Source organism: Bos grunniens, chromosome 11 (genome assembly GCF_055505025.1).
Source record: "Bos grunniens cultivar Pamir isolate PY7600 chromosome 11, Bosgru_T2T1.0, whole genome shotgun sequence".
In the NCBI taxonomy this organism is placed as follows: domain Eukaryota; kingdom Metazoa; phylum Chordata; class Mammalia; order Artiodactyla; family Bovidae; genus Bos; species Bos grunniens.
Genome location: NC_141175.1, coordinates 83,795,481 through 84,372,196, shown reverse-complemented (window position 1 = coordinate 84,372,196; position 576,716 = coordinate 83,795,481). Strand labels below are relative to the sequence as shown.

Below are 576,716 nucleotides of genomic sequence, written 5' to 3'. Positions count from 1 at the left end.
TTTTGTTTGTTTAATCTATTTGAAAAGCCCTATGTCTTATAGACAATCTCCCCAAAATATTTCTCTCTCAATACATACCTTAAAGTACTTTTTAAATGAAGTGTAGTTATTTATCATTAACATAAGATCTTATTTCTAATTTTACCGACTCTGATTCATCTATTAATATATAAATTGATTATTTCATGTATTCTTTCAATATGAATCTGGCATAATTTATTATTTTAAGGAGCTTAAATAAAATTGGGCTTCCCTGATAGCTCAGCTGGTAAAGAATCCACCTGCAATGCAGGAGATCCCGGTTCAATTCCTGGGTTGGGAAGATCCCTTGGAGAAGGCATAGGCTACCCATTCCAATATTCTTGGGATTCCCTGGTGGCTCAGCTGGTAAAGAATCCACCTATAATGTAGGAGATCTGGGTCCGATCCCTGGGTGTTACATAGGATGGAACTAAGTTCCTCGGTTCCCTCTTTCTTCTTCCTTTTTTCATACATTCTTTTCCTTTTACTCCCTCTCCTTCTATCACTCTCTCTCTTGTCCTTTCATAACTTCATGCAAAGGCATTACTTAACTGTCATTTAAATATACAATTTTGTTATTTTCTGCTTTCAGATCTTTCTTCCATTATCAAGCCAAAACTGGTTTCTTCATGGTCATGATTCCCATGACCAGAATTTCTTAAATCATCTCTTTTTAAGTCACAAATCTTAATGTTTAAAAAACCTAGGGAAAATAGGATGAAGATCTCATCTACATTTTATCTACCAGAAAACAAGTCAGTCCCTCTCCAATGCGGAATGAACAATCGCATGATAATTATGCTGTGGTGAAGGTGATAACTCCCACCTATGGAAATGGTTCAGTGTCTGGGAAGGTCACTTCTTGCAATTTGATACATTTAGAAAAATGTATCGGTTTGCTTTCAAGGTGGTGCAATGGTAAAGAATCTGCCTGCAATGCAGAAGATACAGAAGATACAGGTTTGATCCCTGAGTTGGGAAGACTCCCTAGAGTAGGAAATGGCAACCCATTCCAGTATTCTGCCCTGGAAAATTCTGGGGATAGAGGAACCTGGTGGGCTACAGTCCATAGAGTTGCAAACAGCTGAAAACGACTGAGCGATGGAGCACTAGCACTGACACAAACTTGCTTAGACCTCCTAACAGATGTGCTCCCAAGGGGATTTTGATACAGAGAGGATTATGTTATTTACTACATAGCATACAAATTGTAAAGACAGATTTGAACCTGGGACTATTTAATTTCATACTTTCCATAATATATTGATGAGTCTTCAACCTAGACCTACTGTGCTGATATCTCCAATAAATGAGGTCTTGCTACTGGGCATTTTTCATTATTTTAAGTATAGAAATCTATTTGAGGTATCTTGCATTGAATAAATTTTGGTGGTATACAGGATTCAAGGTCATAGCAACACACTGTTTCAACAACACAAGCGAAGACTCTATACATATTCATGAACATCACCAGATGGTCAATACTGAAATCAGATTGATTATATTCTTTGCAGCCAAAGATGGAGAAGCTTTATACAGTCAGCTAAAACAAGACCGGGAGCTGACTGTGGCTCAGATCATAAACTCCTTCTTGCCAAGTTAAGTTCGGTTCATTTCAGTACAGTCTATCAGTCATGTCTGACTCTTTGCAACCCCATGAACTGCAGCACGCCAGGCCTCCCTGTCCATCACCAACTCCTGGAGTTTACTCAAACTCATGTCCATTGAGTTGGTGATGCCATCCAGCCACCTCATCCTCTGTCATCCCCTTCTCCTCCTGCCCTCAATCTTTCCCAGGATCAGGGTCTTTTCAAATGAGTCAGCTCTTCGCATGAGGTGGCCAAAGTATTGGAGTTTCAGCTTCAACATCAGTCCTTCCAATGAACACCCAGGACTGATCTCCTTTAGGATGGACTGGTTGGATCTCCTTGCAGTCCAAGGGACTCTTAAGGATCTTCTCCAACACCACAGTTCAAAAGCATCAGTTCTTCTGTACTCAGCTTTCTTTTTAGTCCAACTCTCACATCCATACATGACCATTGGAAAAACCATAGCCTTGACTAGATGGGCCTTTGTTGGCAAAGTAATGTCTCTGCTTTTTAATATGCTGTCTAGGTTGGTCATAACTTCCCTTCCAAGGAGTAAGTGTCTTTAATTTCATGGCTGCAATTACCATCTGCAGTAATTTTGGAGCCCAAAAGTATAAAGACAGCCACTGTTTCCACTATTTCCCCATCTATTTGCCATGAATTCAGACTTAAATTGAAGAAAGTAGGAAAAACCACTAGACCATTCAGGTATGACTAAATCAAATCCCTTACAGTTATATAGTGGAAGTGACAAATAGATTCAAGAGATTAGATCTGATAGAGTACCTGAAGAACTATGGACAGAAGTTCGTGACATTGTACAGGAGGCAGGGATCAAGATTATCCCAAGAAAAAAAAATGCAAAAAGGCAAAATGGTTGTCTGGGGAGGCTTTAGAAATAGCTGTGAAAAGAAGAGAAATGAAAGGCAAGGAGAATAGGAAAGATATACCCATGTGAATGCAGAGTTGCAAAGAATAGCAAAGAGAGATAAGAAAGCCTTCCTCAGTAACCAGTGCAAAGAAATAGAGGAAAACAACAGAATGGGAAAGACTAGAGATCTCTTCATGAAAATTAGAGGCGCCAAGGGAACATTTCATGCAAAGATGGGCTCAAAAGGACAGAAATGGTATGGACCCAACAGAAGCAGAAGATATTAAGAAAAGGTGGCAAGAATACACAGAAGAACTGTACAAAAAAGATCTTCACGACCCAGATAATCACGATGATGTGATCACTCACCTAGAGCCAGACATCCTGGAATGTGAGGTCAAGTGGGCCTTACAAAGCATCACTATGAACAAAGCTAGTGGAGGTGATGGCATTCCAGTTGAGCTATTTCAAATCCTAAAAGATGATGCTGTGAAAATGCTGCAGTCAATATGCCAGCAAATTTGGAAAACTCAGCAGTGGCCACGGGGCTGGAAAAGGTCAGTTTTCATTCCAATCCCAAAGAAAGGCAATGCCAAAGGATGCTCAAACTACTGCACAATTGCACTCATCTCACACGCTAGCAAAGTAATGCTGAAAATTCTCTAAGCCAATCTTCAACTGTACGTGAACTGTGAACTTCCAGATGTTCAAGCTGGATTTAGAAAAGGCAGAGGAACCAGAGATCCAATTGCCAACATCTACTGGATCATCAAAAAAGCAGGAGTTCCAGAAAAACATCTACTTTTGTTTATTGACTACGGCAAAGCATTTGCCTGTGTGGATCACAACAAATTGTGGAAAATTATTAAAGAGATGGGAATACCAGGCCACCTGACCTGCCTACTGAGAAATCTGTATGCAGGTCAGGAGGCAACAGTTAGAACTGAACATGGAAGAAAAGACTGGTTCAAAATTGGGAATGGAGTATGTCAAGTATGTCAAAGCTGTATATTGTCACCCTGCTTATTTAACTTACATGCAGAGAAATGCTAGGCTGGATGAAGCATAAGCTGGAATCAAGATTGCTGGGAGAAATATCAATAACCTCAGATATGCAGGTGATACCACCCTTATGGCAGAAAGTGAATAATAACTAAAGGGCCTCTTGAGGAAAGTGAAAGAGGAGAGTGAAAAAGTTGGCTTAAAGCTCAACATTCAGAAAACTAAGATCATGGCATCTGGTTCCATCACTTCATGGGAAATAGATGGAGAACAGTGGAAACAGTGTCAGAGTTTATTTTTGGGGGCTCCAAAATCACTGCAGATGGTGATTGCAGCCATTAAATTAAAAGATGCTTACTCCTTGGAAGGAAAGTTATGACCAAACTAGATAGCATATTAAAAAGCAGAGATATTACTTTGCCAACAAAGGTCCATCTAGTCAAGGCTATGGTTTTTCCAGTAGTCATATATGGATGTGAGAGTTGGACTGTGAAGAAAGCTGAACACCAAAGAATTGATGCTTTTGAACTGTGGTGTTGGAGAAGACTCCTGAGGGTCCCTTGGACTGCAAGGAGATCCAACCAGTCCATCCTAAAGGAAATCAGTCCTGAATATTCATTGGAAGGACTGATGCTGAAACTCCAATATTTTGGCCACCTGATGCAAAGAGCTGCCTCATTGGAAAAGACCTTGATGCTGGGAAAGATTGAAGGCAGGTGGAGAATGGGATAACAGAGGAAGAGATGGTTTGATGGCATCACTGACTCAATGGACGTGAGTTTGAGTAAACCCTGGGAGTTGGTGATGGACAGGGAGGCCTGGGTGCTGCAGTCCATGGGATCGCAAAGTTGGCCACAACTGAGCGACTGAATTGAACTGAACTGAGGATCCAAGGGGGTTTCATATTTCCAGTTCACCCCCTCCCTAATAACCAGAAAGACATTGTTGATCAAGTCTCTTCCTGAAACTAGAAGAATGAGACTAGTGAAACTAGAAGAGTGATATAAAAATTAAACAAGAGTTTAAAAGTTATTCATTCTAGTGGTGGTATGTCATGTGTAGCAACAGTGATGAAATTAAAAGTCCAGGGGTGATAGTGGCTGTTCAGATGTCGAATCATTACCGGATGTCTTCTGTTCTTTCCCATAGTCTCCTTTTTATTCCCGATCCTGATTCTCCAATCTGCATGTCAGGGTTAGAAGTTACTTGATACTCTTCCACTATATAATGGTTCTACTTAAGGCATAATCGTTTTTGTTTTTGTTTTTCTTACAACCAGACCAATAACCTTAATCACCAGAGTATTTTCCTAATAAACTAGATTTGGATACATACTAGATCCCATGGCAAAACAAAGGTAAGGATATGGAGTCTAAGAAACTTCTTCTGTTTAATTTGTTTGTGTAGCAAAGCTTTCTGAAGACAAAAATATTTATACTTAATTATATATACAGCTGATTTTATTAAAAGAGTGAAATAAGTACTATTTAGACAATTAAGAACACATGATTTCTATGTGGTTAGTATGGAAAATGATGGAGCAGAATGGTAAGGGACAACATTGTGATCTTAGCTGATATTTTAAAGATAAGTAGAATTGACTAGCGGAGAAGGCACTGGCAACCCACTCCAGTACTCTTGCCTGGAAACTCCCATGGATGGAGGAGCCTGGTAGGCTGCAGTCCATGGGGTCGCTAAGAGTCAGACACAACTGAGCGACTTCCCTTTCACTTTCCACTTTCATGCCTTGGAGAAAGAAATGGCAACCCACGCCAGTATTCTTGCCTGGAGAATCCCATGGATGGAGGAGCCTGATGGGCTGCCGTCTATGGGGTCGCACAGAGTCGGACACGACTGAAGCGACTTAGCAACAACAGCAGCAGCAGCAGAATTGACTAGGCTATGAAACAGAATAATTCCTTCCATGTGTATCAGCAAAAGCCCAAAATATGACTGGAGCTCTGCTGACTATGGTGAGGAGTTAAATGTCCCCCCAATACTGAAGCCATCTTTAAGAGATCATTGTTCATTTGAAATATATATTTTTCAAAAATAGAAGGTAGTTTTAATTCATTTAATGATGATAAAAGAATTACTTGAATAAGTAATATAAGAGCATGTAACTTTATTTTAAGCAGATAGAGCTAGTGAATGCTGTCCTCACAAAATATTTACCTTGACAGTTAGGTTTCTTTGCAAACATAATCTTAGTAAACTCCTTTTGGATTTTTTTTCCAGAGTCTGTGCAAGAAAATCACTCAATGGTAGTCTGATATTTTTTGAAACAGCTCTAACTATCTGTATTCAGATTTGGAGAATCTGAGGAGAGGGAGTTATGAGGCTAGTACATGTTTTTAAGATACAAAACATAGAATGCTCATAATATAATAAAGATTCTGTGTGTCTTTCAAAGCAAACATCAAACATTCATCACAAAACTTCATAATAATGCCTACATCCCTGAAGATAGAAAGTAAGATAGGTTTACAGCTTGTGCAAAATGCACTAGTCATTCGGACATTAGATGTGTGAATTCTGCTATGAAAGTGTTAAAAAAACAACCTCGGGGTCACTATCTTAGGATAAACTTCAGGTTGGCATGTCATAATGACTAGGTATATACAGAATAGGGCTTTTCAGGTAGCTCAGCTGGTAAAGAACCCACCTATAATGCAGGAACCCTGGTTCAATTCCTGGATCTGGAAGTTCCCCTGAAGAAGGAATAGACTTACCCACTCCAGTATTCTTGGGCTTCCCTGGTGGCTCGGATGGTAAAGAATCTGCCAGCAATGTAGGCTACCTGGGTTCGATCCCTGGGTTGGGAAGATCCCTTGGAGGAGGATGTGGCAACTCACTCTGGTATTCTTGCCTGGAGAATCCAGATCCTGATGGACAGAGGTGCCTTGCGGTAGGCTACATTCCTTGGGGTCACAAGGATTTGGACATGACAGAGTGACTGAGCATATATACAGAAAAATCCTAATTTCTTTTTTATTAAATGTTTACCTAAATTCTTTTGTTATTTGGACAAGTTAATTAAAGTCAGATTTTATAACAAACAGTAGGTTTATACATAAAATATTTAAATATATACTAATTGTTTTTTCCTTGGAGTATAGATATAGTAATTGAGTTCTTCCCCAGACTTTAATATTTTGTTCATTTAGACTAAATTCAACATCTTTTATTTTATTTTTTCATGGAAAGGCATTTTATTTTAAATATAGCAGTGTGTACATGTCAATGCCAAAATCTCAACATCATTTTTCAAGTTAACTTTTCAAGTGCTATATTAGTCAGGGTTCTCCAGAGAAAGAACCAATAGGAGATAGATATAGATAAACATAGATATATGCAAAATATTAATATACACACATATATTAATATGTACACATATATATGGGGGGCTTCCCTGGTGGCTCAGTAATAAAGAACTGCCTGCCAATGCAAATAGACACTGAAGACATGGATTCGATCCCTGGGTTGGGAAGATCCCCTGGAGAAGAAAATGACAACCCACTTCAGTATTCTTCCCTGGGAAATCCCATGGACAGAGGAGCCTGGGGGTCTGCAGTTCATGGAGTCACTAAAGAGTTGGATGTCTCTTGCTAAGTTTAGATGACTTAGCATCTAAACAACGACTACACACACACACACACACACATCTATACATGTGTGTGTATATATATATATATATATATATATATATATATATATTATTGAAATGGGCTCACATGACTGTGGAAGTTGAGAAGTCTCACAATCTTCTGTATACAAGCTGGAGAACCAGGGAAGTTGTTATTATAACTCAGTGTAAGTCCAAATGCCAGGGACCCAGGAGCACTGATGTCATAGGGCAGGAGAAGATGGATGTCTCATCTCAAGCAATGAGACATCATTTGCCTTCCTTTGCCTTTTTGTTGTATTCAAGTCCTCAGGGGATTGTCGATGTCCACCCACACTAGGGAGAACAATCTTCTTTACTCTGTCTACCAATTCAAATGCTAAACTTTTCTGGAGATGCCTTCATAGAAACATCTAGAAATAATGTTTTACCAGATATGTGGGTATTGCTTATCCTGGACAAGTTTATACATTAACCATCACAAGTGTCAGCAAAGTGTATCATTAAGGATGATACTTAACTGAATGATGCAAGTAAAGGATCAAGTAAAAGGGAATATATCGGGTTAGGAGTAAATACAACTATTATAAAGCATTCAGCTATATTGATAGAAATGGTGAAGTACAGTGTCCATTATCCTACTAGTTACAAAGAATATGGTATATTATGAATAGCTACAAGTATGCTTTATGAAACAGCTAATCCACTGAATGAGAAAAGAGGAGGTTAGTTATAGAGCTTCTCCTGCATCACAGTACCTAATTAGAATAATGCTGCATCAACAGATGGAACAACTCTGATTTAAGTACTTTGATGAAAGTGAAAGAGGAGAGTGAAAAAGTTGGCTTAAAGCTCAACATTCTGAAAACTAAGATCATGGCATCTGGTCCCATCACTTCATGGCAAATAGATGGGGAAACAGTGGAAACAGTGTCAGACTATTTTTTGGGGCTCCAAAATCACTGCAGATGGTGACTGCAGCCATGAAATTAAAAGACGCTTACTCCTTGGAAGGAAAGTTATGACCAACCTAGATAGCATATTCAAAAGCAGAGACATTACTTTGCCAACAAAGGTCCATTTAGTCAAGGCTATGGTTTTTCCAGTAGTCATGTGTCGATGTGAGAGTTGGACTGTGAAGAAAGCTGAGCGCTGAAGAATTGATGCTTTTGAACTGTGGTGTTGGAGAAGACTCTTGAGAGTCCCTTGGACTGCAAGGAGATCCAACCAGTCCATCCTAAAGGAGATCAGTCCTGGGTGTTTATCGGAAGGACTGATGCTGAAGCTGAAACTCCAATACTTTGGCAACCTCATGTGAAGAATTGACTCATTAGAAAAGACCCTGATTCTGGGAGGGATTGGGGGCAGGAGGAGAAGGGGACGACAGAGGGTGAGATGGCTGGATGGCATCACCAACTCGATGGACATGAGTTTGGGTAAACTCCAGGAGTTGGTGATGGGTAGGGAGGCCTAGCATGCTGCAATTCATGGGGTAGCAAAGAGTCGGACATGACTGAGCGACTGAAATGTATTATTAAAATACTAAATTTGATTTTTCACTTTCTTCACCTTCTGAAGTTTATTTACATAAACTGGAAAAAAATTTCTGTCATTGGTTGATGATTCTTTGGACCAAATATAACAAGTTATTTAACATTAACCTCTCCATGTCTTAGCTTCCTCACATGTGAACTGGAGTTAATACTCATCCTTACTTCACAGGTTGCTAAACTGAAAGTGAAGTCACTCAGTCATGTCCGACTCATAGCGACCCCATGGACTGCAGCCTACCAGGCTCCTCCGTCCATGGGATTTTCCAGGCAAGAGTACTGGAGTGTGTTGCCATTTCCTTCTCCAGGGAATCTTCCCGACCCAGGGATCGAACCCAGATCTCCCGCATTTTAGACAGATGCTTTACCATCTGAGCCATCAAGGAAGTCCACTCAGAGGTTGCTAGGGGGATTGCAAATGAGTTAATACCTAAAATACCTAGAGCAATGCCTGATGCGTAATGAGCGCCAGGACTATCTGGTGGCGTCCTTTGGTTTTGTGGAGTGCACAGCTTATGTAGCTGTATGCAACAGCCTTGGTAAGTCATTTTATTTCAATTTTTATAGATGTGGGAACTAGAAATAAAGTCTCACTTATAAGCATTATTGGAGATGGCAATGGCACCCCACTCCAGTACTCGTGCCTGGAAAATCCCATGGATGGAGGAGCCTGGTAGGCTGCAGTCCATGGGGTCGCTTAGGGTCGGATACGACTGAGCGACTTCACTTTCACTTTTCACTTTCATGCATTGGAGAAGGAAATGGCAAGCCACTCCAGTGTTCTTGCCTGGAGAATCCCAGGCAAGGGGATGGGGGAGCCTGGTGGGCTGCTGTCTATGGGGTCGCACAGAGTCAGACACAACTGAAGCAACTTAGCAGCAGCAACAGCATAAGCATTATACTCTATTGTCTGCCTTTGGTGATGGTGATGCCATGGAAATACTAAGGTCATCACAATAGTGCACTGCTACCTTTTGTCTATTGATATTAAAGGAATCTCTGATGACCAAACTCATGTTAAATGTCTGCCGACACCTTCATTCTTCCACCATGGTCTTCCCTGGTGGCTCAGGTGGTAGAGAGTCTGCCTGCAATGCAGAAGACCTGGGTTGGATCCTGAGGTGGGGAAGATCCCCTGGATAAGGGAAAGGCTACCCACTGCAGCATTCTTGCCTGGAGAATTCCATGAACAGAGGATCCTGGCAGGCTACAGTCCATGGGGTTGCAGAGTTGGACACGACTGAGCGACTTTCACTCACTCACACCTTCCTCAAAAAAAGGATAGAATTGCTTACTTTGCCATTCTTGCAGAGCATACCAAGTCTATAGGAGAACTGAAGCCAATTTTCAGATCATACATCAGTTCAGTTCTGTTCAGTTCAGTCGCTCAGTTGTGTCTGACTCTTTGCAACCCCATGAATCGCAGCACGCCAGGCCTCCCTGTCCATCACCAACTCCTGGAGTTCACACGGACTCACGTCCATCAAGTCAGTGATGCCATCCAGCCATCTCATCCTCTGTTGTCCCTTTCTCCTCCTGCCCCCAATCCCTCCCAGCATCAGAGTCTTTTCCAATGAGTCAAGTCTTCGCATGAGGTGGCCAAAGTACTGGAGTTTCAGCTTTAGCATCATTCCTTCCAAAGAAATCCCAGGGCTGATCTCCTTCAGAATGGACTGGTTGGATCTCCTTGCAGTCCAAGGGACTCTCAAGAGTCTTCTCCAACACCACAGTTCAAAAGCATCAATTCTTTGGCACTCAGCTTTCTTTACAGTCCAACTCTCACATCCATACATGACCACTGGAAAAATCTTAGCCTTGACTAAACAGACCTTTGTTGGCAAAGTAATGTCTGCTTTTGAATATGCTATCTAGGTTGGTCATAACTTTCCTTCCAAGGAGTAAGCATCTTTTAATTTCATGGCTGCAGTCACCATCTGCAGTGATTTTGGAGCCCCCCCCCCAAAATAAAGTCTGACACTGTTTCCACTGTTTCCCCGTCTATTTGCCATGAAGTGATGGGACCAGATGCCATGATCTTAGTTTTCAGAATGTTGAGCTTTAAGCCAACTTTTTCACTCTCCTCTTTCATACATAAACATACTCAATTGCCTGTATATTTACTGTGAAAAATGCAGAACACTGTGGGGAATATTTAATACTATAGGTAAATATTCTATATTTTGTTTATACATGGTTGAAAGCCATTTTGCAAGTTTTACTTATTTGGGTATAGTTTTACATTTGAAAGGAGAGAACATTTTCTTAACAGTTTTTGTTAGCTCACCTGTGTTTTAAGAACTCTGTACTTTAAAATGCCATGAGAACAAGTCCTAAGAGTTCTAATCACAAGGAAATATATATTTTTCTTTTTTTCTTTTGTATTTATGTGAGATGATGGGTGTTCACTAACCTTATTGTGGTAATCATTTCATGATGTATATGAGTTTATGTACACCTTAAACTTATACAGTGCTGTATATTAAATCTCAATAAAACTAGAAGAAAAAAATAAAAACATTTAGTAAATGCCTATAAAAAAATAATAAAATGCCATTGTCCTCTCAGTATGTCATGATCCCTTTTTTGAATTATTTGAATTAGATACTAATGATAAATTTATTTTTCCCGTCTCCAGTGACTTAATGCTTCCTGTTTTTAAAAACTCTGACTTGTTTTTCATAAACTTAAGCATTTTGTGCTTTTCTCTTTTTTCTTATTTACCTAAAGTAGAAACTCAAATTCATTTCATTTTCCTACTATGCACACAAAATTTAGTATAAATCACACGTACTTCAAAAACATCATTTCTCATTAAATAAAACATGGGTTTATCTCCCATATTTTGTCTACTGCTCTGGGATTCTTCCTCTCACAAATGGCCTCTATGCATCCCAGTGCTCAATTTCTCCTTTGTTCATACAGTGGCAAAATAATTTTTAAACACTTTTGTTTTTCTGCTATTTTAAGATCTCAGTCCTTAAATTTCTATGTATTTGCTCATAATAGGAGTCAAATCAGCGGGTGAGTTTCCAGTTATTTTTCTTCTGCGCTTCCCCACCTGATGAGATCCTACTGAACAGTGATCTGTTTTCAATCAGGAAATAGAAACAAGAAAGAGGCAGAAAAAATTGCTTATCCAATTATTGGGTGGTTCTAGAGACCAGGCTGTATCAATGCATTCACAGTATCACTATGGAGATTCATAAAAGAAAATAAAAGTTTTAAAAGAAGATTTCAATGTCTTGTGTAAGGGAATAGTCTTAAGAGAGTGAAGCTTGTAAATAAGCAGCAAAACCTCGATTGGTGACTTCTGACCTTTAATTCCTCTTTCATTTGGATGTTCTAAAATAAGCCTCTGGAAAGGCAGACTTAATTACAAGAGGAATCCCTTAACACATTGACATTATATTACTCTAAGTGATTAGAACTTCCTGAGAGAGGCAGTATCTTAAAGGGAAGCTCACAGCTCCCAGAGATGGCTTTTTCAAAGAGCTGTCTTCCCATAACCACTTCTGCTCTCTGCAGTTTCAGCTTTGGAGAGTACCAGTCCTGGGAAAGGCACTATCCTTTGTGGCTTTCCTACTTCACGCCCAAATTTTAATAAATTGCCCCTCTCTAAACTCTTCAAATTATCCAATTCACATGTGCTATTCCTGTTGCTCTTTAGATGCTAAGTCATGTCTGACTCTTTTGTGACCCCCATGGACTATAACCTGCCAGGCTCCTCTGTCCATGGGATTTTCCAGGCTAGAATACTGGCATATATGTTTAGTTGCTCAGTTGTATCCAACTCTTTGCAACCCCAAGGACTGCAGCCCACCAGGCTCCTCTGTCCATGGGGATTCTCCAGGCAAGAATACTAGAGTGGTTTGCCATTTCCTTCTCCAGGGAATCTTCTCGACCCAGGGATCAAACCCATGTCTTCTCCATTCCTGCTATTCCTGTTATGACCTTGACCAATAAGGCTGATTTTGGAATAGGACTCAACTAAAATTCAGGCTTCAGGATTTTCTGGTTAGTAACTTTGAGTAACTTACTTAGCCTCTTTGAGTCTCAAATATTTCATCTATAAAGAAAAATAGTAAAACTTACCTCACTATGAAGGAATGAGTATTAAATGAGATTATATAGGTAAAATGTTAGCCATATCTTTGATGCATAGTAAGTACTTATAATTTCATTTCTTGCCTCTCTTTCCCATCCATTTATGTGGTTGCTATCCTTGAAGAATTGATGGGCCAAGGAAGATTTTGTTACAAAAAGGAAAGTTTCAAAGACCCTTTTTATTTTTCACCACTGTGATTATGACTATTATTAATTTTTGCCAGACCAATCATTTTACAAACTTTACACTCAATCTTTAGGTCTAAGGTTATATTTTTCTGTGCTTATCTGTGTGTGCACAACAGAATGAGGGAATATGAGTGTGTATATTTTAGTGTGTGGATTAGATGTTTAAATTAAAATAACAAAACAGCCTTTTGTAACAGTTCAAACAAAAAGAATAAAAAAGAGTTTAAAGGAAGAGTTTCTCCTTGTCCATTCTACTTTTCTCTCCATAGGTCACTCTTGTTAGATGGTGGTATATGTGCATACACAGACACAGACACATTCATATTTACAAAAATAAACCCTATATTCTTTTGTTGCTTCAGTGTGGAGAAGTACACAAATGAAATCCTATCATATAGATTGCCATGCCTTTTGTTATTGCTAATCTTTTTTTCATTTCCTAAAACCTAAAGAAACGTTATTTTTTGTTGTTATATTAGTCCATAAAATTGATGCATGTTTTAATTTATTTTTCTGCTATATGCGCATTTCCCCAGGTTTTCAATGCAAAAAGTGCTGTGTGCAAATGTGCAGTTTTCTGCAGTGTACATCAGTAGAAGTAGAATTCTAGGGTAAAAAAAATATATATACATATTTTGACCCTTCCAAACTGTCTCTTTAAAACTCTCTCAAATTTATTTCTGACATTAGTATAGAAATGTGATAATGTTCCCATACATTTTTTGAATCATAAATATAATCAATATGCTATTTGTATGTATTTGAGTGGATAATGTTATCTTTTTATATTAATTTGCATTATTTTTTCCATATATTTGTAGACTAATTGTACTTATTTTTCTATGAAATTCATATCGATACCTTTTCTTCTTTGTTGGCCAGTTGTCACATTTGTATTGATTTATTGAAGATCTTTGTATGTTATAAATAGATCTTTGTTCATTATTTATGTTGCAAAAACTTCCCAGCCTATTGCTTGTCTTTTGACTTGGCTTTGGTGTGAAGTTTTAAATTCTTATACATTCAAATTTGTCAGTATTTTTTAGACTTCTGGACTGTATATTTTCTTTAGGAAATAATTTTCTAAAGAGACTTGCTTTTGTTTTTTTCCTACATTAACCCTCTTTGAAATATTAAAATGACTTCCTAAACACAGTTACATAGTCTTTACTATTTTATGTTTAGAGAAGGAATGATATACTGAAAAATATAACAGATTTTATAAGAGTCTCTGTGCTGGTACATAACAGGTCTTATAAAATATTTCTTAAATAAATGAAATGCTGTGGGCTTTATTGAAAACAACCAAGAGTTATTAACCTTTAATTGGTATGAACTTGATAAATTATTGTCTGTGTTTATACATTTTAAATGGAAATAATAATTCATATTATGATTTTAAAATACATGATTTGTAATGTAACTTTGTACATAAACAGCATTTCGTAAATCCATAGTATGAAAAACAATCAAATATTGAAGTTACCAGGTTGAAGCCAATGAGTGTGGGTGGGTGGCAAGTAGAAAACATCAGAGTTCTCGCTACAGTTTCCTGTTTTCACTACCGAAACAGTCTCTAAGACATCTCTGTACAAGCCTCTAAGCCTCTCTTTTTGAAAAGACCTATCTAAATCAGTTGGAGAAGGTGATGGCACCCCACTCCAGTACTCTTGCCTGGAAAATCCCATGGACAGAGGAGCCTGGTAGGCTACAGTCCATGGGGTTGCGAAGAGTCAGACATGACTGAGCAACTTCCCTTTCATGCATTGGAGAAGGAAATGGCAACCCACTCCAGTGTTGTTGCCTGGAGAATCCCAGGGATGGGGGAGCCTGGTGGGCTGCCATCTATGGGGTTGCACAGAGTCAGACACGACTGAAGCGACTTAGCAGATCTAAATCAGTGATTTCTAAAGTCAGTGCTAGAGGTGATCTATTAGTGTTTAGTAACAAAATGTTAGAACTTCCATTTATATTAATATGATTTCAATTTTTGCATGTTTTATAATGCACATATAATATTAGCATAGTGTTTCTGTCATTGTTTAGCTACTAAGTCATGTCCAACTCTTTTTGTGACCCCGTGGACTATAGCCCACCAGGCCTCTCTGTCCGTGGGATTTCCAGGCAAGAATGCTGGAGTGGGTTGCCAGTAGTTTAGTGTACTAGTGTATAATATATAAATAAATTACATATATTGGGGCATGTAATTGTATTAAGCCAATTCTAGACATAAAGATTTAAGAGTCTATGTATTCTAACATTGTGTCTCCATTTTTGTGTTAAGTACTATGAGGTTAAACAAGTAGATTAAATATATGACATATATTCCCTGTAGTGAAGGAGCCCCCTATTTAATTTATAAGATAATTTTGCCTAGCTGCAAAGAGAGACTCCAGGGTATATTACAGATATGTGTTCAAGGTTATTCAACAAATGGGGACCAGTACAGGTCAGAATGGTGTGGGGAATGAAAAAGAACTTGGTATTCCATGTGAGTCCTAAAAGGTCAAGAAAATTCAAGAAGGTGACTCAGTTTAACTTCCTTGAAATCCTTAATTGGAGAACTGGATTAAAGAAGAGAGGTAAACTAAATAAGCAAGAAATGCCTTCTTCTGTTTATAAAACCCACAGGCTTCTCTGATTAGTAAAGAGAGATGTCTGATGGGGTCCTCTGAGTTCTCTGGTCTCATAATTATTAGAATTGGGAGTTCAGTTCAGTTCAATTCAGTCGCTCAGTCGTGTCCAACTCTTTGCGACCCCATGAATCACAGCACGCCAGGCCTCCCTGTCCATCACCAACTCCCGGAGGTCACTCAAACTCACGTGCATCGAGTCATAACCAATCCTTTAATTCTAATCTCATTTCTGCAAATGAAAAAATTGAACTTGAGGCACAGACATAGCAGGTTAGATACCAAGTCATTGACAGGTTGGGAGCTGAGATCCAAATCTTTGCCCCACCAGCTAGTGTTCTTTCTATGTTATTGTGAATGACAGTCAAACTGTACATAATATTATGCAGGATTTTGAGTGGAGAATGGAGGAAAAAACATAAGGTACAATAAGACATGGAAATAACATGATAACATCATGTACAAAATATACACAATGCTAAATATTCTACTTGGCTTTCTTTTCCCATCGTTGGCCTCATAGAATGACATAGTATTTCTACATTTTTGTGCTGGAAAATCTCTTCTTTCCTAAGCCAGGCTGTCAGAACTACTCTCTTTATCTTAATGTCAGCCTTTTTTCGAGATAGATGCTGCATTGTTTCTCACTCTACAAGTGAATTGTATGGAATTTGTGTTGTCAGTTCATCTACTTTTTCTTTTAATTAATGACTGCATTTGTGAAAATTGATTGGTCTTGTTATGGTTCTAGCATTGACTGTATACAGACTTTAAAGCTATAATATGACATAAAGAGATTCCTGCTTACAAGTCAAGAAAGCATTATCTTCTAGTTTTTTACATATAAAAGTAACTTATAACTGTCTTTCGGTTAGTAGCTACATATCTAGCTCCTTATCACTCTCCATTCCCTCTTTCAATATTCTGGGGAGGGTTATTGCCATTCTCTAGGGATCTTTGGAAGGTGAATTGGAAGATCTGTACTGCTGTTGCTGCTAAGTCACTTCAGTCGTGTCCGACTCTATGAGACCCCATAGACGGCAGCCCACCAGGCTCCGCCGTCCCTGGGATTCTCCAGGCAGGAACACTGGAGTGGGTTGCCATTTCCTTCTCCAATGCATGAAAGTGAAAAGTGAAAGTGAAGTCGCTCAGTCGTGTCCGACTCCTAGGGACCCCATGGACTGCAGCCTACCAGGCTCCTCCATCCATGAGATTTTCCATGCAAGAGTACTGGAGTGGGGTGCCATTGCCTTCTCCAAGATCTGTACTATTGTTCCTTAAGATGATTGTTTGGCTAATATTTATGTCTATTGTAAATTATAAATATACCCACACACTTAGACCTTGGGAATAAAATTACATAAAAATGCTAACACTTTTTATGACACTCAGATGGGAAAATCTCCCTTATAACCTAAAAATCAGAGACATTCAGAAGACAAACCTAAGTTTCCTAACCATCAGAACTCTAGATTTACTGACATAGGCAAGACTGAGAACATTTCGAAAGTAAGAGATTCCTGAGAAAAATGCTTTCTGTATTGAAATGAGCTTTTGTCTCCTCACATGCTCCAGAGATCAAACCAGTGAGAGGAGTTTACATTATTCACAGTCATTACGACAGCAGTTGAAGTTTATGGTAGCCTTTTCTGTAAATGTCTATTGCTGATGGAATCATAATATCATGTGGCACACAAATGAGGTAATTCATAATATCTCCAGGGGGCATCTCATATTTTTCAGGAAGGTTGAATAGAATAGAATATATATTTACTCCTTTTAGTTTTAATTTTGCCTTTGATTTGAAATGAGAAAATATTGATTTCTATCTCTGCACAGCTTTCCATTCTTCTGTCTTATCTCTGAATAAACATTGAGGGCTTATTTGACATGAATTTACCCATTTCTAATATAGCTACACTGTTAGAACTTACTAATTTTAGTCTTATGAAAGTGACAGATACCTGAGCCCAGGTAGATTCCTGAGGACAGTCTAGCATAAGTGATATACTCTACTTGGTCACCATTTTTAGAAAGTTGATTATCACTGGTTCAAAACCAGGAGCACAATAGGTATTTATTCTGTTGAATTAAGCTACCTCAATCAGGAAGCTCACTATACTAAAATAATACAACATGAGAGTTCATAGAGACAGCTGATTTTCTCTGAGAAAATTAAACCCCACATTACAGCATTTATGGAGTTCATGAAACCCAATGGCAATGTATACGTGCTGAAAGTGTAAGAGAACTGTAAGTATATTGGAAACACAAATAGCCATGTATACATATATAATATTATAACAAATTATTTTCCTTAAGGTTTTTGGTAAATAATAGAGTGGTAAAATAATTGGCCCCACCTTATCTTTTCTGTGGAAGAAAAGAGGCTTTCATTTACCCAGAAAAGAACTCATTCTACTTTCAGCAACCACCCCTACCCCTAACCAGTTATTAGTAAAATAGGAAAGTCTGAGATTCACCAGATGTATGACTAGATACGAAAAACAAGCACTTGGGCTTTCAACTTCCAAACACTGAGTATATTAGGAAGACCATTTTCTAAGCATTTGCATAGAATGATTTTTCTAATAAACACACAGGATATAATATAATTTCACTCTTTACAAAACAGATTTATTCTAAAAAGTTATTAACAAAAGTGTAGACTGGCAATGCAAGCAATTTTCAGATTGCTGGCTTCACCTTCTTTCAATCTCATCAGCATCTCTCTGAACCTGTATTGGAGAAGTCTCAAATTGAGGTCCTTTGGGAACAGAAGCCTTAGAAAAGCATTCCCTTCCACTCTGGTGGGAATGAGACCTTATTTTAACAGACATGTTTTCAGTTGGTAAGAGTCAGTAGAAGGGATGAACAAACAGTTTGGACTCTGCAAAACTCAGTTGTGAAAACTTAGGGGGAGGGTAGTGTCTATTTTCTTCTTGCCTAGTGTTTCTGTTTGTTACTGGGTATTTTTTGGTCTTTTCCATGTATTATTTGACATTTGTCTAGGCATTTTCTTGAATTGGTTTTGATTGCAAATTAAGAGATTATTCAGTTGTTTAAAATATAGCCTTAAAAATAAATGACTGCTTCATTTCTGTTGTTCTGCTGTTTATCCATTTCTCTAATGAATTATTAATCACACTTTGGGGATTAGGACATATTGACTTTTCCAGTGATAATATATAGTGGTAATATAGTCCACAAATATGTCTGATGCTACCACAGCATAATTACCTTGCTGTGGTGGAAAAGGTTTTAGAGCCAGCTCTAGCTCTGGGGGAAAGAGAACATCTAGTTGAGCTGAATGTGACCTGAAAAGGCTCCACTCTTTCTCATAAGCCTGTTCATAGATTTCTTGTGCCACAATTTTGAACTGCATCTATCTTACTCCTTTTTCCCTGGCAGTGTCCTAGTCCTCTCTCTCTCTCCTATCTATTGATCAGTGTTTAACTTTATTTTGCTACTTAAAAGAGATGTTTCTATTTATCGGCTTTTTGCCTCATAATGAATACTGCACTGAAAACTGATGCTCTTCAGTCATTAAGCTGCCATGATCTTGATGTACTGCTGAAATGCCAGTGCTTTATTGAACACCTACAGAACATAGTTTGGACATTTCTGACATATATTGAATATATAAGCATTCAGATTTGTGATGGATGTACTTATCTTGCATGCTTAATCTACACTACATGGATATAATACCAATTCTACACTACATTTCATGAAAGAATAAGTGGAACTTCACTAAAATTTAAAAATCTGTTCTGTGAAAGACAATGTCAAGAGAATTATAAGAAACCACAGACGGAAAGAAAATATTTGCAAAATACACACCTAATAAAAGACTGCTACCGAAAATATTCAAAGAACTCTTAAAATTCAACAATAAGAAAGCAAACATCACAACTAAGAATGGGCAAAGACTGTAACAAATACTTTATGAAAGAAGATATACACGTGTTTTGCATCATATGTCATCCTGGAAATGCAAATTAAAACGACAAGAAAATAAATCATTACACACGTATCAAATGGCAAAATCTGGGTCAGTGACAACACCAAAAGCTGGCAAGAAACTAGAGCAACAGAAACTCTCGTTCACTGCTGGTGGTTATACAAAATGATGCAACTGTTTTGGAAGATAGGTTAATCGTTTCTTACAAAACTAAACGTACTGTTACTACACAATTCATCCATTGTGTTCCTTTGTATTCATATTTATCCAAAGAACTTGTCTGTATACACACTAAAACCTGAACATAAATGTTAATAATTGTGGAAACCTGCGGAGCAACCAAGATACCCTTCAGCGGTTTGAAGATACCCTTTAGTGAATGGAGCTGTGGAGCATCCAGACAAGGCATTATTACTCAGTGCTAATAAGAGTTGAGCTGTCAAGCCATGAAAAGTTATGGTGAAAGCTTAAATGCATATTATTAAGTGAAAAGGCCAATCTAAAAAGGCCACATCTATTATTTCAACTCTATGACATTCTGGAAAAGACAAAACTATGAAGATAATAAACAGATCAGTGGTTGCCAGAGGCTGAGAGAGGAGGGAGGAGAGATGAACAGGCAGAACACAGAGGCCTCTTGCTGCTGCTGCTGCTAAGTCGCTTCAGTCGTGTCTGACTCTATGCGACCCCAGAGACGGCAGCCCACCAGGATCCCCCGTCCCTGGGATTCTCCAGGCAAGAACACTGGAGTGGGTTGCCATTTCCTTCTCCAATGCATGAAAGTGAAAAGTGAAAGTGAAGTCACTCAGTCGTGTCCGACTCCTAGCGACCCCACGGACTGCAGCCCACCAGGCTCCTCCATCCATGGGATTTTCCAGGCAAGAGTACTGGCCTCTTAGGGCAGTGAAAAATATTCCTGATGCTATAATAATGATGGCTATATCTCATCATGTATTTGTCAAAACTCATAGAATGTACACTTCTAACTTTGGGTGAATATGACCTAGTATAGGTTCATCCTTGGTTAGAATGTATCATTCTGATGGGTGATGTTGGCAATTGAGAAGGTTATACATGTTGAGTGGCAAGGGTGATAAGCGAAATCTTTGTGCCTTCACATCAATTTTTTGTGAGCCAAAAACTGATCTAAACATTGTCTTTAAAATGTCTAAAAAACAGTTTCAACAGAGAAATAGGAGTCTCAGAAAAGAAGGAAACCTTATAAAGAAGAACACAATGGCACATTTAGAAGTAAAAAATACAAGTATAAAAATAAAAACTCAATGGACACACTCAACAGCAGGGTGGAAAAGACAGATGAGTCAGTAAATATAAAATAATAGAAATAAAACTGAGACATAAAACACTAGATATCACCCAGTCTGAACAACAGAGAGATATATATTGGAAAAATTATAAAATTTCAGAGACATATAGGACTTTAACAAAAGTTTTCTTTGAGTCAGCAGAATCCTAGAAGGAGAGGAGTAAAAGGATGGGATTTACAAAGCATTGGGAGAAATAATGGCTGAAAATTTCATAACTATTACAAAACACTGAAACCTACAAATTAACAAAGCTTAGTAAACTTCAAACAAAGTAAACTCAAAGATATCTGCACTAAGACATATCCTATTCAAACTTCTGAAGACTAAGCACAAAGAAAATTTTGAAAAAGCTAGACAGAAATGACTCATTCCTGGAAGAAAAAAGCAATTGGAACAACAGCCAGTTTCTAAGAAGAAACTTTGGTGACCAGAAGGAAGTGGTGCAGTATTTTTCTAAAGAAAAATAAAACAAAATATCTGCTGACCTAGAATTCTGTATCAGTCAGAAATTATTAGAAAATTCTAGATCATTCAGAAATGCAAACATCAAAAAAAAAATGCAAACATCTCACCAATGTCAAATTTCTGCTTTTGTTATTGTATTATAACTAAGATATAACAATTGGAGTGAAACTGGGTGAAGCCGGCATGACATCCAGCTGTAAATCTTTGTGAATTCCTATGAACTAAACATATTTTAGGATAAGAAAGTTTTTTTTTTAAGTTTAACAAAGTAGCTTAAGTCCAAAATTTAGTTTTAAAGACACCGTCACTGGTTGGCAGAAGTCTAGTAGAAATCCACAAGTTTCATATACTTTCTTGAGCACCACCTCCCAGCCATATTTCTAAGGAAAATGAAATGATTTGTATTTTACTGTTAAGAAACATTAGATGTGTTTGGACTCCCAGCCATTCATTTTCAAAAATTTCACATCATTCCTCAGAATCTAGCAGGTCAGAGGCAGAATTCTCCACAGAATCATATAGTCTTTACTTTGATTTTTGTCTTAAAGCTCTTTCTCTTCTCCTGTCTCCTTTCTCTCTCTCTCCGTGTGTCTGTGTACACACACACATGCACATGGGGTTTCCCAGGCGGTGCTAGTGGAAAAGAACCCACCTTCCAATGCAGGAGATGTAAGGGACACAGGTTCGATCCCTGGATTGGGAAGAGCCTCTGAGGAGGGCATGGCAACCCATTCCAGTATTCTTTCCTGGAGAATCCCCATGAACATAGGAGCCCGGTGGGCTATGGCCCATAGGGTTGCATAGAGATGCACACTACTGAAGGAATTAGCAGCGTGGAGTGGGTTGCATGCCCTCCTCCAGGGCATCTTCCCAACCCAGGGATTGAACCCACATTTCTTATGTCTCCTGCATTTACAGGAGTGTTCTTTACCACTAGCGCCACCTGGGAAGCCCGCATATGTACACACACACACACACACACACACACACATGTCTATGTATATATAAAGTGACTTATAAAAATCACTCCTAGGAGCTATTGATTTTCACTTTTTAAAATATATATTTGGAAAGCAAGTGCTAATCTTTGCATAACCATTTAATTATGTTTTTAAGATAGTTTACCTTTGAAATATCCTAGCTATTCTTAACTTGATGATTTTAGAGAGAAGTAATACTTAGTATGAGTTGAGCACTCTGAATGGGTAAGTTTCTTTTTAATAATGCAGTACTTAATACTGCCCATGGGCAGTTTGATGTCTCACTGCCAGGTTGCACCAGAGCTGTGAGTACAGTGCCGTGTAGCTATGTGGCCTCTCTCTCCATAGGCCACAAGTTAAGTGATAGTCACTCAGTCATGTCCTTTCTTTCTGAATCCATGGACTGTACAGTCCATGGAATTCTCCAGGCCAGAATACTGGAGTGGATAGTCTTTCCCTTCTCCAGGGGATCTTCCCAACCCAGGGATTGAACCCAGGTCTCCAGCATTGTAGGAGGATCCTTTACCTGCTGAGCCACAAGGGAAGCCCAAGCATACTGGAGTGGGTAGCCCATCCTTTCTCCAGGGGATCTTCCCAACCCAGGAATCGAACTGGGATCTCCTGCATTGCAGGCAGATTCTTTACCAACTGAGCTATCAGGGAAGTCACAAGAGCTCTTCTCAAAACCACTTTTTATTGAGAGGTGGTTCCCAAGGCACCAACAAAAGATTTTTAAAGCATCTCTTGGAGAGAATCTGCATCAAGCGAAAACCCAAAGGCAAGGTGGAATCACAAAAGAGCTTTTAATGGGAAGGGGTTGCTTGAGTGTTAAAAAATCTCAGTTGGGAAGCTGGCAAATGTAAAGAAATCATTTTTTGTCATTGAATGTGCTTTCTAACCTCAAATGCTGGAGTACTTGGTGAATTATTTTAATGAACAAAATCGCCTAACAAAGCTGAATCAAAAATTCAGGGGCATAATGAAGTGAATTTGCCTCCTCCACCTTAATTTTTGTGGTTTTACCTAGTGCAGATATTAGTTTATTTCTACAGTGGTAAAGTTCAATGGAAAAATCTATAATCCTTACATTCTTATTTAATAAAATGGAGAAACAATTTGTACATCTATTTTGAAGAATCCTATATATTCTAGCTATCACTTGGAAGTCAGTAGCAAACAGCTTATGGGAGCCTACTGGACTTTTAAAAATTAGTCGTTGAATAAAAATTTTGATGAAATACAGATTTATTTTAGAAAATATTTATAGAGATATCTTTAAAGTTACTGGATTAAAGAAATGAACACTGAGATTGGGAAGCATCAAAGGAAGTGCTTGAGGAGTTTCAAAATGTGAGATATTGAAAAAAATTTACAGGATTTTATAGGCCCCAGATTTTATTGGGAAAATTGAAATTGAAAATGTTGATAGTGGAATCAACCAGCCTTTTTCAAAGAGGATATTGGACTGTGATGCTTTGGCAAGAGCAACTAATCCTTGGCAAGTGCAACTTCCCAGAAGAGTTAAATTTGTGTACATTTTTCAAATTTGAAATGCAAATCAATTAGCATATTCTTAATAACTTCTACATTCTTGAAATTGTTCATCCATTTTAGGAGCTTCGTGGGTTATTCATTGTCTAGTTAATATTTAATTTATTGGATGGACACAATATTCAGTTCAGTTCAGTTCAGTTCAGTCACTCAGTCATGTCCGACTCTTTGCAACCCCATGAATCGCAGCACGCCAGGCCTCCCTGTCCATCACCAACTCCCGGATTTACACAAACTCATGTCCATCAAGTCAGTGATACCATCCAACCATCTCATCCTAGGTCGTCCCCTTCTCCTCCTGCCCCCCAGTCCCTCCCAGCATCTGGGTCTTTTCCAATGAGTCGACTCTTTGTATGAGGTGGCCAAAATATTGGAGTTTCAGCTTCAGCATCAGTCCTTCCAATGAACACCCAGGACTGATCTCCTTTAGGATGGACCGGTTGGATCTCCTTGCAGTCCAAGGGACTCTCAAGAGTCTTCTCCAACACAACAGTTCAAAAGCATCAATTCTTCAGCTCTCAGCTTTCTTCACAGTCCAACTCTCACATCCATACATAACCACTGGAAAAACCATAGCCTTGACTAGATGGACCTTTGTTGGCAAAGTAATGTCTCTGCTTTTGAATATGCTGTCTAGGTTGGTCATAACTTTCCTTCCAAGGAGTAAGTGTCTTTTAATTTCATGGCTGCAATCACCATCTGCAGTGATTTTGGAGCCCAAAAAAATAAAGTCTGACACTGTTCCCACTGTTTCCCCATCTATTTCCCATGAAGTGATGGGACCAGATGCCATGATCTTAGTTTTCTGAATGTTGAGCTTTAAGCCAACTTTTTTCACCCTCCTCTTTCACTTTCATCAAGAGGCTCTTTAGTTCCTCTTCACTTTCTGCAGTAAGGGTGGTGTCATCTGCATACCTGAGGTTATTGATAATTCTCCCAGCAATCTTGATTCCAGCTTGTGCTTCCTCCAGCCCAGCGTTTCTCATGATGTACTCTGCATAGAAGTTAAATAAGCAGGGTGACAATATACAGCCTTGATATACTCCTTTTCCTATTTGGAACCAGTCTGTTGCTCCATGTCCAGTTCTAACTGTTGCTTCCTGACCTGCATACAGATTTCTCAAGAGGCAGGTCAGGTGGTCTGGTATTCCCATCTCTTTCAGAATTTTCCACAGTTTATTGTGATCCACAGAGTCCAAGGCTTTGGCATAGTCAATAAAGCAGAAATTGATGTTTTTCTGGAACTCTTGCTTTTTCAATGATCCAGTGGATGTTGGCAATGGGGTCTCTGGTCCCTCTGCCTTTTCTAAAACCAGCTTGAACATCTGGAAGTTCACGGTTCATGTATTGCTAAAGCCTGGCTTGGAGAATTTGAGCATTACTTTACTAGAGTGTGGGACGAGTGCAATTGTGCGGTAGTTTGAGCATTCTTTAGCATTGCCTTTCTTTGGGATTGGAATGAAAAATGACCTTTTCCAGTCCTGTGGCCACTGCTGAGTTTTCCAAATTTGCTGGCATATTGAGTGCAGCACTTTCACAGCATCATCTTTTAGGATTTGAAATACCTCAACTGGAATTCCATCACCTCCACTAGCTTTGTTTGTAGTGATGCTTTCTAAGGCCCACTTGACTTCACATTCCAGGATGTCTGGCTCTAGGTGAGTGATCACACCATCATGATTATCTGGGTCGTGAAGATCTTTTTTGTACAGTTCTTCTGTGTATTCTTGCCACCTCTTCTTAATATCTTCTGCTTCTGTTAGATCCATACCGTTTCTGTCCTTTATCGAGCCCATCTTTGCATGAAATGTTCCCTTGGTATCTCTAATTTTCTTAAAGAGATCTCTAGTCTTTCCCATTCTGTTGTTTTCCTCTATTTCTTTGCATTGATCCCTGAGAAAGGCTTTCTTATCTCTCCTTGCTATTCTTTGGAACTCTGCATTCAGATGCTTATATCTTTCCTTTTCTCGTTTGCATTTTGCTTCTCTTCTTTTCACAGCTATTTGTTAAGTCTCCTCAGACATATTTTCATTTCATTTGTATGTTTTTTAAGATACGTTAAATTTACTTTTTTCTTTGTTACTTCTGTATTTTTTATACTGTCCCTCGATCACATAATTGGAAAAGTCTCTTAAGATTGGTTCTTTGTATAATAATATGATGATTGTGATTTAGATTGTCACCTTGAGATGATATATGTGTAAAGTATAAACAGAAACATTTATACAAACGCAACCTTTATATAACTTTTGGAAACATGCAAATCTGATGGTGTAGTGATTTGGGATAAACAGCAGAAAAATACAGAGGTTAAATGAGAAGTTCATTGATAAAAAGTAGAAGCTCACCTGTTTGGATTGGCTTTGTGTTCAGACTTGGTACCCCCATGGGGGCTTTCCTGGTGGCTCAGACAGGAAAGAATCTCCCTGCAATGCAGGAGGCCAGGGTTCAGTCCCTGGGTCAGGAAGACCCCCTAGAGAAAGAATGGTTTTGGGATTCCCTTGTAGCTTAGTTGGTAAAGAGTCTGCCTGTAATGCAGAAGACCTGATGCTTGATCTCTGGGTCGGGAAGATCCCCTGGAGAAGGAAATGGCAACCCACTCCATTACTGGCCCAGAGAAGGTCCTCTTATGAAACATTATCAAGGGTGACATGAAACTGTTGGTGTATTGACATCATATTTGAACAAAACATGATGACCCCTCTGGTAAGTCAATTGAGACTTTATTTTTTTTTTTTTGGAGGATAATTGCTTCACAATATTGTGTTGGTCTCTGCCATACATCAACATAAATCAGCTGCAGGTATACATATGTCCACTCCCTCTTGAACCCCACTCCCATCTCTCACCCCATCCAACCCCTCTAAGTTGTCACCGAGCACTAGGTTGAGCTCCCTGTCTCACACAGCAGATTCCTACTTGCTGTCTAATGAGAGTCTTTATTTTAAAGTCACAAAATAATGCTTTCCAAAACAAAATTGATGAGTTTAATTACTAAAGGCTAAGATGGTGATTGCAGCCATGAAATTAAAAGACGCTTGCTCCTTGGAAGAAAAGTTATGACCGACCTAGATAGCATATAAAAGCCAGAGGCATAACTTTTCCTACAAAGGTCCGTCTAGTTAAAGCTGTGTTTTTTCCAGTAGTCATATACGGATGTGAGAGCAGGACAATAAAAGAGGCTGAGTGCTGAAGAATTGATGCCTTTGAACTGCCGTGCTGGAGAAGACTCTTGAAAGTCCCATGGACAACAAGGAGATCAAACCAGTCAATCCTAAAGGAAATCAACACTGAATTTTCATTGGAAGGACTAATGTTGAAGCTGAAACTCCAATACTTTGGTCACCTGTTAACAAAGAACTGACTCCTTGGAAAAGACTGGGGAAGACTGAAGGCAAAAAGAGAAGGGGACAACAGAGGATGTGATGGTTGGATGGCATCACCAACTCAAGGGACTTGAGTCTCAGCAAACTCCAGGAGATGGTGAAGTAAAGGGAAGCCTGGCATGCTGCAGTTCATGGTCGCAAAGAGCCCAACACGACTGAGCAACTAAATGACAACAATAATAAATTATACATCAATAAAACTGCTGTCAAAAATACATTAGAAATATAATTTCTGTAGACTTCTGTCTACTAATCTGCACAGAAGCTCTCTAGCCTCCAAACTGAGCTATCATTCCAGAGGTTCTCTTCAGTATTTAAATGGGTATTTCCTTATTTTCTTTTTTTTTTTAAAGGTGTATATCATAATGATTTAATTTACATACATCATGAAATCATTACCACAATAAGTTTCATGAACACCCATAATCTTATATAAATACAGCATTTTTAAAAAGAAAGAAAAAAAAAAAAGCAGGGGAGTATCATTTGCAACTGGGCCATTTAATAACTCATGATATTATTTCCTTCTTTTCTCTTTTTCACTGTATCTCCTATTTATTGGATCCTAGCTCTTCCCCTGCTGACATGTCCTTCATAGTTTTAGTGGAAGATTGCTAAGGTTGAGTTCATAGCAGGTACACTTTTTAAAAAATGTATATATCTGACAAAATATTATCTTTGATACTTAATGGAAAAGTTTCTCCATGAATGATAATCTAGATTTGGTGCCATTTCATTCAATATTTTGAGACCATTGCTCCATTGTATTTCAGTTTTCAATGATACAGATGAAAATTTCAATATTGAAAGTTATTATGATGTTGGCATATGTGTGTAAGTTTTATTATTCAGTATTCTGATTGTTCTTGCCCTTGGTTGGTCCTTTCTATACAAAAACATATGTCTTTCAGTTCTGGGAAATATACTTGTAATTTTTCTTTGATATTTGTTCTCAGTAACAACCTATCACTGTTAGTTAGCACATTATAATTTAGAAGTGAACTACTAGAAGGAAAATTTTACTAGAACCTGAACTATACCTCAAATATATCTATATATTCAGTTCAGTTGAGTTCAGTTCAGTCGCTCAGTCATGTCCAACTCTTTGTGACCCCATGAATTACAGCATGCCAGGCCTCCCTGTCCATCACCAACTCCTGGAGTTCACTCAGACTCACGTCCATCGAGTCAGTGATGCCATCCAGCCATCTCATCCTCTGTCGTCCCCTTCTCCTCCTGCCCCCAATCCCTCCCAGCATCAGTCTTTTCCAATGAGTCAACTCTTCGCATGAGGTGGCCAAAGGACTGGAGTTTCAGCTTTAGCATCACTCCTTTCAAAGAACACCCAGGACTGATATCTTTAAAATGGACTGATTGGATCTCCTTGCAGTCCAAAGGACTCTCAAGAGTCTTCTCCAACACCACAGTTCAAAAGCATAAATTCTTTGGCGCTCAGCTTTCTTCACAGTCAAACTCTCACATCCATACATGACTACTTACCTATATATTAAGATGCTATCAGGTCAGATCAGATCAGTCGCTCAGTCGTGTCCGACTTGGTGAAACTATGATATTTCATCCCTTTCTTCAATGTGAAAAAGAACATTATTTTCAGAAAGGTTAGTATCTTTTAAAAATATTAGCTAAAATCTATGGTTTGTGACTATTCTGTAAGAACATTAACTAGTCTATGTATGTTGTAAATTTGAGGAGCATGGACATAACCCTTATTTCCCTTTTTCCAGCTATTACAATGACCTTTAAATGAAAGACGTAGTATTGTTTTGCCTCTGACTTGTGGCAAGAATTAAATATGAAATCTTAATATTGGCTGTTTCTCACTGAGAATATTCCTGGCAGCTAAAATTAGCATATGTGATGGACATAACCTCAGATGTAATTTAAATTCTTATAAAATTTCTAATGTGACCAGCAAGTACATGTCATAGACTTACTGAATCTCAACAAAGAACTCTAGAAGTGCCCATGGCAGAGACCTACATTTTATGCTGCTTAAACAGAGGATTAAACCCTCTTTGCAGGCTATTTATTAATAGCCTCCTAGTTCATAATAGCTCACCTGCTTGGGTGACATTCTAGTAAACCACACATTTTCAGCCAGTCTTTTCTCACTGATCTTGCTCATATTCTGTATATGAAGGAAAAGATTGAAATCTTATTCACCTAACTACTCTAAATCAACTAAGATAAGAACGATAAAGAGCTCAAAGAGAATTTGAGATCTAGAAATTTTTCTGTTTATTTTGTTATCAGTGTCACATATACCAGATCCTTCAGGTCACGTTTTAGTTTTCCAAGAGCCTCTTTCTACAACAACATCTCAAAAAACTCAAAAGTCCTCCTATTGATTCAGTTTCTCCTACTTGAGCCCTGTATTTGGAATAAAGTTGGGAGAGCAGGAAGAGATCAAGATGCTGCTGTACGCTTCCAGTTTTCCCACAAAGCATGTCATATGGAAAATTTTAGCATTTTAGAGTACCTGGAATACTTTTATTCACTTTTATTGAAAAATACTTGAAACACATCATGTATAATTTTAATGGAGTGTTTGATTTCCATTTATTATAAAATGATTAACCCAATAGTTTGAGGTAGCATCCACCTTCACATATAAATACAATAAAAAAAAAAAGAACAAAAGGGAAAAATAGTCTTTATAATGAGAATTCTTAGGATTTATTCTTATTGCAACTTTCCTATGTATCATAAAGCAGTTCTCTCTGAAATATGATAGATTCTATTACAATCTCAAACTGATCTCACATTATAGAAAAGGCTACAGTTCATGTGTTTCACAGTCATCAACAGAGAATCTTATAGTCATCCCAGGGCAAGAAATATAATATAGCCAACTTGCATATGGGACTGAAACTAGAAAGCAAGAAAATGGGTAATTTCTCAGTACCTTAGATATTGTGAAATGTCTTTGCCTCATCTCTCTTTTGCTGTATTTGTCTCCCTGCTTGCCTCTCTAGACTATTTTTCTCTGCTTACACATGGTTGGCATGGCCATTCCCTTACAACCCTTGCTGTTTCGTTGAAATTACAGGATTTCAGTTGTATCCCCGCCTCACACAGACTGCCAACAGTGCCAATGTCTTGTTGATCAATTATTGAAGGAAAAGGAAATGTTTATTCTGTACTATGGACTGGTTTCCCTTAACTTAGCGGTTCATATTCAATCTAATCAGCTGTTGACAGAATGGAGTTGTCTAGAGATGATTTTAGAGTAGGAGTTTGGTCTGTAGGTGGAGTGCTGTATTAAGTGCTTAATACACAGCACATCATAAAAGCATCTTGACAATACTGTGAGGTGATTGGTTTTATGTCAGGTTCACAAAAAAAAGGGAACTAAGGGGTAGGAAATTTAAATAAGCAATTTCATACCTCATAGTTTAAGTGACATGTCCATTATTTGAATATAAACTCAGCTAATTCCAAAATCCATGCCCTTAACCAATATTCTCTCATCAGTGAATAATCCTCTACCCAACTCAGACTCTCTCTTTAAGTGGCTGTCTCAGTGCTGTAGTAATGGTAGCCTCTGTCTGTTGTTTTTATATGTGGTGAACTGTCTCCCCTAAAGAATCCTTTTCAGTCAGGACACATACCATTTGAGACATGAGGGAGCCAAATGCTGGCTGGTAAATGAATGTGGGTACACGGAGTGCCCCCCCCATCCCTTTGCAAAACACTGTCTGTGGTCATGTGACCAAGCATACTCCATCCTTGCTATTCTGTAGTAACCCTCAAATTCCAACTCCTGTTAACATGGATACTGTACTTTAAACTCTCCTCCTGCATCCATAGTTACCCTTTTTTATAGTATTGCTGAATGCTGACATTTTCTTCAGGATTCCCTCCAGTCCTTTAAAGGCAGCTCATAGTTACTGAAATGATGTCTGGTCCGTGAAACTACCTCCTGCCCCCTCCACTGCCAGCAGCATCTATAGCAAGAACCAATCTCACCCTAATCCCTCAGCTGCTGCCAAGTCTGTCAAGCCCTTTCTGGGTTTGAACTATTCAGGATAGTAATTTGTATGTTTGAGTCATCAAGCAAAATAATGCTGTTTACCAAGTATTCCTGAGTAGTATCATACAGTACATTAAATATTCTGTGGGTTGCATTGTCTGTAGGTTTTCACTTTGTCAGAGTGCTCTGCCTTTGGAATCAGAGAAGGCTTCTGAATAGCATTTACATTATAAGTCATTTCTTTTAACATTTATAATGTGTATTGAGCTAGCCTCACTTGTTAACATATTTTCTTGGTTTCATAAATGTCAAATAAGATTCATTTGATTGGTGCTTTGGATTGTCTCATTATTAACTTTTTTTTAAAGTTACTTTTTTTTCCTTTAAAAAATAATGTATTTTTTAATTGGAGAATAATTATGTATTTATTTATGCATTTTGCCATATATCAACATGAATTGGCTATAAGTATACATGTGTCCCTTCCCTCTTGATCCCACCTCCCTCCACACCCCACCCCTCTAGGTTGTCACAAAGTACCAACTTTGGGTTTCCTGTGTCATAGGTCAAACTCCTAATGGTTACCTATTTTACATATGGTAATGTATATATTTCAATGCTGTTCTCTTAATTCATTACAGCCTCTCCTTCACCCAGTGTCCAAAAGTCTTTTCTTTATGTCTGTGTCTTCTTTGCTGCCTTGCATGTAAGATTGTTGGTGCCATCTATATTACATGTATTTGTGTTAAAATATGATATTTGTCTTCCTCTTTCTGACTTACTTCACTCTCTTCATAATCAATTGTATTATGGAAGAGGGTACCAGAAGAGAAGAGCTCTCATTGCACATCTGTGCAGCACAAGAAGAAATACTTTCAATAGGCTATTAAGTGCATCTATAGTATTTAAATCTCAAAAAGTACTACCACAAGTTAAAAGTGCCTTCTTATAATTTTCAAAATATAACAAATGTCCCTGTGCATATGAATTCCAAAAATAAGGTGGCTAATGAACAATAATGCTTCAAACCGATTTTACAAGCACAATTTGCTATATCAGGATGAATGTCATATTCAGATGCCCATCAGTATTGAAGTAGCAGGTTTCTACTGCTCACTCTTATCTTGAGTTCTGAGTTTATCTCAGGGGTTGCAGTGGATATAAACAGGCTGGAAGTGAGCAATAATGGTTACCTCAAACCATTTCTTTTGTTTCGGCATTTTACAAACACTTTTAAGCAATTGCTCTGTGTCAGGCATTTTTCTGGGTGCTGGTTGAAGCACAGTGGAACAATACATAATTATTGCCTTCACTGAAACTAACTTTCTAATGAATGACAGTTATTATAGAACTGAATTGTGTAATATTGGTTACATTTTCAAAAAGTGGGAAAGAAGAGAACAGAATAAGAAAAAAGAGTTTTAACATCAGCTTATGAGTTCAGAGTACTTTATATGAAGGGACCAAGGGGTTCCTGTGGGGAAGTAGGCGAAATAAAAAAGCTAAATAGGTTGGCAACAGCTCTGTTGTTGAGAACATTGAGTACTCAGATATGGTGTTTATTCTGAAGAACATAGAGAAACTCGGAACAGAAATTCTTAGTACTACCATTACACATTGCCTCTGATCTTAATTAAAGGAACCATTAAATATCAGTCAAAAGTTATTGACGATGAAAATGTAACATTTTCATTCCAAATCTGAGCCCCTAAATTCTAAGACTTACTTGAGGAACACACAAGATTTCTAATAAATGAAACTATTGCTGGAGACAGTACATTCAGAATAACACTAGTTCTTTCTATTATAAAATTTTTAGAATTATATACAGGAGTCTGAATGGAGGAGCGGAGAATTCCAAAACATTTAATTATGCAAAGTTGGAGTTTTAGTTGATAGTACAATGAGAAATACTAACTGGCAAGTGAGTGGGAACAAGGGCAAGGGTGTAATCCAATGCCTGTGGGTTGATTCTTATTTAGTAGGAGTAAAGTGGTATCAGAAGAAAAGTCATGAATTGGGGAAAATTCAGTTGTCAAAAGGTTAATGGTATCAGTGAGGTGAAAAACTAAGTGTATTATCAATAATAAAGTCATAAAATTTGAATAATATGAAGTTCTATCAGAGAGTTGTATACTAGTGTTTTGATCTGATATGTCAATGATTATTCACACTGATGAGTGATTTGACAAGGGAGATCATTAGTACAGAGGAATTTTAGTAATTTGATTGTTGTATGAGTAAGTGACACAGATAAATAAGAGTCTGTTGGGAGAATGAGTGATAGAAAAATCATGATCAGGTGCCATTACATGTATCTACATGTGTAGATGTAGATGACAAAAATAAAAGTTTGAGTATATATAGATGTCATGAGTTCTCATGAAGATATAATTATTGATGTCTGAGGTATAGTACAGCAGTGGCCACGGGACTGGAAAAGGTCAGTTCTCATTTCCAATACCAAAGAAAGGCAATCCCAAAGAATCCTCAAACTACTGCACAATTGCACGCATCTCACACACTAGTAAAGTAACACTTAAAATTCTCCAAGCCAGGCTTCAGCAATACGTGAACCGTGAACTTCCAGATGCTCAAGCTGGTTTTAGAAAAGGCAGAGGGACCAGAGATGAAATTGCCAACATCTGCTGGATCATCAAAAAAGCAAAAGAGTTCTAGAAAAACATCTATTTCTGCTTTATTGACTATGCCAAAGCCTTTGACTGTGTGTATCACAATAAACTGTGGGAAATTCTGAAAGAGATGGGAATACCAGACCACCTGACCTGAGAAACCTATATGTAGGTCAAGAAGCAACAGTTAGAACTGGACATGGAACAACAGACTGGTTCCAAATAGAAAAAGGAGTTCGTCAAGGCTGTATATTGTTACCCTGCTTATTTAACTTATATGCAGACTACATCATGAGAAACGCTGGACTGGAGGAAACACAAGCTGAAATCAAGATTGCCGGGAGAAATATCAATCACCTCAGATATGCAGATGACACCACCCTTACTGCAGAAAGTGAAGAGGAACTAAAAAGCCTCTTGATGAAAGTGAAAGAGGAGAGTGAAAAAGTTGGCTTAAAGCTCAACATTCAGAAGACAAAGATCATGGCATTTGGTCCCATCACTTCATGGGAAATAGATGGGGAAACAGTAGAAACCGTGTCAGACTTTATTTTTGGGGGCTCCAAAATCACTGCAGATGGTGACTGCAGCCATGAAATTAAAAGATGCTTACTCCTTGGAAGGAAAGTTATGACCAACCTAGACAGCACATTAAAAAGCAGAGACATTACTTTGCCATCAAAGGTCCATCTAGTCAAGGCTATGATTTTTCTGGTGGTCATGTATGGATGTGAGAGTTGGACTATAGAGAAAGCTGAGAGCTGAAGAATTGATGCTTTTGAACTGTTGTGTTGGAGAAGACTCTTGAAAATCCCTTGGACTGCAAGGGGATCCGACCAGTCCATCCTAAAGCAGATCAGTCCTGGGTGTTCATTGGAAGGACTGATGTTGAAGCTGAAACTCCAATCCTTTGGCCACCTGATGCGAAGAGCTGACTCATTTGAAAAGACCCTGATGCTGCAAAGATTGAGGGCAGGAGGAGAAGGGGCCGACAGAAGATGAGATGGTTGGATAACATCACCAACTCGATGGACATGGGTTTGGGTGGACTCCGGGAGTTGGTGATGGACCAGGAGGCCTGGCATGCTGCGGTTCATGAGGTCGCAAATAGTTGGACACAAATGAGCGATTGAACTGAACTGAACTGATATATAATTGGTTGAAAGTGAGAAAAGAATTGCACTTGCTTGATCAGATTTCTTTATGCTGTAGTACATAGGAAATGAAAAAGTGAGTAATGAGCTATGAAATGACACAGGAGAGTTGCATAACTCCTTTGTTTGGGAAACTCACTTTATAATGAAGGATAAAGATGAATAATCAAATAAATTACTATAAAAAGTATAAGCAGAGTGAACTAGGAATGCACAAGAGGATTATTCAGATCAACTACCTTTATGATTATATAATAGTCCAGATGTTTGATTACTCTAAATCATTTGTAGTGAAATTAGAAATTCCATAAGATTCAAATATCACCTTTTGTTAGGAAGAAGGAAGAATGTGTATCCACATAAACCAGAGACAAATTCCAGAAATATGATTGATTTCTAATTAACATATTTGAAAATATGCCATTTTTTAATCCCGTGTCTTTGTTCTTTGAAATAATTTCCCTTTTGCATAAACTCTTTCATGACTTGAATAATAACTAGATTGAGTTAGAGCTAACACCCCCGAAAGATGTCCTTTTCATTATAGGGAACTGGAGTGAAAAGTAGGAAGTCAAGAAACACTTGGAGTAACAGACAAATTTGGCCCTGGAATACAGAATGAAGCAGGGCAAACGCTAACAGATTTTGCCAAGAGAATGCACTAGTCATAGCAAACACCCTCTTCCAACAACACAAGAGAAGACTCTACACATGGACATCACCAGATGGCCAACACCAAAATCGGATTGATTATATTCTTTGCAGCCAAAGATGGAGAAGCTCTATACAGTCAACAAAAACAAGACCAGGAGCTAACTGTGGCTCATCATGAACTCCTTATTGACAAATTCAGACTTAAATTGAAGAAGGTAGGGAAACCCCCTAGACCACTCAGGTATGACCTAAATCAAATCCCTTATGATTATGCAGTGGAAGTGAGAAATAGATTTAAGGAACTAGATCTGATAGACAGAGAGCCTGATGAACTATGAATGGAGTTTCATGACATTGTACAGGAGACAGGGATCAAGACAATCCCCAAGAAAAAGAAATGCAAAAAAGCAGAATGACTGTCTGAGGAGGCCTTACATATGGCTGTGAAAAGAAGAGAAGTGAAAAGCAAGGGGGGAAAGGAAAGATATACACATTTGAATGCAGAGTTCAAAAGAAGAGCAAGGAGAGATATGAAAGCCTTCCTCAGTTATCAATGCAAAGAAATAGAGGAAAACAATAGAATGGGAAAGACTAGAGATCTCTTCAAGAAAATCAGAGACACAAAGGGAACATTTAATGCAAAGATGGGCTCAATAAAGGACAGAAATGGTATGGACCTAACAGAAGCAGAAGATATTAAGAGGTGGCAAGAATACACAGAAGAACTGTACAAAAAAGAGCTTCACGACCCAGATAATCACAATGGTGTGGTCACTCACCTAGAGCCAGACATTCGGGAATGTGAAGTCAAGTGGGCCTTAGAAAGCATCACTATGAACAAAGCTAGCAGAGGTGATGGAATTCCAGTTGAGGTATTTCAAATCCTAAAAGATGATGCTATGAAAGTGCTGCACTCAATATGCCAGCAAGTTTGGAAAGCTCAGCAGTGGACACAGGACTGGAAAAGGTCAGTTTTCATTCCAATCCCAAAGAAAGGCAATGCCAAACAATGTTCAAACTACTGCACAATTGCACTCATCTCACATGCTAGAAAAGTATGCTCAAAATTCTCCTAGCCAGGCTTCAGCAATATGTGAACCATGAGCTTCCAGATGTTCAAGTTGGTTTTAGAAAAGGCAGAGGGACCAGAGATGAAATTGCCAACATCTGCTGGATCATCAAAACGGTAAGAGACTTCCAGAAAAACATCTATTTCTGCTTTACTGAGTATGCCAAAGCCTTGGACTCTGTAGATCACAATAAACTGTGGAAAATTCTGAAAAAGATGGGCATACCAGACCACCTGACATGCCTCCTGAGAAATCTGTATGCAAGTCAGGAAGCAACAGTTAGAACTGGACATGGAACAACAGACTGGTTCCAAATAGGAAAAGAAGTACATCAAGGCTGTATATTGTCACCCTGCTTATTTAACTTCTATGCAGAGTACATCATGAGAAACCCGGGCCGAATGAAGCTCAAGCTGGAATCAAGATTGCTGGGAGAATTATCAATACCTCAGATATGCAGATGACACCACCCTTCTGGCAGAAAGTGAGGAAGAACTAAAGAGCCTCTTGATGAAAGTGAAAGAGGAGAGTGAAAATGTTGGCTTAAAGCTCAACATTCAGAAAACTAAGATCATGGCATCTGGTCCCATCACTTCATGGCAAATAGATAGGGAAACAGTGGAAACAGTGTCAGACTTTATTTTTTAGGGTTTCAAAATCACTGCAGATGTTGATTGCAGCCATGAAATTAAAAGACGCTTACCCCTTGGAAGGAAAGTTATGACCAACCTAGACAGCACATTATAAAGCAGAGACATTACTTTGCCAACAAAGGTCCGTCTAGTTAAGGCTATGGTTTTTCCAGTAGTCATGTTTGGATGTGAGAGTTGGACTGTGAAGAAAGCTGAGTGGCAAAGAATTGATGCTTTTGAACTGTGGTGTTGGAGAAGACGAGAGTCCTTTGGAATGCAAGGAGATCTAACCAGTCTATTCTAAAGGAGATCAGCCTTGGGTGTTCTTTGGAAGGACTGATGCTAAAGCTGAAACTCCAGTACTTTGGCTACCTCATGTGAAGAGTTGACTCATTGGAAAAGACTCTGATGCTGGGAGGGATTGGGGGCAGGAGGAGAAGGGGACGACAGAGGATGAGATGGCTGGATGGCATCACTGACTCGATGGACGTGAGTCTGAGTGAACTCTGGGAGTTGGTGATGGACAAAGAGGCGTGGTGTGCTGCAATTCATGGGGTTGCCAAGAGTTGGACACAACTGAGTAACTGAACTGAACTGAACTGGGTGCAGCACTTTCACAACATCATCTTTTAGGATTTGAAATAGCTCAGCTGGAATTCTATCACCTCCACTAGCTTTGTTTGTAGTGATGCTTCCTAATATCTCCTCTAAAAAAAAAAAAAAAAATCCCAGCCTATTCTGACTAACATCTTTTTTAATACCTTTTCTGAAGAATTGAAAGGTGTCTGGCATATCTGGTCACTCTTTTTTTCCATAAAACTCAACTACATTTGCAGCATAACTTCAACTCATCTTTCCAGCTCATTAATCAACACACTGGCCAATAGGAATAATGGAACAAAAGTACCTTGAGCCAAAATAGACCACCACTTTAGCTCTGTCTGGTGTCTCCATTACTGTTTCTTCAATCCACGTGTTTAGGATGCCATTGAGGCCACAGCTCACTGTCATACCTGCTGTCAATTAACTACAATTAGAAGAAAAGATGTTTTTCATTTTCTCTTTATAAAATCTAAAATTATTCATTTAAAACCCTTGCAGGTAGACTTTTTACATAACACTCTATATTTAGCTCCACTGTATTCAAAATATTTGCTGAAAACTTCCCTGTGTCATAGTCAGTTCTAAGAAAGGATTTTCTACAAACCTGTTAATGTATTTTAATTACAAACACATGGGAAATAGCCAAGTGATTCTCATAATTCAAGTGAAGTGATGGGAACCTTAGAAAGTACTGCATTTTGAAAGTACCAGTTTTAATAATCTAAAGTGTAGATTTAAGTGCCTGTAAGAAAGTAATTATTCTTTATTAGCTATTCTATTAACTTGATACACTAAACTGAGAATCCAAGAAAAAGGGAGTTGTTCCATTAGTGACTGATATGAGTATGATGTACCTTTCTCTACTGAAGCCTGCTGAAAATATGAATGAGATCTAGAAAATTACATGAATGGTAGTAGGCTCCTTTGATTGCATTCTTCTATGTACTCATTTTTTCTCATTCTGAAATTAGTTACTACTTACTCTGCTGAAATTTTTTGAGGAAAAACTAAGAATGACTAATACTGACTTGAATTTTTTTCTCCAGTATAATACATGTACTTTAAAATCAGCTTTCAAATTTCTCACACAAAGAAATAACTTATGTGGTAATTTCCCGTGGTGAAACTTTTTCATAAGGATGAATCCATTCTCTTACGTTCTTTGCTATACACTTTTGAACATACATTTGCTTGTGAACATATTTATGTACAAAATAGGCATATACATATCATCACACACTATGTATAATCATTATTTTTCCACTAAATGAAATTGCCTTTAACTTTTTCTAGAAATTGTGAAATTTCCAAATTTGCTTGAAGTAGACTTGTTTTAAAAACAGCTCTAGGTGTTCTGGTTCTACCTTGCCTTTTCTGCTGAATAGATAGATAGATAGATAGATAGTGAAGTCGCTCAGTCGTGACCGACTCTTTGTGACCCCATGGACAGTAGCCAACCAGGCTCCACCGTCCATGTAATTTTCCAGGCAAGAATACTGGAGTGGGTTGCCATTTCTGACTGCATAGAATAGCTGTTTGAACTCTGTAAAGTAAATCATAGAAAGCAGATAGGAGAAGACCTGAATTTCAAATCCTCTGAAGCAAGAATCCTTTTAGTTCTGACTTGTAAAACAGGAAAGTCTACATCTAACTCTCAAAGGAAGTATGGAAATCACCTCTTTTTTTTTTTTTCAACTTTTGTCTGTTCTGTCATGCCCCAGCCCTCAAGCAATCTCATGGTGGTGATGACAGACGGTGGCAAATTCTAAGGAAAGGAAAACTTTCTCTGTGTTCAAAGAAGCTCTGATTACAAAACCTTGAAGGAACCCCTTCCTCTTTTCTCTCTGTGTCTCCCTACTGATTTACCCCACATATTGAACTGCTGTGGAAGTTCATATCAGAGTGGGGTAACTAGATCTCCAGGGAACTTGAAAATACTGGGAAAACTATGAGAGGAAGAAGCCCAATAAAGTGACTCCATAAACTTTTCTTTTTAGGTCCTGAGCATCCCCAACTTCCTCATGCACAATCCAATCCTATTCTGCATATTAAAGGCATTAAGCTTGAATTAACAAACCACCCAGCTATTCTCCATTGGATGTAAACAAGACTCAGATTCTTATAACTTCTTATTTAAAATGTCCAGGTACAATCCAAAGTTATTTTACAAAAAAAAAAAAAATGAAAATTAACTTGTATGAGAAAAGCCAGTTATTAGACTCTTAACACCAAGGTGGCATAGATGTTGGAGTTTTCTGACAAAGACTTGAATCAAGTATTATACAAATGCTTTAGCAAGCAATTATGAATACTGTTGAAGCCAACAGATAAATTAAAAATCTCATCAAAGAAATAGAAGGACCAAATAGTAATTTTCAAATCAAAAATCACAAGGACCAAAATAAAAAATTCATAGGATGGCCCTTTAGAAGGTGAACTGATAAACAAACTGTTTATGGTACAACATAAAATATTATTCAGTGCTGAAAAGAAATGAGCTATAAGCTATGACAAGATATGGAGGAACCTAAAATGAATATTACTAAGTGAAAGAAACCAGTTATAAACCATATGATTCCAACTATATGTTCTGGAAACGCAAAAGTACAGAGCAGTAAAAGATTAGCAGATACCAGAGGTTGGGGTGGAGGGAAGGGTTGAATAGGTGAAGCACAGGATTTCTAAGGCAATGAAAATACTCTGTATGATGTTATAATGATGTTATGCATTGATTTTTGATATTGATTGATATCAGTTGATGATTGATACACGATTTAAATGCCATTGTACATTTGTCCAAACCATAGAATGTACAACACCAAGAGAGAACCCTAATGTAAACTATGGACTTTGGATATTATGATGTGTCAATGTAGGGTCATCAATTGTAAACAAATTTACTACTTTTGTGGTGAAGTTGATATCAGAGGAAGCTATGCATGTGTGGAGCAGGCAATATATGAGAAATGTCTCTACCCTCCTCTCAATTTTTTGTGAATCTAAAGCTACTCTAAAAAAATAAAATATGTCTGTATCTCCATGGTTGCCCTTCAAATAGGTTCATCAGTACCATCTTTCTAGATTCTATACCTGTGCGTTAATGTACAATATTTGTCTTTCTCTTTCTGACTGACTTCACTCTGTACATAGGCTCTAGGTTCATCCACCTCATTAGGACTCAAATGCATTCTTTTTTTTTTTTTTCAGTATTCCATTGTATATATGTACCACAGTTTCTGTATCCATGGGAGGGAGAGGATGGAATGAACTGAGAGAGTAGCATAGACACATATTTATTACCATATGTAAAATAGAAGGCCAGTGGGAATTTGCTGTGTACAACAGAGAGCTCAATCCAGTGCTCCGTGACAACCTAGAGGAGTGGGGTGGAGTGGGAGATGGGAGGGATGTTCAAGAGGGTGGGAATTATATATGTATATATTTGTGACTGATTCATTATGATGCATGGCAAAAACCAGCACAATATTGTAAAGCAATTATCCTCCAATAAAAAAAATTAAAAAATAAAATAATTTTTAAAATTCATAAGATGTACATAATATCAAGAGAGATGGTAAAACAAATGACGAAATGAACTCAGAGATAAAGAATAAATTAGCGGTTACCAGTGGGGAAAGGGAGAAGGGGGGGAAATAGGGGATATTAATAAATACAAACGACTATGTATAAAATAGATAAGCAACAAGGATATATCGTACTGCACAAGGATATATAGCCATTGTTTTGAAATAAATTTAAATGGAATATAATCTACAAAAATGTTGAATCACTGTTTACACCTGAAACTAATGTAATATTATAAATCAACTACTCTTCAACTTTAAAAAAATCCAGTGGATTTGAATTTATACCTATAGATGGAAATATACAATCTGTAAAACAGTGAAGAGAAAAATGAAAAATAGTTGTGATGTTCTACCATTTAGTAGTTGGAAAATGTACTCTAGATTCCTTCTAATTGCCAGAGACCAATTTAAGGGTCTGGGAAGTTTAAATTATGCCTATGAAATAAGGAAATGATCTCAAATTTTGCTTCTCTGCTCAGTGATAAATGATGGCTAAGCCATCCAGCTTTATCTTAGTCTGCCCTAATGACTGCTCCAGACATTATCTTTATCCCTGTTATGTGAACAACTGACTGGTTCAAAATTGGGAAAGGAATACAACAAGAGTATGTTGTCACCCTGTTTATTTAACTTATATGCAGAGTATATCATGCAAAATGCTGGGCTGGATGAAGCACAGACTGAAATCAAGATTCCTAGGAGAAATACCAACAACCTCAGATATGCCGATGATACCACCCTAATGGCAGAAAACTAAGAGGAACTAAAGAGCCTCTTGATGAAAGTGAAAGGGGAGAGTGAAAGAGCTGGTTTGAAACTCAACATTCAAAAAACTAAGATCATAGGATCTGGTCTCATCACCTCATGGTAAATAAAAGGTGAAAAATTGGAAGCAGTGGCAGATTTTTTTTTTCCTTGGGTTCCAAATTTACTGCTGATGGTGACTGCAGCCATGAAATCAAGACACTTGCTCCTTGGAAGAAAATCTGTGGCAAACCTAGACAACATATTAAAAAGCAGAGACATTACTTTGCTGACAAAGGTCCATATAGTCAAAGTTATGGTTTTTCCAGAAGTCATGTATGGACACAAGAGTTGGACCATAAAGAAGGTTGAACACCAAAGAATTGATGCTTTTGAATTGTGGTGCTGGGGAACTCTTGAGAGTTCCTTGGACAGCAAGGAGATCAAATCAGTCAATCCTAAAGGAAATCAACCCTGAATATTCATTGTAATGACTGATGCTGAAGCTGAAGCTCCAGTACTTTGGCCACCTGATGTGAAGAGCTGACTCGTTGGAAAAGACCCTGATGCTGGGAAAGATTGAGGGCAGGAGGAGAAGAAGGTGGCAGAGGATGAGATGGTTAGATAGCATCACCAACTCAATAGACATGAATTTGAACAAACTTTTAGAGATAGTGAAGGAGAGGGAAGCCTGACATGCTGCAGTCCATGGGGTCACAAAGAGTCAGACATGGCTGAGTGAGCAATAACTGTTACCCATGGATAACATCAGCCACATATCAAGTTCCTGATGGTATATAAACACCTTAGACCCCTTTCACTTAAATTAGACCTTTCACCTTATGCTCATGTCTCTAGCTCTCAAACTCCTAGCTTTAATAGCTGTTTTTAGATCATTAGATTTTTGAATGACATTAATACTCCTCTCTGATTCATTGCTTTCTGTGTTCTATTCAACTTCCATCTCTGCATCCTCATTTACTGTCTCAGAAGATAGAGTCCTTCTTACACTCGGCTCTATGATTCCACAAGCTAAATTTTGACTTACCAGCCAAAAGTAAGTGTTCAATCATGGGCTATAGTTTCCTGAAATGAAGTCTCAGAAAGGTTTATCCACTCAAAATCTGACCTAGGTTGTGATATCCTAGAATTTTGTCTATTCTGCTGTACAAGGAATATTGAAGAAATTTGATATAGAATATCTTTTTTTTTTTTGCTTAACTTGTAACTTCAGAAATTAGTCACTTAATTTCATTGTACTGTTAAACATTAAATAAAACAGTACTGTTTTATTTCTAACTGATAGGTATTATACTTAAGCTCAAATCTCCATAGAATGACAAATTATCTCCTTAAATATTTTAAGGAGATAACCTTTCCTAGGAGATGTATTTTGTTACTCTCTTTTTAAGCTTTGATTAAATCTCCTTTTAAAATCTCAGGTAAGCATTTTCCACTGATCCTCTTGATACTTTTGCCTTCCATTTTAGGCTACTTGGCCTTCCATCTTTTCTGATTTCCTTTTATTGTTTGGTCAACAATTTTCCAGAGACTATTATAAAAAATCTTTATATGATGATAACATGAAATGTGAACTGAGAGATGATCTTTTAATTCTAGTTGCTCAGTAATAGCATGTTACATAAAGAATAATTTCTTACTGTTTTCTGATCATTTGTATCCTCTGTGGTTTTTGTTAAGTAAGAATAGTCCTGCTAAAACCTGAAATTCTATGTGTGCTCCATAAGATGTCATTAGGATTAGCCTGGCTAGAGCACTGAAATATTTGAAGAGCATTTTTTTTAAAGTGGGTTTTTTGTTGTGATTTCTTTAATCAGCTTTCCAGCTGAAAAACACATACAGAATCTATGCAGTTCTCTGGCTATACTTCCTTGTCTCTGTGAATAATGCAACAGACTATAGCAGTAGTGGCTGGGTAGGAACTACTGTAATTCCCAGAATCCACAGTCCTTTATTAGGTTCTGCAGTGATTTCGGGAAGTCCAATCATACTAGGACGAATAATGGTACAAGCACTTGCAAGGCCATAGTCTTATTTCATACAAGAAGAAGGCCTGAATTTTGATTTTGTGGTTATACTATTCGGTAAAAAAAAGTTATCTGGGCTAGTTCTTGAAAACAACCATGATAACAATATCCCATCTCTATAACAGCTCCAAAGTTGTTATTTGTGAATATGGTATTATACAATCAGTATTAGTTCTTTACTAACACGCTGTTTTTTGAGCTATGTTCTTCAGACCAGATGGTCAGAATAGTCTGAACCCAACCCCAAATTGACTGAACCAGAATTTTTGTGGGTTTATGTGACTCATGAATTTACTTACACATTTTGCATCAAGTACTTATATCACAAGTCCCATTTTCACAAAATGTTTGCCATCTACTTACTTTTTCATTTTTTCCTAAAGAATGAAGAAATAAAATTCTCTAAACTGTCATACTTTGACCTTATTCAAAGTCCAAGTACTAAGTATACTATGTTAAAATAAAATGACCAGGAAAATATCCAGATGTAAAGTTTTGTGTGAAGATTACCAAAAATATTGGAGTTAGATTCCTTTCAATGATTGACTCTTAATTTTGTAATGAAGAATTATACATCGTGATCTTTAAGCTGTTATTTAATTGTTCTTTCTGTGCTGTTTAGATTCTGGAGCCAGCAGTTTGCTTGCTCATTATCTCTAGAGATCTGTTTGCATGTGGGCTGTGTGCATATGTTTCATCCAGTCATTTGACAAGCATTCTTATATTTTTCTATCTCCTATAATGCTTTTCATTTATGTAAGTCTGCATGAATTTGTAAGATCAAAAAGCTGCATCTTCCCTTATATTCTCTTGTGACAGACTTTGGGCATGGGGAGGAAATAGTTCTGTCTTAGGCCCCCATGCTTTTCAGCAAAATGGCCAAATATTTTAGCATTACTGAACTGTCATGGGCTAGTCCTAGCCTACTTTTTCAGTGGCATTTCTTACCACTTTCTTTGTTCTTCCTCTTATATTGCAACAATACTTGAAATACCATGAGCATATAACACTGTCTCATTCACTCATGTATGTGTACTTATTGTTTTATGTATGCCTTAAACCTTCATTTACTTATCTCCCTGAAGAATTCCAACAGGGTTCAACCTAAATGTTAACTTCTCTACAACAAACTCTAACTCAGCCTCAACCTCCAAGCAGGATTTATTACTTCCTTTGCTGCATCATCTCTGGCCTTTTATACTTACCTCTCTCCTTTTATACTTACCTCTTTCTATTGCATTTGCCACTCTTCATTTTAGTTGCTTGTATCTCTTCCTGATTTCTTGCTTGCTTGAAGAAGATTCTCTTTTTTTTTCCTCCAGAACCCAGAATAACTGGCAGAGCAAATGCTCATTAAAAGAGATTCATCTTGCTCTTTGTTTTATGCTCTTAAAGACTCACATCTGTGCCCTCCTTCTTTTTTTTGGCTGAGCCACATGCATTGCAGGATCTTAGTTCCCTGACCAGGGGTCGAACCTGGGCCTTCGGCAGTTAAAGTTCAGAGTCTTAACCTGCCAGGAAATTCTCAAAACTCATGCTTTTTCAATGTAGTTTTCTTTATAAAGAAAATCTACTAACTGAGAAAATGGCATGTAGTGGGAATTAGCATGTTGATTACTAGACTGAATTAATGATTATGTCATTAATTGTCAACTTGTCAATACAATGAGAATTATTTTCTGTGAAACCTCATAGGGTTTCACAGTTTCTGGAGAATTTTTATATATGTCGATATATATATATAAAAAACATATTTTTAATATATAAATTTTATATATAAATAAAATATATATAAAATAAATATAAAATATAAAATATCGACTTAATGTCGATACCATTGAGGTAGATATCCATTCCATTGCAGCTGTGAGGACTGGAGATTTCACAATTGTAAATGATTTGCTCATTGCAGCTAGTTTGTTTCCTTGTTTGCTTTTAACCTGAAATTTTGTGCTCATTACAGTTGCAAAGAGAGCAGTTATGAATGAATGACTTAGTGAACCCTCTTCAAGGAAAATGAATAACTTTTTTTTTTAGAAGTCTTTAGTTTGAAAATTGATTTTGTTTTCTTAAAGATCACTGACCATAAATAACTCATCTTTTCATACTGAATGGAAGCTCACAGCATTTATTTTTTTAAATGTATGCTATATTTCAGATGTTGAGAGATATGACATGTGTTAAGTATTCCCGCATGCTTTTGCAAAATTTCAAAAGATTTGTGGGAAAGAAGAATTTGCAACTGTTTAAGAAAATAACAATTATTTTCTCTTTTTTCTTTTTTTTGGGTGAAAAGAACAAGGAGTATGGGGATACATCTGATTTTTTTCATTAGATCCCTAATACCTTTGTATATATAACACATGCATGACATTAATAAAATTGATTAAAAATTATAGACATATAAATATGGTTTAAATATTGACATTTAAATTAATAGATTACTAGTCATTTTAGAAGTGATTATTCTATTGTAGCTCAACATTGTCCTCTGGCGATTTCAACAAGAAAATAAGGAAACTAAAGCATACTTCCTACCAAGTATTCTCTCTACACATGGTTTCAACCAAAATAAGTCTTATTTAATTACACACAGTTTTGCAGCCCAGAGCTGCTGTTTTTCTCTCTACTCATTTTTTCATGTCTTCCCATAAATATTCTCTGAATGTAAAGTGCCTGTCTGAGTTTAAGAGCACTGAAACACTTGCCCACACTGCAACCCTACATACCATTAGGAAGAAAGTATTATAGCATTGCTAAATTTGCAAAAGCCTGAGTAATTTAGTTTGATTCATGTTCACTTTTAGATGAGATCTATGATTACATCTACATATTATATTGAACACATATTCATTTTATTTGCCTCCAGTATACACAGCACATTTGTACTAGAAGAGTCATGCATCTATATATAAACCTTTAATACTTTACAATTGCTTGCTAGATTATATTCAAACTGCTTAGTTTGATATGCAAAGTCTCTTATATTCTTGTCCCAGCCTGCATTTCATGCTTATTATTCCTGTGTACCCGATGTTCCATTCAATCTGGTCAGTTAATTGAGCCATCTTTACATTAGTCACTCAGTTATGTCTGACTCTCTGTGGCTCCATGGACTCAGTCATGTCCAACTCTTTGAGATTCCATGCACTGTAGCCCACCAGGTTCCTCTTTCCATGGGATTTTTGAGACAAGAATTCTAGAGTGAATTGCCATTTCTTTCCTCAGGGGGTCTTCCTGACCCAGGGCTTGAACCCTGGTCTCCTGCATTGCAGGTAGATTCTTTACTGTATGAGCCACGAGGGAAGCCCCTCTTCCCACATGGGTGTCTTAAACATCTACTTTCCCATCAGTTCAGTCGCTTAGTCATGTCTGACTCTTTGTGACCCCATGGACTGAAACATGCCAGCCTTCCCTGTCCATCACCAACTCCTGGAGCTTGCTCAAACTCATGTCCATCCATTTGGCGATGCATTCCAACCGTCTCATCTCGTCATCCCCTTTTCCTCCTGCCTTCAATCTTTTCCAGTGTCAGGGTCTTTTCCAATGAGTCAGTTCTCATGAGGTGGCCAAAGTGTTAGAGCTTCAGCATCAGTCTTTCCAATGAATATTCAGGACTGATTTCCTTTAAGATTGACTGGTTGGATCTCCTTGCTGTCCAAGGGACTCTCAAGAGTCTTCTCCAGCACTACAGTTCAAAAGTATCAATTCTTTGGTGCTCAGCTTTTTTTATAGTCCAACTCTCACATGCATACATGACTACTGGAAAAACCATGGCTTTGACTAGGTGTAGTTTTGCCAGCAAAGTAATGTCTCTGCTTTTTAATATGCTATCTATGTTGGTCATAGCTTTTCTTCTAAGGAGCAAGCATCTTTTAATTCCATGGCTGCAGTCACCATCTGCAGTGATTTTGGAGCCCAAGAAAATAAAGCCTGTCACTGTTTCCATTGTTTCCCCATATTTGCCATGAAGTTTTTAATCCAAGGACAGATTTTTTAAAAATCCTCTTCAAATTCAGTGATTAAAAATGCATCATGGAATTCAAACTAGATGAACCAGATTTTTCATAGTAACCTGATTTCCCCTATGATTTTTTAATTTTAGTGTATTATAAACTGTAGTTAAGTATTATAGTTATGAAAAAATCAAGTGTTACATAAAGGATCTGTGCAGACCAATAGGAATCTGAGTTTTTAGGTTAAACATGCTTCTAAGAGTGAAACTCTGTAATGATCTAACAGCATCACCTGACCTACATAATTTACCAAGGTGGGCATTTGGGTAGGGGGGATCAAAGTCAGTACTCTTCTCAGTTCACCAAAGGGAGAAAAACTACTATTTATTTTGTCTGTTCAGAAAAAAAAAAAAAAAAAAAAAAACACCACGCACACAATAGGTTCTACTCTCAGTGATCAAACACAAGTCACAAAAGTAATAATAACACTGAAGAGGTTAAAAAAATCACAATTTAGAGAAGATTTGTGAAAGTGCTCTCTGAACTAAATGAACCAACTCATTCATTTACAAACTAAAACATCAAAATTAAAAAGCAACAATATCTTTTTATCTTAGTGGAAAACGGATCTCATTTCAGTGCTTTTTGTTTTTAATTTGTTTTTTTAAATTGGTACAAATGTGTGTGTGTGTGTGTGAACAAGTGGCAAGTGAGTTAGCAAAGTATCAGCTCCATGAATTTAAAAAAAGTTCCCATAGAAGATAATATATTACCTATATAAAGTGAAGGGCTATGTTGTTCACTTGCTTTAGGTCTTTTTTTTTTCTGATGCCTCAAATAGACATAATGAAATTATCTGCAATGCAATATCTGTATGATGACTATATATCCAATTACTTCTGAAAAGCCTCTCTTGTAAGTAGAAGACTAATCATTTCATGAGTTTGGAGATTCATTAAGTAAAAGTACACTCAGTCAAATCATACTGTGTTAAGGAAGGGGGAGATAATTTACCAAAGTAATGCAAGGGGAAAAGGGAGTGATGAGAAGAGGAAAAAGAGAAGTGAAGCTCAAGTAAACTAATGCTGCCACTTAAAAAATATCATCCTCCTAATGAGAACTCTTTGCAAGTGTTTGAGTCATATTATAATTTGGACTTTAATTGAAAATAGATTTATACAGTTTCAGTGTATATTATGCCCTCATCTGTGGAAGGTGATTTCATTTTTAACACCCTCTCTGTTCCCCAACAATACTCAGTCTACCACATATATTATTTAAATTTAACAGAAGCCTGTCTTTATAAATCATCTTCTCTACAATGGTTAAAATCAGTAAGAAAGTAAAATATTCAATATTTATGTAAATAAAGGCCATGGCCCTTAAGTTTTTAGGTAACTAAAGCAATAATATTGCCATTAATATAGCTTCAAAGAAATAAGCAAACATGGATGGAGCCTGAAGGCTGGACCACATTCTGACTCCCCAGATGCAGGTCTATTAGTTAATAATTAAAGACAAAATAATAGCACAGTTTCAGGCATCACAGGACTGGTGAAGAACTCCCTTCATAGTGGAAAGCAGGTTCAAGTGTGTCTTTCTTATCACTAGGCACAAAGAAGCTCATTAGAAGGAGAAACGTCTGTTTTGATAGCTGAGAAGACTAGAGTTCCTTAACACCAGCTGCTGAAATTGAAGGGTTGTGGATTCTGGCTGATTCATAGAAAAAAGGAACTCCACATCTTGGAAATATTTGAGAACAGTGATAATGCAATTTTGTTTTAATTTCTCCAATGCATCTAACATAGTTTTGCTTATAAGAAATCAATAAAAACATGCTGATGGGATGTATGCGCTAGTGCTACTACGGTCACTGGGCTTGAGTTACAACAGCTCGTTTATGCACAGTTCATTCCTATTTGCTGCCAATGATTTGCCATTTTTCTTCACTGCCTCATCTGGCATCTCCTCCTTAAACTTTTATTGCTCATTTTCCCTCTCTTACTTTTCACTTCTGATACTTCAATCAATCATTCCAGTTAATCAGTCTGACCCAGAGTTTGCTATTAGTAATTTGTATGAGATGAGTAATTGACAGATTTTCCTTTGGCAAAGGACCTGTGTATTGGGAGACTGAATCTACAATTGGACAATGACTGCTCTATACCTAAAAATAGAATGCTATCCCACAACTTCTGCAGCAACTAGCCTGGGGAGTCAAACCACAGTCACTGCAGCAATCAACCCAGAGTTGTTAGGACCTCATCAGTAACTGTCAGTTTTACTAATTTTTGCACCCCCCTCCTTTTGTCTAATTTGGGATCAACCAGAGAAAGCCATCTATCTCCCCAAACCAACCACAGAGGATAGCTCACTTCTCTTGACCTGACTCGAATTTCCTCATGCCAGTAAACCTCCACGTAAAACATACTTCAAAGCTTCCCCTATTTACCCTATAAAGCTTTCCTACTTCCATAACTATCTTTGAGTCTCTGCCCAACACAAGTGATGGTGTCCGACTCCCTTGCTATAGCAAGCTATAATAAATAGCCTTTGCTTGGCCTCTTTTATGATTTTCATTTATTCACACAAAATTCTCTCTCCCAGTATTTATATTGTAAACTTCCAATTTATAATTTATAAAAGAATGTTTTGCTTCTGTTTGAAATGTAAGTCAAACAGTGGGGAAAGAATTGTTTGGATTCTTGAGAGAAGCTTGAGACCAGTGATGGTGCAGCTCTAATTTCTAAATTTTTAGACAATTTACCAGAATTTGTTGATAGGAGAAAGCCTTGAATCTTTTAAAAGGTATGATGGTATTTGGCAACCAGACTGAAACTCGGGTTGACTGAAATAACTCTCTGCTAAAGAGTTACTTTTTATCTCTTGCCTGTCTACCATAAAGACAGTTATTTTTTTCTTCCCTGTGCAGCAAGAATTCAAAATGAGCATAAATTCCCTTGTATTATCTTATATTTAAGAGGATTTGTGTTTTTTTCCTTGTGTGTAATATTTTAGAATATATGAAGAAACCGAGGATCAAATACCTTAAATGATTTAATCAAAAGACAGAATTGGTAGGTACCAGATTCATGGGTGAATCCATCTTGCTCTGACTTTCCAGACTGTTTGTTTTCTTCCAAAGTACATAATTCCTTTTTTGTTATCTCTCATATTTGGCTAATTGTCACTTCTTTGTGGCCACTGCTTGAATGATTCAGGATAAAGATCTCCAATATAGGTTTCAGATCAGTCGCTCAGTTGTGTCCCACTCTTTGTGACCCCATGAATCGCAGCACGCCAGGCCTCCCTGTCCATCACCAACTCCCAGAGTTCACTCAGACTCACGTCCATTGAGTCAGTGATGCCATCCAGCCATCTCATCCTCTGTCGTCCCCTTCTCCTCCTGTCCCCAGTCCCTCCCAGCATCAGAGTCTTTTCCAATGAGTCAACTCTTCCATGAGGTGGCCAAAGTACTAGAGTTTCAGCTTTAGCATCATTCCTTCCAAAGAAATCCCAGGGCTGATCTCCTTCAGAATGGACTGGTTGGATCTCCTTGCAATCCAAGGGACTCTCAAGAGTCTTCTCCAATACCACAGTTCAAAAGCATCAATTCTTCGGCACTCAGCTTTCTTCACAGTCCAACTCTCACATCCATACATGACCACAGGTAAAACCATAGCCTTGACTAGACAAACCTTTGTTGGCAAAGAAATGTCTCTGCTTTTGAATATGCTGTCTAGGTTGGTCATAACTTTCCTTCCAAGGAGTAAGCGTCTTTTAATTTCATGGCTGCAATCACCATCTGCACTGATTTTGGAGCCCAGAAAAATAAAGTCTGACACTGTTTCCACTGTTTCCCCATCTATTTGCCATGAAGTGATGTGACCAGATGCCATGATCTTCGTTTTCTGAATGTTGAGCTTTAAGCCAACTTTTTCACTCTCCTCTTTCACCTTCATCAAGAGGCTTTTTAGTTCCTCTTCACTTTCTTCCATAAGGGTGGTGTCATCTGCATATCTGAGATTATTGATATTTCTCCCGGCAATCTTGATTCCAGCTTGTGTTTCTTCCAGCCCAGTATTTCTCATGATGTGCTCTGCATATAAGTTAAATAAACAGGGTGACAATATACAACCTTGATGTACTCCTTTTCCTATTTGGAACCAGTCTGTTGTTCCATGTCCAGTTCTAACTGTTGCTTCCTGACCTGCATATAGGTTTCTTAAGAGACAGGTCAGGTGGTCTGGTATTCCCATCTCTTTCGGAATTTCCCACAGTTTATTGTGATCCACACAGTCAAAGGATTTGGCATAGTCAATAAAGCAGAAATAGATGTTTTTCTGGAACTCTCTTGCTTTTTCCATGATCTAGTGGATGTAGGCAATTTGATCTCTGGTTCCTCTGCCTTTTCTAAAACCAGCTTGAACATGTGGAAGCTCACAGTTCACATATTGCTGAAGCCTGGCTTGGAGAATTTTGAGCATTACTTTACTAGCGTGTGAGATGAGTGCAACTGTGCGGTAGTTTGAGCATTCTTTGGCATTGCCTTTTTTGGGGATTGGAATGAAAACTGACTTTGTCCAGTCCTGTGGCAACTGCTGAGCTTTCCAAATTTGCTGGCATATTGAGTGCAGCACTTTCACAGCATCATCTTTCAGGATTTGGAATAGCTCAACTGGAATTCCATCACCTCCACTAACTTTGTTCGTAGTGATGCTTTCTAAGGCCCACTTGACTTCACATTCCAGGATGTCTGGCTCTAGGTGAGTGACCACACCATCGTGATTATCTGGGTCCTGAAGATCTTTTTTGTACAGTTCTTCTGTGTATTCTTGCCATCTCTTCTTAATATCTTCTGCTTCTGTTAGGTCCATACCATTTCTGTCCTTTATCGAGCCTATCTTTGCATGAAATGTTCCTTTGGTATTTCTGATTTTCTTGAAGAGATCTCTAGTCTTTTCCATTCTGTTGTTTTCCTCTGTTTCTTTGCATTGATCGCTGAAGAAGGCTTTCTTATCTCTTCTTGCTATTCTTTGGAACTCTGCATTCAGATGTTTATATCTTTCCTTTTCTCCTTTGCTTTTTGCTTCTCTTCTTTTCACAGCTATTTGTAAGGCCTCCCCAGATAGCCATTTTGCTTTTTTGCATTTCTTTTCCATGGGGATGGTCTTGATCCCTGTCTCCTGTACAATGTCACGAACCTCATTCCATAGCTCATCAGGCACTCTATCACATCTAGGCCCTTAAATCTATTTCTCACTTCCACTGTATAATCATAAGGGATTTGATTTAGGTCATACCTCAGTGGTTTAATGTTTTTCCCTACTTTCTTCAATTTAAGTCTGAATTTGGAAATAAGGAGTTCATGGTCTGAGCCACAGTTAGCTCCTGGTCTTGTTTTTGCCGACTGTATACAGCTTCTCCATCTTTGGCTGCAAAGAATATAATCAATCTGATTTTGCTGTTGACCATCTGGTGATGTCCATGTATAGAGTCTTCTCTTGTGTTGTTGGAAAAGGGTGTTTGTTATGACCAGTGCATTTTCTTGGCAAAACTCTATTAGTCTTTGCCCTGCTTCATTCCGTATTCCAAGGACAAATTTGCCTGTTACTTCAGGTGTTTCTTGATTTCCTACTTTTGCATTCCAGTCCCCTATAATGAAAAGGACATCTTTTTGGGGTGTTAGTTCTAAAATGTCTTGTAGGTCTTCATAGAACTGTTCAACTTCAGCTTCTTCAGCGTTACTGGTTGGGGCATAGACTTGGATTACTGTGATATTGAATGGTTTGCCTTGGAAATGAACAGAGATCATTCTGTCGTTTTTGAGATTGCATCCAAGTGCTGCATTTCAGACTCTTTTGTTGACCATGATGGCTACTCCATTTCTTCTGAGGGATTCCTGCCCACAGTAATAGATATAATGGTCATCTGAGTTAAATTCACCCATTCCAGTCCATTTCAGTTCGCTGATTCCTAGAATGCTGACATTCACTCTTGCCATCTCTTGTTTGACCACTTCCAATTTGCCTTGATTCATGGACGTGACATTCCAGGTTCCTATGCAATATTGCTCTTTACAGCATCGGACCTTGCTTGTATCACCAGTCACATCCACAGCTGGGTATTCTTTTTGCTTTGGCTCCATCCCTTCATTCTTTCTGGAATTATTTCTCCACTGATCTCCAGTAGCATATTGGGCACCTACTGACCTGGGGAGTTTCTCTTTCAGTATCCTATCATTTTGCCTTTTCATACTGTTCATGGGGTTCTCAAGGCAAGAATACTGAAGTGGTTTGCCATGCCCTTCTCCAGTGGACGACATTCTGTCAGATCTCTCCACCATGACCCACCCATCTTGGGTTGCTCCACGGGCATGGCTTAGTTTCATTGAGTTAGACAAGGCTGTGGTCCTAGTGTGATTAGATTGACTAGTTTTCTGTGAGTATGGTTTCAGTGTGTCTGCCCTCTGATGCCCTCTTGCAACACCTACTGTCTTACTTGGGTTTCTCTTACCTTGGGTGTGGGGTATCTCTTCACGGCTGCTCCAGCAAAGCGCAGCCGATGCTTCTTACCTTGGACGAGGGGTATCTCCTCACCGCCGCCCTTCCTGACCTTCAACGTGGGATAGCTCCTCTAGGCCCTCCTGTGCCTGTGCAGCCACTGCCTGGAGTTGCTCCTCCCGGCCACCGCCCCGGCCTCGGGCTTAGGGGGGTGGGGTAACTCCTCTTGGCTACCACCCTTCGGGCATGGGGTCTTCCCGGCTTCTGCCCCTGACCTCCTACATGGGGTATCTCCTCCTGGCCGTGCTTAGCGCGCCCGTCGCAGCCGCCTGCGCTTTAGCGCAAGAAACAATTTTTGTTTTATTTTATTTTTAAATTTAAAAGTCTTCAAAGACACGAATCATCTTATAAGCCCCTAGAATAATTCATAGTCTATGCCTTGTCTTTTTGATATAATTGCCAGCCTAGCATTTTAATATAATTGAAATCAAGTATTGCAGTCTGCAACAAGTTATAAAAAACTATATAGCCAAAGTGCATATCTCAATAAGATACTTCAGTGATTGTGAGGGTATAGGCATATTCCATTCATTATTATTATGAACTGAATTAGAAAAATCTGGTTAATATAATACCATTGATTATAGTCATGAATCACTATGCAAAAGCCTAAGAGTGTCAAGATATCCTCAACATAAGCTGGAAATATGAAAGACTGTTCTTCCATGAAAAACTGAGAAAATTTAAGATTGAAAAGTAAAACTTTTTATTCTATAATCTATTTTATGTGTATTAATCTATATCTATTAATCTCATAAATCTAATTTATCTCTCTCCCTTCCTTTTCCCATTTGGTAAACGTAAGTTTATTTTCTATGCCTGTAAGTCTGTTTTGATTTGCTATATAGATTCAAACTATTATATAGATTTGTATTATTTTTTTAGATTCCACATATAAGTGATATAGTATAATATATGTCTTAATTTGATTTACTTCACTAAGATGGTACTCTCTAGGCACATCCTTATTACTACAACTGACAATATTTTACTCTTTTTTATGACTGAGCAGTATTCCATTGTATATAATATAAAATATCTTAAGCCAGTCTTCTGTTGATGGACACTTAGGTTGTTTTCACATCTTGATTGCAAATACTGTTGCCATGAACATTAGGGTGCATGCATATATCTTTTTGAATTAGAGTTTTCATCTTTTCCAGATATCTGTCTAGGAGGGGATTGCTGAGTCATATGGTAGTTCTTTTTTTTTTTTTTTTTTTAAGAAACCTCCGTAGTGTAGAAGAGTTCCTTTTTCTCCAGACCCTCACTAACATTTATTATTTGATGATGGCCTTTCTGACCAGTGTGAGGTGATACCTCACTGTAGTTTTGATTTATATTTCTCTAATACTTAGTGCTGCGATTCATGGGGTCGCAAAGAGTCGGACACGACTGAGTGACTGATCTGATCTGATCTGATCTGAATACTTAGTAGCATTAGGATCTTTTTGTGTGCCTTTTGACCATCTATATGTCTTCTTTGGAGAAATGTGCACTTAAGACTTCTGTGCCTTTTTTGTTGGCTTGTTTATTTTTTGACATTGGATTGTATGAGTTGTTTGTATATTTCAGATATTAACACCTTGTAGGTCACATCATTTGTAAATATTTTTTCCCAGTCTATGTTATCTTTTCATTTTGTTGATGGTTTCCTTAGGTACCATTTGTGGGTTTTTTTTTTTTTTTTTTTTTTTGGCTTTTTATTTCTTTGGCCTTGGAAGACTGATTTAAGACAATATTGCTACAGTTTATATCTTAGAATGCTTTTCCTATGTTCTCCTGTAGAAGTTTTATGGTATCCTGTCTTATATTTAAGTCTAAGCCATGTTGAGTTTATTTTTTTATTAATATGGTGTGAGGGAGTGTTCTAATTTCATTATTTTACATGTAGCTGTCTAGGTTTTCCAACAGTACTTGTAGAAGAAACTCTTTTCTCCATTATATATTCTTGCCCCTTTGTTGTAGAGTAATTGGCCATAGGTATTTGAGTTTATTTCTGGACTCTATTCTGTTCTATTCTACATGTTTGTTTATTGTACCAATGCCATGCTCTTTTGATTATAGTAGCTTTGTCATATAGCCTGAAGGGTTTTGCCTCCAGCTTTTCTCTTTATCCTCAGGTCTGCTTTGGCAATTCTGGGTTTTTTGTTTTTGGTTTTTTTGGTTCCATATAAATTATTTGTAGTACATGCATGAAAAATGTCATAGGTGTTTTGATAGAGATCACATTAAATCTGTAGGTTGCTTCCCATACCATAGGCATTTTAAATGACTTTAATTCTTCCAATCCAAGAGCATGAGATATCTTTCCATTTCTTTGAATTATCTTCAGTTTCCTTTATCAATATTTTATAGTTTGCAGGAAATAGCTCTTTGGGATTCCCTGGTGGCTCTGATGTTAAAGAATCTGCCTGTAATTCAGGAGACCTGTGTTTAATCCCTAGGTTAAGAAGATCCCCTGGAGATGAGAATGACTACCCACTCCAGTATCCTTGCCTAGAGAATTCCATGGACAGAGGAGCCTCGTGGGCTACAGTCTACAAGGTTGCAAAGAGTCTGACATGAGAAACTAACACTTTCACTTACACATATAGGTTTTAAACCTTTTGGGTTTATTCTTAGGTATTTTTGATGTAATTTTAAAACAGGATTTTTTTTTTAAACTTTCTTTTACTGATGCTTCATTGTTAGTGAAAAGAAATAGAGCAGATTTCTGTATATTAATCTTGTCTCCTGCTACCTTGCTGAATTCACTTATTATTAATAGTTCTAAGAGTTTTTGTGTGAAGTTTTTAGGGTCCTTCTGTTACAATTAGCATGCTTCTTATTTATTCTTCTTGTCTAATTTCTGTGGCTAAGACTTCCAATACTGTGTTGAAGAATAGTGATAAGAGTGAGCATGCCTGTCTCATCCAGAATTTAATGGAAAGGAAGGCTTTCAGCTTTTCACTGTTGAGTATTACGTTGGATGTGAGTTTGTCATAAATGGCTTTTATTATGTTGAAATATGTTTGCTCCATACCCACTTCGGTAAGAGTTTCTTTTATGAATGGATGCTGAACTTTACCAAGAGCATTTTCTGCGTGTATAAAATGATTGTGTGGTTTTGTCTTTTCTTTGATTGATTTGCATATATTGATTGATTGCATATGTGACTCTGGAATGAATCCAACTTGATCACAGGGTATGATCCTATTTTGTTGAGATTTTTGCTTCTATATTCATGAACGATATTGGCCAGTAACATTCTTTTTTCATAGTTTGTCTGGTTTGGTATCAGGATGACTGTGGCTTTACAAAATAAATTTATGAATGTTGCCTCCTCTTCAATCTTTTGGAATAGTTGGAGAAGTATGGACTTAAGTTTTTCTTTGTATATTTGGTATAATTCCCTGAGGAAGCCATCTGGTTCTGAATTTTGTTTGCAGGGACATTTTATTATTATTATTATTATTACTGATTTTATTTCACTTCTAATGATCAGTCTCTTCAAATTATCTGTTTCTTCTTGACTCAGCTAGGCAGACTATATCTTTCTAGAAACATTCATTTCTTCTAAATTGTCCAATTTTTTGGCATATAACTATTTATAGTAGTATTTTATGATTTTTTTGTGTTTCTACCACTGTTATTTCTCCCCTTCTGTAACTTTTTTGTTGTTGCTGTTATTTTGTTATTGATTTCTCTAACTTTACTTCTTGGTGAGCTTGGCAGGAGATTTGTCAGTTTTATTTAACTTTTCAAAAAGCAGCTCTTAATTTTATTGATCTTTTCTATTATTTTTGTTTCTATTTTATTTATTTACTCTCTCATCTTTATTATTTTATTCCTTCTACTGACTTTGGGGTTTTTTTTTTTTTTTTTTTTTTCTTTTTCTGATTCTTTTAGGTGGTAAGTAGATTGTTTGAGATTTTTATTTGTTTCTTGAGGAAGGCTTCTAGGGCTCTGAACTTTCCTCTTATAGCTGTTTTTACTGCATCCCATAGTACTCTTGCCTGGAAAATCCCATGGACAGAGGAGCCCAGTAGGCTGCAGTCCATGGGGTCGCTAGGAGTCAGACACAACTGAGTGACTTCATTTTCTCTTTTCACTTTCCTGCATTGCACAAGGAAATGGCAACCCACTCCAGTGTTCTTGTCTGGAGAATCCCAGCAACAGGGGAACCTGGTGGGCTACCATCTATGGGGTCGCACAGAGTCAGACACGACTGAAGTGACTTAGCAGCAGCAGCGTACATTTACTAAGGTTGTGCTTTCATTTTTTTTTTTTTAATCTCAAGGTATTTTCTGATTTCCTCATTGACCTATTGATTCTTTAGCATCATGTTGTTTATGTGTTTGTTATTTTATGATTTTTCTTTCTGTGGTTAATTTCTAGTTTCATGCCATTGTGGGCAGAAAAGATACTTGACATTATTTCTGTCCTCTTAAATTTGTAGAGTTTTGTTTTGTAACCTAGTACATGGTCTATCCCATAGAATGTTCTATGTGCTCTTGAATAGAATGCATATTCTGATTTTATTTGGATGGACTTGAAACTCAGCATTAATAAACTAAGATTATGGCATCCAGTCCCATCACTTCTTGACAAATAGAAGGGGAAAAAAGTGGAAGCTGTGGCAGATTTTCTTTGGCTCTAAAATCAGTGTGAATGGTGACTGCATCCATGAAATTAAAAGATGCTTGCTCTTTTGAAGGAAAGCTGTGACAAACCTAGACAGTGTATTAAAAACCAGAGACATCATTTTGCTAGCAAAAGTCCATATGGTCAAAGCTATGATTTTCCCAGTAGTCATGTATAGATGTAAGAGTTGGACCATAAAGAAGGCTGAGCTCTGAAGAAGTGATGCTTTAGAGTTATGGTGCTGAAAAAGGTCTTAAGAGTCCCTTGGACAGGAAGGGAATTAAACCAGTCAATCCTACAAGAAATAAACCCTGGATACTCATTAAAGAGCTGATGCTGAAGCTGAAGCTCCAATACTTTGGCCACTTGATGTAAAGAGCATATTCATTGGAAAAGACCCGGATGCTGGGAAAGATTGAAGGCAAAAGGAGAATGGGATGGCAACAGAAGCATCCTATGAATATCAATTAAGGACAACAGGTCTATTGTGTCATTTAGGACCTTTGATGCCTTATTAATTTTCTCTCTTGATTATCTATCCATTTTTGTTAGTGGGGAGTTAGTCTCCTACTATTGTCATATAATTGTCAATTTCTCTTGTTATGTCTGTTAGTATATCCTTTACATATTTAGGTGATCCTATATTTGGTGCCTATATGTTAATAAGTGTTTAATTCAGTTCAGTCACTCAGTTGTGTCTGACTCTTGGCGACCCCATGAATTGCAGCACGCCAGGCCTCCCTGTCCATCACCAACTCCCAGAGTTCACTCAAACTCATGACCATTGAGTCGGTGATGCCATCCAACCATCTCATCCTCTGTTGTCCCCTTCTCCTCCTGCCCCCAATCCTTCCCAGCATCAGAGTCTTTTCCAATGAGTCAACTCTTCGCATGAAGTGGCCAAAGTATTGGACTTTCAGCTTTAGCATCATTCCTTCCAAAGAACAGCCAGGGCTAATCTCCTTTAGAATGGACTGGTTGGATCTCCTTGCAGTCCAAGGGACTCTCAAGAGTCTTCTCCAACACCACAGTTCAAAAGCATCAATTCTTCGGCACTCAGCTTTCTTCACAGTCCAACTCTCACATCCATACATAACCACTGGAAAAACCGTAGCCTTGACTAGACGGACCTTTGTTGGCAAAGTAATGTCTCTGCTTTTGAATATGCTATCTAGGTTGGTCATAGCTTTCCTTCCAAGGAGTAAGCATCTTTTAATTTCATGGCTGCAATCACCATCTGCACTGATTTTGGAGCCCAGAAAAATAAAGTCTGACACTGTTTCCACTGTTTCCCCATCTATTTGCCATGAAGTGATATGACCAGATGCCATGATCTTCGTTTTCTGAATGTTGAGCTTTAAGCCAACTTTTTCACTCTCCTCTTTCATTTTCATCAAGAGGCTTGTTAGTTCCTCTTCACTTTCTGCCATAAGGGTGGTGTCATCTGCATATCTGAGGTTATTGCTATTTCTCCCAGCAATCTTGATTCCAGCTTGTGCTTCTTCCAGCCCAGCGTTTCTCATGATGTACTCTGGCTAGAAGTTAAATAAGCAGGGTTACAATATACAGCCTTAACATACTCCTTTTCCTATTTGGAACCAGTCTGTTGTTCCATGTCCAGTTCTAACTGTTGCTTCTTGACCTGCATATAGGTTTCTCAGGTCAGGTGGTCTGGTATTCCCATCTCTTTCAGAATTTTCCACAGTTTATTGTGATCTACACAGTCAAAGGCTTTGGCATAGTCAATAAGGCAGAAATAGATGTTTTTCTGGAACTCTTGCTTTTTCGATGATCCAGCAGATGTTGGCAATTTGATCTCTGGTTCCTCTGCCTTTTCTAAAACCAGCTTGAACATGTGGAAGTTCACGGCTCACGTATTGCTGAAGCCTGACTTGGAAAAATTTGAGCATTACTTTACTAGCTTGTGATAAGTGTAATATGCTATATCTTAACAGGTGTTATATTTTCTTCTTTTATTGAACCATTTCCCATTATATAATGTTCTTCTCTCCTTATGGATTTGGTTTTAAAGTCTGTTTTTTCCAATATGAGTATTGCTACTTCAGTCTCTTGTTTCCATTTGCATGAAATATTTTATCCATCCCCTCACTTTCAATCTGTGTGTCTTTCATTTGAAGTGAGTGTTTTATAGGCAGCATGTTTTAGCTGCTTGTTTGTTTTGCTCTGTTTTAAAATCCATTCTGCCACTCTGTCTTTTGATTGGAGAATTTAGTCCATTGACATGTAAAGTAGTTATTTATAGGTACAGACTTACTGCCATTTTAAATTGTATTTGCCTGTTGATTTTTTAATTGTCTTTTGTTCATTTTTTCTCTTTTTTCCTTTTGTGGCTTAATGGTTTTCTTTTGTGTTGTACTTGAGTTCCTTTTTTTTTTTACTTTTGTGACCCATTGTAGCTTTTTGATTTGTGGTTACTCTGGTTTTCAAGTATGTTGAACTTTGTCTACTTTATACTTTATACTTTGTCTACTTTATACTATGTCATATCAGTTTAAATACATTCTGAAAGATCTACATTTTTTGTTCCCCTCCCCCTACACTTTGTGATTTTGATGTCCTTTTATGCATCTTCATTTTTGTCTATTTACTGTTAATTGAGTTATACTTTCTTATGCATTTTTTTTTACTTTTTTAATGTATACACTTATTTATATAAGTGATCCTCAATCCTTTTATATATTTGCCTTTTCTGTTGTGATTTTTTTCCTTTCCTGTAGATTTTTTATTCTCTTCTATTTAATAAAGATATTTATTTTAGGGTAGGTTTTGTATTGCTGTATTATTTCAGTTTTTGCTTATCTGAGATTTTTTTTTTTAAACTCTCCTTCTATTCTAAGAGTTTTCTTGCTGGGTAGAGTATCCTAGGTTGGAGGTTTTTCAGTTTCAGGATTTTTAGTATTTCATGCCACTCCCTTCTAGCCTTCAAAGTTTCAGGAGAGAAATCAACTGATACTGTTATTTAAGATAGATAGCAAGAATTTCATAGCTGCCTTACAGTATTTGGAGAATTGTCCTGAGAAAGAGAGAGAGAATTATGCTCTTAACTAATGGTGAACACCTATTAGATGCCCAGTAGATATTACAGGAATGAATGAATATGTGAATGAATGAGTGATTGAAATACTAAAACCAAAACGTAGAAGGAAAAGCAAAGGATGAAAGGTACAGGGAGATAAATATTATTTTAATGTGAAGACTAATGTTCTCTTGACAAGAGCTGTCCACAAAGATTCACATCAACAAACTGCCCTGGCTAGATGGAAAAATTACATTTATAAGATTACAGTTATAATTTTTTTCAGTATCATTGTAAAGAGAGGCAATGGGTGTTTCTAAAATTATGCATCTTGCAAAAAGATAGTCTTTTCTGTAGCTGCATCTAGCTATAGAAACTAGCTTTCAAATTAGTATTCTTTTAATTTCATAACATGTTGAAACTAATTTTTAACACATGGAAGCAGTTTCAAGATGCAAGTTGTTCTAGGAAAGAAAATGTCAAATAATTTTTAATTAAATATGTATTCCAACTGTTTCTAGGATGAGCAAACCAACATTATCTATAATAGTAGTAAGGCTTACTCTCTGTCATCTCTCATCAAGGAACTGTGCTAAGAGTTTCATATGTCTCTAACACAAATACCAAATCAGGTTTAGGACAACCAAAAACTGTCATGTATTGTATAAACTGTCTTGGGTTTGGGGAGGTTTAGTAGTTTACTCAGTGTCATGAATTTATTATTGTGGAACAGGGACCTGTATCTGAGTCTGTCTTATTTTTTTTTTGTCATGTTTTTTAACATGTAATTTTTCCCACCTGCAGAAAATCTTCCTTCTGCCATTGCTTTTCTGAATTAAATTGGTGTCATTATTCTATATTGCCTAGCAAGCACTCTCTAGTAGGCAAATAATATACAATTTATAGTAAAACAAATCTCAATCGTTTCATATGAGTTACATCATACATGAACTTAAGTAAAAATTGACAGCAAGTACTTTTGTTAAGAAAATGCTATCCTGTTAAACCACTGTCATTTCTGGAAAATGCATACTGACATGAAATTTAAAGTTCATTATATATTTCTTGAGAATGGCTTTTTCTTAACAATCAGAATATGAACTGGTAATGAAAGTTATGCAGAAAGAATCAATGAAGCACTGAGTTTGGTCTGCTGGACAGAGAGATTTGAAGATAGGTAGTGAGATTCGCAGTACCAAGCTTTCATTCAATAGTTTTTTTAAGTTATTGAAATGGAAGATTACAAATGATGCTAGTTATAAAATATAGAAAATCATATAGAAGACAGGGATCACTAAACTATTTGCTTTTGTTATGGAGAAAAATTTTATTCACATACATGCATTCTACTCTTTTCTTCCTGCAACTAGATAATTTTCTCTTTGTACAGTAAATAGTTATATCCTGCCCTCTAGCCTCTGTGAATAGTTTGATCTACCGCTGGGTGCTTCAGATTGCACTATCAGCTTCCCAAATTCATCTATCCTAAATTTCGTTTGTTGATTTTTTGTTTGTCATTTTAGTCTTATCTCATGTGAATGGATCCCCACTAATTTTGTTTTCTTTGAAATTCATATAAAATACATGAAATATGCATATTCTTTAGGGGCTTGCTTATTTTCTTCAGCATATTCATCTTCATTCCTGTATAGTGACCAATTATTTATCACTAAATCAATGTCCAAAGTGATTATACCAATTAAAAATACCCCCATCCAAAACATATGGAAGCTTTTATTATCCATTTATGCACTAAAATCTTTGAAGTCAAATTTTTTATATTCAATATGATAGATGTGAAAGTTTCTCTCTATCATTTTTAATTTGCATTTTCCTGATGACTAATGAAATTGAGTCTTTTAAAATGAATTTCTCTGTGAAGTATATTTAAATGTCATTTGCTTAAATGTCATACTTTCATATCCTGTTATGAGTTTTTTCTTTCCTAGTTTTAGGTAGGTTTTCTTTAAATTGTAAACAGAACTACAGCTTTTCTGATGATATGTGTAAAAATATTTTTCAACATTTGTGCCCTGTTTTACCATGTCTTTAATTTGTTAAATTTTTAGATTTTGATATAATTCCTCATTTGTGATATTTATAGATTATGTATGTTTATGTTTCATTTAACAAATATTTTCTTTCAATGACAAAGTCATAAGAATTTTTTCCCATGTTCCCTCCAAATTTATTAAAGATTTATCTTTTCAATTTGTCTTTACTCCATTTTGGCTTTATTATTGTGTATAGTGTAAAATTGTATCACAAAAACTACTTATTACTGTTCATATTTTCCCATTAAGTGAAATGATAACCTTTGCCATATATTTTTTCAAATACATGTGCATATGTGTGTATATGTAGATATGTAGATATTAATATATATACACATATATATTTTCAACTGTGTGGAAGACAGTTGAAAATTCACATATAGCTTATGATCAGCCCTTAGTATATGCAGTTCCTTCATGTCCACAGATTCAACAACTTTAAATCATATAGCACAGTACTATTTACTATTTAAAAAAATCTGTATATAAGTGGGTAATTTTACCATCATTTACTTGCCTGTCTAGAACTCTTTGCCTCAATATTGTCTGATAAACTGTTTATGTGGCACATTGCCTTTCTCCCTACTGTGGTAGAATTTATAGAGCAACAACAGGAAGTATTCTTCTCCAGTAGACTATACTGGAGAAGTCGTACAGTGTAAAAGAGTACATTTATTCTTTAGGGTAATTCTCAACCTTCAGTTTGCATAAACATCATTAAGATAGCATGATTAAGTGCTATCTGCATACCCCAGATAATCTGTATCTATAGGTCTAGGATGAGGTTTGAGAATTTCATTTCTAGCAGCATCCCAGGCAATTCTGCTATTGGTTTAGAACTACACCTTGAATATCACTCAATTATGATATTGGTAGCAATTTTTAGGATATTCTGTTGACAGATTTTAGAGAAAGAGCTTTACCTCAGATGAAATCTTCATTCTTTGTATGTTCGCATATGAAATGGCAGCTGTATTGTTCCATTAGCAATGATGGCTCATTTGATTCGCAGATGGGATGTTAAGTACAATTCAGTGCTTCTTGTGCCTATGGACAATGACACACATGACACAAATGTAATCTGATATCAGCTATCTATACTTCTGAAAGCTCAAATTACATTGTCTCTGAACCTGGCTTATTAACGTATCAAACCTGATATGTAGCATTCCTAAAAGTATCCCTGTTATTTGTCCTTCAAAAAAGGGAACATAGATTGCAAACCAGTTCTTCAGGGGCAGGCAACTTTAGTTTCTTATGTTCTTCCTCCCATGCTTGGTTCCCTACCTCCCAGAGAGTCTCTTTAGGAGCCTCAGTGCTGTGACTCTTGACATATCACTGTGGGTGTAGTATCTATGAAAACTTCCCAAACTTCCAATCTGCAAGGTGCCAGTCTTGCCTGGAAAATCCCATGGATGGAGGAGCCTGGTAGGCTGCAGTCCATTGGGTTGCTGAGAGTCGGACACAACTGAGCGGCTTCACTTTCACTTTCAATCTTCAATCTGGTGTTTTTCTCACCTAGAAGCTGCAAGATATTAACATTTCTGGGGTAATCCTATCAAAATACCCTTTTATTCTTTTCATAGTTAATGGAGGATGCAACAAATCTTGCTTGCCAATTTTACTTTGAAATTTTTAGCAGTGTATCCATCTCTGTGATTATCCACAATAATGGTTAAGGTCCTCATCTACTCTTGCCGAGATTGTTAAAATAATCTCTTAACTGGTCTCCTTCTATACTTATTCCTCTAAATTACATCTTTTCTACAGTCAAAGAAAGATTTATCTGAACACATAACTATGCAACTATAATAAGATCTGTGTATTTAATTATATTTATGTATCTCCTACTTAATAGGGTAAAGATTAAAAAAAAAAATCTCTGGAATTAAGCTTTACAGTGATCATTATTAGGCAATTTTAGAAGTTGAAAGTACTTAGTAATATTCCCAGTAAATAGTGGAACACATATATATGACTGTATCTTCTATTAAGGATATATTTGAGGGCATTAATTCAGCATCTTCTACACAGAAAAAAATACATTCCCCAATTTTCAGTGTTTGCATCAGCAGTTCATAAATAACTATCTTGATCTTAAAATGAGACTAACTAAACAAAATGTTATGAGACTGGAAATGAGTCACATTTAGAAAAGAAACCTGATTTCTGTAACAAAAATTAATGCCCTGGTGTCAATGAGGAATCATTATGAAGCAGAGTGTAAAGGTTTTGTTGATAATTAACTTAAATATGGAGAAATGATGAGAAAGATGTAAGGGAAATACTAATACGGATTTTGGATAAAAGTTATTGGCTGTTTAAATTATTTTCAATGTTTGAATATTATTTTCATGTGCTATCTTTATGTTTTGATATTGATCTAATACACTATTGAATATCAAACATTATGTTTACTTCATCAACCAGTAAACAGCAGAGAACACATTTTGATGAGTTCAACAGAGTCAGTGTTTTTGATGAGGCTGGGAAAGAATGGGGGTAATAATTTTTTGACATATGGATACCCTGGCACTTGAACTAGTCCCGCTGCTCCCACATAATGTCCCCAAAATGTCAAACAATCCCTCTATCCATGCTATGCAGCCCCAGCAAAACTCTTGCTTGCCTGGTGCTGGAAGCCAGGAAATCGTAATAAATGTCAAAAGGGATATGAGGAAAATATATGGAAAGGCACTCAGCAAGAAATGTAGCTGATTCTGCCTGCTTTTAAACTCAGTTGTTACTGATTGTATTCCAGGCTTCTTTAATTTAAAAAGCTGATGAGCATCCTGAACATCGTGTTCAAAAGGAGAATATTCAAACAGCTCAAAAAACAAAAAGTTTATAACTCATTAATATAATCTCAATAAATGACAGAAGGAAATTCTTGGCCTAAATCACTCCAAAAGTATACCTGATCCCACTCTACTGTCCCTCTTCTCACTTTCTGGTCATTAATCTGCTAAAGGGTCTAGCTCTGCCAAGAAACAGGTCAAATGCAGAAGAATTCATAAGCCAGTAAGATTTTTTTTAAACAAGGTACTTGTGTTTATTATTTATTGCTGTGTACCATAAATTACTCAAAGTCCAGCATCTTAAAGAGACAAACGTTATCTCACAGAGATAAGAATCAGGAATCTAAGAGTGGCTTAGTTGGGTGATTCTGGGTCAGGATTTCTTATGAAGGTGCCATCAAAGTACCTCTGAAGACTTGAGTGGGATTGGAGAATGCCCTTCAAGACTCATTCTTATAGTTGTTGGCAGGAGGCAACACTTTCAACACTGTTCTTAGAAATTTCAGCTAGATTACCAAGTTATTATATGCAATGCTGATACTAAAATTGTCTGCCACTACAGAGCAAGGCATCACCGACTCGATGGATGTGAGTTTGAGTGAACTCCGGGAGATGGTGATGGACAGGGAGGCCTGGCGTGCTGCGATTCATGGGGTCGCAAAGAGTCGGACATGACTGAGCGACTGAACTGAACTGAACAGAGCAAGGATCTCCTTTTCCCAAGTTTCAGATAACATTTTACTTCTGTTTCTACAAGCTCTTTCTGGGAGTCTTATTAATGACCACTTGACTTTAAGGCTTTATTTAACAGATCCTTCAAAAGTAACATTTAATTAATGATATAAAGGAAGTAAGAGAGAGAACTATGCAGCTAACCAGGGGAAGAAAATTCCAATTAGAGAAAGCCAAATGCACAGATGCACTGAGGTAGAGGTGCTTTGACATGGTCAGAGCAATAGCTGCAGTAAAATGCATGAAGGAGGAATTCCTTTGAGCAGGAGGAAAGAGTTGCAGCAAGTAGTAAGATCGATTAGGAGCTTACAGGCTGCTGTAATGATTTTTTGCTGATTGAGATGGGGAAGTAATGGTGGATATGCAATCTGGCTTAAATTATAAAAGAATCACCCTGGCTGTATACGGAGTATAACTTGGTGTGTGTGGGATGTGTGTGTGGTGTAAATATGGGCCAGTTAGGAAATACTGTAGTCCAGTGCAAGATGGTGGCACCCTAAGCTTGGCTCATAACAGGGGCTTTAACAAAAATTGCTGAATTTTGAATATTTCAAAAGGAATATCTTGAGGCTTCTGTTCATGTGGATCCATATTACATATTACTCGGGAGTTGATGTCAAATCATAACTTTATAACTCTTAAGACTTGAGATCTGTAACATTTGATTCAAAACCAAAGATAAATATTTGTAGGATATCAGATTGTAATATGGAAAAATAGATCATTGGGCCATTCTATTTTAACCTAAAACAGAAGGTTAAAGTATAAGTCAATAAGAAACACATGTGCATTGTACAAATAATACAACTTGAAAATCAGGTTTGGAAATTAAAAGTCAGATTGAATCTTCCTTTTACTCAGATTTTTACAAATGAACTAGTTCTGTTAATTTACTATAAAATGTATGTAAAGGAAAGTTTGACAGATGAAAAGGGCAAATGACACCTGATAACTAATGGAAGTAAAAGTGTCTTGGTGTCTGTGTTGATCAGATTAGGGATAATTAAATAGCTGAAATTATATATCAGTAGTCAACTTTCAGTGGTTGTTAATGCATAGATTACCTTACCATTACTATGATTTAAAAAAATATGTTTAAGAACAACTACCTTAAAATATATAAGGGAAAAGAATTTGTGGAAAGTGAAGTATTCTGGCCAGGAAAATTGATGGTTTGGAAATAGTATTTAAAAAACAATTTCAAAGCAGATAATAGTATAGTTTCTATCCATTTGTCATTGTTGTATTGAACATTTAATAGAAGTGCTTTATATTTTATCCAAAATAGGGTAAGAGGGCAGATCCCAGTTATGGAGAAGCACTAATTTTTCCAGGTATGGCCCATGACTAGCTACCCTCGGTTGTCCCACAAGTCTATTCTACATTTATTGACACCCTAACCCCTTTGTAACGAGAGACTGTATTAATCTCTGAAGATTGTTCCCTAGCACCCTGAGTTGTCCTTCAAGGATGAATAATCCTGTCATATGTTCTTTTTGGATACTATGCTAACGTCTGGTACTATAATTTACCTCCATTTTCCACAATGTACTACCAGCCATGTTCTTAGAATATTTATTAGATAATCACACAGTTTGCAAAGAAACTTTTCACCTAAAGTTGTAAATAATAGTGAAAGATATTGGAGGGAGTTCTTGGAATGGGGTTGGACTTCATAAAGTGTTTCCTGAGTGGGAGGCACCATTTTTTTATGTCATACATCTGCATTATAAATCTTGCTCCAGTGCCCAAAGCATTCTTGATATTTACCCTTTTAACAAAACCACTCCTGTTACTGCAGTATGTGATTGAAGAATGGCTAGATGCTACACATATTAAAATGAGGCTTAAGATTATTTTTGAAATAGGAGCTCAAGTCACTTTTGTCTTCCCCTATTATAATACTTCTGGAGAAGGCAATGGCACCCCACTCCAGTACTCTTGCCTGGAAAATCCCATGGATGGAGGGGCCTGGTAGGCTGCAGTCCATGGGGTCGCTAGGAGTCGGACACGACTGAGCGACTTCACTTTCACTTTTCACTTTCATGCATTGGAGAAGGAAATGGCAACCCACTCCAGTGTTCTTGCCTGGAGAATCCCAGGGACGGGGGAGCCTGGTGGGCTGCCGTCTATGGGGTCGCACAGAGTCAGACACGACTGAAGCGACTTAGCAGCAGCAGCAGCTATTATAATACTTCAGTCCTTTGTTGCTAACTTCACATTCATTCTTAGATACCGACTTATAATGGGATCTTTTAGCTTTGTGCCAGTGGAAGCTTCAGATTCACATTTAACTGATACTAATAATTACTGAATTAAAACTATTTACCAAGCACTGTGCTGGGTACTTTCACAGATTATGTAATTTCAGTCCACAAGCAGGCGTGATTTAGTCCTATTGAAGGAAAACTAAAACTTGTAGAGGTAAAATAACTTGCTTGAAGCATCACAGACCCTGTTTGGATTTAAGTTTTTATTCTCAGTCCAGGATTCTCTGACATTCATCCAGACTACTTATTATTCTGCAAGGAAGATTCGTGTCTTTAACCATTAGTCTTAAACATCAGTGACAGTTATCTTTAGAGATGCCATGCTAATCCTGTTGTGTTCTGGGTCATTATTTCTAGAATGCCATTTTAGTCTGAGGATTAGAGGTGTAAAAGTAAGCACCCAGATACACATCACAGTTAATGTCAAAATCTTCAACATTTTAACAGACAGAGCTTCATTTTGAAATAGTAATTTTTCATTTCAGTTTCTCAGGGGTTTGAACAAAAGCCAAGATTGGAGGTTGGTTTTCACAAATTGAGCTAGATTAAATTATATCTTGTCTTCATTTTGTCATGCAATGGCCTGGAAGTATAAATAGTACTAATATAATTGGCCTGGTTTACTTTAATATACTATATGACTGCTAAAACCAATCTAAATTAATTAAATGAGTTTTAATTTGATTTTTAACCTTTTAAGCATCCCAAAATAAGACAGAAGATCTAATTTGGAAAATAGAGATGCTCAGGATGCCAAGTCAAATTTAATCTACAAAACAAGTCAGATATTGACTGGAGACACATTTCTATGGACTGATTTATGCCGTTAAGAGAGATAAAAATGTTAACCCTGTACTTTAGAGACCTGGGATTAGGAAATGTCTCTTTTTAAGCCAAGGGACTGAGGTTCAGCATCAGTGTATAATACATCTGCTTAGGGTGTGTACTTACTTTCTATGAAAAGCTGTCTAGCCTTCTTTTCTTTATTTTTTTTTAATATGTCTTTCTGTACACCATTCTTGGTAGAAACATTTTATTGGAGATAGTGCTAGAGACAAGGTAGGAGCTTGACAAATTGTTTTGATTTCCTTAAAAAGGAAATATGTGATCAATTAATAAAAGTGCTGTTGCTGCTGCTGATGGCGATAATGATGGTAATGGGGCCAATGTTTGCTGAATGTTAACTGTTTACCAGACCTATTCTAAGTTATTTAAATGTAGTAACCTATTTAGTACTTTTTGCAGCCACAAAAGATGGGTTATACTTATCCCCTCTATTTTATTTTATTTTTTGTATTTCTTTTTTTTTTTTTAATTTATTTATTTTAGTTGGAGGCTAATTACTTTACAATATTGTAGTGGTTTTTGCCAGACTAAGGGACTCTTTTTCCCAATTAGTTGAGCCCAATTGATGGTAGAAACATTATCTTTTCTTGTTTGTTATCATCCAATAGAGCCATGTATTCAGTAAATGTCTACTGAGAGTTGATTCTAGAAGTACTGTGATGAACATGACACATGTCTTTACTGAAAGGGCTTATCATTAAACAGAAACAGATATAAGAAGTAACAAATTCTACCTAAGAACAAACTGCAGGGTCCATGATGTACATCAAGATTAACCTGAAATATGTCAAAAGTGTAAATCTCAGGTTGAAACACTTTTACATGTAGAAAAAAATCACTGGAAAAAAAATCTGAACCTATAAGTAAGTAAACTTTCCTCTAATAAAACTCAAAAAGCAAAACCACTAAAAATTAATGATTTAAACTTTTTCAAAATGAAGAAGACTTGTTCTTCAAAAGACAGTTTTATAAAATGAAAAGACAGAAATACTGGGAGGATATTTATGTATTCTCCAAGAATTATATATATATATAGGGCATATATTTCATATGTATTGATACCCAATGTTCTTCAAAAGACAGCATTAAAAAAAGGAAAAGACAGCAAAAGAAAAAGTACATACATATATTACATATATATATTTCCCTGATATCTCTCTCATATATATTGATATATTGATAAATAGATATCAATTTAAATACAAAATGAATAAATTTTATAATTTATAAAATGTAAATATATCAATATAAATCAGTTCAGTCAGTTCAGTTGCTCAGTCGTGTCTGACTCTGCAACCCCATGGACTGCAGCACGCCAGGCTTCCCTGTCCATCACCAACTCCCAGAGTTTACTCAACCATCTCATCCTCTGTTGTTCCCTTCTCCTCCCACCTTCAATCTTGCCCAGCATCAGGATCTTTTCAAATGAGTCAGTTCTTTGCATCAGGTGGCCAAAGTATTGGAGTTTCAGTAGGTCTTCATAAATCAGTTATTTATATCTATATTTATTTCTCATATTTATAGATATACTGATATATTGATAAATATATCAATATGTATCAATATAATTTTATATAGAATAGATAAGAATTCTTAAAACCAATAAAAACCCCAACAAACTAGTACAAAGTAAGAAAAATATTTGGACAGAGACTTCTGCAAAGAAGATATAAGATGACTAATAAGCACACAAAAAAATGTGTAACAATATTAGTTTCCTGAAAAATATGAATTAAAACAATGAGATACTGCCATGTAGATCATATAACTAATAGGAGGGTGAGAAGTTTCTAAAACAGACAATACCAATTGTTAGCAATTATGTGATCAACTGGGGTTCTCATACATTGCTGGTGGGAATGTAACATAAGACACCCACTTTGGGAAACAATTTTGAAACTTTTTTTATAAGTTTAAACATAACCTTACCATAAAACTCCCAAGGAAAATGAATTGTGTGTCCATGAATCTTATGTTCAATGAGTTGGTAGATGAATATTCATTGCAGCTTATTCATTATACTAAAACCTGGAACTAATCCAATTATTCATCAGCAGCTGAATAGATCAATTATGGCATATTCATGCAATGAAATGCAATTCAGTCATAAGTAGATACAAACTAGCAACACACACCACAATATGGACAAACTGCCAAAACATTGTGCTGAGTGAAAGAATCCAAATGCAAAGGACAACATGCTGTGAGATGCAGTGAACATGACTCTCAAAGAGATGATGCTAATCTATCCTGACAGAGAGCAGATTAGGTTTACCTGAGTTGTGATATAGGGTAAGAGATTGATTAGGAAAGACACAGTAGGGTTTCCAGGTTAGCTAAATACATAAATGCATAAACAGATAAATACAAGATACCCAGTTAAATTTGAGTTTCAACTAAAAAATAAGTTTTTAAAATTTATCTCAAATACTGCATGCTTGTGATACATAGTGCTGACTGATAAAAGAAATAGTATCATGTCCCCAAACATGACATACATAAAGAGAAATATATACACTTAAATACTTATATTGGAACTTATATTAGCAAAAAGAAACAGCATGAATCATGCATTGGAATAAGAAAAATATGTAATAAAGCAAAAAATCTGTATAAAATATTATTTAAGGACACAGAAAGATATGATAAAAAAACACCATCAACTCAATAAAATTTGAAATGAAAAACACCATCAACTCAATAAAATTTGAAATGTTTCATAAGATGAATCAGGGAAAAAAGGGAGATGATACAAATGACTGTTATCAAGATTGAAAAGGGGACAGCTCTACCAATAAAGCAGATATTAAAAACAAATAAAACCTATAAAACATTTATGCCAGAAAATTTCAAACTTAGGTGAAATGAGTAAATAAAAATTAAAAACCATCAGATTCACTCGAGGGGCTTCCCTGGTGGCTCAGTTGGTAAAACATCTGCCTGCCACGCAGGAGACCAGGTTTGATTCCTGTGTCGGGAAGACCCCCTGGAGAAGAGAATGGAAATCCACTCCAGTATTCTTGCCTGGAGAATTCCAAGGACAGAAGATTCTGGAGGGCTGCAGTCCATCGGGTGACAAAGAGACAAACACGACTGAGTGACTAACACACACAAAATTCATCAGATTCATTTGAAGAGAATTAGAAGTTCTGAATTATTCTGTAATCTTAAACTCAATAGTTTAAAAAGCCCTACTGAAAATGATAGATTTTACCAATGAGTTCTACCAGAGAGTCAAGGAAGAATTCAGTCCCGACATCCATGATTTTTCAGACTGAAGTGAGAAAACTCCCAAATTGTGTGATTCAGTTAGAATAGCATTGATTGCAAAACCTAAAATATGTAACGGTATTAATGATATCTTACATAGGAACATTGTTCACATAAACTAAAACATTACCAAAATAATTCAAGAATATATAAAAATGCATTATAGCCAATTGACCTTATTTTGTGTATAAAAGGAGCAGGAAAGGAATGAATATAACTTACCACATTAATAAAAATAAATGAATAAATGATTGACTATATTGTTATAATGATAGATGCAAACTAGGAATTGAAGGAAGTTTCCCTAATTGATAAAACTATCTGCAGGAAAATATATAACAAACACTGTATTTTATGGTGAAATATTAATACATGCCCTGTAAATCAATGTGCCTATTATTACCATTTGTATTCATATATTTTCTGGATTTTCCTATGGTTCTCATACTTTCATAAGTATATGAGTCATCTAAGGATCTTGTGAAATGCATGCTATAACTCAGTTTATCTGAGGGGGGCTGATATAAATATATATGTATTTTCTTTCTTTTTCACATTTTTTTCTCTTATAGGTTATTACAAGTTATTAAATGTAGCTCCCTGTGCTCTACCATATATATTTGTTATTTTATATATAGTAGTGTGCATCTGTTAATCCCAAATTCATAATTTAGCCCTTCCTAAATTCTTTTTGCGTAAGTCTAAGTTTGTATTCTATGTGAGTCTATTTCTGCTTTGTAAATAAGTTTCTTTGTATCTTTTTTTTTTTTTTTTAGATTTCAGATATAAGTAGTATAATACAATATTTGTCTTTCTCTGTCTAATTTACTTAGTGTGATAATCTCTAGGTTCATCCATGTTGCTGCAATATGGCATTATTTCATTCTTTTTAATGATTAGTAATATTCCAATTTGTGTGTGTATCACATTTTCTTTATCCATTTATCTGTTGATGGACATTTAGGTGGTGTCCATGTCTTGACTATTGTAAACAGTGCTGCTATGAACATTGAAGTGCAGTTATCTTTTTGAATTAAAGTTTTTGTCTTTTCTGGGTTTATATCCAGAAGTAGGAATGCTAAGTCATATGGTAGCTCTAGTTTTAACTTTTTAAGGAACTTTCATAGTGTTTTCCATAGAGCTGTACCATTTACATTCCTACCAACAGTGTAGTTCCTTTTTCTCCACACCCTCCTTGGCTATTAATTTTTTAAGTGTTTTTTTTAGGTTGACTCTAAAATTAATAGAATAAGGAAAGAGGCTAAAAATAATAAGACTAACCTGAAGAAAGAAAACAAGGTGAAGAGATTTGTTCAAACAACATCAATTCATAAAACTAGAATAACAAAGGCAGTATTGGTTCATGGATGGACTAATAGAAAAAATGGGAAAAATAGGGAATATGGAGTCAGATACACACACATTCTGAAAAACTAGTTTGTTATGGGCATGGTTCAGTACATCAAAGATAATCAATGAACTGTTTGATAAATTGTGTTGGGGGAAAGTTTATACATATGTATAAATATATTTTATATATAATGTCTATATTCTTGGTTCAAAAATACTTCTTGAGAGATCAAACATCAGTTTCAAAGGCAGAATACAAAGCTATTAAAAGACAGCATAAAACAAGATTTTATGATTTCAGAATAGGTATACATTTTCAAGATGCTAAAAAGAAAATATTTTAATAAAGACAAGATTTTAAAGTTTCAAAAATCTTAAATTAGAAAAATTAGAATGTATAAATCTTAATTAGGAGAAGATGTTTGTATCACAGATAATAGCAAAGAATTAGTATCTAGAATAAACAAAACTCAGAGTGACCTATGAGAAAAGAAAAGCAACCCAACGGGAAAAAGTCAGGTACAAAAACACTACAGAGGAAAAATATATCCTAAATCAACATATGAATCTCATTATTAATTGGAGCATAAAAATTATAAATATAAAAAGAAAAACTATGACCACCTACTTGGTGAAAATTAAATTAACTGACACGAATGTTGATTAAGATACTGAAAGCTTTATGAGTACTTATACAATATTAACAGGGGTGTATAATTATATTCTGCTTGAGAAATCATGTAGGTAAGTAAGTTAGAATTGTTTTGTAAAGCTGAAGAAAAATAACCTTGATAGCCTCAAAATTTCACTTGTATTTCTTATGTCTTAGAGAAATTCATATATATGTGCACTGTGTCCGTATGGTTTTGAATAGCAGAATATTGAATCAACCCAAGTGTTTTTAACAGTAAAATATATAAATGAATTGTAGAATATTCATGTAATATAACCCAATAAGACAGTCAAATAATGAATTCTAGCTTCACTTATCAATCTGGATAAATGTCAGAAATGTAATGTAAAGGAAAATGTACATTCCTAAAAGAACACATAGTTTCTACATTAAGTTAAAAGCAAACACAAATGGATATTCCATGCTAAGAGATTCATAAATGGAAAGGCAAATGTATTAACAGAAAGATGTGGACATAGTGACATCTTTAAAGGTGCCAATTAGGCTAGTTTTTGTAAGCAGGAGGTTGGATACAAAGGATTCAAAGATGTTTATAAATTATTCTTTATCTTGCACATATACATTATATATGGACACAGATACTTATATATATGGCATACAAAATATTTATTATTTTAAATGTATGACATATTGCTATAAATACATGTTTTAAAAAGATCAAGCAGAATATTATAAGGCCATTTTCCCTTACAAACACAATGGCATAACAATTTTTACCATGTACTTCCATCTGGTGTGAATACAGAAATTCTTAGTTATCTCTGTTTCTCTGCCACTGAGGCTCAATGTAAGCTAGGCAAACTTCATTACTCTCCTGTGCTTGTAATTCTTTTTTGCAAAGTGTAAGGCATATTTTTCATTCACCTTGAAGAAATGCCATGGGACCCAAAATGTAAACACTTTTAAAACAAAGCTGATAAATTCTTATTTATTCACTTTAAGATTCCAACTACCCATGGGAAAATTCTCAGATTGCTTATAGCCCTTTACATACAATGGTTTTTCAAGGAAGTATATATTTATTTTTTTTAATATAAATTTATTTATTTTAATTTGAGGCTAATTACTTGACAATATTGTATTGGTTTTGCCATACATCAACATGAATCCACCACGGGTGTACATGTGTTCCCCATCCTGAAACCCCCTCCCACCTCCCTCCCCGTACCATCCCTCTGGGTCATCCCAGTGTACTAGCCCCAAGCATCCTGTATCCTGCATCGAACCTGGACTGGCGATTCATTTCATATATGATATTATACATGTTCCAATGCCATTCTCCCAAATCATCCCACCCTCTCCCTCTCCCACAGAGTGCACAAGACTGTTCTATACATCTGTGTCTCTTTTGCTGTCTCGTATACAGGGTTATCATTACCATCTTTCTAAATTCCATATATATGCGTTAGTATACTGTATTGGTGGTTTTCTTTCTGGCTTACTTCACTCTGTATAATCGGCTCCAGTTTCATCCACCTCATTAGAACTGATTCAAATGTATTCTTTTTAATGGCTGAGTATTACTCTATTGTGTATATGTACCACAGCTTTCTTATCCATTCATCTGCTGATGGACATCTAGGTTGCTTCCATGTCCTGGCTATTATAAACAGTGCTGTGATGAACACTGGGGTACATGTGTCCCTTTCCCTTCTGGTTTCCTCAGTGTGTATGCCCAGCTGTGGGATTGCTGGGTCGTAAGGCAGTTCTATATCTTTCTATTCGTTGAGCATTCACTACTATACTTTAACAACATTATCTGGTGTGCTCTTTAGTATTTCAAAGTTATTCCATATTTGTGATTCAGTTTTACTCTCATACCACCCTCATGAGACGGTGAGGAATCATTCAAACTATTTTACATACAGTAAAGGTCATAGCGCTAGCAACATCCAAGGACTGTTAATGAGTTGAAGGCAGTTTCTTCCATGAATTGTAGCTTAACTGATATCTTCTTAAACCCTGAAATTTTCTCTGATCTGGAAGGGATTGTTTTTGGCACTGCCTTCCAAAAGCAACCATAATCCTCTATAGAGGAAGATAACATAATTTTAGGCCTCCAATTATCTTTCCAATCAAACTTATGGTTACCAGCAGTGAAGAGTAGGGGAGGGGAATTGGAGGAAGGTGGTAAAAAGGTATGAATTTTTTGTTGTTGTTCAGTCACGATGTCCAGCTCTTTGTGACTTCATGGACTGCAACACCCCAGGGTCCGTTATCTCCAGAATTTGCTCAAATTGAGTATTTGATGCTATCTAACCATCTCATCCTCTGCTGTTCCCTTCTCCTTCTGTCTTCAGTCTTTCCCAGCATCAGAGTCTTTTACCAATGAGTTGGTTTTAGACTTTTTCAGTGAGTCAGCAATAAACTTTGAGTTATAAATAAGTACTGGGACTATGATGTACAGCATGACAGTGCAGATAGAAAACTCTACAAAATTATCATAGAGATGGGAATACCAGACCACCTAACAACCTTCCTCCCGAGAAACCTGTATGCAGGTCAAGAAACAACAGTTAGAACTGGACATGGAACAGCAGACTGGTTCCAAATTGGGAAAGAAGTATGTCAAGGCTGTATATTGTCACCCTGCCTATTTAATTTATATGCAAAGTATATCATGTGGAATGCCAGGCTGTATAAAGCACAAGCGGGAATCAAGATTGCCAGGACAAATATCAATAACCTCAGACTTGGAGGTGACACCACGCTAATGGCAGAAGATGAAGAGGAACTAAAGAGCCTCTTGATGATGGTGGAAGAGGAGAGTGAAAAAGTTGGCTTGAAACAGTATTCAAAAAGCAAAGATCATGGAATCAAGTTCCATCACTTCATGGCAAAAAAAAAAAAAAAGGGAAAAAATGGAAAATAAAAAATTTATTTTCTTGGGCTCCAGAATTACTGAAGACAGTGACTGCAGACATGAACTTAAAAGATGCTTGCTGCTTGGAAGAAAAGCTATGACAAACCTAGATAGGTTATTAAAAAGCAGAGACATCACTTTACCAACAAAGGTATGTACAGTCAAAGCTATGATTTTCCCAGCAGTCATGGTGGATGTGAGAGTTGGAACATAAAGAAGACTGGGCACAGAAGAATTGATGGTTTCAAATTGTGGTGCTGGAGAAGATTTCTTGATAGTCCCTTGAACAGCAGGAAGTGAAAGCAGTGAATCCTAAAGGAAATCAGTCCTGAATATTCATTGGAAGGACTGATGCTGAAGCTGAAGTTCCAATACTTTGGCCACCTGATGCAAAGAGCCAACTCACTGGAAAAGACCCTGAAGCTGGGGAAGATTTAGGGCAGGTAGAAAAGGGTATGACAGAGGACAAGATGCTTGTTTGGCGTCACTGACTCAATGGACATGAATGTGAGCAATCTCTAGAAGATAGTAAAGGATAGGGCAACCTAGCATGCTGCAGTCCATGGGGTCTCAAGGAGTTGGACATAACTGAGCTACTGAACAACAAGAACATCACTGCTCTGTGATACATAGCAAAGTTGTTAAGAGGATGAATCCTAAGAGTTCCCATCACAAAGAGAATTTTTTCCCTTTTCTTTCTTTCTTTTTATTTTGTCTGTATGAAAAGATGGATGTTATCTGAACTTGTGATAATAATTTAATAATATTTATAAATAAAACCATGCTATGCCCCTTAAAATTATGTAGTGTTATTTCAATTATTTCTCAATAAAATTGGAAAATTTTTACAAAAACGTATTTGTAGTAAGAATAATATTCAGTTCAGTTAGTCGCTCAGTCATGTCTGACTCTTTGCAACCCCATGGACTGCAGCACATCAGGCCTCCCTGTCCATCACCAACACCTGGAGCCTACTCAAACTCATGTCCATTGCATCGGTGATGCCATCCAACCATCTCATCCTCTCTTGTCCCCTTCTCCTCCTGCCTCCAATCTTTCCCAGCATCAGGGTCTTTTCCAATGAGTCAGTTCTTCGCATCAGGTGGCCAAAGCACTGGAGTTTCAGCTTCAGCATCAGTCCTTGCAATGAATATTCAGGACTGATTTTCTTTAGGACTGACTGGTTGGATCTCTTTTCAGTCCAAGGGACTCTCAAAGTCTTCTCCAACACCACAGTTCATAAGCATCAATTCTTTGGTGCTCAGCTTTCTTTTTTTAAATATATATGGTCATTTAAAATTTTTTATTTTTAATTGGAAGATAATTGCCTTACAGTGTTGTGTTGGTTTCTTCCATACATCAATATGAATCAGCCACAAGCAGACCTATGTCCCCTCCCTATTGAGCTTCTGCCCACCTCCCACTACCTCCCACCCCTCTAGGTCGTCACAGAGCACCAGGTTTCAGTTTCCTGCATCTTACAGCAAATTCCCTCAGGCTAGTTGTTTTACAGTAATGTATAAGTTTCAATGTTGCTCTATTTGTCCCACCCTTTCATTCCCCTAGTGTGTCCAAAAATCTGTTCACTACATCTGCATCTTCGTTGCTGCCCTGCGGATAGGTTCATCAGTAGCATCTTTCTAGATTCCATATACATATATTAATATGTAATATTTGTTTTTCCCTTTCTGACTTACTTCACTCTGTGTAACAGGCTCTAGGTTCATCCACCTCATTATAACTGACCCAAATGTTTTCCTCTTTATGAATGAGTAATATTCCATTGTATATATATGCCACACTTTCATTATCCATTTACCTGTTGATGGACACCCAGGTTGCTTCCATGTACTAGCTATTGTCAATGGTGCTGTTGTGAACGTTGAAGAACATGTGTCTTTTTGAATTATGCTTTGCTTTCTTTATAGTTCAACTCTCACATCCATATATGACTATTGGAAAAACCATAGCTTTGACTAGACATACCTTTGTTAGTAATGTCTCTGCTTTTTAATATGCTGTCTAGGTTGGTCATAGCTTTTCTTCCAAGGAGCAAAATTTAATTAATTTTGCTTAATTAAATTAATTAAATTAATTTTGCTTAATCACTATCTGCAGTGATTTTGGAGACCAATAAAATAAAGTTGTTCACTCTTTTTATTCTTTTCCCATCTATTTGCCATGAAGTGATAGGACCGGATGCCATAATCTTAGTTTTCTGAATGTTGAACTTTAAGCCAACTTTTCCACTCTCCTCTTTCACTTTCATCAAGAGGCTCTTTAGCTCTTTTTCACTTTCTACCATAAGGGTGGTGTCATCTACATATCTGAGGTTATTGATATTACTCCTGATAACCTAGATCCCAGCTTGTGCTTCATCCAGCCCTGCATTTCGCTTGATGTACTCTGCAAATAAGTTAAATAAGCAGGGTGACAATATACAGCCTTGATGTACTCTTTTCCCAATTTGGAACTAGCCTGTTGTTCCATGTCCAGTTCTATCTGTTGCTTCCTGACCTGCATAGAGAATTCCCAGGAGGCAGGTCAGGTGGTCTGGTATTCACATCTTTTGAAGAATTTTCCACAGTTTGTTGTGATTCACACAGTCAAAGGCTTTGGCATAGTCAATAAAGCAAAATTAGATGTTTTTCTGGAACTCTCTTGCTTTTTCAATGATCCAACAGATGTTGGCAATTTGATCTCTGGTTCCTCTGCCTTTTCTAAAAGCAGCTTGAACATCTGGAAATTCATGGTTCATGTACTGTTGAAGCCTGGCTTGGAGAATTTTGAACATTACCTTACTATCATGTGAGATGAGTGCAATTTTGTGGTAGTTTGAGCATTCTTTGGCATTGCCTTTCTTTGGGATTGGAATGAAAACTGACCTTTTCCAGTCCTGTGGCCACTGCCGAGTTTTCCAGGTTGGCTGGCATATTGAGTGCAGCACTTTCACAGTATCATCTTTTACTATTGTTAACAACCAAAAACGAGCAATATAAGATGGACAGCAGCCACTATAAACTATAAGCTATAGAAACAGAACCACAGAGCACCTGAAATTACCTAAAATAGACTATAAAATAGCAATATTTACTATCTTCCAGAAGATAAAAGGGCTTTTTTGGTGGCTCAGATGATAAAGTATCCACCTGCAATGTGGGAGACCTGGGTTTGATCCCTGGATTGGGAAGATTCCCTGGTGAAGGGAATGGCAACCCACTCCAGTATTCTTTCCTGGAGAATCTCCATGGACAGAGGAGCCTGGTGGACTCCAGTCCACAGGATTGCAAAGAGCTGTACCCTACTAAGTGACTAAGCACAGTACACATAAGACAAACATACATGATTTAAAATTGAGCAGATAACTGAATAATGTAAAAAATAGCTCGATGAAAATTCTAGAACTGGCAAATACAATAATCAGATTTAACAGTTGTAATTGATGGGTTCAGAAATAATAAGATTTTTAATGGATAAAGAGAGAATTAGTACTAAAAGATTGGTCAGAAGGAAAAAAATTAAAATTTAGCATAGAGAGGCAAAAGAATAAAAATCAAAAGGGAAGTTAAGAAACAAAGATGATGCCACATATAAAACTTAAATATAACACTCAAACACAAACAAGGAAAAAAATGTTATGTCTCTAAAGGCTGTGTTTGTGTGTGGATACATTTATATTTTTACATATGTGTATATGTGTGTATATATCTTATATCTGAAGATTTGAAATACTAGTGTAAAAGTCACCAGGATTGCTTACTTTTTAAAAGATTTTAACATTTTACCTCTCATTTACTGTTTTTATTTTTATTTATTTTTAATTGAAGAATGATTGCTTTATAATACTGTGTTGGTTTCTGCCATATATCAACGGAATCAGCCATAGGTAAACATATATCCCCTCCCTGCCACCTCCCACCCATCCTACCCCTCTAGGTTGTCACAGAGTCCAGGTTTGTGTTCTCTGAGTCTTACAGTAAATTCCCACTGGCTGTCTATTTTACATATGGTAGTGTATATTTTTCCATGCTATTCTCCATTCTCCCCACCATCTTTTAATGTTATTGCTAAATAACCTTTTTCTCAACATGTTAAATTTTATTTAATATTATAAAAGATATGTTTTCTACTGTTTGTTCTTCATCCTGATTTCCAGTTCAACTGAGTCTTTAAATCATCAAGGAGCCAAAACGTTGGTTTGTTTCTTTATAGATAAGAAATATGAAAAGCTTTGCCAAAAGTAGAATTGACATCTCCTTACAGACTGGTTCTAAATAGGAAAAGGAGTACGTCAAGGCTGTATATTGTCACCCTACTTATTTAACTTATATGCAGAGTACATCATGAGAAACGATGGGCTGGAAGAAGCACAAGCTGGAATCTATATTGCCGGTAGAAATATCAATAATCTCAGATATGCAGATGACACCACCCTTATGGCAGAAAGTGAAGAGGAACTAAAAAGCCTCTTGATGAAAGTGAAAGAGGAGAGTGAAAAAGTTGGCTTAAAGCTCAACATTCAGAAAACTAAGATCATGGCATCTGGTCCCATCAATTCGTGGGAAATAGATGGGCAAAGTGTCAAACTTTATTTTTTTAGGCTCCAAAATCACTGCAGATGGTGACTGCAGCCATGAAATTAAAAGACGCTTACTCCTTGGAAGGAAAGTTATGACCAACCTAGATAACATATTAAAAAGCAGAGATATTACTTTGTCAACAAAGGTCCATCTAGTCAAGGCTATGGTTTTTCCAGTGGTCATGTATGGATGTGAGAGTTGGACTGTGAAGAAAGCTGAGCACCAAAGAATTGATGCTTTTGAACTGTGGTATTGGAGAAGATTCTTGAGAGTCCCTTGGACTGCAAGGAGATCCAACCAGTCCATCCTAAAGGAGATCAGTCCTGGGTGTTCATTGGAAGGACTAATGCTAAAGCTGAAACTCCAATACTTTGGCCACCTCATGCCAAGAGTTGACTCATTGGAAAAGACCCTGATGCTGGGAGGGATTGGGGGCAGGAGGAGAAGGGGACGACAGAGGATGAGATGGCTGGATGGCATCACTGACTCAATAGACGTGAGTTTGAGTGATCTCCAGGAGTTGGTGATGGTCAGGGAGGCCTGGTGTGCTGTGATTCATGGGGTCGCAAAGAGTCGGACACAACTGAGCAACTGTACTGAACTGAACTCTGCTTTAAATCTAGATCCTTAATTCTAGTTCCCAACCTCATGCAAGATATTGAACAGTTGCGTTTGTCAGATCATCTTTTGGTGAAATGTATTTCTTTACATCTTACTATTATTTCTTGCTTAGGCAATTGAAACATTATGGTGAAACATAGTCCTTAAATTAGAATCACAGGTTGATAAACATTAGGTGATAGTGGCAGTATAAAACTGGAGAGGTCCAGGGCTCCCAGCACAAAACAAGGAGAAAAATGACCTAGGTTAGTTGTTGTTGTCAGGCAATTGGAAACCTGTACACTCTGCTATACTCTGCCATGTCCTGTACCTTCGGGTCCCACCACTTCTTCCAGGATCATCTGTCCTCTTGTTCTCATTCAGAAGAGAGAGGTCAAAGTAAAAGAAATCAAAATGCTTACCAGTAGCAATGATGAAAACCGATCTAAACTTTTTAGAGTGCTTTGAGTACTGCTCAATGTTTTTATTCTGTGGATCATGCATTACCTACTGAGAGGTTATACTTTCCTTTTTCTTTTTGAATAGAAGATATTTAAGTAATTGCTCAGAGGACTAGATCTTCCTGTGATTCAAAGAGATATTTAGCTCTGTAATTTGCAGTACTCAAAACAAATTGGCCAATTCATATTCCCAAAGTAGGAAACAATCAAATACACAGCTCAGATTTTTTTTTTCCTGCTTCCTAATTTACTGAGTGGAAAACTAAAGTCCTATAGGCTAGAAATGATTTGCTAGAAATACTGTGAAGAATACTCATTAAACTGACTTCAACTTGTAGCTTTGGGGTAAATGATTACGTAGTCTATGAAAGAATTATTATTTATACCAATGTTGATGTGTTGTGCATTTTGGAGTTAGAATCCAAATGAATTATTTATTAAATATTCATAATTGAATCTGGAAATGATTATGAAAAGTATTATTTCATGACAAAATGATTTTAACTCAATAATTTTAGCATATTTTTCATCTTATATTTTTTATTTGTTTACCTAAGCCAAGATAATATGAGCTTCTAAAAAAAAATTAGGAGATAATCTGTTTATCTAGGCAAAAGAAAGGACAGGTTAAATATCTGTATATTGGGCTTCCCTGGTGGCTCAGTGGTATCTGCCAGCCAATGCAGGAGCCATGGGTCTGATCCCTGCTCCGGAAGATCCCACGTGCCTTGGAGCAGGTAAACCCATGCAACACAGCCGCTGAGCCTGTGTTCTAGAGCCCGGGAGCTGAAACTGCTGAGCCCACATGCCACAACTACTGAAGCCCTCGTGCCCGAGAGCCTGTGCTCTGCAAGAAGAAAAGCCACTGCAATGAGAAGCCAGAGCGCTAAAACTAGAGGGTAGCCCCTGCTCACTGCAACTGGAAGAAAAGTGCAGCAACAAAGACCCAGCACAGCCAAAAGGAAAGAAAAAAAATTTTTTTAATAAAATCTATATATTAATAGTACAAAGGAAAGTTTCACAGTCTTCTGCATTATGTTTATGTGCGATCAAGTAACCCAGCCAAAAGCAGCACTTAGGAATAGAAATCCCTTGAACGTGGAGTTGCTCAGTCGTGTCCGACTCTTTGTGACCCCATGGACTGTAGCCTACCAGGCTCCTCTGCCCATGGGATTTTCCAAGCAAGAATACTGGAGTGGGTTGCCATTTCCTTCTCCAAGAAATCCCTTAGAAGAAACTTAAAAATGTGGAGAAGAAGGGCTTTTGGTTGTTGTTACTGTTGGTAAAACTGATTTTGTTTCCAGGAACAAACAAAAAGAAAGAACTTAATCAATGAGTGCAGGAATCTACCCTTCCCTGATTAGAAAGGGAATGGATCAAAACTCACCTTCTGAATACTTCTTATGTAATAGGCACTGTGAGGTAAAATTTTCATCATGATGCTCACAATTTTTTTTTTAATTTTATTTTATTTTTAAACTTTACATATTGTATTAGTTTTGCCAAATATCAAAATGAATCCGCCACAGGTATACCCGTGTTCCCCATCCTGAACCCTCCTCCCTCCTCCCTCCCCATACCCTCCCTCTGGGTCGTCCCAGTGCACCAGCCCCAAGCATCCAGTACTGTGCATCGATCCTGGACTGGTGACTCGTTTCATACATGATATTATACATGTTTCAATGCTATTCTCCCAAATCTCCCCACCCTCTCCCTCTCCCACAGAGTCCATAAGACTGATCTATACATCGGTGTCTCTTTTGCTGTCTCGTACACAGGGTTATTGTTACCATCTTTCTAAATTCCATATATATGTGTTAGTATACTGTATTGGTGTTTTTCTTTCTGGCTTACTTCACTCTGTATAATAGGTTCCAGTTTTATCCATCTCATTAGAACTGATTCAAATGTATTCTTTTTAATGGCTGAGTAATACTCCATTGTGTATATGTACCACAGTTTTCTTATCCATTCATCTGCTGATGGGCATCTAGGTTGCTTCCATGTCCTGGCTATTATAAACAGTGCTGCGATGAACATTGGGGTACACGTGTCTCTAATCCTGTGAGGTGTTATACTACCCATTTTCCAGAGAGAGATGATGAGTCTAAGTCATTTTCCCAAGTTAAATCAAAGGGTAAGTAATGGGAATTGATTCTGAATCATGTTCCATTTACAAATGATGACCTTAATGTGCTATAACCCAATAAAAAAATAAAAGTTTAAAATTAAAAAAAAAATTGTGACCTTAATAATCACTGTTGGAAATTTCTCTCGAGTATTACTTCCCTGTAGCTTCCTTTGTCCTCTGGGAATCTTCAATTTGTCTCAATTTTAAAAATAAATATTTTTAGTCCAGTGATAATTTTCAGACAACATAGCTCTTGCTAATATGGATTTGGAAAACAGAGCTCAAAATATCAGTTGGTGGTTAAGTAAATATAATCACAAACAAAAATTACCCAATCAATCTTAACTTCCCATCATTATCTGTTTTTCCAAGAACATATTGAAGTTGCAGAGTTTTAAATTGTTATTTTAAAATGTTTTGTAAAATTTCTAAAATGTTGAAAATAGAATTTTAATACCACAGATATACTGTGTATCTGCTTATATACAACATGTATATCAGCACTTTATACCTGAAAAAGTAAGATTTTGGAGGTTATGACTTCTTTATTCCCATATTGTTTGTGTCTTTTTTTCATTTTTACTTGAAAACTCTTTCCTGTGTTTGTTCTATTCTTTAGCCATTTCCAAGTATCAATTTCAGGCTCGTTTGGTTCTGATTTACTCTTTTATATCCTATTCCATTAATTTCTGCTTTTATACGTTTTAAAGTGAATAAATACTTCGTGTTTTAAATGTGTTCTCCAATAAAAATACTTAAGTTCACTTTATATTCTGCCATATTTTAAGCATTATTTTATTAGAGCAAATAGTTACTGAATACTTACTTCTTTTGGAGATCTGTGGTAAAATTTTACATATTTTAGCTCATTTAATCCTCACACTAACTCATTAGGTCAATAGAGCTATTTTCTTTCTTTTTCACAGGAAACAAAGAGAAGTGAAATAACTAGGTCAAAGTCACACAGCTAATAAATTCTGGAGATAAGATTCAACTCAGGTCATCTTAACTCGAGAATCTAGATTGTTAACCATTAATGCTGTTGCATGTTTTCTATTTTCATTATGATTTTTAATCAAAGCATCCATTTATTAGAAGTCTTACTATACTTCTCTATATGTGGATGTTTAGTTGTCATTTTATATACATTTATAACTTAAATAATCAGAGAACATATTTGATAAGACCAGTTGTTTGAAATATGTGACCTAATATATGACCAGTCTTCTTTAAAGTTTTATATTTACTGAAGAATTATACATTCATTTTCTTAGTTAATGAGGATAAGTTGCTATCATATTTATTGCTGTTCAGTCACTAAGTCATGCCTGACTCTTTGTGACCCCATGGACTGAAATATATGACTCTTTCCTGTCCTTCACTCTTTCCAAGATTTTGTTCAAATTCATGTCAATTGAGTCCGTGATTCCAAACAACCATCTCATTCTCTGTCGGCCCCTTCTCCTCCTGCCTTCAGTCTTTCCCAGCATGATGCTGGGTCTTTTCCAGTGAGTTGGCTCTTTGTATCAGGTGGCCAAAGTATTGACACTTCAGCTTCAGTATCAGCCTTCCAAAGAATATTCAGAGTTTATTTCCCTCAAGATTGGCTGGTTTGATCTCCTTGCAGTCCATGGGACTCTAAAGAGTGTTCTCTAGTAACGCAGTTAAAAACCATCAATTCTTTGACATTCAGCCTTATTAATGGTCTGACTCTCACATCTGTACATGACTACTGGAAAAACCATAGCTTTGACTATATGGAATTTGGTTGGCAAAGTGATGTCTCTGCTTTTTAATACACTGTGTAGGCTTATCATAGCTTTTCTTCCAAGGAGCAAGCGTCTTTTAATTTCATGGCTGCGGTCACTGTCTGCAGTGATTTTGGAGCCCAAGAAAATAAAGTCTGTCACTACTTCCATTTTTACCCCCATCAATTTGCCATCAAGAGATAGAACTAGATGTGTCATGATCTTAGTTTTTTGAATGTTGAATTTTAAGCCAGCTTTTTCACTCTCCTCTTTCACCTTCGTCAAGAGGTTCTTTAGTTCCTCTTTGCTTTCTGCCATACCCTAATAGCATATGTGAGGTAATTGACATTTCTCCTGGCGATCTTGATTCTAGCTTGTAAATCATCCAGACAGTACATATATATTTACTCTTCATATAAGTTAAATAAGCATGGTAATAATATACAGCCTTTCCAAATTTTGAACTAGTCAATTGTTCCATATTTGGTTTTAACTGATGCTTGTTGACCTGCATACAGGTTTCTCAGAAGGCAGAGAGTTCAGTTCAGTTCAGTCATTCAGTTGTGTCCAACCCTTTGTGACCCTATGAATTGCAGCATGCCAGGCCTCCCTGTCCATCACCAACTCCTGGAGTCTACCCAAACCCATGTGCATCGAGTCGGTGTTGCCATCCAGCCATCTCATCCTCTGTCAGCCCCTTCTCCTCCTGCCCCCAATCCCTCCCAGCATCAGAGTCTTTGCCAATGAGTCAACTCTGTGCATCAGGTGGCCAAAGTATTGGAGTTTCAGCTTCAGCATCAGTCAGTCCTTCCAATGAACACCCAGGACTGATCTCCTTTAGGATGGCCTGGTTGGATCTCCTTGCAGTCCAAGGAACTCTCAAGAGTCTTCCCCAAAACCATAGTTCAAAAGCATCAATTATTTGGCTCTCAGCTTTCTTTATAGTCCAACTCTCACATCTATACATGACCACTGGAAAAACCACAGCCTTGACTAGACAGACCTTTGTTGACGAAATAATGTCTCTGCTTTTGAATATGCTGTCTAGGCTGCTCATAACTTTCCTTCCAAGGAGTAGGCATCTTTTAATTTCATGGCTGCAGTCACCATCTGCAATGATTTTGGAGCCCAAGAAAATAAATCTGTCATTACTTCCATTTTTACCCCCATCAATTTGCCATCAAGAGATAGAACTAGATGTGCCATGATCTTAGTTTTTTGAATGTTGAATTTTAAGCCAGCTTTTTCACACTCCTCTTTCACCTTCATCAAGAGGTTCTTTAGTTCCTCTTTGCTTTCTGCCATTCGGGTGGTATCATCTGCATATGTGAGGTAATTGACATTTCTCCTGGCGATCTTGATTCTAGCTTATAAATCATCCAGACAGTACATATATATTTACTCTTCATATAAGTTAAATAAGCATGGTAATAATATACAGCCTTTCCAAATTTTGAACTAGTCCATTGTTCCATGTTTGGTTTTAACTGATGCTTGTTGACCTGCATACAGGTTTCTCAGGAGGCAGAGAGTTCAGTTCAGTTCACTCGTTCAGTTGTGTCCAGCTCTTTGTGACCCCATGAATTGCAGCACGCCAGGCCTCCCTGTCCATCACCAACTCCTGGAGTCCACCCAAACCCATGTCTAAAGAGTCAGTGATGCCATCCAAATATTTTATCCTCTGTCGGCCCCTTCTCCTTTTGCCCTCAGTCTTTCCCAGCATCAGGGTCTTTTCCAATGAGTCAGCTTTTCACATTAGTTGGCCAAAGTATTGGAGTTTCAGCTTCAGCATCAGTCCTTCCAATGAACACCCAGGACTGATCTCCTTTAGAATGGCCTGGTTGGATCTCCTTGCAGCCCAAGGGACTCTCAAGAGTCTTCTCCAACACCACAGTTCAAAAGCATCAATTCTTCAGTGCTCAGCTTTCTTTATAGTCCAACTCTCACATCCATACATGACCACTGGAAAAACCACAGCCTTGACTAGACAGACCTTTGTTGACAAAGTAATGTCTCTGCTTTTGAATATGCTATCTAGGTTGGTCATAACTTTCCTTCCAAGGAGTAGGCATCTTTTAATTTCATAGCTACAGTCACCATCTGCAGTGATTTTGGAGCCTAGAAAAATAAATTCAGCCACTGTTTCCATTGTTTCCCCATCTATTTCCCATGAAGTGATGGGACCAGGTGCCATGATCTTAGTTTTCTGAATGTTGAGCTTTAAGCCAACTTTTCCACTCTCCTCTTTCACTTTTATCAAGAGGCTCTTTAGTTCTTCTTCACTTTCTGCCATAAGGGTGGTGTCATCTGTATATCTGAGGTTATTGATATTTCTCCTAGCAATCTTGATTCCAGCTTGTGCTTCCTTTAGCCCAGCATTTCTCATGGTGTATTCTGCATAGAAGTTAAATAAGCAGGGTTACAATATACAGCCTTAACATACTCCTTTTCCTATTTGGAACCAGTCTGTTGTTCCATGTCCAGTTCTAACTGTTGCTTTCTGACCTGCATTAAGGTTTCTCAAGAGGCAGGTCAGGTGGTCTGGTATGCCCATCTCTTTCAGAATTTTCCACATTTATTGTGATAAGGTGGTCTGATATTCCCATCTCTATAAAAATTTTCCATAGTTTGTTGTGATCCACACAAAAGCTTTAGTGTAGTCAGTGAAGCAGAAGTAGATGTTTTTCTGGAATTCTCTTGCTTTTTCTATGATCCAATGGATGTTGGCAATTTGATCACTGGTCCCTCTGCCTTTTCTAAATCCAGCTTATACATCTGGAAGCTCTCAGTTCACATGCTGTTGAAGCCTAACTTGAAGCATTTTGAGCATTACCTTGCTAGCATGTGAAATGTGTGCAAAGCCAAACATTTGCCACACAATTGCACTCATTTCACATACAAGGTTATGTTCAAAATCTTAACTTTCAATATTGTCACTACTTACTTATTTGTATCTTGTAATATCTGTGACTCTTATTTCTTAAAGATCTATTAGGTTCTATCATGTTCATTTTTATGAATCAACTTGGCTAGGCCACGGTACCCAATTTTTGTCAAATACCATCTAAATGTTTCTGTGAAGGAATTTTTGGTGTGATTACATTTAAATTGGTTAAGTTTTAATAAAGCAGATTACCCTCTGTAATTTAATTACCCTCCCTCATTTAATCATTTGAGGCCTTTAAGAGAAAAAAGCTGAAGGGTCCCAGGAAAGAAGGATTTCTGCCTCCAGATTGCCTTTGGACTTAGACTGTAACATCAATCTTATGTAGCTTTCCAGCCTGCTAGCCTGTCCTGCAGATTTCACAGCCGAGTCCCACAATGTCACAAGCCAAATCTCTAAAATAAATCTCTGTTTCTCTCTCTCTCTCTCATGAAGTTTAGACTGAGCTTATATTTTGTGGGAAAGCTATGGGGTCTTGATTAAGAGACTGTTGGGAACTACCATTATAAGAACGTTTAAAATTTTTTTTAATTTATTTTCTTGATTTGAAGTTTCCTATACCATGAAGGTAGAATAAATTTGAACCTCAAATCCACATAAGACAAGCCTGGTATTCTAATACTAGTGGGAGACATTCTTTTCTATCCAAGTTCAGGACTAACAGATAGGCTTATTTTGTAATCTTTTTTTTCCAATGGGCACCTTTTTTTTTTTTTTTTTTTCTATTTTACACTTTCCCTAAAGAGAGAACATTTTGATGGTTCTATTTTTATTTAAGAGTCTCAATTCTAAATCCCCACCTTGAGTAAGTTAAAACCCACTCCATGGTCAGTGATGCCTTTAAAATATTCTCTACCTAGTTCCTGGGATGGCCAATCCCCTCAGAACTACTTGACCTTCAAATTACCTCTCTATTTTTAGGTTGTTCTTCATTTAATATCACTGTGGTATTTCTTTTATGGTTTTAAAATATCAGCTATACTGAGAATCATATGTATTTTTTTTCAGCTTTCCTACCTGATTTATATCAAGATATTTTTCAGAATATGTAGCCTTGAGATTTTTTTTCTTAAGCTATTTAAAATTCATATCCTTGGTGAAACAAAAACCATAGTTTTATTTGTTATCTTTAGGGTTTTAAGTTCTAAAATTAAATAAAAAATTTGTAAATTCTTTTGTATATATGTAATTATCTTAAGCATAAAAATAAAATGAACATGGTTCTTTCTTTTCATTTCTACATGACTTACACATTCTGTCCATTGCATTAATAGAAGAATTCCCTTCTTCTTTTGTAATTATTGATAAACAATGGAGAATATATATAAAATTTAAACTTCTCATATCTTGGTTAAGAGTTAAAATTTTTTGTGAACATTCTTGTGAATGATTTTCTTTCAAATATCATTTTATGAATCACTTTAGAACAAATTTTTAATTTTAGTGATATTGAAATCTATATAGAAGAATAAAAATAAGACATAGCACAAGATTTTGAAATTATACTATTGCGTTAATTTCTCTGTTGTTACAATATTTGGGCTGAATTTTGCATTGTATTTTTGATCTTGTCTTTTTGAGATGTCAAACAGAAAAAAATAAGGATGAAACTCATTGTCCATTTTGTTTCTACAAAAGAAATTTCCCTTGAATTCAAGAATATGCTTCAGAATATCTTTGTAAATTTTAAAATGTAGTGTCAAAAACGAATATGTCCTAGACAAAGCAGCCACTTTGGATGAACCTGAAGTACATTATAGGATAAGTGAAATAAGCCAGACACAGATACTTATATATGGGACCTTAAAAGGTCGAGTTCATAGAAGCAGAAGATAGAGCAGTGGTTGCCAAGAAGGGTAGTTGGAGGAAGCGGGAGGATGTTGGCCAAAGGATGCAAAGCTGAAGTTACATAGGTTGAATAAGTTCCAGAAATCTAATTTACAGCAAGGTGAGTATAATTAATAATGCTATACTGTATGCTGGAAATTTGCTATATAGTGGATCTCCTTGTTCTCACTACACACACACACACACACACACACAAATATGGTAACTATGTGAGAGGACAGTTATGTTAATTTGCTTTATTATGGCAGTAATTTCATCATATCTATATAAATAGAGATATGTCAAAACATCATGTACATTTAAAATATATACAATTTTTATTTTAAAAACTGAACATGCCTTGTTTAACTTTTTAGATTCTACATATAAATTACAACATACGGTACCTGCATTTCTCTGACTTATTTTACTAAGCATAATACCCTCCAGGTTCATCTATGTTGTTGGGAGAAGTCAAAAAGTGGAAGTGTTAGTTGCTCAGTAATGTCCAGTTCTTTGCAATCCCTTGGACTGTAGCCCACCAGGCTCCTCTGTCCATGGAATTCTCCAGGCAAGAATACTGGAGTGGGTAGCTATTCCCTTCTCTAGGGGATCTTCCTGCCCCAGGAATCAAAACTGGGTCTCCTGCATTGTGGGCAGATTCTTTACCACCTGAGCCACCAGGGAAGCCCCATGTAGTTGCAAATGGCCAAATTTCATTCTTGTATGGCTGAGTAGCATTTCACTGTGTGTGTATATGTGTGTGTGTCTATATATATATATATATATATATACACACATACATATACTGCATCTTTATCTGTTCATATGTTGATAAACACTTAGATTGCTTCTATTCCTTGGCTATTATAAATAATGCTGCTATGATTATTGGAATGTATATATCCTTTCAAATTAGTGTTTTTCTTTTCTTTGGATATGTACCCAGGAGTCAAATGACTGGATCACAAGGTAGTTCTAGTTTTAGTTTTTTGAGGAACCTTTATATTGTATTCCAGTGGCTGCACCAATATATGTTCACACCAACAATATACAAGGGTTCCTTTTTCTCCACATCCTTGCCAACATTTGTTTTTTTATGACATTTAGATGATAGCCTCTGACAAGTGTGAGGTGTGATCTCATTGTTTTGATTTGCATTTGTTTGATAATTAAAAAGTGCTGAGCATCTTTTCACGTTTCTGTTGGTCATCTATATGTCTTCTTTGGAAAAATGTCTATTCCGGTCTTCTGCCTGAACTGATTTTTAATCCAGTTTTTTTTTTTTTTGACATTGAGTTGTTTGAGCTGTTTATATATTTTTGGATATTAACTTGTTATAGGTCATATTATTTGCGAATATTTTTCTCCCATGTGGTAGATTTTTTTGTTGTTGCATTGATTTTTTTTTTTTTTTTTTTTTTTACTGTGCAGAAGCTTTTAGCTTATTTAGGTCCCATTTATATTTGCTTTTTTTTTTTTTTCCTTTTCTTTAGAAGATGGATCCAAAAATATATAGTTAGGATTTATATCAATGTCCTACCTATGTTTTCTTCTAGGAGTTTCATAGCTTTCAATTTTACATTTAGGTCCCTAATACATTTTGAATTTATTTTTGTATATGGTGTGAGAAATATTCTGATTTCATTCTTTCACATGTAGCTGTCCAGTTTTCACACTTGGTGCCTAACTACTAGGAGGTGGAGCGGACCCTGGGACTAGTTCCAGCCCACTGGTGAACAGAGCCAGACCTAGGTCTGGATGCAGGAATCGGGGGTGCCTGAGTTAGCATAGGACTGCTGGTGGGTAGGGCTGTTTCCTGACCAGCTAGCTGGCTGTAGGATCCAAGGTGTCTTGACACTTTTGTCAGCCCATTGGTGAGCAGGGCTGAATCTGGAAGGCCAGAGACCTAAGGTGTCAGAGCTGGTACCAGACTGCTAGTGGGTGGACTCGGTCCTACCACAGCTGTCTGCTGGCCTGCAGTTGTCCTGAGGCTAATGTCTGCCTGCTGGTGGGTAAGGCTAGTCCTGAAGGGTGAACAGGCTTAGTAGTGGACAGGGCTGGGGCCCAGGAGATTCTGGGACGGGTGCCTGCTCCCTGATGGAACTGTGTCTGGATCTCTTGCTGCAGGGCCCTGGAGGTCCTGGGTCTAGTACCTGTGCATTGCTGTGTGGGGCTATGTCCTGGCCCATCTTATGGGCAGGCCCATGTCCTGGGCAGCTGTAGGGTCAGAAATTCGTAGGGCAGCCTGTCTGCTGGTAAGTGGGGTTCTGCCCAGTTAGTTGCATAACCTGAGGCATCCTGGTATTAGTGTCTACAGCCCTTTGGGCCAGGCCAGGCCAACGTGAGGCCAATAAGCTAGAGGGAGGATTCCAAAATGATGCTCGCCAGCACCAATGTCCACATGGTAGAAGAGGCTCCTGAAATGCCCACCACCTGTGTCTATGTCCCCAGGGTGAGCTCCCATTGCCTGTTGCCTCTCTGGGAGATTCTCCACTATTAGAAGGTAGGTCTGACCAGGCTCTTCAAATTTCTGCTCTGGGTCTCAACAACTGTGACATTTTGTGTGCACTCTTAAAGAGTGGAGTCTCTATTCCCATAGCCCTCTGGGTCTCCTGAAAGTAAGCCCCACTGGCCTTCAATACCAAGCATGATGAGGGTTTGTTTTCTCACCATGAGACCCCTGGATTTGGGAGCCCGATGTGGAGCTTAGATCCCTCGCTCCTTGAGGAGAACCTCTGCAATTTTTCTCCTGTTTGTGGGTCACCAATGTGGGCATGTCAGTATTGGCTGTCCCTCCCACCCTTGTGGTTTTATCTTCAGATCTTTCATTGTAGATACTTCCTAGTAGTTTCCAGTCTTTTCATTAATAGTTGATTTGTAAATAGCTGTAATTTTGATGTTCTGGTGAGAGGAGGTGCGCTGAGTCTTCTTCATATATCATGGCTAATATTGTTAATGAAATTTTCTTATGAAGAAACAGGAAAGCAGTAAGTTCATTCACTTGCAAGGGACAGCAACCACTTTCTTAATTTCCTTCATCTTTCTCACGTAACTCAGCTTTCCTAAGATAGGGACCAAAAAAACAGAAAGAAATAGGCAAGGGAAAAAAAAAAACAAAACTGTTAAGTTCTTCATTAAGCATCCCAAAAGGTCAACTAATAACAAGGGGGATATTGACATTTTTGCAAATGATTATATGGGAGACACACAACGAAAAAGCTACTTAACCTTGCTTAAAATGAAAGGTGATGAAATATTACCACAAGCATTTCCTGAATAGTATCTACTTGAAACATTCCTTCCTGTCTCTTTCCCTCCCTCTATTCCTCTCTCTCTTTCTAGTTTCTATTCTATATACTATCATTTGTTTTCACAATTTTCTCCCTGCTGATTTACTTTGATATAAAATATTGATTCTGAATCACACTATAGATGAATCCTTTGTCTTGAAGAAAAAAATTGTTCCCCCTCCTTGCTGTACCACTATGGTTATTAGGCCATTATGCTGGTTGAAGAGCAATGTGCTGAATTATAAAATAATCTCTGGGCATATCTTTTAGCTGAATGCTCAGCATGGTACTCCTAGCACTGAATGCTTTAATTGGCTAATTTCTCCCTCTGGAGTGCAGAATAAAAGCAATAATCTTATTTTCCAGCCACTGTTAGCACTGTTTGGCATTTTCCTAATAAAGCCACAGTGCTCCTGGCATTTCATCATAGCTTTCCAGTAGTTTCTCCAAACCATTCTACCATAATTACTGTAGCCTAGAAACATCACCTCCCACCCTCTGTGAGTTTTGCTGAACAATCACCAACTTGCAGTGGATCAGAATTGAATGAGAAGCTGGGTGAGAAAGGGCCATGCAACTCGCCAAAGTCAGTCTGTTGAAATAGGAATTCATGAGCATGGATTTTCCTTAGTTCTGTTTTAGTCTTTATTGAAATGAAAAAGAAATGCCTCAGGAAATTGAAATAAATTTCAATGACAGCACTGCCTACAAGTCAAGACATTTCTTTTCATATTAATCATCCATTTTGTCCCCATCAAATGAGTAGGAAGGGGTTTATTTGTCTTGAGATTCCTTTTTAAACCCCAAGTGACAGGGTTCAGGCTAAATGAATCACAGTGAAATAGTTATTTTCAAAGGAGAGATTTATTATTAATGATGTTCGTAATAAATGAAATTGGAGAACATATAGACATTTGAGTTAGACAAGTACAAAATGATGCATTAGAGAAGAACTCTACATTGCCTACTCAGAAGAGAAGGTAGGAAAAGCTGCATGAGAAAGAATGAGAGATGGATGAGAGGGTGAGTTTACATCAACACTGACAAAAGGCCAGTAGTTAGAACCTGCAGGGAAATGGACCAAAAGTGTATAACATATAATCAGTATTCTCCTAAAGAGCCTGTGTTGAAGGGGGAAATTCTAATTTGGTAGTCATCATTCCATTTGCAATATCTTGTTTTCTTCGAAGGAACTCTTGATGATACATCATTTGCATTTCACAAATTGAGTATTAGAAAGTTGACATGCCTGCCCCCAAATTACACAGCCAGAGGGTGAAGAAGTAAGATTTGTTGACCTCTGAACCCTTTGTTTGCTCTACTGCAGTGAACTGTCTTAAACTAAGAAGCATTTATATGTAGAGACAAAAAGATCTTTAAAGATCACTATACAGTGTCTTTATGCAAAGGCATATAATTTTCATTAAGTTGTCTAATCATTCATTTAACTTGTATGTATTGTTTATTAACATTATGTGCCTGGAGAAATAATATAATATATGAACAAAATACAACATTTAGGAAACTCAGAGTATAGAAGGAAACAGTAAACAAATAGTTATCATTGTGAAGAATTTTCTGAGAGAATATTCCTCAGTGCTATAGAAGTGCTTAATGCCCCACCTAATTTATAGGCTTCTGTAATACGGCAACAGGAGAGGGAGATGACAGAGGCTGATCCCTCTCACAACTGTTGTGCAGTTCGTTTGTTTGTTTACTTACTAATTAGACATAAATTAGGAAACGAAGTGAAACCGTCACCCTTGGCACTTGAAATTATTATGAAACTCAAATTCACCATAGAATCTATTGAAAAACCATACAATGTGAAAAGGCAGTAAGGTAATAGGATATGAAATCAGTATATAGAAATCAGGGTTTCCCAAGTGGTGCTAGTGGTAGAGAACTCTTCTGCCAATGCAGGTAGACATGACAGATGTGAGTTTGATCCCTGGGTCAGGAAGATCCCCTGAAGGAGGGCACAGCAACTCACTCTAGTATTCTTGCCTGGAGAATCCCTTGGACAGAGGTACCTGGTAGGCTATGGTCCATAGTGTCACAAAGAGTTGGACATACCTGAAGCAACTTAGGATGCATACATGCAGAAATCAACACCATTTGTGTATGTATTAATAGAACAAATAACTTAGATGGTATATGGTAAAAGAAAAGTTCTCTCATTTACAATCAAAACAGAACCAAGAAAGCTCAAGATCCATATGGAGAAATGTTTAAAATATCCCCAAAAAAGCAAACAAAGGAAAAAGTTGAAACAAATTCAAATATAAAAACATTCTGATAGGAAGTCAAAAAATAAAGATGTTAATGTTCTCTGAGCTGATAGTTTTAACAAATAACCAAGGTGCTTCTAAAGATCAAATGGTAAGTTAACAGGAATAACCAGGAATTTTTGAAAATGAAGATCAGAGAAATGATCTTAGGGCTTAGTCCTACCATTTATAAAAATACTTTTAAATTCTAAATAGAGAACACATAGCCATGTGTCATGAACAGACATGAAGACAAAAGGAATAGAATATGATGCCAGAATTTGACCCAGTTACATTTAGGAATCTAAGTTATGAAAGGCAGCGTATATAATAAATGAAGAAAAAATAGAGAATTTAATAAATTATTGAGGACAACTGAATGGTCATCTGGTCATGGTGGGATTTATGCTTGTCAGACTTCACCAGATGGATGTCTAGTGGATTAAAGATGCACATATGAAAAATGAAACCATGAAACAAGTCAGAAGATAACATATACCTAATCTTGGAGCAAGAATATTTCTAATTCTGACTAAAAATTCAGGAGCCAATAAAATGGATAATTTCAAGTAATTTTACAAATCTGCATGCCTTAAAAAATCAAGCAGAAGAAAACCAAAACACTTCAAAACTAGCATGAGCAAAGTGAAAGAAAGTGAAGTCGTTCAGTTGTGTCCGACTCTTTGCAACCCCATGGACTGTAGCCTGCCAGGCTCCTCCATCCATGGGATTCTCCAGGCAAGAGTACTGGAGTGGGTTACCATTTCCTTCTCCAGGGTATCTTCCTGACCCAGGGATCAAATTCAGGTCTCCCGCATTGTAGCATGAGCAAAGAAAAATATAAGTTGGCATAATATATTTTGAGTCTATACCTATAAAGGGATTATTTTACATAGATAAGTAGATAGATAATCTAGAAAATCTTAAGAAAAAGATCAAGAATCACAATAGAAAAATAAACAAAGAATATGAATAGAGAGTTCAGTAAAAAAAAAAAATAATAAGGGAAATACAAATATATCTTACAAAAAATATAGGTAATAGCAATTTCATCCTTCCAGCTGCTCAAGCTAGAAAAGTTGGAGTAATAATTTGCTTCTTTATTTCCTTTACACTACATATCCAGTTTTTTCAGGAAGTCTTGTTTGCTATATCTTGAACATATATTCAGAATCTGACAACCCAGTTTTATTACTCAACCCTGGAATAATGTGCCATCATCTCTTGATAGGATTGAGGCAGTAGTCTTGAAACTGGTCTTTCTGCTTCCACCCTTGCTCTGTATGGTTTAATCTTAATAGCATCTATAGTGATCCTTTAGAAGTATATGTTAGCTTTAAAATATATACTTTTATATTTTCAGTGGCTTTTCATTTATCCAGAATGAAAGCCAGTGTTTTGCATTGTGTACCAAAGCCCTGTGCATTCCTGCTTCTCGTTATCTAACAATTTTTATTATTCCTCCCCTCTCTGGTTCTGCTTCAGTCACACTGAACTTGTAATTCCTCCACAATGCCAACTATTCTCCACCTTGAGATTTTGCACTGGCTCTTTCTTCTACCTGGAATTCACTCCTCCCAGTTATTTCCCTCATCTTCAAAGTTTTTCCAAAATGTGACTCTGTCAATGAAGTTTATCCTGACTGTCGTTCTTCCTTCATCTTAGTCTACTTTTATTTCTTCGTAACAATTATCACCATCTAATACGATACTGAATAACTCACTATATGTATATGATTCCATGCATAGTCAGATACATATATATGCTTTTTATGTTCAGTTCACTTTTATATTTCCATCACCTTGAATAAAGCTGGCACATAATAGGGATTCAATAAGTATCTGTTCAGTGAATAAATTTAATTCTATTCCTAATTGTACAGAGAAAGGTAAATTAATATTCCAATGAGATGCCATTTTCATGTAACACATTGGCAAAACCCAGAAATTGTTAACATATACTTTCATAAATTCCTGGTGGGAGTGTAAAATTGTACAAACCACCTGGAGGAAAATTTGGCAATATGTGCTTCAGTGCACTGGTATATGTTCTTTGGCATAGCAAGTATAGTTTTTGCACAAGGATGAAATGACATATGTTTATATTATTCATTGTCATATTATGGTTAAAGAATAGAAAAAAATATTAATAAAGAACTATTGAACAAATTATGTTATGTTAATATATTGGAATGCTATACAACTTTAAAAAAATAATGATTAGTCCCCTACACACTGATTTGAAAAGTTTTTCAAATGATATATGCAAATTTTAAAGAAGATACAGATCAGTGTGTACAATAGCCTAGCACTTATAAAAGAAACTGCTGCTAAGTCGCTTCAGTAGTGTCTGACTCTGTGCAACTCGCAGACGGCAGCCCATCAGGCTCCACTGTCCCTGGGATTCTCCAGGCAAGAACACTGGAGTGGGTTGCCATTTCCTTTTCCAATGCATGAAAATGAAAAGTGAAAGTGAGGTCACTCAGTTGTGTCCAACTCTTAGCGACCCCATGGACTGCGGGCCACCAGGCTCCTCTGCCCATGGGATTCTCCAGGCAGGAGTACTGGAGTGGGGTGCCATTGCCTTCTCCATAAGAGAAACTAAACAGATATATATTAACATTTGTTTGTATCTGTCTATCAACTATGGAAGGATACAAAAGAAATTAATCGATGTTTCTAGGATGGAGTTATTTCAATAAGAAAAACTGGAGACAAAGGGAAAGCAGGAGATATTTCTTTCTTTCTTTTTTTTTTAATTTAATTTTATTTAACTTTACAATATTGTATTGGTTTTGCCATATATCAAAATGAATCTGCCACAGGTATACATGTGTTCCCCATCCTGAACCCTCCTCCCTCCTCCCTCCTCCCTCCCCATACCATCCCTCTGGGTCATCCCAGTGCACCAGCCCCAAGCATCCAGTATCTTGCATTGAACCTGGACTGGCAACTCATTTAATATATGATATTATCACGTTAAAGATGATATATTGATATATTTAAAATACTGAATATAGAAACTAAATTGAAAATTATTGCAAGATAGTATACACTGTAAGAGAAGTATAGATAAAAAGACTGACTTTTAATCACATTCCAAAAAGTAGTAGAGCAGCCGCAGTTTTCTTTAGAACTTGGAAATGTGTTAAAGTTTTGAGGATAGATTGAAGGAAATCAACATGTAAATAGGTGAAATAAGTTATGTGGAAATACACCCACCTAAGTAATTATTTCTTGAAAATGAGTAGTCCTAATCAAGGGATGAGGGTGTAGTTTCTATCAAAATATGACTACATTAAACATCTTTAAATTGTGACTAAGACAATACTGTTAATAAATTAAAAGGAAAAGGATATTTACTGAAGACAGGTGGTTTGTAGAAACGTAGAAAGGCCAGAGTTGGAAAGAGAAGCTGGCACTTCATTCCTTAGTGTGCCATCATGGGGGCTCACTGAATAATGGTCATTGGATTATATTAGGTATGCTTATTGTATATACTCACTCACTGTGCAGATGAATGCACAGACTATTAAGGCCTTATGTCAAAATCCATTGAAAATATCTACTTTAATTAAAATCAACTTTCTAGTTGTTATCAGATGCAACTGTCTGAAAGTGAATAAAAAGATAAAGCTAGTTTGAACATTCTGTTCTACTTGATATTAAGTTCTTCAGTGGAGAGTAGTACATGTACATTTTGCTCTCTTGAGATTTTGATTAATATAAGTCTGCCTCCCTGACTTTGATTGTCATAGGGATATTGACAAAACTACAAGCCCATGAAACTGAAGATTAGGTGCAGAATTCATGTCATAGCATCAAGGTGCTGTCAGAAGGAATTGTCTGGATCATCAGCCAGTGAGGATTACTGATGTCACCTTATAGTATTATGCCCCTCCTACTACAATAATAAAGCAAAGGTAATTGGATAGAAGAATGCAGGATTGAAAGCATGAAGTGACTGAGTTAACTCCTCACTCAGACTCACATCCATTGAGTCAGTGATTCCATCCAGCCATCTCATCCTCTGTTGTCCCCTTCTCCTTCTTCTCCCAATCCCTCCCAGCATCAGAGTCTTTTCCAATAAGTCAACTCTTCGCATGAGGTGGCCAAAGTACTGGAGTTTCAGCTTCAGCATCATTCCCTCCAAAGAAATCCCAGGGCTGATCTCCTTCAGAATGGACTGGTTGGATCTCCTTGCAGTCCAAGGGACTCTCAAGAGTCTTCTCCAACACCACAGTTCAAAAGCATCAATTCTTCAGCGTGCCTTCTTCACAGTCCAACTCTCACATCCATACATGACCACTGGAAAAACCATAGACTCGACTAGACGGACCTTTGTTGGCAAAGTAATGTCTCTGCTTTTGAATATGCTATCTAGGTTGGTCATAACTTTCCTTCCAAGGAGTAAGCATCTTTTAATTTCATGGCTGCAGTCACCATCTGCAGTAATTTTGGAACCCAAAAAAATAAAGTCTGACACTGTTTCCACTGTTTCCCCATCTATTTCCCATGAAGTGATGGGACCGGATGCCATGATCTTTGTTTTCTGAATGTTGAGCTTTAAGCCAACTTTTTTACTCTCCACTTTCACTTTCATCAAGAGGCTTTTTAGTTCCTCTTCACTTTCTGCCATAAGGGTGATGTCATCTGCATATCTGAGGTTAATGATATTTCTCCCAGCAATCTTGATTCCAGCTTGTGTTTCTTCCAGTCCAGCGTTTCTCATGATGTACTCTGCATATAAGTTAAATAAGCAGGGTGATAATATACAGCCTTGACGTACTTCTTTTCCTATTTGGAACCAGTCTGTTGTTCCATGTCCAGTTCTAACTGTTGCTTCCTGACCTGCATACAGATTTCTCAAGAGTCAGATCAGGTGGTCTGGAATTCCCATCTCTTTCAGAATTTTCCACAGTTAACTCCTAGTATGTCCCAGTTTTTAAAATGCTGTTAGGATGAAAATGTGAAAAAGTTATTCGTTCCCTAAAATAACTAGCCATCAAGGTATAACTCAAAAAAGAGAAAAAATTATCTCCCATTCCATTAATGGGAGAACAATGATAAAATGCACTGTTAAATCAACTACAAAGTAGAGCACTCTTTTTTTTTTTTTTTACTCTTAAAAAAAAAAAAAACAAAACTGAAAAAGTTGAATTTCCTCCGTCTCAATTACTATGCAAATACAAATTGATAAGCCTCCATGTCTCTTTCTGTTAATGACCACTCAAGCAAAGAGGATATTTCATTAGAAAAAAAACCCCAACACTTCCCACACAGTATAACATTTCAAAGTATGTATATAGTGACTACTAGGTTTCTTTAAGGATGGGATTATGAAGGTGGAAAACAAAAGAACACAGTTCTAGAAACTCCTAGTCCCCAGTTATCCAAACAATCAGAGAAAATTTAAGGGTTTTTCATTTCTGTTAAAGTATTTCCATTTAAACTTTTTCCCATGAGGGGAGTTTTCTTGTTTACCTGAGATGATGAATTTTTAACAAATCAAATGTTTATTGACTACTAGAGCATTATGGCAGAAAGCAAAGAACTAAAGAGCGTCTTGATGAAAGTGAAAGTGGAGAGTGAAAAAGTTGGCTTAAAACTCAATATTCAGAAAACTAAGATCATGGCATCTGGTCCCATCACTTCATGGCAATTAAATGGGGAAAAAATGGAAACAGAGTTTATTTGGGGGGGCTCCAAAGTCACTGTAGATGGTGACTGTAGCCATGAAATTAAAAGATACTTGCTCCTTGGAAGAAAAGCTATGATCAACCTAGACAGCATATTAAAAAGCAGAGACATTACTTTGCAAACAAAGGTCCATCTAGTCAAAGCTATGGTTTTTCCAGTAGTCATGTATGGATGTGAAAGTTGGACAATAAAGAAAGGTGAGCACCGAAGAAATGATGCTTGTGAACTGTGGTTTTGGAGAAGACTCTTGAGAGTCCCTTGGCCTGCAAGGAGATCAAACCAGTTCATCCTAAAGTAAATCAGTCCTGAATATTCGTTGGAAGGACTGATGCTGAGGCTGAATCTCCAATACTTTGGCCACCTGATGTAAAGAACTGACTCATTGGAAAAGACCTTGATGCTGGGAAAGATTGAAGGCAAGAGGAGAAGGGGACGACAGAGGATGAGATGGTTGGATGGCATCACTGACTCGATGGACGTGAGTTTGAGCAAGCTCCAGGTGTTGTATAATGGACAGGGAAGCCTGATGTGCTGCAGTCCATGGGGTCACAAAGAGTCAGACCTGACTGAGAGACTGAACTGAACTGAACTGAGAGCATGGGGAGGGTAAGAACTCGAGAAAACCTCGTGTTCTAAGTCCTGCCTGTCCTTTAAAGCTACTTGTCCTTCTGGACCATTTGATCTCTCCTTCCTCCCAAACTATACTTTACTGACTGCTGCATAGCTTTTGCTTTCTTTCTTACTAACTTATCATTGCAGACAAAAGATACTACCTTACATAACTATGTAGAGAATTAAATCAGGTAACAGTTGTAAATATATAATGGGTGCTCCATTTCTATTTTCTATACCAGGCACTCTGCTAAGCACTTCGCAAATACTACCTCCTACAGTGTTCAAAATCACCTACAGCATTGCCATATTGATTCCAATTGATTGAAGTCCTAAAGGTTGATGATGTCTTTTTGGAAAAAGCCAGTGAGGTTTCTGCATACATTGGTCATATGCTTTGGGTTTTTCAGAATAGATCTCCCAGTCATTGTGTTGTGTTAGTCCCTCAGTCATGTCTGACTCTGCAACCCCACGGACTGTAGCCCACCAAGCTCCTCTGTCCATTGATTAGCAAAAATAATGGAGGTGGTAACCATTCCCTTCTCCAAGGTCTCCCAATTATAGATGCATTAACAAGAGTTTATTAGGTATTCTTAAATTTGCTGAGTTAATATAGCAATTACTAATGTATCATTACTAATCATGCAATTTGGGGCCCAGTCTACCTGTGGCAGATTCATTTTGATATTTGGCAAAACTAATACAATTATATAAAGTTTAAAAATAAAATAAAATGTATAGATTTCAACTTTGGTACGTTACTTGCAAATTAGCCTTTCTTTTCAGGGAACTTAGATGCTCACTTTGCCATGAGGATAGGGAATTAGAATATTCAGAATTTTGTGATGCAGCACATGTATGCTTTGAAAATTTTTATTAATATTTATTATAACTTTGATACTTCAAAAATGAAAAAGAACAACAACAAAAAATTTCTTAACACAGGCTGCAAAACACGAAGCTCTTAAAATCATCTCGAACGGTAAACCATAGGCTTGAAAACACTGTCTCAGGATTTAATTTGAAGAAGGATTAATCTCCAAAATATACAAGCAGCTCATGCAGCTCAGTACCAGAAAAACAAAAAGCTCAATAAAAAGTAAGCAGAAGACTTTAACAGACATTTACCTAAAGAAGGCATACAGATGGCTAATAAACACATGAAAAGATGTTCAGCATTGCTCATTATTAAGAGAAACACAAATCAAAACTACAATAATGTATCATCTCACACTGGTCAGCATGACTATAATCAAAAAGTCTACAAACAATAAGTGCTCAACAATAAGTGAAAGAGTTCAGTTCAGTCACTTGGTCATGTCTGACTCTTTGAGACTCCACGGACTGCTGCACACCAGGCCTCCCTGTCCATCACCAATTCCTGAAGCCTGCTCAAACTCTTGTCCATTGAGTCGGTGATGCCATCCAACCATCTCATCCTCTGGTGTCCACCTCTCCTCCTGCCTTCAATGTTTCCCAGCATCAGGGTCTTTTCTAATGAGTCAGTTCTTCTCATCAAGTGGCCAAAGTATTGGAATTTCAGCTTCAGTATCAGTCCTTCCAATGAATATTCAGGACTGATTTCCTTTAGGATGAACTGGTTGGATCTCCTTGCAGTCCAGGAGACTCTCAAGAGTCTTCTCCAACACCACAGTTCAAAAGTATCAATTCTTCAATGCTCAGCTTTCTTTATAGTCCAATTCTCACATCCATACATGACTACTGGAAAAACCATAGCTTTGACCAGAGGGACCTTTGTTTGCAAAGCAATGTCTCTGCTTTTTAATATGCTGTCCAGGTTGGTCATAGCTTTTCTTCCAAGGAGCAAGTGTCTTTTAATTTCATGGCTGCAGTTACCATGTGCAGTGATTGAAGCCCAAGAAAATAAAGTCTCTCACTATTTCCTTTGTTTCCATATCTAAATGCTGGAGAGGGTATGAAGAAAAGGGAACCCTCTTACACTGTTGGTGGGAATGCAAACTGATACAACCAGTACGGAGCAGAGTATGGCTGTTGCTGCTGCTAAGTCGCTTCAGTCGTGTCCGACTCTATGCAACACTATGGACAACAGCTCACCAGGCTCCTCTGTCCACAGGATTCTCTAGGCAAGAATACTGGAGTGGGTTGCCATTTCCATCTCTTGAACAGTATGGAGATCCCTTAAAAAACTAGGAATAAAACTACCATATCATGTATATCAAATCACATCAATCATGTCTGACTCTTTGTGACGCTATGGACTGTAGCCCACCAGGCTCCTCTGTCCATGGGATTCTCCAGGCAAGAATACTGGAGTGGGTTGCTATTTCCTCCTCCAGGGGATCTTCCTGACTCAGGGATCAAACCCATGCTTCCTGTAGCTCTTGCATTGCAGGCGGATTCTTTACCACTGAGGCACCAGGGTAGCCCAGTGAAAGTTCCTCAGTCATGTCTGACTCTTTGCAACTGTATAGTCCATGGAGTTCTCCAGGCCAGAATACTGGAGTGGGTAGCCTTTCCCTTCTCCAGAGAATCTTCCCAACCCAGGGATCGAACCCAGGTCCCCTGCATTGCAGGCAGATTCTTTACCAGCTGAGCCACCTGGGGAATCCCAGCAATTCCACTACTGGGGATATACCCTGAGAAAACCATAATTGAAAAATACACATGTACCCCAGTGTTCATCGCAGCACTATTTACAATAGCCATGACATAGAAGCAACCTAGATGTGCATGGACAGATGAATGGATAAAGAAGTTGTGGTATATATACACAGTGGAATATTACTTAGCTATAAAAGGAACACATTTGAGTCAGTTCTAATGAGGTAGATGGACCTAGAGCCTATTACACAGAGTGAAATAAGTCCAAAAGAGAAAGACAAATATCATTTATTAACACATATATATGGAATCTAGAAAGATGGTACCTATCTGCAGGGCGACAGTGGGGACTCAGACATAGAGAACAGACTTATAGTGGGGGAAGGAGAGGGTGGAACAATTTGAGAGAGTAGCACTGAAACATATACATTAACATATGTAAAATTAGATATATGAAGCAACAGATAAATTTGCTGTATGGGCTGTATGAGGGAGCTCCCATCTAGTGCTTTGTGACAACCTAGAGGGGTGAGATGGGGTGGGAGGTGGGTGGGAGGTTCAAGATGTAGGAGACATACATATACGTATGGCTGATTCATGTTGATATATGGCAGAAACCAACACAATATTGTAAAGCAATTATCCTCCAATTAGAATAAATCAATTTTAAAAAATCACTGTCATAATCTTGCAGAGCAGTAGAAGCTGACACAGGGAGTTAGGATTCAACTAGCAGGTTTTGTTTATTTGCCTTTTCCCTAATCACATTTAGCTCCATCTTGACCAATTTTTTCCTTGAAAAATTGGTATCCCTCTTTTAAAAATGAAATATTACATATATGAGCACTGACAATTTAGAGAATAGTTTAATTGGTTAGAGGTTTCTATCACTGCTGGAAGAGTTGTAGAAAGAGTTAGATTGGGTAATAAGTGTGAAAAAAAATGATTCATGTACTGTAAATAGCTGTGAGGAATGTGACCCTAAGGCATAGTAGAAAGGTTGAAGCGTTGTTTTTCAACATATTTTTGGCTTTAATAATTAGGTCTTGTGAATAGAAAATTGCTGGGGAGGAAAGCCAGATTATAGGGACTTAAGTACTAAGCCAGTGGATAATGACAACAGCTGGCAGAGATCACTTAAGTGTGAACCCACTCTTCTAAGGCTGAAAGAGAGGATTAAAGGCAAAAAAAAAGAGAGAAGTGTGTGGAAGTAGGAGACAGAGACAATGGAAAATATAAGTGCTATGTGCAGTAACATTAAAAAAGGAGGAGGTAAACAACTCTTGAGACTAAAAAATGAATTAGAAATGGTTGTGTGAATAAGAAATGTGAGTGGATTTTTTTTCAACTGGAAATGGAATATTTTGCTTTATTCAAATACATAAAACCACCGTGACAAAAATTGAATTTAATTCAGTAAATCTCTGAGCCCTATGGTCCTAAGTGACATCATGCGAGAGTTGATTTTTTATTTTGAATCTTAAGTACTATGTTCCTGCTGTCACTTCCTCCTACCAGTTCTTATCCCTCAATTGAGACTTCCTGCAGGCTTTAGCAACACTTTTTCATGTTGGAACCTTTTCAGCAATAGATGATCAGTGTCAATGAACACATCTTCCCAATTTATGAAGTATAATTTAAAATGGACATGTACTCAGTACTATATGTAAAGTAGATAAGTAATAAAAACCTACTATATATAGCACATAGAACTACTCAATAATTTGTAATGACCCATATGGGAATATAATCTTAAAAAGAGTGTATATATGTATATGTATAACTGGTTCACTTTGCTATACACCTGAAATGAATGCAACATTGTAAATCAATTATACTGCAATAAAATTAATTTTAAAAATATATAAATGGAAAAAAAAAAAACAAGTAAACTGTGGAGATATGCTTCCAAGGTTTCCAAATTCGCTGAATAATGTATGAGTAGCATTTTCAGGCTCCATACTTCATTCTGTTCATGCTAGTGATATTTTCCCAGTATTCCCACAAACACACAGAACACGTAAACTTCAATCAATCACTCTTAACACAAACATTACAGTTCAATACCTGGATTGTCCTAAGACTTAGTGAATTGTGAGTCTAATCCCTCTCCTACCAAAAAAGCAAGCCATTTTGCTTCTAACTTATTAGAAAATAAGTTAATTTCCCCAGTGACTTAAAAAGTCAGCTTATCTAAACATTAAATGATTGTCTCTATTTTGGTCCATTTTGAGTTCAGTTCAGTTCCTCAGTCATGTCTAACTCTTTGCGACCCCATGGACTGCTGGACACCAGACTTCCTGGTCTACCATCCAATTCACAGAGCTTGTTCAAACTCATGTTCATCGAGTGATGATACCATCTAAAAATCTCATGCTCTGTTGTCCCCTTCTCCTGCCTTCAATCTTTCCAGGCATCAAGTTCTTTTCCAATGATCAGTCCTTCACATCAGGTGGCCAAAGTACTGTAGCTTCAGCTTCAGCATCAATCCTTCCAGTGAAGATTCAGGGTTGATTTTCTTTAGGGTTGACTGATTAGATCTCCTTGCTGTCCAAGGGACTCTCAAGAATCTTCTCCAACACCACAGTTCACAAGCATCAATTCTTTAGTGTTCGGCTTTCTTTATGGTCCAACTCTCACATGCACACATGACTACTGGAAAAACCATAGACTTGACATTCAGAAAACAAAGATCATGGCATCTGGTCCCATCACTCATGGCAAATAGATGGGGAAACAGTGGAAAAGTGGCTGACTTTACATTCTTGGGTTCCAAAATCACTGTAGATGGTGACTGCAGCCATGAAATTAAAAGATGCTTACTCCTTGGAAGGAAAGTTATGACCTACCTAGACAGCATATTAAAAAGCAGAGACATCACTTAGTCAACAAAGGTCCATCTAGTCAAGGCTATGGTTTTTCCAGTGGTCATGTATGGATATGAGAGTTGGACTATAAAGAAAGCTGAGCACCAAAGAGTTGATGTTTTTGAACTGTGGTGTTGGAGAAGACTCGAGAGTCCCTTGGACTGCAAGGAGCTCCAACCAGTCCATCCTAAAGGAAATCAGTCCTGGGTGTTTATTGGAAGGACTGATGTTGAAGCTGAAACTCCAATACTTTGGCCACCTGATGTGAAGAGCTGACTCATTTGAAAAGACCCTGATGCTGGGGAAGATTGAGGGCAGGAGGAGAATGGGATGACAGAAGATGAGATGGTTGGATGTCATCACTGACTCAATGGACATGGATTTGGGTGGACTCTGGAAGTTCGTGATGGACAGGGAGGCCTGGCATGCTGTGGTTCAAAGGGGTCTCAAGAGTAGGACAGGACTGAGTGACTGAACTGAACTGAACTGACCAGACAGACCTTTGTTGTCCTAATAATGTCTCTGCTTTTTAATATGCTATCTAGGTTGGTCGTAACTTTCCTTCCAAGGGTAAGCATCATTTAATTTCATGGCTGCAATCACCATCTGCAGTGATTTTGGAGCCCCCCAAAAATAAAGTCTGACACTGTCTCCACTGTTTCCCTATCTATTTGCCATGAGTGATGGGACTGGATGCCATGATCTTAGTTTTCTGAATGTTGAGCTTTAAGACAACTTTTTCACTCTCCTCTTTCACTTTCATCAAGAGGCTCTTTAGTTCTTCTTAACTTTCTGCCATAAGGGTGATGTCATCTGCACATTTGAGGTTATAGATATTTTTCCTGGCAATCTTGATTTCAGCTTGTGCTTCTTCCAGCCCAGCGTTTCTCATGATGTACTCTGCATATAAGTTAAATAAGCAGGGTGACAATATACAGCCTAGATGTACTCCTTTTCCTATTTGGAACCAGTCTGTTGTTCCACGTCCAGTTTTAACTTGCTTCCTGACCTGCATACAGGTTTCTCAAGAGACAGGTCAGGTGGTCTGGTAATCCCATGTCTTTCAGAGTTTTCCACAGTTTATTGTGATCCACACAGTCAAAGGCTTTGGCATAGTCAATAAAGCAGAAATAGATGTTTTTCTGGAACTCTCTTGCTTTTTCCGTGATCCAGTGGATGTTGGCAATTGGACCTCTGTTCCTCTGACTTTTCTAAAACCAGCTTGAACATCAGGAAGTTCATGGTTCCCATATTGCTGAAGCCTGGCTTGGAGAATTTTGAGCATTACTTTACTAGCGTGTGAGATGAGTGCAATTGTGTGGTAGTTTGAGCATTCTTTGGCATTGCCTTTCTTTGGGATTGGAATGAGAACTGACCTTTTCCAGTCCTGTGGCCACTGCTGAGTTTTCCAACTTTGCTGATATACTGAGTGCAGCACTTTCACAGCATCATCTTTCAGGATTTGAAATAGTTCAACTGGAATTCCATCACCTCCTCTAGCTTTGTTCATAGTGATACTTCCTAAGGCCCACTTGACTTCACATTCCAGGATGTCTGGCTCTAGGTAAGTGATCACACCATCATGGTTATCTGGGTAATTATTATCTTTTTTGTATAGTTCTTCTGTGTGTTCTTTCTACCTTTTCTTAATATCTTCTGCTTCTGTTAGGTCCATACAATTTCTGTCCTTTATTGTGCTTATCTTTGCATGAAATGTTCCCTTGGTGTCTCTAATTTTCTTGAAGAGATCTCTAGTCTTTCCCATTCTGTTGTTTTCCTCTATTTCTTTTCATTGATTACTGATAAAGGCTTTTTTATCTCTCCTTGCTATTCTTTGGAACTCTGCATTCAAATGAGTGTATCTCTCTTTTTCTCCTTTGCCTTTAGCTTCTCTTCTATTCTCAGCTATTTGTAAGGCCTCCTCAGACACCATTTTGCCTTTTTGCATTTATTTTTCTTGGAGATGGACTTGAGTACTGCCTCCTATACAGTGTCATGAACCTCTGCCCATAGTTCTTGAGACACTCTGTCTATCAGATCTAATCCCTTGAATCTATTTATCACTTCCACTATATAATTGTAAGGAATTTGATTTAGGTTATACCCGAATGGTCTAGTGATTTTCCCTAATTTATTCATTTTACGTCTGAATTTGGCAATAAGAATTTTGTGATCTGAATGACAGTTAGCTCCTGGTCTTAATTTTGCTGGCTGTATAGAGCTTCTCCATCTTTGGCTGCAAAGACTATATCAATCTGATTTCAGTATTGACCTTCTGGTGATGTCCATGTGTAGAGTCATCTCTTGTGTTGTTGAAAGAGGCTCTATTTTGAGAATTACTATTTCAATCTATGTCAATCTGTTTTGAGACTTATTAATTTCTTCCAGTATCCTTTATCATACTCTTTCTTCATTATTCAGTTGTTTTAATTATAGGAATTTAGACTATATTTAATGTGACAAGGCAGTTTCTTCTTCATTATTCCTCTTTCCAGAATTTTCCTGACTGTTATAACATATTTATATTTCCATATAAACTTAAAAGTTCTTCATATTAATAAAATAAATAGCATTTCCCTAAATAATATTTAATTGATATTGTCAAATGTATAGATTTCCTTATGGGTAATACCTTTATATATTTTGCCTTTCATAAATTAGTTTAAATGATGCCCTGTAAAGTTTTAAAGAATTAGGTCAGTGCTGTTCATCTTTTGGAAAGCTCTAGGTATTTCTATTTTGTATGTAAATATTTCAAGAGAGATAAATTAACTTATTATATTTCCCCACCAGTTATTATTTACACTATTAAAAACCGTAGTACTCTGTAGATTCATTTATTGATTGACTAAATTGCCATTTTTGTGTATAGTATAATACACAGATCCAGTTTCTTTCCTTTCAATGTGGATATCCAGTTTTCCAAACATCATTTATTGAAGAGACTGTCCTTTCCCCATTCTGGAATATTGGTGCTTTTGTTGAGCATTAGTTGGTCATATATGTGTGGGTTCATTTCTGGACTATCTATTCTGTATTGTGGTTTATGTATCTATTTTTATGCCAGTACCATATTGTTTTTAATACTCTTGCCTTTAATATAATTTGAAATCATAAAGTGTGATGCCTCCAGCTTTATTCTTCTTTCTTAAGATTGTTTTAATGACTTCAAGACTTTTGTGGTTCCACATAAATTTTAGGTTTATTTTTTTATATTTCTGTGAAAATACATTGGAATTTTGATAGCAATCACATTGAATATGTAGATATCATTGGATACTATGGACATCTTAACAATATTATTTCTTCCAATCACTGCACACAGTATATCTTTCCATTTATGTTTTCCTTCATTTTCCTTATCAGTATTTTATAGTTTTCAGTGTACAGACCTTTCACTAGCAATATTGGGTAAAAGTATTCCTAATTTTTATCCTTTTTCATGCTATTGTAAATGGAATTGTTTTATTAATTTTCTTTTTGGATGCTCATTGTTTTGTAAGCTGATATACCATGAAACTCTATTTAATTCACTTATTAGTTCTAACAGATTTGGAGTATTTAGGATTTTCTATATACAAGATCAGACAGAATGTGGTCCACTGGAGAAGGGAATGGCGAACCACTTCAGTATTCTTGCCTTGAGAATCCCATGAACAGTATGAAAGGGCAAAATGATAGGATACTGAAAGACGAACTCCCCAGGTCGGTAGGTGCCAAATATGCTACTGGAGGTCAGTGGAGAAATAACTCCAGAAAGAATGAAGGGATGGAGCCAAAGCAAAAACAATACCCAGCTGTGGATGTGACTGGTGATAGAAGCAAGCTGCGATGCTGTAAAGAGCAATATTGCATAGGAACTTAGAATGTCAGGTCCATGAATCAAGGCAAATTGGAAGTGGTCAAACAGGAGATGGCAAGAGTGAACATCAATATTCTAGGAATCAGTGAACTAAAATGGACTGGAAAGGGTGAATTTAACTCAGATGACCATTATATCTACTACTGTGGGCAGGAATCCCTTAGAAGAAATGGAGTAGCGATCATGGTCAACAGAAGAGTCTGAAATGAGGTACTAGGATGCAATCTCAGACATGACAGAATGATCTCTGTTCATTTCCAAGGAAACCATTCAATATCACGGTAATCCAAGCCTATGCCCAAACCAGTGATGCTGAAGAATCTGAAGTTGAACGGTTCTATGAAGACCTACAAGACCTTTTAGAACTAACACCCAAAAAAGATGTCCTTTTCATTATAGGGGACTGGAATGCAAAAGTAGGAAATCAAGAAACACTTGGAGTAACAGGAAAATTTGGCCTTAAAGTACGGAATGAAGCAGGGGAAAGGCTAATAGAGTTTTGAAAAGAGAACGCACTGGTCATAGAAAACACCCTCTTCCAACAACACAAGAGAAGACTGTACACATGGATATCACCAGATGGTCAACACTGAAATCAGATTAATTATATTCTTTGAAGCCAAAGATGGAGAAGCTCTATACAGCAAAAACAAGACCAAGAGCTGACTGTGGCTCCGATCATGAACTCCTTATTGCCAAATTCAGACTTAAATTGAAGAAAGTAGGGAAAACCAGTAGACCATTCAGTTATGACCTAAATCAAGTCCCTTAAGATTATACAGTGGATGTGAGAAATAGATTTGAGGGACTAGATCTCATAGACAGAGTGTCTCAAGACTATGGGAAGAGGTTCCTGACACTGTAGAGGAGAGGTTCCTGACACTGTAGAGGAGGCAGTCCTCAAGTCCATTCCCATGCAAAAAAATGCAAAAAAGCAACATAGATGTATGAGGAGGCCTTACAAATAGTTGTAAAAAGAAGACAAGCGAAAAGCAAAGGAGAAAAGGAAAGATATAAGCATCTGAATGCAGAGTTCCAAAGAATAGCAAGGAGAGATAAAAAAGCCTTCCTCAGCAATCAATGCAAAGAAATAGAGGAAAACAACAGAATGGGAAAGACTAGAGATCTCTTCAAGAAAATTAGATACCAAGGGAACATTTCATGCAACGATTGATTCGATAAAGGACAGAAATGGTATGGACCTAACAGAAGCAGAAGATATTAAGAAGAGGTGGCAAGAATACACAGAAGAACTGTACAAAAAGGAGCTTCATGACCCAGATAATCACGATGGTGTTATCACTCACCTAGAGCCAGACATCCTGGCAAGGGAAGTCAAGTGGGCCTTAGAAAGCATCACTACGAACAAAGCTAGTGGAGGTGATGGAATTCCAGTTGAGCTATTTCAAATCCTGAAAGATGATGCTGTGAAAGTGCTGACTCAATATATCAGCAAATTTGGAAAACTCAGCAGTGGCCACAGGACTGGAAAAGGTCAGTTTTCATTCACATCCTAACGAAAGGCAATGCCAAAGAATGCTCAAACTACTGCACAATTGCACTCATCTCACACACGAGTAAAGTAATGCCCAAATATTCCAAGCCAGCCTTCAGAAATACGTGAACCGTGAACTTCCAGATGTTCAAGCTGGTTTTAGAAAAGGCAGAGGAACCAGAGGTCCAACTGTCAGTATCTGCTGGATCATGGAAAAAGCAAGAGAATTCCTGAAAAACATCTATTTCAGCTTTATTGACTATGCCAAAGCCTTGACTGTGTGGATCACAATAAACTGTGGAAAATTCTGAAAGAGATTGGAATACCAGACCACCTGACCTCCTCTTGAGAAACCTATATACAGGTCAGAAAGCAAAGTCAGAACTGGACATGGAACAACAGATGGGTTCCAAATAGAAAAAGGAGTACGTCAAGGCTGTATATTGTCACCTTGCTTATTTAACTTATACGCAGAGTACATCATGAGAACACTGGGCTGGAATAAGACAAGCTGGAATCAAGATTTTCGGGAGAAATATCAATAACCTTAGATATGCAGATGACACCACCCTTATGGCAGAAAGTGAAGAGGAGCTAAAAAGCCTCTTGATGAAGGTGAAAGAGGAGAGCGGAAAAGTTGGCTTAAGGCTCAACATTCATAAAACTAAGATCATGGCATCTGGTTATCACTTCATGGGAAATAGATGGGGAAACAGTGGAAACAGTGTCAGACTTTATTTTTCTGGGCTCCAAAATCACTGCAGATGGTGATTGCGGCCATAAAATTAAAAGACGCTTACTCCTTGAAAGGAAAGTTATGACCAACGTAGATAGAATATTGAAAAGCAGAGACATTAGTTTGCCAACAAAGGTTCTTCTAGTCAAGGCTATGGTTTTTCCATTAGTCATGTATGGATGTGAGAGTTGGACTGTGAAGAAGGCACGCTGGAGAATTAATGCTTTTGAACTGTGGTGTTGGAGAAGACTCTTGAGAGTCCCTTGAACTGCAAGGAAGTCCAACAAGTCCATCATAAGGGAGATCAGTCCTGGGTGTTCGTTGGAAGGACTGATGCTAAAGCTGAAATTCCAATACTTTGGCCACCTCATGCGAAGAGTTGACTCATTGGAAAAGACCCTGATGCATGAGGGATTGGGGGCAGGAGGAGAAGGGGACGACAGAGGATGAGATGGCTGGATGGCATCACAGACTTGATGGACATGAGTTTGAGTGAACTCCAGGAGTTGGTGATGGACAGGGAGGCCTGGCGTGCTGCGATTCATGGGGTCGCAAAGAGTCAGACATGCCTGAGTGACTGAACTGAACTCATATACAAGATCCTGTCATCTGCAAACAAAAATAATTTAACTTCTTCCTTTTGATTTGGATACCTTGTATTCTTTTTCTTGCCTAATTTTTTTGACTAGAAACCCCAGTACTGTATCTAATAGAAGTAGTTAGAGTGGCCAGTTTTTTCTTTTTCCTGACCTTAGAGACAAAGCTTCAGCTTTTCATCATTGAATATAATGTTAGCTATAGGCTTATATGTGGCTTTTATTATACCTTCTGTCCCTAACATGTTGAGAGTTTCTTTGTTTTTTATCATAAAATGTTATTGAATTTTGTCAAAAGTTTTTTTTTTTCATCTGTTGAGTTGATCATATGACTTTCACCCTTCATCATATTAATATGGCATTTCACATTTATTGATTTGTGTTTGTCGTGTGTGTGTTACTTGCTCAGTCGTGTCCGACTGTTTGTGACCCCATAGACTGTAGCCCGTCAGGCTCCTCTGTCCATGGGATTTCCCAGGCAAGAATACTGGAGTGGGTTGCCCTTTTTATTCCAGGGATATATCCCACTTGTTCTTGGCATATAATCCGTCTAATACACTGTTGAATTCTGTTTGCTAGTATTTTGTTGGGGATTTTTGCATCTATATTCATCTGGTATATTGGCCTGTGTTTTTCTTTTCTTGAAGAGTCCTTGTTTGGCTTTGGTACCAGGATAACATTGGTTTCATAAAATAAGTTTGAAATTACTTCGTTTTTTTGGTAGAGTTTGGAAAGATTGGTATTAATTCTTCTTTAAGTATTTGCAGAATTCAGAAGTGAAATCATATTTTCCTATCAGAGAATAAGAATCTACCTTAAAAGAATTAAATTTTTGTTAAAATCAAATCTTTTCTAAAGAAAAAGAAACCCTAACTAATGCCATTTGAGTTACTAAAGTAGTACTATCTTTCATCCTCTCTAGTGATCTCTGGAAAGAGACATTAATAAGAATGATGGCAATTACCTAACTGCTGTTTGTGCCAAAATGAAACCAGTTGCAAAACTTCTTTCCAAAGGACAATCTGATGTTTAGGATTTGGTCTCCTTGTACATTTGTCCTTTGAGAGCCATATTTGAAGTGATAGTTTCAGCATGAATACATCTTACCATGCTATTTAAATAAAATATAGTTCAATGTGGGAATGAGTTAGTTCCTTTACTTTTGAACGCTCTCTTCAAAACAGTAATGTATAATCATATGTAGAAATCTGCTTATACTTCCATTAAGTATTTTTCTATTTTTCCTTATATCTTTTGAAGTATAGATATTTAAATGATAATTTAAAAAAATTACCAGATAAGAATATACCATGAGGACATTTTCCCAATCATAAACATTGTCATTTGGAGTTTGGTATCTCTTGGTCTTATTATTTTCAAACTGTTATGAAAACTGTCAAGTGATTTAAATGTAGCACTTCACAGCTGCTTTTGAGTAAAACTGAGGAACTTAGGAGGGGATGCCCCCACTTTTCTCCGTGTATTTTTTGACTAAAAAAGGTAAGACACTTTACATGGCTTCTTTACTTTTCTTTTGAAGAAACAGAACTCCTTCATTAAAAAGAAAAAAATATACTACCTTTTCTGCTTTACAAAGTTTTTTTTTTTTCTTTTTTTAAACTAATGCACTGGAGCCATTGACCTAGAGTGTTTTATTTAAATAACTCATTTAGTTTCATGTATTCTCTGGAGAGTCAGTAAAAATTTGGACTGTAACATTTCTTTTAGTATTGTTCTTTTCCATGATAATATGAAATTGATCTTCTCCAGACCTTTCACAACTACTTACAGACACGAAGGCTTCCCTGGTAGCTCAGCTGGTAAAGAATCTACTTGTAATGCAGGAGACCCCGGTTCAATTCCTGGGTCAGGAAGATCCCCTGGAGAAGGATTAGGCTACCCACTCCAGTATTCTTGGGCTTCCCTGGTGGCTCAGCTGGTAAAGAATCCACCTGCAATGCAGGGGACCTAAGTTCGATCCCTGGGTTGAGAAGATCCCCTGGAGAAGGGAAAGGCTACCCACTTCAGTATTCTGATTTGGAGAATTCCAGGGAATTCCATGGAGAATTCCCTATTCCTATAGCCCATAGGGTCACAAAGAGTTGGACACGACTGAGTGACTTTAACTTTCACTTGACAGACATGAACATTCTTGTCAGAGAGAAAGGGCAACAGGATTAAAAAAACTGGTGTTTGATCTGGAGAGAACTTCACTGTGCCTAGCTGTAACTCCAATTTGATAACATTGCTTTTGCTGTTTGAATCAAAGAAATGCTCTTTACATCTAGAGACCTTGTTCTGGTGATGGAAATGGCAGTATTTCCAAGAGGTAAAGATAATTCTCAAGTGACATTACGTAGAAAGTGTAGGATGTGTAGGTGACAAAAAAAAAAGCAAACCCGATTCACAGAATAGACATTTAAGGAACAAAATGTGAACTCAAGAAGAGAGGCAATGAGAAGATAGAGTTTTATGAGCATTTAGTAAAAGAGGAAGTTGGCAGCTTGGCAAAAGATGGCTCCGATAAAGGAGAGTCCTGCCATGTGGGGATGTGGAGGCAATGTCTAAGACTTCTTATTGAAGTGTTACAGTTCCAATACAATTGATCTGTATGCTTGGCACAATATCCTGGACTTTTAAAACTTGAAGTGAAGAACATTGAATGCCATCCAAAACTTCAAAAAATTGTTTTGAAAGTTTACTTTATCTGTGAAGAAAAATGAGATATTTGAAAGTTAATTTTTTTTATATTTGGCTGCTGTTCTTCTTTCAAGTAATAACTTTGAAGAAAACATAATTCTGTGATAAGCACAATGTGCCAGAACAAAGCAGAGATCATACTTTGAAACTGAGTTTATGGATCCAGAGAGGATTTTCAACATTATAAGAACATTAAACCATGCAAAATAGACCTGTGCTTTCCTTTCCATAATAGATCCTTTTTTTCTGTCTATCCGAGAAGCTTCCAGATTCTCTTTTCACTTGGTGCTTGCATTCCTATACTGGTTTGTAAGGCCTGTGGGTATGCGCATGCGTGCACACACACAAACACACACGCAAACATACTCGCATAAATGCACCATGTTATAAAACAATAGCCTGGATCCTTTCAAAAAACTAGTTGAAACTATATGCACTGCTGATAACGTACAAGTTATTGTTACCAACCAAATATAAATAGGTATCTCCTAGTACTCTCTTGCCTGGAGAATCCCATGGGCGGGGGAGCCTGGTGGGCTGCAGTCCATGGGGTCGCTAAGAGTCGGACACGACTGAGCGACTTCACTTTCATGCAGTGGAGAAGGAAATGGCAACCCACTCCAGTGTTCTTGCCTGGAGAATCCCAGGGACGGGGGAGCCTGGTGGGCTGCCGTCTATGGGGCCGCACAGAGTTGGACACGACTGAAACCACTTCGCAGCAGCAGCAGCAGGATACTTAGAACCAGTTTTGTATTCTTCTTTTTAAAAAATTATCCTAGTTCATCCTTCATATACTACTCTTCTCTTAGAAACATTTTCTGTTTTTCAATATTTCTTCACTACTCTACTCAGTTAAATTGCCTGAAATTTTTGTATTCTATTGAAACACGTTCACATAAACAACACAGCTTCCATAGTGAAAACCGTGGTGTTCTGCATATGTTTGGCATAACATCAAGGTTTTTGACTGACAGGCTGGCACTCCAAGATAGCTGTGTTTCCCAAGGAGTGCTGTACAGAAGGGAGGGATGGCTTTGAAACTGATACTACAAATTTATTTTTCTAAGAATGACTGCAGTGCCAACAGATTGCACTTGAACTGGCTAAATCATGCCTCTGAAAGTGGTTTTCCTTGTTTTATTTTTGTTATTGTTGAGTATAGAGAGGGAACGTAGATGGAGGAATATGCCTTATAACAATATTCTGGGAATTCAAAGTTCCTCTATGGGTACAGCCCTTAGGCATATAATTTTTCCCCAAAGGATTGTTCAGAATGTAATATTTTTATTGTATCGTTTTGCATCAAAAATGTCCTCTGAGCTAAGAAAAATTAAAAAAAAAAAACCCTCATCAAATTGCTTTGATATAACTCATCAAATTATTTGGTGGTTCATTTTAGAGGGGAGAAATCACAATTAAAGGCTTAAGTCCTGGGGAAGAAATGGATATATAGCGGTAGAAAATAATAGTTCTTAATGATAGATGGTTGGTATTCATCTTTTAAAGTATATGACAGTTTCAATCATCTGGGAAACTTAAATGCCAGTAAAGTCTTTGGCTTTATGTGAAAATCATTTTGTTAATATCTATAGACCCAGAAAAACTGATATGGAGGCACAAATGGTATTTTTAATGAATCAGTATGTAGGGAGTATTATTATTTTCCTAAGTTTAGCAATATGGTCTTTGGAGGAGGGGCTAAGAAGTTATCTAAATATATAAACACATGAATAAAAATCTGTTAGGTATGAATCCTAAGAGAAAGTAATGTGAGCAAGTTCAGAGAGCATAGATACTATTATTCTTAAAATATATCATCAATTGGCATAAAGAGAAGCACAGGACAGGTAAAAAGGGAGCATGTGATTTTTTTTTTTAAAATAAAATTTAAAAAAAAAAAAAAAAGTTAGCATTCCTTATTTTGTCTTGAGACATAGACACAAACAGACTTAAAAGGAAAGATAATATCTAATTGTGTATAGTATTATAGATATAAATATTTTTTGCCAGTCTAGGTTCACATAGAGACCTACAGGAAGATCTCCAGGTATTCTCTGCTCTCAGTATTACAGCTATTCTGGATCACACTGACATGATCAAACATTGTCCTTAAAATAGGACTGCTATGTCCATGTGGCTGAGTCAGACAGAGTTTTCAGCCTAGGCAGCATGCTTAGCTAGAATCAGCTCTCACCTGAGAACAAGTTAGGTCTGCTGTCACTTTTTGGGTGAATTTTCAGTTGAAGGTTTTTTTTCCTCCAAGGAAATATCCATCTGGAACATTTCATTCTCTGATAGTGACTCTAGTAAAGTGAATTCTCAAAGAGGAAGAAAATCTGGATTCCTTTTTCTCAAGATGCTCTTTGGCCCCTATGCATAGTTTTTCTTTTTCTTTTTTTTAATTTTATTTTATTTTTAAACTTCACAATATTGTATTAGTTTTGCCAAATATCGAAATGAATCTACCACAGGTATACCTGTGTTCCCCATCCTGAACCCTCCTCCCTCCTCCCTCCCCACACCCTCCCTCTGGGTCATCCCAGTGTACCAGCCCCAAGCATCCAGCATCGTGCATCGAACCTGGACTGGTGACTTGTTTCATACATGATATTATACATGTTTCAATGCCATTCTCCCAAATCTCCCCACCCTCTCCCTCTCCCACAGAGTCCATAAGACTGATCTATACATCAGTGTCTCTTTTGCTGTCTCGTACACAGGGTTATTGTTACCATCTTTCTAAATTCCATATATATGCGTTAGTATACTGTATTGGTGTTTTTCTTTCTGGCTTACTTCACTCTGTATAATAGGTTCTTTCATGCTTATTCCAGCTACCACCTCTGCATACCTAGGACATTTCAGAAAAAGTGTCAAAGCCTCAAGAGTCAACTGTCACGTCCTTCCATAGGTCAGTGAGCACCACTAAAATTGTTTCTGTTGACATCACTCTTTGGGGTCATTCAAATCATTGTTTTCCTAATAATGAAAATCTACTCTAGGATTATATCTGTCTAGTCATAAGAGGTCTGGCATATATTTTTCTTAACACCTCCTTAAAGGAGATTTGCTTTTTTGGAGCTGAAACTTCCTTCTCTGAACATACCAAGGAAAGAGACTATGTTTTATTCATTTGATATTTACATTTCCTCTCCTAGTCTAGCATACCATGTGGAAAGCACTGATTGAATGTTAAGCTGAATTAAATTTCTATCGTTTATCCTTTTTCTACTTATACAAAATATGTCTCTCTGATGTTTTTCTTCTCCTTGGGAATACAAAAAAATAAGTGTAATAACTTTTGAACATGAAAATGCATTAAATATTTGAAAGTAGGTATTTTGTCCTTACCCTTCTGGTGTTCTTTACTACAGACTAAACATCTCCAATTCCTTTAACTGTTTTCATGTGTTAGGGAAACAAAAAAACGCTATCCACCTTACCATTTGGTCTTAGGTCAGAGATTCTTAAGCTGAAGCCCATATATCTACAGAATTCATAAATGGGTTGTAAGGAATTCTGTAAACCTTTCTGAAATTGTAAATAAAATTTTGCATGCAAACATTAAGCACAGCTTTCTGGGTGATATATCTATATGGCTTCTCGTATATTCCCAATGAAAGATTATCTGTGATCTCTCAATGATAAAACATCACTGATAGACCAATTATCCAATTTGTTGTTGTTGATCTTAAAATGTGGTTCCCAAATTTGTACATAATCACGTGGTACAACCAGAGAGAGCACAGAGGAGCTGGTATTTCTCTTCCTCAAGACATAATTTTTTTTAATTAATGCAACTTAAGCGTCCATGTGCCTCTGTTAATCAGACAATTTAGCTAATGCTAAATTTATTTGTAAGTAAAAGCAGAGTCTTACCATCATATACATGAGGACAAACACATACACAACCACACATATTCTTTAGCAAGCTGGTTTCCACTACTATGTTCATATATTTTCTAGTGTGGAGTTCGTATCTACATTTATGCCTGTCACACTTTATGATGTTGATTTGGTTCATCATAGAGTCATTTTCTTGCATCTTATATTAGTTGACTGTTCTGGTTTTCAGTCATTCATAAATTTGGTAACCATGCCATAGTTGAACTATTTGGAAAAGCTAAGATCATGTTTTTAGATCAAATGTATAAATATCTATCTAAGGGAACTTTGGAATGTAAATTTGTGGAGTTCTTATATGCATCAGTTGCAACACTCTTAGTAACATCCTTCTCAAATCACGTCCATCAATATGTGATTGCCTGCTTGCATGTTACAAAGTGTTTATTTCCTTCCACCTGAAGAATGTCTAACTGCTAGGTCGCTTCGGTCGTGTCCGACTCTATGCGACCCCATAGACGGCAGCCCACCAGGCTCCCCCGTCCCTGGGATTCTCCAGGCAAGAACACTGGAGTGGGGTGCCATTTCCTTCTCCAGTGCATAAAAGTGAAAGTGAAAGTGAAGTCGCTCAGTCGTGTTCGACTCTTAGCGACCCCATGGACTGCAGCCTACCAGGCTCCTCTGCCCATGGGATTTTCCAGCCAAGAGTACTGGAGTGGGGTGCCATTGTCTTCTCCAGAAGAATGTTTAAAATCTCTGTTAATACCAAATCCCCTTCCACTTCCTACTTGTTTACTCACAGAATTGCTTCATGTTTATCAGTCATTGAGTCATGCCATTCTATAAGGGAGTGGCTCTCTGTGACTTTTGAATTCTGAGCTCAGTCATTTATTTACTTATAATAATTGAAATGTAGGGAACAAAGAAATAATATATCATCTTACTACATAAAAGACAGTGAGCTTTCCCTTTTTGACTCACTTTTATTTCTTCTACTTTGGAGATGAAAGGTGGCAATACAGACTATGGTGGGCATTCTTGAATACCCTGTGTAGTGAGAAATGACGTCCCTTGGACTGTTCATTACCAATAACATTCTTATATAAAGAATTCGTGGTACACCTTGTCAGTAGCATACTGCTTAGAAGTAAGAATGAACATCTGTTACACTCAACAGTCTAGGTAAATATCACAGGTATAAGAATGAGAAAAAGAAAATAATCACACAAAAATATATATTATATGATTTTTGCTATATGAAGTCTAAGAACTGGCAAAACTAAACTGTTGTGATAGGTTAGAGAGAATGATCATTGCCTTAGGCATGTAGTATATTCACTGAGATGGGGCATGAGGGGACTTTTTGAAATGTCCTTTGTCTTGATCTGGCTGGTGATTACCTGGTTGCACAGACACATGTAGAAGCTCCTTGAGCCACACTTTGCTCTATGATACTTTAATAAAACATTTTTATTTAATACTGAAATGTGGGCAACTATGTATAAATCAGCATATGTTACATGTGAATATATATGATGTTGTTTTTCTGTTTTGATTTTTAGCTGCTCCAGTTACTTAAACTACTATCTAAGACATTTTAAGTCTTATTTCTGGTTCTTCTTTTATAGCCTAACTGCATTATCTTATTCTTCATCCTAATTTTAAGTCGCTTCTTGATATTGTGCAACTCGATTTAAATATCTTTTCTGAAATCGATATGTCTTAATTTACATTTAACCAAAGTTCTGTTTTAATGCATTTGTAATAAATTTATCGATGATGCTGGTTAAGGAAACAGGGTTTCAGAAAAGAATCTTGCAAGCCCTTTATTTACAAACTTGATTTTTTTGTTAGAATATAAAAGACTGTCACCTGGCCCTTCCGTTTTAAAAGTCATGGTCTTTTTTCATGATTGGGAAAATCACAACTAAGAATTCTATCAGTTCAGTGCAGTTCAGTCAATCCTGTCCAACTCTTTGCGACCCCATGAGCTGCAGCACGCCAGACTTCCCTGTCCATCACCAACTCCTGGAGCTTACTCAAACTGATGTCCATCTAGTTGGTGATGCCATCCAACCATCTCATCCTCTGTCGTCTCTTCTCCTCCTGCCTTCAATCTTTTCCAGCATCAGGGTCTTCTCCAATGAGTCAGTTCTTCGCAGCAGGTGGCCAAAGTATTAGAGCTTCAGCATCAGTCCTTCCAGTGAATATTCAGGACTGATTTCCTTTAGGATTAACTGGTTGTATCTCCTTGCAGTCTAAGCAGACTCTCAAGAGTCTTCTTTAACACCACAGTTCAAATGCATCAATTCTTCGGTGCTCAGCTTTCTCTATAATCCAACTCTCACAAGCATACAATGGCTACTAGAAAAACCATAGCTTTAACTAGATGGACCTTTGTCGGCAAAGTAATGTCTCTGTATTTTAATATGCTGTCTAGGTTGGTCATTGCTTTTCTTCCAAGGAGCAAGTGTCTTTTAATATCATGGCTGCAGTCACTATCTACAGTGATTTTGGAGCCCCCCAAAATAAAGTCTTTAACTGTATCCATTGTTTCCCCATCTATTTGTCATGAAATGATGGAACCAGATGCCATGATCTTAGTTTTCTGAATGTTGAGTTTTAAGCCAACTTTTTCACTCTTCTCTTTCACTTTCATCAAGAGGCTTTTCAGTTCCTCTTTGCTTTCTGCCATTAGGGTGGTGTGATCTGCAATCTGAGGTTATTGGTATTTCTCCCAGCAATCTTGATTCCAGCTTGTGCTTCATCCAGCTTGGCATTTCACATGATATACTCTGCATGTAAGTTAAATAAGCAGGGTGACAATATACAGCCTTGATGTATCCTTTCCCAATTTGGAACCAGTGTGCTATTCCATGTCCATTTCTAAGTGTTGTTTCTTGACCTGCATGCAGATTTCTCAGGAGGCAGGTCAGGTGGTCTGGTATTCCCATGTCTTTCAGAATTTTCCACAGTTTGTTGTGATCCTTGATAGCTCAGTTGGTAAAGAATTCACCTGCAATGCAGGAGACCCTGTTTTGATTCCTGGGTTGGGAAGATCCCCTGGAAAAGTGATGGGCTATGCACTCCAGTATTCTTGGGCTTCCCTAGAGGCTCAGCTGGTAAAGAATCCACCTGCAATGCAGGAGATCTGGGTTTGATCCCTGATTTTGGAAGATCCCCTGGAGAAGGGAAAGGCTACCTATTCCAGTATTCTGGCCTGGAGAATTCCATGGACTCTAAGAGATGGACACTACTGAGTGACTTTCACTTTCACTTTCTTATATAATAACAGTTGGCAAGAAATTAGAAGAAATATATGTGTTACATAAGTATAATATTTAGAATAATATATTTAAAATCTCATTCATAGTAAATACATTTTTGGGTTAGGTATCTTCTTACATGTGCCGTGAATCACATGATGAACCATGACAGCAAGGAGATTTAAATGCTGATGAAGAATTCTGTAATCTCTCATCCTGTCACTTTTAGCTTTCACAAAAGGAGAGAGAAAATATAGAAGGAAGATGTTATCCAACAGTATGCTGACATTACTGGAACATCATGTAGACATTTTATAAAGAAAAGTCATGTTTAGTCCCTTAGTTTTACTTCACCAGAAAAATGAATCCTTTTTTCTTCAGAAATTCGTTTCCAAGAAACTGTTACATTCCTTGAAATTAAACAAAAGTCTAATCAAAGCATAATCTTCATATACCCCATGACACATGTGTGAATGCTTGGTGATGCCTATCTCCCCCAAATGACATAGAATTACTATATGTGATTATCAGTTATGCTCACCTCAAAAGGAAATCACTGCCTGGAAAAATGTGCACTACCTTCCTAAAAATAACTGCCTAAGAAGCATGTTTTTTCTAAAGATAAAAATCTTGTGGGAATATAATCAGCCTTCAGATTTCTTGTTCAATGAAATTTATGCTCTAAAACAGGAAGTGGGAAATTAGAAGGGTGATTTGTTTTGTTTTGTGTGAAAACACACAAATCCATTCTTATCATAACAGCTGAAAAAGGAATTTTATGTTCTTGTGACTGGGTAAGGAAAGAGGTCCTGTATTAGTGATTAAAATATAAAGATATAAAAGAAGTTTTAATAGTGTAAATACAAATTGCAGACTACTAAAATGTTTCTTCATAATTGCAAGGTTTCAAAATATATGCAGAGGATTCAATGTATGTTAACCCCTGGGTCAGAACGGTCATGTAACTCTCTGTGATAAGTATAATCTTGGAATATAATGATATGAAATTTCCATTTTTCACAGTCAGGCTCATGGAAACTGAAATCTTTGTGGAATGCCCAATTATTCTACTGTTAGAAGGTCAAGAAGGACATTGATGCCTCCAAAATATATAAACATCCTAGAACTGAGATTGGTAAACATAGAATTTTATAGAAATATTTATGATCACTTTTAGGAGACTTCCCTAGTGGCTCAGATAGTAAAGCATCTGCCTACAATGCGGGAGACTGGGTTCGATCCCTGGGTCGAGAAGATCCTCTGGAGAAGAAAATGGCACCCCACTCCAGTACTCTTGCCTGGAAAATCCCATGGATGGAAGAGCCTGGTAGGCTACAGTCCATGGGGTTGCAAAGAGTCGGACACGACTGAGCGACTTCACCTACTTACTCCTATGATCTCTTGATGTTTGTCCCATTTATTCAGAATGTTGAACAACATATTAATGAGCCATGGATCCTGAACCATCTTATTCCGTTACAATATTTAGTCTGAAAATGCTACCGCATAAGTGAAACAGACTTTTCTAGAGAGTACTAGAAACATTTGCAAATGTGATATTTTTAGGTAATTAGAAATTCATAGCCCTCAAAATAACTAGATACTTGCATCTACCTTGAAAAATTATCTGGATGCTTAGATTCTCTTAAAATTTAATTTTTCTTGACCTCCATTTACTGGTCTTTTTAAGAAACCTGTACCCCAGGAAGATTTTTAAAACATGCAAGATTTCCACCAGCCTTAATAGAGCTCCTCCCTGAGTTATCAGCCTCTTCTGATTAGCAATTCACATGCTGAACAGAGGTAAGGATAGTTAGATAGCAAAAGCTATTGCCACCAACTTTCCCCATACTTTCCTTTTATAAAATCATCTTTTTATTTGTTGATTTATTTTGTTTTCCCCCAATGTTAACTCAAAAATTTTGTTTGTTTTAACTTGGAGAGTAATATCAGGACTTAAATGGGGTTGAGCAAATTTCTCATTCCTAATGAAACTAAATGACTACTGGCTTTTTCTTTTTTTTTTGAATAGTCACCATGCCAATATCAGTAAAGAGCTGTCTCTCAAATCATGTCTCTTTGGATAACTCTGAAACTAGTTAAATAAAGAAAATAGTTAAATAGATTAAATATCATTTGTCTTCAAATGTTAAATATTTAAAAAGCCAATCTACAATACTATTCTTCTTGAAATTTAATTGCAGCTTTTGTATTTGTCTCATCTTTATTGAAAATGGACTTGTTGATTGAAAAAAAAAAAAAAAAAAAACGCACAACATAGAAGCTGAGAATTATGCATCCCAACTTTCTGAGGACTTCAAACCCAGGAGATGCTAAGGGACTGCTCTGGAAAGGGAAGAGCCAGGATATATAGGAGGTTTGGCAACAAAGACCAGGTAGTTAAAACACCAAAAGATTACTGTTAATTAAAGAAAACCAGGTATCTCAGGTTCAGGAATTTAAAGCTTTTCTATGTATGGGAAGATGCAAGAATCTGGGCTCATTGAAATATTTCCTTTGATATGCACCTTAGGTATCCAGGGTCAGAATCCTATTATTATTATTTTTTTTCCGTGCTGAGTCCCCTTTCGGTGGACCTTTGGCAGTGGCTGCAGTGGCTAAGGGCTTCATGGCTGGCATTCTGAATTGCCTCAAGGCTCTCTGTTGGCGTGGCTGTAACACGATGGCTTGATGACTGCAACATCCTTTGTTAACTAATATGGCAGGAAACATTTTTCATTCACAGACTGTTTTAACCTTAGCAGTGCAATTAGTTTTTTTTTCTTCCCTCCCCTTTTTTTCCCCCACAACTAGCCTAACCACTTCACCTGAAAAACTATTTCTATGGAAAAATGCCTTCCATCTCCCAATTAGCCAATTTATAAACAAATGTGTACCTCACAACCTAGTTTTAAGTGGATAACTTACTATATCAAAATGTCTGTGTTTTAGTGTCATGCCGATGTCATTATTAACAGTAATAACAAGTTGTGAATGCTGTTTCATTGCTAGTAGATTTAATTACAGGCATTAGAAAGCACCATGGAGAGAATTTATTCTCATAGTTACAAAAACTTAAAAACATATTTCTAGGTCCATTTTTTCTCTAAAAAATACTTCCACTAAACTCAATATATAAATACATAATAGCAGTAATTTATGTTGAGTAATGTTGAGGATGGATGTGAGAGATTAGTAGGTAGACATCTGCTCCCTCTCTATTATAATCCCTAGAGACCTCTGAGGTGTCTCCATGGAAGCTTTGAATGAAAATGTCAGAACTAGTCTGCCCATTTCGTTTAAAGATATGAAACAGATTCAGAAAGGAGAAATAACTTGCAGAAGTCAACCCATGAGTCAGTGGAATAAAACAGTGAATCTGGTCACCTGAATCATTTAGCTATCTTGCTTTAGATAGTGTTGGTTTATACACTCTTTAAGAAGTTAACTCATAAAATGAAGCTCAAGTATGACTTATTTATATCTAATATGTTAGCCATTTCCTATTATCTTTTGGCAAAATTGGTAAAAATTAATCTTAAATGGATTTTAAAGTGTAAAAGGAACTAGTTACAGTAATGATATCATTGAGTAGTTCCAATTTAAGTCCTAAATAGCTTTTCTTTGATTAGCTTTCCCATGAAAATAATCTATTCTTCACTAAGCCCATTATCATAAGGATTCCCTTTGGAAAATGCCCCTTCTAAAAATAAAGAAATGCTATCATTGTGTTGCCTGTAGAACAGAAGTAGTCCAAGACTACAGGTCCCACTGTTCAGTTGGTTGTTGGGTGGGAGCAAAAGGGGATCAAGAACAGGGGCAGCTGTCAGCTATGCATTTTATCCATTTAAAAAAAAAAAGGCTTTCTCCATAATGAGATACAAACTTACCCTATAGAATGGCTATCAAAAAGACAACAAATAATGTGTTGATAATTATGTGGAAACAAAGGAACACTCAACCATTGTTGGCAGGAGCATAAATTGGTGCAGCCACTATGGAAAACAGTATGGAGGGTCCTCAAAAATCTAAAAATAGAATTTTCACATTATTCAGCCATTGCACTTCTGCATATTTACTCAAAAAAAGCAAAAACACGAACTCTAAAAGGTATATATATATTCCAATGATCATTGGAGCATTATTTACAATAGCTAAGATATAGAAGCATTCTACATGATTATTGATAGGTGAATGGATTAAGAAACTGTTGTATATCTACACAATGAAGTATTACTCAGCCATTAAAAAAATATCTTGCCATTTGCAATAACATGGATGGGTCTAGAGGTCATTATGCTAAGTGAAATAAGTCAGACAGAGATGGTAAAAATATCACATGATCTCACTTATATGTGGAATCTAAAAGCAAACAAGCAAACAAATAAAGCCTCAAAGGTATCTATGCAGACTCATAGATAAAGAGAACAAACCAAACATGTGGTTATCAGAAGGGAGGGGTATAGGAGGTTGTAGGAAAAATAAGTGGAGTGATTAAGAGCTACAAACCTCCGGTTATATGATAAATTAGTCACAGGGAGTATAATATACAGCATAAGAAATATGATCAATAATATTATAATTACTTTGTATGGGGAAGTTGGACAAATTCCCAGTCAATTTGCTTGCTTCCATTGGAGGCATGAGCTATATCATCAGATTTGTTGAAATGGAGAGTCATGAAAAAAAGCTTCAGAAAACACTTTTAGACTGGTTTAAGATTAGCTATTAAATTTTTTTAAAACAGATTAACAGAATGTTCTCAATCTTCAGTTTTCTCATCATGCACCCCAGTAGCTAACAAAATTTTTTAACTCAAGTAACAGGGAAATTGTAAGAAATATCTTTTAAAAATCGGTGTTTAAGAAAATATGTATTTGAGGCTGCCAGCTCTTCAAAACTCATGCCATACTTATCAGCAATCCCTATTTGTGAATTGCTTATGTTCTAATACGTTTGATAAGTTGTGACTTACAAACAGAAATGAGTTTCCTCAGTGTCTGAAGTCACAGTTAACTATCAAGGCAAGCCAATCCAATAAGCCATGCTTAGGTTATAAATAGCAACCCACTCCAGTATTCTTGCCTGGAAAATCCCACGGACAGAGGAGCCTGGCAGGCTACAGTCCATGGGGTCGCAAAGAGTTGGACACAACTGAGTGACGCCACTTCACTTCAAAGTATTAAATATTTACATTAAATAATCAAGAGAATACTATGACTTCAAAAAATAGTATTTCTAAATTGAATTTTAATGAAATACAACTGTGGTGTTGGAGAAGACTCTTAAGAGTCCCTTGGACTGCAAGGAGATCCAACCAGTCCATCCTAAAGGAAATTAGTCCTGAATATTCGTTGGAAGGACTGATGTTGAAGCTGAAACTCCAATACTTTGGCCACCTCATGTGAAGAACTGACTCATTGGGAAAGACCTGATGCCAGGAAAGATTGAGGGCAGGAGGAGAAGGGGACGGCAGAGGATGAGATGGTTGTTTGGCATCATTGACTCAATGGACATGAGTTTGAGCAAACTCTAGGAGATAGTAAAGGATAGGGCCACCTGGCATGCTACAGTCCATGGGGCCACAAAGAGTCAGACACGACCGAGCGACTGAACTGACTGATAAAGTTATTAAATAATTATCAACATTTTCAAAGGTCTTGTTACATATTTCTCAAACTTGAGTAATTCAAAATTCCTTTCAAGGTAAATGACTTTAAGCTATTCTCATTATAATAATATTTAACATGTATGCATATAAAATATGTGTACATGACATACAGATCTTATACATCTATAAGAAAAACTACAAAACCAATAATTAAATTAAAAGTTTAACAATATAATTTTTCTCCTACTAAATGAATATAGCAACTTATTTTTGAGTTGAGATAACAGCTACCTGTTTTGTGGAGATCTAATGATTTACTTTTGTCTTTCTGAGCTCTACAAATTTATGGTTTGTTGACATAAATTAATAGTCACTTAGTGGGAATGCCTAATTCATAGATAAAATTTGTATTGCTTCTTTTTCTGATCATAGCATAATAATTATGCCATGGCAGTATCATGTATCACCAAAGGGTGATATGCACAAATGGACACTTGTTTGAACAAAACCCATCAGTACATAGTAAGAAATTTGTCGTCTGTGAAAAATGTTTAAATTAGTATTTTTAATTAGTCTCCATAACACGGAAGTGCATGTGTGTGTGTGTTGTTTTCTAAGAAGTGTATAGTGAAGCAGTAAGTGCTGATGTAGAAAGTGTAGCAAGTTACCCAGAACATCTAGCTAAGATGATTAATGAAGGTGGCTACACAAAATAACATATTTTCAATGCAGACAAAATACCTTTATACTGGAAGGAGATGTTATAATACCTGGGGCTTTCATAGCTAGAGAGCAGAAGTCAATGTTAGACTTCAAAGAACAGAATGACTCTCTTGTTAGGGGCTAACACAGCTGGTGACTTTAGAAACCAAATGTTCATCTGCCTTTCTGAAAATCATAGAGCCCTTAAGAATTATGCTAAATTTGCTCTGCCTGTGTTCTAATCAACAGACCAAAAATCTTAATGACTGCATATCTGTTTACAGCCCACTACTGAGACCTACTGCTCAGAAAAAAAATTTTTCTTTCAAAATACTAATGCTTACTGACAGTACAGCTGATCTCTCAAGAGCTCTGATGACGTACAGTGAGTTTCATGTTGGTTCCATGCCTGCTAACACAACATTCATTCTGCAGCCCATAGATCATGGAGTTATTTCAACTTTTGAGTTTTATTATTTAAGGGAAAAAAATGGGTAAGGTTATAGCTGCATAGCTAAGAATTCCTTCAATGGGTCTTGGAAAAGTAAGTTGAAAATCTTCTGGAAAAAATTCACCATTTTAGATGTGTTAAGAACGTTTGTGATTCATGGGAAGTGTTCAAAATATCAACATTAGCAAGAGTTTGGGAGAAGCGGATTTCAACTCTCCTGGATTACTTTGAGGGGTTCAAGACTTCAGTGAAGGAAGTAACTGGATATGTGATGGAAAGAACAAGGGGACAAGAATTAGAAGTGGAGCCTGGAGATGTAACTGAATTGCTGCAATCTCGTGATAAAACTTTAAGGGATAAGTTACTTCTTATGGATAAGCCAAGAAAGTGGTTTCTTGAGGTGGAATCTACTGCTGGTGAAGATGCCGTGAAGACAGTAGAAATGACAAGAAGGATTTTGAATATGACATAAACTTAGGTGATCAAGCAGCAGCAGGGTTTGACAGGATTGACTACAATTTTAAAAGAAGTTCTACCGTGGGTAAATAACTATAAAACAGCATTAAATGTTCCAGAGAAATCATTTGTGAAAGGAAGAGTCAATTGATGTGGCAAACTTTATTATTGTCTTATTTTAACAAACTGTCACAGCCACCCCAAACTTCAGCAACCACCACCCTGATCAGTCAGAAGCCATCAACACTGAAGCAAAACCCTCCTTCAGCAAAAAGATTAATTCACTGAAGCCTCAGATAAAGGTTAATATTTTTTACCAATGTTTTAAGATATTAGAGTTTAATGTGAACATAACATTAGGTTATGTTCACATTAAACTCTAATATCTTAAGTGTGCAACAGCATTATGTCTAAAAGAATGTGCATGAGAAATAAAAAACATTGTTAAAAAATTGGAGTCACTGACATTGCAGTTTTTCACATATTGGCCAATCCTTGTTATTTGTTGCATTTTTGACAGCAGCCATTCTGACAGGTGTGAGATAGTATCTCACTGTGGTTTTGATTTGCATCTCTTTGATAATTAGAAATAGTGTGCATCTTTTCATTTGTCTGAAGGCCATGAATTAAAGTTAGAGATAATGGACATTTTTATTCTGTTCCTGATCTAGAGGAAATGCTTTGAGCATTTTGCTTTATTTTTAATTTTTTTTATCAAAGTATAATTGATTTATAATATTCGTTTCAGGTATACAGTTTAGTGATTCGGTATTTTTAGTTTATACTCCATTAAACATTATTACAAGATGATGGCAATAATTTCCTATGCTATAAAATATATCTTTGTTTCTTATCTATTTTACACATAGTAGTTGGTAGCTTTTAATCTCACACCCTATCTTACTCCTCCTTTCTTTCCTCTCCCCACTGGTAACAACTAGTTTGTTTTCTGTACTTGTTAGTGTGTTTCTTTTTTGCTATACACAGTCATTTGTTTTTAGGTTCTACATATAAGTGGTATAATATGGTATTTGTCTTGTCTGACATTTCATTAAGCATATTATTTTCTATGTCCATCCTCGTTGTAAATAGCAGAATTTCATTATTTTTTATGGCTGAGTAATATATAGATAGATATAGAGATATATATAGGCTTTTCTGGTGTCTCAGTGATAAAGAATCTACCTGCCAGTGCAGGAGATAACAGGTTGATCCCTGAGTAAGGAAGATTCACTGCAGAAGGAAATGCCAACCCATTCCAGTATTCTTGCCGGGGAATGCCATGGACAAAAGAGCTAGGTGGACTATAGTCCATGGGGTCACAAAAGAGTCAGACAAAAGTTAACAGCTAAACAACAAATATAAATAAGTATAAATATATAGTAATATATATATATGTTTGTTTGTATATATACATATATCACTTTTTTATCCATTCCTTTATTAATGGACACTTGAGCTGCTTCCCTATCTTGCCTATTGTAAATAGTGTTGCTTTGACCATTGGGGTGCGTTGTAACTGGTCAGTTGCTAAGTCATGTCTGACTCTTTGTGACCCCGTGAACTGCAGCACACCATACTTCCCTGTCCTTCACTATCTTCCTGAATTTGTTCAAACTCATGTCCATTGAGTCAGTGATGCCATCCAACCATCTCATCCTCTGGTGCCCCTTCTCTGCCCTCAGTCTTTCTCAGCATAAAGTTCTTCTCCAGTGAGTCAGCTGTCTGCATCAGGTGACCAAAGTATTGGAGTTTCAACTTCAGCATGAGTCCTTCCAATGAATATTCAGGGTTGATTTTCTTTAGGAATGACTGGTTTGATCTCCTTGCGGTCCAAGGGACTCTCAAGAGTCTTCTCCAGAACCACCATCAATTCTTTGGTGCTCACCCTTCATTATGGTCCAACTCACACATCCATGCATGAGTATTGGAAAAACTATAACTTTGACTATGTGGACCTTTGTTGGCAAAGTGATGTCTGTGTTTTTTAAAACACTGTCTAGGTTTGTCATAGCTTTTCTTCCAAGGAGCAAATGTCTAAAAATAGAACTACCATACTTCCCAGCAATTTCATTCTTGGCTATATATCTGTAAAAAAATAATAAATAAAAACAAAAATTTGAAAATACACATGCATCCCAATTTAGATTTAGAAAAGGATTTAGAAAAGGCAGAGGAAAAAGATCAAATTGCCAACTTTGCAGTTTCCCTTTTCTCTACATCCTCACCAACATTTGTTATTTGTAGATGATTTGATGATAGCCACTCTGATATGTGTGAGGTGATCTCATTCTTGTTTTGATTTGCATTTCTCTAATAAGAGAAATCTGTACATCTACGATCTGTAGAACCATCTGTATATCTTATTTGGAAAAATGTTTATTCAGGTCTGCTAATTAAAAAAATTTTAATATTAAGTTGTATGAACTGTTTATATATTTTAGATATTAACCCCTAGTTGATCACGGTTCATATCATTTGAAAATATTTTCTCCCATTCTGTAATTTGTCTTTTCATTTTGTCAATGGTTTCCGTTGCTGTGGAAAAGCATTTAAACTTAATTAGGTCCCATTTATTTATTTTTGATTTTATTTCTTTTGCCTTAGAACACATTTAAAATCATTGCTATAATTTATGTCAAAGAGTATTCTGGCTATGTGTTCTTTTAGGGCTTTTATGGTTTCAGGTCTTACATTTAGGTCTTTAATCTATTTGGGGCTCATCATTTATATGGTATGAAGAACTTTTCTAATTTCATTGTTTTATATGTAGCTGTCCAGTTTTCCCAGTACAGTTTATTAAAGAGATATTTTCCATTGTATATTCTTAACTTCTTTGTTATAGTTTTTGGCCATAGGTGAATGGCTTTATTTCTGTGCTCTCTATTCTGTTCCACTGATCTATTTATATGTATCTGTGTTTGTGCCAGTACCATGCTGTTTTGATTACTGTAGCTTTGTAATATGGTCTGAAGTCTGAGAGCCTGCTACCTCCAGCTTTGTTCTTTTTTTTCTCAAGATTGCTTTCACAATTCAAGGTCTTTTGTGCTTCCATTTAGATTTTAGCATTATTTGTTCTGGTTGTGTGAAAAATACCATGAGTATTTTGACAAGGATTGCACTAAATCTGTAGGTTGCTTTGGGTAGTATAAGTATTTTAATATTCTTCCAGTCCAAGACCATGGGATTCTTTTTCATTTCTTTTTATTATGCAGTTTCCTTTATCAAGGTTTTGTAGTTTTCAGAATATAACATCCTAAGTTAAGTTTATTAGTAAGCACCTTGTTCTTTTTGATCAAAATATAAATTTTAAATAGGATTTATTTTAACTTTCTGATAGTTTATGATTCGTGTATACAAAAGCAACAGATTTATGAAAGTTTTCATTATGAATGAGTGTTCAGTTTTGTCAAATCTTTCCTTTGATCTGCTGAGAAGACTGTATCATTTCATCCTTTATTTTGTTAATGTGATATTACCTGTGCCCATTTTTAAATAGATTTTTTTGGAGGATATATTGAGTTATATGAGTCCCTTATATATTTTGAATATTAGCCCCATCAAATATATCTTCTCTCATTCTGTTGTGTGACTTTTCTTTGTGCTGTTGGTTCCTTTCACAGTGGAGAGGCTTATAGTTTGATGTGATCCTCTTTGTTTAGTTTTGCTTTTTTTGCCCTTTACTGAAGAGATAGATATCAACAAATATTTCTAAAACTAATGTCAGAAAGTGTACTGCCTATGTGTTCTTAGAAGTTTTATAGTTTTAGGTATTACATTTAAGTCTTTAATTCATTTTGAGTTTATTTTTATATATAGCATGAGAAAGCAGATAAGTCTGATTCTATAAAGCTGATTACTCTGGGTGCAGTGGTAAACAGGACTGGCTCTCTCACTAACTGGCTGTGTATTCTGGCCAAATGCTTGCTTTGTTCTTCTCACTGTATAACCTACAATATGAAACAAACACCTTTTCTATATGCGTTAGTAAATTGTCATAAATTCTAAGTTTAGTTTCCAACAGGTAATCTGTGATTTCAATGTTTTGCAATATCCTTGAGATTTCCTTTAATTTGAGGTATTTTATTGGTATCACTTATGCTGTAATATACTTTTAGTTTGTGAACTAACAGATGAGCAGTGACCACTCATGGGCAGAGTTTGAAAGAAGTAATATAATTGGTCATTGATCATGATACACTTCTGTTATATGTACAGCTGCTTGTGTGCCAAAGAACTAGTAGTGATATTTGTACTTTATTTACTTATTCAGAGTTAATATATCATAATTAAAAATTGAACTGTGTTACTGGGTAATGGTGTTATATAACTAAATTATGGTAACTAAAACTCATGGATATTGAAATTTTGCAAAATAAGGACTGCCTCCGTGTGCATTTTAAATTTTTATATAGTTATGTAATAACCAAAATTAAGACTTGGATTATCTTGGTAAACAATTCAGTACTGGATAGTTGCCTCACTTAAAATATGTACATCCACTCTGTCTTAAGGTAAATGTGTGTTGAGTTAGTTTACATTTTCTACTTAAAGTTCAAATAAGTTGTCTTCAGTATATTCTTAGAATATATAGTATTTGAGAGAATATAAAAAGATTTAAGTAAAAACTCCTCAAGTTTAATCATATAAACAAGATATTAAAACACAGAGTAGATATTTATTTTGCAATTAATTTAATTTATAGCCAGACTCATAGCAGTGCTTTTGCAGCCCATTTTAGCTTCAATTCTCCTGGAAATAGTCACAGAAAAATTGTGATGCCTTAGTTTTCATGAAGCCATGAAGAGGTGAGTAATGCTATTCAGGGACAATCAAAAACAACTACATTCTCTTTTAAAAATATTGCTGAATTCTAATTTTCAGCTCCAATCTGTTTACTTACTTTACAAAAAGATGCATGTAAAATTACATGTTTTATATTCCTAACCAAATATGGAACTATAAACATAAATAATATAATAAGAAATTTCTACTAATTCAGAGTTAAATTTTTTTTTTTAACTAGGTAGAATATCTTTCCAAAATACTCCCTCCTTTTGTTTCTTACTGTATTGAATGGGAAATGGAAGCCATACCAAATCCCCAAATTTATAATTTGGTAAGAATAGCAAACAAGTTAATAAATATCCAAAAATCTTCATCTTGAATTGCAGCAATCTACAAATTCCTCACAAACAAAAATTTCTTTTTTGGTGGACAGTTTTAAAGTAGCATGGATTTTCTTTTCTTTGTTTGCATAACACAGAACTCCATAAAACGTGAGGGTGGTGAATGGATAAAGCAGGAAGCCCCAGGTCAAAACAAGAAAGCACGTTTCTTACTAAAAGTTCATATAAAACTTTCTATTATAGTTTTAATTCAATGTGTGAGTCTGTCTGGGGGACTTTTTTTCAAGGCAAGTGAAATTACACTTGATGGTACTCAAAAGCAGGGAGATGGAGAAGTTCACCCAAAACAGTGAGAAGGTTCTCATTCCAAAATTTAGGATTTATTTATTTTCCCAACCTCTGACCTTCCAGTAAGTAGTGATTCACAATGAAATTGTCAGGTTAGTTTATTTCTCTCCCTAAGTTCTTGTCTCATTGTAACAAATAATTGGGATGATGGGCTAAAGGGTTTAAAACAACAGACAAATTACAGCTCAAGCAGGCAGAAAGTTCATTAAACAACCATTCCTGAGACATGGGAGCAGGCTGACCCCAAGGAGTTGTATAATCTCTCTTGGCTTTGCATTTTATACTTCCTGTCTCCTCCTTTTGGTTCTGCCCTGTGCAAACACAGCTTGTATCTGCCACCAGTCAGGAAAGGGAATGCAAATAGGCATACACTCAAGGCTGATTGACAGTTGCAAGTTACATAACAACAAGCTCTGTTGTGCATGTCTTTCCCATAATTCAGTCTGTTATAATCAGATGTTTATATGTACAGAATATTTATAAACCCTTAATGGGCTCCTAGATGCCTAAGGTCCCTCGAGGAAGCCCCTGTGGTTAGTTTGTATCCAGGTATGCCTCAGGTACTTGTGCAGGAGTTGGAAAAAGTCTTCTGTGGTTATTTTTGTAGCATATCTTTGAGCTTTTCATGATGTGTCTGGGATGGGTTTAGAGATCAGTTTGCACCCTTTCCCCTAGGCCATCCCTCTGTTGATCATGCCTAACTTCCTACCTAACAAAATGTTTCAATTTAAAGATTCTACTTCTGTAATTACAAAGCAACAAATATTAAGCACTACCTTTTAAAATTAAAATCACTTCTAACTTCACTGTGTATTAGGGTGCAAAATTCATTATGAAATTGGCTTTCAATTCTTTACAAGTAGTTAATCTCCTGGGACAGGGAGGCCTGGCATGCTGCAGTGCATGGGGTCTCTTAAGAGTTGGATATGACTTAGTGACCGAACAAAAACAACAATAACACTCAAATTCTAGCCGTAAAAGTATAAGATTCTTTTTAAAAATAATAGCATGTATTTGCCAATTTCTGCCTATGAGAGATAGCCCCTTCCCCTCACTTAATTCTATTTAAAATGGAAAATATAACAAATACAAAATACAAACCCTTCATATTATTAAGAAGTAATCCTTTCATTTAACTGTATTAAAAACCAAATAACAACTATTTCTACTTTTAATACATGCGTTCTATTTCACAAAGAATCATAGTAGAGAGTGAGCAGTTACATTTTTTAATCACAGCAATCCTTGACCTAAGGTAGTGTATAAATTTGCCAGATGAAAAGTGTCCTTAAATAGCAGAGTCTCAGTTCTTGCAACATGTTTGCTTTATATTCTGTTTCAAAGGCTGCAGACACATTTTAGCCCCTGTTCTTAACCTTTAGCTACTTCTAACCTTTAAAGTGATGCCTTGACTTCAGGCTGGTATTTGTGATTTTTAAAATCTTCACTGTAAATTCAAGTTTCCTTTTCTTCTCAAAGACACATCTGTGTTTCCAGAGTAACAAAGCTTAACAGTCTCTGAAGGAAGTGGCACTCAAAAATATGTAAGGCTTTTTGTGTATCTAACATTGAGTTGGATGAGTTAATAGAGTATATCATTAAGCATGTGAACTCTGCATCCAAAGTACATGGATATAAATTCCAAAGCCACCATTTAGTATCTGTGAGACCATAGATAGTTATCTACCCTGTCAGTGCCCTGATGCTTTCATCTGCTAAATGTTGGCGATAAAAGTATATAGTGCATGGAGTTTAAAAGAGATGGTGTGAAATTTTTCCTCACTCGTTGCACTCAATACATGTTAGTGATGGTGGGGATGATGATGGTGAAATATTTTACATCTTTGTTTCAATTTAAATCTTTCTGAGAATCCATGCTTTTAGGTTTGTTTCATCACCTTTGACCAATCACTTATAAAACATACCCTTGATAATAAATATGGCTATCCCCAGAGTTCTAGACCTCTCCTGTGAAAATGGATGTGATTGGAAGACATTTAAGAAGGATTATTAATAGAAATCCTCTTCCAATTCTTTAAGAGAGTTAAGATTTCTGGGACGCATTATTATTTCTTTGTGACTTGAATATGACAGTTCTGTTAAAAGTTTATTTTCTGTGGAGTCTCTTCCAAATTCCCTGTAAGAACACACATGGAACAGTTTTTAAACATGAATAGTGGACTGACTGAAACAGAACATATTGTTTTCACTGAGAAAGAGAGTTCACCATTTCACTCAATGATTCTTCTTTATTATGTAGAAGAGATGTCATTTAGAACTCTAAAAGATAATGCTGTGCATCATTTACACCAAAAAAATCAGAAGAGAAAGACACAATCACATCAAGAAACAGCTGCACTTTTTTGCATAAACTATGCTATATCATAGTTTTTCCAGTCTGTTAAAGTAAGCATATAAAAACTGCCCTTCTTCTGAAATTTGTATTGGTAGGAAGAGAAATTACATTAGGAGACTAAAGATAAAACAGAGCTTTTTAAAGGAAAAATTAATGTTTTTTGGCTGGACTTCTATTTTTCATATGAGTTAAAATTTTAAATCATCCAACATTTGATATTTAGACAGGGCAGTTAGGACAAAATGATGAAAATTAGTCACTGATTTCTCCAAATAGGTAATTTTCTGAAACAGTATTTCAGGTGTAACTTTCAGCTAAATATTTAATGTCAGTTTGGTTGGCTTTCCTGTTGGTTGTAAAATATTTCATAATGGACTCATGTGGTTTTTGATCAAATATCAATCCATTATATTATAAATTGCCGGGGTCCAGCCCCGGTGGATCCAGGGAATTTGAAGTGGGGATGGTGTAGGCGAGGATCAGGAAACAATTGCTTAATTAAACGTTAATTAAGGATACAAAGAGTGGTTAAATAAGGATAGCTCAGTGAGAAAATTTAGTGGAGAAAAGAGGCTGAATAACTTGGTTTACGTGGAAAGCTAATAAAATTCCAAAATAAGGAATTTGCGCCACCTACGTAGGCCGCAGGTGTCCTCCTGTTCTCCCGAAGGACAGGAGACACTAAGGCCTCCCCAGTCAGATCTTAGAAGCCCAGGCAAAATTAGTAGGCTTGACGGGCCTCCCCACCCCAGATAGAAATTAAGCCAGAAGGTGAGAGAAAGAACAACATGGGGAGACCAAGTTTCAGTGAACCAAAAGGCATACTTTATTTTCCAAAGTAGTTTTATACCTTAAGTTGTGCATGGAGGATAATGGGGGAAGGGGTAGAGTCATGCAAGGACAGCAGTCCCTGATCCTAATCGAAGCCAGGCCTTCAAACTTATCATATGCAAAAGTTTAGGTGATTTACATCATCTTCTGGCCAGGAGGCCTGTTAACATTTTAGGATCCTTTCTTCAGAAAACTTATTTTTCTCTAAAGGTGATTATTCTAAAGTCAGGTGCCACCCTCCAAAAGCATTAGATAAAGTTGCATTCCTATAGGGCAAAGGTGTGGTGGGCTATAACAAGAAAAGAATTAACTCAAGGGTCCAAGGTTACAAACATTAAAGCTACTACTTACATTTCTATACACCAAGTATATCAATCAATACACTGCCAGGGACACAGGAGGTAAGGGATATGGAGACTTAGCAGCAAACATTGGCCCAACAAGTGAAAAACCCTTCACCAATACAATTTCTAATCTATCTTTTAACCGCTCAAAGGAATCTGTATTTAGACAGTTTAGAACATCTCATGCCTCTCACAGTTGGGAGGCTCTGAACAGTCACATATGGCCGAAAAAACCTATTCAGGCAGGCTAGAGGACTTCCAAAGGAGTTTGTAGGTTGAAACACTGTCACACCCAGGAACTTTATTAACTGGAGCTGTAAGTTAACTCTTTTTTCAGAGAGAGGTGGTGGGGGACAGCCCCCCATAAAGTCAGAGGTGTAGGTGAGAGCACAAAGCAGAAAGTAGGCAGACTGTGGTTTTTGGGGGTAGATGCTCGAGAATTTCCAGGGGGACTCCTGAGGCTCAATCCCGCCTTTGTGTATGCCGAGCCTCCTTCCTCATGACCTTTGTCACGGGCGGAGTTCCTCACACTGGCTCCCAGCAATAAATACTTAGTTGGCACCTGACAGGTAATAAATAGTTTATTAGAGTTCAAGAAATTTTAAAAAATGAAACATGATACCCTCTCAAAGAGCTCAAAATCTTTTGCATGTGCAGTTTTATTAAAACAAGAAATTTGAAAATTTGCTGTGAGGGTTAATTTTAAAGTAGTAATCTTTTCCCTAATTATATCAGCTATTGTAATTAATTCCACCTGTCTCTTGACTCCTGGCAGAAACATCACTGTGCAGTCATCTTGGAAATATAATTTTTTTTCACTTAGATCAGTCCAGACACACTCAGAAATCGATCAGCACAGCCTTTTATATTCCTCTTGATGACCTCGATATTTTTATATTTACACTCACCACAAAAGCTTTCATTCCTTTTATTTTCCAGAAATATTTTGTATAAAGAAATTAATAAGATGCATGTTATAAAAATGCAACAAATTAAAATTGTCTTTGGTTTATGATAAAATCATAAACCAGCAACCAAATTCATGTTAACAATGAGGCTAGTGAAAGAGCATGTGCAAAGATCAGACAATAAGTTTTTCAAAGAGTCACTTGAGTATTCTTACCTTATCATTTATATAAATAATATAAAAACAGTGTATTTTGGACATTTTCAGAGGAAACTTTTTGCTGTTTTTGTAGAATCACATGTTGTTCAAACTCACAACAGCTTCTGTTCAGATCATTTTTTCCTTCCAGTTTTATTGAAATGTAATAAATGTAGCTCTAAGTTGAAGGCTTACAGGACAATGATTTGACTTACATATATCATGAAATAATTACCATAGTGAGTTTAGTGAATATCTATCATCTTATCTATAGATACAAAATTAAAGAGAAACTTTTTTTCTTGGGATTAGAACTCTAACGATTTGTTTTCTAAACAGCCTTCATATATAACATATGGCAGTATTAATTATATTAATCATGTTGTACATTATATCTCTAGTACATATTTATCTTCTACTGGAAGTTTGTACCTTTTGACTGTCTTCATCCAGTTCCCCTTGTTCCCACTCTCCACCTCTAGTAACCACAAATCTGATCTCTTTTTCTATTGATTTGATTGCTTGTTTCTAAAGTATAACTGACCTACAACACTATGTTAGTTCCTGGTGCACAATATAATGTTTCAGTATTTCTATACATTTCAAAATAATCACCACAGTTAAGTCTAGTTGCCATCTGTCATCATACAAAGATATCACATAGTTATTGACTATATTGCCCACACTGTGCATTTCATATTCATGACATATATTTTGCAACTGGAAGTTTGTATCTTTTTATTCAAAGTCACAACAGCTTTTGTTCACAGAATTTTTTAAAAGGAAAAAAAAAAGTTGGTTCTATGGAAATGAAGAAGTCTGGAAGGCTCACTTTTTTTTTTTAATTGATGTATAGTTGATTTATAACATTTGCAAATTTCTGCTGTTCAGCAAAGCGATTCAGTTATACATGTTTATACATTATTTTTATATTGTTTTCTGTTATGATTTATCTCAGGATATTGAATTTATTTCTATATATTTTATAGAATAATAGTATAGACTAGAAATATATATATATTTCCATATATTTTTATATAAATAAATATATATTCTATATACTTATAGAATAATAGAATGGAATAGAAAAATATATATATTTCTATATATTTTATTTCAGGATATTGAATATATGTGCTATTCAGTAGGAGTTTGATTCTATTTATAGTAGCTTGCATATGTTAACCCCAGCCTCCCAGTTCATCCCTTCCCTACCCTCCTTTCCCTGCTGTGTCCACAAGTCTGTTCTCCATGTCAGTGAGGAAGACTCAGATTTTCACACCCCAAAATCCTTGTTAGTTTACTAAGGCCTAATAGTCCTTTTCCCAGTGTCTCTGTGGTAAAGAATCTGCCCGCCAATGCAGAAGATTAACACTCATTGACATTCTTCTTCCTCATCCACAAATCCACAAATCCAAGCCCTATCTATCTACTATCTTCAGTTTAGTTCAGTCGCTCAGTCCTGTCTGATTATTTGTGACCCCGTGGACTGCAGCACTCCAGGCTTCCCTGTCATACCAACTCCCAGAGCTTACAAAGACTCATGTCCATTAAGTCAGTGATGCCATCCAACCATCTCATCCTCTGTCGTCCCTTTCTCCTCCTGCCCCCAATCCCTCCCAGCATCAGGGTCTTTTCCAATGAGTCAGTTCTTCACATCAAGTGGCCAAAGTATTGGAGTTTCAGCTTCAGCGTCAGTCCTTCTAATGAACATTCAGGACTGATTTCTTTTAGGATTGACTGGTTGGATCTCCTTGCAGTCCAAGGGACTCTCAAGAGTCTTCTCGAACACAATTCAAAAGTATCAATTCTTCAACACTCAGGTTTCTTTATAGTCCAATTCTCACAACCATGCATTATTACTAGAAAAAGCAAAGCTTTGACTAGACGGACCTTTTTCGCAAAGTAATGTCTCTGCTTTTCAATAGACTATCTAGGTTGGGCACAGCTTTTCTTCCAAGGAGGATCTTTTAATTTCATGGCTGCAGTCACCATCTGCAGTGATTTTGGAGCTTAAGAAAATAAAGTTTGTCACTGTTTCCATTGTTTCCCCATCTATTTGCCATGAAGTAATGGGACCTGTTGCCATGATCTTTGTTTTTTGAATGCTGAGTTTTAAGCCAACTTTTCACTCCCTTCTTTCACTTTCATCAAGAGGCTCTTCAGTTCCTCTTTGCTTTCTGCCATAAGGGCGGTGTCATCTGCATACTTCCCTAATGAATATTAAATGTATCTGCTTACTCTTTATCCCCATTACTGCTGCCCTAGATCTGGCTTTTGCTATATCTTTCCTGCACTAGGGCAACGCTCCCTCCACTTGTATCTCTGATTTCCAGGTGATCACAATCTAAGGTTTTCCATTCTGCAATCAAAATTGAAATTAAACTCAAATATTTCTGCCCCACCCTCCACTTCCCAGATTTTCATCCTACTTTCTCCTTACCTCTAGCATACAAGTTTTTACCCTGAATATCACAGTTGCCTATTCCCTTGCTTGGAGAAGGAAACGGCAACCCACACCAGTATCCTTGCCTGGGAAATCCCATGGACAGAAGAGCCTGACGGGCTGTACAGTCCATGGGGTCACAAATAGTTGGACATGACTGAACGACTAACACACGTAACACACACATTCCTTTGCTTATCTTGCACTCTAGACCTTGAATGACCTAAGGGTCAGATAATGGTTTTCATGGAGGCTCAGCAGTAAAGAATCTACCTGCCAGTGCAAGAGATGTGGATTTAATCCCTGGTGCAGCAAGATACTCTGGAGAAGAAAATGACAACCCTCCTCCAGTATACTTGGCTAGGAGATCCCATGGACAGAGGGAGCCTGGCAAGCTATATAGTTCGTGGGGTTACAAAAGAGTTGGATACAGATTAGTGACTAAACAACAACTATAGTTCCTTTAACAAATAGGTTACATGAGAACCAATCTGTGGTTAATATGGTCAAAAGTTAAAACTAAATGTAATTCAATGAGAAATGATGAAAATTAATACTTCTAAACTATATTTCTGACCTTTTTATTTTTTCTTTATCATACTTTTCAATATTCATTCTTTATAAATGCTTGTAGTTAAAAAACAGATCGTTCTCAAATTATGTTGAATAGAGTAATTCAAATAAATACAAACAAAAATTAGACTTTGATTCACTATCTCCTTTCAGGTGGGTGTTAAAAGAGAGAATAAATCATCTCTATTTTCAGTTCTCCATGAATGGGAAGTCAAACTAGAGAGAAAAGCATTAATTAAGCATTGGTATTTTTAAGACCACAATTTTAGTTACTTCTCTCCTTTCTTAAATAAAAGAAAATATACATGGAAAAATTAATCCTTGTGTAACAGCCTTTTTCTCTATAAATATATATATATATATTTATCATACTTTTTCTTTATCATACTTTATCATATATATATTATGTATATATACATATATATATTATAAATATAGCCCAAAATCTGCCCAAATGAAATATTTTCCTGGAATTTTTTTCTTCCTTAGTATCATTTCAGTATGTAATATTTTGGTTATTTATAGCATAAAGTATGAAAACACGCTCAGTATACTAAAACCTGCTTTTGTTATTTCCATGATGTTTTTATTTTTTCTTTTCTTTTAATTCTGAGTTTATTTCTTTTTTTAATTTAAATGTATTTATTTTAATTGGAGGCTAATTACTTTACAATATTGTATTGGTTCTGCCACACATCAACATGAATCCACCACGGGTGCACATGTGTTCCCCATCCTGAACCCACCTCCCTCCCCATATCATTCCTCTGGGTCATCCCAGTGCACCAGCCCCAAGCATCCTGTATCGAACTTGGACTGGCGATTCATTTCTTATATGATATTATACGTGTTTCCATGACATTCCCCCAAATCATCCTACCATCTCCCTCTCCCACAGAGTCCAAAAGACTGTTCTATACATCTGGGTCTCTTTTGCTGTCTCGCATACAGGGTTATTGTTACCATCTTTCTAAATTCCATATATATGCGTTAGTATACTGTATTGGTGTTTTTCTTTCTGGCTTACTTCACTCTGTATAATAGGCTCCAGTTTCATCCACCTCATTAGAACTGATTCAAATAGCTCACCTTTATTTTTCTAGTCATTTTTAAAGAACACTGAAATTAATAATTTTTCCCAAAATAAAATAATATAGCCTGGCTTCTCAGAGCAAGAAATACTTTTCTTTTGTATATCTCTTGTTCTTCAATCACAAAAAAAAGTTATGAATCTCAAAATAGCAATAATAATAATAGACCAATGAGTGATTTTCTTAGAAGACTATCAACTTTATAAAATGATATGTGTGTATGCTTTTATAAGAACTCACTATTGGTTTTCTCCTGATTTGTTTACGATTATAGAAAAGCTATATCTAGGATCTAAAATTTAGCAGGTTAAAATTTTAAGCATTGCATGTAGATTAATTTATAAATGTTTTGTTTTTATTTCCATAGATACTTAATTTATAAAAAATACAAATTTCCCTAGTGTGTTTCATTTACAGTGATTTTGCAAATGCAGAAATATATATGTCTATATCCATAACCATGTCTTCGAGAAATCATTTCAGATAAATAAAAGCAAAGTTTTACTTATAAGTGTTAAAAGAGAAAACAGAAATCTTTCAGGGTTACATTTCCTATATAAATCTAAAAACATCTAGAACTGAAATACACTCACTCTTTTTGCAAAGATAGCAATATTCTCTCCCTAACTAATAGTATCCTCTTAAAAGGTAGAAATAAAAATGAAGTATATGTATGTGGTTGGTTATTCCCTGCTTGGAAAAGCTCCCTTTAAAATTTCTTGTTTGAATAATGGTTTAAGAAATCTATCCTGCTGTCTAATAAATTACTGAAATATAAATACTAATACTTGTTCATCAAAAAAATCAATATTCGGATGTTGAAGTTTCTGCCATTTCCCACAATTTTGATTTTATTTCTGAGCTTCCATAACTTAGAATGTCTCAGTTTAGATGGTGGTGGAAATGTATTAGTTTCTTCAATTAACTGTTGGACGTCTGGAAGGTGAGGAACATTACCATATATCCAGATACCCAGCGGCTCAAAAAATCATTAGCTGCTCTTTCAAGAATATCCTAAACAACATTAAAATAAAATAATTTAAAGATTTGTGGTGACATAATCCTTTCTAAGTTTTGGTCTTTTCTTTGAGAAGAAGCTTTGTCCTGTTGCTTAAATAATGATGAGCTTCAGAGCAGTCCACCCCCAAAATATGTCACTTTGGCATATTATTTTGAATATAGTTACTTAAGAAACAACTGATTTAGAAAGGACTTTCTGACCCTCATTTTTCCCCCTGAAAGCAGGAAATAAAACTCCCATATGAAAAGTACCCTTCCTGTACTAGGAGATAGAGAGACATCTTTATCACCTGAGATAGGGAGTTCAAGGCCAAGAAGAGTCTATAAACAAACCTTGTTACTCCTTTACTCATTCACTTCCTGTACCCAGAAGTTTTTGTCACTCAGTTCTGTAGGAATTTATTATTTGTTTATAAAAAGGTATACAAACAGCCTGCTTTGTTCCCTTCCTTAAACCTCATCTTTCTATGTACTCCTGTATATAGAAATTAAATTTGGTTTTCTCCTGTTATTTTGCCTGATGTCAATTAAATTATTAGACCAGCCAAGGAACCTAGAAGGGAAGAAAGGAAAAGTTTTCTTCTCTACAATAGCATGTCAGAGTTGACTCCATGTCAAGAGTTGTAACTTGAGCATTAGGACTTATTTATCTACTTAAAATATTTTCTTTCTTCGGTCTGAGTTTTCCCACTATAATAACAAAGTCAATAGTTTGTTGATTATTTCCCCCCAAATCAGTAGATTTAGAGTTAAGCAGTAACCTCAATCATAGCAGTGCATGATTTGAGAGTATAGAATTTTATCAGGAAATAAACCAAGTTTTAGGAAATCCTGCTGGCTCATTTAGGTGACCTTACCTGAAAATTAAAATGAAGCCCTTTAGTAACAGACATATGTGTGAATATCTTCCTAAGGACATGTTTTTAGGAGGATTACTATTCAAGAATGAAGTTGGCTCTTCTCAGGTTTTATGTGCAGTAAAATGTTTTTCCACAATTGAACAAAATTTTGAAGACTCAATTTGCATAAAAACAAAGGATGTCTGAAGTCTCAATGTCATTAAGCGATGTCAACCAAGAAATTACATTTTCCATTCTATTTTCCTAATAATAGCTGCATTTATTGAGAAGTTAACATGCTTCAGTTAGAAAATAGAACATGAGAAAAATTAATATCATTCATAAAAATTGAAAACAAATCAGAAAAGAGGAATTCATTAAATAATTGTCTATATTTATCAGCATTTCTATTTATATTAATTTTTATATATATTAAAATTATTATTACATATTTAAAATATTTTTTAAAGTACTGACTTGAGAAAAAGACCTGAAAGTTCTTGATTAACCTAAAAATCATGTTTTTCACAAAGTTACAATTAATTCTATGGATTTTTGATGTACTTTTTAGGGACAATAGATACATAGTGTGAACCCCAATAGAAGTATTCAAAGAGAACTTCTGTAAACACTCCTAAGAGCACATCTACCAATCTACTTACTTCTTTTTTATTATGGACAAAATATTCATATTTCCATAGAATACATTTCATTCTCTCTTCTCTATTCAAAATCTCCTCCCTCTGCTACATTATCATTTTTTTATCTTTTATGGATTATTTCAACTAGGATAAAAACCTGACATAATATGTGCTGTATTAAAATATGTGTTTGTAGGGGACTTCCCTGGTGGCCCAGTGGTGAAGATTTTGCCTTCCAATGCAAGGAATGTGGGTTCGATTCTTGGTCGGGGAACTAAGATCCCACATGTCTCACAGCCAGAAAAAAAAAAAAAAAAAGAACATAAACAAAAGGCAGAAAATATTGTAACAAATTCAGTAAAGACTTACTTTAAAAAAATAAAATGAAATATGTGTTTGTACCCACATTCTGCTCCAATTCATGCCCATTTCTTTGCAACATTATATAAAAGAACTCCTCTAAAATAGTGCTTCCATTATCCTTCATTTACTCTTCAAACCAGTATAATTAGACCTTCTGCCATACCAATTCCAACAGCTATTGTTAAGGTCAACAATTACTAGCCGATTGCTAAATTCAGTGATTTTAGTTCTCAAGACAGTTGATCATTTACTCTATCACCAACTCATTTTTTCACTTGGCTTTCAAGACATCAGTCTCTCTTGATTTTCCTCCTGCCTTCATTGCTGCTACTTCTTTGGCTTGTTTTTCCTTTTCCTTTTAACCTGTTGGAAAGTCCAAGGGCTAAGGTCTCAGACTTCTCTTTACCTACACTTACCCTGTGGGAGACCCCATTCAATCTTACAGGAGGAGTAAATATTATTTGTCTTCTTAGGAGTTCCCACTTTATATCTCTACATCTGACTATTCCTCTGAACACTAAACTTTCATATCTACCATTGAATATCTAATACTCACCTCAAACTTAACAGTTTGATTTCTTAGTATTTGCAAATCCTTTCCTCCTCATCTACCCTGTTTCATTTGTTGGAGTATTCTATATTTCCTCTATTTCTTTCATGTACCATACCTAATTCATCAGTAAATTCTTTTGGCTTAAGTTTAAAAATATATCTCTTTTTTAACCAATCTCAGAATTTCTACCTCTACAACTAAATTCCAAGCCATTATTGCCTCATGTCTAGATTGTTGCAATAGTTTATAACTGGAATTTTCTTTGTGCTCTTGCTCTCTACTCCTATAATGAATCTTTCAGAATGTGAGTGAAATTATGTCACTCATATAAAAATCCTTCAATGAATTCTCACAGTAATTAGCAAAATTCAAGCAATACCTTATAAGACTCTACATGTTCTGGGCTCCTCCAAGCTACCACCCTAATACTCATCTGCTTTCTCTCTCACCTCTGGCAAACTTAACTCTGTCATACATTCCAGGTCTACTTGGAAGGTTAAAACACTCTGAGCACATTTTTGGCTAACTTATGTACATTGACTCTTCCTTTTGCCTGAAATGCTGACTTTCAGATAAGCTTGTAGCTCAGTTCTGTCAGAGTTGTTATTATTTTCTTATCTGTTTGCCTATTGATTGTATTACCCTTTCTGAAATAAAAGGTCACTAAGGGCCAGGACTTCCTTCACCTGTTTGTAACCCCAGAAACTGTCAGATTTCTGTCATGTAGTAAGTATTTCATAAATCTGAAAGACTTAGAAAAAGCCTCCATGTTTCCATGTCACTTCAAAATGTATTCTATAGTTTCCTAATATGTTTTACCATAAGCTTTGACTTTTCTGTAAATATATTCTACCTAACTTTTTCTAAATATTTTAGCCAAGAAAATTTAATTACAACCCACCTTTAGTCCAACTTCATTATTAGCTTATAGCCCGTGCTCCTTCCATATCCCATTACCCACACATATTTATAATACTTCACATCTCATTGTTGATTTGCTCATATGATACTATTAGGTATAGAAAGTTTTGGAGTCATGAACATAAGTTTGTATAATGGTAAGTTTCTCTAAATTTCCCAGGTAAACTTTAAGTATTTTCTCCATATACTACAAGTAATTGGATCTAAAACTTATAAGCTGTGTGGCTTTGGGCTAAGCAACATCATTTATCCACAGTTGGCTCAGTTGTAAATGAATCATCTACTCTTATCATTCTATTATAAAAAATAGAAGATGCCTAATAAAGTACCTAAAATAAGTAGATACAGAGAAATGCATGCATCTTCTCTGTCCTTCTCAAGCCTATTATCATTCAATCCTATCACCTCTGTATAGCACAGCTCTATATTTATCACTCAACTTCTAGTTTCTCTGTTTTCATTGACTTAATTCTTTTTCTTGAAGTTTTCCCCCTCCCCATTACTTACTATATTATAGCTATAATCAAGACATATACTCTTGCTAGACACCAATCTACTACTGTTTTCAATTTTAAACATGTGATTTAAAGCTTTAAAATGTGTACATTCATAAGAAATTGAAGAGGATAAGATAACTTCTTATGAACCTCATCCATCAAAAGAGGCATTTATATGAAATCTTTTAAATATATGAGTTAGTGTGTCAGGAGGAAAAATTTTTCTTTTATCCTTCTAAGTTCTTATGGCTGATAGAAGAATTAAGTTAACATGAGATGGATTAAGAGGAGAGAAAACAAATGTTCAATAACTTGTATACATGGAAGAGACCCAGGAAAACAGAGTAACTCTCAGGGAAGGTGGAATATCTCATGCTGTCCCTCTTGACTTCTTGTGGCTGGACTAAAATTGATATAAGATAGATTAACAAAAAAGAAAGAAATTTTAGTTGATGTGTATGAAGTTCTCATAAAAAATGGGACATAGGAAGTGATCAAAATAGATAGCTTCTGTATTTTTTAGATGAAGGAACAATAAAGTTGTGAGGTATTGACAGGATGAAGAAACTTAGACTTTGGGCACTCAGTTAGTGAAGAATCTAAACAGAATTTGGTCTTGGGGTAGTAACTTACAGAGGTAACAAGTTTTGTTTATAAAAGACTTCTCATCTCAAAATCCCTGTCTCTAGTGATAAGGGGGTCTTTCTGCCTCCAGATGCAGGGAGCACACCTTTCACATGAGAGGCTTATTTCCTGCCTTCACAGAAACAGAAAGGAGAATCTGAGTGTCCCTCTTGTGTTGGCTATTTCTTTAGTAAGTTTAATTCAAAATAATCAATATATTATTGAAACACATTTGGGGGCAGCCTACCATGGGACCTGACATTGGGGAAATGCACAAAGCCCTCACCTTGAATACCATCTTCAGCAAGACAAAAGAGGTTGATTGGATTAGTGGTCTGGGCTTGAAAGAGGAGGAAGGCAATTGACAAAGAGATGGAAAAGCAAATATTTGTTGGGCCATGAAGAGAATCAGTAAACGGTTTGAGGAAAGATTCTTTTCTTTAAGCAGTATGCTTTAAAATAATATAATCCTACTTCAAAATTACTGTACCTTTTCTGTGAATCAGAAAAGAGCTTTTTCATTAGTTAAACTAGATAAATAACTTATAAGGGAAGATAAAGTGAGAGCTCTGTATTGAAATTAGAATATTTTTTCTGAGGAAAGAAAAAACAAACAATTGATTAGATAAAAAAGAAATTTTTCCAAGTAATGCTATTTCTGTCACATTATCCAAAACAGCAGATTTTCTTCTGGCTTTTTAGATTGTGTTTTTAGTCCCTGTTGGGTCATTTTGTCCATTAAGCACTTTCCTTAAGGTACTGAGTAATTGTTTCTTTTAAGCATAGTATAAAAACTAATTTGTTGTCAAATGTCCTGATGGTTTTCTATTTTTTTCTAAGCACTAGATTTTTTATATCAATTGAATTTGCAATCACAACCATTCATTCAGGAGAAAAAAGCCTTCAGATTGCAAAATAGACCAATTTAAAGGAAAGTTCATTTTGACATTTAAACCTCATATAAAGGTTTGCCTCATGTTGAGCTTTGCTGGTAGTGCTGAACAAGGAAAAAGAAATTTGGGGGGAAATAAAAAGTAATGTTGGTAGGCTACATTAATTGTAAATCAGATAAAACTTGTTATTTTAAAAATTTTATCCTTATTTTCTACAAGATTATTTTTAAAATATATTCTTGCAATTTATGTGTGTTACAAGACAAACTAAATTATGTCTCAAGTTTGAAAGAAATGTTGTTTTGAGTGCATTGAATATTCTGAGGAAATGATTATCCATTTTATTTCATTACAGTTATTATTGTGCCATAATTCTTTCCCACAGATTTCAATTCCCTTGAGAACTTCCCATACATTTGAAAATACTATCAAATCTATTCTAATAGTAAAGAAACCTTTGCAAAATCTTAGAAAAATGCTAAAATGATACATAAACTGAATGTTCTCAGCGTTAGTCTATAGTGCTAGGTCTAGAAGTATATTTTAAGGTTAAAAATACCTTTACACGATAGATAGAAAGAGCTAAACATACAAATGTAGATACATCTACAAATTATCAATATACTTATCTATTATCTATATTATCTATCATTTATCTCTTACAATGATTACAGATATCTGGTAGTAAATATCTTTACAATAAAAAGCAATATTTTTAAAAATCAAAATTAATCGTATAGGAAGTTGCAAATTAGTTTGATTTAACCAAATCAGTTTGAGCATAAAAAGACTTCTTAATATTAGGTTTATAAACACTTTCCTTAAGCAAGAAATATTTTGTGGTAGGAAATGTGCTTAAAAGTCTATTCACCTTTCAATAAATTCTATTTTAGAAAACAATGTTATCCTTCTTGTGAAAGAAGTTGAGAAAGTCTCTTCTGAGGTATAAAACTGAGGGAAACTTACTTCCTTCTGAAGGTTCTGCCTCTGAACTTTTCTCTACTGCACAGTTATTTATTACCAGAAAATATTTAACAAAATGCTTTTCCTGTTTTACAACTGAGATTTATCTGTAAGATAAACTTCTAAATTAAGAGTATGTCCCAAGGCACTTGATGGAACTTTTTATCCCATAATTCTATTTCATGTGACATTTCTTTGCCAGGGATCTCCATTTTTAAGGGAAGTTTATAGTAACTAAAAGTCTGTATGCCATGGTTTTAAATTTAGAACTAAATTCTCTAGAAATAGTGAATATAATCATTCCACAATATGTATAAATAAGTTTTTTTGTATTTTCCCATCAAATATTCAAATATAACTAGAAATTTTATATATACTTCAAACTGACTTTTTAAAATATATTACTGATGCTGAAAACGCAGCCTCTGTACACTGGTGCTGAATAGAATCTGAGACAGAACTCTGGGTGAAGTAGAAAAGAATAGCTTTATTGCTTTACTAGTCAATCCTAAAGGAAATTAGTCCTGAATATTCATTGAAAGGAGTGATGCTGCAGCTGAAATTCCAAAACTTTGGCCACCTCATGTAAAGAACGGACTCATTGGAAAAGACCTTGATGCTGGGAAATGGGTCAACTCTTCGCATGAGGTGGCCAAAGTACTGGAGTTTCAGCTTTAGCATCATTCCTTCCAAAGAAATCCCAGGGCTGATCTCCTTCAGAATGGACTGGTTGGATCTCCTTGCAGTCCAAGGGACTCTCAAGAGTCTTCTCCAACACCACAGTTCAAAAGCATCAATTCTTTGGCGCTCAGCCTTCTTCACAGTCCAACTCTCATATCCATACATGATCACAGGAAAAACCATAGCCTTGACTAGACGAACCTTTGTTGGCAAAGTAATGTCTCTGCTTTTGAATATGCTATCTAGGTTGGTCATAACTTTCCTTCCAAGGAGTCAGCATCTTTTAATTTCATGGCTGCAGTCACCATCTGCAGTGATTTTGGAGCCCAGAAAAATAAAGTCTGACACTGTTTCTCCACTGTTTCCCCACTGTTTCCCCATCTATTTCCCATGAAGTGGTGGGACCGGATGCCACGTCTTCATTTTCTGAATGTTGAGCTTTAAGCCAACTTTTTCACTCTCCACTTTCACTTTCATCAAGAGGCTTTTGAATTCCTCTTCACTTTCTGCCATAAGGGTGGTGTCATCTGCATATCTGAGGTTATTGATATTTCTCCCGGCAATCTTGATTCCAGTTTGTGTTTCTTCCAGTCCAGCGTTTCTCATGATGTACTCTGCATATAAGTTAAATAAATAAATTACCTTGGATGTGGGTATCTCTTCACGGCTGCTCCAGCAAAGCACAGCCACTGCTCCTTACCTTTGACAAGGGGTATCTCCTCACCACCGCCCCTCCTGACCTTGAACGTGGAGTAGCTCCTCTAGGCCCTCCTGTGCCTGCGCAGCCACCACTCCTTAGACGTGGGGTTTGAGTGCAATTGTGCAGTAGTTTGAGCATTCTTTGGCATTGCCTTTCTTTGGGATTGGAATGAAAACAGACCTTTTCCAGTCTGGTGGCCACTGCTGAGTTTTCCATAGTGAGTGAAGCACTTTCACAGCATCATCTTTTGGGATTTGAAATACTTCAACTGGAATTCCATCACCTGAACTTGCTTTGTTCATAGTGATGCTTCCTAAGTCCCACTTGACTTCACATTCCAGGATGTCTGGCTCTAGGTGAGGATGCACTGATCATAGCAAACACCCTCTTCCAACAACACAAGAGATGACTCTACACATGGGCATCACCAGAGGGTCAAATCAGAAATCAGATTGATTAGATTCTTTTTTGTAGTCCATTGGGTTGCAAATAGTCAGACTGAGCCACTGAGCTAACTGATTGCTTTACCAGGCAAAGAGATAGACAGCAGGCTTCTGCTGTCAAAAACTGTCCCAACCTGGGAGGAATCACTGAGGAGTTTTGATAACAATGGTTCAAGGTGGGGTTGCTAAGATTAGGGTGTGTACAAAGCCTGCACTCCCTTAATCTGGTTTCAGGTAATATTTTGATAGCTGCAGTCTGAGCCACATGACTGAGCAACTAAAAGGAAAGGAAAAAAACGAAAGTGAAGTCACTCAGTCGTGTCTGACTCTTTGCGACCCCATGGACTGTAGCCTACCAGGCTCCTCTGTCCATGGGATTTTCCAGGCAATAGTACTGGAGTGGATTGCGATTTCCTTCTTCAGCGGATCTTCCCGACCCAGGGATGGAACCCAGGTCTCCCACATTGTAGACAGACGCTTTACTGTCTGAGCCACCAGGGAAGTCCAATCTATTGATGAGCTTTATCTGGCCTCAGGTGGGCTTCTCTGGAATGAAGAATGCTGACATTTTCCATTAATTGGGGAGTTTAGTTCTATAAAGAGCTCAAAAGATATTATGTGTATCCTTTGAGGCAGAATCAAGACTGTGCCCCAAGACTGCACTATTGTTGGCTGCTTTTCCTTTTTCTCTGTATCCTCTCCATTCCCTGATTAGCAATTGTTTGAATTTGTCCTTTGGGACTCAGGGAAGGTCATGAAGGTTAGAGTCTATTCCCTACAAACAAGTAATTGGACACAAGGAATGGTTGCCATGATCTGGAACCCAACAGGGCTTGCTTTCATAACCACTGCTGTGGAGAGTTTCTACTGTACCCTACTGGGGCAAGATTGGAGAAACAATCAAATAGTATATCTTCAACTTCCTAAAACCTTCTAGAAACTATGTATCCAAATAAAAATCCACTTTTGACTTCTTAAGACTTTTTGTCTTATGGGAAGGCTTTCATTGCCTGACTCAGAACTTATCCAATATTCTTTTTAACATAGTTCAATTTCTCATTTCTTTACCTATTAAGAGTCTTGCTTATTTGAGGATGAAAATCTTAATTGAAGAGTCTTTTTTTTTTAACAAAAGGATGCCAATATGATTTAAAATAATTAGTTTTATTATTGATTCTTTTCTGTAGTTAAGAAAATAGTTTATGCAGATGTCTATGCTAATCTATTTCAAAGAACTATATTCTCTTAAGAGATTGCTATTCATTGAGAGAACCTAATGTTCCTAAAAGAAAATATAGCTTGATAAAATAAAAAAGACTAGCCTGAAATCCCCAGTCTTCTTTACATTTAATTTGTAACATAAATGAGAAATAAAAGAGTACCAAAAACTATGATGACACATATTTTCCCTAGACTTATAGTTTATATGTATTAATTGATAGAACAGATTAGAATTAGAAAAATATATATAAATTCATTGGAGATTTATTAGAAAAGCAGAGAATCTGATGGTATTATAATCTATAATCTATTGTTGAGTAACAAGTACCATAAATTTAGCAGGTTAAAGCAACACACACTTCTTATTTCAGTCTCTGTGGATAATGAATTGGAGCATTTATCTGGGTGCCACTGGCTCAAAGTGTCAAATTATGCTGTATTCAAGGTGTTAGCCAAGGTATCACAAGGTTTAACTATGAGCCGTTGATATGCTCTGAACCTCACTTACAAGTCTTTGACATGTCTTCACTGGCAATTGGCTAGAAACATCTGTTCCTTGCCATGTGGATCTTTCTATAGGACTGCTCACAACATGTCACTTGGCTTCTCATAGAGCAAGTGAGCCATAGCGTGAGAGATGAAAGTCCAAAGGGGGAAAAACAAATAACTACAATCGTAATATGTTTGTAACCTAATTACAAAAGTGACATCTGTTATTGTTGTCCATTGTTTGTTGGAAGCCACCATCAGGTAAAGCCTACACTCAGTAGTGGGCCTTCCAGTTGGTGCTAGTGGTAAAGAACCCGCCTGCCAGTGGAGGAGACATAAGAGATGCAGTTCGATCCCTGGATCAGGAAGATCCCCTGGAGGAGGACAAGACAACCCACTCCAGTATTCTTGCCTGGAGAATCTCATGGACAGAGGAACCTGGTGGGCCACAGTCCATAGGGTCACAAAGAGTAGGACACAACTGAAGCGATTTAGCACCACACACAGCACAGCACAGCACACTCAGTAGAAAGCATCAATACCAAGAGGCAGAGTTCACTGGAGACCATCTTGGAGCTGTCCCCGACACTGTCTGAATAAATACAGAGGTAAATGTTGACTGGCAACTAAAAGTGTTACAGAGGCTTAATTGTCCCAAAATTAAAGTTGCAGTAAACATTCCTCTTTGTGTAAGGTAACATGAGTATTTCAACAGTGCTATCTTTATTTCCTTCCTGTTCTCCGAGAAAGAAAATCTGATGCATGGATTAGGAAAAAAAAACAAAAACAAACAACAACAACAAATATATATATGTATGTATGTGTGTATATATATATATATATATATATATAGCCAGCTGTTATTGATAAAATTAGTAGGAATAAAAGTTGAAAATTAAAAAAATAACTAAATTGACTTCCTCAAAATTTGGTACCAATCTATACCAATCTAGCACTTTCACAGAGAAAATATAAGATTTCTTTTTTTTAATTGTACTTGAAGTCCAGTTGGAGTCATTGAATCTTCTTTTAAAATAATTTTTAGTCATGCTTAGTGATTAATAACTTACCTAGCTACTAAGAAAAGAGAGAGAGAGAGAGAGAGACCCTTGGGTGCAGTTACCATCAGACATGAGCACTCTAATGTTAAATTCCATGAAGAGAATGTCTACACATACACACACACCACAGATACACACTCATCTTGAGAGTGGAGTGTATTGATGGCTGAGATGATCTCCAACACAACCTGTTTCCAAAGCAAATAATAAAAAATAAAGGAAGCAATAAAGGAGCTAGCTGTGTGTTTCTAACATCATAAAAGACCTGAGAGTACCATTCCTGATAACCTTTGTTCAGATGAGAAGGTTGGATGGAAATACTTGATGAATGGGAAGGAGATCTTAGGCATCTATGTTTGGAAATTTAACAATTTAATTTTAATAAACATGTCCTCTCAATGAATATAAAAATACTGCAAACAAGAAATGAACACCAGAATCTAAAATTGAAAGTTTATTCTGCATTAATAAGCTTTCCTTGTTTTCACTTCTTTTAAATTCAGCTATTGAAATGAGGGTTGCTGTGAAATTTCTGAACTTTTAGGACCCTGAGACATGCATATTAGAAGGAAGCTCAGTTTCTAATACCTCTGTAGTCTCTTATGTTTCATTTTTAATATCATAAAACCACTACCTCTTTAATAGGGAAATCAGAAAATAGCCAATTTCCTAAGAAAAGAGTAGTAGTTGGTAATGGTAGCAAACTGGCTTGCTAATCACACACAAAAAATAAGATATCTCAAGTTCATGATTCTACTGATTTTAAGTGTGTGTTTATGTTGACTAAAAAGATGCACAACTTGAGAGTTGCAAGTTAACTTTTATTGGGGGGCAAAATGAGCCTGGAAACACCTTAAGGAGCTCTGAGAGACTGCTCCAAAGAGAGAGTGGGGGAAAGTCAATATGTAAGATTTTAGTGAAGGGGGAGTTCAATACTCAAGTGCTTACTTTACAAAAGGTTTTCTGCTACTCACAAGGCAATATGAAGAGATAAAATACTATTGTGGGCACGAATCCCTTAGAAGAAATGGAGTAGCCCTCATGGTCAACAAAGAGCCTGACATGCAGATTGCATGTGGTCTCAAAAACAAAATGATCTCTGTTTGTCTCTGAGGCAAACCATTCAATATCACAGTAATCCAAGTTACACTCCAACTACTAATGCCAAAGAAGCTGAAGTTGAATGGTTCTATGAAGACTTACTAGTCCTTCTAGAACTAACATCAAAAAAAAGATGTATTTTTCATCATAGGGGACTGAAATGCAAAAGTGCAATGCCAAAGAATGTTCAAACTACCACACAATTGCACTCATCTCACATGCTAGCAAAGTAATGCTCAAAATTCTTCAAGCCAGGCTTCAACAGTATGTGAACCATGAAATTCCAGACATTCAAGCTGGATTTAGAAAAGGCACAGGAACCAGAGATCAAATTGCCAACATCTGTTGGACCATATAAAAAGCAAGAGAATTCAGAAGAACATCTATTTCTGCTTCATTGACTATGCCAAAGCCTTTGGTTCTGTGAATCACAATAAACTATGGAAAATTCTTAAAGAAATGGGAATATCAGACCACCTGACCTGTCTCCTGCCATACCTGTATGTAGGTCAAGAAGCAATATTAGAACCCAACATGGAACAATGGACTGTTTCAAAATTGAGAAACGAGTATGTCAAAGCTATATGTATTGTCACCCTGCGTATTTAACTTATTTGCAGAGTACATCATGAGAAATGCTGACTGGATGAAGCACAAGCTGGAATCAAGATGGCTGGGAGAAATATCCACAACCTCAGATATGCAGATGACACCACCCTTGTGGCAGAAAGTGGAGAATACCTAAAGAACCTCTTGATGAAGGTGAAAGAGGAGAGTGAAAAAGCTGGCTTAATTGATCCCATCACTACATGGCAAACAGATGGGGAAACAATGGAAACAGTGAGAGACTTTATTTTCTTGAACTTCAAAATCACTGCAGATGGTGACTGCAGCCATGAAATTAAAAGATTCTTGCTCCTTGGAAGAAAAGTTATGACCAACCTAGACAGCACATTAAAAAGCAGATACATTTCTTTGCCAACAAAGATCCATCTAGTCAAAGCTATGGTTTTTTCCAATAGTCATGTATGAATGTGAGAGTTGGACCATAAAGAAGGCTGAATGCCTAAGAATTGATGCTTTTGAATTGTGGTGTTGAAGACTCTTGGGAGTTCCTCAGAGTGCAAGGAGATCAAACCAGTGAATCCTAAAGGAAATCAGTCTTGAATATTCATTGGAAGGATTGATTCTGAAGCTGAAGCTCCAATACTTTGGCTGCTTGATGCGACTGGCAGTATCATTGGAAAAGACCCTAATGCTGGGAAAGATTGAAGGCAGGAGGAAAAGGGGATGACAAAGGATGAAATGGTTGGATGGCCATCACCGACTCAATGGACATGAGTTTCAGCAAGCTCTGGGAGATGGTGAAGGACAGGGAAGCCTGGCATGCTGCAGTCCATGGTGTCACAAGGAGACATGACTGAGCGACTGAACAACAATAAGGATTGGGATCATGAAATCATTTCCTGAAAATATCTAACTATCTAAAGACTTGTTCCACAAGAATCCCTGGAGCACAACGTGCCTCTCTCTACATTGAAATCCCTCAGAGTGTGCTGGAAGTCAACAGCTGCAGCATCACAGGGTTAAATCTCTGCAGAGCAAATGGAAAATGCCCTTGTTGTTGTTCAGTCTCTGGCAAGTGCTCTTGGCAAGTCCCAATTTGTAGTTGAGAGGAAGATGGAAGAATCTGGGTCTTGAAATTCTTTGCTAAATAAGCTTCTGAACAATCTAGGGGTCCATATACGTAAAAGTATGGAATGCTTTGTCCAGTTTTTTTTTTTTTTTTGCCATCCTGAATTATCTCCTATGTGTTGTCATTGAGCAACTGCAGTGGGTTGCAACTTAATCCTTGTAGAGTTGGAATGGTGAGTAGCATTCTCTGTTTAAACCCAAAGTGCAGTTGTTAGCACTTCCCTCTATTTAGATTTTCCAGTGGCGTGCTAGAGCCAGAATGTACTTGCCCACTAGAACCATTCAGTTTCCACTGATTTTGTAAGGAAATTCTTAAACGCAAACATTATTTAAAATAAAATCATAAAAATTTACAATTAAATTATAAATACTCAAAACATGTCACTTCCTAATTATTTTCCTACATTTTATCATTATCTATGCTCTTGAGCTATGAAAAGAAGAGAAGTGAAAACAAAGGAGAAAAGGAAAGATATAAGCATCTGAATGCAGAGTTCCAAAGAATAGCAAGAAGAGATAAGACTTCCTCAGTGATCAATGCAAAGAAATAGAGGAAAACAACAGAATGGGAAAGACTAGAGATCTCTTCAAGAAAATTAGAGATTTTCTTGAACAAGGGAACACTTCATGCAAAGATGGGCTGGATAAAGGACAGAAATGGTATGGACCTAACAGAAGCAGAAGATATTAAGAAGAGGTGGCAAGAATACACAGAAGAACTGTACAAAAAGATCTTCACAACCAAGATAATCACGATGGTGTGATCACTCATTTAGAGCCAGATATCCTGGAATATAAAGTCAAGTGGGCCTTAGAAAGCATCACTATGAACAAAGCTAGTGGAGGTGATGGAATTCCAGTTGAGCTATTTCAAATCCTGAAAGATGATGCTGTGAAAGTGCTGCACTCAATATGCCAGAAAATTTGGAAAACTCAGCAGTGGCCATAGGACTGGAAAAGGTCAGTTTTCATTCCAGTCCCAAAGAAAGGTAATGCTGAAGAATGCTCAAAGTGAAAGTGAAGTCACTCATTTGTGTCTGACTCTTTGCAACCCCGTGGACTATAGCCCACCATGCTCCTTTGTCCATGTGATTTTCCAGGCAAGAGTACTGGAGTGGGTTGCCATTACCTTCCCCAGAGTATCTTCCCAACCCAGGGATTGAACCCAGGTCTCCTGCATTGTAAGCAAGACGCTTTACCATCTGAGCAACTAGGGAAGTCCTCAAACTACTGCACAATTACACTCATCTCACACACTAGTAAAGTAATGCTCAAAATTCTCCAAGCCAGGCTTCAGCAATATGTGAACTGTGAGCTTCCACATGTTCAAGCTGGTTTTAGAAAAGGCAGAGGAACCAGAGATCAAATTGCCTACATCCACTAGATCATGGAAAAAGCAAGAGAGTTCCAGAAAAACATCTATTTCTGCTTTATTGACTATGCCAAATCCTTTGACTGTGTGGATCACAATAAACTGTGGGAAATTCCGAAAGAGATGGGAATACCAGACCACCTGACCTGTCTCTTAAGAAACCTATATGCAGGTCAGGAAGCAACAGTTAGAACTGGACATGGAACAACAGACTGGTTCCAAATAGGAAAAGGAATACATCAAGGCTGTATATTGTCACCCTGCTTATTTAACTTATGTGCAGAGCACATCATGAGAAATGCTGGGCTGGAAGAAGCACAAGCTGGAATCAAGATTGCCGGGAGAAATATCAATAACCTCAGTATGCAGATGATAACACCCTTATGGCAGAAAGTGAAGGGAAACTAAAAAGCCTCTTGATGAAAGTGAAAGACGAGAGTGAAAAAGTTGGCTTAAAGCTCAACATTCAGAAAACTAAGATTGTGGCATATGGTCCCATCACTTCATGGGAAATAGATGGGGAGACAGTGGAAGACTTTATTTGTGGGGGCTCCCAAATCACTGCAGATGGTGATTGCAGCCATGAAATTAAAAGACACTTACTCCTTGGAAGGAAACTTATGACCAACCTAGATAGCATATTCAAAAGCAGAGACATTACTTTGCCATCTAGTCAAGGCTATGGTTTTTCCAGTAATCATGTATAGATTTGAGAGTTGGACCGTGAAGAAAGCTGAGTGCCGAAGAATTGATGCTTTTGAACTGTGGTGTTGGAGAAAACTCTTGAGAGTCCCTTGCACTTCAAGGAGATCCAGCCAGTCCATTCTAAAGGAGATCAGTCCTGGGTGTTCTTTGGAAGGAATGATGCTAAAGCTGAAACTCCAGTACTTTGGCCACCTCATGCGAAGAGTTGACTCATTGGAAAGCCTCTGATGCTGGGAGGGCTTGGGGGCAGGAGGAGAAGGGGACGACAGAGGATAAGATGGCTGGATGGCATCACTGACTTGATGGACGTGAGTTTGAGTGAACTCTGGGAGTTGGTGATGGACAGGGAAGCCTGGCGTGCTGCAGTTCATGGGGTCGCAAAGAGTCGGACACAACTGAGTGACTGAACTGAATGCTCTTGAAGTGATTTACATTGTTGTATCATGTAAGGGAATGGTGGAAATACATTTGACCCAACATGGGTTTGAACTCTGTAGTTTCACTTTTATGTGGATATTTCTCAACAAATACATACTGCTTTGTGACACAGTCTACAGTTGTCTGAATTCTTGGATTCAGAGCCAAGGGTACAGAGGGCTGACTATAAAGTTCTATATGGATTTTCTACTGTGCAGCCCTAAACTCTGTTATTCAAAGATCCACTGTACTGTAATATAATGTGCTATCATGTATATTTTCCCAACCTCTCATTCAGTGACATCACATTGATATATAGGAACTGGCCAAGACAGAATTATTTACACCATGGAAATCAGTGAAGGGAGCAAAATTTGCCACTCCAAAATGTGTATCTGGCATAAGGATTAAAGCTCATAATTTTTAAGAAACCGAACACGCAGGAATTCTTTCTTTTTAATCTCCACCTTAGCTGCCTCAGTTTCTCTGGTGTCTCAGATGATAAATAATCTGCCTGCAATGCAGGAGACCCGGGTTTGATTCTTGGATCAGGAAATCCCCTGGAGAAGGAAATGGCAACCCACTCCAGTATTCTTGCCTGGGAAATCCCTATGGACAAAGGAGCCTGGTGTGCTGCAGTCTATGGTGTTGCAAAGAGTTGGGCACAACTGAGCGACTAACACTTAGCTGCCTGAAGAATGTAAATAGAGGGCCTGTCTCTGTAATAGAGCTATCACTAGAGATCTCTGCAAAGAACTTGGGCTAGGTTTGGTGGGGGTAACTAGACAGAACCTAGAGATCAGAGTCCACCCTATGTCCCATTGTCTCTGCAGGGCCCAGCAAACATTTGTTTACCCAACATTTGTTTTTCCATATCCATATCAGTTACCTTCCTCCCCTTCTGAGTTCAAAACTACTGTCTCCAACATCTTCTGAAAATGGTATTTAAAGTAAGGATTTGGGGTATTTTGGCAAGTTTCTAAGTTTTTATGGGTTTTTTTCATGTCATTAAAATTTTGTATGTATTTTTAAATTTCCTTTTAATCTGTTTCATGTCAATTTGATTCTTAAACAATCCAGAAGAAACAGAGGGTAAAGGAAAACACCTTCCTCCCCACATCAGCAGATAGTACAAATCAGTGATTTTTTTTTGCTTTGTTTTACTTTCAGCTTGTTAAACATTTGCCAGCACATCACAGACAGAAGTTCCTGAAGGTAAATGTATATGCCTATATAAATATATGCATAAATATATTTTAATAGACTTTAATTTGTAGAGGAGTTTTAGATTCACAGAAAAATTGAGATGAAAATACAGAGATTTTTCATACATTCACTGTCCCACACACACACATTATCTTCTCACATTATCAACATCCTGACCATAGTGGTACATTTACAGCTGTTTACCTATATTGACATATCATTATCACACAAAGTGCATACTTTACATTCATTGCATGGTATATTCTATAGGTGTGGAAAAAAATTTATAAGAACATGTATTCCCCATTATTGTACCACGCAATGATTTCACCATCATAAAAATCCTCTGTGTCCCACCTATTCATTTCTTCCTTCTCTGTAACTCCCGGCAACCATTGATCTTTTTAGTGTCTCCATAGCTTTGCCTTTTCTAGAATGTCATATAACTGAAATTAAACAGTATGTAGCCTTTTCAGACTGACTTCTTTTACTTAGTAATATGCATTTAAATTTCTCCCAGGTCTTTACGTAGTTTGTTGTGTGTATTTCTTTTTGTTGCTAAATATTCATTTGTCTGGATATGCTGTACTTTAGCCACTCACATACCGGAGGATATCTTGGTTGCTTCCAAGTTTGGACAATTATAACTGAAGCTGCTATAAATATCTATGTGCAGGTGTTTGTGTAGACATATGTTTTCAACTAATTTGCTTCTCTGGGTAAATGCCAAGGATTGAAATCACTTGATGACATGGTAAGAGTGTATTTAGGTTTTCAAGAAACTGCCAAATGGTATTTCAGAGTAGCTGTATCATTTTGCATTCCCACCAGTAATGAATGAGAGTTCCTGTTGCTCTACTTCCTCATCAGCATTTGATGTTGTCAGTGTCTTAAATTTTGTTCATTCTAAATGGTTCATAGTGGTCTCATTATTGTTTTAATTTGCATTTCCTTGATAACAAATGATGTGAAGTATCTTTCCATGTACTTACTTGCCATCTATATATTTTCTTTGGTAGGGTATTTATTAAGGTTTTCGGCATATTTTTAATCAAGTTGTTTATATTCTTATTGTTGAGTTTTAAAAGTTTTTTGGGGTATTTTAGATAGCAGTACTTTATTACAGGTCTCTTTCATAAATGTTTTCTCTCATATACATTTTCTTCTTAATGAAAAAGTTCAGCAAAGATCTGCACTAATTTTAAATCATGTATTTTAAACTTAAAAGCAACTCAACAAAGGAACTGTGAGGTATTGTTAGCAGCAGTCTGTGGGGAACTGGTCCAAAATCATTATTATGTAGGGGCCGTGTTTCAGTGGAAGAGAGAGAAGAGAAATGGTGGGAAAATACAGAGTATTTAGGTTTCATATATTGATTTGATTAGATGCTGCTTAAGGAAATGAAAAGTCTTTGAATTCATACAGTCTAAATCTGTTTCCCTTCAGTTGGAATCCTTTAATTTTAAATGTAATGGCCCAAAGTTAAATTGCACTTGTAAAACACATGACTTGGAAGAAGATTAAATTTTATATTTGTGTAATCAGTTCCAGCATGCCATCAGAGGAGGGTAGGAATTAAAACTCTGAAGAGTAATCATTTCAGAATAGTACCAATAACTATATAAAATAATCAAGAATATACATTCTGCACATACAGCTTCAAGTAAGGTTGTTTTTTTAATTTTATAATGTTTTTTTTTTTTTAAGCCTCCAGGTGCATCTACTCAAATTAACATTCTCACAAATGTAACTTTTTCCATGTGAAATTATTTTGAATCAATGGCATATGATGTTTTATAGGGAGGAAATCTTCAGACTACATGGAGTATAAACCATAATCTAAACATATAGGCATATGAAACTCTTTTATGGATGCTAGAAACTGCACTGAGTATAAAAAGAGATATAGGTATTATTATACTAAATAGGAGATAAAGTAATTTTCCCTCTATTCACCAGAGTTCTTAGCTGAGACCCCTGTAATAAAAGACATATTAACAAGAGAAGAAATAAACAGAAGTTCATTAACACATCTACCTCATGTATACATGGGAGAAACCCAAGGAAAAATGAGTCACTTCTGAAGTGTCTTGGAATTCAGATTTAAGTATTTTCATAATATGGAATGGGGAGAGAAAATCTAGGTCTCTAAGGATAGGAAATGATTTTTAGGGAGGATGAATGGGTCCGTAGAAGAACAAATGGGAGGTGCGATAGTATGGGAAAGAAAAAATAATTTTCCCTCTATCCTTTTAGGTTCTTGACTGAGACACTCCTGTAATAAAACAGCCACCATATTAATAGGAGAAAAACAAACAAAAGCTTAATTATGTGTATACCTTCTAATATGTGGAAGATACCCAGGAAAATTGAGTAACTCTCCAAAATGGACCAGGCCATTACCTTAGCTACCATCTTTAGCCCAAGACAAAAGAAAGATGTTGTAAGTTGGGGAGCCAGTTATGGGAGATTATCAGGAAAACATAGTAAAGAAGGATATAGTTGTTATGTAGATTTGTTAGTACTTTCTCCATTGATAGGTTTTAGAGATTTGGTCATCCCCGTCTTCCTTATTCCTGGGTTTCCCTGCTGGCTCAGCTAGTGAAAAATCCACCTGTGGCCACACTTGCCTTCTGCAATGGCCCACAGTGTCTGTGGAGTGTACTTCTCTCTCTATCTGAATAAATCCACTTCTTACCTAAAAACCACCACCACCACCACCAACAAATCCGCCTGCATTGCAGGAGACCTGAATTGGATCCCTGGGTTGGGAAGATCGCCTGGAGAAGGGAACGGCTACCCGCTCCCATATTCTGTCCTGGAGATTAGTCCACTGGGTCGCAGAGTCAGACACAACTGAGAGACTTTCATTTCCACTCTTCTCATTCAGGGAGGGAGATATTCTCATAAATAGAAATGTCCCTTATAAACATAAATACCTCTTTCAATGTGTTAACTTTTATTTGGTTTTCAGAACCTCTCCTGTGTCTCCTATTTAAACAAAATAATGAGTCTAAAATAATCATTGTGCTAAAGAAGAATATTTTAGGGTGACAAAATCTGCTCCCCATCAACAGTTTATGATAAGTTTGCCTGAGTGGGGTATTTGTTTCTAATCTCCTCTGCTTTGAAAAGAGTCAATATTCCCTGGCTGACGAATCTCTCAGGGAAAAGATCTATGACAACTGAGTTCCTTTTGGAGAGTCTGTTTTTAAGGGAAGTTCAGAGAAAGCTTCTTTCTGTTTTCTAGCATCTATTGTTTTTCAAGTATCTACAGCTCAGATTAATCAATATACCAAAGTGGAATGTTTTGGGGCAACATATTCTGAATTCCTACAGTCATACTTTGAGATGACATTTTCTGCTGCTCTTCAGTATCATTATCATTTATCACCCCAAATCAATTGTCCAATCACTGCTCTCTACCTGTTAATTCAAGAAGACCTCTAGGTATGCTTGTACCAGTTTTCTAAGAGGAAGGAAAAAAAAAAAAACTTTAATTTTAATTTTACAGGTAATATGTATTTTTTAAACCCAGAAATATTGGGGGGGGGTAGTTCATTTGTGTTTCTGTATCCAATTATTGGTAAGTTAGACTTTAAATATTAAGGCTCCAAACTTACAGCTTCATTTTTCTTTTTAATACATTTGGTCAGCACTGAGCGAAAAACAAAAAGCACATTTTCCTGGAAATGGTAAAAGCAAGTGAATAAAATTAAGTGTCTAGGACAATCCTTTTGACTAAAAAATATTCAAAGCCTAAAAGTTGAGAATTATATTTTATTCAGCAGAAGTGTGTAGGACTTCAGACGAGGATGCAGCATCTCAAGTAACCCTAAGAGGAGGAGGTGAGAGGGAAGTTAGGATATATAGGAGTTTTGTAACAAAGGGCAGGAAGTAGGAACAAAAGATTACTGTGGAAAACTAGAAGTCTCAAGTTCAGGAACTTAGTGCTTTTCTGTATATGGGAAGATGCAAGAGTCTGGGCTTGCTGAAATTATGCCCTTGATATGCATCTCAGGTATCTAGGTCCAGTACCCTGTGTTTTCACATCCTGAGTTTCTGCAGAGCTCACCATCAGGGGTGGCTGCAGTCTGATGGCTGCTAGATGGCAAGTATTCTTTGTTTCCTTCCTGAATTTTCTAACGCAGCTTACCATTGGATGTAGCTGCAATGATGACAATGGCATCCTTTGTTAATTGAAATGGTGGGCAATATTCCATTTCTCAATACAAAACATTTTTTTCTTAAAATCTTACAAGATTATAGGCTTTGTATAGTTTAATATATCACCTCCTCTTCCCTGGTGGCTCAGATGGTAAAGAATCTACCTGCAATACGGGAGACCTGGGTTCAATCCCAGGTTTGGGAAGATCCCCTGAAGAAGGGCATGGCAACCCACTCTAGTACTCTTGCCTGGAGGATTTCCATGGACAGAGGAGCCTGGCATGCTACAGTCCATGGGGTCGTAAAGAGTCAGACATGACTGAGTGACTAAGCATAGCACATCATATGTCACTTTTGGATAGGAAACCGTTTAAAAGTTCTGTAAAGTAATAACCTACTCAAAAATATTTCGCATTGTAATCTGTCCCTAGAAAATACACTGAATGCAATCACTCATGTAATTTACCTTAAAAGAGAACACAAATCTCTCCTTCAGAAAGTAAAGTTTTCCAGGTTGTAATCCATGATGTATAAATTTAGCAAATCAACTCTGAGCTCACTCCTTCTCCCCAGCCCCAACCCATCCACACATATATACACTGGATCAAAAACAGACATCTAATAGCTGAAGCCTCCCATTATATAGTTAATCTTTTAAAGTCTGTAACTAATTGGCAGAGGTAATCTGATTAATGAGATAGCGTCATGTAAATAAATTATAAAATTTTCCTTAGAAGAGACATTAATCAAGAAGGATGACAAGCACTAAGCCACCACACAAAAATAAAATGGTTCAAAAGAGGGAATTGGATGGTGACAAAAATAAACCCCTCATTTCTTAGTTTTGACAAAAGATCAAAGATCCCTTCAAGCCATTTCTTCTAAAGATCCCAATTTGTTTTGGAATTAGTTCTTTGAAGAGTGATCCTAATTTTGAGTACCTGCTGCATGCCTGTATTGTTCTTTTATGTGTTTTGATCTAGTTTCCATAAATCTTTACAATATAGGCAATATACTTATAAAGTAACCAAAATGAAAGCTCCAAAATATTCAATAATTTTTGTTCAGTTTTTCTTTTAAAAAGTTGCAATAATAGAATCAAAACTAGGTTTTCCTCATCAAAAAAACCCCCACAACTTAGCAATCCCCAAACAGATAAAAGCGAATTATTTTGAGGAACAAAAGATGAGGTTCACTATCACTTCTCATGCTTTCTGGCAATAAACTTAAAGAACATACTATGGAATAGAGTTACAAGATCTCAGAAGAGTTGTGCTGAGTTTGTCTGTCTGAATTTCCTATAGTCTAAATAATCTTGAAACCATTATCAACACCATTCATGTGGTTTAGGCATTTATTTCTTCTCCTGGGAAGTGGTAGCACGTGGAAATGCTTTCCTATTCACTGGGCGTGAAGCCAGCACACTGTGGCTCCCTCCTTCTCCAGGCCTAGGCAGTCATTTGCACCATAGAACTTATGACTATAATGATCTCCTATCCTGAAAAATCAACTACAGGATTCATGAATTATGTATAGATCAGGTGGAGTGTGGTAATGAATGAATAATTACCAAATATTCATGGGATTATTCATATACAAATGACCTTTCAATACAAGTAGAATTAATCACATCATAAGTAAATTGAATCATATATAAGTGTTAAAAACTTTTAAAAGTACTTCCATAGACCTGTTATTTAAATGTCATTTGTTGGAATTGATTTGGTAGTTTTCATTCCATTTTATGAATTTCCAAGTTACATAAAATGTAGATTTTTAAGATCTGTGATAGGTTGGAGTTCTCATTACTGCCATGAGTGCTTTTCATTAATGATCTGTTAGAAATCTCACTTGGTCTTTACAAAATCTTAGCATTACAAAAAAAGAATAAAAAAAAGAAAGTGTGGTAAACCACAGGTGAGCAAAATGCAATTTAACAGTGTGTGTTAAGCTTTTATGTTCTTTGTGGGCCAGAATTGATTTTAGTAATTATCCCAACTTTCTAAGAGCCCTGGTCTGTGGACTATTTCTGCTTTCACAACTGCCTTTTCTTTTGGTGTTCTTAGAACCCAGTTGTGAAATATCAATAATCTGCCCCCTTCTTCAAAGTGACGTTGCCTGGATACAGCAGTTTATGTCCATAATCATCATGTATTCCTTAGGATATTCCCTTTAAAAAGAAAAACAAAAGTGTGAATTCCTTTGTGCCTTTGAAAAAATGTCAGAAAGATATTTTGAGAGTGAGCATCATTCACACATTTTAATCTATTATTCTATAACTCCTTTTAAACATAATCTTAAAACTTGAAAATTAGAATGCTGTACTTCAGCCAAGTAATTTTTTCAGGGGAATCACCTTCTTCCAAATTCACTGGTTCATTCACTGTCACTCTCTCCAAAGACTCTCATCTTTATCTCATCCAAAAGCTCACCACATTACTGCAAGCCTTGCTGTCTTTAGTCTGCCATAGAGCCTTTGCATATTTGGTGCCAACAATGCCTTTGCACTCAGCTTTGCATAGATTTGCGCTAGTTACATATTGTGTTTGGTAGTTTCCTTTATGTTTTGTTGTATGAGTTATCCAGTCACCAATGTCACACTCTAAATTCCATTATGGCAAAGATAAATTGTTTGAAAATATAGCTTTTATTAGTATTTAGGTATAACAAGGCCAACAGATCAGAAGATGACTGCCATTAAGAAAAGGAATTTGTTATACTTGCAGATCCCAACAGATGAAGGCATGCTACACCATGGGGGCCACACAAGAAAGTGTTAGGGGAAGCACACTGATTGAAACCGCCCACCCTGGCCAGGCACCATAGTAACCATTTGTGTGAGTTGTTTTACAACAGGAGGTCCTGGTAAGGAACATAGAACTAATAAGCCTCCACCAACTGGAAGAGTTCGGGAAAGGTCAAAATGAGACACCACATGTCTGACCACCTCCCAGAATCCTTCTGTCTGGCATTCATCTTGGCTGAACAAGGCATGCACCACCAGCAAGGACTCTTGAGTTAGAATGATTGGCTAAAGAAAACCTGGAAACTAATCCCATCACCATAAAACTGGAGACTACAAGCCATGTGACAGAGCTGTTCTCCTGGGTTCCCTTAGCCTGCTGCTCTCCGCCCAGGTGCCCTTTCCCAATAAAATCTCTTGCTTTGTCAGCAGATGTGTCTCCTCAGACAATTCATTTCTGAGTGTTAGACAAGAGCCCAGTTTCAGACCCTGGAAGGGGTCCCCTTTCCTGCAACAGAAGCACCAGGGTCAGTCAGGAGGCAGCGGGAGCAGAGGCAAATAGGGCAAGAGCTTCTGTTGTAGCTTTCATGAGAAAGAATGGGCAAACCAGGGGAAACAGCCTGTAAATAGTGTATCAATGGCTATTGACTAGATTGAATAATTTCATTGGGTTTTGGGATGTGGCGTCTATCTCTAGTTTTCTGGTACTTGGTCCTAGGATGATTAAGGCAAAGAAATAGTGACCTAGGATGTAAAGGTTTAAGAGAGATGATTAGGGATATGGGTTCTAGTTTGGTCGATTTGCATATAAAAAGTATGGATCAGCTCTTTGCTAGAAATTAGCTAGCCCTAGGAGAAGAATTCTTTCTGGGGTCACCAAGGTTTCAAGATATCAGAGCATCAGAAAATACAAGCCATGGATAATCCACTAAGGTTTCTACATTTTAACTCTTAATCAGTCAGTTCAGTCACTCAGCCGTGTCTGACTCTTTGTAACCCCATGGACTGCAGCATGCCAGGCTTCCTGTCCATCACAAACTCTAAGAGTTTGCTCAAACTCATGTCCATCGAGTTGGTAATGCCATCCAACCATCTCATCCTCTTTTGTCCCCTTCTCCACCTGCCTTCAATCTTTCCCAGCATCAGAGTCTTTTCCAATGAGTCAGTTCTTCAGATCAGGTGGCCAAAGCATTGGAGTTTCAGCTTCAGCATCAGTCCTTCCAATGAATATTCAGGACTGATTTCCTGGTACTACAAAAATAAAATGAAACACACTTGCAACAACATAATTAACTGTCTATGAGGCAATCACACTCTGTGTATTTTTTTTTTCCCAGTCTATCTGGGATAGTTAGCAAGGGTTAGCCTTACCAGTATATATATATATATATATATATATATATATATATAATCAACCAAAGCACTTCTACCCAATAGTTACGTTTTATTGTCCATTCCCTGTAGCTGAGGATCATAGGAACAGACATATAGTTGAATGAGATGGGCTTATTTCTCATTGCAGCAAGGGAGATGCATGGCATGGGCAACTGTGGGGTGTCTCAGAGGGTGTTGGAAGGATTTGGACATGGATTGGTTAGGTGTTTTTAAAGAGAGTCCAAAACAATGGAATTGTGGTCTGGATTGGGTTTTGTCTGAGACTGAGGGCAGTTCTGTTGCAGGAAAGGGGACCCCTTCCAGGGCCTGAAACTAGGCTCTTGTCTAACACTCAGAAATGAATTGTCTGAGGTGAGATCCATCATGCTCCCAGAGTAACCCTGTCTGATGTGACTGCTCTGTGAAATGGTTTATGATCAGTAGGAGAATGCCAGTGCCTACGTGTGAGTGCCAGGCCAGCTCCTAGATGTCAGGGCTTGCTTTTCTTTTTCTCACTGTAGTGTGTAAGTACTAAATGTATGTGTGTGTTACAGTCAGTTGCCCAGTCATGTCTGACTTTTTGTGAGCCCCTGGACTGTAGGGACCCACCAGGCTCCAGGAGTATTCCAGGAAAGAATACTGGAGTGGGTTGTAATATCCTACTCCAGGGGAATCATCCTGACTCAAGGATCTATCCTCGTCTCGTGTGTCTCCAGCATTGGTAGGTGGATTCTTTACCAACGCACCACCTGGGAAGCCCTAAACTTGTGTATACAGAGTCAATTCTCATTATTAGTAAAGTCACAAAGTCACAGTGAATATTGAATTAATATATATGGAAACATTGCTCCTATAGGAAATAGGAGTTAGGTTCCTCTGAGCCATTTATATTAAAACCATTTGTAGTCAATCGATCAGTACATAGTCTTGTTTCATGTGTATTTCTGTTTAAAGACACCTTACTTAATATATATTGTTGATTCATTAATATTGAACTCACAGCCAGTATCACTGTAACTTATGTCTGAATGAAGCTCGTCTAACACGTGTATTTTATTTGATTAAGACACATCACAGTTTTCTTGCATTTGGAAACACTAAATAGCATGCCTACCATTTAGGGACATTGTAAACGACAAAACCACTACCAAAAAAATACAAAAATGTCAAAAAATTTACAGACTAAACAGACTATACTCATTATGCACAAGAGAGGAGACAAGAGGGTAAATCATAGCCTTTTTCAAACTCAGCTGGAAAGGTACACATTGGAGAATTTAAGTTTGCTGCTGCTTTCTGTTCATCTGTGCATGACCACAGAAATGCCACAGGTAACGATTCTGGGGTTACAAACAAATTTTAGTCACTAGGCAAATTCATAGGTAGAGAATCCACATTTAATGAGGATTGACTGTGTAAATTATCTCTAATCCTCTGAAGAATTCTTCAAGACAACATTGAAATGAAAAAAATTCTGAGGCAAATGGGGTGTGTTCCTTACTCATGGTCACAGAGCTGGTTTCTGGAAGAGTCAGAATTTGAATGCAAATCTGTTTGATCTAAAGTCTTGTTTGTCCTAACAAATCATACTGCTCCTGTTTTGAATGAGGATATATTCTCTTAAAACATTTAAGTCTTTTCTTAAATTTGAGAAGGACATTATAAATAATATTTCCAACATACCAGTGTATTATCAAGTACAAAAACTTGGTAGTGAATATAATGTTTCTTTCTTAAGAATTATAAAGTATGAATTATTGCAATTCACTCAGAATGTAATATAATGCCTGCATGTATCCAACATGATCTGTAATTACAGGACACCATGATTAAGGGAGTGCCTCTTTTCAGAGACTGCAGGAAGCCAGGAGAGATTATTGCTTAAATATTAAAGCAATGCTAGAGCCTTGAATATTGTATCTTAGCTTCCAGTATGAGATGGGGTGAATTCTAAAACAAATACATGTCAGGAAACAGGTTGAATAGCGAGAATTCCCGATGTTTGGCATGATAATGATGAACTTTAACCTTGGGTCTGAAAAAACTGAAAGGGTTAAAAAAAAAAAAAACTAAATGTACTTTTTAAAGAACCTGTATTTTAGAGGAAAAAAATTTTTTTTCATTAATTTACTGAAATTACTTCTTACCTTATGTAAATCTAAGTAAGTGTTAGCCTTGGATTATATACTTGAGTTTACCTCTTATTATAAGTAATCTCAGAGCAGATGTATTGTCTCAGTTTCTAAACCTTTTTGAGAGAACACAGGACATCAAACAAATTGAAAAATTTTAAGTGGAAAAACTTGAAGGTTTTAGTATAAATGTTGATGTAAGTCACATTTAATATAAAATGAGTCTATATATAATCCCATATAAGTTCTTATATTGACCTGAACATTGATAGAAGTCTTGCAGGCAGACTGTATATGGTACAAATTAAGCCTTTGTTTCTCATGAAAAAGCAATAACATTAAAATAGATATGATAAGTTTAATCTTTGGAAGGAAGAATTACAATTTTTAAGGAGCATCTACAAAATTCCAGACCCTCTGTCGACTACTTTTAGATGCATAACTTTATTTAATTTTCTCAATTTTATGAGACAGTAGTAGAATGCCTCAAATTACTCAAACACGAAGACTGAGTTTTTGAGACTAGACTTTCCAGCTAGAAACTAGTAGAGACAGATTACGAACATAGACTTCTGCAGTCATGTCTATAACTTTTGCAAAGCTTACTTCTTCACCAGAAGGATGAAACCTGACAAAATTTTCCACAGTGCTGTATGACCAGAAAAGCTAATATTTTACTCACTCAAAAATGAATTTTATGGCAGAAATTCTGCAGATGAGAGGGTGCTAGAATCAGCAATTACAACTGGTTTTTGTTTACTTTAATGATTATGATGAGTGCAGATATTCTGTAAATGAACGTTGCCTCAAATAGTAATGTAAAGAAGAATGCCTCTCTAAATCAAACAGAAGCTATTACTAGGACCTTCCTGATTGTCAGTTATTTGGTTCAAGATTCCAAATCACCTCAACAATGTACCCTCCAGCTCAAGAGAATTACATGATCTTTATGGATTATGGAGAAAAATTTATCTATTTGATTACCATAAAAGCTGTTATTTTATTTCAAATCATTTTTTCACGATGACAAAGTTAATCATTTATAACATGTTAAAAATGTTTACAAATGCTATTTTATAAATGCTTATAAAATAGCAGTTTTAAGGATACTAATATAAATCTTAAGAGAATATAAAAAACTCAGATGAACTTTGATAAAGCCTAAAGACATCTGATGGAGAAGGCAATGGCACCCCACTCCAGTACTCTTGCCTGGAAAATCCCATGGATGGAGGAGCCTAGTAGGCTGCAGTCCATGGGGTCGCTAAGAGTCAGACACGACTGAGCGACATCACTTTCACTTTCATGCATTGGAGAAGGAAATGGCAACCCACTCCTGTGTTCTTGCCTGGAGAATCCCAGGGACAGGGGAGCCTGGTGGGCTGCCGTCTATGGGGTCGCACAGAGTTGGACACGACTGAAGTGACTTAGCAGCAGCAGCAGCAAAGACATCTGATACTCAAATATTATTCATCTATGTTAAAATGTATGTTTTTCCTCTTTATTTTTATTTTTTTTTTAAATGTATTAGTTTTAAGTAACTGGAATCTTTCTTCATTGTCCTCAGAATGTTGCAGGAAGGGGGACCACTTCCAGGGCCTGAAACTGGGCTCTTGTCTAACACTCGGAAATGAATTGTCCGAGGGGACACATCTAGTGACAAAGCAAGAGATTTTATTGAGAAAGGGCACCAGAGTGGAGAGCAGTAGAGTAAGGGAACCCAGGGGAACAGCTTTGCCATGTGGCTCACAGTATTGGGTTTTATGGTGATGGGATTAGTTTCTGGGTTGTCTATAGTCAATCATTCTGACTGAGGGTCCTTGCTGGTGGTGCATGCCTTGTTTCGCCATGATGGATGCCAGTGAGAAGGATTCTGGGAGGTAGTCGGACATGTGGTTTCTCCTTTTGACCTTTCCTGAACTCTTCCAGTTTATGGAGGCTTATTAGTTCTGTGTTCCTTACCAGGACCTCCTGTCATAAAACAACTCATGCAAATAGTTACTATGGTCCCTAGCCAGGGTGGGGGATTTCAGTCAATGTGCTTCCCCTAACAAAAATACAATGTTTCTTTCCTTACTTCTGTTTTGTGTTAAGGATTCAGTCTATTGCAGAAAATGTTATTACTTAAAAAATCTTATTTTATTAAGAAATTATATGTAGTAAATGCAGAGTTCTGGTTGACGGGGTAAAAAGAAATGAAAAACGTGTTTTACTGAAGGTGGAGGAGAGGATTAATAGTTTATAGGTTAGTCTTTAGGGAATATCAAACGTAAATGGGAAGTTTAGCAAAACATGGTCAGTTCTGCTCTTTTTCTAAGCTTTAGAAATTATGATCCTTCTTCAGATAGACATCTGTAATATGAGATGGCTCCTAGAATAATGAATTATTGAACTATATAACATGTATAACTTACTTAGAAAATTATACAATGTGTCCTGTTTCAATAAAATGAAATATCAAGGATACAACATACTTTCATGATTTTTAAACATTTTGCCTATGAATATACAATTGACCAGCAACATTATGGAAACCAAAACAAAAGCAACAAAGGAAACCTTTCTCTACTCCATCCCAGTGGTGTCATTGTCATAATCAAATGATTACTTATTCTTGGGCTTACTGTTCAGTTCTTTTGGCCTAGTTGTCTATCTTTTCAAAACCAATAGTACATGGTTATTAATTGCTATGGTGTTAATATGATACCTTTATGAATTTTGGTAAAATTTCTTCAGGTGGTTCTTACTTTTGAACATTAGGTTGACTAATAATGAATGTTCCTATTTTCATATATGAATTCAATCCTGCAAAAATAGTACTGAGATTAGATTAAACTAAAGAATTTGGGAGAAACTGACATCTTTATAATATTAAGTTTTCCAATTCATTAACAAACTATAATCTAGTTATTCAAGTCTTTTATTGTTTATTGTAAAATATTTTGTAATTTTTTCACTAGTTGTAGAAGCATCTAATATTTAATTTACTCATTGGTATTTGATATTTCAGGTAAATAGTATCACTTTACATTTTACTTTCTGGCTATTTCTTGCCATATGTGAAATTATTAGAGTTCTAATGAATATCAAAATTATTTGTGTGTATATATACATGTGTGTCTATACATATATATTTGCTAATAGGCAGTGATTCTAAACATTATCCATTAATTCTAAACATTTATCAGTGGATATTTTTGGTTTCTTTTTCTGTATATCCAGTTATTTCATCTATGATAGTTAACAGTTATACTTCTTATTTTTCACTCCTTATAGCATTTTGTTATTTTTTTCTTTCTTTTTGGATTTGTAATATTGTAATACTTTAAGATGTACAGCTCAGTAATGCATATATATATTTCATTTCAGATTCTTTTATCTTATAGATTATTACAAAATACTGAGTACAATTATCTGTGCTATATATTAGGTTCTGTTGGTTATCTAATTTATATATAGTAGTATGTATATGTGGAGAAGGAAATGGCAATCCACTCCAGTGTTCTTGCCTGGAGAATCCTGGGGACGGCGGAGCCTGGTGGGCTGCTGTCTCTGGGGTCACACAGAGTCGGACATGACTGAAGCGACTTAGCAGCAGGAGCAGCAGCAGTGTATATGTTGATCCCAAACTCCCAACTTATCTCTCAGTTTTTTGTTCTTGCTTTGTTTTTTGCACTTGGAAGGACTTCCCTGTGAATGCTGAATAGAAATGTCAATAATATTCTTCTTTCTCATTTTCAATGGAACACTTTCATAAGACACCATTAAATATGATGCTTACTCCCCCGTGTCAGGAAGATCCCCTAGACAAGAGAATGGCTTACTGACTTCAGTATTATTGCCTGGAGAATCCCATGAACAGAAGAGCTGGCAGCTATTGCAAGGAGTTGGACATGACTAAAGTAATTTACCATGATGCTTATTGTACATTTTTTCTAATGAATTGTTTTATATCAGTCAAGTTTATTATTTCTTTTGTTCAGAACTATTTTCTTGTGCATGAGTGTTTTTTTTTTATAATCAAATCACTTTTTATTTAGTTCTGATATAAATATCCTACCAGCAAAATGAATCAAATTCAATTCATCTTATTTTTTTAGATACTTGGAATGTAATAAGAAAGATAATCATTTCCAGAAAAAAAGATCATTGGATTATCTTTCACAATATACATTCATTCACTCAATATGCATTATTTGATCCATCAAATAAATAATGACTACTTACTATATACAAGACCTTATGATAAGACCACATTTTGATATAGAGTGAACAGCCTATGTTTTTTTTTTTTAATTTTATTTTTAAACTTTACAATATTGTATTGGTTTTGTCAAATATCGAAATGAATCCGCCACAGGTATACCTGTGTTCCCCATCCTGAACCCTCCTCCATCCTCCCTCCCCATACCATCCCTCTGGGTCGTCCCAGTGCACCAGCCCCAAGCATCTAGTATCATGCATCGAACCTGGACTGGTGACTCGTTTCATACATGATATTATACATGATTCAATGCCATTCTCCCAAATCTCCCCACCCTCTCCCTCTCCCACAGAGTCCATAAGACTGATCTATACATCAGTGTCTCTTTTGCTGTCTCATACACAGGGTTATTGTTACCATCTTTCTAAATTCCATATATATGCATTAGTAAACTGTATTGGTGTTTTTCTTTCTGGCTTACTTCACTCTGTATAATAGGCTCCAGTTTCATCCACCTCATTAGAACTGATTCAAATGTTTTCTTTTTAATGGCTGAGTAATATTCCATTGTGTATATGTACCACTGCTTTCTTATCCATTCATCTGCTGATGGGCATCTAGGTTGCTTCCATGTCCTGGCTATTATAAACAGTGCTGCGATGAACATTGGGGTACATGTGTCTCTTTCCCTTCTGGTTTCCTCAGTGTGTATGCCCAGCAGTGGGATTGCTGGATCATAAGGCAGTTCTATTTCCAGTTTTTGAAGGAATCTCCACACTAGTGGCTGTACTAGTTTGCATTCCCACCAACAGTGTAAGAGGGTTCCCTTTTCTCCACACCCTCTCCAGCATTTATTGCTTGTAGGCTTTTGGATCGCAGCCATTCTGACTGGCGTGAAATGGTACCTCATAGTGGTTTTGATTTGCATTTCTCTGATAATGAGTGATGTTGAGCATCTTTTCATGTGTTTGTTAGCCATCTGTATGTCTTCTTTGGAGAAATGTCTATTTAGTTCTTTGGCCCATTTTTTGATTGGGTCATTTATTTTTCTGGAGTTGAGCTGTAGGAGTTGCTTGTATATTTTTGAGATTAGTTGTTTGTCAGTTGCTTCATTTGCTATTATTTTCTCCCATTCTGAAGGCTGCCTTTTCACCTTGCTAATAGTTTCCTTTGTTGTGCAGAAGCTTTTAAGTTTAATTAGGTCCAATTTGTTTATTTTTGCTTTTATTTCCAATATTCTGGGAGGTGGGTCATAGAGGATCCTGCTGTGATGTATGTCAGAGAGTGTTTTGCCTATGTTCTCCTCTAGGAGTTTTATGGTTTCTGGTCTTACATTGAGATCTTTAATCCATTTTGAGTTTATTTTTGTGTATGGTGTTAGAAAGTGTTCTAGTTTTATTCTTTTACAAGTGGTTGACCAGTTTTCCCAGCACCACTTGTTAAAGAGATTGTTTTTAGTCCATTGTATATTCTTGCCTCCTTTGTCAAAGATAAGGTGCCCATATGTGCGTGGATTTATCTCTGGGCTTTCTATTTTGTTCCATTGATCAATATTTCTGTCTTTGTGCCAGTACCATACTGTCTTGATAACTGTGGCTTTGTAGTAGAGCCTGAAGTCAGGTAGGTTGATTCCTCCAGTTCCATTCTTCTTTCTCAAGATAGCTTTGGCTATTCGAGGTTTTTTGTATTTCCATACAAATTGTGAAATTATTTGTTCTAGCTCTGTGAAGAATACCATTGGTAGCTTGATAGGGATTGCATTGAATCTATAAATTGCTTTGGGTAGTATACTCATTTTCACCATATTGATTCTTCCAATCCATGAACATGGTATATTTCTCCATCTATTAGTATCCTCTTTGATTTCTTTCACCAGTGTTTTATAGTTTTCTATATATAGGTCTTTAGTGTCTTTAGGTAGATATATTCCTAAGTATTTTATTCTTTCCATTGCAATGGTGAATGGAATTGTTTCCTTAATTTCTCTTTCTGTTTTCTCATTATTAGTGTATAGGAATGCAAGGGATTTCTGTGTGTTGATTTTATATCCTGCAACTTTACTATAATCATTGATTAGTTCTAGTAATTTTCTGGTGGAGTCTTTAGGGTTTTCTATGTAGAGGATCATGTCATCTGCAAATAGTGAGAGTTTTACTTCCTCTTTTCCAATTTGGATTCCTTTTATTTCTTTTTCTGCCCTGATTGCTGTGGCCAAAACTTCCAAAACTATGTTGAATAGTAATGGTGAAAGTGGGCACCTTTGTCTTGTTCCTGACTTTAGAGGAAATGCTTTCAATTTTTCACCATTGAGGATAATGTTTGCTGTGGGTTTGTCATATATAGCTTTTATTATGTTGAGGTATGTTCCTTCTATTCCTGATTTCTGGAGGGTTTTTATCATAAATGGGTGTTGAATTTTGTCAAAGGCTTTCTCTGCATCTATTGAGATAATCATATGGTTTTTATTTTTCAATTTGTTAATGTGGTGTATTACATTGATTGATTTGCGGATATTGAAGAATCCTTGCGTCCCTGGGATAAAGCCCACTTGGTCATGGTGTATGATCTTTTTAATGTGTTGTTGGATTCTGATTGCTAGAATTTTGTTAAGGATTTTTGCATCTATGTTCATTAGTGATATTGGCCTGTAGTTTTCTTTTTTTGTGGGGTCTTTGTCAGGTTTTGGTATTAGGGTGATGGTGGCCTCATAGAATGAGTTTGGAAGTTTACCTTCCCCTGCAACTTTCTGGAAGAGTTTGAGCAGGGTAGGTGTTAGCTCTTCTCTAAATTTTTGGTAGAATTCAGCTGTGAAGCCATCTGGACCTGGGCTTTTGTTTGCTGGAACATTTTTGATTACAGTTTCAATTTCCGTGCTTGTGATGGGTCTGTTAAGATTTTCTATTTCTTCCTGGTCGAGTTTTGGAAAGTTGTACTTTTCTAAGAATTTGTCCATTTCTTCCACGTTGTCCATTTTATTGGCATATAATTGTTGATAGTAGTCTCTTATGATCCTTTGTATTTCTGTGTTGTCTGTTGTGATCTCTCCATTTTCGTTTCTAATTTTGTTGATTTGATTTTTCTCCCTTTGTTTCTTGATGAGTCTGGCTAATGGCTTGTCAATTTTATTTATCCTTTCAAAGAACCAGCTTTTGGCTTTGTTGATTTTTGCTATGGTCTCCTTTGTTTCTTTTGCATTTATTTCTGCCCTAATTTTTAAGATTTCTTTCCTTCTACTAACCCTGGGGTTCTTCATTTCTTCCTTTTCTAGTTGCTTTAGGTGTAGGGTTAGGTTATTTATTTGACTTTTTTCTTGTTTCTTGAGGTATGCCTGTATTGCTATGAACTTTCCCCTTAGGACTGCTTTTAAAGTGTCCCATAGGTTTTGGGTTGTTGTGTTTTCATTTTCATTCATTTCTATGCAAATTTTGATTTCTTTTTTGATTTCTTCTGTGATTTGTTGGTTATTCAGCAGCGTGTTGTTCGGCCTCCATATGTTGGAATTTTTAATAGATTTTCTCCTGTAATTGAGATCTAATCTTACTGCATTGTGGTCAGAAAAGATGCTTGGAATGCTTTCTATTTTTTTGAATTTACCAAGGCTAGATTTATGGCCCAGGATGTGATCTATCCTGAAGAAGGTTCCATGTGCTCTTGAGAAAAAGGTGTAATTCATTGTTTTGGGATGAAATGTCCTATAGATATCAATTAGGTCTAACTGGTCTATTGTATCGTTTAAAGTTTGTGTTTCCTTGTTAATTTTCTGTTTAGTTGATCTATCCATAGGTGTGAGTGGGGTATTAAAGTCTCCCACTATTATTGTGTTATTGTTAATTTCTCCTTTCATACTTGTTAGCATTTGTCTTACATATTGCGGCACTCCCGTGTTGGGTGCATATATATTTACAATTGTTATATCTTCTTCTTGGATTGATCCTTTGATCATTATATAGTGACCATCTTTGTCTCTTTTCACAGCCTTTGTTTTAAAGTCTATTTTATCTGATATAAGTATTGCTACTCCTGCTTTCTTTTGGTCCCTATTTGCATGGAAAATCTTTTTCCAGCCCTTCACTTTCAGTCTGTATGTGTCCCCTGTTTTGAGGTGGGTCTCTTGTAGACAACATATGTAGGGGTCTTGTTTTTGTATCCATTCGGCCAGTCTTTGTCTTTTGGTTGGGGGCATTCAACCCATTTACGTTTAAGGTAATTACTGATAAGTATGATCCCATTGCCATTTACTTTATTGTTTTGGGTTTCAATTTTATACACGGTTTTTGTATTTCCTGTCTAGAGAATATCCTTTAGCATTTGTTGGAGAGCTGGTTTGGTGGTGCTGAATTCTCTTAGCTTTTGCTTGTCTGAAAAGCTTTTGATTTCTCCTTCATATTTGAATGAGATCCTTGCTGGGTACAATAATCTGGGCTGTAGGTTATTTTCTTTCATCACTTTAAGTATGTCTTGCCATTCCCTCCTGGCTTGAAGAGTTTTTATTGAAAGATCAGCTGTTATCCTTATGGGAACTCCCTTGTGTGTTATTTGTTGTTTTTCCCTTGCTGCTTTTAATATTTGTTCTTTGTGTTTGATCTTTGTTAATTTGATTAATATGTGTCTTGGGGTGTTTCTCCTTGGGTTTATCCTGTTTGGGACTCTCTGGGTTTCTTGGACTTGGGTGATTATTTCCTTCCCCATTTTAGGGAAGTTTTCAACTAGTATCTCTTCAAGTATTTTCTCATGGTCTTTCTTCTTGTCTTCTACTTCTGAGACCCCTATGATTCGAATGTTGTAGCATTTAATATTGTCCTGGAGGTCTCTGAGATTGTCCTCATTTCTTTTAATTCGTTTCTCTTTTTTCCTCTCTGATTCATTTATTTCTACCATTCTATCTTCTAATTCACTAATCCTATCTTCTGCCTCTGTTATTCTACTATTTGTTGCCTCCAGAGTGTTTTTAATTTCATTTATTGCATTATTCATTATATATTAACTCTCTTTTATTTCTTCTAGGTCCTTGTTAAACCTTTCTTGCATCTTCTCAATCTTTGTCTCCAGGCTATTTATCTGTGGTTCCATTTTGATTTCAAGATTTTGGATCAATTTCACTATCATTATTTGGAATTCTTTATCAGGTAGATTCCCTATCTCTTCCTCTTTTGTTTGGTTTGGTGGGCATTTATCCTGTTCCTTTATCTGCTGGGTATTCCTCTGTCTCTTCATCTTGTTTAAATTGCTGAGTTTGGGGTGTCCTTTCTGTATTCTGGCAGTTTGTGGAGTTCTCTTTATTGTGGCATTTCCTCGCTCTGTGTGAGTTTGTACAGGTGGCTTGTCAAGGTTTCTTGTTTAGGGAAGCTTGTGTCGGTGTTTTGGTGGGTGGAGCTGTATTTCTTCTCTCTCCTTTCGAAGACTTGGGTTGCTTCTCTGGGTGCCTGATGTCCTCTGCCCGCATTCAGAAGTTGTTTTGTGGAATTTACTCGGCATTTAAATGTTCTTTTGATGAATTTGTGGGGGAGAAAGTGTTCTCCCTGTCCTACTCCTCCGCCATCTTAGCTCCTCCCCCCGTGCATGAGTGTTGAGTTGCTTCAGTCATGTATGACTCTTTTCTCCTTTATTCCTCTGCATTCTTGTTGCTATTCATTTAATCTTACATCTATTTTAACCCTACATATACTATTAAGATTATTACAGATACAAAGAACATCTTCTGTATTTATATGCAAGAAGTCTTCTTTCTTATATGCAAGAAGTCTTGCATATAAATACAGATGACATGATGCGGTATACCCGCATTTCCATTTCCATTTAATATGTAATTGATACAATTAGATTTAAGTCTTATCAACTCACTAGTTGTTTTCTGTTTGTTCTATTTCATCTGTTCTTTGCCCCATGGTTCCTTTTGTTTTTCTCGGGGGAAGAACAAAATTTTCTTCTATTTTCTCCCTTGTTGATATCAATGAAAAACTGCTGCTGCTGCTGCTAAGTCACTTCAGTCGTGTCCGACTCTGTGCGACCCCATAGACGGCAGCCCATCAGGCTCCCCCATCCCTGGGATTCTCTAGGCAAGAACACTGGAGTGGGTTACCATTTCCGTCTCGTAAAATACAAATAAAATCTGAAGATTAATTAATTATCGTGTACTAATTTTGATTTCTTCCTTTTGACAATCATAGCATGTTAATATAAGATATTAGCATTATAGAAATGCTTTCCTGATAGCTCAGTTGGTAAAGAATCTGCCTGTAATGCAGGAGACCCAGGTTCAATTCCTAAGTCGGGAAGATCCGCAGAAGAAGGAATAGGCTACCCATTCCAGTATTCTTGGGCTTCTCTTGTGGCTCAGCTGGTAAAGAATCCGCCTGCAATGTGGGAGACCTGGGGCCCATCCTGGGCTGGGAAGATATCCTGGAGAAGGGAATAGCTACCCACTCCAGTATTCTGGCCTGGAGAACTGTATAGTCCATGGAGTCACAAAAAGTGGGACATGACTTTCGTTTCACATTGTAAATCAGGGGTAACTTGAGATATATTCCATGCATTCTGTTATAGAGGCTAGTTACTCCAAATTTCCAAACCTCAAATTTTTCATTTTTAAATTACTTTTATTAACTTTCTAACTTGGAGTGAATATCAAAGGTTATGTGTAGAAGATTCTTAATGATAAGTCTGACCTATAGGAGGCCCTTCTGCTAGCAATTATAAAAAGTTTTTAAGAATTACTACTTCACACAATCTCACAGCATTTAATTCTGACCCTCGATTGTAATCCTCAGCAATCTGAAAAATTCACCCATCCCCCAAATTTTTCATTGAAGAATTTGAACAACAGATGTATTCAGCATTATGCATATGTTATTTCATTAGCTCCTGGCAGTATTATGAAGCAAAACTTTTATATTTATACTCGAAGAAAATAAACAAAATTACTGTCAAACTGTGTGAGGTCACAGAATTATTAAGTACAAATATGTAATGCAAATCCTCTTATGGCTGATTATACAGTCTATGTTCTTTATATTACTGCTTCAAAACCTGAAATTCATAATTAATATCAGGAGAAACAAACAGTTGGAAAAGGAAACAAACAGAGATGATTATGGTAGGTTGATTGAAAGTCTCAGCCACTTCTCTAATTTGTGAAGATAAAATAGAGATACTCATTTTTATTTTGAGATATTATGATCTTTCATCATTTTTTTTCAATTTTCTGTTCTTTTGCTCAAGTGCACGAAGAAATGTAGAGTACAGTAAGGAATATGGACCAACTTTAATTCATCTATTTCTACTTTAAGACAAAATAAACTAGACCAGAATTTATTTACTTTAATCCAGGGAGGGAAACACATACACAAACACCTTTTTAACAGTGCACATAGAATAAGAATAAAATGCCTATGAAAATAAAATTTCATTAAAAATTTTTGAACAATGACATGTAATGTCTGACGATAAACCACTTTCTAGTCTGAAAAATCTCCCTTGAGTTTATTCCTAGATACAGGTATGCAGTCTGTTATATGTTGGAGTATGTAATTTTCATCTGTTTAGCATCATGTCCCTGTTTAGCATCATATATAATGCTAGAATGTTTTTCTATTTGAAGCAGATAATAAAGCTTTAAATATTGTTTGTTATGGTGGCTTCATTCTTGTGTCAGACAACTGCTAAATACCTCACGAAATATAGACAAAGCTACTGCATTATGGTAGTCAGTGCTTACATGTTTTTATGTATATACTGCTTTTACTCATAGCCAAAAATGTAAGCAAAATATTACTCTGTAGAAAGATAGAATAAATTGTAGGTGACAACGGGTAACTAATATTTCAAAGATATAATTAGGAAATACTACAGTGTTCTCCAAGATTTTTTTTTTGTATCACCATACAAATATGTGTTATACTTTAGACTATGCTTTTCCTCTTATTTTAATTAAACACATATTTATGGAAATCTTGATTTGGAAACAGCCCTCTTAATAGTCTAAGGAAATATGACATTGCTTATCAACATTTAATTATTTGCATAATCAGTAGAGTGCAATTGGTATTTCTCCTTATATTCAATATGATCTAGTTGTCACCCATCATAGAAATTACTCTGGAAGACTTTTATTTGCATATTGGCTTTGCATTAAAATATGCAACATAATGACCGTTTAGCTATATTAGTAAAAAAGGTATCACTATCAAGTCTATCCTCACAGGAACTTCACCAAAACTTATCATTTAACTTTGAAGAAAAATTACATCAAAAAGCAAATTATAATCAAAGTGACATTTGGTATGCATGAAATCAGAAAGAAGAATTAAGTAGGTAATGAAATGGCTTTGGAATCTGATAACCTAATGAGTTCCCATGATTTCACTTTATAATAACCCAAAATGAATAGTTAAATTTATCAACATTTGGTATTTGTAATAGTAAGAATTAAAATATTCAACTTGTTTGTGCTCCAAAATGTGTATTTTCTGTGTAAATGGCTTTAATATTCTTCATGTGATTCACCTCTGAGCTGTTAAACACAAATTGATATGATGATAATAATATACAAACAGCAGTAATTATTATAGCTTATCTCACTATATTTGAAGGAAAATAAATCAATAAAGCACACTCGAATGGGCATTTAAAGCATGTCTCCAAAAAGACTTTCATATTGGCTTTAATCAAGTAATTTCCTTATTTTGTTAATTACAGTACCCAACAAACAGAAGGAAAGGGTAAGATAAACAACAACAACAAACATTTTATTGTTAAGGACAGAGAGAGAATCATGCTTAATACATGATTATTATTTATATTTTTCAAATTCATAGACATTGTGCACGCCTGCTCAGTTGTTCAGTTGTGTTAGACTTTGTGACTCCATGGACTGCAGCCTGCCAGGCTCCTCTGTCTATGGCATTTTCCAGGCAAGAATACTGGAGTGGGTTGCCATTTCCTTCTCCAGAGGATCTTCCTGACCAACCCAGGTAAGCAACCCATGCCTCTTGCATTGGCAGGCAAATTCTTTACCATTGAGCCACCTGGGAAGCCCTTATAGAGATTATTTGTGCTGTGCTGTGTTTAGTCACTCAGTCATGTCCAACTCTTTGCGATCCCATGGCCTGTAGCCTCCCAGGCTCTTCTATCCATGGGGATTCTCTAGCCAAGAATACTGGAGTGGGTTGCCATGCCCTCCTCTGGAGGATATTCCCAACTCAGGGATCACACCAGGTCTCCCACATTGTAGGTGGATTCTTCATCATCTGAGCCACCAGGGAAGCCAGTAGAGCTTATTTAGCAAGTCTCAATTATAATAGAAAGTAAGTTCTATAAGGCGAAGCTTTAACTGCCATGATCACTCCTATATTCTTAGAATCTTGCCTGACAAAATTTCTGCTTTAAAAATGTATATGGAATGACAATCTGACTGAATATATAAAAATGCTTTTTAAAAGCTGTTGCTGGAAATTAAAACTGATCTTGAAAATTTTTATATTAAAGTAGTATTTTAGTTACTTATTTTATACATACTGATGACACACCCACTATATGCATGGCATTATGTTGAACATAGGGAAGAATACAAGTGTGAAAGTTAAAGGAGTATGACTTTTATTTTAAAAATAAATCCTTTTTTTTTTTTAGTTCTAAAATAATATAAAATAATACATGTAGATTAATAGTTTGAGGCTATAATGGTAAAAGATATTTCACTCCCAAACAGTAAAAATCATTGTCAATATTTTTATGTAGTCCTTTTATTATTTGGGGCTTCCCTGGTGGCTCAGAGGGTAAAGAATCTGCTTGCAGTGCGGGAGACACAGGTTTGATCCCTGGGTTGTGAAGATCCCCTGGAGAAGGGAATTGCTACCCACTCCAGTATTCTTACCTAGGGAGTTCCATGGACAGAGGAGCCTGAAGGGCTACAGTCCATAGAGTCACAGAGAGTCAGACATGACTGAGTGACTAGCACTTTTACTTTAATATTCAGCATGTGTGCCTAATTATATACTATAAACAATTAATTTCAAAATATTATATATATATATAAATTTTTTTTTTGGTCAACTTACTGCATTTTCAGTATTTTAACATGTTACTTAAAGTTTTGGGTTGCCCATAATTTTGATGGGTGCAGAGAAGCTTGCCATAATTATTCATTTGTTCATTGATTCCCTGTTTATCCATTAAACAGATATTCATTGATACCCTACAAGGTATCAAACATTATTTTAGGTATGCAGTATCTACCTGTTTTCTCAAAGTTTATATTTTACTGAAAATCCACAAAGAAACAAATATTCAAATATATATGTGGTAGGTGGCATTGAAATGGAACAGGGTATGTAGGAAACAAGGAGGGAAAAATGACTGGAGAAATGGCTGTCTTCTGTGGTGTGATCAGGGAAGGATAGGATGGCCTTTGTGTAGGGAACTGAGTAAGTGAAGGAAGTACTCATGAACATCTGAAGGAAATGCCTGATAGAAGAGTCATTGCAAATGTTGAGGCAAGACCTTGCCTGAAGTGTTTCTAGGATGAGGAGAAACAGTGGAGAGTGAAGAGAAAGCCAGAACAAGAGAGTGATGGATGATACAGGACTGCGGAGGCCATGTAAAGATTTTGGCTTTTATCCTTCTCCAAAGAGTCATTTGGGAGGTTTTAAACAGAGAAGTGATATGACCTGACTTACACTGTGATATGATGCCCTAGCTTTTCTGAGGAGGGGAGACCATAGGGAGGCAAGAGTGAAAACAGGGGAACATGTGAAAGAATATTGCAGTAATCTTGTGAGAAATGATGGTGGTAGTGAGCAATGGTCAAATTCTCTATATAATCTGTAGACCTGCCAGGATGTGGTGATTGGGAAACGTAGGGTGTGAGGAAGAGAGAGTGATAAGCATGATGTTGAAGGTTTTGGCATGAACAAGTGAAACTGAGTTGCCTAAAATGAAGAAAGAACAGATTGAAAGAAAATTAGCAGTTCAGTCTTGAACTTGTTAAATTTTTGGTTGGTGCTTGAGATTCAGATGATAATGTTAAAACCTGAAGTCTTGAAAACCGGAATAAAACTTTGAGAGTTTCAGTGAATTGATGGTGGTCTAAAGGCTTGAGATTAGAGTTGATCCAAAGGACCATATGAAGAGGAGAGGAGTTCTAAGGCCCAAGCTCTGCAAGCCAGTACATTGCATTCAGGAATATAAGGAGGATCCAGTGCAGAGACAAAAATAAGAGGCTGGAAAACTCAGAGGAAAACAGAAGAGAATTTTCTTCCTAACAGAAAAATATTATGGGAGTGTTTGAAAAAGGATGAACTGTTCAAGAGTTTGAAAATCTCCTGTTAGATCAGCCAATGGGAGGATTGAAAGATAATCATAGTATTGACAGCTGGAGGGCATTAGTGATTGTGAGAAGGGTTTTGGTAGAGTGGTGGATGAATGTCTGGTTGGAATGTGTTTAAAATAGAGCGAGAGTAGAGAAACTGAAAAAAGAAACTGCAAATTAATTATTTGAGAAAAATTGTGGGAAAGGGAATTGGACAGATTGTGTATTATCTGGAGGGAAAGTGGGGCTTGCTTTAAAATAGGAGATGTGAAAGCTATAGCAGCTGTGGATGTCCCCCTTTTCAAGAAAGCAAAGGCTTTTGGAGGAAATTTTTCACTATGCCTCTTTAGTCAAAATGTTTTTCTGATATGGCCATTCATATCAGCTAGGGAGGCTGTAAAAATGACTGTTTATCTGGAAACATTGCTTCTTTGAATACTACTAAGATTCTAAATATTAACAAGGAAGAAAGGGTGAATATCTATTGGGAGGCAGCTAATAGTGCCTGTTATTGACCCCTATGAAGGGTCAATGCTCAGCTTTCTTTATGGTTCAACTCTCATGACCCCAGGGACTGCAGCATGCCAGGCTTCCCTGTCCTTCACTATCTCCCGGAGTTTGCTTAAACTCATATCCATTGTGTAAATGATGCTCTCCAACCATCTCTTCCTCTGTTGTCTTCTTCTTCTCCTGCCCTTAATCTTTCCCAGCATCGTGGTCTTTTTCAATGAGTCTGCTCTTTGCATCAAATGGTCTAAGTATTGGAGTTTCAGCTTCGGAATCAGTCCTCCCAATGTATATTCAGGTTTGATTTCTTTTAGGATTGACTGATGTGATCTCCTTGATGTCCAGAGACCCTCAAGAATCTTTTCCAGCACCACAATTCAAAAGCATCAATTCTTTGGTGCTCAGCCTTCTTTATGGTCCAACTCTCACATCCATAAATGACCACTGGGAAAACCATAGCTTTGACCATATGGACTTTTGTAGGCAAAGAATCTCTGCTTTGTGATATGCTGTCTAGGTTTGTCATCTTTCCTTCCAAGGATCAAGCGTCTTTTAATATCATGGCTGCAGTCACCATCTGCAGTGATTTTGGAGTCCAAGAAAATAAAATCTGTCACATTGTTTTATTAGTAAATAAAATATGTTTCCACTTTTTCCCCATCTATTTGCCATGAAGTAATGGGACTGACTGCCATGATCTTTGCTTTCTGAATGTTGAGTTTTAAGCCAGCTTTTTCACTCTCCTGTTTCACCCACAACAAGAGGCTCTTTAGTTTCTCTTTGCTTTCTGCCATTAGGGTGGTGTCATCTGTATATCTGAGGTTGTTAATATTTCTCACTTTTTTTCTGATTTCTCCTGGCAGTCTTGATTCCAGCTTGTGATTCATCCAACCTGGCATAACCCATGATGTAGTCTGCTTATAAATTAAATAAACAAGATGAAAACACAGCCTTGACATACTCTTTTCTCAATTTTCAACCAGTCTGTTTTTCCATGTCTGGTTCTAACTGTTGCTTCTTGACCTGCATACACACTTCTCAGGAGACAGTGAAAGGTTGCTGCTGAGCCATGAAAGACGCCAGGATTCTTGGCCTCCAGAGGACAGGAATTCAATCTGGGGCCAGTGGTGATCTTTGATCACTCAGAGCTTTTGTGTAGCAAAGTTTTATTAAAGTATAAAAGAGATAGAGAAAGCTTTTGACACAGACTTCAGAAGGGGGCAGAAAGAGTGTCCCCCTGCTAGTCTTTGACAGGAAGTTATATATCTATTAGCAGGCTGCTAATTAGAGAAAGGAAATGTCTCAAAACTCAGAGAGTGGCACCAGACCCCTCACCCACAACATGCATTTTGAGATAACACTGGGACAAGGCGAGTCATTCCGGCCATAAAATTATTGACATGAATCTTGAAAAAAGGCAGGTTTCCAAGCAAATATAGTCTCATTAAATAGCTTAAGAGAACATTTACATGAGTAAACTGTCCAGTCAGTTCTGAGTCTTAGATGGAACCAACATGAAGAAAGATAAAGTCTAAGGTAAATACATAGTTTATTAACACAGCTTAAGAAAATCATTTCCATTAAAAAATGCATTGGTTAGCACAAGGTTTGAGAAAAGTTAAGTTCAGGTGCAACCAGGTGTCCTCATGACAACACAGAATTTTAAAAGAAACCTCCGTTTATTTTGTATCAGTTCACTTCAGTTCAGTTCAGTCACTCAGTTGGTCCAACTCTTTGCAACCCCATGAATTGCAGCACGCCAGGCCTCCCTGTCCATCACTAACTCCCAGAGTTCACTCAGACTCACGTCCATCGAGTCAGTGATGCCATCCAGCCATCTCATCCTCTTCTCCTCCTGCCTTCTCCTGCCCCCAAGCCCTCCCAGCATCAGAGTCTTTTCCAATAAGTCAACTCTTCCATGAGGTGGCCAAAGTACTGGAGTTTCAGCTTTAGCATCATTCCTTCCAAAGAACACCCAGGATTGACCTCCTTTAGAATGGACTGGTTGGATCTCCTTGTAGTCCAAGGGACTCTCAAGAGTCTTCTCCAACACCACAGTTCAAAAGCGTCAATTCTTCGGCACTGAACTTTCTTCACAGTCCAACTCTCACATCTATACATGACCATAGAAAAAACATAGCCTTGACTAAATGGACCTTTGATGGCAAAGTAATGTCTCTGCTTTTGAATATGCTATCTAGGTTGGTCATAACTTTCCTTCCAAGGAGTAAGCGTTTTTTAATTTCATGGCTGCAGTCACCATTTGCAGTGATTTTGGAGCCCCAAAAAATAAAGTCTGACACTGTTTCCACTGTTTCCCCATCTATTTCCCATGAAGTGATGGGACCAGATGCCATGATCTTAGTTTTCTGAATGTTGAGCTTTAAGCCAACTTTTTCACTCTCCTCTTTCACTTTCATCAAGAGGCTTTTTAGTTCCTCTTCACTTTCTGCCATAAAGGTGGGGTCATCTGCATATCTGAGGTTATTGATATTTCTCCTAGCAATCTTGACTCCAGCTTGTGCTTCTTCCAGCCCAGTGTTTCTCATGATGTACTCTATGTATAAGTTAAATAAGTAGGGTGACAATATACAGCCTTGACGTATTCCTTTTCCTATTTGGAACCAGTCTGTTGTTCCATGTCCAGTTCTAACTGTTGCTTCCTGACCTGCATATAGGTTTCTCAAGAGGCAGGTCAGGTGGTCTGGTATTCCCATCTCTTTCAGAATTTTCCACAGTTTATTGTGATCCACACAGTCAAAGGCTTTGGCATAGTCAATAAAGCAGAAATTAATGTTTTTCTGGAACTCTCTTGCTTTTTTGATGATGCAGCGGATGTTGGCAATTTGATCTCTGGTTCCTCTGCCTTTTCTAAAACCAGTTTGAACATCTGGAAGTTCATGGTTCACATATTGCTGAAGCCTGGCTTGGAGAATATTGAGCATTACTTTACTAGCATGTGAGATGAATGTAATTGTGCAGTAGTATGAGCATTCTTTGGCATTGCCTTTCTTTGGGATTGGAATGAAAACTGACCTTTTCCAGTCCTGTGGCCACTGCTGAGTTTTCCAAATTTGCTGGCATATTGAGTGCAGCCCTAGAGAAGGGAAAAAAATCTGACACTTGTAGTTTATTTCTTCCTGCTAAAGAGAGGGATAAAAAAATGTCTGATACTTGCTGCCTATTTCCTCCATTTGGAGACCCCTGGCATTCCTGCCTGTTACCCTCTCAACAGGTAAGGTGCTTTGGTATTCCCATCTCTTTAAGAATGTTCCACAGTTTGTTGTGAACCACACAGTCAAAGGCTTTAGCATAGCCAATGAAGCAGAAGTAGATGTTTTTCTGGAATTCCCTTGCTTTGTCTATTAACCAATGAATGTTGGAAATTTTATCTCTGACTTGTGTGCCTTTTCTAAATCTAGCTTGTACATCTAGAAGTCTTGGTTCATGTATTGCTGAAGCCTAGCCTGAAGGATTTTGAGCATTACATTGCTAGCATGTGAAATGAGTGCAATTGTACTGTAGTTTGAACATTCTTTGGTATTTCCCTTCTTTGGAATTGGAATGAAAACTGACGTTTTCCAGTCCTGTAGACACTGCTGAGTTTTCCAAATTTGGTGACATATTGAATGCAGCACTTGTACACCATCGTCTTTTAGGATTTGAAATAGCTTCTCTGGAATTCCATCACCTCCATTAACTGACACAATGTGGTCCACTAGAGAAGGAACGGTAAACCACTTTTTGCCTCAAGAACCCCATGAACAGTATGAAAAGATTCTCTATAATGTTATTTAAGCACATGCTGAATTGTATTGGAGAAGGAAATGGCAACACACTCTAATATTCTTGCCTGGGGAGTCCCACGGACAGAGGAGCCTGACAGGCTACAAACCATGAGGTTGCAAAGAGTCAAAGTCAAAGTGAGAGTGACAAATACTCTCACTTTCTTTCAACTGTATAGCTCTTCCCTGGTGGCTCAGATGGTAAAGAATCCGCTTGCAATGAAGGAGACCCATATTTGATCCCTGGGGTCAAGGAGATCCCCTAGAGAAGAGGTATAGCTATGCACTCCAGTATTCTTTCCTGGAGAAATCCATGGACAGAACAGCATGGTGGGCTACAGTCCATGGGCTCACAAAGAATTGGACATGACTAAGCTACTAACACTTTCATTTCCACTTTTCCTAGGGTTTCTCAAGAACAGAGACATGCCCTGAAACTCTAACTAACAGGATGTGAGACAGATGACAACTCTGTAAACCTAGCTCCCTAACTACCTATAAAGTTTCATCCCGAATAGGTGATTCTGTCCTTAATGTTATAGAAACCATGTGCTTAGGTTATGTTTCACAGGGGCAAATGGAGGAAGAGGATTTTCCTAGTGAGATTCTACATAAAGAGGAAATCACTTTACTAAACATTTGCTTATGCATAGTTCCTCAAATCTGTAAACTTACTCTGAGCGAGCAATAAATAACATGCTGCTAAAGAGGAATTTGCTAAAGATAGACGCATTAATACTCATGTTTCTCAATTTATGTACATCATTTCAGAGGATGTGTGGCATTTTTAGTGAGCAAGTGGGGCTATGTTCAAATGCTCTTCAAAAGACAGAAATATTTTCCTGAAAATGACTCACTGCTTCAGTGACTGTTTCTCTACTCAGTCTCAGAATATTTCCACATATAATCTCCCCCTGAGGAGTAAAGGCAGTCTTCAGCCTCGTGCAGGGCTTGCTCTGGGATTTCATTTTCTCCATTTCAACCAATTTTTGTAGACTGCCTACATTGTTTTATGGTTATAATAAGCTGGGAGTACAAAAGTGAAGAAGACAGCTGCTCTGTCTAAAAGAGCTTAAATTTTGAAGGTGATGACAAAATAAGTATATATCCTTAGGGTAAAGAACTGTGGAGACATCTGTCGGTAACAACTTAGGTAGTCAGTGGATATGTTAGGGGAAGCACACTGACTGAAACCGCCCACCCTGGCCAGGCACCATAGTAACTATTTGCATGAGTTGTTTTACCACAGGAGGTCCTGGTAAGGCACACGGAACTAATAAGCCTCCATCAACCGGAAGAGTTCGGGAAAGGTCAAAAGGAGAAACCACATGTCCGACCACCTCCCAGAATCCTTCTCTCCGGCATCCGTCTTGGCTGAACAAGGCTTACACCACCAGGAAGGACCCTGAGTCAGCATGATTGGCCAAAGACAACCCGGAAACTAATCACCATAAAACCCAAGACTGCGAGCCATGTGGAAGAGCAGTTCTCCTGGGTTCCCTTATTCTACTGCTCTCCACCCTGGTACCCTTTCCCAATAAAATCTCTTGCTTTGTTAGCAGATGTGTCTCCTCGGACAATTCATTTCTGAGTGTTAGACAAGAGCCCAGTTTGGGGCCCTGAAAGGGGTCCCCCTTCCTGCAACAGATAGGTACTACAGGAAGTAGTGTATGGGTTAAAAAAAAAAAAAAAGCAATTAGGACCTTATAGACCACAAACACACAGTATGATTTTTCCCTCCTTGTTCCATTATCTATTCCAATATAAATTTATAGTTTTAAGGCTTAACTCAAGAGCCAAATAACACTTTTATGAAACTATTCTCCAATTTAACTGTAAGAATGAGTTATTTTCCTTTAAACTTTATTATTTTCTTGTGATCTAGGCTTCCGCTGGAGTTAGAACAATGTCTTATATATTTATGTACCCCATGGTGTCTAAACATTGGTATCCAATATCAATATCTTTCACAGACCCCTTGTGGTTTCGTTTTCCACCTTCTATTCTCCAGAATGCTTGCCAGTCCCTCCCAGTTATTTACATGGGCTGCATATTCTCCTTTGCTAACTGTACTTCTCTGTAGCCCCTTCCAAGGCTACTACTTTTATTTCTATTGATTAGCATTTCAGAGATTTGCATATTTTGACTTGTTGACATCTTATGCAGTTATGAAATCAATTACTTCAATCTAAGAGTACCAGTACTAAAAAATATCTATGTTATAGTAAGCAGGATTCTTTCTTCTAATTATATGGTTATTCTGCATCCAAGAGTTAACAATGCAATAGCAAAGTCTTGCTTGGAGACACTCCAAATTTGAAGCTGTGTTTGGATTTTAAATTCTCTTTATGACATGTTTTACATTTCTTATTTATGATGAGAATTGATAGCCCTAATGTCTCTGAAGCTTTCCATGAATAATTGATTTGGGTATGTTGATTTCCTCTTCTAGATCTGAGTTGTGGATTTTATTCTGGATGACTTCAGAGTTATGTACCTCTTGAAAAGTTTGATATTGCAAATTTGGAATTTGTTTCATGCAGGGAAAATTCTCAAAATGATTGCAAGGTCTTCAAATAAATCAATAAATCTTTGGGGAAAGAGTTGAGTCCACTTTGTGAACAATATGTTTACAAAATAAATTATGTATGTTTTAGTAAATATGTGTGTGTATGTAATATATATTCTTATATATGTATCTCTTATATTCTTATATATGTATCTCATACATATATATGTATATATATGTACATACATATGTGTATGTATATGTGTCTTAGTATGCATGTAAATTTTTGTTCTGTATAAGTTGGAGTTAACTAATTTTCATTGATTTTATTGTCATTCTTATTGTCTAATAATTTTATTATCTTCAGAAGAATAGGAGAGAAGTCACATAAGGGTGAAATATTGCAATACCTTTCCAACATTTCCAATGGAGTGTAGGAACAGCAATATACATTTTCTACTCTAATGTAGTTAACTGGCCCATTCTATTCCAGGATTCCTTCCTGGAATTGCAACTCATTGAAATCAACTGTTAGGTCCATGAATCAAGGCAAATTGGAAGTGATCAAACAGGAGATGGCAAGAGTGAACATCGACATTTTAGGAATCAGTGAATTAAAATGGACTGGAATGGGTGAATTTAACTCAGATGACCATTATATCTACTACTGTGGCAGGAATCTCTTAGAAGAAATGGAGTAGCCATCATAGTCAACAAAAGAGTCTGAAATGCAGTACTTGGATGCAATCTCAAAAACGACAGAATGATCTCTGTTTGTTTCCAAGGCAAACCATTCAATGTCACAGTAATCCAAGTCTATGTACCAGCCAGTAATGCTGAAGAAGCTGAAGTTGAATGGTTCTATGAAGACCCACAAGACCTTCTAGAACTAACACCCAAAAAAGATGTCCTTTTCATTATAGGGGACTGGAATACAAAAGTAGGAAGTCAAGAAACACCTGGAGTAACAGGCAAATTCAGACTTGGAGTACAGAATGAAGCAGAGCAAAGGCTAATAGAGTTCTGCTGAGAGAATGCACTGGTCATAGCAGACACCCTCTTCAAACAACACAAGAGAAGACTCTACACATGGACATCACCAGATGGTCAACACTGAAATCAGATTGATTATATTCTTTGCAGCCAAACATGGAGAAGCTCTATACAGTCAGCAAAAACAAGACCAGGAGCTGACTGTGGCTCAGATCATGAACTTCTTATTGCCAAATTTATACTTAAATTGAATAAAGTAGGGAAAACCACTAGACCATTCAGGTATGACCTAAATTAAATCCCTAACAATTATACAGTGGAAGTGAGAAATCAATTTAAGGGACTAGATCTGATAGATTGCCTGATGAACAATGGATGGAGGTTCGTAACATTGTACAGGAGACAGGAATGAAGACCATCCTCATGGAAAAGAAATGCAAAAAAGCAAAATGGCTGTCTGAGAAGACCTTACAAATAGCTGTGAAAGGAAGAGAAGCAAAAAGCAAAAGAAAAAAGGAAAGATATACCCATTTGAATGCAGAGTTCCAAAGAATACCAAGGAGAGATAAGAAAGCCTTCCTCAGTGATCAGTGCAAAAAAAAAAAAAAAAAATAGGGGAAAACAATAAAATAGGAAAGACTAGAGATCACTTCAAGAAAATTAGAGATACCAAGGGAATATTTCATGCAAAGATGGGCTAAATAAAGGACAGAAATTGTATGGCCCTAATAGAAGACGAAGATATTAAGAAGAGGTGGCAAGAATTCACAGAAGAACTGTACAAAAAAGATCTTCATGACCCAGATAATCATGATAGTCTGATCACTCAGCTAGAGCCAGACATCCTGGAATGCTTAGGAAGCATCACTACAAACAAAGCTAGTGGAGGTGATGGAATTCCAGTTGAGCTATGTTAAATCCTAAAAGATGATTCTGTGAAAGTGCTGGCACTCAATATGCCAGCAAATCTGGAAAACTCAGCAGTGGCCACAGGACTGGAAAAGGTCAGTTTTCATCCCAATCCCAAAGAAAGGCAATGTCAAAGAATGCTCAAACTACTGCAAAATTGCACTCATCTCATATGCTAGTAAAGTAATGCTCAATATTCTCCAAGCCAGTCTTCAACAGTATGTGAACTGTGAATTTCCAGATAAGATCATGGCATCTGGTCCCATTACTTCATGGCAAATAGATGGGGAAACAGTGGAAACAGTGTCAGACTTTATTTTTTGGGGCTCCAAAATCACTATAGATGGTGACTGCAGCCATGAAATTAAAAGACACTCCTTGGAAGGAAAGTTATGACCAACCTAGATAGCATATTGAAAAGCAGAGACATTACTTTGCCAACAAAGGTTCATCTAGTCAAGGCTGTGGTTTTTCCTGTGGTCATGTATGGATGTGAGAGTTGGACTGTGAAGAAGGCTGAGCACCAAAGAATTGATGCTTTTGAACTGTGGTGTTGGAGAAGACTCTTGAGAGTCCCTTGGACTGCAAGGAGATCCAACCAGTCCATTCTGAAGGAGATCAGCCCTGGGATTTCTTTGGAAGGAATGATGCTAAAGCTGAAACTCCAGTACTTTGGCCACCTCATGCAAAGAGTTGACTCATTGGAAAAGACTCTGATGCTGGGAGGGATTGGGGGCAGGAGGAGAAGGGGACGACAGAGGATGAGATGGCTGGATGGCATCACTGACTCGATGGATGTGAGTCTGAGTGAACTCTGGGAGTTGATGAGGGACAGAGAGGCCTGGCGTGCTACGATTCATGGGGTCTCAAAGAGTTGGACATGACTGAGCGACTGAACTGAACTGAAGCTGGTTTTAGAAAAGGCAGAGGAACCAGAGATCAAACTGCTAACATCTGCTGGATCATCGAAAAAGCAAGAGAATTCCATAAAAACATCTACTTTTGCTTTATGGACTGTGCCAAAGCCTTGACTGTGTGTATCATAACAAACTGTGGAAATTTCTTCAGGAGATGTGAATACCAGACCACCTGATCTGCCTCTTGACAAACCTGTATGCGGGTCAGAAAGCAACAGTTAGAACTGGACGTGGAACAACAGAATGGTTCCAAATAGGGAAAGGAGTACTTCAAGGCTGCATATTGGCACCATGCTTATTTAACTTATATGCAGAGTATATCTTGAAAAATGCTGGGCTGGATAAAGCACAAGCTGGAATCAAGATTGCCAGGAGAAATATCAGTAACCTCAGATATGCAGATGACACCACCCTTATGGCAGAAAGTGAAGAAGAACTGAAGAGTCTCTTGATGAAAGTGAAAGAGGAGAGTGAAAAAGTTGGCTTAAAGCTCAACATTCAGAAAACGAAGATCATGACATCTAGTCCCATTACTTCATGGCAAATAGATGGGGAAACAGTGGAAACAGTGGCAGACTTTGTTTTGCGGGGGCTCCACAATCACTGCAGATGGTAACTGCAGCCATGAAATTAAAATATGCTTACTCCTTGGAAGAAAATTTATGACCAACCTAGACAGCATTTTAAAAAGCAGAGATGTTACTTTGCTAACAAAGGTCCGACTAGTCAAGGCTATGGTTTTTCTAGTAGTCCCGACTGAGCGACGTCACTTTCACTTTTCACTTTCATGCATTAGAGAAGGAAATGGCAACCCACTCCAGTATTCTTGCCTGGAGAATCCCAGGAACATGGGAGCCTGGTGGGCTGCCGTCTGTGGGGTCGCATAGAGTCGGACACGATGAGGCAACTTAGCAGCAGCAGCAGTATGTATGAACGTGAGGTTTGGACTATAAAGAAAGCTGAGTGCCAAAGAATTGATGTTTTTGAACTGTGGTGTTGGAGAAGACTCTTGAGAGTCCCTTGGACTGCAAGGAGATCCAACCAGTCCATCCTAAAGGAAATCAGTCCTGAATATTCATTGGAAGGACTGATGTTGAAGCTGAAACTCCAATATTTTGGCCACCTGATGTGAAGAGCTGACTCATTTGAAAATACCCTGATTCTGGGAAAGATTGAAGGCAGGAGGAGAAGGGGACAACAGAGGATGAGATGATTGGATGGCATCACCGACTCAATGGACACGAGCTTGTGTAAACTCCGGGGGTTTGTGACGGTAGGGGGGCCTGGCGTCCTGCAGTCCATGTGGTCGCAAAGAGTCAGACACGACTGAGTAACTGAACTGACTGACTGACTGAGATCAACTAATTTATCTAATTACCCAATTACCTACAATTATTTTTCCTGTTTTTCACTGTGCTGCACAGCATGTAGGATCTTAGTTCCCAAATCAGGGATCAATCCTGCACCTCTGCTGTGAAGGTGTGATGTCATAACCAGTGGGCCACCAGGGAAGGTCCCCTTCAAGTTTTGATCTAGATTCACACAGCCTAAATCCAAAGTCCTAGCACTTTGACATTTGGGGCTGGATAATTTTTTGTTGTGCACATTAGTGTGGTGTGGGACTTTTCTGTGCATTTAAGGATGTGTAACAGCATCCCTGGTACCAACTAGATGTTGGTAGTACTACATTCTGTGACTATCCAAAACATCTCCAGACATTGGCACACATCCCCTAGGGGGCAAAAATCACCTTGGTTCTATTTCTTGCTGAGAACGATCAGTTTTGCTTGGTCAGGTCTATACTGTTAAAGATAAAAATGACCCTCAGCAAGTCATTAAAACTCTTAATTGTTTATTTTCTTATCTTTAAAAATAAGCATAGTATCCTATTGCCTACATCTTAGTGTGGAAGTGAGAATTAAAAATAAATGCCACAATAGAGATGGAGGTAGCTATAATAAGTTTTACTCATTTTTTTCTTTTTTTCCTCTCCCTGTTTTAAATATTAAAACAAGCATTAAATACTATTCAAATCATATCCCAAGGGGCTAATTTTGCTTAAAGTATATATGTATTTGGAATGTTGTTTCCTTGAGTCTTCCTGCCCCATAATGTGAAGTAAGCTACCCTAACATTGCTAGTGTCCTGCCATTCCATACGGAATGGATGCCCCAGCACAGCATCGAACTGCTTCAGGGACCCTCATTTCACTGAAGGGAAAGGCCATGCAACGCATGTCCTGAGGTTGTTCAGACAACATGTGCAAAGCCACCCCCATTGCAGCAGGAAGAATTCCAATTTGCCAGCCCTTCATGTAGGATGCTGAGATTCCCCACACACTTCCCTTTACCTCCTATTCCATCTTGCTTAGCAGTCACTGAATTAAGGTAACAATTCAATTCCAAGCTACAAATTTTCTTGGTAAATAGATCAAACTGCTGCCAGTTGACTGGCTCAATGACGACCACAACATGACAGGCATGGAAAGATCCCCATAGGTGAGACAGGACAGAGTTCTCCCAATTGAAATGCTGGGGAGATTGAACCTCAACTGTGGAAAATTTCTGTATTAATTGTTCTTGTAGCTGTGCTGACCAGCGTACCGTAGTCCCCAAAATAAACAAACCAACACAGTAAAACTTTCAAATCTTTCCAGAAAACCCTTGAAGTTTCTTCAAGTTCTCTTTGAAGAAAATGATTAAATTATCCCAAGTTTAAATGAATAATCTTCATTATTAAGTCCTACTGTCACCTTATAAGTTTCTAAGTTCTTTATGATGTCAGCATCATCACCATCATCCTGGTTGCCCCAATAAGACACCCAGGCATGTTCTTCAATCTGTCAGTTTCTCTCAGTCTTCTCATCAGTCAGCCCAACAGCCATCAGGAACTTCTTATTTGTGTATTTAAATTTCTACTGAGTTCACCCCCTTCTCTGCATCTCACTGCCATTTCATTCCCCATTACTCAATCACAGAAAACTAACCAAACTGATCATATGGACCACAACCTTGCCTAACTCAATGAAACTGTGAGCCATGCCATGTAAGACCACCCAAGACGGACGGGTCATGGTGGGGAGTTCTGACAAAACGTGGTCCGTGGAGAAGGAAACGGCAAACCACTTCAGCGTTCTTGCTTTGAGAACCCCATGAAGAGTATGAAAAAGTAAAAGGGTACACACTGAAAGATGAAGCCTCCACCCCTCCGCCCATGTGAATAGGTGTTCAATATGTTACTAGAGAAAAGTAGAGAAATAGCTGCAGAAGGAATGAAGAGGCTGAGCCAAAGAGGAAAGAACGCCCAGTTGTGTCTGGGGGTAAAAGTAAAGTCTGGTGCTGTAAAGAACAATATTACATAAGAACCTGGAATGTTAGGTCCATGAGTCAAGGTAAATTGGAAGTGGTCACACAGGAAATGGCAAGAGTGAACTTGCCATTTTAGGAGTAAGTGAACTAAAGTGGAAATCAGTGAACTAAAATGGACAGGAATGGGCAAATTTAATTCAGATGATCATATCTACTACTGTGGGCAAGAATGCCTTAGAAGAAATGGAGTAGCCCTCATAGTCAACAAGAAAGTCTGGAATGCAGTACATGGGTGCAATCTCAAAAACAACAGAATGATCTCTGTTCATTTCCAAGGCAAACCATTCAATATCACAGTAATCAAAGTCTATGCCCCAACCACTTGCTGCTTGGATTATTACACTAATATCCAAATTGATTACTCAGTCTACATTGAGAACCAATCTATTTTCTAAATACAGGTGTGATTCATTTTCTTTAATGCAAATATGGTAATATATTCACAGGCTCAAGACCCTTCTCAAGTGAGACAGTTTAAAGAGTCCAGGTTCTCTTTTCCCCCATACTTAATACAATGCCACCTATAAGGTGCAAGCTCAAAAAATAGCTACTGAATGAATGTCTTCTTGAAACATTCTCCACATAGGATTGCATTGCAGTAGAGGGCAGATTTTCATCCAGAAACTTCTCCCAAATGAGTGCAGGCTACTTGAATTTGAATGCTTCCTCTGCTTACTTGGTCTGTTATTCAAATGAGACATGAGAAAGGAAGGAGATGATGACAAAGAACATTAAAATCCATATATGAATACCTTGTAGACAACTGAGGATTTCTCTGTTGCTTTGAAATTTCACAAAACATAGATTCAAATCTACTTTCTGTTCCATGGTTTTGTCCTGTGTAGTGGAGTGACAAGAGTGTTGGTGTCAAGAAAACTGTGTCCTGAATCCCAGAGTCCTGTTCAGATAATTTGTTATCTGCTCTTAGTCTCTTTATCTATAAAATTGGAAAGATGAAGTTCTTTTGCTAAGAGAGGCACCAAGGCACAAAAAAGAACTACTCAAATGTGACACATTACAAGTGTGCATCCATCAACTTCTCACTTAATTCTAGTTATTCTCAATTTCTTGAAATTTATCAATGGGCCCTGACAGCTTTGATAGAGACAATTAGGCCTTAGGTATCAAGTTAAGAACATTTTTGTTATAATTTGCACTTTATAATTTCTCATTCAGTATATTATTTAATTCTCTGAAAAATCCTGCAGTGTCATATATTTTTATTCTCTCTAATTGAAAAGAAGGATTTAAACTTAAAAATTATTATATGTGTTTTACTCATCTTCTATTCTTTTAAAAGGAAAGATGGTTAGGAACAAACTATATGTGGAAAACATTTTTATCTCCACAAACGCATCTGAAAAATAGGATTGAAACACAGCTTACCATGAACAGAAGAAAAAAAAAAAAAAGGTTTTCCCAATTTTTACAGATGTAGTTACTTCAAATTAACATTACATTACAGAAAGTCTTTGAGGAATCAGTGACCATATTTAAACAGAACAGAGAAGTCCCAGTCCAGAGTTAAATGTACAGTATCTATAATTGGGTGTGCAAGTCGTGCCAGCAAAAATTTTTAATCCATAGAGCAGAAAAATCTCTCAAATCGGTTCTCTAAAGCTCAATACAGTTTTACACTTCAATTGATTGTTCTGACATTAGATCTCTTGTATCCTACGTTGCAGGGCATGTAATGAGGGACTATCAGAATAATCATTACTTTTCCTTGAAAATATGGTTAGTATTCCAAGATCATGCTTTATTTTAGGAATCATGAGCCTAAACCAACTGGGGTCAGTAATTCCATTACACAAGTTATTAAAAGAGCAGGACAGTGCCTACCCAGGAGCATTATGTTAAAGTTATCTCAGTACTTTCAGCATATATTCCAGCCTGTTTCTGAACATCTTTGTTGCAAACACTATGTATATGATATATTTATGCACCTGCTTCTTGGTTGGGGATGAGTATTAAAGAGTTGAAATTCAGGGAGCTGAAATCTAGAATCATTCTGAACTTAATGCCTTGTAGTTTTTTCTGTCTTTATTTTTTCTTATTAAGAAATGTGAGTAACATTAAGCTACCCTCTAAAACTGTTTAAAGCATTAGATATCAGGAAAGAATTTAAAGTGTTTCATAAATTGTAAAATACCATACTTATTTAAGGTATTTTTATTATTGTTACAAAGAAAGTGCAGGCGTACTTGTTTTATTATGCTTTGACTTATTGCGCTTCCACAAGTTTTATAGATCGAAGGTTTGTGGCAAACCTGCAGGGAGCAAGTCTATGGGTACCATTCTTCCAATAGCTTTTGCTCACTTTTCAATTTGCTCTGTGTCAGATTTTGTTAATTCTTGCAATATTTCAAATGTTTTAATTATTATTATATTAGTAATGGTAATCTATAATCAATGAGTGATCTTTGATGTTACTATTATAATGGTTCTGGTGAGCCATGAACCACACCCATATATAGCAGCAAACAGTTGATAAATATATGTGTTCTGACTACTTTGCCAACTGGCACGTTCCCCCTCTTGCTCACTCTCCTAGGGCCTCCCTACGCTCTGGGACATAGCAATATTGAAATTAGACCAATTAATAATCTTGCAATGGCCTCTAAGTTTTCAAGTGAAAAGAAGACTTGTATGTATCTCTTTTGAAATCAAAAGCTAGAAATGATTAAACTTAGTGAGGAAGGCATATCAAAATCCTAGAAAGGTCAAAAGTTAGGCCTCATGTACCAGTTAGCCAAGTTATGAATGCAAAGGAAAAGTCATTGAAGGAAATTAAAAAGTGCTACTCCAGTGAACACATGAATAATAAAGAAGTAAAATAGTCTCATGGCTGATACAGAGAAAGTTTTAGTCATCTGGGCAGAAGATCAAATGACCAGCCACAACATTCCCTTAAACCAAAACCTAATCCAGAGGAATAAGGTGGGTGCTAAGTTGCTCAGTCAGGTCCAACTCTTTGCAACCCCATGGACTGTAGCCCACCAGGCCCCTCTGTCTATGGGATTCTCCAGGCAAGAATACTGGACTGGGTTGCCATGCCCTCTTCCAGGGGATCTTTCCAACCAAGAAATCGAACCATCATCTCCTGCATTGCAGATGGATTCTTTACTGCTGAGCCACCAGGAAAGTCCTAATCCAAAGAAAGGCCCTGTTCAATTCTATGAAGTGTGCTGCTGCTTCTGCTAAGTCGCTTCAGTCATGTCCGACCCTGTGTGATCCCATAGATGGCAGCCCACCAGGCTCCCCCGTCCCTGGGATTCTCAAGAGAGGTAAAAAAAAAGGCTGCAGAAGAAGTCTGAAACTAGCAAAACTTGGTTCATGAGTTTATGGAAAGAAACCATCTCTATAACATAGAAGTGCAAGGTGAATCAGCAAGTGCTGGTATAGAGGCTACAGCAAGCTATCCAGAAGATCTAGCTAAGATCATTAATGAAGGTGGCTACACTAGACAACAGGTTTTCATTGCAATGCAACAGCCTTCTATTGAAAGAAGATGCCACCTAGGACTTTGATAGCTAGAGAGGCAAAGTCAATGCCTCACTTCAAACTTTAAGTGTTCTTGGCTCAGTCGTGTCCGACTCTTTGTGACCTCATAGACTGTAGCCTGCCAGGCTCCTCTGTCTATGGGATTCTCCAGGCAAGAATACTGGAGTAGATTGCCATTCCCTTCTTCAGAGGATCTTCCCAACCCAGGGATCAAACATGGGTCTCTTGCATTGCAGGCAGATTCTTTACCATCTGAGCCACCAGGGAAGCCCTCAAAGTTTTAAAGGACAGGCCCACTCTTTTGTTAGGGTCCCATGCAGCTGGTGACTTTGTGTTGAAGCCAAAGTTTATTTACCATTCCAAAAAATCCTAGGACACTTAAGAATTATATTCAATTTACTCTTTCTGTACAGAGTATATTCTATCAATGGAGCAACAAAGTCTGGATGATAACACATCTGTTCACAACATGGTTTACTGAATATTTTAAGCCCACTGTTAAGACACACTGCTGAGAAAAAAATATACATAATCCTTTCAGAATGCTCAATGATAATGCATCTGGTCATCCAAGCACTCTGATAGAGATGTATGACAAGATTAATGTTGTTTCCCTGCCTGCTAATGCAACATCCATTCTGCAGCCCATAGATCAAGAAGTAATTTCAACTATGAAGTCTTATTATTTAAGAAAGACATTATGTAAGGCTATGGCTGCCATAGATAATGATTCCTCTTATGGATCTGGGAAAAGTAAACTGAAAACCTTCTGGAAAGAATTCACCATTCTAAATGCCATTAAGAACATCTGTGATTCATGGGGAGGGGTCAAAATATCAACATTAGCAGGACTTTGGAAGAAATGGATTCCAACTTTCCCAGATGACTCTGAGAGGTTCAAGATTTCAGGAGTGTAAGTAATTGCAGGTAGAATTACTTATGGTATGGTGGAAATAGCAAGAGAACTAGAATTATTATTTATTTTTTTATTTTACAATATTGTATTGGTTTTGCCATACATCAACATGCATCTTTAGAAGTGGAGTCTGAAATGTGACAGAATTGCTGCAATCTAATGATAAAAGTTTAACTGTTAAGGAGTAGTTATGGATGAGCAAAGAAAATAGTTTCTGGAGATGAAATCTATTCCTGGTAAAGATGCTATGAAGACCATTAAAATTACAATAAGAATTTAGAATATTACATAAATTTAGTTGATCAAGCAATAACAGGGTTTGAGAGGATTGAATCTAATTTTGAAAAAAGAAAGGTTCTGTTGTGGGTAAAATGTTATGAAACAACATTGCAAGTACAGAGAAGTTGTGAGAGGAAGATTTAATCAATGTAGCAAACTTTTTTGTTGTCTTATTTTAAGAAATTATCCAGTCCTCAGCAAGCATCACCTTGATCAGTCAGGAGTCATCAACATTGATACAAGTTCCTCTATAAGCAATAATATAAAAGGCTTATTGAAGGCTCAGATGGTTAGCATTTTTCAGCAGTATTTTCTGATTAAGATATGTACATTGTTTTTAGACATGATACTATTATACACTTAATAGACTACTATACTATAAATATAAATTTTAATGCATTGGGAAACCACAAAATCCATATGACTCACATTATTTCTATATTAGCTTTATTGCAGTGGTCTGGAATAATACCTCCAAGGTATGCCTGTAGAGCTAGGACAGAACTAAAGAAAGCTTCTTGGATGAGAAGATAAAGGGGTTCAGGGGAATGAGTAAGCTATTTGCTTATAAAAGATACCTCTGTGTGATGCAGCTATTATAACAAGGAATTTCCAGGGAGGTCTTAACCTCAACTGGACAAATATTGACACTATACTTGGTACAACCTAGCATCTGTCAGTGTACACCTATGTATATTGTCTATCCTGATATCCTCTCATTTCTTTTACATTTAAAATACTTAATCTACAACTGTTTGGCTATTATTATATATGGACTTCTCTGGTGGCTCAGACAGTAAAGCGTTTGGGTTCGATCCCTGGGTCAGGAAGATCTCCTGGAGAAGGAAATGGCAACCCACTCCACTACTCTTGCCTGGAAAATTCCATGGATGGAGAAGCCTGGTGGGCTACAGTCCATGGGGGTCTCAAAGAGTTGGACACGACTGAGTGACTTCACTTTAGTGGTATATATAGCTAGGGGCAAGCCCAGAAAAAAATCAAGAAAAAGAGAGGGCCGTTTTCCTAAAGCTGTCTTCACAGAGTGGAATTTTTCTCGCTTTCCTGGTGACTTAGCTGGTAAAGAGTCTGCCTGCAATGCGGGAGAACTGGGTTTGATCCCTGGGTTGGGAAGATCCCCTGGAGAAGGGAATGGCTACCCACTTTAGTATTCTGGCCTGGAGAATTCCATGGACTGTATAGTTCAAGGGGTGGCAAAGAGGGACATGACTGAGCAACTTTCACTTCACAGTCAAGGAATGTTACAGAAGTGTTTATTTTTTTTTGTACCACTTTCCCATCCTAAGCCCGTTTAATGAGACTTTCATGAAGCCCAGTCAAAGATTATGACTCCTTCCCATCATTATAATTCAGGCAGCCACCTTGAGCATTTGGGAGTTGGCATGTAAACAGACACCCATTTGTCACTCTTGTCTTAGGCTGAAGGTGAAAGCTATTCATTAGACAAGAAATACTATCGTCATCTCTACCTCTTGAATTACATATACTATAAAATATTTAAGTTCAACTTCTGATTGCTAACTCTGCAATGAGAACTTCTTGTAATGCTTATTCACTGTACATCACTGATTTGAGAATCAAATGACATAGATTGCAGCTATCATTCTTATATATTAGTCTTTAGAATGTTTTTTGTTTTAGTTCTTCATACGTATGCTTGCACTTCAGATCCCTCGCCTGGGTGGAAGCTGTTGTACAATTTCACTTTTCATTTACAATATGACATTCTCATTGTTTTAACATTTTGTTCCTCTTTGAAAACAGGCTGATAAGGATGACTGAGAGATGGGCAAGACAAACTAGAGACAAGTCTGCTATCGCATATAGCTTAGTAGTTGAATAAATTCAGGATATGGTCTGTGGTAGCCATAGTTATAAAGAACAGGTATATAGAACATAACATATTAGCAGAGTTTTAGAGTTAGAAGCTAAGTACTCAAGTTCTGTTCCTCCAGTTAACAATTTTTTGGTCTTGGAGAAATTTTTCAACTTTTAATTTCTTAAGAATAAAACAAACATGTTGATACTTCAGAGAGATATTAACGATTAGATGAGAAAATAACTATAAATGATTTGTAAAGCACAAAGTATAATAAACATACCCATAAGTTTCTGTTCCATCACCCAGATGTAAATGACATAAAAGAACATTTAAAGATGTAAAATATATAGATTAATGTCAAAGTTAGCAAGTGACTGGTCTTAAACCATGATAACATACACAGTACCATGATTGCCTAAGTCAAATATGTGTGGGGCAATTTATATGATTAGTTTTTGTTAACATTTTTCTTTCTGTTTTACTTTAAAAAAGAGTTTTATGATTTACATGTCATGAAGTCAGGTTTTAGTTTCAATTTGATGAGTTTTGATAACTGTATACACCCCTGTACTGTCACTCAAAGTGAATTAGGATGTTGTCACTACTTGTGAATGTCTCTTTCTCTACTATATACTCATTTTAGCAGAGGCAATCATTTTTCATTTCTATCACCACAGATTTTGTTTTTGTCCTATAATTTGGATTTTATAGTATTCCTTTGTCTCTAAATGTTCACCTATGTTGTGTATATCAGTAACTTGTATATTCCTTTAAATTACTAAGTAGTATACCATTGAATATGTCAAAAATGAATATGTCAAAATGTTATTGCCTTTTTTCTCGGTGAATGACACTTGGCCTGTTTCCAGCTATTGCCTACATTAATGAGTTTGCTGTAACCATTATTGAGCAAGTCTTTTTGTGAACATGTTTTTTTCCCTTTAGACTGGGTGATCTCTCTTAGGAATGTGGTTCCCTTGAGGGTCTTATTTCTTTGGGAATGAAATTGCTAAGTCATAGAGTAGTTGCTGGTATGAGAGTAAAGTGGGACATCATCTTTGGAAAATTAACAGTATTTTATAAAAGTCAATGTATAGCTTATTTAACATCTATACTATTTATCTAGACTCTAGATAAAATTGCCAAATTGTCCTTTAAAATGTTTGTACAGACTTTACACTCTCACTAGGAATGCATTACAATTGCAGTCACTTTGTATATCCTGACTCGCTGTGCTTGTGTTGGTAACATATTCATCTTCACTTGGCATTGTCAGGGGGTTTGCGTGTGTTATTTCCTCCATGCTAATTGCACATACTAGTGTTTCACTCTTTTAAATTGTTGAATGATATTTTGTTATACAAATAACTGAATTTATTTATTCATTTCTCTTGTTAATAGACATTTGGATTGTTCCCAGATTTTGTCTGTGGTAGATAAAGCTGTTATAGACACTAGAACACAAATCTTTTAATAGGCTAATATTTTCATTTTTTATGAGTATTGGATTTCAGTTAATAATTCAGATTAGCAATTAACAAATTGCTACTTTCTGTGGGCCAAATCTGGCCCACCACCTGTCTTTGTAAATTCAAGTTTATTAACACAAGGTCATGTTCACCTGTTTACATATTTCCTATGAGTGCACTTGTGTTGCAGTGGACAAATTGAGCATTTGTAGTAGAAACCATCTGACATATAAAGCTTAAACTATTTGCTAGTTGACCAATTACAAAATAATTTTACCAAAACCCTTAGTTTAAATATACATTTATCTTTATAAGAACAAGCTACAATTCACCAAAGCAATTATGCAATTTTAAATTCATACCATTATATAACAATTTCAGTTGCTCCATATCTCTACCATTCTCTGATATTATTGTTCTTTGTTATTTTACACATTCTAAATTGTGGAAATGGTCTTACATTGTGGGTTTTAATTTGCATTTTTCTGAAAATCAAAAATTCTGATCACCTTTTCATGGAAGATTATTGATCATCTGTGTATCTTATTTTGTGAAATGTCTGTTGAAATCTTTTGTGAGTTTTATAATTATGTTGTCTATCTTTTTATTGTTCATTTGTAGTAGTTTCTTATATACTCAAGATACAAGTTCTTTTTATATGTATTTCAATTTTATCCCAGTTTTTGGCTTTCCTTTTCATTCTATTCAAGGAATCTTTTGATAAATAGGAAATGTACACTCTTAAGAGTTCTAATTTGTCACTTTTCATTTGTGACTAGTGGTTGTCATGTCTTGTCTGGAAAAAGATCTTTGCCTATTCCAACGTAACAAAAATACTCCACTAAATTTTCTTACAAGTTTAGGAATATGGTTCACTCCATATTACTTGTGTTTGGAGTTGAGTATAAGACAAAGTTCACTTTCTTTCCATGTGGATATCAAAAGGTCAAAAATATTTTTAAAATATTTGTTAAATATATTTGTTAAAAATATTTTCTTTCCCCAATGAATTGATTTAGAACCTTGGCCAAGAATCAATCATACATGTTTGAGTTTACTCCTGGATTCTATATTCCTCTTATCTATTTATCTATCCTTATGTCAATACTGTCTTTATTGCTATAGATTTATATGACCTTGAAATCAGTTAATATAAATCCTCCAGGTTTTATTATTTTTTTGCATTTTAGTTCAAATTTTAGAATAAGAGGTGTCAACATCTTTTAAAAAAAACACTCTCCGACATACATCACAGCAGGATCCTCTATGACCCACCTCCCAGAATATCAGAAATAAAAGCAAAAATAAACAAATTGGACCTAAATAAACTTAAAAGCTTCTGCACAACAAAGAAAATTATAAGCAAGGTGAAAAGACAGCCTTCAGATTGGGAGAAAATAATAGCAAATAAAGCAACTGACAAACTAATCTCAAAAATATACAAGCAACTCCTACAGCTCAATTCCAGAAAAATAAATGACCCAATCAAAAAATGGGCCAAAGAACTAAATAGACATTTCTCCAAAGAAGACATACAGATGGCTAACAAACACATGAAAAGATGCTCAACATCACTCATTATCAGAGAAATGCAAATCAAAACCACTATGAGGTACCATTTCACGCCAGTCAGAATGGCTGCGATCCAAAAGCCTACAGCAATAAATGCTGGAGAGGGTGTGGAGAAAAGGGAACCCTCTTACACTGTTGGTGGGAATGCAAACTAGTACAGCCACTATGGAGAACAGTATGGAGATTCCTTAAAAAACTGGAAATAGAACTGCCTTATGACCCAGCAATCCCACTGCTGGGCATACACACTGAGGAAACCAGAATTGAAAGAGACACATGTACCCCAGTGTTCATCGCAGCACTGTTTATAATAGCCAGGACATGGAAGCAACCTAGATGTCCATCAGCAGATGAATGGATAAGAAAGCTATGGTATATATACACAATGGAGTACTACTCAGCCATTAAAAAGAATACATTTGAATCAGTTCTAATGAGGTGGATGAAACTGGAGCCTATTATACAGAGTGAAGTAAGCCAGAAATAAAAACACCAATACAGTATACTAACACATATATATGGAATTTAGAAAGATGGTAACAATAACCCTGTATATGAGACAGCAAAAGAGACACTGATGTATAGAACAGTCTTTTGGACTTGGTGGGAGAGGGAGAGGGTGGGATGATTTGGGAGAATGGCATTGAAACATGTATAATATCGTGTATGAAACGAGTTGCCAGTCCAGATTTGATGCACGATACTGGATGCTTGGGGCTGGTGCACTGGGAGGACCCAGAGGGATGGTATGGGGAGGAAGGAGGGAGGAGGATTCAGGATGGGGAACACATGTTTACCTGTGGTGGATTCATTTTGATATATGGCAAAACCAATACAATATTGTAAAGTTAAAAAATAAAATTAAATTAAAAAAAATGTATTATATATACATATATGTATAACTGAATCACCTTGCTGTACAGCAGAAATCAACATAACATTGTAAATCAACTATGTTTTAATTAAAATATTGATAAAAAATAAATTTAAAAAATCTGGGATTTTAACTAAGATTGTATTGAATCCATATAAGTCTTGAGGATAGTGGAAATCTCAACAATATTGAGTCTTAATAACCCATATACAATCCATATTGCTAAGTCTTCTTTATCTCATCATATTTTCCTATTTTCTGTATTCTATTTCCATTAGGGATATTTTGCATATATTTCATATTTTGTGTTAGGTATTTGATGTTTTAGATTATTTCTAAGTGTTTATTTCTGATATATAGAAATATGATTAGTTTTATATCTTGTGGCCTGTGTTGAATTGGTAAATGTCTAATAGTCAGTTCATTGAGTGAAAAAAAGAGCTCAAGTTTGCAATTTGCTAATTTTCATGGAATAAAAGTTTTGGTATAAGATATCAAGCTACTAATGTATATGATTGAAAATGAATTAGCATGATGTGTGCAGTAGCATGTTAATCTATGGTATTACCATTATACAGATGCAGTAGATGTGCTGCTGCTAAGTCGCTTCAGTCGTGTCCGACTCTGTGCAACCCCATAGACGGCAGCCCACCAGGCTCCCCCGTCCCTGGAATTCTCCAGGCAAGAACACTGGAGTGGGTTGCCATTTCCTTCTCCAGTGAATGAAAGTGAAAAGTGAAAGTGAAGTTGCTCAGTCGTGTCCGACTCTTAGTGACCCCATGGATTGCAGCCCACCAGGCCCCTCCATCCATGGGATCTTCCAGGCAAGAGTACTGGAGTGGGGTGCCATTGCCTTCTCCAAGTAGATGTAAATATCCTCAAACCATAGATATTAAAAGGTATTAAAATATATTAGGAGGTGGTCATTTCTGAGTATACTTTAGATTTTAATATAACTTATTTCATAAGTTTAATTTAAATTTATTTCTGTTGCTTTATAACCTGTACATAAAATTCCTGAAAATTGGAAAAAAAAAAAAATCAGCTCTTGTGAATCAGTTTCACTCAGGTTCAGCAAGTTATTGCCTTTGACTTTTGTAATTCTACTACTAGTTCTGTCATTAGTTATTTTTAGTTTTCACAGTGTTCAATCAGGTTACTTGTAAATAAGAACACGTTTACTTCTTTCTTTATAGATTTCATGCCTTTTATTGCTTCTTCCCAGTTAGGATTTCCAGTAAAATTTTAATAGAAGTGGGAGTAAGCACCGTTTTCAGTCCCCTATTCTCAAGACTCCACTGATCTTTTTATAAAAGCTTAGTTACCAGCGTTATCAGAATTAGATCCACTTTATTGTCTGCTGTCTAACTGAAGAATACATGGGTGATCTCTGTGCTCTCTGATTGCAATGCCAGTTTCCTGGGCCTTAAGAGCTCCCTCTCTTCCCTGGTGTCCTAACCCCAGCCTTTGGGTTGCAGTGCACTTGAAGTAGGTCTGGGGTACCTTGGGAGCTTTTTGTCAGTGCCCGATATTCACACCCAGTGTTTGGCAAGTCAGCTTTCTACTTGGTGAATCCTTAGAGTTCCTCAGAGAGAATTATGTCAGTTACATCTGTCCTTCCCAAAGCCACCAGGAGGAAATTATCCATTCTCCTGTCATAATTTCATCTTAAGCAGTGTCAGTGTCTTGCGGTGAATGATGGGTCATGAACCTCAGTGGGGTTATCTCTCTGCTGTCTTGACCTATTTTTAGGCACTCTACCTTGCCCTCTTGGAAGGCCCAGGGGAAAGAATTGGCAAGTGGATGTAAACTTGCTCTGTGCTTAAGACTCCTCAGGATTCTAACCCTTCACATGTGTCCACACATAGCCGCTAAAAATTTGACTGATTTCTTCTTTACAGCCATCTGTAGTAGATTTTTCGTTTTCTCACTATTCTACATACAGAAAAGCAGATTTAGACCTCTTCTTTCTCAAGAAATGCTCATTACTTTCTGTAATTTAGTTCATTTAGTTTTCTTTGTTTCTGCTCAGTTTAAAACTACCATGAGCTTTTGGCTTATCTGTCTTATTCTCATTGTTATGGTGGGTTCTCTGACTTTTTAATTTGTTCATTCAGATTTTGAGCACACTCAAAATGTCTTTATAAAGGTCTTACCATTACTTATGAAGTTTTTAAGAAATCAGAAGCAAGAAAATTGGAAATTAATTAAAATCACACCATTTGTTACTCTCTATATGCTATATTGAGCTATATTCAGTTAATAGGTTATCCTTCTCTCTATCTAGATCTAAAATTTACTGAGTTCCAGTGGCTTGCAAACAATATTAAGTTCAATGTTTAAACACAGCCATGAGTTTTGTACTTTGTTGTAACTGAGGAGATTGAGACTTGGTGAGGTTGTCTGTCTAAGATCACACAATCAAGTACAGAGACAGAATTCAACTTCAATTTGTCTAATTTGAGACTTTGTACTTAATCATCATAGACCTCTACTTCTATGTCTGTCCAGATTTCTGAAAGATGGCTACTTTGTAAGTTACCAGTCTCATGAATCACTGCATCATTGTTGCCTCAATGGATTGGCATAGTCTATGTACAAACATATGTGTCAGACTTGCCAAAATTTACTTCTAAGAAGAAAGGAATTCTCTACCTGTGAGGCAGGCCTATCACTAAAAATTAAAAGAAAAAATTGCATGGTTGTAATTATTAATACAGTTAATTAATTTTCTTCTTCAGATGTATGTTTCTGAGCTGGATAGGTGTTAACCTCAGAAAGCCTCCTCTGAGAGCCTGTACCCTTGATTGTCAATCCCCATTTAACTTTAAAGCTGTTGTTAAAGGAGGTCTGCAGTGTTTAATATCTGCTTCATTTGGGGAGAATACCTGGAATCAACAACTTGAAGCTATTTTTTTTTCTTCCTGAATTACTTCTGTAATTATTGTTATATACTGTGGGCTGTGGAATATGTCTTTTTAGTCAGAAGTACAGGAGAATTTGCACAAGGTCATCATGAACCTAATTGAAGAAGTAAATACCTAACTTCATTTTCTCCTTTTGTCCATATACCTTAAGAAAATATGTTAAATGAATAACATGATTGGTTTTTTACCAGAATAAATCCTGTTTCTAAGCCAAATTTTATGTTCAGATTTTTTACACTGTGAATTATTTTAAATTTCATGTATAGGCAATGATTAGAGGAAAAGGAAATGTGAAATATTTAAGCAATCCATTCCCATCCTAATACTCGCAAACAACTAAGATATTTTAACTGCAAAAACGTCCTTTCTGTAATAGGGCCATGTTTTCAAGTATTAAAAAAACTGGTTCATGTGAAAATATTTGGCTGTTGTATCATCACTTTAACTTTCTCACTGAGCAGAAATAGACATTATTAAATAGTGCCCCTCAAATTTACTGTTATACTTTGGAGTATGAACAATCCCTCTAACCCCAGTGATTTTCCCTGACTTAGTCCTGGGATATATAGCTCAGAAAAACTAAACATTCCTGCTCTGGTGCATTATATGTGTTTCTGAAAAGCCTCAGTTCAGAAAATCAGAAGTTGTAGGGAAAAATAGGATTGAGGGAGACCATTCAAAACCTATGGCACTTTGTAACCAGAAAACTGAAAAAAATATATAATAAATGTATTAAAAGTGCTAACATGATAATATGCTAATTTTTTTATATTTGAGTTTAGATTTTTCTTAAGATAACACACAGCAAAATAGCTTTAGGAAACAGGTGTAACAGTCTCCTAGCTTAGCCATGTCAGGCCTGAGTGACAGAGATGCTCCTTGCAACAGTCACATTTATTATCACCATCCTTTTAGGGATAATATTTTAAAAAGAACAGAGTTTGGAGAGCAACTGCTACTAGACATACTCCTTTCTACAGAAACTTTAGTTGCGCTTTTTTTTAATGTTATTTGAATCAAGACATATTTGAGCGAAGAGACAGTGATAATGAATTAGAAATAATTCATTATCACTGTAGGAAAAGGGTAAAATAAAAAAGGGTAAAAGGAAAAGGGTAAAATCGCAATTAAATGGGTATTTGGGACAATCACTTACAAATAAGGGCATCCAAACAGTTTAGCGTTAAAATATATCAGCAATTTACTTTAGCTGCTCTGAGGGATTTACATATATGGGATAGGATGAGGGATGGAAATTAGATACTTTTGAGGTTTTGATTGTGATTTCCAGCTCTCCTGAATCCATTTGCTTGTTGAATTGTATACGGTTCTCACTTTGCAAACTTTAAATTAATGCTTATTAAAATCATCAGGATGTTTATTTTTCCTTATTTAGCTTCTTTTCTTTTTTTTAATTTTAATGTATATAAAAAGGAAATGGGGCTGATGATGTTTTAATTTACAGCACCTTTCATCACTCTGTAAAGTTACATAAAGTAGAAATCTATCGAGAGAATGTAAGTGGAGCACACTTCCTTGTTCATCAGTGAGATATTTAATGGAACGATTCTTGTAGATCCAGACAGGAGAACATGAAGGTATCTATCCTGTGGAACACATGCAAGAAGACAGAACAATGCTCACTCAGCAAACAGAAGAGAGATTGTATACAGGGCAGTGAAGGAGGTTTGGGGAAGTGCTAGGCAAAGTCACAGCCATGGAGTGTCTTCTGCTCTGAGAAAAGGCATGGATGTGAACAACGCTGCCAACAATGGGACAGAGTGAGCCACGTATTTCCAAAGCCTGGCCTGCTGAGTGTCCTGGGCTTCCAGAGGTAGCAAGTACCAAACATAAGAAATGGTGACTATGGTGAAGTAAAGTTACTGAAAGAATTCAACCTTTCATTCATTTATGAACAGCCAACCACCATACCCAATGTTGAAGTCAACTGTTTGTCCTTACCAGACACACAAAGCAGGCTGCCCATTGGCCCCATGACAGTTTAGAACCCCTGCTTTGGTGCCCTTCACTTTAGGGTCAGGTTCCAGCAGCCCTGCTCCCATGCCACTGGTATCTGAGCAGTTGTCCCTTGTGGCAGAGAGCAGATACCTCTGATCTCAGATCCAGTCTCTGTTTCCAGTCCCTAAGACCTGGGTTGCCATATGGCCCAGTTTTTCCATTCTTCTTCTGCAAGCCCACATTTCTCAACTGAGAGCAGTCTGCCACTCCTAGGGGTTAAACTTTGCATGCCCACTCATGACTACATGATTTTTTTTTTTTTTAAGGAAATGCCATTTCACCCTTTTTTCCCTCCAAAGTGATAGGAATTCACTTTTCCAGCCTCAGAAGTAAGCACCAGTAAACCCTCTAGTTTCCTGTCAAACCACTAACCCCACTCCTGAACTATTCTGTTTCACATTCCTGCTCCTGGGTTTGACAGTTATTTGGAGATAAACTCTTCCCAGACTCCTGAGGCCAAGATATTGGGACTTAAAGGTTAGACTATGCCAATATTAACTTCTGAAATGATTACTTATTTCCCTGAGAAACTGGTCAGATAGAAATTTGCCAACTGATAATCCACCTATGATTAATATAAAGATAATAATCAGTTCAGTTCAGTTCAGTCGCTCAGTCATGTCTGACTCTTTGTGACCCCACAGACTGCAGCACGCCAGGCCTCACTGTCCATCACCAACCCCAGGAGTTTACACCAACTCATGTCCATTGAGTCAGTGATGCCATCCAACCATCTCATCCTCTGTCATCCCCTTCTTATCCTGCCTTCAATCTTTCCCAGCACAGGGTCTTTTCAAATGAGTCAGTTCTTCACATCAGGTGGCCAAAGGATTGGAGTTTCAGCTTCAACATCAGTCCTTCCAATGAATATTCAGGACTGATTTCCTTTAGGATGGACTGGTTGGATCTCCTTGCAGTCCATGGGACTCTCAAGAGTCTTCTCCAACACCACAGTTCAAAAGCATCAATTCTTCGGTGCTCAGCTTTCTTTATAGTCCAACATGACACATCTATACATGACAACTGGAAAAAACATACCTTTGACTAGGCAGACATTTTTTGGCAAAATAATATCTCTTCTTTTTAATATGCTGTCTAGGTTGGTCATACTTTTCTTGCAAGGAGCAAGCATCTTTTAATTTCATGGCTGCAGTCACCATCTGCAATGATTTTGGAGCCCCCAAAAATAAAGTCTGTCACTGTTTCCACTGTTTTCCCATATATTTGCAATGAAGTGATGGGACCAGATGCCATGATCTTAGTTTTCTGAATGTTGAGCTTTAAGCCAACTCTCCTCTTTCACTTTCATCAAGAGGCTCTTTAGTCCTTCACTTTCTGCCGTAAGTGTGGTGTCATCTTCTTATCTGAGGTTATTGATATTTCTCCTGGCAACCTTGATTCCAGCTTGTGCCTCATCCAGCCCAGCATTTCTCATGAGGCACTCTGCATATAAGGTAAATAAGCAGGGTGACAATATGCAGCCTTGACGTACTCCTTTCCCGATTTGGAACCAGTCTGTTGTTCCATGTCCAGTTCTAATTGTTGCTTCCTGACCTGCATACAGATTTCTCAGGAGGAAGGTCAGGTAGTCTGGTATTCCCATCTCTTTAAGAATTTTCCACAGTTTGTTGTGATAATAATAGATAATAATAATAATAATAGAGTATTATTTTTTGTCAGGCATTCTGACCCTTAACATGTATTGAAGAATTTAATCTGTACAGAAATCCTGAGAAAGCTGATGCATAGGATGGCAAAATATGTTTTCTGAAGTTTCACAGTTAGTAATTGACAGATGAAGAATTCAAACCCAAGTTTCCTAACTATAATAAGAGTTTATGATCTTAACCACCACATTAATATAAGAATCTGCTGAGAAAGCCATCTACTAATTAAAATAAAAGAAATTGTAGAAGGAGGCACAATTTGTAGGTAGAGGTATAAATGTGACATATATAAATCCTTAAAAACATAAACTGGAGGCGGCGGCGGTGGCGGCGCTAGGGGCGGGAGCGCGTGCGGGAGGGAGGGAGCTGTGGTCTCGGCGCCCGCCCGGCTTGCAGCTTCGGGTGCTCCGGCGGCTGCAGCTCGGGAACCGGTGGTTGGGGAGGGGGGGTGGGGGGCGCCAGGCAGGTGGGGCGCGAAAGCTATGACTATTCGGCTCTTCCTCCTCCCGGACCCGCTCTCCGCCTCCCGCTCCAACGCCCGGATGATCTGAGCCGCGAGGGCGCCGAGAGCCGGGGGCCCGGACGCAGCCCGGCTCCTCCCCTCCTCCGCCCCCGATATTCAAAAAAAAAAAAAAACATAAACTAACATTTTAAGGGAAAATACAACTAGCAACTCAAATCTTTGATTTGTAGTCTTAAATAAAGTAACAAAAATCCAATGATACTATTTTGATCTTGCGATTCTGATTCCTCTAGAAATGAAGCTGGAAATTGGAGAACTGTGAAAAAGATGTTTCTCCTTAAGTGAAAATAAGAATAGTCTGAGGAAATTGTATAGTCTGATAAGTTTCTATAACTGATGGGGAATACAATGGTAAATCAACAACTGTTTCCCTCTGCGATTCAAAGATATCTATGTGCAGATGCTTCCTACCCTCAAGAGTCCTACAACTTAAATGCTAAGATCGCAGATAATTTTGGACTATACATTTAATTCAAGTTTTAGAGTTATAGTCAAGATTAAATGATCAGATCACTGGATTATTGTTCCTGTTGTTAGTGACTGAGAATGAGAATCAAAGTACCTAGAATAATTGCATGACCATCTTTCTGTTGCTGGGAAAGACCAGGGAAAACTTTCTCTTGGACTACGTAAAAAAAACACATATAAGTCCAGAGTGTAATGTAGTGTTCTGTGACCTGCTGTGATACACACTACTTGCTTTTGTTCTACTGACCGAATGTGATGACCTATAAATAAGCTAATGTTTCATGATGTTAAGTAACATTTCTGCTTGATGTTCCAGGTGGATTGTATATATTTGCAAATTTCAAATCAGCACTTGGAAATAAGTCAGACGAAGAAAGTCAAATATTTGTGAGTTCACTCTTATGTGGAATATAAAAAACAAGCAAACAAAGAGAAAAACCTAATAAATGAACAAACCAAACCAAATAAAGCATACATACAGGTACAGAGAACAGAGTTGTGGTTTTCAGAGGGAAAAGGAAAAGGAAGAAAGGTGAAATGGGTAAGGGGGATCAGCTGTATGGTAATAGGTTGAAATTAAACTTTTGGTGGTGATCACTAGTGTATACAGAAGTAAAAGTGAAAAGCCACCAGGGAAGCCCAGTGCTGTACACATGAAGCTTAATATTATAAACCAATGCTATCTCTGCTGCTGCTGCTGCTGAGTCACTTCAGTCATGTCCGACTCTATGCAACCCCATAGACGGCAGCCCACCAGGCTCCCCCGTCCCTGGGATTCTCCAGGCAAGAACACTTGAGTGGGTTGCCATTTCCTTCTCCAACGCATGAAAGGGAAAAGTGAAAGCGAAGTTGCTCAGTCATGTCTGACTCTTAGTGACCCCATGGACTGCAGCCCACCAGGCTCCTCCATCCATGGGATTTGCCAGGCAAGAGTACTAGAGTGGGGTGCCATTGCCTTATCTCTAATAAAAAATAAATCAACATTTGGATAACAAATTACAAAAGAACACTATAGAACTAGAAAATTGAATAAAACAAATGTTTTAGCTTTTTTGGTTTATATACCAATTTTTATTTTATTTAATTTGAAGTCTTTGTGTAGAATCCTATGCTAAGATTACCATTCTTCTCCAGCCAATTAGTCCCCCTAATTACAGCCACTGACAGGAGAATGGCCCTGTAAACTGACCTCCATTCTACAGGATCCATCTAGTAATCACATGCAGTGGAGACTGAGGAATTGAGACCCATCATGTGACCACAGAAGCTAGAAGAAATGTGCAGTCTAAACCTTGTTCAGTTTGCTTATTAGTTATAACAGATGATTTTTTTTAAAAAGTAGCTGTATTGATAATATTCATTTAAATCCATGCCATATAATCATTTCTACTTCTTATGGTTTTAGAAGCTATAAATTCTAGACCACTTAGAAAAATCAGGTTTGAAGTACTTCACTCTGTTTTCCTGGAACTAATCACAGGATTATATTGAGCTTATAAAGTCTGGCTATGAATGTACCTAGAACATTCTAGGAATATCTCCAATATAGAAGTTAGTGATTTCACTAACATTGTAATAAAATGTTTTATAGTAGCACGATGTGCAAAGAAATTGGGTATTTTAATAAAAAAATTCTTCCAAGTTTCTTCCATTAAAAAAGCTTTCATCCTGAAATGGATGGAAACAGTGAAGTAGGCATATCAAGTGTAGTATTACTAAAGAATCAAGTAACAAAACAGACACTCAAATAATACAGAATTTAGTCAAATGCCAAGAGTATACTGTATTGACTTTAGTTTCAAATGATCTTGAATTTGTGTTTTTAAATAAGATGTTTAAATTACAATATCATCCTCATTTTCTCTCTCTCTTAAAAAAATTTACATGAGAGGTAGATTTTATTTATTCCTTAAATTAGAGAATCACAGAAGGCTTCATTCTACTTAGATGTGTACCATTCCTAATGAGAGAGATAATATACATTTGTATTTCTTTTTGAAATATTTTTCAAAAATTTTAGAACATACGTTCTCTAATTAAGCTTTTCACAAAGTTTGTAGGGGGGGGGAAGAGCTAACATAGCCAACAGTAATAAAATAACATTTTAAAGTAGAAAACTTGATTTAAAATTCAGATTTAAACAATTTATATAAATATATATGAGAGGTTGAACAAAGTTCATATATCTAAATGTAAGGTGGGTGCTGTATTAGTTTCTTACTCTTAAAATAACACAGCTTATTATTTAAGTAAATACTTTAACAATATTTACAGATCAGTTTAAACATTTTGGAACATATATACAAATCTCTGAGGTAATCATGGAAATTATGTTATCTCCATTTAATTACATGAGAAAAATTAGAATGAAATTTAATGATTTTTCTCAACTAGTTTTACAAATTATAAGGTCTCAAATCCAAGATGTTCTGTAATCTCTCAATACTTATATTTTTCCTTCTGTTTTTGTTAACCAAAAGTATTTTTAAGGTGTTTCTGCCCCAGAGGTCAGGTTGTTTTTTTTTCCCTTTTTACCAAAGATTCTGGTGTATAATTAGGTCAAAGAGCTAATGAAGCTTCCCTAGGAGATTTTTCACTCAGAAAATGAAATGTAGAATGCTCCCAGGAGCTGTGAATGAACAAAGGAAGGTGGTTATATTCAAGACAGCAGCTTAAAAGAAAAAGACAGCAGCTTAATCTTCATTGTTGGAAAATCTAGGCTAAGTGACCCCAGTTCAAAGATGCTTCCATTATCCAGAGACTGTATCGTTTTCCAAATCTTAATTGACAGATCTTAAAAGGGTGTTTTGACATTATAGAATGTCCACATTGCTAGAGACATCATATAAATACAGAAAAATTTACACTTGTCTAAACAGCTAAATAAAGATGGATAAATGAGAAAGAAGCCTTTGGATCTTAATGATAATACCTTGGTAGAGAGAACAGGTTCAAATAAATGGTTGAAAACTACAAACTGCTCCTCCATGTGTGGTTTTCTCCGTGCATGAACCATTACCAAAGTTTGTTAGAGAATTTCTCTTGCAATCTATTCTGTATAGCATAGTTAGAATAATGTCCCTAAGTGCCATATTGCTTGAGTACCACTTTGCTTCCTAAAGAGTCAACAGAAGAGAGACGTCATAGTAAAGGGGAAATATATGGGTTTATATTTAAGTTAAACAATACCAAGACTAGCTGTTTATTTACTAACTGATCTTGTGAAATTATTTAACCAGTTTTTCTTGTATAAACTGAAACTTCCTAAACATGTCTTGCATTCTACTGTCTTACTGTTTTGCTGGTGCATTCCTCTTTCTGAAATGCTCACTCCTTTATTTTTGCTTGTCTAAAGCCGTCCAGTCTTCAAGACTCAACTCATATGTTTACTTCCCTGGATCAAGTAAGATAAAAGATATTTCTTCCTATTTGGTTTTCAATACTTCTAAACTTGTTCCTGTCATATAACCTTTACCAGAAAAAAAAACAAAAACAACACTATTTCTTCTAGTGGGCTTCCCTGATAGCCCACTTGGTATATGGTAAACGCACTAGGAGCTCAGTAATGCTATAATATCTACAAAATGTTCATGGGGATCAATGATTGTATACTTAGAAATATTAATAATGGGTTGATTAAAAAGTTCAGCCAATGACAGATTTGATTGTAAACCTAAAAGAAAATTTCATATGGATATGCAAGAACCCTTTTCTAGTCAATATTTTATTACCTTGAAGAAGGACATCAATGCAATGTTCTTTAAATCTACCAGTAACATCAAATGGAAAATAATATGCATTACATTGAAAGACAAAATCAGCACACTGTTCAATTCCAGGATTTTCATACTCACATGCAAATCCAGTATGACTCATTTTATTAAGAACATTTCCCATAAATCCATTCAACTCTTGATGTAGTTGATGTATTTTATTGCATCTATAATCAATTCTTAGAACACTGACAAGTTTTAAAAAATATGGAAGGGGAAACCCAAAGAAAGTCATTTTTTAACAGTCTTTTTTCTCTCTCAGTGTGAAACCCCTTGCTTTTGTTTTCTTAATTATGTGACTCTTCATCATTGCCACTAAGTCCAAGCTGACAAGAATTTGCTTTCTGCTTTTTTCTTTTTTCTGTGCATGCATGCAGTGTCTTGGACTTCCCTCGTGGTTCAGACGGTAAAGCATCTGTCTACAATGCGGGAGACCTGGGTTCGAGCCCTGGGTTGGGAAGATCCCCTGGAGAAGGTTTTATGGGAAATGTTCTTAATAAAATGAGTCATACTGGATCTGCATGTGAATATGAAAATCCTGGAATTGAATAGTGTGCTGATTTTGTCTTTCAATGTAATGCATATTATTTTCCATTTGATGTTACTGGTAGATTTTAAAGAACATTGCCGTGTCTTATAGATATCAATTAAGCCTAACTGGTCTGTTGTATCATTTAGGACCTCTGTTGACTTACTGATTTTCTGTCTTGATAATCCGCCCATTGATATCATGTAATATTAAAAATCTTTTGCTATTTTTATATTATTTCCAATTTTTCAGTTTTGTTTACTGGTATTTGTTTTAGATATGTAGATACTCCTGTATTGAATTGAATGTGTATATGTTAATAAGTGTAACAATCTCTTCCCTTGTAGCGATCCCTTTATCATTGTATAATGATGATGTCTTCTTTGTCTTTCTTTTTTTTTTTCTTTTCTTTTCTTTTTTTTTTTATTAATTGTTTAATTTCAGATATACACATGCTCCCCATCCTGAACCCTCCTCCCTCCCCCCTCCCCATACCATCCCCCTGGGCCTTCCCAGCGCACCAGCCCCAAGCATCCAGCATCGTGCACTGATCCTGGACTGGCATCTCGTTTCATACATGATATTTCACATGTTTCAATGCCATTCTCCCAAATCTTCCCACCCTCTCCCACAGAGTCCATAAGACTGTTCTATACATCAGTGTCTCTTTTGCTGTCTCGTATACAGGGTTATCGTTACCATCTTTCTAAATTCCATATATATGCGTTAGTATACTGTATTTATGTTTTTCCTTCTGGCTTACTTCACTCTGTATAATAGGCTCCAGTTTCATCCACCTCATTAGAACTGATTCAAATGTATTCTTTTTAATGGCTGAGTAATACTCCATTGTGTATATGTACCACAGTTTTCTTATCCATTCATCTGCTGATGGACATCTAGGTTGCTTCCATGTCCTGGCTATTATAAACAGTGCTGCGATGAACATTGGGGTACATGTGTCTCTTTCCCTTCTGGTTTCCTCAGTGTGTATGCCCAGCAGTGGGATTGCTGGATCATAAGGCAGTTCTATTTCCAGTTTTTTAAGGAATCTCCACACTGTTCTCCATAGTGGCTGTACTAGTTTGCATTCTTTATGGACTTTGTTTTAAGTCTATTTTGTCTAATATTATTATTGCTACTCGTACTTTCTTCTTTTTCCATTAGCATGAACTATCATTTTTCATTTCATTACTTTCAGCCTGTATTTCTTTCACCCTGAAATGAATCTCTTATAGGCAGCATATTTCAGGTTCTTGTTTTTTTTTTAATCCAATCTGTCACCCTGTTCCTTTTGATCAGAGCATACAGTCCATTGACATTTAAAGTAATTATTGATGAATGCATACTTATTGCCAATTTAATTCATGCCTTTCACTTTTTTTGTAGTTCTTTGTTCATTTCTTCTTTTTGTTTTTTCTTTTGTATTTTGATGATCTGTAGTATATTTGAGTTCCTTTTGTTTATTATTTCTTTGTGTGTGTGAATCTTATGTATTGTTTTGGTTTGTGGTTACTATGAAGTTCAAGTACATTGATCCAGAACTTTATACTTGCTTTAAACTGATAGTCATTCAAGTTCAAACACATACTAAAAGATGTACATTTTATATTCTCCTCCCTCACAGTTTGTAATTTTGATGTTCTATTTTGCATCTTCATGCTTATCTTTTTATGGTTAATTGTAGTTATAATTGGTTTTTACAAATTTTTATTGTTTTCTTAACCTATGTACCTGCTTATTTAAGTGAACTTCAGTGTTTTTATATATTTGCCTTTTGTATTATGATTTGCCCTTTTCTATAGATCTTGCTTCTTTTCTATTTAGAGAAGACCCCTCTCAATATTTCTTTTAGGATAGGCTTAGTATTGCTGAATTCTTCTAGTTTTTGTTTGTCTGAGAAATTATTTCTCTCTGTTTTAAATGATAATCTTGCTGATAGGTTGCTGTATTTCCCTTTCAGGATTTTCAGTATAACATGCCATTCCCTTCTGGCCCACAAAGTTCCTGCAGAGAATTCGGTTGATAGCCTCATGTGGGTTCCCTTCTAATTCACTCTGTTTTTCTCTTGCTGCCTTTAGAAAGTTCTCTTTATCTTTAGCTTTGGCCATTTTGATTGTTGTAGGTCTTTGTATGAGTCTGTTGGGGCTCATCTTCTTTGGGGCCCTCTGTGCATCCTGTTGGAGAAGGCAATGGCAACCCACTCCAGTACTCTTGCCTGGAAAATCCCATGGACGAAGGAGCCTGGTGGGCTGCAGTCCATGGGGTCGCTAAGAGTCGGACACGACTGAGCGACTTCACTCTCACTTTTCACTTTCCTGCATTGGAGAAGGAAATGGCAACCCACTCCAGTGTTCTTGCCTGGAGAATCCCAGGGACGGGGGCGCCTCGTGGGCTGACGTCTATGGGGTCACACAGGGTCGGACACGACTGAAGTGACTTAGCAGTAGCAGCAGCAGTGCATCCTGTAACTGAATATGTTTTCTTCTTTAGGTTTGGAAAGTTATCAGCCAAAATTTCTTAAAATACATTTTTGATCCAGTTCAAGGAAATGACAGCCCACTCCACTATTCTTGCTGGAGAATCCCATGGATTCCTGGCAGGCTACAGTTCATGGGGTTGCAAAGAGTCAGACACAACTAAAACGATTTATAATGCATCTCTCTCTCTTCCTCTTATGATGCCCCTATTATGCATAAAGTGAAGTTGCTCAGTCGTGTCCAACTCTTTGAGACCACATAGACTGTAGCCCATCATGTTACTCTGTCCATGGGATTTTCCAGGCAAGAGTATTGGAGTGGGTTGCTATTTCCTTCTCCAGGGGATCTTCCCAACCCAGGGATCAAACCCAGGTCTCCTGCATTATAGGCAGCCTTACCGTCTGAGCCACTAGGGTTTTTTTCTGTTTTATATTATCCCATAGATTTTATATGTTGCTTTTATTTTTATTTCATTTGTTTTTTTGTCTGCTGTTCTGATTGGGTGGTTTCTATTATTCTATCTATGTTCCAGATCACTTATTCATTCTTCTGTGTCATTTGTTCTGATCTTTATTTTTTCTGGATTGTCTATTTTTGATTGGTTCATCTATATAGTTTATAGTTCCTTGTTCCAGTTTTCTGCATTTCTATCAATAATATTTTTTCATTCATTTAGCATTTTTATTGCCTCCATTTTGAACTCAGGGTCTAGTATACTGGTGAGGTCTGTTTTATTATTCTTTCAGGTGTTTCTCTTGTTATCTTAGATGGGAATAGTTCTTCTACATTTTCATTTTAACATTCTCTGTCTGTATCAATGTAGGAGAAACAATTGTCTACTCTGGTCTTTAAAGGGTATTTTTATGTGGGAGCTTCCCTCTATAGACAACGTGTTTCCAATGTTTTTGGTTAAGAGGGCTGGTTGTGTTATACAAGTCATGTCTTCCTTCCAGATGTGCTGGATGTTATCCCCTTAATATGAGGTGTGATTTTTGTTGTACAATCTAGAGCCTCTTTTGGGTGTGACATGGGACTTCCTATCTCTTCTATGGCTGTAATCACCTGTCAGAGATAGAGACTGCTCCCCAGTTGTTGGAATAGAAGCCCTTAAGGTTGGGTTGAATCAGGTTCCATTTTCCTCAAGTGCATGCTCTGCCCCAAAGGAGGTACTTTCGAAAACAATTGAGACCCCTGTGCTACAGTGGACCAGTGTGCCACCTGAATAGGCAGCTGCAGTTTTGCTCAGAAGCATCCCCTTCCCTCGTGTGTTCATCTCAGATCCAGTGAAAGGCTATTATGTGGAGTAGATTAGTGCTGGGAGTCAGGGTGCTGTGGTTGTAGGAACTGAGATGGTGATACTATCACCAGAGATCTACGCCACTTCTCTGGCAGACTTGTCCTAGGACCTGTTTGCCCTGGATCTACAGCCAAGCTGTGGTGAAGTGAGTAAAGCTGAACACTCCCACTGGGAAGTGAACTGCTGAATACTGCTAAGTGTGCAGATAAGGGCTGTTGCTGCCCAACCTGGGCCATGCCATAGGCCCCCTTGGTTGTCTCTGCATAGCCTGAGGAGTCTCAGAGCCTGTCTTCCTGAGGTGCAGTTCTTAGCTATCTTGTGTTCCTGTGGCATTGCCCATGTGTGCTCTAACAGTGTCCTCTATTACTCCGCCTGGATCACACCCCAAATGTCCCAGTCTCTCTTGTCCGAATATCTGCTCATGTCACATGCGAGGCTCTGATATGGAGTGAGCAGGGCTGGTGTATTTTCCACTTCACAGAGTGAATTGCTGTTAGGTGGTAGCCCCCAATGCAGGGCTCTCTCCACTCTGAATGTAATGAAAACAGCATATGCCCACTCTTCATAATTAGTCTAGGCTTCTCTAGTCCTTCTATCTGAAAGTGGATTTTCCATCAGGCAAGGGGGCCTGTCTTCCCTGCACAAAACCACAGGACTGTCCAGATTGTGGTTTAATTTGCTCACTCCCCTGAGTGAGAGCTGCCTGTGCAGACTTCCTTCTCCTTACAGATACCTCCTGGGGTGCAGGCTCCAACCCAATGCCTTCCCCCCACCCATTCTATCTGGTTAAGTGGAGGTCTTTCTTAATGCTTTGGTTTTATAGGAGTTCTCCAGTTTCCAGTTTATTTTCATGAGAACTGTTCCACATGTAGATATGTTTTAGATGTGATTGTGGTGGGTGGGGGGGGGCTAGCTTCATGTACTTCTACTCCAACATATTCCTCATCTCTTAATTCTTTTGTAAGTATTTTTTATTTATAATTATGTTGAATATATAGTAGCATGGTTTTTTTTTAACATAGCATTGTCATATGAATTTTCAGAACAAAAATCTTACAAAGAACCCAAAATAACTGCAGTCAAGTGTTTTGCTCAGTTATGAATTTTGTATAAGAAGAAAAAAACAAAACAAAACAAAACCAAGGAAACAAAAGCATCCTAGTGTGCTCTATTTTTGTCTTTCCCTGAGAAAAGAAATCTTATGATGTCAACAGAAATAGTAAAGTCTTCCTAGTATTAATTTCTAATGAAAAGTCATATGGTAGGTGGTCCTAAGATGGTGGAGGAATAGGACAGGGAGACCACTTTCTCCCCCACAAATTCATCAAAAGAACATTTAAACGCTGAGTAAATTCCACAAAACAACTTCTGAACGCCAGCAGAGGACATCAGGCACCCAGAAAAGCAGCCCATTGTCTTCAAAAGGAGGTAGGAAAAATATAAATGACAAAAAAAGAGACCAAAGAGATAGGGACAGAGCTCTGTCCTGGTCAGGGAGTCTTAAAAAGAAAGAAGTTTCCAAACACCAGGAAACACTCTCACTGTCGAGTCTGTGGCGAGCCTTGGAAGCACAGAGGGCAACATAATAGGGAGGAAAAATAAGTAAATAATTTAAACCCATAGATTATGAGCCCAATGGTAACCGCACCAGTGGAGAAGCAGTGCAGACGCCTGCACCTGCCACTAGCAAGCGGGGGCTGGGCAGGGAGGTGCGGGCTGCATTGCTTAGAGTAAGGGTCATGCCTGAATGCCCCAAGGCTAATCAGAGCAAACTAACTTGGGCTAGCAAACCAGACTGTGGGATAGCTACCACTCGAAAAGCCCTAAGACACCACCAGGCCCGCCCATAGAACAAAGGGCTGAACAGAACTAGCCGGCTGCAGACCATCCCCCTCTGATGACAGGCAGCCAGAGCTGGAAGGGGGCAATCGGAGCCCCAGAGAGACATTATCTACCTAACTGCAAGCAGGCTTCTTTGCTAACTAAGACTTCTTGGGATTCTGGACAGTCATCATCCACCTGAAAAGGTGTGTTGGTTGTACACCCAGAAAACCAAGCGGCAGGGACGGGAAAGGCGGTAAGTCGCAGTGACCGCGCTAGCCAAACACCTCATCACCCGAGCTGCTCGGAGCTGGGAAGGGCACAAAACACAGGCCCAATGGAGTCTGCGCCTCTGAGGACTACCCGAATGCCTGAACCTGAGCGGCTTAGACTTGGGAGGTGCGTGCAGCCCAGGGCCGGCCTCGGACGGTTCCCAGGGGAGCAACCTAGAGCCTGAGCTGTGTGGGCAGGGAGGCTACACGCCCGGTGAGCAGGCACAGGTCCAGTGAGGCTGAGACACTGTGAGCACATGCCGGTGTTATTTGTTTGCAACGTCCCTCCCTCCCCACAGAGCGACTGAACAAGGGAGCCTAAAAGAAAGTGTCCACCACCGCCCCCTATGTGTCAGGGCGGAAATCAGACACTGAAGAGACCAGCAAACAGAAGAAGCTAAAACTGAAGGAACCACCTTGGAAGTGACAGGTGCAATAGGTTAAAACCCTGTAGTTAGTACCAACTACATAGGAAGGTGGAGAAGGCAATGGCACCCCATTCCAGTACTGTTGCCTAGAAAATCCCATGGACGGAGGAGCCTGGTAGGCTGTAGTCCATGGGGTCACTAGGAGTCGGACACGACTGAGCGACTTCACTTTGACTTTTCACTTTCATGCATTGGAGGAGGAAATGGCAACCCACTCCAGTGTTCTTGCCTGGAGAATCCCATGGACAGAGGAGCCTGGTGGGTTGCCGTCTATGGGGTCGCACAGAGTTGGACACAACTGAAGTGACTTAGCAGCAGCAGCACATAGGATGGGGCCTATAGATCTTGAGAAATATAAGCCAGACCAAGGAACTATCCGAAAATGAACTGACCCCACACTGCGTACAACAACACCAGAGAAAGTCCTAGATAGATTTTTACTTTTTAATGATCATTCTTTTCTTTTCTTTTAACTTTTAAAAAAATTTTAAGTCCTCTATTACTTCTTTAATTTTCATTTTTATAACCTATTACTTAAAAAAAAAGACTATTTTTAAAGCAAACTTCATATGTATATATTAATAACTTCTGTGACTTTGTTTTTTTTTCTTATTATTATTCTTTTCTTTAATATTGTATTTTTGAAAATCCAACCTCTACTCTAGAATTTTAATCTTTGCTTTTTGGTATTTGTTATCAATTTTGTACCTTTAAGAACCCAATCTTCAGCACCCATTTTTACTTGGGAGCGAGATTACTGGCTTGACTGCTCTCTCCCCCTTTGGACTCTCCTTTTTCTCCACCAGGTCACCTCTGCCTCCTCCCTCCCGCTTCTCTTCTCTACCCAACTCTCTGAATCTCTGTGTGTTCCAGATGGTGGAGAACACTTAGGAAACTGATTACTGGCTGGATCTGTCTCTCTCCTTTTCATTCCCCTCTTTTATCTTCCTGGTCACCTCTGTCTCCTTCCTTCCTCTTCTCTTCTTTGTATAACTCCATGAACATCTCTGAGCGGTCCAGACTGGAGTGCACATAAGGGAGTGATTACTGGCTAGGTTGCTCTCTCCTCTTTTGATTCCAACTCATCTCATTCGGGTCACCTCTAACTCCCTCCTCCTTCTTCTCTTCTCCATGTAACTCTGTGAACCTCTCTGGGTGTCCCTCACTGTGGAGAAACTTTTCATCTTTAACCTAGATGTTTTATCAATGGTGCTGTATAGAAGGAGAAGTCTTGAGACTACTGTAAAAATAAGACTGAAAACAAGAAGCAGGAGGCTTAAGTCCAAATCCTGAGAACATCAGAGAACACCTGACTCCAGGGAACATTAATCGATAGGAGCTCATCAAACCCCTCCATACCTACATTGAAACCAAGCACCACACAAGGGCCAACAAGTTCCAGAGCAAGACATACCACATAAATTCTCCAGCAACACAGGAACACAGCCCTGAGCTTCAGTATACAGGCTACCCAAAGTCACTCCAAAATCACTGACATCTCATAACTTGCTACTAGACACTTCATTGCACTCCAGAGAGAAAAAATTCAGCTCCACCCACTAGAACACCAACACAAGCTTCCCTAAGCAAGAAACCTTGACAAGCCACCTGTACAACCCCACCCGCAGCAAGGAAACTCCATAATAAAGAGAACTCCACAAACTGCCAGAATACAGAAAGGCCACCCCAAATTCAGCAATATAAACAAGATGAAGAGACAGACGAATACCCAGCAGGTAAAGGAATAGGATAAATGCCCACCAAACCAAACAAAAGAGGAAGAGATAGGTAATCTACCTGATAAAGAATTCTGAATAATGATGGTGAAAATGATCCAAAATCTTGAAATAAAAATGGAATCACAGATAAATAGCCTGGAGACAAGGATTGAGAAAATGCAAGAAAGGTTTAACAAGGACCAAGAAGAAATAAAAAAGAGTCAACATATAATGAATAATGCAATAAAGGAGATCAAAAACACTCTGGAGGCAACAAATAGTAGAATAACAGAGGCAGAAGATAGGATTAGTGAAATAGAAGATAGAATGGTAGAAATAAATGAATCAGAGAGGAAAAAAGAAAAACGAATTAAAAGAAATGAGGACAATCTCAGAGACCTCCAGGACATCATTAAATGCTCCAACATTCAAATCATAGGAGTCCCAGAAGAAGAAGACAGAAAGATCATGAGACAATTCTTGAGGAGATAATAGTTGAAAACTTCCCTAAAACGGGGAAGGAAATAATCACCCAAGTCCAAGAAACCCAGAGAGTCCCAAACAAGATAAACCCAAGGAGAAACACCCCAAGACACATATTAATCAAATTAACAAAGATCAAACACAAAGAACAAATATTAAAAGCAGCAAGGGAAAAACAACACATAACACACAACGGGATTCCCATAAGGATAACAGCTGATCTTTCAATAGAAACTCTCCAAGCCAGGAGGGAGTGGCAAGACATACTTAACGTGATGAAAGAAAATAACCTACAGCCCAGATTACTGTACCCAGCAAGGATCTCATTCAAATATGAAGGAGAAATCAAAAGCTTTACAGACAAGCAAAAGCTGAGAGAATTCAGCACCACCAAACCAACTCTCCAACAAATGCTAAAGGATATTCTCTAGACAGGAGACACAAAAACGGTGTATAAACTCAAACCCAAAACAATAAAGTAAATGGCAACGGGATCATACTTATCAGTAATTACCTTAAACGTAAATGGGTTGAATGCCCCCAACCAAAAGACAAAGACTGGCTGAATGGATACAAAAACAAGACCCCTATATATGTTGTCTACAAGAGACCCACCTCAAAACAGGGGACACATACAGACTCAAAATGAAGGGCTCAAAAAAGATATTCCATGCAAATAAAGGTCAAAAGAAAGCAGGTGTAACAATACTCATATCAGATAAAATAGACTTTAAAACAAAGGCTGTGAAAACAGACAAAGACGGTCACTACATAATGATCAAAGGATCAATCCAAGAAGAATATATAACAATTATAAATATATATGCACCCAACATAGGAGCACCACAATATGTAAGACAAATGCTAACAAGTATGAAAGGGGAAATTAACAATAACACAATAATAGTGGGAGACATTAATACCCCACTCACACCTATGGATAGATCAACTAAACAGAAAATTAACAAAGAAACACAAACTTTAAATGATACAATAGACCAGTTAGACCTAATTGATATCTATAGGACATTTCACCCCCAAACAATGATTTTCACATTTTTCTCTAGTGCACACGGAACCTTCTCCAGGATAGATCACATCCTGGGCCATAAATCTAGCCTTGGTAAATTCAAAAAAATTGAAATCATTCCAAGCATCTTTTCTGACCACAATGCAGTAAGATTAGATCTCAATTACAGGAGAAAAACTATTAAAAATTCCAATATATGGAGGCTGAACAACATGCTGCTGAATAACCAACAAATCACAGAAGAAATCAAAAAAGAAATCAAAATATGCATAGAAATGAATGAAAATGAAAACACAACAACCCAAAATCTATGGGACACTGTAAAAGCAGTGCTAAGAGGAAAGTTCATAACAATACAGGTATACCTCAAGAAACAAGAAAAAAGTCAAATAAATAACCTAACTCTACATCTAAAGCAACTAGAAAAGGAAGAAATGAAGAACCCCAGGGTTAGTAGAAGGATAGAAATCTTAAAAATTAGGGCAGAAATAAATGCAAAAGAAACAAAGGAGACCATAGCAAAAATCAACAAAGGAAAAAGCTGGTTCTTTGAAAGGATAAATAAAATTGACAAGCCATTAGCCAGACTCATCAAGAAACAAAGGGAGAAAAATCAAATCAATAAAATTAGAAATGAAAATGGAGAGATCACAACAGACAACCCAGAAATACAAAGGATCATAAGAAACTACTATCAGCAATTATATGCCAATAAAATAGACAACGTGGAAGAAATGGACAAATTCTTAGAAAAGTACAACTTTCCAAAACTGAACCAGGAAGAAATAGAAAATCTTTTAACAGACCCATTCACAAGCACAGAAATTGAAACTGTAATCAGAAATCTTCCAGCAAACAAAAGCCCTGGTCCAGATGGCTTCACAGCTGAATTATACCAAAAATTAGAGAAGAGCTAACACCTATCCTACTCAAACTCATCCAGAAAATTGCAGAGGAAGGTAAACTTCCAAACTCATTCTATGAGGCCACCATCACCCTGATGCCAAAACCTGACAAAGATGCCACAAAAAAAGAAAACTACAGGCCAATATCACTGATGAACATAGATGCAAAAATCCATAACAAAATTCTAGCAATCAGAATCCAACAACACATTAAAAAGATCATACACCATGACCAAGTGGGCTTTATCCCAGGCATGCAAGGATTCTTCAATATCCACAAATCAATCAATATAATACACCACATTAATAAATTGAAAAATAAAAGCCATATGATTATCTCAATAGATGCAGAGAAAGCCTTTGACAAAATTCAACATCCATTTATGATAAAAACTCTCTAGAAAGCAGGTCTAGAAGGAACATACCTCAACATAATAAAAGCTATATATGACAAACCCACAGCAAATATTATCCTCAGTGGTGAAAAATTGAAAGCATTTCCCCTAAAGTCAGGAATAAGAGAAGGGTGCCCACTTTCACCATTACTATTCAACATAGTTTTGGAAGTTTTGGCCACAGCAATCAGAGCAGAAAAAGAAATAAAAGGAATCCAAATCGAAAAAGAAGAAGTAAAACTCTCACTGTTTGCAGATGACATGATCCTCTACATAGAAAACCCTAAAGACTCCACCAGAAAATTACTAGAGCTAATCAATGAATATAGTAAAGTTGCAGGATATAACATGGACACACAGAAATCCCTTGCATTCTTATACACTAATAATGAGAAAATAGAAAGAGAAATTAAGGAAACAATTCCATTCACCATTGCAATGAAAAGAATAAAATATTTAGGAATATATCTACCTAAAAAAACAGACCTATATATAGAAAACTATAAAGCACTGGTGAAAGTAATCACAGAGGACACTAACAGATGGAGAAATATTCCATATTCATGGATCGGAAGAATCAATATAGTGAAAATGAGTATACTACCCAAAGCAATCTATAGATTCGATGCAATCCCTATCAAGCTACCAACGGTATTTTTCACAGAGCTCACACAAATAATTTCACAATTTGTATGGAAATACAAAAAACCTGAATAGCCAAAGCAATCTTGAGAAAGAAGAATGGAACTGGAGGAATCAACCTGCCTGACTTCAGGTCTACTACAAAGCCATAGTCATCAAGACAGTATGGTACTGGCACAAAGACAGAAATACAGATCAATACACCTATGGACACCTTATCTTTGACAAAGGAGGCAAGAATATACAATGGATTAAAGACAATCTCTTTAACAAGTGGTGCTGGGAAAACTGGTCAACCACTTGTAAAAGAATGAAACTAGAGCACTTTCTAACACCATACACAAAAATAAACTCAAAATGGATTAAAGATCTAAACATAAGACCAGAAACTATAAAACTCTTACAGGAGAATATAGGCAAAACACTCTCCGACATACATCACAGCCAGATCCTCTATTACCCACCTCCCAGAATATTGGAAATAAAAGCAAAAATAAACAAATGAGATCTAATTAAAATTACAAGCTTCTGCAGAACAAAACAAACTATTAGCAAGGTGAAAAGACAGCCTTCAGAATGGGAGAAATTAATAGCAAATGAAGCAACTGACAAACAACTAATCTCAAAAATATACAAGCAACTCCTGCAGCTCAATTCCAGAAAAATAAACGACCCATTCAAAAAATGGGCCTAAGAACAAAATAGAAATTTCTCCAAAGAAGACATACAGATGGCTAACAAACACATGAAAAGATGCTCAACATCACTCATTATCAGAGAAATGCAAATCAAAACCACTATGAGGTACCATTTCACGCCAGTCAGAATGGCTGCGATCCAAAAGTCTACAAGCAATAAATGCTGGAGAGGGTGTGGAGAAAAGGGAACCCTCTTACACTGTTGGTGGGAATGCAAACTAGTATAGCCATTATGGAGAACAGTGTGGTGATTCCTTAAAAAACTGGAAATAGAACTGCCATACGACCCAGCAATCCCACTGCTGGGCATACACACCGGGGAAACCAGAATTGAAAGAGACACATGTACCCCAATGTTTATCGCAGCACTGTTTCTAATAGCCAGGACATGAAAGCAACCTAGATGTCCATCAGCAGATGAATGGATAAGAAAGCAGTGGTACATATACACAATGGAGTATTACTCAGCCATTAAAAAGAATACATTTGAATCAGTTCTGATTAGGTGGATGAAACTGGAGCCTATTATACAGAGTGAAGTAAGCCAGAAAGAAAAACACCAATACAGTATACTAATGCATATATATGGAATTTAGAAAGATGGTAATGATAACCCTGTATGTGAGACAGCAAAAGAATCACAGATGTATAGAACAGTCTTTTGGACTCTGTGGGAGAGGGAAGAGGGGGATGATTTGGGAGAATGGCATTGAAACATGTATAATATCATATATGAAATGAATCGCCAGTCCAGGTTTGATGCAGGATACAGGAAGCTTGGGGCTGGTGCACTGGGATGACCCAGAGGGATGGTATAGGGAAGGAGGTGGGAGGGGGGTTCAGGATAGGGAACATGTGTACACCCGAGGCAGATTCATGTTGATGTATGGCAAAACCAATACAATATTGTAAAGTAATTAGCCTCTAATTAAAATAAATAAATTTAAATTTTAAAAAAGTCATATGGTGTATTATATGAAACTAAATATGAGAAGAGAATGAGTAGTCATGACAACTTATGTTTGTAGTAATGTCTCATGAAATAAAAGAAATAAATACATTCTTTACTCTGGCTATAGTTCAAATATTGACTAGCCTAAATCGCCTTCATTTTGAGATAACCTACCAATGTTCAGAGATACCAAAGGAACATTTCATCCAAAGATGGGCTTGATAAAGGACAGAAATGGTATGGACCTAACAGAAGCAGAAGATATTAAGAAGCAATGGCAAGAATACACAGAAGAACTGTACAAAAAGATCTTAACGACCCAGATAATCACGATGGTGTGATCACTGACCCAGACCCAGACATCCTGGAATGTGAAGTCAAGTGGGCCTTAGAAAGCATCACTACGAACAAACCTAGGGGAGGTGATGGCATTCCAGTTGAGCTATTCCAAATCCTGAAAGATGACGCTGTGAAAGTGCTACACTCAATATGCCAGCACATTTGGAAAACTCAGCAGTGGCCACAGGACTGGAAAAGGTCAGTTTTCATTCCAATCCCAAAGAAAGGCAATGCCAAAGAATGCTCAAACTACCGCACAATTGCACTCATCTCACACGCTAGTAAAGTAATGCTCAAAATTCTCCAAGCCAGGTTTCAGCAATATGTGAACCGTGAACTTCCTGATGTTCAAGCTGGTTTTAAAAAAGTCAGAGAAACCAGGGATCAAATTGCCAACATCCGCTGGATCATGGAAAAAGCAATAGAGTTCCAGAAAAGCATCTATTTCTGCTTTATTGACTATCAAAGCCTTTGACTGTGTGGATCACAATTAACTGTGGAAAATCCTGAAAGAGATGGGAATACCAGACCACCTGACCTGCCTCTTGAGAAACCTGTATGCAGGTCAGGAAGCAACAGTTAGAACTGGACATGGAACAACAGACTGGTTCCAAATAGGAAAAGGAGTTTGTCAAGGCTGTATACTGTCTCCCTGTTTATTTAACTTATATGCACAGTACATCATGAGAAACGCTGGGCTGGAAGAAGCACAAGCTGGAATCAAGATTGCCAGGAGAAATATCAATAACCTCAGATATGAAGATGATACCACCCTTATGACAGAAAGTGAAGAGGAACTAAAAAGCCTCTTGATGAAAGTGAAAGTGGATAATGAAAAGTTGGCTTAAAGCTCAACATTCAGAAAACGAAGATCATGGCATCTGGTCCCATCACTTCATGGGAAATAAATGGGGAAACAGTGGAAACAGTGTCAGACTTTATTTTGGGGGTCCCCAAAATCACTGCAGATGGTGACTGCAGCCATGAAATTAAAAGACGCTTACTCCTTGGAAGGAAAGTTATGACCAACCTAGATAGCATATTCAAAAGCAGAGACATGACTTTGCCAACAAAGGTTCGTCTAGTCAAGGCTATGGTTTTTCCTGTGGTCTTGTATGGATGTGAGAGTTGGACTGTGAAGAAGGCTGAGTGCCAAAGAATTGATGCTTTTGAACTGTGGTGTTGGAGAAGACTCTTGAGAGTCCCTTGGACTGAAAGGAGATCCAACCAGTCCATTCTGAAAGAGATCAGCCCTGGAATTTCTTTGGAAGGAATGATGCTAAAGCTGAAACTCCAGTACTTTGGCCGCTTCATGCAAAGAATTGGCTCATTGGAAAAGACTCTGATGCTGGGAGGGATTGGGGGCAGGAGGAGAAGGGGACAACAGAGGATGAGATGGCTGGATGGCATCACTGACTCAATGGACCTGAGTCTGGGTGAACTCCGGGAGTTGGTGATGGACAGGAAGGCCTGGCGTGCTGCGATTCATGGGGCCACAAAGAGTTGGACAGGACTGAGCGACTGAACTGAACTAAAGTGAACTGACCATGAGTTTCCTGATAATTGTCGTTGCCATAGGGAAGAACACCAATGCCAGTCTTCCATCTTTACACCACTGTATATAGGAGTACCAATAAATACTGCAGACCTAGGGAGTTAATTCAATTGCAGAAAGAAAGTGAAAGTTGCTCAGTCATGTCCGACTCTCTTGTGACCCCATACAGTCCATGGAATTCTGCATGCGAGAATACTGGAGCAGGTAGCCTTCCCCTTCTCCAAGGGATCTTTCCAACCCAGGGATCAAACCCAGTTCTCCCGCATTGCAGACAGATTCTTTACCAACTGAGCTGTCAGGGAAGCCCAAAAACCTACTAATAATACTGTCTATTTGAGAAGCATTTCTAAGGTCTTGTATTCTTTCTTGTCAGGACTTTCACAAGTGACTATAGAAATACAGAATAGGCGATGACAATGAGACTCTGGAGAACTGAAAAAAGACTCAAATAAAAGGAATTTTTTACCCTAATGTGAATTCCTTTCATGGTATCTCAGGCTCACCAGTACAGACTGCTTTTTGGGGTTTGTTTAAGAAGATATACATAATGTATATCTTTGGCAAGAATGTCAATCCTTTTATCTGTTTTCTAGATTTCATGCCCCTCAGTCTCATCTCATCAAAAGTAACATCTGTCTCTTATTTCTTTAGGTCTCTCTGTGCTCTTTCCTGGTCTTCAAGCAAGCCCATTTTCTTTCTCTTTTTTTTTTCCTACTATTCAAACATTCTAGAATTAATAATATCTAATAATTATGTATTTTATCCTTGTAACAATGTTGAGTTATTACTGCACTTGATTTTCAGACAGGAAACTATAGCCCAAACAAGCTAATCCAATGACCAAAGTTATGGCTACTAAATAGTAGAATCAAGGTTCAATCTTCATTCCTGTGTAACTCCATGCCCATTACTTGTATAGTGTCAACAGTTGTTTTTTTGCTGGTTATTCTACTTGCTGTCCTTTTTTTTTTCTTTCCTTCAGTGCTTTTATTTTAACCCTGATTTTTTTTTATCTCATTGTACATTTCCTGTCATGCTTAAACTTCTTGCAGTTTGCCATCTGAACAATCATCAGGCCAATACTCCTCTTTTGTAGGTTGATAAGGCTAATTCAGTGACTTTCTTTCAATCCTTATTTCTTCTTCTTCAGTCTTTTCACAAATGCACTGTTGAACACCTAGTCCTTAAAATGTGTATCACTCTTATTAATATGACATCACTATTTCCTTTTTTCATTTCTAGCAAAATTACAAGTAGTTTCTTAAACCACCTTTCTTACATTTTGCTACAGTGTATTAATAAGTAATTGTGGAAAATGAAATCAAATTCAAATATCAGTTCTACCTGTATTGTCTTATGATCTTGTTCAAGTTCCCTAATATCTCTGAACCTTAGCTGCGTAATCTATGAAAGGTAGCTTAGAAAGATAAAGGAAAATTACTCATCTAAAGCACACAGCACACAATGGATACTCAAGACATTTTGGTTCATAAACCTAAAGTTAGCATAATAAAGCACTTCAAATGAATTAACTGTTGCTCATATTATAAGGGTATGTGTCATATCACTTCAGGGGGTCCCTGAAAGGCAGGCAACCTGCCATGGAATAGTTCCACTTGGCTTACAGCACTATGAACTTGCCAAATAGAAATTAAAATCACAACAACAATAAAATTAAAAAGGAGGAACATCAAATAAGCAAACAGAATATGACCCACATGTTCTGTTTATATAATCCTATTGATTAGTCCTATTAAATTAAGAAATAATAATACTATATCATGGTACTAAAGAACTATAAACTGGAAATTGAGAACCAAATGAGAACTAAAACATTCAACCCAAAATTCACATCAGGTATTAAGATAATGAAGTCAATGGATGTGCATGTTAGAGAGAATTCAGTTGTGAAGCTAGTCATTGGAAGTAACTGTATTAGAATGTTTTGCAGATTGATTATTGTAGTAGGCACAATAATGCCTCCCACCATCACCATTAAAGATGCCCGTGTTCTAATCCATGGAAGTCTTGAATCTGTAATATCACATGTCAAGTGAGAATTATGTTTACAGATGGAATTAAAATGGATAAAATCAGCTGACCTTCACATGTGGAGATTATAAAGGGTTTTCTGAGTGAGCTCACTTTAATCACAAAGGCCCTTAACAAGTGGAAGTGAAAGCAGCAGTCCTTCAGTCATGTCCGACTCTTTGTGACTCTTCGGACTATACAGTCCATGGAATTCTCCAGGCCAGATACTGGAGTGGGAAGCCTTTCCCTTCTCCAGGGGATCTTCCCAACCCATGAATCAAACTGGGGTCTCCTGCATTGCGGGTGGATTCTTTTTTCAGAGATATTGAAAAATGCTGCTTTGAAGATACAGGAAGTGACTATGAACCAAGGAATGCATGCATCTCTAAAATCTGGAGACTTCGAGGAAATAGACTTTCCCCTAGAATCTCTAGAGAACATAATTTGTATACATCTGACTTTGGTCTACTAATAGCTAGTTCAGAATTTTGAACTCCAAGAACTAACTATAAGAGAATAATTGTATTGTTTAAATTTCTAAGTTTATTGTGACTTTTTATGGCAGCAATAATAATACAACTGTTATACTATTATTTAATGTTTTCCTTGTGGTTACTTTTCTAGGTAAAACAAACAGAAAAGAATGGTGATTGAATTATCTCCAGGGAATAATGATGATCCCTTCTGAGTGCCACCCCTCCAAAAACAAACACCCACAAAAATCTATTAAAATTGTAGATTTTTAGGAGCTAGAGTCAAATTTGAGTGGATATATATTTGAGAAAACAATTTACTTCAATAAACAATAACCACACATAATTGTAAATAGGTCATGATGCTCATGGGATGTTTTAGGTAATAATACCCCCTGAAGATTGAAAACAGCAGAAAATTTGTGTCTCTTTAACTGTGTTCCTAATTGTCAACATAACATTCTAAAGAATAGAAAATCCTAGGGAAAAAGTATCTTCACAAAAAATAATACATCATGCTAATTTTGTATAATTTTTGTCAATATCTATGCTTTTAAGATGCCAAGCCAATGAATAAAAGCAAAAATATAAATTGATTATACACAATGATAGTGGTCAGAATAATTATAAGAAAACATAGTTTACCACACTTGGTAACTTATGACAGCCATATGTTTAAACATGATCTTTCTCAACTCAGATCACTTGGAAGTAAAGGATAATTTAGTGTAGAATTCCATAAAGTGGAATCTAGTTGTGTCTGTCATAAGGAGATGATATAGACAAAGTCACTTAATTTAAATATCTTTAATGGAATAAACTGGAGTCTGCATTGGGTATGAATTCGACCACCCCTTAGTTGAAGGCTGTGATAAATAACTACTCAAGTGGTACTTCCTCAGCTAGACAGCAAGTTGCAATGATTTAAGAATTAGCTTCATTTTGTGCTTCCAAGAAGCTGCATCACTTTGAGATTGAGTCTCCTATGAGATTCAGAGTTTAACTGAGAAAAATATGATTTATAGATCCAAGCATCCATATTTGGGAATAGCTCCCCCCCAAAAATGTTACTCTTTTTGTAGTTAGAGCTGCTATAAACAATTAACTAGGAGCCTTCATGAAAACATTAGAAAAGGAAGTGTGTATGCCATATGAACATCTGGGTTTGTTTTCTCTCCTGGCTTGAGGAAAGCTCCATGTTAAAACCTCAAGAAATATTTTACTATCATTCTTCATCCAACCTCAATTAAATAGGACGTGGTTTTATACCTTTGGTGGTTTTGAGGTTTTGGCATGGCTTACACATTTGGGGTTGGATACTTTTCTAACATTACAGCTGTTTTTAATATTGACATTGAAAACCAGAGGAAATGTATTAACTTTACTATATTACTGAGTGCTGTTGATTTTTTACTTTTTCTAACACTTGTTTTAAGTGACCTGCTCTAGATTAATCCAAAACAATTCTTTTGATACATGGAGTTTCCTGTCAAAATAGATATATTATGCATTGACTGTGGATCAAGCACTCCCTTTACTCATGTAAAATTACATCTGTATCTTCAGCTAAAGATGAGTAACTGTACTCATGACAATCTTTAAAGTAAGACAAATTTTAGTTGGTCTTTCAAAAATAATAATAATATATACATTATCAAACTAGTCAGTTCTGATCTCTCACAAGTCTCCCAATCCCACTGACATCAGAGAATTTGGGGTGGAGGGTGGTGGGGGGTGGAATTAATAGTTATAATAGTCACAAGTAATCAAAAGTTATCGATTTCTGGAAATTTAGACTTTTTTTAAACCTAAGTTATGATATCCCACATTAGACTTTAAGGAAAGTCCACGGAATAGTGCAGGCAGTGATGGCAGTAATTTCTGAATAAAGTGATTGAATTTTTATTAAAATTTCAAAGCACTTTTATGCCTGCTGCTTATTTCGTCATCTGCAAAGCAGGCTGTGTAGGATTATTAAACATTTTTGGAAAACAAGAAAAATGAAGTCCAAGGAAATTAAACATCTTGTGTGAGATGACACTTCGGTGAAGTGGAAAATCTAGGTTTCTTGGACTTAGCCCTCTAGTCTTTACTGTCAGCAGTTTTCTTTACTAGTTTCTCTTATGACTAGAAGAATGATCTGGACACCTTTCTACTAGATCTTTCTGGAAAATACATTAACAAATTTGTGTAAAAAATTTCTTAACACAGTGTTTTCCAGGGACACAGTTTGAGTGTGATATTTTGCAGTTCCTGTCATCTAAAGAGCAAAATTATACCTGGAAAAAAGGACCTAATATTATGCATTAATCATGATAAAAACTTGTCTTGAGTTTGATTCTGCTGGTCTATACATACATAAACTGAGAAACATGACAAAATTATTGTTGAGACACAATAGGGGCAATTTCTTAGGGGCAAGAAATGTCCTGGGTACTTAATTTCACCAGGACTCTCATTTATTTGTGACGAGTTCTTTACTTACCCTGTCTCTAACTATTCACTTATTTAGTCTATTAAAAACAATGACACTATGGAATAGTTAAAAGAATGCTAGTAAAAAGTTCTTCAAATTACAAATTTTAGTAAGATGCCAGTGTACTTCTTAAAATGTGTTATTTAAAAGTGTTTAAAAAATCATAGTACCTTAAATATTTTGTTTACTGAATTTCTAGCCAAAACTAAGATTAAATTTGTTCAACAATAGTGTCTCTAATGAAATTAGTTATGTCCAAGTAGTCTCCTTATTTGAATAATGATGATGTCAATATTAATGTAAGCACAATGGAAGTTGTAGTTGAAGTACCATGGCAATGTAGACTATATTCCAAAGAGGGGTGCAAGTGCATGAATCCAGAAGTGTCTATCAACTGTGATTTTTAAACCCATCATCCCCACTGAGGACATAAGAGGGCTTGAGCTGATTAGAGATGGTGATATGTCAATAATTTTGGTGGAGAGATATTGGCATGTTGTTTATAATAACATCTATACATAAGGGTTATAGGCAGCTCTGTCCTTCATCCCAAGTTTAAGAACCAGGTCTTTAATTGGGAACTCTCAGAGCATCCTATATGGTTCTGTTTATTCTGTGGGACACCATGGATTGGTGTCTGACATAAAACAAAGAAATCTGAAGGTATACTGAGTGGCTAACCAGTTTCTTTGATGGTGGAGAAAAGGAACTATTCTTATTGTCTGAGAATTGGCCTGAACTCACAAAGCATTTAGGGTTTTAAGGGTACTGAAAGCATGAGAATCTTCTTTGGTATATATACATGAAATAAATAAAGAAAGCCATTACTGGACAATTTTCAAATATAATTCAAGTTCTCAGCAGAAAAAAGCTGGACATAATAACAGATGCCTGGGCTATGTGAAAGGAATCACAGGGGAAAAGTTAGAATGGAGATGATTCACCAGTGCTTATGGAACCTCAGTTGAGTGATCAAAGTGATGGGAGTTTTTCTTCAAAAGAATAAGCATAAACATCATCAAGTTCAGAGGGTGGTAGATTTCCATGTAAACAACAGTCTTTAGAAACTTTTCTGCTGCCATGCCCTCCCACTGATCCAATCATAAAGGGTGTCTGAAATTAAAATTAACAAGACAGAAAAGGAAGAATAGAAATATTTGGTAGACATGGAATAAGGAAGTACATACCCCTTTTCAAGTTTTCCAGATTCTCATTCATATTAAGTAAGCCAGGGAAGAAATTTTAATTTTAACTTGAAAGCAAGATGGCATCTATCACTGTTATTCAGGCCCTAAGAGTTGGTTTCTAAACTGAGACACTGTGTGGATTGAAGAGATTGGTGAATAAGTTTTGCCACTTATAATTAACCAGAAGAGCCATTAGGGGCTGCCACAGGGTAAAATTAAAGAAACTGTAGAAAGCATGTTGCTCTCTGGTGACAGACACTCCATTGAGTCTTGCAGTAGACTGGTGTAAAACCGGTAATAATAATCACTAAGAATATGGCAAAGTTATTGTGAATGGCCTATAATATAATTCATGAGATTCTCCCTTTTTAAAAAAATTATTTATGTATTTATTTGACTGTGCTGGGTCTTAGTTGTGTCATGGTCGTGATTTAGTCCCTAAATTGTGTCCAACCCTTGTGACCCCATGGACTGTAGCCTGCCAGACTCCTCTGTCCATGGGATTCTCCAGGCAAGAATACTGGAATGGGTTGCCATTCCATTCTCCAGAGGATCTTCCTGATCCAGGAATTGAACCTGGATCTCCTGCACTGCAGGCAGATTCTTTACTGACTGAGCTATGAGGGAAGCCCTAGTTGTGGCATACAGGATGTTTTAGTTGCAGCACGTGGGATCTAGCTCCCTTAATCCTGGCCCCCTACATTGGGAGCATGAAGTCTTAACCACTGAACCAGCAGAGATATCCCTTGACTTTTTTTCTATCTCCAAACCTCCAACTTACATTTTCAAACTCAGAACATCTTCCTTTTGATATCTATTGTCTGTTTCTGTTCTCAAGTTTCCATTCTATTTCTAAAAGTATAAAGCAAGAGGTTTTGTTTTTCCTACCAGTCTGAGAACAGTTTGATCTGTGTTATGGGAAAAATAGAGATCTACATAGCTGTTAAGATATAGTATTAAATACTTGCTTTCCCTCTCTTTTATGAAAGAGCGTGTAGTGATAGAACAACTTGTGGGGAGTTAATAATAAAATGGTAGCTGAACTAGTTTAGACACGTTACTCTTTGGCTTTCAAGCCAATGATAAAGGAGCAGCAATATTGTGCAGTAATGGCTTCCCTCTTCCACTGTTTTTCAAAACTACTCTCAATCGACTACAGCCTCCTTATACTCTTTTAATAATCAGCTGTATAGTTAGGAGCAATATAAACGCAATATAAATATAAAAATGTCCATATTTTACAGAAACTAAGAAATCATTCCTATCTGTAATTATAGTCAATACTTGGACAAAAGGGGAAAGATTTCATTTTATTGATGTGTTCATGAGTGGAAAAGCAATCAAGTTTCGCCCTTTTTGTAGTTGCATTGACTGGCCCTAGCTGGGCTCACTTTTCCAAATTATAAGCAAGCCAGGTAATTTCATTGTTAAAGTCTTTAAAGATCTAGCTGTTATTTTATTTTCTGTAGTTCTAATGGCAGTGATAAGAATCTGCCCATCACATTTATCTTTTGCTCTTACTCCCTCAAGGGCTAAGCTGATTCTCTATTCATTGGCGTTAAATCTTGATTAAGTTTTGGCTAGAAACTAACAAAGCCCAAAACTGGAAAATGGAATTATTGATGGAATCTTGCCTTAAGGAGCATAGGGGGGAAGCAATAATAAATGTTCTTTTATTAAAAATTGTGTTAAGCTAATGGGTCTGACTTTGTCAAGTTACTGATAGAATGCAATAGAGTTGGACATAGCACATTCACAGATTGAACAAGACCATTGAAAGGATGGAGGCATGAGAGCTAAAAAGATTTTATTTTCAGGTCTTGTAAACTAATATGGAATGATACATAGCTACTCCAGAGTTGGCATTGACATCTAGTTCATGTCATGTCTAATATATTGACAATGCTGTAATGTCTTGGTTGTTTTATCATACAACCTCAAACAGAAGATACCAAAGATACACACTTTGGTATAAATGATAAAACAAATTCTTTTTCACAAGCATCAGTTATTGTATTGGGAATTTTTAGGAAAGTTATGTTCACTAGTAATATTTAGTTTTTGTATTTTATGATAATGTTGACCTTTCCATCATGTTCTCTAAAATGTTGAAAGGTTTGTTCAAAGCTCCCACTCTATTTGTAGAGTTCATTATTTCTTCTCATAGATGTGTCTTTTTTTTTTTTTTTTTTTGCTTTTTACATTTTATTGGATATATACAAATTTTAATGCCTGTACCTCCCTGGTGAGTCTTCCCCATTTGGAATCCCTCTCCTTACTTCTAGTATCTTCTCTTCATTAAAGCTTCGTTCATGTGATGTTAACGTGGCTGCACAGCCTTTCTTTAGTATATAGTTGGTCACTTACTTATTTTCCCCTCAGCTTTCTTCTCTTAGTTTTGTATCAGTATGTTTATATGTGCCTCCTGTAGACAGCTCATTGTTAAATTTTTGAAACTTTAAATGCAGTCTGAAAATATTTAAATGGAATGTTGTATACAATTATACTTATACAATTACCAAAATATTTGGATTTATACCTACCGTCCTATTTTATGCTCAGTAGCATCCCTCCTGTTTCTTTTGCTTTCCTTCTTGATTTGTCTCAGATTGTGTGGATATTTGTATCATTGCATTTTCCTCTTAATGACTGACTTTCACTACACAATTTTATGTATGAGGAAACTGAGTCATAGGAAATGTTACCCTTAGGAAAGTTTGCTCAAGTGTTGAAAAGCTTGTTGAGTGACTCTAGAGAACAAGCTTTTATCCACGATGCTCCTAATCCAGAAGCAAACTGAGATCATCATCAACCCTACATAGTGGAACATTGTTATAGCTAATATATTTAAATTGAATTCTTTCACTTAAATTCTCCCTTTTATTGTTTCTGTGCTGTGATTTGAAACCCCAGGCTTCCAATTCAGCATGAAAACTGAGGCAAGAAAATAGTGTCTACTGATAGGTTATATATAGTCAACTCTGTGAATTCCAAGATGATCCTTGCAGAGCCACATCTTCAAGAAACAGATTTGGAAAGCCATCTCTCTGCAAGCTTAAAACAAAACAAAGCTTATTAATTCCCAACAAATATGTTTGGTACTTTGAATAAGACCAAGCAGATGAAGAATCAGAAAGTTGTTTGCATGTTGCCATGTATCTCTGAATTACAATATTTTTAAAGATAATTTTAAGGATTCTCTTAATTTCCTAATATTATTAAACACTCTAAATTAAGTTTTTATTAATTTGGATGTATTTGTGTATAGTGATAAGAGAGGGACTAGAGGCTAGCAAGCAACATCAAAGAAAATGGTCATATAGACTCCTGTTTGATTGCCATCATAATTGACAATAAAAAAACTTTGATTTTGTGAAGTGCATATTTTATTATTTCTCCTGAATTTAAACAAATTTTAGGTACAATGCAATATCAGAATAGTTTGGCTGAATTGCCTTTCCGATATTTATAGCTCATATTTTATTAGACTTTTCTCTTTGGTGAGTCTAATTTTCCTAAACTTTTCAAGTTATTATTTATGCAGAGTAATAAAATCTACTTTCGGGAATTTAATTTTCCAAATAGAATTGTAAACAGACCGCTGAGGAAACTCTCAAGTAAAAGAATGAAATGCATTCACAGTAACTTGCCCATGAAGTCAAATATAATTTATTTAATAAATCTAAAAAGTACATGTGTGTGCACACATACATGTGTGTGTGTAGTTGTTTTCCTCAATAGGGAATTAAATCAAAGAAAATGTATTCTTAGGATGGTTTTGATTGCTTTTTATTTGTATTTATTTCCTTTTTAAATTAGTAAATGCAGTAACTCCACAGTAAACTTAATGTAGGCCAAATAAAAGTATTGAAAGGAGAACCTTCCAAAGTAAACTGTAATTCAAATTACTCTTTTTGTGCAAAACATGTGCAATATGACAAAACTCTTTAGCATGTTTGGATTCCTTTCTGGGAGTTATGATTTTTATAAACTCAAATTGGTTTGGATTTTTGACTCAACAAGTACCAACATTATTCCATTGGTTCAATTAGATCCAAAGACATTTTTCTGGTATTTGGCTTTGTGGTGTTTATTTTAAAACCTGGGAGTAATTCCAATGCTATTAAATGATCTCTCAAAAAGATGAAAGAGAGAGAAGGGACATGGCAGGGCTTATAAATACATGATAAAAAGTGATTCTGACTTCAAATCTTATATATCAAAGTGAGAAGTGATTTATTGCTCAAGGTATTTCTATTTCTCAAAACATTTTTAGAAATACCACTTGTGGTATTGCTAAAACTTAATTTATAAGGAATGAAGGAATATTAGCCTCAATACTTTATAATCACGTATCATTTTTGACCAAATATAATATCACACCTATTGGCCACCCATTCTTTTGGTAAGGTCAAGTTCTTTTTTTCCCTTTTTTAAAATGTATTTTATTTGAAGCATAGTTGATTTGCAGTGCTGTGTTAATTTCTACTGTTCAGCAAAGTGATTAAGCTATATATATATGAAAAAGAATACATATATATATATATATATACGAATGCTTTTTCATATTTTTTCCATTACAATCTATCGGAAGTATTGAATATAGTTCCCTGTGCTATATTAATGGGTTTCCCTGGTGGCTCAGATGGTAAAGAATCCACCTGCAATACAAGAGACCTGAGTTTGATCCCTGGGTTGGGAAGATCAGGACCTTGTTTATCCATTCTGTATTTAAGAGTTTGCATCTGTTAACCCCAAACTTCCAATTCATCCCTCGCCTACCCACCTCCCTCTTGACAATGACAAGTCTATTCTTTATGTCTGTGAGTTAGTCTCTATTTGTAGATAAGCTCATTTATGTCATATTTAGATTCCACACGTTTGTGATATCATATACTGTTTGTCTTTCTCCTTCTGACTTACTTCACTTTGTATGATAATCTCTAGGTTCATTCATGCTGCTGCAAGTCAGTCCAAGTTCTTATTGCTATTTATTCTTAGAAAGCAAGTCCTCCTTCAAATTAGAAAGATGCTCTACTACATAGAATATTAAATATTCTAGAAAATAGAGATTTGTCTTTCTATTCTTGATATCAACAGCAGTGCCTAGAGGATCACTTATAACTAACAGGCAAGCTATGATCTAGAAACATTAGCTTAAGTGGATATTGAGAGCCATAGTTTACAAGTGAAAATTTCAAAACAAAATGAGCTCAAACTGATATGAGCAGTTATAACCAGATTTTGACCTGGAAGTCTATATTTCTTGCCTAGATTGCTATTCTCAGAAATTTAAGAATGAGGCAACCTGAGTAAACTAGCTTGTCTTAAATCGGTTTAGAAATTGTCAGAAGGGTATTTGTAGAAAGGATGAAGTTGTGTCAGAGAGATGCTCCCACCAACTCATGCATCAGTATTGCAGCCGTGGGCCTGGATGAAAGGGTGAATTAGAGTGAAATTGAGGTAAAGTTTTAATAAAATAATGAAAACACTTAATAGGAACATCCAGGACCCAAAATAAGGAGGAGGATGGATTCTTTAAAATCTTAGGAAGATTGATGAAATGGCTAATGTTACAAAACAAAAAACTCATTAGCTACAAAGACAGAGGTTTCTGGAAAGCAAGCAATTCTTTCAGTTTAACTTATTTTTATTTTGCTTAAGTGTCAAATGCCTTTTTTTAAAAATTATGTGTATGTTTTATTTCCAAATACCATATCCCAATCAGGGAGAATAAATACAAAGAAGGGCCCAGGTCAGAAACCTGACTTCGTTTTGCAAGTAATTTGATATGTTCCAGATTCAAGACTTTAAATATATAATTTCCAGTCCCACAAGGAAATTCCTTAAAATAAGAAGCAACAAAACTACCATATTTAAGAGCCATTTATATGGATAATCAGATTATATTTTTTCAGAGTATAATTTCTACATCAGATGATAATGGCCAGATGAGAAGAATTTGATAAACTTCTCAGAAGAATGGAATGAAAAAAAAAAAAAACAAATGGCTATATGATAGATATTGAGCTATTTACATAAAAACAAAGGCAAATGAAATTAAAATGACAGTATTTTTCTATACTAATATCAGTTCCACTGAGGGTTGGGTGGGGCTTGCAAAAAAAGAATTGTAACATGCAAATTTGATGTACGCTTAAAAAAATGCCTTAAAATTGATTCTGACATTGATTTTATATAATACCAGTATTAGTAGGATGAAATAGGCAGTAAAGAAAAGGATCCTCAGGTCTGCATTCTGGTTCTGTAAGTCACTGGTTGGGCTTTCCAGGTGACCTAGTGCTAAAGAACCCTCCTGCCAGCGTAGGAGACATACAAAACTTGGATTTGATCCCTGGGTTGGGAAGATCCCCTGGAGGACAGCATGGCAACCCACTCCAGCATTCTTGCCTGGAGAATCCCATGGAAAAGACGATCCTGGCGGGCTGCGGTCCCATAGGGTTGCAAAGAGTTGGACACGACTGAAACAACTTAGCGCGCACCTAAGTCAGTAGTTCTGTAACCCTGAGCAGGTCACACAGCCTCTCTAACTGTCACCCTCATATGAATGAGCATAATAAATTTACATTCCTGGCATGCATGTAATATAAAAGAAATTCATCTACAGAATGTTTTTGATACAAAGGGCTTGACACTAATACATGCTCAATTTTGAGTCTTTTTGAAAGAGAGAACTAGCTTTTTCAATTTTTTCAAATGGAGAATGATTAAATTTTTCCTTTAATAATTTAAACTTCTTGTGCTTTCTTTTGCTTTCTTTTACTTCTAATTAACTACTTTTATCAGCTTATGATTGACATACAACAAACAGCATGTATTCAAAGTATATAATTTAATCATATTTGAACGATGTATAAACCTATGAAACCATTTCCATAATTATGATATAGTTCCTTCAACCCTGATAATTTCCATCAATCCTTTTTAAATCCATTCCTCCCTCCTATATTTTCCCTTCTAATCTATAGCCAATTTTTGAACTTCTGTTACTATAGATTTCTTTGTATTTTCTATAATTTTTTTTATAAAGGGAATCATGTCCATGTATACTTTTCACATAAGTCTAAAGAATAGAAGAATGTAGAAGAATGGAACAAAGAACTATTGTAACTCTCCAAGCATAAAACAATAAATTTGTAACAGTTACTACCATCTTCCTATTAACCCTCCACTGTTATAGTCAAATATTTTATTTCTTTATACATTTTAAATCTCACAATATAATTTTTGTTAAATAGTCAATTATATTTTAAAAAGTTTAAAAGAGTAAAAAAAACTTTTACAAGTACCCACATATTTTCCCTTATTAAAATTCATATTTAATGTAGCATCATTTTCTTATTCATGAAAGTTTTTCTCTAAAATTCCCTGTACAGCAAGTGTGCTGATGATAAATTCTCTTAGTGCTGGATGTTGATCTTATGTTGTCTCTGTTTTAAAAAGATTATTTTGCTTATTACAGGATTCTAAGAGATTTTCCTCTTACATTTAAGAATGTTTTTGCACTGTCATTGGCCTTGAATTGTTTTAAGAAGGAGTCTGTGTCATTGTTTTCTATATTCCTCTCTCTATATTATATCTTCTCTAGTTGTCTTAAGATGTTCCATTTATTATTTGTATTAGCAATTTGATTATGAGGTGCTTTAGCAGAATTTTATTTATGTTTCTTGTACTTAATATTTGTTAATTTCTTGAATCTGTGGATTTATAGTTTTTTATTAAATTTGGGAGATATTTAGTCTCATTTCTTCAACTATTTTATTTTTCTGTTCTATTTTTTCCTGTTCTCTTTGCTATCTCTTCTCCTTCTTAGACTCCACTTAGACTCTGGCCACTTGAAGTTGCCCCACAGCTCAGAGACGCTTTGTGTTTGTATTAATATTTACCATAGTTGTTACTGTTTACTCGTCATGTTTTATTTGATGTAACTCCATCTGCTATGACCTTAAATTCACTTATCATTTTCTACAGTATCTAATTGTAAATTCCAACCAGTGTGTTTTTCATATTGTCAGATTATTTAGTATCAATATGTTCAACTTGGATCTTTATTATATTTTATATAGAATCCCTTTGCTAGTTCTACCTTCTTGAGGATATATAACTATAAACACTCATTTAATGTCCTTTTATCCTAAAGTTATAATCTATCTCATTTAAATCTATTTCTATAGATTGATTTATTTTTCAACTTGGCTTGTTCATTCTTTTTTTTTTTTTTTAATTTTTCTCAAGTCAGTGGCTTGAATTTTTATTTTATTTTTTTTCCTTTTTTTTCAACTTTAAATCTTATTTTATTTATTTTTTTTAGATTTTATTTTATTTTTAAACTTTACAATATTGTATTAGTTTTGCCAGATATCGAAATGAATCCGCCACAGGTATACCTGTATTCCCCATCCTGAACCCTCCTCCCTCCTCCCTCCCCATACCCTCCGTTCATTCTTACTTCTTTATATGCCTGGTAATTTTTATTTGGTTGCCAGGTATTATTAATTCTGTTTTGTTAGATGCTGGATATTTTTGCATTCTTTAAAATCTTCTTTGTCTTGTTTCTGAAGTTTAGCTATGTAGAAGTGATTTCTACCCTTTGGAGGCTGGCTTTTAACCTTTATTAGTCAGGGCCACAGCAACTTTTCACCTATGGTTAATTTTTTTCTTTTTTTTTGGACTGCACCGGGTCTAGGTTTGAGCAGGTGGAGTCTAGTTTCCTGCCCAAGGATCAAACTCAGGTCCCCTGCATTGGGAGCACAGAGTCTTAACCACTGGAACACCAGGGAAGTCCACATGGCTAATTTTGACCTGCTGCTGAGGCGATACTATTCGTTTGATTTTTTTTTTCTATTGCATTTTGGTAATGGATATATTTTCTATAATTATCTAATTTAAATGTACAGAAAACTGAAAAAAGTTCATAATGAATGTCCATGTGTTTACTACCTACATTCTTTGATTATCATTTCCTGAACTTCCTTTATAACCTATTCATCTCTCTCAATCTATCTGTAGTCTATCTGATATTAACTTAAAAACTCCTGATTTTTAAATTTTCTTTCATATATAATAGTATTTTCCCATATTTTTGCTTTCTTTTATTTTTCCTTATTCCTGAGTTCTCAAGACTTTTTTTTTTTAATCATGTTATTTAGACAACTCCCTTTAGCCATTCTAGAAGAGAGGTGATGGTGAGAAACTTTCATCTTTTTTTTCAGTTGATAATATCTTGATATTTCTCTTTATTTCTGCAGGATATTTTCCCTGGATATAGAATTTTGATTCAACAGGTTTCCTCCTTCAATGCTTGAAAAAGTTGATGCTACTTTCTTCTAGCCTCTGCGATTTATCAAAACTTGGCTGACATTTGAATTGCTTTTTTCTTACTGATACGATGTTATTTCTTACTTTTTTTTTTTAATCACTAATTTTAATTAAGTTTGACAGTGATGGATACTGATGTGTATTTCGTTGTTTATCTTGTTTGAGGCTTGCACAGCTTTAAAAAATCTGTGGACTTAAGAATTTTACCAAGTTTGAGAAAATTTTAGCTATTAATTTATGTATTTTTCATCTCAACCGTCTTTCTCTTCTCCTGGAATTCTGATGATGCAGACTCTAAATCTTTTGTTATGGTACCACAAGTCCCTGAGGCTTTGATATATATATATATTTTTTTATTGGTTATTTTCCTCTCTGTTGTTCAGATTGAGTGATATCTATCATTCTGTATTCAACTTCCCTAATTATTTTCTCAGTTCCCTCTATCCTGATGTTGAACACAGGATTGCTTTTTGGTGGTTGTTGTATCTTTATTTCTAAAATTTCCATTGTGTCCTTCTTTGTGTGTTGTATTTATTTTCTGAGAATTTCTATTTGCTAACATTCTTTTTGTTTTTTGATTTGTTTCAAGTGTGTTAATAATTGCTCATTGAACCATGGTTATTTTAAAATCCTTTTCCAAAATTTCTAACATCTGTATAACTTCTTTGCCTTTTCTCATTCAAATTTTGATTTCTCTGGTTCTTAGTATGAAAAGTGATTTTCAAATAAAACCTGGACATTTAGAGTATTGTTTTAATGAGACTCTGGATCATAGTTAAATATTTCCTTTTGGCACGATTCCTCTGATACCACCCTTGTAAGGAAAGGGAGATGCCCTCTCATTTCTGTGAGATATAACAAGTGATGGAAATACAGTTCTCTATGTGGACTCCATAGATAGCTGGAACCCATATTCACGTGGCTTATACTGATGCAGTGAGAAGACAGCCTCATTACAGCTGAGTGGTTGTAAAAGTTCTTAGTCTCCCCTAGACCTTCTTTGTGCCACTCCAACAAGGAGGGAGCGAGATGTGTCATTACTACCATGTAAGATAAGTCCAGGCTCCACATATGGTCTCCAGTGACACCATGGAAGAGAGGCCTTGTTTACCACCTGGTGGAGGGCAAATGCTGCAGTTCTTATTCAGCCTTCTCTGAAACCACCTTGGCACAGTGTTACAGCACCATGATCAGGCCACTCAAGGTGATGGTTCTCCTGCCCTTCATACATCTCTCACTGAACCAGTCCCTGCTTCACTTGCACCCCAAGTTAATTGGTAACTACCCATGTGCTTCCCCCCTGCCCCAGGTAGTTACTGTTCTAATCCTTAGACCAGAACTGCTCCACCATGCTAGGTTATCAAAGGGAAACATCTGCCCCCGTGATGATCATTAACCCAAGGGACTGTGAGGGACATGCTCCTCTGCTGGTATCCCTGGTAACAGATGAGCTATCCTGATGTCAATTCCACCCTCCCCATCTCCCAGCAGTGCAGATTACTGCCATGCTTAGCCTGCCATCTACCGTGCATGGTGGAGTGTCACTCCAGGACCTTTTGTTTCTGGTCTGTAAGATTCCATAACCTATAATCATGGATGTCTCTGTGATGCTTTCTGGGCTCTTTCTTCAGTCGCACAGCTGGGCAATTAACAAGGCTTGCAGGGTTCAGTGCCCCACCTGGCAAGGGTACAAGTGTAAGCTCTCCATTGAGCCTTTGCTACTGAAGGTGAGGATGGGGGCCACGAATTTTCTGTGATGTTTGGCTGGAGTGGAACAGTTACTGTCTATCTTACTAGACTGCCCCTTTTCTCATCTTTTAGTTTGAGAGAATAGGCTTTTGTTGGGGTTTTGCTTTGTCCATGCCCATTGGTATTCCAGGTTTCTGGCTTCTCAATGATCAAGTCAAAGTCTATGAGGAATATACAGGGAGCTTAACACATATCATTCCTTAGATCCTGAAATCTCTAGCCAGTCTGTGTCTTCTCTCCACCTTTCAGTCTTCTTATTTTTTTTAATATATAATGCTCAGATTTTTAATTCATAAATATCAGGAAAAATGGGGAAAATATCAGCAACATTTATTTATAATTCCTGGAATCATGGGTGAGGTTTCCAATGCTAACTGATAAGAATAGAAACTATCTTTGGCCCTGTATGTGGGTTTCCCTGGTGGCTCAGATGGTAAAGAATTTGTCTGTAATGCAGGAGACATTGGTTCCATCCCTGAGTTGGGAAGATCCCCTGGAAAATGGAATGGCTACCCACTCTAGTATTCTTGCCTGGAGAATTACATGGGCAGAGGAGCCCAGCAGGCTACAGTCCATGGGGTCACAAAGAACTGGACATTACTGAGCAACCAACATTTTGGGCCTATAGGAGCTCCAGGTCTTCACTTACTCCTACCAAATGGTTCTTTTCTCATCTTAAAGCATTTGCTAATCAGAACTCAGCCAAAGACCAGAGGGGGCCTTCTGCAGATCTGTAGAATCTCTCTTGGTGTTCAGCAATCTCACCTTCTTACAGCTTTTCCTCTGTGGATTGTAGCTGCATTGACTCCTCTTCATTTTGAGCTCTGGTTTCTTCCTGTTCTATGGTCAAGAAATTCCCACAAAACAGTAAATAGAGAAATTAAAGGGCTCATCTTCTTTGTTTTCCTTCCCTTGGGGATCACTGTCCTGTACTAACTTTTGTCCAATGTCTGAAAAAAAAAATCAGTTTCTTATTTCCCAGTTATTTTTAAAGGTAGGTTCTCCATGATTACCAGAAGTGTGATTTATGCTCCTTGGTTTTTTTTTTTTAATTTATTTATTTTTTATTGAAGGATAATTGCTTTACAGAATCTTGCTGTTTTAACCTCAACATGAATCAGCCATAGGTATACATATATCCCCTCCCTTTTGAAACTCCTTCCTATATCCTTCCCCATCCCACCCCTCTAGGTTGATGCAGAGCGCCTGTTTGAATTTCCTGAGCCATACAGCAAATTCCTGCTGGCTATCTATTTTACACACGGTAATGTAAGTTTCCATGTAACTCTTTCCATACAATCTCACCCTCTCCTCACCCTCTCCCCATGTTCATAAGTCTATTCTCTATGTCTATTTTTCCATTGTTGTCCTGTAAATAAGTTCTTAAGTACTATTTTTCTATATTCTGTATATATGCATTAGAATATGGTATTTATCTTTCTCTTTCTGACTCACTTCACTCTGTGTAATAGGTTTAGGTTCATCCACCTCATTAGAACTGACTCAAAAGCATTCCTTTTTATGGCTGAGTAATATTCCATTGTGTATATGTACCACGTATACCCATAGGCACATGGGTTTATTTCTGGGCTATCTTGTTCCATTGGTCTATATTTCTGTTTTTGTGCCAGTACCATACTGGCTTGATGACTGTAGCTTTGTAGTATAATCTGAAGTCAGGAAGCTTGATTCCTTCAGTTCTATTCTTTTTCAAGACTGCTTTTGTTATTCAGGATCTTTTTTGTTTCCATATGAATTGTGAAATTTTTTGTTCTAGTTCTGTGAAAATTGCCATTGGTAATTTAATAGGGATCACTTTGAATCTGTAGGTTGCCTTTGGTAATATAGTCATTTTCACAATATTGATTCTTCCTACCCAGGAACATGGAATATCTCTCCATCTGTTTAGGTCATGTTTGATTTCTTTCATCAGTGTCTTATAATTTTCTGTGTAAATTCTTTTTTCCCCTTAGGTAAGTTTATTCCTAGATGTTGAATTTTTTTTGTTGCAATGGTGAATGGGATTGATTCCTTAATTTTTCTTTCTGATTTTTCATTGTTAGTATATAGAAATGCAAGTGATTTCTGTGTATTGATTTTGTATTCTGCAACTTTGCTAAATTCATTGATTAGCTCTATTAATTTTCTGATACTATCTTTAGGGTTTTCTATGTACAGTATCAAGTCATCTGCAAAAAGTGAAAGCTTTACTTCTTCTCTTCTGATCTGGATTCCTTTTATTTCTTTTTCTTCTCTGATTGCTGTAGCTAGGACTTCCAGAACTATGTTGAATAACAGTGGTGAAAGTGGACACCCTTGTCTTGTTCCTGATCTTAGGGGGAATGCTTTCAGTTTTTCACCATTGAGAATAATATTTGCTGTAGGTTTATCATATATGGCCTTTACTATGTTGAGATAAGTTCCTTCTATGCCCATTTTTTGAAGAGTTTTAATCATAAATGGGTGCTGAATTTTGTCAAAGGATTTTTTTGCGTCTATCGAGATGATCATATGGTTTTTATCTTTCAATTTGTCAATATAGTATATCACATTGATTGATTTGCATGTATTGAAGAATTCTTGCATCCCTGAAATAAATCCAACTTGATCATGGTGTATGAGCTTTTTGATATGTTGCTGAATTCTGTTTGATAAAATTTTTTTGAGGATTTTTGCATCTATGTTCATCAGTGTTATTGGCCTATAGTTTTCTTTTCTTGTTTTATCTTTGTCTGGTTTTGGTATCAGGGTGATGGTGGCCTCATAAAATGAGTTTGGAAGTGTTCCTTCCTCTGCAAGTTTTTTTTTTAAATTTAAATTTATTTATTTTAATTAGAGGCTAATTACTTTACAATATTGTATTGGTTTTGCCATACATCAACATGAATCTGCCACGGGTGTACACATGTTCCCAATAGTTTTAGAAGCATTAGCTTTTCTTTTCTCTAAATGTTTGATAGAATTCTCCTGTGAAGCCATCTGGCCCTGGGCTTTTATTTTTTGGGAGATTTTTGATCACAGCTTCAATTTCAGTGCTTGTAATTGGGTTGTTCATAATTTCTATTTCTTCCTGGTTCAGTCTTGGAAGATTTAACTTTTCTAAGAATCTGTTTCTTCCAGGCTATCTATTTTATTGCCATATAGTTGTTCATAATAGTCTGTCATAATCCTTTGTATTTCTGCATTGTCTGTTGTAACCTCTCCTTTTTCATATCTAATTTTGATGATCTGATTCTTCTCTCTTTTTTCTTTGATGAATCTGGCTAAGGGTTTGTCAGTTTTGTTTATCTTCTCAAAGAACCAGATTTTAGTTTTATTAATCTTTACTATTGTTTCTTTCATTTCTTTTTTTATTTTTTCTAATTTTATTTTATTTTTAAACTTTACATAATTGTATTAGTTTTGCCAAATATCAAAATGAATCCGCCACAGGTATACATGTGTTCCCCATCCCGAACCCTCCTCCCTCCTCCCTCATTTCTTTTTATTTATTTCTGATTGGATCTTTATGATTTCTTTAGTTTTACTAATTTTGGGGGTTCTTTTGTTCTTCTTTTTCCAGTTGCTTTAGGTATAAAGTTAGGTTGTCTATTCAATGTTTTTCTTGTTTCTTGAGGTAGGATTGTATTGCTTCAAACTTCCCTCTTAGAACTGCTTTTGCTGCATCCCATAGGTTTTGAGTTGTTGTGTTTTCATTGTCATTTGTTTCTAGAAAATTTTTTATTTCTTCAGTAACCTGTTGGTTATTTAAAACATGCAGTTTAATCTCCATATGTTTGTGTTTCTTACAGTTTTTTTCTTGTAATTGATATCTAGTCTCATAGCGTTGTGGTCAGAGTAGATGCTTGATACGATTTCAATTTTCTTAAAGCTACTGCAGTTTCATTTGTGACCCAAGATGTGGTGTATCCTGGAGAATGTTCCATATGCATTTGAGAAGAAGGTGTATTCTTTTCCATTTGGATGGAATGTCCTGAAGATATCAATGAAATCCATCTCATCCAATGTATCATTTAAGACTTGTGTTTCCTTATTAATGTTCTGTTTTGATGATCTGTCCATTGGTGTGAATGAGGTGTTAAAGTCTCCTACTATTATTGTGTTACTGTCAATTTCTCCTTTTCTATCTGTTATTGTTTGTCTTATGTATTGAGGTGCTCCTATGTTGGGTGCATAGATATTTACAATTGTTATGTCCTCCTCTTGGATTGATCCCTTGATTATTATGTAGTGTCCTTCCTTATCACTTGTAATCTTCTTTATTTTAAGGTCTATTTTGTCTGATATAAGGGTTGCTACTCCAGCTTTCTTTTGCTTCCCATTTGCATGATATTTATTTTTCCATCCTCTCACTTTCAGTCTATATGTGTCTTGAGGTCTGATGTGGGTTTCTTGTAGATAGCATATATATGGGTCTTCTTTTTGTATCCAATCAGATAGTCTGTGTCTTTTGGTTGGAGTATTTAATCCATTTACATTTAAAGTAATTATTGATATATATGCTCCTATTGCCATTTTCTAATTGTTTGGGTTCATTTTGTAGATCTTTTTTTTTTTTTTTTTCCTGTTGTATTTCTTGACTATATAAGTCCGTTTAACATTTGTTGTAAAGCTGGTTTGGTGGTACTGAATTCTCTTAACTTTTGCTAGTCTGAAAAGCTTTTTATTTCTCCATCAGTTTTGAATGAGATCCTTGCTTGGTACAGTAATCTTGGTTGTAGATTTTTCTCTTTCAGTACTTTAAATATACCATGCCATTCCCTTCTGGCGTGCAGAGTTTCTGCTGAAAGATCAGCTGTTAAGCATATGGAGTTTCCCTTGTATGTTACTTGTTGCTTCTCCCTTGCTGCTTTTAATATTCTTTCTTTGTTTTTAGTCTTTGTTAGTTTGATTAGTATGTGTCTTGGCATGTTTCTCCTTGGATTTATCCTGTATGGGACTTTTTGTGCCTCTTAGACTTGATTGACTGTTTCCTTTTCCATGTTGGGGAAATTTTCAACTATAATCTCTTCAAAAATTTTCTCATGCCCTTTCTTTTTCTCTTCTTATTCTTGGACCCCTATAATTTGAATGTTGGTGCATTTGATATGTTCCCAGAGGTCTCTGAGACTGTCGTCAGCTCTCTTCATTCTTTTTACTTTATTCAGCTCTTCAGAAGTTATTTCCACCATTTTATCTTCCAGCTCACTGATTCATTCTTCTGCCTCAGATATTCTGCTAGTGATTCCTTCTAGAGTATTTTTGATTTCTGTAATTGTTTGTCTCTGTATGTTTATTCTTTAATTCTAGGTCTTTGTTAATTGATTCTTGTATTTTCTCCATTTTGTTTTCAAGGTTTTTGATCATCTTTACTATCATTCTGAATTCTTTTTCAGGTAGTTTGCCTATTTCTTTTTCATTTATTTCTGGAGAAGGAAATGGCAACCCACCCCAGTATGCTTGCCTGGAAAATTCCATGGATGGAGGCTACAGTCCATGGGGTTGCAAAGAGTCAGACACGACTGAGCAACTTCATTTTTCTTTCTTTTCTTCATTTATTTGGACTTCTGTGTTTCTAGTTTGTTCCTTCATTTGTGCAGTATTTCTCTGCCTTTTTTTTTTTTTAATGTTATTATGTTTGAGGTTTCCTTTTCCCAGGCTTCAAGGAAAGTTGAATTCTTTTCTTGAAGAAGGTTGAATTCTTTCTTCCTTTTGGTTTCTGCCCTCTAAGGTTGGTCCAGTGATTTGTGTGAGATTCGTATAGGGTGAGATTTGTGCTGAGTTTTTGTTTGTTTGTTTTTCCTCCAATGAGTAAGGCTGAGTGAGGTGGTAATCCTGTCTGCTGATGATTGTATTTTTGTTTTGTTTCTTGTTTAGATGAGGCCTCCTGCACTGGGTGCTACTGATGGTTGGGTGGTGCCAAGTCTTATATTCAAGTGGTTTCCTTTATATTAGTTCTTACTACTTGATACTCCCTAGGGTTAATTCTCTGGTAGTCTAGGGTCTTGGAGTCAGTGCTCTCACTCCAAAAGCTCAGGGCTTGATCTCTGGTCAGGAATGAAGATTCCACAAGTGGTTTGTTATGGCATTAAGTGAGATTAAACCAAATATTGAAAAACAAGAAACCAAAGATGAAAGTGAAAGTGAAATCACTCAGTCGTACCCGACTCTTAGCGACCCCATGGACTGGAGCCTACCAGGCTCCTCCATCCATGGGATTTTCCAGGCAAGAGTACTGGAGTGGGGTGCCATTGCCTTCTCCGAGCCCCTGACATGCCTCCATATTAATTCAGGTAACATTGTGAATTATTGAGCATGAACAACGCAGTGCTATAGATGAACTGTGGGAGATTTAAAGAAAAACTGTGTGTGTGCTCATGTTATATTGTCTCTGTCCAATATTATTTATCCTCTTGTAGTTAGGACATATAAACATAAAAAAAAGGTGAAGATGAACCCCAGGCAAATGGTAGTTACAAAATCAGGCAAATAATTAAAATAACGGAATATACATATATACACGTACACCCATGAGCAAAATGAAAACAGTCCAACAAAAATAAAGTACAGTAGATTGATCAAGCAAAAAAAGGAAATCAAAAATTATATTTACCAGTTAAGAACAAAACTAACTTAAGAACAAACTGGAAAACAAAACTAAAGCAAGGTGCCAAGTAGGGAATAAAGCAATGAAAACAAAACTAACAAACATGTTGAGAGGAAAGGAAAGAAAGAAAGAATAGATATACAAAGTTAAATAGAGGTAGATGAAGAAGATTTATATGCATAAGAGAAAAACATGGAACAAGAAAGAAAAAAGAGTAAAAAAAAGGAAAACTCCATAGAACTGCAAACGCCCATAGAGGTAGAGGTTTATAACAACAATAGAAAGTGTGACTGAATATACACCCATAATCAAAATCAAAACAGTCCAACAAAAATAAAGTACAATAGATTTTGACCTAGCAAACAAAGGAAACTTAAAATTTTATCTACCAGAACAAAACTAATTAAAGCACAAACCGTAGAACAAAACTAAAGCAAGGTGCCAATTGGGGAATAAAGCAATGAAAATAAAACTAGCAAATATGTTGAAAGGAAAGGAGAAAAAGAAAAGAAAGAATAGATATGCAAAGTTAAATAGAGGTAGATAAAGAAGATTTATATACAGTAAAGATGAACTGCAAGGGGAAAAGAACAGTAGGAAAAGCAAACAAAGGAATAAATGTAGAAAAATGATAGGTTTAAAAAATTAAAATAAAAGAAAAATAGGAAAACTTCACAGAACTGCAAAAGCCCAACATAGAGGCAGAGGTTTATAACCACAATAAAAAAAATGTGACAGAAAAAAGCTCAAAAGCTTAATTGGATTTCTTAGTGCCAGTAAAATAAACAACTACAACAGAGGGGGAGAAAAACGTGGGGGGTTGGGGGAGAAGATCCAAAAGAATCTACAGAACAAGTTAAAAAATAAGAATAATAAATGTTTTTCTTGGGTCACTGCTTCAGAGTCCTTTCCTGCTCTGGGAATCACAGTTCACCTTGCTTCCCTAGGATGCCCTCCAACACCGTGCGGATCTCTGGACCTACCATGGGGGCTGCCCAGATTCTAATCTGGTCTTACTCCTGTGTGTTCTTGCCTCCAATGTCCACAGCTATCAGAGCTAGTGCGTTTTCTCTTGTGGGCACTCCCAATGGCCTTTTATATATTCCATAGACACAGAGTCTGCTTAGTTGATCATGTGGATTTAATCTGCAGCTTGTACAGCTGGTGGGAAGGTTTTGGGTCTTCTTCCTTAGCCATACTGACCCTGGGTTTCAGTTGTGGCTTTATTTCAGTTGTGGCTCTACATGTGGGTCATCCACTGGATTTAGCTCCTGAGGCTGCCCTGAAGGGTTTGGGTTTGCCCCTGTGAGGGCCAGGTGTGCAGGTGGTGCAGCTGCTTGGGTCACAGGGGTTCTGGCAGCACCAGGTCCTCAGGGGGGTTGGCGGCTAGGATAGTAGGAAATACTGTGCTCTAGAAGGGTATGGTGACCAGTCTTGGCCAATACACTCCAATATTCTTGCCTGGAAAACCCCGTCTCTGACAGAGAAGCCTGGCAGGCCACAATCTACAAGGTCACAAAGAGTCGGACACAGCTGAAGCGACCCTGCTTGCATAAATGCAAGACTTTTTTTTTTTTTTTTTTTTTGCCCGTGGCAGCTCTGCCCCAGTGAGAGTTGAGCATGAAGGTGGTACAGCTGCTTGGCTTGCGGGGATCTTGGCAGTGCCAAGTGTGCAGGGACACAGACTGCCTCCATCACAAGAGTTATGGACCTATCAGAGTCTTTTTTCCAGCTGGTGATCAGAAGACCTCTTTGGCTAGTCTTTCTCCGTAGCTCCACCAGTTCAGGCATTTAGAGGGCTCCCTTGCCTGGAGTCCTTCTCTGTTGTTCTGTGTGTTATGCACATAGAGGGCCCCCTTCCCCTGGCTGGGGTCCTACTCTGTAGTTTGGTGCATCAGTCACTGAAAAGAGCACCCTGGGTGGGTCCTACTCTGTGTAACAGGTGTTTAATGGGCCAGGCTGTCTATTGTTCAGCTTCCTATGGGAGTTTTGAGTGTTTATATGTACTCTTTTCCACTGGTCAGGTACTCCTGTCCACTCTCAGCTGGTGTTCTGCATGCACTTCTGTGTCTGAAGGTGTATTCCTGATGTATCCACGGAGAGAGATGTACTCCACATCCACCTGCTCCTCCACCATCTTGTTCTCCCATGTACCTAATTTTTAAAATTTTCCCTTTCAGTCTTAGCTTGAGTACTGCCTAAAACATGATACATTTGCTACAGTCTTTCCATTTAAAATTCCTTAAAATACACAGTTCCATCAGGAAATATGAATTCTAAAGTGATATGATTTGTCTTACATTTTTTAGGATAAATTGATATCATTCTGTTATGTTATAATGTTTCAAGTTAACAAATAAGCAAGAAGAACCAAAGAACATTAATATAGGAGTCAGAGAAGATAATTGAGATCTAACCTCATTTCGAGATAAATTGATATTTTCTACTTTGGAGTGCCTCAATAGCATTCTAAAAGCAATCTGGATCCCATGATATTGCCAGGGCAATAGACTTCATTTTTACCTTACTATGGAATTATCTATTTAGTGAGAAAATAAGATCTTATATTATATAGCTATATTATGAGATCTGAAACTGTTGAAAATTATTAAAGGCAGTAAAAATTCTCCAAAAGAAATATTCTCCTGAGTTAATAAAACTGTGGGTTTGCCACTGTTTTATTTTATAATGTTATATTATTGTCCCACAATGTTATTCCAAACCTTAAATATTTTACAAAATGTGAGATGCGGTTATACATACTCATTTGTTAAGTTTATGGAGAACCATGCAATCATCATTGTCTACTTGTATTTAAATAGCATTATAGATGCCATCTGCTACAATAAAGTTCTCCCATTACTGAATCCACATTTATTTCATGTCATGGGTATTTAATGAGTACATATGGAAATAATGGCTAACTGTGATATTGCTTTGAAACTTGGCATGAGAAAATGTTTTATTTTGATGAATTGCCATCCTTTCCAAATTTATTGTGGATATATACATTTTTAAACAGCTTATAGGAAATGTTGGTAAGGAAAAGATGTATTTTCCTTATATAGATGGAATATGCAAACAATTTAGAATAACACTTTAACACTACGAATTGTTATACATGCTGCCTCAAAACTGGTTTGAAAAAACTACAGTTTAACTCATTGAATCTTGTCAGTTATCTTATTAAAATATAAAAAACATATAATGAATTAAAGCAGGGAAAGGATGTTTCCAGTCTAATAGAAAACAGCATAAAGTTATACCTTGTGTTAATGATCCATAGTTATGTCTGTAATTATTGGCACTTGATGGTTGTTAGTTGTCAGTCAAGATGATAGTAATTGTGCCTGCTAAACTGTGTATCCATTTTTGCAACTATTTCCTGTTTATCTATCCAGCAATTTGCAAATCAGAACCGTCTTGGTCAGAATACACTTAGGATAAGGATAACTAGTGTAAAAATCAATGAATAGAAACCTTAATTAAATTGAGTCAAGGGTCTGAAGCAGGAGCTCTCACAAATCACAGTGATAGTAGAGCCCACTAGGAAGAAGAAAAACTCCTCTTCTTTCCTAGAAAGGAGCTAATGAAAAGCCATGGACTCTTTGTTCACTCCAAGTCCTTCCAACTCTCTTTTTGTCTCTATGAAAGTGATCTCCTTACCTTGATGTTCAGAGACATTCATGTGACTCTCCATGGTTGCAGACCACAAATCTACTGATCCTGAATAAATATCTTTGCTAGAGAAATATCTGGCAGTCTGTTTGTTTTATGTCAACACAAGCAGCATGTGCCCCTACTCAAATTCTGAGTTAAACAAAGATCAACAGCATCCGTATTCTAGCCTTTAATTGAGAGCCTTCTTTATGCTAAGACTCATAGTCTCTGAATAGAATATAATACATAATTCTTTCAAAACTCAGTGAGGAACAGAATAATTTTCATGCTTTTTCTTTGAATATCTTGAGGAAAAATATGCACCCCCTAAAACATCAGTTGAGAAATGCTCTGCTCAACCATAAACCATAGTATTATTTTTTGATCTTTATTCTAACATAAGTGGTGTTTGTCTTGGTTATACCATAAAGTTTGCATTCATGTTTTTTTTTTTTTAATAAGCACAACTTCCTTCCATCCAGGTATGCATGTCCCTTTCTACTCACACTACGACTTTCCTATCCAAAGATAGAGTCTATTTCTCCACTCTCCCAAACTTAAAATGTCAATGTCTTTCATTTTTGCCAGTAGAATAATTTAAGTATGATATATGAGTTCTGGAGCATAAATTTTAAAAGGTCTTGCATCTTTGTCCCTCATCTGCTTGAAACATGGCCCTGAAACTAATGTGCAAAGAAAGACAATATAGCTAAATGTAGGATGAAAGGCTTAGTGGTGAAATAATGGGGCTAAATTATATGAGGTCACCTTGAACATTCCAAATGAGTTGATCCTCCAGCTGGATGCAACTGCATGATCCCAAGAAAAGAAAATAAATAATAGACATCAGTGTAGAAATAAAAATAGAGACCAAAAAATAATAGAGTAATACATATGAAATCAAGAGCTGGGTCTTTAAGAATATAAACAAAATTGGTAAGCCTTTGGCTAGGTTCATTAAGAAAACAAAGAGAGGACTCAAAAAGATAAAATAGGAAATGAAAGAGGAGAAATCACAACTGATATCACAGACTTAAAATCATAAGAGAATACTCAAACAGTTACATGCTAACAAACTGAACAATCCAGAAGAAATGGATAAATTTCTAGACACATACAATCTTCTAAAACCTAATCAGGGAGAAATGGATAATCTTAACTGACTGATCACAAGGAACCGAATTGAATTTGTAACATAGAACAAAACAAACAAAAAAACTCTCTCGGGAAAAAAGTCCAGGATTAGATGGCTTCACAGCAGACCTTTACCAAAGATATAAAAAAGAGCTAATATCTATTCTCAAACTGTTTTGAAAAAATGACTGGGACGGAACAGTCCTACATTAATTCTAAAAGGCTTCAGTTACCCTAATGCCAAAACCAAAGACACTACAAAAAACAGAGGCCTATATCTCTGATGAATATAGATGCAGAAATTCTCAACAAAATATTAGCAAACCGACTTCAACAATATACAAAAAAGATCGTACATCATGATTAAGTGAGATTTATTCTGGGGATGCAAAAATGATTCAATATCTATAAATGAGCCAATATGATACATCATGTTAAAAAAATGAAGGATAAAAATCTCATGATCATCTCAATAGACACAGAAAAATCATTTGGTATAATTCAATGCCCATTTATGATAAAACTTTCATCAAAATTGATATAGAGGAAACATTTCAACATAATATTGACTTTTTATGAGAACCCATAGCTAACACATACGAAAAGATGAAAAATTTTCCTCCAAAATCAGGAATAAGACAAGGATACCCACTCTCGCATTTCTGTACTGGAATATTGGAAAGTGTAGCCACAGCCATATAAGAAAAAGAAAAGTGCAGTGTTGAAATTGCTAAGAAGGAAGTAAAACTGCCACTGTTTGCAGATGACATGATACTATATAGAAAACCCTAAAGTGGCCACCAAAAAGCACTGTTAGAACTAATAAATGAATTCACTAAAGTTACAGAGTACAAAATTAATATACAAAAATCTGTTGCTTTTCTATACACCAGTAACTAACTATAAGAAAGAGAAAGATAGAAAAAATCCCACTTGCATCAGAAAGAATAAAATACCTAGAAATAAACAACCAAGTGGGTGACAGACATATATTCTGAAAACAAGGAGAAACTGAGGAAGAAAATTGAGGTATGCAAATGGAAAGATATTCTGTGTCCATGGATTGGAAGACATACTATTGTTAAAATGTTCATACTACCCAAAGCAATCTATAAATTTAATGCAACCTCTATCAAAATATCCATGACATTTTTTCATGGAACTAGAATAAATAATCCTAAAATTTATATGGAACCATGAAAGACTTCAAATACCCAAAACAATCCTGGGAAGGGAGAACAAAGCTGGAGGTGTCAAGCTCCCTGAGTTCAAATTATACTACAAAGCTGCAGTAATGAAAAAATATGGTACTTGCATGAAAACACTCATAGATCAATGGAACAGAATAGAAAGTCCAGATATAGTCACATACACTCAAATAATCTTCAACAAAAATATACCATAAAGAAAAGATATGTTTTTCTCAATAAATGATGTTTGGAAAACTGGACAGCTTAATGTGGAATAAAATTAGAACTTTTTCTCATGTTGTATACAAAAATAAAGTCAAAATGGGTTAAACCTAAATGTAAGATCAGAACTCATAAAACTCCTGGAAGAAAACATAAGCAGTGTGCTCTTTGACATGTCTTAGAAGTATTTTTTAATCTGTGTCCTCAGGCAAGAGGAACAAAAACCAAAATAAAGAAAGGAGCAGTTTACCTGGTGGTCTAGTGGTTAAGATTCTGCCTGCCTTAAAAACAAACAAACAAACAAACAAAAAACACTCCACTGACCAACTCATGGGACATGGGTTCAATCTCTGATCCAGGAAGATCCCACATGCTGCACAGCCACTAAGCCAATGCAGCACAGTTACTGAGCCCATGCTCTAGAGCCTGAGAGCCACAGCTGCTGAAGCCAGCACATCCTACAGCCTGTGCTCCTCAACAAGATCCACCACAGTGAGGCTGCACGCTGCAAAAAAGAGTAGCCCCACTCCCTGCAACTAGAGAAAGCCTACATGCATCAATGAAGACCCTGTGCAGCCAAAAATCTATCAGTAAATGAATCTTAAAAAAAAAAAGAAAAGAAAAGAAATGATATCTGCATGCTTAGTGGTATCTGACTCTTTTGTGACTCCATGGACTGTGGCCCACCAGGCTTCTCTGTCCACAGGACTTTTCAGGCAAGAATACTGGAGTGGGTTGCCTTTTCCTACTCCAGGGGAACTTCCTGACCCAGAGATTGAACCCACGTCTCTCTCATTTCCTGCATTGGCAGGTGGATTCTTTACGACTGCACCACCTAGAAAGCCAAATGAGATCTAATTAAATGTAAAAGCTTTTTCACAGTAAAGAAAACCATTAACAAAAGGAAAAGGCAATCTGTTGAATGGTATAAAATATTTGTAAATGATGTATCTAAGCAGTTATCATGTAATTCAATATTTTAAAAGTAACCAAAATAAAAATGGACAGAAGACTTCATTTTCCCAAAGAAGACATACAGTTGGCCAACAGGCACACAAAAAGATATTCAAATCGCTAATCATCAGGGAAATGCAAATCGAAATCACAATAAAGTAACACCTCATACCTGCTAGAATGGTTATCATCAAAAAGACATTCATGAATGTTGATGAGGATGTGAAGAAAATAAAACTGTAGCCCACGGTTGGTGGAAACGTCAACTGGTGCAGCCAGTACAGAAAACAGTATGGAGGTTCCTCAAAAAAAGAAAAAGTAGAACCACCATATAATCCAGCAGTTTCACTCGGGTATATTTGCAAAGAAAGCCAAACACTATGTTGAAAAGATATATGCACCCCAATGTTAATAGCAGCATCATTTAATAGCCAAGATGGGAAAGCAACCTAAGTGTCCATCAACTGATAGATGGATAAAGAAGATGTAGTATATAGATACACAAAGGAATATTACTTAGCCATAAAAAAGAATAAAATTTTGCCATTTGCAAGAACATTGATGAACCTGGAGGATACTGTGCTTAGTGAAGTAAGTCCAACTGAGAAAGACAAATACTGTATGCTTTCACTTATATGTGAAAATTAAAAAATAAAACAAACAAATGAATATAAGAAAACACAAGCAGACTCATAGACACAGAGAACAAACTAACGGTTATCAGTGTGCATGGGGTGGGGAAGAGACAAGATAGGAGAAAGGGATTAAGAGATATAAACTACTGGTATAAAATAAGTAAGCTGCAAAGATGTAATGTACTTCCCAGGGAATGTAGTCAATATTTTATAACTTAAAATGGAGTATAACCTATAAAAATATTAAATCACTACATGTACACCTGAAATTAATATAATTTTGCAAATCAACTATACTTTAATAAAGAAGTGAACATATTCTAAAGATTTTACCATACAGTGTTGGTGAGAATAAGGAGGAAATGGGACATCTTGCTTGAGAAGTTACAAGTGTCTTGGTGAAGTAGTTGGTTTCTTTTCAAATAGTAATACAAAAATATATTTTGGATACTGAGAATAAGAAGGAAAACTGAAAGCAATATAGACTGATGACAATTCTTATTTGTCTCCATTATGACTTTGACAGCCACCATATATTGTTACCAGTAGCCTTAGCTCTAACTGACTGATAGATGATCTTCATAGAATAAAGGAGGAATTTGGAGCTCCGTTTCTTCTACGAAAAACATCTGTCCTAATGTGCCTTATAATGAAGCTAAAGGTTTTCTCATTTTGGAGTGTTTTGTTTTGTTTTTACTTAGTGCTCAGATATGGAGAATTGTTCTGACAAGAAGGAAATGAATAAAGTATGGCTGTCATATCCAAAACAAAGAAACAGAAAACCAAAAACCAAGTTCAAGTCACTACAAAGAAGACTTTTCTTAGAGTACAATCCTAAGGATAATATGAACTTATATGAAGAGGTAGGAAAAAAAAAAGTGGAAAGACCCCTGCTGGAAGCTGAATGGGGCAGTGGAAAGCAGTCTCCCTTTGGAGAGTCCACAAGCTCTAAGGTGCTATGGGGCTGTCACAGATGAGCACCTTGACTTTTAATCTGTGATTCTCTTATGGGGTATAATGTTACTAGGTATCCAATGGGCTTCCCTGGTGGCTCAGAGGTTAAAGCGTCTGCCTGCAATGCAGGAAACCCGGGTTCAATCCCCGGGTCTGGAAACCCACCCCAGTATTATTGCCTGGAGAATCCCATGGACAGAGGAGCCTGGTGGGCTACTGTCCATGGGGTCACAAAGAGTTGGACACGAGTGAGCGATATATCCAAGAGCTCAAGAATTGACATTTATTGCTAAGTGAAGATGAGCCTTGTATTTGCTGTATCTTTTTCTACTGTGGGGAAAGAAAAATTGTTCACCTTTTATGGGAACATTATTTGTTAAAAAATCTTGAGCCCATTAGAACTTGCCATACGAACTGTTACTGAATGAACTATAGAAATTAATGGCCCTCTAAATAGTCAAAAATCTCATCCTTTTACTAACACTGAGTAATATAATATGAAGCAATGATAAATGCCAGTGGACTGAAGATCATATTATACAGACTACTAAGCTTTGTTGGCATGCTGAAACGTTATGAATTACTGTAGTAATAGAAGCCCGGGTGACATATGGTATATTACATATTTTTAAATGTTCCACATTTTAATTTTGGGCAAAAGTTCATATACTGCCAGTTTCTTCATTTTTTTCCCTTGAAAACAGACCCTTTCTCAGTAACTGAAGAATGCCAATTTAAAGATGTCGATAATATATTATGTTAATTGGCATTCTTTATAAAATATTTTAATTTAACCAAACTGTAATATATATTAAACAGACAAAATAATATAGGGCTGTGAGTATGATTGTTCTAGAAATGTAAATACTATACCAAGTGTTGAAAGTGTTAGTCGTTCAGTCGTGTCTGACTGTGTGACCCCATGGACTGGAGCCTGCCAGGCTCCTCTGTTCACGGAATTCTCCTGGCAAAGATACTGAAGTGGGTTGTCATTTCCTTCTCCAGGGGATCTTCTGTCCCAGGGATCAGACTTGGGTCTCTTGCATTGCAGGCCAATTCTTTACCATTTGAGCCACCAGGGAAGCCCAAACACTGTACAAAGACACTCATAAAAATGACCATGCATGTGGATATGCCAATGAATTACATGTGTTTCCATATGATAGATGAGTGGCTATTATGTCAGTTGCCATTGGATGTATAAAAAACAATTATTAAATTCAATGTGTTTTTTTAACTTTTTATTTTGTATTGGGATATAGCCAATTAACAATGTTGTGATAGTTTCAGACGAACAGTGAAGGGATGCAGCCATACATACACATGTATCCATTCTTACCCTCAAAGTTATTATTTCTTAAGATTGTACGGGTCAGCCGGATGGTTTATTTGGTCTGTGTCAGCTTCTCTAATATGTTTGGTTGACTGACTTTCAGCCAAGGTTGGATGGCTTAGATTTGACACATCTGTTGTTGGCAGTGTGGTTAATCTGGGGAGTCTCAGCTGTGATGGCTCATTTATGTTTCATATGATTTCTTATCCTCCAGTAAGTTGTTCTTCTTCACGTAATGGTCTATGGTTCCAAAAGAGCAGCAAGAAAGGATATACTTCAACTTTAAAGAACATTTGAATCTTCTGCTTTTATCCATCAGCGTGCTGTTACCAGAGCAAATAACATGACCACGGCTTGACTCAGGGGATGGAGAAAGAGATTCTGATTTTTGGTGGTGGAAAGGTGCCAAATATGGTAATGATTATTGCAATCTGCCACAGCTGTGGACTTTGAGAGCATATTCATTTTCTGTGGATTTGTAACCCTGCTCTCCTTGCACGTGAATACAGACATACCATGGAAAGAAACCGTTTTTATTCCATTTTGGAAAGGGGTCATGCCTTATTCATCACTGTTGTTCTAGCACATAATCCAATATTTGGAGCTTGGTTGTTACTTTATGGGTATTTGTTGAAATAAATATGTAGCCAGATGAAGATATGTAAGAACATAAACTGCTTTATCTAACTATAATGAAATTAAAAATGTGGCATGTCTCATATATTACTTGATGTTAAATTTATAGCATTTACCTTACTTTTACAAATACCAAATAAGCTTATGATAGTTTATGTCATGAGTCAGCAAACATGTGGCTGGCTGCCTGTTTTTGTAAAGAAGGTATTGGGAAACAGAAATGCCTATTCAGTTATGTACTCTCTATGACTGCTTTTGTGCTACAATGGGATATTTGAATTGTTGGTGACAGAAACTGTATGTATGCTAGCAGAAAATATTCAATATCTGACCTTTTAAGAAAATATTTGCTGACCATCATCAACATTTGGATATTTGAAAGCATGAATTACTATTTATGTAGCATTTTCTTTTTTTTATCTGTGCAAATAATTTATTTGAAGCATTTTACAATTTATTTGAAGCCTTTAACAGTTTTAGTTGCTAAATCCATGTTGGCAGATGTTCATTATTTACTCATCAATTCAGGTGCTTGTTGGGCAGTTTATTCGTCATTTTCTTTCTTTCTTTTAATTTTATTTTATTTTTAAACTTTACAATATTGGTTTTGCCACATATCGAAATGAATCAGCCACAGGCATACATGTGTTCCCCATCCTGAACCCTCCTCCCTCCTCCATCCCCATACCATCCCTCTGGGTCATCCCAGTGCACCAGCCCCAAGCATCCAGTATCGTGCATAGAACCTGGACTGGCGATTCGTTTCATATATGATATTATACGTGTTTCAGTGCCATTCTTCAAAATCATCCCACCCTCTCCCTCTCCCACAGAGTCCAAGAGACTGTTCTATACATCAGTGTCTCTTTTGCTGTCTCATATGCACGGTTATTGCTAGCATCTTCCTAAATTCCATATATATGCGTTAGTATACTGTATTGGTGTTTTTCTTTCTGGCTTACTTCACTCTGTATAATAGGCTCCAGTTTCATCCACCTCATTAGAACTGATTCAAATGGCATTTTCATTACTAGTAACACTATTTCGTTATTAGCTTCCTGGGTTGGGAAGATTCCCTGAAGGAGGACATGGCAACCCACTCCAGTATTCTTGCCTGGAGAATCCCCATGAACGGAGGAGCCTGGCGGGCTGCAGTCCATGGGATCACAAAGAGTCAGACACGACTGAGTGACTAAGCATATAGCATAGCTATACACATACAGACACACACGCACATACATTTTACATTGACGTCATCATGATTTACTAAGCATTGTGCTAAAAGCTTAATATACCTATTATAAAGTCTAATATTTGCAATAACTCTGAGTTAAGTATTTTTAAAACACCATTTTATTGCTAGTAAATAACATAGCTGAAAATCTAAATAATTTCTGTAAGTTTCTAAACCTGTTCTCTTAAACTTTATATTTATAGCTAGTATGTGAAGAATAACAATGTGGAGAACAAGATTTGTTAAATGATTTCCCGCCAAATGGATTCAAGACCAGTCAGGTGACAGGAAGTGTGCTAGAGATTTTCATTCTGCAGAAGACATCCTCTGAGTATATACCCTGAAACGGGTTTGCTGGATCATATAATAGTTCTATTTTTAATTTCTTGAGGAATCTCCATACTGCTTTCCATAGTAGCTATATCAGAAAGCTGTACTTTCTCACTAACAAGGGTTCATTTTTCTCCGTATTTTTGCCAGCTTTTGTTATTAATATCTCCTGTCTCTTTGTTAATAGACATCCTAAGAGTATGAGGATGTCTGGTGCTGGGTATATGTCCACATGGAATGAAACCATTATCTTGCAGAGATATCTGTATACCCACATGTAGAATGGTGGTTTCCATGGGATGGGGGGAAACGGTGAGGCTGATAATTTATAACTTTTAGTTAGAAAATGAATCGGTCTGATTATCTAGTGTTTAACATGGTGACCTTGGTTGGTAAATAATACTGTATTGTGTAATTGAAATTAGCTAAGAGAAGAACTTAAACATTTTTTACACATACATTCAAAAAATAAATATGTGAGGTGATGGATATGTTAATCAAACTCAAGGAGAATGTTTTTATGATGTGTTTGGATATCAAGTTATCACCATGTCCATTATCTGACAGTTTTGTCGACTAGTTTTATTTGTCAATAAAACTGGAGGGGGAGGGGGAAGGCACCCTCTTCAATTGAGTGGGGATTTCTAAAAGAAATACAGATGAAGTGTTATAAGAAGAAAAGAGGATAGTTATCTATAAAATCAGCTTAAACCTTTCAGTCAATAGATTTAGAGGTATTACATCCTAACAATAAACCAAAACACTATGATCAGTTGTATTTACCTGAATATCCAGTGTCCAGCCCTCAGTATTGGCAAATATGTTCCCACAACTTTTCCTGAGTCTCTTGGCATTTTAAGTGAGGAGTGGTGAATATCTGGGAAAATTTCTTATTTTTTCAGTTCATGTGAGGATTGATTCTCCCCAAATTTTTAGTAATTTTCAGTAGATACCCCTATCTCAATCAGACCATGTCATTTGAAAAAATGAAAATTTTATTCTCCTCAAAACAGATTGAAGGAGAAAAAGAGAGATAGATTAAATAGACAACCAGGAAAAATAGGGATAAACAAATAAGATAATAAGAGTGTCAAAATGACATTAAATAATCCATGAAGCCTTATAGTATTTCTAGATTACTTTTATAGTTACTTAGAAATAAGTGTAGGATACTTGAAAATACATGAAAGTGAGTTGTTTACATAGACTGAATTTTCTGTTGAGCATAATTGTTTCATTAAATTTATGAAATGAAAAAATTATTTGATTTGTCACTTTGAATAATAAATAATTAGATAACACACATCAACCATGGCACACAGAGTTGTTCGTTGGAAGAAATAAATTTTTATGTAGATATAGCAGGCAAACATGTTTCTTTTCTTTGATTATAGTGCTTTTTTATATAATATATGTCCATTGGATCAAGCAAGGTAAAAGAATAAAAGGACCCAATATTTTAATAGGGCATGTTATTTGTTTTATTCCATTTTTATTATGTTAATTCTGCTGGCAAATTTTAAAGTGTCATTTATTTAATGTTTATTAGTCACCAGGGATAAATGTTCAAGGTTATAAGGGCATTAACATTAAACTACAAAACAACTCTAAAAGGAATGCTATAATTCCTATTTTATAGATAAGAAATAAAAGTTTAGAGAGATAAATGACATACTCTAGCTTACACAGCTGTTAGAAGTAAGAAAAAAAAAGAGGAGCCCAGCTCTTTTTGAGTCCAAGTTCAGGCCACGTATTAATATATTTAAAAGAATATTGTTTTACTTTCTCCCAAAATCATTCCTTAGATTTAACTTTAGTCATAAGCATCATCTTATTTCTCAATTGTTTCTTGTATTGTGTTTCCCAACTAGCTCACAAGCTCAGTATCTTTTGATTCCATATTTCCTCTGTTCCCATGAATCCCCTAATACTACCTAATCCCAGCACTACTAGCTCTGGACATATAATTGGTGTTCAATTAATATTTTTTAATTAATAAAAAGAGTTGATATTGTTATATGGAGTTTTAGGCATTAAACTGACTTGCCTATGTCCACATTATTAGTATCCAAAGTAGTATTGATGTCCATAATCTAAACCCTATTTTTCTTTGGCTAGGCGAAGTTGAAAGGGATATTTCAGCTAGTATTAATATATACGCATCTACATTTTTACTTAGTAGAGCATTTAATTTACAGTTGGCACCATTCCCTTCTTAGTGCATTTTGACTGTATTCTATTCTTCAGCGAGAATCATATTTATATAATGTAGATTTTATATTCATATTATTTCCAGATATATGTTAATTGTAACCTCATACCCTGTTCTATGGGTTCCAGGTGGAACCAGTGGTAAAGAACATGCCTGCCAGTACAGGAGACATAAGAGACATGGGTTCAATCCCTGGGTCAGGAAGAGGGCATGGCAGAGGGCATGGCAACCTACTCCAGTATTCTCGCCTGGAAAATCTGCATGGACAGAGGAGCCTGGAGGGCTGCAGTCCATAGGGTCGCAAAGAGTTGGACACAACTGAAGTGACTTAGCATGCATGTACACACCCTGCTCTATATTCATCCATTTTTTTCATCTCTAATACATCTATCCATCTTTGCTGGCTTAACTTGCCCATCACCCCTCATACCCTGCATCGTTCACCTAACCATAAATACCACTCCAGTTCATCTCTCTCAGTCTTGTAGAATATCCTTTTTGGTAAGTTCTAGTCTTTTTTGTTGATGGTTGTCCAGCAGTGAGTTGTGATTTGGGTCTCCCTTAATTCCAGGACCAAAAAATCTCAAATTAAAAATAAATAAATAAACTTCTTCAAAGTCTCATGTCTGAAATCTGATTTCTCTGTGTTCCCATCATTTTCCTTTTTTTTTTAAATCAGTATATATTAAAGCTTGATTTTGTGATTTTTGTGTCTTTATTCATTGTTAGGAGTTTCTGTTTTCCCAGCAGGTTGCTCAGGGAGCACTCAGAATATGCCATCCATGCAGAATATCCTGCCACTCATCACACCCTTTCGGAACTGAGACTTTTTACCCCACTTCCTCCACTTTGCTAGAGAGCGATGTTGTTTATTATGTCCTGAGAGCGAAATTCCCACCTATCCTGTTGCTAACAGCTGTTTTGTGCACGGAGCAAAGTGAGGGGAATAAAATGGCAGTTATAAAATACAGCCCTTTTCCCAATCCAGAAACAAATCACACTGATTCGATGGGCCTCATGAAAGCCAGAAGAAATACTGGAGTACTGCATTTGTTTGCTTAGGCTGAGAAAACATTTTAAAATGTAAATAATAGCATATAAGGTCTTCTCTGTATGATACAAGTCATGTATGTTATAGATGATCTATCAAGAAGGAAAGCCTATTTCATGTTTACTCTGTTTTAAAAGTTAGCATGTGAAGCTAGGGCCACTACCAAGGTCAACAACTGAATGTGAATTTTCTCTGAAGCACTTACCTCAAAATAGTTAAATTTAAGAAGAGTAGTTTAATAGTTCAGGGTCAAAAGGTTGGAAGGAGGTCAACAAAACAGTGGTAGAGCTCTCTGCTCTGAAAAAGTCTTTCATAATATGTAGTGTATAAACAGTGCAGAAAATAATATAAAACTAGAATTATCACAGTTTCAGACGACACAAAATTTCACAGTAGTTTACATTTGGCTCTAGAGAACTTGTTTATTTATGTTGCATATTTCTGTGGACAATGTGTCAGGTTGACGTCTGATCCCATGCCCTCTGCAACTTTATCAAATGACATATTAGCACTACTCGGTTGATTCTGTACTTAAGTCATACTCATTAATATCTTGTGTCAATGCTCAGTTAGAAAGTTACCTTAAAGTTATTTTCATAATAGTGTTAACAGTATAATACACTTTCATATATTACATTATCAAGCTTAAACTTTAGCTACCATTTTGGGGAAATTGATAAAATAGAAAATAGATTAGAATTAATCTAATTAATGTGATATTCTAGGATGATTCCGTATAAACAGACTTATTTTGAATTTCTTACTAGGTACTTTGATCTACCCTTATGTCATTTAATACAAGGGTGCAAATATCAGTGACACCATCTATGGCTGTGTACTGATTCATTCCCTTGAAATATTCCTAAACGTTCACAGAGCTGAATTATTCTAGTGCACCAGCACATGTTACTATTTTTCATGTGTACAAATAAAGTTAACAAACAATAAAGAAATTATTGTTGCTCAGGCATCTCATGTCTAACTAAAAATAGAGATACATTTGGTAGGCTAACAGCATTTATTAAACTGAATTAGGTATGATGAGGTCATTCAGCAATGATTTTAACAATATTCATAAAAAATAAAACAACTAGAATTTCAGAGGGTTGCTATGTACCAGATAATATGATGTTTTGTAAACATTATTTCTAACCCTCGCAACCTCCCTCCCCTCAGTTTAGAATGATTATCCTCATTAGCTACTTTTTAGCTAGTAGTAAGACTTCACTGGTGGCTCAGATGGTAAAGTGTCTGTCTACAATGTGGGAGACCTGGGTTCTATCCCTGGGTCAGGAAGTTCCCTGAAGAAGGAAATGGCACCCCACTCCAGTACTCTTGCCTAGAAAATCCCATGGACAGAGGAGCCTGGTGTCCATGGGGTTGCAAAGAGTCAGACACGACTGAGCGACTTAACTTTCACTTCAAGGACTGAAAAGTAAAGAAATGGATTGCCTTGACCAAAGTTATGCAGCTAACTTATGTAGCTGCTATTTTCAAACCCAATCTTTCCAAATCCCAACTCCTTACCACTATAAATATACACTGAGGATCTGCTATAAGCAAGGGAGTTGTAGGTACTGCCAGGAATCAAATATCTCCTCAAATATTTATAAGGTAGGAGAAATAATAGGTAAAACCAAAATGCTATATTCCAGAAAAGAATGTGATACTATTCAAAAGTGAAATATAATCAAATGGATCTGTTGTTGAAAAGAAATGAAAGATGTTGTCCTTATTCTCAGAAAAACTTTTGGGAAAGCATGGCTTCAGGACTGCTCTCCACAGGCCATGAGTGTGGCAAAAGATGGGTGTGGACTGATTCTGTTGCTGCAAAAAGTGTTTTCAACATGTACTACCTCAAAAGTCACTTCCTGAGTCTCTCAACATTTGTGATTGCTCATCTAGCATCTATTAACCATCAAAAATGTCACACAAAAAAAGTCATAGGTGATGCTCAAGTAACTCAGTAAAATGCAGACACCACATAACAGTAAATACATGAAAATGATCTGACAATAAGTAATACTCCAGAATATTGTTTATTTTTATATGTCTTTTTTCCTGCTTATTCTTAATCTCTAAGAAGAACCTAATAAATTGACGCTGTTAAGGTGAGAAGTTGAGTTTCAGAACCTCTCCCATTACAAAAACTGTTCTGTTTTTGTTAGTTTTCTAAACTGGAATTTTGTGTAAGTGTTTATGTTGAAACAAAATGTGAATTGCATACTAAGATTACTTTTCCAGGGTGTGAGTGTTAAAAAGTTTTCCATTTGGGCTCTTTTTAAGTTCTCCTCAACTAATAATTACTAGAAGTAGATAACAATGATTAGTTCACAATGATTGCTTTCCAGGGTCTCAGTGAATCAACAGAGGAATGCCTGACAACAATTTTCTGTCCTTCAGGGCCTCTACTGTCCTCATCCCCAGCCACCTGCTGGGTGTCATCTGTCATCACTATACATTGCTTTTTGTCGGACCCATTTGCAGAAGTCTGTTTCTTATAAATCCCCTTGGAGACAGGCAGTCCTTCAAAGTAAAGCATATCAGATTTGGAGATTTTTTCCAAAACTCTCAGGAAACTAAGGCAAAGCTCATTCTGATTAAGGTATATGCACTCTTAATTGAATTTCTATCCCAACAGACCAGCCTTCTTATTGATATAAACTAGAATCACAAGAATCAAAGCTAGTGACAACTCCAAAATGATTTATTATTCTTTGATAAATTAAGCTTTTGATAGATGCATATTCTGTAGGAAAAAAAGAAAACCATTCTATTTTCCCCTATGAATATCTTTATTGATGTCATTTAAATTTAAAATAAATTTAAATTTATTCTATTTATTTTATTTAAATTATTAGTATACATTTAAAATATAATTCCTTATATATGTGGAAATAAAAAGGTAGGTTTCTGAAAATAGTTTAATAAATAACATTTTTTTTGTTTATTTGTACATACACCAGCAATATAATATAAAGGAATTATTTTTCTTTCTTTAGAGCAAAGAAAAAAAAGTGTCTTGTATCTTGTTTTTACCACAAGATAAAAGATTTGAAGAATTTCTTGAAAACTCAGGCCTGTGGAGAATGCATTATTCCAAACAGGCAGGCAAATAAACACTTTTTTAGATGAAAAAAGAAAGTAGTAAGACTGGGTAGGGGATTTTTATCACCAGGCTCGCTAAGTACTAGTCACAATAAGATAGAACTATAGGTATGAGGGTTCCTTTGGCCTACTTCACAGGCAGAAATGAGTGACTCTGTGGGAATCATCTCTGTGTCCTCTTGGGCATTGTCTCACAGATGGCAAAGGAATATAATTTAGTCCTGTAACTGTGGAGTTTACAGAAGTCCACAAATCAGTACCAGCAGATTGAGCTTCTCAAGTTAGTTTCAATATCCATGAAGCTATGTTATAGAACCCTGATATAGATCCTAATTTAGATGGGTCTTGATATCTAGTGAATGATATTCCACCCTAGTCAGCAAAGACACTTAGAAATCATCAACATTTTTGTCAGGTGATCCTATACCATCTAACAGGATGTGGGTCCTCTTGGGAAAAACTATTTAGTTCTTTCTGGGCTTGCTGTGGCCACGTGGGAGAGTAGGAAGCCTGAGCTCACCTACACCCATAAGCACACCAGAATTACAAAGATTTCCCTGGTGACTCAGAAGATAAAGAATCTGTCTGCAATGCAGGAGACCTGGGTTCAAACCCTAGGTCAGGAGGATGCCCTGGAGAAGGGAATGCCTACCCACTCCAGTATTCTTGCCTGGAGAATTCCATGGACAGAGGAACCCAGCGAACTACAGTCCATGGGGTCACAAAGAGATACGGCGAGTGACTTTCACTTTCACAGAGCAATTATTGATGAGAATGACTGAAGACTAGCAAAAAAGATTTTTCACAATCAAAATTATAAAGAAGAAATGACAGCGAGATGCAGAAAAATCTTTTGACAAAATTCAACATCAACATGATAAAACTGTCAACAAAGTGGGTACAGAGGAACCACACCTCAACATAATAAAGGCCACATATGACAAACCTACAGTCAACATCATATTCGATGGTGAAAAGCTAAAAGCATTTCCTGTAAGATCATCCACAAGACAAGATTTCCCACTTCTGCCAGTTGTATTCAACATAGCATTGGAAGCCCTAACCACAGAACTCAGACAAGAAAAAGAAAAAAAGTAAGTCAAATTGGAAAGGAAGATGAAAACTGTTACTTTATAGATGATAATATACATATAAAACTCTAAGAATTATGCACACATGAATACAATACTGTAAAGCAAGTATCTTTCAATTTAAAATAAATTTTAAAAATATAAACTTACTTAAAAATTAAAAAATAATCAGATAAATAAATTTTAAAAGACTTACGATGTCAACTGTTGGTAAGAATATAGAGCCACCTGAAAAAGTGAAGAACTAAAGAGCCTCTTAAAAAAAATAAATAAATAAAGAGCCTCTTGATGAAAGTGAAAGAGGAGAGTGAAAAAGCTGGCTTAAAACTCAACATTCAGAAAACTAACATCATGGCATCTTGTCCCATCACTTCATGGCAAATACATGTGGAAACAATGGAAATAGTGACATACTTTATTTTCTTGGGCTCCAAAATCACAGCAGATGGTGACTGCAGTCATGAAACTAAGACACTTTCTCCTTGGAAAAAAGCTATGACCAACCTAGACAGCATATTCAAAAGCAGAGACATTACTTTGCCGACAAAGATCCATCTAGTCAAAGCTATGGTTTTTCCAGTAGTCATGTATGGATGTGAGAGTTGGACTACAAAAAAGCTGAGCACTGAAGAATTGATGCTTTTGAACTGTGGTGTTGGAGAAGACTCTTGAGAGTCCCTTGGACTGCTAGGAGCTCAAACCAGTCAATCCCAAATCAGTCCTGAATATTCGTTGGAAGGACTGATGCTGAGGTTGAAACTCCAACACTTTGACCACTTGATGCGATGAACTGACTCCTTGGAAAAGACTCTGATGCTGGGAAAGTCCTTCAGCAGGGGAAGAAGGGGACAACGGGGGATGAGATGGTTGGATGGCATCACCGACTTGATGGACATGAGTTTGAACAAGCTCTGGGAGTTGGTGATGGACAGGGGAGCCTGGCATGCTGCAGTCCATGGGGTTGCAGAGTCTGACATGACCAAGTGACTGAACTGAACTGACTAACAGAAATAGATAATGCTGCTGCTGCTGCTGCTAAGGTGCTTCAGTCGTGTCTGACTCTGTGCGACCCCATAGATGGCAGCCCACCAGGCTCCCCCATCCCTGAGATTCTCCAGGCAAGAACACTGCAGTGGGTTGCCATTTCCTTCTCCAGTGCATGAAAGTGAAAAGTGAAAGTGAAGTTGCTCAGTCATGTCTGACTCTTCACAACCCCATGGACTGCAGCCTACCAGGCTCCTCCATCCATGGGATTTTCCAGGCAAGAGTACTGGAGTGGGGTGCCATTGCCTTCTCCAATAGATAATAGAAGCCACTTGCAACTACGCTGACACCCATCTATCACATTCTGTGAGCACTCCATATCTGTGATGGTTACATCCCAAGTCCCATAGGAAGGCCTGAAACTGTAGATAGTAGCAAATCCTATATGTATTAGTTTTTCCTATACCTATATACCTTTGTGTGTGTGTGCTTAGTCACTCAGTCGTTCCGACTCTTTGAGACCCCCTGGATTGTAGCCCTCCAGTCTCCTCCGTCCATGAAGATTCCCCAGGCAAGAATACTGGAGTGGGTTGCCATGCCCTCCTTCAGGGGATCTTCCCAACATAGGGATGGAAACCAGATCTCCTGCATAGCAGGCAGATTCTTTACCAACTGAGTCACCAGGGAAGACCACATACCTATGGTAAAGTTCAACTTATACAGTAGGCATGGTAAGAGATTAGAAGTAATAACTAATATTAAAGTAGAGCAGTTATAAAAACATATTGTAATAAAAATTATATAAATGTGGTCTCTACCAAAATCTCTTACAAATTCAAATCCATTTCTATCTTAATTAAGCAGTTATCATTCACTGTGGCCATAACTTTGTCAATTTGAGGTGCATCCACAAAACTAGCATGAATTTCTTTTTTTCATCACAATTTGGTCAGGAAATTTGTTATTACCACAGATTTTAGGAAACTCAGCATATGTATATTTTCTTTCCTTATTAAGGCAATATATTTCACCTTTTTACTTAAACAGAGCATTTTATGACTTCTTTGATTTATCCAAATTGTCAGCATCACTACTCTTGAGCTTTGGGCCATAGTTAAGTAAAATAAGGGTTACGTGAAGACCAACACTTCCACAGCAAGACAGTTGATCTAAAAATGAAGAGGGTGAACTAACAAATGGGTGAGATATGCTAAATAAAGTGATGATTCATGTCACAGGCCAGAGGATGCAGCATGGCATGAGACTTCATCACACTACTCAGAATGGAGGACTATTTCAAACATATGAATTGTTTAGCTCTAGAATTTCCATTTAATGTTTTCTCACCTAGATTGATCACAGGTAACTGAAATCTTGAAAATCAAAACCATGGATAAGGTGGGGGGGTAGTGGGGGCGGACTACTACAGTTACATAAAAAGTATTTCTGCAAAGGAAATTACAAATTCTCATGGAGCAAAAGCAAAGACAAATAAGTGGAATTATAAACTATGCTCATGAGTAATATAATTTCCCTCCAATTGATCTATGGATGCAGTTAAAGCCAGATCAGTATACTAGGGGTTTTTCTTTTGTGAAAATTAGCAATGTAATTCTTAGAATATATTGTACAAGTATAAACTTTGAAAGACGGACAAGTGGAATAAAGACCAGAAACAGACCTATATATAAATGATTACCTGATTAATGGCAATGGTGCTTTCATACAATACAGTAAAAGAAAGGAGGAACCACCTAAAAGATGCTGACTCAATTGAATATTCGTACTGGGGGCAAAATTTTGATCCTCCACATACCTGCCATTCAAAAATTCTCCAATAAATTAAAGAGTTTGGTATTTTAAGACAAATTTCCTGCCTTTCTTCAAACTCTCCCAATCAATCTCTTTCTCCATCCAAATTTCAATTTGTACCTGAATCTTAGTTCTATGTGTCAGCTAAAATCCTCTTTGTGTCTATAACACTCAATGTTTCTTCTTTGTTTCTTTTTTTGCTGGTTATTCGCTCTATCTAAAGGACTTTATATGTATACTGTTATTGTTCTTATCCTTTCTTTACTTAGGACTCATATTACTGTGACCGTTCACAAACAGCCTTAATTAACAATAGCTCATTTTTAAAAATAGAATGATTATAAGCCATTTCCTTTGGTCTCAGTTCAGTTCAGTTCAGTTGTGTCTGATTCTTTATGACCCCATGGACTGCAACATGCCAGGCCTCCCTGTCCATCATCACCAACTCCAGGAATTTACTCAAACTCACGTCCATTGAGTCAGTGATGCCATCCAACCATCTCATTCTCTGTCATCCCCTTCTCCTCCTGCCTTCAATCTTTCCCATTATCAGGGTCTTTACAAATGAGTCCGTTTTTTGTATCAGGTGGCCAAAGTATTGGTGTTCCAGCTTCAGCATCAGTCCTTCCAATGAATATTCAGGACTGATTTCCTTTAGGATGGATTAGTTGGACCTCCTTACAGTCCAAGGGACTCTCAAGAGTCTTCTCCAACACCACAGTTCAAAAGCATCAATTCTTTGGCACTCAGATTTCTTTATAGTCCAACTCTTACATCCATACATAGCTATTGGAAAAACCATAGCTTTGACTAGATGGACCTTTGTTGGCAAAGTAATGTCTCTTCTTTTAAATATACTGTCTAGGTTGGTCATAACTTTTCTTCCAAAGAGCAATTGGAGTTTCACGGCTGTAGTCACCATCTGCAACAAAAACAAAGTCTGTCACTGTTTCCACTGTTTCCCCATCTATTTTCTATAAAGTGATGGGATCAGATGCCATGATCTTAGTTTTCTGAGTGTCTAGTTTTAAGCCAACTTTTTCACTCTCCTCTTTCACTTTTATCAAGAGGCTCTTTAGTTCTTCTTTGCTTTCTGCCATAAGGGTGGTGTCATCTGTATATCTGAGATTATTGATATTTTTCCAGGCAATCTTGATTCCAGTTTGTGCTTCATCAAGCCCAGCGTTTTTCATGATGTACTGTGCATAGAAGTAATATAAGCAGGATGACAATATACAGCCTTGACGTACTCCTTTCGCTATTTGGAACCAGTCTGTTGTTCCATGTCCAGTTCCATATCCAGTCCATGTTCCAGTCCAGTTCTGTTGCTTCCTGATCTGCATATAGGTTTCTCAAGAGGCAGGTCAGGTGGTCTGGGATTCTCATCTCCTTCAGAATTTTCCACAGTTTATTGAGACCCACACAGTCAAATGCTTTGGCATAGTCAATAAAGCAGAAGTAGATGTTTTTCTGGACCTCTCTTTCTTTTTCGATGATCCAGCAGATGTTGGCAATTTGATCTCTGGTTCCTCTGCCTTTTCTAAATCCAGCTTGAACATCTGAAAGTCTTACTCTATAAAGGCAGATTGAAATTTAGAACCTGAACTACATGCTTATTATGTATTGTTTATAATAAATAGAATGTCATAATTAAGATGATAGCAAGTAAATTAGTCTGAGTTATAAGGGAAAAAAGTAATGTATGCAGGTATATAATAATGTGGGAAAAGTTGTTAATTTCTGCTATCATAGCATTTTTTACATGATAGAATAACATAAAACACTGGAATTTGTTTTCTTATATCATAAAGGCTGTAATTTAAAAGCCTAGTGCTGTTTGGAATGCTTTCCTGTAAAGGTAGGGCTGAAACTGATCTTCCAAGATTGAGTGGGATTTGGAGATGTGAAATGCAGGATAAACAAAACTAAGAAAACAACATGAATAAAATCCATTGTGGTTGAGTTTATTTTATGACATTTTTATGTCTATTGTAAACACATCTAATATTTTTATGAATATCACCTGGATATGTTACTTTGATATAGTTTTATATCAGATTAAAGAAATTATGACTATTCATGATCTTCCCTTCAAATACTAATTCTAGTAGGTCATATTCAAAGTAAACCATTTTTTTTTCCAGAAGCAAAGCTCATATTTCAAGAAAGGTCCTATGTATTCTAGATCCCTCATTTTTTTAAGTCACTCCTACACCTTGAATTCTTTTTTATACTTTCTTTCATCTAACTTAAATGTTCTTTGGCTTATTAGACATAAAAAGTTAAAATGGAAACAGGAAGGAGAGTTCATTTTCCCTTCAAGATGGACTAATAGAAATCAAATTTACAATCCTACCTGAAGCAATCAGAAAAACAGAAAGAGCAAAATATGTGGAAATTGGTTTTGCAAGCACTGAACATTTGGCAACAAAGGAAGAGATCCCCAAGAAATGGGCAATAAGATGAACCCTATGATTGCCACAGGGTGAGGACTGCACCTTGAAAATGACAGTCTGATGGGACTAAGATGGAAAAGTTCTCAAGACTTTGTAGAATGACCTTAATATTTGCAGTCTTCAGTTGCCAATCCTTAGGTCAGCCTCTGTAAAGCTCTTTCCTCCTCTGTATTTTGTCCTGAGGACTTTAGTCATGTCTCAGTCCCAATATGTCATACAGGAACCCACAGTTGTAAAAACATGCAACAAAAATCAAAAAAGATAAATTAAAAAAACAAACATCAATTAATGTCTTCTTGATTTGATACTGGTTTCCCAAGTAAACTGAACATACTTTAGATTACCTATAGTTCATTGATTTAGTTTTACTTAAAATTTAAATTCATTAAGCTATACCCTTTTGATTTATTTTTTGTAGGTATACTATTTTTCAATAACAATCTTTTAAAAATAAATACCACTTATAATAATGAAAAGTAAAAACTAGAGAGCACTTGGGGAAATTCTTTAAAAAGATATATAAAACCTATATAGAAAAAAATAAAATTTTAGTAAAATTTAGTAAAGAAGACATACAAATGGGAAGAGAGCCTTTGTTCATCAATAAGATTATAGCCGCAGAAATAAATAGCAGTTCTGCCTGAAATGCTAGAGATCTTGTGGCACTGTAATAAAAATATATTACCAGAGGTTTCTTGAAACATGACATTTGAACTTCCATTTCAAGTGACTAAGACACTTCAAGATATGTCTGAAAAAAAGGATTAAGAGAGAGATGACCAAATCAGATATTAGTAGTAACACTCAATATAAAACTGTAGACATGAAGTTTATTTGGTTTGTTTGGAATTTAGGAAGAAACAGGGTCTTGGGATCAGAAAGAAGCACATGTTTATTGTTGATTTTCCAGTTCTAAGGTTCAATAATGTGGTCACAGTGTTCATTATATCATTAGAGTAAATAAGGCAAATGATCCATGCCTTGAGTAATATATTATATATTATATTATAAACTAGAGATTATAGTCAAAGCAAATATTTTCAACCAAGAAGGAAGAGAAGGAAAAGAGGAGAATATATAATGAAGGCTTATAGAGGCTGTCAAAGTGGAAATGATATGGAAATAAATATTAGTAATATTCTATAAGTAAAAATCAAAATAAATTATTGAAGGAATAATTATTTGGGATGAAGTAAAGGTCAAAATTAAAGATATTTTCTAGTGTAATTAGGAGGGTTGAGATAAATAATGCAGATGTGGGAAGGATAATGACACTCAGATGCAATTTTGGTCACTTTGATTTAGAAGAGTTTACTCTGTACACCTAATAATAAAAGGCAGTGATGATGACAGATAATTTGAATTCAAGCTGAGAATTTCTTTGGAGGACAAGGCTGGTGAATTAGATATGGGAATTGTCTGTATAGTAATTAATAGGTGAGATGACCTAAGGAGAGAATTAATTAATTTTACTCAGTGTAAGAATTACATCTCTAACAGAGCTGTCAAATACTGACCTGCATTGCTTTGAACAGTACTGAGCATTCAATTATTTTAGTTAGTTGACACATTAGTAGTCATTTGACATGTATATTTTAGGAAATCCCTAGATTGAGTCAAATATTAATCACTTTGTGAATCTTAGGGTTAATGCTAAGAATTTACGGCTTATGATTTTTGCTACTTATCTTTATTGCTCTAAGTCCTACCATATTACATGCATAAACACATGTACAAATTTAACTATTTTACATAAGTAAACATATAAATAAAAGTTTTTATATAAACTATATTGTTTGCCAAGAGAATGAATATCATTTATGTTCAGGAAGATCTCAAGTGGCACTAGTGGTAAAGAGCCTGCCTGGGAATGCAGGAGATACGAGACGTTTCAGTCCCTGGGTCAGGAAGATCCCCTGGAGAAGGCAATGGCAACCCACTCCAGTATTCTTGCCTGGAGAATTCCACACACAGAGGAGCCTGGCGGGCTAAGTCAGGATCCAGCTTTGATTCATACACATAGCAGTTGACCTGATATTTACTTAGCTGTGTACTTATAAGTAGAGATAATCTAATATAAAAATGAGTAATTTTATTATAAAAGAATGCACAATTAAAAGTGAACTCTTTAATGTTTCGCCAAGGAATATTTTTACCTTTGATGAAGAATGTAACACAGTTATAGAAAGTAATTTCTAAGGCTCTGATTGGTGATGTCATTTTCAGATACGGTGTTACTTCTTCTTTCTCTTTCTCCTCTCATAATTCCTCTCCTTGCCTTCCTTTCTTCTTATTTCTTCTGGCTTTTCTTTTCCTTCTTTGTCTACCCCTTCTTCCTTTTGAAAAGGAGATATAAATTTTCTGGAGTACTGAAGGAATGAAATGATGTACTTCCAGATGTATGTTGGGGGTTTGTATGTTAATAATAAAAAATTAAACTAAATACCTTTTGCTAATTGTTCCAAAATTGTTTAATGCCTGTATTTTTTAAACAAAATTATTCTTTTTAATTGAGCTTATTTAATCTTAAAAAAAAATTCATCCATTTCTCTAATCTCTACTCTCTGCCTCTGGCAACCACCAATCTGCCCTTTGTATGTAAGACTTTATTTATATTTATTTATAATAAAACATTGTAATATGTTACTCTATGTAACATGTATATTACATGTTCATATTTATTTGTTTAGATTCCACATATGAGATTATAAAATGTTTATCTCTGGGTGACTGATTTCATTTAGCATTATGCCCCCAAGATCCATCAATGTAGTCACAATGGCAAGATTTCATTCATTTTTTAATACCTGAGTAATATTTCATTGTATCCATCTTCTTTATCCATTCACTTAGGTTGTTTCCATTGTATTGACTATTGTCAATAATGCTGCAGTGCATATATCTTTTTGAATTAGTATTTTCATTTTCTTCAGCTAGTACCCCGAAGTGGAATTCCTCAATCATGTGGTAGTTCTGTTTTTAATTTTCCTAAGAACTTCCATACTGTTTTCCATAGTGGCTGTACAGATTTGCATTCCCACCAATGGTGAGCAAGTGTTCCTTTATCTTCACTTTCTCACCAAAACTTGTTCTTTCTGGTGTTTTTGATGATAGCATTCTGACAGGTGTGAAGTGTTACCTCATTGCAGCTTTGATTTATATTCCCCTGATGTTAATCACGCAGAGCATCGTATTTTTTTTTTAATTTTACTTTTTAGACTTAACAATATATTCTGGAAACCTTTATCTTTTAGTTTCAAGAGAATTCTTTGTTTCGTGGTTATTGTTTCATGTATTTAGCTGATTTATTATTAAAGTATAGCTTATTTTAGTATGGTAAACTTTCTAGAAGATCATTAAAATGACCTATGTATGGTTACTTTATATGCAATGTACAAAGTAAAGTAATAAGAAAAAAATGCTATATACATAAAAAAAAAACAGAAAAATGTGATTGATAGGAAAGAGAAAAAAGAGAAAAACACATTTGTCAATTGTTGGATTGTCATAGGGATTTAAAAATAACCATGATTAGTGCATATTAAGAAAATAGAGGAAAATATAGACAAACATGAAAAAGGTGACCAATGCCTGCAGAAAATTGAAATATATAAAAAAGAAGGCAATGGGCACTCTAGAATTTTAAAGCATCTAATGTTGATAGCTTATTTGATAGATGTGATATACAGTACTGAACACAGAAGAAGAAAATTAGTAAACCCAAAGACAGATCAATAGAGAATGATCAAGGTGCAGCCCAGAGGAAAACAAAGAATAAAAATATAGAACAAAAGAAATATGTGGGTCAAATGTATACCTAGTTAGACTCCCTGAAAGCAAAATACATTTGGCATGAAGCAATATTTTATGAGATAAAGGCAAAGATTTTGCCAAACATGGTGAAAATTTTGAACCCGTGGATTCACTATGGTCTGCCCATCCTAAGCAGGATCAATATCAAGAAAACCATACTAGTTCTTAATAGGAAACATTTAAAAAACTAGCAGGGCTCCCAGGGCTGTGTGACAACTTGTAGGGATGGGGTTGGAGGGAGGTGGGAAGGGATTCAGGATGGGGAGACGCATGTATACCCTATGGCCGATTCATGTTGATGTATGCAAGATCCATCAATATATTGTAAAGTAATTATCCTCCAATTAAAATATATGAATAAATTAAAAAAAATAAAAACCAGAGCAAGTAGAAAATCTTAAAGGCAGCTACAGAAAAGGTGTATTAACTTTAAAAGAATAAAATAATAAAATATATCTTGTTTTTTAATTAAAGCTGTTGAACCAAGAAGATAATGGAATGACACATTTAATGTGCTGCTGAAAGGGTAAATAAATAGATAAATAACTGTCAAACCAGAGTTTTTTACTCAGAAGAATATCTTTGTAAAATGAAATTGAGATTAAAAATGCTTCTACAGAAGCAGAGCTGAGGAAAAAAACATTGCTAAAGTAAGATGTACTTAAGCAAAGAAATTATTGTAAGTGTGAAACTACATTAAGGAATGAAGAAGTGTAAATTTGTGAAAAAATTTAAAAATGATGCTGATTCTTTAAAACAGCAATAATAATCATGTTGTATAACAAGTATAACATGCACAGAAGTAAAATATCTAATTACATTACACCAAGACAAGAGGAGAGCAAATAGAAGTCAGAATGTACATTAAACTGAGTTTAAAGAAAATATCACAATGTGATATATAGCTAATCTTTAGGCTTTAAATGTATGTCTAGTTTAATATTTATCTCTGCATGTACATATTAAAAAAACACGAGACTATTAATCTGTTATTAGTTTAACAAGAAGCTAAAAAATTGAACAAGAAAGTAAAAAAAAAACAGGAAAGAACAGGAAGTGGAAAAAATAATACTGAAAAAAGAGCAGATGAAATCAGTAAAGTGAAATGCATACCTTCAAGAGAATGAGTAAATAACAAATGGCTTCTTCAAGACCATGTCAGCAGTTGAAAGAGAGAGACATCTCCATAGTTTGACACTGTGCAATACAACTTTCTCCAGTGATCATTTCTGTTCAATATCTGATGTCTTAAAAGATTGCCTCTAGTCACATGTGGCTATTGAACCCTTTAAATGGTTAGTGGAACCGGCAAAATATTTTCTAGTTTTTATTTCATTTCATATTTATGAAAAAATATATTATGAAAACTTTATATTGACACATTTGGTAAACTTTACAAAATATTTAATAAACATTTAAAAAATAACTCTTGATCTATGGAAAAGTTACAAAGGTAATACAGTTTCTATATCCAGTTTCCCCATGAGAAACACCTTATATTAGTATGTTACATTTGTTACATTTGTCACAACTATTAATTGCCATTTATACATTATTTTTATTCTTATTAACCACATATTTGATTTAGATTCTTTAGTTTTTATCTAATATCCTTTTTCTGTTCAAAAATACCATCCAGGATATCACATTATGCCTAGTCATAATGTTTCCTTAGTCTTCTCTGGATTGTAAGAGTTTCTCAGGCTTTCTTTGTTTTTGATGACCTTGACATTTTTAAGGAATACTGGCTAGGCATGTTATAGAATGTTCTATGGTGGAATTGTTTGATGATTTTCTCCTAGTTAGACAATGGTTATGAGTTTTGGAGAGAAAGACCCAAAGGTCAAGTACAATTTTCATCCCATTGTATCAAAGGTATATTCTGTCAACATATTCCTTTTCATGTTAATTTTTTAATGAACTTTATTATTCTTTTTATTGGTGTATACTCGATTAACAATGTTGCGATTGTTTCAGGTTGTTTGTGTTAGTCTTAGCTGAGATAGTGTTTGGTTTTCTTCACTGAAATACTATAGAAAGCTACTCTTAAAGAATTGCATAGTCCAGATTCGCAGACAGTCCTTTTATCATTGAGAACTGAGGTATTCCCATGTATATTGCTATAAAATATTTGTAGCTTGATTCTACTAGATCCATTTTAGCTGTTTTTCTTTCGTTTAGTTTTGTTTAGTTTTTTAGCTGTTATGTAATAATCATATTACATAAATTTTCAGGTGAAATGTGGAAATTCAAAAAATCAATAAGTTTGAAAATTATAACTGCTTTTTAAAAATAATCTTATGATTCAATCTTGAATTTTGATTGCAGTACTTCCTCATTTTGCAGTATATATATATATATATATATATATATAATATATATAATATATGGTTAGAAAATTACATCAGCCAAAGGTTGGTTATAGTAAATATTGTTAACTCATGAAAATAATAAAAAATATTTTAAGTAATCAGATTAAATAGGGAAGATTAATACTGCTTCTCTCAGAGCATTCTCAATTAGAAATTCTTAATACTATTTTGTGTTAGATTATTTTCTAGAGGGAAAGAGAACTTATCAAACCTCATACCATGTGTGTTTTCAAAATCATGTCTATTTTATGTTTATGGATTTGCTACTCAGTTGCTTAATACTTAAACAGAGAAAAGAGACAATATTTGGATTGAACAGAGAGAACCCATAATGGAGAAACGAGGTACAATTATTAAAGAGAATCTTGGGAAAACATCAGATTCTCTTTTGTGGGCTGATTAAAAAAAGCTAAGGTACACTTTTATCTTTTCCATATTGAACCTTGGGTTTAAGAAAGTCAACGTCCCTTTCTTACTCCTTTGTAGTGGATGGCAATAAATGAAAGTAGGGAGTGAAAGAGTGAAGGAAATAAAATAAGAAAAAATCAAATCTACATGTTTACCTCAGCATATATGAGACTTTCCATATTTATTTTGTCCTTATCCTCCCTTTTTTCATGTTATAGGTTGGTGTCAGTATGTGAGAAATAGCTTTAAAGGCATATATAGAAAGTATAATCAGAACTGTGCAGGACAAGTTTAGCAAGTTGTTGGAGAAACCTTCAAGTCGCAGAACCACCGAGAGCTAATGTAAAGCACTGCTATGTTAATACTGTTTCTATGTGAAGGGCCACCAACAGGCAACAGCTTGACTAGGAAATCAGGAAGGTCTATAATTAAATGAAAGCAAGCTTCAAGAATTCTATTCTGGGGTGTAACTTTTCAAAATACCATATTTTCTGCTTAAACCATCAAGATTTTGGCTGAATTTAGTAAGTGACCATTTTGCCAGAATTTCCTCCCACACTCTGTGCTTCTTCTTAGAGGAGAATAGTATTTTCATGAGATTTATGGTTCCTCTCTAGCATAAATCTCCCTCCCCTAAATATGGTAAAACTATTTGAAGTGAAAGGAAGTATACTTAATTCCCTCTTATCTGGAAAGAACTTAACATCCTTCCCAATTACCTCGTCTCCACAGAATCACTCACTTTGTTAAAGGCATCCTATTTCATGAGTTATTACTTAAAATCAAAGAGGCCTGGGACTCAAAACTCTTCTATGACAATAGATTCCCAACATTATTATATAACTAACTTTAAGTTTAAGATACTTTTAACTGACTACTTTTTGCCAGGCACTGTGGAACTACAATGTAAACAGACAAACAGAGAGAGAGCCTACCATTTAAGAACTCACTGGTTGGTTACGTACTAAAGCTGCTGCTGCTGCTGCTGCTGCTGCTAAGTTGCTTCAGTCGTGTCCGACTCTGTGCAACCCCATAGACGGAAGCCCACCAGGCTCCCCCATCCCTGGGATTCTCCAGGCAAGAATACTGGAGTGGGTTGCCATTTCCTTCTCCAATGCATGAAAGTGAAAAGTGAAATTCTGGAATTAAGTGTCATAGAAATCTATTCCTTTTTACTGACTGCCTAGGAAAGTTCTAAGTTCTGAGAGTCCATCAAATATTTTCTGCTTCAAGATCAGGGCTTCCCAGGTGGCACAGTTGTTAAAGAATCTTCCTGCAATGCAAGAGACACAAGACAAACAGGTTTGATCCCTGGGTTGGGAAGATCCCCTGGAGTAAGAAATGCAACCCACTCCAGTATTCTTGCCTGGAAAATTCCATGGACAGAGGAGGCTAGTGGGCTACAATCCATGGGGTTGCAAAGAGCCAGACACAACTGAGCATGTGTGTGCACTCACACACAGACACACACACACACACACACAAAATCATAACTTCTGGAGGGATAAGGTAAACAATAAAGATAAAAACAGAATAACAGGAAGAAATCATAAACAGGAAAGGATATAGAAATTAGGGTTGGGACTTTGCAACTTTATGAGGGGTAGCCAAGGAAAGTCTTGTTGATAAGTTTGCATCTAAGTAATGTCCTGAGAAAGGTGAAGTGAAAGAGGTTGATGTTTAGAGCAAAGCATTCGAGGGAAACAAGAGAAAGTGGAAAGGCTCTGAGATGGAAGCATGGCAGCTGTGTTTAAAAGACAGTAAGGAAGCCAGCCTAGTTTGAATAGAATGGGCAAGGCAGTCCACAGCAGATGAAATCAGAGGGGGAATATGAGGATCACACCATGAAACTATGATTTGGCAAATTGTTACTTCGAAGTCCTCTCTTAGAGGACTACATCATTATTGATGAATCTCAGCATTTTTCTTTCTTTTTCTATGTCTGAAACAAGTGGACTGAGATGTGATGCTTTGACTTATGATGACAAAGGGCATGATATCCACAGAGTAACTTCAGATTGGAATATAGCCAATTATCATCAATTTGGCAAATGTTCTTATTGGCTTAGTGAAAACACTTGACAAATATTACTTTTTATGATTCTCATATTCAAAGGAATTTTCAAGCCAGTGGGGACAGTTGGCTAGATCTTTTGTTTCCGCTGACTTTAATTCCCTTTTGCCTTGTTCACAGGTTCTGGTGATCCAGACATGGACCTCCTTGGCCGGGGCATACTTATTAATATTTTGCCAACTGCCAGATCACCAGAACCTGTGAACATGTCAAAAGGGAATTAATGATGCAATGAAGTTTGCTAATCTGATGAACTTCAGATGAGGAAAATACTGGATAATCCAGATGAAACCAATGTATCGCACAAGTCCTTAAAAAGGAGAACCTTTCTCAGCTGTGGTGAGAGGAGGAGCTGACAGTGAAAGAAAGGTCAGAAAGATGCCATGTTGCTGAGGAAAGGCCACTGCAGAAGAAATGCATGTGACTTGCAGAAGAAATGCATGTGACTTCTAGAAGCTGGAAAAAGGGAGGAATGGACTTTCCCATGAAGCCTGCAAGGACCTGTGACTTCCGACCTACAGAACAGTAAGAAAATAAATCATCTTTGTGTTGTTTTAAATCCACAAATTGCTACAAATTTCATGGTAGTATGTTACATCAGCAATATAGAAAACAAATACGCCGTGACTTGTGGCTTTCCACAGTTCCCTACACCATGTCTCCCGAAAGCTGGTGTCTTTTGATACAGTGTTTTCAACTCTAGCTGGGTAGAGGGAAGCTGAGAAGTAAAAAAAATGGCAGCAAGAACCCCTAATCTCTGTACGAAAGCTTAAAAAATGCGTGAGAAGAAACCTAGTAATTCTGAAAGAGATGAGAACATGGACAAAACTATTCTTGAGACCATAAAAGAAGTGGTAATTACGTGACTTAATGGAGGTGTTAGCTAAGGAATGTTGGTGTTTATTTTACAATATGTAAGTGTATCAAAGCAGCACATTTAACACCTTAAACTTATACAATGTTCTTATGCCAGTTTAAATAAACCTGGGGAAAAAGGGGACCCTATTTTTGTTTCTATGGTTGGTAACATGTAATATCATTTAATTCTATCAGTCAAATAAAGAGCTTTATATATAGTATAGTATCTTGCGAAGAGTTGACTCACTGGAAAAGACCCTGATGCTGGGAGGGATTGGGGGCAGGAGGAGAAGGGGACGACAGAGGATGAGATGGCTGGATGGCATCACTGACTCGATGGACGTGAGTCTGAGTGAACTCCGGGAGTTGGTGATGGACAGGGAGGCCTGGCGTGCTGTGATTCATGGGGTTGCAGAGTCGGACATGACTGAGCGACTGATCTGATCTGATCTGAACATTTAAAAAAGCATTTCAAATGGCTTGCTTCATAGCATCCCTTTAATGAAATGTGATTTATTTTTATTTCCAATATTGTGATTTTTCAGGAGGCTTTTGTTACTGTTTCCACATTTCATAAAGTATCCCATATTGAACATGGTTCATCAAAGATGCACAATATAGTTATTTGCCTCTTCTGATTCTTCTTCTTTTAGCTCTTATATTCAGATATTTCTTAAGTCTGATCCTTGGCTTTTTATCTATTATCTACACATACTATTTGTGATTTTACCCACTATTGATAAGTATTTAATGTATACAGCTGATTTAACCGTCCTTTTAGCATAATACTTCTTACATATTTTTTTAAAAAAGCAAAGCAAAGCACACTTAGTATTTCCTATGTGCCCAATACTAATAATCATACTTAAAATACCTGCTTGTATTCTCCCTAATTACCACAAATTATCATCTTTCCTTCTAAACCAGGTTTTCCTCTTGGTTCCTAATTTTTGTTAAAAGCAGACATTTCCCCAGAAATATCTCTGAAGAAATATGGTATAGTCTTAAAATCACCTTGTACAGACTTCAAATTGGTCACTATGTTTTCTTAACTGTTACTTAATAGTGGCTTATTAATTGCCGTGTTGTCTCCCAAGCCCATATTTGATTTCTTAGCTCTTCCATCACCTGTGTACCCAATCCCCAGTTTTAAATTCCCTCCATTAGAAACATCTGAAGTGTTTTGTCACTCTCAGGAGACTAATGGGTTGTGCTGGAACAGAGAGAAAAGGCAGCAACTTCCTCCTTAATTTCCCCATTTATCTTTGTCTATAATTCAGTTTTTAAAAAATGTTTATCCACAAAACTTTTCACAAGTAGTAATATATTTTCATTTTTTTATTATAAGACTAATGTGAATACAGAGTTTCCAAGCAAGACGTGAAGAACAGAATAAAGAGGCTTTTGAACTGAAAACCAAGCATCCTGTAGGAGGAGACAATAAGAGTGACTAGATATCGAAGGTTAAGTCTGACATAGACACACACAGGGATATTGATTGGAGGCTGTCTTAAAGGATGGCATAAGAGTAGGCATCGCAATGGATGAGGGAGGATTCAAAGGAAGCTTCCTTATCTCACAGTTGGCTTCAGAGTGCGTGTCCTCTTTGGGCTACTGAGAACATGCTCTCGTCATATGCTGAGCCCTCTCTGCTCTCTTTTCCTTTACTGAGAAAAAGACCTGCCATCCCAGGACATACATCAAAGTTCTGTATGTAGACTTGCACTGCATGATGGGCATTTGTGATTACCACAAAGGAGACAGATATGAAACATCAGTATCTCTACCTCTTACTGTGAAAAAAAACTACTTCCTATGTGACAAATATGAATAATTACATATTTTCTCAAATAATGGTCCTAATTTCATATGGAGAATGAATAACATCAGCAAAATGGTTTAATCACTTTCAGGGAAGATAAAGCAAAACTATTTCATCTGCTCAAAAATTGGATGTTTGCCAGGCACTGTAACAGGCAGAATGTAATTTATTTGTAATCCCCAAAACCCCATGCCTTTGAATGCATTGCTTGATCACTCAGTTGTGGTCATGTCAGCAGTTGTTCACCATTTCTATTGAACTCATCACAGATACACACATCCTTAGTTTTCTGTTTGAAGTAATTCTCATATATTTGAAATTATTCTACTCACTGGTTTTTATTTCTTAGTGCAACTTGTATACTGAAATGACTTAAAACTTAAATTTAAAAACTTAAATCATGAAAAATCATGATTAACACCCCCCCCCCACCTTTCTTCTCTTTCTTTTACAAGAAAGAATCCCGTTTCCATTAGACTTTCTTCTCTAACAGGACATAGACCTATATAAAATGATTCAGGTTATAAAAGCTAATGATTTTAAACAGTGTTTTAAGTCTTGACTCCTGCCCTCTGCTTTGTGAAGGAACTGAGATGGGCGTGTGATGGACAGAGGTTGAGCTCTGGACATGGAGTCAAGAAAACAGGACGGTGTCCAGAATTCAACCTGTTCTTGATTTGTTAATTTATAGTCATTTCAAAGCGTTTGGTCTCATTTGCCTCTCCTCCTAAATGACCATGATAAAATATTCTATCTGATCTGCCTAATAGAAAGTGTCACTTGAACCAACAAAGGCTAGTAGCTAGCAGCTAAAAACAAAAGTGTAGGCTAAGTCCAAGAAAGAAATCTTTGCAAATGTCTAAGAACTATACCAATATAAACAATATTGTGAGGGTGATACAGTCCTGTGGCAGCACCTTGGCAGTCCTGTGCCAAAGATAATAGAGTTTTGAGATACCACAGGAGTGTGACAAAGCTATTCAGAGCTTCAAACTGCCACCACTTTTCAAGTCTCCTGCTTTGTCACTGACCAGAATATGTATACCTTCTAGTGATTTGTAACATTGTTTTCTGAAAGCTCTGTAACAATGAAAAGACAAGATTATTCCTTGCTTGACTCAGATGAGGTGAGACAGAAGGATCTTAGTCTTTCAATCATAAGTAATAAAGTCCTTTTTGATCCGTCTACTTTTTCCTTCCTAGTCTTTAGTCTCTCATTCTCATTTCCCTCCCCCCAGTACAAACATATTGCATTTCATCTTCCTCAAATATTCCAGACATTTTTTGATTCTGGGTCTCTTACATGGTCTTTTTTTTTTTTTTTTCAATCTATCTGTAATGTGCTTTCTACTTTAATTTCTCTGCTAATGGTGACCCAAGCTTCACACCCCAGTATGAGCATTGCTTCGCCCAGAATGTCATGTACTAGATGCTGAGTTAGATGATGATTCTCCCATGTGCTACTGAGCACCTCCTGCTTTTACTATCACAGCAACTATAACATTTCTTGTAATTATTAAATAAATGTTCTTTTTACCTTCTCCAATAGAATTTAACTTCCTTGAAGGCAAGGTTTCTGTTAGGGGAGGGGTGCCATTGTATTTAATATTTCCAACATGTATTTAATATCTTCTTGGCACATAGAAAATATTTGACATGTGCTTGTTGAATGCATGATTGAAGGGAGAAGTGAATAACTGCCTCCACATCCTGTTATGAGGTCTTCATAGTTCTGTGTCCCAAGAGACTTCAGAGACCCATTCCTGTTAACTACCTGTTACCTGTAATTGCTTCTCTACTTGCTGCCACGTAAACTGGGTCATGAAGTCATGCTTCAGCTATATCTCAATTCTGTATGAGAAGTTGAGGAGGGAAAACTAGCTACAGCTAAACCAATACAGTGTTATAAGCTAAGTAAAGTGAAGAAATAGATGAATATAATAAGTGTATATTTCCATATGTCATAAGATAGAACCAGAAAAGGAGTTCTGGAGGCTGTTTAGGGGATAGTAGACTGAACAGAGTATCACACAGTATAGAGGACTATCATATCTTCAAATAATAGGGTTCTTTTTATCTTTGGTGGTTGAAAGCAAGTCAGTTTTTCTGTGTGGACGGAGACATTTCTTATCCACTCCTTGTGCTAAGTTTTGTCTCTAGAATCAGAGCCTGTTGCAAGAATTCTTATGCAAGTGATTTCAAGGAGTGTACTAGGGCAGCCAACCTCTGGATCTAATGCCTGATGATCTGAGGTGGAACTGATGTAATCCTAGTAGAAATAAGTGAGTGAGTGAAGTTGCTCAGTCATGTCCGACTCTTTGTGACCCCAGGGACTGTAACCTACCAGGCTCCTCCGTCCACGGGATTCTCCAGGCAAAAGTGCTGGAGTGGGGTGCCATTGCCTTCTCCAATAGAAATAAAATGCACAATAAATGTAATGCACTTGAATCAGCCCTAAACCATCCCCCTACCCCAGGCCCATGGAAAAATTGTCTTTCACAAAACCAGTTTCTGATTCCAAAAAGACTGGGGACTGCTGCACTGGTAAGTACACTCCTGAACTTACTGCCAGGGAGTAAGAGAAACAAGCTACGAGGAATCTGCCAAGATGAGAGCTGAGCTGAAGCCCGAAGCCATTCAAGCCCATCGTCATTCCAGAGCCTGGGTGAGCTCTGGAACATGAAGAGTCATGCAAAGCCCTGCATGGATGAGGAGCTGACCTCTTGTCCTGCACAGTCAGTCAGTCATGAGGTGCAGACTACCCTTTGTGGAGATGGTGTCATTTTCTAGGTATCAGGCCAGTGGCAAATCTTAGGAGACAGGTAAACCTGAGCTGTCGCTGTCAGTCCTCAGCTGCAGCTGGAACATGAGTGAAACAGTCAGGGAAGGGGAACTGAGCAGGGCAGGCTGTACACTTCACAACCTCAGAAACAGGAGATTCAGGGCTAAGGCAGCTAATTCAGAAAATGATCTAAAACTTCCTACATCAATATATTAGCTGGATAGGGTCTATTCTTTTGACAATACCATTTCTTACATTGAAAACTTTTGAAGATGGAGTCAAACTAATTTAATGTTACTTGAAGAAAAAGTGCCTTTTGCCATCTCTAGGTTTCTACTAAAATTGAGTTCTGTGGAAGTGACCACTATAGAATTTGTCTTGAACTGCTCCAAGAAGACAATGAGGAAGGAAGTTCAAACTGTAGCAAATGAGATTTAAGATGAGACATTTGGAGTATTAAAACTCACTCTGATAAGAACGGTGGTGGGATTACTTTTATTGGAGATTTTTGAAAATAGGAAATATCAATACTTTTAAGATGTCAAGCTTAATTACCTTTTAATTCAATTCTCTACTTATATCTCTGTGGATGAGAATGTAAAGTAATTAAATTTGAGCCTCCCATTGGGCCTATGTATACAGTTTTCTAATAAAGCATAATGGGCTTCCCAGGTGGCCAGTGGTGAAAGAATCCCCCTGCCAATGCAGGAGATGCAAGAGATGCAGGCTCAATCCCTAGGTCAGAAAAATCCCCTGGAGGAGAAAATGGCAACCTACTCCAGTATTCTTGCCTGGAAAATTCCATGGACAAAGAAGCTTGGCAGGCTACAGTCCATGGGGTCACAAAGAGCTGGACATGACTGAGCACAGCGCAACAGGAAAGCACAATATGGTTGAAAAAGCACTGAATCAGATATCCAGGTTATGGCTCTCTACTAAATTGGTCTTTTAATAGAAACTCAGTCTCTCTGAAATCAGTTTTCTTCTAATGTAAGGTAATGAGGATGAACAATACAACCCTTCTGATTCTTTCAATAGCCTATGCTTTTTTATTTATTTGGTAAAATAAAATATTTGTGCATGCATTGGAGTTGGTTGTTTGTAATCTAACAGTTTCTTTTTCAGATAATATGTATTTTATAAATATTTAGTGAATAACTCATCCTCTCCTCATTTGAAATGCCATAATATAGAATGAATATTTATTTTCTTCAGTTTCTGGCTATTTTATTATTTGTCATTTAATTCATTTATTGACAAACTGTTTGCCAACTGCCTACTATATGTCAGTCACTGTGCTAAGTGCTGGTTTACATGTTAATTATTATAATAGTCACAGTGTTCTATTTCATAGCACATTCACATGGAAGAATACATACTCTGTAGTTATATTTCATTTTCAATATTTTATTACCTAATGTCATTTATCACTCCAAATGAAGAGTCCTTTTGTCAGTTTTCAAAATCTCATTTGGAAGTTTATTTGGATTTCAAATAGGGTTCTTATCCCTCCAAAGTAGGGACTGTGGCTATTTTAGAAAATATTTTTACCTTCTGCTTATATTAGGAAAGTATATATTATATCGGATTTCTTTTTCTATCATTTTTAAAATTGTGTGATGTCTAGCTAACATGACATTGGTATGAGGTTGTGAACATCCTTGAGCTTCACTTTAAGATGGGTCTCATTCTTTGAAATTGGTTCATTTGTTTTCATTCCAATGGGAATGAGTACATTTAGGAAAATACATATTTACTTGACCATCTCTCTTGGAAGTTCATTTACTGTCTGTGAAAAGTATGTATAGGAAGGGCTCTTTTAGCTTATCAAAAAATCCATTTTCCCTTCTTCTTGGATTCTATCTAGACTAATTTTCCCAGCCTCCCTTGAAGCTAAAGAATGAAGTCAAGACAATGGAATGTGAACTGAACTGATATATTCAAGTTTTAGAGTGCTGCTTTTTAGAAAGGATCACTGACTCTCTACTTTCTTCTCCCATTTGCTGCCCCTGGGATATAATACCCTAGGAACTGGGGAAGCTGCACTGTGAAAGGAACATTAAACCACTATAAGGAGACACACTATCTATTCTTTTAAGGAAAGAAAATAAACTATTGTATGTGAGTCATTATGTATCAGGCTATATTTCTTCAGTCACAAACTAGCCTCCCTTTTAATACCAGTTTATAATCCTCTTACCTTGTTTAATTCAAGGCACGGTGGTTTCTATTACAAATAAAATTTTATTTTAAAAATTACAGATAAAGTACCATTCAAGACTCCATGAACTCTCCATGCTGAAAATTCAAATATCATGTAGTGTTTTAGACTGGGTTTCCCACAGTCATACTCTGAGATGGGGAATTGTGCGCAGAAGGTTTGTTGGGAGATAACACCTGTAAAGAAGTGAGAAAGGCAGGGACGGGAATGGAGAGAAGCCACAAGGTGGCTGCAACTGAAGACTTAGTCCACGTCCTGTAAGAGCCTGTGGAGATAGGATGGCTTTTGACGTTGTCTCAGATTGAGGCACGGGAGATAGGTCATTGAATTTCCACATGAGCCATTGGCCATGAGCAGCCCTCTGGGAAGGGTTGAAGACAGTTTTCGGGGGATGTGTGAATGCATGCTGTCACTCCAACTGTTTGCAACCACATGAACTGTAGCCTATCAGGCTTCTCTGTCCATGGAATTTTCAAGGAAAGAATACTGGAGTGGTTTGCCAGCTCCTCCTTCAGGGGATCTTCTTGACCCAGGGATTGAACCTGCATCTCTTGCATCTCCTGAATTGGCAGACATATTCTTGACCACTGAGCAGGGGAGGGGCAGGCTATTCAGTACATACAGGCATGTAGATAATAATTTATTGCATGATTCTTCTTAAGAATTCCACTCTAGCAATTTGATACAAAGTAATGAATTAGTACCTACATAAATAAACCTTTCCTGCTGGAAGGGGTTTGATTACATCCACTGATGTTCATCAGTGTGTACTGTATATGTACCACAGGAATAGGAACAATATCTGCTGGTCGTGTAGAAAGAAAATATCAGTGTGTGTGCATAAAATACTTTCATACAAGCGCATCTAATTTTATCGTCCTTTGCTTTATTGTACTACTTTGCAGATACTGTGTTTTTAAAAGAATTGAAGCTTTGTGGGAACCCTGTGAAAACCAAATATATCAGCACAATTTTTCCAACAGCATTTGCTCACTCAGTGTCTCACCGTTACATTTTGGTAACTCTCACAAGTTTTCAATTTTCTTCCTAATTATGTATAAATATTACATGAGTAATAAAAACTTTTAAGAACAGTTACCATAAAATAGTACATGTATGTTAGGTATAAATATTTGATTTCTAATATCTCACATTTCAGTCTGTTTCATATAGACTCTAAGGTGAAACCAGTTGTAACATTATTGTTTTATATAACATTAGGAAAGAAAAATATGTTAGAAAAATTCTAAGACCTATTCTTTTTAAAAATAAATCTAAATGACACATAAATTTATCACAATAGATGTTTGTTGCTTTGGAATTTCTTTTTTTTTTAATGTTTCTGAATTCAAGTTTAATGAACTCTAAAAACAGTACTTGGAGAAGGCAATGGTCACCCACTCCAGTACTCTTGCCTGGAAAATCCCATGGACAGAGGAGCTTGGTGGGCTGCAGTCCATGGGGTCGCAAAGAGTCGGACACGACTGAGCGACTTCACTTTCACTTTTCCATTTCATGCATTGGAGAAGGAAATGGCAACCCACTCCAGTCTTCTTGCCTAGAGAATCCCAGGGATGGGGGAGCCTGGTGGGCTGCCATCTATGGGGTCACACAGAGTCGGACACGACTGAAGTGACTTAGCAGCAGCAGCAGCAACAGCAAAAACAGTACTGAACAGTGTGACAGAGAGGAATTTCTTTGACCTACTCTAAGGTATTCATTTTTTTGGCTGTCATCAGCTGCATTACTTGGTGTTTGATACCTTTAAATGAGTAATAACACAGATTTGCTTACTTGGGAAGATCTTTCTTCCTTAGGATATATATATATATATATATATATATATAAAAATATTTGTTGCTTTGCTACAAATATGAAATTGAAGTCATTTTTCTAAATACAAATATTTGCTTCACTTATATTGGATTTGTTCTCTGCCACCCTGCTTTCATGTCTAACTGATTACATAATGTCTTTTCTTTCAGTACCAAATCACAGGATAATCATTTTGAAGACTTTTAAGTAACAATTAAATTCAATATGCACAGAACCATCAAGGCACATAACTTAAAATCACTGAACTATGAGTAGGTGTCTTGAGTATAAATGTGAAATGCAACCTCATTTGGGAAATATTTTTTAAAAATTAAATGCGTTTTAGAATTGATGAAATGTAGTATATTACTGTTGTATGTTAGTCTTTTATCAACTATATATGTGGGCATAATGGATATATCTGTTAAAAATTTTTGTAGAACTCTGGCGTATATTTCCAGGATATTATTTTATGAAAAGTTTTAGCAAATGATTTTGTTAAATGGCGTATTTCTCTAGTTCATTTAAAGGATTTTAAAAATAAGAAACCAAATATGATATAAAGTCATTCAGAACTAAGAATGAACCCAGAATTTATTAAATGCCACTTTTTTTCCCCAGAGAATTCCATGTATCTTCTTGAGGTGGAATCACTCTGATATATCATCTCATTATCACTTGGCTTCATCAGCTCCTCTACCCAATATCTAACAAAACTTTCAGTTCAAAACCTATCCATTGCCTATTTCCTACTTTTGTTTTCATTTCCTTTGCTCCTCATAGATTCTTGAAATCGATTTGCATATAAATATCAAACTACCATGAAGTTTTAAAATATCACAATTAAATAAGACTTAGAACCTAACGGTAAAACCTTATTTGTGTTAATTGATTGACATATGTTTCAATTTACTTGAAATATTTTATACTTTTGCCACTGAATTAATTTTTTAAGACAAAAATTAAAATAAATTTGAAGGCAAATGTATAGGAGGAAATTATTAGGTTTCAATATTGGTAAACTCATGAAACCAAAAAAATTTTTGATTGAGAAAAAAAGTATCTGCAAAACAACCTTCCTAACTTTGTTTATTGTTAAATATGTTAAAAGTATGAGCTGTTAGTAAAAGAAGTTAGAGAAGATCTAAATTGTTCTCTAACTCAAGATTCACTCAAAGAAAATATTTTGCATAACTATTAAGCAGGGAATTTTTTTCCTTGGAATGTTTGAATTGGTTCCAAAGTATGTTAGAAACTCTCTTCCATCATACTCTCACCCTGACAATGAAATAAACAACACTTGCTTTTCAGTTCAACTGGCACCTTCAAGCACTCAGCTCAGAAATGTAATTACAAACTATTAAAAATTTTCATTTTTATTTTTTAATAATCGATATTTATTTCATACCATGTGATTGGAAAGCATGCTTGATATGATTTCAGTATTCTTAACTTTATTAAAATTTTTGTTTGGCCTAACATTTTATAACTGGTCCTTGAAAATGTTTTATGTGTGCTTAAGAAGAATGTTTATTCTGATGCTGTTGGGTGGATTGTTTTGTTTCTGTTGGGTTCATCTAGTCTAACATACAGTTTAAACCCAATGCTTCCTGATTCATTTTTTGTCTGATGAATCTATCCATTCTTGAAAGCAGGGTATTGAATCACCCCTTCTATTATTGTACTGTTTTCTATTTCTCCCTTCTGAACAATTAACAATTGTTCAATTCTTTATATATGGTGACTGTATAAATATTTACACTTTATTATATCCTTTTCTGAACTGACCTCTTTATTATTATATAATTGTCTGCTTTGCCTCATTATGATTTTGCCTAAAGCCTCTTTTTTTCTGATGTAAATATCACTAACCTTGATTTCTTTGGTTTCAGTTTGCATGAAATATCTTTTTTCCCGCTGCTCACTTTCAGTCTGTGTGTATTCTTAAAGCTGAAGTGAGTCTTTTGTAGGCAGCACATAGTTGTATCTGTTCTTTTTATTCATTCAGTCATGCTATGTTTTTGTTATTGTAGAATTTAGTACGTTTACAGTAATAATAGGTATGAACTTAATATTGTTAAGTGTTTTCTGGATGTTTTTTAATTTGTTACTTTACTACTCTCATGCTTCATGATTTGGTGATATTCTGTAGTGGAATGCTTTGATTTTTTTTCTTTCTGTTTTGTGAATCTATGATAGCTTTTTTTTCTTTGTGGTTATCTTGAGATTTAGGTAAGATATCTTAATTATAACAGTCTATTTTAGGACATAAGTGTGGGTCTTTTAGAGTGATCTTTTTTGGTACTCTTTGAGCTTCCTGGATTTGGATATCTGTTTATTCACTCAGTTTAATGAACTTGTCAGCTATGATTTCTTTTTTAGGTTCGCTGCCCCTTTCTGTCTCTATTCTCCTTCCAAGACCTCCTTTTAGGTCTTCTAATGGTGTCCCCAAATCCCTCAAGCTCTTTGAACATTTCAAACTTTTTTGTTTGCATCTCTGATGGGATGAATTCCACTGATTTATCTTTGAATTTCCTGATCTTTTCTTCTACTTGATCTAGACTGCTATTGAATCTATTAATTGAGTGTGTTTTAGTTATTCTTCAATTTTGTGGATTCTTTTGTGGTATTTTTTAAAAAATATTTCTATCTCTTAGTCGTAATTCTCACTTTGCTCATTACTCTTCTGACCTTGATGAGCATCTCTTTGACCATTATTTTGAACCTTCAGGTGAATCACTTATCTGTGTTTCATTAAGATTGGTTTCAAGAGATTTATCTTTGTTCTTTTCTTTGGAACATATTGAGCGTATTTATTCACTTATCTTCTGTCTAAAAAAGGGGCAGGTGGTACATGGCTCTACTAAAGGATTAGCTGTATCAGCATTCTAGTCACCTTCTTTACTGCAGGCCAATGATTTCCGGGCATATCAACCAACAAAACTCAGTATATTGATCAGAACTGGAATTGTTTTTATTTCTTGATTATTAAGCAATTAAAATTTTACAAATAGGAAGGACTATAGGAGGTTCTTCATGGTTTTTTCTTTCTTTCTTTGTTTGTAAGTATAACAACTGAACAAGGTGTTAGATTTGTACTGTGAAGGTGAAATTTGCTCAGTCATGTCTGACTCTTCGTGACCCCATGGACTATACAGTCCATGGAATTCTCCAGGCCAGAATACTAAAATGGGTAGCTGTTCCCTTCTCCAGGGGGTCTTCCTAACCCAGGGGTCGAAACCAGGTCTCCCACATTGCAGGCAGATTCTTTACTGGCTGAGTCACCAGGGAAAGCCAAGAATACTGGAGAGGGTAGCCTATCCCTTCTCCAGCGGATCTTCCCAAACCAGGAATTGAACCAGGGTCTCCTGCTTCACAGATGGATTCTTCACCAGCTGAGCTACCAGGGAAGATTTATCCTATATAATTACCTAAATCGAATTAAAAGGCACATTTCTTCTTTTGGTCATTTATGTTGTTTATATTGTCAAAACATAGAATGGTATAAATATCAGCATGTATATGTTGATATAAGTATACATTTTGCTATTTCTCATTTCTAGTTCTGATCAAATATCATTCATATTTAATGATTCATGGGTTTTTTCTTTTATTTTTGAACAGTAAAGTCTTGCTTCCAGTAGTGCCTGTAGTATCATAAGAATTTCTCATAAATGTTCAAATCATTACTTTGCTGATGGGGAAGCATTGTGCTTCAACTAAGACATAGTAAAGTAACACTACTATTTTCTGACGGTTACCCAGCTACAAGATTTCTATATCCTTCTAGTCTTATCACTATTCAGTTGATAAGTCATATTGGACTCTTTGCAGCCCTATGGACTGCAACATACCAGGTTTCCCTGTCCTTCACTATCTCCTGGAGTTTGCTCAAATTCATATCCATTGAATCAGTGTTGCTATCCAACCATCTGATCCTCTGTCTCTCCCTTCTCCTCCTGCTCTCAATCTTTCACAGCATTAGGGTCTTTTCCAACGTGTTGGCTCTTTGCATCAGGTGGCCAAAGTATTGGAGCTTCAGCTACAGTATCAGTCCTTCCATGAATATTCAGGGTTGATTTCCTTTAGAATTGACTGGTTTGATATCCTTAAGATCCCCTGAAGAAGGAAATGGCAACCCACTCCAGTATTCTTGCCTGGAAAATATGATGGACAGAGGAGTCTGGTGGGCTGTAATCCATGGGGTCTCAAAGAGTCAGGAACAACTGAGTGACCCATACTTACTTACAGTACAAGGGACTCTCAAGAGTTTTCTCCAGCACAACAATTTGAAAGCATCACTTCTTTGGCATTCAACCTTGTTTATGGTCCAACACTCACAACCATACATTATTACTCTTATTATTACTAATCTTATTATTCTCTGCTGCTGCTAAGTTGCTTCAGTCGTGTCCGACTCTGTGCGACCCCATAGATAGCAGCCCACCAGGCTCCCCCGTCCCTGGGATTCTCCAGGCAAGGACACTGGAGTGGGTTGCCATTTCCTTCTCCAATGCAGGAAAGTGAAAGGTGAAAGGGAAGTTGCTCAGTCGTGCCCGATTAGCCACCCCATGGACTGCAGCCGACCAGGCTCCTCCATCCATGGGATTTTCCAGGCAAGAGTACTGGAGTGGGGTGCCGTTGCCTTCTCCGTATTATTCTCTAGTTATTAGCAATTTGAGTAATTTCAAAATCCATGAGGAAATACCATATTTCTATCAGGATGATTATTAATATCATGATATTAATATCATCATATCATACCATATTATCAGGATGATTTTTTTGTTTGTTTGTTTGCATGTCATAACCGGCTTCCAGCCATTTAGCTCAAAATAGAGTTTAGTTCAAAAATAGTCTTCATTTACAATAAGAAACACTCTTTTGGTAGTAAATGTGCCCATATTAAAATAGGTTATATTGGATGTCATCAACCCCATGACAGGAAGATGTGACCATGATAATTGCATTCCCTAATTTCTTTGTAAAAAAAACTGATTTTAGTCCAAAAGACCGTAACCATTTTGATAAGGGTGACTTCTCTTCCCTTGTTTTCTGACTTGAACACTCAGAGTGGATGAGATTGGCATGGAAGTGAACTAAAGTTCAAGGCTCTGATGTGGGGAAAGAGTGTTTTTCATTTTGTATTGGTATATTGAGGTCAGCTGCTTAAGGAATAAATTATATCATCTCATTCCATCAGAGTACTTCATGGGATCCAAAGGAAGAAAGAGCAGTTGAGTTCATGAAGAACCAAAGTCAGGATCTTGAAATATGTTAGAAAATAAGTATTCTCTATTTCTAGAGTTCATGATTGTTATTCATGTTCCTTTTTGTACATGTTCCTTTTCTCATTTTGTAATTCTATGCAGTTGGAAGAACTTATACCCAGTTCAAATAATCAGCACAACCTGATTCAAATTTAATAGAGTGAGGAGCTGGTGGGGTTGGGTTGGGACATAAATTCCCATTCTGTTAAATCAGGGCTGAGAGGAAATGTTCTTGCAATATACTTTCAGGGACAGAGGTGGAGGATAGTTCTCAGTGAAGTGGTAGTTGTCTGTTGGGTATGAATCTAACCAAATATTAAAATTATAAAATAATATTGTAAATAAAATTGTAAAAAGAAATGTAATATTTTTACATCATTATTATGGTCTAGTTAAAGTGTTTCAGTTCAGTTCAGTTGCTCAATTGTGTCCAACTCTTTGCAACCCCATGGACTGCAGCATGCCAGGCCTCCATGTCCATCACCAACTCCTGGAGTTTACTCAAACTCATGTCCATTGAGTCAGTGATGCTACGCAACCATCTCATCCTCTGTCATCCCCTTCTCCTCCTGCCTTCAATCTTTCGCAGCATCAGGGTCTTTTCAAATGAGTCAGTTCTCCACATCAGGTGGTGATTGGAGTTTCAGTATTGGAGTTTCAGCTTCAATATTAGTCCTTCCAATGAACACTCAGGACTGATTTCCTTTAGGATGGACTAGTTGGACCTCCTTGCAGTCCAAGGGACCCTCAAGAGTCTTCTCCAACACCACAGTTCCAAAGCATCAATTCTTCTGTGCTCAGCTTTCCTTATAGTCCAACTCTCACATGCATACGTGACTACTGGAAAAAAAATAGCCTTGACTAAATGGACCATTGTTAGCAAAGTAACGTCTCTGCTTTTTAATATGCTGTCTAGGTTGGTCATAACTTTTCTTCCAAGGAGCAAGCATCTTTTAATTTCATGGCTGCAGTCACCATCTGCAGTGATTTTGGAGACCAGAAAAATAAAGTCAGCCACTGTTTCCCCATCTATTTTCCATGAAGTGATGAGAAATAGATGGGGAAACAGTGGAAACAGTGTCAGACTTTATTTTTGGGGGCTCCAAAATCACTGCAGATGGTGACTGCAGCCGTGAAATTAAAAGACGCTTACTCCTTGGAAGGAAAGTTATGACCAACCTAGATAGAATATTCAAAAGCAGAGACATTACTTTGCCAACAAAGGTCCGTCTAGTCAAGGCTATGGTTTTTCCTGTGGTCATGTATAGATGTGAGAGTTGGACTGTGAAGAAAGCTGAGCACCGAAGAATTGATGCTTTTGAACTGTGGTGTTGGAGAAGACTCTTGAGAGTCCCTTGGATTGCAAGGAGATCCAACCAGTCCATTCTGAAGGAGATCAGCCCTGGGATTTCTTTGGAAGGAATGATGCTGAAGCTGAAACTCCAGTACTTTGGCCACCTCATGCAAAGAGTTGACTCATTGGAAAAGACTCTGATGATGGGAGGGATTGGAGGCAGGAGGAGAAGGGGATGACAGAGGATGAGATGGCTGGATGGCATCACTGACTTGTTGGACGTGAGTCTGGGTGAACTCTGGGAGTTGGTGATGGACAGGGAGGCCTGGCATGCTGCGATTCATGGGGTCACAAAGAGTCAGACATGACTGAGTGACTGAACTGAACTGATGGGACCGGATGCCATGATCTTAGTTTTCTGAAAGTTGAGCTTTAAGCCAACTTTTTCACTCTCCTCTTTCACTTTCATCAAGAGGCTCTTTAGTTCTTCATTTTCTGCCATTAGGGTGGTGTCATCTGCATATCTGAGGTTATTGATATTTCTCCCGGCAATCTTGATTCCATCTTGTGCTTCATCCAGCCCAACATTTCTCATGAGGTACTCTGCATATAAGTTAAATAAGCATGGTGATGATATACAGCCTTGACGTATTCCTCTTCCTATTTGGAACCAGTCTGTTGTTCCATGTCCAGTTCTAACTGTTGCTTCCTGACCTGCATACAGATTTCTCAAGAGGCAGGTCAGGTGGTCTGGTATTCCCATCTCTTTCAGAATTTTCCACAGTTTATTGTGATCCACACAGTCAAAGGCTTTGGCATAGTCAATAAAGTAGAAATAGATGTTTTTCTGGTACTCTCTTGCTTTTTCAATGATCCAGTGGATGTTGGCAATTTGATCTCTGGTTCCTCTGCCTTTTCTAAAACCAGCTTGAACATCTGGAAGTTCACAATTCACATATTCCTGAAGATTGGCTTGGAGAACTTTGAGCATTAAGTGTTTAGCATTCACATTTGTGATAATCAAAAGTGTACTGCTCACTTTTAATCAGAATATTAATGCTATCACTTCATCAAAACATCAGTGTTGCCAAGTCCTGCCTGCTACTACTGCTGATGGTCAATATTCTTTCCTCATCTTATCTGTCAGTAGTGCTTAACACGGTTGATTATTCTATCTTCCTTTATTCTGTTCCTTTATATGGCTTGCCAAGTACCACAAATTACTAATTTTCCTTCTAACTTGTGGGGTTTTGTTTTCTCACTTTCTACTACTACTTTCTCTTCTTTCAAACATTTTAATGTTGGAGTGCCCTAAGAGATGGTCCATATTTCACTTTTTCATCTGTCCTCAATCCCTGGTTGATTGTTTTTCTGGTCTCACAGCTCAATAATGTCTGCTCTATATGCTGATGATTGTTTATGTTCAGTTCTGACTGTTATTTCAACCAACAGGCTTATATATCTACTTGGAGTTTTAATGATCTGAAAATCAATAAGCCTGACACCAATATGCTGATTTAATCATTCAAAGCTATTCTGTCTGAAGCCTTCTCCATTTCTAGATATTCAGACAAAATCATACCAAAAGAGTCTGTAATTCTTGGAATTCAGAAAAATATTGTTTGATAGTATAGGCTAAGTAAAAACATTTTTAGATCAACAAAGAATATTGCAGATTGAAGGGAAATTATATCAGGTGGAAAATGGGAATTCCAGAAAGGACTATACAGTATTGGGAATGAAAATGTATCAATAAGTATAGAAGACAATTTTTATACTGTTTTTGAAACTATGCAGAACTTTTTAATGCAAGAAAATCATAGGATTGTATTATAAGCTTTCAATGTACATAAATGTAACATATAATGACTATCTCAGAAAGACTAGGGGTAAGTAGGCATGTATGGTTGCAAGCTCTCTATATTTTATGTGAAGTGATAAACTGTTAATACTAAGTAAACTGAAGTTAATGATTGTTAAGAGTATATATGCTAATTTCTAGAGTAAACAGTAAAAATAATGGAATCCAATATAGCTTAAAAGGTCAAAAAATAGTGAAAATTTAATTATAAAAATAATCACTATATGTATAAAAGGAAAGAAAAAATATTAGAAGAAACGGGGGGACAAACAGTGTTAAATCCAACTGAATTAATTTAACTGAAACACTCCAAGTAAAAGGCAGAAATTTCAGATTGAATATAAAAACAAAATCAAATCATATACTGTCACAAGACAATACATATGTGTGTATACATATACATATATGTATATACACAGCCAGGGGATTCAAAGTATGGAAAGAGAAAAAATTACCATGTAAACTATGATCATAAAATATCTAGAATGGAAATTTTCATAGCTTATACAGGAGAGCAAAATATGAAAGTGGGCAAAGAATAGCTCAGTATGTATAGGGTAACAGTGATAAGAGTTCAACTTTTTCATCAAAACCCATGCAAGATTAAAAGGATGGGAAAACACTATGCCTAAAAGTTTGAGGTGATTATATTCAAGTGTTGAAGGAAAATTATAAAATAAGACAAAGAAAAATGGTCAACTAGAATTCTATATCTAGCAATAATGTGAGGGAAAACTACTATATAAACAGAAGCTGAGAGAATTTGTAGCCAGCAGGACCTGCACTAGAAAGAATGTAAAAAATTCATTAGAAGGAAGAAAAATAATTTGAGAAACTTGGATCTATCCAAGGGAATGAAGAACTCTAGAAATGGTTAATATGCATATGAATACAGAAGACTTATTTTCTCATTCTCTAAAGTCTTTAATTTTAGGGGACAAGCAAAATTGTTTGTTTTAAAAGACAATCTACTCTTTATGTAAACAGTAACAATATATAAAAACATTTATAACACATGTCAACAAAATGAGTGAAAAATAGTACAGAGAATAGGAAGGAGATATTAAAGTATGTTGTCAGTTATTACATTGTATGTAAAATGAAATAAGAGCACTTGAAAGTAGTCTTTTATAAATTAAAGTTACATATTGTAAATGGTAAAGTGACCACTAAAAATCAAGTATGGGTAAGTAGCCAGGAGTGAGGATAAAATAGACTGCTATAAAGTACTTTATTTGGGCACTGTTCCTCACTCCAGCAACAATGGATTGCATTTTGTCCATAACCAAGTAGAAGGACAGGACTTGCTAGGTGGCACTAGGGGTAAAGAGTCCGCCTGCCAATGCGGAAGATGTAAGAGACAAGGATTTGATCCCTGGGTCAAGAAGTTCCCCTGGAGAAGGGTATGGCAACCCACTCCAGTATGCTTGCCTGGAGAATCCCATGGGCAGAGGTGCTTGGTGGGCTTCAGTCCATGGCATAGCACAAGAGTTGGACACAACTGAAGCAAATGGGCAGCAGCAGCAAGTAGAGGGATGGTCAAAATTTATGAAACAACTGTTTTCACACATTGGTCAGTAGGCAGGACTTCTGTCAGTGAGAGAAGAAAATCAGTAGAGGGAACCCTACAATTTCCCTGGCTGACGTTCCAGGAAGGAGTTTCTAAGCTGCAGTGCAGTGAGTGGGTAAACAAACAGACCAGTTTTTTGTTTGTTTGTGTGTATTTTTGGTGAACTTCCAAAAATGGAAGTTCAGGAATATTAGGTGATTCCAGGCTAGAATTTTCAGGAGAAAATATGGGAAAAGAGCAACACAGAGAACATTTCAAAGATATGTAAAGTGGGGAAGAACTACCATATTTTGACTGAGTTCAGATCTTTACCAAAGACTATGAAGTCAGAGGAAAAGCTATTTTTAACTATTCTAAGAGCTCATGATGTTGGGGAATATTTGCATTCTCACCAGCAAGAGCAGAGAGAACTTAAAATATATGAGGCAGCCAGTATAGTCTTAAGTAAGATATTGCCTCACTAATGGAGTGAAAGGATGATTAAGCCAGAGACTGCTCTGGATGTAAACCAAGAAGTCTCAAAAGCAAGATTTAAAAGATTCAAACTGATTCCAAATAGCTTTCAGTTCAGTTCAGTCGCTCAGTCATGTCCGACGCTTTGTGACCCCATGGTCTGCAACACGCCAGGCTTCCCTGTCCATCACCAACCTCTGGAGATTACTCAAACTCATCTCCATTGAATCGGTGATGCCACCCAACCATCTCATGCTCTGTCGTCCCCTTCTCCTCCCACCTTCAATCATTCCCAGCATAAGGTGTTTTCAAATGAGTCAGTTCTCCGCATCAGGTGGCCAAAGTACTGGAGTTTCAGCTTCAGCATCAGTCCTTCCAATGAACACTCAAGACTGATTTCCTTTAGGATGGACTAATTGGACCTTCTTGCAGTCCAAGGGACTCTCAAGAGTCTTCTCCAACACCACAATTCAAAAGCATCAATTCTTCCATGCTCAGCTTTCATTATAGTCTGACTCTCATGTCCATACATGACTACTGGAAAAACCAAAGCTTTGACTAAACGGACTTTTGTTGGCAAAGCAATGTCTCTGCTTTTTAATATGCTGTCTAGGTTGGTCATAACTTTTCTTCCAAGGAGCAAGCATCTTTTAATTTCATGGCTGCAGTCACCATTTGTAGTAATTTTGGAGCCCAGAAAAATAAAGTCAGCCACTGTTTACACTGTTTCCCATCTATTTGCCATGAAGTGATGGTACCAGATGCCATGATTTTAGTTTTCTAAATGTTGAGTTTTAAGCCAACATTTTTACTCTCCTCTTTCACTTTCATCAAGAAGCTCTTTAGTTCTTCTTTGTTTTCTGCCATACGTGTGGTTTACTACATGACATAACAAAGTCCTACTAAACAGTGACAGCCTCATAAATAGATCAGAGGAGAATCTAGTTGCTGGAACTACTAGTTAGGACTGGCCACCAGACTTATAAGTGAGGTCATCATGGATGTCCCAGGTCCAGCCAAGTTCCCAAATGAATGCAGCCATGTGTGTGACCCTAGAAAACAGCATATGGAGTAGAAGAACCATCAGTAAAATTCAGGCATCCCATAGAATCATGAGAAATAGTAAGTCACTGCTCTTTTAAACCACTGGATTTTGTTATGAAGAAACAGATAATTGAAATAGAGGGTGTGTTCTCTTTTGTGAAGTGGCCAAGGAGGAGGATGAAACATGAAGAATTTTCCAGAAGGTGAAACTGAAAACCATAGAAAACAGTGTACTAAGGAATTATTTCCAGGGAGCAGAATTAGGGCTTATTCAAATAAGAGAGTCTATTTACAATCTAGGGCTCCTAGTAACAGTTTCCTACTCGGATTTCCCCTTTTCTGTGGAAGTGTTTGCTAGAGTTATCCTGTCCCTTTGACACTGTTTTGTGTTGCCTGGGTAGGGAGCACATAACTTTTCTTTTTAGTTGATCTGTGGCTCATGAGGAACTACATCTGGCCTTCAATGCTTTGTTTTAATAAGACTTGGGAAAAGAGACTGGGGATTCTGGGAATAATAGTGAGCTTTCTTTCTGCAAATGAGAGAGATGTGAATATTTTTGAATAAAGGAGGAGATTAGGGTAGATTTAGAATACTTCTTAGCATGTATTCAACTCTTATGCACCCCTCTTCCATAGCAAGAGTATATTACCTTAACCCTTTGATATTATCCTAGACCAAAGGATATGATTTATCCAGAGGACAATGAGCAGCAGGGTCAGTGGTTAAATACTAAGTCTAGGCCTTAAGAGATATTACACGTTTTGGCTTGCCCCCCAAGGGGTTTCAGATCTCTGCCATGAGAAGAGTGTGGTTTAGGTATTACTGCTAGTTCAGCCTTTGCTTCAGCATGAACCAAGAGGAACAAGTTCCCCAGATGTGTAGGTGTACAGGCTGAGATAGTGCCGTGCTAACTGACATGCAGACAGGGTGAAAAATAGATGTGTATCATTGCCTGCCACTGAGATTTTGTGGTTCTTTGGCATGAAGCATTACTGCAGCAATATTTAACTAATACACCATATTTCTCCATACCTCCTCCCTCAGGTAGATACAGGAATTCAGCTAAGGTTGTTTCCTATACATTCAACATCGGTTATGTGTATCTAGTAATAGTTTTGTCAGCAGTTGGTAACCTGAAGTGATATAAATGGACCTCAGCCCATTTCTTTATTTTCGCATCTAAATTGTATATGGTGAGAATAACAAGAGGAAAAAAAAGATGAAGACTCATTTGTACATGGGACAAATTTATAAACTAAATTTATGCATGCACCCTGGCCCGAGGAATCTTTGCATTCATGATCAAATATATTACTAAATAAATGTGTATATGTCTGTTCTATAATAACCACATTTATTTACAATGAGTTTTCATGTTGGGAGTGGGTCTAAGAAGGACCTTGAAAGATAGAGTCCTAAGCAGATTATGGGACTATGATGTGCTAGAATGAATTACACACTCTATTTTAGTGTTTTAACACATTGCAGTTCACTTTTATTTCCATGCTTTTGAGGTTAGTCAGGAGCTTCTTCCAGGGAGAGATTTGTAACTAATATAGTGATTCCAAGAATGTAGCTGCTGTGATAGTATCTCTGTTATGTATTTAGGCAATAGCTTGGAGAAGACAATGGATGGAGCAGCTTGGTTAAGCTACAGTGTGTGGGGTTGCAAAAAGTCAGACACGACTGAGCAACTTCACCTCACCTTCACGTTACAATAAGGCTGATCTATATTATTTGGTCCCAAAGTTTGTGAGTTTCAAAACCATTTCTGAGACTTATTTGTTATTAGAAAGGAGGAATATATAGAATATAGAAACATAGTCTAAGAAGATGGCAAAATGATGAAGCTTAAGTCAGAGAGAGAGAGATTAATTTGAACTCCACAAATAGCAAACCTTGAAGACTGCAGAGAAAATTATCTGCTGGTATAAATCTTATTAAGTCTAGCTGTTTATGATGTTTTACTTTCTAATTATTCACTTTAATGCTTTATCTCCTATGATTTTTTTTCAACATTTGTTCAGTAAAGCTTGTAGACTCAGACTTTGAGGAGGCACAGTAAGTAGGAGAAAGAGAAGAAGTAAGATGATAGAGATTCTCTGCACCAATGTCTGCCCTTAGAAACTGTACAGTCTAGTTTCCAAGATCACTCAGGATAAGAAGTGTTATCTTCCTCTTTTACAAGCTCTCTGATAGTTCCTCTGAACTTGAATGCAAATAGTTTTTCTTTAAGACGGCTTCATTAAGCCAGAGGGACTATTACTTTGTACATGGTTATGTCCCTAGCCTGGATGGACCATGATTGATGCCCTCTATTACATTTCATTAGTATTCCCTGTGGTACTGGTGTGGCCATTAAGAGTGAAAGCCTGGAAAAAAAGATTCGAGAATCTTATGCACTTGAATACATTAGAAATAGCTAACCCCTTTTCCCTTCCCTATTGTTGTTCAGAGTTGGCTCAGAATTTTTATTTTGAAGCTATTTCAAGAGGGGTAAATAAAATGTAACACATACACACAAGAGTAAAATTCACATAAAAAATAGATTCACAGCAATGATCTGTATCCAGTAATAGTCTTGTAGAGAATTGGTTACCCAGAGTGATGTAAATTGGTCTCAGCCCATTTCTTCATCTCTGCAGCCCAGATCTTTCTACTCGCTACTAGGATACATAGTTACAGTTCTCAACACTCTTTCATTTCAAAATGGAAATAAGAAACAGTTTCAGATTTCTCCTATCCTCCATGAAGAACAGAAGAAGCACTTATTGTTTGAATCTCCTTGATTTCTTTTTTTGGCCTGCTTAATTATGTATTGCTTCTGTATCATAAGTAATCATTTCAAATAACACAGTGGCCCATGTTAAGGAAATGATTCATCTTCCTAATGCATTTGAAACTATGGTTTGCAGCACTATTTTAGACACTACATTTTAATTCTGTTATGCAAAACATCTTTAGAGGCTAAAATTAATGTTGATAAGAAGCTTACGCAACAGGAAAAATGAACACAAGGCAAAGAAAAGCAAAAATAAACCTGACGTTTCCACAGTCAATGAGATTGCACATTTTACATCATTATGTACTCCCAGACACATCAAGGCCTTTTGTGCATCAAAGAAATGAGAGGGGGTTAAAAAAAAAAAAAAACCTGAATATACCAGAGAAGTCTCTGCTTCCTGTTTCTGCTTCCCTGCTTCCTTCTACAAATTCTCTTTGTATGCTATAGGAATCGTACAACTTTAGCAAGATAAAAAAAGAGAATTTTCATACCAATTTAAAAAAATATTAACTTTTATATTCATAATCTCTGGGTCAACAAGAAAATGTGAAAATTTAACCTCAGAAATGTTTAGACCATTGAATAAGGAGTGATGACATTTATTTAATGAGTTAATTATCTTCACAGAACCCAAGAGGTAGAATGTTGAAGGAGGTCCAAAAACTGAAAAAGAAACTGTGCTAATGAGGATGAAAATTTATATTTCTTATAAAAATATTTTTCCAAGTAGTAATCTCATATCTAAGTAATATCTATATGTGCAAAGATGATTTCTACCATGCAACATATATAAATAACTGAATTTCTCTAATTCTGTCATTTGATACTACCTTAAAAAGATGACAACAGCACTTAGCACATAGCTGAGCAATCTTTTTAGTCCTATTATTTTTAGGTGCAAGTGAGGACTTTGAAGACACTGACAAAGGTTAAAAAGAAATATCCTGTAAGAACAGCAGGGGAGAAAATCATACATATTGTATAACTCCCTGTCTTGAAGAAAGAAATAACATGGTATGGCCTCAGACACTTTTCTAAGCAGGAGAAATCACAAAATAATTCTTTGCCTTTTGTAAACAAAGCTCAGTTTTGTAGGTGAGATCATTATAAGGTTTTATAGCAAGATGATAAATGTGGAAACATTTAACTATAAAGGAATCCCTGTGAAAAGTGAGATTTAGGCAGAAGAAGAAAAAGTAGCAGAAAAGAGGAAGTAAGAAGCTGGAAATAATTGGAAAAGTGGTAACAGAACCAATAAGAAGACAATTTTAACAGAACCAATCAGAAGATAATTTTATAGCCCCTAGAATTTTCAAAATATCGGAGGAGGATATATCCTCTTCTGATGTTTATTGTATCTCTGAATTTTTCAAACTCAGTCTCTGATAGAATCTCTGATAGTATATATTCATTGTTTGGTCCCCATCAGTGCTTTGTGTCTCAAATGGTAAAGAATTGCCTATAATGTGGGAGTCCTGGGTTCAATCTCTGGGTTGAGAAGATACCCTGAAGAAGGGAATGGCTACCCACTCCAGTATTCTGGCCTGGAGAATTCCATGGACAGAGGAGCCTGGCAGGCTACAGTCCATGGGGTCACAAAGAATTGCATATGACTGAGTGACTTAAACTTTCAGCGCCTTAACATTAAACCTGACATTTGCATGAGGTTGCCATACCTACAAGCTTTGCTCTGCATATATTCTTTCCTCTATGGAGTTCAAAGTTCATCATAGATAATGTTTTCCTAATATAAAAGGGTTAACAGAAAATACTAAATCCCTATATGAAAAAAGCTAATAATAATATTCATTATATCTGAAGTTTTATAAAATTCTTATTAAAAAAAAAAACTGTTTTCTTTACCACAAAGACATAATAAAGTATCCAAAGTTGGATGATACCACTTTTTCACAGTTAAGTAAATTAAGGCTTAGACAGGTTAATGACTTGACCATGTTCACAGATACTAGAGCCAGTTTTGATTCCAAGCTTTGTCTAAGTCCATTAAACATCAATTGCTGTGTAACTGATTTTCCCTGGGTGGCTTAAGGCAGCACCAAGCATTTATTATCTCAAACAGTCTCTGTGGGTTTCTAAATTCTTAATTTTGGAGTGGCTTTGCTGAGTGATTCATGGTCTCCCATAAGTTTCTAGTCTTGAAGTTGGCAGTAACTGCAGTTAACTAAAGACTTAAGTCAGCATTACTTAAGAATTTGCTTTCTAGATAGCTCACTCACGTGGCTGTCAAGGTGGTGCTGGCTCTTGACTGGGAGCTTCAGTCACTCACCGTATGAACCACTACAAAAGGCCACTGAGTTGTCTTCACAACACGGCAATTGGCTTCCTGCAGAAGAGTGCTTCAAAGTCAAAACCACATGCTTTTTCTGGACTAGTTTCAGTCATTTTTGCAATATTCTATTCCTCACATAGATCAGTTCTAGCTAAAGGGGTGAGGAGGAAGGTGGTATGAAAGAGTATAAATAACAAGAGGAGGTAGTCATCAGAAGCCATCTTGAAGGCTGGCTATGATACTTACAATACCACACTAACGAAGTTCACTCTATGAATCTTTTTTTTACTTCCCTTTTTTTTTTTATTATTACACTATCTAACTCTTTGGGTGGTAACTTAATATACTTGCTTCACTTCTGTACCATTTGTCTTCTACATATCATATCATAAGCTCCCTGAATATAAGTACTAGAAATTCTGCTTTTTAACTGTTTATGGTTCCTATTATGATATTTGGGGTAAAATGGGTTCTCCATTGATCCTGAATAAATGAATAACTAAGTGAGTAAGTATATTGATAAAAATAAAGACATCTAATTCATCAGCAGATGTATTTGAGTCAGGTTTAAAGTCTAAGAAACTTAAGTCAAGAGTGCCAGAATTTATTGCCAAGATGAAGGTCTCAGAGCAGATCTGATATGCCTACCCCAGTACGAGAAACTGCTTTACATTTTCTTTTATATTTTGCAGTTTCCTTATTTCAGATAATTCTAGTACTTTCTACATGAAAATCATGTAAAAAAAAAAGACACAGTAACATAATGGCACTAAAATATTCTAGGGAAAAGTAACCAGAAAATGTTCATTTTCTATGGAAAGAAACTTCTGGAAACAGGAAACATATTTGCTTAAATAATTCATTCTCATAGAAAACTGAATTTGGGTAGCTTAATATGCTTTAGAAGATTGTGCATTATAGTGAGAATTAAACGCTAATAGGAAACTGAGACATTTCTTTCTTTTTTTAGGAATAAAATGACCCTTTCCACTACTTCCATATGTTCATGTTTCAAAACGAAAACATTTTCTGCAAAGCAGACTCTTACTCCCTAAGAAACCAAGGTGAGTTTTGATGAAGAAACGGCAAATAAAAGTACAAAGAAACAGAAAAACAGAAATTTTTAAAATTAAGTAAGTCAAAATACTTTAAAATTACCAGTAACTCTGCTTATCACCAACCCAACTCAATATATACATGTTTATTTTGCTTTAAGGTTGCTTTGCGTGGTCACTTGAGTTGCGTCCGACTTTTTGCAACCCTATGAACCATAGCCTGTCAGGCTCCTCTGTCCATGGGAATTCTCTAGGCAAGAATACTGGAGTGGGTTTCCATGCCTGCCTCCAGAGGATCTTCCCGTGGAAGATGGTAAAGCTATAGCTTTACTGAAATGTTAATATAACTGACTTAATGCTTCCCAGGTGGCGCTAGTGGTAAACAAACCACCTGCTAATGCAGGAGACATGAGACATGGGTTCTGTCCCTTGGTTGGGAAGATCCCCTGGAGGAGGAAATGGCAACCCGCTCCAGTTTTCTTGCCTGGAGAATCCCGTGGACAGAGGAGCCTGGCAGGCTACAAACCATGGGGTTGCAAAGAGTTGGACACGACTGAAGCGACTTAACACACATAGTAAGTGTACGTATTTAAGGTGTGTTTTGATATATAGATATACCTATGAAGCTATCACTAAAAAGGAAATATAATGAACTTATTCAAACTCCCCAAATGCCCCTGTGGTGCTTATTAATCTCAGCTTCATGTCCCTCCCACCCTTCTCACTGCCTGAACCTCAAGCAACCCTTCTACTGCTTACTGCTTTCTATTACTTTAAGTTAGTTTTCACACTTTAGAATTTTACATAGGTGGAAGGAATCATTCAGTATGTACTATTTGAGGGAGTCTGAATTCTTAATATAATATGATTGATATAATAGCTATTATATATTGTTAGTATACAAAATAATTTTGCGGTTCACTCATGTTGCATGTTTCAAAATGTATTCACTTTTTTTTTTTAACTTCATTGTATGGATATACCATTGTATGGATATACCATAATTAGATGATTATTCAACTGTTACTATTTGGATTGTATGGATATACCATTGTATGGATATACCATTGTATGGATATACCATAATTAGATGATTATTCAACTGTTACTATTTGGATTGTATGGATATACCACTGTATGGATATACCATAATTAGATGATTATTCAACTGTTACTATTTGGATTGTTTCCAGCTATTATAAATCTGCTATGAACATTGAACATATGCTTTCATTAATCTTGAGTAAATACCTAGGTGTGGAATGGCTGAGTCTGTTGGCAAGTATGTGTTTAATATTTTAATAAATGATACATTATTTTCCAAAGTGATTTTGCCATGTTACACTCCCACTAGTAGTATAACAGAGTTCCAGTTCCTCCAAATTCACCAACGCTAAATAGGGTCAGTCTTTTTCAAATTTTGGCCATTCTGTTAGAAGGGTAGCAATATGTCATTATACTTTTAATTTGCATTTCCCTAGAGATTAATGATATTGAACATCTTGCCATGTGCTTATTGGCTATCCATATATGTTCCTGAAGAAGTATTACTTCAGATGTTTTGGCCATATTTTATTTTTATTATCTAATTTTAAGTGTTTTTTTTTAATTAGATATAAGCTCTTTATCAGAAGATGATTTGCTAGATTTCTGCCCCAACATGTGGCTTGTCTTTTCATTTTGTTAATAGTCTTTCAAAGAACAGGAGTGTTAAATTTTGATTCCAGTCTATAATTTTGTCCTTTCATGCATCACGCTTTTGAAATTATCCCTAATCCAATCTTTTCCTAGTCCAGGGTCACAAATATATTTTTGCTGATTATAGAAATCCAAGTGGATAAGTTTTTTGTACTGTCAGCACTTTAAAGCATGACTTTTTCACCTCAATTTTCTGGATGATTTTAAGGTTTTCTCTTTACTATTGATTTTAGGCAATTTGGTTATGATGTGTCTTAGTATAGTTTTTCTTATGTTTCTGGGTCTTGAGCTTTTTAGATCTAGGGGCTTATAGTTTTTATTGTATTTAGAAAGATTATACCTATGAAATCTTTAAACTGTTTTCTGCCTCTACCTCATCTATTCCTCTCCTTCAGGGCTTCCAAATATATCTTCATTAGCCTGCTTCAGTTTTAGCATTTTATTAATTCTTATCTGTATATAACTTTTCAATATGGAATGAGAAAAATAGTACTGTTACATGCATATGTAACATGCATATGTTACATGTAACATGTGTATGTTACATGTAACATGCATGTGTTACATGCTTGAAATTGTTTGCAACTCACTGGTGATATGTTTTTTCTTTTTAAAATCTTTTTTGTTTCCCTGTGTGTCTTTCATTTGGTTTATTTCTATTGCTATGCATTCAAGTTCACTACTTTTCTACTGCAATATCTCATTTCCCATTTATCCCACAAAGTATTCTTTAATCCTACCTATTATAGTTTTCATCTCTAGAAGTCTGACTTGTGTTTTAAAATATTCCACTTTTCTACTTAACTTTTTAAACACATAGAGAGCTATAATAACTACTCTAAGCATTTGTTTGTTAATTCTACCAACTTTTTAGATCTGAGTTGATTTTAATTGCTTTTTTTAAAATTTTATTGTCAGTCATTGTGTCCTCCTTCTTTGCATATCTGGCAATTTTTATTTGATGCCAGAGATGGTGACTATTGCCTGTGAGTGCTGGATAGTTGCCTATTCATGTAAATATTTTGAACTTTGTTTTGGGACTCAGTTAAATTTCTTGGAAAGAATATGACCCTTTTGAATCTTGCTTTTAAATTTTGTTAGGTGAGACAGGGCTGTCTCATTCTAGGAGAAATTTGTTCAGATCTGGCATCACTGATATTTGGGGGTAGGTAATTCCTGGTATGAGATGCTCTGCTGTACAGTGTTTAGTGGCATCTGGCATTACCTATCTAATGCCAGAGTGCCCTCCCCCCTCTATTTTGACAACCAAAGCTTTCTCTGGACATTTTCAAATGGTCCCCTGGGAGTCAAGATCATGTCTGTTTGAGAAGCAGTGAGCTAGAGCTAATAGTCTCCATTTCTGAAGCTAGACCTTTTGAGGACTCTGCCTGAGCTCCATATGTTACAAGGTTTTCCCTTCTGGCTGACAGGAGCAGGCACTGGCCTCAGCTTTATGCAGGATGAGACATTCTTCCCCCTAATATTTTCCTTGGCTTGGGCAGTGTCTTCATTTCCATGTGCAGATCAGCCCTCTGCTGAATACTTGAGGGGGCCTCTACTCATCTCTCGTGTTCTTTCTTTGTGTAGTTCTCTCTCCTTTGATTGTCTGTCCTGCAAATTCTAGCTATATTTGTCTCCTTTTATTTTTAGTTCTCTTTTCAACTCATGGTTCCTGATGGCTATCTTTTCCTTGCACTGTAACTGAGAAACTCTCTCAAATCCGAAAACTCATGTCTTTGTAAGCCTCACCTTACTTGTTTTCCACCTTCTATCTGAAATCAGTGTACCTCATTCTTTAATGTCCAGTGTTTCATTTTATATGTTTTGTCATGATTTTTGGTTATTCAGGTAAGAAAATTAATATAATCCATATTACTCCATTTGGTTTAAAATGTTTGTCTTTCATGCATATTTTTTTTTGCCATGTCTATTTTATCTATTCTTTCCCACTTAAATTTCTTTCTTTTTTTCCTCCATCTCTGTGTTCCTCTGTTCTTCATTATCAACTGCTATTTTCATGACAAATCGGTCAATAATACCTGGAGTTTGAGAAATATTTGATAGCTATTAGTTTTATAGCTTTTATTAAAGTCATGCAACTGGATAAAATTACCTATGTAAAAAAGTAAAGATAAAATGATTTAGAATTTACTCCTGTCTGTGTGATGTGTGAATGAGTATGTTTTAATATAAATAATTTCACATATATTTACATGCAAGATGATCTGAATTATATATGCTTATCTCTTTTCTTACGCCAGAATTAATTTTGAATACCAGGATTATGATTTAGTCTCCATCTGCCCTCTCAGTATAAAGTTAATGAGGAAACTGACGAGAGATGATGAACATAGTATAAAATATAGAGGGTGGGAATGAATAATTGAAAAGATACTACCCTACATTGTCCTTGTTGTTTTATTCTACATTCGGTTTGAGTGATTACAATCCTAATCAACCAAAATAAATAGATAATTGTTTTATCTTTACCAAGAAACAAAGTTTAAATCCCGATTTAAAAAATAAAGATCTTGATGGACTTTTTAGTGGGTTATTTATCTTCAAAACATTAAAGCTTCCATGTGTGTAAGTTTACTGTAAATGGGATACATGCTTATTTGTATACAATGTCATGAAACAATTCACTTGAACTTTATGGAATGTGGTCATCTGAATAAACAATCTTATGTTTATTGCGTTTATACAGAAAGCTGAAAACTACTTGATCTTCTAATGGATCCTCTTTAATGGCCAATTCAAATGTGTACATTAATATAGAAAGTCATTTTAAAAAAATATTGTTTTTAAATTCCAGTCTTTCCTAGATAGAAATCTCATTTTGTTTTGTGACTACTTTGATAATTCTATGAAAAGGCTAGAAGCATGGAGTTGGCTAGATCCTTAGATTATGAGATCCTGGTAAAGTTCCTCTGGATTAAAATGAGAAGAGAGGCCTTTCTTTCAGAAAAGAGGTGGGAGAGACTTGCAGACACAAAAACAGTTGGGGTTGGGGTCAAAGAGATGGGAAATAAAAGAAGGAGTTTTGGAGAGTATAGAAATATATTTGATGAATGTCTATTAAGTCATTTGCTATTTAGTGTAGAGTATAGCTATTCTTTTTTATTCTATGACATATTTAGTAATGTCAACATGACTCACTAGAGAGTTGGGTAGATTTTCCTTCCTTAGAAATGATGGAAGTTTAGGGTCTAAGTTAATGGCAGCCCACTCCAGTATTCTTGCCTGGGAAATCCCTTGGAGAGAGGAGCCTGGTGGTCTACAGTCCATGGGGTCACAAAGAGTTGGGCACAACTGAGTGACTAAGCAAGTACAGGGTCTAAGTTAAGCATTGGGACGAGACAAACACAAAAGCTCACCAAAGGAACAAAACTTGCACAGGGCAAGTATACTGTTACAGAAACAAGGAAGACTTAGCTGTTCTATTTACCACTAGGAATTTGGGGGTAAGTTACTGATTAACCAAAATTTCCTGTGGCTTTTCCATATTGGTATATAAAGTCTCCTATGCTGTATTCTGTATAGAGTTATAAATAACACAGATCACTTTGCTCATCCATATTATGTCAACCACAAAGTAGATTTAGGCAAAAATTTTCATTACTTTGTCTCTTAGGACTGTTTTGAAGATTATATTTGTAAAATTATATCAAAGTTCTTCTAGAGAGATATTTTGTTGCTTTAATAGCTTAGGGCCTAAACTCATTTCGTGTGTGTTAGTCACTCAGTCATGTCTGACTCTTTGCAACCCCATGGACTGTAGCCCGCCAGGGTCCTCCATCCACGGGATTTTCCAGGCAAGAATACCGGAGTGGCTTGCCATTTCCTTCTCCAAAACTCTTATTAATATCTGACAATTTCACTTAAATTTTTAAAATGGATCTCATTTTCAGTGAAGTTGATGAAACTTAATGTTTATATAAGTTAAAAGAGTTAAAAAAGATAGGCGATGTCCAAAGAAGAGAAAATTGGGTAATAAAATGAGATTGTTTCTTAGAAGTGGACTCCCTGTTGATAAACTGGAATGGGCTGTAAAGTTGTCATGGGCTTTTTAGATGAATGGAAAAATGTTTCAATGCTTTAAATAAGGGGAGACAAAAGACAACTTCCTTTAAGATTTTTTAAACAAGAGTTAAATAGTATTCAGTTCTTCCTTGTTCCTGAATTTGATTTATGCTTAAGAAATACATGATAATTATCTATGCTGTTTGATGACTCACTGATAAATATAATACTTATAAGCAAAGTAGAAAATAATTTAGATCTAAAGAATGGCTTATAGAAACTCTTTCAATGTCTGTATTTGTATTAGAGTCAAACATAACAATGCTATCATACCCAAAATGGAAGTTGTTTTAATTGGATTTCAATTTTATTTTTAAAAGTATTAATAACTAAAAGCATGTGATCTCTCCCAAGTCATTTTATCTGAAAATGTTAGCATTTTTTTTTCTTTCAACTATAGTGACAGGCTCAGGTTATATTTTTGTCCCAAAAATGGGCTGGCTAGCTAATGTCTTAATAATTATGATGCAAATTTTTCAGTAGCAAATATTCTGAGTGCAGACTGCCTAGGTGAAATTTACAGTGGTAGGAAATGGAAGCATCACCAAATTTTGAGTTACAGATGACTTTTAAAATTGAGATGTCACCAGATAGCACTGTATCCAGCTCTTCCAATTATTTATATTCTATTGTTGCTAATCTTCCTCTATTGAACTTTACTCCAACTCTGCTAATGAGGTCCAGAAGCTTTTATCAGTCCTCTTAAAAATACAAAACTATAGGCTTAAAGGGACAACAGACTTATTATTCTCATAAGTAATATCTAATCTGATTAGTTTATTTTTTCAAAGTTATTTCCTTTAAGTTATCTCATATTATTTATCTTTCCTAACTAGAAAGGAGGAAAATAAGATCATGATGGCCAAAGCAGCCAGCTCTAGATCACAAAACTATTGCTAAGTAGATGAGTCAGCCATTTAAGAAGGCACAACTCCAAGTTCTGTGTTCATTTCGTCATATTAAACCGGATATATTGAATAAAACAGTGGTGTGGAATGTGAGGTACTAGGAAGCCCATGGTTAAAACATTTATTCATTATTAGGGGCCACCCCCAAGTACACATCTCTAACCTCAAGGTGTTGAGAGATTAGTGTAGGAGTGGGTGCATACAATGGGCTGTGCTATAAGATCATTGAGCTAAGTGCCGTATCTTATCATAAAGTGATATAAAATGATTTAAAAGTTTTGAGACAAAGGAGGAAGGACTAAACTTCCTACAGTTATCTGGGATCAATGTAAGATGAGCAGATATTTTAATAGGATAGAATGTCATGGAAAGGCCATTCTGGATTTTCAAGCATCATGTCAGAGATAAGTTCTTTGATAATTTGTTGCAGTGGTAATGAAAAAAGAGGAAGATTCACATATACCTCGTGGAGACACATTGTAGTACCAGTACTAGCAGAAATAATACTTCTGTCAAAAATAGCCTATATTGGTTTTCTACTGCTGTGTGACAAATTACCGCAAAGTTCACAATTTAAAATAATCCCTATTTATTAGTTCACATTTCCGTATGTCAGAAGTAAAGATACGGCTTATCTAGGTCCTCTACTCAGAATCTACAGACCAATTTCAAGACCTGGTTGCTTTCTCATCTGGATCTTTAGAGAGCTTGTGGGAGAATTTAGTTCTTTGTGCTTGTAGGACTGAGATTCCTATTTCCTTGCTTCAGCCAGCCAAAGACTATTCTCAACTTTTAGACACTGATAAGATTCCTTGCCTCATAGGCCCATCCATTCCTTACCCAGCAGTGAAGAATCTCCTTCATGTTAAATCTCTCTCACTTTGAATCTTTATTTTAAGAACTGGTCATTCCTTTTATGAACTCACCAGATTTGGATAATCTCCCTATTTTAAGGTTAGCAGATTTGCTACATTATCATAGCTATAAAATTCCTTTGTAGCAGCACCTAGATTTGTGTTTGATTGAATAACTGAGAGGATGTATGTGTATACCAGGGGCAGTCGTTGACGTAATAAATATTCACAACTTAAAAGTTTGGAGTTATATTTTATTCAGTGGGAATTTGTAAGACTTCAAGCCTGGGAGGCAGCTTTTCAAGTAACCCTTAGATAACTGTTGAAACAAGTTAAACAATGGGGTAAGGAGGAGACCAAGTTATATAGACTTTTTTCAACAAAGGGTAGGTAGTCTGAACATCGAATGATTATTGTAATTAAAGGAAAACTGGATATTTCAAGTTAAAGAATTTAGTGCTTTTCTATGTATGGGAAGATGCGAAAGTTTGGGTTCAATGGGCTCACAGAAATCATCTCTTTGATATGTACCTGGGGCCAGTATCCTGTGTTTTCATATCCTGGTTCCTCAGGGCTCACAGTAGGGAGTGGCTGCAGTCTGACAGCTGCTAAATGGCAGGTATTCTCTTCCTTCTTGAGTTCCCTCAGCAAATACCAGTTCACCATTGGCAGTGGCTGCAATCGCTAATGATTATGATGTCCTTTGTTAATTGATATGCCAGGAAGTATCCCATTTCTCAGAACAATCATGAGTTCATCTTAAAATTCTATCACTAGCCTGTGTAAGTAGAAAGAGGGAGAAGAAAAAATTTAAATAACTGTTCAAAGCTTTTAGAAGCTTTGCCTACCAGTAAAGGTAATGATCCCTGTAATTAAATTAGCAAATACAGAACTTGTAGTTGATTGAGATCCCAGGTGTAGAGTTTAGGTCACTTAGTTCACTTAAGTCACTTTGAATTTGAGATCCCAGCGAGATAGGCTCTTTAGTGGTCAGTTGTAGTTTCAATCTGGAATTTAGGAGGTAGGCCATGGATATTTGTGAATCATTAGTATTTTAAATTTTTGTAATGAATGAGTTCACCTAAAGAGAGAAGTTTAATAAGAATTTCAAACTGGTTGTAATTTAGAAGAACTGTTTCATTTCCAGTGTAAACTTAGAGAGAAAAGAAGGCAAAAGAAACAGATGATACTAAACTATTGAGCACTATTAAGAATCTCAGTTTATTCATAGTCTACAAGCTCCCTGAGAACAAGAATACCTTGAGTTGATAAAGCGAACAAAATATAAAATTAGAGATGTTTAGTAGATCAGTGGTCCACAAGACTGAAGGTCTAAGGACTCATCAATAAGTTCTTAAAGCAGTGGTTCTCAACTAAGGGTAACTTCATCCCCCCAAGTAGGATTGCCAAATAAAATACAGAACATCTAATTAAATTTGAGTATCAATTAAGCAATAAGTAATTTTAAAGCATAAGTACACCCCATGAAATATGTGTGACATATTTATATTAAAAATAATTGTTTATATGAAATTAAAATTCAGCTGGGTTTCTGGTGTGCTTATTTACTAAACGTGACAGCACTACACCAGAGGGCATCTGGCAATTTTGGTCACCGTGAGAAGGGATTCCAATGGCATTTAACAGGTAGAGGCCAAGAATACCGCTAAACATTCCACGATCCACAACCCCCACAACCACAGGTAAAAGATAACCTCAAAATATAAAGAGTGCTGAGATTGAGAAGCCTTTTTTAAACTTTCATCTTTATGTCAATATTCATTATATCCATTTTTATATTTTGCCCTAACCAACATTCTAGGATGATGAAGATGTTGTTCAGTCGTTAAGTCATGTCTCATTCTTTGCAACCCTGTGGACTGCAGCATGGGTCCTTCACTATATCCGTATCTGAGGTTGTTGATATTTCTTCTGGCAATCTTGATTCCAGCTTGTGATTCATCCAGCCCAGTATTCTGCATGATGTACTCTGCATAGAAGTTAAGTAAGCAGGGTGACAATACACAGCCTTGATATACTCTTTTCCCAATTTTGAATCAGTCAGTTGTTCCATGTCTGTTTCTGTTGCATCTTGACCTGCATACAGTTTCTTAGGAAGAAAGTAAGGCGGTCTGTTATTCCCATCCTTTAAGAATTTTCCATGATTTGTTGTGATCCATACAATCAAAGGCTTTAGTGTAGTCAATGAAGCAGAAGTAGAAAATTTTATGGAATTCCCTTGCTTTCTCTATGATCCAGTGAATGTTGGCAATTTGATCTCTGGTTCCTCGGCCTTTTCTAAACCCAGTTTGTACATCTGGAAGTTCTCGGTTCACATACTGCTGAAGCCTAGCTTAAAGGATTTTGAGCATAACCTTACTAGCATGTGAAATGAGTGCAATTGTCTGGTAGTTGAACTTTGGCACTGCTCCTCTAGTATTGTTGTTGTTGTTCAGTCACTAAGTTGTGTTCAACTCTTTGCAACCTCTTGGACTGCAGCACACCAGGCTTTCCTGTCCTTCCCTAATTCCTGGAGTGTGCTGAAACCCATGTCCATTGCATGAATGATGCCATCCAACTGTCTCATCCTCTGTCACCCCCTTCTCTTCCTGCCCTCAATCTTTCCCAGCATCAGGGTCCTTTCCAGTGAATTGGCTGTATGCATAAGGTGACCAAAGTATCAGAGCTTCAGCATCAGTCCTTCCAGTGAATATTCAGGGTTTAATCTCCTTGCAGTCCAAGGGACTCTCAGGAGTCTTCTCCAGCACTGCTGTTTGAAAGCATCAATTCTTTGGTGCTCAGCCTTCTTTATGGTCCAGCTCTCACATCCATACATGACTATTGGAAAAACCATAGGTTTGACTATACAGATATTTGCTGTCAAAGTAATGTCTGCTTTTTAATACACTGTCTAGGTTTATCATAGCTTTTATTCCAAGGAGCAAGTGTCTTAATTTCATGGCTGCATGATTTGGAAGCCCAAGAAAATAAAGTCTGTTACTGTTTGCATTTTTTTCCCCATCTGTTTGCCATGAAATGATTGGGCTGGGTGCTATGATCTTAGTTTTTTGAATGTTGAGCTTTAAGTCAGCTTTTCCACTCTCCGCCTTGACATTTATTAAGAGGCTCTTTGGTTCCTTTTCACTTTCTGCCATTAGGATGGCATCATCTGCATATCTGAGGTTATTGATATTTCTCCTGGCAATCTTGATTCCAGCTTGTGATTCATCCATCCTGGAATTCTGCATGATGTGCTTTGCATACAAGTTATATAAGCAGGGTGACAATGTACAGCCTTGATGTACTCTTTTCCCATTTTCTTCTATATATACCTTACAGAATCTGATTCTCCTTGGTAAGCTATACCTATCAGAGTTGCAATAAAATACTTGTTCAAGGACCATTTCAGCCACCAGATTAGAATCTGGTCAGTTATGTAACCATAGTTTTTAATTCTGTACTATGCCACAAAATAGAGGTGCAATAAATATTTATTGAATATTTAAGCTTTAAGCTAACCTTGAGTAATGAGAGTGAATGAGAATGAGACAAATACAGTGAACTTAGGTGCAAAAATTCCTATAATATGTAGAGCAATGTTTTGGAAGAGGTCAAGTAATGATATTAATAGAAAGAATGATAATAGAATTTAATATTTCAATATTAGGAGCTCCAACATCCTGGAAAGAAAATTGCTATTAGAAAATTTATAAAGTCAGTCACAAATATAATAAAAAAAATTTAGCTAGATCATGTTAATTCTAGTTAATGGAAAAGAGTTGTAATGCCTCAGACTGACTTTCTATCTTCAAAATACATTATGGAAAATGCAAAAGCTAGAGACTATTTTTAAAAAATGAATTTGTTGAGTCAATGACTGAAAGACCAAGCACCCCAAAATGTTACTTTAAATAGCACATTTCACACTGAATTTTATAGCAACTATCTATTCCTTACATGTTTTGTTACTCTAAATATAATTCTTTTCCAAAACTCTGAGTTGATTTTGAAGCTTCTATTTATTGCTGAGAGGATCATTTCTCAGATGTTTGTAGGGATGTACTGGTTTATCTCATTACCAGAAGGCACCATTAAAAGAGAAATTTTAATCATTCTGCCATAAGGATATCTATTTTTCTAATTTTGCATAATGAATAAATCAATCACTTAAATATCACTCATTAAATAACCAGAAGGTTCTGTCTCTGTAGCATTAGCATACATATTAATTCAGATGGATGAATACTGTTAAGAAATATTTATTGTGTACTATAGGCTCTGTTTTGGAGAGGAATGAAGAGGGATAAAATTATAAGCAAATAAATATATATAGTCTTTACCTTTGTGAAGTTGCTATCAAGCATAGGTGCCATTTATTAGATATTATTATGAAATAATGTAGTTAAATGTATAAATATTATGAACATATTTTGAATATGCCTGATGACACACATGCTGTGATAGTTATCTATGCAGCAGGATAAATTACTCCAAAATGTATCAACTTAAAACACACATATTTATTATCTTACAGTGAAAGCTTCAGGCTTCCCAGGTGGCACAGTGGTAAATCCCCTGGAGTAGGAAATGGCTACCCACTCCAGTATTCTTGCCTGGAAAATTCCATGGACAGAGGAGCCTGCTGGGCTAGAGTCCATGAAGTCGCGAAGAGTCACACGTGCAATTGAGTGACTGAGCACACACACAGTGAAATCTGAGATTGGCCCAGCTGGTTGGCACTGGCTCAGGGTGTCTCACGAGACTGCAGACTTATGCTGACTAGGGAGGTTGTTAGGGAAGTTCTGGAACTGAAGGATCTACTTTAAAGAAGATTTACTCGCGTGGTTTATGGCAAGAGGGCTCAGTTCCTTACCACATTGGCTTCTCCATAAGGCTGCTTGAATATTCTCATGGTATGGCTTCTGGCTTTGCTTAGAATGAATGATCCAAAAGAAAGAGCAGTAAGCGAAGCCACAATACCTTTTTATGACCTAGTCTCATAACTTGCTCATTACTCATAATGTCATTTCCACCACATTCTATTTGTGAGAAATGAGTCACTAAGTACAGCCCACACTCAAGGGGGAAGAAGTATAATTAGGCTCCACCTTTTGAAGAGTATTGCATAATTTGTAGATATAATTTAATATCCTATATCTTTTCTAATATGGGGTATGAAAATAAAAAAGAACTTTGCTGTCATCGTGACCTTATGCTGAGAACTGAAGAATGAACAGGTTTAGCACCAGATAGTAAGTGAAGGGTGGAAGACCAGAACAGTGACAGACACAGGGAACATACATGAATGTCCTAAAGCAAAAGAGAACACATGAAAGAAAATGAAAGAGGGCTGGTGTAGCTATAGAGACAATAGTGGAAGGGGACTTACGAGTTGAGACTAGGAGGGGTAAAGAGACAAACTAGGCTATACAGAGCCTGTAGCTCAGGTTATAAATTTTATTCTGCATCTTCAGCCAATGGGAAGCCATTGAAGGGTTTCAAGAAGAAGAGGGACATGATTAAGGCAACATTTTGCAAACAGTAGTACTCTGTCTGTTTTGTGGAGAGTGGACTGAATGGGAACAAGAAGGCATGTAGGGAAAGGAGTTAAAAGGTTGTTGCCAGAGCTTTAAAACTTGAACCTGGTGATGGCAGCTGATGTAGAAAGAGGAGGACATATTTTAAATATATTTATAAGTAAGCTAGATAAGACTTAATATCTCACTGAGTTAGTAGGAAAGCAAGAGGAGGTAGCTGATTCCTAAGTCTCTAGCTTAGGCAATGGGTGGTGATTATACCATTTACTAAGAAAGGAAACAGTTGAATAGATTTGGGGGCAGAGAGAAAACCACAATGAGATAGTTGTGAGCTAGTGGAGTTGCTAGGAGATCCAAGAAAATGATGGATGTAACTTTCTCAAATCACAGAGTTAGTTTTTTATCGGCAGAACTCATATCCTTTGACGTTTAGACTCAAGTCATATCCACCACATTATGATTCCCTCTCTATGATTATTTTCCTGTTTTATTTCTATGGATGTAGAGAAAGAGAGTGAGAATGTAGTTTCCTCTACTAAATTCTTTATAAGAATATTGACCCATCTTTGTATATAAAGGATAGCTTTTTGATATATGTGACTGATTAAGGCAAAAGAAAGAAAAATAAGACTCAAAATAAGACTCAATATAGCACTATCTTGGCTTCCCTGGTGGCTCAGCTGTAAAAAATCTGCCTGAAATGCAGAAGTCTCAGGAGACACAGGTTCGATCCCTGGGTCAAGAAGATTCCCTGGAGGCAGGCATGGCAACCCACTCCAAGTATTCTTGTCTGGAGAGTCCCATGGACAGAAAAGGCTGGTGGGCTACAGTCCAGATGGTTACCAAGAATCGGATGTGACTGAAGTGACTTAACACACATACTATATTGGTGCTGTGGGCTGATGCTTGAGTGTCACTTAATTGGGTTTTATCATGCATGAAAAGTAGATCAGAAAGACACACTTTTTGGTGGACTTCTGAACATGTTCATATGAGAATAAATTATGATCTGTCAGTGTTGTTGAATGAGAAGTACTACCTGTGGTCCACAGGGTAGAATGGCATTTGTGATTCATACTGCCTTTATGGCTATCAGTTTAGGACAAATGTATTAATAATTAATCAGGAGCTTGAAAGTCAGAAGGAAGAATTTAGATTTGTTAACTTGTGGTGTAAATGAATTAGGGAGATTAATGGGGAGAGTGTTCAAGATGCTTTTCTGCAGGGAGAAAATAGACTTGGGGAAGTTCTCTGTGACTCTCATCTATAGTGTAGGAGCTTAGTTGGAAGTGGGTTTTGTTAGACTCATGTTAAATTCTGGCTAGTTATGAAAGGCAGTCCTGACTATTAGGTGAGATCATTTTAGGAATCATATAAACCCTGAACTGAGAGTTGACTGTGCAGCTTGTCATTTGAGCAGCCTTTAATGAACTAACCAATTTCTCTGAACTTCACTTTTTTCTTTTCTAATCTAGGAAAAATTACCTCTCTGGTGCCTCTGCTGTTGTGTGGTCTGCATTTCGTGCCTTCTTCAGGCTCTTTCTCTCCTCCTGCTCCACTGTTGTGATACTGTGGATATGCTGATGCTCCTAGGAGGGCTCAGAAATACTTGATTGAACTGCACATGTTAACTCTTGCAGGTGCTGCATATGGGACATCGTCCCTGACTAGGGGATCAAGCAGATTATAAACTGGCACGTGGCTATTTAGGAATCAGCCAGTTAACAAACGATCTAAAGAAAGGCTGGAAGACACAACCCCAGTGTAAGTGGACAGGAAGCTTGAAAGGCCTGATTACAGGGAGTGCAGGGATTTCCCTGAACACTAGAAGCACTGTGAATCCATGTGTTCAATATCTGTCTACAATCCAGAAGACATATCACTTAAAGAGTCATAGTGTCAACCAGTCAGAAAGTTTGATTGCTCAGGCTGGTTGTGGGATGACTCAATCAACACAATGTCATTATCAGAGTGGCTTGCAGGCCATGTTCTAGAGTAAGACCACCTGGGTTCAGATACCACTGTGGACACACAGAACCTGCATGTAATTGGGAAATGACTCGCACCCCCTTTGTCTTAGTTTTCTTGTCTGTAAATATGGATAATTGTAGTATGTTTTCAAAGGGGTCTTCTGAGGGTCAAATTAAATGACATATGTCTTAGCCTGGTAGTTGGCTGAACAAATGATCACTGAATGCATATGTATTGTGATTATTATATCTTCAAGAACATGTGGATGCCTACACTAATATACCAGCATGTTGCACAGTAAATATTCTCTTACATTAGCATCCTCTTTGAGGCAGAGCATACTTCCTTACTTCATTGAATTTAGTTTGGCTGTGTTGCTTTGATTATAGTTATCCAAATGGCATGATTGAACAGTTTCAATGTGCCTGTAAGCATCAGTGTGGCTCTTTTTCCAGATTTCCCTTAAGAAGAGCATACTGCAGGTAGCGCTTATTCAAGGACCCTATGCTGCTGCTGTCTCTTCAGTCGTGTCCGACTCTGTGCAACCCCATAGACAGCAGCCCACCAGGCTCCCCTGTCCCTGGGATTCTCCAAGCAAGAACACTGGAGTGGGTTGCCATTGACCCTGTGGAGATGTATAAAATGGATTTGAACCCAAACCCTAAACTTAGACTAAGTCCGACCTGTTCATAGCCTAGATCATAGCTGCCCACACTCTGAATGGAGGTGGGGGGGTGGGGTGGGGAGGGAATGCTTGTATTTTACACCACTGAGATTTTAGGAGTTTCTTTATGCAGTATTATTATAGCAATACCTGACTTGTCTTTTGTACCACAGTGATTCGTCATTAGTGCAAGCATCAGGTGTACACTGCCCAGTTACCTAAACAGCCTGGATCAGAGCCACAAGCCAAGGCCAGACTAGATGAGCCAAATTAATTGTTATCTGAGTTTAAGGGTATTTTTCATTGTGACAATAGGTAACTGACACACTTATTTTTGTGCCAAACATAGGAAAGAAAAGAAGTCAGTTTTGCTGCAGTGTTTGCATGCTAGTGAATATTTATAAACAGTCCTAGATGCAGGCCAAATGCTCTTACTCCTGACCATAATGTTTTACACAAAATGGTAGAGTTCATTTTTCCGCATCTTCCACCATATTATGAAGCTCAAATGTAACCTCCTAAGCCTGTGAAAATTTAACCCTAAAATCTATTACAAAAATTTAACCCTAAAATCTACTACAGAATCTCTCCCTTAAAGAATATGAACTATAGCACAGACAACTTTTTGGTTAGAATATTTGGATATCTGCCTGCCTGAGGGTAGAGGCATAGGCCAGAAAACTGAAGTTGCTCTGCTGTTATAGTTTTATTATTTTATTGAATCTTAGCCAATTTGAATTTCAAGGAAGCTAGGCACTTTCTAAATAGTTTATGAAATTAAAGGCTCTATTGTTTTTTTCTCCTTTTCATCCTGGTCTAAGCAAATGAGGTCAGCAACTTAGATGGCTTTGTTCTTAGGAGTTTGAAAATGAACAGCTTGATGAGACAGCTAGTGCTAGGCACACAGTCTTATAGCAACTGTACACTTTTAGGTTCTAATCAATCAGCTATACCTGAATGATAAGTTGGTACACAAACACATTTGTCCTTATTTGGTTCTTTGGTTCTACTTTATTTACAACTCTTTTTTGTTGTTAAAGAAATACAAAAACTCAAGCTGAAAATCAATGAGTCATGATTTTTATATTTGCACTTGCAGTTATAATCTAGAACCTCTTTTTCTAAATACTGTTTTTGGAAGTGCTAACCTTTTCTCTACTGTTTGAATATATAAAATATAGTTAATATGCAGAGAAAAATTAATATAGAAGATCCCTTTAGAAATTTTAAAGATGAATTTTTAATAGTTAAAGATTATGTGAATACATAATGAATTTCAAATGAATAATTGTCTTTAAAATCTCTAAGATTTTAGGTATTTTGAATCTCTGAAAAACTTAGATTTCCTACAATATTGAACTTGAAAAGGTTTTTGCAAATTCAGATGTCTCTAATTACCATGAAGACAAGTACAAGTACTAAGGTTAATTCATAAATCTTAGTAAAGATAAGTGAGAATGGGAGAATTACAGTGTGTCTCAACTAAAAGAATTCTCATTCAAAATTTTAAAACTGATGTGCAAGGAATTTTGGTTTCCTAAGCTATAGAAAGCCACAAAGGGTGTTGGTCCCATCTCAAAAATGAGTAAAAGCCTAGTAAACTTTCATCCAAGTCATTACTTGGAAACCATCATCAGAGAACTGAGATTGCAAAGCAGCCTCGAAGTGAATTCCAAAGTGGGCCAAGCCTCTCTAAAGTGATGTGGACACTGCAGCACAGACCAGTGGAACACAGGAAAAAGAGGCTCTGTCCAGAATCAGTTAAATTTTGAGAAAACCCCAAAGGCCAATCATGGACTAAAACAGCTGGGGACCACAGAAGCTAGGGCTTCCAGGTGGCACGACTGATAAATAATTTGTCTGCCAATGAAGAGACTCAAGAGACATGGGTTTGATCCTTGGGTCAAGAACATCCCTTGGAGTAGGAAATGGCACCCCACTCCAGAATTCTTGCCTGGAAAATTCCATGGACAGAGGAGCCTAGTGGGCTACAGTCCATGGGTCCACAGAGAGTAGAAGACCACTGAGCACACACACAAGTGTGAGTGCGCGTACACACACACACACACACACACACACAAACAAGGGGAGCTCACACTCACTTGTAAGCTTTTTCCCATAAGCCGTTGTCAGGAACTAGGTGGGACCTCAGGTCTCAAGTTGGAGGAAGAAAGGACTGAGCAGAAGACTAGTGAGGGCCTCCGTTCAGTGGTGCAGGTGATGGTTGCTGAGATTGGCACAAAGACAAGCCTACTTTTTCAAGCTCTTATCTCTTAAGGAAAAGAAGTTGCTATAAGAGTAGGAATGAATCCTCTTTTCCTCTTTTCAAAATTGGCAATGAGCTATACAAGATAGATACAAAGCTTCCCAGATGCATTTTAAGATTAGAAAAATATGTTTTTACCACTGGATGGAGGAGCAAGAAACTTCCTTGAGCCTAAGAGCCTATAAAGACACCATATAAAGGTTAAGTACTACTTGCGGTGGGCAGGAAACTCACACCTAAGACCCATCACAGGAAGATGGAGAAAGGCTCCCCACTAAGACTTAAGCATATGGGCAACCCTTGGACTTAGGTGGAACTAGAACAACAAAAAACCTATACTCACAACATGAGCCTAAGACAAAGTAGAAGTAACAGCAGACTCTGGGGAAAGAAAAAGTGCAGGAAGAGTTCTCCTGGGCTGCAAGAAAGGGGATAATTGAACAGGGAGAAAAACTTCCAACAACTGAGCCTCAGCTCTAAGCACAGAGCATAGCAGTCAATGCTAGAGGAATTTGAGATCTGTGGTGCACTGCTGAAAACCATATTAACAAGAAAACCAAATGTCCTTCTTGACTAGATTGACTCAATCCTGCGCACTGATGGCCCGACAAAAAGACATGTCCATTTCCAGGTATAAACAGAGTTTACCTCAGTCCCTCCTGTTTTACGCAGTTCAGTTCAGTTCAGTCACTCAGTCCTGTCCAACTCTGCAACCCCATGAATTGCAGCATGCCAGTCTTCCCTGTCCATCACCAACTCCCGGAGTTCACTCAGACTCACATCCATCGAGTCAGTGATGCCATCCAGCCATCTCATCCTCTGTCGTCCCCTTCTCCTCCTGCCCCCAATCCCTCCCAGAATCAGAGTCTTTTCCAATGAGTCAACTCTTCGCATGAGGTGGCCAAAGTACTGGAGTTTCAGCTTTAACATCAGTCCTTCCAAAGAAATCCCAGGGCTGATCTCCTTCAGAATGGACTGGTTGGATCTCCTTGCAGTCCAAGGGACCCTCAAGAGTCTTCTCCAACACCACAGTTCAAAAGCATCAATTTTTTGGTGCTCAGCTTTCTCACAGTCCAACTCTCACATCCATACATGACCACTGGAAAAACCATAGCCTTGACTAGATGGACCTTTGTTGGCAAAGTAATGTCTCTGCTTTTGAATATGCTATCTAGGTTGGTCATAACTTTTCTTCCAAGGAGCAAGTGTTTTTTAATTTCATGGCTGCAGTCACCATCTGCATTGATTTTGGAGCCCAGAAAGATTAAGTATGTCACTGTTTCCATTGTTTCCCCATCTATTTCCCATGAAGTGATGGGACTGGATGCCATGATCTTCGTTTTCTGAATGTTGAGTTTTAAGCACCATTTTCACTCTCCTCTTTCACTTTCATCAAGAGACTCTTTACTTCTTCTTTTCTTTCTTCCATTAGGGTGGTATCATCCACATATTGAGGTTATTGATATTTCTCCAGGCAATCTTGATTCCATCTTGTGCTTCATCCAGCCCAGCATTTTGCATGATCTATTCTGCATACAAGTTAAATAAGCACAGTGATGGTATACAGCCTTGACGTACTCCTTTCCCAGTTTGGAACCAGTGTGTTGTTCCATGTCCACTTCTAATTGTTGCTTCCTGACCTGCATACAGATTTCTCAGGAAGCAGGTCAGGTGGTCTGGTACTCCCATCTCTTGAAAAAATTTCCAGTTTGTTGTGATCCACACAAAGGCTTTGGCATAGTCAATAAAGCAAAAGTAGGTGTTTTTCTGGAGCTCTCTTGCTTTTATGATGATCCAACGGATGTTGGCAATTTGATCTCTGGTTCCTCTGCCTTTTCTAAATCCAGTTTGAACATCTGGAAATTCATGGTTCATGTACTGTTGAAGCCTGGCTTGGGGAATTTTGTGCTTTACTTTGCTAGCATGTGAGATGAGTGCAATTGTACAGTAGTTTGAACATTCTTTGGCATTGCCTTTCTTTGCAATTGGAATGATACTTGACTGTTTCCAGTCCTGTGGCCACTGCTGAGTTTTCCAAGTTTGCTGGCATACTGAGTGCTGCACTTCCACAGCACCATCTTTTAGGATTTGAAATAGCCCCTTGTACCAATGTGTTTATTACCTTCATCTCACCCAGGATCCCCTAGTCAATATCCTAGTCAGAACCATCTCTCTCAATATATAATATATATTTTACATCTCGTCCTTATTTCTTCTAGACCTTCAGATATGGCATGAAAACAATTTGCAATCATATATATTGTAGAGTATTATGTTATTAAGAAATATGAAAAATCTTATTTTTGTTAGATCTGTTAAATTTTTAAATGACAGTGATCATAGTGTCAAGGTATTTTTTTGGGAAGAGTGTTCAGAGAGGCTTTCTGCTTGAGATCTTAACAGCATATCATATAAGAAAAAAATAAGTATGTCAAAAACCATGACTTATTCTAATAGACATGTGAATACACCTTTACATAGACATATCTTGCAGCCTTATTGCCCCCTGGTTGAATGCAGTGAGGCAAGATACCACATTTCACAGAAATCTCCATGACTTTCCAGTTTAAATTTACATTTTCATCAAGAGATATAGTTGATCTTAATGAAACCATATTTTTTATTTGGAATGAAAACATTTTTTGCAATTACTTAAGGTTTAAATAAGGTATACTTTTTACATTGACTCAATCAAAACTTGCATCTTTAAGCATGTCTCCTTTTTAGAAGACACAAAATCTGAGATGTAGACAGAAAAAATGATTGTATCAGCAGGAAGCCTTTGAACTATTTAATGAAAATCACAGGTTGCTGTTTTCAGAAACCTGCAAGAAATCCTTCAGTTTCTCTCTTCTTTTGCTCTTATTACTGCTGTGTAATTGTCAGAGAGAAAAATCCTCAATGATTATTTATCACATTTCTGAGCACTTAGAAGAAACATAAAAACTTTTAAATATTCAGGAAATAGGTTAAATAGTTAGTGATACTAACTGCAAGGAATCCAGTGTCTTTTCATGAATCTCTTGAGAATTATCACTTTTTAGCAACACTTTAAGACAAATTTCTATTTTGAAAACATGGAAAATATATACTTTTTTGGTCTCATATATTGTGTCTATGTTGAATGTCTTTTCCCCTCTTAGCTGTGATAATTTAACCAAAATAGTAATTTTCAAAAAGAAACATAAATGGTCTGATTTGATGAGATAACCATTTTAATTCACACATATTCCTTTCTAGTTAAGTATATTATTTTGCAGTTTTTTACTTAATATTCTGTGAATTCTCCATTCCTCCTTGGTCATTATAATTTTTACTCTATTTATTTTGCATTTACATTTTTCACTCTATAGGTAACCATAAATATTTTGGAATTTGTTTTAAAAAGTTATTGAATTGTAATGTGGAAAGATGGGGAAGATAGAAAAGAGGCTGGCATGGGGAGAAGAAATTGAGAGCTGCTTGGGTCACGTTGATTTTGGATTGAACGTCCAGGGGAAGGGCCAAGTGGGCTAAAAAATATTTAGGTCTGAAACTCAAGGGAGGAGTTTGGGCTGGGGCACGAGAAGGAATGGGAATATTTTCTAACCAGACTTAGAAAAGGTAGTGAGGTTGCTGTTTGCAGAATGAAATAGAGTGCCTGAGACATTGTAGAGTAGTGAGTGGTTATGAAGTCAAAGGCTTAACTACCATCTACATTCAGATTCTGGCTTTGCTACTCATGGTGAACTCTTTCCCAATCTATAAAGTAGTGGAAGTTGTAAATTGAAAGTCATTACTACCTTGTAGGATTGTTGTAAAAATTAAATTAAATAACCCTCTGAGGCATATGTTGTGAAGTTCGGCTCTTTATAACCCTTCAGTATATATCTCTTATCACTGCTGCTGCTACTTCATCTATATGGACAACATAATATGTCTGAAGAATAAAACCCAAACTTGCTGACTCACCTGAACTTTCATTTCATGATCCCTATCTTAAAAGGGCCCTGGGTGCCTGTTTTATTTACCTAATTCATTCACTGTCTCACTCTCCTAGATTACTATTTTATAACTTATAAAATGCATTTCATTTACTTTTTTGCACTGAGATAATGGGCACTGGGTGATGGCCTTCCTTAGTTATTCATAGTTCCCTTCCCTCCTCTCTAGATGGCTGTTTCCCAGTAATCTTTTTGAAACCTAAAATCTCCACTCTGGTCCTATATGCCAGAGTTCAAACAAAAGATGCAAGTTTTGATTGAGTCAATGTACAAATATGCCACTGTCTCTAATTTCTCTCCTCTCGAATTCATTTCAACCCAGATTTTGCCTTCACCACTCTGTGAGAATTGCTCTGGTAGAGTTCACCAAGGAGTTCCACTTGGTTCAACTGAACTAGCAACTATTAGACCTTGTTTTACTTTAACTGGCAGCATAGTTTGACATTGTTATTCATGTCTTCATTTCTAGGCACAGTCTTTCTTCAGTTCTTGTTTACCTAATTGGTATTTCCTTTCCAGTCTTTTTCCATATTTTTTCTTCATCATCTTGCTGACTTTTAAATATTGATATGCCCTTGGCTTAGCCCTCATGCTTTTCATATTCTCTAGATATACTTGTTACCTTGGTAATTTTATAACAGCTATATATACTCTGAAGACACTCAAATTTATATCTCTATTTACAGCTCGATTATGCATCTGTAATAAAAATTCATCATATCACCATATAGAGTTTTATGTAATAGGTAACATTTGGTCAAATTTGCAGTCAACCCTTTCTCTTGATGACATAAGCACTTTTGTCCATGCTCAATCATGAACTTTAATTCTCTGCTGTAAAGATTGGTTTATAATGGCTGAAATGTTTATCACTAAAATGTCCTTTTTTCCAACCAAGATTCTGAATAGATAATTAAAAATATTTATTCATGGAAATAAAACTGGCAAAAATGACTATGAACTCCATTCATACAGAAGTATAGAGCTGTTATTTATCTACTTCCTTCTCTACCACAGTTATATCGTACCTCTCAATACACACACAAGTACCTGCTAGGTCTATGAAACTGGAACATAGGTAGACCAGCAAACATACTTGTTAGTCTGTAATATTCCCAATTATGGTGGATGGTAGAGCTGAGATGCCCTTCTGAATGTGACATTGTTTGGGGGATGGGAAGGGTCATGGTTCAGTCTTCAAGAATCCAGTGTTAACTTATATGATCAACTTTTCCTGCACCATCTGTGTCAGGCTTACCAATTTCCTCCTGCATCTCACAATGTCAAAGCCATCCTGTCTGCTTCTGTGTTTTTACTGTTTAATTAATGTTCACACCCCTGTCATCCCTTCCTCAGGACATCCTTCTCTTGGCTTTTCATTTTTGTGAAGTGTGGGTTGTGATCAGTCTGACCTGAAGATTTCCTAACTGTGGACAGTCAAAGAATTTCTCTCTCTTTCCCAGAAGAATATTGCACTAACGTGCTCATAGCTCAGAATGCATTTCAAGTACACTGAAAATTTTTCCTATGTGATAATGACTGAGAACCCATTTTTTGTCTTCTGAATTCTTCACAGTAGATTTTTGACTGATTGATTTATTAACTGAAGATGGAATGTAATATTTACAATTTTACCCAGTTTTAGTGTTCTGAAACTACTGATTTTACCGGATGTTTTACAACTAGATTTTCGGAAAAGTATTTCCCTAACTTGTTTTGAGTCTGCCAATTGCTTTTTATAATTCATTATTTATTTTCACAGGTGGCCTTATAACTCTAGATTTAGCAGGCGAAAATTTGATTTTTAAAGTATGTCTGTAGTCATAATTTAGTCTAATAATTTATGCATGTAACTCACATTTAAGTAGGCTGATAAACATAAAGCTAATTCAGTGTTCACAGACTTATTATGCTATGGCAGAAAACTACTTGGATAGATTGTAATAGACTGAGGTCCTAAAAGTGTCATCTCTGCCTAAAGTCAGCATTTTGAAATGATCTACAAATGTGGCTTCTACAAGGATTTTCCAGAGGCATACTCTTGGATTTGCATATAATTTGTGTGTTTTTAGTGGCATTGAAATCCAGCCTTAGGCATTGTCCTCGTTAATGTTTTATCACTGCTCTTCCCAAGGTCATTTTATAAATTTCTTTTCATTTGCAAATATCTCCAAAGTAATTGCTCTAAATAAGGTAAGCATAATTCCCCGGGTTACTAGATTACTATCTACACCAACTCAGACATCGTCAATAGCAGCAATTACTATCTCATTGATTGAGAAGAGAGGAAGAGGGAGAGGAAGTCAGGAGAGATTTCAAAACTCTTAAAAGCATGTAAAATCAGTTACCTCTGGTCAAAGCATTTGGAGGCTATGACATCTAACTGCTTCTTCAAATTCTTTGATTCGATCTGTGAATATGTAACAATTATGACCTAATTAATGAAATATCAGTAAGGATAGTTGGATATCAAATATAGTCTTCCTATGGTTGTATATGAGTTATACTAGAATATAAAATCTTGGGCTCTGGACCTTGGTTTTATCATTTGTACTCCCCAACTCTTATGTAGTGACTGGATTGCAGTTAATCACTTTTGTTGAGTGTATGAATGAAAATCTCATTTGGAGGTTGACTGACTTTGTGAATGAAGCAAAATGGTTCCCCAGAAAGAGTTTGGATTTGGGACTCAGATATCCTATGTTCAAATACCAACCCTTCCATTTAATAGTTTGCTTAATGCAACAGCTATTTAGTTTGAGGCTCATTTCATGTCTTATGCAAACCTTGAGAGAGGAAAACAGAATTATATATTGTCATCTATTTCTTCTTTCTTTGGATGAATTCCTCTGCTAACTACTCTCCTGTTTTTCTGCAGGATAATGTAATACCATTTTCTGTAAGATGGGTCTATTGTTTTTTTTTTTTTTTTCATGCCCTAAGGGAAAGATCAAGCTTCCACTCCACATTTACTAAACACTTCCCCTTGGAAAGGTCATCATTCCTACTCCATCCCCACCACTAGATAGCTCTGTGAAAAAGAAAGCAATTGAAAAAAAAAAAGTCTTGTAGTGTAACTCAAACAATAATGGTTCTAGGAAGGGGAACAAATAAACTGTGCCTGATAACTTATACCCATCGAATTATTTTCTGGCTAAAATGAAGAGCTTTCACAACCAAAGTCTGTGCTTCTTGGAGTAGAAGGACGAGGAGGAGCAAGTGAGGAAGAAGGGAATGCTTATTCCAGTGATACTTTTCTAAATGATTAGCTTGCCACACTAAAATTTAGGATCCATTGAAAAAAAATAATGGTCCAAAGTGCTTGAGGCAATGATTAAAACTGTGGCTGCATTCATGAAGATAGGATTGGAGGACTGGAGTAGTGAGAGTTCTGTGAGGTGTGGAAAGAGGAGCAAAATTGCTATTCTCCTTCCACCTGGGATTTTTTTTTTTCCCCCACTGTGTTCTTTTCTTATAAAGGGCATTTATTTTATAAGACTGTTCATCTCAAAGATGGAAACTTCAAGGTTATTTGAGGCCCTGTAGTGCCTATATCCCCAGGTGGCCCAAACTCAGGGACTGAACTGAGAAAAAACCTGACCCACTGTTCCTCAAGTCAATTAGCCCCTCTGGACTGTAAATGAAAAAATCCAGCTCTGACAATGATCCAACTGTGGGATTAGTGACATGAAGCTGGCAAAGCCTCCTCCTGAACCCTTTGAAATTAACATGCAGTTATGAGATATTTGAAACCGACAGAAGTGCTGTATTTTGCTCCAAGAATTTAAAGTTCTTCCTGAAGCCAGTGATGTGACACATTTCTTGAAGCAATCTGCTTGTGATTCAAATTAGAGGTGTGAATTTCCTTCTGATTCCTAATACATAATGTGCAGATGGGGAGTATGAAGGGATGGATGCTTAAGCTTTTTCTTCTCTCCCTTTATATCAATATAAAGTTATACTTGTTTACTATTGATGCCTCAATCATGTATTTAGTAAGATACCATTTCCCTGGAGGAGGATTAAACACCCTTTTATGATATTTAACCTAGTAGTTTCAAATGTAATGTAATTAAGCATAGCTGAGCAATTAACTGACTGCATCAATCTAAAACTGTAGCTCAAGTCAAAATAAAAATGCTGGTCACAGACATTTACCATTAGGCCTGTGTTTTGGAAAAGAAAATGCTTCCAAGATTTCACAGGCTTCTCTTCTTAAAGTATTAAATGGGTTAGGCTTCAAAACTCTGTTTCGTTTCGTCCTCCCTTCCCTCTGATCCCCCACCATGGTTTACATTTGTCTCAGTTGACTAACTTCTAGGCCAGTCATGATCCAGGGCTGGCCACTCCTAACTTGGTGGAAAACTCCAAGAGTTGACAGCATGATTGAGACCTGTGACTATTGCGGATGTATCTTAAAAATCTATTATATATTGTGTAATGGCATTTGATGGCCTTCACTGAATATGAGTAACAATAGCATTTGGCTTAGTGAAGAAAATGGTAAATCTCCCCAGCACTGTGACATTTTCATGAGGCAGCCTGGAATCAGCTACACATTCATCATGTCAAACCAGTCACCATTTACCTTTTATCTTCTTTACATTGCTCTTTTTAATTTAAGCTGATTCCTTTAAGCAGCCTTGTAAAAAGGAGGAAAAAAAGCTTTACCTCATTTAATTTAGTGTTTTATCTGACATTTTCCAATAGACAGAAACCCTAACATATTTGAGCCTTAGGAGATAAGCAAAGAAATTCCTCATGGCTAAAAACAGAAAATTATGCACATAAGTCTCATTTTCAATAAGTAAAAGATTTTGCACCAAATTTAACCTCAATAATAAAAAATATAAAAGAATATCCCTATTTTTCATCTTTTTGGAAGGCTGATTTTCATTGCTAAATGAAGTGGAAATTTCTGGCATCACAGAAATGAGTGAGGATAATGAGCATTATCCCATAGGTTGCTGGATGCCATAAAATATAAAGCAGGCATTTTAGGGAAATTTCTGCCCCTGTTGAATTTGGTCATGGTTCTGCTGGTAGGGATAAAGAAGGGGCATCCCCTGCCATTTGTGGTTCTATTTCTGTATCAGAGAGAGTTTTGAAATGCTTTGTACCTCAACAGAAGAAAAGTTTTTAAAACAACATAGCTGTTAACCAGTATCATCAGACAAAATTCAAGCTTTAGTCTATACATTAAAACTACATACAAGGATTAAATGCAACTGTCACAATAATTTTTTCATGAAGCAAAGTATAGAAAATGTAACTAAATGGTAATAGCCTTTGCTTAGTCTGAGCCTGGAGTTTTCATTTGAATGGATGTTATGCCAAGTGTAGCAGCAATGGCAGGAGTAAAAGTCTAGTACAAGAGAAGGGGTTTACGTGTTCAGGAAAAGGGGAGAAAAACACATTTACAGATTCCATTTATAAATATTTTGATAAACTTTGTTGTTTAGTCACTAAGTCATGTCTGACTCTTTTTGTGACCCTTTGGACTGTAGCCTGCTCGGTTCCTCTGTCCATGGGATTTTCCAGGCAAGAACACTGGAGTGGGTTGCCATTATCTTCTCTGGGGGATCTTCTCGACCCAAGGATTGAACTCGCATTTCCTGCTTGGCAAGGGGAGCCACTAGGGTAGCCCCAAGATAACCCTAAAGCACAAAATGCAGAGGTTTCTATGAAAGCAAATGATCATCCTATTTGTTAGTGGAGTTCTGGAAACTACCAGAACTAGTGAGGGGGAGAAAAAGGCAAAAGGATAGTAGCCTTAGCGTTAGAGATGTTTTATATTTGAAGTCTCTAGGGAAACGTTGATACCAATTAATTGTTAAAATTTTGACAAAATATTGATTTATATGGTGATTAAAAAATTGGTAACTTGTTCTTATTGTCTTCAATTTGAGTGTGATAAATTTCTTCTTTTTATTTGCCCTAAGAATTCCCATAAACTAATTAAAATGTCAAGAATATTTACTCAAGAATGTAACCCCTTATACATGGCTTTATTTCCCTTAAGATGTTCAGAAATTTGAATTGTTAGTCCTTAATGCTCAAACCTACACATTCTATGATCCTGTTAGTGGCATGTAATATAAAAGGAAAAAAAAAAAAAAAAACCAAACCCAAACAGAGATATCTTTCTACTTGGTATAGAGATGTTTGTTGCCATCCCATCATTAAATAGTTCTGGTATGTGTTGACACCTAAGGATGCTCCCCTTTTATATGTTTGTTTAAGCTGTCGACATTTTCTAACAAGGAACTGATATTACTAATTCTATTTTTTGGTGGACATGTAGACATAGAATTGTTTCTTCCATTTAAATTTAAGATATATACATATTAAAAAATGCACTCATTTTAAAGCTCTGGTTTTCAAAAGGTAACTTTGAAATCTAAGTATATTCGCTGTAAAGAATTGGGCTTCTTTACCCATCTATGTTGACTTTTACATGACACTGGAAACGGTGGGTAGTTTTCTGGTGTTTTTACAGTTTTGCTGCACATAAAATGAAGAGAACAGCTACCACCCATTCATTCCAAATTGGAATGATTCATAAGAATCACACATGTAAAGACCTTGCACAATGCAGAAAGTGCTAGCTCAGCTGAAGCTATCTTGGGAATGAAGGTTAATGCTCATGTCTATCTCCGTAACAGCCACCTGCTCTGTCTGCATATGTTGTAATTTCTCTGTTGCTCCATATCACTTCCTACTCTTGCAAGAAAAGCCTCACGTTTCCTGAAAAATCTTACATATTTTGAGTAGATTGTATTGCAGCAGGAAATAGAGAATCATATGAGTATTAACACTTATCTTTAAAGAAAGGCTGCTCAGAAAAAAAAAAATAAAAAATTAATGACAGGTTTCCTTACTAACAATTATAATATCATTGAAGAGTGAGGCTTCTACATTTTCTAAGTACATGTTTCTAGGGCATTTTGGTTTGTTTGTTTATTTGTTTTTCAGATGACACTATTGGCATGTCTCTTTTTGTGCACATAATTTGATTTTATTATCAATAGTGGCAATTTTGAGCCAGAAAGAAAACACAAAATCCTGGAAAATGGTTTGCAAATTCATTATCCCTATTAATCAGAGAAGGTGATGGCACCCCACTCCAGTACTCTTGCCTGGAAAATCCCATGGACGGAGGAGCCTGGAAGGCTGCAGTCCATGGGGTTGCGAAGAGTCAGACACGACTGAGTGACTTCACTTTCTTTCTTTTTTTTTTTTTTTAATTTTATTTTATTTTTAAACTTTACAATATTGTATTAGTTTTGCCAAATATCGAAATGAATCCGCCACAGGTATACCTGTGTTCCCCATCCTGAACCCTCCTCCCTCCTCCCTCCCCATACCCTCCCTCTGGGTCGTCCCAGTGCACCAGCCCCAAGCATCCAGTATCGTGCATCAAACCTGGACTGGAGACTCGTTTCATACATGATATTATACATGTTTCAATGCCATTCTCCCAAATCTCCCCACCCTCTCCCTCTCCCACAGAGTCCATAAGACTGATCTATACATCAGTGTCTCTTTTGCTGTCTCCTACACAGGGTTATTGTTACCGTCTTTCTAAATTCCATATATGTGCGTTAGTATACTGTATTGGTGTTTTTCTTTCTGGCTTACTTCACTCTGTGTAATAGGTTCCAGTTTCATCCATCTCATTAGAACTGATTCAAATGTATTCTTTTTAATGGTTGAGTAATACACCATTGTGTATATGTACCACAGTTTTCTTATCCATTCATCTGCTGATGGGCATCTAGGTTGCTTCCATGTCCTGGCTATTATAAACAGTGCTGCGATGAACATTGGGGTACACATGAATCTTTCCCTTCTGGTTTCCTCAGTGTGTATGCCCAGCAGTGGGATTGCTGGGTCATAAGACAGTTCTATTTCCAGTTTTTTAAGGAATCTCCACACTGTTCTCCATAGTGGCTGTTTCACTTTCACTTTTCATTTTCATGCATGAGAGAGGGAAATGGCAATCCACTCCAGTGTTCTTGCCTGGAGAATCCCAGGGACAGGGGAGCCTGGTGAGCTGCCATCTATGGGGTTGCATAGAGTTGGACACGACTGAAGCGACTTAGCAGCAGCAGCGGCAGCATCCCTATTAATCTTTCTTGGTATGGAAAAACATGGAATTGCCTTGAATCAATGGACTTTTTTTTTTTTCCTATTGGCTTAAAATCCTTGGTCAATTCTAATGAAGCCTAAGGGGATAGAGAGCCAAGGAAAAGCCTGTACTTGATAAAGAGTATAACCAAAAGATAGACATACTTTCCTTGTTCTAGGAGTTTTCTGAAGGATTAGGATCCGATTTTGAAGATAACAATAATTAAAAAAAAAAATGACATGAAGCAAGACACTGAATTGGCATATGTGACAAAGGATTGGATTCTTTTTTGTTCCATGTCACCACCCATTTTATTTTTAAATATATTAGTCATTTATGTAAACTAATATATTTTCAGTATAGAAAAAAATGGAAAAAAAAACACATAAAAAGGAAAGACAAAAATTAAGATTCCCTCATTATCGCACTCGGGGTAATCACTCTTAACGTTTTGATGATTATATTTCTAGTCTGATATTTGTGTCTATGCATTCACAAAATTATACAGTACATATGACTATATTTTCATTTTTTTAAACTGCTTTTTTATGACTTCACCTCTTGCTAGTTTTGTATTTTAGTACCTTGGTAAGTGTTCTTCATATCATATGAATGGCTCCTCGACTTTGAAGAATTCTTACTACCTCAAGTCCTTGAATGTCAACTTCCAGGCTGAGCAAATATGATTGTGAGCTTGGAGTGCTACCAAATTTTTCCAACCTGAACCATAATGAATATAGTCTTCTGCTGACATTGGTATACTGCGTATTTTTTAAAAAGCCATTCAGAGGTCTTTGTTTCAGACGTGTGCATGCTTGGTTGCGAAGTCATGTATAACTCTTGGTGACCCCACAGAGTGTAGCCCACCAGGCCCCTGTGCCCATGGGATTTCCCATGCAAGAAAACTGGAGTATGTTGCTGCTTCCTTCTTCAGGGGATCTTACTTGATCCAAGGATAGAACCTGCATCTCCTGCATTGGCAGGCAGAGTCTTTGCCATTGAGCCACCTGGGAAGCCCCTGTTTCAGTTACCTCTCCCATAAAAACAAATGTTTTCCATTTGATGTCATAAACATGTTTTATGAGTAAAACAAGATATAAGACATTCTTTAAAAAACTATAAATGCAAGAATAATTTTATTCTTGAAAATAAGAAAAATGCAAGATAATTTTATTTTTGAGGCTGAGTTGTGAATTTAAACTGACATGTATCTCTTTCTCTGAGATATATCTAAGGCTCAGTGTATAACCTGAGTACATGTATTATTTTGTTTTTAACTACTTGATCTAGCCAGTACCATGGATAGGTACTTCAGGAGTCTAGTGTTAAATCCAAAGGTAAATAGGAATTAAATCCAAAGGGATTATACCTTTAGATTTCTTTTCAACTTTAGATTAAGCCCACTTAGAGAAAATACTCAAACATATAAACATGAAAATCACAAATTTATAAACATGCAAATTACGGACTAGCAACTGCATGATATAAGAATGATGCTCCCTGGCACAAAATTATTATCTTGTAAAAATTAAGATGTTACTTTGTTTCCTTTAAATCGTATATAATCATCATAGATATTGTAACAGATATTTTAAACATCTTCCCATGAGCCATTTATCTTTTTTCTTGTCAATCCTGTTTGTAGCACAATGTTTTCAGACCCGAAGGATGAATCATGACTTGCCTAAGTCACTACTGTTATTCTAGTCCCCTGTGCCAGATACATACTTGCCTAGCTTCCTTAGAGCTGAAGTTTGGAAAGAAGAGCTATGCCTTTGTTGACATTTTAAGTCTATATCCAAGCATTCTGAGACTTTAAAAACTTGATATTTTCATTGTTTAGCCCTCAGGTTTATCTGATATTTTGCTTTTTATTGTTGAAGCAGTTCTTAAGTTATATGCAATATAAAGGCAGTTGACTGCATCTCAACAGGAATTGTATCTTATTTATTTTTAAATTCTCAGCACCTAAAACAATGTTTCCCCCATGGTGGGTGCTAATAATGTATAGTGAATGCATATTTATGTGTATTTGAGGCTTTATAATATGTAGAGAAATTTACTTAAACTATATTATAAATGCTGTAAAGATAGGGGCTTTATTGTATTCACCAGTCTTTTCTGCACTCTGGGCATAATATTTGGCTGCAGTAGGCCCTCATTAAATATGTTTCAATTAATAATTAAGTAATGAATAAAACATTAGTTTATATGATTGCAACAATAACTCTGCAAAACATATCTAGGGAGTGTTAATACATACTCACTATTTACAAATGAATAAAACTGATGCTCAAGATGACTTAAATTGTCCACTCAGGTATGCATTGCTGGTAAAGGTTAGAACAGGAGCTGAAATCCAGGTTGTCCCGTACAGCAGCTAATACTCTTTGCTCATTACCATGGTACCGTCTTGTTCATTTAAAGGTGTGATTGTATAAAATTTGGTTCTTTGGCCAGAGCGTTTCTATTAGACAAGGTATATAAATTAGGATGTTTTAATTTCAGGACTTTCAGGTACCACTTTCAAGCTTGGCAACTACCGGAGTAAAAAATCAGAGCAATCTCTTCTTTTTGTTTTCTTCTTGGTAGTGAGGAAATCCTACCCAGAATTCCCAGTAAGCTTCCTCTCTGGTCTCACTGGCCAGGTTACCATCACATGCCTGTTTCTAATCTCTGACTATGGGAACGAGAGTACTGTGGTTTAGAGTGAAAGGATTTTGGAGGGTTGATTACAGTGACTAGTGTTTAGGGGCAATGAACTAGTATAAGACCATGTGCTAATATCACATTCTGTAAGATTACTCGGGAAAAGAAAAAACTGTATGTCTTTCTCTTAAAAAAAAAAAAAACTATTGTGATTTTGGGATACTGAGGCAAATTAAACTATGAAAGTAAAATGAAGAGTCTGACTTCATTTCATGTTTAATTTCTGATAGCTATTAGCATCCCCTCTCCCTTTTCCCTCTCTACGCTATGCCCTTAATCTGGACAAGCTGTTAACAAAGCATGGATGCTTTCTCCTTTGTTGCCAATGGGAAGTTCAAGCCATGCAATCCCCTGCCCACCAGCAGAAGCCCTCATCTTGGCCCCACCCCCTGTACTACAATAAAAACCTAAAAAGACAAGTTCTACTTCTATTACTGTTTATTGACTATGCCAAAGCCTTGACTGTGTGGATCGCAACAAACTCTAGAAAATTCTTCAAGAGATGGGAATACCAGACCACCTGACCTGCCTCCTGAGAGATCTGTATGCAGGTAAAAAAGCAACAGTTAGAACTGGACATGAAACAACAGACTGGTTCCAAATTGGGAAAGGATGTTGTATGTTCCAAATTGGGAAAGGATGGTGTATGTTGTCACCTTGCTTATTTACCTTATATGCAGAGTACATCATGGGAAATGCTAGACTGGATAAAGCACAAGCTGGAATCAAGATTGCTGGGAGAAATATCAATAACCTCAGATATGCACATGATACCACCCTAATGGCAGAAAGCAAAGAGGAACTAAAGAGCCTCTTGATGAAAGTGAAAGAGGAGAGTGAAAATGCTGGCTTAAAACTCAACATGCAGGAAACTAAGATCATGGCATATGGTCCCATCACTTCATGGCAAATAGATGGGGAAACAATGGAAACAGTGACAGACTTTATTTTGGGGGGCTCCAAAATCAATGCAGATGGTGACTGTGGCCATGAAGTTAAAAGATGCTTGCTCCTTGGAAGAAAAGTTATGACCAACCTAGACAGCATATTAAAAGCAGAGACATTACTTTGTCAACAAAGTTTCATCTAGTCAAAGCTATGGTTTTTCCAGTAATCATGTATGAATGTGAGAGTTGGACATACAGAAAGCTGAGGGCTGAAGAATTGATGCTTTTGAATTGTGGTGTTGGAGAAGACTCCTGATAGTCCCTTGGACTGCAAGAAGATGCAACCAGTCCATCCTAAAGGAAATCAGTCCTGAATATTCATTGGAAGGACTGATGCTGAAGCTGAAACTCTAAATACTTTGGCCACCTGATGCGAAGAACTGACTCATTTGAAAAGACCCTGATGCTGGGAAAGATTGAAGGCAGGAGGAGAAGGGGACAACAGAGGATGAGATGGTTGAGTGGCATCACCGACTCAACGGACATGAGTTTGGGTAAACTCCAGGAGTTGGTGATGGACAGGGAAGCTGCAGTCCATGGAGTCGCAAAGGGTCAAACATGACTGCGCAACTGAACTCAAAAAAACAGGAACCTTTCCCCACTACCTTAAGCCATTTTTTGACCATCTAGGGTGTTATGCCCTGTGTTCCCAGAAAGTCTTATTTATGTAAGTAATAAAGTTTTCCTAACCTATTGGTGTGTATGCAGTATCAGTGAACATCCAATCTAAATTTTGGATGAGGATCTATTCTGTGTTTACAGGCTGATTACAATAGGAAGAATGATAGCTGTCAGAGATTTATGTAATATAAACATCTAAGGCTTAATTTTTTTTGTTGCCAAGTAGATCAATCTTATCAATAAACTGTGAATCTATTTTTTTATTAAGTGGGATTTGAGTTGTACTCTGAAGTTCAAATAACCTGCTTCTCCAGCCTACAACACTCTAACCCTACTGTGGTGATAAAAATTCCTCCTATAGTAATTCCTGAGTGTTGAGCTTTGGTCTCTGCTTTTAATGCTTTTGCATATCGCTGCAGGAGAGCCTACATTTTAAGACCTTACAACCTCTTTCTAAGTGAGTTTTTCAAATATTTTTCACTTGTTAGAATAAACCTGTGCTATGTATAATATTCGGAGAAGGCAATGGCACCCCACTCCAGTACTCTTGCCTGGAAAATCCCATGGATGGAGGAGCCTGGTAGGCTGCAGTCCATGGGGTGGCGAAGAGTCGGACACGACTGAGCGACTTCACTTTCACTTTTCACTTTCCTGCATTGGAGAAGGAAATGGCAACCCACTCCAGTGTTCTTGCCTGGAGAATCCCAAGGACGGGGGAGCCTGGTGGGCTGCCGTCTATGGGGTCGCACAGAGTCGGACACGACTGAAGCGACTTAGCAGCAGCAGCATGTATAATATTGTTTGGTAGACTAAAATAGTATGGAAGAGATAGAAAGAGAAAGAAATGGAACAGAAAAAAAAAGATAGCAACTCTGATTTAATAGGAGAAACCCAAATACTTTAGATGCTGAAAAAGCAAGGAACATAAATGACCCACATATACAGTATAATTAAGCTTCTTGGATACTAGTCTTCTTAGTTATGTTCTATGTTCAAAAAATTCTGATCATTCTATTTTCTGCAACAATGCATCTAACATCCTCCAACAGGCATTCAAGCTTCCCTTTTCCTGACCACTGTCTAAATTAAACACACTCACTTTTCAATATCTGCCAGCTCCTTTATGTTAGTGTTAAGTCTGTTTATTTAGTCTTTAAGTTCTCCCGTGATTGACTCATTTTATTCTTTCTGCTGGGAAAGCTTCCTCTTTTTACTTTAAAGCACCTTAATCTCATGCTTTCTTCAAGACTCAGTCAAGATACTCCTCAGTTTAAAATTGGCTCCCTCTTTTCCTAAAACCTTGTTCTCCATGTTGGCAGTCTACATAGTGGTTTAGGCATAGTGCCTGTCCTTGGTAAGCTTAGTATTTAATGAAAAGAGAACCAGCAAACATATGAGCATTATTTCTTTGAATCATGAATTATCCTGGGGACATATCAGAAGGACATCTCAGCAAGTCCTTAAGTACTCCAGCCATCACTGGTGTGTTCAGTTTTCTCACAATTCTATTACCCTTTCCTTACACCATAGTTTCACACTTTTGTCAATGTCGTTTCATAAATTGAAGGTGGAGAAACTTTTATTCACTAGATTTTTCCTGGAGAAGAAAACTGTATTTTTTTTCATGGAGATATTTTCGTAAGGAACCTAGGGTAGAGGTTGAAGTTTGATGGTAGGCAGGTGTTCAGTGGTAAGAATCCACCTGCCAATGCAGTAGACGGGAGTCTGATCCCTGGGTCGGGAAGATCCCCTGGAGGAGGAAATGACCACCCACTCCAGTATTCTTTCCTGGAAGATCCCAGGGACAGAGGAGTCTGGTGGGCTACAGTCTATGGGGTCACAAAGTGTCAGACAGGACTGAGCACAGAGCACAGCTCTTGTCTGGCTGAATTGCTATAAAGGGGAAAATGAGAATTCATATTGTTCCTGAAAAAATCAGGAGCTGGAGGAGAAAGAAAAAGAGACTGAGACAACTGAGGAATCAATTAGAGATGGTTGAAATTCATACAAAATGCGATGTGAACACTCACTGTTATTCTTGAATCTCAGCAATGTAACTAGATTCCCAAAATCCATGATGAATTCCAGGTGTTCTGTGTGTGTGTGTGTGTGTTAGAAAAGATATGCTTTGTTTCTGACATAGGTCAAAATAGAGCTAACATTTGATAAATGAAGGAGTCTGATAGGAAACATGTATTAGTAAATACTCCATGCGTACTGCATATATACATGTATAATCCAACCAGGGTATAAGCCTTAATCAGGGCTGTGATTCATTTTTCTGTACATAATGTGGAGCAAAGAAGGTATCTAATGTTTTATTTTGATTTTTAACAAGTTCTGTAATTTCTTACAAATCAAAATTCATGTTTGAGGCTGCAATTGGATATGGTGGCAAGTAACAGAGACAGAAGGGGATGATATTTTTGGAAGCAAATACATATCTGTTAAATCACCAGCCAGCTATGAATGTTGCTTCTCACTGAGGATTTCTATGGAATTGGTAGCACAGATTTTTCTGTCTTTCTGATGTTCTGAGTGACGTTCAGCTCCAGACATGCCGAATGTGATTAAACAACATGAGTAGCAGCATGCCTCAGGAGAACAGTGTGTGGTCGTCTGTGCCGAGTGGTTGGAGGGATTGGCTCAGTGCCGCCTGTCAAAATGCATAACCTTTCAGGCCGGAAAGGTCACAGCCATTTCCTCTGTGGATACAGCAAAGTTACTGAATGAATTCTTGACCAGAAAATGTCCTTGTAGAGAAGAAAGAACCCTGTGCTATAATAGGATTTAATTCCAAAGGCTTGAAGAGGAAATGATTGATCAATTCTGACAAAATTTTAATTCAAAAGAAATTATTGTTCTTCTCACCATATTAACACTCATAGAAGATAGCTTTGTAACTGTATTCCGAAAGACCTCCAAATCACAATTTTTTGAGGGGATGGAGGGTATTGGGGCTTTCCATGACATTTTTCATCGAAACCCTATGGGTTTCAACCCCTTCGTGTTATCTAATATCTTTGATAACAAACAAAATTAAAGCTTCAGCTGTGGTGAAATTTCACCACTCTGGTTTCAGACTCTCTCAGAACTGTAGATTTCATGGTTGTGTACAAACTTTGGAATTAGTTCCTAGAATTTCCAGCCTGGTATCTGCATTTATAAATACACCAGAGGTTATTTTAATGAGATTAGTCTTGGATCCTCATTCAAAGCAAGGTCCTTGCCACTCCAAATTATTGAATTTAAAAGCCTAAAATCTCCATTTTTAACAAGAATTCCTGCAGATTCTATAACCCATTCCTGAAATTAACCTAATGAAAGGTATAAAACATATGAAATTCTTCCTATCTTTTTTACATAATAATGATCAAATAGCTTAATATTTTCTTTGATGTTATTAGTAGTTGGACAGAACCTCGGAGTCTCAGTTTCATACATTTAGACACAGTGAAAAGCAAACAGAAAATGAGAGAGAAATTTAACTGTAAAACTTACTGCTTTATAAGCTCATCAGGGAAACTAGTAGAATATTTGCAAAGAATAAGCATAAATTGAGATGAATCAAGAAATTAACCAGGATATTGTTTGATATAATTTAAGAAAACAATTAACTTTATCATTCTAAATAAAGTGGCCTTTAAATACCTTCTTTATGCTAGGAGATTACAGATCTTTCTCAGAAGACAGTTCCTTCTACCTCCCACCTAACCAGAATTTGGGGAATAGCTGAGAAAACATTTCTGAAACTGTGAAATGTTACACAGAACCCTCCATAGGATCTCATGTTTTGGGGCTCTGATTCTAAAGAAGGTTTAGAAATGCTGCTGACAGACTAGAAAATTACATCAAATAATAATATCAGAAAACATAAGGGATATTAATTGATCATTTAAGAGAAAGAGAAAAAAATTTTAAGAAATTCTTTGAGTGTGGAATTCTATAATTTAAAAAGATTCAGTAGTTCCTATGGGAGAAAGATGCCTGTTATGAGAAAGTAGAAATAGTCGTTTATTTAAATCTACTACCTAGTAATAAGACTTGAGCACGGGTTTGGGGGAAGGGGGCAGCTGATTTTTATGTCTATGCTGCTGGTTGTATGGTGACCAGCATCTTGGCTTGCCTGGGATTAAGAGGTTTTGTGGGACACAGAAGCATCAACTAGAACATGTCAAGCCTCCGGCTACTGAGCAGAGTGGTCGCCCTAGTTGGTTGACTCCACAACCTCCACCCGTATCCTGGGTGGAGAGTAATTGGCCTCGCCCCTACTTCCTTGCACAGGGATTCATTCAGGCAGGGACATAACCTATGTAGGTTTGATGTGTGTGAAGTCAAGGACTTTTGCCTGATAGTTTGAATAATAAAAGTTCTCCTTTTCAGAGTAGTCTTGTGTTCATAAACTATAAACCAGAACTGTAACAGCCAACCCTTACTACAAGGAGGAAAGGATGCAGCTGACACATGGAGGAAAACAGACCAGGAAAACAGAGGAACCGGGATCCTGATGATAATAGGGCCCTCTCTAGCAAACACCATCTAGAAACCCCCCCATCCCAGGACTATTTCATAGAGTTCAATAAATTCTACCACCTCTTCCCTTTATAATTCCATAATGCACATATAACATTTAAAGATTATGAAATAAATTAACACCCAAGTTCTCCCCATGCAGCTTAGAAATGGAATATTTACACCTCAGAAGATCATTGTATTCTCCTCTCAGTTACTTTCCTCTCCCATTGTCCAGGGGTGATTATACTCCTGATTATTGTGTTATCATTCCCATGCTTTTCTCTGTGGTTATATTGCATATATATTCATAAACCATTAATATTTTGGTTCTGCTTATTTTACATGCACACACACACACATACCTCAGCATGGAGACAGGCCTGATCTCAGTGTCTTGGAAACATTCCTCCACATTGCTGTGCTGTTATCAAAAAAAGTTAACAAGCGCAAAGAATCATGTAGTAGTAGTCTTATGTAAACTGCTTTTGTATTTATTTTTAATTTTATTACTGGAGTATAATTTCTTTATATGTTGTGTTACTTTCTGTGGTACAACAAAGTGAAACAGTTATATGTATACATATATCCCTTCTCTCTTGAACCTCACTCCCACCTCCCCTATCCCACCCTTCTAGGTCATCACAGAGCACCAAGCTGAGCTCCCTGCGCTATACAGCAGCTGCCCACTGGGTGTTTTACACTAGATTATATGTATATATTATTATTATATTATAATATAATATTATGTTTTATATTATATTATAATAAATAATAATATCATGATATAATTCATTTTATAATTTATATTATATTATAATATTTTAAATTATTTTATATTATAATATTTATTATAAAGGGAATGGCAACCCACTCCAGTGTTCTTGCCTGGAGAATCCCAGGGATGGGGAAGCCTGGTGGGCTCCGTCTATACAGAGTCGGACATGACTGAAGTGACTTAGCAGCAGCAGCAGTATTATATTATTATATTTATTATATATATTATATTATTGATAATACAATAAATACATTTTATAGTATATTTATATTATATAATTATATTTTATTATTTATATATATTATATATTATAGTGTTATAGTATTTGTTATATTATATATTATTATATTATAATGTTTATTATATACATATATCTTAATCTCCTAATTCATCCTGTTGAAATATAATTCATATATAGCACTATATAAGTTGGAAGTGTATAGCATAATTTGACTTCCATACATCATGAAATGATTATCACAGTAAGTTCAGTGACCATCTGTCATATCATGTGAATAGGAAATTATAGAAATAGTAAAGAAAAATTTTTCCTTATGTGAGAACTCTTAGGATTTACTCTTGTAACACAAACTCCCATAACATACAGCAGTGTTAACTATATTTATTATGTTCTCTTTTATTTCCTTAGTACTTACTTACAATTAAAGTAAAACTGGAAGTTTGTACCTTGTGTTTGCCTTCATCCAATTCTACCTCCTCCTACCACTTGCCTCTGGTAATCACAAATCTGACCTTTTTCTGTGAGTTTGTTTGTTTTTAAAGAATAATTAGCCTACAACACTATGTTATTTCCTTTTATATAACTCAGTTCAGTTCAGTCGCTCAGTCACGTCAGACTCTTTGCGACTCCATGGACTGCAGCACACCAGGCCTCCCTGTCCATCACCAACTCCCAGAGTGTACTCAAACTCAGGTCCATTGAGTCGGTGATGCCATCCAACCATCTCATCCTGCCGGGAGCCAGCGAGAGACATTCCACTCGTGACAAAGGTCATGAGGAAGGAGGCTCGGCATAAGCAAAGGCGGGATCGAGCCTCAGGAGTCCCCCCGGATATTCTCGAGTATCTACCCCCAAAAAACCAGAGTCTGCCTACTTTATTGCTTTGTGCTCTCACCTCTGACTTTACTGAGGGCTGTCCCCTACCACCATCTCACTCTCTCTGTCAAAGAGTTAACTTACAGCTCCAATTAATAAAGTTCCTGGGCAACTAGGAGTGTTTAAATCCAAACCCCTCAGCTGGCTCTCTAACTCGCCTGACAAGTTTACCCGGACTCCTACAGCTATGCATACGATTGTTTACAGTCTCCCAGCCTCGAGAGGCATGGGAAGCTTAAGATATTCAAATAGCTTAGAGCCTCTCAGAGAGTTAGAAACTGTCAGAATAAACTAGTAAAGGATTTCATTGATGAGCCAATGCTTGTTGCCAAGTTTCCACATCCCCTGAATTGTATCCTTGAATATTAATTAATTAATAGTTGGTATGTAGAAAAAATAAGTAGTGGCCTTGGTGTTAGTAACTTTAGACCCTTAAGGTAATAAACTCTTTTCTTTGTTGTAAACCCATTCCACATCCGCCCTATAGGAATGCAATTTTATCTTCGGAAGATGGCGCCAAACCTTAAAATAATTACTCTTAGAGAAAATAAGTCTTTGTTGATAAGTCCTTGTCAAGAGTCATAAAATGTTAATAGGCCTTCTGGCCAGAAGATGATGTAAATCACCTAAACCATTTGTATACGATAAATTTGCAGGAAAGAAACCCTGGTTTTTGATAAGGATCAAAAACTGCTGACTTTGCATCCCTATTATCCTCTATGTGTAACTTAGGGTATAAAAGCCCCTGTTGAAAATAAAGCTACGGGCCTTGCTCACCAACGCTTGGTCTCCCCGTGTCATTCTTTTCACATTCTGGCTGAAGTCTCCATCTGGAGCACGGATATCCTCTGCGACCATTTATTTGCCTGGGCTTCTAAGACCCACTCGAGAAGGTGTCTAAGGTGGGGCACCTTCCGCTATTTGAGAGGGCACCTGCGGCCTCCGTGGTCAGAGCTAATCTGGTGTCACGGGTTATATTGATTTTCCGCGTAAACCAAGCTACTCAGCCTCTTTTCTCCACTGAATTTTCCTACTGAGCTGTCCTCATTCTATTACTCTTTATATCTCTAATTAACATCTGAATAGGTCGCCTAAGCCGTCTCTCCTTCGAATACCCCGGATCAGCTGGGGCAGGACCTCGGCATCATCCTCTGCCATCCCCTTCTCCTCCTGCCTTCAATCTTCCCCAGCAACAGGATCTTTTCAAATGAGTCACTTCGTTGCATCAGGTGGCCAAAGTATTGGAGCTTCAGCTTCAACATCAGTCCTTATACAACTCAGTGACTTGTATTTCTGTACATTTCAAAAGAGTTACCATGATAACCCCTTTTGTAATTAGGTTATTATTTTTTTATTACTAACTTTTAGGAATTCTTAATATTTTTAATAGCAGCTCTTTATCAGCTGCTCCTTGTGCAAATATTTTCTCCCAGGCTGTAGTTTGTCTTCTCACTCTCTTGACACTGACTTTCACAGAGCAGAATTTTTTTATTTTAATTTTAATAAAGCCAGTTTAACAATTATTTCTTGTTTTTCCCAGGAAAATTGGTGCATTAATTTATGTTTTAATTCAAATGTAATTGATTTACAATGTTGTGTTAATTTCTGCTGTGCAAAGTGGCTCTGTTATACATGTATCTGTTCTTTTTCAAATTATTTTCCCATTTAAGTTTCTACATAATATTGAACAGAGTTCCCTGTGCTATATGGTAGCTGCTTGTTCATTTTCTACATTAAGTATAGTGGAACACACTGTTTATCCATTCTATATATAATAGCTTGCATCTGATAACCCCAGCCTCCTACTCCATCCATCTCACACCACCCCACTTAGGAACCAACAAGTCTCTTGTCTGTGAATCCATTTCTGTTTTGTAGATATGTTCATCTGTGCCATATTTTAGATTCCACATGTAAGCAATATCAAATGATGTTAGTCTCTTTATTTCTGACTTCACTTATTATGGTAATCTCTCGTGCATTCATGTTGCTGCAAATGCCATTATTTCTTTTTTTTTTTTTTTATGGTTAGACGGAGGAGCCTGGTGGGCTGCAGTCCATGGGGTCGCGAAGAGTCGGACACGACTGAGCGACTTCACTTTCGCTTTTCACTTTCCTGCATTGGAGAAGGAAATGGCAACCCACTCCAGTGTTCTTGCCTGGAGAATCCCAAGGACGGGGGAGCCTGGTGAGCTGCCGTCTATGGGGTCACACAGAGTTGGACATGACTGAAGCGACTTAGCAGCAGCAGCAGTATTCTATTGTATATACATGACACATCTTCTTTATCCATTCGTCCATCAATGGACATTCAGGTTGTTTCCATGGCTTGGCTATTGTGGATAGTGCTGCTATGAACATAGGGGTGCATGCATGTTTTGAATTATAGTTTTGTCCAGATATATGTCCAGGAGTAAAGTTGTTGGAGCATATGGAAATTTTATTTTTAGTGTTTTGGAGAATATATGTACTGTTTTCCTTAGTGGCTGTACAAACGTACATTTCCACCAACAGCATAAGATGTTTCCGTTGTTGCCACACCCTCTCCAGTATTTATTTGTAGACTTCTTAATGATGGTCATTCTAACCTATGTGAGGTAATACCTTATTGTAATTTTGATTCACATTTCTCTAATGATTAGTGACGTTGACCCATCTTTTCATGGACCTGTTGGCCATCTGTATGTCTTCTTTGAAGAGTATCTATATAGTTCTTATACTCATTTTCAGTTGATTTGTTGTTGTTGTTGTTGTTCTTTCTGTTGTTGTTGGGTTATATGAGCTTTTTGTATATTTTGGAAATTAAGTCCTTATCAGTCACGTCATTTGCAAATATTTTCTCCCATTCAGTAGGTTGTCTTTTCATTTTGCCTGTGGTTTCCTTTGCTGTGCAAAACCTTGTAAGTTTGATTACGCCCCATTTGTTTATTTTTGCTTTTATTTCTTCAGTTTAGAATGATTTCTTTCATGGATCATGCCTTTGGTGTTGTATCTAAAAACTATTGCCATATCTAAGGCCGTCTGGATTTTCTCCTATTACATCCTCTAGAAGTTTCATAATTTTAAAATTTACGTTTATGTCCATAATCATTTTGAGTTCCTTTTTGTGAATGGTGTAAGGTCTGTGTCTGGATTCTTTTCTTTTGGTATGTGGATGTCCAGTTGTTCCAACACCATTTGTTGAAGAGGCTGTCCATTCTCCATTGCAGTGCCCTTGTTCCTTTGTTAAAGAACAACTGAGTATCCTCAGAGAGGTCTCTTCCTGGACTTTCTACTGCTTCATTGATTTGTTTACTCTTTGTCCAAAACACACTGTCTTGATTACTATAGCTTTAAGTCTTAAGGCAATAATCAGTTCACCAACATTGTTCTTCTCTTTTAATGTTGAATTGATTACCCTGAGTCCTTTGAGTCCATATAAACATTAGTCAGTTTATAAGAGTCCAAGTTTTTTTCACTATTATGATATACTTTGTCTTTTATCTGGAAATTTTAGTCTGTTGCACTTTGATTAATAATATGTTTGTATTTTACTACTATACTACTTTGTACACATTGTAGTTACCTCTAGATTTTTAAAAGTCCATTTAGATACTAAACTTAAGCAATTGGAACTGGTGTGATTTATCACATATTGTAAAATTTGATGTTAAAAAATATTTAGCATATATCATCCCTTTATAAATTTCCCGTGGTGTACTAATGCAATAGCAATTTGTTACTAGCTATAAATCATTTAAAATGAACAATTATCTTTATTATTATAAATTTTACATTGCTCCCTTTGCTCATAAGTTTGTATTTTCACGTCAATAGAATTTTATACTAACATAATATAATTTTATGCTTGAAAGTATTTTAGTAATCACTCAGTCATTATTCTCTACAATAAAATTGTGTACATAATTGAAAATTTTAATTTCTTTCCTGTGACCATGTGGATTTATGTGCTAATATTTTCTTCTTAATTGAATTCTCATTCCAATTATTATTAACATAAAAACATCAAGTCTTGAATGTATTAACCATTTGGTGAACAAACATTACACATAAAAAGAATAATTATGTTGAAATAAATTTCTCTTGAGATGAATAGGTGAATGATTTGTGGTATGCTTGTAGGCTGTTTTTAGGACTGTGCATCTGGGGTAAGGTATCATAGTAAGGGTCAAATTGAATGAGGTGTAGTGTTAGAACTTTTACAACATGGAAAAAAGAGCAATTGTAAATGAGGTGAATAAGAACCAACATGATTCAACCAAGGACACACACATGCTCAGGCAAATAAGTTTATAATAGAGATTATATAGACATTAAGGCGGAGAAGGCAATGGCACCCCACTCCAGTACTCTTGCCTGGAAAATCCCATGGATGGGGGAGCCTGGTAGGCTGCAGTCCATGAGGCCGCTAAGAGTCGGACATGACTGAGCGACTTCACTTTCACTTTTCAATTCCATGCATTGGAGAAGGAAATGGCAACCCACTCCAGTGTTCTTGCCTGGAGAATCCCAGGGACGGGGGAGCCTGGTGGGCTGCCATCTATGGGGTCGCACAGAGTCGGACACGACTGAAGCAACTTGGCGGCAGCAGCAGACATTAAAGCTCTGATTTGCTGCTGTTCAGTTGCTAAGTCATGTCCGACTCTTTGCAACCCCATGGACTATAGCACGCCAGGCTCTGCTATCCTTAACTGCCTCCAGGAGTTTGCTCAAACTCATGGCCATTGAATCAGTGATGCTGTCTAACCATCTCATCCTCTACCACCTCCTCCTCCTTTTGCTTTCAATCTTTCCCAGCATCAAGGTGTTTTCCAGTGAGTTGGCTCTTCACATCAAGTCCTAAGTACAGGAGCTTCAGCATCAGTCCTTCCAATGAATATTCAGGGTTAATTTCCTTTAGGATTGACAGGTTTGATCTCCCTGCTGTCCAGGGGACTCTCAAGAATTTCATCCAGCACAACAGCTTGAAAGCACCAATTCTTCAGCACTCAGCCTTCTTCCAAGGATCTATGCTGTACAGGGAGATCTCTATTGCTAGGCACTCTGCCTGGAAGTCAGCTCTGAGTTGTATATGCATGAAAAGTTTCATTTGCAATATCAAGAGGAAAATATCTATAGGAGATAAACACAGGTTTCCACATTCAATAGCTTCTTTATATAAAATCTTCTTATAAAATTTTCATTAGAGGCAAAGGAAATTGATTTGTTTTAAAATCAGTCATTTCCTGGAGCAAATACTTGCATACTGTGACTATGAACTGTTAATATTAATAATTATGTTACATATAATACATGCATATATACAATATTATGTGCTATAATGTTATATGGTTGATATTATCAATGACTGCTATAATGTATATGATTAATATATAACATATGCATATATAATATTCATGTATTATATATAATATTAACAACTATCAATATTAGTAACAGGGTAAGGAAGTATCCTTAAATAAAATGCAAGAAAGATGGATTCTACATTGTGCAGTGCTTGCATATTCTATCTCTATATCACACCAACCTCCTGTTAATCATATGGTTCAGAAGACAAGCCAAGCAAGGTTTGGCAGATGGAAGGTACCTTGTGCCTAAAGACACTTGCTCTATTAGGGAGAGTCAAGGTAAATTACTGGTTATGGTTAAAACTGACTGCTAGCCTGCTGAGTATCCATGGTTTTTATCTGTGATTTGGAAGAGGATGCCTAAGGCCGGAATGTGTGTCATCTATGGATACCTGATTACATTGCTACCAACTGGAGATGACCTAATATATGTCTTATGAATAGATAAGGTTTACCTATTCCTTCCATCATATCTGTTATAATTAGCACATGGATATATGTGCTATGCTAACACTATGTCTAATATATCTCAGCAGTTACTTGCTTCTGTGCTTAAGTTTGCCTGCTATTTTTTTGTCATGGTCTTTACAACAGAAATGAATATTCTTAAATACTTCAGCAAACATACTTTCCATACTTCCTGTTCTTTGCCTCTTTATTCCTTCCTCTGAACTACTCTTGACTTACTTCACAATAGTGGTACCTTACAGAACACCCTCTGTTTTTCTTGAGACTTGCACAGTGTTATGAATTCTCTATATTTATTTGGACACAAGCCCTTTTCCCACATCCTTTTCTGAAGGAAGAAAGTGGTGGAAGAAAGTGGTAGGAGAAAGTACTTCCAGACTTCTTGTTAGCTGAGAAGAAATTAACCCCTCTACATATGGGCCCCTATATATCATGTTTTCTGCTACAATATATAGAGCTGAAACATTCCTACCAAATCAGGAGACCACAAGGAAATCACAGTAACTAGGCTGCCTTATGTCTACTTGTGAATGAACAACATGTCTGGCAACTAAAAGATGATTAACAGAAATTGAAGTCTTCATTACAGTCTCTCTAGAGACTCCTATTTTTAGCATATAACAAAACTTCTAAAAGCCTTGTTTCTACCAGTTCATCAGTGTAAGAAAGCCTTCCTCAGCGATCAATGTAAAGAAATAGAGGAAAACAATAGAATGGGAAAGACTTGAGATCTCTTCCAGAGAAGGCAATGGTACCCCACTCCAATACTCTTGCCTGGAAAATCCCACGGACGGAGGAGCCTGGTAGGCTGCAGTCTATGGGGTCGCTAAGAGTCGGACACGACTGAGCAACTTCCCTTTCACTTTTCACTTTATGCTTTGGAGAAGGAAATGGCAACCCACTCCAGTGTTCTTGCCTGGAGAATCCCAGGGACGGGGGAGCCTGGCGGGCTGCCGTCTATGGGGTCCCACAGAGTCAGACACGACTGAAGTGACTTAGCAGCAGCAGCAGAGATCTCTTCAAGAAAATTAGAGATACCAAGGGAACGTTTCATGCAAAGATGGGCTCGATAAAGGACAGAAATGGTAGAGACCTAACAGAAGCAGAAGATATTAAGAAGAGGTGGCAAGTATACACAGAAGAACTGTATGAAAAAGATCTTCATGACTCAAATAATCACGATGGTGTGATCACTCACATACAGCCAGACATCCTGGAATGTGAAGTCAAATGGGCCTTAGGAAGCATCACTATGAACAAAGCTAGTAAAGGTGATGGAATTGCAGTTGAGCTATTTCAAATCCTGAAAGATAATCCTGTGAAAGTGCTGCACTCAATATGCCAGCAAATTTGGAAAACTCAGCAGTGGCCACAGGACTGGAAAAGGTGAGTTTTCATTCTAATCCCAAAGAAAGGCAGTGCCAAAGAATGCTCAAACTACCAGACAACTGCATTCATCTCACACGCTTGTAAAGTAATGCTCAAAATTCTCCAAGCCAGGCTTCAGCAATACATGAACCGTGAACTTCCAGATGTTCAAGCTGGTTTTAGAAAAGGCAGAGGAACCAGAGATCAATTGCCAACATCTGATGGATCATCAAAAAAGCAAGAGAGTTCCAGAAAAACATCTATTTCTGCTTTATTGACTATGCCAAAGCCTTTGACTGTGTGGATCACAATAAATTGTGGAAAATTCTGAAAGAGATGGGAATACCAGACCACTTGACCTGCCTCTTGAGAAACCTGTATGCAGGTCAGAAAGCAACAGTTAGAACTGGACATGGAACAACAGACTAGTTCCAAATAGGAAAAGGAGTACATCAAGGCTGTATATTTTCACCTGCTTATTTAACTTATATGCAGAGTACATCATGAGAAACGCTGGGCTGGAGGAAGCATAAGCTGGAATCAATATTGCCAGGAAAAATATCAATAACCTCAGACATACAGATGATACCACCCTTATGGCAGAAAGTAAAGAGGAACTAAAGAGCCTCTTGATAAAAGTGAAACAGGAGAGTGAAAAAGTTGGCTTAAAGCTCAACATTCAGAAAACAAAGATCATGGCATCCGGTCCCATCACTTCATGGCAAATAGATGGATAAACAGTGGAAACAGTGGCTTCCCATCACTTCATGGCAAATAGATGGATAAACAGTGGAAACAGTGGCTGACTTTATTTTTCTGGGCTCCAAAATCACTGCAGATGGTGATTGCAGCCATGAAATTAAAAGATGTGTACTCCTTGGAAGGAAAGTTATGACCAAACTAGACAGCATATTAAAAAAGGTCTGTCTAGTCAAGGCTATGGTTTTTCCAGTGGTCATGTATGGATGTGAGAGTTGGACTGTGAAGAAAGCTGAGTGCCGAAGAATTGATGCTTTTGAACTGTGGTGTTGGAGAAGACTCTTGAGAGTCACTTGGACTGCCAGGAGATCCAACCAGTCCATCCTAAAGGAAATCAGTCCTGAATATTCATTGAAAGCTCTGATGCTGAAGCTGAAACTCCAATACTTTGGCCACCTGATGAGAAGACCTGACTCACTGGAAAAGACCCTGATGCTGGGAAAGATTGAGGGCAGGAGGAGAAGGGGACGACAGAGGATGAGATGGTTGGATGGCATCACTGACTCAATGGACATGGGTTTGGGTAGGCTCTGGGATTTGGTGATGGACAGGGAGGCCTGGTATGCTGTTGTTCATGGGGTTGCAAAGAGTTGGATCAGTGTCACACATAATGTGCAAATATATCTAAGGATCTCACCATTTTATGACAAAATGTACCCACAATTACTCTCACATAACCCACATAGACTCAGTTTCTCCCTGTATAACACTATTTCGTTGCTTTTGGTCTAATCAGCAATAAATTCAAGCTCCTTCTAATGAAAGTATCTCACTACTCCTGTGCTGTTTCTACCATTGCCCCAATTCTCCCTGCAAGAAAACACTTGGGAATCATTAACTAAAAGTATAATTATTAATAATCCAGGTTATAGAAAGGGGAGAGATTGAGTATGAAAAGGTGAAGTTAGAGGGCAAGACAATTAAGGAAATTGTGACAAACCACACATGTTTAATTTTTGTCTCTTCCCAGTTGTATTCTCTCTCATTAGATACTACTATCCCCTCCTTGGCTGACTGTGTGATGCTTGTATAGCATGATTTGAGGGACCATTGTAGGTTCTCTGCATCCAAACCATCATTACATTACTCCTGCACCCAATCTGTAATTTCTACCATTAATCATTGTTTGAGTAAAAGCAATGTCTCATGATAAAATGAGCACAAGTTAGGGAATTAGAACCTCTCTTTATCTCTGCAAACTTATCTACAAAATGGACACGATAATCCATCTTCTGCTTGTCAAACAGGCTGGCCTATGACAGTCTCTTAATCTTCTGTTCATTTGACAACTATTATTGAGTATTCACCGTGTTACAGGAACTAGGACTATAGCAAAAATGAAATCACATGGAGCTTAAAAGCTAGCTTTTGGAACATAATGAAATCATAGAAGGGTACCTCTTAAAGAGTGTCACTGTATTTGCAGACATGAGAATCAGGGAAGTGGGATTGCAGAAGACATATAAAGTTAATGGAAAATAAGCTAATGGTCTAGGATGAAAGGCTGTGTGCGTGTGTGTGTGTAGGGATGGTCATAAAAGCTAAGTGACCAGAAGAACATAATAAGCTTCAGCTGTTCAGTCTGTGGCTAATCTTGACCTTCTGTAAATCAATGACCTGGTACTAAATATAGTATCAACTATAATTTCATTTCATATTACTTGTTATCAGAGAGACTTGTAAAACTACTGATATGTGTGCAATAGCTATACAAGTTTTAATAACCTTTAAGGGTCACAGCTGTCATTAGATAGGATATTTCCTGGGGGAGGGGGAACACTTCCATCGTAATAGCCTGCCTCCATGCCTTGCTTCTGTTACTCTCTGATTCTGTCCACCTCTCTCTATCTCTTGAGTATTTGATAAAATTTGTCTTGATTCCTTCAAGAAAAAGGGGGCTCATCCTCTCGAAGCTCCTAAAGAATTTTCTATACTGCTCTCAAACCCTTACCAAAGACACTCATTTATTATTATCGTTTGTGTCATCCTAAGGTCTTTGATGAGGACTGCTCTATGTATAATCTACCATGAACATTTAGCAATCCATAAAATATATGCTTCATATGGAGTTGATTTTTCATAATGGCCCCAAAATGTGTTGTTTGCCTATTTTATGAATAGAGCCTTTAAATTTGACTCTAAATGTATAAGTTCCTGCTTTAAAAAATGCTTTTACAACAAAACTTTTTTGTGCAGTGAATAGGAAAGAACAACAGTAGATAAATATAAAGAGATAAATATTTTTTTTCCTAAGAAAACTTTCATTTTATATATTGCCTCTGAAAGTCCAAATGTCTCTATTCTTGACTTTTCTATTTGGTCTTTTGCCGAACCCCCAAATTATACATGCCCCAAACTAACATCTTCTCTATGAAAAAGAAACTTAATTCTCTCTAGAAAATGGGTAGGATAAAATCCCGAGTTGGGTGCATGATGGTAAAAGACCAGTTTACCCTTTGTGACAAGCTGGCCAAGAGACCTAAGATAACCACAAAGAAACCTTTGAAATCAGCAGAAATTACGCTGGCAGGGAGGGTTCCAAGGGAGAGATGTTCTCAGTGAGGCTATGTTTGACAAACGATGCTCTTCAGCCTAAGCCTGTTTGATATAGCATGTGATTCTGACAATTACTGCAGGGATGCTATTTTTATTTAGCAAATGCATGGCTTCTAATGTCTTTGTATTTATCACTTGCCCCTTGTAACACTTTTTTCACTTAGAAGCACCACATTCTGTTAAGTAGACAGAGAATACACAATTGCATCCCAAAACACAAAATATAGTTCAGTAAATAGTTTATCACACAGATGTTCAGAGCACATAATTTTGACACATAATTATATCTCAAATAGGAGAAGTGTCAACAAGCTGAAGAGGAGTGGAAGATTTGGTGGGTGGGGAAGAAATACTACAAAAATAAAATTATAGAAACAGAGGAAAACTAAGGGTGAACTAGAGCTGCAAAGCCAAGAGGGGTGCTAGAGATTTTTTAGTAAAGTTCATTACAAAGGCCCTTTGTTGCTAAATTTCAAGGACGGAATAAAGCATATGTATCCAGGTAGAAGAGCAAGTCAGTATCGAAAGGGAAATCATGGTGGTCTTGGACTTCTTCCCAATAACCCATAATTCCAGAACTACAGGGCAGCCCAAGAATGTTATATTCTCCCATTACCCTTCATCTCTAAAGGAAACAGAAAGACATTAAATAAAGCAGAATTAGGAAAATACAATATACATCATTGTTAAACCAATAAAACTATTATATAACAAAATGGAACACAAAGAACTAACTCTATATTAAAATACTCAGAAATAGAGAAATTAAACTTAAAAGCTTCTGCACAACAAAGGAAACTATAAGCAAGGTGAAAAGACAGCCTTCAGAATGGGAGAAAATAATAGCAAATGAAGCAACTGACAAACAACTAATCTCAAAAATATACAAGCAACTCCTGCAGCTCAATTCCAGAAAAATAAATGACCCAATCAAAAAAATGGGCCAAAGAACTAAATAGATATTTCTCCAATGAAGACATACAGAAGGCTAACAAACATATGAAAAGATGCTCAACATCACTCATTATCAAAGAAATGCAAATCAAAACCACTATGAGGTACCATTTCACACCAGTCAGAATGGCTGCAATCCAAAAGTCTACAAGCAATAAATGCTGGAGAGGGTGTGGAGAAAAGGGAACCCTCTTACACTGTTGGTGGGAATGCAAACTAGTACAGCCATTATGGAGAACAGTGTGGAGATTCCTTAAAAAACTGGAAATAGAACTGCCTTATGATCCAGCAATCCCACTGCTGGGCATACACACTGAGGAAACCAGAAGGGAAAGAGACACATGTACCCCAATGTTCATCACAGCACTGTTTATAATAGCCAGGACATGGAGGCAACCTAGATGTCCATCAGCAGATGAGTGGATAAGAAAGCTGTGGTACATATACACAATGGAGTATTACTCAGCCATTAAAAATAATATATTTGAATCAGTTCTAATGAAGTGGATGAAACTGGAGCCTATTATAAAGAGTTAAGTAAGCCAGAAAGAAAAACACCAATACAGTATACTAACACATATATATGGAATTTAGAAAGGTGGTAACAATAACCCTGTATGCAAGACAGCAAAAGAGACACAGATGTATAGAACAGTTTTATGGACTCTGTGGGAGAGGGAGAGGGTGGGATGATTTGGGAGAATAGCATTGAAACATGTATGATATCATATATGAAACGAGTCTCCAGTCCAGGTTTGATGCATGATACTGGATGCTTGGGGCTAGTATACTGGGATGACCCAGAGGGATGGTATGGGGATGGAGGAGGGAGGAGGGTTCATGATGGGGAACACAAGTATACCTGTGGCGGATTCATGTTGATATATGACAAAACCAATACAATATTGTAAAGTGAAAAAATAAAATAAAATTAAATTAAAAAAAAAAAGAAATAGAGAAATTCTATAGGAAAGAGTAGGGCTGAGTGTTTAAACCATTGAAATACAGAACCAGTTTTCAAGGACTTCAATATTTTTATGTTGATTTCATATGACTCTAGATTGATATTTAGGAAATAACATGTCTATGGTGAAGAAACTATTTGAAATTCATCACAAAATTTAGTTTCATTTCAGTTTTTTTCTTCACCCAAATATGAGAGTAATAATCAAATATCTTTTAAATGCAAACAGTACTTCTTTAGGATGGTATGGTAATGGTTCATTTTTGTGTTGACTTGGCCTGTGTGATTGAAATTTTAATATTAATTCCGTATCAATTTTTACAAGTTCTTTTTAAAGGGAGAAATTATTCATATGCTATTTCATGTTGAAAGTCTATCAGTAAAATCTAAGGAAAGAATTTTTTACTATTCAGCACAGTTTAGGGGACCAGGCAGTGTTGTGACTGATGCCTAAACTTTTCTTGAGTTTTTAAAAGACGATCTTTTGGTAAATCCTCCACTCTATTAATATCACATGTCTATGTAGTAAAAACTTATCTTGCAAAAGTCCTATGGGCATCTTGGACTCCATCTTGCTTTGTAATAGCCTAAATACCAAGAAGGATTGAATCTCAAATGGAATCAGCCAGGAGTTCTCCACTTGGCACATTACTAATTTTTAAAATATCAATTTGACTTTCATATATAAAATAATAGTAAAGCCATACATTTCTATTCAGTACAGAGAAGTGTTTACTGCCTTTCAAGTCTTAGAAATTATTTTAAAAATCTTTTATGATATTGCAAACTCACTTTTACTTTTAATTTCTATAAGGAAACACTACAAATAAATCCAGTCCTTTACTGGTCTTTGCTGATTTATTTAGCATTTTTAGTTGCCTAGGGGCAGTGGTAAGTTCAGTTTCCTGAGAGACAGGGAGAAAAAGAACTGATGGGATACTGAATGTCACTATCAACATATTTCTAAAACACCCCATCACTTGTAGCTATATATTGATAATAGCATCTTACATTATATGATACCAGAAACTGTAAAGATAATAACACAGCAAATCATCACAACCATCCTTTTATAGGTTGGCTTATACAGATGAACAAACCCTGAGGTTTAAGTTACCTGCCTAATGTCACAAAGCTAGTAAATGTCAGAGCTGTGAACTGAACCCAGAAAATTTGACTCCAGAATTTACTTATACTGCCCACATGATACCCCAACAAGTAATTTGCCTACACAATTAATTAATAGCCATATTCCTAGGTTGATAATGGGTAGGATAGCCCTATGAGTAGCATTTCATGAAGAATATTAGTATATTCTCACTAAGGATAATATTACAAATATCCTTTAAGACTGAAATTGTTCCAAAAAGAGAAAAGTCTCTCTGGTTGGTGGCCTAATACCACCATACTAGGTGGGTTTACTCTTTGTGGAGGTTTGGGAGGATATACTTGTGTATTCGTGGTGGGAGAAGGACTTGAAATTAAATGAATATAAGAAAAGAGAGAAAGGCAGGTGCTCTTGTTGGCTGCTCCTTTGGGCCATACTGATAGTGTCATTAATGCCCTAATTGTCATGAGAATATATGTTCTTATGTCTTCACAGGAGGCAAGGAGGCAAGCAGATAAGGGGAAGAAGATAAATCTAATGAATAAAAATATTAGCAACTGTTGCTATGTCAGTGCGGAGAAGGCAATGGCACCCCACTCCAGTACTCCTGCCTGGAAAATCCCATGGACAGAGGAGCCTGGTAGGCTGTGGTCCCTGGGGTCTCTAAGAGTCGGAGACAACTGAGCGACTTCACTTTCACTTTTCACTTGCATGCATTGGAGAAGGAAATGGCAACCCACTCCAGTGTTCTTGCCTGGAGAATCTCATGGACGGGGGAGCCTGGTGGGCTGCCGTCTATGGGGTCACACAGAGTCGGACACGAATGAAGCGACTTAGCAGCAGCAGCAGCAGCTATGTCAATGTGAATCAAGAAATAATAGTTTCAGTAAAAAACAGGCCATGGATATTTATTTTTATTGCATAGCACTTAGGATTATTTTGAGGCATTGCAACTTATGCTTCTATTGCCAACAACATTTGTAAAATTGACAGTTTTACAGGGAGGATTGTGAGCAGCTATAAAAATATTATTTTCCTATAGATAAAAGTTAACTCTGATTTCCATCAACCCATGAAACATGGTTTAGGGTTCAATCAACAGTCAGAAGCAAGAGTGTGGAATTTAATCTTGGTTGTTTAATCCTTAAGGATCTGCAAGTATCAGACTATGTTTTCTTTGAGCCTGAGTCCCTTTCTGACAGTGAGATAAGAACCCAGAGAGAAATATTTTTTCGGCCTTTTAGGGAACCAGGTTTTTCATTACTATACCATGAAGATTTAACTGTAACAATGCTACCGTCTCTCACTGAACAACACACACACCAAAAGCATTTTACTCTGGGCATTTTGGAGGTGAGAGTATACATAAAATGCTACAGTTCAGTTTCCAGCAAAAAAAAAAAAAAAAAAACAAATGTTCTTGAGCCCAACAGAATATGTATGTTATGTGTCTCTCCATTGATATGGTCATTAGTACTGTGTTCATATGTGCAACACCTTCTTAGAAAAGCTTTTTGAAAAAGTTTGAATTGTACTATGTGTCTACTCTAAGTCATTTGAGAGAATATAGGAAAATAATCTACAGGAAATCCATGATAAACTAAAATATATGGAGACTAATAAAATGTGTTTGTATGTTAGATAGGTAAAGACTACTTCTGTTACCTAAAAAAATGAAGTTGGATGAATATTATAAGAAATAACTCTACACTGGACTTTATCAAAGAGTAGTCCACTATAGAAGAGGAAGAGAAAGAGAGGAAACTATATACCATTACATTAAATAAGATTTTACTTATGTTCATTTATGAAATGGATATTGAGCCCCTATTATTTACTAGGTATATTTTAAATAGATGCTTGAAATATATCACTAGGCTAAAACAGATAAAAATTAGTCTTTACGGAGCTTGAATTTTAGCAAGAGGAAACAGAAAATATAATGATAAAATAATATAGAACATTAGGAGGTGATAAGATGTGTGGCAAAAATAGAGCAAGGCAAGTGGGTATGGAAAAATTATGAAATCAAGGACCTAGATGCTGTATCTGGATTATATGAAGCAGTAGAGTTTAATGTTTTTAACAGAATGATGAAGAGGGTATTCAGGCAATAATAGTTCAAGGAAAATTGTTGATTCCTATGATGGTTAATTTTATGAGTCAACTTGACTGGGCTAAGGGATACCCAGACAGCTGGTACAGCATTATCTCGAGGCGTGTCTGTGACAGTGTCTCCAGAAAAGACTGGCATTTGAATCAGCAGACTGAGTCAAGAGGGCCACCTCTGCTTGTGTCCATGTGCACTACCCAACCTGCTGAGGTCTCGGATAGAAGAAAAATGGTGAAGGAAGGATGAATTTGCTCTCTCTGCTTACCCGTGACAACTCTCTTCTGCCCACAGACACTGGCACTTCTGGTTTCCCCTTCTTTGGACTTGGATTAAATTACATCAGTGACCCTCCTAGTTCTCAGGCTTGAACACGGCAGATGGTGGGACTTCTTGATCTGCAAAACTGTGAGTCAATTCCTATAAGGAATTTCTTCTTTTATAGCTATAACTATCGCAAGCTATCTCTCTCTCTCTCTGATGGAAGAAGCATGTAGTGAGACGTTTGGTTAGGTACAATACTGACTTCCTAGACACTAGTGTGTCTAATAGAAGATATACTGCTTTCCTAGATAGCAATGTAATTTAGTCTGTTCCAATTCACCAGTCCTACATATAGTGCCAACTTTTGCTCAGTTTCATGGTAATATTGATAAATTATTATATTTAAAAACATCTCATTTTTGATTATAAAGTCCAGGAGGGGGAGCTGGATCAAGGAGCAGAAGTGGTTTCTCTCATCCTTTTTCCAATAAAGATTGTGCTTTCAGAAGAGAAAATTATGGGAAAAGCCAATAACTATCAGCATTTCCTAATTTTCAATGCTGGTTTATGGTATAAGACTCATGAGGTTTTGATTCGTATTTCCTTAGTGATTGATGAGGTTGAATACCTTGGCATGCTCTTGTTACTCATTTGAACATCTTCTTTGAAAAATGTCTATGTTCATAGCTGAGTAATATTCTACTGTGTATATGTATCACAGGTTTCTTATCCATTCATCTGCCGATGGACATCTATGTTGCTTCCATGTCCTAGCTATTGTAAACAGTGCTGTGATGAACACTGGGGTACATGTCTTTCAATTCTGATTTCCTCAGTGTGTTTGCCCAGCAGTGGGATTGCTGGGTCATACAGCAGATCTGTTTTAAATTTTTTAAGAAATTCCGCACTGTTCTCCATGGAGGCTGCACTAGTTTGCATTCCCACCAACAGTGTAAGAGGGTTCCCTTTTCTCCACACCCTCTCCAGCTTTTATAATGAGGCGGATGAAGCTGGAGCGTATTATACAGAGTGAAGTAAGTCAGAAAGAAAAACGCCAAAACAGTATATCAATGCATATATACAGAATTTAGAAAGATGGTAACAACGACCCTATATACGAGACAGCAAAAGAGACACAGATATAAAGAAAGACTTTTGGACTCTGTGGGAGAAGGCAAAGATGGCATGATTTGAGAGAATAGCATTGAAACATATATATTACCATATGTGAAATAGATGACCAGTCCAAGTTTGATGCATGAAACAGGGGACTCAAAGCTAGTGCACTGGGACAACCCAGAGGTATGGGATGGGGAGGAAGGTGGGAAGGTGGTTTGGGATGGGGGACACATGTGCACCCATGGCTGATTCATATCAATGTTTGGCAAAAACCACCACAATACTGTAAAGTAATAAGCCTCCAATTAAATAAATTAATTTTTTAATAAATTAATTTTTTAAAAAAGAAAGAAAAATGTCTATTTTCTCATTTGTAAAATTTGAATTACTTATTGTAGAGTTTTTAGCTGTTGAATTATATGCATTTCTTATATATTTTGAGTATTAGTACATTATGACATTTGTGGTTTGCAAATATTTTCTCCTATTCAGTAAGTTTCCTTTGCATTCTGTGTATGGTTTCCTTTGCTGTGCAGAAGCTTTTTGGGTTACTTGCTTGTTCTTGCTTTTATTGCTTGTGCTTTTGGTGACATAGCCATGAAATCATTGCCAAAACCAATGAAAAAATATTGTCCCTTTGTTTTATTCTAGGAGTTTTATGGTTTCAGGTTTTGCATAAGTATTTAATCCATTTCAAGTTAATTTGGGGGAGAGGTGTAAGACTGGAGTCCAGTTGCATTCTTTTGTATATGAATATCCAGTTTTCCTAGCACCATTTATTGAAGAGACTAACTTTTTTTTTCTTGATTCCTTTTCAAATATTAGTTAGTTTATTAGGGTTTATTTTGGAGCTCCTTATTCTGTTCCATTGGTCTATGCATCTTTTTTATGCTATTACCATACTGTTGTGTTTTTTGAACTACCTAGTCACTATCTTGATGACTTAAATGTTATTATTGGTATTCAGAGACTGTTATTTTATTTTGTAGTGTGAATAGCTAGGTTGATATCATTGAGATTAAAATTTATATCATGAGATAAATTCAATTGGCAAATTTTAATGAAGCTAAGTAAAATCTGTAATAATGAATGAAGAATAAATTAATCAGTAAGAATTCTTGATGTACTTTATCTTTAAAAGTACAGATATTTTACTTTTGACCACTATAAAGGCATGGAAATAATATCAAAGCCAGCAGTAAATGAGCATAGCCATTGTCCCATGTGAGGGAAATAGCACTATATGGAGACCAAACATGATAAGTAAATATATATAATATTTATAAAAGAGAGGCTTCTTGCATTGATCATTGATGAGACTATAACTTGAACTGCAGATTATGATGAATTCAAATCTTTGTAATTGAAGCTCAACAAACAACAAAATGAAATAAAGCAAAAATAAAACACTGGCTGCTTACTCCAAGGCTAGTATTACTACTTCATCTCTGCTAATATCTCTTGTTTATGAATTAGGTGGTGATCTCTGACATCATCAACTGTGGTTCTAGATAGCACTTTTTCTAGAGTTTGGCAAGTGACTCAATTCTGGGAATAAGCCCTTTGGGGGCAGAGATAGCTCAGAGAAAATTACTCCTAGTTAGTATAAAGTTACAGTAGATTAAAGAAGAAGCATTTGTTCTGGGTTACACCTTGCTTGTCTCATTATTTTGAATGAAATCTTTGTGGGGATATGATGATCAGAATAACTTCCATCATTTTGGAACACTGGAAAAAAAGACCTGGGAAACTGTAGGGATGCCAGTCATAAATCCTTGGTGCTGACTTAACAAATGACTGCAAGAAATAATTATCCTACCCTTGTTGAGTGAGGAAGAGAAAATCAAGTCTCTAGTCTAGGCTACAATAGCTTGGCTATTGTCTCACTTGAAGGGAAAGCCTTTCCTAATTGATACATTAGCATGTGTATACAATCTCTATGTTAAAAAAGAAACACTGTCTGTTGGTTGTAAAGGCTACCATAATCACCAATACTAGTAGTGAACAGTTAATTCTTTCCATTTGTGATTTTTTTTTTTTTTTTTAGCGCAATGCTGTTGCTCTTTCCTGAATGCTTCATTCTGTTGCAGGAACTGGAAGGTCATTAGATGAGGCTAGGAGTGAGGGGATACTTTGTTTCAACTATTTTGTCCCCAGTGCCAATCAAAGTAACATTTAGTTTTTACATGAACTTTGTTCCTATTTGAGCATTTTTCCTCTAAGGGTAAGATGAAGGGGTGTTCTGATAACCTTCATTAGAAATAATGTATTGACTAGTGTCGGCTTTCCAGGTGGTACAGTGATAAAAAAATATCTGCCTGTCAATGCAGGAGACAAAGGTTTGATCCTTGGATAGGGAAGATTTCTTGGAGAAGGAAATACCAACCCTCTCCAGTATTCTTGCCTGGAAAATTTCATGAATAGAGGATGAGGTCAAAGGGTCTGACAGTACTGAGCGACTAAGCATACACACATTGCCAATTGTACTGGAACTCTTGGAAAAACTTGTCCTTAACAGTGTTTGAGTAAGTTCCTCAGAGATGAGCAAGACATTTTAGGTGGAAAAATTAACCTTAATTTTAGGTAATTAAGGCCACTTGGTAGAGTCTAAGAGTAATTTGCTAAGTGGTAACCTGGAGGCATCAAAGAAATAATTTTCCACATAAATTGCCTGAATTTATCTCAAAAGAGCATTCAGCCTCTCTAAAGTAAAGTAATAACTCTTAACCTTTTATGTGGTCATGTTTCAGCACCTCTGTAAAATGTGAGCATATTCGGAGAAATAATCAATGCATATTTATAAAGATACTGCGTAAAATTTTAGGGAGGTATGCAAGTTCACTGCAGAGTTTCCCAGACTCTGTCTTCCCATTTTTCTGGCTTCTATCTTACATAGTAGCCACAGTAGCTACTCAGTGGTGTAATACATCCTGAACTTCTTTGACCCCCAACCTTGTGATCTTTCAATAATTGCAAATGCCAGCGTTATTATTCTGATAAACCAGGAGCATTTGGTAAATGTTCTATTGATTCTGAATGATTCAGATAAGTTATGAAAGTCTCCTGGCAGTAGCAAATCTATGGCTATGGTTTCAGATTAGCAATAAGACTCATGTGACATAAACAAAATGGCAATAAAATCTAATAATAGAGAATAGTAATATAATACTATAGTTAATTAGCTGCTTAGAAGGATACAAAGCAGGAAATACAATATCTTCATCTCATTAGAAGGCCTGAGCAAAATGTATCCAAAAATGCAACTACTTTTGTCTCCTTAGATACATGGGTCACACATGGTTGCCACAGGTGAGGATCAAAGAGTATGAGGATCACCTTGACCTATGGAAGGGCATCACCACTCTACCCACCAATTTTGTATACCATTGCAGTTGAAGCCTTCCATCCCAAATCACCTCTCTCCCAAACCAGTGCAGTACCACGCCGCAAAGGAGGCATAAACATTCATTTGTCTTCACTAGTACTTCCAAGGAAAACGTCAAGCAGTGTTGTGTTAACTTCAAGCAGGCCCAGTGTTAACATTTTATTTACACTGCCCTTTGACCTCTAAGAAACTCTGATATTAGATGGGAATCCTGGTATGAATCAGTACCATTGTGCCAGGCCTAATTTCATAGGAGTTTACAATGTAATGTGAATTATTAGATAACAGTAGATTAGCAAAATAAAGAATGAAGTCAGTAATATAAAAGATACCTAAATCAAATGCATCATTCTGATTCTGTTAAGGCTGAGAAGACATCATTAAACCTTCACCGAAAACATAGCATTTAATTGAGGTTCAGAAAGAAGGTTAAGTTTGTCTGATGCACTGAACAAATGTTTTGAGGAGGTATAACTTCCTTTAAAAGAGATTGTCTTACAATGATTTATATAGAAATATATCAGCTCCACAAAATTTTCTCAAAATATGTGTAGTCAGTGGAGCAAGTATTACATTTTAAAATATCTTCAGTATGTCCCAGGTATAACACTGAAATAGGTGTAGTTTTGTGTGAGAACACTGAAAGGAAAACTACATTCTTCAGGGACTTTGTGTATATCAGGCAGTATGCTAAATGACTTACAAATGCTATTAATGTCTTAATTATCTCTAGCTTCATAACAATCCTGTGAGGTTGATATTCTATTCATTCAAGAGGGAGAACCTGAGACTCAGGGCTGTGAAGTAATCTACCCAACCACTCTCATCTCGTAACCAGTGGAGTCAGGATGTTAACCAAGGTCTAACTGAATTCAATTTAAGGATTTTTTCAAGTGTATTATGATACTCAGAGGCCACAGTGTTAGAGTTGCCTACACAAATTAAATACTATTCAGAAAAGGATAAACATAATGTTGGAGAATAAGGACAACATGTACAAAAGAATATTGAAAGAACTAAGGATTATTAGGGGAGATTTGCCAGCTCTGAACAATGCACAGACTCGCTCTAAATTCTGAGCCAACTGAGATGAAGTTCAAGGATTTGGACGAAGGATGGAATGCATCCAGTATCAACTTTATTATCCAAAGCACACAGCTTACTGTTCACATTGAATGTGAAAATGTGTCTTGGACTTAACAGTGAAGAGAGGCTTTCTACACTCTTCGTTATGAATTGAACTCTCTTGCCCATCCAGTTTCAGGCCAGGCAGTTGAATAACCGTTATTTCCTATAGTTAGTAAGACTGGGAAGGTCTTTAGTGGTGAGCTTACCACATAGACAGGATTGAGGAGAATATCTGCCACTTAGAGGCATTCCTGTCATCTGGGAGAGAAACTGCAAGAGGCCAAGACAGACATGGTCAGTGAACTTGGAATATTAATTCTGACCATCAGAGAGGAATCGATATTAGGCCTTTGCCTGTATTAATCATTTTTTTTCCAGGTGGAAGAGAGAAGAGGCTATGCATAGATGGTGTAAATAGAGGGAATCAAATTGTGTCTCTCCTACTCATCGCTGATGAAAAAAGAAAGAAAATTATTCTTCTATAACCTCATGGATAAAGAAATGTTCCTTTTCCTCCATCCTTGTAACACACAGACCCTAGAAAGAAAGACAGAAATGTGGAGAGGGATGGGGAAATGAAATGCTTTCAATTATTTAAGCGATCCTAATGTGGTAAAAGAAAAGGCCTCATTCAGAAGATAAATGTTTATAAGTTAAAGCAAGCCAGAGTTCTGCTTATTATAAGAAAGACTTGCCGTGAATTAGAGCTGGCCATTAGTAGAATGAGCTGCTTTAGTGTTGCATTAGCAAAGACTTATGCCAAAACTACTCATAATTAATGTTCCAATGACCAGCAAACTCAGGGAAAATTCTTCTAATGAAAACCTTGAATCCTCACTTACTTTTAATACTTGATGGTCTTGACTCTTCCTACTTCTTAAATACTTGGATAGCTTTTCATCTTTTCAAAAGTCAGTAGAGACATTCATCAGGAGCATTCAAGTGGACACTGGATGATCATTTTTTCTCTCTCAGTTAAGAAAGCAGAACACGTGATTTTCCAACAGTGCAGTAGAGAGGCTAAGCTATTTGTTGAAGAAGTTCGGTTAGAGAAAAGGACTGCAAGTGAGGGAAAGTCATGGTACTCTAAGGATTACATTAAATCTATAGCAATTAACTTAGAAAGCTCATCACTTTTTAGTATTAAAACTTAAATATTAGCAAAATATTACTTGTAAAATACTTTATCACTTCTACTGTGTATTGAGACGACATTGTAGCATGATGACTTCCAGTCCTTTTTTGGAGTATTTTCATTTATATATTTTTAAAAGAGATATTTTTATTCACTGAGGTACAATTTACATACAGTAAAGTTCACCATTCTCATGTGATATATGTACAATGTATAATGAATGTAATCATCACTATAATCAAGATACAGAACATTTCTCTCAGCGCCTAAAATTCCCTTTCTGCTTCTTGGAGGTCAAACCTCTCCCTCCCCATCTTGTAATCACTGGTCTGATTTTGACCTTTCAAGAATTTTGTATAAATCTGGTTGTACAGTTAGTGACGTTTTTCGTCTCACTTCTTTCATTTAGCCTGATGCTTTTGAGATTGAACCATGTCATTGCATGTATCTGCTCATTGATTTTATTACTAAGTAGTTTTCTATTATATGGATATGCCACAATCTATTTATCCATTCTACGATTGGTCTGTATGTAGTGGTTTTCCAATTGTGCAGACTATATTAATCAGGAGACCTTTGACTTAGAGTAACAGGAAGTTCAAATTGATTTAAGCAATAGAAAATTTATTTCCTCATTAAACAGCAAGCTTAGACATAGGGTCGTTCTAGATTTTGTTGATTTAGTGGGTCAGCAATGTTATAATAGATAGTCTCAGGTTCTTTCCTTCTTCTCTTGTTTTCCACCTTATGTTCAACTTTATCCCCTGGCTTCCAGATGACTGAAGTGGGTTCACGTGACTTATGCATCCATAACATGTCAGAGAAGAGACTTCTTCACAATAGCACCTCATTTCCCAAACACGCACGCACACACACACACACACATACAGATTTTTCTTCACATTTTATTGGCCAATAGGAATCCTGTCGGGGGCAGGAAGAAGGAAATCTGAGTGAATAAAGATCCAGAACTTTTTCTGTTTTGGATATTATTTTATCCAGATTAAGTGCCTGTTCTCCATAGTCTATATTATGTCAATTGAAAAAAATATTCATTAAGCTTATTGATTAAAAGAAAAATTTGAGGGCCATTTTTATTTAGTACATGTGAGGAAATAACTTGTGGTTTTATGCGATAATCTGATTCCATTACTGAAATTAATTTATTTTAAAAATGTTAATTATCTAATATCATTATATGAAACATGGGCATTACTGAAAATAAAATCCAAGAGAAAAACCTGAATTGTCACTTTCTCTTTTTAAAAATTTAATCTGGAGTTGTTTATAATTTTTTAAAAATCTCGCATTGGTAAAAAAATATATAGATATATTCAAGATATCAATGCACTGGGTTAAATTTTCTCTATATAAAATAAAATTGTGAAGAGTACTATTAAAATTTTATTACTAAATATATTAAATAGGTATATATTATAGTTAGGCTGCATGTTTACCACCAATTTTTAGGCAAATAACAATATACACACGTATAACATCTATCATATATACATATCACAATTGAAATTATATTCCCTCAAGTAAACAGGCTGTACTTTAAAAGATGATATGCATTGAAATGTCATAATAGGGGTTTTTTCCTTTCAGATCTTTGGTTCAAGGATATGACAAAATATTTTGGGATTATTTTTGTTCTACTGTGGAAAATAAACTGGATTAGTTGCAAACAGGTGGTGTGTGGATGTTTTGTAGTTTTACTACTAAAACCCATTTTTATTATTGGGGCTATGTCTAAAAGGTGAAAGTTCAATAGAGTTTTACAGTGACTTTAAGAATCTCAGGAAAAAATATATAGTACATTGTAAAATTAAAAGTTATTACTATCGGCTTATATTTCACAATTTTATGCATCTTAATGTTTTGGTATGTCTATCCTCTACTACAGGCTCACTGAGGATAGGGACTGTCTTGCTGTACACATACTGCCTAGCACAATGCTTTACTAAAAATATCATCATCATTATAATAGCTACCATTTATTAAGCACATTTTAGTTTATTTTTTATTTTTTTGGCCACACCATTCAGCATGTGGGATCTTAGTTCCCCAACCAGGGATTGAACCCACACTCCCTGCACTGGAAGCATGGAGTCCCAAACATTCAACCACCAGGGAATGGTTGAAGCATTAATCTCCTATTAAGCACATTTTTAATAGCATTTGTAAAAGAAAATCAGGCTTTTTGTACCAAGACTTTTCAACATTATGTCATCCTTACAGCACAATCACTATAATTTTTTTCAACTTTATTGAGCTATAATTGACATATAACTTTGTGTAAATTTAAGCTTCATGACAATCAGGGCCCACCTCTGTCAGCTTGCTTCCCTGTCATCAGCTTCCATTTTATAATTTTAGATGTCTATTGACTCTCAGGCCATAATGACTTCAGCCTTCAGGAGGGAGAAAGAATGACAAGGATGACAGAGGCTTGTCTATCCTAACAGTGATGATTTCTGGACGCTTTCATATACTTTTATTTGCATTCTGTTGATCAGTGCTTAGTCATGTAGCCAAGCCTAGTATTAAGAGTCTGGGAAATGTATACTTTATTCACAGTAGGCCATGTGCCCAGCTAAAAATTAGGTATTTTATTATTAAGGAAGTCAGGGAACCCAGATAATTTCAAAGAAAACTCTAGGTCACATCAGAGATGAAAGATACTAAATGCTTTCTCCATTGAATTATGTAGTCTTTGTATCGTTGATGTTCCTTTTCTTTGCTGTTTTCCTTTCCATTTTCTTGCTTTTCCTCTTCTTTCATACCTCCTCTTTTTATGTTCTTCCTGCTTTTCTTTTTAATGGGGACAATACAGACATATTTAAAGGCTAATGAGAAGCATCTAGTATGTACACAGACATCGAAAACTCTAGAAGATGTTGGGCCTCTGTACTTGATGTAGACAGGCATCATCTTGTGTCTTAAATTCTAGTTTTTATTTGCAATGAATCCTAAGTGTGAATTCTATTCTTATGCTGCTTCACTGGCAAGTACTCTTTCCCAAGGCACTCATAAACAAGAACTTTATTTTGCTTATTACTCCATGCCCAGTTTGATCCACTCTGATAAAGAGAAAACTCTTAGAATTTTATTACTAGTTTAATGTGCTTCACCAATACACAATGTTTTATTCTAATCACTATTTAGGAAGGATACCTGTTAAGGTGGCCAGACTACTGCTGAGTGCTCTCCTGTTCTGGCTCTTAAAATGTATCTCAGAAAGTATTATGTAATATTATAAATAATTAATAACATAGGAGGAAGATCTCTTGCCATTTCAATTTTCATAAAATGATGCCAAGTTTAGGTCTTTGATTTAAGCATGGAAACTGTACCCATAAACTGAAGGTACTGTCTGCTTAGGTTGGCACCTATTAGCTGTTTTAGAGCTGTTACAAGCTAGCAGAATCTATTTTACTAATATTGTAATCCAGAATTTCTGCACCAAGCTTAGAGGTATAGATATGGCACCTTGAAACCCAAATGACCTAAAGTACCACCCTCTGGAGGCCAAGGATATCCTGGCTAATTGCAATGAAGTAGAAGGTTCAAATTTATAACGCCTCCACCTAAAATCGGAGAAGGCAATGGCAACCCACTCCAGTACTCTTGCCTGGAAAATCCCATGAAAGGAGGAGCCTGGTAGGCTGCAGTCCATGGGGTGGCTGAGAGTTGGGCACAACTGAATGACTTCACTTTCACTTTTCACTTTCATGCATTGGAGAAGGAAATGGCAACCCACTCCAGTGTTCTTGCCTGGAGAATCCCAGGGACGGGGGAGCCTGGTGGGCTGCCGTCTATGGGGTTGCACAGAGTTGGACATGACTGAAGTGACTTAGCAACCACCTAAAATGCTCCAGGGTTAGTGCTGATGTCTCAATTCAGGTAGATAGAACATTTGCCAAAATGTTGCTGAAGTGGGCTGGGGTTTGGATCAGATGTTCTGGTGTTTTGGGAACTTGAGAAGTTAGGCACTAGTAATTGCATGCTAGGCAAAAATGCTTCAGATCAGATCAGTCACTCAGTCATGTCCGACTCTTTGAGACCCCATGAATCGTAGCACACCAGGTCTCCCTGTCCATCACCAACTCCCGGAGTTCACTGAGACCCACGTCCATCGAGTCAGTGATGCCATCCAGCCATCTCATCCTCTGTCATCCCCTTCTCCTTCTGCCCCCAATCCCTCCCAGCATCAGAGTCTTTTCCAATGAGTCAACTCTTCGCATGAGGTGGAGTTTCGCATAAGTACTGGAGTTTCAGCTTTAGCATCATTCCTTCCAAAGAACACCCAGGGCTGATCTCCTTCAGAATGGTGGGATGACCCAGATAGAGGGTATGGGGAGGGAGGAGGGAGGAGGGTTCAGGATGGGGAACACATGTATACCTGTGGCAGATTCATTTTGATATTTGGCAAAACTAATACAATTATGTAAAGTTTAAAAATAAAATAAAATTAAAAAAAAAAAAACACAAAAAACAAACAAACAAAAAAAAACCAGAATGGACTGGTTGGATCTCCTGCAGTCCAAAGGACTCTCAAGAGTCTTCTCCAACACCACAGTTCAAAAGCATCAATTCTTCGGCGCTCAGCCTTCTTCACAGTCCAACTCTCACATCCATACATGACCACAGGAAAAACCATAGCCTTGACTAGGCGAGCCTTTGTTGGCAAAGTAATGTCTCTGCTTTTAACTGGGTATAAAACAATAGAAAGTTAGGAGTAAGTGGTACTGGCTCATTTACTCAGCATGAAGAAATGTGCTGTGTCAGGCCCATTAGAAGACTCTGGATTCCTCTTATTATTCAAGCTGCTTGAGACATGTCAGTATTACATCATTGGAATCAGTATAGATATTTTGAAATACAACTCCTAATTTAATAGCTAAATAAGAAAGGCAGTCATGTCTGACTCTGTGCAACCCCATGGACTGTAGCCTACCAGGCTTCTCAGTCTGTGGGATTTTCCAGGCAAGAGTACTGGAGTGGGTTGCCATTGCCTTCTCCAGGGGATCTTCCCGACCCAGGGATCGAACCTGGGGCTCCCGCATTGTAGGCAGATGCTTTACCCTCTGAGCCACCAGGGAAGCCCATATAAAGATTACTGTTAATAAAATAAAGATGTATCACTCGCAGTGGAATGAGACTAGACAGAAGCAAATATAGAGGACTTCAGTCAGCCTTCAATCACTGTCTAGTCTTAGAATTTGGGAGAAATGCTACTATTGCTTCAAATCTACAAAAAACAACTTAGAGTATGTTGGAATGATGAAGTGGTCTCTGGACCTCCCAACCCTGAGCTTGTTCCTCCTAGTGATAGGCTTTCTGATTGCATAACCTCAAAACTCTAAACCTTGGCTAGTGGCCTTGGAAGCTATAAGAATGCATTCTTGAAAGTCAGTGCTATCAGATGAAAGCTGACTACTAAAATTTGAAGAGATCTTCAACAGTGTCAGAATGAACATCTGCAATCTCAAATCCTGGGCAACATGAGATTAACATAAACACTGGTTCCTACAAACTCAAGGGTCACATTGGAATTTTTATTATTCTATGATAAAAACCTGTAATCTATAATGGAAAGGAGAGTGGAGAGAGCCAGAATAAATGGAGTTGTAATTAATATTACCTGGTTATATGTGCTTTTTTGATAATTTTTTGTCACCAGGATAAAGTGTAACAATTACTAAGATGGGATTAGTAAACAATTGTTTGAAAATTGGAAATTGTCACTTTATTGCTGACCAGAAGTGGATTCTAATAGACTGTTGTCTGGCTTAATACACTAAAATCTCAGGTTGGCTTGATGATGATGCATTAAGAAATCGAATATTGCAATATATGTTCACGAGGCAACCATTTACATATATGGCAACAGAGGGAACTTTTGAGTATTGATGGCTTTTCTGTGAGTAAACAAAAAAAGCACAAGGCTCAACTATGCACATACCTAATCACATGGATTTCCTCTTCTATACAAGCTGTTTGATCGTTAACCTTCAAGCACATCTCCAGGAACAAATGGCATCACATGATCAACCTCACAACACAGCAACTCCTCATTTTTATTCTTTATCCCCAGTATAACATTAACTTGCTACTTTGCTTGTTTGACAGAAAAACCTAAGAAACAGTAACACTAGCTGTATTTTAGCCTAATAGTATTTGAGGATAACATAGGCCAATGCAGAAACAATGACTTATAGATGCTCTTCATGACTAAAGCAGGATGATATCATTATCAAAAAATATAGATGCTCCATAGAATAAATGTAATAAGATTTTTATATCTTGATATTTCTATATGATAATATCCTTTGTAATATACAAAGGGATATAATAAAATTCAACGTCTTCTGCAATGGTGTCAGTTTGCCTGGAGTAGATGAAAATCAAAAAGTTGTCCTAAAATAAAGTGCACCCTATTTCATGCTGCAGATAAATGTCATAAAAGGAACTTCAGCAATTAGTGATTCAAGTAGATGATATCATTCGAGATGATTTGCTTGAGCTTTCTTCTACTCCAAGCTTAATAATTTTAGTAATACCTGGCCTCATCAGTGTTCCATAATAATGATTGTCTTACTTTTCTTCGCCAGGTGATAAGCAAATTTGCAGGATTTTTCATGACAAGTCTATGGGAAATCCAAGTTTTCAAGTCAAAACTTTTTCTTAAGTAAAAGCTCTACATTTACCAAAGTGTTTGAAAATGGACATATGTGCCCTTTAGCTTTGATAGCTTCATGTTTAAATGGGCAAGAATTTGCACAGGAAAAAAAATACTGGAGCCTTTATAATCTATCACATTTAGTAGTGAATGAAAACCCAATTGGCATAAGAGTTTTATCATATTTCCCTGCACATTTTCATTGTATGTTAAATTCAGCATAAAAAGAAGATGTGGACAATCATAGCAGGATTTAGCAATTTTTACTGCTTCATAGGATTTTTATTTTATTTTTAAGTATTTTGTGGAGGTATAATTGACATACACACTGACCATATGTAAAATGTAAAATTTGATAGGATTGACACATAGATACAAGAAATCATCACCAAAATCAGCAAAATGAAAAAAGATATGTGCATTTCATTGTATTTAGTGAATGCTATATAATTTCACTTTACATAATATTCTTGAAATGACAAACTTAAAAAGATGGAAAACAGTTTAGTGGTTGCCTGGGGTATGGTGGTGATGAAGGATAGAAAACCAAGTGACTGTAGCTATAAAAGGATAGTGAAAAGATAGCAATGGAACCGTTCTATATCTTGACTGGTGGTGGTCACATGAAACAACACAGGCAATAATACTGTATACGGTTAAATAGCCACCCACAAATGAGTATGTGTAAAACTGGTAATATCTGCATGAGGTTGGTAGATTGTGTCAATATGAATTTCCTGTTTATATAATTCCTGTACTATAATTATGCATGGATTTGCCAACAGGGGAAACTGAGTAAAGAAGGCATGTGCTCCCTCTGTATCATTTCTTATAACTCTATGGGAACCTAAAATTATCTCAAAAAGTTAAAAAAAATTATGATGTGTGTAGGAAGCCTAGTCCAACAAGAAAAGAAAATAATTTTGTCCATCACCCCTGAAAGTTTCTCTGTTCCCCTTAAGTTTCTGCACCTTGTCCATCAGACAACCACTGATCTGCTGTTACAAATAATCGATTTGACTATTCTATAACTTGGTAAAAATGAAAGCACACAGTGTGTTTTGTCTGGCTTCAGATAATTATGTTGATGTTCATTCATTGTGCATGCATATTAAACAGTTCATTCTTTTTTGTTGCTTTATACTATGCCGTTATATAGCTGTACCATGTACTGTGGTGGTTGCAGTCTCACTTGCATCTTTGCCCATGAGAAATCTGGAGTCATGCCTACAGCTCTTCTTTTTACATTATATAGCATGTCTTTTGTGGGGAGAAGAGGGGTTACTTGGTTTTAAGATTTTCTCTTTCTCCATAGGTTTTGAGTAGTCTGTGATATGCCTTGGAATAGTTGTTCCCACATTTCTTGTCTTGGTGCTTGTTGAGTTTCATGGACGTATGGTGTCCATTTTTTCATTAAATTGAAAAACTGTGATCACTGTTTCTTCAAATATTTGTCTACTGCTCCTTCTACTTCTCTTCTTCAGGGAATCCATTACACCTATAGTACAACTTAAGTTTTAAAAATTTAATGCACACCTTTCTATAGTTGATTCTGTAAGAAATCCTATGAATACCACCTGTCTGTTCAATTAGTCTTATGCCATGCTACATGCATTCAAAGTAAAATTTGATTTAATAGGCTTGCAAAATCAATATCCAAAAGTACGGGCTAAAAATAAACATTTATTTTTCATTAAATCCAGTACACTAATCTTATAAAATTATTTTAATCGTGTGATTGAAAATATATCAAATTATAGCACTGGAATATTACACCCTAAATATGAACCCTGGGGTTGTAGCCATTTTTGTTAAAATACAAAAAGAGACACAAATATAAAGAACAGACTTTTGGACTCTGTGGGAGAAGGTAAGGGTGGGATGATTTGAGAGAGTAGCATCAAAACATGTATATTATCATATGAGAAATAGATGGCCAGTCCAGATTCAATGCATGAGACAGGGCGCTCAGGGCCGGTGCACTGGGACGACCCTGAGGGATGGGATGGAGAGGAAGGTGGGAGGGGGGTTCAGGATGGGGAACACATGCACACACATGGCTGATTCATGTCACTGTATGGCAAAACCACTACAGTATTGTAATTAGCTTCCAATTAAATAAATTTTTAAAAAAGAAAAAAAATACTAAAATAACAATGTTTTTCTTCCTAAAATGTTATTTAAAATGGTGCTTTTATATTTGAAAATGTTACCAATTAATGACATAAAGGTGGCCAATATTAGAAGATACATAAATGTGCATCATGTTTTACTTCCTAACCTCTGAAATTAGAGGAGGTATGTGAACATTGTGACGTTGTCATGTGAAAATGTTTGACTTCTTTCAGCAAGATAAAAAATAGTAAGAATGTCAAAACATGTTAGATATATAGATCAAGTAGAGATACATTAGGATATGTTATAAGAAGTTTTAAATTATATATTGTTTCCTCTGGTCTTCTCTAACATTAATATTTAAGACATATTTAAATATTTTTTATATTAGAACTAGTATTAGACTTAAGTTGGATGTCCTAAGCTCCATTTCCCTTCTAACTAGTTCAGTCATTCTAAAGCTAAAATACCAATTTTCCATCCTGCCTTCAAACTTCACGTTGCCATGAGGCACAATGAAACGTAATGGCTGGTTAGCCAGTGCAACCTCTTCTCCTCATCCCTTCTGTCTGTCTGGAAGGGGCTCTCAATGCACGAAACTGAAGCAGCCATCACTAAATGCTGTGAAAAGAAAGACAGAAGGAGCATCTCTCTAAAGGTGTTAAGCTGCTAGAAAAGCCATTCCTGGTATGTCTTGGTGCATAAATTAAATAAACTCTTGTGAAACTTCGTACAGGTTTTCTTTTACTTGGAGCCAAGTACATTTCTAGCTGATGGAAGTAGTATGGATAATACCTGTTATTGCATTAGCTTTTAGTATGGATTGGATTTCATAAAAGCCTTTGCATCTGCTTGAGGTTAATCACACGTACTTGGTAACTTAACTCTGGTATAGCTTGCTGTATGAGATCATGAAGGCACCTTTCACTTCGTCTCTTGTCAGTAGCTAGAGAAAGCTGTGTGCTATTCTGTACTAGATGTTTTCTTACTAAGAAGCTGACATACACTACACAAAATTCACCTTCATCTTCACCATGAATTTAAAAAGCTTTATCAGACACCAAGAAGCATTACTGTTTGTTGACATAAGCTCCAGTTTTTCATGTAGTATGTCTCCTGTACATGTGATAACTAATAAGTGTGGGACTATTCAGGGATGAAACTGGAAATGATTCCCAAATCTGGAGAGTCATTGTCCTTAGATTCCTGTGATCTAATTTTTTGATAGCAAAATTTAGACCTCACTCATGTTCACAGTCCCAGCTGCTTCTGATGAACAACCAAGAGGTTGACAAGCAATCTCTGCCATCAGTTTGCTTTGCCACCCAAATGTGATTGCTACAATTTGCATTTTGTAAAACCTTGTGTTTATTTAATGAAAATGTGCTGGAGGCTGGGCTAGCTCCTAAGACCTGTAGGGCTAAGAAGATCTAAAAGTTTTTTTTTTCAGCATTGCCACTCTTTTAAAGATCTAATTCACGTGCTAAGTTTCTTTGTAACATTTCACAGAAAAAAGCATTTCATAACCAATTTTTTTATAAAATTAAAAATTGAAAGCATTAAGCTTATAGAATAATGTGCCTAGATAGACACATTAGCTTGCTTTCCTTTCTAGCATCAACTCATCATGCTATTTGCATTGTACTTACCCACTTAAATAATTAACTTGTAGTTTTCTGATTTTGGAATTTCTGATTTAGACTTAATTCTTCAGATTTTGGGTTAAAACAATAGTCAGTGTCCTTTCTCTCTTCGTCCATTCCCCGTAACATTTGAATTCAATGTGTGTTAAGGATTCATTTTATACAAACACTCACACTGACACACACTTTCTTGCATTCTCCCCACATATTATAATGCTGTTTCTCCCAAAAATAAAATGTGTATACCTTTGCTGAGCCTAAATTAATCTGAGTATTGGGGATATAAGTGGATGTTTTTAGTGAGTTCATGATACAATGAGGATGAATTTCTTAGATCAGAAATTCTGAGTGGTGGGATCTACTAATTTATATATATATATATTTAAATTTTTTTCCAAGTGATACTGATACACACAAGGTTCAGAAACATAGGTAGCCTATATTTGTTGTTGTTCGGGCTTCCCTGGTAGCTCAATTGGTAAAGAATCCACCTGCAATGCAGGAGACCCTGGTTCGATTCCTGGGTCGGGAAGATCTGCTGGAGAAGGGATAGGCTACCCACTCCAGTACTCTTGGGCTTCTCTTGTGACTCAGCTGGTAAAGAATCCACCTGCAATGTAGGAGACCTGGGTTCGATCCCTGGGTTGGGAAGATCTCCTGGAGGAGGGAAAGGCTACCCACGCCAGTATTCTGGTGTCGAGAATTCCAAGGACTGTATAGTCCATGGGGTCGCAAAAAGTTGGACACGACTGAGCAGATTTCACTCATTCATTTGTTGCTGTTCAGTTTCTAAGTCATGTCCAACTCTTCGTGACCCCATGAACTGTAGCAGGTCAGGTTTTCCTGTCCTTCACTGTCTCCCTGAGTTTCCTCAGACTCATGTCCATTGAGTCAGTGATGCCATCCCCAACCATCTCATCCGATGTCACCCCGTCATGCTCTTGCCCTTAATCTTTCCCAGCATCAGGGTCTTTTCCAGTGAGTCAGCTCTTCACATCAGGGGGTGAGAGTAGTGGAGCTTCAGCATCAGTCCTTCCAATGAATATTCAGGGTTGATGTCCTTTAGGATAGACAGGTTTGATCTCCTTGCTGTCCAACACTCTCAAGTCTTCTCCAAACCACAGTTTGTAGGCATAAATTCTTCGGTGTTCAGCCTACTTTATGGTCCAACTCTCCCATCCATACGTGACTACTGGAAAAACCATAGCTTTGACTATATGGACCTTTGTCCACAGAGTGATGTCTAATTTTTAATACAATGTCTAAATTTGTCATAGCTTTTCTTCCCAGGAGCAAGCGTCTTTTAATTTTGTGGCTGTGGTCACCATCCACAGTGATTTTGGAGAAATCACTAAGAAAGTGAAACCTGTCACTGTTTCCACTTTTGCCCCATCTATTGGCCATGAAACGATGGGACCAGATGCCATCATCTTAGTTTTTTTTTTTTTTGAATGTTGAGTTTTAAGCCACCTTTTTCACTCTCCTCTTTCACCTTCATCAGGAGGCTCTTCAGTTCCTCTTCACCTTCTGCCATAGGGTGGTATCATCTGCACATCTGAAGTTGTCGATATTTCTCTCAGAAATTTTGATTCTAGCTTGTGCTTCATCCAACCCACCATTTCACATGATGTACTCTGCATATAATGTAAATAAACAGGGTGACAATATACAGCTTTGACATATTCCTTTCCCAATTTTGGAACAATTCGTTGTTCCATGTCCGGTTCTAACTGTTGCTTCTTGACCTGCTACAGGTTTCTCAAGAGGCAGATAAGGTGGTCCTGTATTCCCATCTCTCAGAATTTTCCATAGTTTCTTGTGATCCACATAATCAAAGGCTTTAGTGTAGTCATGGAAGCAGAAGTAGATGTATTTCTGGAACTCCCTTTCTTTTTCTATGATCTAGTGGATGTTAGCAATTTAATCTCTGATTCCTCTACCTTTTCTTTTTTTTTTTTTCTTTTAAATTTTATTTTATTTTTAAACTTTACATAATTGTATTAGTTTTGTCAAATATCAAAATGAATCCGCCACAGGCATACATGTGTTCCCCATCCTGAACCCTCCTCCCTCCTCCCTCCCCACACCATCCCTCTGGGTCGTCCCAGTGCACCAGCCCCAAGCATCCAGTATCGTGCATCGAACCTGGACTGGCAACTGGTTTCTTACATGATATTCTACATGTTTCAATGTCACTCTCCCAAATCTCCCCACCCTCTCCCTCTCCCACAGAGTCCATAAGACTGTTCTATACATCAGTGTCTCTTTTGCTATCTCGTACACCAGGTTATTGTTACCATCTTTCTAAATTCCATATATATGAGTTAGTATACTGTATTTATGTTTTTCCTTCTGGCTTACTTCACTCTGTATAATAGGCTCCAGTTTCATCCACCTCATTAGAACTGATTCAAATGTATTCTTTTTAATGGCTGAGTAATACTCCATTGTGTATATGTACCATAGCTTTCTTATCCATTCATCTGCTGATGGGCATCTAGGTTGCTTCCATGTCCTGGCTATTATAAACAGTGCTGCAATGAACATTGGGGTACACATGTCTCTTTCCCTTCTGGTTTCCTCAGTGTGTATGCCCAGCAGTGGGATTGCTGGATCATAAGGCAGTTATATTTCCAGTTCTCTAAGGAATCTCCACACTGTTCTCCATAGTGGCTGTTTGCATTCTACCTTTTCTTAAATCCAGCTTATACATCTGGAAGTTCTCGGTTCACATACTGTTGAAGCCTAGCTTGAAGGATTTTGAGTAATACCTTGCCAGCATGTGAAATGAGTGCAATTGTGTGGTAGTTTGAATATTCTTTGACAATGCTCTTATTCGGTATTGGAATGAGACTCAATTTTTTCAGTCCTGTGGCTACTGCTGAATTTTCCAAATTTGCTGACATACTGAATGCAGCACTTCTAACAGCATCATCTTTTAGGATTTGAAATAGCTCAGTTGGAATTCCATCACTTCCACTAGCTTTGTAGTGATGCTTTCTGACCACACCATCATGGTTATCCATTTCATTAGGACCTTTTCATACAGTTCTTCTGTGTATTCTTGACACCTCTTCTTAATATCTTCCACTTCTGTTAGGTCCTTACCTTTCTGTCCTTTATTGTGCCCATCTTTGCATGAAATGTCCCCTTGGTATGTTCATATTTTTTGAAGAGACTCTAGTCTTTCCTATTCTATTGTTTCCCTCTATTTACACCCAGTCAAAATCTGCAAGTAATTTTTACAGAGTGTTTCTTTAAAACGTGTTGAATTCCTGCCATATTTTTTTTGCTTTGTTTTTCACCCCACCCTACCATCATCTTTTATTAATAGAATGTTAAAAAAAATCGTAGATAGCCTTTCTCCTCAGTGTCCACATGTTAAGATGAGAAAGTTGATGAGCAGACAGGTATAGGGATGGGTCATTCCAATATTATTACACAGTTCCCCTAACTCAAAATGTAATCCTCTTGTTTCTCCATGCTAGACAAAATCAGTACTATTATTACTTCATTGTATGAAAGAAAAATGATCTTCTTTTGTAAAATGTTTTCCATCACACACATACACCCTGACAAGAATCATAATTGCCTTCAAGTCTAGTAATTGTCTACATTTTCTTTCCATACCTAGACTCTTATTTTCCATTTCTTTTAACAGGCACTGTCTGAAGATGCAGTTATTACAATATCATTTTATTTTCAACATCACATCCTGGAATCATTAATTTTCCCTGTCACACCAGCTACTCGAGGATATATTTCAAAATATGATTTTCAGTTGGGACTGTCCTCTGGGACAACTGTCAGAATCTTTTCTTGAATAGGTATCAAGAGGAGACCAAGAAGGTGCCATTAGGAGCAGTCTGGTGATGGATATGTTGGTGGCATTGATTATGGTGGTGGTTTCATGGGTGTATTTTTATCCACAAATACATCAAGTTGTATACAATATATACAGATTTTTGTATGTCAGTCATACCTCAATAATACTCTGGTTTCTCTTCAGATCAAATAAATCATTTGCCTTTTACTAAAAAAAAAAAATCATACTTCAATAATGTGTTCTTTCTTAAAAAAGGAATAAAGTACATGAAATTTAACAAACTCATAGAAATTATTATGCTTTATGTTGTTCATTATTCAGTCACTAAGTCATGCCCAACTCTTTACAACCCCATGGGCTACAGTATGACAGACTTTGCTGTCCTTCACTGTCTCCCAGAGTGAAGTCCATTGAGTGACTGACTCACGTCCATTGAGTCAGTGATGCTATCCAACCATTGCATCCTCTATTTCCCCCTTCTCCTGACCTTAGACAATTCCAGTATGAGGATCTTTTCCAATGAGTTGGCTCATCACATCAGGTAGCCAAAGTATCAGAGCTTCAACTTCAGCATCAGTCCTTCCAGTGAATATTCAGGGTTGATTTCCTTTAGAATTGTCTAGTTGGATCTCCTTGCAGTCCAAGGGACTCTCAAGAGCCTTTTCCAGCACCAGAATTCAGAAGCATCAATTCTTCAGCACTCAGCCTTCTTTATGGTTCATCTCTCATATCCATACATGCCTACTGAAAAAACCATTAGCTTTAACTATACAGCCCTTTGTCCGCAAAGTGATGTCTCTAATTTTTAATACACTGTCTAGGTCTGTCATAGCTTTTCTTCCAAGGAGCAAGCGTCGTATTTTTGTGGCTGCAGTCACTGTCTGCAGTGCTTTTGGAGCCCAAGAAAATGAAATCTGTCACCGTTTCTATTTTTCTCTCTTCTATTTGCCATCTAGTGATGGGACTGGATTTCATGATCTTAGCTTTTTGAATGTTGAGTTTAAAGCCAGCTTTTTCACTTTCCTTTTTCACACTCATCAAGAAGCTCTTTAGTTCCTCTTCGCTTTCTGCCGTAAGGGTGGTGTCATCTGCATATCTGAAGTTGATATTTCTTCCAAAAGTTTTGATTCCAGCTTGTGAGTCATCCAGCCTTGCATTTCACATAATGTACTCTGGATCTAAGTTAAATAAGCAGGGTAATAATATACAGTCTTGACATACTACTTTCCCAATTTTGAACCAGTCTATTGTTCCATATCTGGTTCTATTAATAATTGTTGCTGCTTGATCTGCATATAGTTTCTCAGGAGACAGGAAAGGTGGTCCGATATTCCCAGCTCTAAGAATTTTCCACAGCTTGTTGTGATCCACACAAAGTCTGTAGCATAGTCAATGAAGTTGAAGTAGATGTTTTTCTAGAATTCCCTTGCTTTTTCTATGATCCAGTAAATATTGACAGTTTGATCTCTGGTTCTTCTGCCTTTTCTAAATCCATCTTGTACTTCTGGAAGCTCTCAGTTCACTTACAGTTGAAACCTAGCTTAAAGGATTTTGAACATTACCTTGCTAGCATGTGAAATGAGTGCAATTGTATGGTAGTTTATGAGCTAATGACTTTTAAATTTTTTCCAAGGCATAAATATCATAAAACATTATTAACAATCACATTGTTAAATATAAAACTTGTGATGAAAATAGAAAATTCAAGTTTTAAAAATCATTCCTATACATCTTCTCATGCCCCCATTTGTTGTAGCAATACCAACAACCACAATCTGTGGAGCACTTTTTGATATACAGTGTATGTTTTATAGTCCCTCAGTCGATTGTCACAATACATTTACAAAGGAGCAAATGTTTTCAGAGGAAAAAGTGACTCGTGCAAAGGCACTTTGCTAATAAATTCTGAAGCAGCAATTCAGTTCCAGATTTTTGGTTGGCAAACTTAAAGATCTCAGGTATATTATAGGACTTCTGTTGCAATTAAAGTGCATTTTCGTAGTGAATGTAATAGTGGTTGGTGTTCTTTAGAAAGATCTGCTTTTTCTCAGACAATGTAAGTGGGTAGGACTTTGTTTCATGAAATATGGAATTCATTTTAAACTACTAATGTTACATAAAACTACTAAATGATCACATGAACTAATCATTATGTGTTGATAGGTTTGTTATTATTATCACAGAAGTAGTGCTGGCATCATATTTGAATAATTTTAAATGCATAAATTTTGTGCTCATGTTATTACTAAAGATATATGGATATTGAATCACATTCCATTGATTTCCAAATTTCCCTACAGATAAGGGCATAATTGCACTAATTCTTTATGATTTTCTCTTGCAGATGATATACTAACTTAGAAACATCCATGTATTTCTAATATTTAGTCATAGCATAAAACACTATTTTATAGCAGCTATCAGATCAGATCAGATCAGTCGCTCAGTCGTGTCCAACTCTTTGTGACCCCATGAATCGCAGCACACCAGGCCTCCCTGTCCATCACCAACTCCCGGAGTTCACTGAGACCCACGTCCATCGAGTCAGCGATGCCATCCAGCCATCTCATCCTTTGTCGTCCCCTTCTCCTCCTGCCCCCAATCCCTCCCAGCATCAGAGTCTTTTCCAATGAGTCAACTTTTCGCATGAGGTGGCCAAAGTACTGGAGTTTCAGCTTTAGCATCATTCCTTCCAAAGAACACCCAGGGCTGATCTCCTTCAGAATGGACTGGTTGGATCTCCTTGCAGTCCAAGGGACTCTCAAGAGTCTTCTCCAACACCACAGTTCAAAAGCATCAGTTCTTCGGCTTTCAGCCTTCTTCACAGTCCAACTCTCACATCCATACATGACCACAGGAAAAACCACAGCCTTGACTAGACGAACCTTTGTTGGCAAAGTAATGTCTCTGCTTTTGAATATGCTATCTAGGTTGGTCATAACTTTCCTTCCAAGGAGTAAGCGTCTTTTAATTAAATCCAAGGTAAGTATTCTCAATTCAAAATAATGCCAGAAACTTTAAAAAGAGATGGGCCGGGCTTGGAAGAAATCTGTCTCTCATTAAATATTTACATACCTAGCTACCTACCTGTTGTGGGACCTTTTCAAAACAACCTCAAATTTCCCTTTCTCAGTTTCCGTTTCTCTTTCCAAAGATTCATTAGTATCCGTTATCTTTCTCTAGCTCACTTTTCTTCTCAGTCTAATTCTTTAGGGTAGTATTATTTTACAAAATATGATTTGAAAAAATTAAAAGTCTGGACCAGATGATCTCTGTTTTCCTTATACTCTAAAGCTCCATTATTGAGTAAAAGGAAGGGACTTTCAAATGACTATACATTTAAGATCTCTCTTCATCTCTCCCTGTGAAATCACTCTGGAGTTTTTCTAGTAGATGGTTTGAGGTAAATTCTAAACTGTCTGTGTATGTGTTAGTCACTCAGTCGTGTCCAGTTCTTTGTGACCTCATGGACTCTAGCCCCCCAAGCTCCTCTGTCCATGGAATTCTCCAGGCAAGAATATTGGAGTGGGTTGCCATTCCCCCCTCCAAGGGATCTTCCTGACCCAAGGATAGAACCTAAGTCTCACATTGCAGGCAGATACTTTACCATCTGAACCACCAGAGAAGCCCCAAATTCTAACTGTATTTGTTTCTAAATGGATAACCAATGCGATTCTTTTAATAATTTCTTCTATAAACTTGTGGATCTTGCATCAATGTCATTCTGTTAAATACATTCAAATATCTTATTTAAGTAAATTATACATTGATTTGTACTTTTCTTTCTGAAATATCTTCATTGTTCCTTCACATTTACACAATCACATAAAATTCAATTAATTTTTAATTTTCCATATAAATTTTAATATGAGCTTGTAATTTTCTGTCATATCTATGGCACTTTTGTTATTTCATTATGCTTATAAATTTGAGGAAAATTGATATTTTTCACTAAATAGGACTATAGCATATTTTACCATTATTTGTATCTTCTGTGTTCCTCACTAATATTTCATGATTTCATTCATATGGTACTTGTATATTTCCTGTTTAATGTTTTCCTAATTATATTTTAATATAAGATTTTCCTTTTTATTTTTGTAATAGAATTTTTCATTATATTTTACTAAATGATAAATGCTTGTGTATAGGCAAGCTGCTTTTTAAGTTTAAAACCATAAACTATTACTGGATTTAAATACATTTCTGATAACTTTCTTGGTAACCTAACAAGGAGGTGATGGACTTGTCATTCCTTTTAGATACTATACCTGCTGGAATATAAGATAGTTTGGACATAAGAGTTGACAATTTCTCATGAAAGTTAAAACCACATCTAACATTTGACCCTAAATGTTATTTCTAAGTATTAATACAAGAGAAATAAAATCATATGTCCACAGAAAGAACTATACCTGAATTTTCATAGCAGCTTTATTCACAATAACTAAAAATTAGAAGTAGCACAAGTCTTCATCAGAGAAGGCAATGGCACCCCACTCCAGTACTTTTGCCTGGAAAATCCCATAGATGGAGGAGCCTGGTAGGCTGCAGTCCATGGGGTTGCTAGAGTCGGACACGACTGAGCGACTTCACTTTCACTCTTCACTTTCGTGCATTGGAGAAGGAAATGGCAACCCACTCCAGTGTTCTTGCCTGGAGAATCCCAGGGACGGGGAAGCCTGGTGGGCTGCCGTCTATGGGGTTGCACAGAGTCGGACTCGACTGAAGTGACTTAGCAGCAGCAGCAGCAGTAGCAGCAAGTCTTCATCAACAGGAAAACTGATAAATGAATGTGGTTAACTCTACAGTAGAATTTAGCACAACCACACAAAGGATTGAACTACAACATTGACTTCACAGAGAAGTCGAGTTAAAAGAAGCCATTTGTTCTAAGGATAGCTTTGTATGATGAATATTTTGATTATTTATTTTCATTCTTACTTGATTTTATTAAATGCATTTAAGGGTATAATTCCACTATCTGTAGTTGCATCTGCATCCCAGAGATTTTGACATGTACTTTTGTTTATATTCAGGTCTACATATTTTGTTAATTCCAATTATTCCTTCCTAAACTCTTGATTTTAAAACAGAAGATGAAAAGTGGAAAGCATGTAGAAGTCAGAGGACCATTTGAATTCTGAAATTCTCCTGGACAGATGTTGTCAGGTCCTCCGACTCCAAAATATACTGACTAGTCCCAACTTTGTTTCTACAGAATGGTACCTGAGTCCTTCGCTCCTGCCAGCTCTTGACTCCACCTTTGGGATGCACTTCCTTTTCCATTACCCACCTTGGCCATGTCTGCAGAGTTAGAATATGAGAGTGTACCCTTCTTGATAGCCAAGGAGATTTTCCAGCCTGTTCCTTTCCTTTATGAAGTTGGAGACCATATGCAATTTTGCATCTCAATTACTTTAATATTTTAGACTCAGTTGGCATTGTTTTTGCTAGCACACATCTTTTTCAAAGACGGATCAATTCCTTTGGCAAAAGCTACATTCATAATCCTTTTTGAGATAGAACTCTCTATTTAATTTCAGGTAATTTGGATACAAGTGTGTGTATAACAAGGCATTTAATCTTTCTAAAGTCATTTCAGTCTAGAAGAATGGTTTACTGGATACCATCTAAATATTTTCAAAAGTGTTAACAAATAACAAAATGGTATTAAAGGCACATTCTTTGGTCTTTACCTGGAGCCTGTTTATTAATGGTTGCATACTGTGTTTGATCTTTTCCCTGCAACTGCATTTAAGTGGCTTACCTTTGATTTGGTGAAAAATTCTGACTCTGAAATTTATCTTTAATTTCCTTCTAAATTATCTTTTAAACTAGACTGGCTTGGTGTAAGTGCATCATTTTCTTGCATCATTGAAACAAATACAGCTAGCAAGAACCCGCTCACACTTCATACTTTTAGCATTCTCTTTCAAAATCTCATCATTCAATTTTTTGTGTAAATTTCCTTTTCAAATTATTTTAGGCAACACCATTACCGAGTGTTTCACTGCTACGAGTCACTGTTTTCCAGCCTTCTATGTTTCCTTATATGTGGCCCAACTGTGCAAAGACTTCAAGCTTCTGCTTATATCATGTGTGCTAGAATACTGCTGGCCAAAGCAAGTTACATGGCCAAGTCCTGAATCAACATAATGAAAAGTATAGTCTTCCAATGTAGATGGTGGTTATGGAAGGTGAATATTTCCTGAACACTAATCTTAATCCATCGTACTACTCAACTGGTATCATGATACATTTAAAGTAGTCTGTTCACAGAAAAGTTAACTAGAAAATTTGAAACTCATCCTTCAGATTTTCAAATAGTCATTTGTAAACAGTGGTAGGAGGGGATCTTACCATTTTATTTGCATCACAGACATATTTTTCAATTATACTGTGGACACACACAGGACATTCACAAAGATAGGGAGTGGTTGAAATCCCTTACTATTCCTGCCTCCTATCACAGAAAATTTGGAACCACTTCCCACTATGCATTGTGGACAGACTATAATGAAAAAGTTTCTATCTGCTGAATGTGTATTACTTCTTAATATCTTTGATATTTTCTAGTATCTTCCACAGAAAAAGAAGTCCTTTGGTTAATAGAGGGGTTGCACATATGAACATAATCCTAATAATTTAACCATTTTATAGCAAAGGGAATTTGGTAATTGCAGTAAACTGTCTAAAGATGACTTAAATATTCTTATTTTTATTTTCTGTTTTTCTTGCTTTTCATGAATCATGAATTGGTCATTGCAGTAAACTGTCTAAAGATGACTTAAATATTCTTATTTTTATTTTCTGTTTTTCTTGCTTTTCATGAATCATGAAGTAGGAAGTCAGGGGATTTATGGACTGGTCCAGGGAAAAGACATGACTATGACAGGCAATAGAACATCTGGTTTTGGCTGGCAATTCTTTGACAGGTTTGCATGTAAAGACGTCCCTCACAGAATAAGCTTATCCAGAGGCTCTGGCTCAGGGTCTACTACTCAGAAGGAGAGAGATAAGACAACTCTAACTGGAGAGGGGAACCTGAGAGCGGGCTTAGACCTGTGTGCTCTTAGCGTCTTAGGGGCACTCTTTGGTCAGAGAATTGAAAAGGAGGGACCTTATAATCTCAAGGTTCCATTTGATCAACAGGTAACAGCTGGTTGGTGAGGTTATATAGTATATTCAAAGTAGGAAGGCTAGACATAGCCAAACATTTGCTTGTTTTGTCTATTTTAAAAATAACTACATGTGCAAAAATTTAAGTCTGGTGCTGGCAGGCTTTGGAGCTGGAAGGTCTCAGTTTGAAGGGAAGAAGTAACATTGGGGCCAACACACAGAGGCCATTTTTTGTGTGTTTATGTAACAGTGATGCAATGGGAAAAGAGCAGATTAGGATACATGAAAACTTGGCTGCAACTTGAGCTCTGATAAAAAGTTTTAAGGAACTTGAGTTAGAGGCAAGAATATACAGTGGAGAAAAGACAATCTCTTTAACAAGTGGTGCTGGGAAAACTGGTCAACCACTTGTAAAAGAATGAAACTAGAACACTTTCTAACACCATACACAAAAATAAACTCAAAATGGATTAAAGATCTAAACATAAGACCAGAAACTATAAAAATCTTAGAGGAGAACATAGGCAAAACACTCTCTGACATACATCACAGCAGGATCCTCTATGACCCACCTCCAAGAATATTGGAAATAAAAGCAAAAATAAACAAATGGATCTAATTAAAAGCTTCTGCACAACAAAGGAAACTATAAGCAAGGTGAAAAGACAGCCTTCAGAATGGGAGAAAATAATAGCAAAGAAGCAACTGACAAACAACTAATCTCAAAAATATATAAGCAACTCCTGCAGCTCAATTCCAGAAAAATAAACGACCCAATCAAAAAATGGGCCAAATATCTAATTAGACATTTCTCCAAAGAAGACATACAGATGGCTAACGAACACATGAAAAGATGCTCAACATCACTCATTATCAGAGAAATGCAAATCAAAACCACTATGAGGTACCATTTCACACCAGTCAGAATGGCTGCGATCCAAAAGTCTACAAGCAATAAATGCTGGAGAGGATGTGGAGAAAAGGGAACCCTCTTACACTGTTGGTGGGAATGCAAACTAGTACAGCCACTATGGAGAACAGTGTGGAGATTCCTTAAAAAACTGGAAATAGAACTGCCATACGACCCAGCAATCCCACTGCTGGGCATACACACCGAGGAAACCAGAATTGAAAGAGACACGTGTACCCCAATGTTCATCACAGCACTGTTTATAATAGCCAGGACATGGAAGCAACCTAGATGTCCATCAGCAGACAAATGGATAAGAAAACGGTGGTACATATATACAATGGAGTATTACCCAGCCATTAAAAAGAATACATTTGAATCAGTTTAATGAGGTAGATGAAACTGGAGCCTATTATACAGAGTTAAGTAAGCCAGAAAGAAAAACACCAATACAGTATACTAACGCTTATATATGGAATTTACAAAGATGGTAACGACAACCCTGTATGCAAGACAGCAAAGAGATACAGATGAATAGAACAGTCTTTTGGACTCTGTGGGAGAGGTGGGGGGGATGATTTGGGAGAATGGCATTAAAACATGTATAATATCATATAAGAAACGAATCGCCAGTCCAGGTTCGATGCAAGATACAGGAAGCTTGGGCTGGTGCACTGGGATGACCCAGAGGGATGGTACGGGGAGGGAGGTGGGAGTGGGGTTCAGGATGGGGAACACGTGTACACCTGTGGCGGATGCATGCTGATGTATGGCAAAACCAATGCAATATTGTAAAGTAAAAAAAAAAAGTATATCATTTAACTTCATTTAGTATCTCTGAGGGCTTCCCAGGTGGCTGGTGAAGAGTCCTCCTGCCATTGCAGGAGATGCAGGTTTGATCCCTGTGTTGGGAAGATTCCCTGGAGAAGGAAACGGCAACCCACTCCAGTACTTTTGCCTGGGAAATCTCATGGACAGAGGAGCCTGGTGGGCTACAGTCCATGGGGTTGCAGAGTCAGACATGACTGAGTGACTGAGCACACACACGGTATCTCTGTACCTGAATTTCCTCTCCTCTAAACTAAAGAGATTAGATTAAATGAAGTGAACTGAAGTGAAAGTTGCTTAGTTGTGTCTGACTCTTTGTGACCCCATGTACTGTAGCCTGCCAGGCTCCTCTGTCCATGGAATTCTCCAGGCCAGAATACTCATGTGGGTGGCCATTCCCTTCTCCAGGGATCGAACCTGAGTCTCCCACATTGCAGGTGGATTCTTTACGGTCTGAGCCACCAGGAAAGCCCCTAGATTAAATGAGTGGTCCACAAATATTAATAATTCGCATCTCAGTCTGGCTTACCCCCCGGTTTTGTAAATATTTCACTGGAACACAGCCACATTTGTTTGTCCATGTACTGCCCATGGCTGCCTTCCTTCTGCACAGGCATCACTGAACAGTGAAAGTTTCTATGTGGCCCATGAGACTCAAATATTTACCATTTGGCCTTTTGCAGAAAACTTTGCTGACCCCTGAACTAGCTTATAACACGGGCTTCCTTCAGCTTAAACCTTTTTTTTTTTTTTTTGAAAACATGTTAGAAATCCAGCTCTTATCATCTTCAAATTCCTGCTCCTTATTTTTACTTACCTTTTGAACAATTACTCAGCACTTCAGCCGTGGAGTCTATTTGTAAGTTTCATACCAACCGTCACAAACATCATCTCTCCTACAGCTAAAATGATATTGCCAGTCTCCCTGAATAAATCAGTAGCGCTCTCATTTTCATGTCTAACCTGAAATGAAAATAGAAAGAGAAAGCAAAAAGAGTGCAGGGAAATGGAAATATAATATTTAATTGAAATAATATGAGAATTTTATGTTAAAGGAAATGTAATTACCTAATTGGATTTCATTCGGTGGCTTGCCTTCCCTTTGTCTCGGCTAAATGACCAAGGTCATTCTGTCTCATTGGGGGTTCCAGCCTACCTTTTTACATCTCATCTGGCAAAGGCCAAAAATTAGTCAGAAGCAACCACTCATTTCAGGCACTTAAATTTTTATTTGACACACACTGCCATTAATTATTAATTCAGTATTTCAACCAGAAATCACTCATTATTACAAGGAGCTTCAAATTGTCAGAAGTCAAACTGAAACCTCTCCAAAATCATTATGTCTTCTTCTCTAATAAAAGTCAAGATTATTTTGCTATACTATGAATACAGTTTTATACAGATCATCATTATTTTGCCAGCTCAAGAATAGCAAAACACATTATATAACTGTGCATCCTATATATTTTTAAAATAATTTAAAGCATAATGAGAACACTCACCTAAAAAAGGATATGTGTCCTTCTCAGAATGTTTTTGTTGTATATATTTAAAATAATCCCTTCATGAAGACTTATTTGAGTGTGACTGAAGTCACAATTTATTTAAATTCATTTCTACTATTCATACTATGGTGAAGGAACAGTAGAAGTAGTAAAAAAAAAAAAAAAAGCGGCCATGGAGTTTGACTGATTTCCAAGGGCAAGATGGAAATTGAAAAATTTTAACTATACTTTCTGTTTACATGTAAAGCGCAGAATATTTTTTGACCAGGTTTTCTAATTTTAATATGTATTGTTTGCTGTCTATGCAAATTCATAGTGAACCACATCTATATCTAGTTAATATATGCTGAATTGCTACCATCTTTCAAGTACTGCTTCTGGTACTTTTACAACTATTTCCTTATTTTATACTGAGTATAGCCCTAGTGCTATGAACTAGGTTCTTTTTGTTGTTGTTTGACTTTGTCTTATTTGCTTCCATTATGCAGTTGAGGATACTGAAGCTCACAAAGGGAAAGTATACACTAAAAACAACAAAAATCAGAACCAGGCTTCAAATCCAAGGCTCTGAATCTCTAAACAGAATAAGGAAAAAAATATTTTCTCCCCCACCAACCTAAGCTCATGTTGATTCTGCCCTGGTTTGCTGACAACTGCATTCATAAGATGGATGAAATCCTGTTTAAGAATGACAATTACAAAAAATCTTTTATAGTGCTTTTCAAGAACTTTTTACAACAAATACCCAGCATCAGCAAAAAGGAACAATTCTAGAATGGGGGCAGAGAAAGAAAAGATAAAACCTTATAAGTAAATATTAATAGTGAAGTCAAATTGTTATAGTGATGATGTTTAAATCAGACACTTTTCAAATGTGCATTTCCTTTGTTGCATTGCTGCTGCCAGCACTATAGCACTGTATTTTTTCTCATCCTCTAATTCCTACTGTATTTAGGAAAGACCCCAGCAGAGTGCCTACTTGGAGCCCATTTGATGAATGGCAGTGCTGTGCAAGTGACATGGGGGAGCAGATACATGTAGTACAGATACACCCAGGGATTGGCAGGAGACAATGGGCCTTTGTGGCAGCCACCAGGTCAGGTGGACACAACAGATCAGCTTCCTTAGACACAACAGATCAGCTGCCCTCACCATGCAGGTTTGTTGATACTGTGGAAGTCATCCCAGCCTGTCTCCAAAACAGCATGATATTGACAAGGTTTTTAGTTCCTGCTGCTGAATGGACTACACTCAGTGTCTCCTCAGCTTGTAGCAGTGGTAAAAGAACTCTTAGCCCAGCTTCCGTTATGTAGGGCTGTTGGCAGGTAGGGGTTTCCATGGTAGCTCAGCTGGTAAAGAATCTGCCTGCAATGCAGGAGACCTGGGTTCAATCCCTGAGTCAGGAAGATCCCCTGGAAGAGGAAATGACAACCCACTCCAGTATTCTTGCCTGGAGAATATGGACAGAGGAGCCTGGTGGGCTATAGTCCATGGGGTTGCAAAGAGTCAGACACGACTGAGCCAACAACACACTTTCTTTTCTAATATCTAACTGAAAGTCTCTGCTGAGTACATTTTACTAAGTAAAGATTAAAAATGTATAACCAGTTAAATAGTATGCTCAACATTTCTGTGGCAAAAAAAAAAAAAAGAAAAATTCTGTATCTATATCCTGCTGATACCTACTCCCTTTGCTAAAGAATTATTCTTTCAAGATGGTTATTATTTTCTTCCTTGGTTAGAAATCCTCTCTCAACCATTAACTGCTTACTATGTGATTGCTGTCTAGAAGTTTGTGGTGAGAGTTATGTAAGTATCAATCTAAAAAAGACTGTTTTGATACCCCAGCGATTATTTATATACTTATTACTACTGAGCATCTTTTGAATACTTTCTGGATTAGAAGAAACCAGTACATCAGGGGTCCAGACTGCTCAAGCTAAAAACCTGAGTTTGTCTCCCTAATATCCTTCAATCTGAATCAGACAGATGACCAAGGTTTTGTCAACCAAACACACACGAAAGCTTGATTCAGGAGAGTGATATGAGGAAGAGTATGCTGGGCAGAATTTACTGAGGAGGATATATCGTTGTGATGAAGGGATATTTGTCTGTTTAGAGTTTCCACTGGAGTAACCCAAAGTGTAATCTAGGTGTTAGAATCTTAATTTCATTTCTCCTCTTCTAAGTTTTTGGCCTTTGCAGATTCTTAGAGAGTTGCCTCCATCTGTTAATATATTTTTTGTAGGTATGGGGCATAATATAGTTGGGCTAGATGCTCTTGCAAGTATCAAAAACAAATACCAAACTTTTAAACAGCACCTTTAAGTTCTTGTTTTGATGTCTCATGTAAATCTTCGTAGAGTGAAATATGGCAGATATGTCTCCTTAGCTGCCAAAATTAATTTAATCTATTTGCTTTCTCTTTGTGTAACTTGAGGATATATTAGTGTATCTATCTTATTGCCCCTTGGTGGCTCAGACAGTAGTCTGCCCTCAGTGTGGGAGAACCAGGTTCGATCCCTGGTTTGGGAAGATCCCCTGGAAAAGGGAATGGCAACCCACTACAGTATTCTTGCCAGGAAAATCCCATGAATGGAGGAGGAGCCTGGCAGGCTACATACCATGAGGTTGCAAAGAGTTGGACATGACTGAACGACTTTACTTTCATTTTCATCTTACTGCCCCCAAGATTATAATGCATGTTTTTTTGTGAAAGTATTTGTATTTCATGACTTTTTTTTTTTTTTACTTTTTATTGAATACCTTTTATATGATGGGTAGATAATAAATGTTGAATAAATAGCTAAGTGCTCCTATCCAAAACTTGGGGATATAAAGCAAGTTTTATGTATTAAGCTTTTGGTAGCAAAGTAGTATTATGTTTGTCATGCACAGAAAATGTAACATTAGGACATAATGGGTTAAAGGTAGTTTGAGGGACAGAGTAGAAAGGTTAGAGTAAAAAAAAAAAAAAAAGAGGAAGGATCATGGTAGGACAGAAGAAAAGTGTTTTGTTTTTTTTTTTTTTTCTATAATCTACAAATTTTTCTTTAGTTCTGGACAAAGGGAAAGAAGTGATTTTCATAAACAATTAAACAGACCCCACTCCAATACTCTTGCCTGGAAAATCTCATGGATGGAGGAGCCTGGAAGGCTGCAGTCCATGGGGTCGCTAAGAGTTGGACACGACTGAGCGACTTCACTTTCACTTTTCACTTTCATGCATTGGAGAAGGAAATGACAACCCACTCCAGTGTTCTTGCCTGGAGACTCCCAGGGACGGGGGAGCCTGGTGGGCTGCCATCCATGGGGTCGCACAGAGTTGGACACGACTGAAGCGACTTAGCAGTAGCAGTATAAAGTTTATAATACAGTGTGGAAAATACAATACAAAGGATAAGTAGTAAGTTGAGCTACCAGCATGATAAAACATTATCAATGTCATATTTAGACTGGACTCCTACTATTTACAGGGGTAAGGGAAGGCTAATAAAGTTGGTCTTGAGGCAGTAGGCATAAATGACTCCAATCCATGCAGCGTCAAAGGCGGAGAAGAAGGATTTTATTTAAAAAACAAGAATGAGGTGTGTTGTTTTCAGCAACCAAAAGTACAAAGTCTCGGACTTGTTTGCTACAGTGGTTTCACTTAGAAACTACTCCTTTCCATATTGAATTCTTGCAATCCAGTCAACTCCACTTCCTGTCATGTGTTACTAATTCAATTTTCAGAGCCTGCATGTTTCCATATACTTCTGCCTAACCTAAGAGAAAATTAATAAGAATTCTTCAAATATGAAAAAAGAATTGGGTCAGAAAGCTTTTCTGTTAAAACTTCATTTTTATCCCATAGCAGGTGAAATATCAGCAAGGTATTGTGAAGTGTAAATGTCAAAATGTTGAAGGTATTCAGTTCAGTTCAGTTGCTCAGTCGTGTCTGACTCTTTGTCGTGTCTGACTCTTTGTCGTGTTTGACTCTTCGACCCCATGAATCACAGCACTCCAGGCTTCCCTGTCCATCACCAACTCCCAGAGTTTACTCAAACTCATGTCCATAGAGTCAGTGATGCCATCCAGCCATCTCATCCTCTGTCGTCCCCTTCTCCTCCTGCCCCCAATCCCTCCCAGCATCAGGGTCTTTTCCAATGAGTCAACTCTTCGCATGAGGTGGCCAAAGTATTGGAGTTTCAGCTTTAGCATCAGTCCCTCCATTGAAGGTATAGGATCAAATAATTTTAGAGGTCAAAAGAACTTTGTAAGTCATTGTCACCAATTTTCTACCCCTTTAGAAATATTTCAAGCAGTATCTCTAGCAGATGGCTATCTAGCTTCTGCTTAAAGACACTATAGTGGTAGGGACTCTACGTTCTCCTAAAGTGTCCATTTATTTACATAAAATAAGTATTGACTGGGGCTTTCCTGACTGGTGGCTCAGGTAGTAAAGAGTCCACCTGTGGTGCAGGAGACGTCAGAGACACAGGTTGAATCCCTGGGTTGGGAAGATCTCCTGCAGAAGGGAATGGCAAGAAGAGAATTCCATGGACAGAAGAGCCTTGAGGGCTACAGTCCATGGGGTTGCAAAAAGTCAGACATGACTGAGCTACTAACACGAAGCTAGAAAGAGATACATTTGATATTATGTACTAGATGTTGTAGCGGCATATCTTTAGAATATTTGTCCCATTTTACAATGAGCTAAAATTCATCTCACTTTGATTCCCTTTAATGGACACATATTTAATATTAGTCAATATTTAAAGTGTCTATTTACCTTGAGATTCATGATATAACTTTTGTCTTTCTGTCTGACTTCATTCAGTATGACAATCTCTAGGTTGATTCATGTTGCTGCAAATGGAATTATCTCATTCTTTGAATTAAATATCCATAACGGGATTTAAAGCCAACTTAGCTTTAATCCTTTTGAAAATCCTACCACTATCAAAAGTTTATAAAGAAGTTGTGTTCAATCCTAAATGCATAATTGGATCATTTGGGGAGATTTAATAACTACTGAGACTTCCTCATCACTAGTTATTCTGATTTAATTGTATTTTGGTTGGACCTGGGCATGGGTAGGTTTCCAGTCTTTCCAGGGGATTCTAATATGTAGCTGGGTTTCAGAGTGCATGCGTGCGTAGCCATTAAGTTGTGTCCAACTCTTTGCATTGCCATGGACTGTAGCCCACTAGGCTCCTCTGTCCATGGGATTTCAAAGGCAAGAATACTGGGGTGGGTTGTCATTTCCTTCCCGACCCAGGGATCAAATCCATGTCACCAGGGAAGCCTCAGGTTTCAGAACAACTGTTTAAAGAAAATCTTGAAATCTCTCTCTCGCTCGCTCCTATTTTACAAAGATCAGAATGATTTTATTTAGCAACTGTTCCATTGTATTATAACCCTGAGACACAAATGTACTTTAAAAATTGGATTTTTTAAACTCACATTTTATAGTATATTATTTATTTTAAACAATTCAAATAGCACAGAAAATTTTAAGAAAAAATAGAGAAATTGCCTATATGTCCATTTCTGGAAATAATGCTCACTATTTTGATATACAAATGCACCCATGAGTACATATCATTTTGTAATTATTGGATATATTTCTACAATATTGGCCGGAGAAGGCAATGGCACCCCACTCCAGTACTCTTGCCTGGAAAATCCCATGGATGGAGGAGCCTGGTAGGCTGCAGTCCATGGGGTCGCTAAGAGTCGGACACGACTGAGCGACTTTACTTTCACTTTTCACTTTCATGCATTGGAGAAGGAAATGGCAACCCACTCCAGGGTTCTTGTCTGGAGAATCCCAGGGACGGGGGAGCCTGGTAGGCTACCGTCTATGGGGTCACACAGAGTTGGACACGACTGAAGTGACTTAGCATAGCATAGCATAGCTACAATATTGGCAGGCTGCTTTAAAGCTTTCTGTTCCCTCAGGTAAGGTATTTGCTTTTTCCTCATGAACATAAGCAGAGGTACCAGTGTTTGGCAGACACACTGGCTTTCAGTGTGTAGACATTGGGAAAGAGAACCACCATTTTCTTGGTTGGGGGCTTTCCCAGTAGCTCAGCTGGTAAAGAATCCACCTACCAATATAGAAGATGCAAGAGAAACGGGTTCAGTCTCTGGGTTGAGAGAATCCCCTGGAGGAAGAAATAGCAACCCACTCCAGTATTCTTGCTTGGAAATCCCATGGGCGGAGGAGCCTGGCAGGCTACAGTCCATAGTGTTGCAAATAGTCAGACATGACTGAGCACGCATGTATCTATGCACACATTTTTTTGGTACAGCTGAGTAGGTTTGCTCATGGTGCCAGAAAGAATAATTACGAATCTTTGATTATGATGGCTTTCTCAGTTTTTAGTCATAGATAAATCTAAGAGTCCTAGTCCACAGAGAGAATCAGAGAAAGATAAACTCAAAAGCCTAGAGAGAGTAACCCCCAGTTGAGATAATTTAATCAAGAAGAGAAAGTAAGGCATACCCACAAAGGGACATTTAAGGACCCTTTATTTATTTTTTATTTACTTTCTTTTTTTTTTAAGTTATAAAAAGAACAAACTTACACATAGTTCTACTTTATTATTTTTTAAGTATATAAATTAAGATTTTTAGTTGGAGTTTCAATATCAGACTTCCAAAAATTAATAGCATGAATATCCACAAAGTAGAAGGGTATAGTGGACCTGAAAAGCACTATGAACCAGTTCAACCTAATTAAAATTTACAATTTTAAGAGAACTACTACTACTAAGTCACTTCAGTCGTGTCCGACTCTATGCGACCAATAGACAGCAGCCCACCAGGCTCCCCCGTCCCTGGGATTCTCCAGGCAAGAACACTGGAGTGGGTTGCCATTTCCTTCTCCAATGCATTAAAGTGAAGAGTGAAAGTGAACAGTAGGATATAAATTCTATTCAAATTCCCGTAGACTATAAACTAACAGACACTGGAACATATCCAAGGATGCAAAAGAAGGTGCAACGATTTCATGGTATAAAGGTATTGAAATCATACAGTGTTTGTTCTCTTATCACTGTGGAATTACGTTAGAAATCAGTACCCAATGAGAGCTTGAAATCTGTTAATGAGTCTTTCTTATGTAATAATCAGATACAAGCCTTGCTTCCTTTCCCAAGTCCATTTTCTCATGCCTCTTTCCACATATGTGTCAGTAGCATGAAAATGATAAGAAAACAAACAAACAAATATAAAACGGGTCAAACAATTGCACTGATACTTCACAAAGAAGGTACATGAATGATTAATAAAACCTCAAAGAAGTTCAACATTATCAATCATCAGTTAAGTTCAGTTCATGAGGACATGCAATTAAAACCACTAACACCCATTAGAATGGTTAAATTTTAAAAAAGAAAAATGTGGTCCTTCCGCCGTGGCAGCCATTGTAGAACAACAGCCATGGCTCTGTTCTACCTCATGGCCATGGGCCTCAGCAAGGGTCCCAAGGTGACCAAGAACGTGGGCAAGCCGAGGCACAGGGGCCGCCACAGGCGTCTCACCAAATACACCAAGGTCGTGCGGGACATGATCCGGCAGGTATGTGGCTTTGCCCCTTACGAGCGACGAGCCATGGAGCTGCTCAAGGTCTCCAAGGACAAGCGGGCCCTCAAGTTCATCAAGAGAAGGTGGGGACACACATCCGCTCAAAGAGGAAGAGAGAGGAGCTAAGCAACGTCTTTCTGCCATGAGGAAAGCGGCAGCCAAGAAGAACTGAGCCCTTCCCTTTTGTTCACAATAAATCTTGCCAAAAACTGAATAAATAAATAAATTAAAAAATTAAAATGTGACATTACCAAGTATGGGAGAGAATGTGGAGCAACTGGAATGCTCTTACACTGTTGATAGGATTGCAAAATGGCATGGGCGGTTTGAGAAATTTAAAGTAGTATATATAAGTCCCTTATCATATGATTTAGCAATCCCATTGTGTAAGAACAGATAAACAAAATGAAATGAAAACACACACATACAACTTATACATGAGTATTCAGAGTTTTATTTATCTTAGAGTCTGGAAACACCTGAAGTTGTCAATCAAATGGAGAATGGATAAACAAATAATCTTTTAACCATCCTATAAAACACCAGTCAGCAATAAAATGACCAACATCATAGCTGTAACTAAAACGCATTTTGTTTAGTGAAAGAATTCATAAGCAAAAGATAGGTACTCTTAAATTCTATTTACATGGAATTCTATAAAAGGCAAAGCTAGTAATGACAGAAAACAGACTAGTGGCTGCCTGGAGATAAGAAGGGGTCACTTTAAATGGTCATAATGGAGCCTTTGGGGGTGATGGATACTGTATTTTCATTGTAATGAAAGATATAGAATTTTATACAATTAGAAAATATATCAAATGGTACTCCTAAAAGAGTAATTTTGTATATAAATTATAGCCAATGCCATAAACATGTATAATATCATATATGAAATGAATCGCCAGTCCAGGTTCGATGCATGATACAGGACGCTTGGGGCTGGTGCACTGGGGTGACCCAGAGGGATGGTACCGGGAGGGAGGTGGGAGGGGGGTTCAGGATGGGGAACACGTGTATAACCATGGCAGATTCATGTTGATGTATGGCAAAACCAATACAATATTGTAAAGTAAAAAAAAAAAAAAAAAATTATAGCCAATAACTATTTAGAAGTCCTAGAATTAGGCACTCTTATACACTGTAGATGGAACTGTCAATTGGTGCAATCTTTTTGGAAGAACATCTATGACAATTTAAGTATTTTCTTTTTTATGTACTTCCACATTTATATATTAACTCTACATAAATCATCACTTGTATATAAAGATGTAATGGAAAGATTGTTCATTGAAATAGTTTTTAACATCAAGCAATTCTCAACAGTATCCTGCTTAAATCAATGATAGCACATCTATACAATGGAAAAACATGCATCTTTTATAAAATATAACATGTTGTTGTTGTTAGGTCAGTAAGTCATGTCCAACTCTTTGTTAAGCCATGGACTGTAGCCCACCAGGCTCCTCCATCCATGAGATTTCCCAGGCAAGAATACTGGAGTGGGTTGCCGTTTCCTTCTCCAGGAGATCTTCCTGACCCACAGATTGAACCTGCATCTCCTGTCTCCTGCATTGGCAGGTGGATTCTTTACTTCTGAGCTACAGCTGGAAGCTGCATGGAAAGTTTCTAACATATATAAAATCAAAAGTGTTAAGGCACAGAACAATGTGTCTGTATTTAAAAACTCTCACCTTTTTTAAAATTAACTTTTGTTAGAGTATAGTTGATTTTCAGTGTTGTATTAGTTTCTGCCATACAGCAAAGTGAATAGTTATACGTATATCCACTCTTTTTTATATTATTTCCCTGAATAGGTCATTACAGATTATTGAATAGAGTTCACTGTGCTATGCAGTAAGTCCTTATTAGTTACATGTGTTGTATATAGTAGTGTGTACATGTCGGTCTCAGTAGCCCAATTTATCCCTCCTCCCTAGCTTTGTTTTCTTCATCTGTGATTCTCTTTCTGTTTTGTAAACAAGCCCATTCTTCCATCTTTTAGATTCCACATGTAAGTAATATATTTTTCTTTCTCTGTCCAAAGGGAAAATCATATCAAATTATACATAAATGTACATGTGTTTATACATGATGAAACTTTAAATATATCTTTAAATTTTTCTGCAAGATAGTTGTTTAAAGCAAAAAAAAAATAAACTATTATACATGGCAGCATTATAGACTATTTAGAAGATAAGTAGCAAGAGCACATAGGACAGAAAAGTGTTACAGAATTATACTCTTGTAAATTTCATATATTTGTTTGGATATAAACTGTGATGTTAAAGATACACTGAAATCAAATAAAATGCATAAAGGTGTATCTTAAAACTCAACAGAGGAAATACAAATCAAATACTAGAAAAAATTTTACTAATCAAAAAACATAAAACTGAGGAATATAGGCTACATCAGTATTTGAAACAAATGCCAAACATACAATAAATGGGAAAGGAATAAACACTTTACTTAAAAGGTCTTGATGGTAAGACCAAATTAAAAAATCAAGACTGCCTATATGATGCCTACAAGGAATATTGTGTAAAGTAGACTGCTTTAAAATAAAATGGTGGTGAAGTGTATACCTTGAGAACACTAAGAATAAGAAAGCAGGAATGGGTATATTAACATCAGACAAAGTATGCTGTACTTCATCACCAAAAGTGGAATTTCAAATACAAAAGTAAAACTAAAAAATTTAAAGGAAAAATAGACAGATTACAAGCAACTTTGGAAATTTCAACACTACCCTATCAATAGCTGATAGGAATCATAAAAGTCAATAAAGATATAGAAGGCTTGATAACATCATTAAGAAATTGGCTTATTTGACTTTGGATTACTACATCTAACAATTATGGAATATACATCATTTTCAAGTACACATGAAACATTCACCAACATAGGCAAAATGCTGGGTCATAAAACAGAACTCCATAAACATCAAAATAATGTGAAGTATATTATCTGACCAGAACAGTATTAATTTAGAAATCAGTAGAACAAAGGAAGAATTAGCATGGAAACAAGTTGCCAACAACTAGAATAACATTGCACATCATTAGAGAGCCTTCATATATTAATAGGGTAATAAAAAGTTTAAGCAATTGAATGCCCCAAATTAGAAAAGTAAATAAAATATTTGAAAATACAATTTCAGGACTAAGACTTTCTCTCTAAAGTAATATTTGTGAAATTCTAGTGTACTCAAAAATCACTGCTGCTGCTGCTGCTAAGTCGCTAGGGGGGATCATTATAAAATACAGATTCTGTTTCTAAGTTCTGGTGTAAAAACTAAGATTCTACAATTCTAAGAAACTCCCAACTGATGCTAATGATGATTAGAAAATAATATATGTTACTTAAGGAGGGATATTCATTATGCTATTAAAATGCTTCAGGGTACTGAATGTATTTGTACTTACAGAGGATAGAGGTATTTTGATCTGGAATCCAAGGAAAGAGAGCCAAATAAATGAGATGTTGACTTGCATGAGACGTTTCATAGGAAGTTCTGAATTATTGCCAGGTTAGACTGGACGCCAAAGTGCAGGGAAAATCTGGCAAGGTGCAAAAAAAAAAAAATCCTTTACTTCACAAACATCAAGGGACTATGCCTCTCTTTATTCATACTGCCTTTTACAATGGATAGAAATTTTCATATTAAAATATCAAAAATGGTTAAATTAATTAAATATCACATTTTAAAAGGCCCTTGATTTGCAGATGAAAACAAGTTTAAACATTTTTCTTCATATAATGATCTTTCTAGTCTAGATGGCTTAAGTGAAGAATTTAATTAGACTGCTTTAAAAGATAACTAGTGTTCAAAAGTAGTCAATCTTCAAAATTAAAAATAAGACACTTTTCTCATTTAACAGTTGGCTGCACAGTCAAGGGTATTTTGCTTCCTATTAACACTGTATGTTTTCAAAGCTCAGCAAAAATGTTTAAATGTACATACAAATTACTTTTTCCTTGACTTATATTTTAATTTCAGCAATACTCTCCATTCTGATTGATCTTAAATAAGCTCTGACTTCTAATGAATGATTATATTGCTGAAAACAATCTTAGAGCTTTAGTAAGAAGAAAATAGCGAAACTTCAGTATTTTGGTCATCCGATGCGAACAGCTGACTCATTGGAAAAGTCTCTGATGCTGGGGAAGATTGAGGGCAGAAAGAGAAGAGGGCATCAAAGGATGAAATGGCTGGATGACGTCACCGGCACAGTGGATATGACTTTGGGCAAACTTTGGGAGATGGTGAAGGACAGGGAGGCTTGTCGTGCTGCAGTCCATGGGGTCCCAAAGAGTCGGACAAGACTGGTCGACTGAACAACAACAAGAAGAGGAAAATAGCAGAAAAATAAGCAAATTATGTCCTAGAAAAAAGTAAACTCCTTGATTTTTGAATTATGTTAATTTCTTGAATAGTAGTTTTGTTTAGAGCCTGGTCCCAGGTCTGTGATTTCAAAACATTACCTTTGTGAATCAGGCCCCAAATTGATCAGGCTCTAATTTTGAAAGGAGATGTACGTACAAGGAAGTATGCAAATACACGATAATGCCAGATATCAATTCTACCTGACATATTTCACTCTTCTTAAAATGTATATACTTTTATTAAAAATAGTACATATGTAAGGCATATTACATGGTTTGATATACATGAGAATAGTGAAATAATTACTTAATTCACAGTAATTAACATACCATCTTACCCAGTTACCATTTTTTTCAAAATAATTTCATCTTAAATCTATTCTCTTAGCATATTTCCAGCACGTAATATAGTACTATTAACTACTATAGTCATCATGCCTGTACATTAGAAAACTATACTTATTCATCCTATATAACTATAACCTTGTACCCTTTGATTAGCATTTCCCCACTTCCTCTACTCTACCAGCTCCTGGTAACCACCTTTCTACTCTCTGCTCCTTTAAGTTCTATTTTTTTTTCAGATTCCACATATAAATGAAATCACACAATATTTGTCTTTCCCTGTCTTGCTTATTTCAGTAATATAAATGTCCTCCAACTTCACTCATATTGTCACAAATGGCAGGATTTTCTTCTTTCTCATAGCAGAAAAATATTCTATTCTCCCTCTATGGTACATAGAATAGAATGTTATATTTTAATATATATTCTATTTTAAAATATTCATATATATATATATATATATATATGCTGCTAAGTCGCTTCAGTCGTGTCCGACTCTGTGTGACCCCATAGACGGCGGCCCACCAGGCTCCCTCATCCCTGGGATTCTCCAGGCAAGAACACTGGAGTGGGTTGCCATTTCCTTCTCCAATGCATGAAAGTGAAAAGTGAAAGTGAAGTCGCTCAGTCGTGTCCGACCCTCAGCGACCCCATGGACTGCAGCCCACCAGGCTCCTCCATCCATGGGATTTTCCCGGCAAGAGTACTGGAGTGGGGTGCCATTGCCTTCTCCAATATATATATGTGTGTGTGTGTGTGTGTGTGTTCTCACTATTTTATCCATTCATCTCTCAGTCGACACTTAGTGTGGTTTCAGACCTTGGCTATCGTGAATAATGCTGAGTGCAGATATCTCTTTGAGACCCTGGTTTAGTTTCCTTTGGATTTATATCCAGAACTGAGATTGCTGAGTCATATGGCAGTTCTATTTTTAAATTTTGGAGGGGAAGCAATACTTTTTTCCACAGGGACTGCACCAATTTACATTCCCACCGACAGTGAACATGGGCTCTTTTTCCCCACACCCTTGCCAACAATTGCTACTGCTTCTCTTGATAATAGCCATCCTAATAGGTGTGATATGATAGCTCATTGTGGCATTCATTTGTTTTTCCCTATGGTTAGTGATGTTGAGCATCTTTTCATATCTTATGGCCATTTGTATGTTTTCTTTTCAGAGATGTCTATTCAGGTCCCTTGCCTATTTCTTAAATCAGTTTGTTTGTTTTCTTGTTATTGCGTTGTTTCTTTTATATTTTGGATATTAAGGCCTTATCAGATACATGGTTTGCAAATATTTTCTCCTATTTTGTAGGTTGTCTATTCATTCTGTTCACTGTTTCCATTGCTATGCAGAATTTTTTTTCTAGTTTCATGCAATCCATTTGTCTAATTTTGTTTATATTACCTGTGCTTTGGGGGTCATAAATATATTTTTAAAAAATTCATTTCCAAGACCAATGTCATGAAGCTCTTCCTCTGTTTCCTTCTGATAGTTTTGTGGTTTTGGATCTTACATTTCAATTTTTACTTCATTTTGAGTTGATTTGTGCATGTATGGTGAGATGAGAATCCAATTTCATTCAACTGCATGAGGGAAACTAGTTTTCCCAACACCAGTTATTAAAGAGAATAGTCTTTCCTATCGTGTGTTCTTGGTGCTTTGTTAAAAATAATTTGACTGTAAATATGTCTATTATTTTCTGTTGGTCTTTGTGTCTGTTTTTATGCTGGTACCAAGATGTTTTGATGATTATAATTTTGTAGTATATTTAGAATTTGGTAGTGTGATGCTCCCAACTGTGTTCTTTTTGCTCAAGATTATTTTGGCTGTTCAGGTCTTTTGTGGTTCCACATAAATTTTAGACTCTTTTTTTCTATTTCTGTAAAATAGCCATTGGAATTTTGATATGGATTGCACTGAATCTGTAGATTCCCTTGGGGGCAGTATGGACATTTTAATATATTAATTCTTTCAATCCATGAACAAGGGGTATATTTCTACCTATTTGAATTCCTTCCATCAATATTCTACAGTTTTCAGTGTATAGCTCTTTTACTGGTAAGAGTGAGCATTCTTGTCCTATCCCTGAAATTAGAGAAGAAGCTTTCAGCTTTTCACCACTGAGTATGATTAGCTGTGGGCTTGTCAGATATGGTCTTTGCTATGTTTTGAGGTACATTACATCTAAACCTAATTTGTTGAGAATTTTTATAATGATGTTGAATTTTGCCAAGAGCTTTTTCTGTATCTATTGAGATGAAAAATGATCATATGATTTTTATCTTTCAGTCTTAATGTGGTATATCAGATTCATTGATTTGTGTATATTGTGATCCTTGTGGACTTCCCTTGTATTTCCAGGGATAAATCCCACTTGATCATGCTATATTATCTTTTCAACATGCTGTTGAATTCAGTTTGTTAGTATTTTGTTGTGCATTTGTACATCTGTGTTCATCAGGGATATTGCCCTGTAGCTTTCATTTTTGTAATGTCAATGTTTGTCTTTGGTATAATACTATCCAGGCACCCGACTCCAGTACTCTTGCTTGGAAAATCCCATGGATGGAGGAGCCTGTTAGGCTGCAGTCCATGGGGTCGCTAAGAGTCAGACACGACTGAGTGACTTCACTTTCACCTATCACTTTCATGCATTGGAGAAGGAAATGGCAACCCACTCCAGTGTTCTTGCCTGGAAAATCCCATGGATGGAGGAGCCTGGTAGGCTGTAGTCCATGGGGTCGCTAAGAGTCAGACACGACTGAGCGACTTCACTTTCACCTATCACTTTCACTCATTGGAAAAGGAAATGGCAACCCACTCCAGTGTTCTTGCCTGGAGAATCCCAGGGATGGCTGAGCCTGGTGGGCTACCATCTATGGGGTCGCACAGAGTTGGACACGACTGAAGCGACTTAGCAGCAGCAGCAGCATCCTTATTAAAATATATTTGGAAATGTTTCCTCCTCTTCTATTTTTTAGAAGAGTTTAAGAAGGACCGATTTAATTCTTCTTTCAACATTCAGTAGAATTCACCAGTGAAGCCATCTGGTCTTAGGCTTTTATCTGCTGGGAAGTTTTTTTGCTATATTTTTATTATTTATTTTTCCAGTTTGAAATATAATTGACATAACGCACTGTATGAGTTTCATGTGCACAACATAAAGGTTAACTTATATATATGGTCAAATAGTTGCCACAGTAGATTAGATAACATCCATCTTATCATATAGTACAATAAAAATAAATGGAAAAAAAAGAAAACTTTGCTACTTGTGATGACAGCTCTTAGGACTTACACTCTGAACAACTTTCATATATATCATACAGCAGTGGTAACTATAGCCAGCATGTTATACACTACTTCCCTAGGACTTATGTATCTTTTAACTGGAAGTTCATGCCTTTTGATTACCTGAATCAAATTCTTCCACTCCCCAACCCTTGCCTCTCATAATCACAATCTGATCTCTTTTTCCTATGAGCTTCCGTTTTTTTTAGATTCCACATATAAATGAGATCATACGGTATTTGTCTTTCTTCATGTGATTTATTTCGTGTAGCATAAAGCCATAAAGGCTGACCTATTTTGTCACAAATGTAAAGAATTTCTTTTTTTTTATGGTTGAATAATATTCCACTGTGTGTGTGTGTGTGTGTGTGTGTGTGTGTGTATTATGGCACAGCTTCTCTATCTTTTAGTCAGTCAATGGACACTTAGATTGTTACCATAGCTGGCTATTATAAATAATGGTGCTGTGAACATAGGAATGCAGATAGCTTATTGAGTTAGTGTTTTAACTTTACTTGGATATATTTCCAGAAGCGGAATTGCTTGATCATATGGTAGCTCTCTTTTTTAACTTTTTGAGGATCCTCCATTCTTACAATCCCACCAAAGAGTCTGTTTTTCTCACATCCTCACTAGCATATGTTTTCTCTTGCCTTTTTGATGATGGCCATTGTAATAGACATGAAGTGACAGCTTATTGTGCTTTTGATTTGCATTTTCTTAATGACTAGGAAAGTTAAGTTTCTTTTTATGTACCTGTTGACCATAGTTGCAAGGATTTTGAGTACTGGTTCAATCTGTTTACTTGATATTGGTCTGTTCAGACTCCTAATTCTTCATAATAAGGTCTTGGTAGCTGTGTGTTTTTAGAAACTTAACCATTCTTCCTGGTTATCCAATTTGTTGGCATATAAATATGTATAGTAGTCTATAATGATCTTATGTATTTCTGTAGCATCACATGTGGTATTTCCTATTTTATTTCTGATTTTATTTGCTTTGAGTCTTCTCTCTTTGTTCGAAGTCTAACTAACCGTTTGTCAATTTTGTCTATTTTTTCAAAAAACTAATCATTCGTTTTAATGATCTTTTCTATTGTTTGTTCTAATCCCTATTTTAATTATTTCTGTTCTAATCTCTCTCATTTATTTGTTCTGCCAACTTCAGGTTTACTGGGACTGGCTGGACCTTGGGTCCACTGAAGCCTGGGGCTGTAAGGACTGGTCTTATATAGGAGTTGGCCTGAAGCCTAGTTCAGTTTAGTTCAGTTCAGTTCAGTCACTCAGTTGTGTCTGGCTCTTTGCGACCCCATGGACTGCAGCACACCAGGCCTCCTGTCCATCACCAACTCCCAGAGTCTACAAACTCATGTCCATTGAGTCAGTGATGCCATCCAACCATCTCATCCTCTGTCATGCCCTTCTTTTCTGCTTTCAATCTTTCCCAGATTAAGGGTCTTTTCAAATGAATCAGTTCTTCACATTAGGCAGCCAAGTATTGGAGTTTCAGCTTCAGCATCAGTCCTTCCAGTGAATATTCAGGACTGGTCTCCTTTAGGATACACTGGTTGGATCTCCTTGCAGTCTTTCAAGGAGGAAAGACTTGAAAGGAACTTTCAAGAGTCTTCTCCAACGCCACAGTTCAAAAGCATCAATTCTTCAGCACCAGCTTTCTCTACAGTCCAACTCTCACATCCATACATGACTACTGGAAAAACCATAGCTTTGACTAGACAGACATTTGTTGGCAAAGTAATGTCTCTGCTTTTTAGTATGCTGTCTAGGTTGGTCATAGCTTTTCTTCCAAGGTGCAAGAGTCTTTTAATTTCATGGCTGCAGTCACCATCTGCAGTGATTATGGAGCCAAAAAAATAAAGTCTCTCACTGTTTCCCCATCTATTTGCCATGAAGTGATGGGACCAGATGCCATGATCTTAGTTTTCTGAATGTTGAGTTTTAAGCCAAATTTTTCACTCTCCTCTTTCACTTTCATTAATAGGCTCTTCGGTTCTTCTTCAATTTTTCCATAAGGGTGGTGTCATCTGATGTCATTGAATTTCTCCCGGCAATCTTGATTCCATATTGTGCTTCATCCAGCCCAGCGTTTCTCATGGTGTACTCTGCATAGAAGTTAAATAAGCAGGGTGACAATATACAGCCTTGGCGTACTCCTTTCCCTATTTGGAACCAGTCTATTGTTCCATGTCCAGTTCTAACTGTTGCTTCCTGACCTGCATACAGATTTCTCAAGAGGCAGGTCAGGTGGCCTGGTATTCCCATCTCTTTCAGAATTTTCCACAGTTTCATGTGATCCACACAGTCAAAGGCTTTGGCATAGTCAGTGAAGCAAAAGTAGATGTTTTTTTGGAATACTCTTGCTTTTTTGATGATCCAGTGGATGTTGGCAATTTGACCTCTGGTTCTTCTGCCTTTTATAAATCCAGCTTGAAAATCAGGAAATTCATGGTTCATGTACTGTTGAAGCCTGGCTTGAGAATTTTGAGCATTACTTTGCTAGCGTGTAAGATGAGTGCAATTGTGCAGTAGTTTGAGCATTCTTTGGCATTGCCTTTCTTTGGGATTGGAATGAAAACTGACCTTTTCCAGTCCTGTGGCCACTGCTCAGTTTTCCTAATTTGCTGGCATTTTGAGTGCAGCACTTTCATAGCATCATTGTTTAGGATTTGAAATAGCTCAACTGGAATTCCATCGCCTCCACTAGTTTTGTTCATAGTGATGCTTCCTAAGGCCCACTTGACTTCGCATTCCAGTATGTCTGGCTCTAGGTGAGTGATCACACCATCATGATTATCTTGGTCATGAAGATCTTTTTTGTACAGTTCTTCTGTGTATTCTTGCCACCTCTTCTTAATATCTTCTGCTTCTGTTAGGCCCATACCATTTCTGTCCTTTATTGAGCCCATCTTTGCATGAAATGTTCCCTTAGTATCTTTAATTTTCTTGAAGAGATCTCTAGTCTTTCCCATTCTGTTGTTTTCCTCTATTTCTTTGCACTGATCACGGAGGAAGGCTTTCTTATCTCTCCTTGCTGTTTGCTTCTATTCTTTCTCAGCAATTTGTAAGGCCTCCTCAGACAGCCATTTTGCTTTTTTGCTTTTTTTTCTCTTGGGGATGGTCTTGATCCCTGCCTCCTGTACAATGTCATGAACATTTTTCCATAGTTCTTCAGGCATTCTGTCTATAAGATCTAATCCCTTGAATCTATTTCTCACTTCCACTGTATAATCACAAGGGACTTGATTTAGGTCATACCTGAATGGTCTAGTGGTTTTCCATACTTTCTTCAATTTAAGTCTGAATTTGGCAATAAAGTGTTCATGATCTGAGCCACAGTCAGCTCCCAGTCTTGTTTTTGCTGACTGTATAGAGCTTCACCATCTTTGGCTGCAAAGGATATAATCAATCTGATTTCGGCGTTGACCATCCAGTGATTCCCATGTGTAGAGTCTTCTTTTGTGTTGTTGGATGAGGGTGTTTGCTATGACCAGTGCATTGTCTTGGAAAAATTCTATTAGCCTTTGGCCTGCTTCATTCTGTACTCCAAGGCCAAATTTGCCTATTACTCCAGGTGTTTCTTGATCCTACTTTTGCATTCCAGTCCCCTATAATTAAAAGGACATCTTTTTTGGGTGTTAGTTCTAAAAGGTCTTGTAGGTTTTCATAGAACTGTTCAACTTCAGCTTCTTCAGCATTACTGATCAGGACATAGACTTGGAATACTGTGATACTGAATCATTTTCCTTGCGAACAAACAGGGATCTTTCTGTCATTTTTGAGATTGCATCCAAGTACTGCATTTTGGACTCTTTTGTTGACCATGATGGCTACTCCACTTCTTCTAAGGGATTCCTGCCCACAGTAGTAAATATAATGGTCATCTGAGTTAAATGCACCCACTCCAGTCCATTTTAGTTCACTGATTCCTAAAATGTCGAGCTTCACTCTTGCCATCTCCTGTTTGACCACTTCCAATTTACCTTGATTCGTGGACCTAACATTCCAGGTTCCTATGTAATATTTCTCTTTACAGCGTCAGACCTTGATTCTATCACCAGTCACAACCACAGTTGGGTGCTGTTTTTGCTTTGGCTCCATCTTTTCATTCTTGAGTTATTTCTCCACTGATACCCAGTAGCATATTGGGCACCTACTGACCTAGGGAGTTCATCTTTCAGTGTCCTATGTGTTTGCCTTTTCATGCTGTTCATGGGGTTCTCAATTAAGAATACTCTCTAGTGAACCTCATTTTGTCAGAACTCTCCACCATGACCCACCATCTTGGGGGCCCTACAGGCATGGCTCACAGTTTCATGAGTTAGACAAGGCTGAGGGCCATGTGATCATATTGGTTAATTTTCTGTGATTGTGTCTTTCAGTCTGTTTGCCCTCTGATAAGGGCAGAAGGATAAGAGGCTTATGGAAGTTTCCTGATGGGAGTGACTGACTGAGGGGGAAAATGGGTCTTGTTCTGGTGGGCGGGGCCATGCTCAGTAAATCTTTAATCCAATCTTCTGTTGACTTCTGGTGAAGCTGTGTTCACTCCCTGTTATTTACATGGGGCCAAACTATGGTGGAAGTAATGAAGATATGGAGACCTCCTTCAAAAGGTCTCATACACTCAGTACCCCCAACCCTGCAGCAGGCCACCACTGACCCGCACCTTCACCAGAGACTCCTGGACACTCCCGGGCAAGTCTGGGTCAGTCTCTGTGGGGTCACTGCTCCTTTCTCCTAGGTCCTGGTGTGCACAAGTTTCTGTTTGTGCCCTCCAAGAGTCTCCAGTCCTGTGTAAGTTCTGGAAGCTCTATGGTGGGGTTAATGGTGACTTCCTCCAAAAGAGCTTATGCTGTACCCAAGTCTGCTGCATTCAGACCCCCTGCCCCTGCAGCAGTCCACTGCTGACCCGTACCTCCACAGGAGACACTCAAACACAGTTCTATCTCAGTCTCTGTGGGGTCTCTGGGTCCTGGTGCACACAAGGTTTTTTTGAGCCCTCTGAGCATCTCTGGCGGGAATGGGGTTTGATTCTAAATGCAAATTCCCCCCTCCTACTGTCTTGCTGGGGCTTTTCCACCCTTGGATGTGGGTATCTCCTCACAGCTGCTCCAGCGCTTACCATCTTGCTGGGCCTTCTCTGCCCTTGGATGTGGGGTATCTCCTCATGATCACTTCAGCACCTGAAGCCCAGGGCCATAAGCAAATCTGGCACTGGAGTGGACCTGAAGCCCCAAACCAAGGGTGCTGGCCTAGAGTTTGTCTGTGAGTACTGATTTGGGTCTGGAGCCTGGGTTCATGGGTGCCAGTGTGGTACCTGGATTCACAGGTACCTGCTTGGGTTTTGAAAGCCAAAAGGACCAGTTTTTGCTGGACTGTAACCAGAGCTGCATCTGCAGAGACTGGCACATAGGCTGGAGTCACAACTGACAATGTGGAGTCTGGGGTCAGTCAGGAGCCTGAGGTCATAGGTGCCTGAGGCCAAGGTGGTTGGCCTGGTAGTGAGGTGAGGTCAGGTGCTCAGTTCACCCTCCTTCTGCCAAAGGGAAAGTGTTTCTCAGAGGTGCTGGGAGAGGGTGGAGGAGGGGGATATAATACCTCCTGTCTATAGTCATTAGTGTATTTTTTAAAATTTTTATTTCTGTGCTACACTTAGTTGTCTTCTTTCACCTGCAGTCTTTACCTGTTGCGAAAGTATTCTTGTATGTGGGTGGTCATGAAAATACTGTTTCTATAAAGGCACAATCATGAAAAATTTCTGTCTCACCATCTTGCTGATACTACTCCATTTCTTCTTATCTTTCACTCTTACGTGGCGCATGACTTTCCTACAGTCATGATTTCTAAGAAGCCGAATTCAAAGCTTGGGAATTGTCTACTGGTTCAAATCAGAGCAGAGAGCACTGGGCTTAGTGTATGTTATTTAGGTCTTGGAAAAACTTGGGGATGCCCCTGTGTAGCAATTAGAGAGCTTGTATTGTCCTGATCTTCCCTGGTGGCTCAGACAGTTAAGCATCTGCCTGCAGTGCGGGAGACCCAGGTTCAATCCCTGGGTCAGGAAGATTCCCTGGAGAAGGAAATGGCAACCCACTTCAGTACTCTTGCCTGGAAAATTCCATGGATGGAGGAGCCTGGTAGGCTACAGTGCATGGGGTCTCAAAGAGTTAGACACGACTGAGCAACTTAATTTCATTTCACTTCATTGTCCTGATCCAGTGTTTCTACCTATATACTCAGCTAGGTAAATTCTCAGAATATCCTAAGAAAACCTTGCAAAAACATACACCAAAATATTGAGTTTCAAAACTTACTAACATTGAGTAGTAAAGCTTGTAAACATTTTCCCCATAATTTTGGGATAATTAAATTTTGTTGTAATTTCCACTGAGAGATACTATGGAAGTATCTTTTAGGTTGTAATTCTTATTATCCCTCCACTTTCTGAGAGTTAATTGCTAAAGTTTTTCTATTTTTTTTTTTTTTTATGTTTTCTCTCAAGGGTGTATTGGCACATGTGCAAAAATGAAGAATAAAGCCTAAATATTAAAAAAAAAGCTTCTGTAATGCATTAAACACACACATAAATATACATTGTATTGTTGTTATTCAGTCACACAGTCATGTCCGACTCTTTGTGACCCCCATGGACTGCAGCACACCAGACTTCCCTGTCCTTCACTGTTTCCCAGAGTTTGCTCAAACTCATGTCCATTGAGTCAGTGATGCCATCTAACCATCTCATCCTCTCTCACCCCCTTCTCTTCCCGCCCTCAATCATTCCCTACAACAGGAATTGAGTTGGCTTTTCACATCAGGTGGCCAAAGTAGTGGAACTTTACCTTCAGCATCAGTCCTTCCAATGAACATTCAAGGTTGATTTCCCTTAGGATTGATTGGTTTGATATCCTTGCTGTGCAAGGGACTCTCAGGAGTCTTCTCCAGCACCGCAGTTCAAAAGCATCAGTTCTTTGGTGCTCAGTCTTCTTTATGGTCCAACTCTCACATCTATACATGACTATTGGAAAAGCCATAGCTTTGACTCTATGGACCTTTGTTGGCAAAGTAATGTCTCTGCTTTTTAATATGCTGTCTGGTTGGTCATAACTTTTCTTCCAAGGAGGAAGTGTCTTTTAATTTCATGGCTGCAGTCACCATCTGCAGTGATTTTGGAGCCCAAGAAAATAAAGTCTGTCACTGTTTCCATTGTTTCCACATCTATTTGTCATGAAGAGATAGGACTGAATGCCATGATATTCATTTTTTGAATGTTGAGTTTTAAGCCAAATTTTTCACACTACTCTTTCAACTTCATCAAGAGTCTCTTTAGTTCCTTTTTGCTTTCTGCCGTTAGTGTGGTGTCATCTGCATATCTGAGTTTATTGATATTTTTCCCAAAATTTGATTCCAGCATGAGCTTCATCCACCCCAGCATTTTGCATGATGTACTCTGTGTATAAGTTAAATAAGCAGGGTGACAATATACAGCCTTGGCATACTCCTCTCCCAGTTTTGAACCAGTTCATTGTTCCATGTCTGGTTCTAACTGTTGATTCTTGACGTGCATGCAGGTTTCTCAGGAGGCAGGTAAAGTGGTCTGGTATCCCCATCTGTTTCAGAATTTTCTAGTTTATAGTGATCCACGCAGTAAAGGCTTTAGTGTAGTCAATGAAGCAGAAGTCGATGTTTTTTAGGAATTCCTTTGCTTTTTCTATGATCTATCAGAGATGTTGGCAATTTGATCTCTGGTTCTTCTGACTTTTCTAAATTCAGCTTGTACATCTGGAAGTTCTTGGTTCACATACTGTTGAAGCCTAGCCTAAAGGATTTTGAGGATTACCTTGCTAGCATATGAAATGAGTGCAATTGTGCAGTTGTTTGAACATTCTTTGGCATTGCCCTTCTTTGGGATTGGAATGAAAACTGACCTTTTTCAGTCCTGTGGCTACTGCTGAGTTTTCCAAATTTTCTGGCATATTGACTGCAGCACTTTAACAACATCATCTTTCAGGATTTGAAATAGCTGAGCTGGAATTTCATCACCTCCTCTGGCTTCATTTGTAGTAACACATCCTAAGGCCTACTTCCCACTCCAGTATGTCTGTCTGACTCTAGGTGAGTAATCACACTATCATGGTCAGCCGGGTCATTGAGACATACTTTGTGTAGTTCTGTGTATTCTTGCTACCTCTTAATATCTTCTGCTTCTGTTAGGTCCATACTGTTTCTGTCCTCTATTTTGCCCATTTTGCATGAAATGTTCTCTTGGTATCATTAATTTTCTTGAAGAGATCTCTAGTCTTTCCCATTCTATTGTTTCCCTCTATTTCTTTGAGTTGTTCACTTAGGAAGGCTTTTAAATTATGTATATACATGTATTTTGTGCTACTCTCAGAAACATGTAAGCTGCCATTACCAATACTGAGACAGTTTAAGCCATCAAGATAAGGTGTGATCCTCAGACATACAGAACAGAGTTACGGACACGGCTGTGAGGGGGAAGAAGAGGTTGGGATGTACCAAGAGAGTAACATGGAAACATATATTACCATATGTAAAATAGATAGCCAATGGGAATTTTCTGTATGACTCAGGGAACTCAAACTGGGGCTTGGTAACAACCTAGAGGGGTAGGATGGGGAGGGATGTTGTGGTGAGGATGTTCAAGTGAGAGGGGACAAAACATAAAGACAAGGTGTAATCCTCATCATCCAAAAAATGAGAGCTAGGTCTAGGGAAACATCTGCTTAATGGAAAGTGTGTTTTATCAATTAAGGTAATACAAAATAATAGTTTTTACTAACAGCTTTTGCACCTTTTGCAATTATATCCATAGAAGTTTTCAAATTTTTTCACTAATACATTTTTGACCACTGCAATTCTAAACAAAAAATACATGCTGACAGTTCATTGTAATGGATATTTGTCTTCAATAGGTGCTAATCTATATTATTTAAAAATATAATAGAAATATGCTTGACTTTTGTATATTGTGGCCATAATATACATTTAATCAATCACCACAGACCAAATTATCTGCTCCTTTAAATCCTGAGAATTTCTTTTTTTCCCTCCATTGCACCAAGAAAGGCGATATTAATAGAGTGAGGGAAATTTTTTTTAAATGAAGAATAGTTTTGAAATTCTTCTAGAGAATAAACATAAAAGATATGATCATAGATGAACTCAAGTAATCATAACAGAAATCAGATAAGAAAACATTCTTTTAATTTTCAAAAAGATAAAAAAGTAGTGGATAACAGAAGTGAAGAAATGTATTGAAGAACTAGCTAACAAAATTTTATGTGCATAATTAGTGGCAAAATTGTCAAATAACCAAGAGTTACCATAGGTTCACCTGACAAGACTTGCTAGAATGACATGATATTAACTTTATCTTACAATTGATATGGATATGCCCATGTTTGTTGCTTGTGATATTTGTACATACATGTTTGTGCGCATTTAAGCAGAGTGTCTGACAAAATGCCTTCTGATACCTTGCGATTATTTACAGGGTTAAATACCACACATTACTGATCCATAGATGGTTGACTATTTATGTGCTGATTATTTATTAATGAATATGTTTCAATATAAAATGAAGTATTTATTGCATCATGCTCTCTACCTTGTCACTGTTTTTCCTTAACATTTGTATCAATAATTTGAATGCAGAGCAAAATAAAGCACATTTGTGAAATTTGGGGTAGGGTGGGGCATCTAATATGCAAGATGACAGAATCAAGTTTCCAAAACTACTGAGCAGAAATAGCAAATCACAATTTTAATCACTACATTTTAGAGTAGTTACATGCTGACTGGGCTTCCCAGGTGGCGCTAGTGGTAAAGAACCCACGTGCCAATGCAGAAGACTACAGGTTCCATCCCCTGGAGGAGGGCATAACAACATTCTTGCCTGGAGAATCCCATTGACAGAGGAGCCTGGTGGGCTACAGTCCACAGGGTTGCACAGAGTTGGACACGACTGAAGCAACTTAGCACTCACGCACTGTGTGCTGACTAGGCACCTTAATACACTGTATCTCACTGGTAATATAATTACCCAAAATAGACAAAATTTTTCTTGATTTTTTAAAAAAGACATATGAAAATCAAATGGCACACCTGGTTGCAGAGGAAATAATTTATCCCAGATTTGTCTTACTCAATAGTTCATGTTATAGCTTTGCCAGGCTAGCATTTATAAAAATTTATGAATAGGTAATTAAGTAGAGACAAATAAATTCATACGTTTAGACACAAGAGCCATTTTTCTATATATGGAAAGGGATAGCTTGAATTAAAAATAATTTTTTCTAAGGTAAGATTGTAGTATATATGCATAAAGAATTCTATTCAGCTGCTAATAAAAATAATACTGTCATAAATGAAAGTATTACACTGAACAGAAAAGCATTCCATCCTATTCTTCTTTGGTAAGATTACATCAGAACTCCTATACCTAGTTGGTTATGTGTCCCCAAAGAAGTATATTGATAAACTCAGGACTCTGAGTAATTAGGACATGAGGCTTTGAGCACTTTCTTTGCTTATTTATATATTGTTCTTCCTAAAATGAGTTGTGATAGAATATGTACAAAATTTCTGTTTGAAAAAAAATATATATATATATAAAGCCATAACCTACTTAGTCCTATATGTGAATGTCTCCCTATCCAGATAGTAAGAGAACTATGTAAGATTTAAACTCATGCAAGATTACTGGATAGTTAGGAGTGCTGAATGACTCTTAAGAGCCACATGAAGTATTTTGGGATCAAGCAAAGCAACAATACAAACCAAACATCATAGATCTATCACACTAAGAAAATTCCTAAAAAAAATTTAATGGAAGCATAACTAGGGTTTTCTATTTGAAAATATTATAGGATACATTTATAAGCACATATATTTATGCACACTGGAGATTTGCTTTTTCTCTAAGTTCTGTTACTATTAAGGGTGCCATGAAACATTCTGTAGTTACCAAGCAAGAGCGGAATTATAATATAAAGCACAATAGCAGTTGCAACATATTATGTAGAGGTAACTTGACTGACTTACATGAAAAATTACTCTGCTTTTCATCACACTCTGTTAAACTTTCAGACAGTTCATTTAGCCTTTGATTTGTTGAGTATATGAACTTCAGTTTGAGCTTTCAAACCAGTTCCAACTGATTTGACAGAAGCATGAGTGACTTCTGATTTCAATTTAAAGACTGTGAACAAAGAAATGGTAAATGAGATTTTTCTATTTTTCTGTTTGTAGCACTGGATCGCTTTAGCTATGATTTAATGCATTTATTGTTCTTTGAGGGAACATAGGTAAGACTAATTTAATGAAAATATCTGTAGTGGAATACAGAGGGTTCTCTGTGTCATCTCAGGAACTTTTATCAATTAAGAGGGAATGAAGCAGAAAAATTGATGTCCCACAAATATGCTGATGTTGCTTCCATCAAGTTAATTTAGAAACTCTACCAATTGGAAAAATTATTATTTTTAATCTTTTTCAATTTTGTTACTCAAATATGCTAGCAAAGGTCATAAAGGGGAAAATCTTTCACAAAAACTGCAAGGATTATCAAGATTACTTTGTTTGAATCACATTAATGCTTTGTGGCAAGGACCATAAAGTTTTTTCATTTAGTTGTTAATGGACATATCTCAGATCTACATCAGATAAAATTGCACTGGGTGATCCTTTAGAAGCTACAAGTTAGAAATGTGTTCACTGAAGAGAAACACTTCATTTAAAACAAATACATCTCAATATCCTTCTTCATATACCTATCAAAGAAGTTGACAGTATTGTTAATAGAAGGAACAGACAGTTCCTTCTATTATTAATTGGCTTATCATTCCAATGTCATTTAGACTTGGAATTAGAAAATCATGCCTTTGCATGCTAGGATAAGTACAAGTTTAGTATGAGACTTTCAAGCAATTTTTGTTGTGTTAGTCACTCAGTCGTGTCTGACTGCGCCCGCATGGACTGTAGCCTCCAGGCTCCTCTGTCCGTGGAATTCTCAAGGCAAGAATACTGAAGTGGTTAGTTGCTCCCTTCTCCAGGGGATCTCACCAAACCAGGGATCAAATCTGGGTCTCCATATTGTAGGCAGATTCGTTACCACCTAAGCCACTAGGGAAACCCATTAAAATCTTAACAATCATTCAATTGACTGGCTCAGGAATTTATTGCTAATTACAAAAAATATTATTTTAAAGCTTATTGATAACTCTATGCATCTTCTATCTAGGCACTACAGAGGTCATAAAGACCAATTATATCACAAGAAAAAAAGAAACGAAAATAGTAAAAATTTCCATAATTTTAAAAGGAAATCTTGCCTGAATTGATCACCTAGATTTTTCAAACTTATGATCAGTAGTCCAAATTTAATCAAGAGCATTGGATCTTTTGCTTAAGTCTCTAACTTTACTATATAGGGTAGAGAAAAGCATTATAAATGTGGATATAGGAATGGATCAATAGACCCTGAACACAGTCTTATGGAAAATAATGTAAGTCAGAAAACAAGTTATCTGCTGCTGCTGCTACTAAGTTGCTTCAGTCGTGTCCGACTCTGTGCAACCCCATAGACTGCAGCCCACTAGGCTCCCCCGTCCCTGGGATTCTCCAGGCAAGAACACTGGAGTGGGTTGCCATTTCCTTCCCCAATGCATGAAAGTGAAAAGTGAAAGTGAAGTCGCTCAATCGTGTCCGACTCTTAGTGACCCCACGGACTGCAGCCTACCAGCCTCCTCAGTCCATGGGATTTTCCAGGCAAGAGTACTGGAGTGGGTTGCTATTATCATCTAGTAGCATGCATTAAGATTCATGCAAAAAGTCAAATTTTAATTTATCTTCTACAAAGAGGAAAGTGTTATGACAAGATCTTCATGGTGAAGGGTGCAATGAAAGATCTGGAAATCACTTGCCTCTTTTACTGTTCTGGTTGTTATGATAAAGATCTAAATTAAAACAAGAGTGTGGGGAAGTAGAGGAAGGGAAAACTGGGGTCATGTGAAGAAAATAAAACCTACAGATTTTGGTGGTTGAATATAGAAAAGAAGAGTGAAAAAAGTGTCACACTAGATTACTGGATTGGAGGTAGCGAATTTAATGTAGCTTAATGATATTATGGAGAGAAAATAAGGGCAACTTTCTCCTCACTCTGGCTGACAATCAATTTGGTGTTAGAGAGTTATCTATTTTCTCTAATCTTTTTTATTTGTGGGATAGGCTATACAAAACTTATTCTATCAACTCAGACTGACAATGAAAATAAATATTAGGTATAAAAATTTGCATAAGAAAATAATTGCTAAATGCTACCTTTTGCTTTTGCTCCTTCTTACTGTTAATACTAATGCTTCCAAATAAAACACTCACTGCATTTTGCATGAACAATTTCAGTAGTTTTCTAACGTGTCTACTACTCTTCATTTAAAATTTTTAATTCATATACCTCATACTGAGTTAAGTTCTTTTTTTTAAAGCTCTTTTTTTAAAAAGTTTTTTTTTTTTTTAAAGAACAGGTTGTTTTGTTTTTTAAAGAACAGTTCTTTTTTAAAAATTAGTTTTATTGCAGTATGTGTTTCCCTGATAGTTAAGTTGGTAAAGAATGGTTCCTGCAATGCAGGAAACCCCAGTTTGATTCCTAGGTCAGGAAGATCTGCTGGAGAAGGGATAGGCTACCCACTCTAGTACTCTTGGGCTTCCCTTGTGGCTCAGCTGGTAGAGAATCTGCTTGCAATGTGAGGGACCTGGGTTCAATCCCTGGGTTGGGAAGATCTCCTGGAGAAGGGAAAGGCTACCCACTCCAGTATTTTGGCCTGGAGAATTCCATGGACCATACAGTCCATCAGGGCACAAAGAGTCAGACACGACTGAGCAACTTTCATTTCACCACACTTTATTGCTGTACAGTTGCTTTGCAATGTTGTGTTAGTCTCTACTGTATGGCAAAGTGAATCATCTGTATGTATACTAATTTTCCCTCCTTTGGGATTTCCTTCCCATTTAGCTCCCCACAGAGCACTGAGTGGAGTTCCCTGAGCTATACCCAGAGGTTCTCATTAGTTACCTGTCTTATACATAGTACATCCCCGGGGGCTCACTGGTAAAGAACATGCTTGCCAGTGCAGCAGACGTGGGTTCAGCCCTTGGGTACAGAAGATCCCCTGGAGAAGGAAATGGCAACCCACTCCAGTATTCTTGCCTGGAAAAACCCATGGAGAGAGGAGCCTGGTGGGCCACACTCCATGGAGCCTCAAAGAGTCAGACATGACTGAACAACTAAATAACAACAGCAATATCACTTCTATTGGTTCCAAATGATACAGAAAAAGTTCAGACATGCTGTAGATTATCTCTTTATTAAAGTTCTATAGCCCTCCTTCTTTCTTTAAAAAAGGAGGGCCTTGTATTTTTCTTCATAGACCAATGGATATAATCTGCCTGAGACTGTAACTTGCCTGCCCTACCCCTCCCCTAAAAGCACATGAATTACACTCTCATTTCAGGGGAAGTCCTGTGTCACCTTCTTCAAAGTGCTAACTCCACCTATGTACTGTCACCCCTGTCAATTTCCTTGGTCGTTGATTCAAAAGTTACTTTAATCTTGTGTCTTCATTCTTTCCTTTTCTATGATTCCATTCTTTCTGTCTGTATGATGCTAGCCATACATCCTAAAAGGCTTTTCATCCTTAAAAGGCTTACCCAAACTTGCCTTGCACTCAAACTACCATCTGTTCTTCTTTTCCTACTCTGATACACTATATAAGCCAAGACTGTAATTATTTTCCACTACTTTAGCTTCCTCTACTTTTTAACTCATTTCAATTTAATTTTTCTTCATTGTGAAATCAACCTTAATAAGATCACCAGTGAACTAAAAATCATTAATCCAGTGGTTCATTTCACTGCTCACTAAATAGACCCCTCTCCAGAATCCAACATCGCTGATGTCATTCTTTAGATTCTTTCCTCCTTTGATTTATAGGAGGCTAATATTTTTTGGTTTTGCTTCTAATTTGGCTTAATTACTAGTGTCCATTTTTTCATCATTGCCTTAAATGTTAATATTTTTCATGGTGTGCTTAATTACCCATTCTCCTCTTCTACATACATTCCTCATTGGAATGTATACTCCTCATTTTCACCCAAGTGTTTATGTATAACAAGTACCTTTTTCATGAAAATGCATCTCCACTAACTTTTTATACCACAATTAGGCTGATTCCATGCTATCTGTCTTTCAGGATCTTACTGGAATTCCTCCAGTAGGTATCTTTTATTTCCTCTCTCTGCTGAGATATCCTGATATTGTACTTTATTATGTTCTTCTGAGGGGTGTATTGCTCTCTATTTGGCTTTATCTGTTGCAGTCTGGCATGCATGCAACCCAAGGACAATGTTCTTGTTTCATCTACATAGCTTCCACAGTGCTTTAAAAAATCTTTTGTGTATATGTATACAAAATCTCTTGTATAGTAATTTCTCAAAAACCACTTGTTGAATGCATGAAAGTGGAGAGTATAATTGAAAAAGATCTTATAGATCATTAGGTTCTATTTTTTATATTGATAACAAATGGTCCATCTTGGGGGTTTACAACTTTAGCTTTGTCTTGTATTCAAAATAGCCTCATTTTATATGAAGTGGCTTTGAAAACACACTGAGCTGACTACACTAGAGGGGAGATACAGAAACCTCACATGAAAATTTAGTTTCTGAAATATGAAATTTTATGGTTGCATATAAATGCAAGTTTCCATAAAAGTTCTCTGATCAGGTGAAATCAGGTGTCACCAAACCCACACTTTTCAACTGCAGAAATAATGAATATCATAGATAATGCATGGCACAAATACTAGCTAATCCCTTTAGACATATAATTTATGTAAGATGGTTGATCACACTCATGTATGGTTTTTTAATATATATGTTTTTTTTCAAGGGAAAATGGATATAACAATGGCTTACATTTTGCTGTGAAATGTTCTTTAATTTCAACAGCAGGATACAGGCAATGCAATAAGAATGAAAGAAAAGAAGGAGACCCTTTTAGGCTTCCTTAGTAATCCTGTGATAGTATCAGTTCCCACATATAAATATTTAGGAAAATGCATAGTAAAAATAAGATCTGTTTTCTTAATTTTACAAGCTACATAAAAATTAAGAATGATATTATAGAAATATATTCCAGAATAACACAGAATAAACTGATACAATTGCATATCAATGACTACTGATATGACTACTATAGTTAGTTTTACTTTATTTTGCAGTTGAATTTAGGTATCAGTTCAGTTTGGTTGCTCAGTCGTATCCAACTCTTTGCGACCAATAGACTGCAGCATTCCAGGCCTCCTTGTCCATTACCAACCCCTGGAGCTTGCTCAAGCTCATGTCCATAGACTTGGTGATGCCATCCAATCATCTTACCCTCTGCTGTCCCCTTCTACTCCTGCCTTCAATCTTTCCAGCATCAGAGTGTTTTCCAATCAATCAGTTCTTCACATCAGGTGGCCAAAGTATTGGAGTTTCAGCTTCAGCATCATTCTTTCCAATGATATTCAGGATTGATTTACTTTAGGATTGACTGGTTGGATCTCCTTGCAGTCCAAGGGACTCTTAAATGTCTTCTCCAACACAACAGTTCAAAAGCATCAATTCCTTGGCCTTCAGCTTTCTTTATAGTTCAACTCTCACATCATACATGACCACTGGAAAAACCATAGCTTTGACTAGATGGACATTTGTCGGCAAAATAATTGTCTCTGCTTTTTAGTGTGATGTCAAGGTTGGTCAGAGATTTTCTTCTAAGGAGCAAGTGTCTTTTAATTTCATGGCTGCAGTCACCATCTGCAGTGATTTTGGAGCCACCAAAATAAAGTCTCTCATTGTTTCAATTCTTTCCCCATCTATTTGCCATGATGTGATGGGACTGGATGCCATGATCTTAGTTTTTTGAACACTGAGTGTAAAGCCAACCTTTTCACTCTCCTCTTTCACTTCATCAAGAGCCTCTTTAGTTCTTCTTCGCATTCTGCCATAAGGGTGGTATCATCTGTATATCTGAGGTTATTGACATTTCTCCTGGCAATCTTGATTCCAGTGTGCTTTATCCAGCCCAGCATTTCGCATGATGCACTCTGCATAGAAGTTAAATAAACAGGGTGACAATATATAGCTTTGATGTACTCCTTTCCCGATTTGGAACCAGCCCTTTGTTCCTTGTCCAGTTCAAACTGTTGCTTCTTGACCTGCACACATATTTCTCAGGAGGCTGGTAAAGTGGTCTGGTATTCCCATCTCTTGAAGAATTTTCCACAGTTTGTTGTGATCCACACAGTCAAAGGCTTTAGCATAGTCAGTGAAGCAGAAGTAGATGTTTTTCTGGAACTCTCTTGCTTTTTCAATAATCCAATGGATGTTGGCAATTTGATCTCTTGTTACTCTACTTTTTCTAAAACCAGCTTGAACATCTGGAAGTTTGAGGTTCACGTACTGTTGAAGTCTGGCTTGGAGAATTTTGAGCATTATTTTGTTAGCGTGTGAGATGAATGCAATTGTGCAGTAGTTTGAGCATTCTTTGGCATTGCTTTTCTTTGGGACTGAAATGAAAACTGACCTTTTCCAGTTCCGTGGCCACTGCTCAGTTTCCCAAATTTGCTGGCATATTGAGTGCAGCACTTTCACAGCATCATCTTTTAGGGTTTAAAATAGCTCAACTGGAATTCTATCACTTCCATTAGCTTTGTTCGTAGTGATGCTTCCTAAGGCCCACTTGAATTCACATTCCAGGATGTCTGGCTCTAGGTGCATGATCATACCATTGTGGTTATTTGGGTCATTAAGTTCTTTTTTTCATAGTTCTTCTGTGTATTCTTGCCACCTCTTCTTAATATCTTCTGCTTCTGTTAGGTCCATGCCATTCCTGTCCTTTATTGTACCCATCTTTGCATGAAAATATTCCCTTGGTATCTCTAGTTTTCTTGTAGAGTTCTTTAGTCTTTACCCTTCTGTTGTTTTCCTCTATTTCTTTGCATTGATCACTGAAGAAGCTTTCTTATCTCTCCTTGCTATTCTTTGTTTGTTTGTTTTTTTATAGGAATGTGCATTATTTTATTTTATTTTATTTAACTTTACAATATTGTATTGGTTTTGCCATATATCAAAATGAATCTGCCACAGGTATACCTATGGGTATATTTTTCCTTTTCTCCTTTGCTTTTGGCTTCTCTTCTTTTCTCAGCAATTTGAAAGGCCTCCTCAGACAACCATTTTGGCTTTTTGCATTTCTTTTTCTTGGGAATGGTGTTGATCACTGCCTCCTGTACAATGTCACGAACCTCTGTCCATAGTTGTTCAGGCACTCTGTCGATCAGATCTATTCCCTTTAATCTGTTTGTCACTTCCACTGTATAACTGTAAGGGATTTGATTTAGGTCAAACCTGAATGGTCTAGTGGTTTTCCCTACTTTCTTCAATTTAAGTCTGAATTTTGCAATAAGGAGCTCATGATCTGAGCCACTATCAGCTCCCAGTCTTATTTTTGCTGACTGTATGTAGCTTCTCCATCTTTGGCTACAAAGAATATAATCAATCTGATTTCAGTATTGACCATCTGGTGATGTCCTTGTGTAGAGTCGACTCTTGTCTTGTTGGAAGAGTTTGTTTGCTATGACCAGTGTGCATTCTGTTAGCAAAATTCTGTTAGCCTTTGCCCTGCTTCATTTTGTACTCCAAGGGCAAATTTGCCTGTTACTCCAGGTACCTCTTTGCTTCCTACTTTTCCATTCCTTTCCCCTACGGTGAAAAGGATATCTTTACTGGGTGTTGGTTCTAGAAGGTCTTGTAGATCTTCACAGAACCGCTCAACCTCAGCTTCTTCAGCATTACTGGTTGAGGCATAGACTTGGAATACTGTGCTATTGAATGGTTTGCCTTGGAAATAAACAAAGATCATTCTGCCGTTTTTGAGGTTGCACCCAAGTACTGCATTTTGGACCCTTTCATTGACTATGAGGGCTACTCCATTTCTTCTAAGGCTTTCCTACCCACAGTAGAAGATATAATGTTCATCTGAATTACATTCACCCATTTCAGTCTATTTTAGTTCACTGATTTTAAAATGTTGGTGTTTACTCTTGCCATCTCCTGTTTGACCACTTCCAATTTACCTTGATTCATTAGACTTATCTGTAGCTCAAATGGTAAAGAATCTGCCTGACATGCAGGAGACCAGGGTTTGATCCCGGGGTTGGGAAGTTCCTCTGGAGAAGGGAATGGCAATTCAATCCACTCTTCTTGCCTGGAGAATTCCATGTACAGAGAAGCCTGGTGGGCTACAGTCCGTGGGGTCACAAAGAGTCAACTGGGTGACTAAGGTACACGTGCACAGGGACCTAACATTCCAGGTTCCTACGCAATATTGCTCTTTATGGCATTGGGCTTTACTTCCATCACTAATCACATCCATAACTGGGTGTTGTTTTTACTTTGGCTCTGTGTCTTCATTCCTTCTGGAGTTATTTCTCCACTCTTCTCCAGTAGTATATTGGGCACCTACTGACCTGGGGAGTTCATCTTTCATTGTCATATCTTTTTGCCTTTTCATACTGTTCATGAGGTTCTCAAGGCAAGAATACTGAAGTTGTTTGCCATTCCCTTCTCCAGTGGACCACATTTTGTCAGAACTCTCCACCATGACCCGTGCAAATTGGGTGGCCCTATAGACCATGGCTCATAGTTTCATTGAGGTAGACAAGGCTGCGGTCCCTGTGATCAGTTTGATTAGTTTCTGTGATTGTGGTTTTCATTCTGTCTGCCCTCTGATGGATGAGGATAAGAGGCTTATGGAAGCTTCCTGATGGGAGAGACTGACTGTGGGGGAAAGGGTCTTGTTCTGATGGGCGGGGCCATGCTCAGTAAATCTTAAATCCAGTTTTCTGTTAATGGGTTGGGCTGTGTTCTTTCCCTGTTGTGTGACCTGAGACCAAACTATGGTGGCAGTAATGATGATAGTGGATACAAGTTGTAATGATGAAAACAGACACTTCACAGACACTTAAGTTGTGTCTGTATCATGGCTTTGAATAAAGCTACAATGAGCATGATAAGGTAAATGTTTCTTCAAGACAGTGATTTCATTTCTTTTGGATATATGTCCACAAGTAGAAATAATAGTTCAGTTTTAAAATTTTTGAGGAGTGTACATACTGTTTTCCATAATAACTGTCTCTATTAATATTTCCACTAACAGTGTACAAGGGTTTTCTTTTTTCCAACCCTCACCAACACCTATTATCTCTTTTTGTGTAGTTAATGTTAATAATATGAGTTCAGAAAGAAGACTCAGAGGAATGAAGGGTCAAAGTCACACACAAAAGTGATATAGAAAAGATGACTATGAAAACATGTTATGATGAGTAAATTAAAATGAAGAGGCTGAAAAAAAAATGAAGTAATTTCCCACCTCTGTAGAATGACTCATGCGAATTGAGAACATGCAATGACCTTACTCAAAGAACAGAAGCTTTTTCCTCAGAAATGCCAGGTTGATTCGATCATTAGCAGACATTTATTAAGAATCTTCTGTGTGCTAGGCACTATTTGGTGTGCTCAGTGAACATAATAAAAGTCTATGATCTCCTATAACATATTCTAATAAACAGTAAACAACAAGCATGATAATAAATTAGTAAACTGTGATGTGTTAGAAGATGTAAAGTGTTATGGGTAAAGAAAGCAGAAGATCTGTGTTGTGTTAAATACAGTGGTCAGAACAGACTCACTGGAGGAGGTGAGGTTTGAACAAAGACTTGAAGGAAGGAAGTTAATGAGACACGCTGTTGTTAAGATGTGTGTTCAAACCCTTGTAAGCTGCCCAGGCTTTAAACCTATTCAATAGAGCTTTGCCCTTGGAAATGAGCAGACCCAAGTTCAGGGATTTATTCCTTTATCTCCATGTGCAGTCATGTAGTTCAAACCATTTAGATTCTATGACTTTCAATTTTCTAATTTGTAAAATAAATTTTGCAATATTAATACAGTATTAGTACAGGAAAATCAAAAAAGCATCACAGTTATTTTTTTTTAATTTTAGAACAGATTTAGATTTTAGAGAAAAGTTGCAAAGATAGTACAGAGTTCCCATATATTCTATATTCAGTTCCCCTATTATTAACATCTTACATTAATGTGGTATATTAGTTACAACTAACCAATACTTTGGCCCCCTGATGCGAAGAACTGACTAATTTGAAAAGATCCTGATGCAGGGAATGATTGAAGGTGGGAGGAGAAGGGGACAACAGAGGATGAGATGGTTGGAAGGCATCACGGACTCAATGGACATGAGTGTAAGCTCCAGGAGTTCGTGATGGACAGGGAAGCCTGGTGTACTACAGTCCATGTGGTCGCAAAGAGTCAGACATGACTAAGTAACTGAACTGAACTGATGCATTGAGTCAATTCCTTGGCAGGTTGATAAGAAGTCCAGGGTCCCGGAGGAGGAGACAGGGGTCTGGAATTCTCAAGGAGGAGGAAATGACAAACTTTTTTTTTTTTCCTACATTCCTTAGTGAGAATTTATACAATAATGCATCCTGCTTGAGGACAAGTTTCTGCTTCCTGAAAACCTTCTCACTAATCCTGTTATCTTAAAATGTATATTGTGGGAGTGAGTCTAGTAAGATCTTTACAACCTTGAGATATTCTTTTGATTTATTGTAATAAGCAATTAAAAAGTATATTATTTCTTTGCTAAGACTAGAGATTGGGGCACTCTCCATCCGCCTTCTGATGTCTATGTCAGAAGCTTTCTCTGCCCCTTTTTATATTTTAATAAAACTCTGCTACACAAAAGCTCTTGAGTGATCAAGCCTGGTCCCTGGTCCCAAAGCTAAATCTTCAGAGATCACAAATCCAACACCATTCCCTGTAAACTATCAGTATTAACCTAACTCCTTTATTCAATTTCCTTTGTTTTTTACACAGCATCCTTTTTCTGCCACAGGATCCCAGCTAGGTTATCACATTCCATTTATTCTCATGTCCTCTGAGGCTCTTCCTGATTGTGACAGTTTTTAGGATTTTTCTTGCTTTTGTGACCTGGACAGTTTTGAAGAGCAATGTTCAGATACTTTGAAGAATGTCCCTCCACTGGGAATCATCTGATGTTTTAGACTGTGGTTATGAATTTTGGGGAAGAAGATCACCAAGGCAAAGTGCTTCATCACATCACGTCAAAGGTACATAATATCAATATAACTTATGAACTGTTACTGTAAACCTTGAGGCAGTACCTGTCAGGTTTCTCAAAAAGCTTTGTGTTTAAAAGTGGATTCTCTTTAAAGTGGCAAACTAAAATCTGGACCCATGTCACTTGATGGTACTTGTTGAGTCTATTGCCTAGGCCAGAAAGTCTATATTAATTAAACATACATTGCAGAATCTATCTTGTGCTCAGTTGTCTACAAAGCAACAGATCTCTATTGTAAAAGAAAGTAATTGCTGAGTTATTTTCCCTATGATAAATCTTGTGAACAAAACAAGAGTTTCACCATGTACTTCCTTGTTACTATATATAAGCCTTTGGTCATATTTTCCTTTAATTCTATTTTAACCCAAGGGATGAAAAGCAGGTCTCTAAAAGACTTGCAACATGTCAAATGTATGTGTTGCTTTGGAATGTAATTTTACTTCTGTGCTCAGCTTCTACTTGGGAATTGGAAATACACTTCCCAGTGACAAGAGCATATATCAACTGAGGCAGCAAGTTGGTTATGAGACCCTAGGATGTATTTCAGAAAATGAAAAGCAAACCAATCATAGAGAAGGACAGGCAGGACTTGCAGGCTAACCAAAGCCTTCATCTCTTTCTAATTTTGCTTTCATGAATCCCACAGAGTAAATTATATTGTTCAGGGTGAAATGAGACCCTGTATGTTCACTCCATTCTTCTTTTTATATGTTTCAAAAGATGCCAGACCCAGAGCAAGCCCATATTTTAGAGCCACACTGTCAATACCAGTGACAAAGATGTTTGCCTTAGGCATTGCTATTTTCTTTTTTAAAGAAATTCATTTAAATCAAAATCAGCCTTGAGAGGGCACAGAGTGGCAGCTTGGGGCAGTTCATCACAGGGCATTTGGCTCATGATTTTGATCTGCAAAAGTGCAGCAAGCGGCTGATGTAGCCATGGCTATACTGTGGGAGGTCAGCTCTCCCTCCAGGGAGAAATCTGATTTTTGTCCAGAAAAGTCCATTTGTCTTTGGATTGTCCTCTTCTGCTTCTGGTGCCCAGGGTTCTTTTCACCCCACACTCCCCTTTTATTCCAGAACTTTGATTCATGATATGTAAAACCTAAAGAGTTACACAATTTGATGTAACTTTGAAAAGTAAAACATATTCTATATTGAAAGAGATACATTTCTCATCAAAGAAATCCTGATGTTGAACTGCATCTCTTAAATTTGTTTTAATATTTTAGTTCTATATTTAGCCACCCTTTCCCATAACTTAGAGTCAACATCATTGTAAGCTCTGGTTATCACATACATATTGGTTAGAAAGAAGGAAAAATGAGTAATTAATGATTGGAGAAAAATATTTTCCTTTAATACGTCTTTTTAAAATAGTACAAGGGGTGCCTTTTAATACAATGAAAGTTTAAATATGCTTTTATTTTATTTTCTATTGGAGTATAGTTGATTAACAATATTGTGTTACTTTCAATCATACAGGAAAGTGATTCAATTATACATATACATGCTTATCTCTTCTTTTGCAATTCTTTTCCCTTTTACGTTATTACAGAATATTGAGCAGAGTTTCCTGTGCTATACTGTAGGTCCTTGTTGTTTATCTACTTTAAATACAGTAGTGTGGGGTTCACATGTACATATACTTTTATGTATTAATATAACTCCCTCTGTCCATTCCCAATCTTTCCAAATCCATGTTCTTTATGCCCACATTATTTAATTCATTAATTCCTATATCTCTCTCCCTATGATACTTCATTTATTTTATTTATTTAACCTCTCTAAAATATCCTTTCTTAAGTAAGGGATAAAATTTCACATAAATTATTAAGATTCCCCAGGAACAAGTAGTTGAATCAGTTTGTCAGCAAACAGCCATAGTATTGATATATTGGGAGTGAAATCCTAAGAACATGTAGGTGTGTGTTGTTCTTACAGATGACTAACAACAAAGTCAATCTGACATGTGTTTAACAATATTTTTATTAATGTATTGCATGATAATTAAACATACATGAGAATAGTTAATAATACTTAATCTAATGTCTATATTTACTATTTCTCACACTGAACCATACCGGTGTCCAGCCCCGGTAGGATCCAGGGATTCCCTCAGGAGGACGGCGTCGGTGAACACATAGATAAAGAGACGGGGAAAGAATTTTGCAGTTAAGAAAATAGAGGAGAGAAAAGAGGCTGATATTCCTTGGTTTATGCAAAAAGCCAATAAAGCCCCAGCACGGGACTTGCTCTGTTCACGTAGGCCGCAGGCGCCCTCTCGAATCGCAAAAGGTGCCCCACCTTCTCAAGTGGGTCTTAGAAGCCCAGGCAGGAAAGTGAACACAGAGAGCCCCTGCGCTCCATAGAATCAGCCTGAGTAGGAAAAGGAAAGAGAAAGAACGACATGGGGAGACCAAGCTTCGGTGAGCAAGGCCCGCATTTTATTTTCCAAAGTGGTTTTTATACCTTAAGTTGTGCATAGAGGATAATGGGGGAAGGGGTATAGTCATGCAAGGTCAGCAGTCCTTGATCCTATTGAAGCCAGGCTTTCTTTCTGAAAACTTATCATATGCAAAAGTTTTAGGTGATTTACATCATCTTCTGGCCAGGAAGCCTGTTAACATTTTATGACCCTTTCCTCAGAAAATTTATTTTTCTCTAAAGGTGATTATTCTAAAGTCAGGTGCCACCCTCCAAAAGCATTAGATAAAGTTGCATTCCTATAGGGCAAAAGTGGTGGGCTATAACAAGAAAAGAATTAACTCAAGGGTCCAAGGTTACAAACATTAAAGCTACTACTTACATTTCTATACACCAACTATATTAATCAATACACTCCCAGGGACACAGTAGGTAAGGGATATGGAAACTTGGCAGCAAGCATTAGCTCAACAAAGAAATCCTCTATTAGTTCTATTTTAACAATTTTAATTCTCTGAGAAGCTCTGCATTGTCAGAATAGCTTAAGCTTCCCATGCCTCTCGTGGTTGGGAGGCTGTGAATCTGAACAAACCTGTCAGGCAAGCTAGAAAGTCATCAGAGGGGTTTGAATTGAAACACTCCTATTATGCCCAGGAGACTTATTAACTAGAGTTTTAAGTTGATTTTCTTACAGAGAAAGGTGGTCGGGGATAGCCCCCCGATAATGTCAGAAGAGTTGGTGAAAGTCGTGAAATAGTAAAACAGACAGATTTTGGTTTTGGGGTAGATGCTCGGGCAGGTCCAGGAGGGCCCCTTGAGCCCTGACTCGCCTTTGCATATCAGGCCTCTCTGCATGACCTTTGTCATGGGTGGGGACTCCCGTGCTGGCTCCCAGCAGAACCAAAGCATATTTTTCTCACCTCTTTGTATGCTTTTCAGTATTTGTAAATGGCACACACTGAAACATGAGTTCCTCTAAGGCAACTCACACCTGCTTTATGGGATGTCCTCAGGTCTTAGCACAATGTCAGCTTTACGATAATGTCACAATAAATACTGAAGGGATAAATCTTTATCCATGCATTGAAGTTCCATGAAAACATGTGAGCCTCATTTCATACTGGCTTATGCACCAAATGAGATGGTCACACAAACCCACACAATTCTGGGCTTATTTTTGAGTCCCTTATTTGTGTCTGGCATTGGGCTACCCTTAGGTCTACAGAGATGAGAAGCCATATTTCATGCTCTCCGGGAGCCAACAGTCAGGAAGGGAGGTTATGGATAAGACAAAAGACGATGTAAACTGGCTGGATCATAAACTGTCTATGGGGGGGATGAAGAGGCTGAAAAATCAGGCCTAGAAATTTGCCTTACAAGCAATGGGCATACCTTGCATGATTTTTAAGCAGCAAGTAACACTCATTAAAAAGTAAGTGGCCTAACATTCCAAAAGCCCTAATTATTTGTGCCCAAATCTCTAGTCCAGGGCCAAGGATTTCTGTAACTACCTTTCTAGCTTCTGACTCAGTGGTTCTTGACCTCAACTGCTTATGAAAATCACCTGGAAAACATATACAGAATTAAAGAGAGGCCATCAGTATTCTGATTTATAGGTAAGACTGGGGTCTCAAGCATCATTTTTTAAAAGAACAATTCTAATTCAAACATGGTTGAAAATCATGGTTCTAGTTTGTTTTCTTCCTTTTACAACTTGGCAGAACTTGTTGCTGTTCAGTCCCTCAGTCATGTCTGACTCTTTGCAACCCCATGTACTACGGCATGCCAGGCTTCCCTGTCCTTCAGTATCTCCTGGAGCTGGCTCAATTCATGTCCATTGAGTCAGTGATGCCATCCAACCATCTCATCCTCTCTTGTCCCCTTCTCCTCCTGCCCTCAATCTTTCCCAGCATTAGGGTCTTTTCTAATGAGTCGGCTCTTCATATCAGGTAGCCAAAGTATTGGAGCTTCAACTCAACATCAGCCCTTCTAATGAATATTCAGGACTGGTTTGCTTTAGGATTGACTGGTTTGATCTCCTTGCAGTCCAAGGGACTCTCAAAAGTCTTCTCCAGCACCACAGTTCAAAAGCATCAATTCTTCGATGCTCAGCCTTCTTTATGGTCTAACTCTCACATCCATAAATGGCTACTAGAAAAACCATAGCTGTGACTAGACGGACCTTTGTAGGCAAAGTAATGTCTCTGCTTTTTAATACTCTGTCCAGGTTTGTCATAGCTTTTCTTCCAAGTGAAAGGTTGTTGCTGAACAAAAAGACGCTGGGATTCTTGGCTTCTGGAGGAAAAGAATTCAATCTGGGGCCAGAGACGAGGCTTGATCGCTCAGAGCTTTTGTGTAATAAAGTTTTATTAAAGTATAAAGGAGATTAAGAAAGCTTGTGACATAGGCATCAGAAAGAGGCAGAAGGAGTACCCCCTGCTAGTCTTCAGCTGAATGTTATATAGTCACTAGCAGTCTGGTAATGAAAGAAATGAATGTCTTAAAACTCAGAATGGCACCAGGCCCCTCAGTCATAAGAGGCACTTTGGGATAATCTTGGCACCAGTGGATTTATCTCAGGCCATAAAATGATTAACCTGAATCTTGTAGAAGGGCAGATTACCATACAAATAGTTTCGTTTACATAGATTAGGGGAACAATATCTGAGTATAACATACTGGTTTGTCAAGTAGGTTCTGAGCCATTAGGTGGAACAGACTTGAAGACAGAGTCTGGGGTAAATGCATAGCACATTAGCATAGCTTAAGACAAACATTTCCATAAGACAAAGGCATTGGTTAACTCAAGGTTTGAGAATAGTTAACTTCAGGTGAAACCAGGTATCATTATGGCAACACAGTATTTTAAGAGAAACCTCCTTTTAAATTTGTATAGAGAAGAAAAAAATATCCCTAGTTTGTTTCCTCCTGCCCCTTAAGAGATATAAAAATGTCTGACACTTGCAGGCTATTTCCTCTGCCTGGCCTTCCTACCTGTTACCCTCTCACAAGGAGCAAGCATATTTTAATTTCATGGCTGTAATCACTATCTACAGTGATTTGGGAGCCCAAGAAAATAAAGTCTATCACTGTTTCTATTGTTTCCCATCTATTTGCTATGAAGTGATGAAACTGAATGCCATGATCTTAATTTTTTGAATGCTGAGATTTTAGCCAACTTTTTTCACTCTCCTCTTTTCACCTTCATTAAGAGGCTCTTTAGTTCCTCTTCACTTTCTGCCTTAAGGGTGGTAGCTTCTGCATATCTGAGGTTATTGATATTTCTCCCGGCAATCTTGATTCTGGTTTGTGCTTAATCCAATCTGATGTTTTGCAGGATGTTCTCTGTATATATGTTAAGTAAGCAAGGTGACAATATACAGCCTTGATATACTTCTTTCTCAATTTTGAACCAGTCCATTGTTTCATGCCTGGTTCTAACTGTTGCTTATTGACCTACATACAGGTATATCTTTCCTTTTCTTCTTTGCTTTTGGCTTCTCTTCTTTTCTCAGCAATTTGTAAGGCCTCCTCAGACAACCATTCTGCCTTTTTGCATTTCTTTTTCTTAGGAATGGTTTTAATCACCGCCTCCTGTACAATGTTATGAACCTCCATCCATAGTTCTTCAGGCACCCTGTCTATAAGATCTAATCCCTTGAATCTATTTCTCAGTTCCACTGTATAATCATAAGGGATTTGATTTAGGTCATACCTGAATGGTCTAGTGGTTTTCCCTACTTTCTTCAATTTAAATCTGAATTTGGCAATAAGGAGTTCATGATCTGAGCCACAGTCAGCTCCCAGTCTTGTTTTTGCTGACTGTATGTAGCTTCTCCATCTTTGACTGCAAAGATTATAATCAATCTGATTTCAGTATTGACCATCTGGTGATGTCCATGTGTAGAGTCGTCTCTTGTGTTGTTGGAATAGGGTGTTTGCTATGACCAGTGCATTCTTTTGGCAAAACTCTGTTGGCCTTTGCCCTGCTTCATTTTGTACTCTAAGGTCAAACTTATCTGTTACTCCAGGTATCTCTTGACTTCCTACTTTTACATTCCATTCCCCTATGATGAATAGGACATTTTTTTGGATGTTAGTTCTAGAAGGTCATGTAGGTCTTCACAGATCTGTTTAGCTTCTTCTGTGTTAGTGGTTTGGGCATAGACTTGGATTGCTGTGATACTGAATGGTTTGCCTTGGAAATGAACAGAGATCATTCTGTCATTTTTGAGATTGCACCCAAGTACTGCATTTCAGACTCTTGTTGACTTGAGGACTACTCCATTTCTTCTAGGGATTCTTGCCCACAGTAGTACATATAGTGGTCATCTGAATTAAATTTGCCCATTCTGGTCCATTTCAGTATACTGATTCCTAACATATTGATATTCACTCTTGCCATCTCCTGTTTGACCACTTGCAATTTACCTTGATTCATGGACCTAACATTCCAGATTCCTCTGCAATGTTGTTCCTTATAGCATCTAACTTTACTTTCACCACCAGACACATCAACAACTGAGCTTTGTTTCCGCTTTGGCTCAGCCTCTTCATTCCTTCTAGAGCTATTTCTCTGCTCTTCTTCAGTAGCATATTGGGCACCTACCAACCTGGGGAGTTCATCTTTCATTGCCATATCTTTTTGCCTTTTCATACTGTTCATGGGATTCTCAAGGCAAGCATACTGAAGTGGTTTGCCATTCCCTTCTCCAGTGGACCACATTTTGTCAGAACTCTCCACCATGACCCATCTGTCTTGAGCATGGCTCATAGTTTCATTGAGTTAGACAATGCTATGATCCATGTGATTAGTTTGGTTAGTTTTCTGTAACTGTGGTTTTCATTCTGTCTGCCCTCTGATGGATGAGGATAAGAGGCTTGTGGAAGCTTCTTGATGGGAGGGACTGGCTGTGGAATAAACTGGGTTTTGCTCTAGTTGGTGGGGCTGTGCTCAGCAAATCTTGAATCCAGTTTTCTGCTGATGGGTGGGACTGTGCTCTCTCCCTGTAGTTTGGCCTGAGGCCAAACTATGGTAGGGGTAATGGCAACTGTCTTCAAAAGGACTTAAGTCAGCATCCCTTGGCTCTCGGAACTGTTGTATTCAGTGCCCTGACTATCAACCCACACCTCCACCAGAGACTCCTGGACACTCACAGGCAAGTCTGGCTCAGGCTTTTATGGGAAGAACTAGGCATCAGAAATTCAGACAGGAGACTATAAATGGATGATTAGTACTGGGAGCTATGATATTTCTATGATGCTATAAGAAATCATGTGAGTTCACCTGTGTGCTGATTTGAGACAAGTTAGTGATGTACTATGCCCCTCATCAACTTATAATCTCTGGATAAAGACACTGGAGCAGTGAATTCCAAAGGAAGGGAACAAAAATGCCTTCTCCCAAAATCCAGAAAAATGATCTAATGTGGAAGGGATGGGCCTTTCCATGAAAAAGAGGTACTCATATATTATATTAATTACCTTGATTAAAAATTTATGTTCATAAAGTCACAAGAAAACAAATCAATGTTTGTTTCTGTGTTTCCCAGTTACATTACACACACACACACACACACCCCTCAATACAAACACACCCACATGTGCCAGAACTTTATACTTTGGCTTTAAGGGACTTTACCATAGCAGAGGGCACTTGCCTTCATAGTCCTCTTCAATACTCAGGTTCTAAATGTGCTGTTTTTCTTCACAGTTTTATTCCTCAGGCTGGGGCCTTTATTGACAAGTAGGTATAATAAGATTTTTTAAGTCTCAAAACCAACATATAAAGTAATTTTTGACTTTCAGACCAGAACAAAGATGATGGTATAGTGGGATTTATTCTAAAAACCTGTGAACTAAATTCTCTAAATATACTGGGGTTAGGCACCTTATCTCTTGTATATTTTAATTTATATTTAGATCTAGATACATAAATCTCTAATTGGTTAAACTGAGAGAAGTTTAATTCCTTAAGTAAACAAGAGATTTGGAGCTGAGCTCCGGGATGTCTGCATGTGCCCGTGATCTAATTTCTTATTTTCTCCTCTGCCGTATTCTCAGCATGTGGGCTTTGTTCTCATGACCACAAGATGACTGATGATCCTGCAGGCACTATGTCTACTTCCCTGGGACTAGTGGGCAGAGTTAAGGCAGAAAGATAGAAAATTGCATGCCAGCTGAACTCATTCCTTTTACAAAAGCTTTTCAGAAGGCCTATCAGAAATTTTCTTTAATATTTCATTGTCCGTATCTTGATCATTCGGTCATGACTAACTGCAAGGAAGACTAATATGGTCTAAGTTGGCCAGGCTAATTTGTCACCCAATTTCTCTCGTCTGTTCACCTCACCTCAACTTTCTTTGTTCCTAAACTCTAATATCTGGAGAGAAATTAAGAAGACCAGTTAAAATGTCAAAGCTTGAACTCATTGTTAAGACAGTTGGCATTCATATCAGAAGCCACAGGCTTTATGTCAGAGCTGGGAAAGTGTGAAGGTTCGCCTCAGACATAGAACACAGGAAATAATTATTTCTTCATAACAGTGCTGAAAGTCTTCAGAATGTAGGCTTTTTAATAATTGAGTAGTTATCTTGACTTTAGTTTACTCAGTTCTTGCTAAGAATTGTCACTAGGCACTCTTTCAGGAAAAAAAATAACAGAAAAAAATGAACACATGATTTTTCTCTTCAAACTATTTTGGGAACTAGGCAACAATTAACGTTGCTATATTAATGTGGGAAGACACTTTGGTAGCAGTGCTGCTTTTCTAGTACTACATACTAGCGGCAGAGCACTGATATTAAGATTAATGAAGTGGTTACTTCATCCAAGAGGAGGCAGGAGTATTATTTCTGTGGATTTTCAGTAAATACATTATGCTAATTAGAAGTATTTAAGCTATTAACTGTGTCCATGTTGTGTCTAAATAATGGGTACTAGTTTTAAAACTCATTAAGTTTTCTTAATAAATATTTGACTCTTCATTAGGAGTAGCAGTTTCCAACCTAATTACTTGTTTCTGAGTTTTTCTTGGCACATGATCACATCCATATAAACACTCACACACACACATACACACTCAAAGGCTCATAATTATTCCATAGAGTAGTTAAGTTTACTTACCTGGTTCTCTGATTAAGGAGAATAAAACTCATACTTCATCTTGCTATAAATTACAGTTAAAGAATTTGAAATACTTAAAAGAAAAACGTGATGCCTGCACTATGTAATTCACACAAATTAAATTGTATTAATATATAATCAGTGGTTCTAGGAATTATTAGGTAACATATTTAAACTTTTCTTATTGGTTCTAATTTGAATATAGCAACATTTTGATGAGTATTCAGATCTTCGTAAAGTACTGCGGAGTATCTTTATCCAAAGGGTTTCAGTAATTTGTCAACTTGTATGTTGTATTATGACCTTCACTTTTAAAGCAGTTATGACATTGCTAACAAAGATCTGTGTTATGTTGTAATTTCATGGTCAGTAGAAATTACACATGAGATGCTTATACACTCTGAGGCATGATATTCCCTGTTTGAGGGTCAAAGCTTTGATTGTGATCACATTATTGTTAGTTTTCAGACATACTCATTTTTTGGCTTTGGGAAAAACAGCATTTGGAAAAAACAGTCAGAAGCACAAATCTTCATTCTGTCCATACCTAATTGTCAACAGCTTCTGCAATGAGTCACCAAATAAATGGTTAGAACTGTTTTTCTAAAAATGGTTTTGCCACTGATTTTCCTATTGGTTATAGTCCAATCACCAGTCAACACTTAGAATATCCATGAAGATGTTTTTCTTGAAGCTATTCTTCTGTAATACAAATAGCAATATACAATCTGATTTAGACAAAAAGCAGATCCCCACTTCTAAGATAAACTTACTTTCAACAAGGGGACCAAGACCATTCACTGGAAGTAATAGTCTTTTCAACAAATGGTATTAGAATAAATGGATATGCAGATGCAAAAGAATGAAGTTCACACCATTTATAAGTATTAACAGAATTGACAAAGGCCTAAATTTAAGAATTAAAACTATATACCGGGTATATGATTTTTGTAAATCATATACCTGGTAAGAGATTAATATCAAGAATATATAAAGAGCTGCTACAAATCAACAACAACAAAGAAAACATAAACCCAATTAAATGACAGGCTAAGGACTTGAACAAATATTTCTCCAAAGATATAAAAATGATTTATAAGTACATGAAAAGATGCTCAGTATCACTAGGGAAATGCAAATGTACACTATAATGTGATACTAATTCACAGCTAATAGAATGGCTGAAAGTGAAAGTGAAAAGTGAAAGTAAAGTCACTCAGGCGTGTGTGACTCTTTGCGACCCCGTGGACTGTAGCCTACCAGGCTTCTCCATCCATGGGATTTCTCCAGGCAAGAATACTGGAGTGGGTTACCATTTCCTTCTCCAGGGGATCTTCCCGACCCAGGGATCGAACCCAGGTCTCCCGCATTGGAGGTAGATGCGTTAACCTCTGAGCCACCAGGGAAGCCCAATTAGAATGGCTATTATAACAAAATAGAAAATAACAAATGGTGGTGAGGCTTTGGGGAAACTGGAACTCCTGTGCACTTTTGGCAGATTTGTAAAATATCAGACTGTAGAAAACAGTTTGGATATTCCTCAAAATGTTAAGCAGAATTATCGTATCCAGCAACTTCATCTTAGATATATATCCAGAAACTTCATCCTAGATATATATCCAGAACATCTTTTTGTGTCTCTGTTTTCAGCAACAAGTGTGCCAATGTTTATTGCTGCATCATTCACAATAGCCAAAAGGTAGAAACAACTCAAATGTCTATCAACAGACAAATGAATAAACAAAATATGACATATCCATAAAATGGAATAATATTTGGCCAAAAAAGGAATAATGTACTTGCTAAATGTTACCACTTAGATGAACCTTGAAAAAAGAAACTGGTCATAATAGTCCACACACTACACGATTCCACTCATATGAAAGTTTGGAATAGGGAAATCTATAGAGACAGAAAGTGGGTTACTGGTTAAGCCTGGGAAAGGGAGGAGAGGTGATAAGGAGTGACAGCTGAAGGGCATGAACTTTCTTTTTTTGGTGATGAAATGTTCTAAAAGTGACAGCGATGATATTTGCTCAAACCTCTCAATATGCAAGGAAAAACATTGAAAAACTGTACACTTTAAATGGGAGAGTTGTATGGTATGTGAATTCTATCTTAATAAATCTGACTTTAAAAATGAAGATTGACTAAAACAGCCATGCCACCCCTTATCTCCAATTTGGATCTCCCCCTGACTTCATTTTTTGTTGTGACTTTGGCTGTCTTACTGGTGACGAAAAAGGCTTCTTGTATAGACCCACCAAAAGTGGAACAATAGAGGGATAAGCTAACATTATTGATTTAGAACCAGAAGCTAAAGATGTGAATTTTTTCTAAAATATAAGTGGCAAGACAAATTTCTTTTCTTTTAACACTTCACGTTAAAATAGTTTTGCCTTGCCACTTATGTTTTAGATAATAACATTACAATGGACTCAATGGCCTTGAGAGGAGTTTCCAAATACATTTATCTACTAGCTTCACATCCATATAGATAAAAAAGATATTCCTACTCAGCAAGAATTCGTGGTGCTTACTGGTAGATAGATATGATTGTGAGGAATGAAAATCTTATTCTTTTTCTGACTCTGGGACTGATGGGATTGATGCTCTGATTTTTCACTGTCTGGGCCAAATCTAGATAGGGGAGGGTGAGCCTTAGATAAATACTCACGATAGAGTACAGCACAGAACTTACTTCCTGTCTTGAGCCTCAGAAAAATGTCACTAACCTGGGGAACAAATGAATGTGGCAGCACAGCATGGTCAGGTAAAGAAAAGCCCTGATTTTGAGGAGTCCTGACTTCCCCTGTGGTGTGGATGCTCTGGCAAATCTCAGGCCTGGATGGGACTCTGTGGCAAAGTGTAGTACTCCATAAGAAAGGTTAAGAGCAGAATGACTAGTCACAGGCTAGTGAAAAGTACAGATATCTGGAGACAAGACTGTCAGTTATGACAGTCCCAAACAAGCTGCAAATGCCAGCAGGACAAGATACATCATCTGGGCAATAGAGGGAGATACTGACTCCCATTTTTCTTGGTGTCACCTAAGTTTCACAGCTTCCTTCCCCCATTTTACACACAGATACCATTATGGTGAGAGAAGCATGTGGAAGAAGAGTATCTGAGAGAGAGACTGGATATTTTTTCCAAGAAACATTATATGTAAACACATTAACCAGGGGACAGGAGAGCTGAAACCAGGAAAGTGAAAACCAGGAAAGTAAGAGTGGCAAATAGTTTTATACAATGAACAGTTGGTGCCTGGGTATAGGAACCAAAGAATAAATTTTTGAGACTTTGCATGTTTGTTGATTTCTCAAGGTGAAAAGTGTTGCATTGCCAATAAATTTAAGAACACCTTGGCTGAGACAATAGATGGACCTGTCTGTTCCAAGGTTTGAGAGTACTTCCCTGTACACAGGCAGAATCCCCAGGTATAAGCACTGAAATCTTGGAACGTAAATATAATGCAATGTTCAGGGAAAAGTACCCAATTTAGAACCCAAGTTCACGCTCAGGACTGATTAAGTCTGTTTGCTATATAATTAGGAATTCAGTTCAGTTCAGTCGTTCAGTTGTGTCCGACTCTTTGCGACCCCATGAATCACAGCACGCCAGGCCTCCCTGTCCATCACCAACTCCCAGAGTTTACTCAAACTCACGTCCATTGAGTCAGAGATGCCATCCAACCATCTCATCCTCTGTCATTCCCTTCTCCTCCTGCTCCCAATCCCTCCCAGAATCAGAATCTTTTCCAATGAGTCAACTCTTCGCATGAGGTGGCCAAAGTATTGGAGTTTCAGCTTCAGCATCAGTCCTTCCAATGAACACCCAGGACTGAGCTCCTTTAGAATGGACTGGTTGGATCTCCTTACAGTCCAAGGGACTCTCAAAGGCTGACAAATATCTCCAAAGAAAGTAGTCTGTGATTAATCAACATATCACACACATGCAAAGATGAAGTAAAAAAAATGCAGGAGGACATTAAGATTATGCAATTTATTGTATCCTGGAAAGAACTTGATATTTTGTTGTGGACCTGAATCCATACATAGGAAGGAGACATACAGAACTTTATACAGGTACATATATTTTTTTTCAGAATTTTCTACTCTGCGGTACAAAGGAAAGGTAACAGGGCTCTTACGGAGAATAATTTTGAACTCCAAAATAATAAAATTAAATCCAGCTGACGATTTTGACTCATCAAGAGGAAGCATAAAATTTCTGGCATAAATATCCCAGTGGTATCCCCAGAAAACTGAAAGTTCAACTGAAAAGTGTCAAAACATGTAATTAAGTAGAATATTTACAACTTAGTTTCTTCCCAGTAATTTGTAAATACTCCACTTGCTTGGAATAGGTTTTAATTTCCTGTTTAACAATAACTGATTCTAATTACTTTCTGTTTTTCAGTTATGAAAAAGAGAAAAGTTATTTGAGTATGATGGTACATGTATAACTGTTGGTCCTAGAAGTAAAGAACCTGTCTGCCCTTGCAGGAGGCGTAAGAGGCACAGGTTTGATTCCTGGGTTGGTAAGAACCCCTGAAAGGAGGGCATGGCAAACCATTCCAGTATCCAGTATCCCATGGACAGAGGACCCTGGTGGACTATGGTCCATAGGGTCTCAAAAAAGCTGGACACAACTGAAGCAACTTAGCAAGCATGCACAAACATAAATAACTGTTGCCCAAGTTCTCCAAATGTAAAACTAGGATTATAGTATAGTGCAGTTGTTTAACAGTTTCTACTTCAACAAAATATATCCATTCCCCCAAATGTAATATAGTATCACACTAACTACACACAGAAATGAATATATACATCTATTCACACGTATAGATTAAAACCTCATGCTCAATAAGTTATCTTGACTTAATAAATACAAAAATACCAAAGCCTATCATTCAAATATCAATTATGAACTATGTATATATCCATATGTGTATATTTATCCATGTGTGTATACGTGTGCTGTGCTTAGTTGCTTATTCCTGTCTGATTCTTTGTGACCCCATGGACTGTAGCCTGCCAAGCTCCTGCTCCTCTGTCCATGTTAATTCTCCAGCCAAGAATACTAGATTGGGTTGCTATGCCATCCTCCAGGGGATCTTCCAAACCTAGGGATCGAACCCAGGTCTCCCGCACTGCAGGCTGATTCTTTATATCTAAGCCACTAGAGAAGCCCAAGAATACTGGAGTGGGTAGCCTATGCCTTCTCAGGGGGAACTTCCCCACCCAGGTATCGAACCAGTGTCTCCTGCATTGCAGGTGGATTTTTTACCAGCTGAGCTACCCAGGAAGCCTGTGCATATACATATTTTCCATCATATTTTAATTTCTTTTTTCAATATAATTCCCTTTATTCCTTCCTCCTTTATGTTATTATTATCATACAAGTTATATTGTTATAAGCATTTTTATAATTATCAATTTATGCCAGTTTTTAAAATCAGATATGAAAACAAAGCTAACAAAAATATATGTTACTGTTTTTTATATCTACCTATGCGGATACCTTTATTTCTTCATGTGGATTCAAGTTACTATTGTGTCCTCTCATCTCAGCCTGAAAGATTATCTTGATCACTGTAATTTTGGAGGGCAGGGTGCTAGCAATGGATCCTCCCCATTTTTTCATTTTTCTGAGGATACATTAATTTTTCTTCCATTTTTGAAGAATTTTGTTGGATATATAGAATTTCTTGTTTTACTTTATTTTCTAATTGGAGGATAAAAACAATGTTGTGTTGAATTCATATATCAACATGAATCAGTCATAGGTACACACATGTCTCCTCCCTCTTGAAACTCCCTCGCACCTCCCACCCCATCCCACCCTTCTAGGTTGTCACAGAACGTGAGGCAGAGCTCCCTGCATGATACAGCAACTTTTCATTAGCTATCTATTTTACACATAGTAATATAAATATATTCCAGTGCTACTTTCTCAATTCATTCTACCCTCTCCTTCCCCTGCTGTGTCCATAGGTCTGTTTTCTATATCTAGGTCTGTATTCCTGCCCTGCAAATAGATTCATCAATATCACTTTTTCTGCATTAATATACAATATTTGTTTTTCTGACTTTACTCTGTATAATAGGCTCTAGGTTCATCCACCTCACTAGAACTAACCCAAATTCATTCCTTTTTATGGCTGAGTAATATTCCATTGTATATATGTGCCACAGTTTCTTCATCAATTCATCTGTTGACAGACATCTAAGTTTCTTCCATGTCCTGGCTATTTTCAATTATGATTTTCTCAGGTTATATGCCCAGGAGTGGGATTGCTGTGTCATAGTAGTTTTATTCCTAGTTTTTAAAGAAATTTCCATACTATTCTCTATGGTGGCTGTACCAATTTACATTCCCACCAACAGTGCAGGAGGGTTCCCTTTTTTTCCACATCCTCTCCAGCATTTATTGTTTGTAGATTTTTTTGGATGATGGCCATTCTGACTGGTATGAGCTGACACCTCATTGTAGTTTTGATTTGCATTTCTCTATAAAAAGTGATGTTGAGCATTTTTCACGTGTTTATTAGCCACCTGGATTTGACAGTCTTTTCCTTTCAGCACTTTGACTATGTTATTTGCTGCTTTTGGCCTGCATGGTTTCTGATTAGAAGTTAGCTGTTAATTTTATTTAAGATTCCTTATATGTGATGATTATTTTTCTCTTGCTACTTTCAAGAGTCCTTTATTCTTTGGTTTTTGACGTTTTTACTATGATAATCCTAGGCATAGAAATCGGAGAGGGCGATGGCACCCCACTCCAGTACTCTTGCCTGGAGAGTCCCATGGACGGAGGAGCCTGGTGCGCTGCAGTCCATGGGGTCGCAGGGGGTCCAACGCAACTAGGCAACTTCACTTTCACTTTTCACTTTCGCGCATTGAAGAGGGAAATGGCAACCCACTCCAGTGTTCTTGCCTGGAGAATCCCGGGGACAGGGGAGCCTGGTGGGCTGCCATCTGTGGGGTCGCACAGAGTCGGACACGACTGGAGTGACTTAGTAGTAGTAGTAGGCATAGAAATATTTGAGTTTATCCTACTTGGAATTTATTTTGCCTCATGAATGTATAGATTAATATTTCTCATCAAATTTTGGAATTTGCCCATTAACTCTTCAAATGTATTCCTTGCCCCCTTTTCTTTCTCTTCTCTTTGTATGTATATGTTTCCTTTCTGTATGTATAGGTTGATATTACTATTGATGACCCATAGGATTATGAGGCTCTGTTTAGTTTTTTCCCATCATATATTCATTTCTTATCCTTAGATGTTTAACCTAGATGCTTTAAGTGGAAAGTGCTACACAAATTATTCCACAAAGTCTATCAGTATGTCTTCTGTATGGTATTTAAGGGATGCATTAGTCTACTGCATGCCTATTGGAAGATTAGGCATCTTTACATAAACAGCTACATAATTTTACTATAAAAACCACTATATTCCTTTTGTGTATGCTTTGCAACTTCTGCCTCAGGCATTAGACTAAAGCCCATTGGACAGTTCTCACCTTTTATTTCACAAGGACTACAGTTGTTTAAAAAATGAAATTAAGGTTACTATTTCTCACTCTTTAAAGACATTTTAAGATGTTTTTTCTTCCATTTCAGTTCCTGCTTTTTCTTTCTCTCCTCTTCACCTTCCTTCCATCTCTTTTTAAAACAGTATCATGCATTAAGAATTGTGCTAGGTAGTAAGGATGAAAATAAACAAAACAAAAATTTGAATCCCAAAGAATTTTAAGTCTGGCAAAGGGAGCAGGGAAGCAAAATCAATAGTTTAATGTAGGATATGTTACAAGGGGTAGACACACAGAGTTCTGGAAACAACAAAGAGAACAACCTTGTACAAGTTATCAGGTAATGGTGAGCTGAGAGGATGGCAGCAGAATCATAAGCTAAAGGATAAGTAGGAAATAACAAGGGAGACAATAAAAATGTATACCCAAGGGAAAGGAAGGGGTACATTTTTTATTGGGGAAATGCAGTTGTTTGATACGGCTGTAGTTCCATTCATCCATGCATTTATACTTCACAGTTTTCACTCACACTGGCCACCAGGGAGTTTTCTAATTTCTTTGCATTGATTTGCATCTATTCATTATGATAATCTGAAAGAAACTATTTGAAATATTTTGGTCTACCAAATTGGTAGTTTATCACTTTTTTTCTAATTGAACTAAAATTGACTTAACAATGTTGTGTGAGTTTCAAGTGTACAGCATAGTGATTCAGATTTTTTTTTTCAGATTATAATCCATTACAGGTTATTATAACATATTGAATGTTATTCCCTGTACTATACAGTATATCCTGTTTTATCTGTTTTATGTATTGCAGCTTGTATCGCTTAATTCCATGGCATCTGGTCCCATCACTTCATGGGAAATAGATGGGGAAACAGTGGAAACAGTGTCAGACTTTATTTTTCTGGGCTCCAAAATCACTGCAGATGGTGACTGCAGCCATGAAATTAAAAGACACTCCTTGGAAGGAAAGTTATGACCAACCTAGATAGCATATTAAAAAGAAGAGACATTACTTTGCCAGCAGAGGTCCGCCTAGTCAAGGCTATGGTTTTTCCAGTGGTCATGTATGGATGTGAGATTTGGACTGTGAAGAAAGCTGAGCGCTAAAGAATTGATGCTTTTGAACTGTGGTGTTAGAGAAGACTTTTGAGAGTCCCTTGGACTGTAAGGAGATCCAACCCATCCATTCTAAAGGAGATCAGCCCTGGGTGTTCTTTGGAAGGAATGATGATAAAGCTGAAACTCCAGTCCTTTGGCCACCTCATGTGAAGAGTTGACTCATTGGAAAAGACTGATGCTGGGAGGGATTGGGGGCAGGAGGAAAAGGGGGCGACAGGGGATGAGATGGATGGATGGCATCACCGACTCGATGAATGTGGGTTTGAGTGAACTCTGGGAGTTGGTGATGGACAGGGAGGCCTGGCATGCTTTGATTCATGGGGTCGCAAAGAGTCGTTCACAACTGAGGGATTGAATTGAACTGAACTGAATTTGTCCCTCCATCCCTCCTCCTTCAGTTTGATAACCATAAGTTTATTCTCTTGTACTGTGAATCTGTCTGTTTTGTATATACATTCATTTGTATTATTTATTACATTCCATATATATATGTGATACCAAATACTATTTGTCCTCTTGTCTGACTTTATGAAGTATAATATTCTCTAGATCCATCCATGTTAGTGCAGGTGGCAATATTTCATGTTATATGGCTGATTTATATTCTACTGTTCCTGTGTGTGTGTGTATGTATATGTTCAGATCTTGAGTCAGTTGTCTGTGGACAGACACTTGGACTGTTTCCATGTCTCTGATGTTGTAAATAGTGCTACTGTGAACATTGTGGTGCATATATCTTTTCAAATTAGAGTTTTCACTCTTTCCACATATATATATACACACACACAGGAGTGGGATTGTTAGATCATACATTAACTCTGGTTTTAGGTCTTTTAAGGCACGTTCATAGAGTTGTCCGTAGTGGCTATGCTGATGTACATTTCCACAAATCATATAGGAGGGATCCCTTTTTTTTCACACCCTCTCCAGCATTTATTATTTGTAGAATTTTGATAATAGCCATTCTGACCAGCATGATATGATACCTCGTTGTGATTTTGATTTGCATTTTTCTAATAATTAATGAGGCTGCCATCTTTTCATGTGCTGTTTGGTCTTTGGAGAAGTGTCTGTTTGGGTCATTTTTTTGATTGAGTTGTGTGTTTTCTGAATATTGAGATATATGAGCTATTTGTATATGTTGGAGATTAAATCCCTTGTTGGTTGCTTCATCTGCAAATATTAACTCCCATTCTGTGGGTGTCTTTACATTTTGTTAATGATCTCCTTTGGGCAAAATGTTTTAAGTTGATTAGGTCCCACTTGTATATTTTTGCTTGTATTTCTTTTGCCTTGGGAAGTATTACTGATTTATGTGTGAGGACGTTATGCCTATATTCTCTTCTAGGAGTTTTACAGTGTCATGTCTTATATTGAGGTTTTTAAAACACATTGAGCTCACTTTTGCATATAGTGTGAGGGACTGTTCTGATTTCATTGATTTACATGTGGCTGTCCAGCATTCCCAACATGACCTGTGGTTTTCCATTGTAAATTCTTGCCACTTTGTAGAAGATTCATTGACCACAGATGTGTGGGTTTTCCCTGGGCCCTCCATTCTGTTCCCTTGCTCTATATGTCTGTTTTGGGGCCAGTACTATGCTGTTGTGATTACTGTAGCTTGCAGTAGAGTCTGAAGTCTGAAAGGAGGACTCCTCCTGCTTTGTTTCTTTTCCTCAGGATTGCTTTGGCAATTCTGAGCCCTTTGTGGTATCATAAATTTTAGGATTATTCTTTTTAGTGCCGTGGAAAATGTCACAGATGTTCTGATAGGAATTGCATTAAATATGTAAGTTGCCTTGAGTACTATGACCATTTTAACAATAATTCTTCCAATCCAAGAGCATATGATATCCCTCCATTTCTTGAATCATTTGCAGTTTCCTTTGTCTGTATTTTAAGTTTTCACTGTGTAGGTCTTTCACCTTCTGGTTAAGTTTATTCCTAGGTATTTTATTTCTGTTGATGTGATTTTAAATAGGGTTTTTATAACATTCCCTTTCTGATATTTCATTAATAGTATAAAGAAATGCAACAGGTTTCTGTATATTAATTTTATGTCCTGCAGGAATTGAAGTTGGTATACTGCTGCCTATGATATGGGCTGTCTCTGGCAGTCTTCTCTCAGGACTTGTCTCAGATCCAGTATTAAGCTGAGGTATGCAGTCGAGAGAGTGAAAGGAGCCAAACACTCACTGGGAGGTGAACTGCTGTTTATTCCTAAGGGGGCTGACAATGGCTATCATCACCCAACCCAGACCACACCCCAGCCCCCTCCAGGCTGTCTCTGTAAAGCTAGATGTGTCGTCTCCTAGGATCTGTTTGCCAGCTTCAGCACTTAGCTACTACGTCCTCTTTTGGTGCTGCCCCATGTGTGTGGAGCCTCTATGGCTCCACCCGGCTCATACCTCAGGCATTCTGGTCTTTCTCTGAATAGCCCAAACAAGTCTTGACTCAGATGGGAAGCCAGACTGTGGTGTGAAGTGAACGAGGCTGGGATGTTCACCTGTTTCTACTGGGAGGTGTGGCGAGGTGGCAATCACCAGTGAAAAGCTCTCTGCACCCTAAGTTAGCAAGCCAGCATGCTTGCACTCCTCTTGAGTAGAATTTAGGCTTCTTCTGCCCTCCTGTTGTCTCAGTGGATTTCCTAACAGGCAAGGAAGTCTGTCTCTTCTGTGTGGTATCCCACAACTGGGATGCCCAGATAATAGCTCAGCCTGCTTGCTACCCAAGGCAAGTGTCCACTCATGTGAACCTTCTCTTCTCTTTCTTATGGATCCCTCCCACGGGTGCAAGTCCTGACTCAATGCCTTTTATTTCTGTCCTACCTACCAGGTTATGTGGAGTTCTTTCTTGCAGCTTTGATTGTGTAGCATCTCTTCTGCCAGTTTCCAGTTAGTTTAACATGAGAATTGTTCCAAATATAGATGTATTTTATGTGTGTTTTGGGGGGTTAAGCTCCATGTCCTCCTACCCTGCCTTCTTGATCTCTTCCTATATATGTTTTATCATTTTTAACACTAAAAATATTTAAATATACAAAGACTTTGTGATTATTTTCATGAGTCATATATCCCCTCATTTTTCTCAAAGCACTTCTATTTTCCCACAGAAGAGAAACTAAGGTCAAATGATTTTCCATCTTTCCATGATGATTTAAGAGAGAAACTAGGATAAAATATATGATGGTTCCTTAGTTTGAAGGCTATTATATATCTTATTGAGTTTAATTTCCTGTTAGCTATCTACTTTTTACCATTTATTATTTATGTCTTGGTACACTTCATTAGTGATAAATTAACCTGCTCTGAAAACATTTATACCTTCAACCAAATCTTATATAGAAAACTACAGTTTTCTTAAATATTTTTACACTTAAAATTTAACTATTTGTATTTTAATCCTTACATCTTATTACATCAATCATAAATCATTCCTAAATTCAAGATGAGACAGTGTACTAAACTATTCCCTGGTATGTCTAAAAACAAGAAGAAGGTCAGAAGAAACTCTGTTGGCCCTCAAAATGTCCTCATGTGCTTCAACATAAGACAGTGCTCCATGAATCTGAGGTCATACAGAAATAGAGCTAATTCTGTAGTCAGATTAATTTCTATTCCAGTGTATTACTCTGACAACTGCACAGACTTGCACAGATATATTTCTCTAGGATAGACGTTGACCTATTTAGTTATTTTTTTTCATTAGTTACCTAAATAAATAAAATAAAAAATAAAACTTTTTAGTTATTTCTAATAGAGATATTGAATAGGAAAAAAGTTAATTGTATTGCTTATGATCCACTTTTTTTTTTTTTATCTGCTCCCAGGATTGCAGACATTCTCAAGGAAAGAGGTTCAGAGTGACAGTCACCAGATTGAAACAGACTGCACTATGCTCTGAATGTGAGAAAAAACATGAAGTAATATATGTACACAAAGACATTTCCATTGCTGTAGAGAGTTAACAAGGTTCAATTTACATTTGCTTGACAGTTGAAAGACTAGGGTTTATTTCAATACATTCAGGAAGACCTTGTAAAGTTAGTAAATTCTGCCATAAGTTCTCCTTTATTTCTACAGAGTTGGACATATTCTTGGAGAAGGCAATGGCACCCCACTCCAGTACTCTTGCCTGGAAAATCCCATGGATGGAGGAGCCTGGTAGGCTGCAGTCCATGGGGTCGCTAGGAGTCGGACACGACTGAACGACTTCCCTTTCACTTTTCACTTTCATGCATTGGAGAAGGAAACGACAACCCACTCCAGTGTTCTTGCCTGGAGAATCCCAGGGACGAGGGAGCCTGGTGGGCTGCCGTCTCTGGGGTCACACAGAGTCGGACACGACTGAAGCTACTTAGCAGCAGCAGCAGCAGGACATATTCTGAGGACAGAATTTCATACTGAATGTAGCTGCTAACAAATTTTAATTTTATTTTATTGGAGTATAGTTGATTTACAATGTTGTGTTAGTTTCAGGAATACAGTAAAATGATTCAGTTATACATATACTCATTATTTTAGATTCTTTTCTCATATAGATTATTAAAGAATATTCAGTAGACTTCCCTGTGCTAACCAGTAGGTCTTTGTTGGTTATCTATCTTACATAGAGTAGTGTGTGTATATTCATCCCAATCTTCTGATTTATTCCCCCTGCCTTGTCCATGTTTTTCCATTGGTCACCATAAGTTTGTTTTCAATATCTGTATGTCTATTTCTGTTTTGTAAATAAGGTCATTTGTGTTTTTAAAATTAGATCCTACATATGAGTGATATTATATATTTTTCCTTCTCTGTGTAACTTACTTCACTTAGTGTGATAATTTCTAGGTCCATCCATGTTGCTGCAAATGGCATTGCCTCATTCTGTTCATGGCTGAGCAATATTCCACTGTACATGTGTACCATATCTTCATCATCTATTTATCTGTTGATGGACATTTAACTGGCTTCCATGTCTTGGCTATTGTGACTAGTACTGCAAAGAACATTGAGGTGCATGTATCCTTTGGAACCATAATTTTCTCCAGATAAGTGCCTAGGAGTGAGATTGCTGGATCATACACTAGTTCAATTTTTAGTTTTTTGAGGAACCTCCATACTATTCTCCATAATAGCTGTATCAATTTACATTCCTACCAACTGTGTAGGAGGATTCCCTTTCCCCCACACCCTCTCCAGCATTTACTGTTTGTAGACTCTTTGATGATTACTGTTCTAACTGGTATGAAGTGATAACTCATTGTAGTTTTGGCCTGCATTTCTCTGGTAATTAGTAATGTTGAGCATCTTATGTGCTTTTTGAACATCTGTTTGTCTTCTTTGGAGAAATGTTTATTTAGGTCTTCTGCCCATTGGTGGGGGGGGGCTTTTTTTTTTTTTTGACAGAGCTGCATGAGCTATTTGTATAGTCTGCAGGTCTTTGAATGAATAAATCTTGCTTCATTTGCAAGGGATTTTCATTTTCTTTCATTCTTTGGGCTATCTTTTCAATTAGCTTATGGTTTCCTTTCCTGTGCAGAGGCTTTTAAGTTTAATTAGGCCCTATTTGTTTGTTTTTATTTTCATTACTGTAGGAGGTGGTTCAAAAAAGATATTGCTTTGATTTCTGTCAAAGAGGGTTCTGCCCATGTTTTCTTCTAAGAGTCTGGTCTTACATTTAGGTCTTTGATATATTTTGAGTTTGTGTGTATCATGTTAGAAAATGTTCTAGTTTCATTCTTTTATATGTAGCGGTCCAGTTTCCCCAGCACCACTTACTGAAAAGACTATCTTTGCTCCATTGTATAGTCTAGCCTCCTTTATTGTACATTGATTGACCACAGATATGTGGGCTTATTTCTGGGTTATCCATCCTGTTACATTGATCTATATTTCTGTTTTGATCTATATTTGTGTGATTTATATTACTGTTTTGTTTACTGTAGCTTTGTAGTATAGTCTGAAGTCAGGGAGTCTGATTCTTCCAGTTCTGTTTCCCAGGATTGTTTTGGCTATTTGGGGCCTTTTGTGTTTCCATATAAAGTTTTAAAAGTTTTTGTTGTTGTTGTTTTGTTCTAGTTCTGTGAAACATGCCATTGGTGACTTGATAGGGATTGCATTGAATCTGTACATTGGTTTGGGAAGTATATTCATTTGGATAATATTGATTCTTCCAATCTAAGAACAGGTATATATTTCCATCTGTTTGTGTCAGCTTCAATTTCTTTGATCACCATCTTACAGTTTTTAGAGTACATGTCCTTTGTCTCCTTAGGTAGGTTTATTCCTATGTATTTTATTCTTTTTGTGGAAATGGTAAATGGGATTATTTCCTTGATTTCTCCTTCGGTCTTTCATAGTATACAGAAATGCAAGAGAGTTTCATGTATTAATTTTATATTCTGTAACTTCTGATGAGCTCTAGCAGTTTTTGGTAGCATCTTTAGGATTTTCTATGTATAGTAACATGTCATCTGCAAACAGTGAGTTTTACTACTTCTTTTACAATTTGAATTTCTTTTATTTCTTTTTCTTCTCTATTTGTCATGACTAGGAGAAGGCAATGGCAACCCACTCCAGTACTCTTGCCTGGAAAATTCCATGGACAGAGGAGCCTGGTAGGCTGCAGTCCATGGGGTCACTAGGAGTCAGACACGACTGAGCAACTTCACTTTCACTTTTCACTTTCATGCCACTGGAGAAGGAAATGGCAACCCACTCCAGTGTTCTTGCCTGGAGAATCCCAGGGACGAGGGAGCCTGGTGGGCTGCCGTCTCTGGGGTTGCACAGAGTCGGACATGACTGAAGCAACTTAGCAGCAGCAGCAGCAGCAGTATTTCCAAAACTATGTTGAATAAAAGTGGCAACTGTGGACATTCCTTGCTTTGTTCCTGATCTTAGAGGGAATGCTTTCAGCTTTTTCACCAGTGAAGATAGTGTTAGCTGTGAGTTTGGCATATAAGATCTTTATTATGTTGAGGTAGGTTCCCTCTCTGTACACTTTCTGGACACTTTTTTATCATAACTGGGTGTGAAATTTGTCAGAAGGTTTTTCTGCATCTATTGAAATGACTATATGGTTTTTATTTTTTTAGTTTGTTAATGTGGTGCATCACACTGATTGATTTGCATATACTGAAGAATTCTTGCATCCATGGGATCAATTCCACTTGCTCAGAGTGCATGATCCTCTGAATGTATTGTTGGATATAGTTTGCTACTATTTTGTTGAGGATTTTTATGTCTATGTTTATCAGTGATAGAGGCTTATTACTTTCTTTCTTTGTGGTGTCTTTGGTTTTGGTATCATGGTAGGTAGGTAGCTTCATAGAATGAATTGGAAGTGTTCCTTCCTCTGTGATGTTTTGGACAAGTTTCAAAAGGATAGGTATTAACTCTTCTCTAAATGATATAGTTGGCCTACGAATTCATCTGGTTCTGGACATTTGTTGGAGAGTTTAAATCACACTTTCAATTTCAGTACTTGTGACAGGTCTGTTCATGTTTTCTATTTCTTCCTGGTTCATTCTGAGAAAGAAACAGCCTTCTAAAAATTTGTCCATTTATTCTAGATTGTCCACTTTATTTGTATATAGTTGTTAATAGAAGAAATTTTAGAACTGGTCTTATGGGTAGCATTTCTGGCCATCCATCACACAATGCTCAATCTACAAATGATTTGGGTTGTAATTCTATCACATTGCCAGAAGTGCAACTGACTACTAGATTTTTGGAGAGTACAGTATTGTCTGTGCAGGGAAATTTAGAATTTCCTAAAATTGGGGAAAAAAAATAAAATGAAATTTACTAGTTCAGTTCAGTTCAGTCACTCAGTCATGTCCAACTCTTTGCGATCCCATGAACCGCAGCACACCAGGCCTCCCTGTCCATCACCAACTCCCAGAGTTCACTCAGACTCACGTCCATCGAGTGAGTGATGCCATCCAGCCATCTCATCCTCTGTCGTCCCCTTCTCCTCCTGTCCCCAATCCCTCTCAGCATCAGGGTCTTTTCCAATGAGTCACTCTTCGCATGAGGTGGCCAAAGTACTGGAGTTTCAGCTTTAGCATCATTCTTTCCAAAGAAATCCCAGGGCTGATCTCCTCCAGAATGGACTGGTTGGATCTCCTTGCAGTCCAAGGGACTCTCAAGAGTCTTTTCCAACACCACAGTTCAAAAGCATCAATTCTTTGGTGCTCAGCCTTCTTCACATTCCAACTCTCACATCCATACATGACCACAGGAAAAACCATAGCCTTGACTAGACGGATCTTTGTTGGCAAAGTAATGTCTCTGCTTTTGAATATGCTATCTAGGTTGGTCATAACTTTCCTTCCAAGGAGTAAGTGTCTTTTAATTTCATGGCTGCAGTCACCATCTGCAGTGATTTTGGTGCCCCAAAAAATAAAGTCTGACACTGTTTCCACTGTTTCCCCATCTATTTCCCATGAAGTGATGGGACCGGATGCCATGATCTTCATTTTCTGAATGTTGAGCTTTAAGCCAACTTTTCACTCTCCACTTTCACCTTCATCAAGAGGCTTTTGAGTTCCTCTTCACTTTCTGCCACAAGGGTGGTGTCATCTGCATATCTGAGGTTATTGATATTTCTCCCGGCAATCTTGATCCAACTTGTGTTTCTTCCAACCCAGCGTTTCTCATGATGTACTCTGCATAGAAGTTAAATAAGCAGGGTGACAATGTACAGCCTTGACGTACTCCTTTTCCTCTTTGGAACCAGTCTGTTGTTCCATGTCCAGTTCTAACTGTTGCTTCCTGACCTGCATACAGATTTCTCAAGAGGCAGGTCAGGTGGTCTGGTATTCCCATCTCTTTCATAATTTCCTACAGTTTATTGTGATCCACACAGTCAAAGGATCTGGCATAGTCAATAAAGCAGAAATAGATGTTTTTCTGGAATTCTCTTGCTTTTTCCATGATCCAGCGGATGTTGGCAATTTGATCTCTGGTTCCTCTGCCTTTTCTAAAATCAGCTTGAACATCAGGAAGTTCACAGTTCACATATTGCTGAAGCCTGGCTTGGAGAATTTTGAGCATTACTTTACTAGCGTGTGAGATGAGTGCAATTGTGCAGTAGTTTGAGCATTCTTTGGCATTGCCTTTCTTTGGGATTGGAATGAAAACTGACCTTTTCCAGTCCTGTGGCCACTGCTGAGTTTTCCAAATTTGCTGGCATATTGAGTGCAGCACTTTCACAGCATCATCTTTCAGGATTTGGAATAGCTCAACTGGAATTCCATCACCTCCACTAGCTTTGTCTGTAGTGATGGTTTCTAAGGCCCACTTGATTTCACATTCCAGGATGTCTGGCTCTAGTTCAGTGATCACATCATCATGATTATCTGGGACGTGAAGATCTTTTTTGTACAGTTCTTCTGTGTATTCTTGCCACGTCTTCTTGATATCTTCTGCTTCTGTTAGGTCCATACCATTTCTGTCCTTTATCGAGCCCATTTTGCATGAAATGTTCCCTTGGTATCTCTAATTTTCTTGAAGCGATCTCTAGTTTTTTCCATACTGTTGTTTTCCTCTATTTCTTTGCACTGATTGCTGAGGAAGGCTTTCTTATCTCTCCTTGCTATTCTTTGGAACTCTGCATTCAGATGTTTATATCTTTCCTTTTCTCCTTTGCTTTTCACTTCTCTTCTTTTCACAGCTATTTGTAAGGCCTCCCCAGACAGCCATTTTGCTTTTTTGCATTTCTTTTCCATGGGGATGGTCTTGATCCCTGTCTCCTGTACAATGTCACGAACCTCATTCTGTAGTTCATCAGGCACTCTATCTATCAGATCTAGGCCCTTAAATCTATTTCTCACTTCCACTGTATAATAATAAGGGATTTGATTTAGAGTTCTACACTATTGCCTTGATAGTAAATATTAGACTATTAGCTTATAATAAAAATGAAAGGGAGTTTGTCTCAACAACTACGTGGCCAGAGCAACTAGTTTCTAGCAGAAGACACATGAAAAATTAGGCATATCTCTTTCACCAGGAGTACCAGGGACTAGGCTTATGAAAAAACAAAAAGGAAACAGAGTCGTTGTAAGTAACCAGATCTGTGAATGAAACTCTTCAACTTGACTATAACTGTATAAAAGGCAAAAATTTTAAATTAAGTGGGTTTAGCAATATAGGACCTCATTTCTTTCTCACACAAAGTGAGTTTAAAGTATTCAAACCAGGACAGATATGTGGTTCTAGTGTTGGATATTTGGGAGCAATATAGATTCCATTATTAGGTAAGTAAAGTCAAATGTGAGATATATATACACACACACACATATATACATACACTAAAGAATACAGTCTGGAAGTTAGAAGGAAATAACTAGATGTGTAAGACACACTGTAAGTAAATCCCAGAAACATACACACACAAATAGTCATGGATGAAAATAGGTGGAACAAGATCTATAGCATGTAAAAATAAACACACAAAAGTTAACACTACATATTTTCAAGTATACTTATGTATTCAAAGATTTGTTAAAATGGCAACCTATAAAGCAAGAGGAAATGGTGGTGAGTAAGGATAAAAGGAAAACGATTGTGGATGGATAGGTGATAAACACTTCTTAAGGAACCATATTAGTAATTTCTCTTGAGCAGAAATATATAAGTAACACTGTACCTGAGTTCCATGAGGAACTACAACAAAAATGTTCAAATAGAAAAAGAAATAAATCTAACTAAGATGCAACAACAGGGATAATAAAAAATATTTTTCCCCCTCTGATGTCATAAATGAGGGCTATGAGATAAATCTTCAATAGAAGTAGAATACTATCTTCAGGAGTTGTAGAGTAAACAGCTTGCCTTTCATGAATGATCTGTTGTGAGAATTGACACATCACATGAGATAGTGACAAATTCTTTAATACTCTGTTTATATTGGACAAGAAGGAAGTGTATAAATAATAGATAGAGCCCCCATTATTAAATAAATTTATATAAGCCTGAGGGCTTCCCAGGTGGTGCTCATGGTAAAGAACCCACCTGCCAATTTAGGGGACATAAGAGACGCAGGTTCAATCCCTATCTTGGGAAGATCCCCTGGAGAAGGAAATGGCAACCCACTCCAGTATTCTTACTTGGAAGGTTCCATGGACAGAGGAGCCTATAGGGCTACAGTCCATAGGGTAGCAAAGAATCAGACATGACTGAAGTGATTCCATGCAGATGAGCCTGAAAGACATTTACAGTAATCCAAATCTCTGCAAGGAAAACAATATATATGAGATTTAGGTTCTTGTAAATTATTACCTGAGAAAAAAGGGGACTTGAACTGGCCAGAACTATGATTCAATTTATGCTCTTCAAAAATAAAACAGATTTAGAAAATAGTGTGCCTTAGTTCAAACAACCAAAAAATATTTTCTGATTGCCTTGAGGACAGTGATCAACTTGGTTAAAATTTAACCTAGAAAATATAAATTTTAAATGTAATTCTGCCATTACAGAAAGGAAAACAATTTCCCAGAAGTGTTGTAAAGGAGCAGAGAATATTTACAACTGTTTTAGGGAAATTGCCAACTCTCTCCCTAGATCCAACTGTTTTTGAGTGTAGCATCTTATTAGAAAGTATTTCAAAAGTAGAAGAAAAGGCCCTGGAAGTGTCTACTACAAAATGGAAAGTATTCCATGTTAACAGAAGAACGAGATATGTGGAAATGTCCTAATGATAAACCATAAGAAGGGGAAAGCACAGATTCTGATGTTAGAGCTGGAAAGTCAAGCAGGAATTTAGAATATGGGTAGCTATTGATGGTAATGGTCAAGATGATGTAATAGAGTAGAGTCCATTCAGCAGTACCATTTAATATTTGTCATTGTCTTGGGCACTTTCCTACTTACCTTAGAGAAAAAAATTATTATATGTAGTAGGGAGAATTCTAAAAGTGGACCCCCAAGATTTCCTCCCATAATATCCAGAACTATTAACATGTTGAGATATCATACCAGGAATATGTTATTTAACACAGCCAAAGAGACATTTCAGGTGTAATTAAGGTTAATAATCAGCTGCCCTTTATATAGAGAGATTAGATTGGGGGGGTCCAATCTAATTATACGAGCCCTTTAAAATCAGAGACTTCTTTCTGGCTGATCAGAAAAGGAAGTCAGAGGGATTCAAAGTACAAGAAAGATTAATTTGCCTTGCTGGCTAGAAGGGGAGGACAGGTGGGCACGTGATGAGAAACAGCCTCAAGGAACTGAGAGTACAGTCTAGCTGTCAGCCAACAAGAAAATGAGAACATCTGTCTTATGACACCAAAGAAATTAATTCTGCAAACAAGGAGTATAAACTTAGAACAGGATTCTTTTCCAGAGCCTTGAGAAAAGAATTTAGGCTGGTGTGTAGCTATTTCCACCTTGTGACTCCCTGAGCATATACCTGGTCAAGCCCATATGTACTTCTGAACACAAAAATATGAGCTCATAAATGAATGTTAGTCTAAGTCACTAAGTTTGTGGTGCTTTGTCATACAACAATAGAAAACTAATACACCATAATTACATCACTGCAGTTTTACTTTGAATTTCTTTTTTAGACAATGTTATAATATGCATCTGTGCCCTGAGTCAAAATTATATATCAAATAATTTTAACGATCATTGAGTACAAAGGCTATGGTGGCTCAAGTCTTTTCACTGAAAGATTCATTAACTAATGTCTTAATACAACATTCTTATGGAAAATAATGAACCAGTTATTTATGACTATGAATGTAAAAGTTCTCCAAATTGTCTAAATTAAGTACTTACTCCATTGGACTTTGCTAAAAATAGTTATTTTGAATTACAATTGATTTTTTAAATGAATTTCAAAGCAATTCAGACATTAATATAAATTATTAAAAATTCACATTCAGCACAGTGAATTATTCAAAGATAACAAGATATCAGCTATAGTGCTGATTATATGTGTACTGACATGATCTTGAAGAAGGCATCTAACACTCTGACCTCAATTTTCTGCTCTCTATATAGTTTAAATCTTCTTTGAAAGTTAACGGAGGTCGCTCAGTCCTGTCAGACTATTTGTGACCCCATGGATAGTCAATGGAATTCTCCAGGCCAGAATACTGGAGTGGGTAGTCTTTCCCTTCTCCAGGGGATCTTCCCAACCCAGGAATCGAACCCAGGTCTTCTGCATTGCAGGTGGATTCTTTACCAACTGAGCTATAAGGGAAGCCCCAAAATCTTCTCTAGGTCCCTATAATATAATAACATTTATAACAGAACTGGCTAAAGGTAAAATGCACTTTTGAAAGCAAACAACCAAATAAAAAGAAAAAGAGTAAATATTTTAATATAACAGATTTTAAATGTTTATTTGAGAAACTTTTTCAAACAAATGCTCTGTAATAATGGGAACAAATAAGATCATTATATTACTATGATAACTTTGTGAAAAGTCTGTATATATACATATATGACTTCATGGGATTATTGAAATCCCTTGTGTATTTTCAATTTCAGATTGAAATATTTGAAGAATGGTATAAAATGTAGGAACAAGAGATAAAGAGGAAAGAAGGAAAAGAATCAAAGGAGAAATGTATGACCCTGCTTTGAGAATACCTAAAATCTCTAATTAGGAAAAACTAATTCAGCCAAGCATGTGAGAGGAAAAACCCAAGAAAGGAATAAATCAGGATAAAACACACTCCATGAACAGAAGGAGGTATTGGAGCATTTTTTAATAAAGGATGAGAGACATCTGAGAAATAGGAAAGGCTTGTATATGTCCTTGCTCAGTAATGTCCAACTCTTTGAGACCCCATGGAATTTTCCAGGCAAGAATACCGTAGTGGGGTACATTCCTTCTCTAGGGGATCTCCCCCACCCAGGGATCTAACCCATGTTTCCTGTGTCTCTTGCATGGGCAGGTAGATTCTTTACCCCTGTGCCACTTGGGAAGGCTTGTTGAAATATTAATAATAGTCTGGATTATCATCTTCAGTAAAAAGATGTCCCAACTTCAATGTGTACCTTACCTGTTATAACTTTATCTATTTTAGCTCAATCTTCTGAAAAATTTTGACACCAACAGATTTCCTTGAGCAAATAATAACTACCAGAGATCCGTCAACTTGGTGAAAGCATTCAGTCAGAAATAGTCAATATAAAAATGAAGTGCTTCTAGGCAGCTGCTTAGACAGAGTGAATTTTGCAGAAGCATAAACCTCAGTTACCCACTTATCAGCAGGGCCTGCTTATTTTGGAGCACACTCAAGCATCTGTCAAGAACTCTGACATTTACCACTATTATTTCAATGGAAAGAAACAATACCTGTTAACCTGCCACTCCTGAAAATTCTGCCTCAATGGCAGCAATACTGAGAATAGACAGTGAGGGGTGGGTGGGGGGTTGTCCCTTCATGCAAATAGCATTTACCAACAAACCAAAAGACCAAAGAGGGGAAATGGTTGACAGAAGACATCCCCTGAACCTGCCTCATCCTTTTTAGGGGGAGAACAGAACAAAACATTTCTAGTAGATAGGATTTGCTATTTTCCACTTGCCCCATAACCTTCCAAGCATAACTGGTGAGCATGATAGAAGTAACAGCCTCCGGAAATGTAATATGCTGTGTGCATAGATGCTACATGGATTAGTCAACACAGAAGCTTGTAGAAAAGGCAAGAAAGAAACATACATTGTTATTTCTACATTGGTAAAATAATTGTGAAAGCCTAGATAGATATTAAAGATAAAAGTTTTCTTTTAGAAAATTCAGCAATTTCTATCTCCTTTGACTACAGTTATAAGGAATGCTGAGAAATGGCATTTTTCTTTTTTGCAAGAAAGATGGCAGGAATCACCTGAACTAATCAAGGTGGTGAGTTAAGGCAGGATTGGGAGTGATAGACAATTTGATGTAAAATGAGAAATACTTTCTTCAGGCTATCTCTTACTATCCAGCAGTCATACTTCCTCTCACCTCCCATGAACAGGCTCCCCTCTCCCCAGTGTAGTCTGTTATACTTACTCTCACTTACCAAGTCTAAGATTTCAGAAGTTTTCTCCATCAGGTTTGGAAGTAGCTCCTATGTGAAGGTCTGGAAGCTTAAAATTTTTAATCTTACCTGACACCAACATACCAATATGTAATAGTTTAGAAGAAACAGGAAACTAAATAATTTCCAATTAGGCATGGGAGGAATGGGAAATAACATTAGTAAGTTTCTAGACTTCCACTGGGGCTCATATGGTTAAAGAATCCACCTGCAATGCAGGAGACATGGGTTCGATCCTTGGGTCAGGAAGAAGGGAATGGCTACTGGCTCCAAATTTCTAGAACATACCAAATCCTGGGGGAAAAGACGAGGGAGAACGTCCTGGGATGGGAGTGAAGGAAGCTCCTTAGGAGCCGATCTAAGTCCTTGCTCTGCTGCGGGGAAAAATATATGGATACACTGGCATCATGGAAGGTGTCTACTTTCACAACCCACTTCCTCCTTGCATTTGTTTGGGTGTTTCAGAAATATTTTAAAAATTGAAGTCATTGGCTTTTGCAGGTCAAGTTAGGAGTTTCTTTTGGAAAATGGTAAGGTTCTCATCAGGCAGTGGTTCCGAAAATAGGCTCTTGATAACAAAACCACTGTGTATCAAATTGTGGTTCTGCCTTTTCCTAACTCTGTGACCTCAGCTTACTTCTATATAAAATGTGTGGCAATCGCAACCATCACAAGGGAGTATGGATAATATATGACAAGCAGTTAGAACAATGCCTACACTATAATGAGTGCTACATAAACATTATATTCTATTTATTTTACAACCACCATCATCATCATCATTGTTAATAACATGGGTAAATAACCATAAACAATAATTATTTAGACATATTCTTTAGAGAGGTGCCTCTCACATGTTGATTTTTTTTTCTGCTCCTTCCATAATCTTTTCACACAATAGCTATAGCCTTACATAACCTTGAAATAGGCTTACTTAAAAACATCTGATGTTGGGTTCACAGCAACTGAATGACGAAGAATGCTTGGTCTAGATTATCCACACTGGAGATACAGCAGGACAAACCAAAAGAAATGCTTCTTTCATGCTATTTACATTATGAGAGGGGGAGACCCGATAATATTAAGCAATAATAAGTACACTGAATAAAGCAGGACAATGTCAAAATTGACAAAGGGAGGCATTATTTTAGGGAAGAGTCCTCAGGGAAGACATTTCTATTGGAAAGACATTTGAGAAGAGACCTGAAAGAAATGAGAGAAGAGCCCATCTTCTGGGGAAACAGCATTCCAAGCAGAAGGAGCAGCGTGGGTAAGGGGCCAGAGATGGGACCACATTTCAGTGTTTCCATGAATGACCAGTGTGATTGGATCATGAGATAAAATCAGAGAAAGAGTAAGGTCTAATTCACCTTGTGAAGACGTTCAATTTCATTGCAAGAGCAATGGGAAGCCAAAAGTTTTAAACTATGAGACCGACAGGATGTTATTTAGGTTTTTCAGAGTTCATTCTGGATTTTCTGTGAATAATAACATTATTAGAAGGAAGAATTTGAAATACATAGCAGTCAACATTAACAATGGAAAGCTGACCAATTTTGCATTTAATATTGACCAAAAGATAAAAACAGAACGAAAATTTAAGAGAAAAATGTTTCCTGAGGTTGCAAAAGGACAGACATATTCCAGGGGTCTTAATTATGTAAGGAACTACCTCTTTAAAACAGAGCCATACCACTGCTATCTAAATATCACTGCAGGCCCATTTTACCTAGGCCTTAAACTGTTAGAAGACACAATATTAAGTCATTTTATCCCCGCCTCCACTTTTTCCCTTTACCAATGGATTAAAGAGAGAGGTGATTTTTAATTGATTTTTTTAGGAAAAACAGAAGATTTCAGATCACACACAATGTAACACTAAATATCGTGAATTCACATTAACTAGTCGCTTTCCAAATCTTCACCAAGGTACCACCACTAAGAGAGCTCTCCTTCTATGTAGTTCAGTCGCTCAGTCATGTCCAACTCTTTGAACTCCAGGGACTGCAGCATGCCATGCTTCCCTGTCCCTCACTATCTCCCTGAATTTGCTCAAACTCATGTCCTTTGAGTCACTGGTGCCATCCAACCATCTCATCCTATGTCACCCCTTTCTTCTCTTGCCCTTAATCTTTCTCAGAATCAAGGTCTTTTCCAATGAGTAGCTCTTCGCCTAGGGTGACCAAAGTATTGGAGCTTCAGCCTCCGTCCTTCCAGTGAATATTCAGCGTTGATTTCCTTTAAGATTGAGTGGTTTGATTTTGCTGTCCAAGGGACTATCAAGAGTCTTCTCCAGCACCACAATTTGAAAGCATCAATTGTTAGGCACTCATATTCTTTGTGGTCCAACTCTCCCATCCATACATGACTATTAGAAAAACCATAGCTTTTACTACATGGACCTTCGTCCACAAAGTGATGTCTCTGCTTTTTAATACGCTCCTGCTATATTCTCTGAGAAAACTGAACATCATTGTCTCCTTATTACCCCATCTTCCGTATCAGTTACTTTACACCTTACATTTCTAACAGACTTTCCTAGGCATAACAATGGAACTTGTTCTAGTGTGTTCAAATTGAACAGCCACTTATAGGAATATCACCAACAAAAGACCTTTCTGATATTGAGATGCACTCTTTAGAGCGTAGTCTAATGATTTAAAGCATGTATTCCTGATTCAGAGTTCATGGGTTCAAATGAAAAGTTTACTGTTTTTGTGTTATGTGTATTTAGACAAGTTATTTTCCCTCTCTATGTCTGAATGTATTCACCTTTAAAGTGAATATTGTGAATGATAAAATCTTAGAAATGTTATGAGATAGAATTATGATGATACCTATAAAATTCTTGGCATAGCACCTGGCATATAATAATGTGATGAATAAATATTAGGCATATTCATTACTATTTTTAAAGATGATTTCTTTCAAATAACTATTGTTTCTTTATATGAATAATGAAGTTTCTCTTGAAAGGATGTCAAAACAAAAACACTTAATATCCTAAAAAAGTTTTCTTTTGGATATTTTGTTAAGATTAGGTTGCATATTTACCCTAAGAACCAAAAGAAAACCCAAAGTTACTCTATTAATTTAATTTGCTCATAAGGCTCTCTTCTATGTAAGAAGGCTATTTGAACTAAAAACATGATACAGAATGCAGGGCTAAAGATAGTACGCTGTTTCATTCTGTAAAGTTTCTTTGGCAAAGGATTTCTAAGTAGACTTAGAGTCATAAAATTAAGTTCAAATCCCTGGTCTGTTATCTACTATGCAATTTTAGTCATGTTGCTTAATCTTTAAGGGCCCTCAGTTTCATCAATAAGACATGGTTAACAAGAGTATCAGTTCAGTTCAGTCTCTCAGTCGTGTCCGACTCTTTGCAACCCTGTGAACCACAGCACGCCAGGCCTCCCTGTCCATCACCAACTCCCAGAGTCCACCCAAACCCATGTCCATCAAGTTGATGATGCCATTCAACCATCTTATCCTGTCATCCCCTTCTCTTTCTGCCCTCAATCTTTCCCAGCATCACGGTCTTTTCCAATGTGTCAGGTCTTCGCATGAGGTGGCCAAAGTATTGGAGTTTGAGCCTCAACATCAGTCCTTCCAATGAACACCCAGGACTGATCTCCTTTAGGATGGACTGGTTGGATCTCCTTGCAGTCCAAGGGACTCTCAAGAGTCTTTTCCAACACCACAGTTCAAAAGCATCAATTCTTTGGCATTCAGCCTTCTTCACAGTCCAACTCTCACATCCATACAAGACCACTGGAAGAACCATAGCCTTGACTAGATGGACTTTTGTTGGCAAAGTAATGTCTCTGCTTTTGAATATGCTGTCTAGGTTGGTCATAACTTTCCTTCCAAGGAGTAAGCATCTTTTAATTTCATGGCTGCAATCACCATCTGCAGTGATTTTGGAGCCCAGAAAAATAAAGTCTGACACTGTTTCCACTGTTTCCCCATCTATTTCCCATGAAGTGATGGGACCGGATGCCATGATCTTAGTTTTCTGTATGTTGAGCTTTAAGCCAACTTTTTCACTCTCCACTTTTACTTTCATCAAGAGGCTGTTTAGGTCTTCACTTTCTGCCATAAGGGTGGTATAATCTGCATAGCTGAGGTTATTGATATTTCTCCCGGCAATTTTGATTCCAGCTTGTGCTTCTTCCAGCCCAGCGTTTCTCATGATGTACTCTGCATATAAGTTAAATAATCAGGGTGACAATATACAGCCTTGATGTACTCCTTTTCCTATTTGGCACCAGTCTGTTGTTCCATGTCCAGTTCTAACTGTTGCTTCCTAACCTGCATACAGGTTTCTCAAGAGGCAGGTCAGGTGGTCTGGAATGCACATCTCTTTCAGAATTTCCTACAGTTTATTGTGATCCACACAGTCAAAGGCTTTGGCATAGTCAATAAAGCAGAAATAGATGTTTTTCTGGAACTCTCTTGCTTTTTCCATGATCCAGCAGATGTTGGCAATTCCATCTCTGGTTCCTCTGCCTTTTCTAAAACCAGGTTGAACATATGAAAGTTCACGGTTCACGTATTGCTGAAGCCTGACTTGGAGAATTTTGAGCATCACTTTACTAGCATGTGAGATGAGTGCAATTGTGCAGTAGTTTGAGCATTCTTTATCATTACCTTTCTTTGGGATTGTAATGAAAACTGATCTTTTCCAGTCCTGTGGCCACTGCTGAGTTTTCCAAATTTGCTGGCATATTGAGTGCAGCACTTTCACAGCATCATCTTTCAGGATTTGAAATAGCTCAATTGGAATTCCATCATCTCCACTAGCTTTGTTCGTAGTGATGGTTTCTAAGGCCCACTTGACTTCACATTCCGGGATGTCTGGCTCTAGGTCAGTGATCACACCATTGTGATTATCTGGGTCATGTAGATCTTTTTTGTACAGTTCTTCTGTGTATTCTTGCCACCTCTTCTTAATATCTTCTGCTTCTGTTAGGTCCATACCATTTCTGTCCTTTAATGAGCCCATGTATACACCTTCCAAAAATATTCAAGAAATATTTTCTAAATTAAATTGATGTCATCTGTCAGCTTTTAACTATTGCAATGTAGAGTTTTACAGATTCTTGAAAAACAATTTAAGTTGTTACTTAAAATTATTTTCCTTTACATGTTGAAAATAGTTTCTGAAAGAAGGGCTTTAGTCAATTTGATTTGAAATCCTTGATGGCAAGAAGACATAAACTGAAACACTGTGGACTGGATTCACCTACAGAAGGAACTTCCACAGAGCCACAGTTACTCAGAGTTTTCAGAATGTCTTTCCTGAGAGATGTTTTAACCCTGAGATGACTTTGGTATTATCATCTTTGAAGTAGAATTATTTTTTTCAAGGTAAGCTTTCTTATTTTCTGTTCTCTCATTCTGTATCTTAGTGAAATTACTTTGAATGTACTCTATCATTAAATTTGTGTGTTATCTATTGCCACAAAAGCACAGCATAACAAACACATAATGTCAACAAGCATCTATTTAGCTTGTTTATCTGCAGATAAGCTGAACTAGACTTAGCTGTGCTAGAAAGGCTCTATCCCCAAAAGTTTCTCATCCTCCATGAACCAACAGAGAAATCTGTTCTCGTGGTCATGGCAGAAGTGCAAGAGAGAGCACAAACCAGCAAGCTCTCTTAAGGTCTGGGCTAGAAACTCATAGCTTATTATTGCCACTTTATCCTCCTGTTCAAAGTAAGTCACTTGGCTCAACCTAAAAGTCAAGGGTCATGAAAACATGTTCTGCATAATTTAGTAGGAGAATCATTACAAAGTCATGTAGTCAAGAGAGAACATAAAGGAAGGGTAGAGTTGCAATCACTCTTCCAAACTAAGTATTCAACTATGATTCTAAGTGTAAGAGGAATTTTTCTGTCTTCTATTCATCATTTTCACCTTCCTCCCCAGGACTCTTCTCTGGCGTAGTGGGAATGGAGAGGGCTGTTTTGTGAAAAGGTACAACTCTAAAGAAAATATAACTTTCACTATTATAATTTAATTATTTAATGAAGCTCTTGCCCATCTGTCACTATTAAATTTTTCAATATAAAAATAACAGTAGTTCCATCTAGAAAGACAAAAAGAAAGAAAAATCAAATAAGGACACAGATAGAGAAACTTTTAAGCCAATTCTATTCTTCATTTCTTCCTTTAGACCTAAATAGGCCATTTCCAGATTTTGCAAACAGACCATATGCTCCCAATTCCTTAATATTAAAAGCTGTCTCATTTTGCTTTATTTAAGATGATATTTATAGTTCCCTCTATTCTATATATGAGTAGTTAAGCATTTATGCATGATCATTAGCATCTATTAAAATATTTCTACTAGATTTCATGTGGCAAATTCTCTTTGTGAGTTATTGCTCCAAGCTGCTGTGTGTCAAAGCTGTGAATTTGTGTGGAGGGTGGAAAGGACTAGAAGGGGGACTCTTCAGTAATATTGTTTCCTATTTAATGTAGTTATTCATCAAGTAACAATAAGATTATTGAGACTTTTGGAATGAGATCATGAACATGAGAGGAGGAGAGTATACAATAGGAATATTTTACTAGAGATCTAGGATATTAGAAGAGCCATGCACTTTGGATATAAATTTTCTGTTCCTGCCAACATTATCATCTGTGAGCTTATGGAATTCCTTATTCTTTGCGTATTCTACATAATGTTTCTCATTACTGAGGACCTCATTTTACTGCAAAAGAGGTGCAGCAATGTTCATATTCATAGAATCATTGGTCTTATCATAGAACCCATTGTCCTGAAGGAGCTAGACTAGCAGAACAGTTAAAAATAGCTTATTAGAGACTCAGTTATAAATAAATGAAATAAATGGCATGAATTATTGGAGTACTAGCTTACAGCATAAAGATTATAATTAAATTAGCAACCTATACATGTGCTATATTTCTTCCATTCTATAGTACATATGTACAGGGGTTCCCTGGTGGCTCAAACAGTAAAGAATCTACCTGCAATGCAGGAGACCTGGGTTCTATCCCTGGTTTGGGAAGATCCTTTTGAGAAGGGAATGGCTACCCACTCCAGTATTTTTTCCTGGGAAATCTCAAAGGCAGAGGAGCCTGGTGGGCTACAGTCTATGGGGTCACAAGGGGTTGGACATGACTGAGTGACTAACACTTTCACAGAAATCAAGAAGTGAGAGATTCTCATTGTTATTATACCTAATAACCCATTCACAGATTTTTTTTCCTGACTGAGAAATCTTGAGTTTTTCTAGTTTGGGGTCTTAAATATCAGGAGAGAAAGGGTTTTATTGGTAGACATAATAGCTCTATTGATTTCAAAGTTGAAACTGTCACCTGGACATTTGGGGCTCTATATCACTGGACCAATAGATGAAGAATGAGATAATAGGGATAATATTTCCTGATTACTGAGAGTAAAAACGGATTTTTGCTATACAACAGCTTTGTCTGAAATACTAGGAATTCTTTGAGATGCTTATTGCTTCCATATCAAATGATAAAAGCTAACGGAAAATCAATGGGAAGAAGGTCACTGAAGATTGCAAATCTTCCATTAATCACTAGGTAAATGATTACAACAATGAATGGAATGGCCAGTGGGTTAAGAAAGGTAGAAATGTCAACTACAACTTCATGGCCATTTACAGTAAAAAGGATTGTAGCAGCTACACAGGTCATCTTTGCTTCTTACATACAAAACTAATTTGTATGTATTATCTAATTTACTTTTGTATATATTAACTAATTCCCTTTTTACCTCCTCCTTTCTTATATTATCATGCATAAGGGTCATTGGGAGCTATTAATGTTACAATTTGTTATTTATCTTCTCATATATATATATATATACACACACGGACACACACACACACACACACACATATATGTATAGAACTGTGACTGAATAAGAAGTGCACTATCATTGCCCAGAGAGAGAGAGAAAGAGACTATTAGAGTTTGTCTTTTGGGGGGATGAGAATGAGTGCATCTTTGTTTGTACTAAGGATAGTTGGTTCTTATTAGAGCATTAACATTGTTCAAAGGAATCACTAAGCTGAATAAGAGGTGAGCTGTAACACATACCAGAACACAAGAGCCAACTGTTAAATTTTTAGGAATTTTGACAGCCGGTTGTTAAACAGGCATTATTTAAAATTAAATTACATACACAAAATTAAATTACACTAAATAAAATGAATACTAAAAACGTATCACTTCTTAATTACTTTACTACATTTTACCATTATCTACTTTGAGATCATGTAGATCAATCATATCAGTATTATAGCTGAATACCATTGTCATACTGTTTCATCATGTTCAATATTTGGAAGCAACTATGATGATAGAAATATTTTTACCATAATATAGACATACTCTACAAATTTGAACTTTCTCTTCTTTCCCAGAATCTAATTAAACATCTATCAAGTCGCCATTGGTTAGGACTTTATAAATTATACTTTTCTTTAGTCAATTAACCATCTTAATAGGCTCTGCCAATAGATGGCATAGCAGTTGGAGATTAAAAGTCAGGAGGACAGAAAGAATTCTTCCCTGTTCAGTCAGTATTTTGTTGTCAGGACAGGGCCAATAAGAGCACCTCACCCTGGTTGCACTAGTTGACTCTAGTCTTCCAATTCTTTCAACACCCCCATACCATGCTGAATTCCAGAGAGTACAGTTTGAACTATTAGAGGTGGGATGAGAAAAATATGCCCAATTCTCATTCAGTTTTCATCCTTGATTCAACCTTTCAAGAAGAAACCCGGCCTAAGTTTGATAGCTCTTACCTTAATTGAATTCTATTTAATCATAAATTATATATTCATTATCCATTATCACGGAGAAGGCAATGGCACCCCACTCCAGTACTCTTTCCTGGAAAATCCCACGGACGGAGGAGCCTGGTGGGCTGCAGTCCATGGGGTCGCGAAGAGTCGGACACAACTGAGCGACTTCACTTTCACTTTTCATTTTCATGCATTGGAGAAGGAAATGTCAACCCACTCCAGTGTTCTTGCCTGGAGAATCCCAGGGTCGGGGGAGCCTGGTTGGCTGCCGTCTATGGGGTCGCACAGAGTCGGACACGACTGAAGTGACTTAGCAGCAGCACATGCTAAATATACTCAGCCATAAATTTCTCAATTGTTGATCCTCTCCTCCTCCTCCTTCTTCCTGAGACTCAAAATACATAGAATTATCCTATCTGGTGCTCATCACAAACAATGTTCTCTCTTGACCTGTTTATTATTGTCCTCATATTTCAAATAAAGCTTATGGATACCTCTCCTTTATTTACTTGAAATAGTATTTGAAAAAATAATTATAGTGGTTTATCAACATCAAGGGACTTATGTAAATGTTTATAACCATTTTTCCATTACTGGATATTTTAATTTACTGATAATTGGATCACACACCCACACAGTGACACAATCACATAACTTTTATTGTGAAGTACAATACTGAAAGTTGGACCAGATGGTCTTTTTTTTTTTTTTTTCAATTTTATTTTTAAATAAAATTTGCATCTAGTTAGGAAATACTTTTAAGAGTTTATACACTACGACCTCAGCTAATTGTTGAACAAGTATACAAAGCTAACAAAGAACTTTCATTTTTTGCCAGTCATATAACACTGATTTTGAATTTTTCCTACTATAATATTATACAGTAACAGCATGTTTGTGTGTTCACAGTCAATAAGTGTAAGTATTTTTCTTTTTCTTCATATCGTTAACATTTATTACATATATTGATTAGCTATTCAGTTAGAAGCACCAGTATTAGTTGCTAAGCTTCCATATTTTGAAAATGACTAATGTTAAATGTAATGTAGTTTCATGTTTTTAAATGCCACTGTTATATATAATATATATATTATATTATATATATATAATGCCACTGTTATATATAATATCAACATATTCTTTATAAATATAAAGGAATGCCAGCTTTCAACAATACCTTGGACTTGTAAACACACAATGTAATTCACCTTTGTTTTCCTCATACTCCATTTTGAAGTACTTTTTTTCACCTTCTCAAGTATAGAGTTTTATTAATATAATGGAAAGCTCATTAGCTCTGAAATTGCAGGAAACGTGTTTTTGTGAATCTTGGAATTGGGGACTGATGGCAAAAGACATATTTTCCCCCAGTGAAAGCTGGATAGTTACTGCCTTAAACTTGCCAGAAAAACACACTGGTTCATTTTTCTTTTCATTACAGCATCAGATTTGGGCATGATTTTGAGTTTTCTGAAATAAAAAGGGAGCTCCAACTTCCTGATGGGAAGTCATCCGACAGTACAGTTTTACCTGATCAGAGTAACAGAGTATCCTCATTAGCATTAGGATAATTTAGCATCCATTCCTCGAAGAAGGCAATGGCACCCCACTCCAGTACTCTTGCCTGGAAAATCCCATGGATGGAGGAGCCTGGTAGGCTGCAGTCCATGGGGTCGCTAAGAATTGGACACGACTGAGCGACTTCACTTTCACTTTTCACTTTCATGCATTGAAGAAGGAAATGGCAACCCACTCCAGTGTTCTTGCCTTGAGAATCCCAGGGACAGGGGAGCCTGGTGGGCTGCTGTCTATGGGGTCGCACAGAGTCGGACACAACTGAAGCGACTTAGCAGCAGCAGCAGCATCCATTCCTATGCCTTCAAAATAATCTGAAATAGTCATTCCATATACAAAACATTAATGTAACAAGGCACTGAGATTCTAACTTTTAAAAAAATTTTTTCTAATTTTTTTTCCAGAGGAAAAAAACCAGCTTTTTACCTATAGTTCATGTAAATCAGGACAGAGCTGGTTAAGTGCCTAAAACTGATTTAAAAGGAGACTATTAAATCAAGAAGTTTTAATAATGTATTCTTAAATATTATTTTAAGAGTCATGTGGTGTGGCTGGAAAATAGAATGTAACTGAGTTAATTACATAATCTGATGATCAGTTCTATTATTTAGTCAAGATATCAAGAAACTCCCCAGGCATATCAAGTTAACTTGGTCATATTAAAATTCATCAGTCAAATTATTTATTCCTAGTAGTTCTTTCTTAAAGATAGAAAAAAAAATACGTTATTATAAAGTTATAGATCTTTGTTTTTTCCCTTGATGTTTTTAGTTGGAAAAACTATCCTAGAATTCATAAAATAGCTCACTTTATAATCACTGATACTTTTTGCTTATTACATGAATTTTTAAAGGGAAATTATATTGGATATTCTAAGGTAAGTTATATATTTTAAGATAAATTATATCTTCTATACTATGTAAATTACTATTTAGCAAAATTCATTTTGTTTTCTGGATGGTTCTGTAAATTTCAACAAACGTGTGGCTGGGTTTTCAACCTTCAAGATGTCATGTCTCACCAACTGCTCAAAATTTCTCTCATACAGACAATCTGTACATACACATAACCCCCTACTTACCACCTATCTTCAGTCAATGTTTAATCATCAATCTGTCCCCATAGTTTTTATTACTGCAGAATGTCACATAAATGGGATGTTATACAAGCATTTGAGTCTGGCTTCTTTACTTAATGTATTTAAAATTAATTAATAGCATGTATCAATAGTTCATATCCTTAAATTGATGAACAATAGCTCAACACGTGGACATACCATAGTTTATTTACTCATTCAGCACTTGAAGGAAATTTGGATCCTTCCCAGTTTTTGGTGAGGATGCACCAAGTATCTCTAAATGTTTGTGTATAAAATGTTTTGTGTCAATTGAAGTATTCATTTCAGCTGGGATAGCATTTAGAAGCAAAATTGCTGGTTGTATGGTAATTATAATGTTAACTTTATAAGAAATTATAAAGGTAGCTGTGGAATAGACAGTCACTGAAATATTGACTTATAGCTATTGACATGAAGAGATGATCACTGAATGTTTTTTAATGCACATTTTTTGAGATAACTGTAGATCTGTATGTAGTTGTAGATATTATAGAGATGGTCCATATACCCTGTACCTAATTTTTCCCAGTGGTAATATCCTAGTAAACTAGGAATATAATCCTGTGTATTATAAATAGTAAACAGAATATAATCCTGTATACTATCCAGAATATTGACATTATCAAAACACAGAACAGTTCCATCACCACAAGAATCCCTGCTGTTGATCTTCTATAGCCACGCCTACCTCCTCCTCCCACACCAATTCCTGGCAACTCTGATTTTGTTATTTCAAGAGTACTATATAAATGGAATCCCATAGTATGTAATATCGGAAATTTTATTATTTTTACTCAGGATAATTCTCTTGGATGCATCCAAGATGGTATGTATATTAAGTTTTTGAGTAAAATATCTAGTTATAAAATGCTATGCACAAGTTAGTTAATCCAGTTTTCTATAAACTATAGATTTTCTACCCAAAAATATGTATTAGAGAGCAAAATGATAATAGTACATAGGAGTAATGACAGAAAAGTAGGAATTTTTGTGCCCCTTTTCATTGTACTTCTCATATTTATGATTACATGAATGACTTACTCCATGAGAAAATATATAAATATAAAAAGGCAGGCCATGGGAGTTTCAAGGGAGAGGTAGCTCCATGTGGGTACTGGAGGGTTAACACAGTAGGCTTTATGGTTTTTATTTTCAGATAAAAATAAAATATATTAGTTCTTTTGAAATAGAAAAATTTCCATGTGCTAAATTCTAAAAGGAATATGTCATATAAATTTTTACCTATGGGAAACTAAGCTACCAGTGCACAATGTATTTTGCAGAGATTTAGCAAACCCACTCCAGTGTTCTTGCCTGGAGAATCCCAGGGATGGGGGAGCCTAGCAGGCTGCCGTCTATGGAGTCTCACAGAGTCAGACACGACTGAAGTGACTTAGCAGCAGCAGCAGCAGCAAAGGATACAAAATGTTCCCGACACTTTCTTTTTTCAATCCTCTAGGAGATTCAGGATTTGTCAGTGGCTCAGAGGGTAAAGAATCTTTCTGCAATGCAGGAGACCCAGGTTCATTCCCTGGATAGGGAAGACCCCTGGAGAACTCTACAGACAGAGGAGCCTGGTAGGCTATAGTCCATGGGGTCGCAAAGAGTTGGACATGACTAAGCAACTAACACTGACTGACACTAACTGATGAGATGCAAGAAACTCATGTTAAAGCATAAATTAATACAATCTTAGCTACATTCTGACATTTATTTTTTCCCAACTACTCCTTGTCTTTTGGAAATTTTCCTACTCTTACCCTTATTAATAGGAAAAGTGAGTGGAATAATCCAAATTTGAAAAATAGACCAACAGACCTGATCAAAGGGTTTCTGTAACACTAACAGCATCAAATTTAAATGAGACTTATGATTTGTCCTCCTTCTAATTTGACCTGATAATTGAATGAATTAAAATGTGTTTAACATTATCTTTGGATTTCTTAAAATACTGGAAAATATTATTGAGATTGTATCCTCTTCTGGTTAGATTTTTTTCTTCCTTTTAGAAAAATTAAAATATTGGAATTTCTTCCTGGTAGTGATCACATTTTTCTGAAAAATTATAAAAATAATTTTATGACCACATATTCTTTTTTTTTTAGTAATAATTCACTACTAACACTAATGGTAGACATCATGACTGTGCCAGCGGCATTGTCAACAAGCAAGAAGGCTACCACATGCCCCTCATGGCATCTGAGTGTTGAAATTCTCAGCTCTTGGTAACTGTCTAAGGAATGAAGCAGTGTTAGGGCTGGATTTATAAAGACTAAACATCTAAAGTAACTGCCATTGTAATAACAGAGAACTGTCTAATTATTAAGTTTCCAGATTAGTATTTCTAATAAGGGATTATAGGACAGTGTTAGGAAAATTAAGTTATATTTGAAAATGTCATGAAAGAGAATTAAAAACATTTTCAGCAAATAATTGCTAAGTACATTGCGAGCTATGCAGGCTCTGTAGCACTGTATAATTAGTTAACTTTATTAGCCACCAAACACCTAACTGCAAAAAGAATATACTAGCCACCAAAACAACAGGGTGGAATGTTGGTAAATGCCTCACATACACAATTATAAAATTGATTTTTATAAATGCCACACATAGAGGTAAAGTTATTGATCCCCAGCACATGCGTATACTGGATAACATTGTTTAGGAAGAAATCTAAGAACTAAAATCTAAGTGCAATATAAAAGAATATTTTCTCAAATTTAAAACCATGTCTTTCCCAGATACAGCATAAAACTACTACTCATCAAAAATTATAAAGCAAATCTTGTGTTTCAAAAGAGAACTTGTAGTTACAATAACTTCCATGCACAATATAAACAGATAGTTCAAGCATAACTCAGTATTACTGAGTTTGTACCCAGCCCTCTACAGCATGATATTTCCACATACTTTCTCCTCTCATTTGCAGAGGAAGCTGGATCTGTCTTATTCCAATTCTAAGGTTTATTCACAGAGCACCTTTGAGTTGCTCACGGTGGATGGTTCAACCTTCATCTTGACTTCCCCTCCCCATTCCAGATAAAAAAGAAAAACAGAGAGAAGGTGTAGTGGATTGAACAGTGTCCTCCCAAAATTCATGTCAATTGGTGCTTTGGAATATGATTCTATTTAGAAATAGAGTTTTTGCAAATATAATTAATTACATTAAGATGAGGCCATGGTGGATTAGAGTGACTCCTAAATCTAATGACTGGTGTCCTTAAAAGAAGTGGAGAATGGCAATGAAACATGTAAAATATCATGTAGGAAACGAGTTGCCAGTCCAGGTTCGATGCACGATGCTGGATGCTTGGGGCTGGTGCACTGGGACGACCCAGAGGGATGGTATGGGGAGGGGGGAGGGAGGAGGGAGGAGGGTTCGGGATGGGGAACACATGTATACCTGTGGCGGATTCATTTTGATATTTGGCAAAACTAATACAATTATGTAAAGTTTAAAAATAAAATAAAATTAGAAAAAAAAAAAAAAGAAGTGGACTCACAAAAAGATAAAAAGGGAAGAAGGCCAGGTGACCATGGAGGCAGAGATGAGAGGGGTGCATACAAGCTGGGAACACCAAGAATTGCTGGCAGCCACAAAAAGCCAGAAGAGAAAGCTGGAACAGATTATCCTTCAGTGCCTCCAGAAGGAACCAACCTTGCCCATACCTTGACTTGGGACTTTAGGTCTTCTGAACTGTGAGTGAAAAAAATGTCAGTTGTCTCAAGCTACACAGGCAGTGGTAGTTTTTTAATGCCAGTCCTAGGAAATAATAGAGAAGGTAAAAGAATTGATTTGAGAATAAAATTAGTCAAATAGTCACAACTTCTTCTGTTCACCTAACTCCCGTCTTCTGACATCATCTGGCTTTATTTCTTAAGGGCGTTATACTGTCATTCCATCTTTTAATTATCCAAAGTCTCCCTCTGTATCTCAACATTGGGTACTTCGAGTTCTTAAATTCATACTTTCTCTTTACCTCACTGATAATTTCTATTCCTTCAGTGCAGAACACACATACTTTTTTAAAATTATATTTATATTCTACCAATGACAAAACAAAAGAAAAAATAGTATGACCTCTAGGGGATACACATACCACTTTCTTTTTCTCTATAAAAAATGGAATAATACTACATATACAGTTTTATAATCAAGTTTTAAATTAAACCATATAAAATGACCACTTTCATTTGATAAATATTGTAAATATGATTTATAATGGCCACATGATATTTCATCTCACAGATGCACCACAGTTTAACTATTCAGTTTTCTGGGAATATTAGGTTAGGTATCATTTTGCCCATTGTAAATGAGGAAGTAATGATAAACTTCACACATTAATCTCTGACTGCATATCTCATGTTCTCCATGGTATGCAGTCCTAAAAGCTGCATTTCTGACTCAAAAGGCAAGAACAACTTTAAGGCACTTGATCTGTGCTGCCAAACTTTGAGAAACATTGCCTCAAGTAGACTCCCCACTGACAGCTATCTATGCCTACTCAGTGAATGTGATTCAATGATGATTTACATTAATATATGAATGATCAGAGAAGGCAATGGCAACCCACTCCAGTACTCTTGCCTGGAAAATCCCATGGATGCAGGAGCCTGGTGGGCTGCAGTCCATGGGGTCGCTAAGAGTCGGACATGACTGAGCGACTTCACTTTCATTATTCACTTTCATGCATTGGAGAAGGAAATGGCAACCCAGTCCAGTACTCTTGCCTGGAGAATCCCAGGGATGGCAGAGCCTGGTGGGCTGCCATCTATGGGGTCGCCCAGAGTCGGACACGACTGAAGCGACTTAGCAGCAGCAGCATGAATGATATTTTCTTGGTGTTCATTTAGGCTATTTTTCTTTTACTGATCAATTTGTCTAGAAGCTTGTCCATTTTTTAAATCTGTTTAAAAATCTACTTTGACTTTGCTGATTTTCTTTTTCCATATTCTCTGTCATTGACTTCTACTCTAATTTGTATTATTCCCTTTATTTAGTTACTTGGTTTTAATATGCTCTTTATGTCTGAAGTATAAAAATCATCCCTAATATTACATTTAAAGTTTTATATATATATATATATATATATATATTTTTTTTTTTTTAAGCATTGCTTTAACTGCATCCCACAAAATTTGGTATGTCTTATTTTCATTGTAATTTCAGATTAAAATATTTTCTGTATCCCCTTTTAATTTCTTTCTGACCCAGGGATTATTTAGAAGTATATTGTCTAATTTCCAAATATTTAAAGATTTTCTAGGCCTCTCATTTTTAGTCTAAATTTAAATCTGCTGTGGTTGGAGAATATACTCTTCATGACGCTGATCCTTTGAAAGTTCTTGAGACTTACTCTGCTGTTCAACAGATATTCTATCTTGATAAATGTCTTATCTGCAATAATCTCTATTCTTCACAGGTATGAAAAGGAAACCATTTATCTGTTGTAACTAGCATAGAACCTTCTAGTTGCCATCCATAGTTTTGCTTAATTTACAATTTACAGTGAAACTCAGAAAATCTATCCAGTGATCAGCTATAAATTAAACAGATTCAAAATATTTTGTTTTCTAAATTAATGTTTTACATAGTATGTAAGAAGGCTGAACATAATATGATGGATATTTATAGTAGGAGTCATTAAAAAAAAAAAAACTATAGTTTGGCTAATACACCTCATGGTAAGAACCTGTATCTTTTGAGTCTTTTTCAAGATACACTTGAATCTTTCTTATGACTGAGTAGTATTCCATGCTACTTGTGACTACATCGATAGATTCTGAGGATGTTATTCTAAGTAAAATAAATCCAGCAAAGAAAGAAAAATGCCATCTGGTTTTACTCACTTGTGAAACATAAATACAAACAAAATAGTACAAAACCAAACCCAAAAGACAAACACTGCTGCTGCTGCTGCTAAGTCGCTTCAGTCGTGTCCGACTCTGTGTGACCCCATAGACGGCAGCCCACCAGGCTCCCCCGTCCCTGGGATTCTCCAGGCAAGAACACTGGAGTGGGTTGCCATTTCCTTCTCCAATGCATGAAAGTGAAAAGTGAAAGTGAAGTCGCTCAGTCGTGTCCGACTCTTAGCGACCCCATGGACTGCAGCCTTCCAGGCTCCTCCGTCCATGGGATTTTCCAGGCAAGGGTACTGGAGTGGGGTGCCACTGCCTTCTCCTAGATACTGGAAATAGAATAACACTGCTTACCAGAAGGGAAGGGGCAGTGGCAAAATGGGTAACGTGTATCAACTGTATGGTGTCAGATGGAAACTAAATATTTAGTACTAAGCACGCTGTTGTGCATACAGAAATAGTAATATAATGTTGCACATACTAAACATGTTATATAAGCCACTGTTATCTCAATAAAAATTAAAAAATACACATATATTTTTTATTGCAAGTTTCTATTAATAATTAGCTTAGTTGTCCAAAATAAAGTAGCTCGGAGTGATTAGGAATGGTAAATATGGTATAGTTCTTTGTTTACATCATCTTGTTTATATCAGGAAAAATTACATGAAAATTCTTTCCACACTACTCAATTTTTATTAATGCTACTATTTGATATTTGAACCTGATATGTTTTTAGTGAAATTGATGGATGTCAAATTAGCCTTTCTTTCCTTTTACACATTCTGCCAATATGTAAAAGACTTCTTGGTAGCCTGAGTCTTTTCATAGCCAGTCTTTTATAAGAACTAATATATATATTCCATATATTCTCTTTATATATGTGTGTATATATATATATATATTATATATATAGAGAGAGAACTGAGCTTATATTTTTCTCTGTGCCCTGAGCAAAGTTTAGACTCTGAAATTTTGAGAATTATATGGGGCTTCCCAGGTGGTTCTAATGGTAAGAATCCTCCTGCCAAATCAGGAGATGCCTGAGTCAAGAAGATCCCCTGGTGAAAGAAATGGCAACCCACTCCAGTATTCTTGCCTGGGAAATGCCATGGACAGAGGAGCGTGGTAGGCTTCAGTCCATGTGGTTGCAAAGAGTCAGACACAACTTAGTGACTAAACAACAACAATAAAATGTGTTATATATATTATATATAACTATTCTTAGATTATCAAATCATATAGATGTGGTTGGTGGGTAAGGCAACTAATTGCATATTGAATGGCAGACAGACTAGAAGTCTTTACAGCATGTTTGCCAGATGATTATATACCAGAATCTAAAAGATTATTTGTCAGTTTTATAGGCTCCATTCTGTCCAATTAAAAGGATTAAGAACTATAATTCTATCTAGGGATTCTGGTTATGTGAGTACTACATCTGCAAGCCACTGAACAAAACTCTGAGGTAGCAACAAGTGTAAATTATTCACACAATATAGACACTTTTCCTACATAAAATTTAAGGGAATGGCTCTATTCTATTTTCCAAAAAAAATCATTCTTGTAGGGAGTACGTGTGTGCATGCTAAGTCGCTTCAGTCGTGTCCAACTCTTTGTGACCCTATGGACTATAGCTCTCTAGGCTCCCCTGATGATGGGATTCTCCAAGCAAGAATACTGGAGTGGGTTGCCATGTCCTCCTACAAGGAATCATCAAGACCCAGGAATCAAACCCGAGTCTCTTATGTCTCCTGCATTGGCAGGCAGGTTCTTTACCACTAGTACTACCTATACACTTTGTTCTTAATTTCAAATTCTTTTCTCCTAATTAGTCTCAAAGGAAATCAATGTTACTGTTTTATTTTCATAGATAGTGGGAAAAGAATTGACCAGATAATCTTAAGAGTCCAACAATAGTTCCAGTGAGAATGCTGAATGGGAGAAAAGAGGAGCAGTCATCCAAGTGCCAGCCTTTGAAAAGTGCTAAATGGGAAGCACAAGGGAGGAACAGAGTGAGAACTATGTGAAGGTTTTCAGTTCAGTCCCTGCATGAGTTGATTTCCTTTTCTCCCTTCTATGCCTATAGACGGTAACTTAACTTTGGATAGTGATTCCCAAATCCACACGGGAAGTCAGAGATGAGTGAGCAAAAACATCTAGAAAAGTGACTCAATATATGTTCAGTACTTTGCCAGTAGCATGTCTTCATGTAGAAGAGAGAGAAAAATAATTAAGAAGTTACTTAAACCTTGCGATCAACTACTCTCCCAGCAGCTCAGATCTTACTTCTTCTATTTATAGGTGGATACTATAAACTGTATATATTTCTAAAATAATATATACCTACTTCAAAGGCTTTAAATGAAAAATTAATAATTTAAGGAATTTTTTAATGTAGTCCAGAAACAGAATGAAAAAAAAATCTTTTCTATCATTTTGACTATTAGAGCTGCCAGTCATTGCCACATCCATATAAGAAGCCTCTTATCTGAAGCACCTCCTCCTGTCATTATCAGTACCAAACAGGGAAGACACAGACTTTTGCATACCACTCTATTTTTCAATCCTGCAGCATCTCCCAGGACTTAAGTGACAACAGGAGTAATACTCAAGGAAACCAAGCTGGCTCATCCAGCACTGCCACCAACCATTCGGAAACCTATCTGAGCCTCCTGTGTGCTCTGGACCACCTTTGACTTATAGAAAAGAGTAGATACAATGGACCAATTTGCAGAGAGTAATTCTGATAATCCATTTACTAGGTGATGTCACAAGTGTTCGTTGCATTTCCATGACTGTTGTGTCCAAACTCCACAGTGTTTCTAGTTCCTGCGGAATGGCAGCTCTAAGTCAATCCAATGTATTCTCAATTGTACCCATATGATTCAGTTTGTCAATGATGCTGTCAAAAATAGTATAACTGCCACAGCACAATGTTAGGATTTTTTATTTGGGGAATATCATTGACAGTTTGGACAGCATCACCGACTCAATGGACATAAGTGTGAGTAAACTCCAGGAGTTGGTGATGGACAGGGAGGCCTGGCGTGCTGCAGTCCATACGGTCGCAAAGAGTCGGACACAACTGAGTGAATGAACTGAACTGAACTGAATGACAGTTTGGGCTTTTTATCCATTCCTACCTGCTCTCTGATTTCACCATGAATATTTGTGGTTAATGACAAGAATGAGAAATTATTAGTTGCTCAGTCATGTCCAACTCTTTGTGACACCATGGGCTGTAGCCCACCAGGCTCCTCCATCCATGGGATTCCCCAGGCAAGGAAACTGGAGTGGGTTGCCATTTCCCTCACCACAAGAATGAGAAAGTGCCCATTTAATGTCCTCATAACTGCCTTTCATACACAGAATTGCACTACTAGAGAGTAAGTGGCATTCTTGACATACCAGTGTTTGTTTTTATTCCATACACAGAATGAGAAACAGATGACATACAATTTTTTAAATCTGAGGCACGGGAACTGATGTCAGCAAATGGCTTCAGTATTGTGACTCCTAAACCAGTTTCTCATTCAAATTTTACCTTCTTTATAGATTTCACCATTTAGGAAAAGGACCTGCAAATGCCCAAGTCAGCACATTTCTCTCTGGGGAACCTCATTTACATCCTCTTAATTGCTCTTGGGCACGTTTTACTACATGTGACAGTTTATTTCCTTGTTTTAATTATTTTTTATTAAAGCATTGTGATGTAATGTGCTTTGGGCTGTTTAGATGTTATAAGATGTTCATTTGCAATATAACTGAGCTCATAATTTTCTCTGTCCCCTGAGCCAAGGTTAGACTTGGAAATTTTGAAAATTATAGCACTTCTACTGATTGCCTCACAAATTGAATATACATATACAATTGTATATAATTCACAGGATGGCAATACAAATTGTATAAATATTTCACAGGGCACCATGTGAAGTGAAATCTATAATTTCCTCCTAAACATACTCATATTGGATGTCTACTGTAGTGAATCTCTCCTATTCATAATGAAAGAGAAGAAAATCACAAAGGAATTAATGGGAAAGATGGGCCCTGGAAAGCTGAGAATAAGTTCTGACTGTACAGTTTAGTATATTGTGCTTTGGAGCAAGTTCTTAGTCTCCTAAGCCTAAAATATATTATATGTATAATATGAATGATAACAAAGGATCATTGTGAGATGCAAAAGAATATATGAAATTCTTTTATATTTTAAAACATCATTCATGTATAATCATTTATTGGACATCTTCAAAGATGTACCCAAATGTGGATATGCAAAAGTCAACTTGAAAATGTCCTCAATAGAAGTACTTTTCAAAATTTTATGTACATTTGAATCACCTTCAGATTCTGGTTCAGTGATTTGAGGAGAGGTCTTATGATCCAAGACAACTCAAAGTATAAACCAGGATCTATGCCTACCATTGAACCATTGTCCCCAGTCCATAGCAGTGAGATAAGAAGCTTGTATCAGAACATGAATCAACACAATGATTCCTTAATAAAGGAAGTCTAGTTATGGAAAAATGTCAGCTATACAAAACAGAGTAGTAGATGATGCAGATAATTTCCATCTGGCTGAAACTCTTTATCCCAGTGTGAATTGGAAAACAATCAGTTCCAGAAGGCATACTGAGTAGCACTGTTTAGACTGACATGGGGAAAGCATTTAAAATGTCACTTGATTTTCCACTTGTAAAACCAGTGTCAATCTGAAGTCTCTAAAGCAATGGTGTTTTGGGGGGAAAGTACTATTATCTAATTATTAATCAGTAAAATGTTGGACTCTGAGAGATCTGAGTCAAAAATCCTGTTCTGCCACTTATTAGCAGGATGATTTTTAGGCAAATTTTTAAAATTCTCTAAGCCTCATTTTTCTCAATTTTACAAAATGAAAATGATGATACCTATCTCATCGATATCTTTCTCATTAATTTATCCATTCAACAAATATGCATTGCATTCTGAACAATGGGGTACTAGAATTGAATAAGACAAAGTTCCTAGTATAAGCAGGACTATGGTCAAAATCAAAAGAGAAAATAAATATGAAAGAACTTGGCAGTACCCTTTGCTTTCCTTTCTCTATTTTTCTCTCTCCAAACATGCATCCAAAATCCTAATTAAACATTGATATGGTAAATTCTTATTGATCTTTAATACTATTATGAAAACAAAATCTGAGATAATGAAACAACATTCAATAGGCAGTATTATATGAAAGGCATATTCTTTGCGAGCAAGCTGAACAGAGTCCAAAGCTTAGGTTTAACAGACTCTAAAGTCCCTTGGACAATAAGGAGCTCAAACCAGTCAACCCTAAAGGAAACCAACCCTGAATATTCAGTGGAAGGGCTGATGCTGAAGCTGAAGCTCCAACACTTTGGTCACCTGATGTGAAGAGCCAACTCTTTGGAAAAGACCCTGATGCTGGGAAAGACTGAGGGCAGGAAAAGAAGGGGGTGACAGAGGATAAGATGGTTGGATATCATCACCGACTCAATGGACGTGAGTTTGAGAAAACTCTTCGAGATAGTGAACAACAGGGAAGCATTGTGTACTGCAGTCCATGGGGTCTCAAAGAGTAGCAACTGAACAACAACAACAAACATGAAATACTGGGCAAGTTACTTAACCTCCCTAGCTTCAGTTCTCTCCTCTCAACACAAGGGTGGTAATTTCTATCTCATGCTGCTGCTGCTGCTAAGTCGCTTCAGTCGTGTCCAACTCTGTGTGACCCCATAGATGGCAGCCCATCAGGCTCCCCTGTCCCTGGGATTCTCCAGGCAAGAACACTGGCAAGAACATTGCCTTCTCTGTTCTATCTCATCAGTTCAGTTCAGTCGCTCAGTCGTGTCTGACTCTTTGTGACCCCATGAATCACAGCACACCAGGCCTCCCTGTCCATCACCAACTCCTGGAGTTCACTCAGACTCACGTCCATCGAGTCAGTGATGCCATCCAGCCATCTCATCCTCTGTTGTCCCCTTCTCCTCCTGCCCTCAATCCCTCCCAGCATCAGAGTCTTTTCCAATGAGTCAACTCCGCATGAGGTGGCCAAAGTACTGGAGTTCTATCTCATAGTACTGTTCAAAAAGTTAACTGATATGTAAACACACTGGTGCATGGAAAGCACTCAAAAAATTGTAGCTCTTTAATTACTAAGGACCCAATTCTAGTTAGAGAAAGTTGGCATGGATGGTTATAATCCTGACATTTTGTTTCCTAAAGAAAAGGATTATATATGATTTCTAATGAACATTTTAGATAATGACAATAATATTTATTTAACATCTGTTTAAAGAAAAGGGAGAGATCAGAGGAAGATGGAAGGAAGGGAAAGAAAGACAATGCAGAATGACAGAGGCACAGAGGCCTCAATTCATGCATCTGATCACATAATGCTATCAGTGTGGAAGAAACAGAACATTGGTACACTGTTGGTGGGAATATAAACTGGTACAGGCATTATGGAAAATAGGACAGAGGTTCCTCAAAAAACTAAAAACAGAACTACCACATGATACAACAATGTTATTACACAGTATACATCTGGAAAAAATGAAAACACTATTTTAAAAAGATACACGCACCTCAATGTTCATAGCATCACTATTTACAATAGCCAAGATATGAAAGCTATCCAAATGTCCATAAATAGCTGAATGGATAAAGATGACATTGTGTATTACACAGGAATATTACTCAACCATCAGAATGAATTCTGCCATTTGCATCAAGGTGGATGGACCTAGAGAATATTATACCGTACTTAATGTTAGTAATAATAAGTCAGATAAAGACAAGGACTGTATCATATCATTGATATGTGAAGTCTAAAAAATAATAGAAATGAATAGCAAAACATAAATGGACCCACACATAAAGAAAACAAGTTAATGGTTACCAGATTGGATATAAAATGGGGGAGGGGCAAATTAGGGATATGAAATTAAGAGGTATAAAATGGATAAGCAACAGGGATATTTTGTATAGCACAGGGAATTATAGCCATTATCAGATAACTTTTAGTGGAATATAATCTGTAAAAATGCTGAATCACTATGCTGTATACTTGTATAATATTAAATTATAAATCAACTATACTTCAGTAAAAGAGAGGTCATTGTTATATCCCTTTTTATCAGTATAATGCAGTGTTGTATTTAAAGGTAATGCAGTGTTGCATTTAAAGTTTATGCAATTTTATTTATGAATTCATATAAATATATTTTTCCACCAAATAACTCCTCGAAGTAAGAAGTGCAATGTATTTTTAAAATTCATTATGAAAATAATTGAAACAAGATCTAAACTTTTCAAGAAATTCAGGTTATTGTATAAAATGTCTCAGATACGGAGGAGGAAAAGGCAGTGAGGAGGAAGTAAAAATTACTCAAAGCACTGAACACCAATGAAAAATTTGAGAAAGTGTAGTTTAGCACATTTCTTATTTATAAGATCAGATATATTTAGAAGAAGATGGGAGAAATACAGTGGATGCTGTTGCTGTGAGCATTGATTATATCTGTCTCCTACCCACTGTAGGCAAAATTATAGCTCTTAGAAAACTGATTGTCCTCTGCTAAACACTATAATTTCTAATATAATTGGCCAATAAATAACAACATAAATTAATTGCTGTATTTAAATACTAATGAGATTCATTTCTATTGAGCTTTGGCATATTTCACATAGGCACTAATGTGCATCAAATCAAGGAAATAAACCAAACCACAGCAACCTTATGGACATTTTTAGCTTGTAAAGAGCACATCTTTGTGGTGGTATTTAAGCCTTCAATATATAGAAATTTGGGTGTGTTCAAGCTACTGAGTATATTTTTATTCCATAATTTTTTTTAGAATTTAGTTGCTTATTAGGCTGTGATTAATGTCATGCTTATTTTCATGTAGTTAGAAAACTAACATTTACATATAATAAAAAAAAGCAGCTTTAAAAAAATATTTTAAAAAGATGACAATGAAGTCATTAATCAGAATTACTTTAAGCTCCTCTTATCAGGGAGGAGAACAAAAATTTTTTTGACAATCATATAAATATGACTGGGAAAATAAAAATAGTCCTGCTAATGTCAAATATTGTGATTCTGGTAAATCTTGGAGCCTGCATACCCAATATGAGTATAATCTGGCTACTTTACAATTTTTGCAGGCTTTCTTAAAAAATTCAGAAAATGAAAAACTCATCATATGAAATTTGACTTATAGCTCCATTTTAAAAATAACTGTCAAAAGACTATAGACTAAAAAAAAGAGAAAAGACTATAGACTACACAATTTTAGTCCTTTTCCAAAAATAAGCTAGGGAGAGAGCACTTGGGATATGGTGGGATGGATTCAATTATACTATAAAAGAAACTTTGGTCTAATAATAGATTTCCATGACTTCTATTTCATAGTCAGCTGCAATTGTGTTATAACCCAGTTTGCATTATTATTGTTAAGTATTTGCATGCTTATTTTATTTACAAAATGTTTACTGATATTTTCATTGGCTGCAAATAAAATGTAAGTGCAATCAGAGGCCAAAATTGTAAGTTTTCAAGGTCAAACACTAAGGAGCTACTGAGGCAAGATAAAATTTATTTTCATCTAAAATAACCTAGTAAAGTTTATTTAATGAGCTATTAGAAAGGCATTTATGATAGTAGCCATGAAAGACTCAGATCTTATATTTGTAGACAATGTTGGTGTTCTCTAGTAGTTAAAACCCTTCCATTTTAGGATTCTGTTCTTTTGAATAGCTGATGAATTATGAGTCCGATTTGACTTGAACAATCCCAATGAAAGGGAGCTCGGGAAACTCATAAATCACCAAGAGCAAATTTCTACCTTTTAATCCTGACTTTTTTGGCGAGGGGAAGGGAGTGGAAATCAAGCAGAAAGGAAGAGGTTCTTACTTCTAGGTAATGTGTGCATACTCAGTTGTGTCCAACTCTTTTAGACCCCATGGACTACAGCCTGCCAGGCTCCTCTGTCCAGGCAAAATACTGGAGTGGGTTGTCATTTTTCCCTCCAGGGGATTTTCTTGCCCCAAGGATTGAACCTGCATCTCCTGCAATGGCAGGTGGAGTCGTTACCACTGAGCCACCTGGGAATCCCTATCAAGTATGTAAAGACCCTTGATAAGATCTTGGAGAAAGGTATTTATGGATTCAACCTGACATTTGTTGAGATTATATATACAGGTCCTGAGGTTTTTATTAAGATTGGCAATGAAAAAGAATGTGGTTAATGAAGTTCATTTCAGGCCTGCACACAATCAATCTAATTAATAAACCCTGTAAATATAACAGGTATTGCATAAGACATTAACAAAGTAAATGAAATGTGCCCTCATGAAACTTTTGGCAGGAAAGTCAGATCTTTAACCAATACTTACTTACACATTAGACATATACACTCAAAACATGGTATTGTCACTAGTTTTCTCAATGACTAAAACCCAAATTCCTTCCCATGACCATATCTTCACATATCAAGCTCTACATTCTAGCAGCGGTAACGTTATTTTATTACTTAAGCTTGTAAAATAATTTCTATTTTCCTTTTGAGGAATTTTACACAAGTTGCTTCACCTTCTTAAAATACTCTGTTCCATGGTATTATTGTCTTTTCCACGATTCAGGTGTCAGCTTAAAAGAGGATCTCTCCAACCATCTCTAAGTGAAGGCACTTTCTCAGTTACTTCCTCCTGAGGATCCTTCTTATTTCCTTCATCTACTTGCCTGAAACATATAACTGTTATGTTTTTTGAAAAAAATTGACCCTTATTTATTTCCCCCAAATCAGGACTTATTACTTCATTCAAATATAAAGAATCTACTGGGTAGCAAGCACTGTTCTGTTCAGGCCTTGGGATATAGCACTGGACAAAACAGACTTAAGCTTCCAGCACCTTTGGTGTCTATATTTTGAAGGGGAAAACAATAAACAAATGGAAAAAAATCAATGCATGATATATCAAGAAAGTAGAGAAAGTCGTGCACAGAAACAGAATTCTGTTTTAGACAGGGTGGCCAGAGAAGACCTCTTTGGTGACATGCCATCTGTATCCATGAAGTAGATTAGGATAGAAACTCTGCAGTACAACCCCAGTGCTTGGCACAATGGCTAGTCTACAGGAGGTACCTAACATATATTTGATACTTGAATGAATGAGTGAAGCAATTTTTTAAAAAGTTATGTTCCACACCACTTACTGGATTATATCTTTGCCTGACTCTCCAACCAGAGGTAACTGGAGGAGACAGGACTGGAGACAAGGAAACCCACTAAGCAGCTGTTGCAGAAATACAGATGAAATGATTATGGCCAGCATTAGTGGGATGATGATAGGAGTGGAAGGTAAAATGATGGCATACAATCAAAGAATGAATACTGAGAGAGTAAAACAAGGAGGAAATTATAACACCAGACTTCTCAGTTAAAAAACTGCATGGATGATAGTACTGTCCACTTATTTGGGAAAAATGGAAGAAATATATGTAGGGGAAAGATGATGACTTTGTTTTTAGACATTAATTTTACAATATCTTGCAATATCCAAGTAAATATGTTTGATTAGAGGGTCCAAAGTTCAGATAATAAATTTATACTTTAAAAAGCATCATATAGTTTATAATGAAGTTATAAGAGTGGATGAGATAACCAACCCAGTGAAAGAAGAAGGATCAATTAAAAAAAAATCTTAAACTGTATCAACATTTAAGAGTTGTCAAAAAGAGGGACTAGCTGTTGAGGCCCTTTAAAAAAAGAACTGTCTGATGTAATAATAGAATTGGAAAATTATTCTTTCAAGAAATGCAAACAAAGTTATTTCAAGGGGGGAGTAAATTGACAGTGTTCAGTGTTGCTGAGAAGTTAATTAAAATAAAGATTGAATAGCGACATGCTAATGTTTAATGGAAGTTTGAGGGCAGTAGTTGGATCAGAAATGAGACTGGAATACAAAAGAATCAAGGTGAATGAGTGGAGGCAACCACCACAATTGTATTTTAAGAAGTTTCACTGTGAAGAGGGAAAAGAGGGTATATATGTGTTAAGTCGCTTCAGTCGTGTTTCACTCTTTGTGACCCTATGGACTGTACCCTGCCAGGCTCCTCTGTTCATGGGATTCTCCAGGCAAGAATATTGGAGTGGGTTGCCATGTCCTCCTCCAGGGGATCTTCCAGACCCAGGGATCGAAACCACATCTCGTACACCTCCTGAACTGGCAGGTGAGTTCTTTACCACTAGCGCTACTTGGGAAGCCAAAAGAGAGGGAGGTAGTTTTAAAAACATAGTGAGGGGATGGAGGTGGTAAGAGGGATGGACAATTAAATTTTAAATATTCAAAAAAAATTTTTAAATATTCAACATTTTGGTAAATGTGACTTCTAAGACTGTCTAAACTGTAATTAATACATAAAATAAGTAGAGCCTTCTTTCACTCTTTTAGGAATTTCCCTTCTTTCAATCCTATGATAATTATAAAAATGTCTTTCTAAATTTCCAACTTAAACTCTAGGATATAGTGAGCTAGAAGAGGAGTCCCTACCACTTGAAAAAGAGCTAAAATATCTTCAAATTAGTGACTTGTTTTCAAATTTTACTTTGAGTTCATTGTAGATTCACATGTAGATGTAAGACATAATACGGAGAGATCCCTAATACCACATACATAGTTTTGCCCAGTGATCCAGATACGGCCTACTATACCTACTCATCATGTGTCAAGATTTTTTTTTTTTATCATTTCTGTTCTGTTTGGAAAACTTGTTTTGGTCAGTTTTTAGGTTGTCTTCTAGAAACAAATGTTCTTAATTTTTCCCCATCTAATAATGCCTTGATATCCCCTTTATGCCTGAGGATTATTTTGATGGGTATAGGATTCAGGGATGCCAATTCCTTTATTTCAGCACTCGAAAATGTTATGTCAGTTCCTTCTCATAGCCAGTTTCTGATCATTAATCCTCTATAACTTGAGTTATTTCCCCCTGTATGTAAGGTATCCTTTTTAGCTGGCTGCTTTTAAGATTTTTATTGTCTGTTTTAATCAGAAGCTAATTATGTTGTATTTTCAGTTTATCCTATTTTAGATTCATATAGCTTCTTGAATATATAGACATATCTCTTACCAAATATGGGGAGTTTTCAGCCCTTATTAATTCCAGTATTTCTTATATCTGTCCCTTTTCCCCCCTCTTTCAGGGATATATATATATATATATATATATATATATATATATATATATATATGAATCACTTTGCTGTACACCTGAAACTAACACAACATTGTAAATAAATAATACTTCAATAAATTTAATTGAAAAGAATCCTGAAGATGTTACCAGATAACTATTGAGTTCATCAATGAATTTGGTAAAATTGTAGGGTACAAAAGTAATATACAAAAAGCTGTTGTATTTCTACAATGAAACAATGAAATAACTGAAAGTGGGATTTAAAAAATATAATCTCATTTACCATTACATCAAAAAGAATAAAATACCTAGGAATAAACCTACCTAAGGAGCTAAAAGACCTATACTTGGAAAACTGTAAGACACTGAACAAAGGAATTGAAGACTATGAAAACAGATGGAAAGATACACCATATTAATGAATTGGTATAATCAACATTTTTAAAATGACCATGCTACCCAAGGCAATCTTCAGATGCAGTGCCATTCCTATCAAAATACCAAGGACATTTTTCATAGAACCAGAACAAATAATTTAAAAATATTTATGAAAACACAAAAGACCCTGAAGCGAAAACAATCTTGATAAAGAAGATGAGAACTGGAGATATCACACTCTCTTACTTCAGATTATAATAAAAGCTACAGGAATCAAAACAGTATGGTACTGGCACATACACATATTCATGGACCAATGGAACAGGATAGAAAGCCCAGAAATAAAGCCACACACTTATGATCAATTAATCTACAATGAAGGAGACAAGAATATATAATGGAGAAAAGGCAGTATCCTCAATAAATGGTGCTGGGAAAACTGGACAGCTATATGTGAAAGAATTAGAGCATCTCTAATTGAACTCCGGGAGTTGGTGATGGACAGGGAGGCCTGGCATGCTGCAATTCACCGGGTTGCAAAGAGTCGGACACGACTGAGCAACTGAGCTGAACTGAACTGAATACCATATAGGGCTACCTGAGTGGCTCAGTGGATAAAGAATCTGCCTGCAATCCAGGAGACACAGGTTTGATCCCTGGGTCAGGAAGATCCCCTGGAGGAGGGTATGGCACCCCACTCCAGTATTCTTGCCTGGAGAAGCCCAGAGAGAGAGGAGCTTAGCAGGCTACAGTCCACAGGGTCACAAAGAGTCAGACACGACTGAAGCGACTGAGCATGCACAACACCTTATACAAAAATAAACCCGAATAGGTTAAAGACTTAAAATAAGACAGGAAACCATAGGACTGCTAGAAGAAAACATAGGTAGAACCTGATGCTGCTGCTAAGTTGCTTCAGTCGTGTCCGATTCTGTGCGACCCCACAGATGGAAGCCCACCAGGCTCCCCCGTCCCTGGGATTCTCTAGGCAAGAACACTGGAGTGGGCCGCCATTTCCTTCTCCAATGCGTGAAAGGGAAAAGTGAAAGTGAAGTCACTCAGTCGTGTCCGACTCAGCGACCCCATGGACTGCAGCCTATCAGGCTCCGCCTTCCATGGGATTTCCCAGGCAAGAGTACTGGAGTGGGGTGCCATTGCCTTCTCCAGAATCTTCTTTGACATAAATCTTATTTTTTTGAATCTGTCTCCTAATGTAAAGGAAATAAAGACAAAAATAAAAATATGAGACCTAATTAATCTCAAGAGCTTTTGCACAACAAAAGAAAACACTAACAAAATGATAACATACTATATAAAATATTTGTAAATGATATGATCAATAAGGGGTTAATATCCAACCTATATACACAGCTCCCACAACTCAACATCAAAAAAAAAAAAAAAATTTAAAAATGAACAGAAGTTCTAAACACACATTTTCCCAAAGACTACACAGATGGCCAACAGGCACATGAAAAGATGCTCATCATTAATCATCAGAGAAATACAAATCAAAACCACAATGAGGTATCACCTCACATCTATCAGAATGGCTGTCATCAAAAGAACACAAATAACAAATGTTGGGGAGAATGTGAATAAAAGGAAACCCTTGTGTATTGTTGGTGGGAATGTAAGTTGGTGCAGCCACTATGGAAAACAGAATAAGGATAGCTCAAAAAAGTAAAAAACAGAACTACTAGGGCGGTCCCAAGATGGCACAGGAATAGGATGGGGAGACCACTTTCTCCCCAACAAATTCATCAAAAGATCATTTGAATGCTGAGAAATTTCCACAAAACAATTTTTGAGTGGCTGGCAGAGGACACCAGGCACCCAGAAGTGCAGCCCACTCTCTTCGAAAAGAGGTAGGACAAGACATCAAAGACTAAAAGAGAGACAAAAGAGTTAGGGATGGAGACCCGTCCTGGGGAAGGAGTCATAAAGTTTCTAAACAGTAGAAAACCCTATCCTATCACAGGCAGGTCTGTGGGGAGTTTTGGAATCTCAGAGGGCAACATAACCAGGAGAGGGGGAAAAAACCCCACAGAATAGGCGCCTAACCACAACTGCCAGTGAAGAAGTAGCCCAGATGCTTGCATCCACTACCAGTGAGCAGAGGATGGACAGGGAGGCGCGGGCTGCATCATTGGCACTTAGGGTAAGTACTGGGCCTGAATGCCTTGAGGACAATCTGAGGGAGCTAACATGAGATAGCAACCCAAACTGTGGGATCGCCAGAGAGGGGGGAAAAAAAGAGAGCTTTCCCACGAAAGGCTCTATAAAGTGAAATACCAAAGGGGAGCTAGCTGACGTGTACAGCCCACCCCCCTCCCACCACCACCACCACCAGAGGCAGAGAGGCAGGCATGGGACAGCCAGAGCCAGAAGGCAATCTTCTGGCCTTCTGGGGCTGCTACAATCTTGGCCCCAGAGACCAACATCTTCCACCAAACTGTGAGTAGGCTCCCAGTTGCTAACCACGTCTTCCTGGGATCCTGACAGTTGACATCTGCCAGGAGGGTCACAGCCTGAGATTAGCTCCCCAGAGGAGACACACAGCACACCTGAGATAGTGCTCTCAGGGCGCACTGGGAAACTGAGTTTCCAGGTCCGGGGAGATGATTAAGACTGCACAGCCCACCTGGGACAGTGCGCTGGCCAAGCACCTGGTCGCCTGAGCTGTTCCAACCTGGGTAGGGCACAAAACGCATGCCCAACCAAGTCTGTGCCCTTGAAGAGTACCCAAGAACCTGAACCTGAGCAGCTTAGACTTGGGAAGTGCATGTTAGACAGTGCCCTGTAGAGTACCCTGGAGCCTGAGCAGTGTACAGCTAGAAAGCACATGCTGCTGTGAGCTGGGGCAAAGCCACTGTGGCCCATACACTGCCAGCACTCCCCACACATGCCAGCAATATTTGCTTGTAGTGTTCCTCCCTCCCTACCACACAACTGAACAAGTGAACTTAAATAAGTGACCACCTTCTCTCCCTTGTAACAGAGTGGAAATTAGACACCAAAGAGACCTGGAAACAGAGTAAGCCAAAATAAACAAAGAAGAGAGAACTGCTCTGGAAGTGACAAGTGCAATAGATTAAAACCCTGTAGTTAAGATTGACTAAGCATTGGAGGGGGCCTATAGACCTTGAGAACAAGTACAAGCTGGAACTAGGAACTATCTGAAACTGAACTGATCTCACACTGCCCACAACAGCTCCAGAGAAATGCCTAGATACATTTTTACTATCATCACATTTTAATTTTTTTAAGTTCTTTATTACTCCTTTAATTTTCATTTTTATAACCTACTATTACCTTGAAAAAAGAAACCCTATTTTTAAAGCAAATTTCATATCTATATTTTAAAAATTTTTGTGATTTGTTTTGTATTTTTAATATCATATTTTTGGGACTCTAACCTCTATTTTAGATTTTTAATCTTTGGTATTTTGGGTATTTGTTATCAATTTTGTATTTTTAAGAATCTGATCTTCAGTATCCATTTTCACTTAGGGGTGTGATTGCTGGCTTGATACTCTCTCCTCTTTTGACTCTCCCTTCTCTCCCCCAGGTCACCTCCATCTCCTCCCTCCCCTTTCTCTTCTCTACTTAACACTGTGAATCTCTCTTGGTGTTCCATGCTGTGGAGAACACTTAGGGAATTGATTACTGGCTAGATAGCTATCTCCCCTTTTGACCCACCCCTCTTCTCCTCCTGGTCATCTCTATCTCCCTTCTCCCTCTTCTCTTCTCCATGTAACTCTGTGAACCTCTCTGGGTGTCCATCGCTGTGGAAAATTGTTTCACCATTAACCTAGATGTTTTATCATCTGTGCTATATGGATGGAGAAGTCTTGAAGCTACTGTAAGAATAAGACTGAAAGCCAGAGGCAGGAGACTTAACTCCAAAACTTGAGAACATCAGAGAACTCCTGATTCCAGAGAACATTAATAGACAAGACCTCATCAAAAAGCCTCCATACCTATACTGAAACCAAGCTCCACCCAAGAGCCAACAAGTTCCAAAGCAAGACATACTATGCTAATTCTCCAGCAAAGCAGGTATAGCCCTGAGCATTAAAAGAGAGGCTGCCCAAAGCCATATCAAACCCACAGACACTGCAAAATTCACTACTGGACACTTCATTGCACTCCAGACAGAAGAGATCCAGCTCCACCCACGAGAACACAGACACAAGCTCCCCTAACCAGGAAACCTTGACAAGCCACTTGTCCAACACCACCCACAGGGAGGAACCTTCACAATAAAGAGGAACCACAAACTTCCAGCCTACAGAAAAGGCACTGCAAACACAGCAATTAAACAAAATTAAAAGGCAGAGAAATATTCAGCAGGTAAAGGAACATGATAAGTGCCCACCAAACCAAATGAAAGAGGAGGAGATAGGTAATCTACCTGAAAAAGAATTCAGAATACTGATAGTAAAGATGATCCAAATCTTGAAAACAAAATGGAGTTACAGATGAATAGATAAGAGACAAGGATTGAGAAGATCCAAGAAATGTTTAACAAGGACCTAGAAAAAATAGAGAGTCAACCAATATTAATAATGCAATAACTGAGATCAAAAGCACTCTGGAGGGAACCAACAGTACAATAACTGAAGAAGAAGATAGGATAAGTGAGGTGGAATATAGAAAGGTGGAAATAAATGAAGCAGAGAGGAAAACAGAGTTAAAAGAAATGAGGACAACCTCAGAGACCTCTGGGGCAATGTTAAACACCCAACATTCGAATCATAGGAGTACCAGAAGAAGAAGACAAAAGGAAAGGCCATGATAAAATGCTTGAGGAGATAATAGTTGAAAACTTCCCTAAAATGGGGAAGGAAATAGCCACCCAAGCCCAAGAAACCCAGAGAGTCCCAAACAGGATAGACCCAAGGTAAAACACCCCAAGACACATATAAATCAAACCAATGAAGATTAGCCACAAAGAGAAAATATTAAAAGCAGAAAGGGAAAAGCAACAAATAACACACAAGGGGGATCCCCATAAGGATAAAAGCTGATCTTTCAACAGAAACTCTTCAGGCAGGCCAAGAAATGAATGGCAGGACATACTTAAAGTGATGAGAGAGAAAAATCTACAACCCAGATTACTATACCTAGCAAGGATCTCATTCAAATATGAAGGAGAAATCAAAAGCTTTACAAACAAGCAAAAGCTGAGAGAATTCAGCACCACCAAACCAGCTCTTCAACAAATACTAAAGGATCTTCTCCAGACAGGAAACACAAAAAAAGTTTATATATGCTGTCTACAAGAGACCCACCTTAAAACAAGGGACACATACAGACAAAGTGAAGAGCTGGAAAAAGATATTTCACACAAAGGGAGACCAAAAGAAAGCAGGAGTAGCAATACTCATATCAGATAAAGTAGACTTTGAAATACAGGCTGTGAAAAGAGACAAAGAAGGACACTACATGATGATCAAAGCATCAACCCAAGAATAAGATATGACAATTAGAAATATAATGGATGCAATATAGGAGCATCTCCATACATAAGGCAAATGCTAACAAGTATGAAAGGGGAAATTAACAGTAACACAATAATAGTGGGAGGTTTTAATACCCTTCTCACACCTGTGGATAGATCAACCAAACAGAAAATTAGCAAGGAAACACAAACTTTAAATGATACAATGGACCAGTTAGACCTAATTGATATCTGTAGGACATTTCACCCCACAACAATGAATTTCACTTTTTTCTCAAGTGCACACAGAACATTCTCCAGGATGGATCACATCCTGGGCCATAAATTTAGCCTTGGTAAATTCAAAAAAACTGAAATAATTTCAAGCATATTTTCTGATCACAATGTAGTAAGATTAGATGTCAACTACAGGAAAAAAAAAACTATTAAAAATGCAAACATATGGAGGCTAAACAACACACTTCTTAATAACCAACAAATCATGGAGGAAATCAAAATATGCATAGAAACGAATGAAAATGAAAACACAACAACCCAAAACCTATGGTATTCAGTAAAAGCACTGCTAAGGGGAAGGTTCATAGCAATATAAGCTTACTGCAAGAAACAAGAGAAAAATCAAGTAAATAACCTAACTTTACACCTAAAACAACTAGAAAAAGAAGAAATGAAGCCCCCAGGGTTAGTAGAAGGAAAGAAATCATAAAAATCAGGGCAGAAATAAATGAAAAAGAAACAAAGGAGACTATAGCAAAAATCAACAAAACCAGAAGCTGGTTCTTTGAGAAGATAAATAGCCAGACTCATCTAGGAAAAAAGGGAAAAGAATTAATTAAATCAACAAAATTAGAAATGAAAATGGAGAAATCACAACAGACAACACAGAAGTCTAAACACCCAAACTCATATTATGAGGCCACCATCACCCTAATACCAAAACTAGACAAAGATGCCACAAAAAGAAAAAAAAAAAAAAAACTACAGGTCAATATCACTGACAAACATAGAAGCAAAAATCCTCAACAAAATTCTAGCAAACAGAATCCAACAACATATTAATAAGATCATACATCATGACCAAGTGGGATTTATCCCAGGGATGCAAGGATTCTTCAGTATTCACAAATCAATCAATGTGATACACCACATTAACAAATGGAAAGATAAAAATCATATGATTATTTCAATAGATGCAGAGAAAGCCTTTGACAAAATTCAACACTCATTTATGATAAAAACACTCCAGAAAGCAGGCATAGAAGGAACATACCTCAACATAATAAAAAGCTATATATGACAAACCCACAGCAAAAATTACCCCCAATGGCAAATAATTGAAAGCATTTCCCCTAAAGTCAGGAACAAGACAAGGGTGCCCACTCTCATCACTACAATTCAATATAGTTTTGGAAGTTTTAGCCACAGCAATCAGAGAAGAAAAAGAAATAAAAGGAATCCAGATTGGAAAAGAAGAAGTAAAATCTCAGTGTTTCCAGATGACATAACCCTCTACACTGAAAACCCTAAAAACACCACCAGAAAATTACTAGAGCTAATCAACGAATATAGTAAAGTTGTAGGACATAAAATTAATACACAGAAATCCCTTGCATTTCTATACAAAACAATGAGAAAACAAAAAGAGAAATTAAGGAAATAATCCCATTCACCATTGTGATGAAAAGAATAAAATACTTAGGAATAAATCTACATAAAGAAACAAAAGACCTATATATAGAAAACTATAAAACATTAAAGAAATCAAAGATGACACAAATACATGGAGAAATATAGCATGTTCATGGATTGGAAGAATCAATATAGTAAAAATGAGCATCCTATCTAAAGCAATCTACAGATTCAATGCAATCCCTATCAAGCTACCAACGGTATTTTTCTGAGAACTAAACAAATAATTTCACAATTTGTATGGAAATACAAAAAACTTTGAATAGCCAAAGCAATCTTGAGAAAGAAGAATGGAACTGGAGGAACAAACCTCCTGACTTCAGACTGTACTACAAAGCTACAGTCATCAAGACAGTTATGGTACTGGCACAAAGACAGAAATATAGATCAATGGAACAAAAGAGAAAGTTCAGAGATAAATCCACGCACCTATGGACACCTTATCTTTGACAAAGGAGGCAAGAATATACAATGGAGAAAAGACAATCTCTTTAACAAGTGGTGCTGGGAAAACTGGTCAACCACTTGCAAAAGAATGAAACTAGAACACTTTCAAACATGATACACAAAAATAAACTCAAAATGGATTAAAGATCTAAATGTAAGACCAGAAACTAAAAAACTCCTAGAGGAAAACATAGGCAAAACACTCTCTGACATAAATCACAGCAACATCCTCTATGACCCACCTCCCAGAGTAATGGAAATAAAAGCAAAGTAAATAAATGGGACCTAATTAAACTTAAAAGCTTTTGCACAATGAAGGAAACTATAAGCAAGGTGAAAAGACAGCCTTCAGAGTGGGAGATCAGATCAGATCAGATCAGTCACTCAGTCGTGTCCGACTCTTTGGAACCCATGAATCGCAGCAGGCCAGGCCTCCCTGTCCATCACCAACTCCCAGAGTTCACGCAGACTCATGTGCATCGAGTCAGTGATGCCATCCAGCCATCTCATCCTCTGTCGTCCCCTTCTCCTCTTGCCCCCAATCCCTGCCAGCATCAGAGTCTTCTCCAATGAGTCAACTCTTCGCATGAGGTGGGCAAAGTACTGGAGTTTCAGCTTTAGCATCATTCCTTCCAAAGAAATCTCAGGGCTGATCTCCTTCAGAATGGACTGGTTGGATCTCCTTGCAGTCCAAGGGACTCTCAAGAGTCTTCTCCAACACCACAGTTCAAAAGCATCAATTCTTCAGCACTCAGCCTTCTTCACAGTCCAACTCTCACATCCATACATGACCACAGGAAAAACCATAGCCTTGACTAGACGAACCTTTGTTGGCAAAGTAATGTCTCTGCTTTTCAATATGCTATCTAGGTTGGTCATAACTTTTCTTTCAAGGAGTAAGCGTCTTTTAATTTCATGGCTGCAGTCACCATCTGCAGTGATTTTGGAGCCCCAAAAAATAGTCTGACACTGTTTCCACTGTTTCCTCATCTATTTCCCACGAAGTGATGGGACCAGATGCCATGATCTTCGTTTTCTGAATGTTGAGCTTTAAGCCAACTTTTTCACTCTCCACTTTCACCTTCATCAAGAGGCTTTTGAGTTCCTCTTCACTTTCTACCATAAGGGTGGTGTCATCTGCATATCTGAGGCCATTGATATTTCTCCTGGCAATCTTGATTCCAGCTTGTGTTTCTTCCAGTCCAGCGTTTCTCATGATGTACTCTGCATATAAGTTAAATAAACAGGGTGAAAATATACAGCCTTGACGTACTCCTTTTCCTATTTGGAACCAGTCTGTTGTTCCATGTCCAGTTCTAACTGTTGCTTCCTGACCTGCATACAAATTCCTCAAGAGGCAGATCAGGTGGTCTGGTATTTCCATCTCTTTCAGAATTTTCCACAGTTTATTGTGATCCACACAGTCAAAGGCTTTGGCATAGAGTGGGAGAAAATAATAACAAATGAAGTAACTGACAAGGAATTAATCTGGAAAATATACAAACAGCTCCTGCAGCTCAATTCCAGAAAAATAAATGACCCAATCAAAAACTGGGCCAAAGAACTAAACAGACATTTCTCCAAAAAAGACATACAGATGGCTACATCTGTATGTGTTTCATACAAACACATGAAAAGATGCTCAACATTACTCATTATCAGAGAAATGCAAATCAAAAACACAGTGAAGTACCATCTCACCATGGTCAGAATGGTTGCTATCAAAAAGTCTACAAACAATAAATGCTGGAGAGGATGCAGAGAAAACAGAACCCTCTTTCGCTGTTGGTGGGAATGCAAACTAGTACAGCCACTATGGAGAACAATGTGGAGATTCCTTAAAAAACTGGAAATAGAACTGCCACATGACCCAGCAATCCCTCTGCTGGGCATACACACCTAGAAAACAAGAATTGAAAGAGACACGTGTATCCCAATGTTCATCACAGCACTGTTTTCAATAGCCAGGACATGGAAGCAACCTAGGTATCCATCGGCAGATGAATGGATAAGAAAGCTGTGGTACATATACACATCAGATTATTACTCATCTATTAAAAGTAACACATTTGAATCAGTTCTAATGAGGTAGATGAAACTGGAGCCTATTATACAGTGTGAAGTAAGTCAGAAAGAAAAACACCAATACAGTATATTAACACATATACATGGAGAAGGAACTAGCAATCCACTCCAGTATTCTTGCCTGGAGAATCCCATGAACAGAGAAGCCTGGTGAGCTACAGTCCATGGGGTCGCACAGTGTCAGACATGACTGAAGCAACTTAGCACAGCATAGCACATGGAGTTTAGAAAGATGGTAACAATGACCCTATATGCAAGACAGCAAAAGAGACACAGATATAAAGAACAGACTTCTGGACTCTGGGAGAAGGCGAGGGTGGGATGATTTGAGAGAATAGTATGTGTAATAGATGACCAGTCCAAGTTCAATGCGTGAAATAGGGCACTCAAAGCTGGTACACTGGGACAACCCAGAGGGATGGGATGGGGTAGGAGGGGGGTTCGGGATGGGGAACACATGTACACCCATGGCTGATTCATGTTTATGTATGGCAAAAACCACCACAATATTGTAAAGTAATTAGCCTCAATTAAAATAAATAAATAATTTTTTTTAAAAAAAAGAACTTCTATATGACCCAGAAATTCCACCCCTGGGAATATATCAGAAGAAAATGAAAACACTAGTTAGAAAAGATACACACACCCCAATATTAATAGTAACATTATTTACAACTGCCAAGATATTAAAGCAATCAAAGTGTCCATCAGCAGATGAATAGGTAAATAAAATGTTGCATATACACACAATGGACTACTACTCAACCATAAAAAATGTCATTTTGAGAACCGTGCCAACATGTGTGGATTTAGCAGGTATTATGCTAAGTTAAGTCAGAGAAAGACAGATACTATTGACACCACATACATGTGAAACCTAAAATATAAAAAAATGGTGAATATAACAAAAAAGAAACAGACTCACAGATATAGAGACCAAATTAGTAGTTACTAATAGGGAGAGAGGAGGAGGTGCAAAATAGGGGGAAGAGATTAAGAAATACAAACTAATCCATATAAGATATATAAGCTAAGAGAATATATAGTACAGCACATGCAATATAGCTAATATTTTACAATAATTATAATTGGAGTATAACCTTTAATAATCATGAATCACTATGTTGTATAACTGAATCATATAATACTGTACATCAACTATCCCTTAATTCTTTTAGAAAAATTTAAAAAGAATACAAAAGGCTTGAACATTATCAATTAGACCTAGTTATCAATCAATTATCAATTATCAATCAATTAGACCTAATTGATATCTATAGAGCACTTTACCCAACAGCAATAGAATATATCTCTACAGTCCCCACAGCCATTAAAGAAATAAGAAAATAGTACAAACAATGTTATGCCCAAATACTGCACAATTTAGAACAAATGGAACAATTCCTTGACAGAAATATCTACCTGATATCTACCAATAACTTAGAAATAGACAATTTGAACATCCCTGTATCTATTAAATAAATTAAATTCAAAGTTAAAAACTTTCCAAATAAAATACACACAATTCCAGGTCAACATGGTTTTACTGAAAAATTCTATCAAAGATTTAAGGAAGAATTATCATTTCTACATAGCCTATTCCATAAAACACAAAGGTAGAATATACTATCTAATTCAACTTATAAGGACACACTTACCCTAAAATTAAAGCTCAGAAAAGCATAAGACAATTACAGACCAATGTTTCATGAATATAGACTCAAAAAATCCTCAACAATATATTGATACATTGGATCCAGCAATATATACAAAGGCAATACATCACTATAAAGTGGGCTTTACTCCAGGAATGCAAGGCTGGGTTAACATTTAAAACCAATTGATAGGAGGAGGAGCTAAGATGGTGGAGGAGTAGGACGGGGAGAACACTTTCTCCCCCACAAGTTCATCAAAAGAACATTTAAACGCCGAGTAAATTCCACAAAACAACTTCTGAATGCCGGCAGAGGACATCAGGCACCCAGAAAAGCAACCCATTGTCTTTGAAAGGAGGTTGGAAAAAATATAAAAGACAAAAAAAGAGACAAAAGAGGGAGGGATGGAGTTCCATCCTGGGAAGGGAGTCTTAAAAAGAGAGAAGTTTCCAAACACCAGGAAACCTTCTCACTGCTGAATCTGTGCCGAGCCTTAGAAGCACAGAGGGCAACATAACAGGGAGGAAAAATAAATAAACAAATAAAACCTGCAGATTGCGAGCCCTACGGTAACTCCCCCAGCTGAGAAGCAGCGCAGATGCCTGCACACGCCACTAGCAAGCGGGGCCTGGGCAGGGAGGTGCGGCGCGGGCTGCATTGCTTAGAGTAAGGATCTGGCCTGAATACCCTGAGGGCTATCTAAGCGAAATAATTTGGGCTAGCAAACCAGACTGTGGAATATCTACCACGCGAAAAGCCAGCCCTAACCTAAGACACCGCCAGGCCCGGGCACGGAACAAAGGACTGAACAGAGATAGCCAGCTGCAGACCGTACCCCTCCAGTGACAGGCAGCCAGAGCCGGAATGGGAAAATCACAGCCCCAGAGAGACATTATCTATAAAACTGTAAGCAGGCTTTTTTGCTAACTAAAACTTCTTGGGGGTCTGGACGATCAACATCCACCTGAGAAGGTGTGCCGGTTGTACACCTAGATAACCGAGCGGCAGGGAGGCAATAAGTCGAAGCAATTGTGCTCACCAAACACCTCATTACCTGAGCTGCTCCAACCTGGGAAGGGCACAAAACGCAGGCCGAACCGAGTCTGCACCTCTGAGGACTACCCGAGTGCCTGAACTTGAGCGGCTTGGACCCGGGAGGTGCAAGCAGCCCAGGGCTGGCCACGGATGGTTCCTGGCGGAGCAACCTAGAGCCTGAGCAGTGTGGGCAGGGAGGCTACATGTGCCGTGAGCGGGGGCAGGCCCAGTGTGGCTGAGGCACTGCGAGCACATGCCAGTGTTATTTGTTTGCAGCGTCCCTCCCTCCCCACACCGCGACTAAACAAGTGAAAAAAAAAAAAAAAGTGTCCACCACCATCCCCTTTGTGTCAGGGCGGAAACCAGACACTGAAGAGACCAGCAAACAGAAGAAGCTATAACAGAGGGAACCACCTTGGAAGCAACAGGCAATAGATTAAAACCCTGTGGTTACTACGGACTACATAGGAAGGGGCCTATAGATCTTGAGAAATATAAGTCGGACCAAGGAACTAGCTGAAAATGAACTGACCCCACAATACTCACAACAAAACCAGAGAAAGTCCTAGATATATTTTTAGTATTTTTACAATCCTTCTTTCTTTTTTTTTTAATTTAAAAAAAAATTTTAAGTCCTCTATTATTCCTTTAATTTTCACTTTTATAACCTACTATTACTTCTCAAAAAAAAAGACCTTTTTTTTAAGCAAACTTCATATTTTTTTATAATTTTTGTGACCTTGTTTTTTTTTTTTTCTTCTTTAATCTTCTTTTCTTTAACATTGTATTTTTGAAATTCCAACCTCTACTCTAGATTTTTAATTTTAGCTTTTTGGTATTTGTTATCAATTTTGTACCTATATATTTTTTTTATAATTTTTGTGACTTTTTTTTCTCTCTCTCTTTCTTTATCTTCTTCTTTTATATAACATTGTATATTTGAAATTCCAAACTACTCTAGATTTTTAATTTATGCTTTTTGGTATTTGTTATCAACTTTGTACCTATATTTTCTTTATAATTTTTGCGACTTTGTTTTTTTTTGTTTTTTTTTTTCTCTTTCTTTTTCTTCTTTTTTTTTTAACATTGTGTTTTTGAAATTCCAAACTCTACTCTAGATTTTTAATTTTTGCTTTTATGTATTTGTTACCAATTTTGTACCTTTAAGAACCCAATCTTCAGACCCATTTTTCACTAGAGAGCGAGATTACTGGCTTGACTGCTCTCTCTCCCTTTGGACTCTCCTTTTTCTCCACCGGGTCGCCTGTGTCTCCTCCCTAACCCCTCTCTACTCTACCCAACTCTGTGAATTTCTCTGTGTTCCAGACGGTGGAGAACACTTAGGGAACTGATAACTGGCTGGATCTGTCTCCCTCCTTTTCATTTCCCCCTTTTAGCCTCCTGGCCATCTCTGTCTCCTTCCTCCTTCTTCTCTTCTCTGTATAATCCTGTGAACATCCGAGTGGTCCAGTTGTGGAGTGCACATAAGGAAGTGATTACTGGCTAGCCCACTCTCTCCTCTAATGATTCCACCTCATCTCATTCAGGTCACCTTTAACTCCCTCCTCCCTCTTCTCTTCTCCATGTAACACTGTGAACCTCTCTGGGTGACCCTCACGGTGGAGAAACTTTTCGTCTTTAACGTAGATGTTTTATCAGTGGTGCTGTATAGAAGGAGAAGTTTTGAAACTACTGTAAAAATAAGAACGATAACTGGAAGCAGGAGGCTTAAGTCCAAACCCTGACTCCAGAGAACTCCTGACTCCAGGGATCATTAATTGACAAGAGCTCATCAAACACCTCCATACATACACTGAAACCAAGCACCACACAAGAGCCAACAAGTTCCAGGACAAGACAAACCAAGCAAATTCTCCAGCAACACAGGAACACAGCCCTGAGCTCCAAGATACAGGCTGCCCAAAGTCACTCCAAAACCATAGACATCTCATAACTCATTACTGGACACTTCATTGCACTCCAGAGAGATGAAATACAGCTCCACCCACCAGAACACCGACACAAGCTTCCCTAACCAAGAAACTTTGACAAGCCACCTGTACAAACCCACACACAGCGAGGAAACGCCACAATAAACTGTCAGAATACAGAACGGACACCCCAAACTCAGCAATTTAAACCAGATGAAGAGACAGAGGAATACCCAGCAGATAAAGGAACAGGATAAATGCCCAATAAACCAAACCAAAGAGGAAGAGATAGGGAATCTACCTGATAAAGAATTCGGAATAATGATAGTGAAATTGATCCAAAATCTTGAAATCAAAATGGAATCACAGATAAATAGCCTGGAGACAAGGATTGAGAAGATGCAAGAAAGGTTTAACAAGGACCTAGAAGAAATAAAAAAGAGTCAATATATAATGAATAATGCAATAAATGAGATCAAAAACACTATGGAGGCAACAAATAGTAGAATAACAGAGGCAGAAGATAGGATTAGTGAATTAGAAGATAGAATGGTAGAAATAAATGAAACAGAGAGGAAAAAAGAAAAACGAATTAAAAGAAATGAGGACAATCTCAGAGACCTTCAGGACAATATTAAACACTACAACATTCGAATCATAGGGGTCCCAGAAGAAGAAGACAAAAAGAAAGACCATGAGAGAATACTTGAGGAGATAATAGTTGAAAACTTACCTAAAATGGGGAAGGAAATAATCACTCAAATCCAAGAAACCCAGAGAGTCCCAAACAGGGTAAACCCAAGGTGAAACACCCCAAGACACATATTAATCAAATTAACAAAGGTCAAACACAAAGAACAAATATTAAAAGCAGCAAGGGAAAAACAACAAATAACACACAAGGGAATTCCCATAAGGATAACAGCTGATCTTTCAATAGAAACTCTCCAAGCCAGGAGGGAATGGCAAGACATACTTAAAGTGATGAAAGAAAATAACCTACAGCCCAGATTATTGTACCCAGCAAGGATCTCATTCAAGTATGAAGGAGAAATCAAAAGCTTTACAGACAAGCAAAAGCTGAGAGAATTCAGCACCACCAAACCAACTCTCCAACAAATACTAAAAGATATTCTCTAGACAGGAAACACAAAAACAGTGTATAAATTCGAACCCAAAACAATAAAGTAAATGGCAACGGGATCATACTTATCAGTAATTACCTTAAACGTAAATGGGTTGAATGCCCCAACCAAAAGACAAAGACTGGCTGAATGGATACAAAAACAAGACCCCTACATATGCTGTCTACAAGAGACCCACTTCAAAACAGGGAACACATACAGACTGAAAGTGAAGGACTGGAAAAAGATTTTCCATGCAAATAGGGACCAAAAGAAAGCAGGAGTAGCAATACTCATATCAGATAAAGTAGACTTTAAAACAAAGGCTATGAAAAGAGACAAAGACGGTCACTACATAATGATCAAAGATCAATCCAAGAAGAAGATATAACAATTATAAATATATATATATACCCAACACAGGAGCACCACAATATGTAAGACAAATGCTAACAAGTATGAAAGGAGAAATCAACAATAACACAATAATAGTGGGAGACTTTAATACCCCACTCACACCTATGGATAGATCAACTAAACAGAAAATTAACAAGGAAACACAAACTTTAAACAATACAATAGGCCAGTTAGACCTAATTGATATCTATAGGACATTTCATCCCAAAACAATGAATTTCACCTTTTTCTCAAGTGCACACGGAACCTTCTCCAGGATAGATCACATCCTGGGCCATAAATCTAGCCTTGGTAAATTCAAAAAAATAGAAATCATTCCAAGCATCTTTTCTGACCACAGTGCAGTAAGATTAGATCTCAATTACAGGAGAAACACTATTAAAAACTCCAACATATGGAGGCTGAACAACACGCGCTGAATAACCAACAAATCACAGAAGAAATCAAAAAAGAAATCAAAATTTGCATAGAAACGAATGAAAATGAAAACACAACAACCCAAAACCTGTGGGACACTGTAAAAGCAGTCCTAAGGGGAAAGTTCATAGCAATACAGGCATACCTCAAGAAACAAGAAAAAAGTCAAATAAATAATCTAACTCTACACCTAAAGCAACTAGAAAAGGAAGAAATGAAGAACCCCAGGGTTAGTAGAAGGAAAGAAATGTTAAAAAATTAGGGCAGAAATAAATGCAAAAGAAACAAAAGAGACCATAGCAAAAATCAACAAAGCCAAAAGCCGGTTCTTTGAAAGGATAAATAAAATTGACAAACCATTAGCCAGACTCATCAAGAAACAAAGGGAGAAAAATAAAATAATAAAATTAGAAATGAAAATGGAAAGATCACAACAGACAACAGAAATACAAAGGATCATAAGAGACTACTATCAACAATTATATGCCAATAAAATGGACAACGTGGAAGAAATGGACAAATTCTTAGAAAAGTACAACTTTCCCAAACTGGACCAGAAAGAAATAGAAAATCTTAACAGACCCATCACAAGCACAGAAATTGAAACTGTAATCAAAAATCTTCCAGCAAACAAAAGCCCAGGTCCAGACGGCTTCACCGCTGAATTCTACCAAAAACTTAGAGAAGAGCTAACACCTATCCTACTCAAACTCTTCCAGAAGATTGCAGAGGAAGGTAAACTTCCAAACTCATTCTATGAGGCCACCATCACCCTAATACCAAAACCTGACAAAGATGCCACAAAAAAAGAAAACTACAGGCCAATATCACTGATGAACATAGATGCAAAAATCCTTAACAAAATTTTAGCAATCAGAATCCAACAACACATTAAAAAGATCATACACCATGACCAAGTGGGCTTTATCCCAGGGATGCAAGGATTCTTCAATATCCGCAAATCAATCAATGTAATACACCACATTAACAAATTGAAAAATAAAAACCATATGATTATCTCAATAGATGCAGAGAAAGCCTTTGACAAAATTCAACATCCATTTATGATAAGAGCTCTCCAGAAAGCAGGAATAGAAGGGACATACCTCAACATAATAAAAGCTATATATGACAAACCCACAGCAAACATTATCCTCAATGGTGAAAAATTGAAAGCATTTCCTCTAAAGTCAGGAACAAGACAAGGCTGCCCACTTTCACCATTACTATTCAACATAGTTTTGGAAGATTTGGCCACAGCAATCAGAGCAGAAAAAGAAATAAAAGGAATCCAAATTGGAAAAGAAGTAAAACTCTCACTGTTTGCAGATGACATGATCCTCTACATAGAAAACCCTAAAGACTCCACCAGAAAATTACTAGAACTAATCAATGATTATAGTAAAGTTGCAGGATATAAAATTAACACACAGAAATCCCTTGCATTCCTATACACTAATAATGAGAAAACAGAAAGAGAAATTAAGGAAACAATTCCATTCACCATTGCAACAGAAAAAATAAAATACTTAGGAATATATCTACCTAAAGAAACTAAAGACCTATATATAGAAAACTATAAAACACTGGTGAAAGAAATCAAAGAGGACACTAATAGATGGAGAAATATACCATGTTCATGGATTGGAAGAATCAATATAGTGAAAATGAGTATACTACCCAAAGCAATTTATAGATTCAATTCAATCCCTATCAAGCTACCAACGGTATTCTTCACAGAGCTAGAAAAATTAATTTCACAATTTATATGGAAATACAGAAAACCTCGAATAGCCAAAGCTATCTTGAGAAAGAAGAATGGAACTGGAGGAATCAACCTACCTGACTTCAGGATCTACTACAAAGCCACGGTCATCAAGACAGTATGGTACTGGCACAAAGACAGAAATATAGATCAATGGAACAAAATAGAAAGCCCAGAGATAAATCCACGCAAATATGGGCACCTTATCTTTGACAAAGGAGGCAAGAATATACAATGGATTAAAGATAATCTCTTTAACAAGTGGTGCTGGGAAAACTGGTCAACCACTTGCAAAAGAATGAAACTAGAGCACTTTCTAACACCATACACAAAAATAAACTCAAAATGGATTAAAGATCTAAACATAAGACCAGAAACTATAAAACTCCTAGAGGAGAACATAGGCAAAACACTCTCTGACATACATCACAGCAGGATCCTCTATGACCTACCTCCTAGAATATTGGATATAAAAGCAAAAATAGACAAATGGGACCTAATTAAACTTAAAAGCTTCTGCACAACAAAGGAAACTATAAGCAAGGTGAAAAGACAGCCTTCAGATTGGGAGAAAATAATAGCAAATGAAGCAACTGACAAACAACTAATATATACAAAAATATACAAGCAACTCCTACAGCTCAATTCTAGAAAAATAAATGACCGAATCAAAAAATGGGCCAAAGAACTAAATAGACATTTCTCCAAAGAAGACATACAGAAGGCTAACAAACACATGAAAAGATGCTCAACATCACTCATTATCAGAGAAATGCAAATCAAAACCACTATGAGGTACCATTTCACGCCAGTCAGAATGGCTGCAATCCAAAAGTCTACAAGCAATAAATGCTGGAGAAGGTGTGGAGAAAAGGGAACCCTCTTACACTGCTGGTGGGAATGCAAACTAGTACAGCCACTATGGAGAACAGTGTGGAGATTCCTTAAAAAACTGGAAATAGAACTGCCTTATGATCCAGCAATCCCACTGCTGGGCATACACACTGAGGAAACCAGAATTGAAAGAGACACATGTACCCCAATGTTCATCGCAGCACTGTTTATAATAGCCAGGACATGGAAGCAACCTAGATGTCCATCAACAGATGAATGGATAAGAAAGCTGTGGTACATATACACAATGGAGTATTACTCAGCCATTAAAAAGAATACATTTGAATCAGTTCTAATGAGGTGGATGAAACTGGAGCCTATTATACGGAGTGAAGTAAGCCAGAAAGAAAAACACCAATATAGTATACTAATGCATATATATGGAATTTAGAAAGATGGTAACAATAATTGTGTATACGAGACAGCAAAAGAGACACTGATGTATAGAACAGTCTTTTGGACTCTGTGGGAGAGGGAGAGGGTGGGATGATTTGGGAGAATGGCATTGAAATACGTATAATATCATATATGGAATGAGTCTCCAGTCCAGGTTTGATGCACGATACTGGATGCTTGGGGCTGGTGCACTGGGATGACCCAGAGGGATGGTATGGGGAGGGAGGAGGGAGGAGGGTTCAGGATGGGGAACACATGTATACCTGTGGTGGATTCATTTCGATATTTGGCAAAACCAATACAATATTGTAAAGTTTAAAAATAAAATAAAATAAAAAAACTTAAAAAAAAAAACAATTGATAGAATTTATTACACTGACAGAGTAAAATACACAAGACCACTTTGAAAAAAAATGGATGAAATTTAACATTCATTAATTATAAAAGGTCTCAAAACTAAAATCAGACTGGGATTTTTTTAATCTTTAAGTGGTATCTGCAAAAATCCAGAGCTGGAACTATATACAATGGTGAAAGACTAAATACTTTCCTATTAATTTTAGAAACAAGGCAAAGATGCATCTTTCATGATTTCTAAACATTATCCTATTATAATTTCATAAATAGTACAATAAAGCAACAAAAGTTATAAAGCATACAGATCAAAATGAAGATTTAAACTGCTTGCAGACAATATGATTGTCTACATAGATAATCCCAAACAACATAGCTCCTAGCACTGATAATTCAGGTCAACTATATAAACAAATAACTGAATAAGTAAATTAATATGGGAAGGAGGATCATTTTTTCTTACAGAAAAAAAGTCTAAATAAGTATTTTCCTGAAGTTTTGTTCCTCCTTAGTAGAAAGTAGCTAACCTATCCTCTTCCATTCCTAAGTATAGGAATGTGTTATCAAGCTTCAGTTTATAAGATTGAAAGATGAAAATATGTTATCACAACATATTCCTAAGTATAGGCATGGAAGATTCTCTTGGTTGTGATAACGTATTTTTATAATCTTATAAACTGAAGCTTGATAACACATTCTAAATACTTTCAGAAGGGAAGCTAAAATTGCCTGCCTCACTTAATAAAATTTTTATTTCTAACATTGTTTACACAGTTGCTACTTTGCAAAATCCCTTGAGAAAAAAAAAATTCTTCATTTTGGCTCTAGAAATATTACAGTGGAGCAAAGCAATTGGCCTTCAAGATAGCATCATCATTTCTCAAATTCTGTTTCCTTTTCTGCTCTCGTGACTCTCCATACAACTTCAGAATGTACCCTAGAATAGAATGATGGAAGGATCTTTCAACAGATATCTAGCTCCAAGTGTATATACACCCTCTCAAAGCACTTGAAGTTGGTCACTGGTTTCTGAAAACACAACATTTTATCTGTAAGGAACTATTTCTTATAAATCCTGCCCGTAAATATTGCTGTCTGCAAAGTACATTATTAAGGCTTTATTTGGTTCAAGTAAGACTTTTCACTTGTCATAGAAGTAGTACATAAACATCATGTATAAACACATGACAAACTGGTTCCAGGTTGTTTTTTGTTTGTTTGTTTTACGTCATATAGTTTGTTCCTGGCTGAATAATGATTAAAACGGGCCCATGATCTTTTTGCATGTGGCTTGCAATTCCATTCCATTGCATAGTCCTATCACTACTTCCTGAACAAACAACTTTAGGATGGGGCTAAAACATCATATGCTTGTAATCATTCACAATATTCATCAATTTTGTTCAGTTGTCAATGAAATTGCATGAAACTTTTAAAAAAATTTCCCTTCAGGTAAATTCACAATGTTTCTAGTTGTTTGGACCAAGAACTCTCTCAGCAAGCTAGTCTAGTAGAAGCAAGCTTTAATTCATCATTACCCACAGAGCTGTCAGATTTAAACATGATTTCTTATCATTTTGAAATGCTCAACTGTGCAATGTACACAAAACTGTTAAATTACTAATATCACCAATCTTCAGGTGCACAGTAGCATATAATTCATGAATAAGTTTTTCAGTAATAATATTCTAGAAGGAACATTGTATCTAGAATTGATCATTAAAAATGGCCATAGAAATTATTTCAAGATTTCATTTAAATTTTAGTCACTATACATGCAAAGCTACAAGGAATTAACTTCGGAAAGCATTCTTGTAAAGTCTATTGTCTTGAAGTTTGATTGATGAGAACAAAAACTGCTTTGAATAATTTATTTTCCTGTAACAACTATTTTCTTTACTCTTTAAATTCTTTATCAGTCTTAGATCAAAGATGCCTAAATAGAACATTTTTTATTAAATGTTATCTTGAAGAGTTTTTTTTTCCCCTTACGAAATTTTGAGCTTATTATACTGCTTTTCATTCATGTTTAAACGATAGGAAAATCTAAAAGAATATTTTTTCTGCTAGGAACACTAATGGCATCATTGGAAAAAAATAATAAAAATTAAGTACAATTTATACAGATTATTTTTAATATTATTTTTTATAAAACTGAAACCAAGTCCCCCAAACTGAGTTCTGTTGCCAAGTTATGATTAACCTCTCTATCCAAAATTGCATTCCCTTCTTATTCCATACCTGTCCTCTTCAAGACTGAGTAGGATCAAAGGAAAGGAAGCATCATAACCAAGCAGGACCCTGTGGAGTCTTCCAGGAACACATCCTCCACCATGTCCTCCATCTGCCTGCTGTTTGTTGAGAAGCTTTAGTTTCCCAAGCTTTTCAAGTCCCAAAGAGCTGACTGAAGAGTCAATGAATCAGGAAATATAAAGATGTAGGTAAAGAATGGAGGTTGGCCTGGAAACCGGTAATAATTTAGACTATAAACCAGTCACATGCGGCTAAGTCACTTCAGTCGTGTCCGACTCTGTGCGACCCCATAGATGGCAGCCCACCAGACTCCCCCGTCCCTGGGATTCTCTAGGCAAGAACACTGGAGTGGGTTGCCATTATCAGTCACAGAGCAGTTATCAAATTCCCAGTTCCCTGAAAGATACAGATAAAGGTCTGAAGTGAAGTCATTCAGTCGTGTCTGACTCTTTGCGACCCCATGGACTGTAGCCAACCAGGTTCCTCTGTCCATGGGACTGTAGCCTACCAGGCTTCTCTGTCCATGGGATTTTCTAGTCAAGAATACTGGAGTGGGTTGCCATTTCCTTCTCCAGGGGATCTTCCCCACCCAGGGATCGAACCCGGGTCTCCCACATTGTAGGCAGACGCTTTATCGTCTGAGCTACCCTGAAACACAGCCTTAAATTGTTTTTACAGGAAACAGACCCTCATCAGATGAAAACTGATTGCGAACACATAGATACCAGGGCAGTTGAAACCAGAAAGTTGATGAGGTCCAAAATTTCACCTTGATGCCAACCAATCTGAGAATTCTACACAAGCCGATCACGCACACCACAGCCCCCTCCCTCACACTGTCTTTAAAACCTTTATCTCCTAACTGGCATCTTGGAGGTGGTGTTAGGACATTTGTCCACCATCTTCCTGGGTTTCTGCCCGCCTGAGTAAAGCGACTTTTTCTTTTCCACCCACATGTGTTGTTTATTGGCCATCAAGCAGTTAAACTTGGGTTCAGGACCAGTCTTGTCCGCTTACAAAGCACAATTATGTAAGATTAGAATTAGGATATAAATCTCTAGCAATCTGCTTTAGATTTCATAATATTATCAATATTTCTGGTTGGAAAGCTATGTATGCTTTGAAATGTTATCCAGCTAATCTTTTACTGATTGACCATGTAAAACCCCTAATTGATTTGTACACATAATTAATCACTTTTATCATTAATCATTTTATTTTTGCAATAATAAACATACTCTTACACTTCAACTGTATTAAATTTCAGTGTAAAAAACTTATAATTTTCAGCTTAAGTTTCTTACACTTAAAAGTAGTTTCGGACATAGAACTTATATCTTAATTTCATTCACTTGCTCATTTTACTAATACATACTGAATAAGTAACACACGGCCCTGTATTATTGTTCATATGCTAATAATGATATGTATAACAGGGGTCAGCAAATAATGGCTTATGGGTCAAATCTGGCCCACCTTTGGTTTTGGATGATCCATCAGCTAAGAATTGCTTTTAAAGTTTTAATTATTTACATTTCAAATGATTATAGTAATGTAACATATATAAAACTTACATAACATATATATAAGTATAACTTCAATGTATGAACATAGCATATCTCTGCATTAATTTAGCTCTTTGCAATTCCTGTCAGGAATATAATATAAATTTTATTGTGTATATATGTCCGTGTGTGTGTGTGTGTGTGTGTGTGTATATATATGTATACAGAGAGAGAAAGAGCATTTTCCGTATAATTTAAGTATTATTGATGCTTTTTAAAATATTTTTTAAAATATTTTTGAATTTCAATTTCCAATTGCTTGATGCAAATATAAAAATACAGCTGAATTTTTGTATATTGAACTAGTATTGTAATACATTGAAAAACTCAATTATTGGTTCTACTAGTCTTTTATTGTATGTAAGTTAGAATTGTCTACAAGCATCTCATTCTTGAATAATAGCAATTTCCTTTGTCCCTGGACATGAGCCAATCCTAAAGAAATCAGTCAATCCTAAAGAAAATAAACCCTGAATATTCATTGAAAGGACTGATGCTGAAGCTGAAGATCCAATATTCTGGCCACATAATGCAAGGAACAGACTCGTTGGAAAAGACCCTGATGCTGGGAAAGATTGAAGGCAGGAGGAGAAGGAGACAACAGAGGATGAGATGGTTGGATGGCATCACTGATTCAATGGACATGGGTTTGAGCAGCTTCCGGGAGTTGGTAACGGACCAGGAAGGCTGGTGTGCTGCAGTACATGGGGTCGCAAAGAGTTGGCCACAACTGAGCAACTGAACTGAATTAAACATGAGACTCTGGAAATTATATCAAAAAAGAAAAGAAAATTTTACCAATGATTCAGGGATCAGGAGAAATATCTCACTTCTCCAATTTTCCTTTATTTCATCTGGCTAGTCCCATTCCCCCAAGAATCAGACCTCACTTAGCTCAGTGGTATAGGATAAATTTAATTTTGTTGAAAGAATTAACAGAGATCAATTAATATAACTCATGTGAAAGCATTTTTAATGCAGAATACAAGTTACCTATAAATATTGTTTAGGACTGAGATTTTTCCATGATTATTGTGTTCAGTGCTTGATTTTTTTCACATTTCTCTTGGCTTGCACATTTAGTGTATTTTATCCAGAATATTTATGAATGTTTCACATTATGACCTTTGAAAAACTACTTATAAAAATGTGCCATACCATTTCATGATTTTTATTTCCTTGAGAGAGATAAAAGTTAAAACATTTTAAATGAATTAAAGTTTAAAACCATCTTCCACTTTCTTGTGAAGTATGTATTTCCAACAAGAAAAATGGAGCCATTGAGTTGAAAGCAAATATTCAAAATTTTTAGTTCTTAAAAACCATCTAATCTGGCTTCCTAAGTGATGACAACCTAAGGAAATTCTCAGGAGATAGTATTGGGGCCAAAAAGTTTATTTAGGTTTTCCCAAAAGATGTTACCCAAACAAACTTTTTGGCCAACCCAATAAATCACACCAATCTTTTCCTTTGTCAGGTAAGCTTGGTACCTCTCAACAGCCTTCAGGTAAACATAATGTCTCTCACCAACCAAGGCTGCATCTTTCATTTAACTTGGCCAGCTCCCAAACAGGCAACAGTCATTAAAGAAATAAATAATGGAAGGAAAAAAGGACAAAGAGAGAGTAAGACCAGAGAAACTGAGTTTATAATGTGCATGTGGTTGCATCTATACATTTACGAGTTTTGCCTGTTTTAGAACTTCATTTTTGTAAAGTCAGGCAGCATGTCTGCCTATAGTAAGCATGGCTTTATTACTCATTGCAAATAATAATTGGTGTGAGAGAGAGGTTTATTACAACTTTTCAGCTAAATACTTTTTTCTGTAAACAACACTGATTTCAATGTGATAGTACAATATGAGGTGCCTTCAAGAAAACTTAAAAGATATCAAAACCCTCTCTTCACATGGCTTTAATAACTTATCCCAATCTTTGGTAACTTAAGTGGATGTTCTGGTTTTCAGCCGTGATGAAGCAGTTATATTGACAGTTGAATGAATGGACACTGATGTATCCCTATAGAGTCACTAGGCTAGGTTCCTCTCCCCTCTTGCTGATAGAATTAATTTACTGTTCAAGGCCTCCCATACTCACTCACCACCACCCCCCTCCAAGCACTTTCTAAAGTAATTATGCTTCCATGTAAAGCCACTACTGAAACAAACTTTGAGGATAAAAATAATAATTTCCTCCAGTTCAGTATCCTGAGTTGTTTTACTGTTTAGCAAACAGCTCTCCAGACCCACTTTCGCTCTCTAATTTGTTCTGTTTCACTCTTATTGGAAAGCACAGGATAGAGGCATTTTGAGAGTTTGTTCTGAAGCTTCTAAGTAAGATCTCCTTTCGATGGGATTGATTTGGAAACCACTCCAACTCACTAGGGAGGCCTTTACTGCATTCACTTGGAACTGTTTCTAATATGACCTTAAAAATAATTCTCTAAATTTTCCACAGGAGGCAAACAAATATAAATCCTCCAAATATTATTTTTTCCATTTTTGGTAAAGGAAAAACTGGCTCTCTATCCAGCTCCTCCTTCTTGTTAGAGTTTTTATATTGTCAACAAAGCCATAATTGCTATGTAAGTATATAATTTTAAAAGAGAATTTAAAAATCCATTTTGTATAGAAAGCTTCCAAAGCAGGGAAAAATGCCTCAAGTTTGGAAAATAGCCAGCAGAATGTAGTTAAAATTTGAGAAGACACTTTAGGAAGATTTTTTTTTCTTTTCAGAAAGTGTTATATTCGAAAAGCTGGAATACATAGCCTAATTAATGTTTAATGCTGGCAGACAAATGCAAAGGGGAAGGCAGCCATGTTTCAATGACTACTTCCTTAAAAAGAAATAGAAACTTCATAATCAACCAACATGAAGCATTTATTGTGCAACCTATTACATGTCCATCATTAGTCTGTGTGTTGTGGGGAATACAAAGGAATGAAAAAACAGACACTTTGCCTCATTGTAAGCCATTAAATGATGTAAGAGAGCTAGCTTATTCTCTCCACTGTCTGTCAACCTCAACTTGCTTTGAACCTAAGATTTTATTAAGATGTACCTCAGTGAAGGATAGAATTTAAACTGACCCTTGAAGAATCACTGTTGCTGCTGCTAAGTCGCTTCAGTCGTGTCCGACTCTGTGTTACCCCAGAGACGGCAGACTGCCAGACTCCCCCATCCCTGGGATTCTCCAGGCAAGAACACTGGAGTGGGTTGCCATTTCCTTCTCCAATGCATGAAAGTGAAAAGTGAAAATGAAGTCGCTCGGTCGTGTCCAACTCTTAGCGACCCCATGGACTGTAGCCTACCAGGCTCCTCCGTCCATGGGATTTTCCAAGCAAGAGTACTGGAGTGGGGTGCCATTGCCTTCTCCAGAAGAATCACTAGAGTCTGAATAAATGAGTGGGTACATTAGGAGAACATTTAAGGAGAGGAGAACCACAAACTTTTAGGGCCATTATTTCAGTCTGATTAGATTTCCACATGCTTATCATACAGGAGTGGGATGTTAGGTTGTTTCCTACGTCAAATCCAGAAGATATGTAGAAATGTGCTAAGATTCAGAATCACTAAGTATCTTGAATAGGGAAATGCAACAATAAAAAATTAGTATTTATGACCATTCAGATAGCAAGGTAGAATTATTGTAAACAGAGAACAACTGGAAAAACTGTAATGGTCTAGGTATGAAGGATCTGAGGAACTAGGGCTTAGGTTTCACAACCAAAGAGAAAGGGGTAGAAATGGATGACATTTTTGAAGGAAATTGATGACTTCAAAGTGAAATCAGAGAATTACTTCCAAGTAATCCATAGAATTTCATAGAACCCAGCCTCAATAATAGAGGAAAGGGTAGTTTTTTTGGCAGAGTCAGAAACGTTTTGATGAAAAATTATTTTAACAAAGGTGTGTGTGTGTGAGAGAGAGAGAGACAGACAGACAGAAAAAAGCAAGATCAAGACAGCAAGAGATGTAGCTGAGGTGGCAAAGGGAGAGGACAAAAAATATGTTGGGTCTTCATTTGTAGCATGGATTTTGGAGTGATGGCAAGACATTCAAAGGATAAATTCTAAGTGACAGTTGGAAAATATGCAAGGTAAGAGGGAAAATAATGAAATATTCTAAGAAGTCTAAAGCCAACCAGCTGTCATTCAATGGATTTTCCTAGAAGGAACAATATCCTTTTTCTGCACCTACTTAATGCTTTATCAATTATTCTTACTTCTATGATTTCTTCCACAAGAAGTTGGTGACAGACCAGAGTAAGTAAAATTACTTCATAAGTTGTAAAGTGCTATATAAATCTTTATGCCACCATTATATGTTACTTTTATATTATTTTCTAAAGCCATTATATTCACCCTCAAGTAGGAGTGATACAAAAGTGGCTTCTTTCAAAGAATACAGTTTTGAAAAGGAAGAGAGAGATATAATGCTTTAGTGGAGAAAGTTGACTAAAACTACCTAGGCCAGGTGATCAAGGTTAACATCAATAGTGATGTCATGTTGACATTATGTAACCTTGATGTAATATAATGAAAATAGCACTTAACCTCTGTTGTCTTCCTCTAAAAACCCATAATCTCAGTCTAATCATAAGAAAAAATATCAGATAATTTCCAATTGAGGGGTTTTCTACAAAATACTTGAGCAGTACTCTTCGACAGTGGCAAGGTCATCAAAAATGAGGAAATGAGATATTTCCACAGTAAAAGAGAGCCTACAGAGCCATGAATGCTGAATGCACTGTGGTATCTTAGATAGGACCCAAGAACAGGAAAAAAAAAAAAAAAAGAGGGGAGTGGGGACATGAATTTAAAAAAAAAAGTACTAAAGTATGATGTTTAGTTAAAAACATGTTTCAACACTAATTCAGTAATTGTGACAAACAAAGCATACTAACATAAGATGTTAATAATGGGAGTAGGGTATAAAAAACTTCAATACAAATTTCTTATCTCAAAAAATCTATTCAAAGATAGACCTCTCATGCAGAATGTAAATGAGGATTTAAAGTCAAACAAGTTAGATAATTTGGAAATATGGTTTGGAAAAATGAAGCACTTTCTTAAATTCTCTAAAGTAGTTATAATATGATACCTATTCTATTAATAGAACTTGGTTGTTTGACTCTTTAGATATTTATTAACATAAGATTTACATTTGAAATGCCATTATGAAATTATTGTCCTATAATGTTTATGAAATCAGATAGAAAATACATTTTTCAAATCTAATAAATAAAGGTTTACTATTTTCTACCTTCCCATTGTGGTTCAGCTTGCTATATGGGCTTCCCTTGTGACTCAGCTGGTAAAGAATCCACATGCAATGCAGGAGACCTGGGTTCGATCCCTGGGTTGGGAAGATCCCCTGGAGAAGGGAAAGGCTACCCACTCCAGTATTCTGGCCTGGAGAATTCCATGGGCTGTACAGTCCATAGGGTCACAAAGAGTTGGATATGACTGAGTGACTTTCACTCATTCACTCATTCACTATTGGATTCCAAACAGTCCCCTTTGCTTAATTTATTTATTACTCAGAATAGCTATGAATTTTAATTAACAAAAATGATCTATCCAAGAATAATCTCTAGGAATTACTCCCAAATAATTAAATATTCTCTCTAGAAATTACTCTTAATATATAAGACTTACAAGTGATCACTAATCTTTTAGGTGAAAGTTCCAGTCTGAATTTTAGATACTGAAGTCTCAAGGTTCTGGCTAAGAAAATGGAAATGACTGCAAAACTTGGGTGGGTATATTTTTAGCCCGTTGAAGCCTGCAACTATGCTTGGTGCCTGCAAATTAGGTGTCTGTGGCTCCAACCCCAAACCACTATAAGTAGGAGGTTTCATTAAGTTTGAAATGAAATTAAATGCAAAAATTTTATAACAAACACAACAGAGTTATGACTGTTTGTTGAATAAGAAGGTTGAGGATGAGGAGCCATGGAAAATGAGACCATACTAAGAGTGAACACTCTGCCCCAGCTCCTCAGCAACACTTGGTTTCCAAATCCCTTTTGGAAACTTCTCAAACTCTTTGAATTTTAGAGGAATAAGACCATAAGGATTTTAGTGATTATTTAGTCTGTTTCCTAACTCTTCAGATTATTGAAACATCAAGGGCACACAGATCTAGAATGAGAACTGTAGTCTTCCAACCCCTCACTCAGTGTATGCTTTTCAATAGTTTTGACAATTGTATTTTGAAAGTGGTATCCCATGACAGATTGAACCATAAATTCAGAACTCCTGTTAGCTTCAAAATATTGCTATGCTATGCTAAGTCACTTCAGTCGTGTCTGACTCTGTGCGACCCCATAGACGGCAGCCCAACAGGCTCCCCCGTCCCTGGGATTCTCCAGGCAAGAACACTGGAGTGGGTTGCCATTTCCTTCTCCAATGCGTGAAAGTGAAGTCGCTCAGTCGTGTCTGACCCTCAGCGACCCCATGGACTGCAGCCCTCCAGGCTCCTCCATCCATGTGATTTTCCAGGCAAGAGTGCTGGAGTGGGGTGCCATTTCCTTCTCCTCAAAATATTGGGAGAAGTCTTTTAGTTTAAAAAGCAACTTTGTTTAAAATTGAATTTTCCAAGATTATTTGATAGCATGTGACCTCTTTTTTTGAAGTGGTATCTTTTACATTTTTGAAGAACACCATTGGGGAAAACTTGAGAGTCTCTTGGACTGCAAGGAGATCCAACCAGTCCATCCTAAAGGAAATTAGTCCTGAATATTCATTGGAAGGACTGATGCTGAAGCTGAAACATTGGCCACCTGATGTGAAGAGCCAATTCACTGGAAAAGACCCTGATACTGGGAGAGATTGAAGGCAAGAGGAGAAGGGGATAACAGAGGACAAGATGGTTGGATGGCATCACCGACTCAATGAACATGAGTTTCAGCAAGCTACAGGAGATGGTGAAGGACAGGGAAGCCTGGCATGCTGTAGTCCATGGGGTCGCAAATAGTCAGACATAACTGAGTGACTGAACAACAACAAGCATGATTGAATACCTGAAAGGGATTGAGTATTATACTCCACGAGATTGGAAGAGTACCAAACACTGACTCAGAGGGAAATAATAAACTACAACATACCAAATTATTTAACAATAAAAACCTATGATATACCAAATTATTTGGCACTCATTTTGGGCTTTTATTTGGTTTACTTCCCTAAATGGAGATCACTGTGACTGAAAGTTAATAAAGTCAGCAACTTCTCTTGAAAGAAATTTCAGGAATGCCAAATTATTGTGAAATCCAGGAATCTAACATGTTTAATACAACATGGAAGCCATGACCAAGTAGTGGGTAGTAACAAGCATTATTTAAAAATAAATAGAATGTGATAAAAACAGAACAGGCTAGAAAATATAAAACGATACCATTGCATTAAGTAATGGTTTAAGTATATGCCTTACGATGCATACATGTATTATCATGTCTTAGTGTTCAAGTTCTTATTGTATGTTTAGAAAAATATTTCTAAAATACTGACGTAGAATATGATTCTGACATTAAATACAAGTATTCTAAAACTTTTGTGCAGCTGAAAATAATGTCCAAAAAAACCGGGCTCTTTTTGCAGAGAATACTACCCTGTGGACTAAGCAAGAGAATGTGAAGACCAATGTATATTGAACACTATTGCCATCTGGCTGGGTTGTCCATTCTTTATGTCACATACTACAAAATCAGGAATTGCAGGGACAGTAAGTAGAGCAAGTTGAATAGCATGTAAGAGAAAGCAATAGAGCAGAGACTGAGCTGGCAGTAGGGAGTATCTTGAACACCAAAATCTGTACTACCTGAAGCCAAGCGAAGCAGATGGAATGTCTTAGTGAGAAGAGAAGTTTGACTGAAGCAGGAATTCACCAAGTGTCAGGAGAGGATCTTATTTTCATCGTTTGGACAAGCTGAAACACAAAATTCACTACTAACGACTAAGATCTGGTACGTAAGGAGAAATTCTATGGAAACAGGGCACTGAAGTAACAAAAACAAAGGGAATCATGCATCCTGTCGATGTGATTCCAGATATGAATCGATTTTAGGGAGGCAAAAACTGCAAGCAGAATAGGGGGGGACTTTTAAATAGAACTCAAACCAAAATATGAAAACCAAGTGAATTAAACCAAGTACAAGGTTAGTGTCATTCAGCAACTAGGACGAATAGATTCAGAGGAAGTCAGGAAACAAGTTATATCTGAAAGTACATAGTGCCAACAGTAAGCATGTACTCATTCCTTTATTCATATGTTCATGCATTCATTTGTTAATAAACTGATTAACTGATCAATTAAAAATTGTTTATGAAATCTCTAGTGTGTGACAGGCACAAGTTCAAGATTTGCAGCATCAAAATTTCCATCCCTTAGTCATTATAAAAGCAGTGTAGGTTTTAGGCCCAAACCTCGAATTAAAGTGAAGTGAAGTCTCCCAGTTGTGTCTGACTCTGCAACCCCATGGACTGTAGCCTACCAGGCTCCTCCCTCCATGGGATTCTCCAGGCAAGAGTACTGGAGTGGGTTGCCATTTCCTTCTCCAGGGGATCTTCCCGACCCAGGGATCAAACCCAGGTCTCCCGCATTCCAGGCAGACGCTTTAATTTCTGAGGCACCAGGGAAGCCCCTAGCATTAATACATATAAAATTAAAAGCAAAGAAGAATGAGATGCTCTTTGATATAGGTATGCTATGCTATGCTAAGTCACTTCAGTCATGTCCGACTCTATGAGACCCCATAGACGGCAGCCCACCAGGCTCCCCCGTCCCTGGGATTCTCCAGGCAAGAACACTGGAGTGGGTTGCCATTTCCTTCTCCAATGCATGAAAGTGAAAAGTGAAAGTGAAGTCACTCAGTCGTGTCCGACTCTTAGCAACCCCATGGATTGCAGCCTAACAGCCTCCTCCATCCATGGGATTTTCCAAGCAAGAGTACTGGAATGGGGTGCCATTGCCTTCTCCATGATATAGGTACACTGACATCAAAAGAAGGATATAGCCAATAGCTTGAAGTTGAGATAGAAAACAAAAGATATAAAGAACAGATAAATAACCAAAATAAGGACAACACTTGGAGCTAATTTACACTAGAACCAAATAGTCCTGCCTCAGCATGCCTCAGTTCAAAGAATAACATCCATGAAGATAACTCTGACTCATTAAATACAGTATTATAAGAATAACTACCATTTAACTATGCATCATGCATATTATATCCATTATCTTATTTAGTCCTTACTTTCAACTTACTATTCCCAGTTTATACTTGTATCATCTCTTGATTACCAAAAAATAATAATAAAGAAAATGTTTAGAGATGTTAAGTAACTTATCCATGATTACCCTACTGAATAGGAGGACCTGGTATTTGAACCTAAGTTTGTTTGACCAAAGTTTGGTTGCTTAACTTATTTTAAACATAATCAATATTTAAGGCAGAAAACTTAAATACTTTATAAATATTACACATGGTACTTACTCTCAATGAGCTTATAGTCCATAAAGAGGTTTGAATATACAAAACAAAGTAATTTTAGAGAGTAAATAAAATTCAAAATTAGTGGTACCACAGTAACCAAAAGGACGAAGTCACTGTATGTTGCAAAAACTGGAAGGAAAATATGGAAATATTTGGACTTGACTCAGGTTTTGAAGATAAATGGAGAGGAAGGAGAGCATATTCAGGCTGAGGGAAACGTGGAGGTGATTTGGAAGTCAAGTAGCAAAAATAAAGGCTCACGGGTAAAGACAAGCATGCCTAGAGGGAAGACCAGGAAAAGGTAGCCTATCTGGTGTGAATAGATGCTACCAAGGAAAAGTGAACCAGACACTGGAAGAAGTGAAGAGGGAACAGATCACATGAAACTAGAACAAGCTAAGACATCAGTTTATAAATAATGGAAAACAAATGAAATATTACAGAGAATGTTTTCATGCTCAACTATTTCTGAACCTCCACAAGTCTCTTCAAATTCAAACAGATGTATTATTATTTTTCCTTACTATTATTAAGGGACACTAAATTTCACTTCTCAGTGATTAAAAAATAATTGCCTATATATAATGATAGGCAAATAAAATATACCCTCAGTTGTTCATAGAATCTGTTGACAAGAAGTCTGATGGACAAAATAGAAAACATCCAGATCAATGTCTTGCTCCCTTTTCTTTTTTTTTTTAAGTTAATTTATTTGTTTTAATTGGAGGCTAATTACTTTACAATATTGTAGTGGTTTTTGCTATTCATTGACATGAATCTGCCATGGGTGTACATGTGTTCCCCATCCAGAACCCCCCGCCCTCTTCCCTCCCCATCCCTCAGGGTCATCCCAGTGCACCAGCCCTGAGCACCCTGTCTCATGCATCGAACCTGGACTGGCAATCTGTTTCATATATGATAATATACATGTTTCAATGCCATTCTCCCAAATCACCCCACCCTCGCCCTCTCCCACAGAGTCCAAGAGACTGTTCTATACATCTGTGTCTCTTTTGCTGTCTCACATATAAAGTCATCGTTACCATCTCTCTAAATTCCATATATATTCATTAGTATACTGTATTGGTGTTTTTCTTTCTGACTTACTTCATTTGGTATAATAGGCTCCAGTTTCATCCACCTCATTAGAACTGATTCAAATGCATTCTTTTTAATTGCTGAGTAATATTCCATTGTGTATATGTACCACAGCTTTCTTATCCATTTGTCTGCCAATGGACATCTAAGTTGCTTCCATGTCCTGGCTATTGTAAACAGTGCTGCGATGAACACTGGGGTACATGTGTCTCTTTTAATTCTTGTTTCCTTGGTGTGTATGCCCAGTAGTGGGATTGCTAGGTCCTATGGCAGTTCTATTTCCAGTTTTTTAAGGAATCTCAACACTGTTCTCCATAGTGGCCAATTTATTCAAAAATTAAGATGAAATGGAAAAATTATTGAAAAATATAACTAACCAAGATACCACATAACTAAATACAAAATATGAATAACCTTATATCAATTTAAAAAGTTTTATTTGTGGAGGAATTGTCCTACAAATAATATTCTAGTCCCATATGATTTTGCTGGTGAATGTTATCACATTTTAAGAAAGAAATAACATTATACTTACCAAAAGTCTTTCAAAAAATAGAGGAAAAGGAACACTGTGAACTTTCTTTTTTGAGGTTAGCATGACCTTTATATCAAAGCTTACAAAATTAAGATTATAGACCTATATATTTTCTGAACATAGACACAAAAAATATTTTAAGTATTATAAATTTGACTCCAACAACTTATAAAAAGGTCATAGATCATAAACCAGTGGTTTTCTTCCCTCAAAAATTCATGATTTTTTAAATAACCAAAAAGAGCTATACTTCACTATATTAACAGATAAATGAAGAAAACCATATAATCATCTCAGTAGATTAAGAAAAAGCAGTTGATGATATTTAACACCTGTTTATAATTAATACTCTGTAAATTGGGAAAATCAGTTTGATAAAGGGCATCTATGAAAAACTATATCTAGTATCACATTTAATGTGAAATATTAAAACACTCCCCCATAGTGGAAACAAGGAAAAGATGTTTACCCTTACTCTATTCATAATTGGATTGGAGGTCCTAGTTATTGAAATAAGATAATAAAAAGAAATTAAAAACATAAATTTTTTTAATGAAAAAAATCTCTACTTGCAAATAACATGAGTGCTTATCTAGATAATACTAATGAATCTACCAAAATACTACTAAAATTATGATAAACTGTGTTTCAAAAAATAGTCCCTGCAAAATCTCTGGTACCATATCCTCTTGCTGAATCTAGTTACATGTCCCCATAAGTCTTTTCCCCTTTCCTTGAATATGGCAATTTTGGAACTGACTTGAAAAATAAAATGTGGAAGAAGCGATACTGTGTGACTTCCAAGACTGAGTCACAGTAAGTAGTACATCTTCTGCCTGGTGCATACTCTCTCCCTCCTGCCCTCCCACCTTACCCTTCTCTCTGTTATGCTCTTCAGGGTTTCCCCCTGAGGATCTCACCATGATGTGAAAAAGTCAGTGAGCAATGTAAAAAAAAAATCTCTAAATCAAAATACTATCAGACATATTTTTAGGAATTGATCATTGGATTCTAAATTTTATATGGAAATACAAATGGAACAATGGATTGGCTCAAAATTGGGTAAGGAGTATCATGGCCATATATTACCACCCTGCTTATTAACTTACATGCAGAGTACATCATACAAAATGCTGGGCTGGATGAATCACAAACTGGAATCAAGACTGCTGGGAGAAATATCAATAACCTCAGATATGCAGATGACACCACCCTAATAGCAGAAAGTGAAGAGGAACTAAAGAGCCTGTAGATGACAGTGAAAGAGGAGAGTGAAGAAGCTGGCTTGAAACTCAGCATTTGAAAAACTAAGATCCTGGCACCCGGTCCCATCACTTCAGGCAAACAGAAGGGAAAAAATGGAAACAGTGACAGACTTTATTTTCTTGGTCTCCAAAATCACTGCAGATAATGACTGCGGCCACAAAATTAAACCACATCTGCTTCTTGGAAGAAAAATAAAAAGACACCTGCTCCTGTGACAAACCTGGACAGCATATTAAAAGGCAGAGATATCACTTTGCTGACAAACGTTTGTATAGTCAAAACTATGGTTTTTCCAGCAGTCACTCCAGTACTCTTGCCTGGAGAATCCCATGGAAGGAGGAGCCTGGTAGGCTGCAGTCCATGGGATCGCTAAGAGTTGGACATGACTGAGTGAGCTCCCTTTCACTTTTCACTTTCATGCATTGGAGAAGGAAATGGCAACCCACTCCAGTGTTCTTGCCTGGAGAATCCCAGGGACGGGGGAGCCTGGTGGGCTGCTGTCTACGGGGTCGCACAGAGTTGGACACGACTGAAATGACTTAGCAGCAGCTGCTGCAGCAGCATATACAGATGTGAGAGTTGGACCATAAAGAAGGCTGAATGCTGAAGATGCTTTTGAACAGTCGATGATGGAGAAGACTCTTGAGAGTCCCTTGGACAGCTAAGAGATCAAACCCATCTATCCTAAAGGAAATCAGTCCTGAATATTCATTGAAAGGACTGATGCTGAAGCTGAAGCTCCAATACTTTGGCCACCTGATGTGAAGAACCAGTTCACTAGAAAATACCTTAGTTCTGGGAAAGACTGAGAGCAAAAGAAGGTGATGACACAGGATGAGATGGTGGGATGCCATCACTGACTCAATGGACATTAGTTTGCGCAAATTTCAGGAGATAGTGAAGGACAAAGAAACCCGGTGTCCTGTAGTCCGTGGGGTCACAAAAAGTCAGACACGACTTAGAGACTGACAACAATAACACAAATGACAGAGAATAACAAAATCTTCTTAGAATAAAAGGAACCAAGTTGGAGGACTCACATTAACTTGTAACAAAACTTACTATTATAAAACCATAAAAATTAAGACTGAAAATAGATGTATATGATCATTTAATTTCTGACAAAGGTGCCAAAGCAACCGAATGGGAGAAGGGAAGGATTTCTCAATAAGTGATATTGAATAAATATTCACATGAAAAAAAAAGTAGCCTCAGCCCTATCTCATAACATACAAGACATTGGTTTGAAGTGGTATAGGGACCTAAACGTAAAAGCTAAAACTAAAGAACTTGTAGAATACTTGTAAAGGAATATATTCAGTACTTAGATATAGGCTGGTATTTCTTAGGCATATCACAAAAAACAATAATCATAAGGAAAAGTGATTAAACTTCATCAAAATTAAAACTTCTCCTTAAAAGCCAGAGATAAAAGCATATGTCCACAACATGTACACATTGCTATATTTAAAATGGATAACCAACAAAGGTCTACTGTATAACACATAGAACTCTGCTCAAAGTTTTGTGGCAGCCTGGACAGGAAGGCAGTTTGGGGGAGAGTGGATACCTGTATATGTATGGCTGTCCCTTAGATGTTCACCTGAAACTATTACAACATTGTTAATTGGCTGTACCCCAATATAGAATAAAAAGTTAAAAAAGCATACGTCCACAAGAAAGCACTGTGTAAGATAGTTCAGAGCTGTTTTATTCATGAGGTTCCCAAATTGGAAACAACCCAAGAGTCTCTCATCAGAAAATGGCTAAAGAGACTGCTGTAATATACTCATATGATGATCATTAGTTGGCAATTAAAAGGAACTACTAATATATATATAATATGAATAAAACTCAATATCAGTTTGCTAAATGAAAAAAAGACTTACACAATAGAGTTTATACTCTACGATCCAATTTATAGAACGTTTTAAAATATGTGAATGAGTCTATACTGAAAATAAATGAGAGCAGTGTTTGTCTTGGGAGTGGTGGGAAAAGGAACAGCCTAGGAAAGGGCAGGGGGTACTTTTAGGGGTGATGATAATATATATTAGATAGGAGTTTGAGTTTCATAAGTATATGTACTTTTCAAGACATTAAATAATATATCTCTGTTTTTTTATGTTTAATCATGTATATGCTATACATAAAATATACAAATATATTTGTTTTTATATATACATACACACTCAGGCATATGCCAATATAAAACCCTAGTTAATGATGTACATGCTGAAATTAGGGATACTGATGTCTCCAAATAATTTAGAATTGCTTTAAAAAATTCATGGACTGATGAATAAGTAGAGGAATGCGTAGGTGGATTAATATGTGAAAAAGTCAATAGGGCAAAATGTAAATTGTAGAATCTCGGTTTGACCATATGTGTGTCCACTGTGGGCCTCCCAGGTGGCACTAGTAAAGAACCTGCCTGCCAGTGCAAGAGATGTAAGAGGCATGAGTTCGATCCCTGGGTCGGGAAGATCCCCTGGAGGAGGGCATAGCAACCCACTCCAGTATTCTTACCTGGAGAATCCCATGGACAAGGGAGCCTGGCAGGCTATGTTCCATGCCATTACAAAGAGTTGGACATGACTGAAGCAACTTAGCACATGTTCACTGTATAATTCTTTCAACTTTTATATTTAAAATTTTTCATAATAAAATCTGGGGAGAGAATACAATTATAGAAGAAAAGAAATAATGGGCTATGAAGACTTTTATAATGAGACTTGATAGAGTCAGGTAGTAACGTTTTTACCTTTTGAGTAAGGCTATCTAATGAACATTTTCTAGAAGAGGTTCTACTTAAACTACATTCAAATCTGCTTACATCCTAAGGTCTTTCCACTGTTCATGAAGCAATATCACTATGAACTTGGAGTCAGTTCTACTCATTTCCTAGGCATGAGCTTAGATGCTGTACTCTCAGAGTAGCTCTCTACCAGGTGAGGAAACTTGGAGTCCTGTTCCTCTCTCAGCACTCACTACCAATTGCTTTGTATCCTTATTCATTGTCTACTTTCCTCATAGCTTTTCAGAGGTATAAGGGCACTGAGCATGTCTTATTCATTATTGTATTCCCAGTTCTTTCAACAGTGCTTGGTACATAGCAGGCATTAAACACATATATATTAAATGGATGAATTCTGTTGTATTAAACGTTAAAATAAAATAGTGGATCATGCAGAAAAGTGGACACTATTTACACCAAAGTTTTAGTTTCATCTCAGAAACTTCCTGGGCTGTTTAGGATAAGATCATCCAAACTAACTGGTCTCCTAGTTCTATAAAATAATCAAAAGATTTCCATGAGAGCTTTTTACTCAACAGTGAAAAGTCCCATATTCAAATGGGTAATATCTAACTTAAAAAAAAAACAAAACTGGTCATTGTTTCCAACTTACTCATTCTTTTATTCTTTTCCTTTTTTTTTTATTTCTCTGTATTATATCAAGGCATAATCACAACTTTTGGATGCAAAGTTCGACATGATGTGACTATAATTCTTCCTGGGGAAAAAATGGCCCCAAAGAGAATGAACAAGTAAACAACAATCACATTGTAATAGTAGCTTTTCGTGTTTTACCATCAGTGAGGTAAAGGAAAAAAAAGCAAAAACAAAAAATCAATAACTCAGCACATAAGCACATTGGATGGAAAAAAGAAACTGTTATTACTTTGCACCGTTCTTTGCACCCTTCATACCACACAGTCACAGCATGGGGTTGAAAAAGACAACTGCAGGGTGTCTACCTTGGGAAACTCAGGGACAGAACTGCCTTGCAAAGAGGCGAGACAGCTGTTACAAAACCAAATAAGTTCTTTGCTGCAATAATCACACAGAAAGATTGATGTTGGACGCAAACATATGGCTCACAGGGGAGGAGTAATGAGATAAAGGCACATGCTGCTGAAGCAGGTGATCTGCTAATTAGATTTCAGTGATGTGGTTCATATAATGTTTAGATGGAAATTACCTTAAAATATACACAAGAAACAAAACAGAGAAGCACGGGAAAGTGATTTAGAGCCATGGTCATAATGAAATCAGAATGAAGGAGCTAAAGTAAGGTTTTTTATAAGACTTTTGTTGGCAAATAAAAACAATTTATCATGTACTATCAAAATCTTAATTGGGTTAAGTGAGTAGAGCAGTTCAAGAACTAGAAATACAGACACTATGATTATTAGTTCATCATATGTTGTTTCCATGTACTCTCATTAAGGTAGAAATAATTATTCATATTTATAATCTATTTTCTTTTCTGTCACAATCATCTGAGATCATTGTTTCCTAGAAAATTGGGTCAGACAGGCTAAATGACTTGTTCAAGAATACAAATCTGTAACCAGGAGAACTAAGGTTCAAAGTTGGGATGTCTAAGTACAAAGAACTGTCCCTGATCCCCTGCAATGTTCTTCATCTAATTCCATAATGCTGAGAATTCACATGCAACTTAGAACGTGTTTTATAAGGAAATTAAATCAATGCATTTAGGTGTTTATAACATATGCTAATGTCTCCACACTACGCAGAGCTTTGAGTGATGGTCTTGACCATCGAAAGCACACTGTTTCTGGTCTAGTTACTTGGTGAGACCTCAAACTTAAAATATATTACTATTAAGGAGTCTTGCCTCCATTTTTTGAAAGCTATATAACCCTACAGTTATCATTTTAAACTGGACCATTGATACTGGCTCTTACAACATTGAACAAAATGGGAGTGCTTGATGTTTGAAGAAGGAAGTGGTAAAACTACCAAATTATTCCCTGGATAACCCTTCAGATTTTTAAAAGTCAAGGCATTTAGAAAGCATATGGACAAACATTATTTCCACAGTATTGTTTTAGAATAATGTGGGTGGCTGAAATACATTTGTAACAGATTGTAATAATTCAGTTTCTGTCTGTTGTGACATAAATGAAACACTACAATCAAGTATTCCAAATTACTGATTATTCCATGTGTTCTAGATAATAAACGGATTTGAAATTTTACTTCTACCTAGAGTAAACATTTATTATGCAAAGTAAAATTAATACATTTTTAGCAAGAAGTTTTTAAAGTACTTCCTTGGTTGAAGAGTTAATTTATATAACATCAAGGATTAGTGAAAGAATCATTTTGTGGGCAGTTTGCTTACATATATATGTACATTAATCAAAGAGATTTGATATAATAAAACATTTTAAGTGTCATAACAGCATGTTTAACTCAAAAACGTGGCAAAATGAAGACTAGCTTTACCTGATAGCTCCTAAAATTTTTAATAGTAATAATAATAATAGTAGTAGTAGTAGTATTAGCAGTGTGTGTCTGCTAAATCACTTCAGTCGTGTCTGGCTCTTTACGACTCTATGGACTGTAGTCCGTCAGGCTTCTCTGTCTAAGGAATTCTCCAGGCAAGAGTACTAGAGTGGATTGCCATGCCGTCCTCCACGGGATCTTCCCCACTCAGGGACTGAACTCACGTCTCTTACGTCTCCTGCAGGTTCTTTACCACTAGCACCACTTGGGAAGCCCAGTAGTTGATTACTAGCTAAGAATAGTGACAACAATGTTCATTTGAAAAATAAGAGACACATTTTAGTTGGATCCAGGATGAGTTAAACGGGAAAATGGAAGGCAGGAGGATGCATAACAGAGTTCAATCTTTAAGCCATCTGTCTGAGCAGCTAGAGAAAGCCTGGGGGTGGAGAAAATGGAGAAAACTCCCTGAAAGTGGTCTCAAGTACAGATGAGAAAAAAGCTCTGGTCCCTGCTGGGCAGGAAAATCACAAAGTAAAGCACTTCTTGTTACAAGGTGAACTTGAGACCCAGAGAATAAGGAACACATTTAAAAAGCAATCTGGAGACTAACTTGGTTGATCTGAAAGATGCTCTGTAAGCAAACTTGAATTTTATAAGACTTGATGAACTGATGATACATCACGGTGGAGCAATAGTTAGTGAATGGAAACAATTCAGAGAAAGTTACTTAGGCTTTAAATGTGTGATTGGGTTGATTTCTCCTAGAAATAAGGAAAGTTATTTGTATCCGTATTCTGATTTCAAAAGGAATTTGCCATGTCCACAAATTCTATGATCCCAACACTTCAAAACCACTATCCCTTTTGACTGAATTAAAGTAAATACTTCTAGGCTTAGCAGATAAAGAATCTGCCTGCAATGCAGGAGACACAGGAGACCTGGGTTTGATCCCTGGGTCAGGATCCCTTCTCCCCTGGAGAAGGAAATGGCAACCCACTCCAATATTCTTGCCTGAAAAACCCCTTGAACAGAGAGCCTGACAGGCTTCTTGTCTGGATCCTATGTATTAGAACTATTTGCCTAATTTACCACATTCATCTAATTTCTTAAAGAACAGCAGGCATTGTACTAGATGCTAGGAAAACAAATTCACTGGTCAAATCAGCTTCTAGATAAGTTCCCATCTCTTTTCCTATTTTCTGTGATGTTAGATATTGGTCCCTATTGGTAACAGCTATCCTCAATGGAAAAGATAAATAGAACAGATCGTGTGGCAGTAAATCCTTTCACAAAGTCCAAAATACACAGACATTTAGCAAGTTAAATGTGTTTTTTTATGAGACTGCTTCAAATTAAGGTCAAACCAGTTGTCCTTGAGCTAAGGAAATAGTTGCCCAAACTGACTGACTTTGAGAAAATAGGTTTCCACTCATGTATTAATCCCTTGGCAACATTTATAGAGAAGCCACTATGTTCAAGGCATCAAGGAGAGTGCTGAGATCAGAGGTGAAAATATAGGTAGGATACGAACCCCTCTCTCAAAAAGATACAACATATACCTTTAAATGATTATGATACAAAGTAGAAAGTGGTAAGTATTTTAAGAGATGAAAATACGCAGGATGAACCTGAGTGTATATACACAAAATTTTGACATGCGTATTTCTATGTATTCTTTCTCTTTTGTTTGTAACTATGTTAAATCAGCATTCCTCTGTAAATTTCCATTCTCATTTCTGTAATAGGCTATAATTCAATCTGACATCTAGAGGTGACGTAGAGATAGTAGAATGCAAATATATGTGCTGAGTAGACACAGATGGAATATGAGGGGATTTGGCATGGCTGAAATACAAGCATCTGCTGACAGGAGACAGGGAAAGAAAGAATTTTGTTCAGTAAACAGAGCAGCTCTTAGGAGAACTGAAGTCTGAATGGTCTTATGCACTATAGGAACGTCTGGCATTCAGAATCTTCCAGTCTTAAGAGCTCTTCTCTGTAAATTAGGGCACAATGGTTTTAACTACAAGATAAGTAGGTTCCTACTCAGCTCTAGGCTCTCAAATTCCACTAGACAAGTGGACTCTGCACCATGAGGCTTAGTCACAACTGTGCACCACTGGGCTCAGGCTTAGTCACAACTGTGCACAGGCTTGGGCTCAGCAGATGCTCAGAAAACATTGATTCAGTGCATGAATAAGTAATTACTTGTGGGTGGACTTCTAATCATGTCCACCACCTTCTCTCCTTTCTTCTCACCTCCTCCTCTAGGGCGACCAACCATCCTGATTTGCCCACGACTTTCCCAGTTTTAGCCCTCAAGCCCCACTTCCTGCAAAACCTTCAGTCTCAGGCAAACCAGGATGGTTGGTCAAGCTTCCTTCCTTCCACCTTACCAATTTGTGCTTCAAATATGTGCATGGCATCTGTGGACCTTACTTAAATCTATAGAGATATTTAGGATTAAAGATAGTGCTTTGAAGGGTACCTAAAACTTCGCAAATATGTTCCTTTGGCTTATTTATTTCTCCTCGGAATAGAAGAGACATTAAAACAGATATAGATTTTTAATGTCTTTCTCTATTCATATAGTAAGTAAGTGGATGATCTGCACATAAAATAGTTCTATTTGCCAAAAGCCATCATCCACCTGAGTACATTAGTGAAGTGAAGTCACTCAGTCGTGTCTGACTCTTCGCAATCCCATGGACTGTAGCTTACCAGGCTCCTCCGTCCGTGGGATTTTCCAGGCAAGAATACTGGAGTGGGTTGCCATTTCCTTCTCCAGGAGATCTTCCCAATCCAGGGATCAAACCCAGGTCACCACATCGCAGGCAGACGCCTTACCATCTGAGCCCCCAGGGTGATAAAAACAGACCATAAGGCTTCAAGTCATTCTTGGAATATCTCTCTTGGATACCAAGCCAAACAGGTATGATACATAAAGTCCAAACTGACAGTGAACTGAGAAGATCTGGCCCCTGCCAGAGCAATGATACCAGAGCAGCAGAGAAAACTGACATGGCAATGGAAGACCAGATCCACAAGAGAAATCCTGGAGTGTACAGAAAACCAAGGGACCATTTTTTAATATAATCCCCCTATGTATCCTGACCTTTAGCTGAACTGGGAATTATTAGAGCTGTGCCAGTCCCCAATGAGCACTGAGTAAATGTCATGCCAGGACCACCCAGCTCTGAAAGATGCAAGATGGCACTGCTGTCCACTCCCAGACTTTACTCAGAGCTATGAGTGTTCCAGTGGAACATGAAATGGTATTGTAGGTGGAAAGTTGGATTTTAAATTAGTCAAGATTTCATGCCTGCATGGCAAGGATCTTCACTCGATCTCACTCTACTGGAGGCAGAGGAGTTTTACCACTTGGTATCGATGTTTTGTTGGATTAGGAAGGTGCATTTCTCCTTATGATCTTAGTGGCACATTTCATTTACCTGTATTGAACTAGAGAAATTCTGGGATTATTGTGATTACAGTTTTCAATGATAAGCATTTTCAGTATAATATGGTAAATATACTTTTAGTAAAGCAAGTCTAGTGAAAGAAATCTGCAACTATTTCAGTCCTGAAGGGAAAAATACTTGTGGCATTTAACAAGAGCGGAGAAGACAATGGCAACCCACTCCAGTACTCTTGCCTGGAAAATCCCATGGACGGAGGAGCCTGGTAGGCTGCAGTCCATGGGGTCGCTAAGAGTCCGACACAACTGAGCGACTTCACTTTCACTTTTCATTTTCAAGCATTGGAGAAGGAAATGGCAACCCACTCCAGTGTTCTTGCCTGGAGAATCCCAGGGACGGGGGAGCCTGGTGGGCTGCTGTCTCTGGGGTTGCACAGAGTCGGACACGACTGAAGTGACTTAGCAGTATGTCTCTTTGCCTATGTACTGTATTTTTAAGGATTTTCTACCTTAATTTCCCATTAGATGCATCCCCACAATATTTTACTTTTTTTGTCTTATTGAGGGATTTACTCACTTATTCATTCAAAAATATACATTGAGTGCCAGGCACTTAGACACTGGGGATAGAGCAAAAAACCAAACAGATAAAATTCCTATTAGCATGGCATTTACATACTGGAATCATGAGACAACAAACAAACAAATAAATGGCCCATCAGAAAGTCGTAAATGCTTTGGAAAAAAATAAGCCAGACAAGTATGGATAGGAAAGAAATCAAGAGTTCCCTAGGGCTGATTTTGAGCCACACTTGAGAAGAGGCCTTTCATCTTTCAGAAGCTCCCAAAGTTTTGTGACATACCATAAAATTTAGTAACACAGAGACTATGTAGCCATCACCACCATCAAATTTTAGAGCTTTTCCATCACCCCTCCAAAACAAACTCTGTATCCATTATCACAGTGATAGATTGAAAGTTCCTAAACATCTGAACTCTGACAGTCATACAGAAATATAAATAGTAAAAATGTATCAAGGAACATAGTGAACAGTTTAACTGTTTATCATCAACTGTTGGCTTCAGAAAAAGACACTAAGTCCAGACCTTAACTTAGGAGTTTGTTACCTTGAGTGCAAGATGGTACCATCAACCACTATTGGCAGAAATTTCAATTGCTTATTAGAGGCAGTGGGGGTAAATTTTCACTGAGCCATTTTATGCAAGATCCTGATTGTGACTCATAACACACATGAGAAAGGTATTTGATATGTGTTGGTTGGAAAAGTTAAGGCATTTGGACTGTGCATGCAGTGAGTATGTGATCTTATCCACATTAAATGGAACCAGGTTCTAAAGAAATGAGATATGCACAAACTAAACTCGCAAAGAACAATAGGTATGCCTTGGTTTGGTAGTGGAGTTTTCACTCAGGGATTCACAAACTCCTCAGTGATTTTGGACTGCTGACAGGCTTCAGATCTGTGAACATTCTAAAGTAGTATATAAAAACTTGTACTTTTCTTTTGAGAAAGGAGCCACAGCTTCTTATCAGGTTCTCAAAATAGCACATTACACAAAATAGATTAAAAAATGATTACTCTTGGAGAGTGTAATTAATATAGTTGATTCTATTGGGTTGTCCAAATTGTTTGTTCAGGTTTTTCTGAAATGATGCTATGGAAAAACATGAAGAGACTTTTTGGCCAACTCAATATTTTCTACTAAATGATCTATCTCCACAAACAAGGCTTTACATTTTGATTGCTCAAAATTATGTTCCAAGTCTGATTCAATGACAAGTAAATTTCTATATTTATATTTTTACATATAAATGTCTACTTCCCTCTTATTTTACATACACTGTATCAGCCAGAATTTGGTCAGAGAAGCAGAGAAATCTGGAATAAGGGATTTATTAGGGGATTAGGTTTTTACACAACTGTGGAAACAGGAGAAGAAGTCTGAGTAAAGCTATTGCTTTTGTGTCTGTTGTTGAGTCTGAAGATGGCAAAGCTGGCAGATGTGAAGAAAGACTTTACAGAGCAATAATCAACTGGAATCCACATCTATTTCAAGTTGCCTTCATCCTTGATAATACAAGTTATTTCAGGTAAAACTGGGATCCCACATCACAGAACTGTTCACAAATTGCATAGAGGTCGAAGAAGGAAATTAATCAGGAGATCCGGCACTTTGGAGGACATGCAGGAGAAGATACTGTGGAAAGTGAAGGACTTGGAGGCACCAATGTGGCTCCAAACCAACGAAGTGAGCAAACAGATCAACAACAATCATACAATCTATGGCAGTTCCTGGTACCCTACACTGATGCTTAGAATATAGAGATAACTGCAATTTCACATTTACCCTCTATACCTCATGAATTTTTTCCTATGGATAATCATAACCCAAAGAGGGAAATTTTGGAAAAGTTAATTCCAACTTGGTTTAGTTGACCCAATTCAAAGTCATAAGATACAGAGTACTTGACTGAATACAAGCATGGGGGAAAATGTTTTCTATTTGTCAATGCCGTGAAATGAAGGTGATAGTCTATTCATAAGCTATTCTGTTCAGCTATTATAACTCATGAGTTGCTCATATTGCTGGATGTATTTATTTGACCCTTAAAAAATGTAACCAATGTCCCATGAAGCAAAGGTCACCGTGGAACCCCCAAGTATAGCATATAAATATATGTGGTAGCATTAACATTGCTATGCTAAGTCACTTCAGTCGTGTCCGACTCTGTGCGACCCCATAGACGGCAGCCCACCAGGCTCCCCCGTCCCTGGGATTCTCCAGGCAAGAACACTGGAGTGGGCTGCCATTTCCTTCTCCAATGCATGAAAGTGAAAAGTGAAAGTGAAGTGGCTCAGTCGTGTCCAACTCTTAGCGACCCCATGGATTACAGCCTAACAGGCTCCTCCGTCCATGGGAATTTCCAAGCAAGAGTACTGGAGTGGGGTGCCATTGCCTTCTCTGGCATTAATATTAAGTGATTAATATCTATGGTAAAGACAGCTAGCCAGTATGTCAACAAAAGAGAATATTAAGCATACTAGACAAACAGGAAGAGAATGTTACATGGCAATTTACAAAAAGAAAAAGCATAATGGTTTAATATCTGAGTTTGAAGGAATATTCAAATACATTGGTAATCAGAGGGATTCAAATTAAAACAATAAGATACTACTTTTATCTTAGGGATTAGCAATGTTGGAATGCCACATGTTGTTGAGGACATCAAGCAGGAGCACTCATGCATTACTGGTAGGGGGTAGACAAGTGCAGACATACCAAAAAAAATCCCTAGTGTTTACTTAAATCAAGATTAATGGCCCAGCAATGTTACTCAGGGTTTATACTAAAAAATAAATTCTCAGAAAAATCCATGGTCACTAGATTATCAAGGGTATTCTCTGTTGTGTTTTACTCAAGTAGATAGTTGAAGGCAATGATTGAGCCCATGATTATAAATAAGAAATAAGAAAAATAACGTAAATAAATTAGAAAAATATAATGGACATATACTATAGAACACTATTCAGCAGATAGAAGCAAACAACTAGATGCATTCTCTGCGACATGGATAGCTATTAAAAAGCCAGTGTTTTAAAAAAAAAAAAAAAAAAAAGCCAGTGTTTAATGAAAAAACATAAAAATACAATATTCACATGTAAATTATAATCTTACAGGTAAAAATCTAGTAAATGTAATGATAACTAAGAAGTTTACCATTTAACATAAAAATTCAAAAGTACAAATCAAATCATTAGCATAACAGGCTAACAGGCTGCAGAGGAAGGAAAATGGAAGTGAGGAATGAAATTAATAGTCAATCAATCAATCAATAAAGGATGGACTGCTTCCCTGGTGGCTCAGACGATAAAGAATCTGCCTCCAATACAAAAGACCAGAGTTTGATCCCTGGGTCAGGAAGATCTGCTTGAGAAGGAAGTGGCTACTCACTCCATTATTCTTGTCTAGAGAATTCCAGGGACAGAGAAGCCTGGCAGGCTACAGTCCATGGAGTGGCAAAGAATCAGACAGGACTGAGCAACTTACACTTTCACAGAGAAAGGGAAGAAAAGTGTACTGTGGAATAACTTAACCCTCTGTCCTTAATTGTAGGGGGCGGGGGGGGCGGAAACATACATTCCTCTCCTAACAAACGGAATTTGGGATAAATGTGGTTTTCACAGTGTCTTGGCATATAGGGATCTGCTATAACTATGTCTCTAAGCTCCAGTAAGTCCTTTATCATACCACCCACAACCTGAAATATTCGGGTTTTGTACTTTCCCACCCTCAAAGACAAACTGAGTTTTCACGTAACAGAAATTCTGGTTGGAATAGAAAAAAAGGTATGTTGGAAAATGGAGTATATGTTTTCAATTTTAAAGAGAAAAAAGTTAGTTAGAATTGGTGTAGAAAATACTAATGCTTTATAATTTTAATTTTAGTATCTTGTGGTATAGAATTTTGAAATTGTGACATAAACTATAGGTAAGAAACTCATAGGAGAGAGAAAATAGAGCAGAGAGCAAAGGTGAGAAGAATGGGAACATCCTTGGCATCATTCCTTGGAAAACTGAAAGAGCTCTTCTTTTGAGTGGATGCAATACAATGACATTGTTTTCATTTCCTACAGGACAACTCCATTCTGAGGTATCTGAGTTCCTTCACAAAGTAGAGTTACCACAGGATTTTGTATCTTATGACATAGCTGCCCCACTACAGCTCTTGATTGTATTGAAGATATTTTAATGAGAAAGACAGATGGGCAAATTTTCAGATATTTTTCTTACATTTATTGTTTGAATGACATTGTATTATGACATCTTAATTTATATATTAACATATCAAATGATAATTGAACATCTATAAAATGTCACACATCCAACTAGATCCCAGATTTTATTTTTTGAAAAATTGATATGGTGCCTGTGTTCATTAGACAAATAGCCTCCTCTCTTTACCCCCTCATCCCTGCCTATTTCCCTGCCTAAGATGTCCTACAATCTGAACTCTGTAAATGTTACTTTACTTAGCAAAGGGACTTTGCACATGTGATTAAGAATTCTTAAATGTGGAGATTGTCCTGGCTTATCTAGTTTATTCCAATGTAATTGTGGGGTACTTACAAAGGGACAGGGGGGTAGGATAGTTGGAATTAGAGAAAGAGATGTGACAACAAAGGCAGAGGTCAGCATGAAAGAGAAATGTGAAGATGCCGACTTTGAAGATTGAAGAAGGAACCATGAGAAAGGAATTCAGGCAGTCTGTAAGAATCTGGAAAATGCAAAGGAACTAATTGCCCCCAGCCAAAGTCTCCAAAAGGAATGCCACAGAGCCAATTGATTTTTAGCTCCATGGAACCCATTTTTGATTTCTCAGCTCCAGAACTCTAAGATGATAAATGTCATTTTATTTTAAGTCACTAAATCTGTATCTGTGGCTTTTGTTTTAAGCCACTCAATTTGTAATTTGTTACAGCAACAGAAGGAAATTAATACATTTCCTTAATTTGAGAAATTTTGATGTACTGAGAGAGATTAGCAAGTAAACATTCAGAACACTCAGTATTAAGTCCACTGATAGTCATGCACCAGATACTATAAAACTATTAACTCTGTGTGGACATTTTTAGAAAGCTCCTCTAAGAAAGCACATAACCTGAAACTTGGAGAATTAGAACTAGCTGGTTGGAAAAAAACAGAAACAAGGGATGGAGGGAGGGGGCAGGAGTAGAGCATTCAAGTCATCAACCCAACAGTAATATGACCCTTTCACAACAGCAGAAATCTTAGGAAGTTTGGAACCTTAACCATTCTATCTTCCATTATAACTCTCCCCACACCCTCTGAAGAATGCAGTATTTTTCCAGTGGATGTTAATACTGCTGATAAATCTGTCCATTCTGGAAAAGGCACAGTGGCAAATGGATAAGCACTATCAAATTATTAAGGAAGAGGCACTCCCTCACTGATGCTGACAAAGTATCATATAAGGTGACTTGGTCCTCTTGAGCTTCTCAGGTGGAGCAGTGATAAAGAATCTGCCTGTCAATTCAGAAGATACAGGGCGCGCAGCTTCAATCCCTGGGTCAGGAAGATACCCTGGAGAAGGAAATGGCAACCCATTCCAGTATTCTTGTCTGGAATATCCCATGGACAGAGGAGCCTGGTGGGCTGCAGTCCATGGGGTTGCAAAGAGTCAGACAGGACTTAGCGACTTAACAACAACAATGAAGTCTTATATGATGAATACCTTAAATATGTTAAAGATTTTGCCGAATTGTAATTTTAAATATCTTTGGAAATATATTGTTAATTTTTAGTATGGTTAATCTAAAATCTGTGTAATCCACCTTTTGCCATAACACTATCACTTTTGAGTGATACTGCGCAGAAACATGAGTGAAAAATTTCTTGCTGCCCTCTTGCCATATTGGAAACCAAGGCAGACACATAGTATTGATTCCTAAAGGGGAAAGCTCTGCAAATAAACACTATATTGTATGGGCTTTCTTTCCAAAGAACAGTGAAATTGTTAAAGAGTCTATTTTGATAGGATTTAAAAGTAAAATCATATTGTATTTTGTAACAATCAAATACATAATTTAAAAAGCTCATTTAAAGGGTTTCTTACTATTCAACACAGTACCAATAGTGTCTTGAGGATGATTAAGAGGTTTATCACTAGATCTTTGGAACCATCATAATCAGTTCAGTTCAGTTCAGTCGCTCAGTTGTGTCCGACTCTTTGCGACCCATGAATCGCAGCACGCCAGGCCTCCCTGTCCATCACCAACTCCCGGAGTTCACCCAAACTCCTGTCCATCGAGTCGGTGATGCCATCCAGCCATCTCATCCTCTGTTGTCCCCTTCTCCTCCTGCCCTCAATCCCTCCCAGCATCAGAGTCTTTTCCAATGAGTCAACTCTTTGCATGAGTTGGCCAAAGTACTGGAGTTTCAGCTTTAGCATCAGTCTTGCCAAAGAAATCCCAGGGCTGATCTCCTTCAGAATGGACTGGTTGGATCTCCTTGCAGTCCAAGGGACTCTCAAGAGTCTTCTCCAACATCACAGTTCGAAAGCATCGATTCTTCGGTGCTCAGATTTCTTTATAGTCCAACTCTCACATCCATCCATGACCATAGGAAAAACCATAGCCTTGACTAGACGGACCTTTGTTGGCAAAGTCATGTCTCTGCTTTTCAATATGCTATCTAGGTTAATGTTTCCCACTATTACAGAATTCAGTGGAGAAGTTTTCTCTGGTGAAATTCTAAACATATTTTCTGTATTTTTATAGAGTTTAATATCCCCCTCCTCCCCAATACTCTACCAGGATTTTGAATCACAGTTAATTGTACCATACATTAAATGGACATATTATTTGAAGATCACTAGCAAATGTTATTGAAATCAAGAGAGCCTGTTTCCAGCATATTCTATAATACTCTAAGTGGTACTAGACCCCAGTGATCCTTAATGATTAATAGACTTGTAATTATATTAGCTATCTCAAAGTTTGAAAGAATTAAAATAAAATACTGAATAATATCTTTGCCTGGTAACTAAACTCATCCAACAATAAACTTACTCATGAAAACTTCACTTCTTTATATTATTTGTGTATTTATTCTAATCTTCCAGTTTAAATTAAGCAAAACCATTTTTTTAAAATACATTCTAAGTGTAATATACCAGTACTTCTGGTATGTTTCCCAACTATTTATAAAAAAACACAACTCCAGTCAGCTTGTAAGAATATCAGTTAGTTTGTATTACATAGACTGTTTGGTAATTAAATATTCATTGAATGAAATAACGTCCTTTAAAGTTTCTCAAAGGTATAACATGAAGCAAACTTTTTTTTAAGTTGGATTAAAAGAGTAACTTCCCCATTATTTTAGAGTGCTCCAGGAAAGCTTTTTCAGTTGAAAACTGAATTATGTAATAACACAATATCAGAAAGAAAATTGCCACAGTGGGCTATTGATTTCTATTAAAAGACTTAAATTGTCTTCCCAGGGGCCCTTGCCTTCTACATCTGTATAATTTCAGTCCCCAATATATCCTTTCAGTAGGGACAATGATGGCCATTGTGGTTTTATTGATACTCTGGTAATTATTTTTCTGTTGAAGATTCCTTATTTACCTGAGTATTAAGAGGCCTAATGGTTTGGACAGCGGTTTGAAGGACCAGGAGTTTTGTTGCTATTGCTACTATTTAGGGTTTTTATAAAGAGTTTTGAATTAATTAGAATTAGTTGCATTCATTAGAATTGTGACCTTTATGCAGAGGAATATCTTTATGCTGCTCTACTTTGATTTGTCTGTAGTTTTCAAAGTCACCGTATAAAGTGTCTCTCTCCTGGCCTGAAAATTGAGTACCAACAACATCAGACACAGAGATGCCCTTTGTGTGTGGCTAGCTGGCATCACTTACTAACAATAAAGAGTATAACATTACGGTATAGAATGAAGCTACTAAGGGCATTTTACCTCATAGGTTAATATATTCATATAAATATATGGAGAAGAAAACATAAGGAGAAGTATTTTATGTAAATCGTGAAAGTAAACAATTAAATCATTTGACAGCAACTTAATCATTCAGAACAACTAAACCATTTGATCTTACCCTCTGCTCCATAATGATGACTCTCAAAGACATCTGATGCTTTCTAAATAATAAATATGGAAGTTGTCATAAAGCACCCAGGAGTTTCTGAAATTTAATAGATTTCCTACTTATCACAGAGGGTCAGTGAAATTCCTTTAGCTCTGTTTTTGTGCATTCATTACATTCTACTGTACTAATAATTATTTTTTATTAAATTTTATAGCTATACTATATTTGCCTTAAAAGTGTCCAGAATTTTACAGAAATAAGAAATATTTCAAAATTTAAAGATCAGCTTCTGTAAATCTAAAAGAAGTTAAATCTTGACATACCAGATCTACTTCTAATGTCAAAATGTTACTTAAAACATTCCAGACTGACACAGGCTATTCCTTGCCCAGTTGAGTCACTCAGTCATGTCCGACTCTTTGTGACACCATGGACTGTGGCACACCAGGCTTCCCTGTCCATCACCAACTCCCAGAGCTTTCTCAAACTCATGTCCATTGAGTCGGTGATGCCATCCAACCATTTCATTGTCTGTCATCCCCTTCTCCTCCCCTCTTCAATCTTTTCCAGCATGAGGGTCTTTTCCAATGAGTCAGTTCTTCACATCAGGTGGCCAAAGTATTGGAGTTTCAGCTTCAGCATCAGTCCTTTCAATGAATATTCAGGACTTATTTCCTTTAGGATAGACTGGTTGGACCTCCATGCAGTCCAAGGGACTCTCGAGAGTCTTCTCCAACACCACAGTTCAAAAGCATCAATTCTTCAGTGCTCAGGTTTCTTTATAGTCCAACTCTCACATCCATACATGACTACTGGAAAAACCATAGCTTTGTCTAGATGGACCTTTGTTTGCAAAGTAATGTCTCTACTTTTTAACATGCTGTCTGGGTTGGTCATAACTTTTCTTCCAAGGAGAAAGCATCTTCTAATTTCATGGCTGCAGTTACCATCTGCAGTGATTTTTGACACCCCCTCCCAAAATAAAGTCTCTCATTGTTTCCCCATCTATTTGCCATAAAGTGATGGGACCAGATGCCATGATCTTAGTTTTCTGAATGTTGAGTTTTAAACCAGTTTTTCACTCTCCTCACTCACTTTCATCAAGGAGCTCTTTAGTTCTTCTTTCGGTCATAAGGGTGGTGTCATCTGCATATCTGAGATACGTCATATGCATATCTGCATATTCCTTCCTAGAATTCCCTTAACAAATTGCTTATAATGTCATTGTCACTTAAATAAACACCATTCTTCAGGTAATTTTCTTATTATTGATTTTCCCTCAATATCAATGTTAATGTTAATGTCCTCCTTTTAGAATTTCTCAAAGCTTGAAGCTTAAAAAGTAGGCATGAATTAAATGCAGAGAAAGAAGTGACAGCCTATCTGTACCATGACACTAGTTCTCACATATAGTGTTGCAACATTACAGCTCTGGCATATACTATAAGGAATTTTATTAGAATGAAGTGTGGAAAGATGAAATTAAAAGATGCTTGCTCCTTGGAAGAAAAGCTACAACAAATCTAGACAGCGTATTATAAAAGCAGAGACATTACTTTGCTAACAAAGGTTCAAATAGTCAAGGCTATGGTATTTCCAGTAGTCAAGTATGGATGTGAGAGTTGGACCATAAAGAAGGCTGAGTGCCAAAGAGCTGATGCTTTTGAACTGTGGTGTTAAAGAAGACTTTCGAGAGTCCCTTGGATAGCTGGAAGATCAATCCAGTCAATCCTAAAGGAAATCAGTCCTGAATATTCATCAGAAGGACTGATGCTGAAGTTGAAGCTCTAGTACTTTGGCCGCCTGATGCAAAGAGCTGACTCGTTGGAAAAGACCCTGATGCTGGGAAAGATCAAAGGCAGGAGGAGAGGGGGACGAAAGAGGATGAGATGGTTGGATGGCATCACCGACTCAATGGACATGAGTTTGAACAAACTCCAGGAGATGGTGAAGGACAGGGAAGCCTTGTGTGCTGCAATCCATGGGATCGCAAGGAGTCGGACAGGACTGAGCAACTGAACAAAAACAACGGAAAGATAGTGATTCTTCTGATTGACATGGTTTCTCTTTTTAAGTGACTTTCTACTCTATGACCTTTAAAGAAACCTTGAGAATTGCTTAGGACCTGTACCATCATGTGTAATATCAGTATATAGACTCACCCTGGAATAGGTTCTGAAATCAGCTTGAAAGGTGAAAATCACAGAAAAAAGTAGCCTTGACAATCATTTAACCAAGCATCTTATGGGAGATACATATTTCTAATTAGCCCTGACACGGCCATGTTTTGGAAGAGAGAGGTTTTGTTGTTTGTTTGTTTGTTTTATCTTTCTTTCTTTCTTCAAATGAACAGTAGATGAAATGGTTGACTTGGCTTGCATTTAGAATCTGTCTGATATTTAAAAAAATACTCTGCTATATTTTAAATGGATAACCGACAAGGATCTACCATATAGCACATGGAACTCTGATTAATGTTATGTGGCAACCTGGATGGGAAGGGGCTTTTGGGGGAAAATGGATACATGTATATGCATGGCTGAGTCTCTTCACTGTTCACCTGAAACTATCACAATATTGTTAATCAGCTATACCACAATAGAAAATAAAAAGCTTAAAATTTAAAAAAAAAATATGTATTTTGAAAAACTAGAGCCACTCTCAGCCAGAGAGAGAACTAAGACCAGTAGCAGGAAAGCTGGATTTCCTATGCCACAGTCATCCCCAGGGCACACTTTGTTTAAACATAATTGCTGGCTAAATCTACTAGGGTATTTAACTTATTTCTTCCTTTGCGTTTTATTTCTTAAGTTGATTTCACTTAAGTAAATGCCTTGTGATGCAACAGCATTTTTGATTAGCAATATATATCATTTTATGACCCATATTCAAGACACAAGAGGCAACTCTTCTTTAGCTTATACCAAGATCTCCTTTGAAAACAATATGTGTAAGTATTTGCCTGAGGATTGAGTGTGTTCTTTAGATATCTTCAGAAGGTGAACACTGTCCAGGCAGGCCACCTTGAGCTATGGTGGCACCAAGTATTTTATGTCACTGAGGATGATGTAAGTTCAATTTGCATTTACAAATAACACATTTCACTTTTCATTTCACAAAGTAATCTTTTTGTGAAAATTATGTCTGTATCACTGTCTTTTCTACCTCTGTCTCTAATCATCTCTTCAGTTAGAAGAGAAAGGAAAAGTATATAATTAGGTTTAGGAGGCGTTCCCCAGATGCAGCTGTCACAGAAATGGTACAGCTACTTTGAAATATTTGTAATACTCATTGCTCAGAATTGCAACAAACTTCTTTTTCCTACTTTAATTTTCAACTCTTTCACTTTCCAAAGTTCTCAAGGCCAAAGCTATTGGCCCTGCCTCTATAGTATAATGCAAGTGCACAATCCATTGCCTTTGCCAGTCAAGGGGTACCTTTCCTTCCGAGCAACATCCTGCACTTGATTGTCTGTATTTACTTCCAAAGATAAAGAATATTGTCCAAATTAGATGTCCATAATGACTAAATAGTTAAGTGAAGGAAAAACTCTACAAATAACAAACACTGGAGGAGATGTGGATAAAAGGGAACCCTCCAACACTGTTGGTGGGAATATAAGCTGGCACAGCCACTATGGAAAACAGTATGGAGCCTCCTCAGAAAACTAAAAGTAGAATTACCATATGATCCAGCAATCCCACTCCTGGACATATATCTGGACAAAACTCCAATTCAAAGAGATACATGCACTTCTGTGTTCATAGAAGTACTATTAGTAGTATCCAAGACATGGAAACAACCTCAATGTCCATTGACAGATGAATAGATAGAGAGGAAATGATACATGTATGCAGTGGAATGATACTCAGTCAAAAGAGAATGAAATAATGCTATTTGAAGCAACATGGATGTATTATACTAAGTGAAGTAAGTCAGAAAGAGAAAGACAAATGCCAAATGACATAACTTACACGTGGAATTTAAGATGTGATACAAATAAATCTACCAATGAAACAGAAATAGACTCAACGACATAGAGATCAGACTTGTGGTTGCCAAGGGGGAGGAGGTTAACAGATATACACTTTTACATATAGAATGGATGAACAAGGTCCTACTGTATAGCACAGACAACTATATTCAATATCCTATGATAAACCATAAAAATAATATACATATATGTATAACTGAATCACTTTGCTGTACAGCAGAAATTAACACAACATTGTAAATCAGCTATACTTCAGTTTTTTTAAAAAGTGAGCTGAAGAATGAATATATTTTTTTCTTTATGATATATAGTAAGAGCATCAGCAAGAGTTTGGGTGCCTGGCAGCCCAAAGCAGCTATGGAAGACAGAACAGATATTAAGAGCATAGGACACAAATTAAGGTAGAGACAATATAGCCAAGTACTTCTTTCATAAAGTGAAATGATAAATTCTACATGGAAATCATCCCTCCCACTACAAACATTGTACTTCTGGAATGCTTCATTCAAAAATTGTTTTTACCAGAAACTGGCACATTAGGAACTGATATATGATTATTATAGCAGGACATATTTGTCACTGGTAAAAGTAATGCCCTTACAAAAGTAATGGGCTAATTTGAATTGATAAGGAAGCATTTTTCTTTTCAAGTAAAACTAACCTTTTTTTTTAAATACAGGGGTTGAAGCTTATATTTTCCTTTATGGATCTCCTTTATTTTGAAACATATAAGCTGAAACTGCAAAGCTATTGGTGATTAAGTGTAAAGAACAAGTAAATGTAATTAAAGGCTATCTAAGGCAATAGCACCCCACTCCAATACTCTTGTCTGGAAAATCCCATGGACGGAGGAGCCTGGTAGGCTGCAGTCAATGGGGTCGCTAAGAGTCGGACAGGACTGAGCGACTTCACTTTCACTTTTCACTTTCATGCATTGGAGAAGGAAATGGCAACCCACTGCAGTGTTCTTGCCTGGAGAATCCCAGGGACCGGGGAGCCTGGCTGGCTACAGTCCATGGGATCGCAAAGAATCAAACACAACTGAAGCAACTTTCACTCAAGGCTGTTTAATAAATTAGAACTAATATTTTTACAGAAAAAAATAATATCATGCTTTTGAAAATGTGCACATCGTGTATCATATCATGTTGGAAGAGGATTGACTGTGAGAATTACAGTACATGTACAGGCACAAAGAGTAAATTCTGTCCTCTACAAGCTTTAGTTCTGATGTCTATGATCTCTATATGTATTTCTACATATAACAAAATGATTATGTATTAATTAAAACCAAGAAATTCAAGCGCTGAGTTTAAGTTTATGAAATATATACTTGCTATTACTTGGAAATACTAAAACATAAACCTCTATTTTCATTATTGTGAAAACCACAATTCACATTACTAAAGATTAAAATCTCAAATCTGTTACTGTTTAAGATACACACACACACACACACTTCAAAAGACTACTTTGGAGCTTAAACTTTTATCCCTCTACAGTCTCCAGAATTGAAATAATATAGGAGTGAAAGCGTATTTCTGAATCAGGTTACCAAACACCATTTCTTTATAGCAGTAATGCTAGAAATATATAAAATGCTGAGAAATTCTAAGAAAGTCTCCAAATCAGATTAAATTGGGACATGCTATCAGTGAAAAGTACACAAAATTCTTAAGCCCTAAAATTAGAGAATCTTTTCTTTGAAGTTATAATAATTTAGAAATATTTATATCTAGAGTTTTGCAGACAATGGAATTGTTTCCTCCCTCTCTTTAAAAATGTTCAAAAAATTTTGACTTTCAGTGCCATTTCTGACAACACATGTTGTGCTTGGGTTTGGGGTTTGTTTTCATTTGTTTTTCCTGTGACCAGTTTCCAAACCCCAGCTATTGACTATGGTAACATATTTCTTTACAACAGAAGAGGTAAAAATGCCCAATAGTTACTAGAATCGTTGTTTTATTCTTGAAGTCAGTGAATATATCCTTTATCTCAATTGTGTCAGTCTGTAAGCTGTT

General features: G+C 37.0%; 1 long non-coding RNA gene and 1 pseudogene across 7 annotated transcripts; both read left to right on the top strand.

Moving 5' to 3' along the window:
* Positions 1-300,342: 300,342 nt before the first annotated feature.
* LOC147363451 (uncharacterized) lies at positions 300,343-523,466 on the top strand. 7 transcript variants are annotated; one of them, XR_015137127.1, is made up of 5 exons: positions 301,509-301,714; positions 328,226-328,319; positions 383,110-383,254; positions 385,019-385,132; positions 405,860-406,245. It is a non-coding gene; the product is annotated as an uncharacterized LOC147363451 (long non-coding RNA). The 7 variants fall into 7 exon arrangements; XR_015137128.1 differs by lacking the exons at positions 383,110-383,254; positions 405,860-406,245 and adding an exon at positions 516,022-523,466 and having other exon boundaries at positions 300,343-301,714; XR_015137126.1 differs by lacking the exon at positions 383,110-383,254 and having other exon boundaries at positions 300,343-301,714.
* LOC147363452 (large ribosomal subunit protein eL36 pseudogene) lies at positions 423,821-424,136 on the top strand (annotated as a pseudogene).
* Positions 523,467-576,716: the final 53,250 nt, after the last annotated feature.